The 473,866-nt window shown below is 42.2% G+C and overlaps 4 protein-coding genes across 5 annotated transcripts; 2 read left to right on the top strand and 2 right to left on the bottom strand.

Annotated features, from left to right (window-relative positions):
- Positions 1-8,024: 8,024 nt before the first annotated feature.
- On the bottom strand, positions 8,025-32,041 carry LOC139695231 (outer dense fiber protein 2-like). Its single transcript, XM_071593916.1, has 15 exons — positions 32,036-32,041; positions 28,468-28,524; positions 27,148-27,394; positions 25,275-25,564; positions 24,018-24,530; positions 23,145-23,236; positions 18,858-19,017; positions 18,647-18,679; positions 18,428-18,562; positions 18,240-18,347; positions 17,484-17,594; positions 15,412-15,564; positions 15,183-15,355; positions 10,027-10,276; positions 8,025-8,207 (listed from the first exon to the last, which is right to left on the bottom strand). Exons 1-15 carry the CDS (start codon positions 32,039-32,041, stop codon positions 8,025-8,027), a joined length of 2,511 nt encoding a protein of 836 aa, XP_071450017.1.
- Positions 32,042-32,213: 172 nt separating this feature from the next.
- On the top strand, positions 32,214-63,862 carry LOC139695230 (outer dense fiber protein 2-like). Its single transcript, XM_071593915.1, has 16 exons — positions 32,214-32,219; positions 32,605-32,851; positions 34,435-34,724; positions 35,469-35,981; positions 36,763-36,854; positions 40,982-41,141; positions 41,320-41,352; positions 41,437-41,571; positions 41,652-41,759; positions 42,405-42,515; positions 44,435-44,587; positions 44,644-44,816; positions 48,910-49,159; positions 61,939-62,039; positions 62,904-63,086; positions 63,775-63,862. The coding sequence occupies exons 1-16, from the start codon at positions 32,214-32,216 to the stop codon at positions 63,860-63,862; spliced, it is 2,643 nt and encodes an 880-aa protein (XP_071450016.1).
- Positions 63,863-80,025: 16,163 nt separating this feature from the next.
- On the top strand, positions 80,026-131,748 carry LOC139695319 (FAM172 family protein homolog CG10038). Of its 2 annotated transcripts, none has more exons than XM_071594025.1 (9): positions 80,026-80,257; positions 84,461-84,532; positions 86,821-86,936; positions 93,299-93,486; positions 97,607-97,745; positions 97,855-97,974; positions 101,445-101,561; positions 112,033-112,117; positions 129,533-131,748. In XM_071594025.1, exons 1-9 carry the CDS (start codon positions 80,146-80,148, stop codon positions 129,634-129,636), a joined length of 1,053 nt encoding a protein of 350 aa, XP_071450126.1. In that variant the 5' UTR covers positions 80,026-80,145; the 3' UTR covers positions 129,637-131,748. The 2 variants fall into 2 exon arrangements, with proteins under 2 accessions (XP_071450126.1, XP_071450127.1); XM_071594026.1 differs by lacking the exon at positions 80,026-80,257 and adding an exon at positions 84,291-84,359.
- A 992-nt stretch (positions 131,749-132,740) lies between these two features.
- svp (COUP transcription factor 2) lies at positions 132,741-456,091 on the bottom strand. The gene is made up of 5 exons (XM_071593592.1): positions 454,445-456,091; positions 385,260-385,409; positions 287,590-287,936; positions 282,808-283,066; positions 132,741-135,560 (listed from the first exon to the last, which is right to left on the bottom strand). The coding sequence occupies exons 1-5, from the start codon at positions 454,824-454,826 to the stop codon at positions 135,286-135,288; spliced, it is 1,413 nt and encodes a 470-aa protein (XP_071449693.1). The 5' UTR covers positions 454,827-456,091; the 3' UTR covers positions 132,741-135,285.
- Positions 456,092-473,866: the final 17,775 nt, after the last annotated feature.

The raw sequence follows: 473,866 nt of genomic DNA, 5'->3' as shown, positions 1-473,866 counted from the left end.
TTTTCACCAGGATTCGAACCCGAGTGGCAAGCCAGTGTGTTATCCACCGCACCATCCCTATCCCCGAATTCATCATATGAATGAATAATGAGTGATGAATACATTTCAGCTATATTAATTGCATAATATATTAGAGCACCATAATTTTCAACTTTGCAGTCGCAAGAATATTTTCTGCGATGGAAAAGTGTTTTTAGGTTTCTCTATGCTCGGTCGGTTATTTATATGCAGCGTGAAGAGAAACCGGGAGTTTTATTTTGAAAGATGAAGCTAAATAAACTATTTACGACCAATGGTTGGTCTGTTACCAAGCGTATAACCAAGTAGGAATTTTCTCGCAGTCTGCACCTTACTTACGACCTACTCATCCCTTGTGGTTGACTGAGGCACTGAAATAGTCTACCATGTTTTTCAAAACCGCCCTTGGAGCAGAAAAAGATGAGAACATTGGGAGACTGAAACAGCTTTGCCCAAGGTCTTTGGATATATAAAAAAACCATAAACACAGTAATCAACCCGAAGGTCGGTTTGGTAGGCGATGGAGTTCACCCAGTACTAAGCCCAACGGTGTGCGAAATTCACACATCAGGGTAGGGGGGCCAGTTCCTTTCCCTGTGCCGGTTATGGTTTCCCAGGAAGATCTAGTACCCGAAAAATCACATAGCTTGGGTGGAGCTGCAGGTGCCCAAAGAGGCTTACCTGGGAATTCAACCCGTGCCCTACAGTCAGTAGTCCAACGCTCTACCCTCAGGACTACCACGACCCACCCTTTGGATATATAAGGGGGTACATTAACATAAATGAATTAAAATTGTTTTTCACTAGTCAATAATTTTACACTATACCCTAAGTTACAAAGAAAACAGCAGACGTTTTTTCGTTTCTTACTTGCTAATTAAAGCTTTACTGCGGAAAACTTCTTAAAAATAAAAAAGTGGTTTCTCTTATTCAATCAGGAAAAAAATTTTTTCCTTCTGTAGGTTTCTAGAAGGCATGTAATGGGGTAGGTTGGGCAGAACTAATGAATGTATTACACAATAAAGGAGTAGATTCAATGGACAGGCAATTCATCCACAATCTATGCATGTATCAGACTGCACTGGATGGACAGTGTTGGGAAGAGGTGTAAGGTAGGAGTGCCTATCATCAGTCATGCTTTTCAATGTTTGCAAGAAGGAAATTTTCGAAGTGGTATGAGAGGGATTAGAAATAGGAATGAAATTCGGTGGAGAATCCATAAAATCATTTCAGTCCATGTCCAACCAAAACCTATCTAAAAAGGCAGACTACCAAGTAATAATACTGCTACTAACAGATAAAGATTGACTGGTCATCTTCCTTCCTTTATCAGTATTCAATCATATTGATACTTCAGCTGATAAATCACATTACGGGTTTTCTCTTTGTGTAATTCATTGTGTAAGTCATTTGTGCTTTGTTTAACAAGCTATTAAAAAAATCATTGCAATTGATGAATAAAATGATACCGTGATGAAAATTAGAATATTTAACAGCATATTCAGAATGATGGATATAATATGCCACACTATGGCAGTAGCAGCAGTAGTAATATGAATGTTTTATAAGTAGACTATGACTGAGATTGGAATAACATGTAAATACCCCATAATGAAAAATAGCAGCACAATAAAGAAGGATTTATATAAGAGTAAAAATACAAGCCCATGACCTTCATGTGAGTAAATGACGACCTCACTCACCAGATTGTCGAGCATAGTCACCATATTGTCATAACACTCTTTCAGCCCAACCTTTTATGACTAAAAATGATAGAAATTCTAATTTGAATGTATTCTATACAATGCTAAGTTACAAAGCTTTTTGTTCTATTATCCGCACCTCACACATTCTTATATGTCACAAGTTCTTCTTTGTCTTAACTGTATTTGTATTTCTGTTTAAGAATTATGTGATCTAGAGCCAATTGACATGTCCTATACATGTGTCTTCAGCACACTATGCCTGCTGGAAAAATAAATGTATTATTATAATGCACAGCTAAAGTTGTTCTCAGGATCATCAACAGAGGATAGAGAGTAGGTAAAATGATTACTTACGGGATGATCAGTTTGGTTTTAAGAAGGGGAAAGGCACACCTGATGCCATTGCAGTCATGAAATCACTAAGGGAGATGAATATAGAATACAATCAGGACGTACATGCCTGTTTCGTACATTTTGAAAAAGCATTTAACATAGTGCATTGGGAAAAACTAATGAGTATATTGCACAAAATAGGAATAGATTGGAGGGACAGGAGGCTAATCCGCAACCTGCCTCAGACTTCTCAGGTGTGAGTGGGGAACGGGGAGTCCGGATGGGCAGTGTTAGGAAGATATGTAGGGTAGGGTTGTCCATTATCACCAGTGCTGCTCAATGTAAATGTGGAGGAAATGATTCAAGAGGTTGGAAGAACTAGAGATAGGTATAAATCAGCAGGAAATTTGTAAAATCAGTTACGTTTGCTGATGACCAAACTAGTTTGTCCATCAGCCAAGGGGTTGCAAGCATTGCTGAATGAATTGGAAATTCAATGTGATAGATATGGGATGAGAATCAATATTAATGAAACAAAGGTTATGCAATTTTCCAGAAAGACAAAGGCTAAGCTAAGCATTAAAATGAGGGCAAAAAACTAGAGCAGGTACAACAGTTTACATATCTCGAAAGTGTTTTGGACCAATATAGTATAAGTAGTTGGGATGTAAGGAGAAGAATTGCACTAAGTAAAGAGGTTTTCACATGGTGGAGGGAGTTGATGACAGGGACTTTGAGTAAGGATGTTAAGAAAAGACTGATAAAAACTTTGATATGGAGTGAGGTTATGTATGGTGCGGAAGCGTGGTCACTGAAGCAGGATGATAGAAGCAGATTGGAGGCTTTTGAAATGTAAGCATGGAGAAGAAAAGAGAAGGTGAAATGGATAGAGAAGAAAACAAATGAGGAAGTGCTTGGTGTGGTGGGCGAGGAGAGGGGTTTGTTGGGAGAAATCCTATGGAGGCAGGAAAAATGGATGAAGGGCATATTGATCGACAGTGGGATATTGAGAACTGTAATAGAAGAAGGGAGAATGTTAAGCAAACGAGGAAAGGGCAGGAATAGGATAGGGATGTTGGACGGGATGAAGGAAAGAATGAAGTACACAGAGATGAAGAAGGACTTGTTGTAGAATAGGATGCTGGATTGTGTTTTGTTAGGAGTTTATTAGGTATTTGTGCCCATCCAAAACCTACTATAACCAGTAGATTACCTAATATATATGTTATGCACAATCAGAATGAAATTTCTGAGATCCATTATTTCAATATTCACCTTTTCAAATATAAAGCTGGGTACAGATTTGAGTGCTCCTTCCCTCTCTCAACATGAGAGCAGAAAATAAATTTCATGAACATGTATCGAAAGGGAAATATTTTCTTTTGTAATTAATGAAAGCAAAATATTTGTGTATACTATTATTTATTTTTCAATTTACAAATTTTGGATCACTTTTAGAATTAGAATTTAGTTTCACCTCCAGTTAAAAAGAGTCAACGCATTTCTTATGTGCCATGATTTTGTCCTATTTATTTTCCTATTAGAACAAAAACATTGCATGCCAGTGGGAGACAAAGTTTTCTCATAATTATTCAATATTTGTAATGTATGCAGTTAACCTGAGAGAACGCTAGCTAATTGGTGGGATAGTACTCTTCAGCATTTATTCCTTCTGCATTGCGAGAACATTCCTCAAATGTTTGATGTGAGTATTCTGAATATGTTAAATGAATTTTTTATGGCAGGAACTTCCAACACATACCTAGCCATTCATCTCACTGAATGTTCAGGTGAGGTTTCTACCATGGCTTATAGTTGTTACCAAATAGATTATCTATTCATGGCATTTATGTGCAGTATGGAGTCCGTGAACTAATCAGGTGGTTGAAATATGTATAGTTTCCATGAATAATTGCTGTTCAGCCTACTAGATGAACAACTCAATAGATTTATCAAAATTGATGCTGAAATTGAGCCAAAATACATTAGTGCATAGTGGGGTGATTTGGTCAACAGCAGAGGTTGGTCAACCAATGGTCAAAAAAATTGAGTAAAATACACATCAATATTGCTTCAGAGAGTTACCCTTAAAGTTGTACCCTTTGCTCTGACTCATTATTTATATCAATGGATGGATTGAGGTGTGCTCACTGGGTTTTCTAACATTGAGGATTGTGAATTTTGAGCTGTTGAAAATACATAATTTTAATTACTAAAAGTGACTTCTTAAGATTCAATGATTTCACTGAGACACTTAATTGAAAATTCATAGAGACTTTGCTTAAATGAAATGCCTCATCATTTCCAGTTTCAATTATACACATGAGAACCATATTTATTATGTATTCTACGTTATCTGTATTATTCTCAGTAATGCCCTATCACATTCACTTCCTGCTCAATTGTGTTAGTAAAACTTGGCATTGATGACATCATAAAATCAAAATAACTAGATTTAGACAGTCATTCCTCAATTTCCTAAGTATGTAACCAGTGAAAGACTTACTTACATCTTACTACTTACTTGTAAATTACTCAACTAATGTAGTAAATGACATTTTCTCCCTAGGCCACCACAAAAATAAAGAAGATATCCTGATAAGTGTTCATTGAGATGAGATGTTTGCATTTTCTTCCAAATGGATTGGAAGCTCTGATAAGAGGGAATTCAAAACCTGCCAGGACCACTTCATGCTTATGTGGAACAATCTTGGATGACAGTGTGAGCAGTGGAGTGTTGATAATGCATTATATTGTGAAAGTTGCAATGACTATGTATGATCTATCATCATAACTATGGATGCTTTTTCTTTCCATATGGCCTTCAAAGTAATTACATATGGGTCTCTATAAAACCCCACATTCAATAATACCATTCCATTTCTCTATATGGTATTGTAAAATGCAAATGAACCGGGTATTTAGTGCAATGGTCCAATAATATTTTTTTACTTTCCCAGAGCAATAGGACAATTCCCAGGTTCTTGGTAAAGGACCCTGCCTTTTTACCTTAGGATATTTGCAGTCCCTAATTTAACTGTGTACCCTGCATAATTTTATCCTTAAAACCAGGATGTAATCAATTTTGCACAACAAAGGTGAATTGCGGAGTTGGCTTGCCTTTTTCTAAAAATGTCCCACTAATAAACAAATGCATTACATTATCATTTGTATTTTTTTGCCCTCCTTCAACTCATTTATTTTAACCCTCTATCACAAATGACTGACAAATTTGCATTAGAAATTGTTGTTTTCTAATTGCATTAGAAATTTTCCTCATGTAATTTGAAATCATCATTTCCAAAAATAATTACAATTTTTTCTATGATAAATAGAAGAGCACCAAGAAATATTGTATTTCTGACCCACCAAACCACCACTCCTCCATCAGTCACAAATTGTGGCAGCTTTGAAACTAATCTCATCAATGGCAGAATGATTTTTATTTTCCACAGTTTAAGTCCCTATTTTTGCTAATTAATAGTACATTTAGTTTCAATTTAATGATTCCTAGCATTGGTTAAAATACTTTTTGGCTGATATCATTTTGAATTTTTGTTAGCAAGTCGCTATGGCTATGAGAGTGTCTTCACGGCAATTGCTTCCAGTATGATTGGCTTTCCTAAAGAAAGGAAACTTGTCACCTCTCCGTCAGCCAAGGAGACCTTAGATTTTGAGTTTTCCATCAACACGTTGGACCAATGGTCATTTTAAAAAACACAGATTGCTATAGGTATGGGAGCAGTGAGAATTCCTCCAGAGAATTGAATTTCTTGAAAAAATATTGAACATATTGTTTAGAATTTAGGGTTGATCATACAAAAATATGAAAGAAATGTCAATAATTGAGACTATAATGAAGCTTAATGTTAGTACATGCTCATAAAACTATATCGTAGGAGCAAATGTATAATTGTTTTTTTTAGTTACTTCAGCTTCGTTATTTGAAATGAAAGTAACTTAGAAAAGTTGAAAAATGGAAGCTGTTAATTTTTGTTTTTAAAAATTTTCAACCTCTAATATTCATATTGCACAGAAACTTTCAAGTAAAGGCCTTAAGGGGGGGTATTATGGTATTTTGCAAAATGACAGGGATACATTTTTATACTCCTGAAGTCTTCTCTCCTTGGTCAAATATGTTTCTAAATGATATTTTTAAATTTTATACCTTCAAAAAAATTTCCTTCCAATTAGTATAGGCATTTTAATGTGTTCGTATTGATGAGACTGTTTTTAAGAAAGTTTCACGTTAGCCTTTGGTCATTCATTCATGAAGACAAAATTTAAATACATCATTTTTTTGCACGGGGAAATGAAATAACTGCCTGAATTCCTTTGAAGCATTAGCCATCATAATATTTAAACAGAGTTGCATTTTTGTTTTCAACTATCATAATTGAATATAAATTATTTCACACTCATCAGCATAACTACACAGCAATGACATTAACATATTCATTTATTTAACCAACACAAAACTTGAAAGTTCCTTATACTGGTTTTACAAAATCCCAGTTTTCAAGGAAAAATTGAAAATAATTCTTTTTCTCAAAGAATGATTTCCTTTGGTGAGCTACTTTTTATTCTGCTTTATTTGAATAAAACAAGTCTGTTCATACCTAGTTAAAAACTAAACTAATTTGAAACTTTTTATGATTCATCTAAATCATTTAATTTCATTTTCGGTTTATTTGCCAAATTGCATGTTAAATAGAAACATTCAATTTGAGCTATTTTTATGATCAACCAATAACCTTGGAAAGTCGAGTTTATCAGTGTCAACAACATATCAACCATAAAACAAACTGAAGTTTACATCAACTCTAACAAACATTTTTACCAAATAATGTTCAGAAATGGCCACATTGCCCATTTGAAGTTATTATCGATTGTAATACATTCTTATAGAACAGATGAAGTTGATTAAAAATCAGTTAGGTATGAATTTCCTACTTTGGAATTCAAGACTAATTTTAAAAAGTATACAGGAACCATTGCGGTCAATCTTTGCTATTAAACAATTTATTACACTATAAGGTAATGTTGAGTGCATATTGGAGCATTTTTTCTTGGGTCCTAACTGGAGGTACATTTAAAGGACACTAGCTTTAACACAAATAACAATCATCACAGTAATTCCCCTGCTTATTGAGCAACTGAACTTCTTACAGGCACATATGTAATGAAAAATAGATATTCAATAATAACTAACGTAATTGCCAAAGATTTTTCTTTAAATACTTATCATGGTGACCAAAACTTGTATGTTCAATAGCCAATGCTCACCATTGAAAAAGGTCAGGCATCTTAACATTTAAATGTGTGACTATATTCAGTCACCCACTGGTCAGGGCAAAGGTTGTCTGGCTCAGCCTCCTCCTGCCCATCCCCCAACTGTGTTTGCTATCGATCAAACCTTGAGCTTAACTTTCTCATCAAGATAAAATTCGTTTTTAAATTTATGAAATATCAACGGGGAAAGCATTTCTTTTTTCCACTTATTAGGCTCATAATTCCACAGATTATAAGCAACTACATTTGCAACACAGTCTGAATTCATTGCTTCAGGTAGTTTCTATACATTCACGTTGCATAACCACCTATCGTGATACATTTAATAACCATTGAGTTATACTGAACTCCCTGTATAACATTGGTTAATCATGTAGTAATCACATTGTTCAATCCCTGAGATTGGGGTCATCCAGCCAGTTACCCTTCAGTCATTTCTACTGTCTTTAAAAGATAAAAAATATTAAGATTTCATGCAAGTTAAAAGTGGCATGTGTGAATTTTTTTGTATAAATGTATATTCTGACATTTGATAGCAAAATTATTTAAAATCTATCTGATCGTTAGAGTAATCAGAATCAAGACATTCAAGAAGCCTGAATTATTAGTCTTTAGATGTGATTAATTCCAAATAAGAAAATCTTAGTTAATTAATACTCTAGTTTCATTGATTTCTCAGTCGCAGCTACAAACGTCTCCTGAATCAGTTAGGGGCATATTATCTGGAGACTGATCTAGCATGTTAGAAAAAGATTTCTTTAGATAGTTCACATGAGATTGAAGATAGCGGATCCTTGATTGAGCTTGCTCAAAATTTTCTGACAAGTTTCCAATTTCACACTGCATTCTCTTCCTTGTCTGCAAAATAACCAACATTTATTTTCAAAATTGTCCAGTAAAATACATTTTTCATATCATATTTGGCATTAATTATAGTAATAATAATTGTATAGTGCTGCAGTAAAAGAAAATAAGTCTAAAAAATGTATGACTGCTCCTATCAGGAGAAATAAAACAGATCTGGAATCTGAGACATGTTAAAATTATACCTATACAAATAACATGCGTAGGAGCTAATCTGAAGTCACTGCATAAATGCAGAGAAAACCCTATATATTAATACAGTTATCTAAGTCACTGATCATTAATAAATGTTATCTATCTATGTAAAGTCTAAGATCCCAATAAAAATCAATTGACTAATGCATAATTTATTATTAAGACAGTCCAGAATTCAGTTTTATTTCATTCTATGAACATGTCACTTAGTGGTCCACCAAAGGTATAAGGTGTGCTGTTTCAACTGAGTTAACTTTGTTTGCTCCAAATTCTCACTAGATTTTTTCTCAGTGGCAAGTTCCTCTATCAATGCTAGAAATAGACACACTCATAGCTAGTCTTTTAGAGTACATTGTACCATTCCTTTTCTTCTAATTTCTCTCATCTCTAGGATAATAATGGCATGACTCAGAGGTGATCCAACCTATGAGATTGTCTTGAACAATGGCATTCAACAATTTTAGCATTATTTCAATGGGTAATTCTTGAATCTATTTATCCTGGCATTAAAGTCTTTCTTTATGATGCACCACGCCCATGTATTTTGGTAAATTCGCCTTTTAAAACTTCTGAAGGGCCTAATAATTAAAAAATTAATTTGTACTATTTATACTTATAACCCCTGGTTTTAATAAATAGGACTGTAATTCTCTAAGGGCCCACGATTGCTTAAAATCCTCAATGCCTTTTTCTGCAGTATAAGAATTTCCAGTTTCGTGAGCATGCCCCCATAGAGTCTAATAACCCATGACATCAAACTCCAGTAGATATTCACTGCAGAGAGCATGTTGTTGCATTAGTCCAAACTGTAACAATGGTTGATGGGCAAATATTTCGTGGGACTATTCAGATTTGAAGGGGATAAACCTTGAAACTAATATGTCACTGTGGAAGGTGAAACACTTGTGATAAAATGCTCTAATAGGATTTGAAGAGCGATGGTTTTAGATATACTCAATGACGTCTGCGTTTAAATAGTTTTCTTTTTATTTAAATCATCAAAATGTTAATGCAATAGCTTGTGGCACATAAAATCATACTATTTTAACAATTTTGAGATGAATTTATCAAGCAAGTCTAGCAGGTAAGGCATTCAAAACTGATTTAATCTAATGGATAAGTGTATCAATATCTCAATATTAATTTGTTTTCTATAAGACATATTGATTCCTAGCGATCAAAAATAGAAATACTTATTTTGATGAAAAATACAAATGGGTCCAATTTATTATTTGTGTTAACTGCATAATTTCATCAGGGTTCAAACAAACACTCAACTTGAAATAATATAGTAAAAGATAATGATGCGATTTTTCTGCTTTTGAGATTTCAGAATCTAGTTCTCAATTCAAACGTGCATTTGAAGGTTTTTCATTGTGCAGATTTCACATGAATGTACTTTTCAAAGGAAAAAACATTGTGAATGACCTACTCCAGTCTTCAATACTGGACTCCATTTGTAACTTTTGAAATGCCTGTCCTGATATTTTTATTTTGGTTCAAAGCATAGATAGCAGTGTTTTAGAACACCCTGTCTAAGGTCCACCCTTATTCCATTGGGACATGGATGTTGTTCCCAGAAGGGAGACTGGAATGAGCCGTAAATGGAATTGCTTACCTCATCTCTTTCTGCTTGCGCAGCGCGAGCACTAGCTCTGGTTTGAACAAGTTGCCTCTCAAGGTCTTCAATCTGGCATTGATAGGACCTTCGAATTGTTTCACATCTCTCCTTTGCCCTGGCCACTTGCCTGGCAGAGTCTTCTCTTACGCACTCCAATTGATTACTTAGCTGGAGTATCTCCACGGACTTCTCTTCTGCACATCGCCTACACTGGGCTGCGCATTCTTCTAGTTTTTTCATTTCTCCTCTGGAAAGTCACAAGCAGTTACTCCCTACCATTTTTGTTTGATATATAATCAGTTCACTAACGGGTATATCTCTAATTTCCAATACATACACTTTCTGATTATAGTTTAAGTTACTCACCGGGAAATCATCAGGATATTCCCAAAAGTACCTGACCCAACAAAGAAAACACACACATATTGGAAAAAAATGTATTTATTATTCAACATAATCTCCTTTCAGCTCTATACACTTTTCTCAGCAATGTTCAATTATTTTGATAGCCTTTTTATAATAAGAACTGTCTTGTTCCTCAAAACAGGCGTCAACTGCCGACTTCACTTATTCACGGCTGGAAAATCTTTGACCACCGAGCCATTTTTTCAAGTTTGCGAACAGAAAATACTCCGAGGGGGCGAAATCTGGCAAATAGGGTGCATGAGGTAGCAACTGTCATTCATGAAATTTGGCCATTGCAATCGCAGATTTGTGAGCTGGTGCATGGTCTTGATGAAACAACACTTTCTTCTTAGCTAATGCGGCCGCTTTTGCTTGATTTCTTCCCTTAAACATTGCAATAAGTTCGCATAACTTTCGCCGTCGATAGTTTTTCCTTTTTCAAGATAGCCAATGAAAATTATCCCACATGCATCCCAAACAACCTATCCCACGATCTTGCCTGCAGATGAAACAATTCTTTGCTTATGTTCGTTCGAAGGTTTCCGCGGCGATGAGTAGGTGATTTCCACATTTTTCGGGCTGCGTCCGCGTATGTCGTTTAAATGTACAACAGTTTCGCCAGCTATCCTGCTGGCGTCCTCAGGTCAAGGATGAAAAGAAGCTTGTTGTCCCGTCTTATATAGGAAAAATCCGGCGCCAATACCGGGAAATTTCTTGGCCAATCAGGGAACGTCCTCATATTTTCGCGGAATAATTCTTTTCCACGCACTGTGGAGTGGATATCCATCCTCTCTGTTAAAATTTTCTGGCCTTTTAACGATTTCAATGGCCTCTCTGATTATTCTCTGGAAGTATTTTCCTTCTTTCGCTATTATTTTAGCGTCGTCGAACAGAATAGAGTGTCCAGGTTCACTCCAGGCGTGCTCAGCGATGGCCGATGCTCTAAACTGTTTGGCCTTGGTTGCCCTCTGGTGTTCACTCATGCGTGTTTTCAGCGCTCTGCATGTTTCACCGATGTACCATTTGCCACAGGTGCATGGCACTTGGTACACGCCTTCTGATATTAACGGTGAAATTCCATCCTTGGGTCCGGGTAGGGTGTCAGCTATCTTGGTGACGCAGTTGAATCTGGTCACCACATCATGTTTCCTTAAAGCCCTCGCGATTCTTTCCGAAGTCCCTGCGATGAAGGGGATGGCGACGTAAGCCTTCGGTCGTGGTCTGGAGTCTTCCTCCCTGTCAGGAACAGCGGTGGTTTGTCTCTTCTTTTCTTCCTTCTCGGTCCTTTTTTGGATCATATGAGCGCTGTATCCATTCCTTTGTAGGGCATTTGTCAAGTGTTTCTTCTCGTTGGCAATAGAATCGGAGTCACATATTTTATATGCTCGGTTGACAAGTGTGTCTACCAATGAGGTCTTCTGACTGGGATGGTGGTGCGATGCAGCATTAAGGTAGCGGTCGGTGTGACTAGGCTTCCTGTATACTCTGTGTCCAAGCCTCCCATTCCCTTTATTTCTCTTCACCATGACGTCCAAGAAGGGCAGTTGATGATCCTTTTCCACCTCCATAGTGAAGTGGATGGCTTGATGCTGTGAGTTCAGATGTTTCAGGAACTTTTTTAATTCTTCCTCTCCGTGTGACCAAATGACAAAAGTGTCGTCGACATATCTTAGCCACAGTGACGGCCGCTTGTCGCAGGATTCCAGTGCTTTCTTTTCGAAGCTCTCCATGTAGAGGTTGGCCACAACCGGGGAGAGGGGTGAGCCCATCGCAGCTCCTTCCGTCTGCTCGTAATGGTCACCATTCCATAGGAAGAAGGAATTGCGGAGGCAATGCTCCACCAATCCTGGAAAGTCCTTAGGGATTCCGCGGGAGGTGAGTTCCTTGACGCCAGCAGGATAGCTGGCGAAACTGTTGTACATTTAAACGACATACGCGGACGCAGCCCGAAAAATGTGGAAATCACCAATTCTTTGCTTACTTCGGAGCCAGTTCTCCCTTTTAAATCCATTGTTTTCCTTTGTCTCGGGTGTGAAGTAATGGACCCAATTTCATCCATGGTTATGAAACAGCACAAAAAGTCTGCTTTGTTGATGTGAAACTCTGTTAAACATTCGATTGAAATGTCTTCACGACACGGGCTTTGCTCGATTGAGAGCAAATGTTTTATTTCTTTCTTTAATGGTTTTATTCTTTTATTTAATGGTTTCTGCAACCATTTTATATTTTACTGTTGTAAACAAAGGAGCAGACTCACCCAGAGTAGATACCAGTTAAGGTTTTATATTGGTTGGGCTGAGACCTTTCAAATGAAAGTATTGTATCACATAACAATGACCAATTTTCTCCATTTTCACAAATTCAGTGAAAACGTTCACTATTGATGGCTGCCAAACAAATACTAAACAACTTAGCATCTTCAAACTTCAAACATAAGCTTTATGGTTTCCATACCTTCTAATACAGTGATATTTTTCAAACAACTACAACCTTCTCTAGGTTAAGCCGGGTACTTAAGGGGACACCCTCGTATAGTGTTTGGCTGTTGGCCTCAGGGTACTGGATTCGAAACCAGGTGAAACCTTCAGGCATATGTTCTCAAGTTGCTTGTTTTGATTCAACTAGAAGCCTGGAAAACTGCTGATGACGCAGGGAAAAAACTGGCCTCCTTACCTTGACTCTGTGAATTTCACATGCTAAAAGAGCAAGTGAGTTCTAGCCTAATCTGCTGAACCAACTTTCAGTTCACTAAATCTCGTGTGATTTTTCATTTGCAGCGCTTCCGCAACATGACAATGCTACAGAGTGAGGACTTCTTGGAAGCTGTAATGGCACAAGCAACAAAAGGAGATCCACCGAAGTTCTCGAAGCTGTGAAGTTGAAAATTAATTGTCTGTATATAACATCTGAAAAATGAGTAATGGGTATATTGATTGAAATGTCTTCACGACACGGGCTTTGCTCGATTGAGAGCAAATGTTTTATTTCTTTCTTTAATGGTTTTATTCTTTTATTTAATGGTTTCTGCAACCATTTTATATTTTACTGTTGTAAACAAAGGAGCAGACTCACCCAGAGTAGATACCAGTTAAGGTTTTATATTGGTTGGGCTGAGACCTTTCAAATGAAAGTATTGTATCACATAACAATGACCAATTTTCTCCATTTTCACAAATTCAGTGAAAACGTTCACTATTGATGGCTGCCAAACAAATACTAAACAACGTGCCGTCTGCAAACTTGAACATATGCTTTATAGATTGCATAATTTCAAATACAGTGATATTTTTCAAACAACTACCACCATCTCTAGGTCAGGCCGGGTACTTCTGGGCCTTCCCATGTACATGAGGTAATTACATCCCTACCGCCTATTGTTATGCCAGAATTTAATATTATTTGGCATCCTTTTTTCTTAAAAATAATTTTCCCCCATACATCTTAAAGTACGCTAATTTTATTTTTGGCAAAAATGAGGTCGATAGAAATTTAATCCTGCTGCAAAAATTCCCCCAAGAAAACTTGCAATACATGATAATGAAGGAAAGAGTACACATAAACGGAATGTAATTATCATAATTGGATTCAGTGACCATGTCCTATTTCAACCTGAAGCTAGTGGAAGGCTGCTTCATCAAGTATTTCATTTATTACTAATTTTATAGGGAAGCCTATTAATCCATGTGATAAAGTGGCTTGAGATTCTGGATCTAAGTTGAACCTATTTTCTACTGCTTTCATTGATGTATGGAATTCTTTTGGATTCTATGATCAAAAAAGTTGTCGGTTCATTGTGATTGTTCAACTATGTGCTTAATTTAAGCTTTACACGCACTAATAATAATTTTGCGACAATTACTATTTTTATACTGTTTACATCTATAAAATGCTAACATAATATGGCATTTGTCTGTGCCATATTAATTTCACTCAGATTTACATCTGTTCAGAAGGGATACTCTTCAAGTGATGCATTTATCCCCTGCAGTTTCAGTTGTGAATGGAAGACAACACACTCATATCTGTACATGAAATACTCACTATAGTCAGCATAGTAACTAACCACTATTGCTGACAGGATGGTGATCCTTTTAACCAAAATGTTTGCATTTCCTATCTTCCTATGTCTTGATTCTAGTACCAGATTTCTTTTGGCACTGGTATTATATATATATATTCATTATCAATTAATATTTCGTGGAATAGGAATTCTAAAAATATGAAGAAGGTAATTTCCCAGCAACATCTACTTGGAAATGGGATTTACAGCATTATTTTTCCATTATCACCATTGGAAATTCTCCCATTATCATAAAAAGAGTACAGAAAAACAAACCTTTTAGAGGATGTATGCAAGACAATTCAATATACCAATGTTTGATGCATTTAAAAAGTCTTGTTTACCTATTACTCAAAATAGACACTTCAAACTTATGCTTCAGTATTTTACTAATAATTACAATGGATCCCTCCCTGGAACTAAGTAATAAATTAGAATGATACATGCCAGTTGGGGCTCATAGACTCATGGAGTATAGGAATAAGGTTAATCTTTGATGCCATTGCCAATTCAAAGTATAGAAATTGAGCAAAAAAATTGAATGTGCTTAATTTAAGCTTTACACGCACTAATAATAATTTTGCGACAATTACTATTTTTATACTGTTTACATCTATAAAATGCTAACATGATCTGCCAATGAAATGGCTTTTAATTAAGTAGAGTAGATTTAAGAGCTGAATATTACTTAAGTTTGCAGTTGCAGTCAGTAAGTTCTTTGCATTTTTTCTCCCATGCCTCTGCCTTTGCCGTGAGAGAATCCTGCTGATTGATTGAGTCTTGCTGTTGGTTCCAGAACTGGTCCAATTTTTGAGTAGCTTCCATCATCTGTGCAATGAAATATACCCCACTGTGATTTTTCTGATGAATGAAATGATGCAATTTCACAATAAAAGATAATGAAATAAACGCCTTACTTTTGCTCTGGCATCTTCAGCCTCCAACTTAAACTCATAACATTTCTCCTCTGCAGCTTTCTGTCTCTGAATGGCTTCCTGCAGTCTGCACTGAGTAGTCCTAAGAACATCTGGTAATGATTTGAGTTCTTCTAATTTCTCTTGAAATTGGCACTGTTAAAATTGATTCATTCAAGGCATGCAGATAACATTATACTAAAAGATTCAGGATAATTCATATACTAAATTGGTTTTCAATTTTAATTTATTTTGAAAGAGCCTATTTTTTGCCAATTCATCACTCCTTGGTGCACTTGGAAAAGTTTCTCTTGTGGTTTAAACTTATTATGGGACTGCCTTTATAGTAGAAAATATCATAAATTTTATGAAAATAATGAGACATGTAGTCATTGAGTTTACTGCTATGGCTGCAACCAACATGGCACAAAGCATGTTGAAGACATGAAATATCAAGAACTATTTTGCAAACCAAGGCAGACAGATAAATGCAATATCTGTAATCTGATAGTCCACATTTTTAGCACATTAATGCAGCTTAAGTTGCTACCAAGATCAGTTTAACCAAGTCATGATGCCCATAACCTCAGATTTAGACAAACCCTGGAATGTTTTATTCAACCAATGAGGTTACTGGCAAAGTGACATTTTTTTCTTTTATTGTTAAGAGAATTTATTTTGTAGCCCCTCAAGCTGAAGATCGCATCGCAATTGCTTCAGTTTCTGGAGCTTGCCACAAGAGGCGCACTTTCCCATTGAAAACATTGCATCTCACTTACTAATCAAGTGATCTTCAAAACCTTGTATAGCTAGACCAATGAGAATATTAGGAATTATGGGAGAATATGGGCCTTCAAAATATCTTAAAAAATCTTTTTAAATTTTGCACTATTCCCTTAGATTTATGGATTCAATGCCTTTGGATTAATGTTATTTGTTGATCCATATCTCTCTCAGAGGTTAAAAATGAACTAACACCAGCTGTAAAAGTTGATAATTTTTACCTACCCACCCCTCTTCTCTTATGGAATACAATCAAAACAATTTCAGGAATTCACATATACCTTCTTAAATATTTTAAATTTGCTTTCATGTACATTTTATGAGATTTATAATTACTATTTTGTCATATAGTATATGGCCTCAATTATCTCAAGGCTCATTTATGCAAGGCATGATAGGGTGATTGCTCCCCCAGGGCTCAAGATATTTGGATTAAAAATTGTCCCAGAAGTAAAAATTAAGCATAAATTCAAACAGTTAATGTATGGAAAATAGTTCATGGATTACTTTCAGAAGAATATGTTTGAGTGAGCATGCCACGGAATATATCCAGAACGATTTCCCTAAGATTCTTCTGGCCCCACCCCCAAAGACAAAAATGAAATGATCGCCTAAGTGTTCATTATCTAACTAAAAAATTACTAGCATGTTTGTCTTGCATTCCTAATTTCTGACATCATTAATGGCTATAGTAGCCTAATTGTCACTTTTTCAAAACAGCAGAAAAATTTTAATTAAAATTAATGGATTGAAACATCTACAATTTTATGCATATTTTTAATATAGACTTTTCCTGGCTCTCTGAATTCAAATACAGACAAGGCATTCCATTGTAGGAATTGGACAGATATTTAAAATCTTAAGTAAAAATTAATGCAATAAATTAAAAATATCAATCGACTGAATGTCATTAAAATATTTTAATTTTAATTATTTATTTTTTAAATTATAGATCAATTAATAAATAAGGATATATAAATTTTTGTTTTTTTAAACTTTTACTTGTCCAATGATTGGTCAAATTGAAAGCTATATAAATGCCCCTGACAAGAACTGCCACACAAATGTGACTTTTGAAAATGAATGTTTAAAGAATTATTTGGCTCTAGAAATTAAATGTGGGGACTAGAGGTTTCAAGGATGTTCTAAATGCAAAGAATGTTCTCCTTGCTATTTTGATAACAGACGTAAATATTTAGCTTCTTCAATCCAGGCGTCTACGTGTAAAAATTCTTTCCTGAGTTTTTAAAGACAAATTTTGCATGTTATGCATTGGGTTATATTTAATTTACCTTGACTCTTTGAATTTCTTCTTCTACTTGTTTTGTTATTCGTCTATTGTCTGCCTCCATCAGCTCTATTTGGCGGCGTTGTTCTTCAACTTGTTGCTGAGCTAGCAAATACTAAAAGAAAAGACAATGAATAGCACTACTTTCATTTGTGAACCAAAGGCCACAAAATTCCACTGGAATATTGAAATGATACCAATTTGTTAAATACTATTGAATGCTGCATTACAGTTATCATAAGTTAGAGTCAATGCAGTCCCAAAAAACAAACCAACTCTACTACTACTGCTTCAACCTTCTTTACTACTTTGCGCCCACAGAGAGGATCTTTGGGTTATTTCTCTTTGTAATAATTGTAAATATCCATTAGTTAGTACACACCTTTTCTCTATAATATTCTTCTTGGTAAGCGCATTCCGATTGTTTCATGTGCAGCTCTTCGAGTTCATCTTTTGCATCACGCAGTTGTTGTTCAAGAACCATCACTTGGCTAGTTTGTCCTTTCGATCCCTGCTAAGTTGAAAAACTCGATTGTAATTCTCCAAACAACAATTTTAACCGAGCCTAAAATGTGCCATCTCCGTAGATTATATCATTACTGTAAATCATACTAGTATTTTGTACCCTGTCTTGATCTGAGTCCTTATTCATTAATTTGTCTTGAAGCTCTTTAATAGTGGTTTCAGCTTCCTTCAAGCACCTTTTTTTTTCTTCCAGTTCAATGATCAAATTTTCATTTTCGACATGCATCGCTGCTACTTCCGTCACTTTGGACTTGTAGTCTTCTGTAACTCTAGCATACTTCTCTTTCAGTTGCTGAATTTTCTCGCAGTTTTTGTCTTGGCTCACTTGAGGAGATGTTGTGGGCTGAAATGGAGGATGTCTTTGTTTAAACATAGCAAGTATTATGTTAAAATAATGACACCTCAAAGAAGCAGAGGGATTACCCTATTTCTCATTGAGGAAGCAGCTTCCTGGAGTCTGCACCGCTCTAATTCAGCTTGTTTTCGAGCCAGCTGCACACATTGCAATTCTTTCTGCATATTTTTCATTTGCATTTCTAAGCGGTTGATTATGTTCTCCTAGAGGATTAAATGCTTCATGAACAAACTCTCCCAATATATGACACGATTTTTAAATTCCTGTAAACTATCTTTATAATTTACCTCCATTTTTTTTGTCTGTTTTTTCTTGCAGGCCTGGAAAAAATGGAATATAATTATTATTAACATTTTGGACAATTTTGTTTTATTTCAAAGTAAATATTTTTAGGGGCACAAAAATTTTCCATCCAGTCTATTTTTTCCTCAATTCAAATCCTCATTATTTGTATACATGTAGTGGGTAAAATAAAAAACTCTCTGCTTAGTTTACTACCTCTTTTGAAGGTTGCTGTTTTGTTTGGTCACAAAGCTTATCTTGAAGTTGCTTATTTTCCCAAACCAACAATTTCATTTCATTTTGAATTTGGCTGTTTTTACGCTTTAAGTCTTCAAGAGCCTGCTCTTTGGCCAAAATCTCTTCTTGTAGTTGATATCTGGAGTGTGCAATCAAACATATAATTCATTTTATATGGGGGGAAGATTAGAATTCTTAAATTTTCCACCACCTAAATATCTGATGATAAATGATAGTTTGGGTCATTTGCACCCAAACTGAACCGATTTCAAACATTTCAACACATTAGAGAGTTTAGGCATATTTGTACAGATATAATGGCAGAGAGAAAGGTTTGGAGCTCAACGTACACAAACAAAATGCAAGTAATCGCTAAGAGTACCTTAAAAAATTCACACTTCTATATTTCAAACACTTGTCTAGTTGTGTAAAAATTATACCTATTTTCCTGTGATTGGCTTAAGAAGTTTCAAAGACTAGTATGAAGGTATCAAATAATGTACAATTGATTCAGGTGCTACTAGATGAACTTGTGCTTGGTTGTGGGAGTATTTATTTTTCAGATGTAACTCAAAAATTAATTTGATAACACTTATACTCAATCAATACTTATTTTGTTTAATTTAATTGATATAATTAATTGAAACCCATGGTTCAATATGTAACCTCCAAAGAATAAACTTGCATTGTAGTTACATTTGATGCAGTACTTACTCACAGCAAGGATCGCATATATCTTCAGAATTCAATTTGACTTCCATTGTTAACATAAATAGCTACTGAAATTTGTTTATAGTGACAATAGACCAATAGTTGGAAGCCATCCTTAGCAACCATTCTCTAAACAGCACTTACTGATACAAAACAATTGATGCAAGGCTGAAATTATTCTATTTCCTTTGAAATAATGGTGTTCGATGTCTTGATTTTCATATTACATTAAACTTATAATGTTACCCCTCAACTTTGCATTTAATGGTCCCCCTAAGCATAAAAGTTGGAATGAGATACAAGTAGCATTCAAAGGTTAATCCAAAATATTGAAATTAAAAGACACCAGTTGGGATTTGATGAACTGTTAATCAGGAGGAATGTAAAAGTATAACTACCTATTTTGATTTCAACAATTTGACTATTCCATCCAAGATACTTTGGTTTCTTTTTTTTTAATTATTTTTTTAGGTATAAGAAACCAATAATTCCTTGCTCTGTCGCAATTTGAGGGGTTAAAAAATGTAACCTTTAAGATAAATTTTGAAAAAAATTAACATATTATTGCTATTTTTAACTATTCTGGCAATTTAACATCTTGCTAATGGTCGTTTGAGTACTCCTAACTAATAAGCAAACAATTATGGGATCTTAAGAGGAAATTAGCCAGAGACATTGAGAATTAACCACAAAGAAGGGAATGGGGACAAACCCAATGGTTTGCCTTCAACCCAGATGAATCCATTGTATGATATGGTGGAGATTTTGGTGTGAGTTGGATGGAGGAAGCTACCTGTTCAATCGTGAAAGAGTTGCTCCCGAAACATAGCGGAAGCGCATTGTGCAATTAACCTCATTGATAATTATGCCTGTCATCACTGCAACAGCCTTATTTAAGTGGAGTTATCATATGTTCCTCCAAGTATCCACCTATTTTTGGGAAGGAAATCAAAATTTCCTGAAAGAAACCTTCTAGTCAAAAATACTTCATCCATCACTGTGAAAATGTATGAAATGGGGTTCACCCTAACTTGGGACAATAATGAAATCAAAACATATGGGTAGAATAGCTTTGAACAGTTTTCAAATTTTTTTGTATTCCGGGTGAAGTTTCTACATAGTTTCCCATTTCTTTACAGAATGGAAAGTTTCCACAAAGTTAAGCCCCAAAATATACAGTTCAAGGTAAAGTATTAGCCTCTAAGGGTGTTTGTTAGTTTGCCATGCACAATATCATATTCTACCGGAGTGTGATGGAATGAAATTTTATGGAAATTCATTCTGTTTGGCATTCACTCGGTGGTGATACCTGGATTGAAGATTTTGAAGGTGATTGGAATGAAAATATGAAGAGGTGGGTGGCAGGAGATGTGACAAAATAGTTTAGGAGATATATAAGATGATATAAGTTTGACTACGGAGGAGTGAAGCTTAATTATTATCAATTTCAAAATGAACGTAAAAATGTTTGTGAATTGACTCATGTCCAAAAAGATTCATCACCTGAAAATAGAATCGCATACAAACTTTAGTGGAAGTTGAATTCCATTTCCAGAAAACATGAGTTTTTGCTGTCAATATAAAACATGGAACAGTGCCATGCATGGATAGGAACGCTTGCAAGAAGATGTAATATATATGTATCTAGTCTATGCATGTAGGATATATTCATATTTCAAACATCTAGACAATGGGCGAACTTCCTCCACGACGGATTACATCACTTTGTAGGTCATTTACCATTACATGCAATCAAAATATTTTGTACAATGAGGAAATAACTAGGTGGTTTCATCAGATTTCATACTGAAGCCACCTCATTTCAAATGCTTCTAGATGAGAAATTGGCTTTGCATTTCTGGAAAATTTGGGTGGTTATGTACCTAATTTGAATATTTATGAATAATACGATTGCACCACATATTTATTTACTCATACTGCATCCACAGAAGCTTGCAGATGGCTTGACAACTGATTCACTGAATTTTTCACCTGATTTAAAGAACTATTATAATTATGAAATACCGATGGGGTGCATTAAATTATACACTTTCACAGTTACAGTTAAACATTAGTAAGAGAGAGTTAATTGAGGCTTAAACGACTCATAAAAATAATGTTAATATATTCTTTAAATCTTAATTGCATTGCTATTTCGTCACATATTATGTGCATGGGTAAAAGACTTAATTGCTCTTGTGAATCAGTGTGTGATGGAATATTAGAGCATGTACTGCCATCCAACCTGAAATGGTTATAACAATGGAGCTGTGGTAATACATTAAAAAACAATGGGTAAAAGAATAAACAAATCCTCCAAAAAACCTTAAAATGCTTATCGATAGCCTTTGAAAATGTGTATGAAAACATCATTAAGGCTTTCATTAATGACAGTTATCAGATATTTAGATGTTTGCCTTCCCAGTTTGAGATCTCGGGAAAGACCACACGGACAACTTCTACACATCAGACTTTTGGATTTCTGAAAGTTTCTTGACTTAAGAGTTATTGTTGTTATTTTCTGTGTCCATGTCACCAAATGATTAACCTATGTTTCATAAAAAATCCAACATTCCATCGCCTTTCAAAATGCTCTGCATCCAATTATTCTTCCTCCTTTATATTTCTCCAATCAATCCTCTCTCCTACTCCACCTGGTCTGGTACCATTTTGTCTGTTTTCCTTCCCATCCATTTTGTTTTCCCATCCTAGTTCACACTCAATTTGTGGTATAAATGCCACTGACTCTATATTTGCTTATGTATACGTAAATTTTCAGAAAGATTTCTCCTCATTTCAGATAGCTCTTTCCGGAATCCCATTTTATCACACATACCATGAAAGAGCACATCAATAATGTGTCTTTGTGGAAAAAAATGCAGGTGGTTTGATTTCTTAATCAAAGAATCATTTAATATTCAATTGATTGGGAAAAAACCTCCTGCCTGGGGAACCCCAAGTCAGCATTAAAGAAAGGAGCGTCCTGTGGGTTGGAAAACAAAATTCTTAGCTAATGTGCAGCTCCAATTTATACCTTTCTAAATCACCAATTCATGTGAAATCAAGCTATTCTGAAGAAAAGAATGTTTCCACCCTGCAAAGAAACCTCTGATAACTCATACAGAGAAGCCCCGGATGGCTGAAGTGCCTGATTGTTCTTCTGGTTGACTATATGTCAAAATTCTTTAAACATAGCAAGACAACATACTTCAGCAGCAAAATAATATTTTCAAATATTTTACAGTGAGGCTAACAGCACATATCTTGCTCGGTGGAATATTTTGAACTTGGAAACTACACGTCTACATCTGCTTCATCTTATGGATTTTTCTCGCCTGATTTTCCACAGTTTTTCAATATTCAATAAAGCTTTCACAGTGAGAGTACATTTTTGATTTCAAAAGAATTTGAAATGGTTAATGGTGCTAACCTTAGGAGACAATTTTTCCGACAAGAGATATTGGGAAATTCGACAAACATTACAATAAACCCATCGCTGCCCATTTTTGAATGACCAGTAAAGATATCCCTGTCTCACAGTTGAATTGTACTCACTGAAAGTCCTCCAGATGAACATTTTCAGAAACTAGTTTATCTTGAATACTGTAGCTCTCTTTCAGGCGATCAGTTAAACATATCACCACCTCCTGAAATAAGATGTGTATGATTCACTTCTGATCATGCATTAACCATTTCCTTTGTTGATTTCTAGTTTCATGTTAGTATTTTAGATAATTAGCAGTCATATTTACATTTCTATATTCAAGGAAAGATCTACACCAAAAATTCTTCCTGAGAAATAATTAGTATTGAGAATAGGAAGATTTAGCAAAAAATGATAACTAAGTTCTGGAAAGAAATTAAAATATCAATAACGAAAGGATTCAATTGTCAAAATGTGATTTTAAAACAGGTTAGATCAAAATACCAAGATTAAATCAGAAAATTTGGTTAGCTACCATGGTGAGATAAGGAAGCATTCACTTTCAAAACTTGAAATAGGCTTATCAGAGTATCAGAGGTAAAATGATAATGGCTTGGGCCCTTGAAAAAATATCTAAGAGTTCTCTTGGATATTAACAACTCTCTTGTAGCCAGGATATTTAAAATTACTTATCCACCCAGTTTGAATGCTTTAGTGATTGATTTCATGCATTACTTTTCTTTTTGTGATACAATTTTTCAAAGTTTTTCTACTTTCTTCAGTGATAGTTAAAATAAAACTTGGTCCAAAGTATTTCTTAGTGTGCTGAATCAATCCTCACTCCACATGGTAAATGAATTTACTGAGTTGAGCGTGGGATACAATTATTCATTAAAAACCTTTGCGCATTATTTCAATGGATGATAAGCCTCATTCCATTTTTCTCACTATATACATAATTTATCTATACGCTATGTGATTTTATATTGTTGGCATGAATTTACATTTTTAGGGTCCATAGATGCATCAACGCTTGGAAATGGCCATTGGGGCTTCCCTTCTCCAATATTTAACTTCTTCTCAGGGTCACCCACAACTATCTTGGGCAAATTTTTGCCTGTCCGACACATGACAACTTTTGGAAGCGCAAAGGCCTTTGAGAGAAATGACGTAACTTGAGGAATATTTTGGGATAGCCTGATGTCCTTTGGAGAAAAAATCGATGTCTTCTTGTAAGCTTTATCTCCAAAGATTGAGCCAAACTTTGGTTTTTCAAACCCATGCGCCATATCTGCCCTCTCTGTGCACTTTTTAAAGTCATCTAAATACTTGTCACATGAAGTGAACTCATCAGTCGCCATATCTGGAGAAAAGAGGCTGAAATCACATTCCGGAGTTGGAAGTCCACCCAACTCCACCAATTTCTGTGTCACAGATTCTAGCTTTGATAGTTTTTCAAACAATTGTTTCTCTTTTTCCTTTAATTCTTTTGCATCGGCTTCCGTGTAAGAAACATCCTGAAAAATAATCACCAGATTGAATGTGTATACCAGATGCATGCATTTATGTAGACTATTTTGGAAAATCATAAAAAGTCATGGATACATGATCTAAACATGTTTTCAGTACCATTTTAGTTGAATGTTGGTTATGTGTGTCCCAATTTCATTAGTACTTGTATTAGCTAGCTACTCAGTCAACCCATCATTAGTTTTGGTTCAGATGTTCTAATGAAAGTGGTTGGCAGAAACCACTCTTCTCTAAAATCAGGCAAATTCAACTCTGTAGTGAGAGTTGAGATGAGAGAAGTGGCATTTTTGTGAAAATTTAGTCCTCTTATATGTTTAAACCCTTCCCAAATCCACTTCTCTCTCCAACAAATCCTTACGTCGATCCAAAGTACTACTCCCCTCCAAAATCTCCATCCATTATAGCAGTAATGAAACTATGTTTTCTGGAGACTTGGAGAGGAATGCCTAAAATATATTGGTCTTGCTGTTTTTAAATCATTAATGTATGGGAAAGAAGATTTGAGAAGCCCTATTGTTTTCCAGGTCTGATTTCTGTTGGTCATTCCTTTTCAAGATAGCCAGGTTTAAATTTGGAATTAAAAGATTTATTTGGAAACATTCCTCACAAGGAAATTAAGCCGGCATGTTAATTATTTTTATCGGTCAACGGACTCCAATGCATGATATCAGTATACGAATCACCATTCTTATGAAAATCACTTGATGTTGCAAAAATGAAACCTTTCTTACTTTAAACTTTTCAATCGACTTCTTCAGTTCATCAACCTGGGACTTGGTTTCATACAACTGCTGATAAGTTTCATTTAGTTTATTCATGACAGACGGCCGTGCAAAAATTACATCACTATAAGTGGACGGCGCTCTTCTTAAGGAAGACTTAGCCATAGCATCTTTCTCCAATATAGATCTGCATTCACTTGCGATACTTTTTCTTTCATCCTCAGAGTCTTTCCGTGTGCTCATTTTTCCATCTGTTTTTGATTCCCCGGCTTCAAGTTCAGTCAAAGTTTCTTTTTCATCTTAAAAAAGAATGAAAATCCATCAATCCAGGTCTGTTTGGATAAAGTTCATCTGAATGCAATAAACCATGGACAGATATTAATTCATCAATAGCAATACATGATCATTTAACTCGCTAAAAGAAACATGCAAAGAAATAATCATTGAAATACCTTGACATTTAACATTGCTCGGATTTGCATGACCGGATGTCTCATGGGAAGGGAAATAAGTTCCCGGGAGGGGTTAAGTTTGAGAGGAACATACCATTCTACCTATTGTAAAAGTAGGTTCTTGATGTTTCTTCATGCTTATTTATTTAAAATTATTTTTGGGACTGCATATTTATTTTTATTTTACCATTTATATTCTCAATTATTTCTTCTAATTGATGGAAAAGACCAACTGTTTCTTTCTCCCAGACTACATATTACATACATGTCAGCATAAGCAGCTGGAGTATCTCGACATGCCTTCAATCTGCTTTCATCTCCAGAATTCTATCACTCACCTGCTCTACATTCACTCAACTTCAGTACTTGTAATCTGGATATAATATACAGTGACTCATTTTGGCTTGGTTGAGTATAAAGTTATGATGCCGACCATTGACAATGGGTGTGCATTATGTGAGCACATGTATGCAGATACCTTCTTGATTGGGGGAAACTGGCCTCCTTCCCTTTAGTCTTTCCTGTTTGGGTTGAAGTTTACTCATGCCTCCTTTCTGTGTAAATATTCCCTTCTCTATTTTGCCAGATAGACTAGACCCACCTGCACAGTAGGCTACTGAACAATACCTACTGGCGTTGCAGAATCAGTGTGATAGGTATAGGATGAGAATTAACCTTGTGAAAGCAAAAAAATAAGATCATCAAGAAATAGGGAGGTTAAGATAATTGTTGAATTTTGGGCAAACAAACTAGAATAGGTGAAACAGTTCACTTATTGGGGAAGTGTTTTGGATGAGGGTCACCAGAGTGATGGGGAAATTAGAAGAAAAATTCCATTAGTTTCAGAAACATTTACAAAGTGACAGGAGTCGATGGCAGGTTCCATGCAAAATAATTTTGCACAGTTCAAAATCCTGGCCATCGAGATGGAAGTGTTGCCTGGTGGCCTTTGAGATGCCAATGTGAATAAGAATGGAATAAATAAAATGAAGAAGAAGAGATTTTGGGATACATTCAAAGATTCAAGGATAAATGGTTGCAGGAGATACCGAAAGAGAGAGAGGTAGGGGTAGGAATAGAATAGGAGTTTTGGGCTAGTATAAAGGAAGTAGAAGGCTGTAGGACTAAAGAAAAAGTTATTTCATTATCGGGTTTGAGGATATTTTGTATCATGTTGGTCAGGGCTTACAAGACTGGTAATGTGTAGTGCCATCTAAATCCTATTGTAAGCCATTTATTTGACTACTATTTATGATAATACATAACAATTTTTAATCATGATCACTGTAGCAGGGAGAATGGGGATGATTTGTAAAGAAAGAGCACCAGAAAAGACTTTGCAAAGCATACCTTTGCCAAGACACTGTTATTAATCTACTATAATATTCATTTCATAAAAAATAATCAGCCATATTGACATGCTTTGATACCTGTCATTTCTTTTTCTGCATCTTCTTTCACTATGCTAAGACTACTTTCATGAGGAGTAGTGTCGCTCTGCAATCCTTCTCTCTCAGTTGATCCCATTGGTGTAGTGCTTTCATCTGGAATTGCTTCAACATCTTCTGCTTCAGAAGTTAGCTCATTTGTAATCTCCTCTGCTTCAGAAGTCTCTTCATTTTCTGTTGCTTCTGTTTCTGAAACTGATTCACCGCCATTTTCCAACTCCTGTTCTTCCTGCATCAATGAATAGAAATGACAATAAATAAAATGGCTCTGAATTTACTAACTGAGAGAAGGCACAAGTGCCATTTCTATATGGTACCTTGCAATTAATTATGCTTTTTATTCATTTTATCATTAGTGTTTCTAAAAATATTCATTAGTTTTCCAAAGAATTTGATGTAGTCTGGATGTGAATAAAAAGTAAAATTTGAATTTTGCACATTAATAAAAAACAACAACATTGTTTCAAAATTTTCATGCTTGCAGTTTGATTTACTCAGCATGAAATAATAAATAAGAAAACGAGGTTAATGATTTGCATGTTCCAATTGTATTATTTTAGCATGATATAATGAAATGGAACTCATGTTCCTTTATTCTTTGTGCTCATCCATACCTCCATCCTCTTAACAAGTATGTCACTGTTGAGGTGAGCAGGCTTATGAATGAATCGCAGACAATTTATTCTCTGATACGATTTATAACCGAGGTAGTATTATCAAAATCTCTGTCTAACGGGCTGCGAACGTTCCGCACGTGACGTGATTGTTTGTTATCATGGTTGTTAAGGTTTACGGTGAGAAGTTGTTATAATGTGCAGGAGTCTTGTATCTTTGAGCGATTGTTATATTTCTGTATTTATGAAAGTTCTTCGCTATCAACTTTGAGCTTTTGGTACGCATGGGAAATAACGTTTATTCAGCACCAGAAAAAAACCGTTAATTAGTTCGTTAAAAATATTCGTCGTCTATACTTATTTTCTCTCTTTGTGGTTGGATGCTTATTTTAATGCGTATTTCTGTTTCTAGTAAAGGGAAGACGATAATTCAGCATCAGGGTATGAGTTAATGTAAATTTTGAAATCAGCTTCACTGTTGAAAACTCTTCTGTGTACCCCGAAGTCGTGGCATTACTTTGATTAGCCCTAGAGCAAGCGATCAAGTGACATGGATCGTGTAGGCGGTAGAAGAAGAAGTGTGGCCAATGTTTGCAGATATTTTTTCTGAAGATCTCTTCTTTTAATCCTCATTAATTGAATTAATATAGTAATACTAAATGAACATCATTATTCTTAACTTACTCACCAGCAAATAAAGCCTTTTCCTTGTGTTCCACTGAGACGACTGCTGCAAACCGAAAGCCTGCAAAACATTGGATCAGAAGAAAAGAGAATTGAAGGAAAAAAGGTGAAATCCTTAAGCGAAATATATGCACCGGTGATTGTCCCCAACATTCCTAGACCAAAGAACTATCGAAGCAGGAAAAGGGAAAATAACTCTAGCAGCAGGAAACATCAATCCCCTACTAGTGCATCAAAATGCTGGTTTAAGAAAACCGGCCCTCTGTGGAGGCATCGTAAGGTATTAAGTATTAGGCTAGGCTCTTCTGCTTTGCAGTTTATCTTCCATAAGACTGAGACCAACTAAGTGTAATTATTCTTTGTGGTAATATTTTCAACAGCCACAAACGGTGCATCTCATTACATAACGTGTAACTCATGTTTCCTTAATAACCACAGCAACAAATAACATTACAAATTTACAAGTTCTATTCAGAAATAGTTTTAAATTACTAAGATCCATTAAATTAATGAAAAACAAACATTCTCATTTCCCATTATTTGTCTTTGTCATACAGCGCATTTCAACACCAACACATGTTCACTTTTCGGGCAGTTAGTTCCTTCGCTATGGACATTGTATATGGTCGTGATGCTCAATCATGTGTCCAGAAGTCTCCAATGAATTGTTATGTATTAGTTTTTATGAAAGTTCTTCGCTATCAAATTTAAGCTGATGGTTTAAATGGGAAATAACTTGCACGAAGCCCCAGATCAGAGTCAATACATATCTCATTGCCCTCTGCCGTAGGGTTAACGTAGCTAACGTGTCAGTCGAGTGTCCCCAAGTTTCGAGACCGTAATAAATTTAGGAATGAAAGAATGTCTAGCAGCAAATTAAAGTCATGGGTTAAGATTTTTCTAAATAATATCATATGGATTTATGAGCATATTTCTCTCGAGCACTGTTGAAAGATATCGAACACGACGGAGGCACTAATCAAAACGAGTAGGTACCTAATAATAATTATGATCATTCACACATGTAATACCAAATAAAGATGCCTGATGATTTCGATTTAAAAATTACTATTTCAATAATTTTTAAATATCTAAAACTTTTCATTGACTCATTTTACAATAAACTCCATTACGGGAGATAATTCGTGTATGAAGTATGATAAAATACGATATCTACTGGCCTGCTCATGACCATTTGCATTGAAGCTCTTCGAGTGTATATTGAAATGGTTCTCTACCAGAGGTCATGTACGTGTGGGAGAATCGTACTAAAAACCAAAACAAAAATGCGAGGTAAAATTTGCCGGATTGCGTAATTTTAAATTTTCCGCTCACGCACACTGATTGTCGCTCCCGGGAAAGTTTACCGTATACGATTGTCACTAAAATGTGAAATAAATGCCATTTGTTATAAATTACTCTACATGTCGTCGGCAGCTTGCACAAAATCGCCGTCTTGACATGGTAAGGACTTTCAGTATCGGAACCGTAACCATATGGCTCCCATTACTCGAATACAATGATATTCGAAACCTGGTGCGATGCTAGTCCGTCACGGTTTCCATCATCAAGGATCGCCCAAGCGAAAAAAACTACCAAGGTAATAGATAGTTCGCTAAAAAATTGTTTTTGTATAGTTCCTGGTAAAGTAAATTCAGGTTTGCTGCCAGTTTTCATTTATCTTACTAATTGACCAAAAATAAAATAAGATTGTTGAAAAGGGGGTGTTAATATCTACGAATGAACGATTTAGTCGTCACCGGCTTCCAGTCTGCACAGGGAGAATAAATGAGTCAGTGTGAACCAAGTATCTGCTCCACAAGACGTCCGCAACGAAGCACATTGTTTTGGTTTGTCTGTTGCCTGCATAGTATGCGCATATCCTAAATGAGCTTACTTCAGCCCTGGAGTCTACGTGTCTTAGTGCCTAAACCCGAAAAGATTCAGAGGATTAATGATGCTTATTTTTGAAACCATGAATCACACAGATGTTTTCCACAAACATTAGCATACTTGTGAGAGTACTCTAGCTGGCGAATTCACCATTAGAATTAGGAGCACACTCCATTACATGTCCACTCTCTTTAAGAATGCCTGATTAGGTTTTTAATTGATAATAATGGAGTTGGATGAAACTGTGGTGAACTGTCAAGGATCACTGTTGAGGCTTAGGCGCAGCGCAAACAGGCGATCCACAGGACAAGAAATAAAGAGCCAATGCTCTCTTTAATGAGTTCAATTTCAATCTCAAACCCATCGATTTGACTAAGTCCTCAAATCATAGTTCTATTCCGGAAATGTTGGGAGGCATTGTAAAATGAAAACTTTCAGCTACAACCGAAAAATGGGATAGAGTGATTGTAGTTCTTAGGCAATACGCCAAATGGGAATGGAATTTGTGGCACTTGATATAGGAAATTGAATTTTCCTGGCAGACTCCCATCTACCTTTTAGGTTTCACTTTATTTTGCACTAACATTAGAATTATAGTTTAATGTTGCAATATAATTCTGATAAACAGCACCCCAACCAATTCCCTGCTAGAACAGAAAGTAAGCTCTTGTGATGCAACGTGAACTGATATGCTAACTCGATGATTAATGGAAACATGCTTTACGAATAGTGTTTTGAAACATAACTGCACTTTTGTATAGCAGGCCTTTATGCCACACTCAAAATAAATTCTATCTAGGTCTTCCCAAACCAAATTGATTCAATTACAGATTTTATAAGTGCCATCAACACCTGTCAAGGCATCTTTTTACGGTCCAAAAGTTATTCACATTTTTCCATCAATTAAGGCCTCCACAGTAAGCCAGGTAGCAATGACCACTCTAGAGCCTGTCAATTATCATATAACCACAACAAAAGCTTGAGCTCCAAAATGAAATGCAAAAATTAAGTCCAAATTCTTCTATAATATATTTCAATATGTGAATAATTCCTCTTTTCCTAGTGCAAATACTCACAGACAGCATTAAATAAATACTTCATGCAGAGAACTCCCTTGGTAATCCAAAGGTTCTAATTTGAGATGTAGAGCTATTGAGGTCAACGGATGAAAAGTTTGGCTGCTTCTGTCAAACTCAGGGTCAGGATGACACTTTAACAAACAAAAATTGTAGTGCCTATTTGAGGTAATACAGACTAAATATAAGAGTTGCAAACAGCAATATTCTACTTCTGCATTTTCCTAATGATTTTCTGTTTATTGTAAAATCTTCCCTGTCCAGTTAAATTAGACTCATGGGTTATATGATGAGTACTGCCATAGTAGGCTATCACAAGAAAATGACAATGTTTGTTAAAAGTAAAAAATGTGTTAAATGGTGCAGAGAATACAAACCCATTATCCCTGTCTCCCTCACTACGATGCATGTGTCTTAACACTAACCTTAGTAGATAGATATCTTCTCCCTGATTATGTTACATTTGTACATGCCACTGAACAATTGACCCACTACCATTGAGTTACCTATACATATTATCACATATATTTACGTTGAGTGCATTCAATATAAATATGACATTTAATGCATGGTGTTTCAGGTTATATTGAGAAATATATTTACCTCCATACTTGCCCCTCAAAGGTTACAGCCCTAATAAAATAATGATTACTGTTTTGTTTCTTTGCACTAGGGATCTGGGGATTGCCTTGAAGAAAATGAAAATGCTCCTCAAGGAATAAATTGTCTGCGATTCATTCATAAGCCTGCTCACCTCAACAGTGACATACTTGTTAAGAGGATGGAGGTATGGATGAGCACAAAGAATAAAGGAACATGAGTTCCATTTCATTATATCATGCTAAAATAATACAATTGGAACATGCAAATCATTAACCTCGTTTTCTTATTTATTATTTCATGCTGAGTAAATCAAACTGCAAGCATGAAAATTTTGAAACAATGTTGTTGTTTTTTATTAATGTGCAAAATTCAAATTTTACTTTTTATTCACATCCAGACTACATCAAATTCTTTGGAAAACTAATGAATATTTTTAGAAACACTAATGATAAAATGAATAAAAAGCATAATTAATTGCAAGGTACCATATAGAAATGGCACTTGTGCCTTCTCTCAGTTAGTAAATTCAGAGCCATTTTATTTATTGTCATTTCTATTCATTGATGCAGGAAGAACAGGAGTTGGAAAATGGCGGTGAATCAGTTTCAGAAACAGAAGCAACAGAAAATGAAGAGACTTCTGAAGCAGAGGAGATTACAAATGAGCTAACTTCTGAAGCAGAAGATGTTGAAGCAATTCCAGATGAAAGCACTACACCAATGGGATCAACTGAGAGAGAAGGATTGCAGAGCGACACTACTCCTCATGAAAGTAGTCTTAGCATAGTGAAAGAAGATGCAGAAAAAGAAATGACAGGTATCAAAGCATGTCAATATGGCTGATTATTTTTTATGAAATGAATATTATAGTAGATTAATAACAGTGTCTTGGCAAAGGTATGCTTTGCAAAGTCTTTTCTGGTGCTCTTTCTTTACAAATCATCCCCATTCTCCCTGCTACAGTGATCATGATTAAAAATTGTTATGTATTATCATAAATAGTAGTCAAATAAATGGCTTACAATAGGATTTAGATGGCACTACACATTACCAGTCTTGTAAGCCCTGACCAACATGATACAAAATATCCTCAAACCCGATAATGAAATAACTTTTTCTTTAGTCCTACAGCCTTCTACTTCCTTTATACTAGCCCAAAACTCCTATTCTATTCCTACCCCTACCTCTCTCTCTTTCGGTATCTCCTGCAACCATTTATCCTTGAATCTTTGAATGTATCCCAAAATCTCTTCTTCTTCATTTTATTTATTCCATTCTTATTCACATTGGCATCTCAAAGGCCACCAGGCAACACTTCCATCTCGATGGCCAGGATTTTGAACTGTGCAAAATTATTTTGCATGGAACCTGCCATCGACTCCTGTCACTTTGTAAATGTTTCTGAAACTAATGGAATTTTTCTTCTAATTTCCCCATCACTCTGGTGACCCTCATCCAAAACACTTCCCCAATAAGTGAACTGTTTCACCTATTCTAGTTTGTTTGCCCAAAATTCAACAATTATCTTAACCTCCCTATTTCTTGATGATCTTATTTTTTTGCTTTCACAAGGTTAATTCTCATCCTATACCTATCACACTGATTCTGCAACGCCAGTAGGTATTGTTCAGTAGCCTACTGTGCAGGTGGGTCTAGTCTATCTGGCAAAATAGAGAAGGGAATATTTACACAGAAAGGAGGCATGAGTAAACTTCAACCCAAACAGGAAAGACTAAAGGGAAGGAGGCCAGTTTCCCCCAATCAAGAAGGTATCTGCATACATGTGCTCACATAATGCACACCCATTGTCAATGGTCGGCATCATAACTTTATACTCAACCAAGCCAAAATGAGTCACTGTATATTATATCCAGATTACAAGTACTGAAGTTGAGTGAATGTAGAGCAGGTGAGTGATAGAATTCTGGAGATGAAAGCAGATTGAAGGCATGTCGAGATACTCCAGCTGCTTATGCTGACATGTATGTAATATGTAGTCTGGGAGAAAGAAACAGTTGGTCTTTTCCATCAATTAGAAGAAATAATTGAGAATATAAATGGTAAAATAAAAATAAATATGCAGTCCCAAAAATAATTTTAAATAAATAAGCATGAAGAAACATCAAGAACCTACTTTTACAATAGGTAGAATGGTATGTTCCTCTCAAACTTAACCCCTCCCGGGAACTTATTTCCCTTCCCATGAGACATCCGGTCATGCAAATCCGAGCAATGTTAAATGTCAAGGTATTTCAATGATTATTTCTTTGCATGTTTCTTTTAGCGAGTTAAATGATCATGTATTGCTATTGATGAATTAATATCTGTCCATGGTTTATTGCATTCAGATGAACTTTATCCAAACAGACCTGGATTGATGGATTTTCATTCTTTTTTAAGATGAAAAAGAAACTTTGACTGAACTTGAAGCCGGGGAATCAAAAACAGATGGAAAAATGAGCACACGGAAAGACTCTGAGGATGAAAGAAAAAGTATCGCAAGTGAATGCAGATCTATATTGGAGAAAGATGCTATGGCTAAGTCTTCCTTAAGAAGAGCGCCGTCCACTTATAGTGATGTAATTTTTGCACGGCCGTCTGTCATGAATAAACTAAATGAAACTTATCAGCAGTTGTATGAAACCAAGTCCCAGGTTGATGAACTGAAGAAGTCGATTGAAAAGTTTAAAGTAAGAAAGGTTTCATTTTTGCAACATCAAGTGATTTTCATAAGAATGGTGATTCGTATACTGATATCATGCATTGGAGTCCGTTGACCGATAAAAATAATTAACATGCCGGCTTAATTTCCTTGTGAGGAATGTTTCCAAATAAATCTTTTAATTCCAAATTTAAACCTGGCTATCTTGAAAAGGAATGACCAACAGAAATCAGACCTGGAAAACAATAGGGCTTCTCAAATCTTCTTTCCCATACATTAATGATTTAAAAACAGCAAGACCAATATATTTTAGGCATTCCTCTCCAAGTCTCCAGAAAACATAGTTTCATTACTGCTATAATGGATGGAGATTTTGGAGGGGAGTAGTACTTTGGATCGACGTAAGGATTTGTTGGAGAGAGAAGTGGATTTGGGAAGGGTTTAAACATATAAGAGGACTAAATTTTCACAAAAATGCCACTTCTCTCATCTCAACTCTCACTACAGAGTTGAATTTGCCTGATTTTAGAGAAGAGTGGTTTCTGCCAACCACTTTCATTAGAACATCTGAACCAAAACTAATGATGGGTTGACTGAGTAGCTAGCTAATACAAGTACTAATGAAATTGGGACACACATAACCAACATTCAACTAAAATGGTACTGAAAACATGTTTAGATCATGTATCCATGACTTTTTATGATTTTCCAAAATAGTCTACATAAATGCATGCATCTGGTATACACATTCAATCTGGTGATTATTTTTCAGGATGTTTCTTACACGGAAGCCGATGCAAAAGAATTAAAGGAAAAAGAGAAACAATTGTTTGAAAAACTATCAAAGCTAGAATCTGTGACACAGAAATTGGTGGAGTTGGGTGGACTTCCAACTCCGGAATGTGATTTCAGCCTCTTTTCTCCAGATATGGCGACTGATGAGTTCACTTCATGTGACAAGTATTTAGATGACTTTAAAAAGTGCACAGAGAGGGCAGATATGGCGCATGGGTTTGAAAAACCAAAGTTTGGCTCAATCTTTGGAGATAAAGCTTACAAGAAGACATCGATTTTTTCTCCAAAGGACATCAGGCTATCCCAAAATATTCCTCAAGTTACGTCATTTCTCTCAAAGGCCTTTGCGCTTCCAAAAGTTGTCATGTGTCGGACAGGCAAAAATTTGCCCAAGATAGTTGTGGGTGACCCTGAGAAGAAGTTAAATATTGGAGAAGGGAAGCCCCAATGGCCATTTCCAAGCGTTGATGCATCTATGGACCCTAAAAATGTAAATTCATGCCAACAATATAAAATCACATAGCGTATAGATAAATTATGTATATAGTGAGAAAAATGGAATGAGGCTTATCATCCATTGAAATAATGCGCAAAGGTTTTTAATGAATAATTGTATCCCACGCTCAACTCAGTAAATTCATTTACCATGTGGAGTGAGGATTGATTCAGCACACTAAGAAATACTTTGGACCAAGTTTTATTTTAACTATCACTGAAGAAAGTAGAAAAACTTTGAAAAATTGTATCACAAAAAGAAAAGTAATGCATGAAATCAATCACTAAAGCATTCAAACTGGGTGGATAAGTAATTTTAAATATCCTGGCTACAAGAGAGTTGTTAATATCCAAGAGAACTCTTAGATATTTTTTCAAGGGCCCAAGCCATTATCATTTTACCTCTGATACTCTGATAAGCCTATTTCAAGTTTTGAAAGTGAATGCTTCCTTATCTCACCATGGTAGCTAACCAAATTTTCTGATTTAATCTTGGTATTTTGATCTAACCTGTTTTAAAATCACATTTTGACAATTGAATCCTTTCGTTATTGATATTTTAATTTCTTTCCAGAACTTAGTTATCATTTTTTGCTAAATCTTCCTATTCTCAATACTAATTATTTCTCAGGAAGAATTTTTGGTGTAGATCTTTCCTTGAATATAGAAATGTAAATATGACTGCTAATTATCTAAAATACTAACATGAAACTAGAAATCAACAAAGGAAATGGTTAATGCATGATCAGAAGTGAATCATACACATCTTATTTCAGGAGGTGGTGATATGTTTAACTGATCGCCTGAAAGAGAGCTACAGTATTCAAGATAAACTAGTTTCTGAAAATGTTCATCTGGAGGACTTTCAGTGAGTACAATTCAACTGTGAGACAGGGATATCTTTACTGGTCATTCAAAAATGGGCAGCGATGGGTTTATTGTAATGTTTGTCGAATTTCCCAATATCTCTTGTCGGAAAAATTGTCTCCTAAGGTTAGCACCATTAACCATTTCAAATTCTTTTGAAATCAAAAATGTACTCTCACTGTGAAAGCTTTATTGAATATTGAAAAACTGTGGAAAATCAGGCGAGAAAAATCCATAAGATGAAGCAGATGTAGACGTGTAGTTTCCAAGTTCAAAATATTCCACCGAGCAAGATATGTGCTGTTAGCCTCACTGTAAAATATTTGAAAATATTATTTTGCTGCTGAAGTATGTTGTCTTGCTATGTTTAAAGAATTTTGACATATAGTCAACCAGAAGAACAATCAGGCACTTCAGCCATCCGGGGCTTCTCTGTATGAGTTATCAGAGGTTTCTTTGCAGGGTGGAAACATTCTTTTCTTCAGAATAGCTTGATTTCACATGAATTGGTGATTTAGAAAGGTATAAATTGGAGCTGCACATTAGCTAAGAATTTTGTTTTCCAACCCACAGGACGCTCCTTTCTTTAATGCTGACTTGGGGTTCCCCAGGCAGGAGGTTTTTTCCCAATCAATTGAATATTAAATGATTCTTTGATTAAGAAATCAAACCACCTGGATTTTTTTCCACAAAGACACATTATTGATGTGCTCTTTCATGGTATGTGTGATAAAATGGGATTCCGGAAAGAGCTATCTGAAATGAGGAGAAATCTTTCTGAAAATTTACGTATACATAAGCAAATATAGAGTCAGTGGCATTTATACCACAAATTGAGTGTGAACTAGGATGGGAAAACAAAATGGATGGGAAGGAAAACAGACAAAATGGTACCAGACCAGGTGGAGTAGGAGAGAGGATTGATTGGAGAAATATAAAGGAGGAAGAATAATTGGATGCAGAGCATTTTGAAAGGCGATGGAATGTTGGATTTTTTATGAAACATAGGTTAATCATTTGGTGACATGGACACAGAAAATAACAACAATAACTCTTAAGTCAAGAAACTTTCAGAAATCCAAAAGTCTGATGTGTAGAAGTTGTCCGTGTGGTCTTTCCCGAGATCTCAAACTGGGAAGGCAAACATCTAAATATCTGATAACTGTCATTAATGAAAGCCTTAATGATGTTTTCATACACATTTTCAAAGGCTATCGATAAGCATTTTAAGGTTTTTTGGAGGATTTGTTTATTCTTTTACCCATTGTTTTTTAATGTATTACCACAGCTCCATTGTTATAACCATTTCAGGTTGGATGGCAGTACATGCTCTAATATTCCATCACACACTGATTCACAAGAGCAATTAAGTCTTTTACCCATGCACATAATATGTGACGAAATAGCAATGCAATTAAGATTTAAAGAATATATTAACATTATTTTTATGAGTCGTTTAAGCCTCAATTAACTCTCTCTTACTAATGTTTAACTGTAACTGTGAAAGTGTATAATTTAATGCACCCCATCGGTATTTCATAATTATAATAGTTCTTTAAATCAGGTGAAAAATTCAGTGAATCAGTTGTCAAGCCATCTGCAAGCTTCTGTGGATGCAGTATGAGTAAATAAATATGTGGTGCAATCGTATTATTCATAAATATTCAAATTAGGTACATAACCACCCAAATTTTCCAGAAATGCAAAGCCAATTTCTCATCTAGAAGCATTTGAAATGAGGTGGCTTCAGTATGAAATCTGATGAAACCACCTAGTTATTTCCTCATTGTACAAAATATTTTGATTGCATGTAATGGTAAATGACCTACAAAGTGATGTAATCCGTCGTGGAGGAAGTTCGCCCATTGTCTAGATGTTTGAAATATGAATATATCCTACATGCATAGACTAGATACATATATATTACATCTTCTTGCAAGCGTTCCTATCCATGCATGGCACTGTTCCATGTTTTATATTGACAGCAAAAACTCATGTTTTCTGGAAATGGAATTCAACTTCCACTAAAGTTTGTATGCGATTCTATTTTCAGGTGATGAATCTTTTTGGACATGAGTCAATTCACAAACATTTTTACGTTCATTTTGAAATTGATAATAATTAAGCTTCACTCCTCCGTAGTCAAACTTATATCATCTTATATATCTCCTAAACTATTTTGTCACATCTCCTGCCACCCACCTCTTCATATTTTCATTCCAATCACCTTCAAAATCTTCAATCCAGGTATCACCACCGAGTGAATGCCAAACAGAATGAATTTCCATAAAATTTCATTCCATCACACTCCGGTAGAATATGATATTGTGCATGGCAAACTAACAAACACCCTTAGAGGCTAATACTTTACCTTGAACTGTATATTTTGGGGCTTAACTTTGTGGAAACTTTCCATTCTGTAAAGAAATGGGAAACTATGTAGAAACTTCACCCGGAATACAAAAAAATTTGAAAACTGTTCAAAGCTATTCTACCCATATGTTTTGATTTCATTATTGTCCCAAGTTAGGGTGAACCCCATTTCATACATTTTCACAGTGATGGATGAAGTATTTTTGACTAGAAGGTTTCTTTCAGGAAATTTTGATTTCCTTCCCAAAAATAGGTGGATACTTGGAGGAACATATGATAACTCCACTTAAATAAGGCTGTTGCAGTGATGACAGGCATAATTATCAATGAGGTTAATTGCACAATGCGCTTCCGCTATGTTTCGGGAGCAACTCTTTCACGATTGAACAGGTAGCTTCCTCCATCCAACTCACACCAAAATCTCCACCATATCATACAATGGATTCATCTGGGTTGAAGGCAAACCATTGGGTTTGTCCCCATTCCCTTCTTTGTGGTTAATTCTCAATGTCTCTGGCTAATTTCCTCTTAAGATCCCATAATTGTTTGCTTATTAGTTAGGAGTACTCAAACGACCATTAGCAAGATGTTAAATTGCCAGAATAGTTAAAAATAGCAATAATATGTTAATTTTTTTCAAAATTTATCTTAAAGGTTACATTTTTTAACCCCTCAAATTGCGACAGAGCAAGGAATTATTGGTTTCTTATACCTAAAAAAATAATTAAAAAAAAAGAAACCAAAGTATCTTGGATGGAATAGTCAAATTGTTGAAATCAAAATAGGTAGTTATACTTTTACATTCCTCCTGATTAACAGTTCATCAAATCCCAACTGGTGTCTTTTAATTTCAATATTTTGGATTAACCTTTGAATGCTACTTGTATCTCATTCCAACTTTTATGCTTAGGGGGACCATTAAATGCAAAGTTGAGGGGTAACATTATAAGTTTAATGTAATATGAAAATCAAGACATCGAACACCATTATTTCAAAGGAAATAGAATAATTTCAGCCTTGCATCAATTGTTTTGTATCAGTAAGTGCTGTTTAGAGAATGGTTGCTAAGGATGGCTTCCAACTATTGGTCTATTGTCACTATAAACAAATTTCAGTAGCTATTTATGTTAACAATGGAAGTCAAATTGAATTCTGAAGATATATGCGATCCTTGCTGTGAGTAAGTACTGCATCAAATGTAACTACAATGCAAGTTTATTCTTTGGAGGTTACATATTGAACCATGGGTTTCAATTAATTATATCAATTAAATTAAACAAAATAAGTATTGATTGAGTATAAGTGTTATCAAATTAATTTTTGAGTTACATCTGAAAAATAAATACTCCCACAACCAAGCACAAGTTCATCTAGTAGCACCTGAATCAATTGTACATTATTTGATACCTTCATACTAGTCTTTGAAACTTCTTAAGCCAATCACAGGAAAATAGGTATAATTTTTACACAACTAGACAAGTGTTTGAAATATAGAAGTGTGAATTTTTTAAGGTACTCTTAGCGATTACTTGCATTTTGTTTGTGTACGTTGAGCTCCAAACCTTTCTCTCTGCCATTATATCTGTACAAATATGCCTAAACTCTCTAATGTGTTGAAATGTTTGAAATCGGTTCAGTTTGGGTGCAAATGACCCAAACTATCATTTATCATCAGATATTTAGGTGGTGGAAAATTTAAGAATTCTAATCTTCCCCCCATATAAAATGAATTATATGTTTGATTGCACACTCCAGATATCAACTACAAGAAGAGATTTTGGCCAAAGAGCAGGCTCTTGAAGACTTAAAGCGTAAAAACAGCCAAATTCAAAATGAAATGAAATTGTTGGTTTGGGAAAATAAGCAACTTCAAGATAAGCTTTGTGACCAAACAAAACAGCAACCTTCAAAAGAGGTAGTAAACTAAGCAGAGAGTTTTTTATTTTACCCACTACATGTATACAAATAATGAGGATTTGAATTGAGGAAAAAATAGACTGGATGGAAAATTTTTGTGCCCCTAAAAATATTTACTTTGAAATAAAACAAAATTGTCCAAAATGTTAATAATAATTATATTCCATTTTTTCCAGGCCTGCAAGAAAAAACAGACAAAAAAAATGGAGGTAAATTATAAAGATAGTTTACAGGAATTTAAAAATCGTGTCATATATTGGGAGAGTTTGTTCATGAAGCATTTAATCCTCTAGGAGAACATAATCAACCGCTTAGAAATGCAAATGAAAAATATGCAGAAAGAATTGCAATGTGTGCAGCTGGCTCGAAAACAAGCTGAATTAGAGCGGTGCAGACTCCAGGAAGCTGCTTCCTCAATGAGAAATAGGGTAATCCCTCTGCTTCTTTGAGGTGTCATTATTTTAACATAATACTTGCTATGTTTAAACAAAGACATCCTCCATTTCAGCCCACAACATCTCCTCAAGTGAGCCAAGACAAAAACTGCGAGAAAATTCAGCAACTGAAAGAGAAGTATGCTAGAGTTACAGAAGACTACAAGTCCAAAGTGACGGAAGTAGCAGCGATGCATGTCGAAAATGAAAATTTGATCATTGAACTGGAAGAAAAAAAAAGGTGCTTGAAGGAAGCTGAAACCACTATTAAAGAGCTTCAAGACAAATTAATGAATAAGGACTCAGATCAAGACAGGGTACAAAATACTAGTATGATTTACAGTAATGATATAATCTACGGAGATGGCACATTTTAGGCTCGGTTAAAATTGTTGTTTGGAGAATTACAATCGAGTTTTTCAACTTAGCAGGGATCGAAAGGACAAACTAGCCAAGTGATGGTTCTTGAACAACAACTGCGTGATGCAAAAGATGAACTCGAAGAGCTGCACATGAAACAATCGGAATGCGCTTACCAAGAAGAATATTATAGAGAAAAGGTGTGTACTAACTAATGGATATTTACAATTATTACAAAGAGAAATAACCCAAAGATCCTCTCTGTGGGCGCAAAGTAGTAAAGAAGGTTGAAGCAGTAGTAGTAGAGTTGGTTTGTTTTTTGGGACTGCATTGACTCTAACTTATGATAACTGTAATGCAGCATTCAATAGTATTTAACAAATTGGTATCATTTCAATATTCCAGTGGAATTTTGTGGCCTTTGGTTCACAAATGAAAGTAGTGCTATTCATTGTCTTTTCTTTTAGTATTTGCTAGCTCAGCAACAAGTTGAAGAACAACGCCGCCAAATAGAGCTGATGGAGGCAGACAATAGACGAATAACAAAACAAGTAGAAGAAGAAATTCAAAGAGTCAAGGTAAATTAAATATAACCCAATGCATAACATGCAAAATTTGTCTTTAAAAACTCAGGAAAGAATTTTTACACGTAGACGCCTGGATTGAAGAAGCTAAATATTTACGTCTGTTATCAAAATAGCAAGGAGAACATTCTTTGCATTTAGAACATCCTTGAAACCTCTAGTCCCCACATTTAATTTCTAGAGCCAAATAATTCTTTAAACATTCATTTTCAAAAGTCACATTTGTGTGGCAGTTCTTGTCAGGGGCATTTATATAGCTTTCAATTTGACCAATCATTGGACAAGTAAAAGTTTAAAAAAACAAAAATTTATATATCCTTATTTATTAATTGATCTATAATTTAAAAAATAAATAATTAAAATTAAAATATTTTAATGACATTCAGTCGATTGATATTTTTAATTTATTGCATTAATTTTTACTTAAGATTTTAAATATCTGTCCAATTCCTACAATGGAATGCCTTGTCTGTATTTGAATTCAGAGAGCCAGGAAAAGTCTATATTAAAAATATGCATAAAATTGTAGATGTTTCAATCCATTAATTTTAATTAAAATTTTTCTGCTGTTTTGAAAAAGTGACAATTAGGCTACTATAGCCATTAATGATGTCAGAAATTAGGAATGCAAGACAAACATGCTAGTAATTTTTTAGTTAGATAATGAACACTTAGGCGATCATTTCATTTTTGTCTTTGGGGGTGGGGCCAGAAGAATCTTAGGGAAATCGTTCTGGATATATTCCGTGGCATGCTCACTCAAACATATTCTTCTGAAAGTAATCCATGAACTATTTTCCATACATTAACTGTTTGAATTTATGCTTAATTTTTACTTCTGGGACAATTTTTAATCCAAATATCTTGAGCCCTGGGGGAGCAATCACCCTATCATGCCTTGCATAAATGAGCCTTGAGATAATTGAGGCCATATACTATATGACAAAATAGTAATTATAAATCTCATAAAATGTACATGAAAGCAAATTTAAAATATTTAAGAAGGTATATGTGAATTCCTGAAATTGTTTTGATTGTATTCCATAAGAGAAGAGGGGTGGGTAGGTAAAAATTATCAACTTTTACAGCTGGTGTTAGTTCATTTTTAACCTCTGAGAGAGATATGGATCAACAAATAACATTAATCCAAAGGCATTGAATCCATAAATCTAAGGGAATAGTGCAAAATTTAAAAAGATTTTTTAAGATATTTTGAAGGCCCATATTCTCCCATAATTCCTAATATTCTCATTGGTCTAGCTATACAAGGTTTTGAAGATCACTTGATTAGTAAGTGAGATGCAATGTTTTCAATGGGAAAGTGCGCCTCTTGTGGCAAGCTCCAGAAACTGAAGCAATTGCGATGCGATCTTCAGCTTGAGGGGCTACAAAATAAATTCTCTTAACAATAAAAGAAAAAAATGTCACTTTGCCAGTAACCTCATTGGTTGAATAAAACATTCCAGGGTTTGTCTAAATCTGAGGTTATGGGCATCATGACTTGGTTAAACTGATCTTGGTAGCAACTTAAGCTGCATTAATGTGCTAAAAATGTGGACTATCAGATTACAGATATTGCATTTATCTGTCTGCCTTGGTTTGCAAAATAGTTCTTGATATTTCATGTCTTCAACATGCTTTGTGCCATGTTGGTTGCAGCCATAGCAGTAAACTCAATGACTACATGTCTCATTATTTTCATAAAATTTATGATATTTTCTACTATAAAGGCAGTCCCATAATAAGTTTAAACCACAAGAGAAACTTTTCCAAGTGCACCAAGGAGTGATGAATTGGCAAAAAATAGGCTCTTTCAAAATAAATTAAAATTGAAAACCAATTTAGTATATGAATTATCCTGAATCTTTTAGTATAATGTTATCTGCATGCCTTGAATGAATCAATTTTAACAGTGCCAATTTCAAGAGAAATTAGAAGAACTCAAATCATTACCAGATGTTCTTAGGACTACTCAGTGCAGACTGCAGGAAGCCATTCAGAGACAGAAAGCTGCAGAGGAGAAATGTTATGAGTTTAAGTTGGAGGCTGAAGATGCCAGAGCAAAAGTAAGGCGTTTATTTCATTATCTTTTATTGTGAAATTGCATCATTTCATTCATCAGAAAAATCACAGTGGGGTATATTTCATTGCACAGATGATGGAAGCTACTCAAAAATTGGACCAGTTCTGGAACCAACAGCAAGACTCAATCAATCAGCAGGATTCTCTCACGGCAAAGGCAGAGGCATGGGAGAAAAAATGCAAAGAACTTACTGACTGCAACTGCAAACTTAAGTAATATTCAGCTCTTAAATCTACTCTACTTAATTAAAAGCCATTTCATTGGCAGATCATGTTAGCATTTTATAGATGTAAACAGTATAAAAATAGTAATTGTCGCAAAATTATTATTAGTGCGTGTAAAGCTTAAATTAAGCACATTCAATTTTTTTGCTCAATTTCTATACTTTGAATTGGCAATGGCATCAAAGATTAACCTTATTCCTATACTCCATGAGTCTATGAGCCCCAACTGGCATGTATCATTCTAATTTATTACTTAGTTCCAGGGAGGGATCCATTGTAATTATTAGTAAAATACTGAAGCATAAGTTTGAAGTGTCTATTTTGAGTAATAGGTAAACAAGACTTTTTAAATGCATCAAACATTGGTATATTGAATTGTCTTGCATACATCCTCTAAAAGGTTTGTTTTTCTGTACTCTTTTTATGATAATGGGAGAATTTCCAATGATGATAATGGAAAAATAATGCTGTAAATCCCATTTCCAAGTAGATGTTGCTGGGAAATTACCTTCTTCATATTTTTAGAATTCCTATTCCACGAAATATTAATTGATAATGAATATATATATATATAATACCAGTGCCAAAAGAAATCTGGTACTAGAATCAAGACATAGGAAGATAGGAAATGCAAACATTTTGGTTAAAAGGATCACCATCCTGTCAGCAATAGTGGTTAGTTACTATGCTGACTATAGTGAGTATTTCATGTACAGATATGAGTGTGTTGTCTTCCATTCACAACTGAAACTGCAGGGGATAAATGCATCACTTGAAGAGTATCCCTTCTGAACAGATGTAAATCTGAGTGAAATTAATATGGCACAGACAAATGCCATATTATGTTAGCATTTTATAGATGTAAACAGTATAAAAATAGTAATTGTCGCAAAATTATTATTAGTGCGTGTAAAGCTTAAATTAAGCACATAGTTGAACAATCACAATGAACCGACAACTTTTTTGATCATAGAATCCAAAAGAATTCCATACATCAATGAAAGCAGTAGAAAATAGGTTCAACTTAGATCCAGAATCTCAAGCCACTTTATCACATGGATTAATAGGCTTCCCTATAAAATTAGTAATAAATGAAATACTTGATGAAGCAGCCTTCCACTAGCTTCAGGTTGAAATAGGACATGGTCACTGAATCCAATTATGATAATTACATTCCGTTTATGTGTACTCTTTCCTTCATTATCATGTATTGCAAGTTTTCTTGGGGGAATTTTTGCAGCAGGATTAAATTTCTATCGACCTCATTTTTGCCAAAAATAAAATTAGCGTACTTTAAGATGTATGGGGGAAAATTATTTTTAAGAAAAAAGGATGCCAAATAATATTAAATTCTGGCATAACAATAGGCGGTAGGGATGTAATTACCTCATGTACATGGGAAGGCCCAGAAGTACCCGGCCTGACCTAGAGATGGTGGTAGTTGTTTGAAAAATATCACTGTATTTGAAATTATGCAATCTATAAAGCATATGTTCAAGTTTGCAGACGGCACGTTGTTTAGTATTTGTTTGGCAGCCATCAATAGTGAACGTTTTCACTGAATTTGTGAAAATGGAGAAAATTGGTCATTGTTATGTGATACAATACTTTCATTTGAAAGGTCTCAGCCCAACCAATATAAAACCTTAACTGGTATCTACTCTGGGTGAGTCTGCTCCTTTGTTTACAACAGTAAAATATAAAATGGTTGCAGAAACCATTAAATAAAAGAATAAAACCATTAAAGAAAGAAATAAAACATTTGCTCTCAATCGAGCAAAGCCCGTGTCGTGAAGACATTTCAATCGAATGTTTAACAGAGTTTCACATCAACAAAGCAGACTTTTTGTGCTGTTTCATAACCATGGATGAAATTGGGTCCATTACTTCACACCCGAGACAAAGGAAAACAATGGATTTAAAAGGGAGAACTGGCTCCGAAGTAAGCAAAGAATTGGTGATTTCCACATTTTTCGGGCTGCGTCCGCGTATGTCGTTTAAATGTACAACAGTTTCGCCAGCTATCCTGCTGGCGTCAAGGAACTCACCTCCCGCGGAATCCCTAAGGACTTTCCAGGATTGGTGGAGCATTGCCTCCGCAATTCCTTCTTCCTATGGAATGGTGACCATTACGAGCAGACGGAAGGAGCTGCGATGGGCTCACCCCTCTCCCCGGTTGTGGCCAACCTCTACATGGAGAGCTTCGAAAAGAAAGCACTGGAATCCTGCGACAAGCGGCCGTCACTGTGGCTAAGATATGTCGACGACACTTTTGTCATTTGGTCACACGGAGAGGAAGAATTAAAAAAGTTCCTGAAACATCTGAACTCACAGCATCAAGCCATCCACTTCACTATGGAGGTGGAAAAGGATCATCAACTGCCCTTCTTGGACGTCATGGTGAAGAGAAATAAAGGGAATGGGAGGCTTGGACACAGAGTATACAGGAAGCCTAGTCACACCGACCGCTACCTTAATGCTGCATCGCACCACCATCCCAGTCAGAAGACCTCATTGGTAGACACACTTGTCAACCGAGCATATAAAATATGTGACTCCGATTCTATTGCCAACGAGAAGAAACACTTGACAAATGCCCTACAAAGGAATGGATACAGCGCTCATATGATCCAAAAAAGGACCGAGAAGGAAGAAAAGAAGAGACAAACCACCGCTGTTCCTGACAGGGAGGAAGACTCCAGACCACGACCGAAGGCTTACGTCGCCATCCCCTTCATCGCAGGGACTTCGGAAAGAATCGCGAGGGCTTTAAGGAAACATGATGTGGTGACCAGATTCAACTGCGTCACCAAGATAGCTGACACCCTACCCGGACCCAAGGATGGAATTTCACCGTTAATATCAGAAGGCATGTACCAAGTGCCATGCACCTGTGGCAAATGGTACATCGGTGAAACATGCAGAGCGCTGAAAACACGCATGAGTGAACACCAGAGGGCAACCAAGGCCAAACAGTTTAGAGCATCGGCCATCGCTGAGCACGCCTGGAGTGAACCTGGACACTCTATTCTGTTCGACGACGCTAAAATAATAGCGAAAGAAGGAAAATACTTCCAGAGAATAATCAGAGAGGCCATTGAAATCGTTAAAAGGCCAGAAAATTTTAACAGAGAGGATGGATATCCACTCCACAGTGCGTGGAAAAGAATTATTCCGCGAAAATATGAGGACGTTCCCTGATTGGCCAAGAAATTTCCCGGTATTGGCGCCGGATTTTTCCTATATAAGACGGGACAACAAGCTTCTTTTCATCCTTGACCTGAGGACGCCAGCAGGATAGCTGGCGAAACTGTTGTACATTTAAACGACATACGCGGACGCAGCCCGAAAAATGTGGAAATCACCTACTCATCGCCGCGGAAACCTTCGAACGAACATAAGCAAAGAATTGTTTCATCTGCAGGCAAGATCGTGGGATAGGTTGTTTGGGATGCATGTGGGATAATTTTCATTGGCTATCTTGAAAAAGGAAAAACTATCGACGGCGAAAGTTATGCGAACTTATTGCAATGTTTAAGGGAAGAAATCAAGCAAAAGCGGCCGCATTAGCTAAGAAGAAAGTGTTGTTTCATCAAGACCATGCACCAGCTCACAAATCTGCGATTGCAATGGCCAAATTTCATGAATGACAGTTGCTACCTCATGCACCCTATTTGCCAGATTTCGCCCCCTCGGAGTATTTTCTGTTCGCAAACTTGAAAAAATGGCTCGGTGGTCAAAGATTTTCCAGCCGTGAATAAGTGAAGTCGGCAGTTGACGCCTGTTTTGAGGAACAAGACAGTTCTTATTATAAAAAGGCTATCAAAATAATTGAACATTGCTGAGAAAAGTGTATAGAGCTGAAAGGAGATTATGTTGAATAATAAATACATTTTTTTCCAATATGTGTGTGTTTTCTTTGTTGGGTCAGGTACTTTTGGGAATATCCTGATGATTTCCCGGTGAGTAACTTAAACTATAATCAGAAAGTGTATGTATTGGAAATTAGAGATATACCCGTTAGTGAACTGATTATATATCAAACAAAAATGGTAGGGAGTAACTGCTTGTGACTTTCCAGAGGAGAAATGAAAAAACTAGAAGAATGCGCAGCCCAGTGTAGGCGATGTGCAGAAGAGAAGTCCGTGGAGATACTCCAGCTAAGTAATCAATTGGAGTGCGTAAGAGAAGACTCTGCCAGGCAAGTGGCCAGGGCAAAGGAGAGATGTGAAACAATTCGAAGGTCCTATCAATGCCAGATTGAAGACCTTGAGAGGCAACTTGTTCAAACCAGAGCTAGTGCTCGCGCTGCGCAAGCAGAAAGAGATGAGGTAAGCAATTCCATTTACGGCTCATTCCAGTCTCCCTTCTGGGAACAACATCCATGTCCCAATGGAATAAGGGTGGACCTTAGACAGGGTGTTCTAAAACACTGCTATCTATGCTTTGAACCAAAATAAAAATATCAGGACAGGCATTTCAAAAGTTACAAATGGAGTCCAGTATTGAAGACTGGAGTAGGTCATTCACAATGTTTTTTCCTTTGAAAAGTACATTCATGTGAAATCTGCACAATGAAAAACCTTCAAATGCACGTTTGAATTGAGAACTAGATTCTGAAATCTCAAAAGCAGAAAAATCGCATCATTATCTTTTACTATATTATTTCAAGTTGAGTGTTTGTTTGAACCCTGATGAAATTATGCAGTTAACACAAATAATAAATTGGACCCATTTGTATTTTTCATCAAAATAAGTATTTCTATTTTTGATCGCTAGGAATCAATATGTCTTATAGAAAACAAATTAATATTGAGATATTGATACACTTATCCATTAGATTAAATCAGTTTTGAATGCCTTACCTGCTAGACTTGCTTGATAAATTCATCTCAAAATTGTTAAAATAGTATGATTTTATGTGCCACAAGCTATTGCATTAACATTTTGATGATTTAAATAAAAAGAAAACTATTTAAACGCAGACGTCATTGAGTATATCTAAAACCATCGCTCTTCAAATCCTATTAGAGCATTTTATCACAAGTGTTTCACCTTCCACAGTGACATATTAGTTTCAAGGTTTATCCCCTTCAAATCTGAATAGTCCCACGAAATATTTGCCCATCAACCATTGTTACAGTTTGGACTAATGCAACAACATGCTCTCTGCAGTGAATATCTACTGGAGTTTGATGTCATGGGTTATTAGACTCTATGGGGGCATGCTCACGAAACTGGAAATTCTTATACTGCAGAAAAAGGCATTGAGGATTTTAAGCAATCGTGGGCCCTTAGAGAATTACAGTCCTATTTATTAAAACCAGGGGTTATAAGTATAAATAGTACAAATTAATTTTTTAATTATTAGGCCCTTCAGAAGTTTTAAAAGGCGAATTTACCAAAATACATGGGCGTGGTGCATCATAAAGAAAGACTTTAATGCCAGGATAAATAGATTCAAGAATTACCCATTGAAATAATGCTAAAATTGTTGAATGCCATTGTTCAAGACAATCTCATAGGTTGGATCACCTCTGAGTCATGCCATTATTATCCTAGAGATGAGAGAAATTAGAAGAAAAGGAATGGTACAATGTACTCTAAAAGACTAGCTATGAGTGTGTCTATTTCTAGCATTGATAGAGGAACTTGCCACTGAGAAAAAATCTAGTGAGAATTTGGAGCAAACAAAGTTAACTCAGTTGAAACAGCACACCTTATACCTTTGGTGGACCACTAAGTGACATGTTCATAGAATGAAATAAAACTGAATTCTGGACTGTCTTAATAATAAATTATGCATTAGTCAATTGATTTTTATTGGGATCTTAGACTTTACATAGATAGATAACATTTATTAATGATCAGTGACTTAGATAACTGTATTAATATATAGGGTTTTCTCTGCATTTATGCAGTGACTTCAGATTAGCTCCTACGCATGTTATTTGTATAGGTATAATTTTAACATGTCTCAGATTCCAGATCTGTTTTATTTCTCCTGATAGGAGCAGTCATACATTTTTTAGACTTATTTTCTTTTACTGCAGCACTATACAATTATTATTACTATAATTAATGCCAAATATGATATGAAAAATGTATTTTACTGGACAATTTTGAAAATAAATGTTGGTTATTTTGCAGACAAGGAAGAGAATGCAGTGTGAAATTGGAAACTTGTCAGAAAATTTTGAGCAAGCTCAATCAAGGATCCGCTATCTTCAATCTCATGTGAACTATCTAAAGAAATCTTTTTCTAACATGCTAGATCAGTCTCCAGATAATATGCCCCTAACTGATTCAGGAGACGTTTGTAGCTGCGACTGAGAAATCAATGAAACTAGAGTATTAATTAACTAAGATTTTCTTATTTGGAATTAATCACATCTAAAGACTAATAATTCAGGCTTCTTGAATGTCTTGATTCTGATTACTCTAACGATCAGATAGATTTTAAATAATTTTGCTATCAAATGTCAGAATATACATTTATACAAAAAAATTCACACATGCCACTTTTAACTTGCATGAAATCTTAATATTTTTTATCTTTTAAAGACAGTAGAAATGACTGAAGGGTAACTGGCTGGATGACCCCAATCTCAGGGATTGAACAATGTGATTACTACATGATTAACCAATGTTATACAGGGAGTTCAGTATAACTCAATGGTTATTAAATGTATCACGATAGGTGGTTATGCAACGTGAATGTATAGAAACTACCTGAAGCAATGAATTCAGACTGTGTTGCAAATGTAGTTGCTTATAATCTGTGGAATTATGAGCCTAATAAGTGGAAAAAAGAAATGCTTTCCCCGTTGATATTTCATAAATTTAAAAACGAATTTTATCTTGATGAGAAAGTTAAGCTCAAGGTTTGATCGATAGCAAACACAGTTGGGGGATGGGCAGGAGGAGGCTGAGCCAGACAACCTTTGCCCTGACCAGTGGGTGACTGAATATAGTCACACATTTAAATGTTAAGATGCCTGACCTTTTTCAATGGTGAGCATTGGCTATTGAACATACAAGTTTTGGTCACCATGATAAGTATTTAAAGAAAAATCTTTGGCAATTACGTTAGTTATTATTGAATATCTATTTTTCATTACATATGTGCCTGTAAGAAGTTCAGTTGCTCAATAAGCAGGGGAATTACTGTGATGATTGTTATTTGTGTTAAAGCTAGTGTCCTTTAAATGTACCTCCAGTTAGGACCCAAGAAAAAATGCTCCAATATGCACTCAACATTACCTTATAGTGTAATAAATTGTTTAATAGCAAAGATTGACCGCAATGGTTCCTGTATACTTTTTAAAATTAGTCTTGAATTCCAAAGTAGGAAATTCATACCTAACTGATTTTTAATCAACTTCATCTGTTCTATAAGAATGTATTACAATCGATAATAACTTCAAATGGGCAATGTGGCCATTTCTGAACATTATTTGGTAAAAATGTTTGTTAGAGTTGATGTAAACTTCAGTTTGTTTTATGGTTGATATGTTGTTGACACTGATAAACTCGACTTTCCAAGGTTATTGGTTGATCATAAAAATAGCTCAAATTGAATGTTTCTATTTAACATGCAATTTGGCAAATAAACCGAAAATGAAATTAAATGATTTAGATGAATCATAAAAAGTTTCAAATTAGTTTAGTTTTTAACTAGGTATGAACAGACTTGTTTTATTCAAATAAAGCAGAATAAAAAGTAGCTCACCAAAGGAAATCATTCTTTGAGAAAAAGAATTATTTTCAATTTTTCCTTGAAAACTGGGATTTTGTAAAACCAGTATAAGGAACTTTCAAGTTTTGTGTTGGTTAAATAAATGAATATGTTAATGTCATTGCTGTGTAGTTATGCTGATGAGTGTGAAATAATTTATATTCAATTATGATAGTTGAAAACAAAAATGCAACTCTGTTTAAATATTATGATGGCTAATGCTTCAAAGGAATTCAGGCAGTTATTTCATTTCCCCGTGCAAAAAAATGATGTATTTAAATTTTGTCTTCATGAATGAATGACCAAAGGCTAACGTGAAACTTTCTTAAAAACAGTCTCATCAATACGAACACATTAAAATGCCTATACTAATTGGAAGGAAATTTTTTTGAAGGTATAAAATTTAAAAATATCATTTAGAAACATATTTGACCAAGGAGAGAAGACTTCAGGAGTATAAAAATGTATCCCTGTCATTTTGCAAAATACCATAATACCCCCCCTTAAGGCCTTTACTTGAAAGTTTCTGTGCAATATGAATATTAGAGGTTGAAAATTTTTAAAAACAAAAATTAACAGCTTCCATTTTTCAACTTTTCTAAGTTACTTTCATTTCAAATAACGAAGCTGAAGTAACTAAAAAAAACAATTATACATTTGCTCCTACGATATAGTTTTATGAGCATGTACTAACATTAAGCTTCATTATAGTCTCAATTATTGACATTTCTTTCATATTTTTGTATGATCAACCCTAAATTCTAAACAATATGTTCAATATTTTTTCAAGAAATTCAATTCTCTGGAGGAATTCTCACTGCTCCCATACCTATAGCAATCTGTGTTTTTTAAAATGACCATTCGTCCAATGTGTTGATGGAAAACTCAAAATCTAAGGTCTCCTTGGCTGACGGAGAGGTAACAAGTTTCCTTTCTTTAGGAAAGCCAATCATACTGGAAGCAATTGCCGTGAAGACACTCTTATAGCCATAGCAACTTGCTAACGAAAATTCAAAATGATCTCAGCCAACAAGTATTTCAACCAATGCTAGGAATCATTAAATTGAAACTACATCTACAGTCAATTAGCAAAAATATGATTTAACTGCCGAAAATGAAAATTATCCTGCCAAATTGATGAATGCTGGTTGGTGCACTTTACTATATTTTCATGTATCCTAGCCTCCAATCCATGAATTTCCAATCTTCTATAACTTCAAGGATATGCATACTAACAAGTAAAAAGGGGGGAAGTATTATTTATTTTCATTCCAGAAGGTTCTTCTATTTAAATTATCTTAGAGGTGAAGTCTATTATCAGTGGCCTTAAAGATGTGGATATGGCAAAGAATATAGAAAATAACTAAGAATTCAATAAATTTTTATTATGCACCGAGACTATATCCACAGAACAAGCAAAGAACAAGAATAAACCATGAGATCAAAAATGGAATTTTGAAACCAACAGTAAAACTTATGCATCCTTCAATTTGAAGGAAACTATTCCTTAACTAAAATATCATTTCATTTACATCTTAAAATTTCTTGAAGAGGATTTCGTAAAACGAGTTGGAATGGATGAGATTAGTTGTAAAGCTGCCACAATCAGTGACTTATGGAGGAGTGGTTTTTTGGTAGGTCAGAAATACAGTAATTCTTGGTTCTCTTCCAATTATCATAGAAAAACAATTATTTTTGGAAATGAGGGGAACTGCTAAAATGTTTAGGAATATGAGGGAGGAAGAGCTCTCACAGACTAATTCCTATCATATATTAGGAGGGAATCTAGCCGGAATACTTTGTGAGGTCAGTGTTAATTTCTGTTCAACAAAAGGTAAAAGCTACATCATGTAAGAGCTACGGAACAATAAGTTTGACTTCGCACACTGCAATGATGGTTTTCAGGATTATCAACTAAATGATGGAGAACAGGGCATATGATTTCAGTTTGGGGATGATCAGCTTGGATTCAGGAAGTGCAGAGGCTTGCATGATACCATTGTCATTGATTGTCATGGGAAGAGCTATAGATAAAAATGAAATTTGGTGGGGAATAAGTTTTGCTAGTAAGGACAGCTAGGTTTGCTGATGACCAAGCTCTAGTTTGTCAGTCTGGCAAGTCTAACACTACTGAGTGGAAATGCAGTTGTGGAAAAGGATGGAGGAGGTGAAATGGATCAAAAAGAAAACAAATGAGGAGTGAATGGTAGTTATGTGCTACATAGGCCAGACCAGAAGTTTCAAAACTAGAATAAAAGAACATGAAAGATGCTGGAGGACTTTTGATGAAACATCTCTCCTAGCTAAGCATCTACTACAATTATCCCACTCCTGTAGATTTAATCCATAAATTCTACACTACAAAAACAAGGTCAAAAGTCTTGATATTTTAGAGCAACATGATATTTTAAAATTAAATATGAATGTTCTTTTAAACAACAATATTTTTGTAAAACACTCTCTTCTCCTCAGAATCCCGTTCCCACAGCAAAAATTGAAACTCCCTGTCTCCTATTGACTCCACCCTTTGTGTATTTCCCATCTAACCACCACCCCATAACCTCCACTCTCAGTACGTGTCGACCAACCCTTCCCTCATAATGTCCCTCTTAGAGTCACTTGTGCCTCATCCCTCAACCTGCCTCTATCCCTTTGATGTTCCCTTCCCACTTAACCCTTATTTATTCTTCCTTCCTTCCTACCGCCAGGGCACCAGCTATCTGGCCACCATCCTCTCAAATAATGAGCCCTAGTGCTTATCTACCCCCCTCTTTTTACCTCTCCATTTCTTTAGTTTCTCTGTTTCTTAGGGTTTTCCATATTTCCCCTCTTTGTCCCCACCAACCCTACTCCTAACTCTTTTCTTCCCTCCCCCCTTTTCCTCAAATGGGTATAAATATGATGTATCGAAATTTGAATCTTGTCTTGTACCTGAAGATGGTTCGTTGAACTGAAATGCGGTGTACATAAAAGTAAATCTGTGAAAAGTGCTAATTTTGTTTTTCTCATAATGACAAACTTCCACTGCATTTTTCCTGAATCTGTTGAACACATACGAGGTCAATCCCAGAACTACCCAAACCAACAAAAAAAACACAAACATTTTGGAAAAAATGTATTTATTCTTCAACATAATCTCCTTTCAGCTCTATTCACTTTTCCCAGCAATGTTCAATTATTTTGATACCCTTTTTATAATAAGAACTGTCTTGTTCCTCAAAATAGCCATCAACTGCCGACTTCACTTATTCACGGCTGGAAAATCTTTGACCACCGAGCCATTAAATACTCCGAGGGGTTGAAATCTGGCAAATAGGGTGCATGAGGTAGCAATTCAAACTTTCATTCATAAAATTTGGCCATTGCAATCGCGGATTTGTTAGCTGGTGCATGGTCTTGATGAAACAACACTTTCTTCTTAGCTAATGTGCCACTTTTGCTTGATTTCTTCCCTTAAACATTGCAATAAGTTCGCATAATATTCGCCGTTGATAGTTTTTCCTTTTTCAAGATAGCCAATAAAAATTATCCCATATGCATCACAAAAAGCCGATCCCATGATCTTGCCTGCAGATCATGGGATCGGCTTCACTGAAAATGCTTCGCTGAAATTGCACAAATTCACTGAAAATGTTCATTATTGATGGCTGCCAAACAAATATTAAACAATGTGGCATCTTCAAACTTGAAGCATAGGCTTAATAGATTGCATACTTTCTAATACAGTGATATTTTTCAAACAACTGCGGCCATCCCTAGGTCAGGCCAGGTACTTATGGGCACCCCCATGTATCTCATCTTCTTACATGGAGAGTTAAGTGAACGGGTTGGGGTAATAATTGAGTGCAGTCAACTCCTCCTTCAAAGAAGCTCCATTCCATATTTGAGAGTTAAAAGACAATGACTTAACTTTTAATACAGCAAAAATAGCAATTAATTTCACCAACAAAAAGATTCAGAAATTTGATTGATTGTTGCAAATGACTATTTAGGCAATCATCAATTTGATTCCAGAAATGGGAGGGATATGAGTGACATCATTAATGAGTCACATCATTAATGAGGTCACACGGGTAGAGAAATATGGAATTCCAAAGGAAATATTTTTTTGCTCTGTGGAATTCCTTAACGGCATTTTTCAGAGTAAATTGGACGGAATTAATGAATGTATTGCAGAAGATAGGAGTATACTGAGTGCTTAGGCAATAAATCCAAAGTGTGCTGCAGACTGCATAGGTATGGATAGTGTTTGGAGAGTCGGATTGGGCAGGGGTTTAAGACGGATACACCATCACCCTTGACCACTTGACATTGTTGTCTCCAGCGTAACTTTATGGAATTTGCATAACATATTGAAATGAAATTATTAACTTTGTAATTCCACACACTTTATTTAAAAGCATGACCCAGGTTTCAACGTTGAACATCATCATCAGATGATGATGACGTTCAATGGCAAAACCTGGGTCATGTTTTTAAATCAAGCGTGTGGAATTACAAAGTTAATAATTTCATTACATACAGTATTTCAGAGTTATCACCAGTTTGGTAACTGATTACACTGATGGATCACTGTGACTGCATAAAAACATAAATATGGATTTCTGTTATTTTAATTTCAACTAGCAAACAGCTGACTTATCTTAAAAAAAAATGTTAATCATAATTTGAATGGAACAAGAGGGCACAAAATTGGTACAATACAGGTTATTAGACAATGGACACTGAAAAGGAATTTGTGGCAAATTTCAATTTTTTTTAATCAGAAGAGTATTATTTTCAATTTTTATTTATTATTCACACGATTGCGTTGCAATTAGGCGATTTTCCCGGTGGCAACGGTCAAGTTAGGTCAAAGATAACTCTTACAATGAAAATTACATACGAACACATATAAAAACAGAGAAGAGACAAAATATTTTTACATACAATGACACTTCCACATCACATACAAACAAACTTCCACCTCATATACAAAATGCCGTCCACATCACATAGAAATATTTTCATAACTTCGATGAAGTTTATTACCCACTGGCTGCTTTACATTTAAACTTAAAACTTCTAAAATTGGATGGAAAGGGCTCAAACAAACCTTCAGGCAGCTGGTTCCAATCAATTATGGTTCTATTGAAAAAAGAGTATTTTTTCTTATTTGTTTTTTGAGTTCTTATTTTTATTTTGAGGCAATGGTCGTTTTTTCCCTTCAAGTTAGGCTTTTCTATCCCTTGCCATAAATCTTCCCACACTTCGTCCTCTTTAACAATTCTATACATCGCGCCTAACCTACTCCTTTTTCTTCTATTTTTCAAACTCTCCCATTTCAGTATGTCTAACATTTCTGTGACACTATCCGTTCTTTTGTACCTTCCGAGTACATATCTTGCTGCCTTTCTTTGAACTTTTTCTATCTTCTTAATATGTCCAACCTCATATGGATCCCATACTATGGAGGAGTATTCTAGGATAGGGATAACCAGTACCTTATATGCTTTTTCTTTTGTGGCTACGCTAAATCCTTTTAAATTTCTCATCACCCAATGCAATACTTTAAATGCCTTCCGTGTCAAATTATCTACTTGGACTCCCCACCCAAGATCCCTAGTTAAATAAATGCCTAAATATTTGCATTGACTGGTACATGGGATTCTTTCTCCAAAGAGGGTGTAAATTTCCTTTTCTGAATTCTTTTTATTTGAAAAATTTATATGCTTACTTTTACTTATATTAATGCCCATATTATTATTTGTAACCCAGTCACCAAGGCGATCGATGTCATTTTGTAGTATTACGTGGTCATTTACATGCTCTATCCATCTGTATATAATGCAGTCATCAGCAAAGAGACTCATTTGAGAATGTAAATTGTATGGTAGATCGTTTACATAAATTAGGAAGAGTAATGGCCTAAGAACACTGCCTTGTGGAACTCCTGCTAAAACGCTCGCCTCATTTGAAAATGTGTCCCCTAATTTTACTTTTTGAGTTCTGCCCCTAAGAAAATTTTTTATCCATTTTTTTACCATCAAGTCCAAAGGTAACGAATCCAACTTTAACAATAATTTGTGGTAAGAATTAATGAATTTATTCATGAGCTGTACAATTATTTATAATAATCTGAAAATAGTCACCTCACCCTAGCTTAACGTTAGTGACCCAACCAGAGTAGGTTGCACAAACAAACTCCACGGAAGTTCAGATCCATAATTTAATGCTGCTGATATGAATTGTGCAGTGGGAATAATAAGGAATATTTCAAGTAATGCATTGGCAAAATTTCAATATTTTGCCAGGGATAAGATAGACATTTTGTTAAAATTAAGCCTTAAAAATGGCAATCTGACATGTAGAAATTTTTCTTCCACTCGTCATCCTTTCCTGCCCATTCCTTAAGGTGCAAATGACCTCCGCTGCCTTAAAAACTACTACTACTACCACATGTTGTGGATTGCATCATATTGCAAATGCAAAAGGATAAATGACAATTGAAAGATAAACCTTTTTATGGATATAGTGTGTTTACAAAATCAGCAGAAGCTGTTCTCATTTGTGGAAAAAATCTACAGAAATTACTATGGTAAACTTAAGTTTACTTTTGCAATTTTGAAGTAGAAAATAAAATAATTTATTTTTAGGGATGAGAAGCATTTAATAAATATATTTTTATTGATTTAAAAAAACTAGCTTTTCAACATAATTATTTAATGAATTTTGCAAATGTAATGACATGAAAACCAGACAATCATTACATACTTAATCTTCCCCATTTGATGATGAACAATAAAACTATTGGAGAAATTTTATTTAATGCTGCCTATGTATTTCAGTGAGAGTAATTGTTTAATATCCACTCAGTCATATGGTATTTATAATTCATATTTTGAAATGGATAAGAGTCACAAAATATCCTTCAATATTCCTTTTGAATTAGACTAACAAGAGGCAAGCATAAACTGAATGGTACTCAATTTATATGTTATCTTTATGTGAAAGTATCACACAAAAATTGTTTGTGGTCCTCCCAGGAAGGATTCAGAATGCCCAAAATTACATGGCTAAAGAGGGCAAAGGATTATGGATGGATTCATTGTTGGACAAACTTGGATGGGAACTCAATGCTATTGGATGTAGAAAAACAGCTGATCCAATGCTTCAACTACACATACACAGATAACAGTAGCAGTTCATAAGGTGCTCCAACATTTGAGGTCAAACCTTAATTCTAACAAACAAATAAGATGACATATTACCAAACTGATTGGAGAGATTAGAAGCAACAAGCTTTATAGTAGGAGGTCACTAGCTCAGACAGGTCATTCAGAAATAACTCTGCTCAGCAATTGAGACAAATTCAGGATCTTCTGTATATAAAGTTTGAGTCTTCCATAATGTTTGTATCGCAATTTCTCCTCAAGCAAATCATAATGAAGAAATAACACCCAATATATTGCAAGATGAGGGCATGCCTAAGTAGCTAGAGTGGATTTGTAAGTATTGTTTTTAATGTTACCGTAAATGTAAGGAAAAATGAAGAGAGGAAATATTTTAAGAGGGGGATGGCTATCTGGTTGGCATAGCAGTTGACCCAACTCCAGCTACTTTCACAAAGACTCAGGTAAACATCACAGACTTGACCTTTGGGCATGAAAAACTTTCGATTGGATACCCTCCAGTGAAGTGCTTCGTAGCAATATTTCGCGAAGTATTAACTTGAATATAGGCAAGCGTGATGACAGGAAATAGCACTTACTAGTATGTGGCTTATTTGAATTCATTGAATAGTTATTTAGCTTGCCTTGTATAAGGCTGTGTAAGTTTATGAAAAAAATTGGAAATATGTGGATCTATGCTGTAGAAATAAAAAGAAAACTAAAAGATGAGATAATAAGATGTTCAATTCTGGAGCAATATTTCATACAATCACTTTATTGCATCACTAGAGCAACTTTCTCCTTCCTTATCCCTGGGAGTAAATATCCCACGGCCAATTTTATGGATAATCCCTTTTTCCCCCCTCCACATATTTAAAATATACTGTGATTTCGTTAGGAAGGAGACTTAGGTGTTCGATGTTATCTATGAAGTTTTTGATGTCGTTTCTTTCCGTGGGTTTGGAGTCACTTGCCGAATTTGCCGGTGGGGAAGTTTGAAGCTACGATTACGGGTCCTATTGTGTTGCCTGGTTCTTGTATCTTCGGCAATGCGTACATTTGGGTTTCCGGTTTTCAAATAAAACGACATTTTTTCTCATAAATTGTGGAGCAGCGATCAAGTATGTTTTTAGTGTCAGTGATATTCGCACGTATTATGCGTATTCATGGATTGAATAAAAACTGATAAAATGAACGGGATCTACAGTTTGAATATGGATAGAGATATATGACGTAATTTCCTTCGTAGTTGAAATGAGGAAGAGAGGAAATTTTCGAATTCGATCCTCAAGGATCTGTGGGACACACATCGAAACTTTCAGGGTACAGTATATATCGCGTGCCGCCAGACCCCGACTCCCACCCCACACACATAGCCTGCTTACGGGTGCGGGCATCTCCTTACGGTCCCATTCGACGCGACTAATTAAAACGAACGAACTTGTGCGAAATACCGATCTCGTCATGGAGTCATATCTGCGAGGCGATCTTGTATGTGAAATGGAAAGTAGGCTGAGGTTATGATGGTCTTGTAATTGGGTGAGAAGAAGAGAGAGTTTAAGGAAGGATGACCGATTTGGACTGACGTGTCCGCATGTGCACATTCAGATGTGCATTTAAGATTGTTTGTTTCTGTTATGGCTGCAATATTTACTAATATCTGAAGATATTATTTGGTTTTGGGCCTTTTTTAAATAAAATCCTAACCCACGAGGCAATGTTAATGCGCCTGTTATTTCAGCTTGTTCCCCTTTTTTCCTGGTCTAGGTACAAGAACCCGAAGCCTATTCCAAAGATCCGTGTGACGAATAGCAACATATTTGGCATGGTCAAATACTGTCGCAAATTACTAACCTGAAGAGGCTGTACATACTGCTCTGGATGTATGATCACATTTAATCAAATTAAGGGAAGAGAATTAATTTAAATATCTCTACATCGTTCAGACAATTTGTAATGCAAAGTTAGACACAATTGTTGACTTGGCTGCACTCTTACCAATGGGTAAAAGCAAAGACTAAGACCATTGTGCAAACATTTTGAAATGGTTTATTTGACCACTTCGCTAGCATTTGTCTATCATGCTCATACATTTCATTGCCTTTTGTTCCTCATATGAGTCCTTCTCTGTTACCGCGTCTTGCGGTAATTTTTATTGTGTGGAGTATGAATTGGGAATCAAAATATACTCATTTGAACTGTCGCAATTTTTTCTTTTCAGGATGGAAGACAGAGCACTGAGACGGTAAAGGATAGGATCATGTCCAATAATAGAGACTTTATCCCGTATGAACCAGGGAAATGGAGGAGAATTATTAAGAGGTAATGCGAACGGCCCGAGAAAAAAGAGAAAAGAAATAAAGCAGTTTTTTGGAAAAAAATAAACGGGAAAAGTAAAATTGATCAATGGAGATTCAGGTGACAAACACAAGAAGTATATTTTGCACAATGTTTGAATTGTGGAAGATTTTTTCTTGTACAGTATTGAATGTGTTCCATTGCTTTCGTTTAATATGATGTGTATTTGAGGTATCATATTTCCATGCTCAATATAGGAGCATGGGAAAGGTCACATACGCAGTGGTGCAACGTTCTAAATTCATTTATTATTATTGCTGGTATTTATGCAAAATAATTGTCTGGCCAATGTGAGGGCTGGTCAAATGGTTGGACAGCTAAATTGCCCTGGCGTACCATCAATTGAGCTCAATTTGATAACACTTAACCAATGAGTTTGTTATCTACGGGCCCGTATGATTACTGGAAGTGATGCTGAAGAAAAAGGTATCATTGGTGCACCAAAAACAAGTGTAGCAAAGGCTGAAAATAACTCCCCCAAGACGTTCTCAAGCCAAATGGTAAAAAACTGAGAAAAATATCATACAAATGGATATTGAAAATATTATAAAAAAGTACTATATAACATATGGTAAAATGAGTGGATACATATGATAAAAAACGGTGACTGCTGAACATCAAGCCATCAATTGGTGGTTATTTATAGAGAGTAAGGCTGCTGAAAAATCATCCGGCATGACAATAGCCATTAAATGTAAGATTGGTGGAAAATAAAGTTTCTCCTGTATTTATTTGATTTTCTGGTAGCAAGATAGCACAAGTATTTGAGGGAATATTATGCAAATTGTGTATGCTATGTATGTTTGTATTAACCTGCTCTCTGCACAGGGGACACCTCATCATGAACAGCATTAAGGAGAAAGAATTAGCAAGAGGAAAAAAGAAAGACGGTGGAGGCACAGCCATCATTAGGTCGTCACCGCAACAGCGCTCAGATTTGGACCCTCAAGGTCATCTCTCCTCACTGCGACTAAGGCTGGGGTCGGCGTTTACCTGTGGTAATGATGTCGGGTGAATTCGCATGACATGCGGGTAACTTGGATCCTACGAGGAGTTAGTCCCTGTGGAGAGAAATTTCTCTTGTAGCTACTGACTTCCATCCCAAAGCATTGTAATAATAGGGATTGAGGAAAAACAAATATCATTCCAGTGAACCAATTTTTAGTGATTTCTATTTGTGCCTGGATTGTTCTTTACTCATTGCACACCATAAGAACGTCAAGACATCCGAACACAGAAAAACCAAAAGGACAATAAGAAAGGCGACGGAGTCAGAGCAATTAAATCAGGACGATGGGAAAACAAGGAAGGATAACAGATGAAAGAAGTGGTGTAGGAGGACATAGATGGCAGTAAAAAGTGAAAAGGAAGAGAAAAAACGGTTCATCTTTGTACAATAGGAAGTCACAATTACGATGCCTAATATCCATATCCATCGACCTTTACGTACATCTAACACATTTAGGTATGGTGAAATGAAATACCACACACTCTCTTTCCACTCACAAATCTTTCTACTCATTTTAATACTCGTATATTACGTACATTACATAAAGTTACACTGGATACAACGCATTTTACACGTCTGATGTTTAGATATTCCAAATGTAACAACCAATTTTTAACTTACTAATAATTTTAACATTTTTACAAGCTCTGCTTATGATGTCATGTATGAATTCTCTTTCCCTGATTGAAGGCGCCTTAATGAAGCCATAACATCAACGCCATTGGAAGAGGAAGACGTAAGAAAGAAAATGAGGAGGAAAGGAGAGATTGAGGATTGAAGAATGAAGAAATGGAGGAAATCAAGAAGAAGATATGAAAGGCAGTAGAAAGAAAAACCAATGCAAGGGAATCATGGTGGCGCCATGGAGACTGGGATGTCTGAAGCTAGATGCTTTGAAAACTAGATGCATCGGCCATTATGACCATCTCTCGTATCAACCTTACACAATCTAAGGCTAGAAGTTTGTACTGTAGTAATATGATATTTTCAGCAAATTCTTAAAACTGACCATTCTCCGTCTTCTCCTTCCTTACACTGACCATGGTCACCACTGAAAATTCTAATCAATCTCTGTTTCTTTTTTGTGTGCACATACTACATACAGGTATATAGTGTAAGAACATATAGAAGCAGAAACATGCTTGTACAAGTTGCATGTTTCTATGTAAGACTAAATCATGCATAACGTTAAACATATAATTACTATTGGAACTACATATGTGTATCGGACATATGAGGTGTGCTCCAAAGTAATGGGATACCTAATAATAGCGTATTCGAAGCAAGGCTTAATTAGGGGAAGATAAAATTGCTCTTTTACTTTGTATCCTCATTTTTCATCCACAATCCGCATCCATATAATTTTCTTTAAAATTTCCCGCATTATTTCCGTTTGTGAATCTTCTGAGAGAGAGGTCATAGTAGTGTTTAATTATCTGATAATATAAATAGCGTGTCCCATCCTCGTCTGCGTGCCTCGACCTTCCTCGGGACTTCCTTCCGTAGGACATCCTGTGGCCGACGTGTGGACAACCAAGCATCCGGGGAGGGCATTCACCGATGCAGCTGTGCGTCGGATAGCCGCACGGTGGCGCCGACCTCTTTCATCGGACGCAGTAGACGTACTGACTCTGGTGCAAGGTTTTCGACTACCACACTAAAGAGACGGCAACCATATGTTTGCCATTCTGACATTGCGAGGGAATGTAAGTCGAGGTGGCCTCACCCGATTCGTCGCCCTCTCGACGGCGTCCGTACTTAGATCGCTGCGTTTCCGGGGAACACCGATTCCTCAATCGACAACTTGAAGTCACCCCAACCACATCAACGCAATCCCTCGTGAGCCGCCGCAGGGGCGTATTGTATGGGGTGTTCGGACACAATTCATGAGTATATATTAAACGGAGAAGTTTGAAAAGGGGAGATTAGGATTCAAATATTCGCGTAACACTCTCGTTTTGATCGCGAATTGTGTCAAAGGGAAAGAAACGAATCCTCGACTCTTAATCGGCTCGGCGACGTATTTTTTTCGTGAGAGCTCGTCGTGAAGGGGTAAAAATCTTAGGTTTAAAAACTGTTATAATAATTATAATGTTGCACTGAGTTTTTGATCGTCCTGGGATACCTCCATCAGATTGATTATTTGACGTTCTGCGGCGAGGGTTGACCTTTTGTGTTGAGTGTGTTTCCCACGGATCGGGGAGGTTTTGCTGCTCCCTCCAATTGTGCGTGCGCGTTTCCTTCTTCCCACCTTCGGGGTCCACTCTGAAGAAACCATCTCCACTAAACCATTGCCGCGCCATGAGGAATGCCGAGTGCTTCGCGGCGGCTTTCCTTCTGACACTATCGGCGCAGGTCACAGCGGCGGCTCGCCCTACAGACGCAGGTCGCGTGGCCCTGCACCACTACATGGGAGATAAGACCGCCGTGTGGGAAGCCGGACCCTGTGACCGCGACCCGCTATGCACGTGCACCTCCAGCAGGGCGGGTCGCGCGCTTCACTGCGAGGGGAAATTCCACGCCGAAATAGACAGGGGCTCCATCGGCGTGTTCTGCAACGAGTCGACTTCCGGTGAGCAGCTGGAGGCGCACGACTTCTTCTTCCAGTTGAACCTGGATGAACTCCTGGTGGGCGATTTAATTTTATTCGAGTGTCCCGAGCCCGTTCACACATACCACTCACTCCTGTTCTCCTCTCGACCGACTGTGGCATCGGCGGCCTCCGCAGCCTGCGAACACTTGCCTTGCATTATTCCGAAACTACAAATCGACTGTGGAACTCGAGGAAACTTCTCCCTACACAGGAGATACCTCGTAGGATTGAATGAGACGAAGTATCTTCAGGTGAGATGCCTCAGTATCTCAGAATTACCCGAAGATCTCTTTCTGGGAACGACTCCGTCTCTTACAAGAGTCGACATTTCCAAAACCCAACTCCAACACGTGCCGACTAAATTATTCTCATCATTAAGTAAGTTGGAACGAATTTTTTTGAATGATAACCGTATAATAATACTTCAGAATGAAACCTTGTCTGGGGCTCACACCTTATTACAGCTGGAATTAAGCAATAATGAAATAATTCAGATAGAAGATGAAGTTTTTAATCCAACCCCAAACCTTCAGATAGTGAAATTAGATAACAATAGGCTGAGAACCCTACCAAGCAGTCTTGGAAACCTCACAAAGTTGAAAATACTTGACCTCAGTTTTAATAAACTTGAGGCTATCCATGAAAAAGACTTCATGAAACTTGTAGTCCTGGAGGAATTATATATTAAGAATAACCCTGTAGCGATCTTAAATGTCAAGGCGTTATCATTAGCCAGCATCTTTCTCGTTGAAATGTCAAACAACTATCTTAAACCTGTTGAAAATGAGCCAAAGTTCCTGAATTTTACTTGGTCCGACAGTTCTCTCACAAATATAGAAGTTCAATTGACAATTACGAGTGACACCCTGGAGGAGTTGAAAATATCTAATTCCTCAATATCAGAGTTACCTGCAAAAATATTCCATCGCTTACCTCGACTGAGCATTTTAAATTTGGCTTATAACATGATTAGCGAGTTGGACAAGGACACATTTGTCCATAATGGTAATCTGAAAAATTTATACATGGAAGGTAACAGGCTCTCCGAACTGCCATCTGAAATATTCCAGGGAAATGTTCAGTTGAGAATCATAAATTTATCATCAAATAAACTCATTTCGATTCCTGACAACATAGTTAGCACAAACCAGGAACTTATAGAGTTGGATCTATCCAGAAATTTTTTAACTTCTCTTCCGAATCATTTGCTGGTCAATAACAGGAATCTTCAAATTTTAAACTTGTCATACAACGAGATTTTATCTCTTGAGTCTGGATTTTTTGACGGGACTCCAAATCTTCAAATACTTTTCATGAGTGGTAACAACCTGACCCAGTTGCCCACGGACATATTTCTTCCATTCAACACAGATGTTAGTCAACTTCAAGGATTATTCCTTGATCGCAATTCCTTGACAGGTTTACCTCAGTTTCAACTTCCGCAACTGGAAGAACTCAATTTGAGTAATAATGAGCTGGCTAATATTTCTAGGGATACATTTCACGAAATGCCCAATATCGTCTCCATTAACCTGTCCGGCAATAAGTTGCATAGAATGATAAATTCGCCATTAGTAACCAGAAGCCAGGGATTGAAACAATTAGATCTCTCTCGGAACAGGTTAATAATGGTCCCTTTCGAGATGCTGAAGGATGCTCGCTTTCTGACTCATCTTAATTTAACAGGAAATTTGTTGGAAACGTTTTACATAAACTGCATAGTGAACTGTCGAAATCTCCGGAATTTGGATCTGTCCAACAATAAAATAGGATTTTTTGAGTACTTTGGCCATGTAGCAAGTACATATTTCCCTGGTAGGACCATCAGCTCAGTATTTCAAACATCTTTAAAAGTTTTAAATCTGACGAGTAATCAACTGGATTTCAACACGTCCTATGGAAGATATGATTGGCTCAGAAGAACCTGGGGAAAAATATCACCCCTGGTGTATTTTTTGAATCTTGAGGTTTGTATAATTATTATTTCTCTGATTTTCAGTTTGAATATATTTAGAATAAGTGGTAGGCAGTTGATTCCAGCATAAAAATTGGCATAAATAAAAAAATATTATTGTATATTTCTCTATATGATAGAATTAAATTAATTCAATTGTAAATGCACACATTTTTTAATGCGAATAAATCGCGATAATTTAAGAATTCCCTTTAATATTGCATAGCATCATTTATCATCAATTAATAATAATTGCATAACTCTAGTTTTCATTATTTGGTTTAATAATGTGAATTAAGGTTGTTTTTCAAAGTCATAGAGTGGGTGTCTATTGAATGTGAGACCCTTGCTCGATGCATTTTTCGATATTAAGCACTTCTTGCAAAGTGTCAAGTGTTACGCGGGCCATTCATGAAGCCCTTAGGGAAAAATAGAAAAAAAATTTGCGTCGATTTTTTTTATCTTTCAAGATCTTCTCTTAGCTCGATATACTTTTTCCAGCGTTAGTTTAACTTTTTTAAGCCACCTAAGAAGTAGGATTTCGGAAGGTCCTCAAAATAGACACCTGTGTTGGCAGTGAGCTCATTTGGCGTGAATCGTTTCCCGCCAAGCCATTTTTTTATAGTTTGGAAATTAACAGGTCATTTGGGCCTAATCCGGTGAATACGGTTGATGTGTCAATAATTCCAACTTTGATTTCATAGTTTTCGCCATCCAAACTGTACCTCTTCATTGTCTTGATAGAAGAGAACCTTTTTTTTGCCAATCGAGGATTTTTTCTTGATTTCTTTGCTCAACCGGTGCAATAAAGACGCATAATTTATTTTCCTTCCAACTCCATTTATCGCTGGTCCTTTTTGCAAGTAACAGATGTACATGAATTTGCGTGCATCCCAAACAACGTAGCCATCACCTTGCCAGTCGATATCACCATCTTCACCTTCTTAGGGGCCGGATCGCATTTAGAAATCCTTTGTATTGACTGTTCCTTGGTCTCTGGAGTACTTGTACCAGGTGTAATCGGAAAAAGACCGGACTGATTTTATTCTGCGCAACCGTTCAATCGGAACAAAACACAGTGCGCCATCTAGCGACACACCTGACGACTAAAACGAGAGGTGTTGCGTTTGTTTACGTCAAGTTGTTACGCAGCAGCGGCGGTACATGTCCTTACCTGTTCGTCGCCGCGTGCAGCGGCAGCAGTGATAGAGCTAGAGGGACAGCGTGTGTGCATGAAATTTTGTTTCAAACTTGGCGAAAGGGCTGTGGAGACATTTGGAATGATTCAGCAAGCCTTTGTTGATGAAGCTATGGGTCGAAGGCAGTGTTTGGAGTGGTACAGTCGTCTTAAATCGGGCAGAACCTCGACAGATGAAGATTCGCGAACGGGGCGGCATTCCACTGCGACAGACCCCAACCATACCCAATTGGTGAACGCAAGATAACGCGAAAACGGCGATTTGGTGCGAGCAAATCGCCGTTTAACTGTTAGGGAGATAGCCGAGGAAGTGAACATTAGTTTTGGATCCTGTCAGACAATTTTGACGGACATTTAGGGCATGACGCGCGTCACATCAAACATTCGTCCCACGGGTGCTCACTGATGAACAAAGACAAAAATGTGTGGACATTTGTCAGAAACTCCTGGATCGATCCAATGCCGACCCAGAGTTTCTTAAAACCACCGTAACCGGTGACAAAACCTGGGTGTACGGTTATGATGTTGAGACAAAGGCCTCATTCTCTGCGACCAAAGAAAGCTCGCATGTCCCGGTCTAATGTGAAGGTCATGCTGGTGTCATGCCTTCGATTGGCAAAGGCTGATTCATTACGAATACGTCCCTCAAACCGTCAACGAAGATTACTACTTGAAGGTTATGAAGAGGCTGGGGGTCGCAGTGAGCCGAAAGAGGCCGGACATGTGGAGAAACAATGCATGGCATTTCCACCACGATAACGCGCCAGGCTCACACGGCGCTGATCGTGACAGAGTTTTCACCAGAACCGGAACATCTGTGATCTCGCAGCTACCCTACTCCCCAGACGTGGCTCTATCTGACTTTGTTTTGTTTCCAAATTTAAAATCAACCTCGAAAGGGCGTCAATTCGACTCTATTGCGGAAATCAAAACTAACTGTACGGCGGACCTGAAGAGGATCCCTAAGGAGGCTTACCAGGCAGGGTTCGAGAGCTGGAAGAAACGTTGGTATAGGTCTGTTGTCAGCCAAGGCATGTACTTTGAGGGCAACAAGTTCAATTCAGCTCTATCCGTTGAAATAAACAGTTATAAAATCAGTCCGGCCCCTTTTTGATCACACCTTGAATAGTAGAGTAATCGAATTTCGTCCAACGTTTTGTGCGTATCGAAGCAGAAACTCGTCTGGATTAAGGTTTTGCGAACTACTGTATTTCGCGAGCTTTGATTTGTCGATCACTCAATACCGTATCGGGGATTATGTCAATCATATCGGATGAAATCACTTCCACTGGACGTCCCGAATAATGTCCATCAATAGTGGATGCACGGCCACATTTTAACTTATCTATCCAAATGTAAACAGTCACCAACACAGGAGCAGATGTGCCATGAACTTCATTCAATTCAGCTTTGATCTCTTTCCGTGTTGAGCCATTTAAATAGAAGTATATAATCAACACGCAAAACTCATGTTTCTATTTTTCAAAATAAATATAAGTTTGTTGCCTCAATCGACTACAAAAATGAAAACATGTATGGCTATAGCTGAAAATTTAACAGCAGTCTAGTGAGACATGAGTATTACTAATAATGACACTTTTTTGATAATATTTGCATCATCTCTTTGACTTTTGAAGGACCCACATACAGGGTTCGTCCGGAAAATAAGTGTACTGACTCCTGGGCTGGGCGCGATTGGAGGGGGGTATGTTGGCAAGCGACGCTGAAAAAGGCAGTCGGCTCTGAGCTGTGGTGTAGTGAGGAGCTCTGTTAACGCGAACCTCCACGCTCGACCCACGTCACGGAACGCGATGCCGAAGTTTTTGGAGCAGCGTTATTCCATCAAATTTGCGGTAAAGCTTGGGAAATCGTCTACCGAAACTGTCGGTATGATTAACCAGGCTTACGGGGAGTCAGCCATGTCCAGAAACATGATCTTTCGGTGGCACAAGATGTTCGTGGAGGGCAGAGAAGAGGTCGACGACGAGTCTTCGAGAGGTTCCCGATGATTTCACGTTCCCGATGGTACACTTATTTTCCGGACGAACCCTGTATTTTCCAGGGGGTGGTTTTTCTATTTGGGGCATAATTAGATAAGATATGACACTTTTATAACTTTGTATAACATCCTCCTACATTATTGAAATAAACTATGCTATTCTCCATGCCTGTGCACACAACATAAGTGCTTACCAATAAAATTTCATAGTTTTTTAATTCAGCGCACCCATCCCAACGCATCAAAACAACCATTCAGGTATGGGTAGAGGAGACACCAAAAATTCACCCCTGCAGCTTGATACTCAATATTATCGACATATGTCAACCTTTGTGCAGACAAAATGAAACACAGCCATGCAGAATTACTATTTATTATCAATGGCCACGGTTTCACTTCTGCCTGGCATCATCATGGTGTCCTGATGTCAACACCTGATGGTGCCACACAGCGGTGAAACTATGGTCATAGAGAATAAATATTAATTGTGACACTGCTGTTTTAATTTCTGTATGATGAAAAGATTCCACCAATTAATACCTAAAAAAGCTTTATGTATGAGTCTACCTGTTGATAAAGGAGTTTTTGATAGAACTTGATTCTAAGAACTGAAACACATTTAGGATGTATCTCACACAAAAGTAAATATCACAGCATAACAAATTAAACCAAAAACAAATCCAAATGTAAAGTATTGAATTTTCTGCCTTCATTCATCTCACCCAGCTTGTCTTATCTTTCTTGTCTATACCTCCCTAACCTAAGATTCCTCCCTTATATCACAGTGTTTGCTAACATTCGATTTCCACTGAATATACCCTGCATTTTTTTAATTTCTCCCAGCATCTTTTTCTCTTCTCTTCCCTTGACTATTACTTCTTTTATTCTAATTTCTGTCCATTTAATTTTCATCAGTCTCCCCATCCCCACAGTTGGAAATCTTCCATTCAGTGCTTTTCCTCTTGTAGTAATGACCAACATTCAAAGCCTTAGTAATCAACTTAATATAAATGTTTTCAAAAATCTTATCCCTACATCTTTATTTAAGGTCCGAGCATCAACTCTCTCTGCTTTGTAAAAGCTTGACCATACAAAATTCTTTTTTTTATTTATTTAAGAATCTATCGTTGCAATTAGGTAATTGTCCTGGTGGCAACGGTCAAATCTGATAAATGATCACTCTTACAGTGAACATACATGCAATAGAAAAACAGATAGGAGACAAAATATTCTTACATATAACGACACTTCCACATCACATGCAAACAAACTTCCATATCGTATACAAAATGCCATCCACATCACATGCAAACAATATTTTAATAAGTAAAATAGTATAATAATCACAGATCAAGGAAATTTTTTAACCAGTGGCTGTATTGCACTTATTCTTAAAACTCCTAAAATTGGTTGGAAAGGGTTCAAACAGACCTCCAGGCAGCTGATTCCAGTCAACAATAGTTCTGATTAAAAAATAACATTTTTTCTGATTTGTTTTTTGTGTTCTTATTTTTATTTTAAAACTGTGGTCGTTTTTTTCCCTTGAAGTTTGGTTTTTCTATCTCTTTCCATAAATCTTCTCATGCTTCATCATATTTAACAATCCTATACATTACGCCTAACCTACTCCTTTTTCTTCTATTTTTCAAACTCTCCCATTTCAGTATATCCAACATTTCTGTGACTCCTTTGATATCTAACTTCTTTGTCAATCTTCATCTAAAACATTTCCTTAATTGTTGAGCTGTTCCAATAACTCTAGTCTATGCACTCCAACTTCAATGATTATCTTAGCCTGCATATATCTTGAGAATCCCATTTGCTTCATTTCTTATGTATTATTATCATCATGACTCTGATACTTATGCATTTATTGTTATTCCTTGGCTGATTAGCTAACTAAAGCATGACACCCAGAAATCTGATTTGCTTGATCATTTACCAACATAATGCTTTTATTCCTATCTCCAACCTTTCCCATACTTCCATAACCATTTCCTCCTCACGCATGTTAAAAAGCACGGGAATTAAGTTACAACACTGCCTCCCCCCCCCCCTGCCTTTTGCTTCCCATCCCGAATCTTCATCTGACTTTTGGAACCTGACTCAATTACAGATTTCAGATGAGTCAGCCATCACTTCAATTTGATTCTATCTTGTGCAATGCAGTCATTAATTGGGCTCAGTTCACTTGGTCACATACCCTCTTAAAATCCAAAGAAACATTAAAAGACATCTTTTTTATATTATTTATTGCATTCTATCACTGTCTCTATTACAGATGTGGTACCAAATTTCTTCCTCTTAGTAATCATTTGCCTTCTTCTTCAGCCTTCTGTTGATGATTCTTATCGGGTATGAAATCAAATGCATTGCTTTTCATTTTGGTGGGAAGGGATGATGTTTATCAAACAAAGTATTCTTGGCAAATTCTACCCTCATAAATAACTACAAGTGAGCACATGCAAACTACTCCTCCCACATTTTTCTATACCATTAGTTACTTCTGCAGGGATTTTTTATATATCCCGAAAGCTTTGTTCAATTTTGAATCTCTATCAATGTCAAGTATTTTTATCAATCCCTTCTATGTGTTATTTTCAATTTCCCTCAATCTATTCAGCTTCAATTTTTATTTTTCCTGTTATACCTCTGATAATGGGTGCAGATTTTTCTTTCTGACTTCCAGGCACTACCATATCTCTCCTTTAGAGGGAATACATTTCTATTATTCTGAAAGTTCTCCATATTCTTTTGCTACCCTGTCCACCACTCCACTTACCCTGATACTTTCTTACCTATGTTTATTATTCCGCTCCTTTAAATCCATGTTTAAGTTTTCCATTTCCTATTCTTGTACATCTATCTCATATCTTTTGTAACCTGTGGCTTCTTTAATCTTTTCCTTTCTATTATTTACATTTCTTCATTTTCAGCACTGCTTATCTTTGATTTAAGAAATTCCTACGTTTTATCTGCTGTTTTCATCACCTGGTGCTCTTTGCCTCAGCTGAATAATATTTTGTAATCATCATTCCAACAATCCTCATTCCCCTATCTTTGCATCATACTCTGCATTACCCTAATATATCTGTATTAATCTCTTATATATCTTCTATCTCAATATAACTCTTTACAAGGATTTCATGTACTGATGACCTCATAATCCCCTGCTTACTCGGTACCTCATCAGCTCCTGTAGATTGAGCTTCGTAGTTTTCTGAATTCAGCACTGTTTGTGCTTAATACTTATGGGATGAATAATGGAAGTGGCTTCCTATTGCTCTCATAAGAAATGTTAATGTGACAGCATCACTTTAAATGACCATCCCATTAGGGTGGGTTGCCTTTGCAGCCATCAAGCTCAGAAACTGACTTTGTTTGAACTGCCACTTTTGTGTTTTATGGCTCCAAATCTTCTATCTATATGGCTTGGTTGTGTTTCCAGAAGCTATCATATCTGCCTGCTATGATCTTAGCTCTTTGAGTCATCCAAATAATCTATTGTATTCTCCATATTGAGACTGTTGTCCATGAAAAGGTACTTGGTATTTCTTGTAGAAGTGTTTAGTGGCAGACATGTGCTTCTCATTGATAAAATCATGTTATTTCCAATGCTAGAGAAGGAAAGGGTTTTTAGTCCATTAATAATACCTCATTCTTTCCTTAGGTAATCATCTTGGCCAACAACAATATTGATACAATATTCCTTGATTGGAGGCAAGAATTTCGCCACCTGAGGTATTTAGACCTGCGCAAAAATAAGCTCAAATATCTTACTTATGAAGACCAAATGTTCTCATCTATAATAATTGAAGAGAATCAGGAGCATCCATATCCTTGCGATCACCACTTAACTGTAGATCTACGAGAAAATTTAATACAGGGAGTTGAAATACCAGTTACCATGGTAGGAATGTTAATATACTGTAACTTGCACGAGTTCTAATATTTCCATCATTGGGTGATAATAGATTTTTTAATTTTCAGCAGAGAATTGTTTCACCAAAGAATGAACTGGATGGTCTTAACAGACATGTCAGCATTTTATTGGAAAACAATCCCTTTGTTTGCGGTTGTGAAATTATCGATTTCCTGAGACTTCTGAATAGGGAAATTGTTCTGACCAGTGAGAAGAGCAGAGTGGATGGACTCGATTGGATATTGCCTGCCAAGTTGATTGCCGGGGGCCTTAAATGCTGGTAAATTAGGATTTTATAAATGAATGATGTGGTTTCTCAAGTCATTGATCAGGTAGGTGCTGACAGCCTTCCCATAGAAATAATCTCAACAAATGATGAATGAAGACACTGCTTTTCCACGTATAATATTTTCAATGCGACCCAGGTTTCGTCACAGCTTAAAACCTGAAGAAGATGAAACCTAGGTTGTAATAAAAATTCTTTATTCAGAGAAGCAAAGAGTCTTCTTTTATTATGAAGGATTTCCATTATGTTATACCTGAAACTGTTTAATTCATTTAATCTCCATGAAATTGATAATCATTTATGGATTTTTCTGAGAATTTTTCTTCAAGGTACCATGTGCATTGCCATCTTTCAAATTTTTAAAATGATTGATTATATAAAGCATATATTCAATGAAGCCAACATTTTTAGGTAGCAAATATATCAATTGAACCAGAAAAGATTCAAGAGAGATGGAAAGAATACATAAAGGGCCCATATGGTAAAGATATTAATCCAGTAAGCTTAATCGTAAAAAATGTGTTGTAGATGGGGATAGCTTAGGACCAGGTATACTTCTTTATTAGGTATAATAGGTATTTAGGTTGTTGAAATCAAGTAAGGCCTTGGAGATAGATAACATCCCCATGGAACTTCTTCAGGGTTTAGGAAAATGTGGAAGAAACAGTTTTCATAGGCTTGTTTGTAGTACTTATGAGGGAGGAATTAGGTGGAAAGATCTTGTTAGATAAGTGCAGGTTCTGATCCAAAAAAGGGAAACACCACCATATGTGAGGAATGTGAAACAATAAGTTTGATTTGGAATGCAGCTAAAGTGGTTGTCAAGATTATCAATGAGAGGATGGAGAGCAGGGCAAATGATGACTTAGGCATGGATCAATTTGGGTACAGGAAGGGCAGAGGCACACATGATGCCATTGCAGTAATGAGTTAACTAATAGAGAGGAATATAGATTACAATCAGGATACTTTAGTCTATTTCATAGATTTTGAGAAGGGCTAATGACTGTATCATTGAAAATAGGAGTAGATGGGAGAGATAGGAGACTGATTTGTAATCTGTAAATTTCTGAGATTATACAGTTGTGAAAGGTGGAAAGAGGGTTGGACTGGGTAGTGTTAGGAGGAGAGGGGTTATGAAAGTGTGTTAGGAAAAGATTAGTGAATTATTTGATATGATCATGATTTTGTACAATGTTGGAACATAGTCATTGAAACAAGATGATAGGCATAGATTGAAGGGTTTTGAAATGTGTGTATGGAGAAGGATAGAAAATATGAACTGGATAGAAAAGAAAACCAATGAAGAAGTGCTAGTCAGGAGGCATGATTGTCAGGAGATGTCCAAAGGCCATAGGGAAAGTGGGTGTGGAGGATTTTGATTAGCAATGGAATGCTGAAGACTGTTTAAGGGGAGGACATCAAGCAAGCAAGGAAGAGGCAGGAATAGAATAGGCATTTTGGAGGGAATGAAATATGCAAAATCGAAGGATTTTTTGAAGTGTTGAGAATCAGGTTATTTTTCCTTAGGAGAGGCATAGACCTCCATTTAGCCTGTTTCCATTCAAAAGCTATCTATCAATTTGATTAATTGATAGTCTGCCAATAGGATCCTGATTTGCCACCTCATGGGTTGTTATTACATGTCCTAGGATAACCCCAAACCACCAATGTGAACATGAAAACCAATATCCCAGAACCTATGACCTTTAGGTTATCAGAAGTGCCAGTATATGTTTTTCAATAATTACTATTTAATCATTATTGCCATTAAACCATGTAATCCACCATCTCTTGATATTAATGCAGCATTTTTTTGCTTACAGGGAGCCTTTATCCATCAGAGGGAAATTAATAAATTCACCGGGCATGTGGTTGCACCATATTTTTCCAGTCATAGGTATTTGTTCGGGACACACAGTTTGAGGTAGCGCATCTAGCCTGAGGGTACCTGGAGCCCCATGGAGTGTAATGAAATATCAATCCCAACAAAATTTCAGCAGCCGTCAATGTTGAGCATATCACATACATAGTCTATGAAGTGCTTGTATGGGAAAAAATACATCTTCCTCAGCAGATTTATCTGTGACCATTGCTCTCTTCTGTGTTCATAGTGAGTTGGCGCCTAACACTTTAGTTGTCCTGTGCCTCGGAGACAGTGTATGTATATGTTATGGTGATGGAATTGTGAAGAATAAAAACAATTAAAAAAATTGTAATTGACTTGAAAGGAAAACAGAATTTGCATCTACTGCTCTGTGTTTGAGAAAATATTGTTGAGCATTCATTGAATCACCCACTGTAAACTATTAAGCCTATTTTGGGGCAAGAGCAAGTGTGGCATCCTAACAAAATTTGGAAGGACATTGAAAAAAAAGATTAAGCATTATTCCTGGCTATTAGGTGTAATTAATTTTTAAGATTCATCGGCAAAGGTAGTAAAATACCTGACTAAATTTGTAATTTTATCTAACCATAGAGTAACCTAAATGTTCCTATATATACCAGTATTGCCCCTGAGTGGCAATATCAGTGATGGCACCACATGCTTGTCATTATGCAACCCTTTACCTGTTAACTTCAGTCACTTATACCATATGACCATTCCTTAATCCTAAATTGAACTGGACTGTCATCCTCCCATTTATTGTTTCACCTAACTATGCATTCCAATCCCCATCATTATTTGGCGTTACTTATCCTACACATTCATATTTTTTTTTATCTAGTTGATCACTTAAACATTGTATTTTTTCCTCTGGCGATAACGTTTTGGTTTGTATTCCTGGATTTTCCCTAGATTGATTGTTTCTGCTTTAATTTCTACTAGCAGAGTTTTATTACTCATTGGCTATATGTTCAATACCCTCCTCTCCAATTTCATACTCAGTATTTTGGCTACCTAGTGTAGAATATACTCCCTCCCTTTCATAATTAATCTGAAGCTATTGTTTTTTAATTATTGCCACTCCCTCTCAATCTGATCTCACACAAACTTAATTCATCTATCCTTCCTTTCTCTATTTCCTTTTTTTTTGTTATCAAGTTTCCCTTTCTCAACATTGTCTTAACATTCCAAGTCGGTCATTATGAGGGTTTTGGCCCATTTTGTTTTCTCCTGAAAGTATTTACTTTCGCACTCACTTCTTCCATCTCAATACCTTTCCTGAAGCACTTGTTGTGCTACCATCACTGTTATTAATTAAAAATCAATATTTACTGCTTGAGTAATTTCATGTTGTACATGAAAATAATTCTGGGTATATATATTCAGTGGGTTAGCATTGATAATTGTGGTGTCTTACAAGAGGCAGAATATCATTCATAAAAAGTTTGTATAATTTTCTTTTATATCTATTTCAGGTTATTTTACTTTAAAATATGAGATATTTTTTTAACAATATTTGACATATTCTGAAATTGCAAGATTAAGATAGGTAGCTGACTTTTATCAAGACAGCACAAAATCGATTTATTAACAGACCAAGGTTTTGACTAATTACACATTTTATTTGTTTCCAGGAGTCCTAACCTCTCCCGCCCCAAATATATATTGGTCAATTTCTCTGCTGGTTCTCCCTTGCCTTTAACTTGCATCAGTATTGCTAGTGAAGAATTATTTCCTTGTCTTACAATTGGCTGTAATGAACCTAAACCTGGGTCGATCAATTAAAATATTTATGTGAATATTCTACCCAAGAGTTTCTTTCCTTTTATGAGATTAATGAAACTCCACAATCAATTGCTGAAAGTATCCAGTAGATATTCATATTAACATAGAGATTTCCATAAGAGGCTTATTAAGTCTTCTAAATTATTTTGAGGTTGCTTTTATATGTTGAATTAATTATTATTATTATGAATACATTGTGCACTTTTGTGAACTATATCAATTTGTGTAATATTTATTGTGGGACAAAATTATTTGCATTTCGATTTTAAATGGAATGCCGTTTGTTGATTGAAATAAATTTCATTTGATCACAAGATGTCAAAATTTTAGTAAAATATTAGTAATCACCAAAAAGTGATTACTGTAAAAATCAGTCAAAGATTAACTTTATATTCTAGTGCCTCATTCAATTACTTTTTTATTATAGTTAATGAAACAGAAGTTTAGTAATCATATACTTCATTACTACTAGAAAAGGAAGTTCAATTTCTCCCACACAAAAATTTCAAAATAATTTTTCAAACGAAAATTCTTTGTCATGTGAACATAACTCTTGCAACTCAATCAAATAGATTGAACAATGTGCAATTTTACTTTTATGTAGGTATTAATTAACATCATAGGATGGCATATTCTATATAAAAATAATACTTGTAACGATATAAGTTAAAATAAAACTGAGATTCAATTGCATGCTACATATTAGGAATAACCACAGTTGTCAAGCCAAGGTTAGCTTGTGAGAGGGGAGGTATTGAGAGAAGAGGGAGTGGTTGAGCCAATAATGAGGCCAACGGCATGCAGATTTCCCACATTAGGACCCAGTTCAATTCCCTATATCGTCTATAGTTTCCCAGGATGATCTGGTCCTTGAAAAATTACCAAACTTGGGTGAAACTTGAATTGAACCTTGGCCCCCTGGTCAGCAGACCAACTGGACTACTTGCTGAAACTTTTAAAAGCAAGTTCTTTCCGCGTGGGATTACCTAGGTGGGTGGCTGTATTTTATTTTTAAGTCAAATTTAAGTTAACAAAATAAACACGACAGTTCCATTTTTGTTCATGTAAGGATTTCACGTACATATATGGATCATAATTTTTATTAGATTAGAAAGAAAACATATAGTAATATCGAATAATATTGAAGTAGCATTTTTAAATAATTTGGATCATTTTTCCCCAATAATTAATTACACAGAACAATATTATGATTTAAATGACGCCATTATTCCCCAGTTTTAAATTGATGTGGATGGCAGCATTGTTCGCCTGTACTTAGGCAGCATTGTGTAATGGAATCGGGATAACGTCATATAGTCGTAAAGTAGGATTAAATTTTGAGTTAAGAATTTTACAATTTGTTATTATTTGGAATTAATAATGCCGCGGATTTTCGGCTAGTCGGAACGGAGTGACGAATTTGGCTTTGTATATCGATGGCTGTATTACAGAGAAGTTTATTGAGGTTTAGGTTTCACCTTCTAGAATTTCGCAACTTAAATTCCAGTTGTACTCCTCTTCTTTTCCAAGAATTTATTTCAGTCCGGCGTGAGTATAATTTATTTCAACGTACATTAATGTCCTTATTGATGCTTGTGATTGAAGATATCAATTTTTTAAAATAAAACTACTCTTTCTTGTGTCTTGCAAATCACACTTACTGCATATTTTTACGATCGAAATATTACACACAGTTAGTATAACTTCCCAAATTCCAGGGTAAAATAACATCTCGATTATTTGTTTGTTTCCTTCCAATTCTTTTTAATGATGGATGACTGTAACGAGGCCTTTCAAACTTTTTGTTGCATACTTGGAAGACCTCTGGGAGAAGGTTTTTAATTTTATAATAATTACCCCGATAAAACAAATGAGGAAGTACTAGAAATGTTGGGGGAGTATAGGCGATCGTTGGGAGAAATAATGAGGCAGAAAAATTTGATAAAAATCATATTGATCAGGAGTGGGATGTTTAAGACTGATATGATGGTCAATATATGATATGAGTCAGGAGTAAGAGACAGGAATAGGATAAGGATGTTGGACGGAATGAAAGGATGTAGGAAGTTTTCAGAGATGAAGAGGAGACTGATGTGGAGTAGAATGTTGGGTTTTGTTATTTAGGAAAATAAAATATTTATTTGGTAGTTTTGTCCATCCAAAACCTGCCTTAACCGGTAGATTAACTAATAATCACCGTTACATCTAAAATGAGCCAAAGCCAAGGCCATAGGTCTCTGGGTGTCTCTTTTACTACCGTTTCAACTGTGTCAGTCATAAATTTGAAAAGACCTTGTCGTGATATATAGGATATAGCTATACCGTAAAATCCAGAATATAGCTAATTTGTTGTTGAGTCATGAGGGAAACACTGATGTCTCACATTTCGGTCGTCAACTGATTTTCTTTCTGCGGGATATTCAGACTGAACGAAATTTGATAAGATATTTCACCGTAGCTCAAGGAACGTGTTCACTTTCCGGGCTTATTCTTCGTGTATTATCATCAAGGGGAGTCCCCTCGCTAATGAGACCTTCCCCGACGGAAGCTTGAAGTGACTTCCATTTTTATATATTTCCTGATTTTCTCGTGCAGAAAGATTTCGGTGCAGGTCGTCTTGGTCTCCACGGAAAGGATTTACTGTGTTACCTCGAGTATCGTCAGAACCTTCCTTGAGCGCCGAGCAGTAAGTTTCAACTTTGAGGAGCTAGTAGGTAACAAAACGCTAGCGGCGGAGATTAATATTTGGTTCAACCTGTCCGGACATGATCATGGATAATTATTCCTAAGAATAGACTCCAAGTCATCTCGTTCTCTGGCAATCCTTTTGTTCCTTCATGGTTCCTTGCGCCGATGTGTTCCATTACCCGCGACTCGTTGTTTATCCTTCCACCGCAATTCTTCCTCTTGATGATTCTCCCCTTCAGTTCTGATCGAACCTCTATGGACCCACTTTTGTCTTGCCCATCACAGGATCTCCCTTCATTCGATTGAAGTGAATGCCCACGCTTCGATGTAGGTACCAAGTTCTTCCTATCTATTAATAAATTCCGATTTTATAAGCGTCATTTTCCTCCACCTCCACTCATCCTTTGCTTCTAATCGATTATCTTCTCTACTGCCCCTTTATACACGTCTCACATCCTAGTATATTAGTAAACTCCTTGCACAGAGCAAGATGAAAGATTTTTGGCGCTAGGAATAAAGCAACATTGAATGGCCAGTTGAAGCTAATCACCTTCTTTCCTAAAAAGCTTTGTTCAAAACTGGCTCTAGCCAGATAAGAGTAATTCGTTCCTTCTGGTGACGTCGGCAAGTTCCGTCCTCTTGTCGGAGGAATATTTTACATGAGAAGAAACAGTAATTGGAAGTTACTAAGCAAAAGTTACTTCGGCGATCCTCTTCTCTGGCTAATGTGGTGCGGAGTTCCACGAAAATAATTTTACTATTGATATAAAAATGTCATTTTTCAATTTTAGTCGTCGATCAAATCGTGCTTTGCTCACTCGGTCAAGTCAAATAATCATTCAAAACATTGCTTTGGCGTACATTAGGCGAGCACTGTTCCGTCTCCTCTAAATCCGACGCTGCCTTACATGAGTATTTTATAAATCGCTTCCAGTGTAGATTATTTATACGAGAAGAGCAATTGGAGGGGTGGGCAGGGTCAAAGGCTCCCCGAACTTCAATGTCCGACTTCTCGAAGATCCGAGAGAACCGTTGATTTTCAACATTCAAGACCAAGTCAGAGTGACGAGGATGATTTCAGTGTCATCTCCAATGCCGTTTCACGCGAATACTCATGCCAATCCTCTCAAACTTCAAAAACATCAAACACGAATACGATTTTAGTTTGACAGAAAATGACGCTCCTTTGCCGAACGACTTACTTTGATGAGGGGTTAGGCGTGCACTTCAAAAATCGAATACAAATAATAATATCTGGTGAAATCTGGGTAAAATATAATACTTATACATACATATGAATACTGCATTTCACAGAAAATTATAATCCAATATATTTTCACCGGGGGATGAGCCTGCACAAACTGAAGTTCCCTGTTATTTGCGACTCCAGTTAATTGTAATTTTTATATAGAACTATTGAGAATGTTTAGCGTTTATCTGACTAAAAGGTTATGTAAACTTGTAGACTAAGATGACGCAGCAGATCGGGAAATGCACAAGTATAATTGACTCCTTAACTTTTTCTTATGTACATTCACTCTTTACCTTGTAGCTGCATCGAAAGAGCTACGCGAGGATATGATTTTTAATCATTAAGTTAAAATACACTGACTTTGATGCGATTTATCTATTATAATTAATTGAGTATTGTAGCCCTGTATTCCATATATTATTTTATTCTGATTATGTAATGGGAATAGGATTTTTAACGGATATTAAACTTATTTAAACTAAGATTACTGTAGCGACATACCCTACAATTACCTTCCTTTAACTATTTAAATTCAGTGCAGCTCTAACAGAAAAATTGTCTTCAGTCGAATGACGCTAAATTGTCGGTGAGGAATACTTAGCATTTTGATTGTCTCTTTTTTTCTAGTTATTTTATTTCTAGCTCACGACTGATGACAGGATTCACTTGTTCCACTGTTTGCATGACATTAGTTTAATTCTACCCTGCCCTAAAACCGCGACCCATTGGTTGTTTGCTGTAGTAAGTGCATTGATGGTATCTTTTATGGAGAGTTCTCTCCGCTATTCTGCTTACTATATCTATGGCTCCTTTTATGACACTGCGAAAATAGCAAAACCCTGTAACATTCTAGCGTCTTCCTCAAGCCTTACTAGAAATTTATCATCCACATTTTTTACTTCTGGCTGATACTTTTAATTGACGCTAAATTTGAACTTGTTCACCCCCTTCTTCATGCTGGCTAGTGCCAATGTTGGATCTTCTTTCTTCTCTACCTGATATAGCTACCTATATCTACCTGGATGTTGTCCATACATTGTGACAATCTCATTCTAACTCCGTGTAGTGCACTGCCTTTTATATTGGTCTTGAACTTAAATTTGACTCCCGATTTGCACATTAAAGTTCCTTGGTGATAACGACCATCCCCCTATCCTTATTCATTAAATTTAGTTAATCTTTATGTAGAGGGTGTATCATTTTTTTGTCATTATAGTTAGTTCCACTTACTTATTGAGTATTATTGTTTTCTTTGTCAAACGTTTTCTCCTATTATACCATTCGGTTGAGGTTTGTTAATTTTTTATATACTCTTGTCAACGATCATTCTTCGGCTAAGTATAGCGTCTCATAATCCACACTGATCTTCACTTCTCTTTACTCTTTCACTTTCCTCTACTTTCTTCGGTACATTAAATATGGCATACCTCTTTTAGATTCCATTCGTTTACACCAGCGGTAATGTCATGTGATTTCATGAATAATGTATTGATGAAAAATTATTTTTATTGCGCAGAAGTACCTCGCGCATTCGATTGATGAAAATTTGAAATGCGCGCATTTGCTTTTTTAGTTGGCGGAAAAATTTGAAATGAGTACGCTATGAGAATGTCAGTTGTTTCAACCTGATTGTTTTTTACTTTGAAAGAAGGCGAATTCTGATTTGCTTCAGTTATTGGTGGAAAGTGAATTTTTCTACCCCAAGCATTAGTAAATGGGAGACGTTATTAAAGCAACTGTGTTTCGTGCCAAAATTGTTAAATTTATTCAGGATATCTCCATTTATTATCTTTTTGCTTCACTTTGCACAGGAATGGCAACAGGTACACCCGGCAATAAATTTCCCCATGATTTGAAAGGGTTCGGCTACGGATTCAATGAAGGTATAATAACTGAGTCATTTTCTTTAATGCTAAGTGGACATGAGAGCATGAACTAATATTGTTTTGGTTGATTATATTACACTGGGAGAAGTATATAAGGTTTTCCAACTGGATAACCCTGCCATTACTTAATTTAAAAGTCTCCTGTCTTTTCCATGTGCGTTAATAATTCTCTTCGGGATATTTGGACAATTGAGTTCCAAGTTTGTCCCCGCAGTAAAAATGTGACCATTTAGAGCTCTTTTGTTCTATTTTTGTATTTATAATGTTTGATATTTATTTCTCACCTGCTGATTTGATCTTAAGTGTTTCCATAAGCTCCATGCTTTTATAATTTTATTGTACAAATTGATTTTTCATTGGTCTTTTCCTCTGTACCATAAATTGAATCCACATGAATATGTGACTTTCTCTTTCAACACCAACGCATGCATGTCCTTGTTATTAAACTCTCTGTTATATAGAATAGTAGGGGCCTCATTATTTTTTATTTCTACTTAGATCTTACTATTTTGTGATAAAACGATAAAACTTTTCCTATCCATTCCATCTTAGAAATGCTTAAAAGATTGGAAAACACGTTTAACTATTTGAGTTTTTGTTTTTTTTCATATACAGTATTATAATTTTTAACAGTTTAACATGTTAAACATTAAAAGAAAGTTAGAAAAATGCTGATTCGTAGGTAGGTGAAAGAATTGATTTCTATCTGTACTATCATCAGCGTATTGTCAGATGCAATGACAATGCATTTAGGTCTTAATAAACTCTCGGCACTATGTTTTAGCCCTTGGTTTTAATCTGTATTGTTTCCTTCCATCTGCTTGCTCTATCATTTCAAGCATGATATTTGCCGTTACATCCCTTCTGGCATAGAATTTCATATTTTAGTTTCTTAGCACCTATTCTCCATTTGTCTCCCAATCCGCACCCGTTTTGTTGATTTCTTTGAATTAGCTTATAATCCAAGCTTCCTCAGTCCTCATTGACTCTTTAATTACATGTTTTTGTTAATTCACATGGAGGAATATATCATCTTTGTTACTTGTGATCTTTGTTTTCATATTCTCTTTACAAGTGAACTAAACCGTGTTTTTTCATTAAGTTTTAAGCTTAATAATTACAAGTTTCCCTATGTCTCTACAATTTTAAAAATTTTAAAGAAACTGCAAGATAATCTCCATGAGTAGTTTTATTTGTGTAATATGCACACAAGGAAAAGGACTTCCCCAGAAGATGAATCCTCCTTGTCCAAATTCCCTCGTAGGCGAATGAATTTTTCATTGTAAAATTTCTTCCATTTTATAATTTTGTTTAAGAATCGCCAATGGCCTTTTATGAATCCACTAGTATCATTTCCTCATAAGTTTTCGTGTTCCGGCTTATTTCATATTGAATCCACTTTTTATTCTCTTTCTGGCCTCAATAGATTATGAACATAATTGTTATTAGTGCTGGGATCATACACTGGGTGCATTGCATGTTTCATTGTACATGTGTTTGACAAATTTCCATTGGATAATAAAACTCTCTCGCCCCCTGGCATCCACGTTGTATTATTGCTTTTGGTTGATTCGAAGAACCTCACTCCATCCCAGTCCAGTCTTTTGCTTGTGCCAATTGATATCAAATGAATGATCCTCTCCGGCATCATCAGTATCTTCTAGTCATATATTTTCCCATCAGTAGAGGTGCATTGTAGCTGGGTTTTAAGGATGCATTTTTCTTGTTTCCTTATCTGAGAAAATGGTATTGTTGAGTGCTAAACATTATTTTGGCATCATCAAAAATTGCACTTGGATGTGCTAGTTTTGTAATTGGACTTGCTGCCTTTGGTGAATTTCTTCCACTTGTTTTATGGAGGACATTTAAATTTCTGGGTGGTTGGTTGCATGCCCCATTGGTGTGCAAGGAGAGAGGGAAAAATAGGTACTCCTAACCTCGTCTTCCCATTCTGTAGTTTTTTTTTCCTGGCATTTGCGAAAAGTGCTGTGCTGATATGTATTGCACTGGTTTTCTTTTATTTATTCACAGTTGAAAGTTTTCATATTATTTCCACACATGTGTTTTCCAATCCATTTTCTTGTTAAACCTGGTTAAGCTTGTTTTATTTTCCACCATTTTTGTGTATCCTACTCTTTGGGAAGTAGTTACCATGAAATTAATCTTCGCTGACTATTTTTTATGTGTTTCAATAAAATTTGTTCTATAAAAATTATTTTAATGTGATTTGTGTGATGCTTGGATTTTTGCATATTGTAAGTGGTTGCCTCAATTCCATTTTGCAGACGGGCGACTACGAAAACTTGACAAAGTGACGGGGCAGCCCGGGGAGGAAGGATTTGAGTTTCAAGTTTCCAATGATGGTGATTACAATCAAAGGCACTATGAAGCTTTAGGCGATGTAAGTTGTTTGCTGCATGGTTAAAATTTTGATGCTTCAATATTTTCGCTGTACCTGTACTCAATTGTGCATTGAAGTGATTGGCACGCAATTGGCTTTAATGATGTGACATGCATAGCCTGCTAATTATCTAATTTTTCCAAACCTTTGCTCATTTTTGTAAAGAACTATGTTGAAGGAATCCATATTAAGTAAAACTCAACTGCTTCAGACTTCACTTCATATAAGCTTTTAATATTCACATTAAAACAAATAAAATTGTACTTTTCCCCAGATTTTTAGTGCCATGACGCATTTTGCCATTTTACGGCATTGTCAGGCATGGAGACACTTGGAGTTTGGGTGGTTATAATTGAAATTGGAGGTGGTGGTTTATCATGTAGTCTGAATGTGATCGTGGGATGCATGGGTGACCATTTAGGAGACCAGTCAGCAATGGCTGGGGGATGAATGTCGAGGCGGGTTGGATGATGCCACAAGGCGGTAGGGAGAGCAGAGTGGTTGGTAATCAGGGGGGGAGGGGAGGGGGAGTGTTGGGAGGGCAAAGTGTGGAAGGGGGGGTTGCTGTTTTCATAGCATTAATTTTGCTGAGAGTAGTGGGGAAGGGTTGAAAAAATATCTTGTTTGAGTTCAAACATTAATGCTAGGATTGATTCTCAAATGATCGACCCCCGAATTACACGTACCTCCCACTCCACTCCCTACTGCCTCCAGTACAACGTTGTTTTATCCTCCCGCCCACAATCATTCCTCATAATTCCACTCACCCACCCATCACTGGTCTCTTCACTTGTTACCCATGCATCCGCCAGTTATGTCTAAGCTACATTTGTTTTATAATTTGGCTTTCATCTGTGTGATTGGAAGATCACTGTCATAATAATAATAATAATAATCTTTATTTGCCCAGAAGACACTGACACAGTGTAATAGATACATCAGATAAGTGTATAGGACACGTCATATGTACATATAGATGTTAAACAATGATGAAATTCAGAAAAGCATGACACAATAATAATTTTTTGCATAAAATATATTCCATATTCAGTATGGTTATTTTTTCTCCATGAATTCCATTACAGAATAAAACTGTTCTTTCCTTAAAAATGATATTAATTTCTTTTTGAACAGGACTGGATCCTTTACGTACTTAAAATCGTAAGGGAGCCTGTTCAGTGCAAGGAGGCCCATTGATTTAGGCCCCAGGGATGTATTTAAAGTCCTGCAATAAGTTTGATGCAGGTCTCTGCAGGCTCTGGTTTGGTGGCAATGAACGTTGTCATTTGTCATATAATTGGATATATTACTTTTAGCGAAAATGCATACGACATAAATGTAAATACATGGAACAATCAGAATATTTAACCTTTTGAAGAAGGAAAGACAAGGTGCATTGTAGGGAGCATTGCATATTAATCGTATTAAACATTTTTGAGCTTTAAAAATTGAATCAGAATGAGGGGAAGAACCCCAGAACAGAATACTATAGATAATTAAAGAATAAAATTCTCCGTAATAAATTGAAAGTAAGATATCAAGGCTTACAGATTTCCTAATACTTCTAATAAGAAAGCAAATGGAATTTAACCTGCTACGAAGATTGCATATGTGTTCATCCCATGATACATTTTTATTTATAACAACTCCCAAAAACTTGGATCTAGAAATTTGGGGTACAAACGTTCCCCCTAGGTCAATGGCCAATGAAGCAAGGGCTTTATTTTTATTAGAGAAGTATATGAGTCCAGACTTGTCAGGGTTGAGTTTCAGAGAATTTTGTGAACACCATTCACAAAGAAGTTCGGAAACTCTAGCTGCTGTCAAGGTCAAGTTGTTTAACGATGGTGCTGATACAATTACGTTAGTGTCATCAGCATATAAAATTGGCTCGGCTCCTGGACCTGACTGCGGAACTTTTGGTAAGTCATTAATGTAAAGTAAAAATAGGATAGGGCCCAAGACTGAGCCTTGGGGTACACCTAATGTAACTTCTTTACTAGGAGAAGTAAAATTAGTACCGTTCTTTAACAAAATAACCTGTTGGTGCCTTGCGCTGAGGTAAGATTTGATCCAGTTATAAGGGATACCTCTGATGCCATAGTGTCCTAATTTGGACAAGAGTAACTGATGATTAACTAGGTCAAAAGCCTTGGAAAAATCGAAGAATAGTCCCAAGGTTTCAATTCTATTATCAAGATTTGAAAGTATTAGGTTTACGAGGTGATAGGTGGCTGTAGATGTAGATCTGCATTTCCTAAAACCATTCTGTGAGCCAGACAAGAGATTAAAAGATTCAAGAAATGATGTAAGTCGATTATGGAAGACCTTTTCAAATAGTTTCCCTATCTGGTTTAATAAAGATATTGGACGGTAAGAATTCATATCCTGCTCACTACCTTTCCCTTTATAAAGTGGTACAACTTTGGCAATTTTAATGGCATCAGGAAAAACACCAAGTTGTAGGGATTTATTAATTAGGAAGAGTATCTGTTCCTTGATAGAATTAATTGATTTTTTTATCACAATCCCTGGGATACCATCTGTACCAGGACTACTTTTGTTAGGGAATTTTTTAATGATGTTCATCAGTTCCAGTTCAGTACAAGGAAGCAGGTACAATGAATTAGACAGGCTTGGGATTAGAGGATAATTAACAGGAATTGGAGTATTTGTAGTAGTCTGGTGGGACAAGTAGAAGTCATTTAAGTTGGATGCCATTTGAGAGTAATCAGAAATAACATTACCGGTGGAGTCCTGTAATTTGAAATCATGATGATTATTGATAGAACACTTAGCTTCCTTTATAATCTTCGAAATTTCTTTAGATTTGTTATCGGCATTGAGAATTCTACAGTTGTTAAATGTTTTTTTAGCCAGTTGTAACTTTTGACGGTACGTTTTTTTCAGTGTTCTATACTCCAAGCAGTCTATCGAGTTACATTTATTTTTATAAGAGATAGCTAACTCCTTCATTTTTTTCGAGAGGCATCGTATTTCATCGGTGACCCAATGGTTTCTAGTATTTAAGGACAAGTTTCTAGTTTTGTGGGAGACCAATGGAAAACAAATGTCAAAGTAATATTGATATGAAGAATAAAAATACTCAAATGAGTCATTGTAGGATCTGAGTTGGTATAAATCAGACCAATCATGGGACTTCAACATATAATTGAAGATAATAAAGTTTTGCTTTGTAAACTGCCTTTTATATATTTTTTTACAGTGACTAGGAGAAGAAATTAAAATCTTGCATAGAAGAGGATAGTGATCTGATATGTGGGATTTGATTACTCCAGTATTTACTTTTCCCAAATCAATGTTTGTTAAGATATTATCTATAATAGTAGAGGAAAGGCCGTTTACCCTAGTGGGTTCGGTATTAGTAACAAAAATGTTGAAAGAGGTGAGGATATCTAAGAATTCGTGTTTGGCTTTGGAATTACTTGCGAAATCACAATTAAAGCCCCCAGTTATAATTAAATTAGGTTTTGGTATAGCATCATGAATTAGCTCTAATAGTTTAGCAAGTTTGTTAAGAAAAACACTAAAATCACTCGAGGGAGAACGATAGATAGATAATAAATGATATGCGACATTATTTACACTGAGACCCACGACACAGGACTCGAAGGACAACTCTTCATTGAGAAAATCCTGTGAGAAACAGGTCGGGAAAAGGCGCACACACTGTGAAACTAGAACCAATACACCTCCATTTCTATGCTTTGAACGGCAAAATACATCGGCGATGGAATATCCAGGTAGATTTAAAAATTTCAAATCACTTAATTTCAACCAGTGTTCATTAATACAAAGGACATGAGGTTTATATTCACTCATCAGGACCTCAAGATCCAGCAACTTGTTACTAAGACATTGAATGTTAATGTGCAGGACCTTGAGGTACTTCGCTACCCTGTCAATGTTGTCGGGCGTGTCTTCCAAAAAGAATAATTTCCGACGTGCACATATTTGGGCCAAAATGAAGGCTTTATGAGGGTTTCCCGAAGCTCACTATTCACTGAAATGCGGAAGGAGGCATGGTTGCCGCGGGTCACTTCGAGCTTGACAACTTCCATGACCGATGAAGTATCCAGATCAGGAATTTCCTCTCGAACATACTATATTCCTGAATAGCTTCCACAGTTGTGCTGGAGTTGAGATTCCATACATGAAGATGCGATCGTCGTGGAATACCTGCGAGGGAGCACATCTTCTCCGACGATCCTATCGCCAGAGGAGTACGGCGTCTTCGTTTATTGGTCGCAGGGATGAATCCATCATCAGATGCATTAAGGGGATGACGAGGTTTAAGAGTCATAACAGATTCAGGTTCAGGGGAGTCACACAATTCGACATTGCGGGCACTTTGGGCAGATTTGCTCAAAGTGGCAGCAGTGAATGTATCACATTTCTCGGAAACGGTACATATTTGCTCTGGGGCTCTTTCTTTAGAGATCGCAGTCTTAGATTGACGCGTGACTGGTTTCTCGTACTTGGGAGTAAGAATTTTTGGTTGAACTGGTTCCACAGCTGCTTTCACAACATTTGCGAACAAAGGGTTTTCCTTCTGTTTGTCCTGAGTCAATTCACGGACACTTTTAAGGTTGTTTACGTCGTGCTTGATAGCTTCTAGGTCGGCCGCCATCTTAGCGATCGAGAACTTGTTAGTACGGCATGAAAAACATCTCCAGAAAATATCCCGGCAGCTTGCTAGCGCTTTGCATGCTATCTCGTCTAAGCCGGAGCATTTATAATGAAAAAGAAGTGGACAGAGTTCACAAGTAATAAACTTTTCGCCTAGATTCAAGGAATTATTGCAGCCACTACAGGCTCGTACGATATTACTGGCCGCCATGATACATCCGGGTTTCAAGGAGGGATCCTTTCAAACCCTGGGTGTGAATGCGATTTAAGGGAGTGATGTTATTCCTGAACACACTCAAGTGATCAAGTGGTTGTAAGTTTGTTTTAATTTTTATTATTTATTTTGCCTTTTGGTGTGTGATTCAGGTATAGTGCGTGGGTCACCGTTTCTTAAACACACGCAAGTGACCTAGTGTGTGTTCCCTGTCCCACACCCCTTACTTGTAACTTTCCCCCACCCCCTTTTCAACCTTTTGCCAATCAAGTTTACGGTCTTGGCTATACCGTTTTCATGTCTGAGCTGTCTGAGAAAAGTACTCTTCTAGACCTTTTGATATTAATCATGATATTTTGAAAATGTTCAGCATTTGGAATTTATTTTTATGATCCATACTTGCATGGATGAAACATGAGTCCATGTATTTTTATGTTGCACAGCATTTTTTAGCATGTTTTTCTGTTTTGTACTCAAAAGAAAAGAGGAAACCTCCCCTATGTTGTTACCTTCCACAGTCTATCAGGAAATACGTTGTTGGACATGTGCCAAAAACTACTAATTGCGTGCAACTTGTTCCCAGCCCTTGAAATGCTCGATCAACATCTACGGATGGTGGCAGCTGAATATTGATACTTTTGGCTTGAAGTGAATGATAAATTTGCTGTCCTTGTGGTTAGATCCATGGCCGTGCTTATCAATGACATGTACCTTACATTTGTCATTTATATTGTTAAATAGTATTTGTCACAGTTATCACCAATTCAATATGTTATGGCAATCATTTGTGCCATCTTTAATGGAATTTGTTTTTACAAAATACTGAATTAATAACTTGAACTTTTAATAAGCTGTACTGTTCCCAATCCATATGGCTATTCAAATTTAATGTAAATAAACATGTTGAGATAGAGGGCATTTAGTTGTTGGCCGGTAGGCTCTGGGTTCACTACCCAGTGATGCCTTTGTGATTCCCTCTGTTAAACGTGTAATTTTCTGGGTACTGGAACCCTATGAAAACTGGAAGCAGTTCAAGAAGTGTCATATCCCCTTTCACCCCGTAATAAGGAACTATTTGGTGAATTTCAAAACATAGAATTTAGAATGATGTGTGATTTACCATGACATATTAAAACTGATCTGATGATACTCAGTTGACAAAGCTACGAGTCCTAGTCATTCCTAATAAAAAAATTGGTGGAAAGGTACATTGTTTTGTTTTTTTTTACTTCAGTTATAATGGATTTGGGCAAAGTTAAGTCTGAATGCATTGAATATAGGATCTCACTTGTTTATAACGCCCTTGTATAGTTTAAGGATTCTTTCTTATGTGTACAATGGATTGGATTGTGTTCCTGTGGTACTCTAGCCTGTTATCAACTAATTGAGGGTGAACTAGTGTCAGAAGTCTAATTTGGTTGGTTGCTGGCACTGAAATATGTTATTGTTGGTAGTTCTCCTGGAATGCTATTTCAAATTTTGCTTGAATCCTAAACAGGTCATCACAGAGCATGTTTATGATCTCCTGGAAACTGAGGTAGGGTTGGTACGGCTTCCTGTGCCAGTGGTCCCCGAACACCCTTCAACGTTCATCTTTGCTACACCAAATGCCTTGACCTCAGACTCTCCTCTCATGGTCCTCATCCATGGCAGTGGAGTGGTACGAGCGGGGCAGTGGGCAAGGAGGTTGGTTGGTCCAAGGACTCAATTATAGACTTGGTATTCGTGTTACTTTCTCCCTTTGTGTTTTTTATATCAAAGGAATAAAATGTATTCAATTGTTTCTGGCTCAACCTTGTGGAAATTCATTTTAATGAAATTAAGAATACAAAGTAACTTTCCACTGTCCTTTATTAGCGTACAACCGGTTTCAACACTCAAGCGTCATCATCAGGTACCTTGAAATCACTCCCATGGTTTTCTTCCCATAGATGTTTAGCAAAGTGTGATTGTTTGAGGTCACAAGTTCTAAAACAGCGTTTATGTTCCTCCGCCCGTGTCTTTAATGACCTCCCCGTTTGACCTATATATATGGCACCACAGTCCCCACAAGTTAACTTATACGCACCACTTTTATTTTGCGTACATATTTTGTCTTTAGTGTTATTCAAGAATGATTTTAAGTTATTATTATAATAAAAAGTACCTGATGATGACGCTTGAGCGTTGAAACCAGTTGTACGCTAATAAAGGACAGTGGAAAGTTACTTTGTATTCTTAATTTCATTAATAAAATGTATATTTACATTATCTACAAAAGGTACAAAGTGAGATGGGAAGATAGTTGGGAGATTACTAGATTAATGTTTATAGTGTATTATACAGCAGAGAGAGGAAGCCAGCGAGGAGGGGTAATAATATTAAACAAGAGGTAGAAGCGTAGCAAACATCAAGTAGGCCAGATAGAAATCATTGGAAGTAAAAACTGAAAAAACAAACTTAGTCATTTTTCAGGTCTAAATGCTGTGAAGTAATCATAGGGGGGAAGTTGACGGTATTTTATTATTAAGTAATGGTTAAGGTTGGTTTTGGTTTGATACAACTACCAAATAAATATTTTGTTCTCCTAACAAAACACAACCCAACATCCTACTCTACGACAAACCCATTTTCATCTCCACTTATTTCCTTCCTCCCTTCATTCCATCCAAGGCCACAAACCCATTCCTACCCGTTCTTTATTTGCCTAACATCGTCCCCCCTGTCACAGTCCTCAACATCCCACTGCCAATCAGTATGCTTTGCATCCATCTTTTCAGCCTCCTTATGATTTCTCCCAACACTCCCCACTCCTCTTCTACCCTACCCAGCACCACCTCATTTTGTTTTCCCTTCTGTCCACTTATCCTTTTCCAAATCTACATTTCAAAATTCAATCTATATCTATCTTATTCCTCAGTGACCATGTTTCCGCATTGTTCATCACTACCCTCCATATCGAAGTTTTGAATAGCCTTTTCTTATCTTCCTTACTTAACGTCTCTGTCATCAATTCCCCCCTCCATGTGAAAGCCTCTTTGCCTAATGTAATTTTTCTCCTTTCCCGTCCATGCTACTATGACCATTTTGGTCCAAAACATTTCCGAGATACATAAAATGTTTCCTTGTTGCTCTAGTTTTTGCCCTCCTATTTTAATGTTAAGCTTAGCCTTAGTGTTCCTGGAAAATCGTAAAACCTTTGTTTTATTATTATTGATTATCATCCAATATCTATCGCACTGAATTTCCGATTCACTATGCAAGCCTGCAATCCCTTGTCTGATTGACAAACTAGAACTTGGTCATCAGCGAACCTAACTGATTTTACAAATTCCCCACCGACTTTCATTCCTACCTCCAGTTCTTCCTATGCCTCTTTAATCATTTCCACATATATGTTGAACAGCAGCGGTGACAATGGGCAATCCTGCCTTACACTTCTTCCTAACACTGCCCATCCGGACTCCACGTTCCCTACTCGCACCTGAGTAGTCTGAGACATGTACAGGTTGCAGATTAGCCTCCTGTCTCTCCAATCTATTCCTATTTTCTGCAATACACTCATTAGTTTTTCCCAATTGACTCTATCAAATGCTTTTTCGAATCTATGAAACAGGCAAATACCTCCTGGTTGTATTCCATATTCCTCTCGATTAATAATCTCATTACTGCAATGGCATCACACGTACCTCTCCCCTTCCTAAACCCAAATTGGTCATCCCCTAAGTAATCGTTTGCCCTACTCTCTATCCTTTTATTGATGGTCCTGAGAACCACTTTAGCTGTGTGGGAAATCAAACTTATTGTTCTGTAATCCTCTCATGATGTAACTTTTACTTTTGTCTGAATAGGAAATAACACTGATCTAACAGTCTTCAGGCCAGATGCCCTCCACAAAGATGCTATGAATCCGTCCATATAGACTTTTCCTTCCACATTTTTCTAAACCTTTTAGCAGTTCCACAGGAATATTGTCTACCTTCATGACCTTATTTAGTTTTCATTTCATCATCAAATATACTTCGACCTAAGCTATCTTCATCTATGCCATATTCTTTTTTCTATGTATGAGATTGGTGGTTTTAAGTTCTTTACCAGACAGTTTCTATACCTGTTCCTTTTATGTCTCTTATATCTTACACTGGTCCAAGGATTGAAGGTAGATCTCTTGGAATAATGCAGAGAATACTAAAATGTAAAAGGAAACAGACGAATATAATGATATAAAGGCTGCAGTAAATAATGACAATTATAAATGAAGAGGAAATGGACTGAGGACAAATGTAGAGATATTGAGGAAATAATATCTAAGAGAAGCACTGGAAAAGCTCACTCCATAACCTGAAGGATATTCATAACCTCACATACCTTTGAGAGAGAAAATTGAAGGAGTAATAATTGGTGAAGAGGAATTTGCATTGAGATGGAAAGATTTGTATAAGGAAGAAGTATATAATGAACAATTGTGTTCAGGATTATAAATAGTATTTACTTTTATGAGATTATATATATATTTACAATAGTGATCAACAGAGTTTATCAAAATAATAGATTGAGAGATTTGGTAACTAATGATTGTGTACAAATGAAAAATTACCAAACAAATCATATACAGGAATACTATGTTTCACAAACTCATAATTACTTATTTCAAAGTGGTTCCTTACATCCTGCATTCATCAGTGTGTCCTTATGTGGGTTTATTCTAAACATGGACGTATTGTTTCATGCAATAGTTCTCTGATTTTTCTCAAACAACAAATGCGAATGAAGCCAAAGTATATACTATGAAGAGTTAAAGAGCTCAGTGTTGAACTAAACTAAATATATGCTGCGTATAACACAGGTATTGCTAAACAAAATCAATAATTACATTGCATTGATACAATAGATAAGTTCAGCATAGTTCTTATGAGATACTTTTTTGAAGAACCAATATTGCTAATTTCACCGCACCTAATTTTATTACACCCTATATTTTGCCGCCCTGGTTATTTTTATGCAAAATAATAGTGTTTAAAGCACTCCTAAGCCTGAATTGAATGATTTTAATATGACAGGTGAAGATCACTAATGTAAACAAACTGCTGCCATATTGAAAATATACTCAGGCGGAGTGACAGAGGCAGGGTACCTGGCCAAGGTGTCACTCCACCCCTTTAGCATGATCTCAGTCTGTCTGAAACTCATTTGTAATAGCTTTGGATGGAGAGACTCACTTTTGGCAGGTTAATACCGTCCGGCAGACTCGCCGTAATCGTTCCAGGTGGTGTGACCCTTAACGAATGGTATCATGCTACTGACTGGTGATCTTTGCGGCCGGTGTGTTCGTAATAGCTCCCCAATAGTCAGCAAATAAATCATTTTCTCCCGGTACATGTTCAGAAAATTGTACTAGTGAAAAGTACTAAATGGCACTAGTTTTAATCTCCACTTGCATTGAAAAAAACTCCCATTTCAGGAATATCCTCCAAGAAAATAGAAATAAATAAGTTAACTATATTTGAGCCGTTTGGGAACTTGTGAAATTTATAGTTAATAATTAAACAGATGCACGCTTCTAGGATACTTGAAAGATAACTAGTTGGAGTTTAATGGAATAAATATTGTACGAATTGATGTTAACAGTAATACCTAAAATTTGGCTTTGGATGAATCATTATTGTCTAATAGGACATCAAAATGTGTTCATCTCTTTGTAATTGGACTACTATCATTGCCACCCTTTTTCCTAGGCGGTCTGTAGTTCCTTTCCTTAGAATATATCATATTTCTGGTAATATTGTGCTCATGACTGAATGATTTAAATACATTTTTTCTCTTTTAGTTTAATAATAAATGACTGCCTCCAGTCAGGAACACAGATCCCTTACATAAAGAAGGCAAGGGAGAAAGGCTACGAGGTCATGGTTTTGAATTCTAATGAGAATGCAAAGGTCATTAAAGGCAAAAGGGTTCCTATAAAGGTAAGATGTAGTTGTGCTGTAAGCTGTGCAAATCGTTTTGAAGTCAGTATGTATTTCGCGGAAGAACCTATTTGTGCTTACCTGTGTGTTCCTTTGGACTGTTTTGCAGGGCAGTGGAAGTTCTCCTGCCCATGTGTCGTACGTGTGGAGGCACTACATCCAGGGGGCCAAGTCGGATCGTGTTCTCATTGTTGCGCATAGCTACGGAGGGCAATGCACTGTTGAACTGGTGAGAGGGGCAAATGAATTGTTGAGCATTTGCTGGAAGCTAAACTTATGATAATATTTGCAGTACATCAAAGTGGTGCCATTTCACAGCATTGTTTAATGAGTTGGTCTATTTGCCATGATGTTTTTCCTCATTACTTCATTCTTCTGTTGTAAGAAGACAACTGGATATGGAAAGAAATGAAATGGCTCCTTCAAATATTTTTCTAAAGCGGTAAATCACGATCACACATGATTCATCATGATAATCCAAGGATTGGTGTTATTCGGTTCTCTTCTCAATTGTCCAGTCCCTTAAATTTTTCTCTACGTACTACCTTCATATTCTCATTCATGCCTGTCATTATTTTATATGTCTCACGTAGAATCTTCCTCCTTAATTCTTCATGCTCAGTTATCCTTTCACAGTAGTCTCAGCAAATTTTTTTCATGTATGCATCACAAGATTTACGATAAGTAAATTGCTTCTTTACATGGGGATTGAGCATTATTACAAGACTTTCTTCTTAGCAGTCTTAATCAACCTTCTTCATTAGCTATTCCATCTATGCATATTGCATGTTTAATTTTCTAATGATTGTCAAATCCTGTAGTGTTGACGATTTGGTTTGTCAATTGCTGCCTTGATAATCTATTGGTATTTTTATCAATTATGGAAGGTTCTGGTATAGGAGCAGTTAAGAAAATAGTTCTGGCATGAAACCTACTGATAGTATATTTATTTGTCCAGAAGACACAGTGAACAGTATTGAGAATAGAAAGACGGGTGTAAAGCACACGTCCATGGGGAATATGAGAGATTGACGCTAATGGACTTTAACATCATAGGTTTTTGTGAAAAATAGTTGATAACTTTAATATTAGGATCCTCTCCCCGATTATCCTTTTCAATAATCTCTTTGATGACTTCATGCTCGCCCCCCAAATGTTGACAAACTGGTGGCATTGATGGTGGAGTGTAATGCTGCTTGATGTTTCCGCGAGCGAGAATTTAGAGAAAGTTATTTGAAAAGCCAACCTTCAAACTGTAAGTTAATTCCCACTGAATAGTGATTGGCTCCTACAAAATTAGAGCTAAAATGTAAATATGAATCAGTATCTAAGCCTCTCCGAGATATAAACCAGTCAAAGAGTGGCAGTAATGGCCTTTTGAAGTTGGATTAGTCATAAGTTGTAAATATTCAGCTCTTGTAGGTGAGCTTGAAAACAAACATAAACATACCTTCAAGCAATTGATTGAGTACACTCTTTTAATCACTGCCAAATTATGTTACTCTGGAAAAATGTAAACCTTCAATCATATAAGGTATTATAATTTCAAATACCCGGTCCTAAAATACGAAAAAATTATCAAGTGGAAAACTGCTTTGATCAGTTATTCACAGTGTAAAGAGTATTAATCGTCAGATTCCTCCCCTTGGTTCTGCTGAAGACCTTAAATTCAGCGCATGAAATGAATGTGGTGACAGGAAGCTAAAATGCTCTTTTAAGTGTTGACAATGATGAAAAATTTTCTTTAAGTGCAATTCTTGGAAAATTCTGATTTGCCTCTTAATTATTTGTCCTCAAAGTATTGCATTTCAGTGGGTTGTTCATTATTAAATCCCACAAATTTACTGATCTTATTGACTCTATTGGTCATTTAATTCATTTGTTAAATTGAATTAATCACTCTTGGGTGGAGAGCGAGGTGCATTTAGACATTGAATTATGATTTCCCTGCTCCCAGATGACTCCTGGGGTTTGCCTGGTTGCTTAAACATACACAACTTAACTTAACAAATGGTTGAGGAGTATAGTAAAACTAATATCTGAGGCATTATGGGATTTTATTATCTCTTTCCTTCACTTGCTAGCGTTACATGATGGTTAATATAATACTCTCATATGGCATTCCAGATTATTAAATTACCTTCTTTCAAAATGTTTTTTTCTGTTCTCTCTGAATGGATTAAATATGCTTCATTTATTTGAATGGTTGATATAGGTTTAAATAGCAGTGCCTCCACCTGCTTTATGGGAATTACTTCAAATGCCTTTCTTACTGTTATGAAAAGAAGTAACAGATATGATTATTTTCCACAGTTTGAATTTTGATGGATGTATGGGCTATGAGCAAATCTTAAAACTGCTAAGTTTGATTAACCATTGTAGAAGAATTAATTTAAGAATCAAAAAACTCAGTCTCATCTCAAAAGTCATCATGAAAGTGATAAACTGTGTTTGGCCATAAGTTCTAAAATAGAAGAGCAAGTCAACAGAAAAGTCACGGACATTGGCAAGACATTATACAGGAGCCGTCATGAACATTTCCTTGGGGAGGCTAAGGACATCCACCGTACAGTCTCTCCACTTAGAGCCTCCAGTGATTCTCATCTGTTCAGGGCCCCTAAAAAATCATTTGGGTGGCCGATGTTTCTAATTTATTTAAGAATTTATATCGTTGCAATCAGGCAATTGTCCTGGTGGCAACGGTCAAGTCAGGTCAACGGTCACCCTTACAATGTCCATACATACATACAAAAGAAGAACAGATATGAGACTCAATGCTTTTAAATACAATCACACTTTAAGATTACCATCAACCGCACCTTTACCAACGCACAAGGGCCAGGTTCACACTGTAACTACAACGCTCCCTCTGTCACCGCACTCCGTCCATAATCACGCACTCTTCAATTTTTATATACCGTTCAAAATCACGCAACGTCAACACATCGTTAACTTTTGCAATACAACTTCTCACGCCCTACATATCACGCGCAAACAATATTTTAATAAGTACAACAGTTTAATAATAACAACTGATTAATGAAGTTTATCTCCCGGGGGGATCGAGATGGTGCGGGGGCTAACGTACTGGCTTCCCACCCTGAGGGCGCGGGTTCAAATCCCGGCGGTGTTGAATATTTTTCAGAGGTATCTCGATCCCTACTTGAGGTGCTTTGTGGAGGGCACTTTGAGTGAGTACGCCGTCCGTCGGATGGGACGTTAAGCCGCGGACCCCTTGGCGCCTTTCGTAAAGAGTAGGCTAATGCCGACGCCGGGTTTCTCTCCACCCTTCATCCTTTCCTGTCCTTCCCCTATGGCGCAAATGACCTTAGCTGTCGGTCGCCTCCCCTCAAAACTACTACTACTTATCTCCCGGTGGCTGCTTTACACTTATTCTTAAAATATGATACTAACAAGTGAAGGAAAGAGATAATAATGATGTGATGATCTGATAACTGGTTATGAGGCATCAATCAAACATGTATTCTTATTTTCCTAAAATCTGATAACCCTGGTGAAACCATTTGTCTTGATATGGATGGAGTTGAATGCCATAAGAAGGATAATAATATTGTGATTTTTATGGAAATGAAAAATTTGAGGAAAATTAAATCAATTTTTATTGCCTTATTCTTGTGCTTTGAATGGTGAGTCACATTGTGTCACTCCGTGCTACATCTGATTTCTCATACTTTTCAGGCCAAGGAGATGTTCCCTAGCTTCAAGAGCAAAGTCGTAGCAGTGGCTATGACAGATTCAGTGCACAGACTGAGTACTAAGAATGCACAGGAAAAGTATGCCAAATTCTTGTCTCAGGTAAGGATTTTTACCGGTGCATTCACTGGTGTCTGCTAATTCTGTGGGGCCGTACAGTGATTTAGAGGAGGTAGTCAGTCTGAGGGGTTCTCATAAGCTGGATGTTATATGCGTTGAATGGTGGTTTGCTGGGGTGAGTCCCAAGTTTAGAATTTTGCCCAAAGAGGGAAGTTTTGCATTTGTAGGCATACTATAACCCGATGTAAATAAGCTTATTGATAGAAATGAGCTCTTACGGCTAGTGATATATAATAAATGTGAAACTCCAATAGCCGTAAACAGTTTACCTTTCTAAACAAGTAAAAATGAAATTAGTTGGCTAGTAAAAATGAAATTAGTTCTTCGGATTGCTCTTACCCTTTCTCACTTCGACTTGTGTTGTCGTGACGATTACCCTTCAGTATGCTGAAGAGGGCTACTTTGTGGCCGAAATACGCGTATTCGTATTCACCTTTCTTATCCTCTCCTTTTTTTTTTACCTTTTACCCCTTCTTGACTTGTGGCGCTAGCCAACTAATTTCATTTGTACTTTGTTTAGAAAGGTAAACTGTTTACGGCTATTGGAGTTTCACATTTATTATATGTAAATAAGCTTGCCTATTCTGGTGGAGTCGATGAAACTGGCCCTCCCTTCTCTCCTCTTCCCTTTATCTTTTCCCCTCTAGGTTGCCCTTCTCACATGCCTCTCAGGGTAACCGCACAATCTGGAAATTGTGAAAAAGGAGGGATGTAAATGATTCCTTTGGAATTTGGGAAAAAAATGGGATGAGCTGAATTGTTTTAAAACGTCTTAGAAGGTTTTAAATGAGGGATTTGTATTTGAATCAGGAATATGATATGGGAATTCTCATTCCTGATGAGAGCAATATTTCTCCTAATCCTGAGATAGTTCATGTTTGCTTGAGGCTGTTGTGCTTACTAGTGCAACTTCGTTAAAAGAGGTGCCAACTGTGAGACATGCTGTGATGAAAGATGATCCAAGTAAAAATGATGACTCAGCTCCCAAAAATTCAGTCCAAAGATATGTTTAAAAGATGACGTGATTGTTGGGAAATTATTAGGGAAGGGAGTGTAGAAAGTGAGTGGTCCCCTGGTCTCATCCTAGGGTAAGAATCCCCTTATTATGCCAAATGGATCAGGCCTACCTGCCCGCTACTGGGCTGCTGAGTGTCAGCCAGCTTATCCTGAACGGGTTTTTCACACCCCTTGGCATTATATAATGAGTATAAATTGTCCTGGATGCCCAGTGTGTGCGAATACAAAGGGGTATCAAGATAGCTGCTTGAAGAAATTCTATTATGTTTGCCTTGCACGGTATAATTCTTCAAAGTAAAGTTCATGATCCATTTGCTTTTTTGTGGTGGGGTGATTTTCAATGGTGGACTCCATCGAGGGCCCAGCATTTCTGGCAGTAGAGAGTTCAATGTTTAAGTGAATTTTCTTAACCTCTAGAATTGCTGCTTGTGTTTTCTAATACAAATTTTAAAAATCAGTGTGCATACCGCTGAATTGTCAGTTGTGTCAGCCTGTGGTAGCATGGGTTTTGGTTGGAGTGTCATGATGGCTGTAATAGGTAGGTGGTAAGACTATGTTGTCCATTATCACCTATTGTTTTTACCTTATACATGGAGGAAATGGTTCACAGGACATAGGAAGGGAAAAATATACCATTATAGGTGAATTAAGAAGTAATCAATCCAACCTAGAGATATTTAGGGAAGCTAGAGAGAATATGTAGAAAAGCTTTATGGTAAAGCTGCTATGACTGTACAAATATGTGTGTCAGGGTTGAGGTGAAATGCAGGAGTATATTTTTTGCCTTTCTATTACTTTATATTTGACCTTGTACAAGTCAAATTTTCATTCTGTTACTGCATAATCCCTTTTCATTGGAGAAATATGGAGTAGTAGTTGTTGATGTGCAAACATGAGTAATTTCTAAATGTTCTCCATTAATTGAGGATGGAATGGAATGTTGAAGACTAATAGAGGGGGAAATGGAGGGAGACAGGGATTATTTGGTGTTGAATGGTTTTGAATGTAATGTAGGATTGTTGAGTATTTATTTGGTGGTACGTTTGGTAGGCTCCAAACGTTTGGTCAGTATGGTAGATGCTGTCTGTTATAAAATTGCTATAATACTTTAACAAACATGAAATGTAGCAATCTTGTTGGGTGTTGAGTCCCAACTGCAGATGCAACAGTAGTGTCGATACAAACGCAACTACCCTTCATTCCAAAACAGTTGGGCCGAAAATATTTGCGATTTGTATAAAGTTGATAATCGCACCATTGTGCCTACATTCAGTGCTGGGAAATGGCAAATATGCTGTGTAACACCAGATTTTGTCAGGTGGTCACTCGGATTAATTCGCGCCGATTCATATTCATCGTGAAAAATGGCTTTTGAGAGTAGTCAGCATCCCATTTTTTTTACAATATATCCTGCATCCAGTCCCCGTTTCCAATGTCTTACATCAAACTCACCTCGGCCCTTTTGACGATGTTGATAACGTCAATCCGCCGCGGGTTCAGATGTGACTGACCCCCTTGAAGCCATATGTCTCTCCGAGCACCTAAGATGGCCCGTTCCCCCTCTACCCACGGAGCTTGATGAGCCAGTTCGGCATTAAAATGGAGGGGGGATGATAACTTCACCCGGCTAATCGGCACATACCCCCCCCCGGGGTACTCGGAGAGTCCACTGCGGGGCGGCGCGGCATTAGCTTCGCCCCCTAGCCCTCTCGAGGGCGGTATGGCGGTAGTTTCTTTGTTCGCGGTGTCGGTGGGGCGACATCTGTCGGACAGTTGCTCGCCCCTCCATGACTGCCCACGTCGATGGGATGCCCCATTCGAGGGGATGGCTGCCCCATTGCTCCCGCTTCAAGTGCCGGTAGGGGAAGAGGAGTGGATGGCGCTCGTAGGGGACTCAATTGCTTCTCCCGAGGTATATCGGAGCGGTTCATTCGCGCGAACATTAAACCTTAGTTCGAACTCGAATCACGATTTTAAAGTGCACATCTTGATTCTTCTCGTGTACTCGTTATTTTCCAGACAACCGAGTTACGTGGCTGGGCTTAAGTGAATCTTCACAACCACTATCTCTGTACTTCATGTGATTCTTGTCACTTTCAATATCTCTTTAAAGCACAGAAGTGATGTTAGGTGACCAGAAATAGGAGTTAAGAGGTTGGTTCTTGTCCGTGTATCAAAAGGAAATGATGGTGTTTCGGACATCTTCAAGATAACTCCCGTGATGTCATGACCTTTAACGTACGTACGTATGCGCAAAGAAGGGTCGTCGGGTTCGATCCTGAAGTCGGTTATGGCTGATGTTCGATTTTATCGGTATATTTTTTCTGTTACCAAATGTAATGTTTAATCCGTCATTGTAGGCTTTATGATAATGTTCAATATTTCCTTTAAATCATACTTTTATTCGTTTTTTGTCTTGATCTTTTATGCCCTGCATTGTGTGCGAAAAGGCACTAGCACCCAAAGTATCATTCCGAAAAACGAAGAGGAAGAAAAATGGTGGAACGACATAACACGCAATTGGGAGGCGTTTGGAGACAAAGATAGAAGACGTTAGCGTAAGAGGTAGGACGGATTGTATGCTGATGGGTGGATATCTAGGAGTTCTTTAAGACCTAGAAACTGAATTATCTCTATTGAAGGTGAGGGTAATTTGGACGAAGGCTGCCAGGAGCCAAGTGAATTGCAAATAGCTATGAAAGACTTGAGGGACAACTAGAAGATGAAAAATATAAAAAAATGAACGGAGTTATTTCTTATGAAGACGCCCAAAAAGTTTTTTAAAGGCTGTGACATTTGAGACTTGCTTCTAATAATCACTCGAATGAAAGGTCCGGTGACTGAAAACACTTAATTTAAAGTTGGAATGAATAATCACCCGAAGGATAGAAGGAATCATTGAATACAAATTGTCGGAAAATCAATTGCGATTCAGAGAAATACGTAGAGTAAGGAACAAGAGAAGCCATGTTCTTGCTCATGGAAATGTTGGGTATATGGAAAGATACGAGTGAAACAGCACTTGGAGAAGACCTTTGGCAATGCCTAGTCGACCTGATTGTTCGAGGCGGAAAAAACTCATAATGATTGAAACGCCAGAAAAATAAATAAATAGCTCTCAACAGCCGGCTTAGGCCTAATCTTGGAATAGGCCGTAACAAGTCTCAAGGAATTGCATAAATTAAATGAAGTTAAATGGGGAAGTAATCGGCATGTTGCATTGCGCAGTTGACTAGGTTATTGTAGCAGGTAAGACTTGAATTCAACCTTGAACGTAGTGTATAGGGTACTTAGAAATGTGAAATGAAGCTCCGTAAGTGATAGACTAAAACGCTGGCTTGCTGTAAAAATGTACGAAATGTCCATGTTTCACACTGACAAGAGACATTAATATGAGTGGAACCTTTCACGTAACTTGTTAGTTGTGTACCATGAGACGTTAGCAGTTTGGAACCATCAAGCACAGGTTTCCTCAATGAAAAGAGAAATTTATGATGATGACGCGGCTGCTGTGATGTGCAGCCAGACTGATGGAATTAAGGAAGTACATTCGTGTTGTGTGGCTCTAGTAGTGCCAGAGAAAGAATTGGACCGTCGTGAAAACATAAACTGGAAGAGCATTTGTCTTCGAAATGAGGTATTGCTGAAGATGTGTCGAATTCATCGACAATCCGAGAAACGAATGGCTATTCATGAAGAGGATATGACCGCCAAACGAAAGGGTTCTAATCGCATTCAAGAACTAGAGGTTTTCAAGGGACATCGTATGATGGAAAACTTTGCCGAGAGAGAAATACTAGCCAAATAAATAGGGAGCCAAGACGGTGGATCCTGTCAGGGTGTAGGAGAGTCAGCATTGAGCATTGGATATGGATTAATTGAGGGAAATAAAGAGTCAACCCGTCTATTGGATGAAATGCTTATGATTGAATCGAAGTATTGCAATATTAATGGATTATAAATTTTCGTTTTTATAAAGAATATACTTGCTTTCTTTGGTGTCTATATCCTCAGAAGTTCGTGAGCTCCGGCGTGGACTCTTTAACTTATTTCAATCGAATCGAATGTCTGAGTCGATTAAACTTAAGGGTCGGCTTGGGACCAACTGTTCAAATTTATCGTCACCATTAGTGCTGCGGTAGCTATTTACAAATTAGTTTAAACACTCCCGAAGAATAAATACATTGTTAACTGATGAACCAAGTGGATGATTTATTTAATGCTCGAAGCAAATAATAATAGCGTTCCGTTTACGTTACTTCCTGATTAAATCCGAACTATTGGTCGAAATAATGGCCTCACAGGGTCGAAATAATGGCCTCACATGCAGCAAATGCAGTAGCAAGGCCGTGGTGGATATTGGAGACCTCGTAAAGGAGTTCGCGAGTTGAATGCGCGTCAAATCCCACCATCCGAGTGCATTCACCCAGTGCATGCCTCCACGAGAGCCTGTAGCAGAGGGTGTTGTGCCACCGGCCATTAGCGTACCAACTCCCGAAATTCGGCCCTTCTCTGCAATTTCTTTGGGATCCTACAGGAATGCAGGATCCCAAATGCTCGCCTTCTTATTCGAGGTGAGGCCTACCCAATACTAAGAGTCCACTTCTGTATGTCATCTCGGCTAAAGCCAGTGCTACCGATGCATGATGCCAACAATATTGTATTGTCCTCTCCTCCCGATTTCTGATTTTCATCAGTGTCTTTCTGTGTATGGAGGCGATTGGACATCAGCCAGCCCAAGTTGAGTCAGCAGCATCTCACATACTGTACGTCGCATGGCGAGATGCTTCACCATGGGCGAATATCTCACCCGCTGACCGAGATCAATACGAAAGGCATCCTTGATGAGAAAGACCCGAATCATCGCTTCGGCAGTATTTAGCGGGCCTTCCGGATATATGTAATAAATTGATGGAAAAAAAGGAGAAATACAAGGACGAGCTTGCGAAAGCACTCGATTTCAGTTCAGCTGCCGCCCTCACTGCCTACATAATAGTACTCCCGGCCCTCGATGAATTCGTACGGAAGCAATAGTCTCAATCCCCTTGTGTCATGCGCCCTTCATGGCATGCGCAACCTTGCAAACTTTATGTCCTATAGGTTATCTGGTCTTCTGACCCAGTTATTTTGATGCCATAAATTGGATGGCTGGTTGAAAATTATTAAAAACTGAAAGAGGAAGTAATTTATGGTAGACGAGTTTATTTTGCTGGAAGTGATAATGTGATATTTGATAATTTTTTGAGAGCCGTCTAAAACCTAGCTTTAGTATCACCGCAAGTGTGGACTCTGTCCGAATGTTTAAAATTCTATAATTACTCGGAATGGCATTACGCGGAAAGTTTCTTACGTAAACTTTGGACGTATATTACGTTGATTTAGGGTTTATGCTGAGTATTTAGGATTTTATCAATATATATATATATATATATATATATATATATATATATATATATATATATATATCAGTGAGGAAATGTACAGTTTAATGAAAGGTCAAACTTTGTCATCCTTTGACTTTATCGAATCAGTGTTTTTGAAGAGTGCAATGAAAATTGATTCCTTATGATGTTATACTAATCGCTTGTACACCTTTGCGCTAGACACTTTGACAGGCAATTCATTATCTGTGTATATTTTTTCAATCCTTAAGTTTTTAATGGAAAGGACCCTAAATTTTGTCAATACGTCAACGTCCCTTCAATGTTCTCTTAAATGTTTTTCCATTGCTATAATTCTCGATTTAGGTGCAATTTTCACAATAATTGCTAAACAAATACTGCAATATTCTAAACATATACATATATAAATGACGGTCGTGCTGTTGAAGCGTCAAAACAACAATGTCACTTTCCTTTCTTTGGGATTCTATGTTTTAAAAATCGAAATCTGTGTTTTTTTATATATTAATGCGTCGCCGAAGAGCGTTCTATTTCGAAGATATATATATATATATATATATATATATTTATATATGCTCCGTCTTCATCTTCCGATGAAGACGGAGCAGAATTCCGTCGAAATTATCAAGAAATAACGTTGTGTTCTTTTTATGTGTTTCTATATTGTTTGTTGCTGTCCAATATATATATATATAATATATATATATATATATATATATATATATATATATGTGTGTGTGTGTGTGTGTGTATTTATTTATTTATTATCATTAAGTAATCTACAGGGGTTGCGGTAGGTTTTGCATGGGCACAACTATCAGATAAATATTTTGTGACGAAGAATTGCTCTAAAGAAAGAGGCTTTCACGTGGAGGAGGGAGTTGACGACAGGGGCATTGCGTAAGGGTGTTAAGAAAAGACTCTCAAACTTTGATATGGAGCATAGTTATGTATGGCGCGGAAACGTGGTCACTGAAGCTGGTGGATAGAGGTACGAGATTGGAGGCTTTTGGCTCGTAGATCGGAGGCTTTTGAAATGTGGGTGTGGAGAAGAATGGAGAAGGTGAAATGGACAGAGAAGAAAAAAAATGAGGAAGTATATGGTATGGTGGGCGAAGAGAGGGGTTTGTTGGGAGAAATCCTATGGAGGCAGGAAAAATGGATGAAGGCCGTATTGATCGGCAGTGGGATGTTGAAGACTGTAATAGAGGGGAGAATGTTAGGCAAAAGAGGAAAGGGTAGGAACAGGACAGAGATGTTAGACGAAATGTCGAGTAGGTTGTTGGATTGTGTTTTGTTAGGAGAAACAACGTACAGTATATGCTTGGTAGTCGTGTGAATCCAAACTAGACCTTAACCGGTGGATTACTTAATGAATAAAATATATACAACTATAGCAGCATCGACACCTTTTGCATAATACCAGGGCAGTTTGAAAAGTTCTCGGAATGGAATAGAAATAAACGACTTACCTCTTACCATGAATTTCTTTGTATATTTCAATGTAGTCTCCCTATACACTAATTCACTTGGTCCAGCGATGTTTCAATGTCATGATCCCACCTGGAAAATTAGATTCCTTCAGGCCTGAAAAAAACACGTTTACTTCGGATATTAATTCTTTAATACGAAGAGAATCTCCGTCCACCGAAAAATATTTTGAGCCGGGGGAAGATATGAAAATGCGATGGAGCCGAATAAGGCGGGTGTGGCTGCAATTCCTATCTTAGTTTGCGTATTTTTGCCATGGAAACGACCCGCATGTGGGCGTGAATTGTCGCGATAAAAGGTGACTATATTCCTTGCCAAACCTGGTATTTTTTCCACTATCTTTTGCTGTAGTTTTCCGGGAAGTTCCCGTAGTATTTTCCAGCAATTGTCTGATCAGTGGGAAGATAATCTATCCGAAAATGATATTCCCTACCCCTACCAGAGTTACATTATTTTGATCCTCGTTTGTCTCTAGGATGCACCTTTTCTGCCTCAGGATGATGTCCTCCATGTCGGGTCAACGCGTTTTATTTTTGTGTCATAGTTTCTTTTCATCTCCGTGCTCGATATTGTGGATGGGATATCGAATTGCCCCAGCCACCCAACTCTCTCAGAATCGAGCGGAAATGACGTCGAAGCACCACCCCTCGTGCAGAGTTCTATTTCCCTCCGATGAACCACTTGCATTTAGCGGTTCGTCGCCTCCCGCCACCCCATTCGCCCTCCCCCCCACTCATTCACTCTCCCCTTTCTTCCGCCCCTTCACTCCCATCTCCTTCGCAAGTGCCGCATCTCTCGTCCACCGCATTAATGGAATCCAACCCCCTCCTAGCACACCCCTCCATTGCTCTCCCCCACCCTCTGAGTCGTCGCCACCCCCCTTAGCCGCTCACGATGGCGTACTACGGAACGCCTGGCTGTGCGGAAGGACAATATATCGAGATTTTGTCTGTCTTCTCTTGTCGACCGGGCCGGGATAGTTTTTTAAGTCAGAATTTTTATTTCAAATGGTTAAGTCGTAGATAATTTCGAAGAATCGATGCATCTACTCTTAGGGCTAAAATTTATCTTCGAGATAGATGATGTGGATGTGTATTTACCGTATGGTCGTTGTTGGAAATTTGGTCGATATTCTCGACATTCCTACAGACGAGAACTATACGCGAAGATGGCCTGAATACTGTAGGAAATCTATCCCTATAATTGTAGTTTTGACTGTAGTTGGTCTTGTCAATTTTCTGTATGGATAACATATGATAATCGTATGAAATATGGTCGAGCCGTGGTGACTTCCTCTCAGCACGGATTTGAGGCGGGGAAAGAGAAAGAAGTCTGTTGGGGCATTGTCCAAAAACTTGCGATCCTCACTCACACGGTCGAGAAGCTCTTGGCAGATCTGCGAGCGAGTTTCCTTTTGAAGAATGATCTGAGGCTTTCCTGGCGAATACTGTGGATGAAGGCTTCTCGGGTTTCGCACCAGGTCAGGTTGGGTAGCACCAACGTTTCGACGGCTAACTCCGCCATCGTCTTCAGGATGAAGTGACATTGCCGGGATTGTGCCCAGTATTTATATGTTTGGCGTGGAGCCCGCTGTCTCGTGATTGGTCGAGACGCTTGTTCTCTCGATTACGTGATTCCGCGATATTTTTGAGTACGGGTTTCCATGCGTTACTAATCTGGAATCCGTTGTCTCGATTTACCAGGTTCTTGTTCAATCTTATGTGGACTCCTTCTTTGACAATCCGGTCCCAGTATCCATTGGCCTGACAAAGGACCTTTGTCTTGGAGAATTCTATTCTATGTTCCTTTTCGATGCAATGTGGTGGAGTTTCCTTTTGTTCGTCCGTCACCACTCGCGGCACCAACTTCGCACACACTTTCCTCATGCCCATGCTTTCTGTCTCAAGTCGATGCACATCACTGATAGGGATGCTGTGTTCACCAGAAACCATGCGAACACTTAGCCTGCGATTCCTGCCCAACAAAGCCGTGACTCGTGCAAGATTGCCCATAAATTTTGAGGTCGAAGGGCGTTCTGAACGTTCGGCGTCTTCAGCATCTTCTCTGCCCTTCAGAAACAACTTTTGTAACTCAAAAACACCCGATCTACCCATGGCGTTATCACCATAAGCTGCCTTGGTCATGTAATTGTCTCTTTCCCGGTTTTTCCCAGTTCCTCGCAAAATTTGATGGCATCACATCTGTTCTAACAACCAGTTCATGACGGAGCGTAACGACGTCACGTAATAGAGGTTTCGCAAACGAGCGGTTCGCGCTCCGCAAAAAGCTGGGAGCCTACGGCTGCCGTTCTCCTGCCTTTCCTTAGATTCCCCTCCCGGTAACTCAGCCAGAGAAACCGCCGCCCTCCCGCCCGTCCGGAAAAAATAGGTGATACTACTTTTGGGACAGACCTTGTATAAAACCCTGGTGTCCTAACATCCCCCGCCACACGTCTCTGCTGCGGCTTCCAGAGTAGATGTAATGCTTACGAATTAGCTCATGAACCATTTAATCCAATGTTTTTTCGGTCTTTGTCGCTTCAGGTGGGCCGGAACTGGGTATCGTCGGACAAGAAACTGGACGAACCGGAGTCGACGCGGGGAGGGGATATAGACTGGGTATCTGCGGGTAAGTGTGACTCAAACCATTGATACCTTCCCTTCTCTTTCAGTCCTCTCCTTAGCGAAGGCTTCTTCCGCTGTACTCACATAACTTGCACTATAATTCCTCCAGGACGCTTTGTTCCCGCTTCCCTAATGTAGGGTACAAAAATTACATTAATTTAAACGTTCGTTTCGGCTAAAGAGTTCAAATATAACTCGTATATTCTTCTCAGATGAGTAATAAGTAACTCTCCTTCTCACTTCAACCTTTCTCTTTATGCATTATCTATGCTTGAGAGTTTATTATTCTTCAAATTTGTAATTGCTCTAAAACGTCATTTTCTCATTACACATCAGGATATCTGATCACAAACTGTCAGATACCCTGAAATCATTTTCACCCCTATCTGTAGCAGAGAGAGCGATCTGAAAACAAATACTTGGACTGTGTGTGCAACAGCCAAGGGATGCGATAAGGAGTGAACTTAGTTGTTAACTACTCTTCGATTTCATCTTATCGAATCGAATTCCAGATCGACCCAGCTTCAATACGTGTCTACGTTTGGAATTACTGTCAACAGAGTAGCAACGATTAAACTAGTTCAAAAAGTATTCACGAATTTAGTGATTTAGTAGAAAGTGAATTTATAAGGTTTCTATTAAGAGTATCGAGAATAGTTTCGTGTGTGTGTGTGTATATATATTATGTGTGTATAAGTGTTATGTATATATATATATATATATATATATATATATATATATATACATAACACTTAGCACTAGTGGACACAGACAAAAACACACAGAAACACAAAAAAGAGACGCACTATTTTTCGAATTTTCGGTGGGTGGGAAAATAGTGTCTCTTTTTTGTGTTGTTAGTCTCTTGTTCTGTGTGTTTTTGTCTGTTTCCACAAGTGCTAAGTGAAAAACATTATTATTCACGTCCGTGAGACTTTCAAAAAGTGTTATATATATATACTACCTTGATCAAAAAGTTCCCGGAATAACCACCGTGTGGCGCTCCCATCGTTCCGATTTGAGTTCTGTTTTTTTTGTTAAATTGGTACATCTGTTGTTGATATTCCCTTTAAATCTTAGTGTCATAACTTGACATTTGCAAAAGTTACGTAGCCAAGAGTACATCTATCTCTGTGTGTGTTGGCGATTTTTTACAATTTCAGAAATGGATTTAAATTTGCAACAACGAACTTGTATTAAATTTTGCGTAAAAAACGGATTTAGTGGCGCACGGACGTTGGAAATGTTGGAAAAGTGTTTCGGCAACGATTCTCTAAAAAAAACGGTCGTTTACCAGTGGCACGAGCGGTTCAGAAGTGGTCGTGAGTCAATCGAAGATGATGAACGCAGTGGCAGACCATCGACATCGAAAGTCGGTGAAAAAATTGATAAAGTAAAAGAAATGTTGGTCAATAACCGCAAATTAACCATCAGAGAAATAGCGGAGGACTTGAACATTGCCTATGGATCCGCCCAAGACATTGTGGTTAATGATTTGGGTTTCCGTCGTGTAGCAGCAAAGTTGGTGCCAAGAGACCTCAATTTCATGCAAAAAAGAGACCGTGTTGACGTCGCAAAAGACATGATTTGCGAGGCTGAATCCGATCCCACATTCATCAAAAGGATCATTACTGGAGACGAGACGTGGGTTTATGAGTACGACACGCAATCCAGACATCAGGCAAGTGAATGGCGTTCACCAAATGAGCCGAGACCAAAAAAACCACGTCGTTTTCAGTCAAAAAAGAAGGCAATGCTGACGGTTTTCATGGATTACAACGGTGTAGTGCATCATGAATTTTTGCCAGAAGGCCAGACAGTAAACAAAGAGTATTATTTGGGCGTTATGAGACGTTTGCGTGAAGCAATTCGCCGAAAGAGACCAGAAATGTGGGCAGAAAACTCGTGGATTTTGCACCATGATAACGCACCGTCGCACAGTGCTATCATTATTCGTAATTTTTTGACGAAAAATGCAACAAATACCATCCAACAGCCACCGAATTCACCTGATTTGGCTCCCTGTGACTTCTTTCTGTTCAATCGAGTTAAAAAACCATTACGGGGAACGCGTTTTAGCAGCCGAGAGGAAGTAATGGAAAAATCGCAGGAAGCACTGATGGACATACCGAAAACCGACCGTAACTTTTGCAAATGTCAAGTTATGACACTAAGATTTAAAGGGAATATCAACAACAGATGTACCAATTTAACAAAAAAAAACAGAACTCAAATCGGAACGATGGGAGCGCCACACGGTGGTTATTCCGGGAACTTTTTGATCAAGGTAGTATATATATATATATATATATATATATATATAGTGAGTCTATATCTATATCTATATATATATATATATATATATATAAAAGATATTTCTTAATATATATGTATATACATATATATATATATTATATATATATATATATATATATATATATATATATAGTATATATATATATTTTATATATATATATATATATATATATATATATCCAGACTACAACCTTGACGTGGTGGAAGGGCTTGTGCGTTCCGATGACCCCTAGAGCTGTGCTGGCGGGAGTAATAATTATTGCTCCTGGTAGGGTCACCCATGCCAGATAGGTCGAAGGTTAGGAGCCAGACGAAAGGTAGTCCACGCAGCGTCTGTTCCTCAGTGAGGCGGCTGCAATGGCGTCTGACCCCAGTGGGGCGGCCAGTAAGTGATGGTGTCACGTTAAAAACACTATTGAGGAAGGCAACGGGAAACCACCTCAATTATCATTCCCTAGAAAAATATGATGGACAATAGAGATATTTTGAGTCCTGGCAACTACGGGGCTCGGCCCAATCGGCCGTGTGTCGTGCCCGGCAGCGGGGGAGGCAAGGCTTCCGCGGTCGTCATCCCACGAAACCCTTGCAAGGGAAAACCAGCAGCAGCAGGACAGAAGACGCAGGAGAAGAAGACCAAATTAGTTAGAATAGGAACGTGGAATGTTAGGACAATGATGAGGACGGGGAAATTGGAGAATGTTAAGCGAGAGATGGAAAGGGGAAATATAGATATTTTAGGTCTATGCGAGGTGAGATGGAAAGATAGCGGGGATTACTGGAGTGATAAGTATAGAATAATATACAGCGGTGGGGACGAGAGCCAACGAGGGGTTGCCATAGTATTAAATGAAGAGGTAGGAAGAAGCGTAGTCAACATAGAGCAGGTAACGGATAGAATACTACTAGTGGAGATAAAAGCAGAACCGACGAACTTAGTTATTATTCAGGTATATATGCCACCGAGCAACCATAAGGAAGAAGAGGTCGATAGGATATACGATCAGTTAGAGGACATGATCGCGTGTGTTCCTGCAGGGAAACATTTGATAGTGATGGGGGATTGGAATGCGACGGTAGGCGAAGGAAGAAATGGTGATGAGGTGGGGGACTACGGTTTAGGCACGAGGAATGACCGCGGGGAGAAAGCAGTTGAGTTCTGCAGGAGACAGGGGTTAGTCATCACCAACACTTGGTTTAGACACCACAAAAGACGCAGGTATACATGGAAAATGCCAGGTGACTCAGGAAGATATCAGCTAGATTATATCCTGGTTAGACACAGGTTTAGGAACAGTGTGATAAATTCCCACAGCTTCCCGGGGGCGGATGCGGACTCTGACCACAATTTAGTTGTTATGAAATGTAGCGTACGTTTCAAAAAGATAAGGCAGGGGCGGCGAGTTAGAAAATGGAATGTAGAAGCATTAAATGGGTTGAAAAGGAAGGAATACAAACAAGTGGTAGAGAAAATCATGGAGGATGGTAAAGGGCTTATAACTATCGAAGAAAAATGGGAAAGTTTCAAGAAAGGGTTGTCTAAAGCTGCAAAAGACACTATTGGAACCGTTAACGCTAAAAGGACTAGGAAACAATGGATCACGGATGAGATGATTACAAAGATGGATGAGCGGCGAAAATGGAAGAATATAAATACAGAATTAGGCAAAATGAAGTACAAAGAATTGAACAATAAATTGAGGCGGGCTACAAATAAGGCAAAAGACGCATGGTGGAAGACGCAGTGCGAGGATATGGAAAGTCTGCAGAGGAAGGGTGAAATCGGTGCGCTGTACAGCAAAGTTAAATCTTTATCGGGAAGTAAGAAAGGAAGAGCTATGCTAACAGTTAGAAATAAGGCGGGTAAGGTAATAGTTGACGCAGGAAAGATCCAAGAGAGATGGAAGGAGTATATAGAAGAACTGTATAGTAAAGAACTCAGACCAACAAAGTTAGACATTGAAAAAGAAAATGACGTAGAGGAAGACAGCTTAGGTCCAGGCATACTAGACAATGAGATAGAAAGGGCATTAAGGGAGATGAAACTAAATAAGGCCGTGGGGGTAGATAACATTCCCGTGGAACTTTTAAAATGCTTAGGAAAAAGCGGGAGGAAGAGGCTATATGGGCTGATCCGTAGCATTTATGAGGAGGGAATCTGGCCGGAAGACTTTGTGAGAGCAGTTTTAGTTCCGATTCCGAAAAAGGTAAAGGCCACGTCATGTGAGGACTATAGGACAATTAGTTTGATATCCCACGCAGCTAAAGTTGTTCTCAGGATCATAAACAAAAGGATAGAGAGTAGGGCAAATGATTACTTAGGTGATGATCAGTTTGGGTTTAGAAAGGGGAGAGGTACGCGTGATGCCATTGCAGTAATGAGATTATTAATCGAGAGGAATATAGAACACAACCAGGAGGTATTTGCCTGTTTCGTAGATTTCGAAAAAGCGTTTGATAGAGTGAATTGGGAAAAACTAATGAGTATATTGCAGAAAATAGGAATAGATTGGAGGGAAAGGAGGCTAATCCGCAACCTGTACATGTCTCAGACTGCTCAGGTGCGGGTGGGAAACGGGGAGTCAGGATGGGCAGTGTTAGGAAGGGGTGTAAGGCAGGGTTGCCCATTATCACCGTTGCTGTTCAACCTGTATGCAGAGGAAATGATCAAAGAGGCATGGGAAGAACTCGAGGTAGGAATGAAAGTGGGCGGGGGATTTGTAAAATCAGTTAGGTTTGCTGATGACCAAGCTTTAGTTTGTCAGTCAGCCAAGGGGCTGCAAGCATTGCTGAGTGAATTGGAAATTCAGTGCGACAGGTATGGGATGAGAATCAATATTAATAAAACAAAGGTTATGCGATTTTCTAGAAAGAAAAAGGCCAAGCTTAACATTAAAATAGGAGGGCAAAAACTAGAGCAGGTAGAACAGTTTACGTATCTCGGTAGTGTTTTGGACCAACACGGTCAACGTAGTAGGGACGTAAGGAGAAGAATTGCGCTAGGCAAAGAGGCTTTCACAAGGAGGAGGGAGTTGATGACGGGGACTTTGAGTAAGGATGTTAAGAAAAGACTCGTAAAAACTTTGATATGGAGCGTAGCTATGTACGGCGCGGAAACGTGGTCATTGAAGCAGGAGGATAGACGTAGACTGGAGGCTTTTGAAATGTGGGTGTGGAGAAGAATGGAGAAGGTGAAATGGACAGAGAAGAAAACAAATGAGGAAGTACTTGGTATGGTGGGCGAAGAGAGGGGTTTGTTGGGAGCAATCCTATGGAGGCAGGAAAAGTGGATGAAGGGGGTGTTGACCGGCAGTGGGATGTTGAAGACTGTGATAGAGGGTAGAATGTTGGGCAAAAGAGGAAAGGGAAGGAACAGGATAGGGATGTTGGACGGGATGAAGGGAGGAAGAAAGTACTCAGAGATGAAGAGGGACCTGATATAGAGTAGGATGATGGATTTTGTGTTTTGTTAGGAGTAATAAAATATTTGTTTGGTAGTTGTGTCCATCGAAAAACCTACCTTAACCGGTAGATTACCTTTAAAATATATATATATATATATATATATATATATATATATATATATATATATATATATATATATATATCAGATACTCCTACAATGCCTCAAAACTCTTCAAAGTGCATCCCTTGAGCGTCGACACACTTTTACCAGCAACTCTTCCGCGACTCTTAAGGGTTCCTGGTAGGCGGATTCCGGAAGATCCTTAAGGGTACGCGTGCAAGCTTCTTTAGCGGCACTTAGGGTCCCATGGTGGTGTCCTTTGAGGGAGGATTTCACTTTCGGAAATAGGAAATAGTCTGCTGGTGCCAAGTCGGGACTGTAAGGGGGTTGGGGAATCATCGTGATGCCATTGCTGAAGGTCTTCGCAAGCAGACACTCGACTCTGCTCTTGTGGTCATCCGTCAACACCTTCCGATGATGGGCACTGGTCTTATCAATGCCAATACGATCTACGATCATGCTCACACTTGACCGAAGGTCTAAATTCAGCATTTCACGCAGACGTTTGTACGTTGTCGTCTGTTACCTACGTCGACGGCCGTCCAGCGCGGGGCACGTCCTCCACACACTCCCGGCTATATTTGAAGAGCTCGTGCCACTTAAAAACTGCAGTTTGTGACATACTTCCATCCTTGAACACTTGGCGAATCATTCCTAATATCTCCGTACCCGATTTCTCTAGTCATCACAAAATTTGATGGCGTATCGCTGTTCAGTCGTCCGCTTCTTCTTGCGCTTGCATCTAGTCATTCGACAGGGGTCGACTAAATCCACGATCTAACCTGAAAGAACGCTCGCAGACGATTGGCGTTTGCGAGTGTTGAAGGTCAGACTCACCACCACCCATCCAGCGCGCTGCGACGTGCGGTCACGTCAGGAGAAAATTGTTACCGATACTTTATATCCATACCATTTATTAATGTTTTTAATGCCTGAAGTAAACTATGAGTACAGTCTTCTCTGTACGCTGTTTAGTATTCTGATACGATCGATTCGATCGGCATCGTTAAACCGCTCGAATGGTGGTATCTAGGACGGCGACTACTCCATCCAAGTGCTTAACCCGGCTTTGGCCGATGGTGAACTCTCAAAAGGAGAGTGTGGGTGTTTGGTGCACGAGTTCAAAGGTGACCTTCCCATTAGCATCCTGTACGAGTCAACTCGTGCGTGTAGTCATCGTTTAAGAGGGCGCTGTGGTGCGAACAATGTGGCCGTCGGTCGCTATGTCCTTTCCCATATGTGGCGAGGAGCTGGCAATTACTCGCGGTTGACGTGGGCACGTTGTTCAGGGCCATTGGGTCCCCACTGCAGTTGTTCGGTGCGAGAAAGTAATTTAGCTCGGCCTCGGCTTCGGAAAAAACACTTTGAAGGTGACGTGGGAATCCACGAAAAGAATCGATGCGTTTTGCTGTTGTTAAATGAACAACTCGGATTACAGCGCTGAGCAGCATTGCGAAAGTTGAAATGAGAATCAGTCTGAATATGAGAGTAGTTAACATTTTAAAATTATAGGGATAGAATCGCGAATTGTGCCAGAGGGAAGAAAGGGTATCTTAATCTGTTTGTGCTGTAGTATAATACTGGTACTTTATCCGTATGGTCTGATGTGGTGACATAATATGGGGTCCTAGTAATTCCCTTACTGGCGATACAAGTATATAATTGTATTTGCCGTGTCTAGAAATATATTTAGGAAGTCGCTAGTAGATCACAATCTTCCAAGAGGTCGGAAAACGGCTAACGTAACGCCAATATTTAAAAACGAAGACAAGGAGAATTGGAGACCTATTTCCTTCGCATTCATTTCGTCCAAGCTTGTAAACAATCATATAGTTGCTAGTTCGATTGTGAGACACCTCGATAGTCAAAAGTTATTAATGAAAAATCAGCACGATTTCCGAAAGGGTAAATCCAGCGAGACACAATTTGTGCTTTTTGTTCATGATATTCTTACTTCGGGATGAGAGTAATGTTTCACTGGACTCGATTTTTCTAGATTTTAAGAAAGCCTTCGACAAAGTAACTCACAGTAAACAACTCACAAAGCTATAAGCATTTGGTATACATAAAAATATCCGGGGTTGGATTTAATAATTTTTCAATGGTCGGGTACAAAGAGTAGTCGTAGATGAAGTGAGCTCAAATGCAGTAGAAGCCACTTCAGGTGTTCCCAGGGAAGTGTTATGGGACCTCTTTTTACGTTAACGATATTAACTCCGTAGTCACTAGTTAGATACGAATATTTTCCAATGATACAATGGTTTACAGCTTTATTTTTATATGTGTTAATTTATCAAAGAGCAATACCCTCCCGAGCGCCTACTGCATTAAAAATACCGAAATAGAAATTCTCGTAAGTGGAGAACTAAGGCGTCATCCTTACCCACGACCACATCTGGCGTTCTGCAGGGTAGAGTCATAGGACCGCTACTATTAATTAACTACGCTAGCTACGAGTAATTAATTATTTAATTGCTGTATATGTTACGCCCAACGCTTAAAGAGCTCCGCGGGCCGGTCAGAGGTAAAAAATATGAAGGATTGCTGAAGATCAGAGTACGTATTGCAAGTGTTACAATGAACTACGTTGATGCGGGGTGCTAATTTAAATTCATGTGAATTTAATTTGGACGTAAAATAGAATGTGTGTCCCAAACAGAAGTAGAATAAATCTGGGGACAAATTAATTGCAGATCAAAATACAAATTGCTGAAATTATTCATCAAGAGCATCCTTATATCGTATCGACACATCAATGCCAGTTGCTCCGCCAGTTGTGGTGTGCCTCATGTAAGGCGTCAACAGGACCCTCTTTCGGGCACCTCGCCATGGCTTCTCTGATATAATCCAGTGGTACAAAATGGCATTCAAAGGGGTTATACTTCGGTCGTACTCAAAGGCCCATGTCTCGTCACCAGTAACCACCTTTTCTACAAAATACGGGTCACTTTCACCGTCGTCCAAGAGGTCAAAGGCAAGATTGTCACACGAGCAGTCTTCCGATGACACCATGGTCATGGTCTTCGAACCCAATTCTCCAAGCTCAATGCCCAATTTTATCGCATATAATTGTTCCATGGAAAGTGGCATCGTGAATTCGTGACGCGACCGTCGAACAGGAGCCAGTCTAGTAGCAATCCGCACACTGTTAAGGCCAACAGTTAACAACTGACGTGGGTCGCGTTGCTTTCTCAAGATCTCCCTTTTCCACCTTTCCCACCACAAATCACCCCACTCCAGCCATCTGCATTGGTGGCAAACAAATCATTCTACTTATTTTTGGGACATACCCTATTTCTGCTGGAAAGAGTCTCATTTCCAAGAATCATTATTCCACGGGAACTTTTGCATTTAGTAAACTGGGCTGTTCCGCAAACTGCCTTACTAATAGTCATAAACGAAATCGGCGGCGGCGCCTTCATTTAAAAAGAATGCGATAACATACGTATGTGTAGAGGGTAGTGTTCCATGATCCCAAAAGGTGGTGGTTACAGTTGGGGAATAAGGGTGGGTTGGAGGCTTTCGAGATTTGGATGTGTAGGATTGACAAAATGAAATAGATTGAAGGAGGGAAGGCGGCGTAGAAGTGCTGGGCGTGGTCGGGGAAGAGGTAAGGTTCTTGTAGGAATTCGAAGGCATCGATTGGGTGGAGGAGAAGTGGAAATGAGGATATCGGATGCTGGTGGAAAGAATAATGTTGGGTAAGCAAAAGAGAGCGAGGAAAAGAGTTATTGTAATGTAAGCTGTTGCGTATTATTTGCTGGGGATCGAGATGGGACGGTGGCTATCGTACTGGCTTCCTACCCAGAGGGCCCGGGTTCAAATCCCGGCGGTGTTGAATAATTTTCAGTGGTATCTCGATCCCTAATTGAGGTGCTTTGTGGAGGGCACTTTGAGTGAGTACGCTGTCCGTCGTACGAGACGTTAAGCTGCGGACCCCATGGCGCCTTTCGTAAAGAGTAGGCTAATGCCGACGCCGGGTTTCTCTCCACCCTTCATCATTTCCTGTCCATCCCCTATGGCGCAAATGACCTCAGCTGTCGGTCGCCTCCCTTAAATAACACTACTATTATGTGCTCTCAACTACTAAGCAGAGCTGAGGCGTGTAGCAGTGCTGAGTTCCAAAGGGAACTGCAACGTTTTTAAAAATAATTTTATGCTCAGCTCGACAAAGACTCAAATCTTATCGTTAGACTACCAACATTAGTTGTGATAGTTGTAACAAATATTGCGGATAGAATTTGGTAATGCTACATACTCTAAACCTCTTAAACCAAAGTGAAAAAATACACATTAACTATGTTCAGTAATACGGCGGTGGCGTTTTTGATTATTTCCCATATGTCATACGAAAATAGTGAATTATATTAGCAGATTTTTGAGCCAAATATATAATATTCTATGTAGAAATTCAATGAATGGATTCTGATCCTGTTAGAGAGCGTACTTCTTCTTTCCCCCGGGGAAGCGTGACTAGTCCTCTTACATATCACATTAACATCGAGGACATTTATTTTGAAATAACCATCAGTGTGTGATTATTCGCCGATGAAACGGCCGCGTACCGAGCAACTAATAATAAAGCGAACACTTCGGCACTCTCTGTAGATTCAGAAAATGTAAATGCTTCTTGGCAGTAGAGTGGAGTCTTCAGTTGAATAAGGAAAAGTGATCAGTAATGCTTTTCTGGTAAAAGAAATCTATACGCCGTCGTGCCTTTAGACTCCGATGAATGGACGACGCACATTGGATCATTTAATTCCTCGCAATACCCACTTACTTCGGACTTCGCGCGGTGAAAAGACGTTAAGAACATCTGCCGCACCGCATGTATACGAGTACATGCACTCGTGCATTTCGGCTCGCGGTCACTAATGCACGACGCATATTCAAGGTGGGCTCTGACCTACGCGAAAGGACATCTCTCCTTCACTTTTTCAATCGAACTATTCCCCTTTATCCATTTTAATCACCATCAAGTTTCTTTAATGTTCGAGTACTTTCGAAATTGACTCGTACAGGGAAAAAACCGCTCATTTCGTGACAAATCATTCTGAATTAAAAGAGTGTCTTTATTATTTCACAGGGATCGAGATGGTGCGGGGGCTAACGTACTGGCTTCCCACCGTTAGGGCGCGGGTTCAAATCCCGGCGGTGTTGAATATTTTTCAGAGGTATCTCGATCCCTACTTGAGGTGCTTTGTGGAGGGCACTTTGAGTGAGTACGCCGTCCGTCGGATGGGACGTTAAGCTGCGGACCCCTTGGCGCTTTACGTAAAGAGTAGGCTAATGCCGACGCCGGGTTTCTCTCCACCCTTCATCCTTTCCTGTCCATCCCCTATGGCGCAAATGACCTTAGCTGTCGGTCGCCTCCCATCAAAACTACTACTACTTATTATTTCACGGGGATCGAGATGGTGCGGGGGCTAGCGTACTGGCTTCCCACCCAGAGGGCCCGGGTTCAAATCCCGGCGGTGTTGAATATTTTTCAGAGGTATCTCGATCCCTGCTTGAGGTGCTTTGTGGAGGGCACTTTGAGTGAGTACGCCGTCCGTCGGATGGGACGTTAAGCCGCGGACCCCTTGGCGCCTTTCGTAAAGAGTAGGCTAATGCCGACGCCGGGTTTCTCTCCACCCTTCATCCTTTCCTATCCATCCCCTATGGCGCAAATGACTTCAGCTGTCGGTCGCCTCCCCTCAAAACTACTACTATTATTATTTCACAGCGTGGATTGCGAGACACCGGAATGACGAATATTATTACGGGCGCGACTTCAATCGTCAAATAAATACAAATCGTTCTAGTTTTGAACGCTAATATGCAATAATAATTTCAGCTCGAATTGAGTGGACCAGACCGCGCGGGGGGAGAAGTTAAGTGAGATTGACTGCCCAATCGGCTGTTATAAGCAATTCTCCGCCCCCCCCAAATTTGCGATCGCGAGAGTTGATGTATTCGTCACGGAGGACGACATGAAATACCCGAAAGAAAATTATACCCCAATGTTATTAATCACACAGACAACCATGATGGTCAGCGGCACTTACCACCGTTCGAGCTCGTTACGGTTTGAAGGGTCAGATGTAAAGGATAATGAAAATGTCTCTTATTTTAGTTTATGGTTGGTCACACGAGTACTAATTTAGATTAATTTTATCGGTGGAACCACCCCCGAGTAATTTGAGATTGTAGTGGGACATACGCTGCAATTTGCCTCGATTCGTGAAAATTCTTGGAAAAATGCCGTTCGCACGGTGTCGCGGGAGACGTCTCATCGCGTCAAAAAAATGTTTTAAATATTCCGAGTCGCGTCTCCCCAGAGTTCGCTGAGAGGAAATGTGCCGAGGGTTAGAGTGGAGTCGCTCAGGTGAGCCTCGCGGGACGATCAAAAACCAATTTGGCGCGTCTTCCTGGAGGGATGGCGGGGGTGTGGACGGAGAAGACCAGGGGGGGGGATTGGTAAGAGGGGAGGAGGGAAAGATGTGCTCCCTCTTTGTCAATCCATATCGCTTGGCACTCCTTCCGCCCATTGTTCAGGGCCATTAGGATCGGGGGCTCCGAGGAGTCAAGGGGACGGCTGGAGAGGGATGCTGTGTGTGTGTGTCTCTCTCTCACTCGACTCCTCCCCCACACGCCCCGATTGTTGCCGCCCCTCCATCCCCCCCACCCTCCCTCCCTCTCCCGCCACCCAACCTCACGGGCGCGGCGAGGTGTGTGGAGTGGCTCCCAAGGGGGTGGGACTACAATGGGGGTCTTCTGCTGCCTGCTCTGCCCTCTCGAAGCGAGCGCCACTCCATCCGAGTCGCGGGATAATGGGGCAGAGCGCGCCTCCTCCCCCCTCCCCCGCTACCCCCCTCCCCTCCCCATTCACCCCCGCTCTCCCTTTTCCGCCCCGGACATCGCCCCCCCCCCTCTGCACACCCTCGCACATTTGCGGTGCCCGATCCCCCAGCTCCCCGATATTAACCCCCACGGGTCAGCGTCGCTTTTGTGTCACGTCTTGGCGAGGAGTCGCGCCAATGACCGCGCGTCGGGCCACGCCATTTCCAAGAGAGACCGGAAGACGGCTTTCTGACGCCTCGTTGAAATATTTTTTGAGAGATGGAATGTGTTCGCAATTTTATAACTCGAGAAAAATTGGTATTTTAATCCCAAGGTGGAGGCAAAAGTATTTGGCGTGGGTTTCTGCCAACCGGTAAAGGTTGGAAAACTCGGGGAATTTCGCTCTTATGTAAAACTCGATGGGATTTAGTCAATGCTCTGCAAACATCGCTATTCGACACATGTTACGAGGGAAAGTTCCCCGGCGACCACTCACGCGATGCATCCGAGAGTGTATTATGATTTGCGCCCGGACATCGATGCTCCTCCCGTCAACCCTTTGTGCCCTCCTTGACCCTCCATCGAGAGACACCACGTTGACATTACACAATTGGAAGCAGTGATGAATTCTTTGCATGAAAATAAGGGCCTCAACGGTGTTTCTCTCTCTTGTTTTGATCTTTATTAGTTCTATCAGTTTTCAAATGTGTTTATGTTTACCTTGGTACCTGTTGTATTTGTGATATAATTGCTTAAGAGGAAACGTATAATTTTTCACTCAATCATCCAGTTGTCAAGAAGTGTTTTTAAATTTTCCCCGTAGTTGATAAAAGTGAAACATTTCAATTTGACTGAAATGATACTGACCATACCACTGTTTGCATTCTTGTTGAGGTGTGCTATTTTTGAGAAAAGTAACTTTACAGTTTTCTTTCAAAGTTTTGGTTCAATTTGTAGGAAATCTGCAATCCTTTAATTGAGATTACCATGTCAATAGCTAGTATTTACTTCTGCCTTGCATTAAGATATTGTGATAAGCACCTGATATCACTATGAGATTATTTATCATGGCTTGTCATTTCTGACACCTGTAGTCAGTAATTATTACCAAACTGGCTTAAAAATCTATTGACATTCATTGGGGGCTATTGTGATGCACAGACTTAGTATTTTTTGGCGTATTGTAGAAATGATGAAAGGTCAAAGCGATAGACATACTATTGTTACATTTGGTTCCTTCTTGCCAGAGAATGCTTTATTAAGGTGAAATTGGTCGCATTTGTTTAAATAACTGGTGGGGAAAAGTACAGTGTTTGTCGCTTCTTTAATTATGCATACAACCAAAGCTCATTGTTAAAAATTTATGTGTTCACGCAACTACAATTCCTCATAGAGAAGAGATAATGCTTGTCTGTTAGTTAAAATTTTTATCATTTTGTCAAGTGATAAAAAGTACATGTATATATCCTTTATGTGTGTTCCTATCCCTTTTACTTATATCTGTTTCTATATAAATGAGTATTTGTTTGCCGTTTGGTGGGATTTCATGTTTGAATGTGTGTGTATGTGTGTGTGTATATATATATGTATGTGTATATATATATGTATGTGTATATATATATATATATATATATATATATATATATATATATATATGTATATATATATGTATATGTATATATATATATATATATATATATATATATATATATATATATATATATATATATATATATATATATATATATATATATATGTATATATATATATATATATATATACACATTCAAACACGAAATCCCGCCAAACGGCGAATAAATACTCATATATACAGAAACAGATATAAGGAAAAGGGATAGGAACACATATAAAGGACGAACACAATAGAGGTGGGGAAGGCGGAATCGAACGGATCACAAGAGTAAAAATATTTCCTCAACCGGGACTCGAACACCGGATCTTTCCACTTGCCGGGCGGATGCTCTTAACCACTTGAGCTATCGAGGATAGTCAATTTACCCTGAGATCCGTGGGTCTAATATGTCGCCAAGCGCCCCGATTCTTTCAGCCAAGAGATGGCGTCAGGGGGCTGTTTCACCACATATTAGACCCACGGATCTCAGGGTAAATTGACTATCCTCGATAGCTCAAGTGGTTAAGAGCATCCGCCCGGCAAGTGGAAAGATCCGGTGTTCGAGTCCCGGTTGAGGAAATATTTTTACTCTTGTGATCCGTTCGATTCCGCCTTCCCCACCTCTATTGTGTTCGTCCTTTATATGTGTTCCTATCCCTTTTCCTTATATCTGTTTCTGTATATATGAGTATATATATATATATATATATATATATGTATGTATGTATATATATGTATGTATATATTAAAATCAAATAAAGCAAAAGAAGTATGGTGGAAGTGTGAGGATATGGAAAGTCTGCAGAGGAAGGGTGAAATCGGTGCGCAGTACAGCAAAGTTAAATCATTATCGGGAAGTAAGAAAGGGAGATCTATGCTAACAGTTAGAGATAAGGCGGGTAAGGTAATAGTTGACGCAGGAAAGATCCAAGAGAGATGGAAGGAGTATATAGAAGAACTGTAAAGTAAAGAGCTTAGTTCAACAAAGTTGGACATAGAAAAGGAACATGACGTAAAGGAAGACAGCTTAGGTCCAGGCATACTAGACAATGAGATAGAAAGGCCATTAAGGGAGATGAAATTAAATAATGCCGTGGGGGTGGATAACATTCCCGCGGAACTATTGAAATGTTTAGGAATATGTGGGAGGAAGAGGCTTTATGGGCTGATTCGTAGTATCTATGAGGAAAGAATCTGGCCGGAAGACTTTGTGAGATCAGTTTTTAGTTCCTATTCCGAAAAAGGTAAAGGCTACATCATGTGAGGACTACAGGGCAATAAGTTTGATATCTCACACAGCTAAAGTTGTTCTCAGGACCATCAATAAAAGGATAGAGAGTAGGGCAAATGATTACTTAGGGGATGATCAGTTTGGATTTAGAAAGGGGAGAGGTACGCGTGATGCCATTGCAGTAATGAGATTATTAATCGAGAGGAATATGGAATACAACCATGAGGTATTTGCCTGTTTCGTAGATTTAGAAAAAGGATTTGATGGAGTGATTTGGGGAAAACTAATGAGTATATTGTAGAAAATAGGAATAGATAGGAGGGACAGGAGGTCAATCTGCAACCTGTACATGTCTCAGACCGCTCAGGTGCGGGTGGGGAATGGGGAGACCGGATGAGCAGTTTTAGGAAGAGGTGTAAGGCAGGGTTACCCATTATCACCATTGTACGGTGCAGAAACGTGGTCATTAAAGCAGGAGGATAGACGTAGATTGGAGGCTTTTGAAATGTGGGTTTGGAGAAGAATGGAGAAGGTGAAATGGGCCGAAACCAAAGGAAATGAGGACGTACTAGGTATGGTGGTTGAGGAGAGGGGTTTGTTGGGAGAAATCCTATGGAGGCAGGAAAAGTGGATGAAGGGAGTATTGGCCGGCAGTGGGATGTTGAAGACTGTAATAGAGGGGAGAATGTTGGGCAAAAGAGGAAAGGGAAGGAACCGGAGAGGGATGTTGGATGGGATGAAGGGAGGAAGAAAGTACTCAGAGATGAAGAGGGACCTGATATAGAGTAGGATGATGGATAAAAAATATTTTATTTAGTAGCTGTGTCCATCCAAAAACCGACCTTAACCGGTAGATTGCTTACTTAATAAAATAATGTGTGTGTGTATATATATATTAATAAATGTAGAATTCATCTCCCAAATGATGTATGCATGCATAGCGATATTGCCATATTGTTTTTCCTGCAGATTCTATTTTCCTTTTCAAATATTTCTCATTATTTACTCTTGTTTTACTCCTTACAGCTAGTTTAATTACTCCTTTGTCATACCTTCATGATATTCTTTCATTTAAAAAAAATAGGATGTTAATAATTTCCCATGCCTGAAATTTCTCCCTCCATGTACATTCTTCTTTCAATGTAATTTACAGTAATCAATTGCTTTGTTTTTATTGTGTTGCCTTCTCCTCGCTTCGGTTGCTGACTCAGTTGTTTTAGTATTCCTCACTCCTTGTTTGTTTTCATTTTCATAATCTTGAACAGCTCCTCTTTAAGCTTTGGCTTCGTTATCCATCTCTGTCATGTACCACTCTGTCCTATTTCCTCCTATGTTGTATCAATGACTTCACTTTGTTCAATGAGTTGCAATTTATTAATTTCAATAACCTCTACTGTTAGACCTCGACTCCTTGCCCCCAAAAACCTTACATTCTTTACAGTGAGCCATTCCTTTTGAAAATATTAGGTGTCATACCTCTGTTAAATGTTAAAATTTTTATTTCGTCTACACGTACATATTTTGTTTAAGGATTTACATACTGCATGCCTCAATTAGGTTACTATTAGAATGTCTAAGGTTCTGATTATGGAGTGAAGGGCAAGTTCCAACGTTATTGAAAATATCTTTTTAAAGTTCCATTTTATACACAGATTAACCTGTTTGGGGGGGACTAAAACTTGTTGGAATTGAAACCCAATTAGTTGCGCATATTGGTCTTTTATTTCTAAGTGTGCTTTTTTCTCTGAGCAACACTGGTTTTGTTTCAGAGAAAGATTACTGATGCACGATTGTGTTTTTATGAAAAGACCAATGTATTTCTTAATCATATGCATAGCGAATTCACGTTTCCCTTGCCTTCCACTTCCCCATTTGGTGTTCTCTTGATCTGCAGGTACAATGAAGCATGAGATGACCTCGTGGTCCTGCATTGAGTCAGTGTTTGCCTTCTTTGAGGAATCCTTGCAGAGGGGTAAGGTGGTCCACAGTGACCTCTGAGGCTCTCATCATTGCCCTCTGGGAGGCCATGCTGCGGCGGTGGATGGAGGACATGGTGCTCGACTGCAGAAGTGCAGGCAGCGCCACGAGCTCTGATGCTATTTCAATCTGAACACTCATTGGTTGCGAATGATGGTTGTTTTATGTGCGTTTCTCCCCACTGTGTTTAACTCCCTTTTGTCCTCAACCTTTTATGCAAATTCAAGTGATACAGTATCTAAAACAACTCAGGTGTATATTTTGGTAATTTTCATAATAATTTGTTAATGGGCAGTGAGGTTTTTCTCGATCCTAAATCCTAAATTATATTCCTGACCACTGGAAATGAGCTTCTTCCTTCACTTAACATTTTTCATGGGCTCATCAAGGCATTGTCAGGTCTTATGAGAAATATTTTTAGCCATTAGACATATATTGTGGGTGTTTTGTTTTTTCTGCACATGTGGGTTCCATTCAATAGTGTTTTATATTGGCTGTTCTTCTGATACTCAAAATGCATATAATCTTTCTCCACCTATGAAAAATAATGCATTTGTAAAAAATGAAAAATAATGAATTTTGCTAAAATTATAGCAATACTTAAGTACACTTTCTGGCAAACTCAATATGTGTGATTTTCTTGCTACCTGACCATCTGAGGAAACAATAAATCCTATAAAATGAAAGCTACAGGCTCCCCTTAGTGCCCTGTTAATGTGAGAATTTCAGGCTCATATTATAGCTGGGAATATTGTTATTCTGAAGATTTATTGCTGTGATCTCTAGATTCACTTGTCAAAACAACCATTAAAGGCTGCGTTTTGTTTAGCCAATTTATGCATATCAAATATGTCAGTTTCTTTTGATAATTAGATTTGATTTACAGCATCAATGTAATTCATGTTAGTAAATTTAACATCCAGAAGTGCAGTGCCGTGATGGTAATTTAGTGATGAATCTTTATTTCAATTTTAGTTATTTTTCTCAGCACAACGAATATAAGTTTCACAATATGATTGTGCATGTGGAATTATAGTTTCATGATCAACAAAATTCAAGTTTCCATTGCAAATGATGAGCTGTGCGTACTCGCTATTTATAAGGCAATTAAAGTGTTGGGATTGTCAAGATATGTTGCAGCTATTTTGAAAGATCTTGATATTATTTTGAAAAAACAATGTGGCTATGTTTAAATTTGTGATTTCCATTGAAATTGCATAACATTTATGCTTACATCAAAGATTTTCCCTCCCTTTCTCAAGGGCTCAAATCTTGGAGTGACTGTCGTCTATTCCATTAATGGTATTATGGAATGAGTGATTGGTTTGAGCGGGCTGTGTTCTTCTGGCTTGCTCTTTCAGGTTCTAATCTTGGGCTCACTTACCATTGATGAAAATGAGGGATTCTGGCCAGGAGTTGCTGCATTCCCTCTTCCTCTCCATTCATTATTGTTCTACTCAAGCGTGTCAATCAAATTAGCGAAGTATACTGCTTCCATATTTTTGTGTCTTTCTTGTACAATCAACTATCCTCAAATGTATGAGGAAATTGTTCAACTTAATATGCATGTGCTATTTATGACAGTGCATATATTTCAGGAACAGTTGGACATTTTTAAGTATTTCGACTTGAAAAACCTAAGTGAGAAAGTGCTACGTACTTCCAAAAGGTGTGTGTACAGAAGTTCTATCAATTGATTGACGTATAACTAATACAGCTTGAATTCATTAAATCTCTTAATAAGTGGTCAACATGACAGTTTACCTATGTTTACCAGCCATTAGATTCAGAAATGGTATGTAAATGTTTCCATAAGGAATACATAAATAGTTTTCTGTTAAAAAATTGAGAATGTTTAAAAAAAATGGTATGGGTGATTTTACTGTCGACTTTTCATTTGAGAAAAAATACAGAAGTTGGTATGTATAGGCTTTTTAAAGAAAATATTTGATCATTAATATGCATTTATTGTAATTTTGCATATTATTGACTGTAAATATAGTTAAGAAATTGGCCCAAGATTCTTCCTTCAAGCTTGGGATATGACTGGTATTTTTCTGCTATAGTTTAGGATGGAAAATTTGAATTTCACATTTGCCATTTAAACTGCTTGGTCAATTTTTAAATAAAGTAATATTTATTAATCATGATATCTCTGTTTTAATAATTACATTTTAGTTGCTCCTGGCAAACTAGTCAGCTGTAGTGTTAAATTTATTTGAGCCCTACAATATTCATTTTACTTAAATACGATACTTGTGTTTTCCAAGAATTTTTTAATACAATTTTATCACGGCTTTTCTTTAGAAAATATTCCCTTACCCTGATGACTTTTGCTGGAGGATTTTCTTTGAATTTGCTTTGCGAGTCTCGCTGGTAGACCTGCAAATTTTATCCTCCTTCCAACATGCAATCTGAAATATAGGATAACTGAATGAAATAGAGGCTTGTTGCTCACTCAAAAATTTGTGATCATGAACTGATCGTGGTTCAAATTAACTAACTATTTGTTATGATGCTCTTATTTGGTTCATTTATATGACTGCTTTCCTCATGAAAACCACCCCGTACAGATTCTGATATTTTTAAATTTACAGTTGCTTGTTAAAGGTTAGATAAGGTTATGTGCACAGTACATGCTTGTATGCTCTCCTTTCCATCACATGTCAATTTCTCTACCTCAACAATAACCTTGAATTTCTGACTGCTACAGGCGAGCAGTCGTTAATTTCATCAATGTAATAATTTCTATAAGCCACTATTTGTTCTGCCTGTCATCATAGCGAGTCGAGCATTTGAATACTGACTTTATACTCATTGTTCCAAACCGGAGATGCATCTAGACACTCCCATCTAAATGCAAGCTGTGTGATTTTCTGAATATGAGAACTCTTAAGGTGTAACAGGTGAGTGGCCCGGCATCTCTTACTGCCATTTAGTGTAAACTCAACTCGTCTAAGACTTACCTAGCCCATCACAACTATCCATATGTGTTCCATGACACCGTGTTGGTGTACACTTTGATCTCGTACCAGCAATATGATCTTGCTTGGGGATAAAATGGGGTGGAAATGATAAGACATGTTCATTTACAAAACATGTATATATATATTTATATATCACTATTGTTTATTATCATCTTTATACATGTCATCAGTCGTCTCCTTAGCAACCCCAGAAGTCATCTCAACTCTCTCACCCCCGTCTTTCGTCCCCCCTTATGCAGTGGTTTCTTGCCGCAAAATTGTGGGTCTCGGTAGGTCAGTCATGTGCCATTTATTGAGTGAGAACAGTGCCGTACTCACATCTTCGGCTCTTGTCATTGGATGGAAGGGTTGGCTCTGGCTTATTCACATGGCTGGTCAAGAGATAGGTTTAGCCCGCACGGGGGATAGGGATAGAGAGGGTGAGGGGAGACCCAAAGAATGCACTCCTCGTGATTCTTTTTTTATTCATATAATTATTTACAGGAGAAAAAGGAAAAAAAAGGCAACCAATCGCTTTGCTGCCCTTGTTTGTATTTTTTTTACGAGTGAGGATATTCCGATCCTCACATTACATATGATATTTTTTTTGTTCCTTTTTTTTTGCACTTTTCTGAAAAAATTGAAGACGAGTGCATGCACTTCACACACAGACACACACACACACACACACACATGCACATTTAAAAACGTGTCATCCACCTCTCCGTGGCGAATGATACATTCTCCTCTTCTCTCGTGAAATTTTCCTTTTTCTCTTCCTAATCTTTCGAAAACTAGCATTCTTTTTTGCATGCACATGCACACCACCATGACGTAGACTTAACGGGGGGGGGCCAACGTACGTGCTCGTGTGAACTTCTCTCGCACTCATTTCCTCTTGATGTAGGATTACAAAAAAACTTCCTTCTTCCGCGAAGAAATGAAACCCCCCCTGCCACCGGTAGCCTAGATATGATGACTGTCTCCTTCAGCGAGCACCCTGAGAGGTGAAGATAGAAGACTGTAGTGAGCCTATTGACATCATCATCACCAAATGACGTCTTCTGGAGCCTTTTGGGTGACCCCCAAGGAGAGTTTTCCTCAGCTAATAACTGGGAGATTCACCAAAACGGATGTTTTCCATGATCCCAAGAAAGTCCACGGTGGCAAGAGACTGCTTTATTGGCACCATTCCTCAAACACCTTAAACAACTGTGACCCAACAGACATTCATGTCTGCAGCCATTCACATATTTATGATGTCCCCCTAGTTTAATGATGGTTGTGAACATTAAATTGACTGGATATTGCCATAACTATTCACCAGACATTGGCATAACGACTTGTAGCAGTCACCCCTTTAGATGATCTTGACATTTCTGATACAAGATTGCGAAGTAACACTTGCTGAACAGCCAAATTTAGCTTCACAGCTAATGAGGTAGCCTGGTTGTTCAGCTATCCTGGGCAGTTGTTCTTGCTTTCATAGTTTTTACCAAGACTAAAATATTGAAGTTAAGGGGAAAGAGTTTAATGTAGAAATAATTTGAGGTCTCCTGCATATAACAGAGCCATTATGCCTGTTGGGACATTACTCCAACCTCCTTAAGGTTATGTGTACTTAATGAATGAGGCTCTTGCGCATTGGTTGAGATTTGTTGTAAAGAGTAAAAGACACCTGTGGCTGCACGTAGTGATTTTTCGTTGGCTCCAGTTGTTTGTTCAGATGGCTCAACTGCTGCTAGGCGATTATGACGTCACCCATCTAAATCATTATTACCAGATGTTAATGTCCCTCTCCTTTTCCTCTGAATGAGGCTCACAGAGGAGGTGACTGTGGACTTCAGGAGGAAGGAAAGCTACAGTGAGAAAAACCACATGTAATAGAATCGGTGTACGTGTTTGAAGAAGCTGAGGAACAAATGCAGAGGTGGTGCCACAGTCAACTCTGGAACATATGTTTCCAAGATCTGAAGTGATGTCATACTTGACCGTTTCTCCTGGCTGCCTCATCACGGAGGAATGTATATGTTGGCCTTAGTATTTGAGGAACAACTATCCAAATTATGCCGCGATGGTAGCCAGGATGGGGTTCTACTGTGGCATTTTCCTGAGGGGTCTGTTGTACTTCAGGTAGTCTTCCGACTACCTCGTCAATGAAGGAGCTCTCTTTCTTCGGCCTCGGGGACATCCGAGAGGAGGCAGGTGTCCCAGCTGGGTGTACGATGATGATGATGTGTGAACCATGGCACTACCGCCACGGTCCTTCTGCTACTGTGAGTGGACACCGACCTCAGTCCCATCTCGGTGGTCCCATCCTCGATTTCCCTGCATCCACCCCCAATGGCTGTGACGTGGGCTAGCTGCCGTGGTCGAAGGGGACCGCACCCTGGCCACCGCACCGCCTCCAGGGCGAGGATGACGGCGGGGAGGGGTGGTGGGAGAAGAGCGGCGTAGTGGTGGGCGTGGGGGTGGTGGCGGGCCCCACGACTCCGCTGTTGCTGTTGTTCCCCACGCCCCCCGTCCCCTCGCCGCCCCCGACCTCGCCCACCACCGAGGGCGGCGGCAGGATGGCCGGGTGCGGCCTCCGGAGGTGCAGGAAGGGAGCTCCGGGGGCGGCGGCGGCGGGGTGATGGTGGTGGTGATGGGCGGCGGGCGTGGGGGCCGTATCTCATGCGGACGCGAGCTGCCGCCACACCGTGTGTCACATGGACGACATGTACGGCCAGCTGAAGCTGCTCCCGCTCAGTAGCATGTCGCGGATGAGGGTCTCGATGGGCGTCTTGCCCACCAGCCGCACGAAGAAGAGCTGCTCGATGACCTGCGACGAGACGGTCCGCAGCGAGGGCAGCCGGAGCAGGAGTTTGCCGAAGCGAGTGGGCTGGTTGGGGTACTGCGTGCGACAGTACTCTTCCAGGGCACACTGTGACTTCTCCTGCAGGCTCTCGATGTGGGCTACGTCCGAAAGGCCGCAGGCGTCTGTCGAGGAGAGGGAGGAATGGAGGATCAGTGCCGAATGTACATTACTACATACATATACTCTAAACACACATGCATATATATATATATATATATATATATATATATATATATATATGTACATATATGTGTATATATACATATATATATATGTGTATATATATATATATATATATATAGAACTGCAGTTCTGTCCCTCTCTTCCTTGATAAAGGTGGCAACGACCACCGAAAATTCGAAAAATAGTGAGTCTCTTTTTTTTGTGTGTTTCTGTGTTTTTGTCTGTGTCCACTAGTGCTAAGTGTTATACATTATTATTCACGTCCGTGAGACTTTCAAAAAGTGTTATATATATATATATATGTATATTATATATACATATATATATATATATATATACATATATATATATATATATATATATATATATATATATACATATATATATATATATATATATATATATATATATATATATATATATATATATATATATATATGTGTGTGTGTGTGTATGTGTATATATATATATATATGTATATGATAAATAATTTACAGAAAGCTATAAAGAACGCCTAGGACCTGCCAGAAGGCAGGGTATTTCACGACGACGGTGAATTACGTACAGACAATCTTAACATAGGGATTGATGGATAGTTCTTTTAGTGGATTGCTGAATTTTGGGATTTCTCCGCCTTGGCATCTTCTGATGACGATGCTTCACCTGCTCTGCTGCGTGAGCGACCTAGGGCCAGGCTGAAGTGAATTAGCATTTCGAGTCGATGACGCTCGCAGATTAGTATCGAAACCGGAGAGATGCCCAGGTCGCAAGGCCGCAAAAACCTCTCACTCGCTCAATATAAAGGAGATTTATTGTTTTTATTATTATAACACCCGCGAAAGATAAAAAATATTAGCATTGTTAATGCTTACTTGGAGCCATTTTATTTTGAAATCCAATCGAAAATGGATATCAGGAAGTGTAAAATCGAGTCAATTTCATTATTTTATGTCCCATCGCGCGACAACCTGTCATCATAAAGAAATTGTTGCTGATCGACCATCACCCTGGTTGTACTCCTTATACATATTACCCTAAATCATGCGGTCTCGGTCCCATGGTTATCGAAATGTTTGTAAAATAGTTACGCTTAAAACTTTTTCAACATCTGAACACAGCAAATGGGAATTATGTCCTCTTGCATGCCGCAGCGCGCAAATATTTTGAGCGATGAATTCTTCTTTTAATGGAAGCCTGAAAACTTTGCGAATAGTGATCCTTTTGATGAATCCTTTGAGCACCTTTTATCAATTTATTCGTGGCGGGGATGGGAGAAGGGTCACGGGGGCGGTGGGGGAGGGAAGAAGGGCAAAGGGAGAGGGGGGGGGGGTCGTCCCTCCACCCGACCCACCCCGTCTCAGCCGGATTTCGCTCGATTTTCCGCCCCTCGGTGACCCCCCCCCCCCTTTCCCACTCCCCCCAGTCACAAAACCCTGGGAAGGGAACCCTTGACGACCTCCGTGGCCGAGCTGACAACACACTCTCGCCACTTTCCTCGCAATCAGGGCCGGCCGAAATATTTCTCGCGCTCTCTGCGAAAGGGGCGGAGGTCGGCGTCGACCGACTCGGGACTCCCCCGCGCCCCCACTGGTCATGCATATTCAATTGACCGTGGCGCTCTTCGTGTGGCTGGGGGAGGGAAGGGGGTGCGAGAGCAGGGTGTGGAGGGGAGGTGGCGAGAGAGAGAGAGAGGAGAGAAAGTTCTTTCAGTCGTCGCCATGGTGACAGCCCCTGTCATCATCATCCGCTTAATCAATCACTCAGGAGGGAGGGTGGGACAGCCACGGGGTTTAGAAGGGGTGGGTGGAGACTGACTCGTGGCTGCTGCTCTCTTGTTGTTGGTCCAAAGGGCGGGGTGAAAAGGGGGGAGGGATACACACTACGCGCGCATCACAGGGTGACCGGGGGCAAGGAGACGACACCCTCCTCCCCACACCCACATGTATGTGTAAAAAAAAAATATATATATATATATAACACTTCCCTTCTCTACTCTTATGCTACCGGAGATTCGTATACCAGTACGTATATAATATTTCATCTAAAGTACTCAAGTGCATGTGTTTATATATATATATATATATATATATATATATATATATATATATATATATACACATACACACACCCTGTCTATAGTACTATCGTTTCTTCTGAGGAAGATGGAGCTAACTTCCATCGAAATGAATAAGAAATAACGTGCGAGTGTTCTTTTCATGTGTAGTTATATTTTTTGTTGCTTTCCAAGTTTTATAAATATACACACACACACACATATATATATATATATATATATATATATATATATATATATATATATATATATATATATATAATGCATGTGTGTATATATATTTTTACACACACACATATATATATATATATATATATATGTGTGTGTGTGTGTGTGTATTTATACATGCATATATGTGTGTGTGTATATATATATATATATATATATATATATATATATGTGTGTGTGTATATTTATATATGTATATGTGTATATATATATACATATATATAAAGAGAGAGAGAGACTCAGTTAGGGGAAAGCATTTTTTGGCTTTCAAAGTCCTGCCCGCCAGTCAAGAGTATCCGTTATTATAGAGCTACCACGCTATGACAGGTATATTGTATTAAGAGAAATCTTCGTCTTAAGTTCAGGGTACGGGAAGCCGCTGGTTATATTTACTTTTGCAGTTTCGCTGTGCTCACCATGACGTCATTTATGGACGTCTCCTCCTCGTGCCTGTTATTTTTGCGGGTGTGATCTGGGAATTCAGGGGGTTGACTCCCATCTCAGGGTGGTGAGTGGCCAGAACGGCCTCTGGACGGGAGGGGGGCGAGAATAAAATGATCCTCCCTCCCCGATACATAAAATAATGTCCCTCCAGCGCGGATGGGAATGCCGGATATCCTTGCCTTGCCAAATGGAAGGGGTAGACGGCTCATTCGCATCCCGAGAGCGGAAGGAAGATGGCGACATTCATAATTTAAACGCCCAACTGTCCACCGCGATAAACGACGATAGGCGGTCGCATTGGCGTCAAAAACTCAGGAGTGGGCGCCCATTTGACCGGGGCCTCGTCCTCGGATGACCGAGGCGAGTTCCTCTTAAAAATTCATCTTCCCAATGGGAGCCATTCATTCCGCGGGAAAGGATCCCTTTTTAACGGGCCAACCATCTCCTCGCCGTGCGTACGTTTCGACTTCACTTTCCGGCGATCTTTCGACGTACTAAGCGGCGTCCTTCCTTATGCCGAAAAAATGCATCCACAGCCTTCGAGCCGCATGGGGCAATCTCAATTTATATCAAAGAATAATTGTTCCATTCTCTGTGGTTTTCAAAAAATTCCACATTTTTAGTTTCCATTAACATTTTCCCGCCGCAGCATCGTGGGATCGTCATGCCATCCAGCGAAATGATTCTCTACAGCCGTTACGAGCACATGATGTGATGCTGGGGGTGACTTGGTCTGAAAAATAACGCTGTTGTTTTGGTCATTTACTTCATTCCTTCTTGTTATTTACTCGGGCCTTTTAAATGTACCGTAATTTGTCGGTAATAATCAGATTTTGCCGTCTATGGGTCACAAAAAAAGAGCTTTTTCTTACCATGCCAACATATCCCACTATCGACATGTTTCTTGCATACCTTATTAAAGACGCTTTTTATTTATTCGAGTTATATTCTGATTGATGAGGAAAAGTATAACCTACAAAAATACTAAACCTGGCTCTAATTACGATTGAAATTATTAATGTCGTACGTAAACTTACCGATGATTCGACCGAAATGAACGTTACGGGAAGTGTTAGCTAGAGGAAGAATATTGAATATTATGGTTTACCTTAGCTCATTTTTCTGTGTAGATTGCAAAGTACTCGGGTAGAAGTGAAAATCAATGATAAGTTGCAATAATTTTATTATAATATGTGATACCTAAGCTTACTTCTGGGGGGACGCGGTATAACAGTGGGTAGAGCGCTGGGATACTGACCATTGGGCCCAGGTTCGACTCTAGATGACGCTCCTGGGAACCCTCAGCTTCACCCAAGCTATGTGATTTTTCGGGGACCAGATCTTCCTGGGAAACCATAACCGAAACCGGGAAAGGAACAGCCCCCCCTACCTGATACGTAAACTCCACACGCCGTATAGGGCTTAGTACTGGGTGAACTCTACAATCACCTACCAAGTCAACGTCTGGGTTGATAGCTATGGTATAGTAAGCTCACCCTTAGTACTGCATTTGTCATTTGTAGTCTCACAATTGCCTAGGTCTTGATTCGTAAGAAAAGTTCATATTATGATGAAAAAGAGGAATTGGGTTATGCTGTCAGATCTTTTATTAATCACAAATTAAAAAAGATTTTAAAGGCCTTCTACAGCACCCGGACAAGTTTAAAGTTTGATATTTATTTTCTGACACCAACGGATTTCGTATTCACGCCCTCCTCACGGTTAAAATATTTGCTGGAATATTTCGGTAAATTGCGAAAATGACTAATTTATCCCGGCGTTTTTAAGTCGAAATGACATAGCGCCAGTTCAGCCATCTCCTAGCGATATAAAAGTCCCATGCCCATTTCTTAACGTGAACTTGATACTTCATAGTCTGTGTTGATGCATCGATGCCGATCGATTACGATCGCTGACGGCTAATAGACTGCTTTGATTTATGCGAAAATTAATACACTGACGTCATCCGGCAGAAAATTGAAATATTTTTCGGGGATTAATTTATTTCATCACACTGTCTAAATGAACATGGTCTAGGGCGAATTGCTAGAAAGTTACTCAGCCATGGTAGTTGTCGAAAGGATGGCTATAAACACTGTCGGCGATTTTCTAATATGAGGATTCGAAGAGGCGACACGCGTCACATCCTCACGTTTTCCATCGTTATTCTTTTATTCAGCCGATATTTTTCAGACAAAATGGCCGAGGTGTTCCAGATACTAAACTCTTTGAAATAGATTTATTATAATTTCGATCAATAAAATATTTTGACAGATTGATGTCACACTAAGTGAAATTATAACATCAGGGAGAAACAGTTGCATAGAACGCAAAGGATAAAAGTGATACCCACTGAGCAAGTATATACAATGATTGTATAAAAAGAATCGGCAACAAGTTTTTCCTGGCGTGTACTTGAAGTGCTTGCTGAATTCAAAAGACCGTCGGTTTAAGTGTGTGTATGATTGCAGATCGTATTGGCATTGGCATAAGATGACACTACACACCATTATCACTGAAAATTTGGCGAAACGAAATATCTGCGCAGAACCCGTCCCGAAGGTCTTGACGGACGACCAAGAGAGAGAGAGAGAGTAGAGTCGAGTGTCTACTTGGGAAGACCTTCTGCAACGACATCGCCACGATTCCCCAACCCCCTTACAATCCCGAGTTGGCACCAGCAGACTATTTTTCAATTTCCAAAAGTGAAATCTTCCCTCAAAGGACGCCACGCGTATCTTTAAACAACCTACCGGAATCCGCCTACCAGGGAGCCTTCGAGTCTTGGAACAGCCGCGAGGTCAAGAGTGCGTCGACGCGCTCAAGGGATGATGTACTTTGAAGTATTTCGGGGTATTGTAGCTATATCTGAAGTAAATCCAAGTTTCCGAACTTTTCCCGATACTTTTTATACAAACCGTTTATAGGGGTCATACTTTCGACTCTCAAGTTCAATGTTCAACCACTCGACCCTTTAAGAAATTAATCCACGGGCGTGGAATTTGAGTGGCTGACTGTCGGACATTTCGGCATACGACCCCACCCCCAACCGATCATGTACTGCGGCATGGAGTCGAAGCCAAGGCCCAAAGGTTACAGGATTTGGCGGATTCTGGTCGGAGTGTTGGCCTGGATTGGTTCAGGGGAGAGCGTCACGATCTCGGCGAGGGGTGACCGCTATTCACGGTTTGCAGCGTTATTGCACGCGCGCACACGAACACTACCCAGGGCCGGCGCCTGCGCGTATTCGGGAAGGAGGGGGAAAGGAGGGAAGGTGGGGCAGGGGTGGCGCAATGTTGCCAACTCCAGTTTGTCAATGGCGATGCGTAGAGACGGGCACTGCTGGAAGCGGGCGATGCCCAGCGAATGCAAATTTACGGACATGGGGAAGGGAGACTCTTGAACAAATGAACTCGATTAATTTACCAATATAACTATGGCATACCTAGCTTTCGAGAAGGCAATCACTATTACAGTAAAAATAATATCTGATATTTTTCACGCGAAGATTTATCTAGCCGGATGCGGTTTCAATAATAATGAAAAGATTAAAGATAGTTGAGAATTGCGCGATATTGTCGAAATCATGTCGGCGGTGTCCTTACGTCGAACATGCCAATTATACATTCAATTATAATTTCAGTTGATTTACAATAACCTCAACCTTCGGCAGAGTTAAGTCAAAAACCCCAGAAAACTACTCGTGAAACCATCTAAAACCAACTGAATTAGGTTAGATTTAACAAATATAACTTGGAAGTTAGCTTTTGCTGAGCTTCGACACTATTTTTTTGAATCTCTACCCTATTACCACCAAAAATTACTATTAGTGTACATGAAAGTGGAAAAATAGTCATCAAGTTGCACATATTTTATACCAATGTATCAGGAGGCTAACGCAGGTTTGACACAACATCGCTGGAGAAAGTCTGGATGCATCATTTATAAAAGTTAAAATTTTGGATAAAACAATTCGATTCTGACTTTTTTAAACAAAGTGCTCTTTTATCGTAATTTCGAGTATACATAGTATACCTGTATATGTATATATATATGTATAAATATCAAGTAAAAGAACAGTCACATTGTAGACAGTTTGAGATTTCGGCCCTCTTCAGGTCGTCTTCCTTCCTCTCTCTCTCTCTCTCTCTCTCTCTCTCTCTCTCTCTCTCTCTCTCTCTCTCTATATATATATATATATATATATATATATATATATATATATATATATATATATATATATATACCTATATATAGAGACTGAATAGATATAGGATACAGAGACTGAATCTGAAGACAACAGCCGTGCTGTCGAAACGTCAAATAACAAATTGAGTGTCCTTTCTTTGTGTGTCTATATTCTAAAAATCTACATCTGTGTTTGTATATATTTGTGCGTCGCCGAAGAGCGTTCCATTTCGAAGAGATTTTATATATATATATATATATATATATATATATATATATATATATATATATATATATATATATACATACATATGCGCTGCTTCCACAATAATTGCACCGGGTGAGTGTAAAAGGAGCTTAAAAGATAAATTAAATTAAGACGTTAAGTTTTAGCGTTTTGCGAAAGCGTTATTTCAACTCATTAACGCGTAACTCTCAAAACCTATAAATGAAGGCTCTTCGTGCGAAAGCTGTCCTCTTGGCTTGGGATCAACAAACTGAAACACTTAATAGTCTGTCCGCGTATGGGACTTGCATAAAAACCTTTCGGAGAACTAAATTAGGGGAGTTTAAAGCTCGGTGAAATAAATCCTTTTTGCGTGCGAACTTGATTTGGATTAAAGTCTTGATGTGAAAGCTGTCGCCGGTGTTAACCCATTGAATTATAGCGTCTGATCTCCAAACATTTTCCCGATTAGCACAGATGTATATGTTCCACCAATCGGTCAGGTAGCTTAGTGGGTAGACAATATTAGATTTCCGATCGGAAGGCCACGGTTTAAATCTGGGTTATGCCTCTAGAGAGATCCACTTTTAAAAACCCAAAACTTTGCGGTAGAACGAAAGGGGTGTCACAAGGAAATAAACTGGACCCGCTCAGATTTCCTGCTAAGTGGCTATTAATATCATTTCAGGCGAGCTTTCACTTGCCGAACTAGATTTAAAAGATCTAAATTATTTTACTTAACCACCATTTGAAGTTGAAGAGGAGAGAAATCCGCAATGCAATATTTTGACTAGTCAGTAAGACTAAGGCTGAATCTGCTGTACATGGTGAAATACCTTGGGCAATAAATTTGATGAAAATTGCACTGTTACGTAATTTGAAGGATCTCTCGAGCACAGTGAAGTAATGATGTTCCAGATGGCAAAGAGCTAAATCTTATTTTGATTCATAACTTGTTTGAATTGAAGAAGGGACCATGAGGCCACAATTTCGCCCAAATAAAGACCTCTCATACATCTATCGAAATGAGACTGCGCATCCCTAACGCAGGCATTGGAAAATAATGTATTCAATAAACATCGAACGAGAACAATCGATCAATCTCTTTCGATCCTGTCATCGTGGGCCGACAATATTTCAGGAGCCACTGAGCCAAAAGATGTGGGACCAAATAAGCGTTAATATTTTTGACAAGGTTGTCCTTATGGGTGGACCGCGGACTATGTGGTTCACCGAGACCGATTCAGTGAATAGGCAGGCAGGCATGAGGCCGGCCGGCCGTCTCTTCCCTATGAGGCAGTTCTCCATCTACCCCAGGCCTCCGCAGCCGTGGCTTTTGTCGGCCTCTTGGAGTGGGAGGGGCGGGTCCGGGGGGCGACGGGGGTAGCCACGGGAAGCAACTCCCGCCGGAGGGGTTTAATTAGCGCCGGGAGTGGGAGGTGGAGGCATTACCATATCGCATCCCATCCAGCAGCGTCGGCCAAAGTGGGGTGGGGCTTCGCGACCCTGCTCACCCCCCTCTCCCACTCCCCCGCCCGTTTCACGACATCCCCTCCCGAGGCCCGGGAGGGGATGCAGTACGTGGTATGCGGGAGACGGGAAGGGACGTGGCGCTGAGATCGGCGTTGCCCTTAGAGACCCTCTATCGGGAGGGCGGGCCTCTATTACGACGAGGCTTTCCTTAATAGATGACCTCCTCGGGCCCCTCCCACCACTCCACACACGAGAATTCATAGTCTCAATCTCGACCCCACCAAATATAGACGACTATCTATTCAACCATATCTGTCCATCCTACTGGTCGGAAGGTTGGCGCTGAGCTCTCCGCACCTATGAAATGGTATTAGACACTACTTTGTGGAAATGTTTAACGCTCATTGAAGGTAAATTAAAATCACTTATTGATCTCCACACTAATATTCAACTCGGAAGTCGTACGCCAACATACACCTTGTAACGTCAGTGTGCGGCAGTATTCCTCCAGCTCACACAGCACCATCATGTACATATATATATATATATATATATATATTATATATATATATATATATATATATATATATATATATATATATATATATATATCAGTCATTACTTCTATATCTTCAGAGGAAGACGGATTGTTTCCGTCGAAATATCAAGAAAATACGTGTGAGTGTTCTCTTTTTTTGTTTCTATATTATGTGTTACTGTGTATTGTACTATTCGGCACTTCCGTGTTACGTCTATGAAAGCATATATATATATATATATATATATATATATATATATATATATATATATATATATATATATATATATATATATTTTTTTTTTTTTTTTTTTTTTTGACGCGATTGAAATAGCCAGTGACCATTGACCGTATTCACTCTATCATTCCTGTTTAGCATCGTGAAAACAGAGGAACTCCGTCTCCTGTTTCAAATTCAGATTCCAAGTCCTCTGAAAATAGTCTCGGACTTACAAGTGGGGAGATAAGCTGTAGAATGAGGGAGTGGTGAGAAGATTTGGTGAGTAAATGTAACTGCCCGGTGTAATGGAAGAATGATAAATGGGAGGAGGGGACCGCAGATTGTGATGGGCGCCAATAAGGCTGCTGGAAGGAACAAAACTCTGCCAGGAGACTGACGAAGAATCGGAGAGGTTGGAGGGCCGTAGTCTCCCCGAAGCCAAAACTGCAAATCACTGAATACTAATATTGTATAGCACATCTTAAACTAATCTTGTGAATTTTTGACAACGTGCATTTATTTCCATTAGGAAATGAATGCGTACTTGTCATGCGTAGACTGTGGTTTTCTGAATCTTGCACTCTTCTGTTATCACATCCTGACACTTGGGGGTCAATCTTAATTGAGCATTTGTCTCACTTTTGGCACAATTTCATCACACTGTGTTTCTGATGGATGCCCACGGGGCATTCCTCATCCTCAACCTCCTCTCTTACCCTCCTGTGCAGAAGCAGAAAACCATCACTTGGGACATTTCTCCATCTCCATAAGCATCCTTAACCATGGTCATGATCTCCGAACCCAATGCGCCAATTTAATCGCATAGCATTGCTCCACGGTAAGTGGCATCGTGAATTCGTGACGCGACCGTCGAACAGGGGTCCAGTCCAGCAGCAATCCGCACACTGCAAATGCCCACAGTTAGCAACGGTCCCTAGATCTCCCTTTCCCATCACAAATCACCCCAATCCAGCCATCTGCATTGGTGGCAAAAAAATCATTCTACTTATTTTTGGGACAGATTTGTTTTTGGTTACATTGTCAGATAATTATTAATTTGGATTCTGTTCTTCAATAGATAAGAAAGATTTCTTTTTGGAAATGGGCAAATTTAAATATAAAATCTGGGAAATCTAACTTCATAATGAAAAACTTTAGACTCGGTAAGTGAAACTGAGATATTTGGGCTGGGATACCTATAGTAAGGTTAACATACTTTTCCTTTGGCGTGTGATATCTCACGCGAAGATTATGTCTCAGTTCAACTAAAAACTAAGTTGCCACAAAATAATATAGCGTGGTATTCAGCTCAGATCAATATAACGCGAAAAAAACGTGAAAGAGTTCAGTTGGTGATGTTTCGCGACTCGTTTCCGTCTGTAGCTTGCTTGAGAGACGGTCGTATGTGTGTGTGTGGTGGTATGTGTGTGTGTGTGTGGTGGTGTGCGTTATTGGTAGTATGAGGTCGTGGCAAAGGACGAAAGGGAACTCCCGGACCCTTTACGCTTTGCGCTGGTCTTTAAAGCGTGTTTCACAATATTCACCGCGTCATTTGTACGAAGAACTCGCGTTGCATTATTCCACGCTTAATTTTATTTTGAGACCGACTGGTTCCGTGCTTATCGCGTCATTTTAAAGGCACGAAGGGATGCGAATAAAACATTGCTCTCGAATCAATTGCGTGTGTGTGTGTGTATGTGCGGGAATTTGGGCGTTGTTTTTTTTCGTTATTAAATGTGTCAACTCTCTGCAAAGCATCAACACCTACAATTAATTCGCCACTCATTTCTCGGCAAATGCCAAGCAGATTTGCGAATTAGTTGAGGTGCGAACTAAGAGGTGACGCTGATTCGCGCGAATTTTTTATCTTTGAACACCCTTCCCCTCCGCAGAAAAATGAAAACTCGGATTTCAAGTAAATCTTTTTTTTGCGTGAAAACCCGTCTTCCGTGTCGTCACACCGGAACGTAGGTGACGTCAGCCGTCGCGCCGGGCGACGCGTTGTATCGCAGTGCGGCCCAGGGGCGAGGGGGTGGGAGGAGAAAAGAGGAAATGGGGGGGGAGACAGAGAGGGGCACTTGTTGATTCCCCTTTTTCTTATTCTTCCGAGGCGAAGGGATTTAGGGTGGGGGGGGGGGTTAACCGGCAAGGGGGGGAGGGGAAGGGATGGCACGTATCCGTTTACTGGACACCCTAGAGGGTCTTCGAATAATGTGATGTACCCTGTCCCTTCCGGGCGGGCAATGGGGTCCGAACGAAAAGCCCCCGCGGGAGCGAGAGTTTTATTTCGGGAGCCAAATGCTCCAAATATCTTAAATGAGACACCCGATCCGAATTATTCGATCGCCGACAATTGCTGTACCACCTATGGAACATTGGAGTAGCTAACTTATTTATTGTGTAAAATTATTCATTATTTGTTCGTCTTGAATAATATTTGCGCGGTAAGATTTTGTTTACATGTTTACATAATTATTCCTTAAATACGCACGTATTTTTATTCGTTTTCATTACCGCCACGTCAACGTGCTTACGCAATGATTAGTAATATATTAATTTAGCAATTAATGCATCTCCACGCTTGTTGAGTCTGCTTTTTTATTTTAATCATCAATAGCATTCATGGAAAGGATAAATTCAAGCTTCTTCAACTTCTATTCAACCCTTTACGGCTTCAGGAGATATTATTTAATTTAGTCTAATTGCAATCAAGGGAATTTATTCATTAACGAAAACATTTCCGGCACAAAACGTACAATGCGAAATATCAATGGAATTAAAAAAATATTTGCCATATGGACCTTCTAATTATCAATTCCGGAGAAGTAATTAAGAGGTTAACAACATCTCCACATAAAACCTGAAGCAGACCAAGTAGAAGGGTAGATTCGCCAGGGTGAGGACGGCCGAAGGGTGGTTTGGGGGCGCTGCCTGGCGTGCTCTCGGGAAGCCCCCGACCCGTGGCCGGCATTCCAATGAGAAGGGGCAGCCATGGCAGATTAATAACCGCCAAAACCTCGCCTCCGCACAAACGACCAGATAAAAAACAGATCTGATGATCGATCCTTGGTTTCTGGGGCGACGGCCGCCAGCGGGACCGCGTCACTCAAATGCCTTCACAACGGACTTTTGTGACGCCGAGAACCAGTGGGCCCCTCCCGCGAAACCGGACAGCAGCGCTCTCTCCCATGGACTACTCATTACGGTATAGCGAGATAATAATGGATGTGCAAAGTGCCTCACATCAATTTCCCAAAGAATTTAGACTTCTCCTCGATTAGAACGAGCGATGAAAAATGTGGTATACAAGATTACGGTATCTTTCGTAACATCCATGCTACTAGCAACATTCCCAACTGATCATCACGACCAGGTCTAAACAAGCTAGTATTCCTTCCTGAAGAGACTTGTCCTCATGGCCAACATACCATTAAGGTATATGCAATGAACGTATACACCAAGATTTAATTTTAATTCTGAGAATTTACGATATATATAATTCTGCGAGGGGTGCGCGGTAATCCAGGGGTAGAGCGTTGGACTACTGACCGTAAGGCCCGGATTCGATTCCCAGGCAAGCCTCTCAGGGCACCTGCAGTTCCACCTAAGCTATAAGATTTTTCGGGTACCAGATCTCTCTGGGAAACCGTAACCGGCACAGGGAATGGCACTGGCCTCCCTACCCTGGTGTGTGAATTTCACAAGCCGTATAGGGTTTAGTACGGGGTGAATTCTATCATCTCCTATCAAACCGACCTTCGGGTTGATTACTGTGTTTATAATTCTAAGGAATTTTACGGAATTTTCAGGGAGCTTGAACATTTCTTTTCTGTTGCTCAATTTGTCTCACGGTCTAAGGGCCATAAGGTGTGAACAATGGAACCTCATTTACGCACTGAGAGAGTTCGAATAATTCTCTTGACCTTCGTGCAACGAATGCATAGATGGATATTTTAGTAGCCCGCAAGCCACGGCTAGGGTGTTTGGCAGGGGGTGAACACACACCAAAATAATTTTGACTTGAATATGACCCCTACCGCAGTTGGACACTGTAATTATGATCCCTTATCGTTCAAGGAAAAAATGGCATCTTAAATCTATCTTTTCTACACTTTAACTCTCTAATTTGATTGAAAAGTTCTCACCTACCGTAGTACGATGAGGGTAAAGATACATTTTCAACATCACTCTTAAAGAGACCTCCGTCCAATTTATGCCGGGGCTTCAATCTCTAATTTAACCTTTGCTCCATGAATCACTCCTAGCCTAGCTGCTCTAATATTTTGGATACGCTACTAAGTTTATCATAACAACGTTTTACAAATATAGCTCCTCTACGCTGCACGCGATCCAATTCGGCAATTAATCCAACTTCGCGAGGCTCCCAATATACTAGCAGCATATTCCCAATGGGAAAGATAACATATTTGCGTAAACATCGAACTAATAAATATACTACCGGGTGAAGCTTCGTGAGGACGCTCCTAGCTCGCAATATGTATATCAAAATGCATGGGCAGCAAATATGAATAATTAATACGCCAGGATGGATATTTTCATTCCTTGTTTAGCACATAATCTCAAACACAACACACCAAACGGTCCTCACTCCCGTTTTTAAGCTCAAATGGCACAGAGCTCAACTCGCTGAGGACACACACATGCAGAGACATATTCCAACGGGGATATATGGAACGTGGCGTTACGCGTTTTCGAAAGCTATTGCCCCCATATGCGAAGGGATACGATAGATAAGTCCTTTGGCACGTGAGCGTGTATTCGTAGAAGGAAAGAAAAATGGGAGGAAAAGGTACGTGTTCCTTCCACTTCTCGAGCATGGTGATTTACGGTTTCCTTGTTACGAATGAGAATGTTGAGAAGTCGTTTCGTTTTAAGTGCTGAGAACATCTTCAGGAGATAATGAAGATCTGAGTAAACTGCATTAGAAGTCGCATCTACTGGAATCTTGTAAGAATCGAAATGCCTGTATTTCTTGACTGTACAAATAAGCATTGTAACAATATAACGCTGAGTACCGCAGGACCCTTGAGATGGTTTTGAGGCAAAAGATTTGTCACACGAGAGAACAGAGAGAACTTAAAGTCAAATAAGGTATTCCGTTTTGCCTGCATTCAATGTCGGCTGTGTTGAAATGTCGTATTTTTTCTTTTATTTATTTATTTATTCAGTATTAGTCCGAAAACAGCACATTTTGGCCTTTACATCGGGCTATTAACAACGATAACAATGGTCACATTTACAAACACCCAAGCCCTAGATGGAGGGAAACTCACCCAGGCGGGAATCGAACCCGCGACCCTTGGAATGGCAGACGAGGACGTTACCCCGCATACGCAGATAGAACAGCAGTTCTCCTGTGCATCTAATTATTTTAAAAGACAATGGGCAATTAATTCATTGGACGACTTCGACATCCCCAAACTGGTTGACGCAATTGACAGGAAATCAAAGGGATCCGGGTTCGACACCAGGTCTGCTCGAATGACTGTTACCATTTTACCCTTTTCTTGGACTAGGTGCGTTCAATCATTTATTCCTTCACGCTTGTTCGCCTCATAATGATATCTCATGAAAGTGCGGAGAATAAAAATAAAAAAAAACCTCGCCATAGTTTGGTGGACTTGTGGAAGTGCTCACATCCCCACGGGGGCAGCGACGCGAACAATGGGAGGACTGGGGCGGAGAGGGTTTGAGATCCGGGAGTTTTTTCTCCCCCTACCGTTGGCCCCGAATTCTTTTCTTGCGTGGACTGGAGGGGCAGGGGGACTCTCTCGCATTAGCTCCGGAAGATTACTAGCGGGGGCGCGTGAAGGAGGCGCATTGCTCGAATGGAGAGAAAGGGAGCGAACGGTGGTCGACATGTCAGGCGGCCCGTGACCAGACCGCTCGCCCCGGGCAACTACAGTCGAAAACAACACGTCCAGTGACAGATTACACACAAGACTAGCCCCCCACACGAGATACGTAAAATCGAACGAGTTCAAATGCCCGACTAAAAGAATAATAACTATAGCGCAGTATTACATCAGTAGGCGAGATCATTATTATTATTATTATTATTATAAGGTGATCTACCGTTTAAGGTAGGTTTTTGGATGGACACAGCTAATAAATAAATATTTCCCAACAAAACACAAAATCCAGCAACCTACTCTACATCAAGTCCCTCTTCATCTCTGAGTACTTTCTTCCTCCCTTCATCCCGTCCAACATTCCTATCCTGTTCCTTCCCTTTCCTCTTTTGCCCAACATTCTCCCCTCTATTACAGTCTTCAGCATCCCACTACCGAACAATACGCCCCTCATCCATTCTTCATCTGCCTCCATAGGATTTCTCTCATCAAACCCCTGTCCTCGCCCACCATACCAAGTACTTCCTCATTTGTTTTCTTCTCTAGGTGAGATTATAGGCGAGAAATTACCACGGAAATAGACTGCAGAAAATGGCCAATATGAGGAATCCGCGGTTGCACAAAACAATGTGAGTTTATTGGGAATACCAGAGACGGTGAAAGGGGAAGAGTAGAGAGGAAGACGATAAGGAGAAGTATTCAGAAGGGCGTGGGTTGAGTCCCATTCAAATGGTTTTCTTTAAGAGCATAGAAGACTTCGCCGTTCGTTCTTAATGAGTGGAGACCCATTTACCATTCGGAAGTGTTGAATCAAGATTGGCAATTCCTTTGGGCCATAAGGATATTTCGATGTGTACCAAAAAAATGATTTGAAGACGAAATCTTCTAGTCTAATCTTCTAGAAAGTGTCCCAAGGTTTATTTTGTCTTCAAAGATCACCAAAGCTTCTTCATATTATTTAGATTAATTATAGTGCAAAGAATGATGGAGAATTTTAACAGGATCTCTTTATCTTTACAGATCCGTTTTTCGCGGCTACCCAAGTTTGTTTGTTCTTAAACAATCGTACGCGGTATTAAGACCTCCGGAAAACTCCGGTAATCCGTGTCGAACAAACATTCTCACTTAGAACACGTGCGTCAGATGTGCCGAGTACACGAATAAGAATTAATTTCGTCTCCTATTTCCCGTTACTCAAAGTGTCCGTTACACAGTCCGTTTGTCAAGGATCGCCTCCGAGTGGGCAAGGATATCCTCGCGCGCGTTATCGTCACGCCATGCCGAGAAACCTCAAAGAGTGCGTCCTCATACATAACGTTATCGCACGCGTCACATGGGCCACGTGATCAAATACACATGTATTCCACGTGACATATTAATCAACCAGAAGGTCAATGTCGACAGGTGATGATGGCCTGGCCCACGCGGGACAAACAGCAAGTCTAGTGAGTCGTGTGAAATTCACCCATTCGGTGAGGCCAATTCCATTCCCTTAGGCAGCGTTCAATATCTCACGAAGTAATATCGTCAGTCGAAGTAATATCCCTCTGCTTGAATTTCAGATGCGGTTGTCCAAACATCCGGCCGGCCGGGAGGGAGGGAGGCAGACACCCTACCAACTAGTCCCCTAGTAACACGTGTTAAGCAGAAGACGCTAATTTCCGAGACCCATTACTTTGCATGCCGTATCCTCGTGGCACCAAATGGAGACTGCGACGGCCGTGTCCGCCATCGAATCGTCGCAAGCGAACGACATTCAAGAGCCCTCGGAACAATACGCGACTGTTCTTCTCCCGAGTATTCCGTTCTTTTCGGCGGAGGGAAGCGTGCGGCTCCGTGCCGGGCAGCACGTGAAAGGGGGTAGGGGGGGGGACCAGCACCTCCCACCATCTCCAGGGTGCCCTCCCATTCCACGGAACCAGGTTCTCTACGATGAGGAGCGGGGGAGTGCGGAGTGAAATCAGACCAAGGCGAGGGAGGAGGTGGAGGCCTCTGGACGTGAAACATAACCGAACGCAAGCTTGCCTGTGATGAATTGCGAGGGTAGGACAGAGAGAGAGATTAAGTCCAGGGAATGCAGCAGTCCCCCCGTCAACTGTAAATTTGGCCCAGTCACTCATACTACCTCTAATAAACTATAAGTAAAAATGTATATATATATGTGTGTATATATATATATATATATATATATATATATATATGTATATTTACAGACCCCTGACGCCATCTCTTGGCTAAAGAATCGGGGCGCTTGGCGACATATTAGACCCACGGATCTCAGGGTTTTACTTTACTTTACTTTAACTACGTTTCCTCGATAGCTCAAGTGGTTAAGAGCATCCGCCCGGCAAGTGGAAAGATCCGGTGTTCGAGTCCCGGTCAAGGAAATATTTTTACTCTTGTGATCCGTTCGATTCCGCTTTCCCCACCTTTATTGTGTTCGTCCTTTATGTGTTCCTATCCCTTTTCCTTATATCTGTTTCTATATAAATGAGTATATAAACATATGTATATATATGTATGTATATATATAATATATATGTAAAAATATGTATATAGGTATATATATACATATATACACATATGTGTGTATATATATATATATATATATATATATATATATATATATGTATATCTGTTCAAAGAGTATCACGAATTTTGAATTTCCACGGGTTACGTATATTTGATTTTCGATTTTTTTGTGGCGTTAAGTTGGTACTTATGTCTCTCCCTTACGCCGAAAAGTTCGGCCATCAGAATGTTAAGTTAATTGTTGACAGCTGTTTTGCTGAGACATGTTTTGGCTAGTCTTCAATTTTTGCCCGTGCCAAAAATGGATCAAAGAATCTGTATCAAATTTTGTGTGAAAAACGAAATTGAGTGCGCGGACGCATTCCGAATGTTAACTGTGGCATATGGAGAAGCTACCTTGGACCGAAGCAACGTTTATCAGTGATACAAAATGTTCTCAGAGGGCCGAGAAGATGTGAAAGACGAAGAGCGTGCCGGACACCCGAGCACGTCAACGACAGACGAAAACATTGATGAAGTAAGAAAATGTCGTTGAATCACCATTGGAGAAATTGCTGAGGACCTACACATATCAATTAGCTCGTGACATTCGAATTTTACCAATGATGTGGGCATGACACGGGTCGCCGCGGAATTCGTACCAAAATTGCTCAATTTCGACCAAAAACAGCAATGCATTAACATTGCTAATGAGGTGTTGGACTCTGTCCGCGACGACCCATATCTGCTCCAGAGGGTCATAACTAGTGACGAATCATGGGTTTATTTATGGTTGACGTGGAAACTCCCAATCAACCCAATGGAAGCTGCAGCACGAGCCAAGTCGGAAAAAAGGGCGCCAAGTTCGGTCGAATGTGAAAGTTTTGCTTACAGTTTTCTTCGATTGGAGGGGAGTGGTGCATCACGAGTTCTTGTCACAGGTTAGAACGGTAAATAATGAATATTATCAGCAATTTCTGCGAAATTGGCGCGAAGCTAGGAGAGCGAGTGACGGATCGGTCGGAACGACGAAGCGCCGATCGGAGGTCGACCCCGCGGTCGCCGTTGGGTTGACGCCGGTGCTGCCCTCAGGTGAGCAGGGCGCGCACCTCGTCGGGGCTACTGACCCTCGGTGCACCCGCGCTGCCCTCACTCTCTCCCTCGGGGCCGCGTTCCGCTCCGGGGCCCCGTCCGGCCCGACCGGTTGCCGGGGCAACACCCCCTTCCCCCCCCCACACCCTCCTCTCCCCCCACTCGCTAACACACAGCGAGGTTGGATGGTGCTCTCTCGAGGGTCCCGTGCGGAAAAAGACGCCCTCGACTCTCTAAGGTCACTTCTAGATGACCCATCCCTTTTCCCTCGTCCGGCTATGTGTCCGATTTCGCAGACCCACACGGCCTCTCCCCCACTTCCCAATCAATCCGAAAACCGACGAATTCTCAGGCACCGCACAAAGTAAATCTCGCCGAGCTTGATTGAAAAGTTGTCAAAAGGAAAATTAACCGGACGTTCCCGCGTAATTCCAGCATAGAAAGTGGGAAAGCTAAGGTATTTATTTTCTTTTACGGGTGGTAACCTAACACCCCCCGCCACACGCCCTTGCGGCGGCTAGCAGGGTATAACGTGGATGAGAAAAGAATGAACAATTAAAAGGCAGAATGTCTTTATTTCAAGGATTTCAAGAAGGCATTCTGTAGAGAGATAACATAGTTCGAGAAATCATTTCAGAATGCAGGGGTGAACTAGAGGAAGATGTTAATCATTCGAAATAATTTCGATTCGCAAAAGTAATTAAGGATGTGGAGAGAGGCGGCGATAATAAATCAGGAGGAAAGCGGGAAATGGCAGTTATCGCCCGTGATTTTTAATTTAGACTTCGGAGGAAAGGTGAGGGAAAATGTTGGGGTAGGCACGGAAGTGGACGGGGAAAACTGATTCAGTAATTTAGAACCTATGTCGATAAATCTCCAGAATCACAATCAGAATATGGAATTCAGTCGTAGTTAAGTGATTTAACGAATTAGTTCGAGATGTGTGAGATAAGATCCATCAACGATACTAATGAGTAAGTTAGATTGTTGAACATTAAGGAAGTATTGCCTCATTGCAGACTGATGATGGCCACATAATTGGGTAGTACTGTGGAATAAAACTAGCGCAATAATGAGAATAATGTATTGGGCCAACTACTGTTCTTGCAGAGGAGGATTACACGAGGATGGTGCAAATTATATCAAGAGTTTGTGAAAAGGCGTAAACGGAAATATGCTAGAAACTACGCTATGAAAAAAATCGTTGTCCGGTGACTAGTTTTCGGTAAAAGAAGATATGAGTGGAGACTGGAGTGTTGAGGGGTGAATAGAAAGAAATTGCTGGTAGAGTTGAAGAAAATTGACTGCATTTTTTTAAAGGAAGGAGGAAGAAGGCCTGGCTAGAAGTCCATGGCGACAATTATTATCAGCGAAGCTCCCAAATCGGTCGACTGCCTTTGAAGATGTATCGCCATATGGGACTCGGGGCAGGCGGCACCGGGCGGAAGTCGAGGAATCCAGATCTCCCGCCACGGATCGAAGTGCTCGGGGATGCACCCGAGATCTCTCGGGCCTGCCCTGACCCCTGCGGGCACAGGGGTCGGCACCCTCCGCCCGTCCATACCCTCCCCCTACCCCCTCACCGCCTGCGCCGAGAGGAAGAGGCAGAATGGGGGGAGAGGAGCGGCGAGGAATTCCTCCCGCCGCGTGCGCCCCGCTGGGAGACGAGGCCCGGACGGGTTCCTCCTCCTCCTGGACCCGTGGGATATCACACTACATATCGAAGACACAAATAAAATCTTCGTATCGCCAGGCCGATACGGATACTTTTCAGGAATCGCTGTATCAAGGATCATGAACTATCGTCGATGTGGACGATATGGTCAACATCACGAAGTGCCCAATGTAGACATTTTGGGCCATAAACAGGGTTCGTCCGGAAAATAAGTGTACTGATTTGATTGTCTTTTTTGACAAAAGGGGAGTCGTCCACTACGAATTTGTACCTGAACGACAAACTGTAAATGCTGCATTTTACGTCCAAGTGCTCGACAGACTTCGAAAACGAGTCGCCCGCGTCCGGCCAGCGATCAAAAACATCTGGCGGCTGCATCACGACAATGCGCCGTCTCACACCGCGCTTGTCGTGTCGGACTTCTTGGCCAAGCACGGCGTGGCAACGCTGCCGCACCCGCCCTACAGCCCGGACTTGGCACCACCGGACTTCTTTCTGTTCCCGAAGATAAAGAGGAGTTTGAAAGGAACGCGATACGGGACTTTGGACGCCGTCAAAGAGGCCGTGACGACGTGTCTTCGAGAGGTTCCCGATGATGCCTTCGCGGGGGCGTTCCAGGAATGGGAACGCCGCTGGAACAAGTGTATCGACTCACAAGGGTCCTATTTTGAGGAATATTAGCTTAAGATATGTAAAAGTGTGATACATTTTTTTTCCCGAGCTCAGTACACTTATTTTCCGGACGAACCCTGTACTTCATGTACTGGGACGTGGTAGTCCAGGGGAAGAGTGTTGGACTACTAACCTGAGGGTCCGGGTTCAATAATGTCCACATAAAAATATCCCGATAGAAATTAAGAAATTTGGAGAATGTGCGCGCACCGGACGCCTGCTTCTGGCAAGCAAGCCCTAACATAAAACGCTCTACATCCGCACAGAACGTTCTTCGCGCGCATCTAAGTTCCACGCCTCTTCTCCAAATGGCGAACCTGTGTGTGTTCAGTGCTTTCCATAATGGGAACATTGCGCGTTACATTTTCACCGTGCTGCTATTTCCAACAAGTATGCGTGTTTGCCGTAATGAGGAAGCAGCGTGTGGGACGGGTGTGAGCATCAAATAAGCGGGGAGGATACGTACACCCTCACGGTTTCACCCTCATTTCGATTCCGGCTGATGAGAATCAACGTCCACGAGAGTAACTAGGGTAACACATCACATGCATTTCGTCAAGACGTCTGGGAAAGAGAGAGATACGAGTAGAAGGAGAGTTCGAGAGATACTATTGTTTTATTTTTTTTAAATTCTTCCGCGCACTTCTCTGGAGGATTTGAAAAGCCAGAAGGTTGCGAGTTGCGAGGGTAAGGAATGAATAAATAATTAAATTAACTTATATACGAAAATTTGATGAATTGGTCAAATGTGTTAATTTTCACATGATGTTTGTGGACATGCTTGGGCACGAGAAGTTTTGTTTGTTAGCTGACATGTACGTATTCGAGTGAATTTGTATACTAATAATTTGGCCTAAATGGCTAATGCCCAAACACCCTCCACCACAGGATTATTGTGTAGATGTAGAGGGTCCCGGGAATCGGACAGCGATAGTTGGGGAGGAATACTCCATTCTGACGTCACTCACTGAAACGCGCTCTAACTTCCGGATAGAGTTTCCCCTTCCGTTGTTCCTACGCCGGCTCAGCATCCTTCACGCATGCGCCGTACGTACGGCCCATCTGCCGTCGCTGGTGCCATTTAACTGGAGATGGGCCTTTATTTTATAACCATTGCGGTAATTTTCTTAATTTATGGACATCTGTAAATTACGTTAATTTTAAGTTTTCCTCAGAGCATACGATTTGCATAATGATTGATTGGGAAATATACAATGTACTTAGATAGCTATCCTAACGTAATGCTGACATTTATTAGAGAAGCAGGGGATAGAGAGACTCCTTCCTCCTTCAATAATGTTTCCCTTATTTGATAGTACTTCGATGCAATCATGAAAATATAAGAATGCGTATGGGAATTACATCCATTAAATACTAATGATGATCAATGCAACAATTTCAGAGTGTAAAAATCATTCGCCTTGACTGGGACTCGAACCCAGATCCCTCAATATCCGGTCGAGTGCTTTAGTCACTTAAGCTACCGAGGCGTCCTCTTAAACTCTGAAATTTTTGGGCTTTTAAAGGAACTAGATGTTATGACGAAATACCGTACATACAATGTCACATGCATTCGTAGTCGTGCGCGAGGCGCCACTGTCCACGAGGTTAAAGCCAACTTTAAACACTTATGGTGTTAATACTTTGACAAATTCCAAAGAAACTGCGGGAGATGCCGCAACAGTAACTTTTAACGGAGTCATCCGTGAGGGATCTGGGTTCGAGTCCCAGTCAAGGCGAATGATTTTTACACTCTGAAATTGTTGCATTGAAATGCACATTAGCGGATGACTCCGTTAAAATTTACTGTTGCGGCATCTCCCGCAGTTTCTTTGGAATTAATGATGATTAGTATAAATTCCAGGAGGCACAAAAGCTTACTACATGTCATTTATGCGCTAAGATAAGACCAGATCCACTTTTAAAACCGCTTGTATTGGAATATTAAGCGGTCAAAATATATATTGATTACGACAAAAACTGTGTCGGTTCTTTTTTTTAAAGCATTTTTATGGAGTCCTACAGAACTAGTGGAGGGTTATACATCGTGTTCAATTGTATATTATCATCGCCCTAAATATTTGTGAATTCTGGAAGACTTCGAAACTTTAAATCATTGCATAATTACTGAATTTGTTTTAACTTTTGCGTTAATAATTATCTGGACACTTAAACATCACTGGTGACGCAGGTCCTTCGACATTTCCGTTCGCGACTCCCTGCTCAAAATCAATCGCAAACAACATTACTTTTCTCAGTTTTTTATTATTTTATATTTTATTGTCTAGCCTTCTATGTTGTATAAAAATGAATTTTTGAACAAGCCAATTGGATCGAGAAGAAATGTACTTCGTTTGCGTCGCCTGCAGACCGGCAGGAGGTTTATGAGATACGGGCGGCCTGCTGTCACTTGTCCGATCGAGGTAATTTCATAGCCCACCTTTCAAGGGTCGCATCCTCGGCGAGTGGCCCTTCCGGGTGGCCCTCGAGGTCAAAAGAGGGGCGTGGTGGGTGGGTGGAAGTTGGATGGGAAAAATGCGGAGACGCGCTACTACGATGTTTATTTTCCATTTAGCCACCCACGGCCCACAATTAATATTCAACTCCACCAAGCACAAGTGCTAAAAACACTCGCGTACCTGGAGAGTGCCTAAATCTGACTTACTTAAGCTTAAGTTATTGAGAGGCAGAGGAAGAACCAGGAAATTTTTGCGTTTCCGTTCAAAAAGCTATTGGGACGTCCCGATTCCCGTTTTACAACAGATTCATTAAGCAAAGTGAAAAGATTACAGTTGCAAACATATATCTTATTTTTCCCACAAAACATTTCACAAATATCCCAAATTAAAATGGATTTCACGCACAATATTATTTTATTCAAATTTTGAGATTGAAGAGTTCGAGCATAATTGTTGCGTAAATTTCCCTCATATGTACACACTAGTGACTATCCATTTTAGCATTATTTTTCGTTAATATACACAGCATTAGCAGGGATTAAGGCGCTCCTTTGTGCAAGTTAACATTGAAGGAAAGCTGTGAAAAGAAAGACAACAAATAAGGAGGATTTGTTGGCCTAACAATAAGTGATTTAAGACAGAGGCGCTGCCAGTTTTCACAAGAAAATCAGAAATATGGAATAGAAACGAAAGCAGTTTATTTTCGGGAATGCCTTTCGAATTGGGTCATGCTTTACGTATATGCAATGAATACGAGGATATACTTATATATATATATATATATATATATATATATATATATATATATATATATATATATATATATATATATATATATGTGTGTGTGTGTGTGTGTGTGTGTGTGTGTGTGTGTGTGTGTGTGTGTGTGTGTGTATACACACGAACATATATATGCACCAAGATAGCGCTGGGCATCCAGTAACACGGAGGCCCAATTTACCCAGGTTTTTAGTTAATAATCATACGGGACCTCGCCCATTTTCCCCTCTCATTTTAACCAATATCGTTTCCAAAATTTCCTCAATCTAAATGACGCAAATTCTGCTGCCCCACGCGCAAAAAAGTCTGAAGCTTCTGTCGGACTGCAAAGGAATGTCTGAGGAATAAGTGAGCAACTTTATAACTCTAACTACTCGTAAGTATATTCTAGGACAGATAAACATAGATCGGGCGAGCGAAAGAGGGTGCTCGTATGTGCTCACCCAGAGACGTTCTATACATCGAGGAAACATTGTACAAAGTTTTGAGACATCCCCTGAATATTTCTGTGTTCATATACTTTAAAGGAGAGAGAAAATCAAATAATTGACTTTTGTAAATGTAGACATACTCGTAAAAATATTTTTAGATACGCCATCGACGTACAGTATACATAGGCAGTTGAATGCACAAAGTGAATATGGTGTGGTTTGCATGCGGTGATGATTCGCCCGCCCTCGTGTATTTTTTATCAATGTCTAAATGTCTCCAAGGGTTTGAGGTTACTCCCTTAAAGGCTGTCGTGTCTTAAGGTTAGGTTTATCATCGCATTATTTCATCCACTTCTCATGGAGAAATCGAAATGCCCACGACCGAGACACTGTCGCTTCTGAATTATTTACGAATTTTTCAGCCCGTTAAAAAAAGAGTTGCGAGATTTTATTTCACTTTTTAAACGACGAAACCGACTTAAAGTAATTGAAAAAACGGCCCCTGATTTCTCAAATATCTCATCAGAAAAACACAAGTTGCTATCAAACACACACACACGCACTTTTCTTCAGTTAAGTTCCGCTCCCGTTGTCGTGTTCGGGAACTTCGGTAAGAGCGCGCGCAATGTTGCTTCAGTCCTATGTCGCAGTTTGCAGAGTGTCCGTGGCGTGAAAGTGCTGCTGCCTTGATACGCGTCTCCTCTCCTCCCGTGCCATCCCTCCTCCTACGCCCTAATAATAAACCCCCACGGCGCGCATTGTGATTTACCGCCCCGTTCGCAGATGGCAGTCGGGGCGGGTTGAACGGTTGATGGCGGGGGGAGAGGTGAAAGGAAAGGAAGGGTGGGGTGGGGCCACTTTTGAGGGAGTATCCGAGGGGGCAGGGCCAAGAATGAAACTCACATTAATAACCATTACTTCCGCGAGACCACCACCTCCCTTACCTTACCCCCGGAGGACGTCCCACGCCTCCGGGGTCCCCCGACGCGGGGCGTGCTTCCTCGTATGTCGGTCGGGCACACGCTCTTACCTACTTCGTGTGTCTCCGAAGGCGAGAGGATGTGTCGGGAACACCCCCAGGGGGTGCAAGGGGGGAATATCGAGATGGGGGAGCAGAAGAACTCTCCATCCCCGGGAGCGGATCGAAATGCGTGCGAAATGTGAGTGGCGATCGAAACGGAGGCCATCGGCAGTTTCCATGTATCCCAATCTTTTAACCAGGCAGAAACAATTTTCTTTTTAATCTTTCTCCAATAATGTCTTCTTAATTATCTCTCCGATGAAATGTGTCGTAAGTAATTTTGGTCAAACATGTCGCCTTCGATTTCTCGAATGTTTCCATTTGAGGTGCAGAAATATGAAGATCGATTTGGGTGATCGCGATTTCCGCCAGCAGTACATAATAATATTATTATTATTATTATTAAAAATGACATGTGCAGATGGACAATGTCAAGAGGCACACTAGACGCAGTTACGATCGAGATCTCGATTAATTTCAATTTATTGATGCGTGTAGATTATGGTTCGACTCATAAAGAAGAAAAATCCGACGGTAAAACGGTCAAAGTTAAACGTAATGGATATAGAACCCGCCGAGAACAATTACTGAAAATCTATCGTGTGAAATCTATTTTACGAAAATTTCAGTCTTTAAAATCCCTTCGATTGAAACGTTGCTGGGCGACATATGTCGTCAACCGATATTCCGCTGTTGAGACAAGTGTCGCGAGAAATTCCTTGTCGACCTCTAGGCGGGGAAGCTCTTTTGCCACCCCCCCCCCCCTCACCACTTTTGTGCTCTCACTCTCAACGCTGATCCCCTTAAAAGCTCAACCTCCCCCCTTCCTCCTCGCGGCCTCCGTTTCCGCCGGGGCGGGAGTTGGTTGGGGGGGTCGGAAAATGAAGCAAAGCAGCCCCCCCCCAAACCACCAATCGCATCGCCGCGAACCGTTCCATTCTCCTGATTGATTTCCCGAGAAGTGGTGACGCGGAGGACACTACGCGAAAATTCGGAAAATGTCCGATACTGACCCAGCTCCAGTCACCAAATGCGAACTGAACGCACCCGGGGTTTTGGAGAGCACCGCGGCGTTAAACATGCGCACTGCACTTCGCGGTGTTCGGGCGGAGGCCTTCCCAAAGGAGTTCGCTAGGCGAAGTGAGACCAATGAAGGGATTGCGGAACAGTCGCATTTTGCTCCTAAGTCCGAGAGGATGATATCAGGTCCGCAGGGTATTGTCAGATGGACACAACATCGACAAATCTAAAGTACTTTGACCAAGTCACTGGAGAAACTAGTTAATGGAGTCCCTTCAGACAATAAGAAAACAAAGAGCAAGACATTCAACAAGGTGCAATGTCCAGGCAGGGCTTTGGCGTTCACTTCTGACATCAGGGAAGGAAATTACAACGCCTCCCATAACATTTTTTCCTGACAAGTGTTGAATTCAGACCGTCATTTAAGTATGCACATAATCGCAAATGGAATTGGTACTCGTGAGATGACAGTGCGTACACCATTATCATTGAACAATTGGTGATACAAAAGATTCGCGCTCAACTCGTCTCGAAGGTATTCACGGACGACCAGGAGCAGAGTCTCGAGTTTCTGCTTGTGAAGACATTCTGCAACGTCATCGTCACGATTCCCCAACCCCATTACAGTCCCGACTTGGCACCAGCCGACTATTTCTTATTCCCAGACGTGAAATCCTCCCCAAAAGGACACCTCCATGGGACCGTATAAGTACCGTCAAAGAAGGCTGCATGCGTACCCTTCCGGGATCCGCCTACCAGGGGGCTTTTAACATCGCCCTCCCAATATTCCCTCGACCCATTTCTTCTGCCTCCTTTAGATTCCATCCAACCACGCATTCTCTTCTCTCGACATGTTCACAAATTTTCTTTGGTATTCCTTCTCTGCCCGACTTATTTTATAATTTCCAATCCCTATTCACATCCCATTAGCTTCTGCAATCCATTGCTCATTCTCTTGACTCAAAGAACAGGTTTCGGATCACGCAGTGACGAAAAACCAAACGGAATGTAGTAACATTTGTTGTTCAAGGGGATGTTTATCGACCCATGCACAAGAGAGCAGAATGCTACAAGTTTCTGGCTGTTGTGGTCAAATGTATTATTAGCCCCATCGTACTACGGTAGGAGAGATCATGTCAATAAAATTAGAGATTTTAATTACAGGTAATATTTAAATTTCCATTTTTTCCAAGAGCAATAAGGGGTCAGAATAAGATACGTTACTCTGAACGCGGTAGGGGTAAAAATATTCGGGTCAAAATTAGTCTGGTGTGTATTCATGGTGAATTTTCAAAATAAATCTTGTCAGTCTAAGAAATTAAGAATATTGTTGTTCTCTGTTTTATCAGTTAATTGAGTTGAATTGAATCGAAAAGGCTATTAGAATTTTGAACATATTTTTCAAGTTTATATTTCTTAGTGTCAAAAATGGCAAAGATGTCGTCAAAGCGGCCTACGGAAACCGTTTACGACCTAAGGAAATACTATTTAATGCAGTAATTCGAAAAAAAACGTAACTTAAATTACGATTCCGATTACACGTGGACGCAGACGGGTGAGGGAGAAGGCAGGGCTGACTCGGTCTGGTCAAGGGGGTGTGGGGGGTGAAGGAGGGATGGGGTGGGGGTGGTAACCTTCCGTCTTCGAACACAATATCTTCCTCGAAGCGGCGGCGACTCCTCTCAATCGGATCCTCTCGGGCGGGTGAATCGGGGGCCAAGAGGGCTGGCTCGGAAAGGCGCAAGCGGTCGGGGTTGAAGGGGTGTTAAACAGTGAGAGAAAGGGAGAGTGGGGGAGGAGGCTGTCCGCGATTGATGGGGGCGTTTTCGGAGTGCGCTCAGAGGGAGGGGTCGCGTCATAAGGGGGGGGGCGGGGTCGGAGGCGATCCTGAGTGAGGAGATGTTTGAGGCGCTGGAGGGCAACCGTTGGTCGATACACAAGAACGTCGAACGAACAACTCACGTCCAAGCACGCACGCCATTAACGCCACGCCTACAACCGTTACGTAAAGCACAACGCGACATTAAACCCTATACGAAAAAAATTGTGCGAGGGTTATTCGAGAAAGTAAGGTCAAAATCGCCGTAAACAATCGAATTTCGAGCGAACATTGCGAATCGTACGCGAAACCGACTCCCGGCATGACAGCGGACATACTATTGACATTGATATTGTTGCAGTGTGCTATTAACAAGGTCACTTCAAAATATTTAAAATAATTAATCAGCCCGCCAACTTTGAAATATGTTCAGTGGTTCGTTTGTTGACAGTAAGGGATGATGTCTCATAAGCGGAAATCCATCGACAAATAAGTGAAGTGTTTATGGCATCCGATGCGATGAGTGATAGCAGAGGGCGGAAGTGAGTAAGAGCTTTCAAAGACGAACGGGAAACAGGATCATTTCTTCCTGCGACCAGCCTTCATCCATCCATCATGGTATCACGAATATTACGCGCCAATTTGTAGCAATCTGGGAATTTGAATTGAATTCTAATCCAGAAGGCACTTTGATTCACATTGGATATAAAAAGTCATAGATGCCTCCGGGAATAACATTCACGTCTTTTATGATCAATATACACTCATTCATTCAGCCTCGTCTGCCTCGAATTCCTTCGCAAAACCACGCCGAATCCTGTGAACGACGTTCCTGTCTTAGCACGATTTTGAAAGAGACGCAACATACTAAGTTGTCTAAGATTTAAGTTTTGCTCGTTCAGACACGACTGACCATCCTTGTCGAGTAGATCCCGAATTCGATTCGATAAATATCGATCGTTTACGGCTCAATAATTATCAGTCATTAAAAAAGATTCTCCAGTAATCGATAATTTCCGATTCACCCGCCACGTAATGCACAACAACGGGTCGTCCGAAGTTTCATCCCTTTTCCGTTTCGTCCCCTGAGCCCCGCTTCCACGCCCTCTCGAAAGGGCGCGTTGGAGGGATATTAAGTGGGGAGGGCAAGAGGGGGAGGGAGATCCCGACCGACCCCCCCCCTCCCGCCATTGTTGTCGCCTGAGCTCCTGCGAGAGAGAGAGATGAGAGGGGGGGAAGGGGGCTCGCCATCCAGGAATGAAAGAAGGGTGCGGAGGATTTGTAGTTCGAAAGGGTCTTTAAGGTCCCGAGGTCGATCCTCCTCCCTCTGCCTTGAGCGATGCTATGAGGACGCGGTCAAATGGCGCAGTGGTGGGGAGGTAAGCGAATGGAGGTGTTTCCAATGTGATCGAGGCGTCTTGTAAGAATATTAACGTTTGTCTTCTGTACATACTGCCTTCTATCTTAGAGGTTCAACAAATTATCAACAAACTGGACTCCGTATTATGGGAGGAAAAGTACCTGTCGTATAAGTTAACCCATGTCACATAAGGGATCATCATTCGAGGCCCGCATCACACAGATAGGCGAGACCACAATGACAAGTTAAACAGACATTGACTGGCGGGATGACGGATATGCATGTCTGAAACATGAACATGGAACATGGTGGTCTAAAATGTTTCCGACCTAACTAAGATACAAAACATTTTTCTGAAATTTTGAGGTCGATAACTTTCCAGACCCCCCTCGTACATGGAATCTTTGGAATTTGTTTAATTTAAAGATGTCTTCATTTACACGTTATTCAAAACGACGAACCCATAAATGTCTACAACAATGAATAAATTGTTCACATTATGCATTTAAAAATAAACTTTAACATTATAATATAATTATTTATAATGTACATTCTTTCTGGCTGAATATTTGGCAGCGGGGTCCAAAGACAGTCATTAACTGCGATGACTGTTTGTTTGCGGTGATTACAAGAATATCCGTCGAAATTTCAAATATCCGATATATATATCTACGCATTCAATCGAAATATTAAACACATTAAGTATGAACCGCGCATAAAATTTCGATGCCTCAGCTAAATATCTCACAGAGGAGTCATTTGAATTATGCCAACATACAGGTCTGTAGGCCGGCAGAGAAAAGTACGACTTGAATCGAAATGAAATATTCATTTTTAATAGCATACCATTGAGAAAGTAAACATTCTATGTACCAATGAGTTGAAACAAACATGAATAAATAAATATTCATGCAATTTATGTGTCCAGGATTTGCGCTAATCCTCCAGCAAAAAAAATGACCTTCAAATTAAAGTGACATTTATGATTCTCCTAAACTGGTACCGAACTTCTAGTAGGCATCAGTGCCCCTGGTAAACGAAAATATTTCGTAGCAATTGCAGACCATTATCATCGTAACCATCGGTTAGTTTGGTTTTGATGGGAGAGGGTACAGTTTAACCCCGGAAAAACCTAGGGGCAGCATGAAATATCAAAATAATTACAGGGTTGTAAGGAGAGAGGCAGTTTGGCTTTTCCCAGTTATCGCTGGTAGGGGCGTTCCGCCATATACCCGCCCACCAGTCTACCACGGCGCCAATCCCTAAATAGTCATTTGAATGTTCCGAATTTTCGAGAAAAGATTTTTTCACCGAGAAATCGAGTAATTTAAAAAATACTCGAAATCGACGTGCCTTTGATGCATGGTATTCCCTAGTGGAAGAGCAAATACTATATGCATACCGGTTCCATTAATCGTTCATTCGGGTGATGTGATTTCATTTCCTCCGGCAGTTTTTAAGCGAAAGGAGAGGTTCTGCCCAGAGCGGTCGATAAATATCAATTGGGGCGGCGGAGACTATATACGGAGTTCACGGCAGTTCCTCCGACGTCGTCCGCGCGCGAATCGCTCCCCCGCCCCGCTTCAACCCCCGCTACCAATCTTCATTCACCGGACTACTGACACGGCGGTAGTTTCGATAACCCCTCTAGGCTCACTTCTTGGCCATGCATCATCATGCACGCCCACACACGATTGAGGGAAAGGTTTAGGATCTTCCCTGAAACCTATTTCACATGGGCCCTGGACTCCATCGGCTATTCTACTCGACCCAACCATCCTTTTCCCTTAAAACCTCATCCTTCACCTTAGCTTTCAATAGTTTCTCAACCTTCCTTAGTGTCTCCTAAACTTCTTTTCTCTTACTTTCTCTTCCACGAATACAAGACACGTTCTCCTTTCTGGTAGAGCCTTACCATAGCCTCAGTTAACTTTCATGTTAACGACGAAAGGTTGGTTTTTACTGATATTTCATATTCCGAAGACTTTTCTGCCCAGTGATATTTTCTTCTTCGGTATGCTGCATCCCCTCTTAAATGCTGTACGTTCTCTTAAAAATTTCAAATCTCTTCTTTTCCAATTTCTTCACTGACCCAACCAACGAGCTCCCCTCTATCACGGCCTCGAAAATTCAGTTTGCTCCCGACTTCCATTCAATACAATTTCTCTAACTTCTTCAAACTTTCTTCATCGAATTCCTGTTTTCTCTTAATTTCATCCGGTTATGCATCATTAGTGCTCTTTATACAACTTTTTTTTTCGCCATTATTATTCCTTGAACATCATACAAATTGATATCTAATGGGTACAATTTCAAGGACATAATTTTCTTTCCGCAAATCCAAGGTTTGGAACATTGGGTCAATTCCTTTGTTCAAAACGTAATTTAATATATTCTTCCAATTTCAACCTGGAGTCTCTGTCGCAAAAGGTTTCCCCATTAGTAAATACTTCTTATACGGAAGTAGTACTTCTTTAAAATGTCCTTTTCACTCACTAATTCTTTTTAATGGCTTTTGCGCTTAAAGTTTATCAGAACGTTATTTTGCACGCCTCTCCATGTGACGTTAGAATAGTATTATTTATAATAAACATGAAGATGCCGTCACATCAAAACTTTGAACGTAAAACTATATAATTTTTATATCCACGGAAATATTATATATTTTGCCATCCATTCTCCGAGTCTTCCAGGGACGAAGTGAAGATAGTTTTTGTTCTTTGAAGAAGTCGCTCTCAATGACCCGTCCCACTCTTCGCCGCCGCTTTCCCGGCCGTTTCCATATCTTGCTTCGGTGCTGTCCCCTCCGCACACAATCCAAACCCCCGCGGGGCTCATTCGATGCGAGGTCCGATCAATGCGCAATAGCAGCACTGCTCCTTCACTTGTTCGCCGCCCACCCCCCTTCAATAAAAAACAACCCGCCTCGCTCCGCACCCTCCTCCTTCAAGGCTGCGCCGTTAAACAATGCACACACAAACACACACGAGCGTGCGCGGTTTACCCAACATGTGACGACGGCTCGAGTCGGGCGGGCAAACCACTCGGCGCGTCTACCAGGGGGAGAGAGGGAGGAGGAAAAGAAGCGAGGGTGCGGTAGTCAGGGGTGGCAAATCGGACAGGGGTGGCAAATCAGGCAGGGGTGGCACATGACGGGGACATTAGTGGCGTGCCTCGTGGTATGGTCGAGGGTGGTTGTGTGGTCATAAAACGCATCCTCCCTTCGCGACCCACCCCCATCTGCACACCTCGCCCTCGGAGAAAAACACAAAATGACACGGGGTCCCGGCGTGCCCGCGTATGTTCGCACTAGACGAGGACCCCAAGGGGGGGGGAGTAGAGGTCGAAGGAGAAGGGGGGGGGGGTGGGGTGCCGGCTTGGGATGCGTAGTGCGGTACTATAAAATATGCCTCATCCTTCCTACGCCACGAACAAACGACGCCAGAATTCGACTGGGGTTCTCATTTTCACTCGCGCGTGTAGTGTGGGCCCATGTAGCCTCGTGCAGGAAACGAAAGCAATGATGATCACAAGAATACGAAAGGCGAAGTTAAAACGTAAATATTGGGGAGGACCGGAGCCGTTGGAACAACTCACATTTCCGTGCAAGTGTTTACGACGAAGATGGGTCAAGTGATATGGGAAGTGAAAGAATAATAATTGCCTTAGGCAAAAGATGTTTTTTCAAAACGAGAGAGTTGATGGCAAAGCACTATGAGTGATGATGCATAGAAAAGATCAATATAAACAATAAAACGGAGCGTAGTTCTGCGTGACAGTGAATCTTAGTCGTTGAAGCGAGATGATGGGTGAAGATTGGAGGCTCTTGATATGTGGGTGTGGAAAAGAATAGTGACGGTGAAACGGACGGAAAAAACAACTCAAAGACAAGGTGAGGCAGAATTGACTCTCCAGTTTCAAAAAAATCATTGAAGAGCGCGCAGATGAATTAGCGAAATGGGTGTAGTGGCGTAAGCTTGGGAAAACAACGCCATTTTTAGTAGTTACCATGCAGTGGTGAACATCGAGGCTTTGTCTGGAGTCAGTGGTGTCCGAGCCCTTCTTCCAACCCCTCTTCCATCCCCCACGGGGACTGACTGCTTCATCTCTCCTGCATCCAAGGTGGTGGAGGACATTAACAGTCTTTCCTTCCTCGCTCCCCTCCTCTCCCCCGACCCCCCCCCCCCCGCAGGGCTAAGCGAATCCCAACCGCGAACTAACTTCCAAGAAGCGCGGTGCGGAGCATCTGCTAGTTCGTCGGGGAGACTTGTTCTCCGAGAGGAAGGGCCACCGGGGAGGAGGTTAGGCTAACTCACCCAGGGCCGCCCGTCTCTCGCCACCAACTAACACGCACGCCCCTTGCCCCGTAACCCACACGGAGCGGAGAGGACGATTGTAAGCGGTTTTTCTTCAAGAAAGGCAATACTTGGGCCGCTCTAATCGCCATTAGCAGTTCCAGGGGCGTGTGCGGTCGTCCGAAGTTAGCGTCCCTCCGGGCGGCCCCGGAACATCCGCAGCCGAAGGCACAGAGAGGGAGATAGAGAGAGCGCGCGTGACCCCTCCGTTAGGACAGGGGCGTGGGCCCACCACCCGTGTAGGCAGTTGGCTTCCGAGCAGTTTCTGAACTGCGGGCGGCCATTTCGCTGCCGAAATGTAATTTCGAGGATTAGTACATTACTTACTGCTCCTAGTAATTTCAATGAAGTACGAGGATATCCAGATTGTGGTAAGTACAGAGTAGAGTTTTGAGCAAATTTCAGTTAAGAGGGGGGCGTTACCGACATATCTCAGTTTAGCAATAACGTCGTCTCTCGCGAGAGAACCTTTATTTTCAATCGCAGAGCAGTCCAATTAGTTCATGCATATCTGGTAGCCGAATAATCACCACCCTGGTTGAAACTGAACGTACCCAAAGTCGCTTTAAATCGAACCTAGATCCTTAGGTGAATAGCGGAACGATCTGGACACTAGGCTACCAAGGTGCGTTGAAACAAAACCAACAATCAGTTGGACGCACGATCCAACGAATACTGCAGTTAAATATCTTTCACCGCGACCAACTTTACATAAGACAATTTGTTATCCACGACAATGTAAATTTGGATAAATAAGAAAGTGTTCTATTGTTTGTTTTAGTATGGAAAATAAGAAAGTGGTTTACTTTTCCATCACTGTGACGGTAATTCTCCACGGCCATCATTCCATCAAGGCAACTGCATTCAAAAAGATATTCTATGAGGAATCCAATGAATTGGACTTTCTTTATTCATTTCGAGAGTAACGTCTCGACGAACAGTTTCTCTCCACATCGTTCAGATTCCTTACATTTTTCAGTTATCTTAAAAATTCCACCGCGTTATCAATTAAAAAGGTGATAATAAAAATTAAAATATACAAGTTTCAACGTTATTTCTAACTCCCGTCGAACTGTATAGTGTTTTTTTCAAGGCCCACGCGAGAGCATTATGAAGTCCTCGTTCGATGTTTATCCACGTTCTACGAAGTGCTCGACTTCCGCGTTGAATGGCGACACGGAAAGCTGAAAGCACAGAATTTGGTGCCGCCATCTACAAATAAATACCAGGTACCTTTTCGGATGTCTTGTCAAACGGCGAGCCACGAATTATTTTTTATTATAATCGTCACCATTCCCTCTCTACATGCATTTACATTTCTGCATGATTGGAAGGACGTCACACTTGAACAATTCCACCCCCTTGACCCCATTCGCCGGCACGCGGGGGAGTGGGGAGAAATAGATGGGGGGGTTGCTGACCCGCCCCTCGGCCCGCGTGGACCGCTTCATAAGCCAACAGGTCAATATCGACCCGAGTCCCCGTCGCGACTATTCCGAATTTCGACTTTCCCGGATTCGCAGAAATTTTTCGCTTCTTTTATTTCCCGTTCTCGCATAACTCGAAAAAAGGATTTCTATTTTTTATGGGGTGGGAGGGAGAGGACAGCAAAATTCTCTCTCGTGGAAAAAAATCAAGGCATATATATATATATATATATATATATATATATATATATATATATATATATATATAGAGAGAGAGAGAGAGAGAGAGAGAGAGAGAGAGAGAGAGAGAAAGGTGGAGATCAAGTGTTTGTAGGAGATGGGACGGAATGGAGCTCGCATTTAATTGGGCAGAAAACGTCAATCCTTTTAACCTTTAATTCTCATTCCATTCCCTGCCTTCCGAATGTCCCCCCCCCGCTCCCTCGGGGGTGAGGGGCAATCACCAGCCGGTACGCAGCGCGCAGGAACCCCCCTCCCACGCAGCGTATATGTGCACACTGGGGGTGTGGGGGGAGGCCAAGAGTCAGACTCCGTTCCCGCTTCGAATGATAAAAAAAGAACAGATGAGAGAGGCTCGCGCGCGTCGGGCGGGGGTCCATCGGGGGGGGGGGGGATCTAATTGCGAAGCGACGTAGACACCTGGCCGGGCGAGATTTGAACTATTGTCACGGGTCCCCCTTGGCATAAGCCGAATTTTTTTAAGTGCTAAAAATTGTCGTTTTAAAAAGAAAATAATAGAAAAATACAAACAGAGCCGGCTTAACACACACACAAGGAGCACAAATAAAATAATTGATTTAAGTTGATTCCGCCTTCGAGGCCAGTATCCCAAAATATTTTGAAAACTTTGCCAATTGTATTTCCGAAATGGAATTTAATCAGATCATAATATGTGTTAATAAATGCGCTTCCTTCGCTATTTTCCTCTCGTAATTTGTCCTTTACATGGCTCAGCAAGGGCTTTAACGGGCGACGTTGACGCAAACACAAATATTTAAATGGGAGGAGGAATATTTGGAAATAACGAATTAATAACTTTCCTGGGCGATATATTCCGTACAGGGCGTTTCAATGCTCATGCTCCCACATCAGGTGCAAGTTCCCGAGTCCAGAGGTGCAGTACATGTACAGTACAATCGTACTTGGTAGGTACGGTTATGCAGTACATATATATAAACTACTCCGGACATTGAAATGAATTGTAATGCAGCTAATAAAGGTTTACAGGCTTCGGAACGCGCTGAACGGAATAAATCACTGTGGAAAGTTACAACTCAATCATTTTACAAAATGGCTAATCTCCACATATTAGAGCCTGCCACTCCAACTCACCCAAAGGCAAAAACATTTCCTAGAAAAAGTAATATTTAGTATATTTTTATAATTTTTTATTAATTTGAAAAAAATATACATGCTTTCCTTGCTTACTCAGGGACACGCAAGTGTTTAAGGTTCCAATATTTTCGAATGTATCGTCGTGAAGGGAAAAATGGCCTTCTTGCTGAGATATTACGGGAATTGTAAATGGGACGAAAAGGAAAGGTTATGAAAGAACGTTTTTTTCCGTCATTTCTCATCGTCACGCAGTTGGTGATTTACGCTTTACAATTCATATGCGGTAGTACCTAGCACGCTAATTACGGGGGGAGGGAAAAAAACAGGCAACGAACTAAATTAATTAATTATATATATATATATATATATATATATATATATATATATATATATATATATATATATATATATATAAAAGAAATTAGATGAAGGAACATGGGGAGAGAGTTGGGCGTATGGAGTAGATGCTGGGGCAACGGGGACTCGAAAGGAAGTTTTTCCGGCAGATGTGGCTGATGGCATGAAGAGCCGAGGAGGAAAGCAGTAGTTGACAAATTATACGTATTTCAGATTTGAGGAAAGAACATTCGTTATACACCACTCATAGCGAAATATTCAAAATCAACCTAAAAATAGTATTATTATTTACGACGATCATTAGCCATCGATGATGTCACGACAAGGTATAAAAAGCGGCAGCTGGGATTCAGTAAGCTTTCAATTTGACATGAGATGTAATAATGTATTTATCATTCCATATATACATACATAAGCCTAAGACCCTTGAGGACAACGGGTCCGGCTCGAAGACGAAGACGGCATTAGGTAGGAAGGAGTGGACGAGTGGACGTGGACGAGTGGACGTGGAGGAGGAGTGGAAAAAGAAGCGAGTGGACGGACGGACGTCCATACGAAGCGGTGCGTGTATTCTTAGAAGCCTTTGGGACTCTCTGCTCTCGTGGCACACGAGCGGGGGGAGAGGGGGGGATGCCTTCCCCTCCCAGAGGACGCCCCCACCCCTATCTCAGAATGCCAGCCACCTCGGAATTCCCTCCCCCTTTCCAAATGGGTAAACGTCTTCCTTCCTTCCTCCCTTGTCCTTTACGCGCATTCTCCCTCCCTCTCACCCTCCCCCCCACCGAAATAAAGAGGGGAAGGGGAGGGGGTGGTTGGTGCTCGCTTTGTGCTTACGCGACTGGGGTTTGTGTGAGCGCTCGCGACGATGTCGGTGGGAAGGTTTGTGTGGAGGGGACGGGTGGGGGTAGGGTAGGGTTAAATTGGAGACAATGGGGGGCGACGGATAGGGGATTGTAGGGAGGGGTATGGATCAGGGTTAAAAGGGCGGTTTGGGGGGGAAGGGGTTAATTCCATGGAACTAGGCCCTCCCAAGGAGGCGGCGGGAATTCCTTTTGTGTGTGCACGACGCATGGCTCCGAGTGGAAGAAGGGAGCATGGGCTTCCGCCACAGGGTCACGAGCGACCGCCCGCCCCTCGTGGCTCCACCACCACTCGGCTCTTCTCTCCTCCTTGGGGCGCCAGGGACACCGGAGGCGCCACTCTAATGTGGGAGGGCGATACCTAGTCATAAGATTTAGTGGTGCGATTTCGAAATACCAACACCGTCGAACTTGGATGTTTCGTTAGCGATGACACCATGGCAGCGAAGACGCTTAAATTTCTCGCGCAACAGAATCGAGTGCGTGGCGTGGAACTGATGGCTTTGCTAAAGTTTAATTTAAAAAATATAGACAAAAGAGGGAGATTGGGCGGCAAGAAAGTACGTACGAAGGAGTGAAGAATGAAGTGATCTTAATTGGTGGAAGTTTACGCAACACGTAATGTATATGTATAACGATGGTTAGGGACCGCCCGAAAACCTACCTTTAATAACCTGCCACGGATTATGGAATGCAGTTTCATAATTTGCCACGAGATAAGGAGGAAAGGACCGAGCAAGGGAATGCGCTTTTTGGACGGCAAGATGGCCGGTGGAAAGTTTGAAGAACGGAAGAAGAAATTAATGTCGGGAAGACAAGGGTGTACGTAGTTGGAAGAGAGTCCATTAATCTATAGATACAGGTGTAATGGCGGCCATGGATCGTACGAAACCTGCCTTTAATATTTGAGATCACTTATGATATTGCTAAAAATTAACAAATGGACAGAAAGAAAAACAAGCAAGGAAATCCGAAGAAGGCGGATAACATATCCAGTGGCAATGGTACGTTGATAACTGTTGCGTAGCGGGAGACCTTTGGGTGATGCAGAGACAGGTAACGGTAAGGCGTTTTGGCGGGAAAGAAATGCTCGATGAAGTGTGGTTTTTTGGGGTACATAATGTCCTGCTAGACGGGGTTTTTAGCTGTTGCTTAGGGTAATCAACAATGCATTTAGTCGTAGGTTTTCATTTATGACGATGCGAAATATCATAGAAATATATGTGTGCTGTTAATTTGCATGTTTATTTAGTCCAAACACAGAATCACGCCCATTAAATTGGAAAAATAACAAAAAAACAAATAGTATAACAATAAAAACTTAACGGATAACAAATAACAGCTCGACATAAAAAATGAACTTTAGTTGGCATAAATGAAGGGGAGGACACGAGTAGTAAGGAGGAGGAGAAGTTGGAAATGGAGCAGGCCCGATAAGGAAATTGGAGGAGGGGAAGAGGAGAGGGCGGGGGAAAGCATTGTAGGAGGAGTTTGATTAAAAAAAAACTTATTACGCTCTGTTTTGCTATGGATTAATTCATAAATTAAGGATAAACGACCGAAGCACGCTGCCTGCATCCATATTACGTTAACATCTGAATATGCACTCGTTCTGCAGTGATAATAATGATCGACTCCCGTTCAATACAATCGTGCCAATCAATCGACGTCCACAGCAGAGGGATCGGCGCCGAGGCAACGGGAAACGCGGACTCGGGAGGACGTATCTCTCTCCCCCACCCCCAGAGTGAGAGAGAGAGAGAGAAAGCCCCAGCCAAGCGACCGAATACTTTTGAGTAAGTGCGGACAAGATATACGCCCGCAGGGTCGGAAGAAAGCCCCCGTCCCTGAGGGGGGTGGGGGTGGAACGGGGGTGGGGTGGGGATGGCGCGCGAGAGGAATCCAGATGCACTTCCCCTCGGAAGATATTTCGTCCCTTTGATTTACGACACTGAGGAGGAGAGCGGAGATTCCAGTCCCTTAAGGGTAAAAAGGGTACGAGGGAAGGGGAGAGGGACGGTAGAAGGGGGGGGGGTGGCGAAAAGGGCGAACTGGAGAAGTTTCGGAGAGAAGGCGTGAAGAGAATCAGGGGGGGCGGGGGAAGGGTATACACGCGAGGTAGAGGGACTCCGTCCCCAACCCGCCCACCCCCACCTCATCTCTCTCGGGGGAAACTTTGGGCTGATTCTGTGCCGAAGAGAATCTTGTAGCAACACCGTACGTATGGGTGGGTGTTTCACGAAAAAAATCAAATGTGACAATGACAGCAGTTCGTATCCGCACCTTAGCGGGAAATCTCAATCTCTTAACCATCATAAATACGAAAAAGAGGAAAATATGACGCTTTATTTTTTGAAAATAAAAAAATACGTAGTACGAGGCATGTTAATTGTGAAGGCGGTTTGGTCACAGGGAAAAATATACTCATATGAAACAAATTTTATTGGCACTTTTAGTTAGCTACACACACCTACTTCACTTCTCTACATAACTGCTGTTCACTTTTAAGCATTTTTCGCACTGCTACACCAGCTTCTTTAACCCCTCTGCATAGAAGCTCGCCGCCTGAGAGTTGAACCAATTGACAATGCCGTTCTTGAGTTCCTCTTCGGTTTCGGAACGTTGTCGACCGAGCCACAGTTTCAAGTGCAGGAAGAGGAAGTAGTCGCTAGGTGCAAGGCCCAACGAAAATCTGGAATTTTCTTCTTGGTTTTGGTGGCAGTGTTTCGGTACCCACCTTGCACACAATTTGTGGTCTCCGAGGTTTTCCGTGACAATATTATAGACAGTAGTGGATCCAAGTCGAGGAAATTGTTCAGCCAGGCCATTAATCGTCAATCGACGATCACATCGCAGTTTTCGTTCCACTTGCGAAACAATTTCATCGGTTAGAATACTGGGCAAACTGCCACTTCGCTGTGGTTCGTCCATTTTTAAAATCACGGCACCATTGTGATAGTAAATGGCGCTGCAGGAGTAAAACTGTGTTCTGAAGCGCTAATATTTAAATATAAGCAAACGGCCCTTACTTTATGAATATACCTCATATTTGGATGAGGTCGACTCCCTCCCCACACCACGCACGCGTGCACCATTGCGAGGAATATGCCGCACCATTACCATTGGTCCATGGAGCCTGCAGCAGGGTTCGATTTGAGCACGTGATCTCCCCACACATCCCCCGATCTCCCCACACATCCCCCGAGAATGATGAGAGGGGCATAAGCAATCTCGACTGCAAACGCTCGGCTTTTACGACGACGAGAACATGAAGTTATTGAGAAAAATCACATTATTGGACCACGTCACGCATTCTTTAACAGTCAATCGCTAGAGAACGGTTTTCCTGCAAATTACACCCGGGTCACAAATCGCTAATTATGTAAATAAAGATTTCATCATATGAATCGTGGATTGGCGGGAGGATATTTTATTCGATTGTACTTACACATGTGTGTTGACAAAATACAACGGGCATGCTTTGGCTGAAGCAAATTAATTCGTTTCGATTCGATGCGTCGAAGACAATGCGAGGTGGAAAATCAAAGTAACGACTCAAAGAAACCCGTTCGCTGTTGGATGAATTGGATGATTTCCTAAATACTATTATGGCCAAGGAGGGCGTGCTCGTCCATTCCACAAAAAAACCTGACATTTTGCAAAAAGTGCTCACCGGTTTGAAATCCACCGCAGACCTCTGTAAACGGCCGCGCCCCGCGATATCTGAACTTTTATTGTTTCGCAAGCGTCCAACAGGTTAAGGGATGTGGCGGGAAGATGGTGGTTCCGAGGATGGGAGGGGGTTGCATGTATCGAAACCAAATTGAAAAGCGTCCGGAGGAGGATCAGGGCGTGATCCAGCCGAGACTCCATGCGCCGGAGGTTAGATTATGCCCTACAACAGTGAATGCCAAACCAGGGCGATCGAAGCGCCACTCGAGGCTGCGTCGAATCCCTGAACCACTGGGTCAGTGAACAAAACTCGCGATCTGTTGCCCCGGGGTGGGGTGGGGGAGGGTGGGTTATTCGAAGGGCCTTTAACTATGTTTCGGCACTATCTGTATAGAGTTTGGAAATATAGTAAAAAAAAGAATACTTCTATTCATTAGTATTTGTATTTTTAGCGCCCTGCAAGCCACCGCTATGGTGTGTGGCAGGGGGGGGGATTGATACACGCCAGACTAATTTTGACCCGAACATATGAACAACTACGGCGGTCGCGGACAAGAATATTCAGATGCCTCATCAAACGATTCAATTCTGCATGACCTATATTTTTATGGTTGAGACCTGTCGAATAAATAAACGGTTGTGGCTCATTTTTAATCCCTTTTTTCGCATAACGAATGACTAATTAATTAGGTGAATTAAACCTTGTTTCGAATTAAGTCTTTCTCCGGCATGTATACAAATTTGAACGCGATTTGATGGTTTTACTACCGAATATTTTTTTCCCTTCCCCTTCCATATCCTCCCACATCACTTCACCCTTCTCACCCGGTACTTGCACTCCCTGCCACGCACCAATTTGCTCGATCGCGGGGTATTTTTGTCTTCGTCGAAACATGAGCAACGAGAGCAACAGGAGGCCCGAAGGTTGAGACGGACCAAATTACCCCCATGCTGTCAGGGGCCTAAGTTATTCAAGACTGCTGTATCAGGGACTGAGCAATTTCCTCGAGCGGCCTCCCGACAGAGGTCTCTTCAGAGGTGTGAACCGCGGGGGGGGGGGGGGGGTGAGGGGGGCGCTTCCGGTGTCCATCCGGAACAAGGGGATGTTCTCGGCCCCCGACGTTTCGGGCGGCACGGTTGGTTGAGCCGTGTCTCCAGGCGTTAAAGCGCTGGTGGTCCCTCGGTCACACCCTCTCTCTCTCTCTCTCAACACCCTCCGCCGCCGTTGCCCAGGGCGGAGAGGCAACCGACCACCCACCCCCATCCCTCCCTCTCTTATCTCGGATTGATTTCATCTCATGTCTCGGGGGGGGGGGGCTTCTTGAGTGATGCTGAGAGAGGAGTGAGTTTGCTTCGCATCTGGTGGCCGTTCTGTCGTCAATGGCATCTCAACTCAAGGACGAATCCCATTGGTGACGTGATTAATTTACTGACATCCCCCTACAAAGGATCCCGGTTCAAATTGGGAGTCGGATGATCTTTAATAGCAATATACCTACACCTGTACTTTTATTTGCTTCCCCTGCAGAAACATACTTTTTAAGTTGGTTTTCTTTCAAACTACAGACTAGAGGCTTGCACTATTCCACCTTCCTAGCCATTAGGCGTAGATCTAGCCATTTTAACATCTAAACTTACCATGAACATTCATAAACCATCCATAGGCGAGCGATCAGGTTCAAATCTTTCCGGACAATGGAATGCTGGTACTGTTATGGAATCCCACTCGTTAAATTTCCTTCGTCGAGATGCCCAGAGATAAATCGAGTTATTGGTAATTACGAATTCGTAAAAATACCAACCTATTTTTCGCTATGGAATTTTTTATGGATATATATATATATATATATATATCCCTCATAAAAAATTCCATAGCGAAAATCTTTAGATTCATGTTTAACATTGAATACATTTCGATATTTCCGATGACAGTATATCATAACACGGCTTATCTTGAAGAGTTCGTTTTCATATGATTCATAGCCATGCACTTTGCCGTATCGCTGGATAAGTGTGAGAAGTACAAGTAAATGTACGCCATCGCTGGCTTATTTAATTACGACTTAAGAGGGTGATAACTGAAGCGCTGTATAATATTTGTTATGCCATTCGCTTAACCTCGGAGACGAAATTTCCCGCAAGTCTAGTCCTTAGCAAATTATGAGAGAAACAGTCTCCCCAAGGATTAACCCCTATTTACTAGAGGCGAATATGAATCGATAGGAAACAGAGTCCGCGGATAAGAGGGGAAAAGTATGAAACACACTTGCGAGCTTCGCAACCAGACAATGTTGCACTCTACGGGAATTTCCGCTCATGGCGAAGCGTAACAATAACGTATCGTAACAATAACGTATCGTAAAAATAACGCATCGTAGCAATCACATTGAATATCGAAAGTGCACGAAATGTTGACATCATACCATCCTTATTGTTACCCATGTATGAAAATGCATCCAAACTTGAGGAGCATGTTTAGTGTATGAATGTTAGATTAACGTGAATACTAACTTTAAAATCGCGATCGTTTCAACGCCATTCGCGCAAACACCTCCGCCGTAGATTCCCATTCAAATTCCGTGACGCTGATTTCGAACCAAATCTAGACCAATGAGATTCCATATCTGCCGGCGACGAATCTCTTACACTCGCACACGATTCTCACTAATCCAATGAATTTCGATTCAGGAATCGACGACAGGCAAATAGTGCGATGAAGCCCAATAAGAATGCGGGCCTGATTTTCCATAGTCTATCACCATCACCTATCGCCCAGAGGAAAAGGGTTAAGTCAATTCCCTGAAGGCTCCTCCCCCGCAATGATGGCGAGGTCACCCGCGAGAGACTACCACCGCGGAAGGCTTTTCTCATCGTTCATCGTTCTCTGCGTATGTACGCACACACACACGTGTGCGTGCATATATATATATATATATATATATATATATATATATATATATATATATATACACAATATATATATATATATATAATGTTTTTGCACTTGTGATCTGCTCGATTCAGTGTTCTCCACCCCTCTTGTGCTCGTCTTTTATAAGTGTTCGTATCCTTTTACTTATATCTATTTCCATGAGAATGAGTATATATATATATATATATAAATATGAAACACCCTCAGTTGGCGACCCTGGCGATGAATAACCCTAGGGATCTCTCAAAAGGGGAGGCGGAGGGTGGGGGGTTTCCTGGGCGACGAAATCTGCTGCCCTGGGGGGGTTGGGGGTATGATGAGGGGACGCGAAGGAGAAGGGTTAAAGCCAAAAGCCAGCCCTACCGCCTAACCACCACCCCCCCACCCGGACCCTCGCCCCAATTTGCATCCCCCATTCCCTTTTCACACGTATCTTTCCCTCACCCCCTCATATACATATATCTATATATATATCGTACATACATATGTGCGCATACATAGATAGATGTGTGTGAACGTATATACATGTACCATATATATATGTAGCGTATGCATGCATGTATTCACGGGGATTGGGGGAGCAAGGGACGCATCCTATCTCCATATCACAAATCCTGGTGGGGTGGTGTGGGTATTGGTGGGGGAGGGACTGCTCTTCCCAAGTGACCCACCCTTCCCTCCCTCCCTCCCTCCCACCCCCTTTCCCTCTCACCTCTCGTCCCTCCCGCCGGCTAATCCAAATTGCGCCGGGGCACGGGAGCGTGTGCGATGCGAGGGCGTTGGTGTGTGCGAGGGTGAGTGGAACAGGGAGGGGGTGGAGAGAAGGAGGGGGGAGGGGGTTGAGATGATGCGAAGGGGGGGGAGAGGGGAGGAGAGAACACACGCCGAGCGAATCCTGGACCGCCGAGTGAAAAAGTGTCCGTCAAACAGTTCCGATACCCGAGTGGGGCAGGCAGCCAGTCGAAAAGGCAGTGAGATATACCGCGGAATATTCACTCCAGGAAACCTGTACCGGTAGTCACATAGTAAACCATGGCTAGGATTATCAACCAAGACACAGGTACCGAGGATCAGTACAAAGATACCGGTTCATCCCAGGTCCCTCGGCCTCGACACAGTTTGAGAGATGTTAAGGGAGTGAACTCGGGGAGTGGATGGGGGAGGCGAGGCGTTGCGGCGGGTGGAGACGGGAATTGGATGCGAAAACACTGCCGCACAAAGAAAAACCTAGGACACACAAGGGGAAAAGTAATTGCGACAATAATGAGTACTGCTAAGCCGAAAAATACCATGCATTCTAGTTCAAGATACCTTAAAACCAAGACGCGAGGACCTAATTTCTTTCCCTGGGCACATTAAGCGTTGGTATTTCATGGAAATACTAGAGGAGTAGGGAAGCAACTCTTTTCAAGGTATCCTGCACTCGGCCCTTTCACACTGATGTGGTCCCCGAGAAGTCCCGGGGTAGATATGAGTAGGACTTGTCCTTAGGGGCGATCATCAATGCTCATAACGCGAGCGAGCTATCTTTAATTTCGCGGTAGATCACGAACGTTGTTCTGTCGCTCGTACACGGATTTCTTGCAACTGTGCTCAACACACCGCGATTCCCGGTGGCAACACAAAACTTTAATGTTCGGTGTCGCGAGATCAATGATTGACGACCGTGTCCTATGGAGAGCACTCGCGTTGTGGAGATCCGTATCGGCGCAGAAGCATTTCTTGATCGCCCTTCTGATTCCTTCGGGACGACAGTCAAAAGAGCTGACGGTCTGCACGCGTATTATCAACCAAGCACAAAGTCTTCGAACCAAATGTCAGTTTCATAATATCTCAATTAATATTCATACGAATTCCTAAGGGTCGTGAGATTCGCACACTGACAGATAAATCTGGGAGTTTATTGCCCTTCGTTTAAATGAACAACACACACACTCACAGACGAAACAAACACACAGCTTTAGCTGATAGGGCGATGTCGATGCGTCAACGGGACACTTTCTGGTCAGTGGCCGAACGATTTACCCGCTCGGTTACCATGCCACCCGTCATGCTATTCAATTGCTGGGGACAATTTAAATAACCGTACTGGACTCCTAAAAGAATAGAAGATAGCCACTGGAAAAATGTACGTCAAGCAAACATTTGAATTAATTGTACCCCTAGAAACAGCAGAGATTCGTTTGTAATACACAGATATTGTATAAAACCGTTCCAGCGTTAATAAAGAACGCAGGTAAACAGCGGAATTAAAAGTTCGCCTCAGAAATGAATAAGGGAATCAAATATCAGTGAATTTCTTGTTTCGCAAGGCCTATTAATTAGAGCACATGAGAGAGACCCAAATATGAATTGACGTCTGCGAGAAGAATTTGAACTTTTCGGTATTTATTTGTTGAATTTTAAAAATATAAAAACAGTCTGTGCTTAGTATTACACTTGCGGGTTCCGAATCGAAATGAAATAAAATTTGAATAAGTTGAATTTGAAAAATTAAATAGATAGTATAGACCCCGATTCGGAAAATATTCGGGCTCTACACGTACGTATATCTATTTACATTTCGGTCCGATGAAATGCAAATTTTTAAAAATCCTGGACGTATTCACGGTTACAAAGTTTCAATTATTTGTCACCGCCGTGCGAAGTACGAGATTTTACCGAGGCGAAAATCTTAAAATTGCAATTTACTCGCACAGTCTAAATACTTCATCTCTACCGCAGAAATTAATAAGTTATAATCCTTAACTCAGCTAAAACGCTAACGCACAAATCCAATTTCCCGAGTAAGAAATTAGAGCTTCAGGTAAATAACATAAGCTGAAATTATCTCAAAATCAGGACATCGAAGGAGAACGGAGCGTCGTTGAGTTTAGCGAATGAATAAATGCAGAGTTAACTGTGAATTCATACACCTGGTTTCGCTGTTTTAAGTATTCCCATTTAGTCTTACCATGCAACAACTAGACTAGATTTGAGACATTTGCGTTACAGAGTTTCGCAATACTCTTCACGATTTTGTTGACAACGTGCACATTATTACGGACAACAAATACTCAATTACCCTTTAAAAAATACCGATCAAATGGTCAATGTCAATTTTTTATTTGCGTTTGTTGGCGTATGTGCGTCTGCTTCGATGAACGGAAACTCACATTTTCGACATCTTTTTAATGACTAACGAGTACGCACCCGAAAACAAGGCACCACCTTAATTTGTGATGTTGATGGGCGAAATAGCTATTTATATGCAAAAATAAACAACCCATGACTTCTTTTTTGTTCTTTTTAACTTGGTTATAAGCGTGTTACTTAGAACGGCACATTTTTGCAAGTAGATATGGAAACTTTAAAATACACACGCGGTTAAAGGAGGCTAGATACACCAAACGTGAAGATCAAGCTGGAGAACCTTCATTTTTTGCATTTTTTTATGCAACAACTAAGATTTTGAATTTTAATGGTCGCTCTCGCTAGTTTATTTAAATAATACATCAAAAACCATATATAAACAATGATAACAAAGCTGTCTACCTTCAATTGGAGGAGGGGAATGTGCGGCGAATGAAAATACCTTCAGTTGAGGAAAACTTGATAATGAGATGGAAAAATGGAAATATGGGTAATGATGAAATAAGCGAGATTAGCAATATATAATATTATCGCAGCACCAAGAAAATCGTTTGAGAAGAAAAAGGAAATAAGAGATTTTGAACCTGCTCCTAAAAATTGATGTGGATGGATTTTTCACGGGAAAAAAAATATTGGGTCACTTTCAATCTTCGTGCCTAAGTAAAGAGTACTTAATAATATAATTAATTTCTTCATTTCAATTTCGGTAACTCTATTATATGTGTACTATGTGAAAATTGATTGTTACAATGTACATGTATCTTTCCTCTAATTAATAGGGTTTACGCAGGTTTTTCACACCCCCCTTCTCTTCGTGGGTGTTTTCCTGCGTGGGTTTTTACTGCGTGAGCAATGCCACGCTCTCCCTAGCTTTTCCCACCAACCACATTCTTTGCTTAGACTTTCCCTATTTTATTATTGTTCCCTTTATTCACTGCCATTTCCTTTGAGTAGGTGTATCCTTAATTTATGTATGTGGGTGTGTGTGTATGTATATATATATATATATATATATATATATATATATATATATATATATATATATATATATATATATATATACATACATACATACACATATTTATTTATTTATATGTTCCTTTTCTTTACGATGTGCTAATCTGTGCATAATGAATTTGTGTTTGTCTAAATGTATTTACGTGTATATATGCATGTAATAAGAACTTGTATGAATGCCTAATATGGAATGTATACGAAGATGGGTTAAATGGAAGAAGGAGCCATTTGGTCTCAATTCCGTCCAAATAAAGACCTCTATCTATCTAAAGAGAAATAAGTCAATTTAAGGAATACGTACGTGTAGGACCATTAGTGCAATTTAGCTGGCGGAAAAAATAGTAGTGAAGTCTATCAGCTGCTGACCAGTACCTAAGAATCATCAATCAAAAGACTGATAAAACTGCCGAGGGAAATCTCAGTTTAAGCACATGCGATGATAATTCATGTGTACCTAGTTAGTTGTATATATTTGCGCATATTTGCATTTTGTACGTTAATAGCCGGTGATGAAATGAAGCGAGGGATGGGTCAGAGATAAGAAACACTTTGTGTGAGGGGGAAGGGGGGTTGATCGGGGTTAGAATGGATAAGAAGAGCCTCCTGTTCCCCAGGGGGGAGCGCGGAGCACCGTGAGATAAAGGCGGTCCGTACCGTGGAGGGGGCGAGGGCTGGCCATGGCTCTAACCGGGGGGGGTTTGGGGCAGGAGAAAGAGCATCATTGAGGGTGCGTATCTGGTGCGGGGCTTAAAGGTGGGGGGAGGGCCGGAAGAGAGAGAAGGGGGGGTGGGATGGGGACGCGTGTTCGTTAGTGTGTGGGTGTTTGGAGAGATTAGCAGCGGGCGGGTGATAAGAGGGCCTAGGGCGAGCGGGCGGCGAGTGTTTTGTTTCGGCGACCCCTCTCCCGCCTTTGGTCACCTCATGAATCCCCCCCACCCTCCCCCCGCACGGCGAATTTTAATGCCGATATATCGATCCGCGTGACGTATCGAACTCGACACAGAACTTTCGATACACACGTATGGACCGACCATATGTATGAGGGTCGGCTGAAAACTAATGCCGACATGCTTGTAGACCACCAACAGAATGACCTACAGAAGCACTCCTGGTGGCATGTGGAAGTAACATTCCCCCCTCAACACGCATGCGCAGGATTGAGGACGTTACATTCATCCAGTGTATTTTGAGAAGTGGAAGTATGGAGACGTGTTCTAGTGCTATGTCAACGCGAGTTAAATAGCGTGCTGTTATCGAATCTTTTAACTGCTGAAAAAGTGACTCCTACTGAGATTCGTCGTCGTCTAAAGGCTCTTTATGGTGAAAATTCTCTTGATACTGTTAATCAATGGATAGTAAAATTTCGTGGTTGTGAGCCTGGAAAAGCCATAATTGTTTATGAAACACGCAGCGGACGTCCGATCACTGCCACAGACGATAAACATCTCTAAACTCGTCGAAGATTTGATCCAAAATGACCGGCGCATCACTCAAAAGCGTATCGCCAACCATATTGGAATATCCAGGGACCGTGTCGGCTTCATTATTGAGCAACTGGGATACCCTAAAATCTGTGTACAATGTGTACCACGCCGTCTGACTCAATACTTCGCGCGCGCAACTGGAGAGGCTTTGCGAAACCTGAAATTTGAACCGATTCCACACCCTCCTTATTCCCCCGATCTTGCACCTTGCGATTTGTATTTTTTCCCTCAACTCAAGAGACACCTCAAGGGTCCAATCATTACTCCTCGGACGATGAGGTGAAGGCAGCTGCCAAGTCCTGGATTCGAGAAGAGTTTTTCAGTGACGGAATGAAAAATACTTGTTACACGTCGGGAGGAATGTGTTAGCCTTAACGACGACTATCTTGAAAAATAAATGTCTATGATTTTGAAACTAGAGAATTGTACGTAAATGTTCTCTTCGCTCGATCTTGCTATTTATTTTGGTTCGTGGTCTACAAGCATGTGTGCATTACGTTTCAGCCTACCCTCGTAATTAGTATCGTCTATCTCTTCCGACGATAACTTTAATGCAATGGTGGTCAAGGGTGTTGGGTGGGGTATACCATAGCCTGCGCCGATCGCAGTAGTCGAGATGACGTGGAAAGAACGAGTTAATTAATATCCCTCGCTCGCCAACGAGGCCTTAGTTGGTCTATATCGAAAACTCTTCCCTAGCTATGAGGAGATACACTTTTCCTTCAAATTTGAGGTCTTCTCGGTAATCTGCTGTATATGTCACGATGCAATTTTAATGCGAAAAATCTCGTGTCATGGTCTGAAAGTCAATCCGCTTCACCAATCGCAAACCACCTGGGGGACATGGGTAATTTTAAGAAATCGATGATTACTGATGGCCGATGATTATATCTCTGTGACTTTACTATATGTTCTCAATTTCGCCAGAATAAAGACGTTTATCAATCTATAAGGACGATTTTTACATATTAAAAGGATGGTGAATTTAATACATCAATCCTTCAATAAATCGTCGGTTTTTACCAATATTTCCTATAAATGGTCGACATTACTCGATTTTAAATCTATAAAAATAAAATGGATTTTATCAGGTCTTTCGTGTTTTGAAATTTCGCTGACAACAAATATTTTTTTCCCTTCTCAAATCTCAATTAATCTACGAATTATTCCGTGGACTCTTAGTCACAAGTTAACTATTATTATTATTGGTATTCCACCTTTAAGGTGTAAGTTTTGGTTAGAGGCAAGACTACAAGCAACGAGTTTAAATTTCCCACGAAACAATGATGCAAGTTAACACATGTGAAGACAAGCATTTATTTATCTAATTACAGGTATTTACCTGTATTTAAAAGGTTAAAATAAGACTTATTTCAAATAGAATCGGACGAATTTTAACTTAAAGAGCTAAATAATTAACAATAAATTTATGATTGAGCGTGCAGTCGATCAATACATCTGGGGGTGTATTAAATCGAGTTTAAACAGCCAGGGTTATAGCAGTTGGGGAGTCAAGGTAACGCAAGCGAATGTCCAATGAACCGCCCATCGGTTTGAAACACGCGGGTCTCTGGTCTCTTCCCGGACGAGATTTCAAATCATAATCAGGTTCCGATTAATGTTATTCATTATTATATTAAGGCGAAGTTGATAAATTATAAGGTGTTCAAGAGATAACTTGACCTGCAGTTCCCACTGAACGGCTACGATTTTCATTAGATTTATTATATTTTGGCAACATATCGGTTTTTCCTGTCCCGATTAAGTTAATTGCAGGTATTATTTCACCATAATCAAATTTTTTGCTCTTTCCCCATTCGGTAGATTCCCAACATCTTCCCTTCGCCGTGTTCTCGCCTTCCAGAAACAGACAAATCATATTTCTTAAAACACCTGATAAAGGAAGTGATTTTGCCTCCCTATTACCATAATGGTGTCAAGTAACCAGTTAACAGCGGGCTAATCGGAAAGATATATGATAGCTAAGACAGATAGCTAAGACGTCAGTCAGCTTGAAGTGTTCAGCGGTTATACCGGTTAATCGGACCCAACGGTCGAATTTAGATTAATCAATTCGACCGAAATCCATCCCGGACACGGACGGACGAACAATTAACTATTTACGCCAAAGAACTTTTGTTTACAAAATGTTGCGCTTATGTTAAGAATTAACCAAATTGATAAATGGAAGTGTTTACGGCAATAACATGGCCACCGTCATCAGCGGTCCATGTATTCCACTCCAGTGCGAATATTTACTTCCGACAATGCACGTGAGTATTCAAACATCCGATGGCGACTTATTGCGAAACAACCGAATGCCGTGGTGCGCCCTCTGTAAATTTCACCCCAATTCTACTTTCAGTCTGCAAAGAGTTGGTACTACAACAGACGAAACCGATGACACGCCGCCGGTACAATCAACCTCCACGGCAAGTGTATCACACGCCAGTGCCTAGTGCCGGCCGTCCTATGAACGAGGCCATGAACGAGCGAGCACCAAGGCGGCGGGAGTTGCCGCGTTTGTTGGTGTCACCGTCGCGGGGGTGGAGGATGGTAGAAGGGTGGGTGTTCAAGGAGCAGGCGAGGGAGAGCGTTGCGCAGTGGGGGGTGGGTGCGAATCGGAAGAGAGGGGGGAGGAGGAGGGAGTGGAAGTCGCGAGACGGGAAGAGGCCTCGATGGTGGCGGAGGGAGGGAAGAGGGGAGAGTTGTCGTCGGCGCATGCGCCGTTCTTCCGATGACAATGGCTCACCGACCCTCCCCCGACCCAACAACTCCATCCCCCGTTACGTTCGCGCAGGAACCATGGTTCCCTCCCCCCCGGGGTGCGCGCGGTCGGTGCTCGACCCCCACCTAGCCCCGGTTTTCATTTTCGAATAAGCGTGTCGTCTCCGTCCGCTTTCCATCCATCAAGGATTTTCCCTGAGTTTTCCCACGATTTCCAGGTATTATTTTTCGTTTTCCAGGATGTTCCACAGCTCCTGACAAGTTCATGGACATTGGTCACACGTCAATATGATATACAATATATATATGTATATATATATATATATATATATATATATATATATATATATATATATGTGTCCGGACTACAACCTTGACGTGGTGGAAGGGCTTGTGCGTTCCGATGACCCCTAGAGCTGTGCTGGCGGGAGTAATAATTATTGCTCCTGGTAGGGTCACCCATGCCAGATAGGTCGAAGGTTAGGAGCCAGACGAAAGGTAGTCCACGCAGCGTCTGTTCCTCAGTGAGGCGGCTGTAATGGCGTCTGACCCCAGTGGGGCAGCCAGTAAGTGATGGTGTCACGTTAAAAACACTATCGAGGAAGGCAACGGGAAACCACCTCAATTATCGTTCCCTAGAAAAATATGATGGACAATAGAGATATTTTGAGTCCTGGCAACCACGGGGCTCGGCCCAATCGGCCGTGTGTCGTGCCCGGCAGCGGGGGAGGCAAGGCTTCCACGGTCGTCATCCCACGAAACCCTTGCAAGGGAAAACCAGCAGCAGCAGGACAGAAGACGCAGGAGAAGAAGACGAAATTAGTTAGAATAGGAACGTGGAATGTTAGGACAATGATGAGGACAGGAAAATTGGAGAATGTTAAGCGAGAGATGGAAAGGGGAAATATAGATATTTTAGGTCTATGCGAGGTGAGATGGAAAGATAGCGGGGATTACTGGAGTGATAAGTATAGAATAATATACAGCGGCGGGGACGAGAGCCAACGAGGGGTTGCCATTGTATTAAATGAAGAGGTAAGAAGAAGCGTAGTCAACATAGAGCAGGTAACGGATAGAATACTACTAGTGGAGATAAAAGCAGAACCGACGAACTTAGTTATTATTCAGGTATACATGCCACCGAGCAACCATAAGGAAGAAGAGGTCGATAGGATATACGATCAGTTAGAGGACATGATCGCGTGTGTTCCTGCAGGGAAACATTTGATAGTGATGGGGGATTGGAATGCGACGGTAGGCGAAGGAAGAGATGGTGATGAGGTGGGGGACTACGGTTTAGGCACGAGGAATGACCGCGGGGAGAAAGCAGTTGAGTTCTGCAGAAGACAGGGGTTAGTCATCACCAACACTTGGTTTAGACACCACAAAAGACGCAGGTATACATGGAAAATGCCAGGTGACTCAGGAAGATATCAGCTAGATTATATCCTGGTTAGACAGGTTTAGGAATAGTGTGATAAATTCCCACAGCTTCCCGGGAGCGGATGCGGACTCAGACCACAATTTAGTTGTTATGAAATGTAGCGTACGTTTCAAAAATATAAGGCAGGGGCGGCGAGTTAGAAAATGGAATGTAGAAGCGTTAAATGGGTTGAAAAGGAAGGAATACAAACAGGCGGTAGAGAAAATCATGGAGGATGGTAAAGGGCTTAGTACTATCGAAGAAAAATGGGAAATGATCAAGAAGGGGTTGTCTACAGCCGCAAAAGACATTATTGGAACCGTTAACGCTAAAAGGACTAGGAAACCATGGATCACGGATGAGATGATTACAAAGATGGATGAGCGGAGAAAATGGAATAATATAAATACAGAATTAGGCAAAATGAAGTACAAAGAATTGAACAATAAATTGAGGCGGGCAACGAATAAAGCAAAAGAAGCATGGTGGAAGACGCAGTGCGAGGATATGGAAAGTCTGCAGAGGAAGGGTGAAATCGGTGCGCTGTACAGCAAAGTTAAATCGTTATCGGGAAGTAAGAAAGGAAGAGCTATGCTAACAGTTAGAGATAAGGCGGGTAAGGTAATAGTTGACGCAGGAAAGATCCAAGAGAGATGGAAGGAGTATATAGAAGAACTGTATGGTAAAGAACTCAGACCAACAAAGTTAGACATTGAAAAAGAAAATGAAGTAGAGGAGGACAGCTTAGGTCCAGGCATACTAGACCATGAGATAGAAAGGACACTAAGGGAGATGAAACTAAATAAGGCCGTGGGGGTAGATAACATTCCCGTGGATCTTTTAAAATGCTTAGGAAAATGTGGGAGGAAGAGGCTATATGGGCTGATCCGTAGTATTTATGAGGAGGGAATCTGGCCGGAAGACTTTGTGAGATCAGTTTTAGTTCCTATTCCGAAAAAGGTAAAGGCCACGTCATGTGAGGACTATAGGACAATTAGTTTGATATCCCACGCAGCTAAAGTTGTTCTCAGGATCATAAACTAAAGGATAGAGAGTAGGGCAAATGATTACTTAGGGGATGATCAGTTTGGGTTTAGGAAGGGGAGAGGTACGCGTGATGCCATTGCAGTAATGAGATTATTAATCGAGAGGAAGATAGAACACAACCAGGAGGTATTTGCCTGTTTCGTAGATTTCGAAAAAGCGTTTGATAGGGTGAATTGGGAAAAACTAATGAGTATTCTGCAGAAAATAGGAATAGATTGGAGGGAAAGGAGGCTAATCCGCAACCTGTACATGTCTCAGACTGCTCAGGTGCGAGTGGGAAACGGGGAGTCAGGATGGGCAGTGTTAGGAAGAGGTGTAAGGCAGGGTTGCTCATTATCACCGTTGCTGTTCAACCTGTATGCAGAGGAAATGATTAAAGAGGCATGGGAAGAACTGGAGGTAGGAATGAAAGTGGGTGGGGAATTCGTAAAATCAGTTAGGTTTGCTGATGACCAAGCTTTAGTATGTCAGTCAGCCAAGGGGCTGCAAGCATTGCTGAGTGAATTGGAATTTCAGTGCGACAGGTATGGGATGAGAATCAATATTAAGAAAACAAAGGTTATGCGATTTTCTAGAAAGAAAAAGGCCAAGCTTAACATTAAAATAGGAGGGCAAAAACTAGAGCAGGTAGAGCAGTTTACGTATCTCGGTAGTGTTTTGGACCAACACGGTCAAAGTAGTAGGGACGTAAGGAGAAGAATTGCGCTAGGCAAAGAGGCTTTCACAAGGAGGAGGGAGTTGATGACGGGGACTTTGAGTAAGGATGTTAAGAAAAGACTCGTAAAAACTTTGATATGGAGCGTAGCTATGTACGGTGCGGAAACGTGGTCATTGAAGCAGGAGGATAGACGTAGACTGGAGGCTTTTGAAATGTGGGTGTGGAGAAGAATGGAGAAGGTGAAATGGACAGAGAAGAAAACAAATGAGGAAGTACTTGGTATGGTGGGAGAAGAGAGGGGTTTGTTGGGAGAAATCCTGTGGAGGCAGGAAAAGTGGATGAAGGGGGTATTGACCGGCAGTGGGATGTTGAAGACTGTGATAGAGGGTAGAATGTTGGGCAAAAGAGGAAAGGGAAGGAACAGGATAGGGATGTTGGACGGGATGAAGGGAGGAAGAAAGTACTCTAAGCACGAAAGCACTAAAGAGATGAAGAGGGACCTGATATAGAGTAGGATGATGGATTTTGTGTTTTGTTAGGAGTAATAAAATATTTGTTTGGTAGTTGTGTCCATCCAAAAACCTACCTTAACCGGTAGATTACCTTTAAAAAAAAAATATATATATATATATGGGTATTCTACCCCCTGGACTACCGCGACCCACACACACACATATATATATATATATAAAAATAAATAAATATATATATATATATATAATACATATATATAAATATATATATATATTATATATATATATATATATATATATATATATATATATATATATATATATATACATACATATATATATCTATATATGTGCCTGTGTGTGTATATAAATATATATAAACATAAAAACTATACATTGAAATTAAATAGCCGCAAAAATTAAAAATCGATTCGTAAAAGAATGAATAGAAGCAATTAATCCCGATGACTGGTAACTCGTCACAGATATCTTGGACATCGATCCTAAGCGTCGGTACCTTGGACGTAAACCCCCTTTTTCATTAGTGCTGTTAACATCGTCATCGTATTGAAAACCGATTCCCTCGGGTATTTTCCTCAAAGTAAACGCGTGCGGGTTTTAACTTTAATAGACACTGAATCAAACTTATCGTCCCGATCAGCCGTGTAACACGGTGTGGCAGGCTTCTAAAATCCCTCCGTATTCGGAGGTATCAACGTCAATCTACTCACCCATACCTCGGTAGCTACTAATTTGGATGGCATACGCCGCCACAGTATAGACTCCACTTACCTGGAAAGAGAATAAAGAGAAAAATTAACAATCAGTATCGAAAATATATCCTCTAATATTTACAGTAATCGCACAGAGTCGAAATGAGACAAAGCATTGAATTTGATCACATAAAAGAACACTATATAGGTAAAAAAAATTATCTTTGGTCTAAAGCCTTAGTAGGTATTTATATTAATTATTTCGATAACAGTTATTGACTGGATAATTCCGGAGCCCGGTTGTTAACCCTTAGGTAATTGTGTTCGGGTTCCACCGCGCAGAAAGTTGATATTTTGTAAAATTAAGACAGTTTTGAGAGAGAATATACTGCTAATTACAGCAGCTCATTACATAAATACCACATTGCCGCTTTTTAAAATTAGTCTCTTTCTTTTCTGCCTGAAAAAAAATTTCAAATACGGACTCTGTAATCCGATTCTTAGGAAAAGGCGAAAAAAACTTTTTTGATTCATATGGCTAGAATAGAGCAAAAGATGATGATGGTGATAGATAGTAAGTAGCCTTGAGTGTGCCAACTGGAGAACCAACCAAACAGCTTAAATCCTGGAGTGCTTAAAGATTTAAACAAACACACACAGCGAAAAAATAATAATAAAATATAAATTGGTATTTGCTTTTTAGAAGTATCCAATGAACATTGATATTTTAAATACACTTTCTCTCAAAAGCACCAAATATTTCCCAAGCAATCGTGGATTCAATTTCACAATACTCCATCAGTAAAAAAACTCATAAACACAGTATATATCAACCCGCAGGTAGGTTGATATATACGGCGTGTGGAATTCACACATCAAGGTATTAAGGGGGGCCAAAGCCTTTCCCTGTACCAACTATGGTTTTCCAGGAGGCTCTGGTAACCGCAAATTCACACAGCTAATCCTTCAATGTGATTGCATTTTATAAAATTAGAATACATGGTTAATCAGAAACTATACTAATATTACCTCATTATTTGGTAATCTACCGGTTAAGGTAGGTTTTTGGATGGACACAACTACCAAACAAATATTTTATTACTCCTAACAAAACACAAAATACATCATCCTACTCTACATCAGGTCCCTCTTCATCTCTAAGTACTTTCTTCCTCCCTTCATCCCGTCCAACATCCCTATCCTGTTCCTTCCCTTTCCTCTTTTGCCCAACATTCTACCCTCTATCACAGTCTTCAACATCCCACTGCCGGTCAACACCCCCTTCATCCACTTTTCCTGCCTCCATAAGATTGCTCCCAACAAACCCCTCTCTTCGCCCACCATACCAAGTACTTCCTCATTTGTTTTCTTCTCTGTCCATTTCACCTTCTCCATTCTTCTCCACACCCACCTCAAAAGCCTCCTGTCTAAGTCTATCCTCCTGCTTCAATGACCACGTTTCCGCGCCGCACATAACTAATATTACATTAACAGTAATTAAAAACTGAATTTCTACTTTTAGTATTTATTTTGCCCGTTCCAAAAACTATTAATATCCCTGGAATCTCGCGGGGTAAAGACAGAAACTCCATATTTATCGAGGTTAAATGATTCAATTGAATGGGCTAAGGGACTCCCAGAATAATAACGGTACCGCAAGTAAAAATTGAAAAGTCTTTTGTCTCTCCTAACTCCTTCCATTGCCCCGTTGTTCCTTCGATGAATACCCGGCGTTCGCCCTGAGAGGCCCCCGCCTCCCACCCTATTTAACACGTCTCCCTCCTGGTCTCCCCCATTCCACCTGCCCCAACTCCCAGAGCCGCCGGTCGCTCACGCGTCACGCCTCCCTCTCTCCCCCGCCCTTTTCACAGCTCACGCCGACGCATTTCATTCTTCATTTGTTTCCTTCCCGCCATCCATCCCCCTGCGGGCCAATCCTCTCCTCCCGCGCGCGGCGGCGAAATTCCGCATCTCATCGCCGCCGCGGCTTTCAATTAACGGTCCACTGGAAAATACCGCCGCTGCGAGCCTCGCAGCGAAAAAATAGCGTCTGTGTCGGATATCATCTTTCCGCGCAGAACACGATTTCGAGGCATTTCTGCCCTCGAGTCGAATTTCCTCCGCCAGATGTTCTCCAAATTCCACGACTGCATCTTAGAAGACATTTTCATCCATTGGAAGTTTCAATTACTGTGTGCTATAATTTTATCGTATGAACGTCGCTGATAAGTTCAGTAATAAACATGATCGATACTTTTGTTTACCGTCCTGGTAATATGCCATTTTTCTGTACGCGAAAGAAAATGCCGAATCTGCAGAGAAGGAATGTTTTAATTGTGCCAACGAGGATAGATTGTATGCATATCTCAACAGTAAAAAAATTAGGTCGTTTCGTATGTTGGAATACTATCATGACACTTCCCGCTATTATATTTTTTGTGCTGTGGTTTGGATTTACATCGTTTTTATTTTCATTTCGGGCTCCGTTTCATTAAATACTTTAATTATATCATATTGAATTTCTATTTTTTCGAGGGATAACCCAGTAACAAGTTAACTTAATCTCCGGAGAGACTATATGTATAATAATATTCACGGAAAAATTCTTAACATTATTTAAAACATTTGTAAAATAAATGTAAACGTGAACCTGAACTAAACGCCGCAGGCTGTTAATTATAAGGTAATCACTAATATTTTAAGATTAACTAAAAAACAATTTTTCTTCCAGAGAAAGGATATGAAATGCCTTCTTCCCAGGTTACGTTGTAGGCGCCATACATCTTCAGAGGAATAATTCAGAGGAAAAAAGACTCTCCGACAAGGGATTTTGACGAAAAGAGACGGTTTTTTGTAATTTGTTTCGCGGTAAACCGAGCGGTAAGAGGTTAGCACGTGTAACACACAGCGAGGGATAAATGAATTAAATGGGAACCCGGGGATCGTTGGAGTTGGAGCGCGTCACTTCTTTTGAGTGTCGCCCTCGCTTGGATAGGAGCGGGAATCGCGTCCGTGAGATCACCCACTCGCTTCAGGCGTCCATTCCACAGGTGCCCCCGGGGCAAGCCCTGTCCCCCTCACCCCCCCCCCCACGAGGTATCCCTCTCCCTCCCTCTGCCCCCCACGGGGCGGAGATACCACCACCTTGTCGCCACAAGTGGCGAATTGGCCACCATTGGCGCGGGGCGTGGCATTTTCGTTCGCCAGGATGCAGAAGTGAGGTTGGCCACAAGAATATGGTCACTTCACGCGAGCTTCTTAACTTCTATGCCGCTTCACATCGAGAGTACTAAGAAATTAATCGAAGAACTAAGCGTCCAAAGCTCAGAACGTGGAGAGAGACATGGGAGGAAGCAGGAGTCGGAGATAGGACGGGGGAGGGAGGGAAAGGGGTGGTCGCACAGGGATAGTGACAGGGGAGTAATAGGATCTTTGTCCTCGGTATGGTCATTCCACCCACCTCTGCCAGTCCCTGTTTAAATAGTAAGGAGTTGCTGTTCACTTGGCTCCATACGAGGCCACGTTTGGAATGTATTTGGGAAACAAAAATAATTACGTCATAGGGAAATACCACTCGGAGATACGAGAGCACGTCTCCATACTTCCGCTTCTCAAAATACACTGGATGAATGTAACGACCTCAAACCTGCGCATGCGCGTTGAGGGGGAATGTTACTTCCACATGCCACCAGGATTTCTTCTGTTGGTCATTTCGTTTGTGGTCTACAAGCATGTGTGCATTAGTTTTCAGTCTACCCTCGTATCTTTTTTCAAACACTTGCTGCGTTAGAAGAAGAGAGGAGCAAGAGGAATCAGGACGGGAGCCCTTGGAATCGATGAGAGGGCAAGCAAGAATAAAACAATGTCAGAGATGTACGTACAGAACAATTGAGTTTACCAGTGACGCCGAGGGTATTGTTGTGAATCTTAGGTAACGCTTGCAGATCGGGATACAATTAGAGAGGGAGGGACAAGATACTAATCACTGCCAGGAGTCACGTTTTCGTGCTGCTCTCGCACGATACGCAGTCGTAACAAAATCAAGCCCAAGGACCACGCGGCATATTTTGTTCAAAACTTGATCCCTACTTGAACACACCCATTGTCGCATAATGTAAAGAGGCGCACATATGTGTGTTATTGTAAGTGTGCTTGTGTGTGTGTACATATGTATGTATATACGAGGGTCATCCGGAAAGTAGTACCCGTTCGTGAAATAAAGACACAAAAGTAAATATTAACAAACATAAAAAATTTTATTTGAAAGAGGATACTTTAAACTACTTCTCAACATAATCTCCAAGCAAATTAAGGCATTTGTCATAACGTGTGACAAGTTTCTGTATTCCTGCTGCATAGTCCTTCGCCGCCAGCTCATTGAGATACGCGAGGGACCCATCTTGCACAAATTTTTGCATAATGCAGATGGTGTTTAACAATTTCATGAACAATTGTTCGAGAAACATTGGGAAAATGCTCACAGATGTCATCAATTGTGACGCGCCGATCGTTCCTCACGAATTCGTCAACTGAGCTCACCAGTTGGTCTGTAATGACAGACGGTCTCCCCGAACGCTCATCGTCGTGTGTGTTCCCCCTCCCCATGTTGAAGTTGCGACACCACCGCCGAACAGACGACTCGTCCATTACATTGTCTCCATACACCTCCTTTAATTGGCGATGAATATCACATGGGCGAACGTTTCTTGCATTGAGGAATTTAATCACTGCCCTCACTTCACAACTGGCGGCGTTCTCAATTTTTTTAAACATTGTAAACAATCACAGAAACAACACAGGCAATGCTAGCGTCACGCAACTTGGCTCAGAGAAGGCAGACAAGCCACTGAAGCTATCTGACCTCGTCCAGCGGCTACTCGCGTCGTCAGCACTTCATGCGGCACGAACGGGTACTACTTTCCGGATGACCCTCGTGTATATATATATATATATATATATATATATATATATATATATATATATATATATATATATATATATATATATATATATATATATATATATATATAATATCGTCAGAGTAACACGGAAGTGTTGAATAAGAAACTCGGACAGCAACAAACAATATAGGTACACTTAAGAAATGACTAGCGTTCTTTTTGTGTGTAACTATATTGTTTGTTGCTGTCTGAGTTTAAATAAATATAAATATATATTTATTTATATATATATATATATATATATAAATATATATTTATTTATATATATATATATATATATATTTATATTTAAGTACCTATTTATGGATAAATGGCTGGTGCCCTGACGCTCCCCGCCAGGTGTTCCAGCGGCGGCTGTGGGAACACTGTTGTAGATAATTAGATCTACAACAGTGATCTTTTAAACGTGATCTGTTGCTCATAAAATTTCAATATTTCCAACCCAACCTTCCTGTTTTCTCACAATGGCCGAAATCTCTTCATAAACAAAATTTGATACGTAAACATCCTTCCAGTTCCCAAAATCACCACCACAAATTATAGGTTATTTTGTTCCTGTCACTCGAAAGCAAGTGTTTATATTTGGCACGGGTCAAGCATTTGCAGAAGCATCAGTATTACCTAACAGATTTCCATTCATCAAGGATTGAGAATGATGACCAAAGAAGCAAGACACTTTGCTTCTCCACATAGAATATTTTTATTACAACCTAGTTTTCGGTACAGCCAAACATCTTCAGATCCTGAAGATGTTACGCTGTACCGAAACCTAGGTCTATTATAAAAATACTCTACGTGGAGAAGCAAAACGTCTTCTTTCATCATGAAGTATTTCCACCAAGTTGCGCCTGAAACTACGTATGTTATTTGTGGAGAATAATAGCAGAATTCCAACCGGATGTGACGAAATATTTTCTTGCAGAGGTCTTCAAAGGAGGATTTGCGCTGATGGGGGTCACCATCGGAACATATGCCATTCTCTTGACCAATCCCACCTTTCCACTACCCCCACCTACCCACTACGGTGTCGGCCGCTCCCACACGAGGAAGAAATTACTTCACTGAATGTGCATCTACCCCTGCAAGTAGGAATGCGTGGCTTTTGTTGGAGAGAAATCGGCGCAAATCTATGCTTCGAGAGAGTTTGCCACGTTTGGAACATCTATTGGAGCTGTGTATTGAAGCGACTCCGCTTCATAAGACGAATAGTTGGGATATGTGCGAATAAATAATTTTCGGGGAAGTTGCTTTCTCTTGTTTGGTTGAGTTAGACACCTCATGTTGGATGCGAGTCGAGAGTTTGTGACCCTGCGTTAATAATTTCCGAATGGATATAGGCCCACGGCTAACCGTGAAGAATCGTTGTGGCGGAACAAATAGCGTCGTCGCCTAGGGTGGCCTAGGCACGGAAGTACGAACGACCACTTATGAGCACGCACGCACGGCTTAATTACAGCGTTTCATTGCATACTGATGGCATCGGTTTAACGCTGACACTGAGGAAATAATCTTCGTCTTCATTACGCTTATACCATTGGAATGAATAAATTGAGCTTCTTAATGCGTCTTTTTAAAACTGACTTCATTTAATAATATTTCCTAAAGCCGTAAAGGGTTTTTACACCACTGTAGAGGGAAAAAAGGAGGAAATGTAGTGAGATTGGTGTGGTGATTTATGGGGAAAGTTAATCCCTCGCCAGATATCAGACACACTTTCAAAACAGTTCCACGGGGGGGGGGAGGCGCGCTTCCTGAATAGGTTTACAAGGAAATTAATCCTACTATCGGAAACTTACAAATACATACCCACTCAGTCACGCTGGTTAGCCCAAAGTGGTTCACGGGGAAGTTTTCGGCTCTGGGACCTTAACCGCTTACGTTACGCGTTAACTAAGAAGGCAATAGGATTAATTTTCTTGCAAACCTGTTCGGGAAACACTCCCCCCGACACTCCGTGTAAATGTGGTAGAGTATTTGGAATGTGTGTCCGATCACCGGCGAGGCGAGATCACCGAATTTCCCCGTAAATCACCGCACCACACTCAATACTTCCCTCCTCTTTTTCCTTTTACGGTGGGGTAAAAAAAACCCTTCACGGCTTAAGGAAATATTATTTAACACAGTCAGTCTACGCCTAAACTAGACGAGACTAAATGGAGGACTAAAAAGAACAATTGGCAGTCTGATTGAACGTTTTTAACGCACCATTTCTCTCCTGTTCATTCTTAGCCATAACAAAAGAAATTATTCCCATCCGACGATTCAAAATACGCGAAATCAAAATAATACGGAATGTTGACCACCACTGTGTATTCTAATGGTTAGTTATGTAAAACCCTAAGCCACACACGCCTCCGACGGCTTGCAGGGCCAGAGGTATGTAGATGGAGGTGAAATGGTACGTAGCCAACGCCAGCTATCCTTCGGGCAACCTAATTGGGATTTATGGTAAGAGTGATAGGGAAGAGTAGAAGATCAACGCCATCTCTCTCTCTCACCTGTTAGGCCTCGGTCCAGGATACATTTGCACAGAGGAACCCTCGCGAAGTATAGCTACGTGAAAACTCAAACATGCGCAAAGGCGGTAGTTTTGTATTTGGATGTTCTGACAAACTTACATTAGTGGAGTATGCAGTTCATTATAAGAACTTGGTTGGAATCATTCGAAGGCCCAAGGTTAGATTATCATTACATTTCTTAAATTTATTGGGAGGAGGTCTCTTTTGTGACCGACATAAAATTGTACATGTAATCCCATCTGGTAGGAATGTCTTCTTGAAGATAAGAGAAGAGAGAGATGAAATGTTGCGACGAGAGACATGCAATTCTATGCTTTCCATGAACCGATTCGGGATTAGAACGACTGACATCGACAGCGCTCAGGAAAGAGCATTTTCAAACAATCAGCAAATGGTTGGCAGGAAATAAGTGCCTTCGAACTTTTATTAATTTAACTGCGAAAGAGAGTAGCCAAGTGGGTCCACAGATTGAAGTGCTGAGAAGAAAGGTGTCGGTCGGAAAGCAGAACAAAAAGAAAAAATATATGACTGGGCACATATTATGAAGGGTCTTTTTAATAATAACGAAATATCATTGACAAAACGCACTTTAGTCAAAGCGGCTTTCCCACGACTCGTATGCTCCCTCGTTGGTGGATTCCGAAAGGTCCTTAAGGGAATGCAAGCAAGCTTCTTTGACGACGGCACTTAGGGCCCCATGGCGGATTCCTTTGAGGCAGGATTTCACATTTGGGAATAGGAAATAGCCTGCTGGTGCCAAAAGCAGGGGACTATAAGGGGGTTGGGGAATCGTTGCGATGCCGTAGCAGAAGGTCTTCGCAAGCAGACACTAGACTCCTCTCTTCTGGTCGTCCGTCCAAAGACCTTCGGGAGGACGAGTTTTGTGCAGATCTTTCTCATCGCCATATTTTCGGTGATAATTGTGTGTGCAATGCAATCTAATCAATGCCAATACGATCTGCGATCATGTGCACACCAAACCGACGGTCTGAATTCAGCACTGAACGCACACATCAGGAAAAATTATTCTCGATACTGTTAATACAAAGCTCATGCATCATTGGAAGAAGGCTGGATTAAATGGGGGAGTGCATATTGGGATCAGCATATTGTCAAATTAAATGGTGAGAAGGAGTTATGACACATGAAAATGGATGCCCAAGATGGGGAGTGGAGTCCGGTTAAAATTTCTCTTGGGAGAGTTTTGTATCCAATAGGAGAAGAAATACGTGTGCGTAGTGAGTACTTGTTTACTACGGAGGTGCTACCTGTGCATTCGGTGCGGTACTAGGTCAAAGTGTTAAGTCACTTCTTGAATGCCGTGCCCCTCCCCCCCCCCCCTGGGTTCCTTTCCTTCTCGCACAGCGTGTCTGGCGGAGGAGGGACCTCCTTTGGGCGATCACGCCTCCGCTGCCGAGGGAACGAACTGGTCCATTCGAAGCGGACAAATGAAGCCTCCGACGCGTACTCCGTCTGCCTCCGGCAGTATTCTGAGTTTTCTCCGCGAGGAATCCTTGAGCAGGGCCGCCGCGACTATGTACGTGTGCACCGGGGATGTAGAGAGAGAGAGAGAGAGGCGTACGAGAGGGGAGGGTGGACCGTTATTCAAAGATGTGCGAGCCGGTGCGCGCAGAGGGGTTGGTTGGGTGGGTGCACATCATCTCCACGGGAGGCTGCGGGGGGGGTGGGGAGGCGAGAGAGATAGAGAGAGAGAGGGAGGACCTTGGGAGGTGGCGCGCTCTTTCGAGACTTCCGCCTTTCACCGCGCGCCCACCGCCAGATACCTTGCTTCCCTCTGCCCCTCCCCCCCCCTTAACCAACCCCCCTTACTCCACCCCTCCCCACTATGCCACCACCCACACGGCGCGCCAAACACTCACTTCTGCATCCTCGCACATTCCTTCCTTCCTTCCTCCTCTCTGCTCTCTCTCTCTCTCTCATTCCCGGCAATTCTTCATCCCCCTTTTCACCCCGAGGTGCGAACCTACTTACAGGTTAAATCTACGCGTTCACCTTCCCCCGCAAGCCGCCCTGCGAGAGGCCATGTCATGGGGGGTGGTGTGAGACTAATATCCATTACAATAGAACTCGTTTAATTTATAGGAATTTCGCATTGTGTGAGTGCTAATTTTTGCTGTTGTGTTGAATGTATTTTCATGCTTGGGAAAGTCAAAATATAAAACTTGAAACTGATGTGTTTTTAACCTCGTAATTTCTTGAATACAAAATTACCATTTACAATGCAACAATTTATTTATTTATTGTGTTTATTAATGGTTTTTGCATTAGTCCAAACCACGTCTTTTCGGTGTTTTTAGCGAATGTTTTTTTTATTTCTTTTCTTAACCGTTTCTCAGAACCCCTCCCTTATTCTCTCACCCATCCCACCACCTATTTGAAGGCGCCCCCTGCCACACACCTTTTCGGAGGGTCGCTAGGTGTTTGCGCAGATGAAGATGGTCGCAGAGACTACTTGATCCACTCAAGTATTCTTTTCTGTGTAAGTGGCACTTAACAGTAACAGGGAAGAGGAGATGGGAAGCGATGGAGGTGTAATAGAGGAATGGCCGAGAGGTCCATCCAAATCACACGAGAGGAGATCTCGGGGGGGAGGGGGGGTGGAGAGAAAGAAGTCTGTTTAGAACGTGACGAGGCAGAAGGGACGACGACAATCTGATTGGAGTGGCCATTGTGTCAAGACACCCTCCTGAATGCAGTAATGCGGAGGGGGGAGGATCGATCTGGGGCACGGCGGGGGTAGGTGAAGAATAGAAAGCGTCAGGCAAACGGATAACGGGGGCACAAGCGGGGAATTACGAAGAATGCGTTGGAGGGCGAGAACTCAAAGAGACGAAGGGGGATTGGGGGGGGGGGGGTGGGATCGCTGCCGGAAACCTATCTTCGGACGACTGATAACTGCAGACGGGATGGACGACATTTTAAGAGCGGGCGAGGAGAGAGGGGCAAGTGGGTAGGAAGAAGAAGATGTCAAACGACAAACGACCTTCGCCACTGTGTCCATTCCAAAGAGACTCACAATCCATTACCCACCACCACCCGCTCCCCTTAAAGAGGCACCCTCCTCGAGTTTTTTAAATCTCGTCAGCGTTTCGGACCGCGCCGACCAATCAGGATACACAAACACATGCGAAACGCGATGCGGCGGTCGGGCCCCGAAAGAACATTGCTCTCTGTGGAATGACAAGGGACTAATAGCGGAGATGCAGATCACGTAATTCCGAATCAGCCTGCTCCTCGGCCGGCACGGATAGTTTCGAATTCGATTGTTTTTAAAGTATCTATATGAGAAGAGGCAACGACTATGCTCAAAGCACCTAAGTTTGCAAACAAGGAAGCAGTTCGTCAAAACGTTCTTGTGGAGCATGGCAGTCTACGGATCGGATACGTGGAATATTGGGAAAGTGGACCAACGAAGAATAGACGCATTTTAAACATACTTCATCGTTCCTCACTTTGTCTGTCCATTTAATCTTCAGCATTCTACTCCAGCACCAAGTGAGGAGCGATGAAGCAACGTACATAGAAGAGCATAAGAGCAGAAGGGACCATATGGAGAGCTAATCCTGATGATGATATATTTAATTTTCATCTTCATCCGCAGAAACATCGCGATCGGGAATCAACCATACGATCAATCGATTTGCCAAATTTCGACGCCTTTGTTATCGTCACGGATTTGAATCACCACGCTTTTAAACGTTCTACATTATTTTGCCATATTGCCGTCCGATCTAAACCAAGTTGTGGATTTAGTTGATGATAGGAAAATAATGTTCCTAAAAGTGCTGGATATGTGTAGCAGGGAATACGACATTACCAACATCGAGTGGCATCGAAAAGTTGAAGAAGACTCCGATAGAGGGGAGAAGGGTATGCGGGGGAGAATTAGATGGGGCATGCTGGACAGAATGAGTGGAGGGAGATAGGAAAAGAATGAATGGTCGATTGCGATGCACTGACGGGGTAGAGAATACATAAATACAATAGTACCTAGGCTCTGCGTCCACCAAAAACCTATCTGGACCGATAAACTGCCATTCATAGCATTAATCATCAGGTTATATATATATATATATATATATATATATATATATATATATATATATATATATATATATATATATATACAGGGTTCGTCCGGAAAATTAGTGTACTGACTCTTGGGCTGGGCGCGCCGCTCCAGGCGCGCCCAGCACCGCTCTGACGGGCTGCGATTGGAGGGGGGTATGTTGGCAAGCAAAAAGTTGGCGTCGAATGAGAAGCTAAACTAAGAGACTGCATCTCATTGTTGAAGATCCCGAAGATAACGGAAGGCAGTATGTTAATGGATGGAAGAAACTTAATTGTCCGCGTCGATCCGAGAGGATATTAAAGTTGATGATTCGCTCATTCCTTCCCCGTTGGTCCGTATGGGTTTCGCATCGCCGTCTTCAGCGTTTCTCGCCCTTATTCGAGGGTGAAAAGAAGATGGTATACGAATGTAAACGACCTTAATGGACGGATGAGGTGGTCACGACGTGCCTGGTCATCATCGGCTGTGCTCTTTCTTGCCGTCTTCCAGAGAACCCCCCTCTGGCCATTGCCCACTCCTACTTTAGCCGACCGCTTTATGTTTTGTGTATAACCGCTTTGCACCAATGCGTCGGAAGATGAGCCAAAGAAGTGTCGGGAGGCGAGAAAAATTTAAGCCTACACTCACTTTTAGGCTGATTTCGTAGGTGGTTTTGTTCCCTTTTACGGGTGGTGAACTAACACCCCCCGCCACACTCCACTGCGGAGGCTCGCGGGGTAATATGTAGATGTAGGCCTCGCAAGGGGAAGCAAAACACCCTGAGGGAGCAGTGAAGTTCCTGAAAGCCATAATTGAAGGAAACGGAGGGGAGGGGGGAAGAATTTCAAAGACTAAGGCCAAGGATGGCTTATGACAAGAAGTTGACGTAAGACGTCACCGCAAGGAAATAGTAAGAAGGAATGCAAAGATCGTAAGAGCAGGGAGGGTTGCTCGGATTGATAGCCTGTGATTATGACTACGACGGGAAGAATCTTGAGAGTTCTATCTCGGGATTGGCGATGAATAGGAAGATTACTTACGGGATATACATGTATGTATTTTCTTATTTTGATGCCGAAGGGACGTTTCATTCCTCTGTGCGAATGATTTTAATTTTGTAAGTAACCTTTTTTGATGTAGTCAGCATATAAAATTTTTTCGCAGGATTAATTCTGCAAATATAATTTTAAAACTCACGTATTTTATAGGAATTTTAGGAAAATGTATTTAGCGCTGTATCCGAAAGCTAGTCTTAGTGAACATAGGTTGGAGGTGGAGCCTTTTTAAGTTGTCTTTGAGGAAGAGATTGAGAAAATAAGATAGACAAAGAGGAAGACTAACGATAAAGTTAAAACATGGCCCGGAGGAGAGAGCAGCGGAATCTGGATAAGGCAGAACGAATGGGCGGAGGGAATACGAGGTGTGTTCAGAAATTAACGGGAATTTTTAAATTTCGCTGGTTTGGAGAGTCCGATTGTCAAAATGTTTTATTACTATATTGGTATACATGCCCCTAAAGTGTGTGTGCGTGTGCATATATATATATATATATATATATATATATATATATATATATATATATATATATATATATATATATGGGTCGCGGTAGTCCAGTGGGTAGAGCGTTGGACTGCTGACCGGAGGGTCCCGGGTTCGATTCCCGGACAAGGCACTCTGGGCACCTGCAGCTCCACCCAAGCTATGTGATTTTTCGGGTACCAGATCTTCCTGGGAAACCATAACCGGCACAGGGAAAGGAACTGGCCCCCCTACCCTGATGTGTGAATTTTCACAAGCCGTATAGGGCTTAGTACTGGGTGGTATCTGGTATATATAGATATATAATAAAACAAAGGTTAAGCGATTTTCTAGAAAGAAAAAGGCTAAGCTAAACATTAAAATAGTGGGGCAAAACCTAGAGCAGGTAGAACAGTTTACGTACCTCGGAAGTGTTTTGGACCAACACGGTCAACGTAGTAGGGACGTAAGGAGAAGAATTGCGCTAGGCAAAGAGGCTTACACAAGGAGGAGGGAGTTTATGACAAGGACGTTGAGTAAGGATACTAAGAAAAGACGCGTGAAAACTTTGATATGGAGCGTACCTATGAACGGCGCGGAAACGTGGTTATTGAAGCAGATGGATAGACGTAGACTGGAGGCTTTGGAAATGTAGGTGTGGAGAAGAATAGAGAAGGTGAAATGGACAGAGAAGAAAACAAATGAGGAAGTACTTGGTATGGTGGGCGAAGAGAGGGATTTGTTGGGGGAAATCCTATGGAGGCAGGAAAAGTGGCTGAAGGGGGTGTTGACCGGCAGTGGGATGTTGAAGACTGTAATTGAGGGGAGAATGTTAGGCAAACGAGGAAAGGGAAGGAACAGGATAGGGATGTTGGACGGGATGAAGGGAGGAAGAAAATACTCAGAGCTGAAGAGGGACCTGATGTAGAGTAGGATGTTGTGTTTTGCTACCGACCCCACGGAGTCCTTCCCCACTTAGCAGGTTAACAAGAGAGTGTGCACGGACGCGGTGGATGTGGCGGCGGCGGCCAAGACGCCGCTCCCCAGATGGAATACCGCTTGCCAGGGATTGCCCACGTGCCGCGGGCTTCTGCCCCTGATGTCGCCGAGACTCACGGAGGAGTCGGGAAAATAAGCATGCTCCCAAAAGCAGTTGACATGAACAAATGAGGGAAAATTGTGTGCTTCCCGGTTCATTTTATCATTAATTTTAGATTAAAAAAACCGATCCACGTAATGAGATGCTATTTCCCTGACATAATTCAGTTTGTCCACTTCGGCTAAACGGTGATTCTAAAATTTAGTGCGAATAAATTTATATTGCATTAAAAAAATCGTAATGAAGCAACGGAGTCCACACAACTTTCTGAGGAACTCGCTTAAGATATTTTTTAGGTATTTTAGTACCATCCAAGCCACCGCTTAGAGTGTGTGGCAGGGGGTGAGTGAATACACAACAGACTAGATTTCACCCGAATATTTTGACCCCTATTGCGGTCGGACTATGTTTTTCTGATCTTTTGTCGTTCACGGAAAAATAACACTTAAATCTATCTACAATAAATCTATCTCTCTGTTCTACACTTAATCTATCCAATTGTATTAATATGATCTCTTCTACCGTAGTTCGATGGGGGTAATAATAATGCATTTTCAACACCACTGCTAAATAGACATCCTTCCTATTTGTGCAAGAGCTTTAATTGTAATTTAACGTTCGTGCCATTGAGTGATCCCCAGCCTAGCTACTCTAATATTTTGGATACGCTACAAAGTTTGTCGTAACGTTACAAATCTAGCTCCTCTACTCTGCACGCGATCCAATTCGAAATCGTTGACATCCCATTCATTAAAATGGTAGTAGTAGTATTTAGGGGAGGCGACCGACAGCTGAGGTCATTTGCGCCATAGCGGATGGACGGGAAATGATGAAGGGTGGAGGAAAGAAACCCGCCTTCGGCATTAGCCTGCTCTCAATAAGGAAAGGCGCCAAGGGGCCCGCAGTTTAACGTCCCATGCGACGGACGTCGTTCTCACTCTAAGTGCTCTCCACAAAGCACCTCAAGTAAGGATCGGGATACCACTGAAAAATATCTGCCGTCTCCAGGATTCGAACCCTAGCCCTCTGGGTGGGAATCCAGACATGTGAATGGTGTTTACTCTCAAGTATTCGTAAGTGCTCGGGATCAAATGAGGTTCTCATCTCTTCCTATGTGCTGATGAAAAATCAACTCCGTTCAAAGCTTCGCAGTCGCCGTTTCGGTGACCCTTTTTAAAGTGATGCTGCTGGAGAGCCTTCACTGGACCGGAGCGGTGACGTGTGCGAGGCCTTCCACGCCGCGGGCGACACGCTGCGATAGCTGCTCGGGGGGAGGGCGGACATGTGTTCCTCTTACGGGGGAGAACTCACCGACGGCGCCGTCGTTGAAATTCCCGACCCCGCCATCGACGGTCGCGTGTGCCGACAAGAAGGGGAGAAGAAGGCTGCCTCCGCCGTGCGTCCGTATTTAAGCGGCGAAATCAACGGAAGGCATTGAATTTCAATCGCCGTCATCATCCTTCGTTCATAAATCATGGAAACGGGTTTGATATGCAACTCCAGCATTCTCTATATCCTCGTTACCTTCCGGATCGGAGTTTGGAGGGCGGGGGGGGGGGGGGGGGGAAGAAGCTCTTCGTCGTTTCAAAGGCGAAGGCCAAAGGCGGCCCGGCGACTGATTTCGAGGCGTCCAACGATTGCTTATTATCCATGGCAACGATCGAAGCGTAAATGATTAAACGAACAAAAAATAATGGTCGAAGACTTTGAACGCGAAGAAATGGATGTTTAAAACATATGGCGAACCTTTCATTTGTAATTAGGTAAACCCGTCCCTTTGAATTATTTCAGTATAATAGACGTTTGTGCAGACCCTCTGGGGTAATGATGAGGCACCGTTTGTCATCGGGTTTACCGAAGACCGTGCAGACCCGAACGGGACTTGAAACCTTTGTCCTTTTGGTTGCCAGTCAAGCGCGTTAGTCCAATCAGACAAAACCGACCGACTATATTTCTGTCGACAGATCTATATAAAAATATCAAAGCCTCAGGTAGCATTGGAGTTCAAGGCTAGTCGAATGAGACGGCGTGCGTGCCTGAGGTTTCTGCAGCGGCTAATACCTCCATTCTTAAGGGAATGCTTAAAAGCGGTAGTAGACCTGTGGCGACTGAAACTTCGGGTTTTTGTACTGCTATAGTTTAATCCTGAGTCATTGTTGACTTTAATTATTTTTCATTTCAACCGAGACAATGTGAATACCAAATTTTATCCTCTAACTTGACGAAAGCGAATGAATTGTACAAAGTAATTTTTAGCGCCGAGATATGATACTCTCAGTGCCATTGAATTTCGTCACTAATTTTACGTCCATTAAATTCGTTCATCATCAAAGATTGTTTGAAAATTAAGAAAAAAAATCGAGAGAAGTTTTGGAAGTATTTACGTAAAGTTAAGGTCGTCAAAGGAGCAATGATTTTCAATAAAATATGACGGCAGAGGGAAATTTCTTTCGGAAAATCTTACGGCGAAAATTTAGAAGATGCAAGGAGTTCACTTTTTTAAGTACAACACAGCCTTCTATTCAAATACGATTCTTAAGTCATTTGGCAGTTATTAATTAACAGTTAACGAGTGACTTCGGTAAAAATGATTTTGTGCCAATGCCATTTAATCTGCTGCAATTACTATGGAAGGCTTGGAGAAATACTTCCACAGTAATCACAACGTACGAGGGTGGTCCCACTTGTAGCCAACAAAGAAACACAAGTACTTCGGGAAAAAATGCATTTATTTTTCAACCGAATCTCCTTTTAGCTCTATACACTTTTCGGAGCGGCATTCAATAAGTTCGATACCCTTCTTATAATAAGAACTGTCTTGCTCCTCAAAATAGCCATTAACAGCTGACATCACTTCTTCACGGTTGGAAAATCTTTGACCACCGAGCCATTTTTTCAAGTTTGCGAACAGAAAATAATCAGAGGGGACTATATTCGAGGGGGCTAAATCGAAGACTGAGGCATGAGGTAGCCATTCAAACTTTTATTCATAGTCATAACTCGCAGTCAAAAGACGCGCAGAAATCGACTAAACCTGCCTTCGAAAGTGTAGAAGTCGGCCGAGGTAGGAGACGATTCCAACGGGCTAAATTAAAAAGAATTGATTGGCAAACGGGAGGTGAGCCATTCACGTGAGGTAGGTCTGAGATTGGGTCGGGAGGGGAGTGGGCGAGGGGTGGGGGGTTTGGAAGGAGGACCAGAGGAGCAGGTGGCTACTTCTTTGAGGACACAGGCCGCCTGGCAGAGTAACCCGCAACCGGTTGTGAAGGGTTATGCTTCCGATTTAATCTGTTCCGCATTTGCGCCCGGAATCCCTCCACGAGGGCAACTTATATTCCTTTCCGGGAACTGTCCCTCAGTTTATCACGAAGCACATCCCGACGGGCGGCTGTCAAACACGCTTTCGCTCCCCCGCCGACGAGACTTACTCCTCTTGGCTCTCTTCTTTCTTCTCTGGCCATTTGAGAGTATTCATTTTCCACGACAAGGGTCTCTCACCCGGGCATCACCTTGGTGATAAAGCCACTAGATGTCCTCCGCGTAACATGATATTTCCACGAAAATGCCCTTGTTCGAAAGGTCAAAATCCTCTACGGTTTTCTTATTCCTTTTATGATACGCTTTTTATTCGAATGATACCTGTACATATGCGGGGGATGACGATGTCCACAGTCGTCTGATTTAACCCTTATTATCTGATTGTATGGGTCGCGGTAGTCCAGGGGGTAGAGCGTTGGACTGCTGACCAGAGGGTCCCGGGTTCGATTCCCGGGCAAGGCCTCTGGGCACCTGCAGCTCCACCCAAGCTATGTGATTTTTCGGGTACCAGATCTTCTTGGGAAACCATAACCGGCACAGGGAAAGGAACTGGCCCCCCTATCCTGATGTGTGAATTTTCACACGCCGTATAGGGCTTAGTACTGGGTGAACTCGACCATCACCTACTAAACCGACCTTCGGGTTGATTACTGTGTTTATGGTTTTATCTGATTGTATACGACCACTTTGATTTCCTTTCGGTGCAGCATCGTCGGGAGACTAACCCGTTTGATATTGGATAAATACTTATCGGAAAACCCAGTAGTAGTCTCATTACGAAAGAATTGCCGCATTTCGAAGCTTATCGTCTATTCACTTGGATCAAAACACACCGTACATATTGCTTCTGTTTTGAGATCTACGACGGAGGCTAATGAATATGCTGTGCTTAGAGAGACCTGTTATTCCTTCGACCTGCCAACAATTCCGACAAACAGAAATAGTTTTCAAAATTAGCCATTTTGGTAAACAAGATTCTGCGAATAAGTATTGTTTAGCACACATTATTTTTGATGATTTTTTTAAGTCCTCGAAATTATGGTGCGTTGTAATCCACTGTGGTCATTATAAACCGCGAATGAAAATCGGTCCACATTTATTTCCAAAATGCCCACATGTAGGTATTCAAATGTCCAGTATGGGTGTTTCAATAGACTGACCTTTTCTTTAAAATACTCGTAAATCCGCAAACCAACGCGGGCATTAGACTACGTTATAATTGACATGAGCGACCAATATCTAGACACTATAACAACTACCGGTCTACATCGAGTTCGATTTTTAAAGATGAAATCCGCCAAGAGCAGTCAGTTTAAAATTCTAAGATGAAGATAAGTTAAGCGAGTGTTATCTTGGTATTGCGTCTCGTCGTCGTAGCAACGGCATCTGTCATGCTCCTTAGGGGTGTGCCCATGCGTCTCGCAAGCTGCTAAAAACGACGCGTCCCGAAGTCACGCCAGGGTGATCTCAACATGCTCCGACTACTCCCTCATTTCACGTCCATTAATTTCGCGCGTTAGGTCTGCGCAATTAATGCGCGAACAGGTGCTATCTGGCGGCCATAACGCGGACTGTAGCCCCGCCCATTAGCAGCGCTAGTTGCCTGAGACCCAATGAGCCGTCTGTGCTTGGCGGACCTTCGAGCTGTGCGCACGGTACCAGTTGTGTTAGTTTCAATCGCCCTTGTTTCTTTTTACTGTTTGTCAAAAATTGACGAAATCACGGAGCAACGAATCAACATCAAGTTTTTTGGTGAATTGCGGTAAAAGTTATCAAGAAATTACTGAAATGTTGACAGCTATTTACGGTGATAATGGTCTGAAGAAAAAACATCTGAATTCAAGTGGATTAAGCGTTTTGAAGATGGCCGACAAGGCGCCACGGATGATGCAAGGCCGGGATGACCTTCAACCACCTGTGCTGACGACAACATTGATCGTGTGCGGTCCCTTGTCCTTACCGATCGTCGAAAAACTGTCCGAATGATAGCTGATGAACTGAATTTGGGCAAAGCTACGGTGCGCACTATTTCAACCGAACATGATGGATGGATCCTTCGCACCATGACAATGCACCTGCACATTCAGCATTGATTGTTCGCCAGTTTCTGACAAAAAATTCAATCATCATCCCTGATCATCCTCCTTATTCGCCAGATCTCGCTCCCTGCGACTTTTTCCTATTCCCAAAATACAAAAATGTGATGAGGGGACATCACTGGGAAGATGTGGATACAATAAAGCCAGAAACCACGAGAAACTTAAAAAGCCTAACTGCCGAGGACTTCCAAGGGTACTTTAAACGGTGAAAAAGAAGATGGAATTAATGAATAGCAACGAAATCGTATTAATACCTGCTTCAGCAACTTATCTAGTTGGGATTGTTCGTCATACGCATTTATTTGCAGTTACCAGGAATTTAAAAGTTACTTTCATAATCTTGCTCGCAAATTCTTGGGTACAATTGTCTATTCATCCCATGGCTACCCAGGTGTCACTGCTACGTTTATGTTTGTACTTTTCTCTTCTTGGTTACAATCCCCCGGGTACTCAAGGCCTGTTTTTGTGACATTAAGCCCGTGCAAACATTGAATAACCTGACCACAATTTGCATGCTTGTTCCGGTACATCGCTGGAGCTTATTGTCCCATGTCTTCAAAGGGGGTTTTCCTTCCCCCACTGCGATACGCATGGTGGACGTGACCCCCTGATCCTTCTTTCCCTTTTTCCGAAGAGCCGGAGACCCTCTTGAAAGGACTCCCTTTCCCCCTTGGACCGAACGTAGGAGAGAGGTGGGGATGGAGACGGGGGCAGGGAAGGGAAGAGAAGCGAAGGGAGGCCTCCGTGAAGGCCAAAGGCCCCTTCCCGTACCCCTTCCCCTCCTTCGGCTTATCTCAAGAAATATCTGCGTGTGTGCTCTTTCTTGCCGTGGCAAGACTAGGCCAGCGATGCTCTGGGTGAGGGAATTGGAACAAGGGGTCCGTGGAGAGGCGTGAGGGGATCGCTCGGCGGGGTGAAGGAGATAAGAGGGGTGTGGACAGCGGCGCCTCGCGAACGGCACCTTAAGGGACAACGTGGCGCTTCCTCTATTCATAGTAGTATTTAGGGGAGGCGACCGACATCTGAGGTCATTTGCAACAACGTACTCAGGTAAAGTGCTCTCCACAAAGCACCTCAAGTAGGGAACGGGATTATTATTATCAATTAAACTACCGGTTAAGGAAGGTTTTTGGATGGATACAACTACCAAATAAATCAAATTGAGTAGCTTCAGGCGTTATGTGGTGGAGGTCACCTGATGATGATGTAATACATCGAAACCCGGTCGTAAAATAAAAACAATTTTTGTCAAGTGGAAAAGTGCTACGATCAGTTATTCATTACCAAATATGTATTTTACGACTCCTCGCATAACAAAATCCAGCATCATACTCTAAATCAAGTCCCTCTTCATCTATGAGTATTTCCATCCTCCCTTCATCCCGTCAACATCCCTATCCTGTTTCTGCCCTTTCCTCCTTAAAATTTTTTTTCTAAAATTCTCCCCTCTATTACAGTCTTCAACATCCCACCGCCGATCAATAAGCCCTTCATCCATTTTTCCTGCCTCCATAGGATTTCTCTCAACAAACCCCTCTCCTCGCCCATAATACCTACTTATACCTTCAGTGACCACGTTTCCGCGCCGTACATAACTACGCTCCATATCAAAGTTTTTAAGAGTCTTTTCTTAACATCCTTACTCAACGTCCCTGTCATCAACTCCCTCCTCCTTGTGTGAAAGCCTCTTTGCCTAGCGCAATTCTTCTCCTTACGTCCCTACTACTTTGGCCGCGTCGTTCCAAAGCACTTCCGAGTTACGTGAACTGTTCTACCTTCTCTAGTTTTTGCCCTCCTGTTTTAATGTTTAGCTTAGCCTTTTTCTTTCTGGTAAATCGTATATTCTTTGTTTTATCAATATTGATTTTTATCCCATATTTGTAGCCCTGAATTTCCAATTCACTCAACAATGCTTGCAACCCCTTGGCTGACTGACAAACTAAAGCTTGGTCATCAGCAACCGATTTTACGAATTCCCCGCCCACTTTCATACCTACCTCCAGTTCTTCCCATGCCTCTTTAATCATTTCCTCTGCATACAGGTTGAACAGCAACGGTGATAATGGGCAACCCTGCCTTACACCTCTTCCTAACACTGTCCAACCGGACCCCCCGTTCCCCACTCGCACTTGAGCAGTTTGAGACATGTACAGGTTGCGGATTAGCCTCTTGTCCCTCCAATCTATTCCTATTTTCTTCAATGTCATCATTAGTTTTTCCCAATTCACTCTATCAAACGCTTTTTCGAAATCTACGAAACAGGCAAATACGTCCTGGTTGTTTTCTATATTCCTCTCGATTAATAATCTCATTACTGCAATGGCATCACGCGTACCTCTCCCCTTCCTAAACCAAAACTGATCATCCCCTAAGTAATCGTTTACCCTACCCTCTATCCTTTTGTTGATGATCCTGAGAGCAACTTGAGCTGCGGGGAACGGGATACCACTCTAAAAATCTGCCGCCTCAAGGATTCGAACCCAGGTCCTCTCGGTGGGAAGTTAGAACTTTAGCCACTGCATCATCTCGATCCTTCCCTATTTTCATATGACATCATTTGTGCAACTCAGGATTTTTATGGTTCCATTTATTCATGCCACTTGATTGCCCTTTTTTGGCATTACCAAGCAGAATTGCATCTTAATCATGTGTTTGAAGGGCCTGTTTGAAGGACGGATTGCGGTGAATGCAGTATTTATTTCTATTTTGAAGAAGATTAAAATATATTAATATGAAGCAACTATGATAACGATTTAATTGATTCATATTGTCTAACGACTACGAAAAAAGAATGATACGCTCCATGTTACCTTTAATTCCAATGAGTATTGAGCTGAAAATCGATACCTCAGTCATCTATTTTTTGTGGTCCCGGGAATACCATAAGTGTGTTAATTCAACTCAAAATACCCCTGTTATAATATTCCCGAATATTCCTAGAGTTTTTTTAATGAAAATTCTGGTTTCTCCTCCTCATGCGCGAAATCGAAGAATTCAGGTATCGTCCGCTCTCGAGTTTCTTTTGTTATCGGATTGCGACATGCATTTGTTCGGTTCCAATATTGCTGTCGTTTAGTCCTTAAAACACGTGTCGATCAGTGTGGGTAGGGACATTTTTCATATTTTTTTCTATCAAGCTTAATCAAACGAGTTTCTATGAGATGGAAAAATACAGCTCGTTCTGCTGGAGAGAAATGATTTATTTTATAATGCATGCTCTATTTTAATCTCGGGCATCGACCGGGTACTACGTCCGCCGTCTAGGCGGATAGACGAATAACCTTATTTTCTGTCTCCAGAAAGAAATTTATATTCCCAATGTTTGGATATACATCTCGGTCAGTGTTTTATTTGTTCCCAAACAGGCGAAATATCAAATTAAAAAAAAATAATATATCACATTATGCTGAACATTCTTTGATATTAGGCACTTATAATATTTTTTTAAATGCATAACCATCTATTTTATGGTTTGCCTGATGCATTGGAATGTCTCACAAACAAAGGAACACGGCGATTTAGAGATTAGCCTCAAATCTGCCTATTGGTAACTGGAAACGGTTTTGAAATGTTTCCTCGGTGGAATATCGGAAAAGCATAAGCAGGGCGAATGTCAAATTTACAAGGATTATATGTCTTCGGTAAATCAGTTCATAAATTATAGAAAGAATTGTTCCATTACCGAAATGAGTGTACACTACAAGGACGTCCAAATTCCAAGAACGGTCGAATTAGGGTTCACTGGATATGGAGATTCCGTTTCTCTTCGATGTGTTTACCTACCGTGTTCTCCATTTGAATCTTCCTTCACTATCTCTTGCTTTATCGGGTGATTGGCAGAGGACCTCACTCCCGTCTCAATTACGTGCTCCTTCCCAAATCTCACTCCGATCCCTAGCTTTGTTTCGCCATCTCCCTCTCTCTCGACTTTCGATGGACCACGCTTCTTCACTCGCATCCATATCATGAAAATTCCACACAAGTATACTCCATGACGACGAGGGGATGTAGGGGTGGAACATAATGAGATAGTGGGGCATTTGAGGCTTTTTATACGGCAAGATGAGAGGTTATCGGGGAATACAATTGGGGGGAGGGAGGAGGGAAACGATATACGTACATATATTCCTTGTACATTCTTTACGGCAAGAAAAAAGGGTTGGTAATTATGAGACATTGAAAATGGTCCAGGCGTGGAAAACAAACTTGTTTCAGAGCGACGATTGCAAATAACCGCCCAAAATCCATCGCTTCACACAAATCCATATGTTGTAAGCCTGGAATAGTCGAGTGTTAGCATTATAATTGAAATAAGCACTGAGTTTTATCATGGATTTCAGTTTTGTCGAATGCAGATTTAGAAACTCGTCGTCGCTGTGACGACGGAGGAGTTCCCTCGGAGGCGAACTCATTTATTCGTTATTCTAACTATCCATTTCTTTCATCATTCTTCGGTAGCACCAGATTTCCATCGCCTCCATTCCTTTCCCTGCTGCTTTGAAAGCCACGTAGAACAGGAAACTCCGCATAGACGTTTCATGAATCGCTTTCCGGTCTGGGCGGTACTATTTTCCCTTATTAGTAGACCTTTTTTGTCAGTGAGAAACTTCTCTTTCCATCCCGATTTGTCATATTCCATTCTTATTCGTGTTTCTTCCGTCCCTGGTGTTTGAGGAAGAAACAGCCTTCTTTCTGGATTCCATGGACCAATTTTTCTTTGATCTTCAGCTCAACATTTAACTTCCCGTCCTTTTCCCTTCGTCCGCTCTTTTATCCGCCCACAATAGAGCGGATTACCACCGAGAGAGTAGAGTAGAGCGACCACCGCCACTGGTCTCAGATTGGAACCGCATCGCACCGCCCTGGTCGCTGCGCGTTCGCGACTCGCAAAGATGAATGCTCCATCCGTCCCCCCTTCCGTGCTCTTTTCTTTGGGACACGATCGATCCTTGCTCTCCCGGCAAACGCTGCGACGTCTCCAGACTTCTTTCCAGAAGATCAATTGGGAGCATCATCGAGTGTGTGTGTGCACCGGGATTATCAATGGCGCAGTTCGGATGAGTGGGTTATTGATTTGGGGATGGAGGAGGTGTTTGCTGTGGAACGGTGTCGGAGCACCATTGTGGTGCACGGTGGACACCACTAGAAAGGAGAGCCCAGCGGATGCCAATGGTGCCGCTGACCCCCGATGGCCACAAGTGGAGGAAGATCACCAATGAATGCAAAGCGGCCAGCATGAGAACGGCGGAAAGCTTTGATATTAGGGTGAAAACTTCATCATGAACGTGTTGTGGTTGGCTGTTAAAGAGCTTGAATGAAATTAATTATTTGATCGTTGCTCCGAGTTTTTTTTTTGGGTTTTTAAAACTGTCAGAACCAATGTTTTCAGAAATCTGGGCGTGGAGAGGGATGAAAAAAGGGTTAAAAATTGACTCAAAGTAAAACAAACGAAGTGTTAGGAAATGGGAGGAGAGAGGATTATGGGGAGACATTTTTAAGGACGTAAAAAAAAGTGGATGCAGAGCATTTTAGTGTTAGTGCCGGAATGGTTGAAGAGGAATACAAGAGGGGAGAAGGTTAGGCGGTGGGGGGGGGGAGGGGAGAGGAAAAGGATAGGCATGCATGGCGGACCGAGTGAAAGCAGGGAGAAAGAATATGGACATGAAGAACGATTTAATACGAGTGCGAAGTGTTAGGGTGTGCCCGGTTGGAAGAGTCGAGCATGTGAAGCAATGATCATTTGTGTCCATTCAAAGCCTGCGGTAAGACAATCAATCATAGTATTATTCCGTGTTCTTCAGGACCAGTTAATGTTCACACGTGGACTTTCGTAACTTTTTCCTCACGAGATAAGTCCGCGGAAAATGGTCGCGAAGTTCGTTTAGGCCGGATACTGAGCGACTCCGGTTGACACAACGGTATGGCCGCTGTGTGGTTGTACGTAATAATTGCCACTGGCATACCCTGTGAAAAGGGATGACCCACAAGAAGGATATGATTAGATTCCAAGCAAACGGGAGGAATATCGGGAAAAACCTATGAAAATGAGTGGTCGCCTCAACAATCATGTTAATTCGTCTCTTGGATTAATCGAACAAAATTTCACACTAAGGAGATAACCCAGCAGCACACGAAAAATAATTATAATGAGTTCATTGCACAAAAACATGTCGTAAATGTGAGTTTCGTTGGGAAAAACCGACAATTTTTATGAAAATGCTGAGCTTTGATCAATTTCCAGCTTGTGTAGTAATATTATTAATTAATGATGATAGTAAAACGTCCTGATTGGGACGAAATTGAGACTAGATAGTCCTTTCTTACACCTAACCCTATGGAGTTTTGAAATGGCAATAGAGCATTGACATAAAGCGAAAACTTTTACACAAGCCCTTCTGACATAAAGCGAAATAAGTATAATAATTATCCGTGGACCTTCCGTATTCATTAACATCCACTGTTTTTAGAACCCTCTAAACCTCAGGCTCGAAATAGATAGGTACGTAGACTCAAAAATGTTCAAATACATGCAACAAATCAGTAGTTTTCAGTATTTTAACGGCATTTTCATTTAACGGTCACCAACCAATTCGCCTCAAGTCGACTTTTGGCGATCGACCAACTGATGTCAAACTGTAGCGGCTGTGCTCATGGAAATCTCGCCGCCATCAAAGAGAAGCCATAAAAATACTTAAAAAGTCCTTCATTCATCAAACCCCCGCGTTGGTGGGGGCAGTGATATGAATTTTGTCCACGAAAGTATATAAGTTTCAAATAGTACTTGATGAATAAAACAGTTTCTGGTGTCACTTGGCGGAAAATCATCAAATTGAAATTGAAAATAAACAACTTGGCTTTTCCACATAGAAATTGGTTTAGATAGTTTCTATGTGGAAAAGCCAAGTGGTTTATTTTCAATTTCACAAGTACTTAATACAAAAATGGTGATCTTTTCCTCGTATATACTTCAGGGTATGCTTTTAAAGGGTTTCCATTTACTATTTTGTAATCCTTAAGTCCCATGTGATTCTTTTTCTTTGAAATTATTTCCTTCTTCAGTTCCTCATACTTTCTACCTGTCTCCAAAAGCATGTCATCTTCTTTTTTTCTTCCCGGATAACTATGCATTTTTTATTCTAACACGGCGTTTATAAGATATCTTATTGTCAAGAAATAGGCACCAATTTTTATTGACCCGGCTGATGACTGAATGATTCGCACGAGACTAAGTAAGGAGGGGAATATTGAGGGACGTAGTGAGTCACTGACGGCCGGGATAGAAGGGGGCAAAGGGGAAGAGGGAGACCAGAATCCTCAGGAGGCATGAAAGCCACAGAAGATAACTCAAGAAGGGAATAATAACAAAGGAAAAGAGGAGGAAGTTCACACGATACGCAACTATTGCTAGAAAACTGTCCATTTTAACAGAAAATTAATAAATTTGGTGTGGATTGAAGATGCGGTGCGGAGGATGATGGCGTTTCTAGCTCCGCAGGCTGCATTCGTCACTATAGTATACGTATCTTTCAAAGGTCCCTTTTAATTCATTCTCCGACACGCTTCCCCGGAAGATGGCACGCGTTCCTGCGAGGGCCGCCCGCACCCCTCCCCCGTCGCTTTAACGGGCACGCGGTGCACGGAACGCGCGGACGAGGATAAAAAGAGTATGGAGGTGAAAAAAAAACGAATACAGAGCGACGACCGAGGATGAGCAAATGAGAACACGGTGTCCTCGCCACGAATACTTATCGCCGTAATTCTCGTGCGCGGCTGTGTAAGGGGAGGGGGGAGCATAAATTGATTAAAAGGTCTTTGTTTTTTTTTTAAGAGCTGGAAAAATGAAAAAGAGAGGGAGGAAAATAATAATAATAAACGAGTTATTCGTTGGCGTGGACACGGAACTCGGGCGTGTGGTGGCTACGTGGTCAGTTGCGGGTTCGTCCGAGGGGGACCGCCACCCTCGACAATAATGCCCCCTCCTCCCACACTCTCCCCGACCAGCACAGGGGCGGCGAGTGGTGGGGACGGCGGTCAGGGCCGGCGATTAATGCACGGGAGAGTGGAGCAGGGCCGGCGGGGAGATAGCAAGGCGAGAGAGAGAGAGAGAGAAAGGGATTTTCGACCCCACCCTCCTTTTTGGCGCGAAGTGGTTTTGGAATGAGGGGGGAGGGGGAGAGATAGTGGGGGAAGGGGGGTTACGAATATGAGGGAGGGGCCTCTATCCCCCCCCTCCGCCCTTGGAAATAGGGTCGCGCTGCATTAAATTGCTCGATCCCAACTCCACGAGGGATAATAGCGATCGCTGGTGACACAAAGCGAAGACTTGACCGCGGGCGACTGGACTGGCGATTCGCCACGGAATACACCCCGACCACCTTTAATGCGGCTATTCACACCTATTTAAATTCGCTTTCTCATTTTCCTGCAACGACTCGAGCCGATGGCACTGGATAAATAGCACTGCCCTCGACTACAGCGCACGTTTAACAAAACCACTGCGTGCTCGAAGTTAACTGTGGACGTGGTAAGGCTTTTCCGTCCGCCATTCGACCTTTGACCCGCGGGCCCTGCCCCCACTGGCTTCACCCAAGCTCTGATATTTTCCCGGCCCCATTAGTTATTCCTGGGAAAAAGGGACCATGCCCCCCGGCCCGCCCGGGGTTCGTCGGCGGCCAGGTATCGTCCACGACTCCTTACCCTGAGGGTTCGATTGCAGCCTCCTTTCTCTTTCTGTGGCTTCCTTCCACGACGGTCACGGGTTCTTGCGATCGTCCCCGACGTTTTTAATTCAAATGAAAACGCGAATTTAGGCTGCTTCAGCATGGCTGACACATTAAAAGCACAGGTGATACACAGAGAATATAACCGGTCCTGTTATCCATACACACACCTACGCCATTACAAGTCAATATAATCATGGCTGTAAGCAAGAGATTCTCGATGCCTAGATACATGCATATTGTAAACTATATTGCAAATCAATTTAGCCTAAAACATTAATTTCCAATTAATAAATGTCTCTTTCAATCAAACGACATTTAGTAATTACTGCAGTTATATGTTTAGGCATAAACCTTTTTGTTGGATTAGCGAAATTTTATTATTCGACCTTTCGGTCTTCCTGGACACAGGGTGTAGTAAATATGAGATAAACATAATGAATACTATCAGCGAGCGGGCATCCATCAATCAATAGACTAAACTCATTTCTCTGTAGGAGGGAGAGAGCCGATTTTAAGACTGCTCGGATTCTCCAGACAACAGTTTGTAAATAGCAACAGCGATTCGTACCTTTACCCAATTGCTTTATTCACAAAGGTACACGGCATATGATGTGCTCCCCAAAAATATTACTTCCACCGACAGATACAAGAATTCAGCAGAATGAATGGAGAAGCGAGAGAGCGCTAGCGAGCAGAAACATACAGAGAAACACAAACCAAAGAAACTCCTTTCCCGACAGGAAGGTTGTTCGGCCACCGAAAATTTGGAATATGAATGAGTTTCATTTGTATCTCACACACACACACACACATATAATATATATATATATATATATATATATATATATATATATATATATGTATATAACGGCACAATAGAAGACAAAATAAAACAGATGGCACATAAAACATAACAGGAGACTCACATTATATATTGTTTGAGCTTGTCCGAGGTCTTCTTCAAGGAATCTATATATATATATATATATATATATATATATATATATATATATATATATATATATATATATATATACATATATCTCAAGAATATACATATATATATATATATATACATATATATCTCAAGAATATATATATATATATATATATATATATATATACATACATATATCTCAAGAATATACAAATATATATATATATATATATATATATATATATATATATAAATTCATTCCCTTGCTCAGTTTAAGAAATAAGGTGCCTTCGTTTGCTGATAAATATGCATAATTCCTCGTATTTAAATGAATTAGAACAAACTTACGCCTTCTTGTGAGTTGTAAAAAAAATCTCCTCAAAACTAAATTTCATCCTCCAATGGTCAATTCGTAAACCGTTGATCACCTTGGACCACTCCATTTCCTCGCGAGCGGCTTCAGAATTAAGAAACCTGGATGGTTGTTTATTGGTTCCAAGTGCTCAACCGTTAAAGGGTTGTCCGTGGTTCGATTGTCGGTCACGAAGACGTATTCCGTTCCCACTCCATCGCTGACCAAATGCGAACGAATCGATGGAGACATGTGGCGTGTTAACGAAGAGTACCCTGGGAGGCCAAAGCGGACATTAAAAAGGTCGACCAAAATCGATATTTGTTTTTTTAAATGGTGGGGTGTGGCACATCACTGGAATCGGAAGAGGACTCCTGAATATGTAATCTCTTCGTAATCACGTATTAATAACGCCTGAAAAACCAGGGAGTCTGCTCGGCTGATTCCGAGGCATTCCGAAATGTCAGACCCAAGTGCCCCGTGGTTGCTAGACTATCGCCCGCGACACGCGTGCATCACGCGCCACGCCTTCCGACAGTCCTCCCGGTGGACATCGGCTCCAATACACGCGGAGAGAACATTCATTTTGGAAGAATTCATTCAGTTTTACCTCGCCGCATACGGTTTCCCACTCAGCTCCGTGACCCGAAAAAAATCACCCAACTTGGGTCAAGTCAGCGACTTTTGATTTGATTTTTGGGATGGAATCGAACCCAGGTCCTCCGGCAAGTAGTCAAACGCTATTGGCCCGATGAATTACTACTTCCCCGTTATAAGTTATACGACTCCATCGAAACTCGAGCGTGAAATTTGAAAAGGTCGCCAACAGATTCAACCACAGCACTTGGATGACATATGTCGAACACGGAATGGTCTCTCAAATTCCGGAGTAACATCACACCATAAAAAATTGAAGCGCTAAAACAATACCGAAATAATACAAAATCGTAATGAAACATCCCGAAGAAATGTAAATGTATTGGTGTTGGGGAAGAAGATCAGGTGAAAATTCAAGTCCGTTTTTTTCTGCAACAAGAAAAATGGTAAATATTTTCTAGAAGGGAGTTCTCATGCCCTGAAATTAACAGCACCTTAAAATTCATTCATTTTTATTAGAAATTAGAAATACAATGATTAATATCAATATTTACTGTAGAAGTGCATCTATACACACGCTGTTGCGGTAAAATTTTTTAGGAGTGAAAGGGATATATATATATAACCATAAACACAGTAATCAACCCGAAGGTCGGTTTAGTAGGTGATGGTAGAGATCACCCAGTACTAAGCCCTATACGGCGTGTGAAATTCACACATCAGGGTAGGGGGGCCAGTTCCTTTCCCTGTGCCGGTTATGGTTTCCCAGGAAGACCTGGTACCCGAAAAATCACTTCAGCTTGGGTGGAGCTGCAGGTGCCCAGAGTGCTTTGCCGGGGAATCGAACCCGGGATCCTCCGGTCAGCAGTCCAACGCTCTACCCACTGGACTACCGCGACCCATATATATATTATATATATATATATAATATATATATTATATATATATATATATATATATATATACTTATGTATGTGTGTCTATTACATATTATTCGAGGAAACAGCTTCATTTACGGAGGGATATTGCGGTGAAGTCGCGAAGAAAAATGTCATGAATTAAAGAGACATTTTAAATGCAGCTTTAAACGTTCTGTTCCTCACATGTTGTAGCGATTCACAGTTCCACAACGGTTCTCAATGTGAATTACTCACATCACAGTAAGGATGTCTGTCGTATGAATGAATACTAATCACAGTTACCAATTGCAAGCACATATAATTGCTCTTATCGATAAGACCAGCACGACGGGCACATTTTGGTATTCCTTGACATTGCTTTCCTCCTTGAAGCCGCAAAAGATCATCGGATAAATTAATCACGACGAGGTATTAAATATTTTCGCAATTATTATATATCAGTAATTATGCAACTTCGTCTAATTTCGAATTTTTAATCATCCAGTCGGTCAAATTTGAGGAATTAAAAATATGAATAATATATTTTTGAGAACGATGGAATAAAATAATTTGCCCGGAGTGATAGTTATGATATTTGAAAAGAGGAAGAATCAATTAAATGTTAAATGTACTACATCGTCATATTCGAATAAAGTTCAAACGATCGAAGGAAGAGTTAATGTTAATGGCATATGAAATTAGAAAGCCTAAGGAAACTGTGACTGGATAGATTAATGTTAAAAAAACAGGTAGCACTAGAGGACATTACAGAAATAGACCATTTACACTCGGAAAAACATCTTTTTTGACATTAGTGAAATTACGTTCCATGCACCGTCCTCCATGCGGAATGGGGGAAATAGAAGAGGCGTGAGTTTAAAGGCGCATCCATCGTTCCCGCTATCTATTTCTTTCTCCCGAACACCGTTCGCGGTCAGCCGAGCCAATCATCCATCCGTTCGGGGGTCGGGAGGAACGCGGAGGGTTTGAAACACACCGGCCCACGACTACTACTTTTTGCAAGGGTAGCATCCCAGTCGCGTCGCTCCAGGGATGACAAGGGGGAGAGGGGGACTTTAAAACCGCTCTGCCTCCGCCACACATCCCCCCCACCTCCCCCACGCGGAAACACCCCAACCGCCCGCCCCTTTTATCTCCTTCCTCGCGAGAGACGAGGTGTTTCCAGCGGCCACAAGTCAAGCTCCTCCGCACCCCCACCCGCCAAACCCCTCTTCCCCCGCCCGCCACCACCCGCTTGAAATACATCGCCCGGGCCAACCGGCTGTTAGCACTCCGCAAATTGCACGCTGGGGGAGGGGAGGGACCCTCGCCTTTCCTCCCCCTTCCGCCCCCGGACGGTCCCCCCCCGTGGGCGGCGGAGGGGAGGTCAACACCCTCCCTCCCCCTCCGGCCCCGGAGAAACCCCAAAAGCGCCGTCACCTCGGAATATGCATGGCCAATGATTAGCAAACAAATAGAGGCGCTTCGGAACAAAACCCTTGCCCCACCCCCCCCTCCCCTTCGAACGCTATCTCCCTCTTCCCGGCGGGACCCTTCTTGCCATTCCGGGGGTCCGGGAGGGTTGGCGGCGGCGAGGGGACGCTACTCTGTGTGTGTGTGTGTCCTTGTTTGTGTGTGTGTGTGAAAGAGAGAGAGAGGGAGAGAGGCCACGGGCATAACCCAAAGGGTGGCGTGTGTGTGTGTGAGGTGTGGCCAGGATTTTCCAGCGGGGGGAGGAGGAGTAGGCTTCGAGTGGGGGTGTTGTAAAGGGCGCGCGCGAAGAGAGGAGCCGTGGGTGTGTGGGTGCAAGGGTGGTGTTTTCCGCACCCTTCCTTATCTCCGTCGGCCCTCCTCTCTTCCTTCGCCTTGCAAGGGGAACCCTCTCCCGGCGAATAATAGCCCAGTTAACATTTATGCCTTTGTACTTCATTTAGATTCTCAGGGGCGATAGGTCTCCCTGGATGGCGCGGCCCTGGCTGTGTTGTAGGGTGGGTGGGGGGCATGGGGGTGGGTGACTGCGGGGGCGGGGGCAGGTTAATCTCTTCGCCGCCGACGCCCGGAACAACACGAAACTTTGGTCATAAAACCTATTGGGGGAGAGGGAGGCGTTGGTCGCCCGCGTTCTCTCCCGATGCGACCCCCCCCCCCCCCGGTCCGCCCCCGGTACTACCCCCGGCCCCCCTCCGCCACGAATCTCTCCCTCCCTCTCTCTGCGATGGGGTTAAATTGAAACCTTATCTCCCCGCGGCCCGAGCGCGACGAATCCAGCGCCTCTCCGCGGACGTCGTGGTGAACTGTGGTGCGAATCCCCCGCCGCCCTCCCATTCCTCGCGTCTATCCGGCGTCCGGCGTCGTAATAATACCGACGATAGCATTCTCCCTCCACCTCACCACCCCCCCATCCCCCCCTGGTCGGTTCACTATCTCGAATACACTGGGTTGGGGGAACCAGGGCCGCATTCCCCTGGAGAGAGGGGCAACCAGCCACCCTGGCCGCTTTGGGGTTGGGGGGGGCGGGTTGAGGTGTGTGGGGAGGAGGTTGTTAGAATTTCGAGGGAGGGCGGGGGTGAGAAGGGGTGGGCGGGTGAGGGCAGGGGAGGGCAGGGGGGTGGGTAGTAGTAGCGATCTCCACACGAGGACCATCGCCACATCGGCCATCTCTCCCTGCGAGCGCATCTCTTCCAGTAACGAGTATCGCGCTCTGCGGTATTCGTTTCCCGAAATTCACCTTCGATATAAGAGAATTTCTGCCGTGACGATGGCCTCTCGAATGTATCGAGCAACATCGAAAACATCATTTCGTATCGTAATAAATACATGTCGCGTCGCATATTTTGCCCGCATAGGATAGCGTCCAAATCGAACATTACCCCAGATCACTATTGCACCGATAGTAATGTTTGTTGTACATGAATACGTTGATTACGTTTTACATGAATACATTGATGCCTAAAGAAGTCTATAATTCTGCCTCATATCTAGGATTTGCATTTCAATTTCCGACATGCACAAGGCGATACATGGCAAGTCTACTTGCCATGAAGGTGATGTTTCCGTTTAACTTGTGTCAAAATCAGACTCAAATTATACATTAACTTATTTAAAACGAAACAGTTTCTGGCGTCACTCTGCGGAAAATCTTCATATTGAAATAGAAGTTAAATTAAATTAACCTGCTGAGGTTATACAGGTACCATAACGAAAACTAGGTAGTAAATAAAGATTTTTCTACGCGGAAAAGCCGTTTTTCAGTTTCAATATCAATTATTGAAAACGGTAGAATTATCGAGAGTATTCGCGGGAGCCCGAGTAAATTGAATTTGATACATTATTTTACGTGTACCTTGCGTGTACGGTATATACCTCTGCGCTCCGGGTCTTCAACGTATCAGTTCGGAGTTAGATATTTGCTAGCTCATTCCAGTGACCTGATTGAATATGAGGTAAGTTACTTGGGCCGAAATAAACATGTTAACACGATTCTAATCCCCAAGGGTACCCCACAATCCATCTGAAAGGCGTGCAAATAATATTTCAAAGAAGGTTATTCATGTAAATATTTAAATTAAATCATTAATCGACAAACATTATCTCAGGAACATTTAATAAACCTATGTGATCATGCCGAAAAAATCCCCTTATCATTTTTTAATTTTCTTATACTCGTCCCGGAGGTTGAAATAAATTTATTTCAGGAAAACAATATCTAACAGTTGGTAAATACGAAAGCCATAGAAAATGTATCAGACTAGAGTGAACATCAGTATAATTTAAATAAACCTACATTTACTATCAAGATGATGACCTCACGACTTTGTATTAATTGAAATATAGATTCAATCTGCGCTATCCTTCGTAGAATTCGGTTCGTATGCGTTCGTGGGAAATATTAGAAACTAGCGGTGTGAGGTTAGCTTAAGCATGCCAGAGACTAAACAGATTTATATTTGAATAGTGATACGCAATGCTCTCCAATCGCCATTTAACTTATTATTTCAATTTGTATAGGCAAAGTTATTTCTATTAGCCAGTGATATCCGCACAGTGATTCATTCGTTCATTTCCCTCGAACTGATTTGAACCTTCGTCGTAAAATGCTAAGAGAGTAACTACCCGAGTGTGCATTCAGTTGATTCCTTTCATTTAGAAAACACTTCTCCTTCCTTTACAATCATTCAGTCACCACAATTATGGATACCGCCCAAGATAATTTGCAAGAATACCTTCGAAAAATCATTTGTGCCCGAATGAGATATTTCGAATGTATTAAATTTAGTTATTTAAAACAAAAACTTTCCACCGATCTTTTCCAATACGCTCTCATGTCGGACGAAACGAAGAGGCTTTCAAATATTCCTGCGGGAACTGTTCACTTTTTTTTGGCACACGGAACTGACTTGGTATCCGGTCAGGCGATAGAAGGGGGAGGGGGGGGGGAGGAGAGGGGGTAGTACCAGACCCGACTGCCGCTTTTAAAGAAAGAAGGGTGGCAAGCGCCTCCCTCCCTCCCTCTCGGCCGCTTTCATGGACCCACCCCCGGGTGGGTCGGCGGCGGAGGGATGCATGTTTCATATTAGCGTTCGGGGGCTCCCGTCCCTCCCTTATCTCTCTTGACACGGCGGCGTCCTTACAGTCTCTCCACCCCCCAACACCCTCCACCCCCCAACACCCTCCACCTACCCAACACCGCCCCCCCTCCACTATACTCGTGGCCGCAGTCTCTCTCCCACGGAGAGATGCTGGACCCACCGGGACGGAGGGGGGGAGGGAGGGGTTGGGTCGCGCGCATGGGGCCCTTATCTCCAGGGCCACATCTCGGGATGTGTACACTCACCCATGCCGGCACAAGGGGGACATGACCACATGCAGGCGGTTTAAGGGGACCGACCCCTACCCCTATTCCCCCACACCACTAATACCCTTTCCCATTGTTCCCGCGTGTATCTGGACCACATGCCAGGGTTCGCCCCCGGTCGGATATGGCGCAAGGGGGGGATTATCGGGGGGGGGGGTGAGGGTGGGGTTTTGGCGTTTCCGTGGTGAGTGCACGGGTCGAGCAGGGGGGGGGGGTGACACCCGTCCCCCTTTTGTCTTCCCGCCCCCGTCGCAGGTGACGACGTGCCTCTCCTCCCCCATCCCCACTGCTCCTCCTGTGTGTTGTGTTGTGTGTGGTTGGCGTGGGAGGGGACGGTTCTCTCGTCGTACGTGGGGTGCGGCGGTGGGTGCCGTGGGTGCGGCGGTGGGGGGGATCGCGATAGATAGCAGCGCGACGGGACACGTTAATAATAAACGCGAGGCTACGGAGGCGTCGCCTTTTTGGGTGCGGGAGATGCCGGCATTCATTATATAATTGGCAATCCTTTTTCGTCCTTCCGAAGTTACAAGGATGCCAAACCGAACCAGAATGTTCGACCACGTTGATTATTGTTTCGAAAGGCGAGGGTAGAGTAGCTCACTTTGTGCTAAGCCACCAATGTCCGCCAAATCGATGCATAAAGCAGATTTCTAAGGGTGGCTATTTCCTTCCGATGTTAAAGCACGCGTACTATTTTGATATTTTCAGTAATGCATTGCTCGGTGGATGTTCAAGGTTTATCACGACGCCCTGTCCCACTCCCTGAGTGGTTGCTCATTGCAACGCAAAATATTTTCCCTTGGAGAGTTTGGAAAATGGAAGAAAAAGGAGTAGGTTAGGCGCGATGTATGGAATTGTTAAAAAGGACGAAGCGTGGGAAGATTTACGGAAAGAGATAGAAAAGCCTAACTTTAAGGGAAAAAATGACCTTAGTTATAAAATAAAAATAAGACCGCAAAAAACAAATAAGAAAAAATACTCTTTTTTAAATAGAACTATTATTGATTGGAACCAGCTGCCTGGAGGTTTGTTTGAGCCCTTTCCATCCAATTTTAGAAGTTTTAAGTTGAAATGTGAAGCAGCCACTGGGTAATAAACTTCATTGTAGTTTTGAAAATATTGTTTGTTTGTGATGTGGATGGCATTTTGTAGGTGATGTGGAAGTGTCATTTTGAATAAGATAATTTGTCTCTTATCTTTTTTTATAGTGCGTGTATGTATGTATTTTTCGTTGTAAGAATTACCTTTGACCAAACTTGACCGTTTCCACCAGGACAATTGCCGAATTGCAATGTAATTCTTATAATAATATCAACTCACCAATCCTCGTGTGCTTTACCCGCAAATGTATACGGGTATGAATACACATATAAGCATTTTTAGTGGTTAAATAGGCACGTTTATCTTGTCTTGTACAAGTGTATTAACAACGGCGTATTTATACATAACATGAGATAAGGGGATAAGACGGGAAGAGACCGTTTTAGACTAAACATTGCACCGGAATATCAATATCAGAAAGAATAAAGGCCAGACGACCGAGAGGACAAGTGCTTGGATCACAAGTTGTGCTCGATGGCAATACGGCGCGAAGGAGGGTAGGATATGGCAAGGCCAAATGCAGTCAGGCGATCTGCAAATTTAAACAATGTGGACAAATTAATGAATTCGTATGCAATCAGCCATCGTGGTCTCGCGTCATTTCTGCCGCGGATCGCGATGCCAATGGGTTATCATTCAACGCAAATTGTGGTACATCTACAATTTTCTATTGATTTCGACCTGACATTTGTGATAATTATAGTTTGAAAAAAAAAGATATTCCCTTATTTCTGTAAATATATTTTTCACTTGATTTTCTGTTTATACACACATTTCTCTAGTATTTGTCAACGAAAGTGTAATATTTTTGAGAGAAAAATCTCCAAGATTCCGGTGAATTTTATCGTTTTCAAATGGGCTCCTACTTTGGGAGTCTTCGAAAAGAAAGAAGTTGCCCTCTCTTTGGGAGGGGGGGGGGTTTGCAGTAAAGAAGAGTCCTCTTGATTGCCCTAAATGCAATACTTCTTATCAAATTATATAAATGTCCGTTAAAAGGACTTCATCACGTTTTGTGGGTCTGAGGGAATTCTTGGAAGCAATTAAGGTAAGGACTGAGGTAAGTAAATATTGTTGAGCTTATGCTCTCATCTCGGTCTTCAGATGGCACTCGAAACCCTTTTCTATAATTCCATTCACATAAGACCTCTCTTGCCGTTGTCATCAGGAAGCATTCTGGAACGGCTGACTGGAGACAATTAGGTACGCGCCGGTAATTAGCATGCTATTGCAACGACACGCGGGACATATCGTGGGCATACTACTGTGAGTGTTTCACTCGTGTTTGTACTCTCTCCGCCTCTTTCTCTAGTGTCCTTAAAGGTCAGAGGGCATTTCAAAATATGAAGGGCGTTTTAACGAGCCATTGATACGTTCGAAGTTGCTGGGTGAAGCATTTGTACTGACTCTTGTGTTGTCGAGCTCGGTAGACGATCGTGTGAGATACGCAATTTCGGATTTATATGATTTCAACGGACTACGGTAAGCGCCCGCCCGCTCCCGGAGCCGCCTAAGCCGCATTCTCAGGTTAAACATTTCGGACGAACTTACATCGGTTCGGCACTCGACTGCAAGCGGTTTTTCACTCTCAAACGCACAATTCTACCGCAGGGGCGTGCGGCAGGGGGTGTTAAAGACACGCCACCGAGGAAAAGTAGATGGAGATGGTGAATATTAGAACATCATCAATTCGAAATCACAGCTCAAGAAATAGACACACCAATAGAACATCACATCGAAAAATAGTTTATAGGCTTAATATCTCTTTAGTAAATTTAAGAGACCAATTTTCTGACGACCTACATAGTATTTCGAAAACTTCATTTTATTTAAGAAGACGATATTATGCCTTCGAGTTAAAGAGATGTTACAAACGCTTGATTTAGCTGTCTTTTTTTTTCTTAAATAACATTTGGAGAAGGAAACTGCTGAGACCCACGGTAACAAAATAAATATTATTATAAGATGGCATAGAATTTTCCGTTTCCTTCCTTTATTTTCTGCAGCTGCGCAAGTTTCCTGTGTTAAAAATTATTAAACGTTTCCCGAGGTGTCGGTATCTCCTTTTCTTTATTTTCCTGCTTGATATGCTTTTTATTCTTCCTTGGTATCCTAGGGTTACCTTTTTACAGCAGCAAAATTTTTTCTTAGCTTTTTCCCTACCCTGGGTGATGTTCCCTTTTCCACGAATTTGACACCTATTTTTACAGCGCATATATGACATATTTTATACAATTTACAGCGCATATATGACATATTTTATACAATTTCCAGTCTTCTATGCACAATACGTGGCAGCATATATTCGTACTTTGCAGGCCAGATATGGATGCACTCCTTGCCACACACCCTGCGAAGTAGTACTTGCGGGGTATCATGTAGACATACCAAGAAAAGGAAATGTAAATAAGGGAAGACAAAAACCGTAACGTTGAAAACGCATGTCTTCACGTCAATGGGAGGAAAAATTCTAACACATTCGGACTTTATTAACTTGTTAAATTAACGGTGACCACTGTTTTTCACTAATTGTTTGGGGGAAAGCATTGGTCAATAATAAATGTTTGATTCATGGTTAGTGATCAGGCATCCCTGAAAAAGAGGCGTACCCTTAAACACCCTTTAATCGTCAGATGGTCGTCCGTGTGAATATCTCGGATGGCCACTGGCGGAAACGGTGAAAGGCTCGCGGACGATCACTTGAACGGAGTGCGGCCCTCACTGCGTCTACCGTAGATTGTGCCTGCGACGCCATTTGTGTTGCCAGCACGGCCCTCCCTTTCGCGTAGGGGGGGGGTGGGGTTGGCGAGGAAGGGAGGGGGAGAGAAGGGGGTCCAGCTCAGTCCAACCCCTCCTCTGCAAAAGTCCGAGAGAGAGAGAGAGAGAAAGAGTGGGGGCCGGCTCCTCTCTGCAATTAATGACATGCGTAAACTATTCCACCTTTCGCCGCCAACTCCCTCCCTCCCTCCCCCCCTTTCTCTCTCTCTCTACCACCCCCTCCGTCAGGGAATACTGGGTACCTGGGGTGTCGTGGAAGAACTTGCCCAAAAGCGCAGGAGGGTGCCATTTGCCGCTGTGAAAATCGGAAAACACAATCGACCATTGCCTTCACCATAATGCGCGCCTTAACGACAACGCAGCAACGGGAATTTAACACAAAACATTGAGTAGGGCCCGTGGTTGTCTCATTTAGCGCAAGCAATAGAGATAGATTCCAGGACAGATCGATACAAATACTCATTCTTTCCCCGAACAATCAGAAATCATAATAGTAAGAAACCGAAGTAGAAATATTGAAAACATTGAATTTAAAAGTCGGAGAGCAAAGTGAAACACTGCAAAGCTGTTAGGTATACTTTCAGGTGCATGTGTATGTAAGATGTAGTTTGAGTGTTTGCATGTGTGTGGGGTGTAAGTGTTCATGCATGAATGTATGCCATGTTTTTTTTGTGGACGTAAGATTTTGTGGTTATTGCATGCGTTTTTTTTTCCTTTTCTAAATTACGGGTGGTGTCCTAACACCCCCCGCCACACGCCCTTGCGGCGGCTTGCGGGGTATTAAGTAGATGTAGATGAAGCAAAAGTAATATTTCATATAAGTACTTCAGATATCGCTTAATTACCTTGTAGCGTCCCTCAAGGAAGAATGATTGGCTCCCTTATTTTTGTTGTTTACATCAAAGACTGAAATTATAAAATGACTAATAACATCAGAGAATTCGTCGTGATACGGATGGATATGCATGCATCGAGGATATAGGAAATGAAATGGGCAATGAGCCTAATTCTTGCGGTGACGAAACTATTAGTGCTAAATACATGGTACCCTGAAAACCATCGCTAGGGTGAGTGGCAGGGATTGCAAACCAGATTGACACAAAATACGTAATCACCGTGGAGCGATCGGAAAATGTTATTCTAATCCCATGGGAAACAGTTCTACACTTAATCTCCCTAATTTTATTTACACGATCCCTCCTACAGTAGGTCGATGGTCGATTTTCACCATCAAGCTAAATAGACATCCAATTTACGCAATAGATTTGATCTGTTCTACGGGCGAATGAAATCACTTGAAACAGAACACGCTTGTTCTATAGCCGGTTTTATTTCATCCAGTCTTTGAAAATTGGCTAACATTTTAAATATTTTATAGTGTGATGACCTATGGGCTATCTTGTTTGCCTGAGTTATGCCACTCGGCAAATAAATTATACATGCATTACATCTGACTGGACTTTTTAATTTTCTGCTTCTGGTCAGTTAAAACATCAATGGAATATTAGTATATGACTTGATAAAAAGATAAACAATCATGGGTTTTAACTGGCACGAATATACTCGTACATAATTTGAATAGCGATCTCCCCGAGTCGTACTTATGAAGTGTTATTCTTCATGAAACGGAGAGTATTTCACGGGTGTCGCATTGAAAAATCGATACGTGTCTTATTTTGTGTCACCCTCTGCGCGCGGGTGTTACCATGAACACGCTCCGGAACAGACCGTGCCAATACCACGGAGCTCCGAAGTCAAAAACCGACTTGAAAGAACATAGCCTTTCAAACTTTGCCCTTTTGGTCTCGGGGCGAATTACTACTGTCTGTTTTGTCGTGGTTTCCGTATAGATTACTTCGATCATTAAATTCAATTCGTAAATGCAGTGCGTATCCCTGTATTACCTCAACGTTCTCCGCCTCCATTGCATAACACCTTTCTCCTCCTTCAACGCGTCGTTGGGCACTAGTGCGGTTGTCAGGGTTGCGCTGAATATTTTTTTCGACTTTTGGCCGAATGATGCGTGGTCGACAAATGTAATAAAACTTCTATGAATAAAAAAAAGTTTAAGTGACCATTTCAAGTGGATTTTACCTAGCGGTATACTACCGATTACAAGATGGGGGAATTCTAGCAACGGAAATGGCAACAAGAAGCTTAATTGACTTCAAAGCGTACCGACAAGATGAATCCATTTCCTTTCGAACTATTCGCTAACAACACATTGGGGAATTAACTTACAATAAAATAACACACAATGCAAAGCGGCACCCCCTGCCATGCTCCCTCGTGGGGGCTTGCATGATTAATTTCATATGCAAGGTCACGACGAGAACAATTTTATTTACGCAGCATCCCACGATGGTCATTGGTTGAGAGTGAGTTCTACTAATCACCTTCTGGTCGACTATACTGACCTATTGTGATTGGAACGAAATGGATGGGTTTAAATTTAGTAATCTCTTTGGGTATTGCCACATATATGCAAGCAAATGTGGGTTTCACAAATCTAAGAGCAAAGATAAGAGAATGTAACGCTAAAACAAGACGCTGATACACTTTTTTGAACTCCTTAGTTCTTTGTCCTTGTTCTGTTCATCTTCTTTCGTATGGTCCACATTTTCAGTTAATTCCAAGTTCTCTTCCACTCGGGGTAATGTATTTTTACTATTTTTTGTTTTCGTTCATGGGTTTTTACAGCCCTATCGGTAAGTGGTTTTTCATTTTTATTTTGATGTATTTTACAAAAAACATTTTCCCGCTCAATGGGCCCAAAAGACTTTGTATTCAGGATACGGTGGAGAATTATGACTCTCACAAGTTGTATCTCTCTAATGTGGGAATAATATTTCCCGCGAAAACTATAATATACCATCAACATGATAATATTCGTGCGGATACACCAGTATTCTTTAAGGACAAAGGAATAATCCACAACATAGGCCATACTGGGACTGAGCAAGCAAACATGGAAAACGCAGTTATTAAAACTTCTGTGGTTACCTCTATTTAGAGATGCTTACTTCGGCGACGTTTTCTCTGGGCAACTGAGCTTGTTCCACTTCAAAGAAGCAGCATCTTTAAATTTTCATTCTAATATTACACCAATATTCATCCGAGGAATACGACATCCTTAAATGAACGTCTTCAGAATGCTTTCGAGATAGCAAATAGTGAATAGTCCACCGAGTGAACACCTGCGTTTCTACGGGAACAGAACAATCAATCCTGAGAGGAAGACATTCGAGGGAACCAGCACGCTTCCTTGAGGGACTCCGGTAATAAATACGTGGATGGGATTGAGCCGTTTAGATGGTTTTCCACGTAACGTGCAAATTGCTACGTGGAGAACTGAAAGCGCACTTGATTAAATCGACGGGTCGAGACAAAAGTAATGCTTCGCAGGAGAAATGTGAAATGTGGACAATCCCTGACGTATCGATCGAGGAGCGGAGGGGCGGGGAGGAGGGGGGAGGTGAGGGGGGGGAAGTGAAGTGGGAGAAGGAGGAGGGGGGAAGGGAAGCGAATGCGACAGTTTAACTCCACGCGGGTCAACTGGTCATAATTAACCACCTCGGAGTCGGATATTCGGTTCAACGAAGTTCACTTACGCCAAAATGTTTTACCCTTTTTCAACCTGAAATGGGAGGAATGGAGACGAAACAATAAAAAAAGAGGATCACTAATGGAATAGTATTAATTGCGTCGAGTAAATTAACGTTGAAAAAATGATTTAATCCTTCGAAGTTAGCTTATTGTTTCGGTAGCGGTTCGTGGATACGCAGTAACACAGTGTCAGAAAAAGCTATAATGTTGTGAAATACGTGTAAAAACATAATTACGTAGATGTAACCATTCAAGGTATAATACCCTTAGCACACGTTCAAGCCCATTGCCATGTGATTCGTACATTGATTTGGGAAAGGGAATGGATAAATTACTGTAGGGTGGGTTGGAGTAAAATTACAATGGGAATACGAACCACGAAAACAAGAACTGAGGCTGGCAACTTTAATTAAGTCTCGCATTGTGAACGGTATGTGCAAATGCAATTAAACGATACCCCGAGTGTCGCGGTGAAACAGCCTTACGTATGGAGTTTGTTTTTTTCTTCCTTAATTACGGGTGGTGTCCTAACACCCCCCGCCACACGCCCTCGCGGCGGCTTGCAGGGTATTAAGTGGAAGCAGATGTTGAGCACAGCGAGGAGATGGGCAACGAATTGGTTTGCCGTACGATGGGGCACTTTGTGAATCTTACAATAAACATGTAGGCAATACAAACGGTGGGATTTACGATTAAATACAGTACAAAAAGTGGATCGCGGTAGTCCAGTGGGTAGAGCGTTGGACTCTTGACCGGAGAGCCCGGGCTCGATTTCCTGGCAAATCACTCTGGACACCTGCACCTCCACCCAAGCTATGTGATTTTTCGGGTACCAGATCTCCTGGAAAACCATAACCGGTACAGGGAAAGGAACTGGCCCCCCTACCCTGATGTGTGAATTTCACACGCCGTCTAGGGCTTAGTACTGGGTGAACTCTATCGTCACCTACCAAACCGACCTTCGGGTTGATTAATGTGTTTATGGTTTTTTTACAGTACAAAAGCCGTTTGTTTTTCGAATTTTCACAATGTCAGAGTGACATTATTGTACTTGGAAGTATCATTCTTTCCGTCTGGCAAATAATCCGAAGTCGACGAAGATTCGCGATCATTGAAATACGAGTACACATACAAGGTTTGTATAAAAAGTAACGGTAACAAGTTTTTCATGGCGTGTGCGTGAAGCACTGAATTCAGACCGTCGGTTTAAGTGTGCGCATGATTGCAAGTAGTATTGGCATTGATGTAAGATGACAGTGGACCCACCATTATCACTGAAAATTTGGCGATACGAAAGATCTGCGCTAAACTCGTACCGAAAGGTCTTGACGGACGACCAAGAGAGAAGAGTCGAGTGTCTAATTGCGAAAAAGACCTTCTGCAACGTCATCGCGACGATTCCCCAACCCCCTTATAGTCCCGAATGGGCACAAGCAGACTATTTCCTATTCCCAAAAGTGAAATACTCCCGCAAAGGACACCACCGTGGGACAACCCTAAACGCCATCAAAGGTGCTTGTACGCGTACCCTTAAGGACCTTCCGGGATCGGCCCGCCAGGGAGTCTTCGAGTCGTGGAAAAGCCGCTGGCAAAAGTGCGTGTAGACGATCAATGGATATACTACCTTGATCAAAAATTTCCCGGAATTTATTCAGAAAATTAAAAATACAAGTTTATTCATCTAAATCTATATTGTCCCCTTCAAAGTAATCCCCATCGACTGCAACACACTTATGCCAGCGCTTGATCCAATCCTCGAAACATTTTTTATATTCGGTTTTCGGTATGTCCATCAGTGCTTCCTGCGATTTTTCCATTACTTCCTCTCGGCTGCTAAAACGCGTTCCCCGTAATGGTTTTTTAACTCGATTGAACAGAAAGAAGTCACAGGGAGCCAAATCAGGTGAATTCGGTGGCTGTTGGATGGTATTTGTTGCATTTTTCGTCAAAAAATTACGAATAATGATAGCACTGTGCGACGGTGCGTTATCATGGTGCAAAATCCACGAGTTTTCTGCCCACATTTCTGGTCTCTTTCGGCGAATTTCTTCACGCAAACGTCTCATAACGCCCAAATAATACTCTTTGTTTACTGTCTTGCCTTCTGGCAAAAATTCATGATGCACTACACCGTTGTAATCCATGAAAACCGTCAGCATTGCCTTCTTTTTTGACTGAAAACGACGTGGTTTTTTTGGTCTCGGCTCATTTGGTGAACGCCATTCACTTGCCTGATGTCTGGATTGCGTGTCGTACTCATAAACCCACGTCTCGTCTCCAGTAATGATCCTTTTGATGAATGTGGGATCGGATTCAGCCTCGCAAATCATGTCTTTTGCGACGTCAACACGGTCTCTTTTTTGCATGAAATTGAGGTCTTTTGGCATGCTACACGACGGAAACCCAAATCATTAACCACAATGTCTTGGGCGGATCCATAGGCAATGTTCAAGTCCTCCGCTATTTCTCTGATGGTTAATTTGCGGTTATTGACCAACATTTCTTTTACTTTATCAATTTTTTCACCGACTTTCGATGTCGATGGTCTGCCACTGCGTTCATCATCTTCGATTGACTCACGACCACTTCTGAACCGCTCGTGCCACTGGTAAACGACCGTTTTTTTTAGAGAATCGTTGCCGAAACACTTTTCCAACATTTCCAACGTCCGTGCGCCACTAAATCCGTTTTTTACGCAAAATTTAATACAAGTTCGTTGTTGCAAATTTAAATCCATTTCTGAAATTGTAAAAAATCGCCAACACACACAGAGATAGATGTACTCTTGGCTACGTAACTTTTGCAAATGTCAAGTTATGACACTAAGATTTAAAGGGAATATCAACAACAGATGTACCAATTTAACAAAAAAAACAGAACTCAAATCGGAACGATGGGAGCGCCACACGGTGGTTATTCCGGGAACTTTTTGATCAAGGTAGTACTTATAGAATTGTGAGACCTTGTAGCGATATGTGAAATAAATCTATTCTTCCGAAACTTTTCCCGATATTCTTTATACAAATCATGTATTCTTAGGAAGCGCACGTTGATCGTCACTTGAAGGCTTTGGTTCACCGGAGACAAGACGTTCACCACAACGGTACCCACTAATTAGAGCAATGGCTGTAGGTACGTGTTTATATATATCCATCTGGACGTGGTCTGGGCGTGTCGACTAGGGGTGGGGGCGGGGGGGAATGGGGGCGACAGAAGAGGAGGGGGCTACTTGAGGACACGTTTCATTCCAAAGGGGGTGAGCAGCGGGGGATGGGGAGGGGAGGGGTTGACGAGTCGCCAAAACAACCTCGCTGCCGCGCGAAACAAAACAAAGGGACCATCTATTATTGGCCGGTGTCGCAGCTTCGGGGGTGTGCTCCTGCCGAGGTGTTATCCCCTACGCTTCTCCACGCCCTCTCCTGACGGGGGTGGAGATGCAAGCGGGTGAGGGGGTCAGTTCCTTCTTTTCCCTGCAGAAGCTACCGTGCGTAGCATAACCAACCCGGGAGTCGGTGTGACACTTAGGGTTAGAGCTAATTTACCAACCGAACTCAGGTCTACTGCGCAGGGAATGAACACAAATTATCGATGAGTCAAAGAGGGCCTTTGCGTCGGCCAACGTGCCCTCAACAGATTCGTGGATTCGGTGATCCCGATGGTGCCCACAGGGGTCAACCGGTACAATTTAAACCAAGGGGAGAGCTGTAAATATACGATCATTTTGTATCAAATCTTCGCCGAGTTTGCGATGTTTATCGTTTGTGGTAGTTATCGGACATCCGCTACGTGTTTCATCAACAATTATGGCTTTCCCAGGTTCGCAACCACGAAATTTTACTACCCATCGATTTACAGGAGACCTATCAGCAGCATCGTCAACATAAACAGCCTCTAAATGACCATGAATCTCGGTAGGAGTCACTTTTTCAGCAGTTAAAAATTCGATAACAGAACGCTGTTTGACTCGCGTTGACATAGCACTAGAACACGTCTCCATACTTCTGCTTCTCAAAATGCACTGGATGAATGTAAAGACCTTAAACTTGCGCATGAGTGTTGAGGGGGAATGCTACTTCCACATGCCACCAGGAGTGCTCCTGAAGGTCATTTTGTTTGTGTTCTACAAGCATGTGTGCATTAGTTTTCAGCCTATCTTCGTAAATTCAGAGCGGAGTCCCAAGATGATGTGCAGACAGAATGAGGGGAAATATCGCTTGGACGAAATTTCGAATCCGAGGCGTGGATTTGCGGCCAGATGTGCTTCAGCCAGTCAAAAAACTATCGAGGCTGCCTTCGGTAGCTTAGTATGAAACTATCGGACGGAGATCAAAGAGATCCGAGTTCGATCCTAGAATATGCGAATGGTTTCTTAATGTTGAAGTTCTAGAATTTTCTGTCACCTGATTTGCACCCGGACACTTTGGTCAGCGGTCGAATTCAATCCTCACGACGTTACGCGCCTCCATAATCACTGCATGGAAAGTTAGAAGTGCCGCCCCCCCCAATTAGGCAATTAATTAATAAACGGAATTGATTATTGAATGGACATACATGGTACATATTTTCGAAAATTTCAAAAACAAATATTTTAAATGAAAACAGAATGAGGTGAACAGCTATGGGCGGCGTAGTTTTAACAGAAACATTTTCCGAAGATTTGGATTTTGATTCTAAAACCTTCGCAAAATTATGCTGCGTCAAAAATTTGGGAATTCGTTTTCAAGATGGCAAATTATAGCTATGGAAAAAATTGGAAACCGTTGGCGTCTTCATAGGGAGGGAAGGGTTTAAAAGACTGGAAATCGGTTCGCTTCATATCCGCGGCATCGTCCCGAAAAACAATTTCCTATGCTCCACCGACGTTAAACCCTCTCGCAAAATACCGACGGCCTTGATTATTTTGAAGACCTCGTTTAAAATAGAAGTGAACACATGCAGTATTTCAACTATTGTCAATGAAATCAACGAATTTAATTTTTCACCACGTGTATTGTTGAAGTTAAGTACTTCGGGAAAGGAGTAAAGTTTTGTACATTCCATGTATCTGAGAAAGGAAGATGAGTGCGAAAATATGTATTGCTTAAGCGTATACCGCTATTCTTTGCAATAATAACAATTCCTATAAGCGAAATATAAATCTACCAGCCACAGGCAAGCAAAACACGAGTAGTAAGAGCGGCACGTGGGTCAAATATGAGCAATCGTCGTCGAGGAAGCGAAACTTCCCTCTAGCACCAGATAATAGCTTTAAAATTGTGTTCATATTGTCCGCTCGGCCTACATTAGGACAAACGAGAGTATTGTGTGGAGCCAGACATTTATAATTGTTTCTTTCCTCCGTTTTGATCGAAATATTTCAATTTTGGCATTCACTCAGTCTTGTGGTGTAACGTGTAGTGATTCAAGTCTCCCCCTTCTTTGAACATACCAAAGGGGATGTGTGTAAAACGTACGTAGTCAAGCGTTCGGCAGGGATGCTGGAAAAAATTCTACAGGAATTTGTAAAGACGTTTGAAAAGTGTCAAGACTCCCCACTAAATATTGTAATTTCTCCTTTTAACCATCCTCGAATGATTCTCGAGCCAATATTAAAGAGCAGATGAACGCTAAACGACCGCCTTCTTCATCCGTTTCCATCCCCTTCCTGCGGTCCACATTCCTTCCCCTCTCTCCTTGCCCCTATGCCTCTTCAACACTCTCTCCCTTCCTCAATATCCCATTCCCTCATAGCAACAGTTTCCCTCCATCCGCTTCGAACGTCTTTTAGACAATGTTTTTCACGGCATGGTTCTCTCCTATTCCGGCGGATCATTGCTTATTTTTTCCCCTTCAATTCTGTTAGAATTGGTGCGCGGCTACGTTAAAGGACTATTGGATGCGGGAATAACCGCAGTATACTATGCTTCTCATTTCTGTCCAAATATAACGATTAAGCATATTCATTTGGGAGGGAGTGAATCCCTTATCAATGCTGGTCTTGGTAGCTGCGGCAGGGTTATGCCCTCACGTGCTAAGTCAATGGTCTTGAGTTCCTTTCGTTTTGAATTTCGACTTGAATGTTTGCCATTTGTGGATCGCGACAGTCCGGGGGTAGAGCGTTGGACTAATGACCGGAGGGCCCGTGTTCAATTCATGACTCTCTGGGATCAGGAAGGTCGTTTGGCCAACTAAAATTTGGAATACGTGCGAGCTACATTAGTATTTGCTTCTCTTTGTGGGCTAGCGCTATCTCGCGTCTCCACTTGAACCATTTTTCACGTCTGTGAGACTTTCCTTCAAGAATGGGGTAGCACAGAGGTGTTGGACGTCGCAGAAGAGCGTTGGAGTACTGACCGGGTTCGATTCCCGGGCAAATCCCTCTTGGCACCCTCAGCTCCAGCCAAGCTGTGTGATTTTTCGGGTACCAGATCTTCCTGGGAAACAATAACCGGCACAGGGAAAGGAACTTGCCCCCCCCCCTTATTACCCTGATGTGTGAATTTCACACGCCGTATAAAGTTTAGTACTGGGTGAACTGAATCATCACTTACGAAACCGACCTTCGGGTTGATTACTGTGTTTATGGCTCTTTTAATGGTTTGCCACTGTTCTTGTTACTATATATTTTTTAATAATCCGAGGTAACAGCCAACTTGACTGTTGATCTAGGATTGTCAAAAAAAATTGATCGTACTTGTATCAATGCAATCCGACCACTCATTCGTATGATAGAAAATATCAAGCAATGCGCGAATTAACCTCGCGATTTGAATGTCGCTCCGTTTTCTTCCGTTGTCATAGTGATGCACCTTCTGCCTGATGAGCGAAAACCAAGAGTATGCTGATATGCCAGAGGAAAGAGAGTCATAATCATAGCGGTGGGGATGGGGCCACACAATGCAGTGGGCTAAATAAGTTGAAGACATTTTGAAAGAACGCACGCGATTGAGAGGTTGGAATTGGACGGTTCCCAAAAGTCATCACGTCTCCAGGGGAACAAATGCGCACCATAATCACAGTTCCTCATAATAATATAAAAAGAATTACCACAATTGGACATTCTTCTTTGGTTCTCCACCCTTTCCATTCCGTCCTTCAATGAGCCCATTCTTTTGCTCCTCCCTCCCCAAACACTACGTCCTTCACCATAACTATCAAGATCTCCTCCTCCGTCCAAGTGAACATCCTCCTTTGGATTTCTCCCAGCAGCTCCCATCCAATCTACTCCATACACTTCCCTCCCTTGCACACCTCATTTGTCCGCCAAGGATGGGGATATGTGCACACGCTATGCAGCGTATGGTGAGAAAATATCGCATTTACCTTTTAAGCCTGAATAACGTTAATCTTTCACGTGGTTGTTCATGATCTTAATGGCACACGACAGCTTCTGATACATCATTCCAGGGAAACAAACAGTCATATTCCTTCACAAATCCTTGCCAGTTACGTCTGCCATAATCAACTTCATTTACGTCATCCTTGGCAGAGCGGTGTTTTTTTCTTTCAGAGGTTCCTTCCACGTATATGATCTTAAGCACTCCGGACGTCTAGCTCTTCCTCCTCTTGTACGACTTCAATGGAATTCTCCCTCCACCAACTCCTCAGAAGACTCATTCATTTGACACTAGGATTGACAATTATATTTCGGTATCTCTAATTTTCATAGAGTTCAATTTTCCTTTCCTTTGCTGAGCTGATTTTGTCATAAGTCTCTCAGTCATACCAGATCGGCGAAACTCATTAATGGTAGCTTTTTAATGAACAGTTTCTCGAGTACATATAAGCTAGTGTTGTTTTGGTGCGAGCGCTATTTTATTCTCGTCCCTCATCACCTGTGCCACACGGACATGGCAATAATCAGGGCACAGCAGTTTTATCGGTGACACATGACCCTTGATTTTGAGGGGCAATCAAAAGACGGTTGGGGCGGTGTGCGAGGCGTGCAACTCCGTCGAGGAGTTCGCAATCCGGAGGGTCTCCGTCCGCCTCCGTTATCGACTCTCGCCTCTCCTCCGGCGCCCTGGCAAGAAGACGGTGGGCCCCTCCTACGTGTGGAGGGAGATGGGGACGGGCCCCCAGGGGGAGGAGTGGCCGAAAGTGCCCTCCTGCGAAAGAGAGCCCTTCACTCGGGAGGAGCAGCAGTAAATCCAAGGGGCGCTGTAAATCTCGGGGCCTGCGGCGCGCGCGCGCCTTTGGTGGGGCGCACGGCCCTTGGCACGCACCGCTACGCCAGAAGGGGCAGGGGGGGGGTGTCCGTCCCCAGGACGTTGGCCGGCTGCCCTCTCGGCCCTGGACAGAGGGACCCCTGCCCTCGGGAGAAAAGGGGTGACGAACCCTCGTGGCCCTCCTCCCTCTCACCGCGCGCAGGGGTGCCACGCCTCACCTTTCATCACTCCCCTTTCCCTCCCCCATCCTCTCTTTAAAAGCCAACACAATCCCCTTTAACCCCTTCCCCCTCCGTGACCCCCCTCCCACACCATTTCTGCTCTCCGCACGGGCCATCATCCCCCGAAAATCACGTTCCCTTGCGCGCGCAAACGTGGCTACATTAAAACATGTATTATTGATCTGTAGGGCGGGCCCCGGGGGGGAGGGGCACGACGATGGGGGGAAGGGGGGTTGGGAGATGGGAGGGGGGTGTGTGTGGGTGGGTCAGGGGTGTCGGTCGGTCGGTCGCTCCGTGGTCGCCCCTGCGGTTGACCGTGATGGAGAGGGAGGGGGCGGGGGAGGACGGTCCGGTCCCCTCCCCCCTCTGCCACCCTCTGTTTGTCCGTGCCAGAGCGGTGTGGTGTGATTGCGAGAGTCAAAAGGGCGCAGGGGGGAGGGGACCGGGGGCGGGGGATATATATGGATGGCGGTGATGATACGCGGACCTACGGGGGGGGAGAGAGAGGGGAGGAGTTGTGAGTGTATGTGTTGGAGGGATGGAGTCGGGAGAGAGGGATTTCGCCGGGATTGAGAGGGAGTGGGGTGGGGGCCGGTCCCCAGGGGGAGTGGGGCGTGTGTGTGTGTGGACCGCCTCGCGTCGTCGGCGGATGCCTCTTTTGTGGGCCGTGGCAGCTATTCACGCGAGCAATATCAACTCCCGCCTCCCCGCCAACCTCCCTTCCTTCTCAAAACACACACACACAGACACGGGGGCCGCGTCCTTTTCACGGCAGGCAAACCAACCAACCCCCCCCACCTCTCCTGCCCCCTCGGGCTTCCGCCCCCCTTCCGCGCCACTCCTCCCACCATTCGGACTCTCCCACGTCAAATCTCAAAGCGGCAGCCGGGCGGAGGCGGCAGCACGTAAACAAATGCTCTCTTCACACACACAAGCACACACTACCGGGGGGGGGGGCAGGATGGTGCCTCCACAAGCCACCCCAGCCCCGCCCGCTGCCAAAGCACCCCTTACTCGCCCCCGCCACCACTCCCCCTGATAGCCCCTCCGACAGCCCCTCCGACAGCGCCCCCCTTGACACCCGCTCTCTCGCCCTGCAACCCCGCACACAAATGTCGCCCCCACCGCCGCAAATGCCGCGCCTGCTGGTCCCAATCCCTTCACCAACCCTCCACCCCCTTGCACCCCATTTGTATACCCCTGCCTTCCCCCCTCTCGCAACAAAACAGTCGTCCCGCGCCCACTGGAGGAAGGAGCGCTTCAGGATATGAGGGAAAAGGGGGTGTTGGAAGGAAGAAGAGGCGATCTCACCCCTGCGTACACTAGCCGTTACAACCCCCCCCCCCCAATTAATAAAAACATGGGATACCTCGAGGCCAACGAACTTCCGCGATTTCCTCAAAACGATCAGTCGCAATATAACAAATGAGGATTAATCCATGTCCGCGGTTGTCAGCAAATCTGCCGAAATCAAACAAACTCCAGTAATTATCATGCAATTGTACAAGGACAATTACTATTTCACATTAGCAAAATAAAACTGAAAATGTTGACCATTATTTTCATAGAAGTCTATACGTTCCTTTTTATTTTTTTACAAAAAACCGGTCACGTTGTTGGACCGAGACTTTCAAAAGTTTTTAAAAATTTTTCTGCGAGGTCTGAATAGTTAAAATAGGCCGCTGGTCTAGAGCATCGCCATTAAATTAATTGAGATAAATTCACGTGAACGATGGAAATTTCCTATTTATCCACGAATGGCCGAGCGATTGATTGTATCTGCAGTTGACACGCTTGGCTTGGAGATTCCATATTGGCTCCGACCTTATCAAAATTAGCGTGCCAGTAATAAGCGCGGTGAGCCATAACATTTTGAACTCATACAATCTACATTTTGAATTCGTTAATGGAGTTCCTTCGGATATCACGCCACCCTCTCCCTTCATCAGATACGCCTTCAAATTCGCCAGAGAGTGGATTCAGGGAATTCATGGCGGAATATATGAGTAATTCGCATTCTCAAACATTGACCATTTCGAATTTCTAAGTAAGCATCTTAATTTGCAATTAAGGTCTCAATAATATCAGCATGTTTGATATGAATAATGGAATTTGTAAAAAAATAGCCATATTTGTACATAATCAAGAGCTGATTGGTAATACCGTTTTTGCACCGAGTGTCGTACCCAAATGCAAATACCGAACTCGATACGGACAGCTCCAGAACTCGGGCTAATAGTTGTGCATCTTAATACATCGAGGACTGCAGAGACGAATAAGTTCCTATAAAAATAACGGCGTTCAATTTCACCACGGGCATAACAATTCTCTCGATCTATCAGTTCTAATCAAATGAGGGCGATGGAACGTAAAGGTCGGGGGGAGCTCTCTACCCCAATGGCGTGTGATACACGCACTCGAGGGTTGAAGGTGTGCCAGCCCATTCTCCACAACAGGCACTCCGGCTACGTGAATCACCTGCTAGTTCCCAAATTACAGGGTGCATTCCAAAAGTAATGCAATTATTTTTAAAAAGTAATTTATTGAACAGGTTTGCACAAACACTTAAAGTTCTTCAAAGTTTTGTCTTTTGGGCCTCTACACATTTTTTCCAGCGACTCTGCCATGACCGGTACGCGCCCTGGAAGGCGCCTTCGGGGATATCTCGCAAGGTCTTCATACCAACTGATTGGATCTCTTCTAAGGACGAGAAACGGGTTCCTTTCAGGGCTGCCTATATGCGAGGGAACAAAAAAGGTCGGCTGGGGCGACGTCAGCAATATAGGGGGGCTGGGGCAGCGTTGGCACCTGGTGTTTGGGCAGGGACCCGCGGACTCTTAGCGCGTTGTGGCAGACACCTTGGGCACGAGCTAGGCGCACACTTCCCTCATCGCTAAAGCTTCAATAAAAATGCGAAACACGACAGAAGACGACAAGTTCAGGTCATTGGCAACCATCTTGATACTCAGTCTACGGTCAGAGTCCAACAATTGTCGAACACAAGCCACATTGTTGTCGGTTTTGCTGGTTGACGGCCGCCCAGAGCGTTGTTCTTATTGAACCTCTTCCTGGCCCTTCTTGAAGACCTTTGACCACCTCGAAACTTGTGTGAGTAGCACAGAGCAAAGTCCCCGCAAGTCTCACGAATCATTTTGTTAGTCACCACATGAGATATTTCCAGTGTAGCACAATACTTAGTAATAGCGTAACGTTGCTCGATCGTCGATTCCATTTTTTTCGCGACACGATCGGCGCGCAGAGGTTTACAATGACTGACGTCCTGTCGCTTCCACAGCTTGGAGAGCACTGAGACCGGTTTCGCGGCAAAGATTAACTTGCCCCTCCCCCACCAAGTGATTTGATCCCACTCCGACCAATAGAAGCGGCGAGGGAAATTCAATTGCATTACTTTATAAACGCACACTGTAAGATCCGGTGACGAGAATGCGACACCGATGACGTTTCAAGTTATTGTAACAGGAATCCGCGCTTTATCTGGTTCTTTTTTCACAAACCATAATTCAAGATTTGTATGAAAAGCATCGCTAGCAATTTGTTCCCAACGTGTTCGTCAAGTGCTGACTTCAGACCGTCGGTTAAGTGCGCGCATGATTGCATATCGTATTGGCATTGATATAAGATAACAGTAGTGCACATACTATTATCACTGAAAATTTGGCGATGCGAAAGATCTGCGCCAAAATCGTCCCGAAAGTCTAGACGGACGATCAAATGAGCAGAGTCGAGTGTCTGCTTGCGAAGACCTGCAAAGACATCGCGATGATTCCCCAACCCCCTTACAGTCCCTACTCGGGACCAGTAGGCTATTTCCTGTTTCGAAATGTGAAATCTTCCCTCAAAAAACGCCACCATAGGACCCTAATTGCCGTCGTCAAAGAAGGACGTATTCCCTTAAAGACCTCCCGGAATCCACCAATGAGCGAGCCTTCGAGTCGTGGAAAAGCCACTCTGGCAAAATTGTTTCGAAGCTTAAGTAATTCACACTTTAAAGAATTTTGAGGTATTTTACCAACATGTTAAATAAATATTTTTTCCGCAAATTTTCCCGATACATTTTTTACTAACCATTAATTCCCGACTCGTGTTGCGGCACCATTGATTTGTGTCCGTCTCATCAAATACCTGCTTGAACCCCAATCGCAAGTTAGCGCATTGTTCTTTCACGGGGCCGGGTTTAAGAGAGCGGGTTTGAAGATGCGGTCTGGCCACGCACGACCTGTGACGGGTGGTCCAACCCCCCTCCCGAAAGGACACAAATCAATGGTGCAATTATACATGTGCATTCCGGTGCATTCGAACAACTGAGGTGGGTGCAGTGGTGTTGGAGTGGGACTCGGAGATGCACGCTTTGATATAATACGCGCCATTGCGTAGCATGAAATTCAATTGGAAGTAGTCGCACGGGAGAACGCTTCGGCAGACATTGAAACAAACATGGAAAGGTTAAATCGCTTTTAATTACTTTTCGTGTCGGGTTAATAAAATGACGAGGCCCTGCGTTAATTAACACGCCGGGTTCGGCCGTTGCCGTGACGCCGCTTTAGCGAGAGAGCCGAGAGCCAATTAGGCAGCGCCGTTAATTTACGAACGAACAGGCGACCGCGAGGGAAAGTGGGAAATGAGACGATTCGATTCCCTCGAACAACGAAGCTTCTAATGCGCTCTTTTCCTTTGGATCGATCAGCCGAATGAGATTCTAGCCAGCCCTAGTCAAATATATCCGTTGTCAGTGGGAACGCGAAAAAAATTTAGTCTTTACATGTCAGTAGTTTATACGGTAAGACATTTTGTCACGAATCCTATCTGGCATTATTATTATAAGGTAATCTACCGGTTAAGGTAGGTTTCGGATGGACACAGCTACTTAATAAATATTTTTTTACTCCTTACAAAACTCAATCCAGTATCCTACTCTACATCAGGTCCCTCTTCATTTCTGTGTACTTCCTTCCTCCCTTCAACCCATCCAACATCTCTATGCTGTTCCTTCCCTTTCCTCGTTTGCCTAACATTCTCTCCTCTATCACAGTCTTCAACATCCCACTGCCGACCAATACGCCCTTCATCCACTTTTCCTGCCTCCATAGGATTGCTCCCAACAAACCCCTCTCTTCGCCCACCATACCAAGTACTTCCTCATTTGTTTTCTTCTCTGTCCATTTCACCTTCTCCATTCTTCTCCACACCCACATTATTCTTTCGTCTCGGGTGTGAAGTAATGGACCCATGCTTCAGCCATGGTTGTGAAACGGCGCAAAAATTCTGCTTTGATGCTGTGAAACTTTGCTAAACACTCAATTGAAACATCTTTACGACACTGGTTTTGCTCGAGTGTGAGCAATCGTGGCACCCATCTTGCACAAAGATTTCTCATTTCCAAAATTTCATTTAATATGCGATGTACCGCACTTTTTGAAATGCCTGCTATATCTGCTGGCTCGTGCACTTTCAGTCGATGATCATCCAGTATCACTTTGTGGATTTTCTACAACGTTTCTGGAGTCGTAACCTCATTTGGTTGACCAATGCGATGCCCGTCTTGACAGCTCGTTCGGCCTCGTTTTAACTCTGCTACCCAATATTTTACTGTTGTAAACGAAGGAGCAGACTCACCCAGAGTAGAATCCAGTTCAGCTTTAATATTGGTTGGGCTAAGGCCTTTCAAATGAAAGTGTTGAATCACAAAGCGATGACCAATTTTCTCTTATTTCACGAATTCACTGAAAACGTTCACTATTGATGACTGCCTAACAAATACTGAACAAAGTGACGTCTTCAAACTTTAAACAAATGCTTTATAGATTGCGTAATTTCTAACGCAGTGACATTTTTCAAACAACAACCGCCATCTCTAGGTCAGGTCGGGTACTTATGGGACCGCCCTCATACCGGCCTTTCGCTTCCTCCTTTCTTGTGAGTCACGGTGATCCGAGAAATCAACCCGCCAATCCCTTAATCAACCACCCTTTTGAAAGATTGTGATGTCACGCTCTTGCAGGTCCGATTGGACAATGCAATCGTCATCTCTAGTCGCAAGTATAGCTGGGGAGACAATGAATCGATTCCAGGACGCGGAATGCTTCGAATCGATGCTTCCGTGTGAATCGAATCGCCCGCTCCAGTCGCAGGCGATGAGAGTGTCAAATGGAAACCACTCGTCCACTAATTGGCTATGGTGCTGTTCTCGTCTCAAGGGCACGCATCCGACGTCGCTTACGTCTACTAAGTGCGCCATTTTACCAGCACTTCCGGCGATCTCCCGTCGATGACGGCCATGTCTCCCTGCTCACCTTTTTCCAACCAACGAAGATGCCTTTCATTAATGGACAAAGCCAGAGATTACAAGGAAGAAAACATTTTTTGAGTCAAAAAACTCCGCGGGAGTGTTTCGATGAGGACCCAAGCGACGCAACCGATATTGTAAATATGTCGCATACTTAAAATAATAATGCCGCTACTTAGTGAAAGTCTGCTGCAACAGACGTTATTTCGTTCAAGTTTAAAATATCCATTAGAAAAAAACTAATGCACTATTACACAGAATAATATCTCTAAATTATTATGATTTTTCTTTTTCAGCGAATATCAGAGTATCAAATGAAAAGTCGAGTTTAATAAGATAATGGTAGTTTGCAAGTGCTCTTCAAAGTTGAATCCACACTTAGGGCATTTCGTTCCGCTACCTGTCGCGCAATTTCTGATTCTAACCCAGATGCGTATCCTACTGAAAGACTATCCATAATTAAGGAAAAAGGGATGTTTTCATGGCCGTAAAACACAGGATTTAATCCAGCAATTACTCAACAGTCATAGGATTCCTCGAATTTTCATGCATTCATTGAAATACGTATAATGGAGTCTTAAGAATACTGTGTGCCTTGTCAGTCAGGAGTAAGGAGGCACAATGCATGTGGTGCGCCAGGGTCTATCGAAACCATACCCTGACCCGGTTGCCTGGAAAGTGCTGAAAATAATGAACATTACCTTGAATTCTAATCCTGAATACAATCCACAAGCACATTGACATTTTCAATGATTTTTTCAATGATTACGTGTTATGGATATAATTCAAACAAAGGTATGCTTGTGAAGAACAAGTAATATGAAATTGCGTGGGACGTGTTTATAATAAAAAACATTGTCTTGTTCTTCCGGCGAAAAATGGGCGGCAAACTAACGACCTTCTCAGTATTTAAGGAAAACAGAACAAAATAACGAGCATTTCAGATAGAGGAGATTCCGATTTTGGATACTTCTTTGGGTACTTCCCGGAATCTTGAATTTAGCTTAAGCTCTAAGTGAGTTAGCGTGTTATGGAGACCACAATTAGCCCCGAAGCTCAATTGATAGGTTCCCTGTCAAAACCAAACTTCGGGTCGGCTACTACTGTGTCTACTATCAATTCCTGGTCCATTTATGCCGTTAAGAGAAGGGCTTAATTATCCTTACGTGGTGTTCACGTGAGATCGCGACGCTCTGGGATCGTGAATACAAGGCGCAGAATCAATCTACAAGTTCCTTAGTTTATTTCCACCTGCGACGAAATCACTGCGTTCGCCATTATGTTAGTTCAATGGTCTCCCCGACGAATGGCTCAATAAGTATGCATACTACTAAGTGAGGATGGTTGATGGAAAGGTATTCCGATTCCGTGACCAGGGTGAAATCACATTGACGGCCACTTTTACATTACCCGCTCGCTTGCCGCTGCACTCGCTACAACTTTGAGAGCGACCCCCTTAATGGACGACAATATGGGGGGCGACAATATGGGGATGTGGCGTCGCCGTGCGTAAACTGTATATGAGCGGAGGGAAAATAAGGCAGAGGAAAGGGAGGGGCGTATTGATTTCGAGTAATTGCAGAGCGGTGTGATTTTTGCGGATCCCAGAGGGGGGGGGAGGGGACCGCGCGTGCACCCCCACCCCTCCTTCTCCCAGCCGACCGGGTGGAGGGGAAGGGGTGTGTGGATATGAGGCGTTTTTCTCCGACGTTAATGCATTTGTGACCCACGCGTGCAAAGGATACATTTTTTTTTAAAAAAAAGAAAGATATTTTACGTAACACGATAGAAAATATTTTATACTGTTCATGATACGATAATTTCCACTAGAAATAAGAACACCAAAAAAACAAATAAGAAAAAATATTTATCTTTAAATAGACGTACTTTTTGAATGGAAACAGCTGCATGGAGGGATTTTTTTATCACATTTAAAGAGTTTTAAGAATAGGTGTAAAGCAACCTCCGGAAATAAGGCCCAGGTAATGAACTTCATTGGTCGATGAATATAATATTATTATATTTATCAAAAATATTGTTCTGCACGTGATGTGGACGGTGTGAGAAGTTGGATTATTGAAGTGCGTGGTGTTATAACGGTGCGTGATTTTGGAATGTCGGAGGGTGCATTGCTTTGTATGGTGTGAACCTGGGGCATGTGTGTTGGTTGTAGAGTTGGGAAATTCGAGAATCTCCAAGTTCCATCGTTTATAAATGAATTTTGTTTCATAAACTGTACATTATAAGGGTGCATCAATGGACCGTTGCCACCACTGGGCCATTGTCTAATTTTGACGATAAGTAAATAATAATAATAATTTCACGAAAAGTATAAAATGCATTCGAAACAATGCAATTTTTACCCTAAAAGGCCGTAATGTGTTTCATGAATGAGTTATTGAAAGCAATAAAAATAATATTTCACAAAAAAATCAATGAACGAATATTTTACGAAAATGTTATTGACAATAATTTGCTAAGAACGATAAAATATTTCTTACTGGAAGATAAAATTGAAGCAGCATCTTCCCATCAGAAATAAATAACCTTATTTTCAAGGCGCGGATGAGCGCGTCAAGTCAACGTCAAGTGCAATGCCCTGATTAAAGTGTACCCGATGATGGCCCGATGAACCGAAATCCATTCAATGAATTTTTTTTATCGAGTGAAATAGCATTGTTTTCCTGACACTATACATACTTCACAAGGGGCTTCCTTTTTCCCAAATACTGAATCAGTGGTCATTGATCTGATAACATACGAAGAAATGGAGAGGGTACACTCTCGGCAATAGTCGCGTTGCTCCCACACTCGTAAACTCTTCGGACCGTTCAGCACATAAAATATTGAGGCTTACAAAACACTCCTTACGACAGAATAACGATTTAAAGGCCATAGAATGCCTATATTGTCCATGGCGGAAAGCAGTCGCGGAGATCAATTAGTAATATGCGGGATTCGGTTGAGGAATGTTTTCATTTCCAACATCGAATAGACTCAACTCACTTAAGTCCGATTCATGAATATCTAGACCATAAACCATAGCAAAGCAATCAACCCGAAGGTCGGTTTGGTAGGTGATGGCCGGAGAGTTCACCCAGTACTAAGCCCTATACGGCGTGTGAAATTCGCACATCAGGGTGGTAGGGGGGCATTGCCTTTCTCCTGTGCCGGTTATGGTTTCCAAGGAAGATCTGGTACCCGAAAAATCATGCAGATTGGTTGGAGCTGTGGGAGTGCCTTGCCCGGGAATCGAACCCGGGGCCTCCGGTCAGTTGTCCAAAGCTCTACATATACGTGTATATATATATATATATATATATATATATATATATATATATATATATATATATATGTTACTGTGTATTGCACTATAAATATATATAGAAATATATATATATAAGTATAAGTACCATATATATATATATATATATATATATATATATATATATATATATACATATATATATACATATGGTACTTAGGAGGGCATTAGTGTTCGTTCCATCGAATGCTAGACCTAGAGTTAGAATGTAGTAGACTTAGAATGAAACCTAGAGAACGGTAGAGATGCCTCTCGACAGCAATTACCCGGACCTGTCGCCACGGTGCTATTATTAAGAGCGCGTGCAATTGAGCGGTATATTTTCAAATGCTCTCCCGGTGGGCGTCCACTCCCCCCCCCCCACTCTTCGGTCGACCACCGCCGACACACCTCGCTCCGCCTCGGCGCATCGCACGAGCCGCGGCGACCCACCCGCGGCTTGGCGTGGGTGTAGGGCGGCGGCGAAGGATTTCGAGTGAGGCGGTGAATGTATTGAGAGTAGCAGGAGGGTGGCGGGGGAGGGTGTTGGGTTGTTCTCTCGATGGCCTCCCCCTCCAGGTAGGCTATTTCAAGAGATCCCCTTTCGGGAGGAGGGAGGTTTGCGGAGGTACGCGTGCGACAAACAAAATACGATCGCTAAGGGACCGCCGAGGATACTGCGGGAAGCGATCCGAAGGGATGCGATTCGGTCGAAATCAAATGATTCAAGTCAAACGGAAGTGAAAAGAAGAACACTTTCAGATGATTCTTCACCCCAGATTCGGAAAACGGATCGACTCGCGACGGTGCGGATCTTGCACGTCCTCTGTTATAGAGCTCGTACCTCATAAAAATATAGGTTTCAGGCGTGATCTGTTGGAATATCATGATTAATTAAAAATTGGCAATTTTCCACAAATTAAATTTATTCATTTATGCGACCGGTTTCCATGTGACTCCATCATGTTTCCATCATTAGGTAATGGTCATCACTCCCGAGTCCGCTATATATGCTGAGAAGCAAGAAAGGGGGGAAGGTAGTGGAAAACTGATTTCATTTCGCGTGTATTGATGCGCTTTTCTATTTTTTTTTCGACACTTAAAAATGAAAACATCTGAATGAAAATTCCAAGAAACTGCGGGAGATGCCGCAACGGTAACTTTTAAACGGAGTCATCCGCACAACACAGAACCAGCACGCTGTTTAACTCGCGTTGACATAGCACTGGAACACGTCTCCATACCTCCGCTTCTCGAAATACACTGGATGAATGAAACGACCTCAAACCTACGCATGCAAGTTGAGGAGGGATGTTACTTCCACATGCCACCAGGAGTGCTTCTGAAGGTCATTTTGTTTGTGGTCTACAAGTATGTGTGCATTAGTTTTCAGCCTACCCACGTATTTCGGTCCGTTTTGATAAAAGTTTGTGTTCATACGTTCGGCGACGTTTGAGTGTGACATTGAATGCGTACGCTTTCGATTGAGAGATGGCGCGAGAATGCCGGAAGGGAGTTGGTGCAGTCATGAGACTCTGAGGAACGCTCTTTGGGGTGGTGAGGGAGGCGATGCTGCCGCTGTCGGTTGGTGTGGGAACTCGGGCAGAATTATCAGGGCATGGTATTTGGAGGGGTGGATTTCGGAGATGTTTATGATGATCCCTTTTCGAAAGGGGAAGGGAGAGTGTGTCCACGTGAGGAGGGATCTCCTTTTTTCCACTCCCCTTCATTTTGTTTTTATCCCTGCGGACACGTGCGAGAGAGGATGGCGTCCCCATTGACCCCCCCCCCGACCATCTGGCCCGTATCCGAAATCTGGAATATTCGGACACGCGACCGCCATCCCGCGCGCTGCCTTCGTCTTCAGACAGACCTCGACGAGATGCACTCCAGCGAGTGGACGTGCCACTCCCATTCGTACGGACGCAGCGCGTGCGAATTCTCTCAACTCGGCTTCCGTTTTTTTTATAAAGCGGCGATCTTATTCCGGTCGATCGAATTCTTATCCGCTTCCACCTTTCCATCCCATTCCCTCCCACACACGCACACCTCCATTCACTATCACCATCCCCCTCACCTCGAGGCCTGGGGAGTCTCAAATTATGACAACAATTGTAACTGTTATAGAATTCCAGATGAAGAAGACGTTGGCACGTTTCAGAAAAGGCATTTTGTACACGTACGTTTATGTGTGTGTGTATATATATATACATATACGAGGGTCATCCGGAAAGTAGTACCCGTTCGTGAAATAAAGACACAAAAGTAAATATTAACAAACATAAAAAATTTTATTTGAAAGAGGATACTTTAAACTACTTCTCAACATAATCTCCAAGCAAATTAAGGCATTTGTCATAACGTGTGACAAGTTTCTGTATTCCTGCTGCATAGTCCTTCGCCGCCAGCTCATTGAGATACGCGAGGGACCCATCTTGCACAAATTTTTGCATAATGCAGATGGTGTTTAACAATTTCATGAACAATTGTTCGAGAAACATTGGGAAAATGCTCACAGATGTCATCAATTGTGACGCGCCGATCGTTCCTCACGAATTCGTCAACTGAGCTCACCAGTTGGTCTGTAATGACAGACGGTCTCTCCGAACGCTCATCGTCGTGTGTGTTCCCCCTCCCCATGTTGAAGTTGCGACACCACCGCCGAACAGACGACTCGTCCATTACATTGTCTCCATACACCTCCTTTAATTGGCGATGAATATCACATGGGCGAACGTTTCTTGCATTGAGGAATTTAATCACTGCCCTCACTTCACAACTGGCGGCGTTCTCAATTTTTTTAAACATTGTAAACAATCACAGAAACAACACAGGCAATGCTAGCGTCACGCAACTTGGCTCAGAGAAGGCAGACAAGCCACTGAAGCTATCTGACCTCGTCCAGCGGCTACTCGCGTCGTCAGCACTTCATGCGGCACGAACGGGTACTACTTTCCGGATGACCCTCGTATATATGTATATGTATGTATATATATATATATGTATATATATATATATATATGTATATATATATATATGTGTATATATATATATATATATATATATATATATATATATATATATATATATATATATAGCGATTGTACGGAAAAACTCACACTAGCGGCACAATAATGGGACGGCACAATAGAACACAAATAGAATAGCAACATTTAAAAGGACACTCAAAGGGTAAATTGTTCGAGCTTTCGGCCTTCTTCAAATAAGACTCAGTCTTACTGAGAAACTTCGGAGTCTTACCGTGTGTGTCCTTTTAAATGTTGCTATTCCTTTTGTGTTCTACTGTTCCGTGCCGTCCCATTATATATATTATCGAGGCACCATGCCTCTTTAATCATGTAGAGGACATGATTAAAGGGGCTTGGGAAGAACTGGTGGTAGGAATGAAGGTGGGCGGGGAATTCGCAAAATCAAGAGTTTTGCTGATGACCAAGCTTTAGTTTGTCCGTCAGCCAAGGGATTGCAAGCATTGCTGAGTGAATTGGAAATTTAGTGCGACAGGTATGGGATGAGAATCAATATTAAGAAAACAAAGGTTATGAGATTTTCTAGAAAGAAAAAGGCCAAGCTTAACATTAAAATAAGAGGGCAAAAACTAGAGCAGGTAGAACAGTTTATTTACTTCGGAGGTGTTTTGGACCAACACGGTCAAAGTAGTAGGGACGTAAGGAGGAGAATTGCGCTAGGCGAAGAGGCTTTCACAAGGAGGAGGGAGTTGATGACAGGGACTTTGAGTAAGGAATTTAAGAAAAAACTCGTCAAAACTTTAATATGTACGGCGCGGAAACGTGGTCATTGAAGCAGGAGGATAGACGTAGACTGGAGGCTTTTGAAATGTGGGTTTGGAGAAGAATGGAGAAGGTGAAATGGACAGAGAAGAAAACAAATGAGGAAGTACTTGGTATGGTGGGCGAAGTGAGGGGTTTGTTGGGAGAAATTCTGTGGAGGCAGGAAAAGTGGATGAAGGGGGTATTGGTCGGCAGTGGGATGTTGAAGACTGTAATAGAGGGGAGTATGTCGGTCAAACGAGGTAAGGGAAGGAATAGGATAGGGATGTTGGACGGGATGAAGGGAGGAAGAAAGAACGCAGAGATGAAGTGGGACCTGATATAGAGTAGGATGCGCGATTTTATGTTTTGTTAGGAGCCACAAAATATTTATTAAGTAGCTGTGTCCATCCAAAGCCTACCTTAACCGGTAGATAACCTAATAATAATGTTATCGAGGGATATAATATTTTACTTATAAACACTTACCAAAAATTCTGCTTCTTTGTTTCATTTATGGAAATTAGAACATTTTATCCATCAATAAAACCCATCGTTTTTACTTGTTTGTTATTACTCCCAGTTATACCACGTCCATGACAACAGCGTCAACGAATATAATATCCCAAGTATGGCCTGTTTCAGGAACGGCATTTTCTATACACGGCCTAATGAAAGAATGAAAAAAATGTAATCACGGGCGAAGAGCAGGTGCGGAGAGGAAAATGAAAAACAAATGACGCCTTTGACTGTTCTATTTTTTTACGTCCCGCATCGATCCTCGGCGAGGCGGAACGGACGAAACAAGTGAGGAACAAAAGGCGCGCCGGGCGGAAGCATCGCCGACCAATAAGGAAGCGCCTCTTGAGGCACGTGGGTACCACCCCAGAGGATGGGAAAAAATAGAATGGCAGCATCAACAATAAAGCGGTTCCTTGCGGTTTATTTTCTTCGCATTCCGGAATCGGTTCACCGCGAACGTTGTCGAAAGCGCAACTTTTTCGGCCTCGCATTCTTGCTCCCCCCCCCCCTGACATCCCTCGTGAACTCTTCATCGACGACAGCGTTTAAACTCTCTCTTGACATACTTAAATGTCGCGCAGTAATGCATCCGATCTCCTTGATGGCTACCGCCGCCGTTTGAGGTGAGGCGGCCCTAGTGGTTGACACTTCAGGGGCGGAGGAAATTTACTCCACGATGGAGGGAGAGATCGAGTCGATCGGATTTCAATCCGTCTCGCGTTTGATCGAACTAACTGCGCCCAAAAAGTCCCGACTGTCCACAAAACGAAGTATTAGTTTAGGATTCCGATTCGCGGAGGAAATTTGCTCCTTCACGTTCCGTCGAAATTGCAATTACTGCTTCATTCGTGAGTGAACGGATCGAAATTATGACGAAAGCAATCTTACGGCTCCTTTTCAAAAGGTTAAATGGAACTCCGATGAAGACAAAAATGCCAAAATGCAAAAAATGCCTGCTTTGCTTATCTTCACGACATTTCTCAATTGAAAAACCAGTTGAATTGTTAATATATACGAAAATAACATCTAAATTTCAACGGAGGAAACTTCCTTGCAGTTCTCACACACTTCAAATTTGGTTTCGATGCATCACGAGAAATTGATTATAATGACACCCTGGCGATGATACACCAGGACGTTGTACGTATGTAAATAACCAGAACTGAATTCATAGCTCATTATACTATATTTCGAAAAAGTATACTTAAAGAAGCATGGTATACTATTTTCTCATTAGCGAGAATGCTTGTACGAACGAGGATATTTTAAAACTGTTTGAGGACATTAGGGTATTTAGGGAATCGTAGAACTTCGATATAATACGAAATAGGTATTTCATACAACGAGAGACAGAATTTGTCGTTTGCAACCAAAACATTTCGTGCTTAGGACAATTATATTCGAAATAATAGGAAAATTAATTTACTTCGAAGTAAATTCTGAATAATGCTTCCTCAGCATATTTCTTTAAGGGATACCTGTTTATCAGGGATGACGATTCACTAACTCTCAATAAAACCTATATTAAAGGGCATTTTCTTCACAACCGAATAATGAAAAAATGTACTTTCGGGTGATTGCATTTTAAGGAAGATATTCACGTGAAGTCTGAAAAATGCTGTCATTCGAGCGTACCGTGATTGCAAAAGAATGGCAGAGTAGCTTAGAAGTTTAATATAAGTAAAAATTAGGGAAATAATTACGCTTGTATCATAAACGGTTCTATTATAGCAACCTCAAAAATGTGTTTTTTTCAGGTCAGAATGTCTGACCTGAAGAAGGCCTCAGAGAAGGCCGAGAGCTCAAACAATCTACAATGTGAGTGTCTTTTCAAGTGTTATCTATTTTATTTTGTGCTCTATTGTGCCTTCCAAATGTTATATGAGAGTATATGTGTGTGTGTGTGTATATATATATATATATATATATATATATATATATATATATATATATATGTGGGTCGCGGTAGTCCAGGGGGTAGAGCGTACTGACCGGAGGGTCCCGATTTCGATTCCCGGGCAAGGCACTCTGGGCACCTGCAGCTCCACCCAAGCTATGTGATTTTTCGGGTACCAGATCTTCCTGGGAAACCATAACCAGCACAGGGAAAGGAACTGGCCCCCCAACCCTGATGTGTGAATTTCACACGCCGCTGGGCTTAGTACTGGGTGAACTCTACCATCACCTAACAAACCGACCTTCGGGTTGATTACTGTGTTTACGGTTTATATATATATATATATATATATATATATATATATATATATATATATACTATGGATATAGTATTTCGAAGGACACGTTTTCACTTGGGGAGAAGTTTACGTTTTAAGTTCAATTGGCCAGATGCATTGGGCTCGGACAAACTGTTTAGATCAGAGCACATTTACTATTTGGCTATTTTATAGCCAAAAATGGGATTTGGATTTTTTTTTAAGCTTAAAGATTTCATGATAGAACAGGTATGTGAGCCCTTTAACATGAACGACTTCTTTCAGCCTGGCCAAGGCAAGCGAGTGTTCACTGAGGGGTAGTATTAATCATGTCGGTTAACCTAAAATGGGCCGAATGAAAGAGAAGCCTGCTAATGATTCAATATTCCGATGTCCTAGGATCGATCAATCGAAGCAAAGGAGAAGCAAACCGTTGGATATCTGAATGCTCTCCGCGGAACAAGGAATTGTGGGATACGTTTAAATTTATGATGTCCGATCGTGAGCTCACACGGACGGATTCCATAGTGCTCGGAACATGTTCGCAGTTTTATCGACACGTGAAGAGTTCTACTATTGAACCATTTCACAAAGTCATAACGAACTCAATTTACATCCATCAGCCATCGATTAATTAATCCTTTCGATACAACGGCAGTTTATTGACAAGTTTCGATAGATACGTACTAGGGGGGCACTGACGATCGGAAAAATATTAAAGAATCGTTTTCCCCGCTCAATCTGCGACGAATGTAAACGCTGACACATCCTTATAGATTGGCATACGTTTAACCGACTCCATTTTCACGGATGTTGCTTGTTACATCATCATATTAAAAATACGAGTACATCAGTAGACACGAAACATCAATTGGAAACAAATTATAAATTAAATTTTAAACAAAGTTATTGAAAAGCACGACAATATAACTCATATTATGCTAAATTTTGAACATCGTTCAAGTTAAAGAAATTAATATTTATTCGGTCGCGCGCGTCACGATATAAATATCGTGCCGCGCGCAAAATAAAATCAGCGGTGGACCGAATGCGTCCCAGGGCCATCGACCGCTGTCGCTATTAAATACAATCGGGGACAATGAGACGAAGTTTTAAAATTCCAGTGAAGACACCACGTGGATATCTTTCCGGGATATCAATTTTATCATCATGGGATAAGGTAATGATTAAGATTGCTCGAAGAGGTATGTATGTATGGGTGCGACATATGAGTCCCGAGTTTGGTCGTTATTTTACAGTTTCATGTTATTCTGGGACAATTGGAACATAAAGATGTAATTAATTAGTTCTGCTAACTTGCATATCTTACCATTAACGAAATTAGTCATTCGAAAAGAGATATGATCATCAGCATTGCTAAGAAATACTTTTCAAAACAAGAAAATAAGAAAATTTCAAAATAAATGTATTGAACAAATTTGTAAAAACCAATCACTGGGAAATTATGGCATGCAGTAAAACGTGGACACATAAAGGGTACGAGAAGTGAATTAGAAATGGAAGCGGACAGTTGTGGGGTCTCATCGATAAAATTGAATTGAACCGAAAGGGAACGATCAGAGATGTATGATCAAAGAAATAAAACGAGCAACGAGTAAAAAACAAAGTCGAAACTTATTGTGCGATCAATTACACGCCAAAGTGTCATCAAAAGCACATGCGAAGTAAATGCTCTTGGGGAAAATGAAAGGGGACGACCTTGACTTTCGTTTACAATACGAAATGAAAATCATGATAAAGAACAGGGATGCATGGAGGCAGCGACAAGGCACGGCATTCAGAAGTTGATGATATTGATGATGTTATTACTGAATGTACAAGGGTATCCCGAAGGTAGAATGACTTATTTTTTCCCGGACAGACGGACCGACAGGAGGTGGTTTCTCTGCTTGGTTTCGAGGGAGGGGAGTCTCAGGAAAGGCAAGAGAACGGTGGCGATTGGCTCCCAGCCTTTGCGGAGTGCGGATCGTTCGTTTGCGAAACCTCTACAATGTTACCTCGTTACGCTCTGTCATGAACCAGTTGTTGGAACAGCGCTACGCCATCAAATTTTACGTGAAACTGAGCAAAACCGGGAATGAGACTGATGGCATGCTTGTGGTGATAGCGCCATGGATAAGATCGGGTGTTTTTGAGGGGCACAAGTTGTTTCGGGAGGGTAGAGAAGATTTGAAGACGCCAAACGTTCAGGATGCCCTTCGACCTCTAAAAGTGACGGCAATATTGAAAGAGAGAAGGTTTTGTTTGGACAGGGATCGCAGATTAAGTGTTCGCATGATTTCTGATGAACTTGACATCCCTAAGATTGATGTACATCAACTTGTAACTGAAAACATGGGCTTGAGAAAGGTGTGTGCGGAGTTGATGCCAAGAGTTTTCTCGGAAGAACAAAAGGAAACTCGCACGCGGATCTGATAAGGGCTTTTCGGCCATGCCTCAGCAGCGCCATAGCCCTGACGTTGCCCCACCAGACTTCTTCCTTCTTTCCCGCCTCAAATGAGTGCTGAAAGAACGTTACCTCGGCTCCGTGGAAGCGTTACAACAGGTCGTGACGGGGAAGCTTAGCAGCATTCCGGGCACCGCCTTCCAGGGGGCGTACGGGGCATAGAAAACACGCTGGGAGCGGTGGACGCACTAGGGCTCTACTTAAAAGAGTTTGGCGCGAACGTATCAATTCTGGCAATAGATATTTTTTATAGACTCAGTCCTACTACTTTTGCGACAGACCATGTATGTAGGTATGCTAAAAGAGAAAAGCTCTGGCAGAAAGCAAGCCCCCGTTTCCTAGTCCATCCGAATTATTTCGTTGATCGTGAGATCGTGATTCCTCGCGGTCTCGACTTGTGGCCTGCCTCGGTCAGCTTAAAAGAGCTGAGCTGCAGGTACTGGGGCAGGCGTAATGTTTCAGAAGGCTGCCGGCTATTCAACCGACGCGGATTCTTGTTGATGCGAGGGGGAGTTGGGGCGTTGGGTGATGGGGTTGGGGGGTCCACTGGACCCTTCGAAGGCGAAAGAGTAATGGCTTTCTCCCACTTGCCGACCCTCGGCGATCCCCTCTCACCCTCCCTCCCTCCCTCCCACTCTTCGGAGTAACGCACTGCGAGTCTGAGGATAAATTTAGTTCCGCGAGATGTCGGCAGGGGGTGGTGGTGGAGACGTCGGACCGCCCCGACCCAACAGATTAACGGCCTGCGAAACAACAATGGCGAGAGAGAGAGAAGGGGGCGGGAGATGGGGGTGTCGCGGGCCCCCGCGGCGGCTCCTCCTGGACTACAGGGGGGGGGAGGCGGGCCCTGGGGATGGAATACTTGGAAACTCAAGAGAAAGGAAGAGTTAGCGAGTGGGAAGGAACCAAGGGGGGGGGAAGGGTTCGCGAAGAGGGATGCTTAGAGCGGCAGGGTTGGGCATGATATATTTATAAGGGGTGGGCGATTGAACGGAGAGGATTCTATTCATTATGATGCTATATTCGGGTTGCATCCGATGAATTTTTTTTCATTTTCCAAACAATTATTACGTTAGTATCGTAATTGTACCAGAAACATATTGCTAGAGATTCGGATCGAATAGTGTCATTGCCTAAGAGTCGAATTAATCACAAATCGAAATCGATACGTATATTATTACTATTAGGCAATCTACCGGATAAGGTAGGTTTTTGGATGGACACACTACCAAATAAGTATTTTGCGACTCCTAATAAAACAAAACACAAAATCCAGCATCCTACTCTACTTCAGGTCCCTCTTCATCTCTGAGTACTTCCTTCCTCCCTTCATCCCGTCCAACATCCCTATCCTATTCCTTCCCTTTCCTCATTTGCCTAACATTCCCCCCTCTATTACAGTCTTCAACATTCCGCTGCCGGTCAATACACCCTTCAGCCACTTTTCCTGCCTCCATAGGATTTCTCCCAACAAACCCCTCTCTTCGCCCACCATACCAAGTACTTCCTCGTTTGTTTTCTTCTCGGTCCATTTCACCTTCTCCATTCTTCTCCACACCCACATTTCAAAAGCCTCCAGTCTACGTCTATCCTCCTGCTTCAATGACCACGTTTCCGCACCGTACATAGCTACGCTCCATATAAAAGTTCTTACGAGTTTTTTCTTAATATCCTTACTCAACGTCCCTGTCATCAACTCCATCCTCCTTGTGAAAGCCTCTTCGCCTAGCGCAATTCTTCTCCTTACGTCCCTATCACTTTGACCGTGTTGGTCCAAAACTCTTCCGAGATACGTTAACTGTTCTACCTGCTCTAGTTTTTTCCCTCCTATTTTAATGTTTAGCTTAGCCTTTTTCTTCCTTGAAAATCGCATAACCTTTGTTTTATTAATATTGATAAGGATATATCACCTTATAAATTGCATATACACCATACATATATTAGAAAATCAAAATTTGCACTTTTCCCCAGATTTATTTGTAACGTACAACGCGTTTCAGTTCATCGAACCATAATAAGGTACAAGACAATATGGTTCAATGAACTGAAACGCGTTTTACGTTACAATATATGTATGAAAAAGTGCAAATTTTCTTTTTCTCATAATGACAAACTTCCGCAACATCTCGCATGAATCTGTTGAAGATGTCATACATACTCGAAGCGTCGTCCCCTTACAGAGTAGGCCGAGGGAAAAAAGTTCAATTTGAAGTATTTGGCATCGAACTGTTAAATTAAAAACACACGCATGACATGGAATGGAACAAATACGGGATGGATGGGGCGCACACAAAGTTCAGGTTACGCAACTGCCAAACCGTGGTATGACATTATGCTCCGCTGGCAGAAGTACCTGATAATGACGCTAGATGGCGAAGCAGTACTCTTAAGAGTTTTTGGAGTACACACTTCCTGGTGCCGCCACCTATAATCTGTCCGGATGCACCTTTTGGGGCGCGTTTGAAAATATTATGCAATGGTTTCCGAATGCCGCCTTCGGCTTTTGGGAGCGGTGGGTGACGGTTGTTTGGGAGGGGGTGGAGGTGAACCCGGGAGAGGAGGTAAAAAGGAAAAAGAACAGCGAAAGACGAATCTCTCCATCTCTCTCTTCGCAGTTTTTGACTTTGATGTCTGCTCTTCCGCCCCCCCCCTCCTTTCCTCCCTTTGACCCCCACCCCCCCCTCGCTTCGGCAGGGGAAGGGCGGCCGTGTCGACGACCATTTCTGTCACTCTTTCCTCCCTCTCGTCTCCCTTCGCGCGCGCGGTGGCGACCGTCTTTTGTTCTGCCTCCCTTCCCTCCCCTTTAATATATCTCTCTCTCCTGACCCCTCCCCCCGCCCCCTTCCACTTCCCCCGCAGAGAAAACTCCCCGCTCCCCTTTCCTTCCCCGCACACGCAAAAAAAACACACCCGCCCTCCCAGACAGACAGTGAGACAGACGGGCGCACGAGAGAGATGCGACGGGGTGATTCATACCCCCGGTGTGTGTAACCCCCCCCCCCCGCCCTTCCAGCGTTTCATTTCCCCGCGGCCCCCCTCCCGGGACACCCGCTTCCTCCTCTTGACTCTCCCGCACATCCGCCCCGCAAAATATTAATCCGAATGGGGACACAGGGCATCAATGAGCAAAGAGGGGGGGGCACCGGCCCACGCTCACACTGCCACCACCCCGCGGTTGGGACCCCTTTGACCGCAAGGGGCGGCGTTGTCGTCCATTTTGCATTGTGGACGACGACCCTCAACGCCCAGGGCCGGCGGTGGCAACGGGGTTTCCTTGGGCCTCCGGTCCAGGCGCGACCCCCGCACGGAAATGGCACTTCCAACCGGAAACTGTGAGCTACACAGATAAGGGAGGGTGGTTTCGCGCACGAAAAAAATATTCAGGACCCGGGGTTTCAACGATTCATATTCGATTCACTGGAAAACCGGTTTCCATCTTCTGACGAATTCCAATTCATGCGAATCGTTCCGATGATGATGATTTTTGCCATAAAAAACATTCTCAGCATCGGTCTGGGTACGAATATGGTCCAGAAAGATTTCATTCTTGTCATACGTAAAATTGGGGGGACGGATTTCACTTGATCCTGGTTCTTCCAAGGATTGCAAACTACAGGCGAGACTGAACTAAATGTACCGAATCTAACTTCCGAGGGACTATAATTCCAACATAATTTAATTTCAGTCCGATTTATATGAACTTGAAAAGATTCACTTTCGATATGTTCTCTAGGATAGGGTGCCTTTCATCTCATACGAATCGACACCTAATCAGTGTTAAGCTTCCCTTGTGCATTGGAATAAGCCAGAGAAAGGTTTACATCTCGATCACCGTCTGTTACATCTTACTTATCTTAGACTTTTATACTCTGTATCAGCTTTAGATTGTTGTCATCGGGCTAAAAATCGATGCAAGCTTATAGACACATACGTCTTATGCCAGTGACACTATTATAATGAGTGTTTATGTCAAGTGTTTTAAGCAAACCTATGACTAAAAATGCGGTTGACTTTCAAACTCTGACAGACCTAGAAATAGTTACGAAATCCTCTTTATGAGTAAATTTCGCAAGGCATAATTTGTGACAGTGCATCATGGTTATTTAGCAGGTAATAAACATTTCGATCTTGACGTTGTCCAACTTCAGGCACAATATCTAGTAGTTACACGGTGAAATGCTGCGTAAGAATACAAATTTATCTCGACTAGTATTTCTATTCGTTGTGCGAAATAAGAAAATGGATGAAGAGTAATTATAAAATCGAAAAAAACTCGAAACAACTCAGAAATCGATTTCGTATTCGTGTTTTAATTCGAGCGAAATATGGCTCCCAACCGCTTGGAGGTGCATCTCGATGAGGAAGACGCCGTCTGGTCGCGGTTTAGTACCGTAAAATGCTCACGGCTGTTATTATTGACAGTCGTAACAACGACAGGTTTCACAGAACGCAAGAACCCCATATCCTGCTCTCGAACGTACTTGAAGGCACGTTTGTTTCATTCCTTAATTTCGTTGGATTTGGCGACGGTGCCGGCTTGAGCCGTTTAATTCAAGGAAGACGGAGCGTCCCGAGGAGTTAATTCGGAGGACGGAGGGGTGGTGGAAGTGCATCCAAATGGACACAAACCCCTTCGGTGAGCGCTTACGGTGGAGGGGATGGAATGGCGAGGGAAGGGGATGCTTAAAGGGGCGCGGGAGGGGGGGTAGAAGGAATTGAAGAGGGGGAGGGGGGGGGAGTGAGTTGACAGCGGTGCCACATCGGCGCCTACGGGCGCTATATTTGGCACCCCTATTGTCTCTTGGGTAGCGCATATTTCCGGCGTAAGTTTGTGCATTGCGGGGTTATTTATAGCGCTATTAGCGCTAGTGCGGCAGCTAACACTAAAACAGCCTCTATTTATCATACTAGTATTTGAGTAGGCCAACGGAAACTAAACCTCTACCTGTGTTATCCGACCACGGCCATTGGTTCTTAAAATGTTACCACATCCATTCCCTGAATTATTACAATTGGCTACATAAACATGCCTACATACCTGCATCTCAAACGCACGTGATGCAGAAAGTTTTACCCAGCGCAAAGGAATGCAAAAACAATGTTACCCGAAAAACATTTATCATTGCCGGTTTAAATCTGAATAAAATTTTATAAAAGAGCGGAACAATTGTCATTAATTTCAGAAAACAGCTTAAGAGGCACGGAATGTAAGAGAAATATACAAGTATTTGCATTTGGTTCGCGCTAAAGCCTCGCCTAGTGAGCGTAACATCTACTGAGTTTCAAAAAAACGACTTACTAATCAAAACTAGAAGACTATAAAATTTCAAAAACACAAGTACTGAACAAATTTCAGAAGACCAATTATTGGCAACTTATGGTGCTATGTAAGTGGGTCGCGGTAGTCCAGGGGTAGAGCGTTGGACCGGAGGGTCCCGGGTTCGATTCCCGGGTTCGATCCCCAGGCAAGGCACTCTGGGCACCTGCGGCTCCACCCAAGCTATGTGATTTTTCGGGTACCAGGTCTTCCTGGGAAACCATAACCAGCACGGGGAAAGGAACTGGCCCCCCTACCCTAATGTGTGAATTTCACACGTCGTCGGGCTTAGTACTGGGTGAACTCTACCATCACCTAGCAAACCGACCTTCGGGTTGATTACTGTGTTTATTTTATGGTGTGTAGTAGACTAGAAGGGTTCGATAAATTATAAAAGCTGGAAGAAGAGCAGACAGAATGTGGTTTTACCGAGTAAATTGAATTGAAAAGAAAGGGAATGATGTGAGATGCTTGTTCAACGCAATAAAACGAGCAACGAGTACAAAATTTATTTCTTTATTATTTATTCATTTATTTACACAATTACGTGACAATTAGCGGCGATTTTCCTGGTGGCAACGGTCAAGTTTGGTCGCAGTTATCTCTTACAACGAAAATTACATACGGACACATGTAAAAACAGATAAGAGACAAAATATTTTTACACAATGAAATCAAAAGTTATCGCGTGAATAATTAGACAGCTACATTTTAGCAAAAGAACATGCGAAGTGAATGTTTTCGGGAAAAGGAAAGAGGACGACCTTCAATGAAAAAAAAAATTTCACAGATGAAAGTCATTTATTTCTAATCCATTCCGAGAACTTCGCTCACGGGTATCAATTTCACCCACACACTCATTGACCATTTCATTCGTCAAATGCACTGATTTGGGCAATCGACTTGCTGCGGGAGTTATCCAATATCGTCGATGTCGCTTTATTTCCTAAATTATTAGGACTTCAAGCCAATTGGAAATCGAAAAGTTCATCGACTGGTTAAGTATACAATACCGCCTTACCTCTGCTAAGCCTACGATTAATAAAACGTTTCTCAATCTGTGGAATACGTGACCGCCGCGATAAGCGTTCAACAGTTCCGGAGAACTTATTTGAGGGCATTGCCTCGTTAAACGTTCGCAATATTAAGATGTCGAAATGAAATGCATAGAAAAGAACGCATTACCGCTTCACGATGCATGAAGTGCTCCCAAAGAGATTCGGTCCGTGGCTGCAGAAAGGCGAAAACACTTTGTTTTGTCTCGGGGTTGGAAATTCATTAAGAAACGGACCAAACACGAAATAAGGTGCCCCAATGGACGCTGGATTCCCTCTTCGTGAACACATAAAACGAAAACGCGTACGTATCCCCCCCCCCAAAGAAGCCACCTTTTAGGAACGTGTGTTTTGCTGGCGAAATTTGGAGTTTGTCTGGGGATCCTAAGAAGCAACATTTCAAACGACGCCATCTCGAATTTCCGTCGGCTTACTCATTTCCTTCCGTCACGAGCGCGCGGGTTTGGGTTCTCTGGAAACGGATGGAGTGAGTGCTCTCTGCCTTCTTCCGAGACATGAATAAAAAAATCCACCCGCCTTCGACCCAAATGTCGTTTTGATAGGCGGAGGGAGTGCTCGCGCGGTTGTCAGCCCTGTGGCGAGTGAAATTCAAACATCCAGGGCATTCGATGAGGTCAGTTCATTTTAAGTTCTTTTTTTTCTCTTTTGGAGCCCGTCGTGCCCTTTCCCAGTCGCGGCAGTGCGTGGTGGAAAGCGAACCGATTTGCCATTTACCAGCTGCAAAGGGGTGTGGAGGCAACGCGCGAGTTTTAAACCGTAAAACTCTGAAGTTGGATTGATTGCCGAATCGGATCGCGAGGAGCTAGGCTGGGAATAACTCACGGAGTGAAGGCTAAACTACAGATTAAATCTCTTGCATAAATTGGAGGTCCGTCTCTTTAGCAATGATGCTGAAAATGTATCATTAGCCCCATAGTACTACGGTAGGCAAGATCATGTCAACAAAATTAGAGACATTAAGAGTACAGATAGATTTAAGATGCCATTTTTTCCACGAACGATAAGGGATCAGGATAAAATAGTCCGACCGCGGTAGGGGTAAAAATATTCGGGTCAAAATTTCCCTGGTGTTTATTCACCCCCTGCCACACACCCTAGCGGTAGCTTATAGTGTACTAAAATGTCAAATATTAAACCACCTCCGTTCAGTAGACGAGATCCCTCGCCATCTTCCAATCAACGCTCCCCATCTCTCTCGTAAAAGATGTAATATATACACAAGGGGTCCAGCGTCAAGAATAAAGCCATTACCTTATCCTATCACATCACGTGTGGGTAATAAGTGGGTATTGCAAACTTTTTTCCGTCTTCGTGAAAGTGATTACCCGGAAAGAGCGATTGTTTCCACTGGTCATTCGGGAATGTTATTCAGGCCAAAGTCTATTCACGATCGCCAGAGAGAAAACCATGAACGTAAAACAAAGACGGTGATAGCACTGTTTTGTAGGGAAAGGAATACATCGAAGATTGGGAAAACGGAAGATGGTAAAAGGGTAAACATAGGAGTCGTGGCGTGGCAGGGAAAACATTACTCCCCATATCGACTGGTCCTACAGACAGTGTCCCTCGACTTCGCCCCGCGGTTCCGCCTACCAATGTAATACGGTATTGGGATTGCTCCATCTCTATCGGCGTTCTCGATTTGAATGATTCGGACGTCTCGTTTCTTAATTAGTTATCTGCCTACCTTCAGTTCCTCTCAATCCACTGCTCGACAGGTTGGTGCCCTAACACCCTCCGCCACACGCCCTTGAGCCAGCTTGCGGGGTATTGTGTACATGAAGATCAATCCAGGTTTCCCATAATCGCGCGACGCTATCTCTTCGTCAACTTAAAGATAATTCGAGAAACGGGAAGCCTTTCTTGCTCCCCTGTTTTATTCCAAAAGTAAACCCTTCAGCGAACGGTCCCGCGCACATTCGCGTGCACGACGTGAGGTCCCACCAACACGAAATAACCTCTCCATATGCTTATCATTCGAACATTTCTCCAATTCTTTTGATGGACCCTAATTTCCTTGATGAAAATAACCGCCAGCAACAAAGCTTTCGACTTTCCCCTCGATGGGTGCGATTGGAGTATCCCTCCCGGGTCTTTTCACTCGCTTCGCACCCAACTTCCCTCCCGAACCTGTAAGAATTAAGCAGGGAGCAAGGATTTTCCTTTCCTAGGAATTCATTACTGCGCATTTTTTTCGGATGCTTCGCTAGTGGGCCGCCGAGGATGGGGAGCCAATTACGAGCGTAATCTGGCAACGTCGGGGAGAGGGGAAGTGGGAGTCCGGAGCGGGGGGGGAGAGGGGGGTGGGTCGTGGGGGGGGGGAGGGGTCCAATATGAGAGATCGTGACTCTGCCTCACCCCTCGCTCCCATCGCCAGTCACGAACTGACCCAAAATCCCCCTCCCCGCCCCCACTCCATTCCCCCGCCCTGCCCCCACATCTCCGCCTTTCCCTCCTCCGCATAAGGCTCCGAGGACAGCATCCACTCTCCTCCTTCCCACCCAACCCCCCCCCACCCCCCGCTGAATACCTGCACGGCGCGCGTAAGGCGCCCTCGGGCGGCGGACATTGTCCATTGGAGGCGGCGAAGGGGGAGAGCGACGGCAAACACCAGCGCAAACGCGTACTGTCATCCTCCAGGGCCCCGGGGCAGGGCCGCCGACCTAAAACTGCGCTCGGGATGACTGACTATAACGCAAGACACTTCCGACCTGTAGCGACTATAAGAGACGGCGGCAAACGCGTAGACTAAGAGACTTATTCCATCTTCTTTTCCACTGTTAATTAAAGCACCCTTGGAAGTCCTCTTGGCATTTGGCTTTTCTAGTTGTCCCGTTGTTTCTTGCTTTATTGTGTCCACATCTTCCAAGTGATGTCCCCTCATCACATTTCTGCATTTCTAAAATAGGAAAAAGTCGCAGCAGGCAAGATCTGGCGAATAAGGAGGATGAATCATCAAGGATCAAGGTGATTGAATTTTTTGCCAGAAACTGGCGAATAATCAGTGCTGGATGGGCAGGTGCATTGTCATGGCGAAGGATCCATCCATCATGTTCGGTTGAAATAGTGTGCAATGTTGATTTTCCTAAATTCAGTTCATCAGCTATCACTCGGTCAGTTGTTCGGCGATCGGTAAGTACAAGGGACCGCACACGATCAATGTCGTCGTCAGCACAGGTGGTTGAAGGTCATCCCGGCCATGCATCATCCGTGGCGTCTTGTTGGCCATCTTTAAAACGTTTAACCCACTTGAAAACGGATGTTTTTCCAGAGCATTGTCATCGTAAGGAGATGTCAATATTTCAGTAATTTCTTGATAACCTTTACCGCACTTCACCAAAAACTTGATGTTGACTCGTTGCTCCGTTTTTTAGTCAATTTTCATTTTCGACAAACAGTAAAAAAACGAGGATAACAGAAATTAAAATAACTGGCACCATACGCACAGCTCGACGATCCGCCAAGCCCATTGGGTCTCAGGTAACTAGCGCCGCTAGTGGGCGGGGCTAATTTCAGCGGTATGGCCGCCAGATTGCACCAGTTCGCGCATTTAGTACACAGACTACGTATCGTATATCCGAGACAGGACATAAAGCAATTGAAAGGTGTTGGAGAGATGGAAAAGGCTTGGAGGATCCGACTATAGCAGATAAAAGAGTATTGCTCATGGCTTTTAGTTGTTCTGTCAGCCGAGACATTGAATGCGGGATCATTGATTTGAAAATATTGGCATAATTAAGAAGGGATTCCGCGTATTCCCGCCGCATTATTGGACTGAAGTTCTTTCGGATTCGTTTCGACTGCCGACATTTCCACCTCGTTAATCGAAACGTTGGCAAATGTAAAATCTGGAAGGGCGGAGTACCACAGGGAACTTGAATCACACCAATGCCGTGATTACGATATACAAGGAATCTGCCCACTTCAGTAATGAGATTTTCAGGAGGCCTTAATACTTCTTCTTTTAACTCAAAGAGAGGAATACATTTGAGGGAAGTCGGACGATTCACATTCGAAGAGAGGTTGAGGAGAATTGGGGCGTTACGATACTTGGGACGAGACCTTATCGGGCAAAGAATCATTTGTAAGGGCGAGGGAATTGATTGCTGGGGCTCATGACGACATTGAGATTGTGTCGGCGAAGATGATGTAGACAAAAGAATGGTCAAATTGAAACTGCGTATGTTTCCGAAACGCGAACTCAGCAGTGGGAAGTCGAACAGGGAGACCTTTTGTCTTAGTCTTTGAGATGTGGAGAGGAATTGAAAGAAATACTTCGATTGAATAAACTATAGACACCGAGACCCGACCATCGACCCGAGAGTCAGCTTGATAGGTGCTGGTAGATTTCACCCAGTAATAAGTCCAACAGTGTGTGAAATTCTCACATAACGGTGGATGACAAATCACACAGCTCGGGTGAAGCTGAGAGCGTCCAGGGAGGGAGAGCCCGGGAATCGAACCCGAGCCCTTCGATCAGTGGTCTAAAGCTCTTCTTCGGGACTACCAAGTCCGAATTTGTGATTGAATAGACAATTCAATTGGTGGTCGTTTTTTTGAGTAGACAGGAAAAGAGACACTGGATTGGTACGTTAAGAGGAGAGAGGAGAGTTTGCGTTGTCGGGTGAAATTCGAAGAACGAAAGGATAGCGAAAACCAAAATCTTTTCCCCGTTGTCTTCCCGAAATTTGAAGTTTACTCCCGTAATTACATTCCGAGACTCTATATTTATCACTTGTATATTTCACAATAATTAAAAATCATTAACTTTGGACTTTTACTTTGGATTATTAACAATGAAGAACATGAGCAACACAAAAAATCCTCCAAAGAAACTGCGGGAGATGCCGCAACAGTAACTTTTAACGGAGTCATCCGCTAATGTGCATTTCAATGCAACAATTTCAGAGTGTAAAAAATCATTCGCCTTGACTGGGATCCCGGTCAAGGCGAATGATTTTTACACTCTGAAATTATTGCATTAAAAAAACCCTCTTTGAAAAACGCCTCTCTGGGAAAGGATTGAAACTGTTACCTCCGGGTTAACAGGACTTGACACCCTCGCCTGAAGTTGAGAAAACTAGGAGCTAGTCGCATCCATTGGGTGGAACACCCGTGATTCGCGGATGAAATACGACCTTTGTCGATGAATTTCCGTCCCAAAGAAAATGATTTCCGGTGCATTAATTTGAAATACCAGAGATAAATATATTTTACGGCACGATCCCGTTGACCTGTTCAAGGGCAGGGCAGTGTTGTGAGGTCAATTGTAATAGGTGTGGGGGAGGAAAGAGGAGGGTGCGGCGTTAAAGCGAGGACTAATTAAATAATTACGTCCACTGCTTCCGAGTGACGGTAGCGAGGTCTTTTCGAAATTGAAAATTCTCCTTCTCTCATCTGAAGTGTTGATCGAATCACTGCATCCGCATCTGCTGTTAGTTGAAGAGTAAATTGATGGAAAATATTTGCTACTAGAGGCCATTGTTTACTTCATAATCCAATGCTGAAGAGGCAAGTTCCGAAGAGACATTTCGCCGCAGTCAAAATAAACTGATTGCTTCAACTCGACTTTTGAGAAACGCACCAACAATTCCAATGCACGACGAGAAATATGCGGTTCAGGCTTTGGATTATTTTGGCCAATGTCCCTCGCCCCGTCCCAACACCCTCCTTTGGTCTCAAAGCTGTCGACTTAAGAAAATCGGGGAAAAACATACAGGGTTCGTCCGGAAAATAAGTGTACTGAGCTCAGGAAAAAAAAATTATTACACTTTTACATATCTTAAGCTAATATTCCTCAAAATAGGACCCTTGTGAGTCGATACACTTGTTCCAGCGGCGTTCCCATTCCTAGAACGCTCCCGCGAAGGTATCATCGGGAACCTCTCGAAGACTCGTCGTCGACCTCTTCTCTGCCCTCCACGAACATCTTGTGCCACCGAGAGATCATGTTTCTGGACATGGCTGACTCCCCGTAAGCCTGGTTAATCATACCGACAGTTTCGGTAGACGATTTCCCAAGCTTTACCGCAAATTTGATGGAATAACGCTGCTCCAAAAACTTCGGCATCGCGTTCTGTGACGTGGGTCGAGCGTGGAGGTTCGCGTTAACAGAGCTCCTCACTACACCACAGCTCAGAGCCGACTGCCTTTTTCAGCGTCGCTTGCCAACATACCCCCCTCCAATCGCAGCCCGTCAGAGCGGTGCTGGGCGCGCCTGGTGCGGCGCGCCCAGCCCAGGAGTCAGTACACTTATTTTCCGGACGAACCCTGTACTGACTCTCTTCTGAACGTTCGGATTCCGTTATTTGACACATGGATATTTTATTTGATATTTTAGTACCCTGCAAGCCACCGCTAGGATGTGTGGCAGGGGGTGAATACACACCAGACTAATTTGGACCTGAATAGTATGACTCCTCAAAGAATTACAACGTTAGGAGTCAAAGTACCGATTGGTCAAAAATCGAACGCTCTGCGATCTTCTTCTTGAATTGAAGCATTTACAGATTTAAGATTAAAATAAAGCGAATCATTTGCGCTTCATTTCTTAGTTATATCAATTGTAGTCACTGTAGAAATTACGGAAAAACAACGAGTCGAAGTTGGATGCATATTATACGCAAAATAAGGAAAAGGGAGGATGTTGGAAACCGAAGAGCACACAGTCCCATTCATCAAATCCTTAATTCCAAATCTAGATTCAAAAGAAAAAAGAGATGCAATACTTTTAATTGCTTTCACATACTGCGTACTCGGGAAAGGTAATTTTTCAGTTGCCACCTTTTCGGTGACAAATGCTCTTCATGTTTCCAGAAAATCAATGGCGCAGAGAAGTACACCGCGGTATAAACCTGTGGGTGGAGGAATACACTTTGAACTACAAATCAAGCGGTATTTGCTCATGGTGGCGTGATACGTCGGCTTCGATTTGGAGTATAAGAGGTCGAGGTTGCTCGCCGCGTTTGTTGGAAAGTTATTTAAACATTTTTATCGACTCGGGAGTGTAATCTGCTGTTTATACTCGAAGGTCTAACTGCCCTATCTCGATCTTGAGACTGTAATGAGATTGGATCTGTATTATTTTCAGTGGCGTATCCGTCGGGGAGCACGACACAGAGCTCGCAATAACCAGGAGCCTAAATGGAGCTCTGGAACAATCTATATCCAGATCCGAGGACTTATAAGAAGACATGGGAAGGCGCCTACGCAACGACAAGAACTCGAGAGCACGATCGCCTTCTCGGGTAATCGAAAGGTCACGAGCCGCGTGTGCCCTCCCCTCCCTGCGTCGATGTCTTTTCCTTCCGCGGGCGGGCGTGTGGGACAGGGGGATGGGCATGGGAGCGGGGCGAGTCGTGCCTGCTTAACTCCGTCCAACTAGCATTACGTTTCGTCCCTCTGCGCCCTTTCGGCCGGTAGCCGAAGCTATCGATATACGAAGTGAAGTACATCGATAGTTAACGATAGTATTTGAACACATTCTGGATGCATGAATTTACGATATATTAGGAGGCACTCGGATGGAAATACAAATCACTCCAGTTCAACTCGAGCATGGAGGGGTAAGATCCCATAGTGACGTTGTATTATTAGTCGAGGGGCTACACCGACAAGTTAGATGGGAAATTGACCGCAGATTGATATTCATAGGAATAAATTTTTCCTTCATACGAGTCGAAACCACAACGAGTGGGAAACATGCTTTACGACACATAAGTCCACAATTACTACCATAGTAACTCGTGGCCTAACACCCCCCACCATAGACGCTCCTGGGAGCTTGCAGTGTAATATAGAGATGCAGGAACTAAGTTAGTTTTCTATTTCCCTCAACACAATTAAAAACTGGGGGGGGGGGAGTGTTAAAAACATGCCTACACGCTTCTTCCGGGTTAATTTCAGGATTCCGCAGTGCGTTTCAAAAATGGTTCGTGCCACAGGTATAAAAGTTAAAATTTGTACCCCTCCTCCTACTTACGAGTATGCTACCTTAACCATTTAATACGCGAACTGGTGCAATATGGCGGTGATGACGCGGACTACAGCCCCGCCCACTTGCGGCGATAGTTGGCTTAGACCCAATGAGCCGTCTATATTTGGCGGATCGTCGAGCTGTGCGTATGGTGCCATTTATGTTAATTTCTGTTATCCTTGTTTTTTTTATTGTTTGTCGCAAATGGGAATTGACAAAATCACGGAGCCACGATCAGCGTCAAGTTTTTTGGTGAAGTGCGGTAAAAGTTGTCAAGAAATTACTGAAATGTAGACAGCTGTTTACGGTGATAATGTTCGGAAGAAAACATCCGTATTCAAGTGGATTAAGCGTTTTAAAGATGGCCGACAAGACGCCAAGGATGACGTAAGGCCGAGACGACCTTCAACCACCTGTGTTGACGACAACATTGATCGTGTGCGGTCCCTTCTCCTCACCGATGGTCGAAATGATAGCTGTCCGAATCATAGCTGATGAACTGAATTTAGGAAAATCAACAGTGCACACTATTTTAACTGAGCATGATGGATGGATCCTTCACCATGACAATGCACCTGCACATTCAGTATTGATGTATCTGGCACATATTGATTGCGCCAACGATATTTCTCTGGCTGTATCCTATGGGGTTTCCTGCCGAGCAAATGCGAGCGCCCCTGTGGGTAGGGGGTGGGGGGGGGTTGAAAGGCAGTCTTGGTGTGTGCCCCTTCGTAGAGGCCACCGACTCTCCTGTCCCAGTCCACTACTGACTGCTCCTGCTTCAGATAGCGTCCTTAGGGCTAATTACGTAGCGAGTAATACCACGCGCGCCAGCACCTTATACCTCGCTCGCTACATTACCGTGGACTCGATTCGCAGGAATAACCGACGGGTGCCAGGGGTACAACAGCCATTTGCCGGGAGGTCGGGTGGTCGGAGGGTCCCGCGCAGGGCGAAGACGTTCGTGGATTTCGAATCCCGAGTTCATCCAGGGTTGCGTCCCATCCTACAGAACTCTAAAAGGGAGCGTGGCAGTTAGATAATCAGCCATTCGAGTAGTTTGTTTTGTCCACCTTTATTCTCGAGAAGACAGCATTGCCATTACATTACACGGTACCCTGCAAGCCACCGCTAGGGTATGTGGCAGGGGGTGAATACACACCCTAGACTAATTTGGATAATGGCTTTTACTGCACTTCAGGCACGCGAAAAGTGATGTGTACGAAATAGGCACACACTTGGGCGTAAGAAGAGAAATCACTTTGGAAAGGTTAAAATAATGGTCATTAAGAGGATATTACACCTAGTGAGAAATGATCAGTATGGTGGATGACCCCAGGCCCGCCCCTAACGCATCTTCCTGTTTCCGCTGAGTCCCGTCCCATCCGCAGCAATGTCGCCTCCCTGTTATATGTTCACTCGCCTTGCCATCGCAGTGACGTAAACCGCCGCAGTCATAGCTGCCTCCGGGGCGTTTACGTTGCCATGATCCGCTAAGAATGTGTGCGTGTGTGTGTGTGGCGAAGGAATGACACAGGAATGTTAATAATAATTCTCCATCTCGTCGCGTCGTCTCCCGGGATGAGGGAACAACGAAGACAAGTCGAATTCTTTTGATTTCCTGTGAGACGCCCTATTATCCCTCCCATACCTCCTCCGACATGTAATCTCAGGGGAACATTAGTCGAGTTTTCCCATTCATAAGCGCGCGCTTCGTGCATGACGTAATTATGAAAGGGTTAGAATCCAAATACTCCGAAAAAGAGACAAAGAGAGTGCCTACCCCTCATGGCCGCTCGGCGTTCACCCTTTCCCCTCCACCTCCTGCCAATCACGACAGACATTTCTCCAGCCTCGCAGTCGTAGCCATCCCTGGCGCTTTGCTGCTCTTTTTTTCACACACTGTGCACCCTGGCTTTCCGAACCCTGCCGAGGTGAAGCCGGTCAATTAAACTTGCAACTCTACTTGTTGCACAGTTAATGTATGTGAATTTTACAATCTTATAACAGCTGAGCTTTAACGCTTCCTAAGGAACCGATATTTTGATAACTTTCATAAGCGGACCCTTCTCAGGCTTTTAATAACCCTCAACTCTTTAATAACCGACCTTTTAATAACCCTCATAGGTGGAACTTCCTCAGGATCCCAGGAAGATCTGGTGACATAAAAATCACATAGCTTGGGTAGAGCTGAGAGTGCCCGAAGAGGCTTGCTCGGGAATCGAAACCGTGCCCTTCGCTGAGTAGTCCAACGCTCTACCCCTGGACTATCGCGACCCAGTATATATATATATATATATATATATATATATATATATATATATATATATATATATATATATATATATATACTTATGCGAAAGCATATATATATATATATATGCTTTCGTAGACGTAACACGGAAGTGCCGAATAGTACAATACACAGTAACACACAATATAGAAACACAAAAAAAGAAGAACACTCACACGTTATTTCTTGATATTTCGACGGAAACAATCCGTCTTCCTCTGAAGATATAGAAGTAAATGATTTAAAGAAATCTCTTTACTCTATAATCTCTAATCTATTTAAAGAAATTTAGAAGTAAATCATTTACTTCTATATCTTCAGAGGAAGACGGATTGTTTCCGTCGAAATATCAAGAAATAAAGTGTGAGTGTTCTTCTTTTTTTGTGTTTCTATATTGTGTGTTACTGTGTATTGTATATATATATATATATATATATATATATATATATATATATATATATATATATATATATATATATATATATATATATATATATATATATATATAAATTAGTGACTAAAGTTAAGAAAAACTTAACAATGCTCTGATTTGTGTATGTTCCGTAACGTAACGGAGAACGTTGAGTAAGGCGAATACAAGAAGTAAGATAAATGTTTAAGTTTTGTAAACACTCAGAAAGTTATTGTAAGTAACAGAGAAGATAATACATAATTCAAGGTAAAAAGAGGAATTTCTCGTGACGTGTACACTGTAATAATCAATAAGAACCGTTTAATACGTACCCTAACTCTTTGAAATGGGGTAATTGAAATGATTCTGCGTAATGTACGATACATGTACGGAATATTCCCCGCAGACAATAATGGTGCGAAAGCATGCGAAAGTATTTTCAACAGGCGTGCACTTTGCGATGTTCCCGGTTACTTGAGAGGTAACATCATCGCCCACCCTCCTCCATTCCCACTTACGTCTTCATCCAAATCGATCGATCGTAGGTGTTTGCGGTTGTATACATTGTAATTTCTGTTATTGTTGTTCAACAGTGCAATACACGTACAGGCCAATCCGGGCGTCCTTGGATTGGTAGCTCCATAGATAAATAGGGTTATTAGTCTAAAATAAAATTTTTATGACGTTTTAATGTAATTCAGTGCTTGAAATAAATTTCAGCATTCGATATCGTGTCTCGTTCGACCCGAGCGGTTTGGCCGGAACAATCGATCTCACTCGATATATGGCGATAAAGTCGGTTGCCACTCCGTCCATGAATCGAACCGCACGCAATGGCGAATGCTGTACGGGCATATAAGAGACGAAATAATAGATGCGCACGTCTACCTGCAGCGTGGATTGGCATTTACCGAGAGCGTGTGTAATGGCCGTGGTTTGACGACCGCTTCTTGTTTCGACGCGGCAGTCGCAGGTGGTCGGGGAGGCTCGCTCATTTCACCAAAGAGGACCCCTGACCCGTCCGGGCGGCAATCATTTCACCGATGTCACAGGGGCCGGCGAGGGCAAAATGGACAAGAGGCCTATGGGGAGAATGACACCTAAACCATGCATCGTTGCTCGTAAAAAAAAAGATGCACTCACAGCGCAATGAAAAGTTGTCACGCGGGTGACTTATACGATGTCACGCTTTCGACCTCACACCTTGACGACATATTCGCCCTCTCACGACCTCTTTGAAAATTCACACATTCTTAAATACGCGACCGCGAATATTACAATGCGCGCAGAACTCTGGATTACACCGTGATGATAATTTGCGCATGTCATATTCATGGCAATACAAATTTAATACGCTCGAGCTAATGGTTAACTTACAATACTGATACATAGAGTTAGTCTTGAAGATGGGAAGACCTCGAAGGTGAAAAGGGCAACGAAATCAACTCCCTCAGGCTTTTCTACTTTTTCAGGCTTTCTACTCTCGTACAGAATAATAAGATAAAGATAATACATACATATATATAATCATATTTTAATTATACATATATATGTGTATATACATGTATGTATATATATTTGTTGAAATAATCATATATATATATATATATATATATATATATATATATATATATTTAAAAAACAGCTTTAGATTTTTAGAATATAGAAACACAAAGAAAGGACACTCACAATTTGTTATTTGACGTTTCGACAGCACGGCTGTCGTCTTCAGGTTCTGAAGACGACAGCCGTGCTGTCGAAACGTCAAATAACAAATTGTGAGTGTCCTTTCTTTGTGTTTCTATATTCTAAAAATCTAAAGCTGTTTTTTAAATATTTGTGCGTCGCCGAAGAGCGTTCCATTTCGAAGATATGTTATATATATATATATATATATATATATATATATATATATATATATATATATATATATATATATATATATATATATCTTATAAAGAAAGGTATGGGCTCACCGGTGGTGAAGAGGACGATGGCCTTGAGGCAGCTGTACTCAGCCGAGTCGACGTGCAGCGCCTTGAGCTTCTCCACTTGCTCCTGGAAGATGCGGATGTGGTCCATGAAGGCGACCACGCGGTCGGCCGCCATCGGGGAAGCGTGGAGTCCCGCCGCCGCCAGGAGAGGCGCCACGTGCAGCGGCATCGAACACTGGGACGCGTTCAGGACGAACAGCTCGGACCAGACGAGGCGGAGGAGGGCCACTTGGTCCGTCACCTGCGGTCGGACAATAAAGCGCCATTTCAGGGAAGATAGGCACGCAGCCATGGGAACGCACCACGCGAGAGTGACCAGTGTGGTGCGCGTTACGCTGTCACGCGACCTACGTCGATTATGCGCACCGTGAGGCCGCGGAACCAATCAGAGCGCGTATCGGCTGCGTCTCCGACGAACAACTGCAACTATCTACTTTCAACCCAGTCATCGTCGCGCCAATCACTGCGGCGTACATTGTGTACGACGTTGATTACATCCACGGCTGGGCTAGTCTAACTCAGAAGGATGAGCACTTTATTTTAATTATATATACCCTGAAAACCACCGCCAGGGTGCGTGGCAGGGAGTGAATACACGCCAGAATAATTTTACCCGAACATGACCCTACCGCGGTCGAACAATGCTGTCCCCTATCGTTCGTGGATCTTAAATTTATCTGCTCTACACTTAATCTCTCTAATTTTATTCACATGATCTCACCTACCGTAGTACGATGGGGGTGAAATAATACATTTTCAACATCACTGCTAAAGAGACGCCCTTCCAATTCATGCAAGAGATTCAATCTGCAATTTAACCTTCTCTCCGTGGGTGATTCCAACCCTAGCTGCTCCAATATTTTGGATACGCTGCTGAGTTTATCATAATGACGCTTTACAAATCTAGCTTCTCTACGCCCCAATTCGGCACGCAATCCATATTTGCAGTATGTTCTAAATGAGACCTAACCAACGGCAGATAATATTTCTCTTTCACCTTTTCATCACATTTACGAAGTATACTTGTAATTTATCGAATTTTCGGTTCACTTTGAGGAAAGACGATTGACCCGCTAGCCGGGTGTTTTGGCGAGTGACGAACAAATCACGGACGGATTGCTCGCGACTGCAACTAACGCTGTCGGCACCGAAAGTGGGAAATGGGCACCTTCTAAGATTTCTGGATAAACAGAAAAAATAGCACAGCCGCATGTACTACTACCACGATTCAATACACTGAGAAATTAACGTTTTGAACCCAAATACGTTCACAAAAAATTGACTCAAATAGTTTCAAATACACGCATATTGCTTTTACCATACCAATGAAGGATATTCGTTCGCTCTCTATCCTCCCAAGCATATTTCGTATTTTACCAATTTATACCGAATTTATAATTCAAGTCACCTTTTCGTGCTACATAAAAATTGTTAATATATTTTTTCGATATTAGTGTTCCCATTCGGTACAGCTAATGAACTGATCTATTGAAGCAGCAATCTGGCCGCGTGCGGAGGGAATTCGGGTGGAAAACAATACTATTGTCAAACACAAAAAGATATTATTAAAGTCCTCTTCAACATCCCAGGGAACTGTAAATTGTATCAAATAACTTCAAAAAGTTATGCCATATCCCACTTCAGAATACATTTTACAGCGGGTTTCCCACATGGAAAATTGGCAGGCAAAGGCAACGTTTTTTAACGGAAATTAATGGAAGAATAAGTAAGATAAATCAAATTGGGATAACGTTGAAAGGATCCAATTCAATTCTAATTGCGGATAATGGAGAAAGGTGTGAATAACATTTTCTATAAATAATTACATCGGCTGTTTACAAAATTTAATATAAATTGCGTACCGGTAAATTTAATTCAGAATTGAATGTGAAATGCACAAGAGCCAGGACCAAGTTGGTGGTGATCGGGATTGGTGCGGTGGCTATTGTACTGGCTTCCCACCCTGAGGGCCCGGGTTCAAATCCCGGCGGTGTTGAATATTTTTCAGTTGGTATCACGATCCCTACTTGAGGTGCTTTGTGGAGGGCACTTTGAGTGAGTACGCCGTCCGTCGGATGGGACGTTAAGCTGCGGACACCTTGGCGCCTTTCGTAAAGAGTAGGCTAACGCCGACGCCGGGTTTCTCTCCACCCTTCATCCTTTCCCGTCCATCCCCTATGGCGCAAATGACCTCAGCTGTCGGTCGCCTCCCCTAAATACTACTACTACCAAGTAAGTGTTCCTTCTACTCACTTCTCCCTCGGAACAGGTTCCACTGGAGGCATGGAGTGCATTTAGAAGTGCTAATAGACGGGTTCGGTGATGTTGATTTTTAGGAAGTTACTTTAAATGGAGTTATTTTTTTACAATTTTATGTTTTTCATGAAGTATTATTCATAAAATTGTGAGTTTTTTCCTCAAAAGAAGTTAGGAAGGTGGTTGATGGACGGTGGGTGTGCTAGGGTTGATCACCTACGGCCTACACCTATGTATGGAGGTCACCTGCCCAACCTCCGCCCTCATCGCTCCCATCATTGCTTTAGGGACGAAAGCGGTTCGAGGGTACCGGTGTGCAATTGTTCTTGGGCCCTGAAGTTGGATTTAGAGGGGGAGGCAGATCGGAAGGGGCGATTATTCCCCGACCGTCAATGTTCAGACACATTGGGGAGGGCGAATGCGCAGGCGCGCTTGTTTGTCTATGTTGAGGAACATTTATCGCAAGCCCTCGGTCAGTCAGTCCGCTGGAGTCGACCGATGATGACCCCCCATTGCTTCGCTTAAGAAGGTCGTCGTCACGGTTGGGCGAGTGAACGCGGTGCCCGGAAGGAGGTCGGGAGATCTACTACACCCGAATTTTCACTCTGATCACGAATATGATCGTGATTTTCACTCAATAAATCTCTTTCGATACGACCTGAGAAAAGAAATAACACATTCACGATAAATAGAAATGGAACGCAGCAGTGATGACTCGACCGCAAACTTATTTAGCTCGAGCCAACTAGCGCATTTCTGTCTCCTTCCGAAATTTACTCGAGAAGCGGAAGTATGGAGACGTGTTCTCATACTATGTCAACGCGAGTAAAACGGCGTACTGTTATCGAATTTTTAACTGTTAAAAAAGTGACTCCCACTGAGATTCGTCGTCGTTTAAAGGCTGTTTATGGTGAGGATGCTGTTGATAGGTCTACCGTAAAACGTTGGGTCGTAAAATTTCGTGGTTGCGAGCCTGGAAAAGCCAAAATTGTTGATGAAACGCGCAGCGGACGTCCGATCACTGCCACACACGATAAACATCTCTAAACTCGTCAAAGATTTGATTCAAAATGACCGACGAATCACTCAAAAGGTTATCGCAAACCATATTGGAATATCCTAGGAAGAAGTTTGTCTTCTTGAGGGCAGCCTGGCGCCAATAATCTCGTAATAATTTGATTCTCGATTCGTCTTGGGCTTAAAAAAAGAATGCTTGTCCAGGGAAATGCCAGGGCCTTCACATTCACCACAAAGAGGCCTTTTTGGGACCCATATTGAAATGGTTCGAGCGATGCCACCTCAGCGTCGTAATGACCTTTCTCTGCGATGTAACGAAAGCTTCTGGACCGGTCAACGAGGAAGAAGGTCTTTCGGTGACAGGAGGGGGGCTCGAGAGTCGTCGCACCCCCCCCCCCCCCCAGTGGCGATCACCGGCGCCCCCTCACCCACCGGCAACGAACCATCACTCGTCTCCATGGAGAGGTGACGTCACCCTATCGCGGAGGATGTTCCTTGACAAGGTTATACGTGTGCATGACTGTTGCCTACGCTCCGAGAAGGGGGAGAGAAATTGGGGGGGGGAGACAAGAGTGGGTGTTACGTCCGGCGCCGGCGCCTTTCGCCCCTCTCCCCCCAGTGTGCACAGGTTTCGGCCACCGAAGTCCTATTAAAGCTTCCCGTGAATAAAAACCACAGGGGCAACAGGAATCTATGGGGCCAATTCCAGTACATTGCCACGTTTTCAAGGCCAGCAACATGAACAATTTTTCCTGGATATTTTTTCCGTTTTATAATATAAGGATGAACTCATGAGACTAAAACCTCTCGCCTTTTATAAAATATAATCTACCTTGCAACTAATAATTTAATTTTATAAGAAATACAACACTCCTTTTGAATTGAGAAAGGTTCATTATGTGTACCATGAAAACTATTAATAATTCGGTAAAAAACGCAAGGCGAGAGATTTTTGAACATTCTCGGTGAGCTATACGAACATAGAATGGGAGACCCGCCTAAGACACCGCAATCACTTGCGTGTTTGACGGGGGGGAAATTAACAGAAACACGTTGTCGCCGTAATCGTACAGAATATTTCTCGGCACATTGCAATTTTATAGGATTCCCACTCACACTTAATAATAATGTCTCTTATGATATCCACTTAACTTCTCCTGGGCCAGATTATACGCCTCGTCGGACTCTCACTTCCTGTTAATGCCAAACATAAATGTTTTATTACCTTTAATGTTGTCCAAAACCGAATGTTTAAAAAGTGTTCATTAGGATTAAAGCTGGAATTACGTAACGATATTCATGTTCACTTTCACCAAACGAGCAATTGGAAGTTATTTCTGATCGGTCAATAACCAACGCCTTAGGTTAAGGTTCCCGTAAATTAACAGTTGGGAGTCGACGGGGTATTATAAAGTCTAAACTTGATAAATCTAATGTAACGGCGCAGAACGCGAGTGTTTGTCGGTTGGTTGGTTGTGTGAGTGAGCCTACCTGGAGATCCGGGAAGAAGGGGATGTTTCGGGCCCACTCCACGGCGCTGAAGAGAAGCCGGGCGGCCAACTCGCAGATGTTGTCGATGCCCATGATGTTGGATGCGGCCGTGGCGGCCTGGTGGTGGTGCACGGGCCCGGCCCCGCACTGTCCGTACCGGGACGTGGGGTAGGGCTCGGCCCGCAGCAGGAGGGAGATGTACGAGGAGAGGTACGAGTGGTGTCCGTTGAGGGCGGCGCCGTCGGGGGCGGGGCCCGGGTGCACCACCCCGTTGGCCCCGGCGAGGGCGAATTGCCCCGGGAGACCCATGGGGGGCTGCGACGGTGGCACGCGGCCCCTCTGCACCGCTGCAACGACAAAAACAAAAGGGCAAAGGTCAAAAACACGCGGAAATAATCAACACAGCACGGGGCGACATCGAATAATTCACTGTTTTGCCGCACGGTGGTGAGCACACAACAATTGACATACTTCGTCCGCATCTTGCCCAGCGATCCAACCGCAAGGGCGTGTGGCAGGGGGTGGTAGGTCACCAGTCATTAAGCATAATTTTTAGTCAGTGTCTTATGGATTATGTTTACTCCTGCCGTCTTCCCGAATTGTGCGAGGGAAATATGTTTCCTTATATAGGATAGTTACCCAAGCTTAAGTGATTTTTCGGGTACCAGATCTTCCTGGGAAACCATAACCGGCACAGGAGAAAGGCAATGCCCCCCTACCACCCTGATGTGCGAATTTCACACGCCGTATAGGGCTTAGTACTGGGTGAACTCTCCGGCCATCACCTACCAAACCGACCTTCGGGTTGATTACTGTGTTTATGGTTTATGGTCTAGATATTCATGAATCGGACTTAAGTGAGTTGAGTCTATTCGATGTTGGAAATGAAAACATTCCTCAACCGAATCCCGCATATTACTAATTGATCTCCGCGACTGCTTTCCGCCATGGACAATATAGGCATTCTATGGCCTTTAAATCGTTATTCTGTCGTAAGGAGTGTTTTGTAAGTCTCAATATTTTATGTGCTGAACGGTCCGAAGAGTTTACGAGTGTGGGAGCAACGCGACTATTGCCGAGAGTGTACCCTCTCCATTTCATCGTATGTTATATAGGATAGCTATCGGATCTCCAGTCTATTTCCCCTCTCTCTCCTAAGGGTGTACTATCGCCTACCAATGCTATGCCCCGCAAATGGACCGAGTGGTTTTGCTTCGAAGGTTAGGTCAGGCGAAAGTCCAGTGTAATTGATTTTGATAAAAGATCAACTATTTCCCGAAAATTAAGCTTTTTTCGATGGACAATGTGAATCTGTTCCCGTAAATGAGAAAGCCTCTTCGGTACCAGTCCCAGGCGAACAAATATTCATTCACATGGAAATAGATATAAAGAAAAGGGAGAGGAACACATACAACGGACGAACACAGGCTAGGTGCGGAAGGGGGAATCGAGCAGATCACAAGCGCAAAAATATTTCCGTTTCCTGAGTACTGCTTCGCTAAGTTATGAACGTGTTTCACCCACGATAAGCCCGATGATGTCGTGATTCGTCGGTGTTTTCATAGGTCGGCCGACGTTACTCATGTCAAATTGCGCAGCAGATATTTATTTGGTTTGACCCTGGTTTCTCGACAAATAACATGGTGCGAATATGGATTTTGATGGTGGTCACGGATTGCATGGGCACTTGACCCCTTTGCAAGGAACCGCCGCGGCTCATCTCCATGCCTTCCCTAACGACCGATGCACCGAGGCCCCTTCCATCTCATAATACGCGAAGTGCATTCGCAACTCTTCTCTGTGCACCGGGGGGCACCTCTGACCTCTCCGTAGAAAACCGAAGACCTCTCTTTTCGGTCTTTAGTGGGGCATTCTCCATACGGTGTTGCCGTCGTGACCCTTTCTGTCCCAGATGTAGCGCTCACATTGGGACTCGCACTTTCCTATTGTCTTAAGGACGGCGTAATATTTACGCTTTTCACGACCCCAGGCGCCGATCTCGGTGACTTTCTACTCGTATCATTCTCGAGCACTTGAATGCAACTGTAGAATAAGGAGGTATTTTTTATTGATGAATCACTGATTACTTTTCATGAGTACCTTTTGACTTTGCCTTTTGATTTTCATCGATTTCCGATCATAAGAACACGATGTTATCGACTTTTTTCATTTGTATATAGTAAATATTATGTGATATAGTCCATTCTGTGAATCTTACTCTTCTAATACTAGGCGAAAAATATTTTCCAAAATCAATATAATTCCTTAAATTATTTACTGCATGGTCACGATGCAGAGATAAACCTCCGCACAAAAACAAGAGAGGGACCGAAAACAGGAGGAGAATTATGGGTAGGGTCGCAATCGGGAGACCGAAAAAAAATTGGTAAAAAACAACACCGGAGGACCAGCGGAAGAAACGAACATTGACCTTGTCGGCTCGTGGGGGTTTGTCGTAAAATTTGCGGTTCAAATACTTCTTGAAGACACTTTTTTAAAAAGTCTTATTTTCCAGAAACAGGTGACGACGTACACCCGTTCCAATCTCTCCGTGACTGTCGGAATCGTTCACGTCAGAGGAACAGTTCTGATCACCACACGGAGGGCAGAGTTTATGGACCATCGATATCCCGCCCTTCTCAGGATGTTGAGGAGGAAGAGGTGTGGGTAGGGGGGGGGAGGAGCAGCTCTAACCGCCCAAGGCGCGCCCCCCAGGGACGCTGCAGATGGGGGGGGGGGGCGGAGGGAGGGGAGGGGGGGGGGCGGAGGGAGGGGGGGGAGGGGAGGGAAGGCGGTTTTGGACCGGCTGACGCCACCGCCCTCCCTCGGACGCACCACCTAGCGGCCGGCGGGAAATACAACCCCCCCCTTTGGGGACTTAGGACGTACGTAAGACGCTAGCTAGCGCGTGCATATAAGCAGGGCTCCAAACTCCGGATAGCATGGAACTCGGTACATTTATCTTTTTAGATTCATCTGTGGGATCATGACTTGTTTCCATTCATTACATACAGTCCGAGATTGGTAAATCTTTAATTCGCGTCATTTCAGTAATGGAGGCCCTCGAAAAAGTCAGCAATTGTCACTGATGCTACCAATCCTGAACCAACATGCTAGCGCGTCTATGCGAGTGACATTATTGCAGGGGACATGATATTTAGGCAAGCAAAATCTTGGTAGGTGGTAGCAATTGTGGTTAACAATCGAATTGAAAAACTCGGAACTCAATCAAAAGAGTTTCCCAAGACAGCGCTGATAGATTGGTTGAAAGCTATGGAATTAAGTTTTGCTTAAAATTTTTTTAGAAAGAAATGCGTCTCTGGGACTAATTTTAATGTTTTTCTGAATCCTCAAACTTTTACAGCATTGAAACAATTTTTAAACGATTCGGCTATATTATTTTAAGTAAATGTATTGGAGTGAAATGATCTGATTACGAGTTTTATCACAAAGCTGTCATTGCATAAGAAACCAAAAGTTCACACAGAATTTGTGCCATGGATCGGAATCTACCGAAACATGGTAAGAAATGATGTTCGTCGATCTTTAGGGAATGCATTGAAAAATGAACAATTAGTTGCCATGATAAGGGGGACGTTATTTAGTCTAAAAATGGGCAAAGGTAGAGGCAAAGAGCGAAATTCTAAAATGCTAAGAAGTTAGCAACGTAAATAAGGCATTTGAGTCATTGTTACCGGTGAGTTCAAACGATTGTAGTATCAATTTATGAGAGAACTATTTCAAGGAAATTATAATTACATCATTAATGATATCTTAATAAATCATAACACCATCGCGGCTCGTTTATGGAGAATTTTGCTTTGCCTTTGAATTATTGTTCGAATGTACTATTCAGAATTTCGAAAATGATTTGTTATATATTTAAGAAATTAATGATTCTACAATTTATGGCGTGTCAAATGTGGTACCTGATTCTTCTGCATTGTAGCAGCACTTCGCCAATAACACTAGACTATTTTTCCACTTACTGCATTCCAAATTGAGGGTCAATATTCGTAAGAAAGAAATATCGAAGTAATGCGGATATTAGTAATTTGTGTCTACATGAATATCGATATAGAAGATGACGACTTAAAGTAACCTCTCAAGGGGATGTAGGGGGTCAGGTCGCAAATGCAAGTGGTGAAATATGTATATGTGTGTGTATGTATATATATATATATATATATATATATATATATATATATATATATATATATATATATGTATATATATATATATATATATATATATATATATATATATACATATATATATATATACATATATATTATAACTATATACACATATATATACACACACACACACACTCAACACGAAAACCTGCCATAAGGCGAATAAATATTCCTTCACATGGAAACATACAAGGAAAAGGGATAGGAACACATAATAGACGAACACAGGAGAGGTGGGGAAAGCGGAACCAAGCAGATCACAATTGCAAAAATATCTCGTCGTTGACTTGCACTTGAACCGCGCACGTATCTTTCGGTTCCTATCCCTTTTCTTTGAGTGCATATATATATATATATATATATATATATATATATATATATATATATATATATATATATATATATATATATAAATGAATGGTCATCATCAGTATTTCAATCCTACGATTAGATTACAGCAGCCCTCCATTCTACTCTTATTTAATATCAATTTCCTCAATCCCTGTTACCTTGTCTGTTTTACCTCCTTCTAATTTTGTTAATTTAAAAATTCAATAATTTTGAAGATAGTTTAGGAATTAAGAAGGATCGCGATGTAAACCCGCTAAGTGATATTTCAAAACGCGGAGTCGAAAGAAGGACACATTTTGCGACGCCCGCCGTATTTTGCAAAGCGATGCCATGCATGCCATCGAGAGTCGTCGAGCATCTCGAGTAAGGCATTCAGGGTCACACAGCACCCAATTTCCCGCGGTGGGCGCGCAGCTGAGCCCGACGCCGGGGCAGTTCACTTGTTGCTCCAACCGGTGGACGAGCCCTGGAAACACTAGCACACACGATGAGGACCCTCACGGACACCGGCCCACGGCCATTCCACGCCCCGCCCAACTGCTTCTATCCAACATATTGACAAATCATCTTCCGAAATGTTCGCAAAAGATTATCTTAATTAATTTTTCATTGTTACCAAAGTTAAGAAAATGGAATAGACTTCTCCAGCCTCGGGGTAGAGTTCGATTTCAATGCCTTGTCAATCCGAAGAGTTAAAATAGCAATGTAAAGCGAAAAGATCGCATTTTTATAATTTTTTGTCGACATACGGTTTAAGGCTGAAAGCTTTCGCAATTTTTTAAGTTATGGAACGAAAAAAGACAAAAATCAGAACATAACGTAACCCTATGGAAAATCATTTAGCTTGTGAGCGAGCGCCCCCTTCCATCACCCGAATTCTTCGACATATCCCGCCCTATCCTGCGGCCGTCTTTTCCGAGCGGCCCATAATGCACCGCTCTCCACCGGCGGTGCGGCCCGTGCTTGCCTCTCCCACAACCATCTCCCCCCTCCCCTCCCTCCGAGTGACGTCAGCACTGAGTGACGTCATCGTCCCCCCCTCCCTCCTATTCCAATCGCCGCCGGCTGCGTTCTCCGTCCCCTCCCTTCACCCGCCTCCTTCTCCTCTTCCCAGCATTCCAAGCGAGCGAAAAAGACACGCGCCGGACAGCGCAAAGGGCCCCCAGAAGGGAGGAAAGAGCTGGCTCAAACCGTCCCGGTCTCAGTTTTTTTGTGAGGTCACGAGTGAAGGGGTTTGGAGAGATGGGAAGGGTGGGGGGAGAATCGGAGGAAAAAATTGGGCCCACTTGTAGATGGCAGCACGAACAACACGCGTCTTTCTCCTCTAATGAAGTTTAATGAGGCCTCATGTGTCGCCGCGCCTTTGTTTCTTCCCCCCCCCCGTGTTTCGTTCGACGCGACCCGTCAGTTGCGCGGCCGCCCTCTCTCTTTCCCTCCTTCCGATGCGGGGAGACAGTCGCCGGCGAAAGGGAATCATCCTCCCCGTCCCAAGCGCTGATTCGCATTTCCCCCGTTCGATGCTCACCTCCTCTCGGACACCATCAGCAATACGGCCATGCGTCGAAACCGCGCACACGTAGTATCTTGTGTTATCTTTCGGGTCCATACTGGCATGGGTCGATAATGAATATTCTATCCCAGTGGAACATCATCTAATAACCATACTGATGGCATCGCCGGAATACGATATTGACGACTCGATAAGTACTCGACATGGGCAATGTAGCACATTTTAGCAAAACTGACATTATGAACGATATTGTCCATTTAACTCGATGGATCCGATTAATTGACGGCAAGTAGATGCATCTCAGCCAACTCGATTTACGAGGTCTGTGCAATAAATACGCGAACTGGTGTAATCTGGTGGCCGAGGCGCGGACTATAGCCCCGCCCACTCGCGGTGCTAGTTGTTTGATACCCAATGAGCCGACTGTGCTTGGCGGATCGTCGAGCTGTGCGTACGGTGCCAGTTATGTTAGTTTCAATTGCCCTTGTTTCTTTTTACTGTTTGTTGGAAATGGAAATTGACGAAATCACGGAGCCACGAATTAACATTAAGTTTTTGGTAAAGTGCGGTAAAATGTATCAAGAAATTACTGAAATGTTGACAGTTGTTTACGGTGATAATGCTCTGAAGAAAACATCCGTATTCAAGTGGATTAAGCGTTTTAAAGATGGCCGACAAGATGCCACGGATGACGCAAGGCCGGGACGACTTTCAACCACCTGTGTTGACGACAACATTGATCGTGTGTGGTCCCTTGTCATTACCGATCGTCGAAAAACGACGTAATCCTAGTATTATTGACAGCCGATATTGTATGATTAATATCCTCATCCCATCCGCGTGCATCGTCGTTTCGATGTGTAATCTTTTTCGACCTTATCGTAGTCGTGCGTGTCCTTCCCATTCCTCTAGTCCTCCCGGTTCCCTCGCCTCTTGTCGCATGTCGCCCGCTTCCTCGACTTCCGCCCCAGCGACGCTTCTGCATTCGTCCCCGGGGGACTTCTTGGCCTACAGCATCTCGCTTGAGTGTCATCACATTCGTCGTTTGGGGTAGAGGAGACCGATGCAGAAGGGCCATTCAGGGTACCCCCCTCCCTTGGCATATCATCACGTTTGGAATCCAGGGATAGGAAGCAGCTCGATTCATCGAACAATAGGGTTATTCCATTTGGCTTACCATATCTCGAAAGGTCATTGTCATTTTTAAGATCGATTAGAATAGAAAACGGGTCACTTCATCATGATCTGAGTTTATTATAATATTTAAAACGATTCTTCAGCATTCATACACCCATCTATGTCCACAAAACACACCGTAAGCCGCCACAAGGTCGGGTGAGGGAGGGTGTCGCATGGGCATTCATGTGCATAAATATGCATTCATAAATATGAATACCCATGGTATTGTAATGGAATGTGGAGCTCTAAAAAAGTCCTTTGAAGATTATTGCTCTTGGCTCTTGGTGTGGCGAAGCGGCGGAGTTGAACTGTCGAGTAAACTAAGAATTCTTATTCGCATTAGTTTTTTGCGTCTGGGCAAAATTGTTCTGGAGTCTAAACGAGAACTTAGACATCATTGAAATCGGAAGTCTTGCATTGCCCACAGCACTGTTGAATACTTCGCAAACTCGACCGAAAATAGCCTTTCTCATTTCCCTCGAGGTTACCAATAGGAATTATTTCACTACTTTTTCGCTCTTTTATATCCGGACACTGACAAACTTGGATTTTTATTCCTCGTCATTGAACAACTTAATGATTCAACAGAAAAAAGTTAAAAATTGATAACAATGCTACAATTGCTGAGGGTAATTGTACCATTCCCGGTCAAGGCGAATGATTGTTATACTCTGAAATTGTTGCATTCTAATGAACATTGAGCGGATGAATCCGTTTACAGTAACTGTCGCGGCATCTCACTCAGTTTCTTGGAAATTTGATTACGTTTTTCGTTATGCACTGCGGATTATTAAAACAACGATACGGGCGGCGACCGTTTAATTCGGACGCTCGGTTTGATTTTAATATCCAAAGATGCCAGTTAAGTTGTATTGCGAATACGGCATCACCCCTTTTTCCTCGTGGCCGCAGGCGAATAATTCGCGACTGGAAACCCTCCAGCGAGGTCGAAGGTGGCAGGGGTGGAGTCGCCCTCCGGCCTCCATGCCGGTGTTGACGTAGTAATCCCTCCGATGTGATGAGAGACACGCTCAAATGTGATTGTTCTCGTAAAACGAGTCCTGATTCGCGAATAATATTCATCTTTTTTTTCAAATCTCCCTCCCCTCCAGTCATACGTTTCATTTTATCACAAAAATTACGTTAATTGAATTTCAAAATGGATTAGGTCGGACGGTTAATGCGTAAGCTGCTCAAGATGAATCAATTTAATTAAACAAGCCGCGAGCACGTGCTGCCCCTAGCGGCGACCGTGGCCATTAGGTACTCTCGAAATTTGGATGTCAATTGGAGTGTGGTTGCTTTTGGGGGAGGGGAGACAAAGCAACAAATGAATGACGATAATAGAGGCGTCGAGCGAACGCGGCCCGCCCGCTTCATCGTAATAAATCCACACACCACTCCCACCGAGTTCATTACCGCTCGGAGGGAGGGAGGGCGCTTGGTCTTTTCGTCCGGGCGCGTTATTAAATAGAGCGAGCGCACGCTCGTTGCCCGCTCGCGGGTGAGTCCGTCCCGAACTATCCCTCGCCCCCTTTCAGTGACTCTAACCGTCTTCAAAGAGGCACTCAAGGCGAATATATATATATATATATATATATATATATATATATATATATATATATATATATATATATATATCAAATTCAGAGGAACTGTCTTTGTTAAACACACTGATGAATTGAGCCGAAGGCACAGTATATTGTGCAATCCACTCACTATGTTTATTTTTGGATAACATATTCAAATATACTTTCACTCGTGATCTTTGGTGTGAGGGCCAATGCGAAAGGAAGAATCTTCAATTAAGGTAAAGTAATACAGACATACCTAATTGTTAGCGCTGTCACTTACCAGAACATTTCCCTTAGATTAATGATGCTAAAATTATCATTCGCAAATTAACGGAAAAAATACCACAAAGCTTGAATCTTGAAAATATGCCGCCATTATTATTATGAGACATGTGTTTGCACACGTAAATGAACACTTTTCCGCCACATCGATTTTGCCTTCTTCCCATTCACATCTTAAAATCTAAACATGAATGGTACAATGTCTGCTAAATTATCTTTTCTTACATAAGCAAATTAATACTGACTCTGGTGGTTTGGCCCATGGGACACCTGATGCAAGCAAGTGTCTCTTGTAGGCAAGCCGCCACAAATGTATAGAGAGCAAACAAAATATGGCGAACACTATATTTCACAAAATAAAATCATGTCATTGGACAAAAAAAATGAAATCTCAAAAAATAAAAACCGGCGACATAGTAACTGTCCCTCGATTTGACATCGGGCAGATTCGCCTGAGTTGAACCAGGCCTTTCTTAGAAATTTCGGATAGAATTATTTACATCGAAAAGAACATTCACTAAATAATATACGAGGGAAAATTTCGACAAACAAATTATAGACCAAATCATAAGGACTGGCCAATAATTAGATAAGTCGGCGGTGATGAGATCCGTATGAATTAAATCATTATCTTTGTGGCAGCAATTAGTTTTCGCCTTGTGTGTCAGTCACATAGAAAAGGTGAGATGCGAATTATTTTCTTTCTTTACATATCCTCAAAGCATTCCAGGAAGAGTTTTGGCTTCCCAATAAGACTTTCCCCGAAACTTTTTCCAACCTCAGCGGAACACGACCCAATTCCACCATTATCGACAATCGCGACACTATCCAAGACCGGTCGTCGTTCCTGTGAGGGATTTTTGAAGGGAAATTTCTTTTGAATAAAAACAAAATAAATAGATAGATACACACATCTTTGCAACGGGAGTTGGACCAAGTCGCACCCTTTTCTTGAATTTTTCCGTATTCTAATCGCCCGTGGCAAATCTTTTAAGAGACCAAATGTAGGATGTATCTTGTCGAGTTATTTCATCGCCATATTTTTATCCTCTTGAAAAAAAGGTTTGCGCTGACCTTTTTTTAATCGTTGGGCCCTCTGGGGAATGTGTGATTTTTCACACACATCGTGAGGATCGATACGAGACAAGCGCTATCGTGCCGCATCGAAACTATCCTCCCGAGTCGAAGAGTGTGGTACGGATTGTCCAGGTGTCATATTCCACTTGTTTGGACCTTGCTTCGCGTGGTCGGATTCACTTTTTCATCATCATCATTCATTCTAATCATTATTTTCACTCCAACTTCCAGTACATCTGTTGCCTCTCACGCCAACCATCGTCAAAATGTCGAACCAGCACTCTTAAACATTGCGTTGTGAAGGGCCTACAAGAGATCGAAAACGACATGCAGACTTTTTTCACACATTAACGGAGGCTGACATGAATAATTTTAAGGAACAGTTACGTTAAAGCGTTGAAAATTATCGTAAATAAAAAAATGTAAACATTGTTGGTGTAAAGGAGTAGACTAAAATTTAAATATAACGATATGGACGGTTATAAAATATGAATTATGGACACGATTGGCGGGATATTCTGGACTTTTACGTATGATGACAGATATATGACAGTAATTTGTGAGATTACAACGAAGTCGCTAACCCCTGTTGTACTATATGTTTATATTATCGCTTCATCAGGCAAAACATATAAATGAAAAAAGTAACATGAAAATTCCACAAACACACACTTTATTTAAAATGCTACCTACATTTCGACGTTATCGAAGACTATAAATAGTTAGAAAGTTCGAAGTTATCATCAAGACTGATGACAACGTCCAACGTCGAAACCTAGGTGGTATTTTAAATAAATTGTGTGTGTGGAATTACTAATCCACTTCTTTCATTTCAATGTGCTCTTTAAATTCCATATATTTACTTCTTATATAACAAATTTCGAGAAAAAAAATCCATGCAAACGTTGCTTGATACGAAAACCCTCACTCATATGGATTATATGCAATGTTTAACCACTATTTCTGCGTATTGGAATCGCAAAAGGACTCACAATTTTCAAATAAATCGGAATAAAGACCAAATCTGCGGTTGTCGGGAATAATTGCTTGATATAACAGAAATGAATACATTATTTTTGGGTAACCTTTGTCGAGAGACATTGAACGCACGAAAATTGCATTCGCGAATAAAGCTTTTATCAAGTACAAATAATTTCATTTGTAGCATTAAAAACATACGGAATGATCTTCGCCGAATTAAATTGACAGAAGAGACAAAAATGATGATTTGAGAGGAAAATTGACTGTCGAACAGATCGCTATATACGAGAAGGAGTCAATTTTCCTTCGCACAATTCTGGATCACGAATTAGGAAGCATAACCGACGACTACTTTAGCCTCCCGAATGCCACCGATCACTAATAATCAACAATTTTACTTTGGGATGGTGACCTAAAGCCCCTTCACACACCTGCCTCCGTGGCGGCTTGGGGCAGAGATATAGATGCCCATATGGGAGCAAGACTCAGGGTCAAGGGCCACATCACTTAGTTTCCCTATTCTCGTGTTCTCATAGTTTTCCTATGATTAAGGATTCTATATTTCTGTGAGCAGAATAATTGTAACAGGGGGGAGAGGGAGGGTTTGATGTTACCACTTTGTATATCACGAAAGAAATCAAATTCCATATCAGAAAATTTCTTAGCTGGAAATCAGGTAGGTCACGAGGGCAAATCTAAACATAGCGTTAAAGTAATGGAGACGAGACGGTTGTAAAGTCTTGGCGGGATCAATCCTCGCCCACGGCTGGGCCTCGGGAGATGGTTGCGAGCGGGTCCCGACCGCGTGTGCCCACGCCCCTGAGCGCAAAGGGCCGGCAGCTTTCTCCCCGGCCAACCCCTAAGGCGGGGGGGAGCCTCACCCCGACCCCCTCGGGGAGAGGAGGTGAGGAGAGATTCAAATCCGGGGAGAGAGAGAGGTCGGCAGCGGTTGCTACAGCGACGGAGGGGCGGGAGGGGAGGCGGGTGGCGAAGAGGGTGGGGGTGGAGAGAGAGGAGATCCGAATGACCTCCATCCACACACACTTTACAGGGGGAGGGGCAGGGAGAGATGATACACCGCCCGCCTCCTCGACAGGGGTGCCACCTGATGTCTTATACCTGTACCCCTCAAAGTCTTCCCAGTTTATCCGTTGCTTTGATTGTTATTAAGACTTGTCTACCGGTCAAGGCAGGTTTTCGACGGGGCAGTAACTAAGCTGTGCAACAACCCCACCCGACACAATTCACGTCATACCATAGTTTATACCTCCCTCGATTCCATCCCCTAATGCCTATTCTCTTTTCCCCCTCTGACTCGCCAAAGCATTGCATTCTTTCCCTTCTTTCAAATTCCTCAAGAAAATCCTCCTCCGTCACTCAACATGCACAGCAACCATATACTCGTATATTGCCTTCTTTGACTTTCTCCCGATGAACTTCTTTCCTTTCACACGGCCCTAGAACATTTTACTCAGGTTGCTTTTCCTTTGGTCCAATCCATTTCGTGTTATTTTATATGAAATAGAATAAGAAAGAAATAATTTATCATAAAATCAAACTTCATAATTTTCCGGGTTTCCTTTTGATCAGGAATTAGAGTATCAGTGAGGACATTTTTTTGATATGCTCCTTAACTAGTATGAAGTAAATGGTGTGGTGGCTAACGTACTTGCTTCCCACCAGAGAGCCCGGGTTCGAATTCTGGTGGCGATAGATAATATTCGGTGGTATCCCGGTCCCTACTTGAGGTGCTTTGTGGAGGGCACTTTGAGTGAGTAGGACGTCCTTCGGATGGGACGTTAAGCTGCGGAGCCCTTGGCGCCTTCCGTTAAAAGTAGGCTAATGCCGACACCGAGTTTCCCTCCACCCTTCATCCCCTACTGTCCATCCCTAATGGCCCAAATGACCTCAGATGTCGGTCACCTCCCCTCAAAACTACGGCTAATATGATGTAAAATGGTGATTAAAGTCAGGTATAAATACGCCAGGGAAGAAAGATTGGACGAGAACGTTGTCCCCTATGCAAAAAAGTGAGATGAAATAAAATAATCGAGTACATAAAAGTCGGCGTTCTTCCCTTCTGTTATCCATGGCGAATTCCGGTAAATTCCAAAGACTTCTCGCCTCCCTTCCCCCTTCACCTCCTCGCCTGTGATCTCCTTCATCTACTTTAATTTCGTCTTTCGCTCTCCCCGCGATCTTCGTCCTATCGACTCCATAAATTATTCAAATCATCCCTCTCCAACTACTCCCCTAATTTCGTCCCTCCCGTCACACTTCCACATTTGCATCGTTAGTACGGAGGCATCCTCACTAAAGCGTCTTGCCCGTCTCAGGTGTTAGGTTTTTTTCTAGACCTTCCGTTTTGTTCTTTCTAGTCCATTTCTGTTTTCTTTTTTTTACGATTTCAATAAGTGCTTAGAAAATTCACGAGATTTGACGGTAGTCTTATCCGGAAAAGTTTTGCCTTTACTAAGCCTCATCTCTCACTAGGACTGCCGTCAAAGTTTCAGCTATGTCCATCTGAATGGTTTCCATAGTTGACTGAAGTAACAAACATTTGTTAATTTAGAAAAATTAACAAGGCAAGAGTTCCGTACGGTGATTAAACACTTCTATTTAAAACCGAAAGAGATCAAATCCGAGTTGGATGAATTTCATGGCACATCTGCAGAGTTTAAACGTGGCCGTACATCCACAAATGATGAAGATTGTTACAGACATATCCAGGAGGAGGTCATTGCCAAAACAGATGCCCATTTTGAGGACCTTCCGAAACCCTACTTTTTGGACGGCTTTAAAAGGTTGTGGAACCGAAGGAAAAATTTAATCGAGCTTAAAGGGGACGACGTTGAAAAATACACAAAAATCTACCTAAAATATTTGGCTTTTCATGTATTTTTTCCTAAGGACTTACTGGGCGACGCAATTAAAACTACTTCCTAGAAGATCCTCCAATTTAAAAAGCTATTTTTTCCAACACTTGAGAAACAGTGAATAAATAAATTATTATTGTGATAAACTCTCGACGGAAGCAACGATAGCGTTAAACTTGGAAAGAAAGTACGAAACGGTATTCGACAAGAAGAGGAGCCTACACACAGGACCTGGAGGTTAGGAAACAATTCATAAAAAACGAGCGGAGAACATTTATAAATGGCAGCTAGGGGAATGAGAAGATTGGCAGAAATGGACAGGAGTTGTTGCAGGAGGAAATATAGGAAGAAGGCCAAATGAACGCGTGACTTATCGAAGAGGTCCTGCGAAGGGTACGGGAAGCGAGACGTCCGTTGGTAATCCTCTCTCCAGAGGAGAAGAGAAACGCTTCGTCCCGAACAAAGCTCCCGGAGAAATGTAGTGAGAGATAGAATGGATGAATCACATGAAAAGGGATTACCAAGAAATAAGTAGGTACATGAACTGAATGAAGATAGACTTGGCAGTAGCTGGAACACACAAGTGAATATACTATCTCGTATAAGGATGTGACTGAGTGTAGGCCTGTTTGTTTTACATAAAATTGTCGTTTGAATTAATTAAAATTGATTTGTTGTTTTAAATAAAAAATTGTACCAACAAATACCATTGGTTTCAATTAATGCTAGGGGGACAATTTTCTTTTTTTCTTTGAGGCTGTCAAAATTTTCCGGTGATATTACCGCGAGTGCAAAACTGCCCGTCATTACGATGACGTCACTCCATTCCTGTCTTGTACAATCACTGAACACTCAACCATGTTAGATGGTATTTAGATGCGGCGATAGGCGTTTCCTTTTTCTTATGCGTCAACATCAACTTGCGTGTAGACAATGCCACTCGGCGAGATTTTTCCGCACCGTTTGCCTTGGTTCACGAGATGTTCTCTGCCCCACAGTGCCGCCGACTGTCAAACCAACCACCACGGCGATGCATGTGGATTTTTCTTAACACTAAGGCTCGGTTTTATCGATGGTTTGTACAGCTACAAACACCTGATCAAGAGCCATAAAATGTTCACTTATTATTATTTACAAAATGCCATAATATATACCAATATACCCTGGATTCTGGTTCGATGGATGCTTTTATAAATATTAACTCTAAAATTTCACAGCTGTATAATGTTTATTTTCGTGGTGTAATTCAAAACACCCAGTACAGCTTGAAGCTAAATGGAAATACGCGGTGGCCGCTCAATTCTCATTCCGAACAGACTCGCCATGTAAATCTTTTCGCCGCAAATTTTAATTTTTTTTCTGGACAATGAAGAACCAAACACTCATAAATCACCATGCGTATACACATATCTTGGTAGAATTCATCTCAATCCCGATTAAAAATTTAAAATACTGCCTCACTGATGAAACGATGGCCTATCAAATCGAAAATGGCTCAATTTCCTCCGGGGGCGGGGTTGGGTGAGGCCAAAACGAAGGCGGCGGCTGTTATATACTACGGGTGTGGAGATTTGAACGCCTGCATGATTCACCTGCTTGGACGCCTTGCCCAGCTGAGAGCACTGGCCACACGGATTCCCAAAATGGATATTTTCATACGTATTTAAGCGGAGTTATTGGGACTACTTCGGGGAACTTAAAGAGGTTTGTAGCCCAGTCCACATAACATTATACTACAAATACGGGGAGGACAACTAAATGATAACGAGTCAAACGTAACTGTATCGACAGCCGGACTAATGGGGAGGTTTATTATTTCTGAAATCGCATATTGTACCAGGTACCTCGAAATAAGAATGAATTGGACCACACCGATTTCTGTACATACTATACATATAAACTGGCATCCACGCCATCTCGGCAGGAATGCAATTGTTCGAGCGCTATTAGATATTCACCTTTACTTAACTCTCTATTGAATGATTTTTTAGTGAATTTCGGGTTGAGAATTTTATTTTTACACCTATATAATTTAACCTCAGCGGTAAATTAAATAATTTCAGTTCCGATGAATTCCTTCTTATTTTTAAACATTTTTTTCACATTTTATCATAGGAGTAGGACAGTCAGAAGTTCCTTATTCTTATTTTTCCTAGGACCATGTGGACCGGCTCTGTAATTTCGCTATGGTGACTGTATATTCTTCGTTGATCTGAGTCGGATCGATCTGAGTCGGAGTTGATCGTTCGGACTTCGTTGATCTGAGGCCCGTCCTCTCATCGTGTCGGGTACCCCTTAATCGCTCCGGGGTCCATTATACTGCCGAGGCATCGCAGTTGGTAGCGCGTAGGTTACACGAACACGTGTCGAGGGTTTAGCATAGCTGGTAGGCAAGAGCGTAGGTCATATATTGGGAAAAATAAAGTAGAATCCAGCGCTTTTTGTCAATTCAGTTCAGGTAATGCCTCTCAAATCCCCAAAAATATTGAACAAACAAGCACTTGCGTTAAAACAACATATAACCCACGTAAATTTAATAAAATTGGTGCCTCTACATACATAACAGATAGCAATGCAAGTGAATGTAATTCTTTTGTCTCTGTTCACCACGAATCGTCTCAAAACAGTTTTGTTAGCGTACATAAAACCGAAAAACAAGAAGTTATTAGCCATATTAAAATTATAACATTAAATTGCCGTAGCATTAGAAACAAAATATCGGATATTGAACATATTTTTGTCAGTACAAACGCAGACATAGTAGTTGGAACAGAAAGTTGGCTCACGGGAGATATAGCAAACAATGAGGTTTTTCCAAACAGCTTCACAATTTACAGAAGGGACAGACCAAATAGGTTGGGTGGGGGAGTATTCATTGCAGTAAAGTCACATCTTAGTAGCCAACGATATGAATGCGACGTAGATGACATAGAAAGCGTTTGGTGCAACATTAAGGACTACAACGGCAGAAGCCTATACGTGTGTTCATTTTATAGACCCCCAGATTCTAACACAGATGTCCTACACAAGCTCGACGAACAAATATCCACTATCAGCAGCAGACAAAGCAACAGTATTACTATAATCGCTGGTGACACAAATCTACCGTCAATTGACTGGGAAAACTACTGCGTGGGAAAATCTGCCAAAAACAGAGATTCATGCCAAGAACTCCTTCATATATTCACAAAACACTCCTTAGAACAAATAGTTAAATCACCAACACGGGGCCAAAGCATACTAGACATCTTTGCGACTTCTATGCCCGAAATCATTACTAACATTGAAATAATAGACGGAATCAGTGACCATAAGGCTATTCTTGTGGAGTTAAAAACTAAGTTCGTCAAAATAAACAAAGAAAAGCGTAAAATATACCTATACAACAAGGCAAATTTTAACGGACTAAGAGAATATTTAAAGATAAAATTACCGGAATACAAGACAAAAACACTGACAACAAATACAGAGAACACTTGGAATTATTTCTTAAATATTTTACGCGAAGGAATAAAGACGTACATCCCGTCCAAACTCAAATGCGACAGTAAGGAACCTAGATGGTACAACGGGGAAGTCAGATCGGCATTAAGAAGGCAAAGAAAGCTACAGTCAAATTTCAAAAAGAGTTTAAAAAGTGACGATATAAGTTTTGTGAATACAACCAAACAGCTACTAAAAGAATGTCGTAGTAAGACGAAAAGTATTATGCGCACAGCACTACACTCTTTTAAATCTAAAATGCTAAGCGAATATCTTGAGGAAAATCCAAAGTCATTCTGGTCCTATGTTAGGGAAATACAGGGTAAACGTCCCACTGTTCACTCTTTGAAGACGGAAAATGGAGAAATCATTACAGATAGCGTGAAAAAGGCAAATATTTTAAACCATTTTTTCCAGAGCGTCTACAACAAAAACACAAACGCACCAAACGATCCTCCACACCCACCCGGGGAACACATGAGCGATCTTACACTGACCAAGCAGGGAATAGTACATCTGCTCCGTAGTATCAAAGCACACAAGGCACCTGGTCCGGAAGAAATACCTGCTAGAATATTAAAGGAATTAGCTGACGACATTGCCCCATTTTTACATATTGTTTTTCTAAAATCGATAGAAGAAGGCTCAGTGCCTCGCGACTGGAAGCTAGCCCATATAACTCCCATCTATAAAGGCGGCGATAGGGATAAACCAACCAATTACCGACCCATTTCTTTAACATCGATCTCTTGTAAAATATTGGAACACGTTATTGTCACTAACATTATGAAATTTCTTGATAGTAGGAAAATACTAATCCACAACCAGCACGGATTTAGGAAAAGCAGATCTTGCGAAACACAACTTGGTCTCTTCATTCACGATATACTTAGATCGGGAGAAAACAACACCCAAGTCGATGCAGTATTCCTGGATTTCAAAAAAGCCTTCGACAAAGTCCCACACAATAAATTGTTACACAAACTTAAATACTATGGGATCAATGAGAAAATAATTAATTGGATTAGGGACTTCTTGTCAAACCGCAAACAAATAGTAGTCATAGATGGGTTGTGCTCAACGGAGAGAGATGTTACTTCGGGCGTCCCCCAGGGAAGTGTAATAGGGCCTCTTCTGTTCTTAATATACATAAATGACTTAAGCACACACGTTAGTAGCAATCTAAGGTTATTTGCTGACGACACGGTGATATACAGGGAAATAAGGAGCCAACTAGATCGCGAGCTACTCTCTAGAGACTTAGACAATATCTCGGGATGGTGCAATAAATGGGGATTAACACTTAATATAGATAAATGTGCAGTTTTGAAATTTTGGAATAAAGGAAGCGAGGAACAGGATATAAACTACAAAATAGAGGGTTCAGTATTGACTACGGCAAATCAAGTTAAATATTTGGGGGTTGTTCTAACACCACGCCTTTCATGGGGAGCACATATCAGGACAATATGCGGATCAGCTTTAAAGAAACTTGGCTTCATAAAACGGGTGGTGGGGAAATGTAATGAAAAAGTTAAAGAGAGGTGTTATTTTGCTCTAGTTAGACCTCATTTGGAATATGCCGCAAGTATTTGGGATCCGTGGGAGAAAATTTGGCAAAAAGAATTAGATAAAGTCCAGAGAAAATCCGCTAGATTTGTTAAAAATTGTTATGATAAAAACACAAGTGTGACAGGTCTCTTAGGGGATTTAGGCTGGGAACCACTTGAAGTGCGGAGAGAACAAGCGAGGCTTAGACTTTTAGAAAGGTTCAGAACAAACGAGTTTAAATATGACACTGAAGGAATTATAATGGCCCCACACTACTTAGGTAGATCAGACCACAAAGATAAACTAAGGGAGATAGATTCCAAGACAGATAGGTACAAATACTCATTCTTTCCCCGAACAATCAGTAATCATAATAGCAAGAAACCGAAGTCACTTTAGAAATATTAAAAACTTTGAATTTACAAGTCGGAACAAAATTAAACACTATAGAGATGTTAGGTATACTTTCAGGTGCATGTGTATGTTAGTTGGTAGTTTGAGTGTTTGCATGTGTGTGGGGTGTAAGTGTTCATGCATGAATGTATGCCATGTTTTTTTTTATATATGATTTTGTCGTTATTGCATGCGATTTTTTTTTTTTTTTATTATTTTTCTTTTCTAAATTATGGGTGGTGTCCTAGCACCCCCCGCCACACGCCCTTGCGGCGGCTTGCGGGGTATTGAGTAGATGTAGATGTAGATGTATATTGTATACTGTATGCTATATATTATATATGTACTGTATATTAACAGAGATGATAATGTAACAGTGGATATATATTTTCTTGATCTTGACAAAACCTCGTCCGTAGAGAATGATCATCACACACTCCGTCACAAAACGACGTTCATTTATTCGCGGTTCCATTTCTTCTCTCGTGTGAACACTTCTTATGAGGTATTAAGGTGAAAGAATTAGTATCATTTGACTTCATGATATGAGATTGTGTCAAGTTAGCTTTTGGAAAAACATTTCACTACGATTTTCAAGATAACGAAGGCAAATTTAGATATACTTCTGAAACTCCACGTCCGGCACTTATTTGACCGGCCGAAGACTAGTCGCCATTAAAGTAAACCCGCCCTATCTCTCTGCATTACTCGTCACTGTCACTTCAAACTAGACGTCTTCTGCGATGATATCTGAAGTTTTTAATGCAGCCGGGATTTATTCATGACCATTGTGCTTTTCGTGTAATCCCGCGAGATAGTCATCGCCTGGGTAACCTTTATTTCAGGCTTGACCGATTATTTACATAAACATTGCAGACCAAGATTTCCCCGACGATTAGTGAGAAAACATTGTTGGATTAATGTCCATTAAACAAAGATCTTCAAATTTGAAAACTTTGGAATATCATCTGTGATCGCATAACCCTAAGAGAATAAGGATGTCCTTCTCCTTCACCAACTATATTTTTTAACGAAACGCTTGACCCTATTGAAACATTTGGGAATAGAGATTTTGTATTTATTTTGTGTTTTTTTATTACCCTGCAAGCCACCTGCTAGGTGTGTGGCAGGAGGTGAATACATGCCAGACTTATTTTGACACGAATATTTTTACCCCTGCCGAGGACGAACAATTCTGATTCTGATCCCCTATCGTTCGTGGAATAAAATGACACCTTAAATCTATCGATTTTTATGGGGAGGCGAGGCAAACCCAGGACAGAATGAGCGGATAACATCCAAGAGAATGAATAGAAAGAAGTATGCTTGTATGTATACACAACATGTGACTAATATGCTATAAAGAATCTATTAGAGGACAGAATAGATCCAGATCCATTGGAATAAATCTCGGAGCGAAGCGGAGCTAACAATTTATGGTGATGATGCTATGTATTACGTTCGCAATTTTTATTAGAAGAACAGTAATTTCACTCAGAAACACATGTCGCTGAAAATACCAGGAGAAGAAAGATGGGAACCGTTGTTCTCATAAATTCCAAGAGGCTTTGGCTGGAAAACATAACAATAACATCGTGTTTTTAATAGTTGCCTCGACGTCTGTGGCAACTAACTTCCGCGAATGGAGAGGCGATAGCGAGAGGGAGGGGGAGAGCTCATCCGCGCTTGACCTCCTAGCCGCCGGCCACGGAGGCCCGCGGTGAGATTCCGCGGCGTTGGCCACCCTGTCGCCCCCGGAGGCAGGCACGCCACAAACATCCGCCTTGAGGCCGCCCGCGCTGGTTCACCCCGTGGCCGTGCGGATCGCTGGGGTCGCGGGGCAGGAGAACGCTTCCACCCGCGCCGCCGCCGGAGATATTGTCGAATGGGGGAGGAAAAGGAGAGAGGAGGGGGTTGGGTCACGTGACTCCCCGCGGGCACGCCCATAGGCCGGCGGCAACAATCCCGAGGGCGTACAACAATCGCAGAGGTAGGCGGAGGTTCGTTCGCGGATTTTCGCGATTCTGTGAGAGAGAGGGTTAGTGCTGCGTAGGCAGGAAGGTGTGCTTCGAATCGCGAGGCCAAATCCGCACGCCGGTGTGCGATCGGACTGCACACCTACGTGTCCATAAAAATCCCCGCCCTCCATTCCGGAGAGAAGGTTTGGGTGTGTTCCCCGCGGTGAAGATGTGATGGGGGTGGGGGCAGGAAAAAAACGAAGAGCGGAACGCGAAAGTAAAAGGCGGAAATGACGCCCTGAGAAAATTTACGCGCCTATTTTCCCAAGACCCGAAAGCTGCTCTCTCTCTGACGGTGGGCAGAGAGATTGATATACTGATGTTTTAACCCCGCGGAGGCTCTATCTAGTGTGTGCCCACGTCCCGGTCGAGTGCCCAGCTCAGCCACCCCTACGGTGTAACTGCAAGGTCGACGCGGCTCCCCCGGTGAGATCGTGTTCCAAGTCGATCGAAATTAGGCGGTCGAGGAGTCACGTGGCACAATTACGAACGGTTCGGCGATGTTCAACTGCTCGCAGTAATGCGCCATTTCAGCGCGTCGCGCGCCATCAACCCCTTACGTCACATAACGAGAATTAATTTCCACTGGTTTCCAAGACAAGGCCCCCTGTGGTCATCCATAAGTGCCATTCAGGACTTAAGAATACCCTGGTATTGTGGGCTTGTTAAGACACGAAGATCTCTCGAATATCATATTGGAACGGGTCCACGGGAGGCCGGAGACCTACCGCGGGGCTTATGCTAAGAAGCCTTTCAAGGTTTCCCTTGTACTTTACACGGGGTTTACATGTTCTTAACACAAGCGATACGGTTTGGGATTCAATCATTTATATTTAAGTAACTTCAGGAGGAATGCGAGACGCTGCCGTCACACACCTTCTTAAGGGAATATCCACATTTCAGGCAATTATTTGCTCAGAGGTAAAATAATATTAACAAAATCCATGTACTATAGAATTGTAAAAAACTATGGTTGGGTCACCGTCAACTTAACACTCATTTATGTTTGAGAATGTTGGAATTTCACCCTTAATCCAATATTGGAATGGAATAATGACGTTCATATGTTTTGAGTTCAAACACTTTTTCATTAATTTCCATTAACGATATTGTTTGAAAATTAATTTCAGATGTATTGTAAGCCAAGGCGCACGTAGGTGATTTCACATTCACATAGTGAGTCTCTCTCTTATCTCTCGCATGTGCGTATTCACCCCCTGCCACACACCTTAACGGTGGCTTGCAGGGTACTAAAATATCAATACCTAATATATCTATCTAATATCTACCTAATATCTATCCTTTTCTTCCGCAAAAATCTCACTCCCCATACCGTCAGATAGTACGACTGCGTGCTTAACATTTTTACATGGATTTATAAATTGCTCCCAACTTCCGGACTCGTGCTTACAACTGGTGATGGGTCACTCTCCCCAAGTGAGCTGTCATATTTCTCCGGTACTTGACAACTGCAGACCATCTCAACCTTCTTAGCTTCCTTGATCGTAGTTGATTCGGCACCCCATATAACAAAACTCTGTCAGTTCTTCTGGTTTTTGATTTCTCAGTCTGATATATTTATATTTCCCTTCATCCATCAACGATTATCTTTGTTTTGATTTTATTAACCTCCGGATTAATTGTGCCCTCGAAATATTAACATCCCTTTCCTCAAGATTCCGCCTTCCATCCATCCACACCGCCGTCTATCCCACCGTCTACAAAACGCAACATCTGACGCAAACATGACACCCACGTTTGAATACGACGCGAACTTTTTGATGGCGACAAACTAAACTCAGCACGCTCATCCGAACGGGGAGGAAATATTTTCGTCGGTTATTTATAACTTTGCACGCTCGAAACCATTTCCAATTGCGTCGGTGTGATGCTGGGAATTTGGGTGCGCGGAATACGAACATGTATTTCGTTCGCTTCGGATACTCCGTGATGATGCGTAGTAGCTTGCCCGAGTGCACCAGTGGCGCACGCACGGGTGACTGCTGCCCGGTGAAAGGCGCTCCAGAGGCACGCGGGCGATGGCGCGATAAAGGTCAGGGCGGATAGCGGCCGTCGTCAGGTGGCGGCGGCGGCGGCGGCCGGGATGAGGGCGAAGCGGCACAGCAAGCCCCACTCGCATCGCGCCGAAGAATTGGCGCACGAACTAAGGCCCGGGATTCATCTCTCTCTCTCTCTCTCTCTCTCTCTTCCACGAAGCCCTGGAGGACATCGCCAGGAACACCTTTGGCTCCGTGCGGTGAACAATTATACAATACATGGTGCGTTCCGAAAGTAATGCTATTGAATTTCCCGTGCCGCTCCTATTGGTCGGATTGGGATCGAACCACTTGGAGTAAGTGGGGGCGGGGGGGGGGGGAACGCTAAGCTTTGCCGCAAAACTGGTCTCAGTGCTCTTAAAGCTGTGGAAGCGGCAGGACGGCAGTTATTGTAAACCTTGGCTCACCGACCGTGTCACGAAAACAATTGAATCGACGATCGAGCAACGTTACGCGATTACTAAGTTTTGGACTTGACTGATAAAATCACTTGAGGAGACGGACAAAATGATTCGTGAGGCTTACGGGGGCTCTGCTATGTCCTACTCTCACAAGTCACAAGGCGGTGAAAGATCTTTAAGGAGGGCCGGGAAGAGGCTCACGACGAACAACGCTGTATTCCGCAAATCAAAGGCATTGTCTTTGAAGGAAACCCCACAACAGCAACGCGTTATCGTGTTCTCTCAAGATCTAAGTCCTGCTCTACTTCTAAAACCTTCTTCGCATTATTATTCTACTAGTAATAAATGAAATATTTGAACAGATTGCGTAGTTATAAATGATTTTTCAGATCCACGAACTTTATACGTCCGTTCGCGTCTTCTATAAATGCCTTCATTTTCCACCGTATAACTCGCCCGCCGAACATTCTCGATTCTATTTTAATCCTAAACAACGCCTTACCTCTCGATATCTCAAGATTTTATGAAGAAACCGTCTCTTACCTCATCGGGTATGGCGCTACTTCGTATTTGCCTTCCATACTTCTGTATTTGCCTTATACTTACTCCATATTCCCATCCCAAACACCTACAAGGTAAATACTTCGACTATTTATTAGTTCTCGCATAATATAAAACTAAGCAAAGGAAATAGAATAGAGGAGTGGCCAGGCGGAGGAAAACGAATCTACGTGCATTTCAAACCAGACGCGATCACGTTAAGTAACTCGAAGGATGTCAAATACTTGGGTGTCACTCTCACCTATCTTCCAACTTATAACGGAGTACCATCGTCAGAGAGATGCCCACCTAAATAGACGTAGATACTGGTTTCGGCAGTCGGTGATAGTGGGAAAATGCATTGACAAAATTTATGAAAGGATATGATATAATTTTCCATTGGTCAAGTAAATTTCGGAATGTACGGAATCCGCCGAAAAATTGTTATTCGACGGATTATTAAGTTCAGAGAAGACTAAAAAAATTCGGAAAAACTGAGACGAAAAGGATACAAATGTGAGGAAGGGGCTTACTTGGAAAACTAGGATGGAACTGTCTCCAGGAACAAAGACACGAAGCGAGACTTCAGTCTTTCACAAAGGTCGAGCAGGAGATTTTTTGAATTAGTTAGTGACACCGAAAATGAGTTATTATTTATGTTGTATCCAAAAATAAAACCCGCAGGTCAGATCACAAGGATAAAACAAGAGAGATGGACCCCACGACGGACGGATACTATTTCTTCCCAAGAATTTGCGTATCCACAACGAGAAGAAGTCTTAAAACTAAAAATAATTCAAGAAACCTTTGTTTTATCTGTTATCTTTATTACGAAGACATCTTGACGTGAACTTATGTAGTGTGAGATGTTATCACGAGAGCCCCCCTCCCTTTCCCTGCATACCCCAGAGGCATTGTGTAGAATACGTAGTCTGCCCCATAAATACGCGAACTGGTGCAATCTGACGGCCATAATGCGGACTACAGCCCCGTACACTGGTGGTGCTAGTTGTCTGAGCCCTCTGTGCTTGGCGGATCGTCGAGCTGTGCGTACGGTACCAGTTATGTCAGTTTCTGTTGCCCTTGTGTTTTACTGATGGAAATTGACGAAATCAAGCAGCAACGAATCGAAATCAAGTATTTTGGTTGAGGGCGGTCTCGTAGACGCCGATTGGTCCACAAGCCTAGAATTGATCGGGGAATCATGAAATCCAATGCGAATGTTACGCCCTGGAAAGCAGTGGATATTTTCAACTCGTCGAGTTTAAGGAGGAGTCAATGAGGAGGAACATTCGCAACATAGTTTTTTCTTTCAAATATTTAATGGAGTATAAAGAAACTCTCACGCCGTGATTGCCAGCTCGAGCGCGTCGTCGGGAGTGGAACGCCCGCCCGCCTTATCCGGGCGATACCCGAGATGCGCTCCGAAGCGGCAACGATGACTTACACCACCTCCCCCCCCCCCTCTCGTGTTGAGCCAGTCACCTCCGCCCCTCCCACGCATGACGAGGCGATCCAGTTTCCAGAGCCCATGCCCGGAAAAGAATCGCTATTGAATACTAGAAGACACAAAATATCACCCTGAGGAACTTATCAATCAGTTTGAAAAATAAAAACATATTTGTAGAGTGCATTCATATTTTTTTGTTTTTTTCTTAATTTTTCATTTATTCTTGTCGCTAAGGAGCAACCCGGGAAATATAAAGGTTCCTTCGACAAAGGCAGTACGTGTGGAAACTTACTAGGTTTCGATTTTCGGTGGTCCACGCCGCCTTTCTTAAGGAAGAAATGGACCGAACTTCATCAGAAGACGATTCTGATGACAACGACGTCATCCACTTGCCGGGTGGAGGCTCTTAACCACTTGACCTATCCAGGAAACGTAATTTACACTGAGATCTGCGATGCTTTATGCAACCAAGTGCCCCGATTCTTTGGCCAAGAGATGCGTTAGGGAGCTGTTTCACCCACCAAAGGAGAAATAGACAAGACGCACGTAAGAGGAAAGGATAGTAGTATAGCAATCGCACAACATCATAAAGGATAAGAACAGTTCGTTTCGTGGCACGCATAGCCAGAAGAAGAGACGAGCCACATTGGCCTAATACACATTCAAACACGAAATCCCGCCAAACGGCGAACAAATACTCATTTAATATAGGAACAGATGTAAGGAAAACGGATAGGAACACACATAAAGGACGAACACAGGAGAGGTGGGGAAGGCGGAATCCAGCAGATCACGAATGTAAAAATATTCTTATCCTTTATCCCCTCTCACAGTCCCGACTTGGCACCAGCTGCCTATTTTCTATTCCTTAATTGGAAATTCTTCCTAAAAGGACACCACCATGGGACCCTAAGTGTCGCTAAAGAAGATTGTGCACGTACCCTGAAGGACCTTCCGGAATCTGCCTACCAGGGAGCCTTCGAGTCGTGAAAAAGCCGCTGGCAAAAATGTGTCGACGCTCAAGGAATTAACTTGGAGGCATTTTAGTTTTTTCTAAAATAAATCTATTTGTCCGAAACACCTCTCGATACTTTGAATGCAAATCATGAACGTCGGCCGCTTTCGGCTATCAAGAGCGTCATTACAACTGGTCGGTCTTTTAACGATCCCGACGGCTTCTCTTAAAGAACTCGGTTTATTTCCCGAATCGAATGTTTTCCGAGGCGGTGCTCGCCAAGTGGGACGAGAGAAAGAGTCGGGGATGGGAGCGGAGGTGGCCGAGAGGGATTGGGTGGATTCCTGGCGAGTGGAGACCGGGGAGCCTCGACCTATCTGCAGAAGAGAGGGAGGGGATGTTTGGTCGAAGGATGGGGGCGAGGGTGGGGGATGAGGGAGGCCCGTTTGATTGATTGAAGTTTTCGTGTGATGGATGCGTGGACCATAGTTGGGGGGAGGGGGGTTCCTTCGCCGTCCAGCGAGGGGAAAGGGAGGGGGGAGTTCTGAGTGATGGATGCGACCAGAGTTGGAGGGAGGGGGCGGGTGTTTTGCGCCCCGGGTCTTGGACTTCTCGGGGGGAGGGTGAGGAAATACCCCCTCTATATTCCTCCTATTCTCAAGCCTGCACTCAGCCCCACGGGGGCCCTTTGGCGTGGGTGAAGGCCCTGTCGGTGTACTGCGGCTCGCAGTGGTAGGAGGATGAAGGCCCCTACCATCCGTCCATCCACAGGCGACGGGAGAGGACTCATCCGAAGACAACGGCACAGCTATGGTTTGGAGCTATCGAGGCCTTCAGAAATTACGTGCGACCTTTTCCAGGGGACCCCTCCATTACGATGCGAAGCCTCCCTATCCTCCTTACGTAATTATCTGCGCTATCATGAATATCAACCGGGACACATTTTTCTGCGAAAAGAAAATTTGCGCGTTTAAGCTTGGGGAATGCTTTTTCGCTAAGATCACCGATCAGTTCAACAAACTGTGACTGTACTGAAAGGTGCATTGACTTGAAATACTTGCTTTCTTCTTATTTATAAATTTTAGTTGCATTGGAAAACAAACAGCGAAATGAGGCTAACATTTCGAAACTCATTCAATTGGAACGATTGTCTTCTTTGGTGATAAAGGATAATTTAAAGTCTTCGTCCTTAAAAACAATGGCTGAAATAATTCGACAGTGCATCTGAAGAATGATATTCACCCTCAGTACGGCAGGAATCCTCATAAAATGGCAGTAATATACTTACTACCTTTCCCTGTCTCCCAGAAAACCCTTAAGTAATTAAAGTAAACCCAATTGCCGCAAATGCGTGTGTGAACGGGAAACACGAGCCAATTATTTCGTGAAAAAATTAGCTCAGTATGAAAGGAGATAGTACAAGATAAAAAAATAGAGATATCAAAAGATAAAGAGAGCTGGAAAAATTTGTGCGAAGTCGATTGAAGACAATCGATGTCTGCCCGCCCTGGTCTCTCTGACCCTGAGGATCGGAGATGTTTGGAAAATAATTCGATGGTGGAAATTAAGGTTAACGACCCCAGGGTGTGTGTGTGTGTTTTCCTGTTGGTTACCATGGATCTACTAAGTGTGAAATGAGAAAATGTTTTTTTCCAGGTCATTGCGTCGTTACATTTACCTCCACACCTACCTTTCACGCCGTTCCCGTTCGGAGTTGAAAAGGTTAAAAAAATATCATCACTTTACTCTTTGACATGAACCTCAATGCCTTCTATTAATTCACTCAATACTTCACTATTTTTTGCATACTTCTTTGGCCCTTGTTTTATCCACATATTAATAATAAATATGCTCCTTAGTTTTTCAGACTTCTAATATTCCCTGTTTTTTGTACCATCGGCAACATCCGCGCATTACTTCTCCTTCTATATCGAATTTCCCGACTCTTCCCTCTTGGTGGAAGGCTTATCAAGTGCAGATGGTCACAAGGAGGGACAGGATTATCCAGGGATGCAGTCAGTCAAGGGCCCAGCACTGCAATTGGGGCACGGTAAATACCGCCAGCATACTGTTAATGCCAACATCGCTTGTAATACACGTATTTGACCATTGTATTTACATGTATCTAATGCCTCCAGCACTTTTGTAATATTTACGTATCGATTATTTATTTAAGATTAACTCAAGTATCGCAGGCGGAGTAATTTTTTTCTCTTGACTTCCTTCACGGCGAGCGATGGGCGATGGTTTATTTTTCTTCGGCCATTTCCCGGCGACGAGGAGACATTTTGTATTGTCTCCGCCCTAGTGTGTTTCAGAATTTCCTGAATTTTTCTAGCAGACCAAGAATAATAAAATAATCCTCCAAAACCACCAGATACAGGATTGAGACCTGTTTCTTATAATACGCCACTATTTGCTAGCTATGCCATCTTATATACTATTCGCCAGAGCTCGCCCTCTGCGACTTTTTCTTATTCCCAAAATGCAAGAATGTGATGAGGTGACATCACTGGGAAAATGTGGATACAATAAAGCAAGAAGCGACGAGAAAACTGGAAAGTCTAACTACCGAGGATTTCCAAGGGTACTTTAAACAGTGGAATGGAATTAGTGCATTGCAACGAATGGAGAAGGGGTCAAACGTATTTCGAAGGGGTCAAAATCAATATAGTCTAAATTTTGCAAAATAAAGTTTGTATGGCTTCAGTTCGCGTATTTATTGGACAGATATCGTATTGTTCCTAGGTATAATAAACAAGAGGTTGTGTCGCTTATCTAGTGACATTTGGTTATCGATTATACCGGTAATTTTTAGCAATTAGAATCTAAATACTACTCAAAATTCTGAATATCAACTAAAGATTCATCTCAAGTTGCCTTGCCTTTTTCCAAGTTAACACAAGAGTTTTAACATGTTTACGTCAAACTACAAATTCAATTAGGAAAAGAAACAAAATTTCGGCGCACTATATTATATTGATATTTTCGATTTTTTTAAATGTGGAAACTGAAAGTTTGACCGCTGTACTGCGAGCGATAAAAATTATTTTAAATTAAAGCAAATTAAATTTCTTCTCGGTCGTAAAAATATTTCGATGTACATAAATAAAGTTCTAATGAACATTCTAAGAGCTGATTGGAAATGAAAAAATAGTAACTTTGTGTTTACACAGAAAATTTATTACGATACGACCCGAGTTTCCACGTTCAACGTCATCTTCAGGTGGTGATGTCGTTGAACGTCGAAATCCGGTTCGCATCGTAATGTATTTTGTTTGTTATCATAAAGTTATTATTTTTTCATTTCCAATAAGAATCGATTCCATGAAGTTAAGCCTAAAACCATCAGTTATTCTAAGAGCTGATTTTTAGAGAGCATTGAAAACGGTTTCCTCATTTTTGGCGTTATAGTACAGGGTCCGTAACTCGAGAGAGAGAGAGAGTTTTTAACTTTAATTTCCCGAAAGTTCTATGGCTAATGGAATACGAAAACACCACGGCTGCCCTTCCCACAGCCTTTCCGAATGTCATTTTGGGAGCTGAGGCCGCACTCGACGGGGGAGAGGGAGGGCGTATGGGTTACTCACGATGCAGCGCGGGCCGCAAACGTCGGAGAAAGCAACGAGGTCACGTCGGAACGCGAGGCCACCCGAAGAAAAAAGGATATAAAGAATGAATAAAAATGAAAAGGACACCGATTGGTGCTTTCCGTGCGTTGCATCGCTAATTGTTGAGCATTGGGGCAATGTCACGAAATGTTTTCATTCCGGTTTTTTTCAGTTCACTCGAGAATTAGATGCGTCGGAACTGCGGGCGAAATTGGTCGAATGGATTTTCCAAACTCCCAAGCCAAAATCACGTAGCACGATCGAGAAACGTACGAACACGATAAACATATCCATAATTCGCGAAATATTGCATTTTTCTTTTAAATTTTGCTGTTTTGTTGAAAAGAACATAATATCACGGTGACTTGGCATTGTTATGTTTCTGTCAGTAGACGCTTTTACGTGCAATGAAATATTTTGTTGCGGATTCTCTCAAATGTTTCATAATTCCGCAAACTGAAATTTACCAAGATATTATTTCATTTGGAATTCAACCAAACGTACCACGCCTTAATGTATTTCATGACAGCTGTTTGAAAAGATTGCCATGCTCTGAGAGTGAAACAATGAAATAGCTACTGCCAACTATGTTGAAGGAAGTAAAAAGTGTCCACTTGTTTAAAGAAAGTCTATAAATATAAATATATATATACATATATATATATATATATATATATATATATATATATATATATATATATATATATATATATATAAATGTGTGTGTGTGGCTGTGTACTTGTTCCATATTTGTTGAAATGATTTTAAGAAGTGTATAAGATATGATTATACTCTCTGAACAATTATGACAGCCACGATTTGCTGAATGTGATTATTGTTTGTGTGTCGTTTGGATACATTAAAAATTTTTATTATTCTAACAATATTTGGGCCAGACCTCAACCTTTTCTTTTTAACTCCATTTCACTGACGAAAAACGCAATCCTTCTCAAGGGGAAATGAGTTGAGGGTCATTGAAATCCTCCACTGGGGAAGGTGAACACAACACGGCGGGATAAGTGGCAACATTTACTACTTCCCCCACCCCTGAAGATGTACGTTGCAGCGCGAGAGAAACGTCTCGAGCCATAAAACGTTTCATACATGTCCCAATGTCGAGGGAGTCACCGAAGAAGCATTATCGAATCCGCGCGGAGGCCGAAAACCACAGCAGAAAACTCGGGGTTGGGGGGGGGGGTGCCCCCAGTGGCCCCCGGGGGCCGGCTGGAGTCCTATGGAGGTGCAACCGCCTCCTCCCCCCGGTGCGCTGCACTCCGCCGCCGCCTCCGAACTATCGCCGACTGGGTGTCACTCAGTCGCATAACGCAGGAGAGTGACCTTCGGGACGTGAAATGAGTGAAAGACGGGGGGGGGGAGGGAATTATCACCCCTTGGGTTGGAGAGGGGGATGCAGTCTTCCACGTTAAGTATGGGGGAGGGGTATCTGGGGAGGAGGCTGTAATCGCCAAGTGCGAGAAACGCAAATCCTTGGCTTCGCGTGATGGTGGGCAATTGTTTCGAGAGACGGGAGCGTGGGGGGGATTGATTGTCGGGTCCGTCCGTCATGGAGGGAGGGCGCCATTTCTTGCGGTCGGGAAGCGATGGTGCCTTCGGAGGGCAAATGGGATCTGCCTTGAGGGCAAAATTCGTATGCCTCCAGTAATGGGGGCGTAACATCGACTTCGGCATAAGATCGAAAGCAATGTATCGTGCCTTCTCCGACCATGCCTTTTTAACTTCGGTAAGATTTATCGTGGCCGCCTCCTGGCGGGGAAGGGAAATTTGGCAACGCTGTCCTAGTTATTTTGTGGTGGTGAATTCCCGGGGAGTCTTTAAGGGAGGATTTGTTTCTAGTGACGGGAAACTTTTTCTCTTCTTGGTGATGTCGACGTTAAGTCGCTTTTATCCTCAAAATGTTCGATCGTATGGCGTCGTCTGATTTTGTCGATTCTACGCATGTTACCCTAGATCAGGGTAACCACTGACCAGAAGTCTTATCTGAGTGAATGCCTGGGAGGATGAATGAATGCCTGAGGGCACTTCCCTTGAGGACGCAGATATTCGAAAGTACCCTGAAACCCTCAGTCGGACTCGAAATGATACACTTCTAATAGATACAAGCTCAAACAGTAACATTGCAAAGTCGTGGAGCACCGTTTTGCAAGTTTCCAGTAAGTTTCGGTCATAACAGGCATAAGTACCAGAATTGATATACCCGCAAGTAAATGTCGAGCCGATTTTTCTGCCTCCTCACCTCTCTCAGCGTTGCGTGGTCAGAAGCATTTCGTGAAAAAGTATTGGTCACATAGTACTCGTAGGGGTGGAAAACATGCATTCTTAAAAATCGCACATTTCAAACATATTCAGGGTATTAGTATCTTGACAAATCCATTCAAAGGGTGACTTAACATTTACTCCGTAAAGACCGTGTGAAAGGAGTCATATTCAAATAAGTCAAATAAATGACTTGCAAGTGGAGTTAATTTGAAATCGTACGAAAATGGAGCGCGAAGTGTTAGAAGAAAGAATTTACGGCCAGCTCTTATTTCCCTCCCCCGATTTTACGTAATCTTTAACCAATATTATTGGAAATGGCTCGTTAATTATCAGCCTTGAGAACGGTTACACTAACATTTAATGTAACAAGTTAACGTAGGAACCTAATTTAAGAATCGGAACTTACGTACTCGAGTAAAATGGAGCGGAGCACATAATAAAAGCATAAGTACGAGGGTCATCCGGAAAGTAGTACCCGTTCGTGCCGCGTGAAGTGCTGACGACGCGAGTAGCCGCTGGACGAGGTCAGATAGCTTCAGTGGCTTGTCTGCCTTCTCTGAGCCAAGTTGCGTGACGCTAGCATTGCCTGTGTTGTTTCTGTGATTGTTTACAATGTTTAAAAAAATTGAGAACGCCGCCAGTTGTGAAGTGAGGGCAGTGATTAAATTCCTCAATGCAAGAAACGTTCGCCCATGTGATATTCATCGCCAATTAAAGGAGGTGTATGGAGACAATGTAATGGACGAGTCGTCTGTTCGGCGGTGGTGTCGCAACTTCAACATGGGGAGGGGGAACACACACGACGATGAGCGTTCGGAGAGACCGTCTGTCATTACAGACCAACTGGTGAGCTCAGTTGACGAATTCGTGAGGAACGATCGGCGCGTCACAATTGATGACATCTGTGAGCATTTTCCCAATGTTTCTCGAACAATTGTTCATGAAATTGTTAAACACCATCTGCATTATGCAAAAATTTGTGCAAGATGGGTCCCTCGCGTATCTCAATGAGCTGGCGGCGAAGGACTATGCAGCAGGAATACAGAAACTTGTCACACGTTATGACAAATGCCTTAATTTGCTTGGAGATTATGTTGAGAAGTAGTTTAAAGTATCCTCTTTCAAATAAAATTTTTTATGTTTGTTAATATTTACTTTTGTCTTTTTATTTCACGAACGGGTACTACTTTCCGGATGACCCTCGTACATGGGAACAGGTAATTTCGCATTGCGCCCGAACACTTCCCGAAACGCGATTAATGATAATAATAATAGTCTTTACAAGAGGAAGTCGAAGAGTCGTCCAATCATGGGCGAGAACGTGTATTTATAAATTCTCCAATCAGGTGCGATCCCTCGGAAACAGTGTATAAACAATTTACGAAAAAAAACATCAAGAGCCTGGAGAAGGGTCCGATAAATCGAAATCGAATTAAAATCGAATCGAATTGAAATAATAAAATCGAAATCAATGTCGAGTATCATGAGTGACACACGATTTCACGTTTCCATAATTTTTCCGAAACAGAACATCAACGAATAGACTGCGTGTTCCCATTGGTCAACTTTGTACAAGAGAAACGCTTACTAAATCGCTCAACTCGAAAAGATAATAAAGGCACTTGTGAACGATGCGAGAATTTTCGACGATACGTCAATATCGTAAGTTGAGATCTTAGGTTACTGCATTCAATCTCGAACCGGAGAGCGGGCCCTCTTAATACACCTCCGAGTCACCTCGTGTGGAAGAAAGGACGCCACGGCGTTAGTCGCATTCGGGTCAGCCCCGTAAGTAATTCTAAAACGTAATTTTTGTACTCATAGTTGTCCCCTGTGGGAAACGACCTTGAGAGGGAACTTTTTTATTAGAACTCTGCTGCCATCTCGTCAAGTCAAATTTCGTGTGCGCGCCTATGGGCGGAAAGCAAGGGATGAAGGATGCAATGCAATGTACAATATGATGGACTGATTTTTTTTCTGTTTTTTTTTTTTTTGGAGTGAAAGAATACGATACCCGCGTATCGGGAAGAGGCGGCCAGGAGTTCGCCGGCCGCGCGGCCCGCGAAGGCACCTCGAGAGTTGCACGCCCCGCCTGACACGCAAAAGAGAACCAAGGTTGATTAAATATGATCCCGACCTCATTTACACACAGACATCATTATTACTTGCACAAACAACAAACATTAAGCTAAAGCGATATATCGAGCGAAGAAGAGAGAGAGAGAGTCAGCGCTTTCGTTCTCATCACCAACTTAGTTATTGCGTGATTTATTCAATGGATACTTGCAATTCGCATGAGAGGCGTTGAATTAAATGGAATTAAGATACGCGGGCGCTCTTTGCAATGGCGTAAGACGTTCCGAGATTGGGTTCTATGACGAAAGCAACCCGAACATATATTAGAACGGGGATTATGAGAATCTATTACCCAATAAAGTACGAACGACGAAAAAAAGGCGATCTTTTAGATAATATGACGTATGCATTCGCCGTGATAAAAAATAGGATCGAGGTGATCATAACTTTTTGCATTCACAGTTCCAATTAATTAATATGTCCATAGTTTAATAGTCATCTGACACAAGTTTGATGCTTATGGGACGGAATGAAGGGAAGAGGTGTGTGGAATTAGAGGAAGGGTTTGTTGTAGTGTCGATGGCAGGTTGCGTTTTGTCAGGAGAGACAAAGAAATTCACTCGTTTTCAGTCTGTGTCCACACACAACCTACCTGAAACGGTAGAATACCAACGATGATGACTATAATGATAGTATCCGTTAAAGAGAGAGAGAGAGAGAGAGTAGACACTGGAAACCACGAATGTAATATTTGAAATTGCATTTGGGAATTGAATATAGGTGAAAAAAAATAAAGTTAAAATACTCAACAATTTTTACAGTGCGATGACCAAAATCAACCAATGACGTGGCTGACAGACATTTAAAAAATTTCACGATGAGCAGTATTGCTAAATACGCCGTTAACTAATTATATGAAATAACGGAAACCTTTCTGTTCGCAAATGAACTCCATTCTCCTTTTTAGTCACCACGCAATTATCGTGCCGAAACAAATTTCCAGGCTCGAACGCAATTCACATCTCTGTCTGACCAATTAAAAAGATTGCTGGGGACTTCACTTTGCGGGTTTTGTGACTTGTTGAACAAATAACTCTTTGCCATATTTCACACTGTAAACTATAATACCTCGGGTGTAACATACTATGATCAAGATGTTTACAAGCTAAAGTGATTTTTCACACTATTTTATGCGATGAAAAATCGGTCGTAACATATTCAATTTTTGTTAAAATCAATAGAGATTTTTAATAAATCTTCAATTTCACAAAAATGGGCCGGCAAATGCCGATTAAATCGTAGCATGGATGTTAAACCATTCTGACTCCGAACATTCTTCTTTCTCATGATTTATTTTCTTTCCCCATGTCGAGTAAAACAATTAATAACAATAGATTATCCCGTTTTTATTCGATTGACGGACTGTCACGCTTTTTTATATCCTGCAGAGCACGTTTTGCGCACAAAACACGCGTTAGTCACCGCACACCGAAGGCGAGGCGTCGGCGGCTCCCCGCTATGCAGAGGAATACAATACCACTAACTGTGAGTAAGTGAATTGAGATGGCAATTAATGTTTGCAACGGCAAAAGAAAAGGATCGGCACAGTCCCTTTAATCTCGCATGATATATGTGGTACAAATACGCAACTGCGCGAGATGATTTATGAGTTGTTGATTTCTTTCGCTTCCCAATTCAAACGTCGGTCAAATTTCCACGCCAAGGAACTTGTTCAACTTAAAATGCCTCTCCTTTATACCCAAAGTTAGATTAGATTTTCAAAACGACAAATGCGATCGAAAGGCAGCAGTTCAACTCAGCGGCCATTGCTATAACAGGTAGAAGTGAGTACTTAGCATATCGATGTACCAACGAATTTCAGCCCGCTGCAATCTCAAAATATAACTTCTAAATAGACATTACAGGGTCGAAATATAACATAACGTGATCCTAAGTAATTATTCGCCGGGAAAATTTCGACAGTTTTTCGCTGATGTTTCGGTGGAAAATAATGAATAGGTTTCTCGTCACATACCACTAGAATGCTGTGATCTCCAATGATGAAACGGAAACGCCCAGAGAAACGATTTGCATTTTGCAGTTATATAGGGTTGAAAGTGCGTCAGGATATGGGTGGGCATGATTATTTATGCGCATTCTTTCGATTTGCGAAGTTCATCCCAAGCTGCCACCGAATACCAGATCCGGAAACCGATTCTCCGTCCCTCGGCGCGCTAGCACTCACTACTTTCAGCACCAAATGCACCTGATAAGTATGGGTTGCGATGAAAGAATATGCCTTCGTCGGAGGATTGCGAGTCGCATGACGAAGCCCTTCGTCGCGTCGAATCGACCATCGCCATGGTGCGTTCCAATAATTACGGTGCAGGACGAAATCCTTTCCCGACGCCGTCTTCCAGATGCGAAGGAGGCTACTGGAAAGACATTCAGCTCCGGTGATAGAGAGTCTCGGAACGTCCTTAAATTGCATACGACCACATTCGACTTATTTTAACTCTCTTACTCTTTTTGAGGATCAGGAAGATATTAACTTTGACCAAACGTTACGCCGTATACGTATCGTTAATATCAAACAAGGACTGTTTCCTACAAATAAAGAAAAAAGTGCATTAAAGTTTGCCGGAAGAGTTTTTAAACTCTAATTACTGATAAGTTCAATTTCGAGTTTGCACTGTAAAAGAGTAAACTACATTAAAATAAAATTTGTTTTCCCTTGGGTGGTATTTTAATATATTCAATGAAAGGACGCAATTTTTTAAAACCTATTGGCGTTTTAATAAATGAGTACGCGAATTGTGGAACGACATTTTCATTGGTACTTTCACAATTACTTTTTAGGTGATCAGGTATAAGTAATTGAAATTCAGTCTTCCATAACACATGGTGAAATTACGTACCTTACCTAATATTCCTTCTGAACCTATCAACCCAACGCACCCACCCCCCAGCCCACGTAATGATGAACATAATTGAGTGGCAGTCATTCGATGAGTACATCCAATACATAGAACATCGCCATTTTTAAATATTTTGAAACTCCGTTTCAAATTTCAATAAAAATAGCAAATTCGCCTCGGGGCACGGGACCTAATACCTCTTGCTAACACAGTTTGATATGATCACATATCGGCATGAATTCGATCTTTTTTCTCGTTTTGAACATTTCGCTGTGGATAATTTAAGTAATCAAGATATCCCACACGAACAATCATGGTCATTTGGTGAAATTTAAGTCGTCTATGCATCATTAGAAATAAATATAAGACGATATGGACGATTATGTCAATGGAGACTATATTGTGGATATAGATGATAGTTTCGGCGTGATTATATGGAAAATATTTCGACTTAGCATTATATGATGAAAGAGGATATTCGAATTGAGGGACGTGGTGTTCCAGTGTGCTGGGCTATCGACCAGAGGTCCCGGGTTCCATTCCGGGTGACGCTTCCGAGTGCTCTCAGCTTTACCCAAGTTGTGTGATTTTCCGGATACCAGAACTTCTTTTTAGACCTCAAACGGTGCAGAGGGGTTCCGCCCGACACCGAAAAAGTAGACTTCACCCACCGTCATTCTTGGTATTATTGAGTGAGCCATCACTTGACAAATCAACCTTCTGATTGGTTAATTCATTGGTGTTTTGGATCCGATATTACTCTATCCACACCATGTAGTGGAAAAACTCGATACACATGTACATTTTATTTGATCGATTTGAAATGATAAAATGACACGGTAGTCCACGGGTAGAGCGTTGGGTTACTGATTGGAGGGCCCGGGTTCTATTCCCGGGCATGCCTCTCTGGGCACACTTGGTCCAGCCCAATCTGTGCGGGTATCAGATCTTCCTGGGAAACCATAATCGGCACAGGGAAAGGAACTGGCCCCCCTGCCCTGATGTGTGAATTTCACACGCCGTCGGGCTTAGTACTGGGTGAACTCTGCCATCACCTACCGAACCGATCTTCGGGTTGATTACTGTGTTTATTGCTTTTTCATCAAATGATATAAACGATTACAACCTCATGCCGATGCACGTATCACCACCGTTTATTAATTTATTTATTTTACATCGGCGACCGTCGGGTGGAATATGATCTCGCACGGGCCAGTCCCGTAGCACAAGACCCCAGAGCCTTCAGGGTAATAAGCAGACGTGGACCCTGAAGTCGGAGTCACCCGTGGACTCAGGGGTTTCCCCTCCTCCCCATCAGCTTCGCGGTTGCATTCCATCGCGTTCGCTTCCCCTCGGGTGGGATGGGCGCGGGAAAGGGTTGGGTCGGCGGGGGCGGAGGGTCCCCCGCCTCCGGGTGCGCTGGTTGCCGTGGGAACGGGCACGCCCCCACCCCTCCGCCCCGTCGACGGCATCTCCAAGCGCGCTTGATCCTCAATGCGCTCCCTCTCCTCATTTGTTCTCCGGGAGAGTTGAAACAGGTGCCGCGCGGGAATCCTCGATCCCGTGGGAGAGGGAAAGGCAAGTTGGAGACCTCAACGCTAGTCGAGAGGACAATGTACTTTTTCAGATATTTAAAAAAATTAATTATGGGCCCCGACAACGGTTGTTAAAAAAATGTAGGTACCAAGGCCGTCTATAAAATTTAGCGGGGTAGGTCACAGGTAATACAATACGGGTATTACAGAGTTAAAATGCATCCCCTCGGTTTTACGACGGAGTCGCAGACAATGCAGATAGACAAAGTTACCACAATCCCAAATAAACACTTTCGCAATTTTAAACGTAACTTAAAATTAAAAAAAATTACTTTTCAGAGTTTTATACTTCATCATAATTGAATTCCCATGAACAATGCAAGTTCATTTTTTTTGCCGAGATAGCATTAAAAATTTAATGCGTTCAGAAAAAAACACCTGATGCAAATAGACACTGGATAAACATGATTAAAATGCGATTAGATCATGTCATTATTATTATGAACCTAACTAAGCTTAAATCCATTAATTGACACAATTATTGCGTCATTTTGTGAATATAGAAATTCGAAGCGCATGTGTTCCTTCAATGAAGAAGGTGGACTTATCGTTTGAGCTTAATAAGCGACAACACTTTGGAGAGCGATGCAAGAGTTGGGAGTTAAATTAAGTTCTTAAGTTACGTTCTCACGTACAGTGTGAGCAGATCTTCAAGGCGTTCGCCGAAAAGTTCAAATCGAGGACATCACATCAGTATAACACAATTAATTCCCCGATTTCAGTGGCCAAGCGGAAATAGGAACAAGGGATACATCCTTTCATTTGAACAACTGAGAATTAACACACAAATATTAATGCTAAAACAAATGCCAAGGAAAAATTCTAACGCCTCAATATTTTTTATTTTAGCACGCATCTCACACTTCATACTGTTCTCAAATAGGAAAGCATTATTATGCATCGAACTTAAGGTCTCCTAGGTAATAATATAAACTGCGTCCACTTAATCTTTCGATGTCTATATACTGTGATAATTTTGGGCAAAAAACATACCTATTAGATTCCAAAGTTTTGCTATAATTATGGTTATAACATTTCTGATACCAAAATACCCGCGTCATCTTGGAGATACTTATCGAGTGATCAGAGTGTTAAAGTTGTCCGAGTCTATCAAGGTCAGAGTATTTTTTTAAATGCTTTCTTGAAGTTAATTTGAACATTTTCAATATTCTCGCCGGTGAAGAAATGAGTTTTCATAACAACGATCGAGTTTCAGAAAGGCGATAAGGGCGCGGCAGGTTCGCCAGCCATCGCCCGTTCGAAAGCTATCAGTGGAAGTGTTGGTCGTGGCCCAGCGTCGCTCTCTCTAGGTGATGTGACATGGCGTGAACCTAAGCCCAAACTGAGGTACCGCGCACGCGGAGATTTAGACTTGTGCGTGAACTGATTCGGTCAAAGGGGATGAAAGAATCAACGCTTCGGGGAATCCGCGGACATGCACACTCTATCAGCACTCCATCCACTTCCTTTCTACTCATGAGCAAGTCATCGCCGGCCGAAATCGGAATGAAAACAGAAGTTAATTTAGCTCAGTTTATTTTTTAAATACTCCTTCATCGTATAAAAAAATGAGGGACTTAAAGAAATTGACGAACGATAACTCCGGTGAGGAAGAAATTCTTTTTATTTAGCGGAAAACCAGCTTAGTTCTCAGTAATCAGGCGAAGGTAATATTTGTATGCTATAATTTTCAGTAGGAGGTCGACACTGCAAATGGTAACTGAGAGACAGAATCGCATACTTTTGCGAAGTGATTGGCGACAGAAGAAAAATTTACCAGAGGGGCCAGGCCCGAAAAAATAGCACAATTTTTGCATTGTAACGAACTAACCGCGATAGGGACCTTACAACCAAAGGTGGACTTTAGGGGGAGGGCTAACAGCGTGTGTTAAATGAGCCCTCACAGGGGAGTTCCCTCATGTCCAGGGTAATATGGCCACAGTCCCTCTTTTCCTGTGCACCCGCGGTTTTCCAGAGAGATTTTCAACTATGGCGAACACTGCGCAACCTCAAAGGTGCGGTCAGTGTTTTCATTCGCACTTGAACCAGTTACTCTAAAGACGACAAGAGGTTTCCATGGATACGAGAGCAGCATCTCTGCTCACTCTCTATCCACTACGCCCCACCTCAATTTCACCTCAGTGCCAAGGTTGTGTTTCTGCGCATTCCTCGTCCATATTAGCTTCCTTGGGACTAAAATGCTGCGGTATCTTAGATGCGGCGAGGCACTAAGGAAAGTAATCTTACTGATTATTCTGTTATTCATTTTCGTGGTCCATGGTGATTATGTTTTTTGTTATGATGCTTCTATTCCAACATAGCTTTACTGTGCAGCTGAATAATTGGTCACAAAGTCGTAATTATACCATGATTTTGTCTTGAAGTAAGTGTTTTCTTGTTCAATTTGACGGATCTCTCGGAATGCCAGTTCGTACCTACCTTGCAAGCTATTCCGATGGTGCGAGGCAGTGGGTTTAACAGTCGTTTGAGTAATTAATCATTAATGGCATTCAGGAAGTTCAATATGTCCTACTTCAAACTTCCTACTGTCGGATCATCAAAGAAAAAACTTTCTGCGGTCTTCAAGTTCACTTCCTATCGATCAGTTGTTTCTACAGTGCACGCTTCCAACGCCAATCGTTCATGTTCCTTCATTACGGACTTGGCATCCTGTTTTCTTTTCATATTTGATCTTCGTCGGCTGTCATAAAACCCTCGATTCTCATGCGTAGCTGGTCGAGTGGTTATTGCCATGGTTATGGACCTTAGCCCTAGGATCTCAGAGCTCTCTCCTCCACACTGGCCTCACTCGGGTGCCCCCCCCCTTCCCCCGGAACCCTGTCCCGCCCCCGCGGGTCGCCGTCGGAAGATTTACTTTCGCCGCGGCGTGCAGTCGCGCCAAAAACGTTCCCAGGTGCATTGAGGGAAGTGTGAGAGTGGCGGGAGAATGCCAGGCATTTGGGCGGGCTCCCCCTTGGCCGCCCCTCCATCCCTCCTCTGCCCCCCTTGCCTCCTCGCGCCGGCCGGCCGGCCAGCCGAGAAGGGGCAAGACGCAGGAGATGAAGCGGGGGCGGAGGAGGGGAGAGAGGGCGAAGAGAGATGAAGGTCACGTCGTGGAAAGAGGTTTGCGGGGGCGGAGGAGAGAGAGGGGGGCGTGTGGGTTCCTTGGAGGTGGGGAGGCCGGGGGGAGGGGATGCAGCCTTTGGGGGGCAGAGGAGGCGGCGAGGAAGAGTCGTGTTCACGAGGAGAGGGAGAGAGAGAGAGATAGCTTAGGAGTGAGTGCCTTCTTCTTCCTCCTCAGGAAGGGAGATTCTGATTCATGTTCACCCTCCTGCTACGTATGTTTTGAGGTGGCGACTCAAGAGATCATTCCTGATTGGGAATGAATATTTGGCTCCAACATGATTTTACTTAGAACGTGATTTTTGGGAATTGTTAAAGTCGAACCCGGGACATCCAGGACCCATTTTTCAAGGTCTAAGGACAATTTCCAAGTCCTTAAAGTGTTTTCAACTGTTGGAAACTGTTAAATTCCTCTCAATTCGATCGGTAGCTCTACTGTACCCTGTAAACCAACGCGCACTTTTTCTGGGGGTTTCTTGTTACCATCAACGGACTACTTCGAGCCACACCTCTCCATCCTCAACCGAGTTTAATAAAGGTTAAATCGTCGTTCTATCATTAGAATCGATCTCACTATCCGGCTGGGTTTCTGATCGATCCCAAGTAGTACTAAGCCTTGCTTCACTTCCAAGTCACGCCTAACACGAATCACCATAACGACCTGCATGTCAGCAAACGAAACATTAAGGTGGATTCGAACGGCACCTTTCTTAGGAGGGGCGATTGAGTTTTCCTGTGGATGCGGGGCGCGGACGTAAAGCAGTCCGAAGAGATTTAATATACTACGAGGGTAGGCTGAAAACTAATGCACACATTCTCGTAGACCACAAACAAAATGACCTTCGAAAGCACTCCTGGTGGCATGTGAAAGTAACATTCACCCTGAACACGCATGCGCAGGTTTGAGGTCGTTGCATTCACCCGGTGTATTTTGAGAAGCAGAAGTATGGAGACTTGTTCTAGTGCTATGTCCACCCTCGTCTATTTACGTAAATGATTGGTAAGTCTCCACGTCGACCAATAAGTCTGACCGGTGTGTTCGGCGTCCCGTTTACTGTTCCTGCTCTGTCTTGCCGAGAGAGCGCTTTGTTTCCCTCCCCCCGGCGAATCTTAATTGGGCTGGTCCCGTGGTCGTGATGCGCCCACCAATTGAGGAATTTCTCGAATCCCACACAGAATCGTGGAAAAACCATTTCGCCAAACTTTTCCCAAATCTTCTCCCTCCCAGAGAATAACTTAATTGTAATCTCTTTGTCATATATGCTCACCAACAAAACTACCTACAGCAACACGGGGACATTTGTAGCCTCTCAATCTTCACCAATACAAGCCGCATTCTTTCCTGATAGCATTGGCAATCGTGGTGGCAAGGGAGTGCTAATTGCATCTCTCTCTCTCTCTCGGGCTCATTTAACGTATGGGGGCATTCACGTACTTATAAAAACAGTTTCCCGATGAAACCTTTGAGCAATATTTTACGTTGCCTTCAAAGCTGGCTAGTATCAGCGACAAAATTTTCCGAAGCAATGATTGTTTACCTTAATTTTGTGTTATTTACACTAATTACCGAGCCGAGCAACAATTTCAGAGTGTAAAAATCATTCGCCTTGACCGGGATTCGAATCCCGGTCAAGGCGAATGTTGCATTGAAATGCATATTAGCGGATGACTCCGTTAAAAGTTACCGTTGCGGCATCTCCTGCAGTTTCTTTGGAATTTACCATTGGCAGAGTATTATTTACGCCTTCTTGTCATTGTTATAAGATTCTTTTCGACATCATATGCTAGCCTGTGTTTTTTCTGTGATCTTATTGTAATAATGAGAGATGAAAAATCTTTATTGTCCGATAGATACTGATTTGATAATTGTTTTGATATGATTTGATAAAAAGGGATATTGTGACTCGGATACGTACGATGTCATATACAGGAACCTAAGCCATAATAAATTTTTCTGGCGTAAAATTCTTCACCTTTGGTAACTCGTGGTGAAGAGGCGCCCATATACCATAACTAATTATCGAGGGAAACGAAAATTAAGGATAACACCCTTGGTTTTTCATTGGTGCATGAGATATATCCCGTCGTTAAGCAAATCGGCAAGAGGGTTGTCAAGGGCGGATGCTATATTATTACACGTCTTGCACATCCTTCGGAGGATTCGTCGGTTGTTTCCTAGCAACCAGCCATCGCCACACCAACCATCCATCCCTGGACATCGCTCGCCCGAGGTCGAAGGGGATCGAGGCGCGCGTATTTTATCTTCGGCCTCCTCCGAAATGCACTTCATTCGTTGTAGACCAACGTTAGCCAAGGCCAGCAGCACTTGACCTTGGGTCAGCCTGCCGTGCGCTGACCCCACGGGATGAACGAGCGTCGTGAACCGGCCGAGCCCGTCGATTTTTGGACATTCGCGTGGAGAGGGGGATTAAGGGAGGGAGGGAGCATTGTGGGCTGGAGACGGTGGTTCGAATCCCGAGTCCGGATGATGGAGAGCCTCAGCATGACTGCGATGCCTCAGCAACCATTCCGTGCCAGTACTTGTCTCTTCCCTGGCCCTTAATAACGTCCCTTTCATAAGTTCTCACTATGAACAATCAATGCTGTCGCTATGACAATCATGATACGTTATGGAACAATCACCGGGATGCGATCAATATAATCAATACGTCAGTCGATAGTCTTCATTGCCACAATGTGGGTTCAAGGATTCTCAATTGCATATTAGGAACTATTTATACCGAGAAGCAAAAACTTCTGTTACTACGCAACAACATTATGTGGACCCAGTTTCACCAAATTCCAGCTTGACTGACGTCACTTTGCGGCGTTGCCTGAGATTTTGATGGCTTTCAGCATAAAAAATTGTTTCTCCAAAACGAGAGAATATTTAAAATAAAAAAAATTAAGCTTATTTTTAATTAAACAATTTGGATGATTGTTTTTACATTGAACCTGCCATCGATGAGTTTCATCAAACTATTGAGTAAAGCCGTTTTAATTTCAAATTGTGGATTATGAACACGTTTGTGTAAAATCCAAAACAAATTTTGAAAATCTGATAGAGCTCTTCCGAAAGATATGTTTCCCTACGGGGAAAATGAGTGTAATAGGAGAATACATTAAAAAAATTAAGTCTGACAGAAAAACGTAAGTTAATACAAGTATGAATATGTTATTTTTGAAAATAACTGGAAACATTTTTCTACTCGCCTCTCAAAGAGTAAATGAAAATCGCTCTTTATTTTTCCAAATAAGGTGCTTTTTATTCTTTTAACAGAGAATTACACGAACTCGACGACGGATGCGTACCTACCGTGAATTCACAATTTCACCGTTGACATTTAATTAAACAAAATGTATTTTACTGCCAGATAGCTGTTGAATTGGAAGATTGACTTCTGGTGGTTAAATTAAAATGTCTCCTCTGGTAATGAATTTTTAACTTCCACCATATTCAATGTAAAACTAAATATTTGAATGGAAATAACTTTTTGAAACCCCTCAGGATGTTTAGATCATTTTTGCCGTTGACCACCGTTCCGCGTGTGCTTTTAGTGTTTGTTCAGAGATGAGAGCGAGTGTGCATGTATTCCACAGGGTGCTTAGTTTAATTAATTTCGACAAAAATAAGTTTTAAAATATATTGACTTAATAAAGAGAGGAAGCGATCATATTTTACGCCAAAATCGAGGTAACTGAAGACTAATATTTTGGAATTACGGCTAGTTTGTCATTTTATGAATTTTTTCCCGAAGTTCAAAATAAAAAAAATTGGGTTTAAACATTGGTTTTGAAATATTACTCCATTATATTCGCGAGAAAAATTTTTCTTAATCGGTAGCTGATATCCATTAAACTAATTGAGACGACTGAGTAGGCTGAGAGGCTGTGACCGTGAATACGATGATATTTTAGTCCGTCTGTAACCAATTCATACAAAGCATTATCATCAAAATCATAATTAGTTTATATCTTAACGCGATTCAAGGCACAAGATTTGATTAAAACTAAATACGTGAATAATCGATTCTTTGCACGTAGCAAATGAATGTTTACGAAGCGGCCACTTTAGTCAGTAACCGTTATATCAACCAAAACACTTGGGAGAAAGGAGGGAATTCTGTTTTGTGTGAGGAAATGATAGCGTGCTCGTATCTCTAATTTCTTGGAATTTATTACGAAAAACTTCGCAATACTTGGAACTTCGCAATCGAATCGGTTAATTCGAAATCAATTAGTCCGAGGGAAAATGTTGTACTTGGTACTGAGTCTTCTTGGCATTATTACTATGGGCCCAAGAATCTTGGAGAAACGATGGTGATATATCAAGCATTCTTTCAATAACACAATATAATATATTCAAATTTAATGACGGTTAGTTATCGATTGTACGTTTATGTCAGTACTTAAAATAAAATACAAATGTGTTGCAATTAACCTGCTGACCACAGAACGAAACGGCATACATTAGCGACCAGGAAAAATTATGGCCTGTCATACGTCATCGATCTTTTGTCCTGGAAGATTTTTAAATCGGACGACCTGAAGGAGATGGCAATTTTGATTCGGCGTGAATCTTTTCTTTTCAATTTGGTAAAACCGAAAGAAAAAAATTAGCGCTCTAATTAAAAAATCGTTAGATCTACAAAGAAATTTATTTACTTGCCTGTGTTCCTATTATCTTAACCCTAAAACATGTTGCCGAGGAGTGTTCAAAACGTATTCATTGTTGCAGGATAGAGAAAGACGCAAGCTATTGCCTGTTAATCTCTTTGGAAGGCAGCACGATATCTTCGGAAATGCCATATGCTCTTTGTTTCCATCCGAAGAACATGGATTAAAACGAAGTGGCTCCAACGGCAGGGGGGGTGAGACAAGGGATAATTATAGGGCCAGGGAAATGTTCAAGAATCAGGACTATAGGACGTAACTTACAAGTTGTTTTTCAAGACCGCTCTCTCAAAAATCACAATTGTTACCATCTCAATGTGAGTGACTGAGACGTTGTTTTACGGATTAACACCTATTATTAATTGCAATATAATAAAAACCATGGCCTTCTGGGGGGTAACTGACATGCGTGGTCTTTCCATTACAATTATTTCTTTGATTAATAATTCGAAGAGCCTAAAAATAATAATAATTTCTGAGAGACTCCTGCCTCACTTGGTGAAAACGTCTCATACGCATTTTGAGAAAGTAAATAAAAGCCCTTTGATTGATTTATCCACTTGGTTTTGTGCCAAAACCGACCTGCAATATACTGCACTGGACTGGCGCGACCCTGAAATTGTTACTCATTATGGAAATCATAATAGGTTTTGAAATAGAAGTCAAACGAAGCGTTAAAAACCAACCGCTATTATCATCAATACAAATGACTTCAATGGATACGGCAATGAATTATAGCAAATTATTTTTCACTTACGGCGGACTTAAAAATCCCAAGATTCAAGCGGTCGAGAATCCCCCACAGAACTCGTAATATGCGCCCCAGAGGGGAGACTTGTTTCAGAGCGGGAACGCGGTTTCCCGCTCATCCGATCCATAAATTGTGGCCTAACGATGTAAGGGTGAGGAAACAGACGCATGCGCGTGAAATACATGCGAACGGGCATAAGCGAGGGCACTCAAGGGGGAGCGAAGGAGTCGCGGACGATCGACTGACCCAGATTATATTATAGGCCTCCCAATTCGAGGTCCCCAGTTCGAATACTGAGAGGTTGGTGTGAATTTGTGCAGGCGTTCAAATCACTGCGCGGATGACGTTAAGTGTTAGTTTTAAGCCTTAAGGGAACCTTATACATTTTGTCTTCTCAATCTGTTTGCACAGTAAAACCTCGGTTTATGTCGACATGCAATCGCTGAGACTCGTTGAAGCTATCTGTATCTGCGTGGGGCGATACGCTACGTACATATGCTCCCACATACAAACAAAGAGAAACTCACAAATGTAGTGCCGTCGAAACGTCAAAGCTACATACACATGCGAGTGTCCTTTCTTTGTTTCTATGCTTTAAAAATCTACAACTGTGTTTTTATATATTTGTGCGTCGCCGAAAAGCGTTCCATTTTTAAGGTATATAATATATATATATATATATATATATATATATATATATATATTTATTAATATATATATATATATATATATTTATATATATATATATTTTTATATATATATACAAAGAAAAATTGGACAGAGAAAGAAATACAGCAAAGAATGAATCCGCATTAAAATAATTGTTATAGAAATATTTAAAACGGTTGGTATTTCCTACCACAAGGAAATACCAACCACTGAAATGTGAAGAAATGAAGTGAAAAAATATCTGGAAGGGTTGAGGATCAAGGGAGAAGAAATGGTCATATAATGGGGGAATAGATTAAGAGATGTAAAATTAGCCCTTGGTATGAATGTTCAGCTTCTGGTCTCCCATTTGACACAAATATTTGCTCGTTATACTCTATACATGAGGCTCTCCCTTTTACAACAGTAATGATTTTAGCCTAAAATCGTCGAGGTCACGCTGATCAAATTTTCCCTTCTTAATTCTCAGGTGTAAGGGCATAGACCCTACCCGGTTGGAGTGTCATTAGCTGTCAGGTGGGAGAGGAAGGGGGCCTCCCGCTCCATTCATGCCCTCCCACGCCGCCACCTCGCTCCAGAGGCCATTCGGGCAGCAGCGGAAAAGAAGCGGGGACGGGGCCGCAACGGTGCGTGAAATCACGCCTGCGTACTGGGTATCACATGGGGAGGGGGGGGGGGTGTCGGCCCGAGGTGTAAAGGCGTGCGAGGGAGAATCACACATTCCAGACCCAAGCAGCGTTGGTCCCTCTCCCCATGCCGGCCGAACTGGAAGTGGATTTTGGCGAACCAGGTGATCCAGGGTCGACGCCTTGACTCGAGCCGGCGCCTCTTCCTCTAAAATCCGCCACAGGGACGTGCGGCAGGGGATGTCAGGATAATACCCCTTAGATTAATTTGTAGTTAATGTTATTCATGAAGGCGTAGATGAGAGTGGACAAACTTCGCAGATTCCGCTAGAATTTTTATTTTTCACAACCACGGTTTCGTTGCAAGGCAACATCGCCGAATCTGCAAATTTGGTCTTCCCTCATGTACGCCTAGTATAAAAGTCTTCCACCAAGTAACGTCGGAGACAGTGTTTGACATTTATTGTTCAAAGTCACTTTTATACAGCTGAGATCTCGAATTGTGCGAGGGAAGTCCTCATATCGATCGGTTATGCACTCCATTTCGAGCTTTGGGCTCGCCTATCGATGTAATGTGGTGCTTGGATTATTCCTTTCGTATCAGCGTTTAACTAGATTGATTAACACTTTTCTGAAAGAGTAAGTCGTACATGTCACCTTCCAGGTCCTCGTGTTCTATTCCCTGGACCTGTACTTCAGTATTAAATGATTCTTTCTGTTCCTCCCATACTGATTCTCACAGAAACGGGAAGTTGTTTTCTATACTCTGTGTAATTCCGAAATTTAGTCCCGTCAAGTCTTCCAATTTACTTGTGTTCCGTTCAAGGTTAGGTCTGACCAACCAGAAATGATTTACCTCCCTTCAACTTTTTCTTTCGAATATTTCCCCACTATTCGTTCGATGAAGTTTTAAATGATGGAATACGCCCAAACACATGCTTATGGGAATGCAATACACGTATAACGCCGAAGAAAACATCAAATTAAAAACATCGACCCGTACGTGCAATTGAGAACAATTGAGAGCGCAAGAGGCAAATTTTGAGGTTCTATTCGCGGTTTTTAGCTTGAGTGACAGAAAATACATTCGTTTTCCTTTGAAAAAGTATTAATTTACTGTATACGATGCTCCGTTTCCTGCAAAACGATCTGTCGGTTACCTGAAATTCCTTACGATCGACTTCCACTCAAATACTAACCATGAGAACCTGTTTCATGAAGAGACTGTCCCTGAACTTTTAAGTATCTCAGAAAATTATGGCTCGTAATAAAAGGTTTTATCTGATTCTTGAAAGCAATGAAAACAGTAGAACATAAATTATATGTTCGGCAAATAAACTTGCCCGTCAAATTCATTACAAGTAAAACTATTTAACCGAAAACTTAATGTAATCTTTGAGTCGACTAACCTCCGAGCGTCATCACTTATTTTGTCCTTAAAATAGAATTGGCCTGTAATATCTCAAACTTTCCTCTCAAAATACGGGAGTACAAAAATTCTCTAAACGATGCGCGCTGGCTTACTCGTAAACAAGACACCACACTACTCTAAATCTACGCATATGATTGAGAATATACGATATGTCTATTCTCAAGTGTACAGATTTAATAACAAAAAATAATTATTTTTTCCATTTTAACTCATATGTGTTAATTTTCCATCTTTACGTATGCAAACCACATTTACATCACCACACACACACACACACACACGAAAGCAAAAGGCTCATATGGTCCTTCGCCATAAATTTTCCTTTTCACAAGGGACTCACTTCTTCATAGTCCCTGCTCGCTAGGAGGGGAAAGCTGGCTTCGCTGAATGAGAACATAGCCATCAGAAATATCCCTATTTGTTCTTTTTTCGAAATAAATCGTAAGGTATTTCGCAGAATTTTTTTGGAGTTACAAATACCCTCTCTAAACCTTTGAAATTCACCTCAATATTAAAAAAAAAATTTAATAAAAAATAAAAATTGTGGAAAGAAAGAAAAGCGTTATTTGGAGACTGTAAAAGAGTAGTTGGTGTGGAGAAGGATGGAAAAAGTAAAATGGATGGAAAGGAAACCGAAATAAGAGAAGTTTAGGAATGGGAAGGGAGGAGAGTCATTGTACGAAGAAATTGGATGGAGGTAAGATGTGTGGTTGCAGAGCATTGGGTGAGGAAACGCTGAAGACGTTGATTAAAGGGGAGCACGTTATTTAGGCGAAGTAAAGAGAGAAAAAGGACAGGAATATCTTCCAAAACGGGCCAACTGCATCGGTGACAATAGCTCTTGTTTGCCATGTTGTACTAGTCTATCTATACGTACCATCAATATCGTTGCCCAAGGCTTCTAAATACGCCTTCATAGCACGAGCATGGCACGTTGATTTCCGTTCCATCCGGAGGTAATCAAACGGCGCATCACTCGGAGTCCGTATCATTGAGTCAGGCGGGGGCGGGAGGTGGTCGAAGGGGGGCGGCGGTGAAGAAGGGTTGAGGGATGATAGCGGCGCTCTCCCATCACCGTCATTATGCGCTCCTCCTCCGCCCTTCCCCCGCCCGCAGGAGGTTGGGATCGGACGGGGGGGAGAGGGACCATTACGCCCCCCGGGGGGAAATGCCTGCGGTCAGTCGGATCCCACGGGGGCGGCCGTTGGGGGCGGAGGGCCTCCCGCAGGGGGCTCTGCGGGATGGGAGGGAGGGCGGCGGGCGAGGAAACTGGTTTCCCATCCCTCGGGAGGAGGAGGAGGGCATCTCTTAACCGAGTGTTGCCGGGCCCGCTTCCCTGTTATAAATATCCGCCTCCACTGGTCCGCCTCTTGTGGCGCGCGGGCAATTAGGAACCTGTGCTTTTGTGTGTGTGTGTGCGTGGATGTGCTCGTATGGGCTCGCTCTCCTCCTCCCCGTGCCATTATCGGGCGTCCCATCTGCGTGGATGGATACATCCGCTCTCTGGATTTTTCCCACCAAGCGGCCGGGATGATGGTTGACGCGCCGGCGCTCTTAAAGCCCTCCTCGCTCCGATCCGCGACCGTGCGCCCGGTTGGGGTCGCGTTTGCGCCGGCGTTGAAATCTCCCACGCCGTTCAACACTGCTCTTTGCGGCCGGTTCAATCGCGATTGCAACTATTGCGCGTTACTAGTGCTGGGAGTAACTGTTTAAATTTGCTGTTTCCAATGCCCAAGATCAATCCTATACAAACCAGCTGGATCAGTCGATATAAGGAATCTGTAAAAACGTTACCGGAACTCACTGGTCTTTGTTATAAAGAAAAAATATTTGAAAACATCCACATTCGGTTATTATTATCCGCTAGTATCTACACGTACAGAAATACCAACATCGATCTCATACAAAACAAAGTGGGAGAAATTGGAAGAGGGTTTTTATAGGGAAGATAAAATTGGGCCCCTCCAAATAAATTCCCTCGGCATATACTATAAAGCGGGCGTTACTGTTGTTAAGTTTTTACCACTCATGGGCTCGATTTGCAATCAGTGGCTATGGTTGTAGGCGAAATGAAATTTCCTCGTCTCTGACATTAACTTTCTGGTCATATTTTCCATTTTAAACGTTTTAATAATACAATATTTGTGGTACATCAGGCTAAGGACTAGACGATTAACTGATACCATCTATGACGACACAGGAAATGGCTATGTACTCCCTACAGTAGTTAGTGGGAAGTGTTTTTCATGTTACACTACGTTTATGTAAGCGGGTTAACTCCCATTTCTATAACCATCCTATACAATTCTCGATTGAGAATTGCTATCGTGCAGGCGTTGAAGTCCCCGAGGTGGGTGAAGATCTTTCAATGCAGCAGCTCCAAAGAACCACAATGACTGGCGTGCCAAGGACAAACTCAACTTGATTGACTTATACCTGATCTTCAGTACAAGAAACAGCAGAAATAATATATGCGCAATAACCCGTTTAAAATGAAACGTCACGCTTTTTATCCATCACAGTTTTAAGCCTGAAGCATTAGAAGCCAATGCATCATACTCTTTCAACACATAATGACCTTCATTTACTCACAAAGTCATCGAATGTATCCTTTCTAATACGCACGTGGAGCGCAATTAACTCCGTAACGATTCCTATTGGTATTTATTTCTTGTTTGAAGTATTAAATTCGATTCCCGACAAAATAATGTCGACCCAGCCCCAACCTAAGAGGCACGCACTGTGGGCGACATTAACTTCCGTTTTGTTTGGTCATATATCTCTGAAGCGAAACCAGTCCATAGTTCCGCGAGAGGAGTCAATTTTTGAGCGGTCCGTCGGCAATGGTAACACACACACACACAAGCGCTTTCATCGCTTGGTCCGTTTGCATTTGGCCGTCTTCACTCGAGGCTGTTAACACTTCGGATATAAGACAAGACGGCGCTGGGCATTAACAAAATACAAAAAGTTGCTGCACGCGCCAGTCTGGTGTCGGGAGGGGAACGGGGAAGGAGGGGGAGCAAAAGGAAGGGAAGTGAGGGGGAGAGGTAGGGGAGCGGCAGCGAGTGTTGGGTGCGGCGAAGGCCATGTCACCATGCTCTCTCTCCCTCCGTGTTGGAAGGAAGGTGGGATGAGACAATGAGTGTGTCGGAATGGGAGCGAGGAAGAGAGCCGCGATTTTGCGGAGAAGGTAAAAAGACGTTTAGAAGGGCGGGGGGTGGGGGGGGTTGTAAAATCGAAGAGGACGAGGTTCTCAAAAGAGTGAACGAATTTTGGGAGGTCTTCAGTTTTTCATTCACGTCACAGTCGAGGTGTTCCTTAAAGGAGCTCCTTAAAAACTTAGCACCGTATCCAAACTGTTAGAGGAGCTAAGCTGTGAATTCCTAACGGAGTGAAGGTTAAATTACAGATTAAATCTCTTGCATAAATTGGAAGGATGTCTCTTCAGCAGGGAAGTTGAAAATGTATTATCACCCCCATCGTACTACGACACGGGAGATATAGTCAATAAAATTAGAAAGATTAAATGTAGAACAGATAGAGTTAAGATGTAATTTGTCCCACGAACGATAAGGAACCAGAATGATATTGTCCGACAGCTGTAGGGGTAAATATATTCGGGTCAAAATTAGCCTGGTGTGTTTTCACCCCCTTACACACACCCTAGCAGTGGTTTTCAGGGTACTTAAAAAATACAAACATTGTGACGCGAGTGCGGTTTTAGGCATAGGCCAGCGAATTCTGGTCGACCGAAAATCCGATTAACCGAATGTATCATGTATTGTTGAACGTATGGGAATAGGTTATCCGATTAAAGGGTTTTGCTTCCTAGATTAATCGAGTCTAAGGAAAAACAGTTAACTTTTCTCGGGTAAATCGTGCAACCGGTTTTAAAACCACGCGGCCGACACTACATACATCTCCCGTCATACATAAATCTCCATAGATGCGTCCTTCACAGAAATACTAATAGTGAGGCGACAAAGACAGTTCCAATTCTTCTCCTCGAAATAAACGTTTTTTTTCTCGTCACTAATATTATCTGCACAGCCATTTCATCTGATCAAACGAGCGTCACTGGTTGTCTTGCTGAAGAGACGTCAAATTTGCATGAAATTTGATGAATGCATATCGTCGTTTGCCATGTTTTTTTATCACAATCTTTTGCACATAAATTCAATTATTCCGCGAGGCCAAAGTAATAATAAACGCATATTACAGGTACCTGAGAATTAATGCTTCGAATTGTAGGCCGGTATTTTTCGCAGAAGGAAAATAATTGGACCGCTACATGAAAATAATTGTTTTTTTATTTTGGTACACTATTTTTTCTCTTTTTTCTCATGTGCCAAATGATGATGCTCACAAAATTCATGTAGACCATCATGGTTATCGATTCTGCCGCTGGTTCACTCGCTAGCTGATTAGATGGTTGCTTCACGACCAAATAGAAAGAGCTGATCCTTGAAAGTGACGCCGTTTTAACTTCATAGTCTCTCTAGGGAGAGTATCTTTCCATCACAACCCCCTTCTTTGTGGGTCTTTTCCTGCGTGGGTTTTTACAAGGGTCTTCAGGTCTGAATTTCCTAGTTTTTTCACACACACACAGATACATCTTTTGTTTATTTCATTATAGGCTTTTGAAATGTGGGTGTGGAGAAGAATGGAGAAGGTGAAATGGACAGAGAAGAAAACAAATGAGGAAGTACTTGGTATGGTGGGCGAAGAGAGGGGTTTGTTGGGAGCAATCCTATGGAGGCAGGAAAAGTGGATGAAGGGGATATTGACCGGCAGTGGGATGTTGAAGACTGTGATAGAGGGTAGAATGTTGGGCAAAAGAGGAAAGGGAAGGAACAGGATAGGGATGTTGGACGGGATGAAGGGAGGAAGAAAGTACTCAGAGATGAAGAGGGACCTGATATAGAGTAGGATGATGGATTTTGTGTTTTGTTAGGAGTTATAAAATATTTGTTTGGTAGTTGTGTCCATCCAAAAACCTACCTTAACCGGTAGATTACCTTAAAAAAAAATATATATATATACATATATATATATATATATATATATATATATATATATGTATGTATATATATATATATATATATATATATATATATATATATGACTGCATTCCTTTCTTCTTTTGATATCGCTTTATATTTCCTCTCATTATTATTGCCATGTACTTGAAGGAATAGAGTTTAATTGAAGAATAGACCGCATGGTCTCAATTTCGCCAGAACAAAGACATTTATCAATCTATCTACAGCCCCATCTATGCTCACTGAGGTCAGAATTTGTTGACTTCAAAACCTCGCTGTTTTCGCGGCTAGACAAATAAAAACAATAAGACAAGAACATTAAGTGGTCATTGTAAGGTTCGGTAAGACTCGAGTAAGTACTAGGCGTTTGTGGTAGGTGACGACACCAAAGTTTACTCATAAACAAAATTATCCCTGTCCCCACCTGACGACAATATAATGCAATTGGTAGAATAGCTATTTTGTAATCTTTTATTTAGAGAATATTCCAGCGATATCATTCTAGCGTTTTATTCCCGAACTTAATTGATTACAGCAAACGGCCCACCGCGATACACTACTACCTATACAAATTAATTCCAAGAAACTGCGGGAGATGCCGCGACAGTAACTTTTTAACGGAGCCATCCGCTAAATGTGCATTGCAATGCAAAATTTTCAGTCTAAAAAACTCATTTGAATAATTTTTACCTGGATCCGAACCCGGATACCTCGATGTCCAACCGAGTGCTTTAGCCAATTTCGTCGCCAACGAGGCGTCCTCTCACACTAGAAGGATCCGGGCTCGAATCCCGGTCAAAAGGCGAGTGATTTTTTCACACTCTGATACTATTGCACACATGTTCCGTATTGTTTGGTCTTGATCGGACAACACAGATGAGAAGCAGGCATCTCCGCTGCCGGCCCTGTTCCCCGTGCACCGTCCCCGGGAGACGTGAGCTGACCGAGCGTGGGAAAGGTCGACTGGGGAAATGCAGTGGTCCGGTATCTTTCGTGAAATCATTAATCTCGCCTTCCACCCTTGGTTGTGTGCGTACATGTGGGGGTGTGTTTGAGAGGGGGAGAGAAAGCGGGCTTTCCGAAGGCGATACGGGATCGGTTGCCCTGACGACCAGTCGTCGGGGTGATCTTTTAAGACTCCTTTATCGTTTGAAGGTATGACCGTGACGGACAGATTATGGGTGGAGATAGTGAGATATGCCGAAAGATGTGGAAGCCACCCGCCCCCTCCCCCCCCATTCCTCCCTCTTTAGCCCAGGAGAGCACTCGTTACCGCAGGAAGTGCGGGATGGTATGAATATCAGGGGGTAATCAAACCGGGGGGGGGGGGGTCATCCTTCAACCTCCGCCCCCCAACAGATACGGGCTGCTCATGGAGATTCAACAACGCCCATTCCTCTCGCCTCATTCCGCAGCGACCCCGTCCCACGCGATCTTCGACCTCCGACCATTGATTGACCGATTGACAGACTCGCGATCGCAAATCAAGTGATCCCGTTGCATCAATAACTTTGGTGGACTGCTGCTCGCACACTCATTTAATTCCAATCACGGTGTGCATACCCACATTACACGCACGATATCTATTCGATGCAAGGATTTCATGAAATGTGCACCCGTAAGTTTGCTGACAGCCAAATGTCCTCTAAATAACGAAGCGTGGGAACAGGTCTACTTATGGATAAATTGTGTTTCTGCATAGTTGCCTTCAATAACCATTTAATATGTATTATACATGCCGTACGTGCGCTGATGCATAATATCCAATTTTATTCAGCGGCATTATTAAAAAAAAGAAAAATGGTGCTATTACAAGTATTGTATTAATATTTTAATAGGACTTGTGTGTTATTTATATATATATATATATATATATATATATATATATATATATATATATATATATATATATATATATAACCATAAACACAGTAATCAACCCGAAGGTCGGTTTATTAGGTGATGGTAGAGTTCACCCAGTACTAAGCCCTATGCGGCGTGTGAAATTCACACATCAGGGTAGGGGGGCCAGTTCTTTTCCCTGTGTCGGTTATGGTTTCCCAGGATGATCTGGTACCCGAAAAATTACTTCAGCGAGGGTGGAGCTGTAGGTGCCCAGAGTACCTTGCCCGGGACTCGAACCCGGGACCCTCCGATTAGCAGTCCAACGCTCTACTCCCTGGACTACCGCGACCCACATATAAAAAATATATATGTATATATAAATATGAAAATATATATGTATGTATATACATGTGTATATACATCCTTCTTTCACCAAAGGTGGCTGGCCCCCGAAAATTTGGAATATCTTCGAGCTTCATTTGTTTGGGTTTCTCTGTCATTTTGTGGGCTAGAACTATCTCGCCCATCCATTTAAGTTATTCACGTCCGTAAGACTATCCTTCAAGATATATATATATATATATATATATATATATATATATATATATATATATATATATATATATATATATATATATATATATATATATATATATAGAGTATATCGCGGCAGTCCTGGGATAGAGCGTTGGACTACTGATCGGAGGGCTGACATAGCACTAGGACACCTCTCCTTACTTCTGCATCTCGAAATACACTCGATGAATGTAACGACCTCAAACCTGCGCACGCGTGTTGAGGGGGAATGCTACTTCCACATGCCACCGGGAGTACTTCTGAAGGTCATTTTGTTTGTGGTCAACAGACATGTGTGCATTGGTTTTCAGCCTAGCCTCGTATTTTATTTGACCCGGCAGTCTTACTTCACTCCCTTCGGCGCGTGGGTGTGGTAGCGTTAAGGTTTCTTTCCGCATAAATTCCTCGCTGGAATAGAAAGTCATCACTCTGTCTCACCCTGGGAGTATCCTCGTCGGCTTGGTGGGGGTCCAAAAGCGGTCTCATACTTTCAGCGGCGCGTGCAGTTTGTTTGTAAGGCGCCCATCAGCAAGGGGGTGGGCAACGATTAGGGGTGTGGGTGGGCGGTCATCGGTGGGGGATGGGTGAGGGTAGGTTCACCTGTTGCTGCTTCGCCGCGTCAATCCTTCCCGGGCGAGCGTGATCGGGGGTTGTCAAGGCGGGAGGGCAAGCGAGAGGGGTGGAGGAGGGTGGGCGGGGAGGGAACGGTCTCCACCATAACTCCTACTCCGCACGCAATATTCGGCCCTTTATTTTGGACGATTAAATTGTCTTCGCGGACGTGAGGGAAACGTGGAAACGGAATTATTGAAACATTTCTCCGATGAGACCTTAACTTCAGATTCGCGGCGTTTACCCAATATTCCCGCGAGAGGAAATCGACAGCGGAAGAATATTATTCGTCCGAACCAGAATACAAATGGTCTGTCCCAAAAGTAGTATGCTTTATTTTTTCCCGGATAGACGGAAGGACTGGCGACGGTTTCTCTGTCTGGGTTCGAGGGAGGGTAGTCTCAGGAAAGCTGGAGGCCAGTGGCGGCTAGCTGGCTTCCAGCATTTAGGGAGTGCGGATCATTCGTTTGCGAAACCGCGGTAAGGTGACCTCGTTACTCTCGTTTGTCATGAACCGGTTATTGGAACAGTGCTACGTCATCAAATTTTGCGTGAAACTGGGCAAAACCGGGAATGAGACTCGTGACATAATCAAAGCAACTCATGGTGATAACACATTAATATATCGGGCGATTTTGAGTGGTACAACTAATTTCGCGAGGGTAGAGAAGATGTTGAAGACACTGAATGTTTTGGATGCCCTTCAACCTCAAAAATTGAAGTAACTCTTGCAAGAGTGAAGGCTTTGTTGGACAGGGATCGCAGATTTAGTGTTCGCATGGTTTTTTATGAACTTAGTATCCCTAAAAGTGCTGTGCATCGACTTTCGACCGAAAACATGGGCATGAGAAAGGTGTGCGCGAAGTTGGTGGCGCGAATGGTGACGAACTAACAACAGGAAACTCGGAAACGCGGATCTGCCAGGAGCTTCTAGTCCATGCCTCAGCCAACCTACAGCCCTGAGGTTACCCCTCTTCCGCCGCCTAAAAATCCATGTTGACAGGACGTCACAATGGCTTGATGGAAGCGTTACAACAGGCCGTGACGAGAGGGCTTAGCATCATTCCGGGCGCCATCTTCCAGAAGGCGTACAAAGCATGGAAAACCCGCTGGCAGCGATATGTGGACGCACAAGGGCGGTACTTCGAAGAATTATGAGTTAAACTATTAATTGTGGCAATATATTTTTTTTAATCGACTCAGTCCCACTACTTTTGGGACAGACCTTGTAATCGAGAGCTGCTTGTCATACTCATGCTTCGTGCCTTTCTCTTTTAGGTAAACACTCTCAGGAAAACCTTTTGGATAAGGATACGAAGACAAGCTCTTCCTTAATGTCTCCACACTGCATTGCAGTTGCAACTTCCATACGTTTCAGCCATGCCTTTTTGTCACGCGTTGACGTCTCTTCCTGAGACCTGTGTTCCGCATTGCCCTCGACTGCAGCTCACCTGTATTTCAGGGTCTCCCCATTTCCTCTCTCTCTCTCCAACCACTTCCTCTTCTTCTCTCTTGCATCCGTTTGTGATTCGACTCGCATCCATTCCTTCTAGTCGTGAATAAACCGGCGCAGCACACTTCTTTCATACTTGCCCTTTACCGGTTCATCAATCCACATTCCTTCATGATCCCCTCCCTCTCGTCCCATCTGTTGTCACCGCTGGCACTCCTCAACTATCCCATGTCCACCACATTTAGCGGAAATATTACGCTCGTCCCGGCGTGCCCGCGTTTCGACTCAATGCAATGATGTGGGAAGGGGTTTACTAGTCGAGTGATCAAATATTCCTCTCCGGAGAGTTCCACGACTTACCAAACGAAATGATGCGAATGGTGTTCCATTCAACTCTTGTCAACTCCCGCGGATACCTCGCCGTCGTAACACGGTTCTCTTCCTCGCAATATCCTACTTAAGAAACTCCGTACAAACACAATTCTTATCCAAAGATAATTGTTCGCCAAGCACTGTTGAAAAGTTACAATGGATTCTAAAATGAGTCCCCAAGGCACGCTCCAATATTGAACTTGAAGATTTTCGCAACTTTTCGGCGATGCCATTCTTACTAACACGCATATTCTTATCCTTGGATATAGTTTGTCCTAAGGTTATGGGTATTCTTGAAATTGATTATTTTGGAACCGGTCCCGGAAGACTTAAGCTGTGAAAGGAGCTTCATACCGTGGATATTAAAACGGAAATAATATTGATGTCATAATGAAAAAAATTATGACACTTATGAAGATGTCCCGTTTTTATTCAGCATATTGTCAGGTATGTGGCAGAGGAATTCCGCTTCCTAATTGTCAAATTCTAGCTTGCACGTTATTGGATAAATTGTTACTACATCCTAAGGTGCGATTGTTTGTTAGTTAATGGTACATGTAGGTTATTTGCTTGCGTGTAAGTTGAAAGGGTTTTTGTGTGAATGCATACGCCACTGTGAGTATAGTTTTGCATGGATAAGTTGATTTTACACGTGGTTTTGTCCTCTATTGCGGGTGGTGACCTGACACCACCTGACAGCCACACACCCTTGCGGGGGCTTGGGAGGGATTATGTAGATGTAGATATTAATTTACATGAGATCTTAGAGCCATACAGACATTTACACTAACCATTACAACTGATCCAAAATCTCCTCCAATTGAATTTGCATTGTTCAAACTATAAACAAAAGCTAAAGAGGAAACTTGAATTTGCCCTAACTCTGTAATTGAATGATGCTGGGGGATCGAGATGGTCCGGGGGCTAACGTACTGGCTTCCCACCCTGAGGGCGCGGGTTCAAATCCCGGCGGTGTTGAATATTTTTCAGAGGTATCTCGATTCCTACTTGAGGTGCTTTGTGGAGGGCACTTTGAGTGAGTACGCCGTCCGTCGGATGGGACGTTAAACTGCGGACCCCTTGGCACCTTTCGTAAAGAGTAGGCTAATGCCGACGCCGGGTTTCTCTCCACCCTTCATCCTTTCCTGTCCATCCCCTATGGCGCAAATGACCTCAGCTGTCGGTCGCCTCCCCTCAAAACTACTACTACTTGAATGAGGCTATTATAATTTGTACATCCGGTTTCTTTGGCGAAGATCCACGTTTCGTTATCGTGGTCGTATTAAGGATTTTCTGCACGTGGGTTTGCCGTAGCTGAAGTTACCGCGGATGAGCATGATCAAAGGCACATTTAAAATTGGAAGGCACAATGAGGTAATTCGGAAAGAAAGCCCCCAATTCCCAGGGTTCATTCTATCATTTCAGCAAGGGCATACAGCTATTCTGACCTCTATTTTTCCCACCCACGAAATTTGAATTCACGTATGGAAATTAAAAAATAAATTAACAGCTTTTGAAATGGAGCAACAAAATAAATTCTCAAGCAAGAATGGAATTTGAAGATTCAGTCGAATGATGGAATTTGGCAGATTCAATCGCACTCACGTGGTCTTTTACAAATAAACTCTTTCAAACGAAAAATATTATATTTTTTTAAGAAGAAAAGAAAATGTGACTTAGATTTAAAAGTGAAGTGGGCAAGTGGAAGTTAATTTTTAGGCCTTGGCATCGACAAATGAAAAGCTTTCGTTTAAATATAAATAAAGAAACATTCGCCTAATATAAAAGAAACAAAACACTATCTAAGACCATCTCCGATATAAAGCATTAAGGAACGCGAAGATTTGTTTCCAATTCTAATTTGTTTCCAATTCTAAACTCAACTTGTGGGAACGTTTCTCTTTTGAAGAGACGAGCAAATAAACTCCATGAAATTCGACTTTTCGAACCACGAATGTGATCAAACGTGAGTCGTGACGAGCAGAATTCCCCGAGAGCGGAAATTTCGCATACAAGCGTCGGAAGCGCATTAGGGCGACGAGAAGACGGGGAACTACGAAGGGAGGCGCGAACAAAAGAAACGCCATTCCCGCTCGTTTACCCTTCAATGGACGAATCCCTCCCCCAGGAATATGTCCCAGTGTTCCTTTTACTTGGGCTATTGGAGCGAACAGGTCAGAAGAACGAACAGTTGCGCCGAAAGCAAAACAGTCAACACCATAAGACGATTTTGACAAAAGACAGGTTTGCAAAAAAGAGAAAACCTAAAAGAGAGGTGGTGTCATACAACTATTTTAGGATTAATATGCAGAAAAAAATTGAAAAAACCACTAATTAGGATATGGTACGAAGAAGATCCGCTAAATTTCTGAAAAAGTTGTACGAAAAAAAACGGCTGTGCCGTCATTGAAATGACAATTATGAGCCCCAAGAGATCAAGCGAGATTTGAGCATTTTAGAAATGTTCAAGAGCCATTGAGTTTACTTGAGACAATCGCAGGTAAATGAAATTTAAGTATCCCGACAGCTATCAAAGCAAGAAATGAAACAGAATCCTACGTTTCTAGTTTGAGGCTGTCACACCTAGCTGATATTATGTTAAAAAAGAGACTGATTATTCTAACACCACCTGCCACTCGCCTACTTGTCTTCGGCTGGGCATACGTATGTAATCTCTGACGAACATGGTTATAATTGTATTAAACTGCATTCCTTGCTATCCCCAAAAAACTATGCAACAACATAAAATTTAAATCGTCCTAATCACCTTATAGAGTACAATTACGGGGAAAATACTAATGAAACTTCGTTTGCAGAATTATTTTAGCATTAATCAGCCAATAGAAGAACGTCTTAATGTTTACTTCATTTCATTGTAGGTGTTCTGGCACCACGGCTACGAAATAGAATTCCCTTACAAGGCAATTCACTAAATGCAAATGTGCAATCGAACTGATTAGCAGTTGCAATGACAAAAAAGCGTTCGATCGAAACTAAATGCCTTTTTTTGTTGAGATAGGATGGCTTGCTACATGCGAAGATACCTGATACTAATGAAAGCGCTGTTAATTTCGCAAGGAGGGAAAGATATTCATATTTTAATGGATTCTTGCAATGGGGGTTAAAAAGGGTAGCTGAAGGGGCAAAAAAACATAATTTGCATTACGTAATTCATAGGACGCCCCCCCACCCCACCCCACTCCTCCCCCCATCCATTGCCGCAAAGAAGAGGCGTCATTCCTAAAGATTTACATCTACTCCCTCATTCCAATCACTTTTTCGCTGCGGTTAATTTTATTCCCCGCCCTCCCTCGAGAACACTCACTCAATAGTCTCCACCGCAGCGTGATCAAGCAAGCGTCGGTGTTGAATTATTTTTCCCCTCCCCCTCCGCGCACCCCGTGTCCAAACAACCCCCCGGCCCTGTCGGCAGCCCTTATATATGTAGACGCAGGGCCCACTTGGGTGCACATCCTGGCCAGGGTTTCCATTTATCCACGGCGGACGCCCTTAATGCTTCTCTCCGGTTTCCCTCTCTTTATTTTTTTTAAACTTATTTTTTTCAGGGAACCCGATTGCTCACGTTCGGCCAATTTTTTACGCCGTCCGGCGGCGAGTGTTCGAGACAACCCCGAGGAACTCCACGCCCCCTCCCCCCCCTCACTCCTTCGACGCGTCCCTTCCCTCGCCTGGATGGGGGTTGGAAAGTAGTTAGTTCGGGGGAGGCGAGAGGAAGGAATCTCCGAGTTGGTTGGTACGTATATTCTCCACTTCCCACGTCCGTCCGTTTGGGCCTTAAAAACGCTTCTTCGCCGTCGCATCAACTGGCGAAAGAAGCCTTGGGCGACAAACGATAGATTATCGCGTACCGAAGACACACTTATATACATAAATGATAAACATAGAGTTTAAAAAGTAACATTTACTAGATTTGCCACAACTATGACACATTTTACCCGCCTTATTCGCGAGTGTTTCGAATCTGATTGTCGCCGAGAAGTCGGTCCCACTACAGGATTTCTTCTTAAAATTAAGACATGGCCTGCTAGCGCAACAACCCTCGCGCCAATCACGATGTGATCTCTCACATCATAAAAGGAATTAATCGGGGATTTCCAATTAGCATAACATATCCCCGCGCATTTTTTTAAGATCAACATTTGCCTATTTCCCTTTTTTCGCGAATTCATTGAAAAAGAAATCGTCAATGCAATAGTTTTTCCCAGATTCATGGTTTTCCAGCGAACTGATTGCACCGAACGGGTGTGTTTGGGTGTAGACCACAACGGGACTTGCACATTAAGTAGTACGATGCGAGTCCGCCTTATAAAACCTTACCCTGGAGGTGCCTCTGGTGTTGAAGAAAAAAATAAAAATCGCAAGGCGCAAGATCGTGGGAATAAGGAATATTTTCTTTGTCCTCGTCCGTGAGACGTCGTGGTATGCACAGATTTCACGGTATTCCAATTGTTCAATAATGAAGCCGACACGTTCCTTTGGATATTCCAATACTGTTTGCTAAATAAACTCATGGGTTAAAAGCTCCAATAGCCGTAAACAGTTTACCTTTCAAAACAAAGTACAAATGAGATTAGTTGGCTAACGCCACAAGTCAAAAGGATGGGGTAAATGGTAAAAAAGGAAAGGGATGAGAAAGGTGAATACGAATACGCGTATTTCGGCCGCAAAGTAGCCCTCTTCAGGGTACTGAAGGTGAATGGTCACGACAACACAAGTTGAAGTGAGGACGAATAAGGGCATCCGAAGGATACATAGTGTGAAAAGATCTATCAATAAACCTCATGAGCTCTCTGCGGCGTCGTCGGGATGAACACCTTTGTGTATTCATTGTGGATCACCAAAGACATAACCGATAAAAATAATGCATTGACAGGTATGAATACAATACTGCATACGTGTGTATAGACAATGCCGTTCCTGAAACAAGCCATCTTGTTTATTTGAAATCCTATTATTGCTGGCATTGTTGCCGTGGATATAAAGTGGGGGCAATCATAATGAAGTATGAGAATAGGTTTTCTTAATTAAAAAACAGTTCCAATTCCGCAAATGAAACAAAGGAACCGATTGTTTGGTTAGTTTTTTTATAAGTTTAATTTCACATACCTCGATAATTTAAATATGTACGCGTACACGAAAGGCGTAAACCAAACCACCTCGTACATCGTATAGTAATAATAATCGATCTTACGTCGAGATACCTCTAGTATCCAGTCGGGTCAGCTTTTTAGGAGCCAATATGAGGGGGCGTTGTGGATGCATGTCTTGAATTCACTCACCGTTCCTTCCACCGAGATTCTCTCTTCTTTCCCGACTAGAGATCTAAATCACCTCAACTGGAATCACTCGTTATGTTTGTTACATGTGCGGTGGCTCATTTGAAAGGTCATCCGAGCTGCGCTTAGCTCGCGGAACAAAGGGAGGGAATGAATGATGAAGAGAGTTAATTCTCGCACTCTCTCGTATAACGGTCAACCTTGGGAATCGACGAGAAAATCCGCGTCTAACGATGTCTGTCGTCTTGCTCTTTGCCTTCATCGCATTAGTCTTCGACCCGTTTTACAATATTAAATATCACATACGAGTAAATTTCAATTCTCGCTAACCTAGATTATGAAAATATGCGGAACAGAAAACTTTATCGTACTATAAACAAAAGGCTTAGCGCAAATATGGACACTACACGACACTACTACTCTGATTACGATGAGGAAATCCCAGGATTATATAAATTCTATTTAGTGCAAGTGTTTAGGCTGAAGTAGAATAAGGAAATATAATTCACCCATCAAAATTGTATATATTCTTCTCTCTTGGATTCCGATTGCAAGCGCTTGGGAGACCATATCGTAGAAAACAAACCTCTGGGGCGATTACCACGAGTATATATCTCTGGTACTATTCGTCTATGGAACACATGCTTACGTATTGACTAAATAGCATTATGAATAGAGCCATCATACTCTACTCTATCATGGTAATTCAACATCCTCAGGGCAATACAAGGTTTGCATAAAAAGTATAGTCAACAGTTTTTTCCTAACGTATGCGTGGAATACTGAATTCAGACCTTCGATTGAGCGTGCGAATGGTTGAAGATCGTTTTTTTGGCATTGATAAGGTGATGTTGCAGTAACCATTACCACTAAAAATATGGCGATGCGAAAGATCTGCGCAAAACTCGTCCCGAAGTTGAATGGATGGACGGCCAAGAGCAGAGTGGAGTGTCTGCTTGCGAAGACCTTCTTGTAACGACATCACGACAATCCCCATTAGTCACCAGCAGACTATTTACTATTCCCAATAGTGAAATCCTACCTCCCTCAAAGGACATTACCATAGGACCCTATCAGAACAGTCAAAGAAGCTTGCACACGTACCCTTAAGGACATTCCGGGATCCGCCAACGAGGGAGCACACGAGTCGTGGAAAAGCCGCTCGGACAGCAGTGTGATGACGCCCAAGGGATGTACTTTGAAGACTTTTGAGGTAAAGCATCAATATCTAAAATGCATCTATTTTTCTGAAACTTTTCCCGATACTTTTCGTACATTCCATGCATAATCTTTTCCTTTGCAATCAGTGATCTTAAAGTGGATTATGTAAAGATTAATCTTACACATATTTAATTCCAGTTAATGTTTTTGAAGTGCCCGACTGAATAATAGACAAGCATAACGACAAATACGGAGCATATGGAAGTCGTAGTAGGTGATAGGTACATGTGGTCATTAACTCCATTAGGAACTGATGACTGATTCAGTGAAGGCAGGATTACGAGGGATTTGTAAACTCTGCGTCGGCACTGACGTACCTTCGACGAGAGCCACCGAATGGTCAAATAGTTGAGCGTTCAATCCAACGGACGGAATAATGCGCTTTAGTGCACTGTCATAAATCGATTGAGATATAACTGAAAAGTTGGCTCCCCAAGCCAATGGCTATTTCTCCTTTTTATACTAAGGCCTTGGTTAATTCGAAAACAGAGAGGGTGCGGTTTAGTTGGGAGGAGAATACTGAAAACAAAAACTATGGCAAAGGAAAAGTACGGGTTAACAAGGATGCACAAACTATGTGATAGCACAATGGTAATATTTTCACCCTTGAAAAACACGGAGAGTGATGGATTCGCATAATGTTGGCATAATTACCATTTATAAAACTGCGTAGCAAAAGCTCCTCACCCTTGGGGCGTCTTTGAATCGATGAGTCACACTGTTCCAACGACGCCTGTGCCACCATTGATAATCGCCAAGAGATCTCTTTCCTGGCGCCCCTAAATATCGCGGAGACTTCATAAGTGGGCGGGAGGGGAGGCTGGAGATTGTGGTCCATGCGGGGGGAAAGGGGGGATCCCTGGCCCCTGGTCAATGGATGGGTAGGGAGGAAGAGGAGGCGGAAAGGGAATAGGGATGCAGGGTGCGACCAGGAGGGGGAGGGTTTCTCCTTAGGCGTGCCACTGACGCCCCCTTCGTGCGGGCCGGCCCTCGGCATTAATCACCACGCCCCCTTCTCCACGGACAAAAGGCCTGCGAACAACCCCGCCCCCTTCCCCTCCCCCAACCCACCCGTGGTTTACGATCCTGAGCCATGAGGTTCACATATATTTTTATTCATTTCAAAAGGAAACCTCTCCGCGGGAAGAGGGAGGGCAATGCGGTAGTATTTCCACCGAACAGAGGGCGTCCGATGACGCCCGCTCTCGTCTCAGTGATGGATTCCTCGTCAGGGGGTGACCTCAAGTGAAATTCTAGGCGATGACCCGAATAAGGTGGAGTTCTTTTGAAAATTTTTGGGAAAAAGTGGAGCAGATAGACCTTATATATTTTGAATGTTTGTAAAAGTACGACATACAGGTATACTGTATACTTATATTTGAATGCATTTATTCACTACGCCGTTCACTTTCATTTCATTAATATTCATGTAACCTGAAATTGTGACTTTTGAATTTTTTCAGTGTTATTCATCATGTTACGTCGTCATGAACCTTTGTGATGTGATGTTTTCATGTTCCTGGATGTACCGGATGCAAGATAGATAAGATGTAAATGCAAGTAGTAATGCTGAATTGAATTACCCATTTCCACCGACCACACCTGCACTCAATTATCCGTCGCTTCGATAAAAGTGAACGCCTTTGTCGAAAGATAAACACCAAAAACGAGATCTTGGCAATGGACCTCGACCGCTTCGGCGGCGTATTCTGTGTCTCTGAAATTAGGGCAGAGAGTCGGAAGCACGTGAAAATCCACGTAGACACCGAATGAAGTACTTCTAAACAAGTGTAGATACAAAGAATATGGTATGTTAGGATACGCTGAGTAGCGTATCAAAGGCATTAGGGCAGCTAGGCTGGGAATCACTCACGGAGCAAAGGTTAAATCACAGATTAACCCTCATGTATTAATTGGATTTTGGAGGTCTCTTCAGCAGTGATGTTGAAAATGCATTATTACCCCCATCGAACTACGATAGGAGTGATCATGCTAATAAAATTAGAGAGATTGAGTGTGGAACGGATATATATATGCTTTCGTAGACGTAACACGGAAGTGCCGAATAGTACACTACACAGTAACAAACAATATAGAAACACAAAAAAAGGAACACTCACACGTTATTTCTCGATAATTTCGACGGATTCCGGATAATTCCGTCGAAATTATCAAGAAATAACGTGTGAGTGTTCCTTTTTTTGTGTTTCTATATTGTTTGTTACTGTGTAATGTACTATACATATATATATATATATATATATATATATATATATATATATATATATATATATATATATATATATTAGGATGTCATTTCTACACGAGCGATAAGGAATCAGAATAAAGTTGTCCGACCGCGGTAGGGTCATATTTGGATAAAATTAGTCTGGGGTGTACTCACCCTCTGCCACACACCATAGCAGTGGCTTGCAGGACACTCAAGCATCAAACCAAAATACGAAAAAGAGATTCAACAATAATATTCGCACTATACCTTTCGTCTTAACTAAAATTAGACAAAGCAAACATAAACTATTTCTAGTCCGTCTGATAATAGTACAACTGGAGTTTTTTTGCACCAAAACAAAAACTTGTTTTTCGCCAGTTCCAGGTGATGATCATTTATTAGAGTTCAACGCATGACGGCAACTGTCATTACGCGAAGATCGGTGAAACACATCGAAATTCATTGTAGAAGCAACTGTTTTGGTACGCAATTGTTTGCCTGCCAACTCCGGGATCACGTAGCCTTCTCGTATGGCCATCATCACCAACGACCATGCGATCCCTACTAATCGCTCCACGCCGCTCTACTCTCGCGCGAACAGTGTTTCTGAGATTTCATATTCCTTCGCTTTCGCCCTCCGTTACCTCTTTCGCCCATCGCATTTACGGTCTTCCGCTGTGACTCTACCCCACAGCAGCCCCTTCGATTTACTCTCGATTCTCGTATCTTCGTCGAGTGATTTCCCAAATTGTAATTTATCGCCTCTTCTTGCCAGTGTTTCCCGCGAGGAATCTTTTATCCTCTTCCTATTCGGAGAAATTCTTAGACAGTCACTGAATTCGTCTACTGGATCTATCTTCCTCTTCCGTGGCACCCATTTTAATTTCTTAAGAACTTCCCTCTCTAGCCTCCCAGCTGCCATCTATGCTTAACAATTGGTATTAAAGATAAAAGGAGGAAAGAAAAATAACCTTTCCTCTACTTTTTCTAATCAACAATTTTTTTTTAAATGACTGTATTTGGTCATAATACGTAAGTATTTGATACTCTTACAAAGTTTTTGAACAGGATACGAAGCGGTACACATATCTCTCTATGACGGTTTTCCATACTACAGAGATAATGATTTAAAATAGTTATTGCAAAAAGGCTTCCTGGTCGGAAGGGTGTCCTTTCCTGCCTAACAATGAGGAGGGCGACTGAAATCGACATCTCCTGGTGACTCTTCCGATCACTCGTCCAGGAGTGCAGGCTGAAAACTAATGCACACATGCTTGTAGACCACAAACAAAATGACCTTCAGAGGCACTCCTGGTGGCATGTGGAAGTAACATTCCCCCTCAACACTCATGCGCAGGTTTGAGGTCGATACATTCATCCAGTGTATTTTGAGAAGCGGAAGTATGGGGACGTGTTCTAGTGCTATGTCAACGCGAGTTAAACAGTGTGACTTAAAAAGTCACTCCTACTGAGATTCATCGTCGTTTAAAGGCTATTTATGGTGACTATGCTGTTTATAGATCCACTTAAAATCAATGGGTAGTAAAACTTCGTGGTTGCAAGCCTGGAAAAGCCATAACTGTTGATGAAACACGCAGCGATCTGATCCAATCACTGCTACAGACGATAAACATGGCGGAACAATGGGGAGGGAATGAGGGGACAGCCCCCCCCTCTTTCTTCTGCTCCTTGAGAACGTGTTTTGCCGCGTGCCGATGGACTTAATTTCATCGGATGAACTCTGACCCTCTTTAACCCTCCACAAACAAACCCAGGCTGACGACTTCGCCTCTTTGTGTCTTGGCGTGGAGTCCATCGCCATTCGCCCACGACAGAGGGGTGGCGATGAATTTTTTGTCGTCGTGGGAGTCCGGGGGCGGTGGGGCGAAGGGGTGGACGGAAGGGGGTGCGGTTTAACACAATGTTCATCTTCGGCGTAACGGCGTGGAGTCACGCCATGGCGGTTGAGCGGAGAGTGATTCCTCCGCCACTCCACAGCGAATGGCGATGGGTGTAATAAAGATCGAATTAAGAGCCGAGGACGTTGACGAGGAGGGCGATCCGGAGGGGGAGGGGCGTCGGATGCTGCGGGCGGGTCCTTCTTATTTCATCCGTCCGAAAGTGACGTCATGCAAGTCGCGAGGGAGAGGGGGAACATTCCAAATAGCGACTCTGCAAACGACCAGGAACACGGCAAGGTGCACCCGAACTCGATAGAGCACCGACGTTCGTCCGACCCCGAACCCTGGGATCACAGAACCCGCCCGTTCGTGCCTCGATCACGCATTGAACACGCGCCGAGCACTCGGGACTCACCTCAGAAGGATTGAATTTCTTCGCTGAACGACTCAGATGGGAAAAGGTTAGTTTCCTTTCAAAATCTATATGACCGGACGCAAAGCTTCCCGGATGGCATTTATCCTGTCGGGTTTACCTCTTTAAAAGTTGAGTTTAAGAACGCAGTGAAAGAACTAAAATTGGTCGTTTTAATGCATACGGTGGAGGCAAGAATGATTCGCTCAATAGTTCACCAACCGGATACGTGCAAATCGTGTAGGTTTACTAATCCAGGCACAAGAGAAAATAATAATTAAGTATCGAGCTCGCCGATATCAAAAATATCCTTTTTCCCTCGCTCAATATCCCCATTAGGAGAGGGAAGAGTGAGAGAGAGAGGGGTGGGTGGGGGTTTCCGCCCTCGCGATGGACTCAGTGGAATACAAGGTGTGTATAAAAAGTAACAATTCTTCCCTGACGTCTGCGTTAAGTGTTGAATTGAGACCCTAGGTTAAGTGTGCGCATGATCGCAGATGAGCGCATTGATAAGGAAATGGCAGTGAACACACCATTATCACTGAAAATTTGGCGATGCGAAATATCTGCAAAGGCCGCTGGCCAAAGTGTGCCGACGCCCAGGGGATGTGCTTTGAAGAATTTTGAGACATTGCAGCAATATATGAAATGAATCAATTTTTTCCGAAACTTTTCCCGATACTATTTATACAAACCATGTGCTTAGAATACATACACTGACCTGAGTGCTGATGACGATGTGACATTTTGGATTTGGGTGGTAACTCCTCGATAAACGATTGCACTCCCCCGTCACTACTATTCCCTTAACATATTCCTCAGCAATATTCAAGACGACCTGGATATTGTGGAGAGGATAAATTCACTTCCGGTCAGACTCTCTGAGGTTGACCAAATGGCATTTATTGAGATTACAAGATGATGGATGCGGGCGAATGAAAGGGGAGGATTTGGAAAACTGGAAAAATATTCGCCTCCAGCGATCAGCGTTCGTTGAGTCGAAATTGATGGAATACATTTGCGAAGGGCACATACATTTAGTTAGTGCGTGCTTCGAATGAATTCAGGTCAGATCAGAGAGATAGATTGAAAGTCAAATATGTTTTACGTACCTAAAACCCAATGGATGGAATCCACAAGGAAAAATATCCAAACCAACAGTATCAACATCAATTGAACATTATATGCAAAACAGTAAAAAGCTCTGTTAATATTTTCCAGAATAAAAAAATATATTTTTAAAATGTCCATTGTTCTGCCATTCGAACAAAATTAATAATTAATCAAACTTGTGAAGTTTTATAGTGTTAAGACGTGTGAGAATTTTTCGAATCTTAGATAAAACCCTTTATCGTCATTACTTAATCTTTAAAAAAAAACTAAAATTTAAACATTTATCTGATTATTTCTATTGCTTGATATGTTGCTAAAACAGTTTCATTCATGCCTGATTATGCCGTTTGTTCCTATTTTGAAAAATGGAACATTTTGGCATTTCTTACTTTGGTTTTGTTACTTTTGCTAATTTTACGTCATGGTGGGGCGATTTTTATTCGGAACTTTCCTTCACCACATTTTGAATCGTAACAGATATTATCTTGAAGACCCTTTTCCGCACCACCTCGAAATAATGACTACTATGTTGTCCTATATAATGAAATCTTTAGAATAATAATAATGTTTTCTTGCGTCCGTTTGAAGTCGTGGTTGTCAGCCGCGAGAAATATTTGAAAACTTCAGCGGTAAAACGGAAAGTAAGCATACGAAGGCTGTCCAGAAAGTGACCTCCGTTTGCGATTAGCGAACCAAGTAGTGGGGGGGGGGGGGAGCCGAGTGTTTGCTATATTGGCACACACACAATAGGGAGGCAGTACGCCTCGATCTGCAGTCTTTGGTGGAAATCCGCGCCACTTGTCGTTTGCTTGCAGTAGCGAGTCGAAATGAACAATACAATTCGAAATCCCACCAAGTGTGATATCTGTATAGTGATTAATTTTTCTCTGTAAATAAACTTCAAAGCTACAGACATTCATCGGAAAAATTTGTGCTGTGCATCGAATACGTGATGAGCGTAATTTTTGTACGTCAGTGATGTTGTTAGTTTAAAGAGTACACGAACAAATATCCATCATGTCCAAGAACTGACCATCCATCAGTCCATCTATTACAAGGCTAGTCCGACCACTGCGGTCCTCGCCGTGAACATTGGTATTTTGGCCATTTTTAAAACTGAGAATGCACCACTGCCTCACTCCGCCTTCAATAATTATTATTCCGTCTCCGTACACACTTCACAAAGTTTCCCACGTTCTTCAATTAGCTTGTGGCTTCTTGAAACCAAAAACCTAATCACAGATCGCACTTCAAAATTCGCGGGATTTTCTGATGCAGCCCACATTTCAACACTTCGCAATGTAAGCAAAGTAGAAGAACCACAATCTGTCTACACACACACTACCACCACGGCAGGATGCGTAGTACTGTGTGTGTGTAGGGAAACACACCAAGATGGGTGCCCTATGACCCACCACCACACCAGGCCGAAACGTCTAAGTATCTTTCTAGTCAGCCCTGTATTTCGAGATTTTAATTCAAATTTTCATTCAAAATGCGATGCGACATGGAATAGATATCCCAGTGATACTGCAATAGTCATTTGAATCTGTCCCTCGGGTTCGGGGAAACACCACGGTTTTCACGATCGATCGGCAGATCTCGGGTGAAAATATATTTCCGAACCGAGGGATTCGAGTACATGGGTGCTCCAAGGAACGTGGGCCTCCTTGCGGAGTGGCAACGTGGTGAGGGGTGGCGGGGTGGCAAGGAAGGGGTGGCGACGGAGGGGAATAGAACGGTTTCGCCAGGCGATCCCTTCAACTGTTCGCGACCTCGACGGCAGGTTTCGACCCGGTCGAGCGGTTGCGGCATTCACCGAAGTTGCCCCACCCAAGTTGCACACGCACTCAACCCCCCCCCCCCCGCCTCCCCCCCTGCGGTGCAACATAACTAATGGCCGGCGATGCACGCGTCAGATGATATCCGAGTCGTGCACCGCTATACTGCATTTATTATATATGCAGCGGGGCTCAAAAAAGTCTTAAGGCGGGAGAGAATGTGGGCCGAGGTCGCGGAGCGCGCTCTATGACTGCATCCGAAATCTTGACTCACACACGAACAGCAGGAGCGTTGGTTGGGAGGGAAGCTCGGCGGCGGATCGGACACTGCGTACCCCGACAAGATCCACAAGGATGTCCGTTCGTTTTATGTGGCGCAAAACTACCAACCATTCGGATCACGCGGACCGCTACGCTAGCTTAACTCACAATTTTGAATCCCGCTAAAATGAATTTTCAAAACAGGTACACGCAGGTATAAATAAGGTTCACAAAATTTACGTCTCATTAGTTAAACACCATCATCACCATTAGTATTTCAATCCTAAGATTGATTTACTACAGCCTTTTATTCTTCCATCCTTAGTGTTAATTCCCTCACCCTCTGATAGGTTTCCTGTTTAACATCCTTCTTAATTTGCCTTGTATACCCTGTCTCTTGGCCTACCTCGCGGAATCTCTCTTTCAATCATTCCTTCTATTGTATTCGTTGGTTGGTTTTTATGGGTGGCGACCGACAGCTGAGGTCATTTGCGCCGTAGGGGATGGACAGGAAAGGATGAAGGGTGGAGGGAAACCCGGCGTCGGCATTAGCCGACTCTTTACGAAGGGCGCCAAGGGGTCCGCAGTTTAACGTCCCATCCGACGGACGGCGTACTCACTCAAAGTGCCCTCCACAAGGCACCTCAAGTAGGGATCGAGATACCTCTGAAAAATATTCAACACCACCGGGATTTGAACCCGCGCCCTCAGGGTGGGAAGCCAGTACGTTAGCCCCCGCACCATCTCGATCCCCTATTGTATTAGTAAACAATCCATTGTGTCTCAAGGTATGTCCAATGACTCTATTTCTTCTTTGCCGTAGAGCTCTCTCTCTCCATGTGGTCATTCCCTCTTATGTTCTTCAATATACTTCATCGTTCCTCACTTTGTCTGTCCATTTAATCTTCAGCATTCCCCTCCAGCACTGGAACGTTTTACGCGCCAGAATCGTTTCACAGGTAAAACTCGCCCGTAAACTCGCACGTTCAGTTTCGGGGTTTGACGACTCAACGGATTAGAACCCGGGAGCCTCGCGTCCGTTACCAAACGGCCATCTACAAGGTTTCTACGAAAACAATCGTTAATATTGTTTTTCTGACGTGTGCGTGAAGTGCTGAATTCAGACCGTGAGTCAAGTGTTCGCATAATCACTGATCGTATTGGCATTGAAAAGATAGAATTGCAGTCATCATTTTCACTGAATATTTTGGCGATGCGAAGGATCTTCGGAATAAACACGTCCCCGAAGGCGTATGGACGGAAGACCAAGAGCAGAGCCGTTTGTCAGCTTGCGAAAACCTTCTGCGATGGAATCGCGACGATTCCCCAACCCCCTTACATGACCCCAGACTAGACGTCTTCCTTCCTCCAAACAAGGAGCCTTCGAGTCGTGGAAAAAGCCGCCAGGGCAAAAGTGTGTCGACGCTCACATGATGTACTTTGAAGATTTTTGAGACATTTTGGCGATATCTGAAATAAAATAATTTTCCCAAACTTTTTCCCGACACTTTTTATACATACCATGTATGCACCACGCTGAAAATAGTCTCACTGATTTGGAAATTAGTGTTGCTTCGCGATATCAAACGGTTGGCTTACTCGTTTGAGTTGTCACCAGAGATGATATTTGTCATCCCGTTCAGAAAATACATTAAAGGATTTCCCCGCTTACATGTAGAGCCGAAATCAAGGTGATTGCCGAATGCTCTGAAAGCTATAAATTAATTTTTAACCGAAAATAATACAATAGTCCATGGAAAAACAATGTTTCTCTCCAATGAAAAAAAAGGAAATGACGACGAGATTCAGTTATCAGGTCAAGTCGGAATCCATTTCGCGGCACCGTATTCATGGATTGCAAAACATACTTTGTCGAAATCCGTCGTTACTTCACCGATTAATTGTAGTTTACCCAGCTCGTGACACGACAGGCATGCACTTCCAATCCGCACCATCCATTTGCAACTATATATTCCTGTTTATTTATTTTTGTGCGCACAGAGGTTCGAACTAAGTTCCCCTGTGCCATAAAGCTCATAACTATGAGTTTTCAATGTGTTGTATACGTAAATTCAGCTAATAATTAATTAAATTATCCTCTTTATGCCATTGCACGCTAGCAGCAATTTTACCAATATTTGTTGAGCCTAAATGATATAGATAATTGGCCGATTTTATTTAAGAAGGCAAATAAATGTTTTGGTTGGAGTGGGAGCCGGCATTTCTGTGTGGAACTATCTTTTTATTAGTCTTGATTCTATAGAAGTTCCTTAAAAGTAAACTCTCGACTTAGCGTCTTTCGTAATAACCTAATTTCAAATTGGCACACTGCAAAATGTAAGAAGCATGTAGCAAGTGCTGTTCCATTAATTACCATCAGCTGTCTATGCGTGTACCGATTAGGGGGACTCGTAAACTGACTTGTAGCTACGTGAACCGGGTCCCTGGGAGCCCGTTGGCATGGCGTTACGACTCCGAAGAGAGGCAGCGAGAGAGGGCTCGCGGCGCACCCAGCAAACCTCCGTTCGGTTCACGCGCTCGGTCACCGACCGAGTGAGCGGACGCTCAAACTTCCGTTCGTTCGGATGGCTTAGGGGGTCCCGCCCGCCTTTGAGACCGGACTCAGCCCACACCCCCATCCCATCCACCCCCACCCCCCTCTTCCTCCCACACCCCACGAGAGACGATAAATTTCCCGCACATGTAATAACAGTGTGTTTGAGTCGAGTTTTTGGGAAGGGTGGCAGAGTGGGTGGGAGGCAGTGGAAGGGCACGACTAGTGGGGGAGGAAACGTGCTGGGGGATTCAGGGGGGAAAATAGGGGACCGAGGGGCGAAGAGGGATGTTCATCCCCACCCCTCGGGGAGTGCGGAGGAGGAGGAGGGGTGGGAAGGACGGCGAGGGTGGTCAAGGGGTGGGAGGGGAGATCAAGAGAGGAACCGCGGGACGAAGGCATTAGCCATGGGCCACAAAAAAACTTAACTATCAACATCTATGAAGGTTTCTTTCTTCCTCTCCCACTCCGGTAAAACGTTTGGAAACATGGGCTCGGTTGCAGAGTGACTAAAGCGTTCGACTATTGACCGGAGGTCCCGGGTTCGAATCTAATTATAGCTCCACCTTCATTCACCAAGAGCTGTCTTTTTCGGGCATGTTTCAGTGGCGATAAGATTCTGACAATTTTGGCGAAGAGGAGAAGGCTTTAAAAACGAAACAGGAAAATCATGCGTGTAAGTAGGTTGAACGAAATGAAGGGAGGGAAATAATTCATTGAAATATTCAGGTGTTGGGACACTTAGTACTGCGTTAGGCGGAGATGAAAGTACGGCAGTAATTAGTGACTGGGAGCATGAAAATACTACCCATTCCGTCAGACTTCTCTCATAATCAAATTCACGATAAAACTCGGGAGATTTGGGGGAAGGAGTTGGTTTCCGTGGATTCGTAAATTTCACTCGCCGTAGGATTCAGTATGAGCTACTCTCCACCCCATTGCTGTCGACCTCAGGTTTGATGTATTAATAAAATTTAAATCATATGAATAATTTATAAGACAAATAACATTTCAGCAAACACAATATAACAGGATTTTCGAAACTTAATACTTATGACCGGAAAGAAGGAATGCACTTCAAATTTATCGAACGGAAAAAATAAGAGAAATTGACCTGATTATTTGAGTTATTCATTTTTTAAAAAATGATTGATATTTAACGTTTCTTTGGTTACATCTTATCATAATATCACCTCCAACATTACTGGAGTATTTCCAGTAAAACATGCAGTTTAAAATGAACGACTTCGATGCCAACGGGGAAAAAACCCAATTGTATCGTTATATTTCCTGCAGTATTAACAGTTCAAGGGTTTTAACAAATTTAACAACACAAAACAAAGATACCGTCACGTCATCAACTCAGTAACTCATTCCCTATTTGAGAGGTTGTTCGTTGCTTCCTTCACTCGGAAATCGTTGGCGGTTCTTCACTGACCGCGCCATATACTTCTCACACAGCAACTGGCTATCTTAATTATCTCGCTGGACCTGTTTTCGTGAACAATCACGGAAATATTAGCTTTAAAATGAAATCCAACCTAAAACCTCAAAATGCTTCCTCGATGCAAATTAAGCGAGGATCCATTGGACTCTAGGGTCCAACGAAATCAATTTATCTTAAATGAGAGTCAAGACGCAACGCTGTTTGCTCGTCTACAATGGAGGTAGGTGTTTGACGTATCAACTACTTAAGAGTGCATCCACTTATCCCAACGAGTTTTTAAATGCAAGCCTTAAAATTATGCACGCCGAAACTCTTTTAACGCGAGAACAAGTGAATAACACGAAGCACTCGGCATCACCACAATGCCATGATACAGTAGTTTCACGTTAACCCAAATTCAGCATCACGCTAATTGCTCATTTAATCCGAATTTTTATTTAATCTTTAAGTTTTTAACAAATGCTTCCACTCGCTCAGTACATCCCCCATCCATTTATTACGGCAAAAAAGGCCTTGGGCATTTAAAATATCTATATTAATGTAATTTTTTGATCAAATACGTTGCTGGGATACTGATCTGAGAGCGACCATAAAAAAAAATTCCCCTCCGCCGCTACGCTTTCGTGGCACAGAACTCTTTCCCGTCAACCGTATACGAATACTTTGGTTGAAATGATATTAAAACCATACCGATTTTGTTCATGGGGAGCATTCGCAGTTGAAGCCAATCGTTTTCTTTGTGAAGCAACCTTCCATTTCTGCCACCTCATCGCTAGTTAGTTGGCTTTGAAGCAATATGCAGGTTAAACATGCACTGACTGCGCTCAATTCCATTCCTCAACGGGGAAAATGTTAATGGGATAAACAGAACGATTATTGTTTGCCAACTTGGCGTGTTAGTGGCGTTGGGAGGAGAGGTGAGTGATGAGGTGATAGCTGGGTGTGGGGAGGGTGGATAAGGGTGTCAGGGAAGGGGGGGAATATCGTGGGGAGGGGGGCTCTGTCCTCCAAATGCCGGCCATAATTTGACGCCGGCGATTCCGCGATGCATGTACATCTTCCCCCGCCCCCCTCCACCCGTGATATCGCCCTCATCCAAGGCATCGCCACGCAATCATTATTATCGCCGTATCGATCATCAAAATCTACATCGCTGTATATCCCGGCTACGCCACGCTTGACCCACTCCCATCGCTTGGCGATGCTGTCAGATTTCTCACTCGAGGAGACTTGAATGAAGTTTTCCCCGCCACCACCAATTCACACCTCCGAGTTAATTCCTTTTTTTAGGTGTTGTGGATAAAGAAAATAAGTTGGAAAGGGAGAAAGGCCGACGACGAAGCTTTAAAATTGTTGCGAGACGAGAGGAGGTTTGTCCGGGGAGAAATTCGACGAAGGAAGAAGAAGTGTGGATGGAAGGATATCCGTACAGGTGGGAACATGTAGCGGGATTTAAGAAATGTATCCGACGTCACGTAATGGAAATGCTCCTACTTCCTATTGTGACGACCTCTGACGGCGCCGAAAAGACAAAAGAGTAGCGACGTGTTCAATCGCAGAATGGCATAAAAAATGCTCGAAACGCGGTTTTTCACTCCATTTATCTATTATTCATTCTCACAAAAGGGCAAACTCTCCCGGTTCACCTAAATCTATTTCATACCACGCAGGCCACCGCAAGGGCGTGTGGCGGGGGGTGTTAGGGCACCATCCGTAATCAAGAAAAGAAATCGCATGCAAAATTCACCAATTTATACAATCAACAGACGAAATATGGTATGCATTAATGCAAAAACCCTTACACTCAAACTACCAACTAACATACACATGCACCTACATATATACCTGAGACTTTGCTACGTTTGATTTTGTTCAGACTTATAAATTAAATGTTTTTAATGTTTCTAAAGTTACTTCGGTTTCGGTAGAGCACCACTTTCAGTTGGGGAGGGTTGAGAGAACCCGGATTTGGCATTAGATTATTATAAATAACGAAATATGCCAGGAGGTCACTAACAATTTCACGGCTCAACCGAAGGACGGCGCTACGACATCACATTTTTGCTGTCAAAGTACATATACTGACTGAAGTCTTTAAGCAAGGTTCAGACCAACGACTTTCACCGCGACACCAAAGCAATTAATTATCCTGGCTCCTCACAATTTGGGTAGGTTGGACCACAAAAATAAGACAAGTGAGATAGATACAAATACTACTTCTTTCCCTGGAACAATCAGCAATCATAGAAGTAAAAAATCAAAGTCATAATAGAATTATTAAATACATTTAATTAACAAATCAGGATACGATTAAGCGTTGCATAGACATCTGGTAAATTCGTAGGTGCAAGTCTATTTCAGTTGATAGTGCATGTCCTTGCATTCGTGTAAGTAAAAAAGGTTTTTGCATGAATAAATCCGCCTCTGTGGGTGTATATTTGCATGTATTTGTTGGTTTTTGAGGTGGTTTTATTCTTTTTTACGGTTGGTGACCTCACACTCACCGCCACACGCCCTTGCGGCGGCTTGCAATATATTATATAGGTGTACATTCTAAAAGTAAGGATCTAGTGACAATTGAAAAGTCCTGTCACCGCCCGGATTCGAACCCGGGGTCTCGGTGTGGGTATCCAGGGCATAAAGCAACCACACCAACTCAATGCCCTAGCAACCAGTCTGGGGGGTGGGGGTCGAAAGAGAGAGAGAGGGGCGGAACTTGGTGTGGTTGGAGTCCCACTAACGACGATCACCTGCAGAGCATGACAATGCGTTTTCGAACCTCCAATCCCCATGGCCGCCTACTGGGCCAGTGACAAACTTAATTTCTTACATGTAAAGGTCGTCAATCATTTTTGAGGGGGGGTGGGTTTCAATACCCCTCGATTACTTTCAATTTTCACAATGAAAAATTCCTTGTTCTTCCGCAGTTGGGATGGTTAAATATTTTAGCCGTTTTCAGTCAAAATTTACGATTCAACTCTTTTGAATTCTCGACCGTTATAATGCCGAAATTAACATGGAGTGACAAATGGAAAATGAAAAAATAGTAACTTGGTGGTTCCACAGAAAATTTATTACGATAAGACCTTGGTTTCCACACTCAACGTAATCTTCAGGTCAGGGTTTCGACGTTCAACGTAATCTGAAGATGAAGTTGAACATCGAAACCCGGGTCGTATCTTAACAAATTTTCCGTGGAATCACTAAGTAACTATTTTTTCATTCTCAATGTGAATCGATTCCATTAAATTGCGCCGGAAATCATCCATTATGAAGTGACATTACAAGAGTAAAAGTATTGTCAATAGTTATATTTTACATTAAAACTGCCTTAATTAAAGCATATATTTATATATATATATAAATAAATATATGATTTATATATGTATATATATATATATATATATATATATATATATATATATATATATATATATATATATATATATATATATCCGTGAAGTTGCTGGATCCTGGATTTGGATAATCCATTCGCGGTCTGGGTAATCCATTCTGGTTCGCGGTGAGGACCAAACGTTTACTCGCGTGTTCTACGGTATTCTAGACTACAATATTTTCCTTGCTTCCCCTGTGATTTGAAGGGGCAGTCCCTCCTCCACTTGCCCCCTGCCTTGCCTCCTTCCACTTGCCAAATCGGGTACTTTTCCACCTTCGCATTGGACAGATGCGGCCGGCCCTTACTTCGCGTTGGCCGCCGCCACCCTTACACGAAATCCTGGCGAGTTAAGCCTCATGTGTATTATTTGGTGGTACACGCCGAAATTCTAGTTTTCTAGGAGTTCTACCTTCTTCCCTTGGCCACTTAGTTCTTTCACCATTTTGTTCCGAACGAGCTTGTCTTGGTGGGCCGTTTGCCAACTCGGGTAGCCCGCGTTCGCCCAGGGCGGGTGTTTTTTTTCTTCCTGTAGTCGGGAGTTTGCCGCAAGAGGACCCTGGCGTCGCAGCGAACGTTAATCTCGGAAGCAATTGGTGACGCCATCATTCACGCAGATCCCCTCCCCCCTCCCCCCCAGGCCATTCCGATGATTTGCGAACACGACACCGGGCCAGTTTTCCGTGGAGAATCCTACTTCCGGGGGAAGAAGGCAGTTCCGCTGTAGGAATTCCACGCTCAAGCCTCAAATACGTACGTGAGTGGAGGGTAATCAAGACAGCAACAGCAATAGTCGCAATTTCGCCCGAAACGGCGATGAGTGTTTGGGATTGAGAGGATCACTGATGCGAGGACATCCTGGCGACGACACCGTGTGTCGTATAACCAAAACGACGCGATTCCAATCACGGCAAGTCGAGTCACATGCTAACGTAGTGCAATCTTGGAAAACTTATAAGGGTTGATTTGGTAGCCTAAAGGCTTCGGCGTTCGACTATTGCAAAAATTCTAATTGCCACCCTCAGCGTCTAGGGAATAATTAGTTCTACTCAATTGCAGGCACTTTTACTAACTTCGTGTGTTTTGTTGTCAAAACCTATTCTTTCCAAATGACCTCATTAGTGTTCTGTCCATCCGTTTTTAAGTCTCCCCTTCAATCCCTGGTCCTTCTCCGCGGAGGAACCCGCCCGCTACCTGCAACGTTTGGTCGCATTCCCTGCCTTTCACAGTCTCCTTGGGGGGGGAGAGCGTTTTGTGTTGCATGTTCATGTGGTGGTGGAGTTTCGCATTCTTGCTTGTTGTGTCCTGGCTTGCGTGTTGTTGGATGGATTTCGTGTTGCATCCTTGGGGTGCAGTTTTCTGTTGGTTTATGGCAAATGTGTTTGCATGATTGTTGGATGATGGGAGTTTTGCATGAGTGCGTGCGCCGCTGTGGGTGTAGTTTCACATGCTGTTGATTTTACATGTGGTATTGTTCCTTTTTACGGGTGGTGACCTAACACCCCCCGCAACACGCCCTTGCGGCGACTTGCGGGGTATGATGTAGATGTATTGCACAGTAGGTTCGACTCCCGGAGACTTTAGGGTCTCTCTGCTCAACAAAACGATGTGATATTTCCGAATAACCGATCTTCACATAACACTGTAGTTAGTATGTGGGAATTTCTCATGCATCCGGGTCTTGGTGCGAGGCCAGGTCGACCCACATATGTTACACTAACCAACCTTTGGCTTGATTACTGTGCTTTGTTTCATTAAAATATATCAAAAGTGCATCAATATATATATATATATATATATATATATATATATATATATATATATATATACTACCTTGATCAAAAATTTCCCGGAATTTATTCAGAAAATTAAAAATACAAGTTTATTCATCTAAATCTATATTGTCCCCTTCAAAGTAATCCCCATCGACTGCAACACACTTATGCCAGCGCTTGATCCAATCCTCGAAACATTTTTTATATTCGGTTTTCGGTATGTCCATCAGTGCTTCCTGCGATTTTTCCATTACTTCCTCTCGGCTGCTAAAACGCGTTCCCCGTAATGGTTTTTTAACTCGATTGAACAGAAAGAAGTCACAGGGAGCCAAATCAGGTGAATTCGGTGGCTGTTGGATGGTATTTGTTGCATTTTTCGTCAAAAAATTACGAATAATGATAGCACTGTGCGACGGTGCGTTATCATGGTGCAAAATCCACGAGTTTTCTGCCCACATTTCTGGTCTCTTTCGGCGAATTGCTTCACGCAAACTTCTCATAACGCCCAAATAATACTCTTTGTTTACTGTCTGGCCTTCTGGCAAAAATTCATGATGCACTACACCGTTGTAATCCATGAAAACCGTCAGCATTGCCTTCTTTTTTGACTGAAAACGACGTGGTTTTTTTGGTCTCGGCTCATTTGGTGAACGCCATTCACTTGCCTGATGTCTGGATTGCGTGTCGTACTCATAAACCCACGTCTCGTCTCCAGTAATGATCCTTTTGATGAATGTGGGATCGGATTCAGCCTCGCAAATCATGTCTTTTGCGACGTCAACACGGTCTCTTTTTTGCATGAAATTGAGGTCTCTTGGCACCAACTTTACTGCTACACGACGGAAACCCAAAAAATTGACCACAATGTCTTGGGCGGATCCATAGGCAATGTTCAAGTCCTCCGCTATTTCTCTGATGGTTAATTTGCGGTTATTGACCAACATTTCTTTTACTTTATCAATTTTTTCACCGACTTTCGATGTCGATGGTCTGCCACTGCGTTCATCATCTTCGATTGACTCACGACCACTTCTGAACCGCTCGTGCCACTGGTAAACGACCGTTTTTTTTAGAGAATCGTTGCCGAAACACTTTTCCAACATTTCCAACGTCCGTGCGCCACTAAATCCGTTTTTTACGCAAAATTTAATACAAGTTCGTTGTTGCAAATTTAAATCCATTTCTGAAATTGTAAAAAATCGCCAACACACACAGAGATAGATGTACTCTTGGCTACGTAACTTTTGCAAATGTCAAGTTATGACACTAAGATTTAAAGGGAATATCAACAACAGATGTACCAATTTAACAAAAAAAACAGAACTCAAATCGGAACGATGGGAGCGCCACACGGTGGTTATTCCGGGAACTTTTTGATCAAGGTAGTATATATATATATATATATATATATATATATATATATATATATATATATATATATATCTATCTTCGAAATGGAACGCTCTTCGGCGACGCACAAATATATAAAAACACAGATGTAGATTTTTAGAATATAGAGACACAAAGAAAGGACACTCACAATTTGTTATTTGACGTTTCGACAGCTTGGCTGTCGTGAAATCACGAATTGTGAGTGTCCTTTCTTTGTGTCTCTATATTCTAAAAATCTACATCTGTGTTTATATATATATATATATATATATATATATATATATATATATATATATATATATATATATATTCAAACTGCGAATCTTGCCTCCCTCCTTTCAATCAATCCCACATCCTCCGGAACCATTCTTGATCTACGAGAATAACTTAATCGGCAATTCCTCGTAATTGATTGCCAATTGCCAATCAAACTCGCACACGTGTTAGTTAGGCTGTTTTGACGCACACATTTTCTGCAAAATAAATTTTATCATTTGACTGCGGATTTCTGTGGTTTTCACTCGTGGACGGCAAAGATCGGTCAAATCAAGGTAGAGATCCATGAGTAACTGGTACTGACACCGGACCTGGCGTTGCACGTGTCAATTAAGTGTCTCCTCCCCCGAAGAACACTGCTCGTGTTGCATGACCCCGCGAATTGTGGCTGTTCGTGCGAAATGACCTTCAGTCCAAGGGGAGGAGTGAAATCCGTCAAAACCTTGACCAGTGCCTTTCGCATGCATTCTTGTTGCTTCGCGATGCCGTGAGTTCGGCACGAAATGGCGCCATCCATCAAAATATCCCCGAAGTCATAGTCAAATCGTACGAAAGCTAAACCCAACCAGCCCCATTTTACGCGGGGTCGCCTTCTTCCCTCCTAATCTATCTCCGTCTTTCTCCACCTTGTGGTCCAGTCGTCCCGTATCTGGGGGGAGGTGCGGTTAAGGGAAGGAGGTGGGAGTGTGGTCCCTGGGCGCGGTAGGAATGAATAATGGTGGGCCCTGGCGGGGGAAGAATGCGGGGGTGTGTTGGTGAGTGGTGGCGGGAGATGGGAAGGGGAGGGAGGGGCGGCGTGGTGATTGGCCATGGGAAGGACTCGGGAGGGGGGGGAGAGATGGGTGGCCACGTGGGTGAGAGGGATCCGGTGCTCGCCAGTTTGTATACGAGAAGGAAGCGAGGCTCGCTCAAGAAGAAACCGGGAAAGTTCAAGAAATAGATGAAGTTCGGGAAACCGGGTAATTTCTGGAAATTGGAATTTCTGAAAATCAATTGAAGAGGTTACAGGAGGAGAGGTTAGGAAAATTGAAAAGGTAGAAAAAAACCAGAGGAAGGTTTGGGAAACCGTATATAAGAGTTCAAGAAACCAAAAAATTACGGCAAACCGGAATAGCTCGGGCAATGACTTCCGAGGCATTGGGAATTTCCGGGAGATGAAAGCGGGTTATGGCACAAGGAAAAGTTGCAAGAGAAACGGGAAAATTTTGAAAAACCGGCGAACCTCTAGAAATCGTGGATTTGGAGAAACCCTATTAATTATATAGGTGGTTTTAATTTTTCCTTCATGACTTGTGAAGGATTTGTAAATACTTGGTCATAAATTTATGACTGGACATTCCGAGTAAATATAAGAAGTCAGAAATATGTCTGCCATTTCCCACGAACGAAAATATTTAATTAGAATGATTCCATAAAGTTTTTTTGAATTGATTATTCCTTTGTAACGCACATGTTCTATTGGGAATGTCAACATTGCCTCTCTCAAAGCTCATATTGAACATAAGTAAGAAAGTAGCAATACAGGAAACGTGTCATGCGAAGTTGCTTAAGTCATTATAACCCCATCATGGAATACATTCTCTTTAGAGAATGGCCTATGGCGAAATTTATAGAATAGTTCTCTATACTTGACTTGAAGACTGAATCACTTTGATATCTAGAGCACATACCTGTATATCAAATGGCTGTAAACCTAGGACTATTCTCGATGTATTAGTGATTTTATCTTCAAATAGAAAAGTTTTGTACGGTAAATGATTGATGATCACTTCCAGGCGTAATTAGAAAAAAACATCAGAATGGCTGTCGCTTTGACAGTGTACCAGAATTGGAAGACGTGGTGAAAAGTGGAGTGCCGTAATGAGAATGCGTAGTTAGGGTATAATAGTGTTACATATGCTTCGAAAGATAACTGCAAAACACTAAGGCAAAGCTTTCTCAGGAAAGGAACTGAATGCACTGGACCAACCTTCGTTTAACGGGGTCGAAGGTGATATTAGAACCCCTTAACTCCCAACTTCAAGTTTATCAGTGATGTTGAAAATGTATTTTTACCCCATCGCGCTACGGTGGGAGAGATCATGCCAATAAAATTAGAGAGATTAAGTTTAGAACAAATAGATTTAAGACGTCATTTTTGTCACGAACGATAAGGGAAGAGAATAACAATGTCCGACCACTGCAGGGGGGGTCATGCTGGGGTCAAAATTAGTCTGGTGTGTATTCACCCCCTGCCAGACACCCTAGCGGTGGCTTGCAGGCTACTAAAAAAATCACTAGTCATCAAGGGGAGAATCGGTCCTGGTAAACTTAACTATTTTTTTAGAACAGCATAACTATGTAAGCAATGTAGGTCATAAAGATAATTTCAAGTAAGAAACTGCAGTTGCAATCGCAGAATCGTGAGTGCTTATTGAATGGGACGCGTGCGTGCGTGCGGGTGGAGGACTCGAAAGCTCATCTGAGTGTGATCTCACCCTTATTAACTTCAGGGCGTTAACCAACTTCAGGTATTTACTGATATAATCCTTTAATTACGAAAGAGAAATAATGAGCTTTAAATGTGGTACTGGCGTGCATTACCAGAGTAACCGTTGGTGTCACAATCACCCGTCAATCATTCTGTCGATCAAAGCGAGTACCATTTGAATAAGTTTACACACTATCACATGTCAAACCTGGATCTTTTGCCGTGGAGTGGATTTGTTAGCTTTGATGTACGTTGCCTTTTGACGTTAAAAGGAAAAACCATTTTTTTGGAATACGATAAAATTTTTTTTGAGCAAAAAGTATGTATTACTAAAATCAAAATGACTTCGTCCGAACTTTTTCTTGTCTGCCATAAAAAAATATCCCAAAGCCTGTAAAATGCTCTTTCGATTTTAAATTATTGATTGTAATAACGTGATATTACCATATTGTAAAATGCAATGTGAATAGGGTTCCCTTAAAGCCTGAAAAAGGGGTATTCAATTGATACTTTACTCAGGGTTGAGCTAAAGATTGAGCTGTTAAGATGTTATAGGGACAGATACAAAGATGGCTCTTTAAAAGGAATAATATGACTGCAAGATGGTTAAATGATTTCCTCTCCGGTGTCTCCTCCAGACGACGTGAAACAGCGAACGCCTTCACTTTCGTGGGCTTAAATTCTTCTCCCAGGCTTCTCTCTCCTTCTTTTATTTCTCTTCCTTCTGTGACAATGTCACGGTTTGCAAGACGCAGGCGGGGGAGACGGTGGGGTGAGGAGGGGAGTGTGATGAATGCGTGGAGGAGGGGGGGAGTGACTGAGGGGGAGAATGGATTAAGAGAGACAAGAGGTCCAATTGCCGTTGACGGGTGCGTATGGGGGGTTGAGGGAGGGTATAAGGGGGGGGGGGAGAGAGGAGACGCTTTTAAAAAAAGCGAAACGGAAAAATGAAAAGGAATGCCTCTGCTCGGGTGATGACGACGCCGCCGGCGGACGCACGGGCAACTTCACCTCCCGCTTCCTGGAAGATTAACTGTGTCCGGACTGAAGATGTCCCATTACTAAAGTGGGAACGGGGAGAGGCGACATTATCATTCTTTTCTCTCTTTCTCTTATGAATGTAGAGGATGGGCGAGTCCACAGCGGGCATGAATAGCGTCCCGCGCAAGCAACGGAGGTCCGATCGTGTTTTGTCCCCTCACCCCTCTTCAGCCGAGAGGACAACGAATTTCGTCTTCCAACTCCACAACCTCGCCCCGCGAAGCACGCTTCTCTCACCCCAAACTTACGTTTCTTTCGTCGCGCCGCGAGTCTTTGACGCACTGCGTCAGCGGTCTGGGCTCGATCCCTCGAAAATTTAGGGCGGTGAAAGAAAGAAAAGGAAAATTCAAGTCAATTCGTTTAAAGTGCTCGAGTCGGAAGACTGGCTGGCGCTTGCATCAGCGTCGGATGGCTCGGGACACTAGTCACAACGTGGAGGGTCCGACTAGACGAGCAGGGTAAATGAAATGATTTGTTTCGGGGGGGGGGGGGGGCAGGCAATTCGAAGGACGGATTGCTAATCCAAATTCTTATATTCATAAAAGTAGCCCCACAGGGCCTTCTTTCACCCACGTACAAACCATAAACTAAGACCCAGTTTCACAAACTACGATCAATCTTTGATCATCGATCGTTTACCGACCACCCCAATGTTTTGAACACCCACGAGCGAAAATTAACTGGAATCAGTCGTACAATTGTTAACAACAAAGAGAATACCAGAGTCAACAAACAACGAATATGGATGACTTAATGGAACAGCTACTTGTAACATTTTATTAATTTGAAGTTGTGCCTCAAAATCCCGTTACATACAATCTTCGAAATGTTGGTGTAACTGGGGCGAAGGGCGAAACTAACGAAGTCGAGACGAGTCCTGGGACGAAGTATTTATATATTTAAGATTAAGAGAATATGAAGTCAAATGAAGGGCTTATGTGGACTTAAAATAACCAATTCATTGATTACAATTTAATATCCATATGTTTCCGTCTGGAACGTAACGCTAAGGAAATAAAAATGCGTGCTATCTTAGAAAATCGTGACCAATATGAAAGCCGAATTAAGTAGGCTGAAATAATTATCCATCAAAATGTAATAGGGGAAGAGCATAGGCAAAACAAAGAATGCACGACCTCAGTCAAGCCATTTCCGGATTTAAGCACAGGTTACAATAAATTGACGCTATTTCAATATTGTACGGTGCATCTTGGGAATGAATGAAACGGACGTAACTCTTAAGATTACAACACTGCTCTTTACCTAAAGTGACCGAGGAACAAACTGTTCATTCTCTATCGGTCGTTGTAGGGCTTTGAGGTCCCAGTAGAGCCAAAGTTCTGAGGCTCATTTAACACTACACTAAATATCTTTAAACCCACACCAAACTGTTTGTTAACTCTGCTAACTTTCTGCGCGTCAATTTAAATTATTTCGTTGCTTGCAAAATCAACCAAAATAACGTAACTTAAAACTCCACTTACACAATTGAAATTTCCCATTACAATGTGAGTACGACCCAGATTTACTGGCATACTCAATTTTCCGTCGGGGGACTCGTTGAGAATCACACTCACTATCTCTAACAACGCTCCGACTCCCTGCAGAATCAATTGCGGCCTCTTAATCACAGACGTGTAAGTAGGGTCATCATTGGGCGCGACACCATTTTGGCTTAGACTTTGTTTGGTAAATTCAACCATTCAAATTAAAATGGAAAAACATATACACCGTTCCCTCTAGGACTAGAATATACAAGGACGACAAATTTTAATCCAAATCTGGACCCGTTCTGATATGTCGCTCAGAAAACTCGTAATAACGGGTATTCTTAAATGAATTCCCGAGTCCTGACATTTATGTTCTTCCTGGAATATTTTATATATATATATATATATATATATATATATATATATATATATATATATATATATATATACACGAGGGTCTTCCGGAAAGTAGTACCCGTTCGTGAAATAAAGACACAAAAGTAAATATTAACAAACATAAAAAATTTTATTTGAAAGAGGATACTTTAAACTACTTCTCAACATAATCTCCAAGCAAATTAAGGCATTTGTCATAACGTGTGACAAGTTTCTGTATTCCTGCTGCATAGTCCTTCGCCGCCAGCTCATTGAGATACGCGAGGGACCCATCTTGCACAAATTTTTGCATAATGCAGATGGTGTTTAACAATTTCATGAACAATTGTTCGAGAAACATTGGGAAAATGCTCACAGATGTCATCAATTGTGACGCGCCGATCGTTCCTCACGAATTCGTCAACTGAGCTCACCAGTTGGTCTGTAATGACAGACGGTCTCTCCGAACGCTCATCGTCGTGTGTGTTCCCCCTCCCCATGTTGAAGTTGCGACACCACCGCCGAACAGACGACTCGTCCATTACATTGTCTCCATACACCTCCTTTAATTGGCGATGAATATCACATGGGCGAACGTTTCTTGCATTGAGGAATTTAATCACTGCCCTCACTTCACAACTGGCGGCGTTCTCAATTTTTTTAAACATTGTAAACAATCACAGAAACAACACAGGCAATGCTAGCGTCACGCAACTTGGCTCAGAGAAGGCAGACAAGCCACTGAAGCTATCTGACCTCGTCCAGCGGCTACTCGCGTCGTCAGCACTTCATGCGGCACGAACGGGTACTACTTTCCGGATGACCCTCGTATATATATACTTTTGTGAAAGTCTCACGGAGGTAACTAATAATGCAAAAAAGTTAGCACTAGTGGAGAATGACAAAAATGGAAACACCCACTAGATTTCGAATTTTCGGTGGTCCAAGAAGGATATATATATATATATATATATATATATATATATATATATATATATATATATATATATACACACATATATATATAATTATATATATATATACTTTTGTGAAAGTCTCACGGAGGTGACTAATAATGCAAAAAGTTAGCACTAGTGGAAAATGACAAAAACACAGAAACACAAAAAATGGAAACACCCACTAGATTTCGAATTTTCGGTGGTCCAAGAAGGAGATATATATATATATATATATATATATATATATATATATATATATATATATATATATATATATATAATTTTATACATATATATATGTATATAAAATTTCTATCAGTAATCTTAAAAGACATATTATGAAGCATTCTCCATCACATGCTTGGCAAGTACTTCCGGCGCGAAGCATACTGGTAGGGACCCACATTAAGAAGCAGTCCATCGTTAGCTCGACAATGATAACACTTGGTTGGTTTGTCGTCACTTCGTAATTTCGACGTTTCGACCACCCGTCGTAATGGTCTCGCCTGCAGGCGCAGTAGACCGCCTCTGCACCGGCCGCGAATGCCCGTGGGCCGCACGCCGGCGCCATGGCTTCCACGCACGCATCCCGTCGCCGTGGGGAGTATATCCCCGGGCGATGCGCGCGTGCTACGTGCCCCGTTTGATTGGAGGAATGCGAGTGACGTTCACCGCATTCGAAAGGCCAATAGGTCAACTCCGGGATACGTGCGCCCGCGAGGTGCGGGGTAAGTCATGCGTGGGGGAGGGGGATGGGAAGGCGCGGTGGGGGGAGGGAGGGGAGGGTGTGGTGAAGGATTGCGGATCTGAGCATATGAGTGATCAAGATATTATCGTAACCAGGGGTAACCCAAAGCTGGTCCATGTGATTTATCTGGCGATCGGCAAGTTATTAGAACACGTAGAAGGGGTAATCCAGAGTATACATCTACATAATACCCGCGAGCCACCGCAGGGGTATACGGCAGGGGGTGCTATGTCACCACCCGTGAAAGAGATTATTAAAACCAGATGCAAAGCCAACATACTCATGCAAGCCAATAGCCACAGAGTCGTATATACAACAGGGAATGACGGAAACCCACGACCACGTTAGAAGACAGGATGAATGGCTTGGACGATGCGGCTCAACCGTGTAATTGCTATTAGAACTAGCTCGATGTATCCAGGTTGTACTGTTTACATTCTAGAGTATAGCATATAGCGTATGATTCGCAGTAATAAATACGTAGAGATAAATGTTGGGAACATATAATGGTGGGAATACTGACGAAGATAAGAAATAATATGGATGAAGGGGATATTGTCGGGCGACTGATATCGGTTGACGACAGGAAAAGTAAGTTAATTGGATACTGTGAGGCAGTGGGGTGCACTGGCCAGTGGCGACGTTAAAGGACAATGTCGGGAAAGTGGGCTGGAGGCCAGAAGACAGGATTTTGGAAGGCGGAAGATGGAGTTAGAAGCTCGGAATTGGGAATATCCATATGCTAACGGAACTGGAATAAAAGAATCGAACGTAATGCAGGAAGAAAATGGTGTCGGCTGCATTGAAACTGCCACAAAGGGAAACAGTTACTGCCGCCATGCAATGCGAATTGGATGGCATTAAATGTTCTTGGATTCCACGTCCACAATGGAGACTCTCGAAATGCAGTCGATTGTCGGTAATACCATTTTAACTGGTACACCTAGGGAATATGGGTCGTAGTAACCTATTCGGTGGAGGTTTTGACTACAGAAATGGGGGTCCCGATTTCGAATTCCGATTGATTCCTTTAGAGAACCTGATAAAAAATTCAAGCGGTGCGATTGTATGGTATATTAATTCCTTTTGAAGGCTTACGCGGTGAGTGGCTACTTAAGATCCCAAGTCTTCCGAGATTTCCTCCGCGTCGGTCCATGTTGCTGGGGCAAGAGTTTCGCCGGGGTAGCCGGACGGCGTCTCCAGGTCAGAAGTGATCCGACTTATGACCGGAAGACGCCGACCAAGTACAGCGGTTAAAATAATTTTCTGGTAGATTACAGCGGCGGCAGCATCGGAAGAAGAGTACAAGTCTCACGTCAGGTCGAGAGGTCAGGCGAGGGAATTATCTGAGAGTTAGAATGTCGCAGGTTAACGGAAACCGCACCGTCACCATAGCAACGCGACGACAACACGAACGGAGGGAACCACCGCATGTAATGCATATCCTCGTTTCGCACATACTTGATTCATCCTAAATGATTCACTTTGGTGCATTTTCTTACACTTTTATGTCTTCCCCATCCCTATGTATTCCCGTCGCCGCCTACCGAGTATCCTCCTGAACTACTAGAAAAGCACGTAGTGACCACACACGAGAGCATAATTTCAATCGAGCATTTACAGTGGTAGGCTTGGTAATGTCTTAGAAGTTAAGGAAACAAGACTATTTCACGGATCCACGTGAGGAATATCATCATTCACAAAATTCACGAACACAACTATATGATTCGAGAAAACTTAACTTTCCTGACCATAAAATAATACCGAATGCCAATGACTGCTACTATTATTAAGGGCAGTTAAACTAACACCCCCTGCCTCACGCCCTTTATGTGGATTACCGGGTGAAACGTAGATTTAACTGCCGCGCATCCCTTTTGTGTTTGTACGGTTTGCGGAAAACATCGCGTGGTTTGTAGACTCCTTAGAGAAAGGGACCGTGAAAAATGTGGGGCTTTGTTGTTGAATAATGGCGGACAGGAGCGGAGGGGTTTCCTGTCGGCGGCTCCTCCCCCTCTCGGTAGCGGGGGAGGGGCGTCCCTCGCGGCCCCCCACGCGCGCTGCCGGGCGGGCGGGGCGCATAGGGAGAGAGAGCCGATCGTAGGGCATTTTTACGGTCAGGTTGATGTCCGGAGAGGGATTAGCTCTCACGCCTCCCTCCTCCCCCCCCCCAGTGCGGTGGCCGGCGGGTGTATGAGCCGGCGGCGGAGAAAGAAAGAATGTCATATAGTACGTAAGAGTCGCCAACTTCGCCGATATGGAAATGAAGCGAAACCACGGGAACACGAAAATGTTCACCTACGACCGTCCGTTGAGATACGGATGATTTTTTTTCAAAACTGGCATCGATTAATACGACGGAAGTTGGGTCCAGTTTCATATTTTTGTTTCTTTTTTTCAATTTAATCGATAATCGAAAAAAACTAGAGCAAGTGGAATCCTTCATCTACGTTCTTGGGCAGCAGTGTAACTTGGGATGGAAGAAGCTCGACCGACATCAAGCGAAGAATAGCCCAAGCAAAGAAGGCGTTCATTTAGAAGAGGCAACTACTAGTATGTCCAAAGAACATAAGATAGCAAACAAGGAAACTGTTCGTCAAAACTTAGGTGAGGTGCATGGATGGCACTCTACGGATCGAAGACATGGAATATTGGACCAAGGAAGAATATGTGAAGCATTTGAAACATGGTGCTGGAGGAGAATGCTGAAGATTAAATGGACATACAAATTGAGGAACGATGAAGTATATAGAAGAGCAGAAGAGGAATGGAGGACCTTATGGATAGCTCTACAGCAAAGAAGAAATAGAGGAATTGGAGGCACAATGGATAAGTTAGAAATATAATAGAAGAAAATATTGAAGGAAAGATCCCGCGAGGAAGGCCAAGAGACCAGTATATAGGGCAAATTAAAAAGGACGTAAAACAGTGAACCTATCGGAGGGTGAAGGAATTGACATTAAATGGGGAAGAATGGAGGGCCGCAGTAAAACCAGTCTTAGGATTGAAATACTGATGATCAATCAAAGAAAAAGCAATTTTCGTATTACCACTGGAATTTAAAACAAGGTTTGACGATAGCAAGAATAATTAAAACTCTTAAGTGGAGAAAAACCCAACCGGGTGGGATTCGAACCCGCGACCAATGTTTGCAGGGGAGGACCGCAGTCACTGAGATCTGACGAAATTGGAATCGTTTTGAGGATAGCATGAAAAAATGAACTGAAGTTGCTGAATACAGGAACGGTTGCGATTTCGTCTTAAAATTGTACCAAGCACTCCAAATCAACTACAACAAGCGTTTATGGCACGAGGGCAATGTCGTTAGATAAAGATAAGGGTTGCAGAGCGTTTGGTTTGACCAGGAGAAGTATGGCACTCACTTCCAATAAACACTAGTTAATTACTAGGTACACCCTAATTTTACCAACCACAAAAGGGATTAATTAGAAGTGCAGAATACTGCCAAGTTTTTCTTATTCATAAAATTCGGAAAAACCTTGATTGAAGTTAGGACAGGCATTGCTCTTAATTTGTTCTCCACTGACGTAATTAAAAATATGCATGCATGTGAATATGAAATGGCATAAAAATTCCACGCGAGTTGTAACCCCCTAATTAAGGAGAAGAAAATTGCGTTTTCAAAATCCAAGATAAGACCTAATGCAATTAGCAATTCCAAATCGTACAAGCGATTTTCTTTTAGAGGCACCGACTGTTTTTTTTTACAAAAAACGAAGACATTATATTTTTAAATGCCGTAATTACAATACTTGCTAAACAATATAAGCTTATGCGGATAAAATGGATTGGACAATATTTACAAATATCGTACCAAGGTTTTAAGCGCAATTTTCAGTTTCATCACGTCTTCGACGGAAATTTTTTCCATGCACAGAAAAATTTCTATTTGGGACATGCATAATTATTACACTGTTAAAATGTCGCCGCGAACTCCCAGCGCCAATGAAAGAGTCTTTCTTCAACTTTGAGGCACTTGAAGGGTGATGAAAAACCTGACTTTATTCTGGCATCGTTGAAATTGTACGTAGGAAGTGAGATCTACACGATTACCTCACGTTGTAACAAACAATTCTGGTCCCTCCCTTTCAGAAGGTGCAGCTAAAATGACATTTTATCTTATCTCGTTTCCATAACTAGCTAGAGACGCTAGTTCGTGAAATGGAGCCGAGGAGATCGTCTTCCATTGTGGTGCTCGCGTGCAGGGGATGCGTGGATTTCACAGAAGCGCACACTTTTCGTGAATGCGCAGTCGAAAAAAGGCGGCGTGGGAGCCCAATGCGCGGCCATCACGGCGGGAAAAATAGAACCAACGATCAAACAAAAGAACGAGCATTAGCGCGCTCTTGTGGACATTAGCCTTTACAGTGTACCATTCATTTCTTTTTATTTACGTTTTTCTCCTCCTACTTCCATAAACACGCGCAAACATCACGTTTTCAAGCATTGGGTTTTCGTCGACTCGAAAACCTTATATTCAACGCAGAAGTGAATATTCCAGGAACGAATCACGAGCTACCGTACCCTAATTGTAATTTTTGTTTTTAATATACAGAATAGTAGATGTGCTTTGGTTGACTCGAGTCGTAATTAATTATAACCTCTGGACGCAGATTTTCAAGACATCCGATTGGCTGCTGCTTGTCGGGCCCTACGTCTGCAGCAGCAGGAGGGAAGGACGCAATCACAGCACGCTGTTTCGCGAGACTCGGATTAGCGACAGGTATGGAGCATTGGATATGGCGATAGTGATATCTGATACGTTCCACGTCCGTGCAATGAATGAGAGACCACCATTCCAATAACCGACACTTCTTCGAGTGCAGAGAGAAGGCATACTGCACACGCGATTGCACGCAGCCGTTGAGTGGACCTGGTCAGAGGAAGGATGGATGCCTTAGACGCACTCGTGCGTAGACATGCGTGATACGCCTTTAGCCCGCGTCGGTGTTGGGGAAAGGTCAGTGGTTTTTGAGGGCTCACCGTCTCTGCGCATGCCCATCTTGAGGCACTTCTTGAGGCGACAGTACTGGCACTGGTTGCGGTGGTGCTGGTCGATGGGGCAGCTACGATTCCCTCGACACGAGTACGTCAGGTTCCTCCGAACGCTCCTCTTGAAGAAACTCTTGCACCCTGAGAAGAAGAAAGAGGCCGAGGGGGTTGGTTAGTGCTTGCGATCAGGAATGACGAAACATACACTAAAGACATCATACCAAGATACCAAAATACTTAAGGATTCCATTTAATACTGCATGTAATGTATACCATATATAAATAGTAACATAATGTGTATTCTTTGACGCAGGGATGCATTTGCTTTTTGAGGATTGGTTTAATGCACAATATTTCTGATGGGATTCATCCAAAAAAGCACCAAGCCTGAAATAACAAAAAAGTATTGAATTCGACCATATTCATGGTGCTTTCTATAGACTGGCTTGCATGGTTCTATCTTTTACCATATCCTTTGCGGAGGTATCTCCATTATTTGTTTAATTGAAATAGAAAAAGTATACCAGTGACTTCATGACCATTCCTCATAAAACAGGATTTCGTTCGTTTTTGGAGCGAAGCATCAAATTTGGTTCCTTCAAATTCTGATTCCGATATCTGCATCCCTTTGATGACACCCCCATCTCACTGGTACTTCTAATTCGCAAGGCACCCTCTTGTCAGTGATTCCCAATAAGTTGAGTGACCCCGAGGGTGGCGTTGACGTTGCAGATGAGTAGAAGGAAGATGGAAAGGGGTAAGATCAAGATTTTCGATTGATCAAATTCACTCGTGGCCATTTCGATCTATTTACAGCGATGATGCAATCACTTAAAACCCTCAGTCACTCAATTATCATTCCACTACTCGACCGAACACGTTCTCAAGGCATACGGTCAGTCATTAACCAACTCCATTCCGAGATTCATAAAATTTGCATTTTTGGCTCGGTTGAGGGGTTGTCAACCAAAAAACCCAAACAAAGTGATTCCAACGCCTGTATCAAATTCTGTCAAATCTCTCTTTCTCTCTTTTTCTGCGCATGCGTGCGACTCTTTTACGGTACCAAGTTGCCGAAGAAAAGTTGCGCATAGCTGTGCGCACTTTGGTGTGTCGGCAGGTGAAAGAGTCGACCAATATCTCGAAGTATTTGGGTTGCCGGCAAGCTAGACGAGAGTTATCGAACTGAACTCTACAACACAAACTGCCTTACTCTAAAAATTTCTTCCTTTTTTTTCACAAATTATAAAGCATTGAAATCATTAAGTACTCGGCGACGGCAACAGATTTTACGGCGGATATCATAAATGCGTAAGTGGCAGTAAAAGCGGCATTTCACTGCACACATAATGCCATGTTTTCACATGCATATTATGCATAGCAATCAAGAGGGACCTAAGTTTGTTTTTAAGGTTTGGTCAACAAACGAGTATAAGTGAAACTGTTTTCAGATGAGGCTCGTAAAATTTTACGATAAGAACTCATATATATATATATATCCGTCTTCCTCTGAAGATATAGAAGTAATCACGACGGATTGTTTCCGTCGAAATATCAATACATATATATATACATATATATATATACATATACATATATATACATATATATATATACATATGTATATACATATATATACATATATATGTGTATATGTATATGTGTATATATATGTGTATATATATATATATAAATATATATATAATATAATATATATATACACATATATACACATATATATACACATATACATATACACATATATATGTATATACATATGTATATGTATATATATGTATATATAAATGTATATATATATATATGTATATATATGTATATGTATATATATGTATATGTATATATATATATATGTATATGTATATATATATATATATATATATATATATATATATATATATATATATATATATCAAGAGGGACCTAAGTTTGTTTTTAAGGTTTGGTCAACAAACGAGTACAAGTGAAACTGTTTTCAGATGAGGCTCGTAAAATTTTACGATAAGAACTCATATATATATATATATATCCGTCTTCCTCTGAAGATATAGAAGTAATCACGACGGATTGTTTCCGTCGAAATATCAAGAAAATACGTGTGATTGTTCTCTTTTTTTGTGTTTCTATATTGTGTGTTACTGTGCATTGTACTATTCGGCACTTCCGTGTTACGTCTACGAAAGCATATATATATATATATATATATATATATATATATATATATATGTATATGTATAAGTTACTCTGGATAACGTTTATCGTGAACAGCAAGAAAAAGAAGACGTGCATGACCGTTGATTTAAAAAAAATTAATTCTAATCAACAGTCATCGCACTAATCGTCGTTTCACCGTGTGCTGTTGGTCGGAGATGTTGAAAGCCACGCTTTTTCTCGTCGTCGAAACAATCACGTGACTCGTTCAGAGGACGGCTACGCCGGAGGTTCAAGCGTCAAGATCGCAGAGAGCATGGACGCGCAAGAGATCATTCCCCAATGAAGGTAATTCATCCTCTGAACCTCCTTCCTGATTCAATGCGTTCGTTCCTCGTGATTCAGCAACGATTACCGATGAACGAACTAATGCTAAGCACGAAAACCGCGTGGCACGGCCCACGGTGTCGGTCAGTCAAGACCACTGCCGTCTCCTCACGAATCGCTCACGGGGGAGAGAGAGATAGTCGGTGAGGAGAGGGTGGAGGTTACGGAGGGGGTGGGTGGGGGGGCGTCTGAGGAAAGGACCTTGGGGCCCCCCAAACGCCTTCGACCCTCACTCCATTCCCCTCAACGTATGTCTCCAGAGAACTGAAGGGACCATTTATGAAGAGGCTCGATTCCTGACCCCTTGACCCGAACGGCTCCGAGCGGTGCCCATCTTAAATGACGAACGGCAGTGATATCATGATGGGTGGGTGGGAGGAGGGATAGAGGGGATGGGGGGAGGGGGGCCGTCCGATATCTCAGCTCGATGGAGGGAGGGGACCCGCGGGCTTCCCTCCCTTGGGAGAAATATGACGGGCGATCCGATTCTTGGTCGAAGTTCGAAATGACGCCCTCGGAGGAAGCAATGCACCCACGGGCCAAAAACCCATTATTCATCGGACAAGTAATTACATATTGCGATGGGGTGGTGCCGAGAATTTAGTGTCGTCTCACTAGTAACACCGAGGCGTTACGTGACGCGAAATATGAAGAGAAAAGTTACTGACTGTCTCTGTATTAAATTAAGCATAATTAAATGAAATGATGTATTGGAATTATCTCTTCCTGACCCTAACATTACCTAGATATTACCTACCATGTACACAGCAAACATTTAAACATATAACAGGCGGCTGTTCTGACAACCCCCGCCACACACCTTTGCTGAGTATCGTGTAGATAGATGTACGACAGAAGCATAAAAATCAATCTGTAATTCTGCCATTAAGTTTTGTCAACGCTGCTACATTACCCTACTAGCTCGGAAAATTTTAATTGGTGGAATTTTTCGTCAAACTCACCCATACACGTCACTTAAAATCGCAGTAAAATAATTAGATTTTAATGTTTCTCATTGTAAAAAGTTTTCATTTCAAATCACTGTCTAGGTTTCACACACGTGATAAAGCAAAAAGTGTCACCGAAATGCTTATGAAGTTGGGGTGAGAATGATTGGAAGGAAGACGATTCAATGCCAGGTTAAACTTGCTAAATAAATACAGATCCGTATGTTTCAGAACCGAGGTCTCGCAAACTATTCGCACTCCTAAATGCATTGGCCGCTTGGATCATGTACATAAAATTCGGGGAATAGATACCAGAACCGGCAGACTCAAGGACTCCTTCTTCCCACGGACAATACTGGATAGAAAATGTAGGGTTATAGATAGCAAAAATTCCACTTGCCACCCTCAGCGTCTAGGGAATAATTAGTTCTCTTCAATTGCATTCACTCTCACTAACCTTGTGTGTTTTAATGCCATTAAATAATGTAGTGCTCTTAACAGTAATGCTTGCTTTGCATTCTTGGTTTTTAAGTTTCCCCTTCAATCCCCAGTCTCTCTCTCTGTGGGGGGCGGGACCCTCCCGCTACCTGCAACGTTGGACCACATTCAAGACCTGTGTCCTTGGGGGAGGAGATCATTGAATGTCGCATGTCCATGCAGTAGTGGAATTACACCTTTTTACTTTTCAATTCTAATTTTCAAGTCGTGGGATTAATTTTCACTACAATCTAAGATTCAGGTGTTGGTTAGTTGACAGTATATGTATTAACCTGCGTGTATGTTAATAAGGTTTTTACATGAATGTATACGCCACTATGGGTGTAGGTTAGAATAAATATGTTGATTTTGCATGAAGATGTATTCTCTCTTACGGGTGATGACCTAACAACCCCTGCCGCACGCCCTTGCGGTGGCTTGCGGAGTATTATGTAGATGTAGACATGTGTATTCATAAATGCACAAATCGATTGAGAGGCATGTTGAACAATTGATTAATTCTAATTTTAAACACGATGGACACGTTCAAACAGCTGGAAATATACGTAGAGCTGCTGTCTCTCTCCATTTGGTCTTCTCCAAGGCTTCACGGAAATACGTGACCCACGAGCAGTGCATCAATAATTTTCCACACGATTGTTCTTCCACTCCTAATTACGAGACCTTTCTAGAGAATGCAACTGAGAAGTTTCGGCCTAGCGCGGCGGTGGGTGGGGCTAGAGCCGCCATCTTGTTGTCTAAACGTCCCTACACTCAGTCCTTACGCATGCTGCCGTGTGAGTGAAAGCAGACCGTCGTCTCTTTACTTTGCTCACGGCGAACTTTTAAAATGTGCGCTGCAACAACTAAATCACGCGATATCTAATATTAGGGTTAAAAATGGCAAAAAAATCACAAGCCAATTGAAAGTCATCTGAAGTATATACGTTGATGCTCCACTGACTGATACATGTGTTTCTTCACGTCTTTGCTATTCTGAATCTTATGCGAAGAAATAATCATCTGTCGAATTAATTCCAAACCCCCCCGCCCCGGATCGAGGAATGGATTCAGGTGACGTGTTTTGTAAGAATATATCCTGAAAAATCTTCGTTCAAATTTTTCACGAAATTTAAAATTCGCGAATATCTCTCCATCATCCGAAGTGTATGCCACAGAGCAGGAGCGGAGCAACGGGGTTTGGTTTTTATATCCCCCGGAGTTCGCCTTCTTCCACCCCCTCCCCCCCAACCAACCCAACTTCGTCAAGGGGCGGTGATGGACATTTCCGCGCCTTAGGCAGGCATCCTCATTCGCCGTCTCCGTCCGAAGGTCAGTCCGCATTAACTTTTTGCTCGTCTCCATAATTTAGCGCCGCGAGCAGTCGCTTCTTCTTGTGTATATGGCGCCCCCTCGGAGGATGTCCACTCTGACCCTCTTAACGGAGACCGCGGCGGGAACGACCAAGTAAATGGCTTCTCAGGTGAGAGGAACCGGAATGCTTAGGATTCATTCACAAGCGCCCTCCCTCTTAAGGCCTTTCATTCGGTAATCTACCGCTTCCCTAATGCCCCTAAGAAATGCACACCCATTGCTGACGGGGAAAGTTACTACTAGACCACCTATCAACGGGAAATTATACACATTCCTCCACCAGCGAACGTAACCTGTGTCTTAGGTCAACTATTAACTTATGACTATCTTTCTTTTAAATGCTATCAGATCACAGTAGTTATTTTTCTTAGCCATTGAGCCCGTTCTAAAATAGATAATAAAAAACATCTCGCATCAATGTCAACGTAATATCTTATAAGTATTCGCTGAATAACTATCGTGACATCTTTATTAGTACCTATTAATTCCAATCAATGTAAATCTACATATATTAGTGTTAATCGAAATTAAATCACAGCGAATTTTGAAATACGCGATGAAAACAATACGATGCCATTTCATGGCCGTCCGATAAATAACATCTTCCACGGATATTTAGCCTAAATTTAGTTTAATTTTCCCATTTTTAAGAAAAAACCGCTACTGAATTGAAGTGACGCATGCTTTACTATCGAAGTTCTTGTGTATCCAAAATCGGACGAGTTTCATTACTTAACGACGGGGTCAGGCGTTGGCGGTATCATTTAAAATCGTTACGTGCTGTTTAGATACGCTTGAAGAAACATAGTATACAACTTGTAGAGTCTGAGAGCAAACCCAGAATACAATTTTATGCAATTTTCGCCTGCCCAATACCCAATATTTTTCGCATACCAACGAAATGGCGCTCTTTGATTTTACAATGATGTTGTTTCACCCCAAATTGATTCATTATTTACAAGTTAAGAGGTGATGCAAACCTTACCGATGGCATTTAATATTCAGATTACGTTTTAGTTGATTTATCTGGCTTTTTCTCATTTGAGACAGGTAAAACGGTGGAGGCAATGCGTGGAAATGGCTTAGTAAAGTGATTGCTCTGGGTGGGCGGAGAGGGGAAGTACGGGGGGAGAGGGAGGAGGGGAGGGTGTGGGCGTGTCCTCAGGAAATCCCCTTTCCCTCCTCCTTAATTGGTTTAGTGCAGTCTTGAGCCCGGGGAGGGGGGGGGAGGGAGAGCCGTTTGTTCTCCTCTTGGGTCGGGTTTTGCCGACCCTCCCCGGCAGTCACGGCTTCATTCGCCACGTAGGCGACAGGGGTCACGGCAGGGCGCCTCGTCCTTTGACCCCTGGCCCCCCCTTTCCCAATTGCCTTTCCCGCCCGGTTGGTGTGGGGGGGGGGGGGAAGAGGGGCATTCCCGGAGAATATCGCCCGGGAGAGAGCGGATCCATCGCCGGGACGACTGCGACGAAAAGATCGCGCTCACTCGTGAGGCGATCATGCCCATTCTCGGACGCCTGACTTCAGATGAATGCCGAGGTTTCCATGTGTTGACGCGGCAATGGGTTTCGGGCACCTCCGAGTAATTTCGACCATTAGGGGTGCAACGAGCAATATCGACCATAAGAGCCCATGGACATAAATACTATGACACCTGTAATATCATAATAAATATTGTTCGGTAAAATGTCCGCTCCCTGAATTTAATCTATTCTATCCAGATATCAAGAATATCCCGACGCGTTTTCGATGGCTTCTTACGGCATGGTCATAGAGTAGTTCCCAACATTGTTGCCAATACTAGTCGGTCCATACTACACAAAAGTTATAATTTATGCGTACGGCACAGTTGCAAGAAAATGTAGATATGCGTATCAGCTCACTCTAATGGTTCCCTGAATAATCAATGTTCGTAAGGAGGGTAACCCTAAGCGAAAAGGGTAGAGAAAAGTCTAATTTACCAGATTTTTTATTCATCTACTTCTATTTAATACCCCGCAAGCCGCCGCAAGGGCGTGTGGCGGGGGGAGACCACGTATTCAACGTAGACCAACACGCGAGACAAATATTATGCTTGCATTCAAAGACTGATTAACTACGATATATTTTCTCATTTCACCACGACTAGAAATTACTAATGGAGGCATTTGACTCAGATTTATTTGTTGATCAATCTGATTAGTTGTTTCTGTACATTTTCTGACATTGAGATTTAATCACCAAAGATTGTTACCAGATGACAGAAAACGTTTATTGTGAGCATTTTCTTTGAGTGCGTACTAAATTGTTATTTTTTCCATCCTTCCATTTTATTATATTATAAATATCAGACAAAAGATATCATATCACGTATGGTCTCGAAGTCGTCGCTCCTTTTTGCGACTGTAATTTGGCGACTTAGGAGAGACCACTTCATCGCAGATAACGAACAAAAGGGTATGTTTATCCCGTGGACGCTTTCTAGAATCCGAAATAGTATATCAAATGCGAGGGAGTAGAAAGGGTGAGGTCCAGGATTAGGATTTACGTAAGGGCAAAAGATTTCTCGGCATCGCGGAAATGCTCCATTAGCTCAGGGCGACGTTTAATTTTATGCAGGCCTCACTCGAAAACCTCCTATGACTATCTATGATAACAAGTAAAACTCGATCATTTTCTCCTTTCTCTCTTTCGGAGTAATCCTTTCACTCACCCCTTCCGTCCCTTGACCCTCGACCACCCCCACGACGCCCCCCCCTCGGAGGGGCGAAATCGCCAGCCATTTGCATTCCGGCGCCCCCAAACCCTTTTGAGGGGCTTCGGGGGATGTGCTCGGACCTCTTCCTCCTCCTGCCCCTCCCCTCGTGCACGAGAGCCCCTTTTCCTCGAATTAAGGGTGTTCGTCCCCTCCACCCCCCCTCCTGGGGATCTCCTCAAAAGTGTACACGTGTTAACGCGCGATGGCCCGAAGTTAAAAGCCCTCTCCCCCCCTCCATTCCACCCCTCGGGACATTCGTCGCTTCCTCAGTGTCGCGGCCAGCCTTCGCATGGAATTTAAACCCGTTGATTTGTGCAAATGTTTCTTCAAAATGTTCCATGAAAAATATTATCAGCTCAACCCGAAAAGGGTATCCGTTTAAATGTGTTCAATTACTCATGGTTCAAGTTTTCCGTGTTCCCAAAATTTCATTCAAATAACCATTTGTGACGTAAGTAAACGAAATAAATAACACTAGGCACTTTTTCAGTACTGTCGCTTTGGAATGTCATCCTCACGCCTTCAACACTTAATGTGGTCATAACTTCATCAATATCATCAACATTTCAGTTCAGAGAGACAGGTTGAAAGAGGTCCTCCACTTAACCTTTTTACTATACTAACTTCCACACATACCTCGTTAGGTCTTCCATTAGAAATCCTTCCTCACATCGCCTACTTACCTATTTGTCCCTACACCTTCCTTGTGAAACTTTCCCATCCATTTTCCTCCGTGTATTCTGTTATCAACTAATGCAATCCGTTTTAAGGTGTTTCCATTTCACCTAATTCTTTCTTTTAAAATCGTGTACCATATGGTCCTCTCATAATTACATGAAGGAGTTATAAAATTATGGCAATTCATTCCTCTGAATTTCTTCGTACAATAAAATATACGCCTCGGTATTTCATGGACTCCCCGCCGTCCACTTAAAATATTTTTTATTTAATTCACTGGATTGAAAAGGATTACACTTTGCTCGTTAAAATATTTTATGGAAATAGCACCGATCCACAAACACTTAAAATGCGCTCGCTTTCTCAAGAAGAGTCCTATCCGTGGATGGAAAGATTCGAAAAAAAAAACGATCGGCACTACAAGATTTTAACGAAACAGCGGCTGGGATATTTTACCGTGAGCAACAGGTATTAGGCTTAACGTGAGGATATGGGTAAGTGCAGGGGTGAGCATTCTATGGTAGGCAGGAAGCAAGCACCCACCCTGAATAAACGACGGTCAGTTTTGGGGAAGGGATGGGCGGTATGTTCATGTCACACACCCTTAGCGGGGCCGGGCAGAGGATGTCACGGGCCGTGCTGTGTCGTCGATGGAAGCGGGAGTGCGTCTTCACACGGAAGGAGCACGGAGGAGGAGGGTTTCTGCCAGGGACACCCTGCACACACACTTTATTTCGTCGGCAATGGACACCGATCGATTCCGCCTCCGTTCGCTGCCTTGAAACGATCGCTGAGAGAAGGGATTGAAATTGTTTACCAAGCCGACAATATTCATGCTTTTTGAAGTGGTCATTCATTTCGCTCGCCAGGGCACAGAAATGGCGATTGCCATATTATAGTCGAAATAACGTTCAAATTTCAGAAAGGTAATTGTATGAATTCCTTGGGGATCGAAGTGATTATCGTGCTGGTTTCCCACCGGGAGGGCCCGGCTTCGGATCCCGGCGGCGTCGAATATTTTTCAGTGGTATCTCGATCCCTACTTGAGGTGCTTTGTGCAGGGCACTTGGAGTGAGTACGCCGTCCGTCGGATGGGACGTTAAGCTGTTGACCCATTGGCGCCCTTCGTTAAGAGTAGGCTAATGCCGACGCCGGGTTTCTCTCCCACCTTTCATCCTCTCCCCTGCCCAACCCTAATGACCTTAGCTGTCGCTCGCCTCTCTTACATACTACCACTACGAATTTTTCTAACGCCGAATTCATCTTTCGAAAGGAGTTTGACAGCAAGGTACATAGTCGAGGGGTGACTTGGGGGTCCCGGGTTCATATCCTGGCAGTTCTCACCGGTGAGCCCATCTAAGAACAAATGGATTGCGATTCCCCGGTCACTAAAACTCCCAAGGGAAACCGAGTATTAGGACGGGGGAAATAAATAAGCCCCAATGTAAATTGATTTTTAATTGAATTAGCCTGTTAACGTGCGGATTTGTACGGGGTGATTTGGTCCCACGCGGTGAGCTCTACCCGCCGCTATTAAAGCCATCATTTTGGTTAATTACCACAAATGACCGAATATTTCGAAGGCCCGAAATCAGAATACATGACCTTAGCATGAGGATGACGTCGTAACAGCTACAATTTTGTGAATGTGCCCGCGTGTTTTCTGTAGAACTTGGTTCAGCATTGTTAGGAGCAAGGTATACATGTAATTATGTAACACATTGCCTGGCAAATGGACATAAGAGTAAGATACATAGATTCATTAAAATAATGAATATATGTATATATATATATACATATATACTATATATATTCATATGAGTGTATATATATGTGTATATATATATATATATGCATGTATATATATGTGTATATATATATATATATATATGCATGTATACATATATATATGCATGTATATATATATATATATGTATGTATATATATATATATATATATATATATATATATATATATACACAAACACACACACGTGGAAGCAACGGCCGAGTCATAGAAAAGAGAAAAAAGGAGGAGATGGAAATGCGGTGCGAGCGAAAAATAATGAAAATAAAATTGACAGACAAGATAACATATGAATTAGTACTTCGAAGAATGGGTGAAGAGAATGCGCATTAAAAATAATGGGAAATAGATTGGACACATTCTAAGACACTATAATTTTCTGAAGGTCAAATTGAAAGAAGCAGGCCGGGGAACATTTACTGAATAAGAAAACGGAGTAACTATTAGAAGGGAATGGCAAACGTCGGTGCGAGGAGCCATGAAGAACTGAAGAGATTGGCAGATTGAAAAAGGGTATTCAGGAGAGCGGCGGCAAACCAATCCTCGGATGATGATCACCAGGGCATGGCATGTTTTACTCGAGAAAACGTAAAAAAATGGGCTATCATTTTAATAGCGTGACTGCAACATTCTTTGTTACGTGTATGTTGGCAATACCCAACACACGCGTAACTAAGAAATGGAGCTAAGAAAAATGTAACTAACAAAAATGAGGGCTGAAGTTAATAAATATCAATGTTAAATGCAGGGTGGAAATTCCACATGGAAATCAATGAAATAGAACGAGAAATTTCCCCACAGTCATCAGTTTAACATGGGAATCGTTATGCTGCTCTTTTGTCATGTCGTTTTGGCTTTTTTAAATTGTTGTATCACTTTTTAAATCCTAGAACATCCCAAAATATTTTCATGGTACTTAAAACAATATTCTCCTAGATTCGGATGTTGTCGCGCAAGGCGAACTGCGAGTGAAAAGCGACAGAAAGCGACAAGACATATACTTTTAATATGTTATCCTTACGGTTCGATTTACGGCGGAAAGATAACGATAGTGCCCCCAGTACTTCTTGCATTGGTCTCAAAATTGCATCAACATTCTCGCGTGTATATTTAGATTTAAATGTGGCGAGGGATGTCGGCCACGATAAGCAGCCCCAGTAACAATACCAACCTTCCCCGCCTGCTTTCACTCCCTCCCCCTCCCCCATTTAACCCTTCTGGGGGCAGAAAGGGGGGGGTGTGAAGCCTTCCAAGGGACGAGGGCCGCGGGCGGGGGGAAGTAGGGGAGTGGGAGGTGGGTGGGTATCGCAGGCGTTCAGAGCCTCCTCCGGTGCGCCTTCTCGCTGGAGAAAGACACAAAAAATATGACTTTACGCCGTGTCACCAAGTTTCCAAAGGTGATATCTATAAACGACGTCGCCTAACATTATTTGATGAAGGAATTTCTTCCATCGTGATGACTAGTAAGTAAAAAAAAGGCGGCGAGATGGGCTTAACCGCCTCAAAACATCACGTCAGGTGCAAATTTTCTAAATATAAAACATCACAGAAAAACAAATTGAAATGAAAGAAGTAACTTTGTAATTCCACACACAAATTGGTCTATATTCGGGTCAAAATTAGTCTGGTGTGCATTCACCCCCTGCCACACACCCTATCAGTGGCATGCACGGAACCTTAGAAAAAGTTAATCTTGCATTTAAATATGTTGAGAAAATTCCATTAGGTTTCCGCCTGAGACCAAAAATATCATGGAAAAACATTCGATTACTAGAAGAAATATCCTCAACTACTCGCAAAGCTAGAAGAATATGGCATAGGTCAAAATATCCGGGGTTGGATTAGACATTTTGCATGGTCGGTTACAAAGAGTTGTCATAGATGGACTAAGCTAAGATGCAGTAGAAGTTACTTCAGGTGATCCCCAGGGAAGTGTCATCGGAACTCTTTTATTCCTACTTTCCGCTAACGACATTGACTCCGTATTCACCAAGATACGTTTCTTTGCCGGCGATGACAATGACGTGGTTTACCGTGATCCTGAGGCCACGGCAGCTTTGCCAGATGACCTTAATCCTATACAACGCTGGTGCGACACTTGGCAATTAGAATTAAACTTAAACAATGCCTAGACATACATTTTTTGAAAAAGACCCAATTCCCACCCGAATGCCTACGGCACTGGGAACACCGAAATGAAATGTGTAGACTGAATTAAACACGTAGGCGTTACCCTCACTCAAGATCTCTCCTGGGTGAAACACATACGGGGAATATGTGGCCAAACCAACGGGAAATTGGGATTTATCAGAAGAGTACTTGGTAAATGAGATGATAAGGTCAAAGAGAAATGTTATCTTGTCGTTGGTTAGGCCTCATTTAGAATATGATGCAGGTATATGGATTCCTCACGAAGTTCGATTGATTGTTGATATGGATTGCATGAAGAATAGAGGAGCTAGACTTGTATAAATTTTTTATGATAAACTTAGTATTTTATCCAAAATACTAGAGCAGCTAGGCTGTGATTCACTCACGGAGCAAAGGTTAAATTACAGATTGAATCTCTCGCATAAATTAGAAGGAGATCTCTTTTGCAATGATATTGAGAATTTATTATTTTACCCCCATCGTACTACGGTAGGAGAGATCATGTCAATAAATAAAACTAGAGAGATTAAGTGTAGAATAGAGAGATTTAAGATGTCATTTTTTCCCCAAACGATAGGGGATCGTAATAACATTGTTCGACCGCCGGAAGGTCATGTTCGGGTAAAATTATTCTGGCGTGTATTCACCCCCAGCCACACACCCTAGGGGGGGGTTGCAGGGTATTTATAAATAAAATGAAATAAAATAAGAAATGGGGTCGGACATCACCTCATGAAATTGGTAAGGTTCATTGGGATTGATGAGAAAATACTAATTGGAAAATCTGCACACGTCTTTTATTTAACCGACCATGGTTTCGGCATCGAATGCCCTTTTCAAAGATTTAATACCGTGGATTACGGTTTGCAAACTTGACAATGGCTATTAGAGCCGAAACTATGGTTGGATAAATAAAAGGCGGGTGCAAACTTATCAAGTGATTTCAATTTTATGCAATGAACCAGGAACTGTCGTTCAGGCGCAAGTAACATCACACCACGAGTCATACATCCATCTTGGTTCAAGACGCGTTCGTTTCACTTGCAAGTCATCTTTATTCAAGGTTAAATTTATGCGCTCCTAAGGTATTTGCCAAGTCGAGCATAATTACGACTAAAGGCGACGTGCAATGGACAGTCTGAGGTAAAAAGCAGATAAGCCAGTGAGGAATGAAAGGCTTCCAAAAGGATGTGGACCAGCAATGGAAAAGAAGGAAAGAAGTGTGATCTGCTGGGTTGGATCATTTTCGGAGAACGAATGGTAGTCAAATGACTAAGCATAATAAAGAGAAAGAGTAATTTGAGAGGGAGGAATGAGAGGGTCAGTGAAGTACAGGGTAAATATTATGTAGTTTTTCAACAAGTCGAGTCATGTTAAACGTTTTACGAACAGACGAGAATTTATGCAATGACTATTGTGGCAAGTTTGAAAGGAGTGTCTATACTAAGGACGGAGCATGAAAGACATTAGGGCGAAGGGGATATTTTCCTACTAAGTCAGACTTGTTTTCAATGCATAACCCTGTAGACAACATCGTGTATGTGGGCCTGTGCGTTTGCAGATATATCAATACACAGTCCACATTATAGCAAACTAATCAACCAGTGAACTAGGGTTACGAAGATTCACGAAAAGATCTGGATTACGGAGTCATTCAGGCAATGCACGTACTGTGAGTCCCCTGCCACACATCCTGGTGCGGGTTGGCAGGGTATCATATTATAGTTAAGATATGGCTCAAAAAATGGTTCGGTCAACTCGGTGCGGGAAACCTTTGAGAGCCAAACAATGCAATCCTGATTTTGCAATCGGCTTTGCTCGTTTAGATCTAAACATATTAGTTCCCTACCCTCGCGAAATTTTCAGAATACTTCCCCCAACACCATAATTAACATCAAATAATTAGTAGCATAGCATTAACAACGGACACCGTTAAGCACATTGTGGCAGGAAACATAAATCATACTCGAACCATGCATGGGAATATGTTATTTATATTAATATAAATCTCCCAATTGGACGCTCAACAGCGAGGAAATCGGCCTCGATTAATAGGGCTTCGCTGGTCTCGTTAGATTAGTCCACTAAATGATACCAGCTTACCAGCGAACCGATAAGTTAGCGGCGGGACGTTGATCCCGAGGCTACGTTGTTCAATGATAACCGAAGTAGTCCCCAGATTTAATCCTCTAATAATTTCCAATTAATCCGACCACGGTTTCTTCAACAATTCACGTTAGTGCCTCCATACGAATACATTGGAATAGAGATACTTGGCTTTGATGATTATGACGCAACATGTTGCGATGAACTCCTTATCTCATTGAAAATAAAAAAAAATCGATCACGTGTACAGAGGGGTTTGATTTCGCGTCGTAGCTCTTTCGAAGAAGTTCGTACGAACACACACGGGGCGGGTGGGAGGGACTAGAGAGGGTAGGGCGGAGGAGAAGGAGATGCGGAGGTGGGAGATGAGGGCGGGGAAGGGGAATTGCGGAAAAAGACGACGGAGGAATGTTTTTTCTTCCAGGGCGCATGCGTGCATTCCTCCTTTCTCAATAATGGCGACTGCATTATCGCCGGGTGGGGGAGGTCACGTGACGACCCCCCCTCTCTCTCTTGCCATTCCGCCCTCTCGAGAAAAAAGGGGAGAAATGAGATAACTGCTCTCCTGCGTGCGTGCATGCATGCATGGGTGGGTGTGTGTGTGCGTGCGTGGCGTACCGTCTCAGCCACGGTGCGACCTGCACCCATCCCCCCCCCTTCCGCACTCTCGTCTCCTCCCCTTCCAAACCATTTCGCGCCCTCGCGACCGAGGCGGCACCTAAAGAAGGATGATGCCGGGCCCCATTTTACTCGCACCCGGCCGCCCCATCTAACACATCACAACAATCCCCTCCTCTCTCTCCAAGTCTTTTTCCGGTATCCGCCAAGGGTAGGGGGTTCAGCTTTGGGATTATTGGCGCTCCCCCTCCAATTTCCCCCCTTCAGGAATGATCGCGGGAGGGGGTGGGGGTGAGGGGGCGGCGCCTTATCTCATACGCACGCACACACATGCGCGCCACTTGGGCGCCGCACAGGCCGACCCCTCCTCCTCCCCCGCAATCTCCTCGCGGCGAATCCGCTACTTTCGGAAGAGGAGGACGCACGCACACACGCTTAGCCGGACGCTCTTCGTGCGATGGGAATCACATGCATACCACATTCGCTCTCTCTCTCTCTCTCTCTGTGCCGCCCCATAATTCCACTCCTTAAAACTCACTTCCAATTGGTTTATTGTCGCAATTAGAGTTGGATCCTCCCGATCTGAGAGGACGGTTATCGCAGACTATCATGCATCGCACGAGCGCTTTCTACTACAACTTATAACTCTTCCCCACTTCATCATTGCCTTCTCGTTCTTATTTTCCACTTCCGCCATCCAATAGTACACGCCGATTCCCTTGCATCGTCCCCTTACACGCCGCATTCTCCCTTCTTCAGCCGCGGCGGCCTTCGAACATCCAAATGGACCTCGACATCTCTCCCTCATTCGCTTTTTCACTTCTCATCACCGACAAATAACTTTCCGCCCGTCACCCTCTTTGCTTTTTCTTCCCCGTCATTCCCACTCCAATTGCATTCTCCCGAGCACACCTCTCCTCAAAAGCCTCCGAATCGGCGTCCATCGCCTTTCTTCAAATGGGCGACGCTCGGAAACAACGCTACATTCCATTCCAAAGTCTTCAATAATACTCGCATATTCATGAAAATGTCCCTGGAATAATCAAATCAATCCCATTAGTACATTAATTTCACAGAATCAATTCCTCTCTCCTAAGGTGAGCTATCATTGCAATCCATACTAAAAAGATTTTATACTTTTCCACAGATTTTTATTACAAGGTACAACGCGTTTCACAGGCTTGCAACATTCATCAGGTACCGTACCTGATCGTACCTGATGATGCCGCAAGTCGGTGTAACGCATTACACCTTATAATAAAAATACGTGGAAAAGTACAAAGTCTCTTTGGTACGGATAATAAATATTTCCACGAAGTGAAGCATGAAACAATAGAATGCCATTGCAATATTACGCCCAATTTCGCCAGAAAATTGCCCAAGTACGTATTTAGGAGCACTTTTCACTTTCTACCAGAAGATTTCTTCCTCCGACTTAAAACTTTTCATATTGATGCGGTAAGTACGCACTCCAGACATTTCAGGGAGAAACGTTTAGCAGGAAATTGGGTTAAAAATATAAGGATATTCGTCCAATTGCACTAAATGGGCCTTTTTGGTTTCATTCGTCTTGTTTTTATCGGTTGTGCGGATTCAGGGAGGGAGGGAGGCCCTATTAATAATATAGGATCGACACGTAGTGGGCAACAGATCCCCGAGGAATGTCTTCCTTGCGAAAAACGCGAACGTGCAAGTGAAGGACGATGGGGGGTGACCTACCTCCCCCCCCTTACTTCTGAGCCGATTAAATGGCCATTCCCAATTACCATATTCGCCGATCGGCGCCGTCGCCTGACGAGATAACCGGATTAAAGGTGGGAGCGGAGGAGAGAAGAGAGGGAGATAGGAGGAGGGAATCGACTGCTTCTGTTTCGCTGGGTCAGTCTGGAGAGGCGTGGTGGGGTGGAGGCGGCGCTTGACAGGAAGAGAGGCGTCTTTTGTGTGTGCGTGCATGTGCGTGTGTGTGTGTACATTGACCGCCCGCAATGCCTATCTCATATCACGAACTTCTTGCCGATGAAACTGCAAAAAACGAAACGGTGACAAAATTGAACTCACTGTATCCCAGAGAGTATACATTTTCAGATTTCATTGTCCCCAAGGGGAAAAGATTCGGGATAAGTGTCTTGGGAAACACCACGACACAAAAATTACATAAGTGTAATAAAATAGGAAAAAAACACTCAAAAAATGACTCTTAAGGGAGCGCTCAACCGTACCAGTGATCTCGCCGATTTTGTGGGCGATCGAATGATGTCTTTGGCTGACGACGACGAATTTAGACATCAATATAAACAAGTCTTTAAGCACCTCCAGCTCCACCCGAGCTATGTGATTTCTCGGGTACCAGGTCTTCCTGGGAAACCATAACTGGCACAGGGAAACGAACTGGCCCCCCTACCCTGATGTGTGAATTTCACACGCCGCATAGGGCTTAGTACTGGGTGAACTCTACCATAACCCAATATATATATATATATATATATATATATATATATATATATATATATATATATATATATATATATATATATATGTGTGTGTGTGTATGTATGTATGTATATATATATATATTTATATATATATATTTATATATATATATTTATATATATATGTTTATATATATATATATATATATATATATATATATATATATATATATATACATATTAAAGTATCAATAAATATTTAGCGGAACCGTTTCATTATGACGTGAAACTGGGTTGTAGTTTTAATGTTAACGAATATTTCTTTTTTTAACAACTAAGTCACGAAGCCGTATTTTTTTATTTAAGCTTTGTCGAGCTTAAATATTATGTATTGCAACGTAAATAGTTCATATGCGATAAAGTATTCGTCGACATTATATCATTTATGAGATTGCCAGAGAGCGCTCACCAACCAACTCCCTCCTCATTCCTTAATACCTACCCATGTTTCCTTTCAACTTATTATTTGGCTTTCCTTTGACAACTCTCCCTCGCTCATACTACCATGCGAAACCTAATTCGTTCAATTCCTAGGTTTGCCCAATGCATCTAATTATTCTTTGCCTTACCATCATCGGTAATATATCCTTTCAAAGGGAGATCTTGCCCATCTTCTAACATTTATTACTTAAAACGTGGACTTACACAGGTTTCTCGTGATATTTCCTTCTCTCCTACTTACAACCCCCCTCTCTGTCATCGTGCCGTCCAAAAAGCCCATTCCCTCACAACCTCGTTCCCCACTTAAATCACATTTTGCTTTCCATCACGCCCTTCAACAAGCCACTCCTCCTCACTGTACGTAACCCCGAGCCATACACTTTTCTCCCGTCTTCTTCGGATTTCCACCGGCCTCTTCAACCCTTCGCCTGCCCTGTTTTAATACTTCGCTTTTAGCCTAACTCTCCGCATATCTTCTTTCCTCCGTTCTACTCCATAGTCGCATCTCAAATGCCTCCCAAATTTACGCTTATCCACTCGCTTCACATTGGCATTTCCTCGTTCTCCCCTCACTCTCTCTCTCGCTAACCATTTGGTCTTCAGCATTACGCTCACATAATTGTAGAACTTCCTCAGTGTCTTTAATGATTAAGGCCATGACTGCCGTGAGAATATTCGTTCAAAAAATCATCATATCACCAACATGATGTATTATTTCTGTAAGAACTCTATTTATATTTTCCAGTTTTGCACCGCATCAGGCCGGTACGGTACCATTCGAAAGCTCTTCTTCCTGGATTTGGGAAAAACTGATCTTCATTTTAATATACATCCCGTATTTATTTTATAATCAATAATTTAATATTTAAGATCGTATTCCACAAGCGTTGAAGCAACTGTCCAGTGGTAGGTTTTACGCAACAATTGCTCCAAAATCGTTAAGGGTATAGAAGTACGCATGAAATATTATAAACATGTCATCGATTTGAAGAATTTTCTTCAAAAAAATAAGGAATGAGAAAGGAGGGAAGAAAGTACGTGGCATTGAATTAGGGTTTATTGTAGTGTAGGCTGTCAGATTCTCACGTTAGTCGAGGCTAAAGACATTTGACGGTGTTCAGTCCGTGCCCACAGAAAACCTACATTAAAAGATACACCACGAAATAAAAAATTAAAACACTAAAACAACGTAATTCTTAGCTCACACTTTGACACGGAGATCTGTGCGGGAACCCCTTAATGATGGGCTATTGCGGTGGCTATTGACCCCTCAGAATATTTATAACTTCCCGGAGTTTCTTTGGCCAAGTTGTGAGACAGTGTAACATTAACAATAAAATTGATCAGATGATGTGGCAATACCTATGTAGAATATTGTTTGTATTCATTAAATAACGAATTAAATGAGTAACATTGGTCTTAAACGTGCATTTTATGTGCAGTGCACTTTATATACGTTGGATATACAGGCCAACTTCGGGAGATCAATCGGCTAATGCGGTAACACTCTCCTAACGACTGCACAGTCCTAACTACTAGGTCTTTCCCAAAACTAGGGAGACGTATTTCTTCCCGGATATACGGGTAGACTGGTGGCAGTTTCCCTGGCTGGGCTCGAGGGAGGGGAGTCTAAGGATAGGCTTGGAGGCCGGTGGCAGTTGGCTCCGAGCCTTTTCAGAGTGCGGATTGATCGTTTGCGAAACCTCTATAGCGTGATCTCGTAACGCTACGCCATGAACCGGTTTTTGGAACAGCGCTACGCCATCAAATTTGGTGAGAAACTGAGCACAATTGGGAGAGAAACTCATGACATGCTCAAAGCAGCTTACGGTGGTAACGCCAAGGGTAGATCGGGTGTCTTTGAGTGGCACTAGTCGTTTCGGGAGGGTAGAGAGGATGTTGAAGAGGCCGAACGTTCAGGACGCCCTTCGACCTCAATAAGTTACGACAATCTGGCAAGAGTGAAGGTTTTGTTGGTCAGGGATCGCAACTCGGCGATGAACTCGGCATCCCTTAAAAGTGATGTGCATCGACTTGCGACCGAAAGCATAGGCATGAGAAAGGTGTGTGCGAAGTTGGAGCCGCGAGTGCTCTCGGATGAAGAACAAAAGGAAACTCGCACGCGGATCTGCCAAGAGGTTCTCGATCATGTGGGGGAGGATTGACATTTTTTTAGACTCTGCCCCACCGGACAGACTTCTTCCTCTTCCCCCCACCTCAAATCCGTACTGAAAGGACGTCACCACGGCTTACTGAAAACGTTACAAAATTCCGTGACGAGGGAGCTTAGTAGCATTCCGGGTGCCGCCTTCAAGAAAGCGTGCGAGGCGCGGAAAACACCCCTGGCGGCGGGGTGTGGACGCACAAGGGAACCACTTTGAAGACTTTCGAGTTTAACTATCAACTGTGGCAATGCAGTTATTTTTAATCGCCTGAGTCCCACAACATTTGGAAAAGACCTTGATTATGTTGGATATAACAATCAATTCGCCAAATTCGGGAGCACAACGGGCAAAGGCGGGAACTTCCCAGGCCCAATTACTTTCTCCTTCCCCGCGGGATTTCGGCGCGCGCGGCCGTAAGTGACCCACGAAACATCACCGCATTTGCGGGACTTTTGAACAGGGGAGCGGCCCCTTGTCCGAAGGGGGAGAGGGGGGGCGAATTAAAGCCCTTGCGACGCCGCCATCCCCCTCCTCCAGCCACACTAAGGGCGGGGACGGCCGAAAAAAAGTACAGGACGGCGTCGTCGGGGGGATGAATCGGGAAAGTGGATTACTAGTCCTTTCGGGCCTTAACACGTGTTTAGTAACGCGATTATGGGGGCGAGGCAGGTTTATTCAATTATTGTTGCTAATAAGGGCGCTATTTGGGGAGAGGGGAGTCGGCGTGGGTGGTTGGTGGGGGGGGGGGGAGGATTTCTTCGCGTGGCCCAGTGTGACCATGTGTGTGTGTGTGTGTGGAGTTGGGAGTCGGCCGGGTGTAGGGGGGGTGGGGGGGGTGCGAATTTGGGCAATTTGCACCCCGCTGATTAATATTCGGGACGCGGCGCCAGCCTTCCCACACCCGTTAGTAGTAGTAGTAGTGGCAGCATTAATGCGGGGGGAGGGGTTCGAAGTCGGGGGTTGCGACCCCTCCTATCCCCCCACCCCATTTCCCCCTCTCCACCCCTTCGCACATCCTCATCGTCGGAGTATGGCGATAGACATACTGACCAAACAGGGCGATAGCAATCGTTGGAAAGATTTCCCAGGAAATATTCAGTATTTCACGAGTTCCAAGAATTTAATTTCCACAGATCTCGATTATAGGAATGGATTTAAAATTAATATTTACAATAAAATCCAATCATTATAAAAAATAGATATAATTGCGGTTAATGCTTGGACATCATATCTTATCTGATAAAATCTTTCAATTACTTCTATCTATTTTTTCTTATAACGATCTCAAAACCTTCTTGAATATCTTCAAGAGGTGTAGTCGATAATCATACCGGTCGATCGCTGACCTAAACAAATCCTAAATATAAAAACATACATGGATTATTATTAAGTAACACGAGCTATTTAAATTTCCTCTAAGATCGTGGACTGCAAATTTTAAAGATGCCTAACTCATGGGAAAGGGATGAAACTAATCTGGTCTTACAGAAATATAAAACAGTGAGTGCAATGGCGTAATCGCAGACCATAAGTAGCCATAAACACAGTAAGCAATCCAAAGGACACTTTGATTGGGGATGATAGAATTGACCCTACAGTAAGCCCGTTCTCCAGGCGCCCGTTATAGCTTCACAGGAAGATCAGACAGGCATTAGCATATTAATAATACAATTTTAATAATGAAACTCGATGTTGACCTAAATCAAGCAGAAAAAGCTTTAGTGCAGTAGCTACGTGCGCTAAGGTTGATGTCGCCTTCAATGATCAATTTGATTAAAAATTTTTATTATTACTATTAAAAGCAATAAAAATTATCGTGCAGTATGTTTGTATAAAGAAGAAATTGAGGATGTGAAATGTTTACGCGGAACAGTTAACCATGAAAGAGCTTCCTCAAATCCTGTGAAAGGCTTCATTAATTTTTAAGTCCCTGATAATTATGATAAGCATCGGTCAATGTGCAACGGAGGGTTAGGTTTCCCACAAGGCCTGCGAAAGACTCACTCAAAGGATATCTTACGTGGATTAAGTTGTTCTAGCGAGACATACAAAAAAAGGTGGCAGAGAACTATTGCACGCGAATACGAATGATTTATTATTATTACTCTTATCGACGTAGTGAAGGTGGGCCGGATATCGATAGTGAGGTCGATACATCGTGCTATCGAACAATTGGGGTGGCCCTTCCGACCCACGTCGCCCCCGTGACTGAGTAGTGTTGGGGTGGGGGAGGTGGAAGTACGACTATGGTATCTGGGGCGGGGGCAATCGGGAAAGGAGGAGGGGAGATTGCCATTAAATTCCGAGTTGGCCACCCTCCCCTCTGGCCTCTGACCTTTCGATTCGAGGAGAGTGGGTGCGTGGGTGGGTCGAAATAGGGTGGGGGGGAGGAGACGGGACATTTGACACACACACGCACACACACTACATGCAGTCGTTCGCAGTGGTTTCCGCTTCGGGAACAGAAAAAAATTCTTTCGAACGGCATTATAGACTACCCCAACTTTATGCATGTGCGTGCATATATATATATATATATATATACATACACACATATATATATACATACATATATATATATATATATATATATATATATATATATATATATATATATATATATATATATATATGCACGCACATGCATGAAGGTGGGGTAGTCTATAATGCCGTTATAAAGCATTTTTTTCTGTATATGTATATATATATATATATATATATATATATATATATATATATATATATATATATATATATATATATATATATATATATATATATATATACAGGAAACAACGTGTGAGTGTTCTTCTTTTTTTTGTGTTTCTATATTGTGTGTTACTGTGTATTGTACTATATATATATATATATATATATATATATATATATAATAAAACTTTTGTGAAAGTTTCACGGACATGAATAAAATATGAAGTTAGCACAAGTGGACAAAGAAACCCACAAAAAATAAAATAAACTCACAAGGTTTCGAATTTTCGGTGGTCCACTCCACCTTTCTCAAGGAAGAGGAGTATAGAACCCTGTCTAGAGTTCTGTCCGCCTCTTCCATTGCTATAACAATAAGCGAATGCCTCAAATGCAGAAATAGCATTTGCATCGCGTGGGCTCAAATCAGGATTTAGAAATAATCCTGGCAAAAAAGATACATTATTTCCGTTATAATCGGTTGAAAATTATCTATTTATGCTTTCATCAGTACATTGACAGCCAACGATAAGGGAACATGGATAAGATACCTGGGCGAGTGCAGTCTGTGTGAGGAGCAGTGATTATTGAAATCAGTGAAAAATAGCTCATTATTGTATTTTTACCCCATGTTATTCCGATATTATTCCACGTGCCCTTACTTCCCTCCTTGCCCCAGATTCCGTCACCTCAAAACCCAGCTGCTCTTCACGTGAAACACTGTTCAGGCAATACTTACTAAAATTTGCACGTTCGCTGTTTAATTATTCCCAATCATATTTTTAATGGACCTCGATAACATGTACACATAACAATAACCTCTTTCACCAGTTAGGCCTCATTTAGGATATGCTGCAAGTATATGGGTTCATCACGAAGTTGGATTCATTACTGATTTGAATCGCGAGCTGCGTTGTGGAGGTAGATTTGAAAATGCTTTTATTATAAACTTAAAAGCGTATCCAAAATATTAGAGCAGCTAGGCTGGGAAATCACTCACAGAGAGAAGGTTAAATTACGGATTAAATCTCTTGCGTATGAATTAGAAGGTGGTCTCTTTAGCAGCGATGCAGAAAATGCACTGTAATCCCCTTCGTACTACGGTAGGAGAGATCATGTCGATAAAATTAGAGGGATTAAGCGTAGAACCGTTAGATTTAAGATGTAATTTTTTCATCGAAAAATAGGGGATCACAATGACATTGTTTAACCACGGCAGGGGTAAAAATATTCGGGTCAAATTTATTCAAGTGTATATACACCCCCTGCCACACACCCTAGCGGTGGCTTGCAGGGTATTAGAAATACAAAAAGAATACGAATATGTTTAGGGCGTCCCTATCCCATTGGGACGACGGCCGGCCGTCTCGACGTCAAGGGGTTGCGATATCACAAGGGCGACGCGGGCATTGAGAGGGGGGATGGGGGGGTTGTTTGCGGAGGAATCCTTATGAGGTGGATGCCCTTATGCGTGCCTCCCGTCTCTATTTCCTGGAGAAGCCCCCCTTATCTCGCCCTCCCCCCTCCCAATTCCCTCGCACCTGATTACCGCGAATAGCCGTCAGTTGTCGATCCATTAATCTCTGCCCGAGGGCCGCGAACCTCTGGCCTTCGACACAGGCCGCGGTAAGAGCGGGCGAAAATCGAACGGGAGTCAAATAAATGGATTGGGACGGACCCCTTCTGACGCCGTATTTGCCATTTGAACGCAGTTTCCGAGGAAACGATCAACAATGATGCCATGCGAATTATGGGATGAAAATATTGAAAATTCTGTACCATGTGTGCGAACGAACACTCACGCGTTTATCATTTATCATATTAATTTTTACTGTTTAATATATCCAAGATTCATACCTTGACATAAATATTGCAAGACTTTTTCGAGTACTATAGGTAAACGCCGGACACATAGGAGCCATATCCGTTCATTGTGTTTGCATTCTTTTTCAGAGTAACGTAAAAATTAAATCATTTTTGCAATGCCTTGGTTCCTTAAATGCGTCTAAATGAAAATTATTAACAATGCAAACCAGGTGCCACAATCACGAGTCACCCGACTTGGGGGAAAACTCACTGAGCATTAAGTGGGTTGCCATCTTAAATAGACCAGTAGGTTTGAAACTGGTAATTAGTACAAAAGAACCATGGAAAAGTAATTGGGATGTCTTTTACAATTAGTTTGAGCCAACTTGCAAGACGCTGTGAGAATTTGTGATTTAAAAAAAATGAAAATTGGCATAAGAATCAAACAAAAAATAGAAGAAAGCAAATTCATTCACACTGGTATGAGATTGTAGTTGTTGGCCGCCGAATGATTGAGAATTACCACGTAGATGAAGGTCCCTAAAATATAAAACTCCACCGAACCGCTGCAGTCAAAATTGCAAACCTTCTGTTCGATATATTTGGAAGCGAACGCGACGAACAAGGGTTTCAATTGGGATACGGGTTGATATTAGATCTTGAGATTTGAATGCAGATATTGACAATCGACAGATTTAGCGAAACCGCGCAAGATTGACTTATAAAAACGCATGACAAAATTTCATTCCAGGAAAATGAGGTGCAGTTATATTGCAATAATTCGGTAACAGTTCGTAATTATAATAATTGCCTACCGGTTTAATACGCCGCGATTATATATTATGTAGTATTTATATTGGATGCGATTAAGCGATAAACTTTGATTTTATTTTGGACACCATTAAAAAAAAGAACAGTATTTAATTCCAAACTGCTTCTATGACGGACCGCGAAGTCAAAATGGAAGCTAAGCGCAGTATGTCGCAAATTGGAGTAATAAATACGTGGTGGTGCGGCGAAGACACCCGTGGGTGATTTCTTATGGAAATGAGGAGGGGTACTTGCTTAATAATTCCAAACTAGAGCATTGCTTCGAACACTCATGGATGCATGCTTCTGCTCTCGAATTCTCGTGAAGATTCATCAAAGAAGTTGTGACGGTCACGTGAGATCTCCGTAGTCAATACCCGCTTTCAGCTAGGCGTTAAAAAGTGCGGCATGCAACCCTATCGAAATCCGAGCGTTTGATTGCATTGCATTCTGCGGGCAATGGAACTAGGAAAGCGACAAATCAAAGGAAAACAGCATTTATATCCAATTTCCCGCATGCACACCCCTCACATGTAATTGGAGTTCCATTCACGATTTCCCGTCCACGAATTAACGCTCTAGAAACACGCCTGCATAGATGTGCATGAACAGCCCTTTGCTCTCAGTCCTACCGTTGGTCAAAGTGGGCGGGGGGGGGGAGAGAGAGAGAGAGAGAGAAGAAGCCGGCGGGGCAGGGGAGGAAGGATCCATTGCAATCGCCAAGGAAAATATTAGGATTCAATCACGTGAACATTTTGATCGGCGTCATTATCGAAGACCACCATAGGCTCTGTTCGAAGCAATCCTCCAGATGGCTCGCCCCTTGACTTTTTCTCCCAAGTACACCATCGCTTTTACGCCTCAAATCTATTCCAACGTTTAATCCTCTCACTCTTCACGCTCGCCATACCTATTCCCACAAACCTCATTCTTTGCTTAGACTTTCCTTATTTGATTGTTATCTTTCTTCACTGTCATTTACTTAGAGTGTGCATAGGTGTATCCTCAATTTTACATAAGTACACATAGATTTGTGTGTGTGCGTATATATATATATTATATATATATATATTATATATATATATATTATATATATATATTATATATATATATATACTCATATATACAGAAACATATATAAGGAAAAGGGATAGGAACACGTATAAAGGACGAACACAATAGAGGTGGGGAAGGCGGAATCGAACGGATCACAAGAGTAAAAATATCTCCTCAACCGGGACTCGAACACCGGATCTTTCCACTTGCCGGGCGGATGCTCTTAACCACTTGAGCTATCGAGGATATGTAATTTACCCTGAGATCCGTGGGTCTTATATGTCGCCAAGCGCCCCGATTCTTTAGCCAAGAGATGGCGTCAGGGGGCTGTTTCACCCACCAAAGGAGAAATAGACAATACACAAGAGGAAAGGACAGTGGTTAGAATTCATACAACATCATACAGGAAAAGAACAGTGCGTTTCGTGGCACGCATAGCCAGAAGAAAGAGATGAGCCACATTGGCCAAATACACATTCAAACACGAAATCCCGCCAAACGGCGAATAAATACTCATATATACAGAAACATATATAAGGAAAAGGGATAGGAACACGTATAAAGGACGAACACAATAGAGGTGGGGAAGGCGGAATCGAACGGATCACAAGAGTAAAAATAATATATATATATATATATATATATATATATATATATATATATATATATATAATATATAATAATGGGCTGACACAATATAACACAAATAGAATAGAATAGCAACATTTAAAAGGACACTCACACGGTAAATTGTTCGAGCTTTCGGCCCTCTCAGAGGCCTTCTTCAAGTGAGACTGAAAATATGCTGTTGCTTTGGAGAGGGGAAAGAGGTATGACGGGGAGGGGAGGTGTGGAGGGAATGCTGGGAGGGAAATTAAATATGGCGGTTAAGGGTGGGAATTTTGAAAGAACGGAAGGATAGTATGTAGGCGGATTCACGAGTTCTCACCTCTATATTGGTGGCTGAATCAGGTAGGGATTCTAGGATGCTGAGAGCGAAACACTGGTCGAATGAAAGGTTGTGGGAATTGGCGTGTGAAGGGATAGGAAGAGAAGAGTGTGAGGCAGAATTGCAGGAGTACCGGTGATTATTCATTCGGATGGATAAGGGGGTAATGCATTCGCCTACGTAAAAGGAAGTGCAATGTTTGCATGATAAAAGATAAATATTATTATTTATCTTTTTATTAATAATAATTAGTCCTAATAATTTATAATAATAATTAAATCCTCTATCCAATTGTCTGCCTTCGAAGAGACTGCAGCTAGCCGCTATTGCATCTCTTTAAATGTGCCCGATAAGGTCATCCCAAGTGGTGCGTGTTTGTGTGTGTTCCCTGTGCTCTTATTTTCTCTTCTACGTACAATTAATTCCTCCAAGAGACACTCGATCCGTTCGCTTCATCTCCGTCGTTCGCTTCATCTCCGCCGTTCACCGCTTCATCTCCGCCGTTCACAACTGCTCTCCCAAACATTCCATTCGCCTCCGAGAGAGAGTCAGCCTTTGCCCGTCTCTCAATAATGGAGGACAGAGGGGGGCGTTCCTCAATTCGTGGCTCATGTTGTTTTTACTCGGCCAGAATCTAAGCATTGGCCTTTTTTTAAAAAAAAAAAACAGAATCTGCAGCTCCAAGGGGTTAAAATTACCACTAATGCGGACATGATTCCATCACGCTCCACCATTAGTGAATCCCACGCCGCACCCCTTCTCTCTCTCTCTCAGGATTGTGTTCCTTCCGAAAGGGCCAAAAGGGAATGTGCGGTTGGTGACGAATCCCTACCGCCCTTCCCCGTGACCTCTCCACCCACCAACTCCCTGTCCCCCACTTCGCCCCTCCCCCCCCCGTTAGGGCCAACTCCAGGTCACAACCCGCCCTTATAAAGCCGCACCCGAGTGGAACGGGGTATGGAAGGGCAAAACCTTTTCCCCTCAAGGATCTCAAAGGGCAGGCGACCTTTGACCCCGGTTGACTGCCTTTTCCACACTGGCATTCAAGGAGGCGATATAAGGTGCCCCCGTCCCCCACGCCCTTCCCCAATCCAATTTCTCCCCCACGCCAGGAATTAAAACGGGGGTTGGGGGGGATTTGTTTGAAAGAGTTGCCGCACGGGGGAAGGTGACGTGCAGGGGGGGGGGCAGGAGGGGGGGGTGGAAGGGGGATGGACTTGTGCATAGCAATCACCCCCACTCGACGAGACATGCTACGGCGGAACTGCGCCTGCAATCGCCCGTCATCTCGACTGTTCAGCCGAGGAAACTAACCTCGCTGCGCCCCACGGGTAACCACCGGTAATTGTGCGACCGGAATTAGATACTAAAAATACCCGACAGCAGATAAAATCAATCATTGACGCACCAAAAATGCACATCACAAAAATGTTTCGCGTCTCAGTTTTTTTTTTAATTTCTCATTGTTCACAGTAAATTTTACAGCTTAAGTATCTAGAGTGTTTTTCCGTCGAGTTCTGGGAATTTTATGCAAAAAAGAATTCATTCGCTCACATTAGAATTCAAACTTATAATACGAGTTAAGCCCTGATTAATTACCATTTAGGTTAAATTAACATCATATGGCTTTGAATGTTTGTTAAAATACATTGGCTGCCACCTATATCTATGGTAAATACACACGTGCGTACAAAATCCATTTAAAAAAATTTTGGTGCTATGCTGTAGTTAAGTTTGAACCTATCTCGGCACTTTCAAAAATCATTAATATAGGATATAATAGTGGGCTGGTAGGTCGCAGTAGTCCAGCGGGTAGAGCGTTGGACTACTGAGCAGAGGGTCCAGGGTTGGATTCCCGGTGGAGTCTGGGCACGTGCAGCTCCACACAAGCTATGTGATTTTTAGGGTACCAGATCTTCTTGGGAAACCATAACCGGCACAAGGAAAGGGAAGCATAACCGGCATAAGGCCCCTCTACCCTGATGTGTGAATTTCACACGCCGTCGGGCTTAGTACTGGGTGAACTCTACCATCACCTACCAAACGGACCTTCGGGTTGATTACTGTGTTTATTGTTTTTTTTAATAGTGGGCTGGTTTAGAGAGGGCAGTTCAGAAACCCTACACCAAGTTTTATCAAAAAAGTATCGGTAGCAATTTTTTCTGACGTGTGCATGAGCTGAATTCCTACCGCCGGTTAACTTTGCGCATGACCGAAGGTCGTATTGGCATTGATAAGATGAAAGTGCACATCACTGAAAATTTGGCGGTGCGAAAGATCTGCACTAAACTCGTCCCGAAGGTCTTGACGGACGACCAAAAGCAGAGTCGAGTGTCCACTAATGAGGACCTCCATCGTCATCGCGATGATTCCCCAATCTCCTTTCAGTCCGGACTTGACACCAGCAGATTATTTCCTATTCCCAAGAGTTAAATCCTCCCTCAAAGGTGGTGTCCACCATTAGACCCTAGGTGCCGTCGAAGAAGCTTGCACGCGTACCCTCAAGGACCTTCGGGAATCCGCCGACCATGGAGCCTTCGAGTCGCGGAAAAGCCACCCAGGTAAAAGTGTGTCGATTCCCAAGAGATTTAGATTACTTTGGAAGAGTTCTAATGCATTGCTGCTGCATCCAAAATAAATCTCCTGCTCCGAAACTTTTTCCCGATACTTCTTATACAAACCATGTTCGGGTGTTTCCTCTTAGCCTAGCGTCTGCTAGAGACTCGACTGAATTAGAAAGGAACACAATGCCAAGTAAAGCGTAGTCGGCAACATAGTGTTTCTTTACATGCACCTAGGGGCACTTCCCTCGGGCGTTTCCGTGTTCTTTGTGATCACTTGAACGGTTCTCTTCGAATGTCATCGCCTTCTCATTCGTAATAATATCGCACGTTGGTCGGTTCGTGTCATGAGCATAGCAAACGACATTGACTGACGCTTTAGCTATTTTGCAACTCGGTTTGGTCCCACTGTTTTCATTTGTCTTTACGACCACTCTAATCCTCCCGCCTTTCCAATTCAACAACCCGCACTTCCTCGGTTGACTGCTACGCACCTCTGCGCCACGAACGTTACAATAAATCAATGGAAAAGTGCAAATTTTGTTTTCATCATTACGGTACTGGATTTTTTTTCCATCTAGCAGCGTGTTGATATGATGTGGCAAGTGAACAGGCTATCTCGTAGCGTGCGCTGTTTATTCGCCGTGTTTCACATAGAGGTGGGAACAATATTCACGCATTGATGAATATACATCGGGGAATCACACGCACACTCAACCGAAGGAACAATAAGACAGCCTCGCGCGCTGCTCTGCCCGTGACGTAGCAATATTGGCGGCGGAGAGAGTGAGAGAGATGATGTCGACATGCATGGAAAAAGCGATGAAGAAATACCAACTGGAGATTGACGTAAATAACCGCAAAATGATAATTCTTGGAAGAAGACAATGTTCACATAAGAAGAGGGTAGCAAAAAATGACGGGACGAAAGAACATTCGTTAGTTAAGCAGCATCATCGCCAGCCACGGGAAACTTGACGAAATTAAAATATTCCATCTCAACGGCAGGTGGCAGCAACACCCAGAAAAACCCCTTCGTCGTGACGTAAGAAATCTAGTGAGGGAAGCAGAATAATTCATCCAGGGAAGACGACTCGATTGGAAGAAGAGAAAGGGGATCGAGATGGTGCTGTAGCCAACGTGCTGGCTTCCCACCCAGGAGGGTCGGGTTCGAATTTCGGAGGCGGCAGATATTTTTAATTGGTATCCCGATCACTTATTGAGGTGGAGAGCACTTTGAGTGTGTACGCCGTCCGTCGCATGGGACGTTCAACTACGCACCCCTTGGCACCTTGCGTTGTTCAGAGTACGCTAACAACACGGACGAAGTAGTAGGGAGGTAAGGAGAAGAATTGCGCTAGGCAAAGAGGCTTTTACATGGAGGAGGGAGTAGATGAGAGGGACGTTGAGCAAGGATGTTAAGAAAAGACTCGTAAAAACTTTGATATGGAGCGTAGCTATGTACGGTGCGGAAACGTGGTCATTGAGCAGGAGGATAGACGTAGATTGGAGGCTTTTGAAATGTGGGTGTGGAGACGAATGGAGAAGGTGAAATGGGCAGAGAAGAAAACAAATGAGGAAGTACTTGGTATGGTGGGCGAAGAGAGGGGTTTGTTCGGAGAAATCCTATGGATAGGGACGTTGGACGGGATGAAGGGAGGAAGAAAGTACTCAGAGCTGAAGAGGGACCTGATGTAGTGTAGGATGCTGGATCTTGTTTTGCTATGAATCGCAAAACATTTATTTATTCGCTGTGTCCATCCAAAAACCTACCTTAACAGGTGGAGTACTTAATAATAATGCACACGCCGGGTTTCTCTCCACCCTTCATCCTTTCCTGTCCTTCCCTAATGGCGCAAACGACCTCAGCTGTCGGTCGTCTCCCTTAAAAAACTACTACGGGAAGAAGAAAATGCCAAGACAGCAAAGAAAACAGCAATGGCCAACAAACTTCATTTTGGAGGTGAGAAAAATGCCAGTGAAACGAACATCTACAGCGTACGTACGGCTTCACCGGACTTGAAAACAGGCCCATCCTCGATTCAAACTGAGCAGGGTGAATCGGGTTGTGGTGACAGCACCAGTCACCACAACAATTGAGGGTGCAAGGGACCGATAGAAGATTTAATGTAGTAATTATGCTATCTATTGTGTCTTTCTCGAAACATTAGTTTGATCGTTTTTCCCATCGCTATTGAATGAGGTCACCGTCGTTGGCGCCTGATAGATCTCCTTAACAGATCGAACGCTGAATTATTCCTTCTTAGGGAGAAAGTATGTATCCACAAAACGACACTTCCTCCATTATACTGTAAGCGGAATTGATTTTAAGACTTCAATTTTCCCTGCGGAGACCAAGAAAAAATTGAAGCAGGCCTGAGCATTGCGACAAGTTAATGTCAATTGTTAAACTTCGTAACTATCTTCGGCTATAAAAATGAAACAGCGTGGGGGAAAGTAATATGCTGTCCACATTTAGATTTTTCGGTAGGCGAGTGCAAATTTTAATTTGCACTCGCCAACGAATTATCTGCCGTGCCCGCGGGAAGAAGGGAAGTCGAAGAGCGAAATGAGCGGGCGCGGCGCGATGCTTTTGTTTGCCTGTTTGCTGCCCCGGCCGCCGGCGCTCCTCCCGCGTGTCCGCCGCATCTGCTGGCGGCGCGCGGGGGAGGGGTCCGCAAATATTTGCACGGGGGAAGGGAGGGAGGGAGGGGTGGTCCAGCCCCCGTCACCTGGCAACGCGAGTGGTCACGCCCTCTCTTCGGGGGTGAGGGGATTTCTCCCACCCTCCCCCTCTCCTCCCTCCAGGGCCGCCCCACACCCCCTCGGACGGGAGAGAATGGGTCAAAATGGGGACATCCACACATGGCGCCACCCTGCACAAACAGGCGCCACACGGGATTCGAGCGTGTTTTCAAGTTTTCGGAGTTATTTTTCGAACGCTTTCGGAAATTGTGCCAAGAGGCTTCTTTTTTTGGTGGGGGCAAATTATGGCTACACATATAAAGGTGGCTAAGAGACCAAGGAATGATTGTGTGGCCCCTGACAAGATAAGGAGGAGAAAATGATGGTGTGCGGGAACACTCTTTCGGCTCATCTTGGTCTGTGATTTATCTGAGGATCGATTTACGAATCGTAACCAATTACGTTTATCAGTCAATGGAAATTCGGAGAAGTTCTTAATGTTCGGAACCGATGAGTATGTACATCTATAAAAGTCAAAAATAAAATTTCCGAACATATTTAGAAAGTTTCGAAAACCAGATTGATTTGAATGATGCTCGTCCACTACTTCGACGGAATGCTTGGATCCCGTTTGGCGAATCTACTTACTCCCTGTCCCTCCGTTCTGCTCCTACGTTCCACAGAGCTAATTCCGCTTCGTTCCGTGCCATCAGTTTCATTTTAAAAGAGCGCGGAGGCGGCAATTCTGCGTTCTAAAATACGACATACTACACAAGCCCCTATCGCAAGGGTTAGGGTAAGGTGGATTGTTGCCAATTAGGGGCGATTCCGTTCCCTGAATGCTGGCAATCACGAGCGGGGGTTGGGAGGGGCCTTCGCACCCCTCTTCATTCATTCCCCGGAAAAGGAACAAATATACGAGGGTCATCCGGAAAGTAGTACCCGTTCGTGCCGCATGAAGTGCTGACGACGCGAGTAGCCGCTGGACGAGGTCAGATAGCTTCAGTGGCTTGTCTGCCTTCTCTGAGCCAAGTTGCGTGACGCTAGCATTGCCTGTGTTGTTTCTGTGATTGTTTACAATGTTTAAAAAAATTGAGAACGCCGCCAGTTGTGAAGTGAGGGCAATGATTAAATTCCTCAATGCAAGAAACGTTCGCCCATGTGATATTCATCGCCAATTAAAGGAGGTGTATGGAGACAATGTAATGGACGAGTCGTCTGTTCGGCGGTGGTGTCGCAACTTCAACATGGGGAGGGGGAACACACACGACGATGAGCGTTCGGAGAGACCGTCTGTCATTACAGACCAACTGGTGAGCTCAGTTGACGAATTCGTGAGGAACGATCGGCGCGTCACAATTGATGACATCTGTGAGCATTTTCCCAATGTTTCTCGAACAATTGTTCATGAAATTGTTAAACACCATCTGCATTATGCAAAAATTTGTGCAAGATGGGTCCCTCGCGTATCTCAATGAGCTGGCGGCGAAGGACTATGCAGCAGGAATACAGAAACTTGTCACACGTTATGACAAATGCCTTAATTTGCTTGGAGATTATGTTGAGAAGTAGTTTAAAGTATCCTCTTTCAAATAAAATTTTTTATGTTTGTTAATATTTACTTTTGTGTCTTTATTTCACGAACGGGTACTACTTTCCGGATGACCCTCGTATATCGCGGCATTACTGGCTATACACCCCAAATTGGAGGAATCTTAAATATCAAAGGTTGCGATTCAAACGCCCACCAATGGGCACATCGTCGTATTTTCCGCATCGTGATCGATTATTTTTTTGTTTCATCACCATTAAAAGTCCATCGCTCGTAGGTGGTACTTGAAAGCTTATGTACAACTATTAAAGTGCAGTCTTGGGGTAGTAGGAATTACGTAGGCTTGTATGAGGCACTTTTGAACACAGCTTAAATTAAGGACTGAAATGACTTCATTTCATTTGCGTCCCGTTTCGATAAAGAGTTATCAGAATTTAGTTTATATGATGCTCTCTGTAATGGAAACGGTTGCAAAAAAAATTATATTATGTGAAAAATTAAAGCGCACTATTATTCATGATTTCCGTCGCCATCGTTTCCGTTTTAACATCATCGTTGGCATTCGCTGCGTTCTCAATTGCCATTCCCGATTTTTCCCACGCTCTCCGAGATTTCAGCCGAAATTATGTGGCACCATTGCCCCATAATGCGTCTCTTCGCAGAGGACGCGTCCAAGGTGCACTGGACACCTGGAGGGATGATGATCTTTCGTTGACGACGGCAGTCTCTTTAAGGATATGAATACCTTATCTTTTGACGCCATTGCAATCTTCTCGCGGGTAGCCACAAGTAATTTGATGAACCAAAAACGAATTCAACCTTAAATTGCTTTGACGAGACGAGGGTGGAGAGGTCACCACGTGTCTCTAAGCCCTCAACGGCTTGTGAAATTCTTACAATAACGGAAGAATTAAAATGGGGAAATCCCGGGGTGATCTGGGGTTTCCCAGGAAAATTTAATTGCCGGAAACGAGGCACAGATTGGGTGAATCCGTTTGGGGTGCCAAGAAGTATAAACAGGATTTGAGGCAGGAAGAGCGATATTCATTCGAAAATGTTTCCTACAGGGACCCCTTCACATCGGCAAGTGTGTATACTATATATCGCTGCTTTTCGTATCTGTAGTCCTCGGTCACCACCGTTTCATCGTTATTAATGCCTAATCCACATGCACGCTATTATACAGTTCATAATTACAGCAAATAGGAATTCACTGAGAAGACGTGATTGCCGAGGGTGAGGCACGAAGTTTATTCAGGTGTTGTTGAACGTTGGGTGTTGAAGTGAAAACAGCGTGTTCCGTGCACATGGGATAAGTGGCGGTGAATAGGCACGGACGGCGTCGTATGCGCCCTCTCTCAACACTGTCCCGTGCTGCCCTCAGGCGGTGGCCGTCGAACTACTCCGCACGACCCCTCCCCAAACTCCTTCCCCTCCCCCCTTAACCCTCCCCTCCCTTCCGCCTCAAACCCCCACCCTCTCCCCCCCCATTCCACCAAAATGTCCCCTCAATCGCACGCCGTTCCATTGCGTGGGACAACACGCACGCACGCGGTTGACAGCCAGTCGGCACAGGCGGAATGAAATGGAAGAAACGGAGATCGCCGCCGAAATAGGATTGACGTCAGATTTTCAAGAACCTAATCAACATCACATCACGGTGGATGCGATTTTAATGCATTTATTTTCCCCTATGAATTTACATTTCCAGGAAAAAAATTGCAATACGATAATTCCGATCTTAAGGATCAAGTCCTTTTCAATTCCGGATTCCGGTATTGGATGAAATTTTCACATATAAGAATTAAAAAAAATGTTTACCCCACATGCGCACAATATATCTCTTCGAGATTTCACCCGCGTAGAATGTTTAAAAAAACGCTATATTTTTTCCAATTATACGAAAAACCCGAAATTTTTGTATTTACCTAAACGGCTGGAATGGCTGGAATTAGGGACGTAGAAAATATGCAGAACCAATGATAGTGATATTGTAATATGATATGTGGAGTTTACGGATATTTTATTGTCACGTTAATTAGGGTTTGGTGGTACGGTAGTCCCAGGGTCGATCATGAACCTGTCCTAAGGCAGGTAGTTTGCCACAAATAGTACTCGGATAAAATTCTAAAAACAAATACATTCATCAGCTTTATCCCGTGGAATTCCACGAAACAATTTAAATTATGACGCTATCATTACAATTCTATCAAATTCGACAAACATTTGATGGACGAAAGCGGCCGAAGTGTTGCCACATCCCATTCAACAGTTTAAGTTGCCATTGGAATCAACTCCCAATTTACGTATCTGTGCTAAGATAAAATGAACTCTCGCGTATCCTAGGTATTGTTGACATTTGAAAAAAACAAATACCAAAGCAGCCATTTAAAGGATTAATTTTCTCTTCGGCGTCCCATAAAACGCAATTTCGAGCGACGGTCGGTGAAGACCCGGGGGTGACCTGTCCGCAGCCATTCAGACACCGCGAACGGGTACGCTTTGGGTCAGCATGTTTATTTTTCTGAACTGACAAAGAACGTTCTAGCGTTGCGGAATTCCAACGAAAGGGCATTATCACATTAATGCTAGATGAAATGTCTGAAGATGAGATGCCGGCATTGATCTTGGAAGAAATCGATACTTGATCGTATACAATCAAATCATCATCATTATTATTATTATTATAAACGTTTTACTTAGGTGTAGTACCATAATAAAAGACTTAGTACTTTAGTATGGATATGAAATACTTCCACGAAGTGAAAGCTGAAACAGTAGAATATATTAGGCGTAGTAATATACTTTTTTAAATGTTGCGCTCCAGGCGGACTTCTTTTGATGTAATCATCTGGTCGACCTGTTTTGGCTGAAGAGCGGCGAGCGAGGTGCGAAGAGTATTGTCGTCCCATGTGATGCACTTAGTACCTAAAGTGCCCGAGGGGCGCGTCGCTGAGTGTCTAATGGGGCCGTCGCCGTTGTTTCCCCGTGGGCGTCATTCGATTCGGAAACCATGACTACTCCGAGGTGGACGTAGGCGGCGACTTCCGCTGAAACGGATGGATGGACCGTGGCACGTGTGGTGGATACCACCGGAGTGTAAGAAAAGACGAGAGGTCTAAAAAAAAGGCCAATTTTGGTCGTCACAACACGCCCGTCATTCTCACGGTATCACTAAATGCTATGTATTACTTCTTGAACCTCTAATTTTCGTAGTATTTCTTATTAAAAATCTCAGGATATTCATAGCAAATCTACTCTAGCAACTTGCGACAGGCGCAATAAATCTTCATTTTAAGTAATCGCCATATTAGAAGTAAATTGTTTCATAAGCGTATCAAATTCAAAATAAATATTTTAAAAATAATTTCAGTACATTATTTGACGTCCATATTAAATGAATTCGTAATCCTCCACCACAAAATTATTTTATATGGACTTCAAACAATACAACGAAATGAAGTCTGAAAGTGTAAATTATTTTACACATGCTTATCTATCCTTTCTGTCGTCCATTAGTTTTAGATGTGGCAAAGCAATGCTGGACGTTGGTTTAGAAATGTATTCCACAGAAGGAAATAAATGGTAACGGGAGTTTTTTTTTCAACCAGTTGAAAACACTACAGTATCTAACGAGTCTCATAATTGCGTATCCTTCCGACAACCTTGTTATCTGTCGGCTAGATCCTTTGGTTTTTGCAGCATTAATCCACCCCGGAAAGCATACTATTATTCTATACTATTCTTAAATCCTCCATCATTCTATACTTTAAATCAAATATTTAAGAAACTTTACAATAGAAATAATTCAGGTAAATGTAATTATTCCAAGAAACTACTACCGCAATAGTAACTATGAACGGAGTCATCCCCTAATATGCATTTCATAGCAACAAAATCAGAGTGTAAAAATCATTCGCATTCAATCAAATCGATCTAATTTTAAATTAATCATTTTCCAAAGTTTAAGGGGCGCCTTGATAGCTCAACTGGCTGAAGCACTCGGCCGGACATCGAGGGATCCGGGTTCGTATCCCGGTCAAGGCGAATGATTTTTACGCTCTGAAATTATTGCATTGAAATATTATTATATAACTGCCAACTGTTATTTTTTGTAATGTCGATATTTTATGATATTGATTAAGAGTATCGGGGACGTATCGGCTTGATGGAACACTGGACCGTATTCCCACGATGACACGCAGAGAAATATCCTATCTATCCCTGGTTAGGGTGCATGTCTTCCCTGGTGTTAACAATGCTTGCGTGCGTTCGTCCATCTGTGCCCTATCCTCGGGATTGTTGCTCCTCACGCACTTGGCGGGCAAGACAAGTTGGACAACAAGAAGGGAACGCTTAATTTTGGACGCCTCCGATGTTGTCTTTCGTCAAAGACGCGATTAAATTATCACAAGGAAATCGAATGCGCGGGATGTATGCGGGGTGGACAGGTGCTGCCACCGCATCCATTCACTGGCGTCATAGGTTTCGCATGTCCTGCCTGCTCTCTGAACTTCGAGCGGAGGGTGGGTGGGATCGCCGGTAATTATTCTTTTGGTCGCGTTTGCTTCCCCCGGGACTTGATTCCCCCCGAGTGAGCGAGTGCTGCTTCACTCGGTGGCCCTCGGGAGAAAAACTGGGGCAGTTTTAACGCTCGGGAGATTAACGACGCCGGAAACCAATCTCCACAGTAAAAAAACAAGGTGCTAAAGCAAGTGGGAGAGTAATAAAAAGCGAAATTAGCCGCCTTTCTTCCTTCCCCCACTCCCTCATCCCCCGCCTTACTCCAAGAGAAGAGGAATGATAATTAGAAGGCGCGATTATGACGCGTTCGAAACGAAGTGGACACGAACGCCACAATGTGGAAACGGACGGACTTCGAACTAACGCCCGGGGGAGGGGCTGTTAACAGTCGCCGCCGATTTCCGTGTGGACGCGGAAGGGAAAACATAGGAAGGGGCCCTCTCTCCCCCCCCCGCCCCCCCTGCCAATCCAGTAAGAGAATCAATCTGTCGCCCTCAAACGATCGGGCGCCCCGTCACCGAAGCACACGACGGTTCAAGGCGGACGGATGGGGAGGATGGGTCCTTAAAATCAAAGATGAAACAGTCCTAAACGCAAAATTACACTCGGAATTGCACTCTATACGATCGTACTTCTGGCGAACTATGCCCGAGAGGGGAAAAAGAACAGATCTTTAGTACACCCTCCTCCGGTTATTCCGTCAGTTAAACTTCTCTCGGCTCGCCGTCGCTGTGCGGTGGTGGTCCTGCCGCCGGAGGATGCCACTCGCGGAATGCGAAACGACGAATTTCATCGGCGTCGGCTTCCGCCAAATGACATCCAGCGTGCGGCGCTTTCGAAGCATTAACTCCCGAGTGAGTGGTGATTAAAAAAAAACAAAAGTAGCGACGCTCCCGTCAATGGGAGAGACAAAAAAAAATGAACTCCGCGTTTCGCACGTGTTGCCAGGGGGAGGAATGGCAGGGCCGACCCGAGGGAGGACCAAGGCGGCTGAAGGGAAACTATTGCGCCTTCTCGCCCCGCTCCCTCCCTCCCTCCCCCCCCTCTCTAGACCACCGAGGGAGCAACCGCGTCGTCCCTCTCATGAGAAGGAAATTTCACCACGGTCTATCGAGGGAAGGGAGGGGGTTGCCCTACGCTGGTGGAAAAATAAGAGGGGGCGGGGGAGGGAGGGAAGGATTGAAGTACGTAAAACTAAGGCGCCCGGATGGAAAGAACCCTCCCTCGCACCCACTTCTCATCGCGCGATCATTGGAACAATCCAATGGACGGGTACGTATCGATGGCGAAATATCATCCCAATCGTCGCACCCGAACGCCCTGGATGCTGTATACCGCCACGAATGGGTTCCAATCGGGGCACTTACAACACTGATTAATTTCCGCTTCGAATTGTCATTCCGCAAGGTTTCGTCTCTCTCTCCGAGAGGACTGACGATGGGTTCATGGACCACATCCACACACAGCACGGGCATAAACATGTCCCTTTGAGACTCCTCCCTTCAGCTTACCTTCTTCAGTTCTGTTAATAAACTTCCAATATTGAGGATTTACGTCTTTAAGTTTTCTCGGGATGGCATAGTATTTATTTCTTGGTTGGATCTTAAGACGAGAACAGAAACTATTTCAATAGAATATTAACAATACACCCAAACCTAGTCAAACGACCCTGGTAACATGAGCTTTCAACATGGACATCTTACTCCGGCTATCGCCTAAGAACATCCCGAGAAAAAAGCATTAATAGACTCTCTTAATCGATCGGAATAATTTACTCGAAGTAAACATTTATGAAACAAATAATATTTCACCCACTTTACCGCATAGGCACTCGGCCGGAAGTGACTCTTGTCTCGGGAACGTTAATTTTTTCGCGCTAAACTTTTTCAATACTATATAAATTACAAGATTCAGTTAAGATGCGGTGGACCTGTTCCACGATAACAGAGACGAATACTCTTGCAATTTTCCACTCAACAAATATTTATTTTCCACTAGTTTCGATGCACTTAATCATTTTCTAGCCATTTCAACTTGAAAATAATGTAGTACATAGAAACCAGTCGGAAATAAATCCTTATTAAGTGGAATATTGCAAGCGTTTTTGTCCCTGTTATTATTTAAATACTTTAAACAGAACTTAAAGTGTTCAGTAGTGGCAAATTAAAATTGCTCGCGATTGCAAAAAAATCAATGATAAACAGAAATATGGCCACGGAGAGATTGAAAAATAGTTCCAACGATTACATATAACTGAAAGTTGTGAAAATTAATACATTTCTTTAAGTTCAACCAGAAAGTTAACACGGGGTAATATAAACGAACGTTATGATTGCGTATAAAAATCGGAATAATAGTCATTATGATAATGGAAATGTATTCCAAGTATGTATTCTTCAACCCGGAAAAAACGGACTTTTCCGGAAATTAAAAAAAACTGACTATTTAACAAGAGTCTGTACGAAAATACCAAGAATCCAATCGCAAACTATCTGGCTAATGTAATTTATTCATAATCAACGTACTGATTGCTTGGGAAATAAAACCGAAAGATTCGACCTCAACTTTTTCACAAACAGAACTTATCGTTCCTCATCGTGCGAAAAAGGACAAGAGACATCTTCGGTGTTATCCTAATAAAACTATTAAATAAGGCTGTTGACATTCGTAAAATCTTTGCAAAACCTAAAAATACACAACATCGGGTATGAACTGAACTGCAGCTAGAAGCCAAAAGTTTACCACCGACGAGTCCATAGCACCACAGCGATTCTTCAGAGTGGGAGAGAAATTTAAATAAAAGGTTTTGCTCGGTTGCGTGGTCCGGCTGGATTGGTCATTTATCTTTGACCGCAATGACCCTATCTAGATATCTTGCTCATGACCTTTCACCCAGTCAAATGTAAAAGGTGACCCCCCCCAACCCATACCGCACAAGACCTTCGGGCCATCAGAGGTGGCCGAGGTGATGTTTCGCGCATCGTAATGTGAGCGGTAGCAACAGAACAATAAATAATAAGACTCGTTGCGACAGATTTCCCGACGGTTCCGATGCATTGAATCAGAATGTAAACAAGCAAATTGCGCACTTTTTTCAATTTTAAAATTGCTATAATATTATGTATATATATATAATATAAATATATATTTTATATATATAATATATATATATATATATGCTTGCTATATATATAGCGTTGCTATATATATAGCGTTGCCATATAAATATATATGGTCGCGGTAGTCCAGGGGGTAGAGTGTTGGACTACTGACCAGAGGGTCCCGGGTTCGTTTCCCGGGCAAGGCACTCTGGGCACCTGCAGCTCCACCCGAGCTATGTGATTTTTCGGGTACCATGTCTTCCTGGGAAACCATAACCGGCACAGGGATAGGAACTGGCCCCCTACCCTGATGTGTGAATTTCACACGCCGTATAGGGCTTAGTACTGGGTGAACTCTACCATCACCTACTAAACCGACCTTCGGGTTGATTACTGTGTTTATGGTTTTTTAATATATATATGTGTGTATATATATATATATATATATACATATATATACATATGTATATGTATATATATACATACATATGTATATGTATACATATACATATGTATATATATACATATGTATATATATACATATATATATATATATATATATATATATATATATATATATATATATATATAATAAGCTGTGTTAGAAACTCTACGTGGATACTTAATTATTATTATTCGAAGAAATTCTAAAGATTGAATAAAACAGCGCGGCTCAAATTTCTTAAAAGCTCAACTTTTTTCCGATTGGCAGATCCAAAAAAAGAAGATACCGGTCGCTAAGAGGAACAAAAAAAACACTTCCTTTTGTTCGCTGATATTATTTTTTCATCGAATCACAAGTGTGCATTTGAAGTGGCTTTGATATCCATTTGCAGATGCATATACTACACACCGAAACGAGAGGAGAGCTTATTGAGTCTCCCGCGCGTCCGAAGGTCGGTGAAAACGAAGCGTACATTCGTTCATACGGGTGGCTCGCGAAGTCGGCGCGTGGCTGAAATAAAAAAGTCATACTCTGGTGCACGTGAATACTGCACGCAGCCGGTTTTCGGATTTCACTTATCCTGTTGCATCAGGAAGGCGATGCACCTGCTGCCTCCCCCCCCCCACAAACGACTCCCCTCCAACGGCGGGCGTCAAACCGAAGGACCGGCTAAGCTTCGCCGCTCCCTTTCGCATAATATACACAACTACTTCACGGAATATTCAAGACTCGGTATGTGCAGTAATTGAGTGGAGCCATTCACGTGCGCACTTGAAAAAGCACCCTGCCCTGCGATTAAAATTGTTATTATTTATGAAGGGAACGTAAGGGAGTGTAAGAAAGGCACTGTCCCGAAAGTAGCACCATTTATTTTTTCCTGGATAGACGAACGGGTGGACGGGCGGCAGTTTCTCTGACTGGGTTCGAGAGAGGGGAGTCTGGAAGCCGGTGGCGGTTGGCTCCCAGCCTTTGCGGGGTTCGGGTTGTTCGTTTGCGAAACCTCTATAACGATACGACGTTACGCTCCGTCATGAACTGGTTATTGGAACAGCAACACGCCATCAAATGTTGCGTGAAACTGGGCAAAACAGTGAAAGAGACTCATGACATGTTCAACATAACTTATGGCCGTAACGCCATGGGTAGATCGGGTGTGTTTTGGAGTGACACAAGTTGTTTCGGGAGCGTAGAGAAGATTTTGAAGACGCCGAATGTTCAGGATGCCCTTCGACCTCAAAAAGTGCCTAAAATCTTCCAAGAGTGGAGGCTCTCTGGGACATATATCGCAGATCAAGTGTTGCATGATTTCTGATGAAGTTGGAAATCCCTAATAGTATTGTGCATTGCCTTGTGACCGAAAACATGGACATGAGAAAAGCGTGAGCGAATTGCTCTCGGACGAAAAAAAGGAAACACACACGCGGATCTGCCAAAAGCTTCTCGACCATGCCTCAGCCCCCCTAGAGCCCTGACGTTGCCCCATCTGACTTCTCTCTCTTCCCCCGCCGAAAATCGGTGCAGATAGGACGTCACCCCGGTTCGGTGGAAGCGTTACAACAACAGGCAGTGACGAGGGAGCTTAGGAGCATTCCGGGCGCCGCCTTCCAGAAGGAGTACGAGGCGTGGAAGACCCGCTGGCAGCGGTGTTTGGACACACAAGGGCGCTACTTCGAAGACTTTTGAGTGAATGTATCAATTCTGGCAATAAATGTTTTTTAATCCACTCAGTCCTACAACTTTTTGGGCAGGAATTGCATGCACGTCGGAAGCATTGGAAAACTCGTAGAAATGAGAGACTTTCGAGTTCACGGTATATACGAGGGTCATCCGGAAAGTAGTACCCGTTCGTGCCGCATGAAGTGCTGACGACGCGAGTAGCCGCTGGACGAGGTCAGATAGCTTCAGTGGCTTGTCTGCCTTCTCTGAGCCAAGTTGCGTGACGCTAGCATTGCCTGTGTTGTTTCTGTGATTGTTTACAATGTTTAAAAAAATTGAGAACGCCGCCAGTTGTGAAGTGAGGGCAGTGATTAAATTCCTCAATGCAAGAAACGTTCGCCCATGTGATATTCATCGCCAATTAAAGGAGGTGTATGGAGACAATGTAATGGACGAGTCGTCTGTTCGGCGGTGGTGTCGCAACTTCAACATGGGGAGGGGGAACACACACGACGATGAGCGTTCGGAGAGACCGTCTGTCATTACAGACCAACTGGTGAGCTCAGTTGACGAATTCGTGAGGAACGATCGTCGCGTCACAATTGATGACTTCTGTGAGCATTTTCCCAATGTTTCTCGAACAATTGTTCATGAAATTGTTAAACACCATCTGCATTATGCAAAAATTTGTGCAAGATGGGTCCCTCGCGTATCTCAATGAGCTGGCGGCGAAGGACTATGCAGCAGGAATACAGAAACTTGTCACACGTTATGACAAATGCCTTAATTTGCTTGGAGATTATGTTGAGAAGTAGTTTAAAGTATCCTCTTTCAAATAAAATTTTTTATGTTTGTTAATATTTACTTTTGTGTCTTTATTTCACGAACGGGTACTACTTTCCGGATGACCCTCGTAAGTCATTGGAATCCGATCCACGGGATCGGCGCTTACGTCTTCCGATTTTCAACTTTTATCTTTGATAATGCATCCCAACGCAGAGTTTCAGCCTCAAACTATCAACCACATTGATTCAAAGAGTTTGCCAGATACAGCAACAACTTTCCTCATGAATGTCTACTCTTACACGTTTTAACCACTGGTGGGGTCAGTTCGTTAATGGAGGTTCGATAATTTGAATCCAATGGGGTGAGGGTAATCATGGTGGTCTTATCAGTGTATTCATCCATGGACCTGTAGTTCAAGTAATTCCACCTCTCGGGTCACAAAGTCGCTTTTGAGAATGTTGTTATGGAGTTGTACGAGTCTACGTAGTCCTACTACATGAACGTAGTCTACCGGTTTAGAGTAAATTTTCAATGGACCAATGCACAAAGCTTCTCGCCGCAATTCTAAGCCATGCCTAACGCCACATTAGTTGCTCTTAAAACCTAACGTTGGATGTTGAAATAACTCATTTGCATTCCAATAAATATCCCAAAATCCAACAAAAAGGTGTGTGGCGGTGGGGGGGGGGGAGCATCAGGTGGGATAGTCGAGGGATAATGATGAGTAAGGGTGTCTTTCTTGCTTTTGAACACGGCATACTTTCTATCTTCCTTAATACCATCCAAAATGCGCATTCTTTTTTATGCATCCAAGAACCAATTTCATATTTACCCCCCCCCCCCCAAATTGAAGCTATCACCGAACACATTCCAACAAACCGCGGGAAGTAACCCGACAGTAACTTTTCACGGAGTCATCCGCAAAGTGTGCAATACAACGCAACTATTTTCAGAGTATAACAATAATTCCCCTTCACCGGGATTCGATCCCGGATCCCTCAAAGTCAGACTGGGTGCTTTGGCCAGTTTAGCTACCGGGTCGTCCTTTTACTAAAATCTTGGGACGTATTTTAAATGATTATTACACTTTGAAAACAATTTTCTTTTATCACTGAATAATCTATCCACTTCCCTCGAGAAAGAAGGCTCCCCCTCGGATTACTCGGCGAGACTTATTTTTCAATCAGCAATCGCAATGTAAAACTTAACGCAAAACATTAATCATAATCGATCAATGAATATTTGAACACTAGGCATACATATATTTCAAGATGTGCGTTGATTCACGCTGAACGTGAGGCCACGCCAATGTGGAATACATATTCCTTCGCAGTTAGGGTTTCCAAGCTCATTTCCTCAACCCAAAGGAATCCTCCACCGTTCCAACCCCCCGCCACATTCACAGCCAAATCAACGCGAAATCTTTTACCCCCGTCTTATCCCAAAACCACAACCCTGTGCATCGATCCCGAGAGAGTTTGTTTTGAATCTCGAGGTATGCGTACAAGAGCGCACCCCATCAAAGTGTTTATGCATTCCCACTCGTGTTGGGGGCCCCACGGGGGGAGGGGAGGGATTTGAAAGGAAATGTCGAACACCTTGGGCCCGCCTGCGGCCCCAAATCGAAGAGTGGGAAAAAGGTCGCGTCAGGGGGGGGGAGTGTCCCAAGGAGATGTGTTCCCACGGCCGGCTCGGCACAAGGGGCGGAGCCGTGAGTGGTCCACCGCCGGAGGAGGGCAAGGCGGTCGGTCACCCAGGGGTGAGGGGTGCCGGGGCGAGCGAGGGTGGAGAAGGGAGGAGGCCGGGCACCTGCGGTCAGGCCGTCTGGGGTCCGAGGTGGTGCGTGTTGGGTGTGACCCCATCCGTAAAAAGGGAGTCCTCCGGGTAATTCCCGACCCTCCTCCCGGAAGAAGGTCTCCGACACCAAGGGTGTTTCCCACGGAAGGCGCCCCCTCTATCGGTCACCCCCCCCCCCTCCGGTGGAGGTCCAAGGGTTCCTCCGGATGGAAATGTCGCAATTGTTCCGAAGTCGATGGCCGTGGTGGCAGTGTCATGCAGATTCACTCAAAGGAAGACCAGGGGCCATCTCTCAACAGAAGGGGGCCCTCATCCTGTATGCCTTCTGGACCCTCCCCAAACCCAGGTGGATATGGAAACGGGGATTTTTAGAAAACGGGGAGATTTGAATTCCTGCATTTTCACGCAAAATGTCCCAAATACTTAAATATACCAGGAAAGATTCCTCCATTCACTTCCCCTCCCTTACATTTTTCATTTACCGGCGAAGGGCAGCTGTGACACTCGGGGCGAGTGGGACATTCCTTTTCGAGGGTCATTGGTGCTCTTCTCTTACGCTCCGCAGGTTCGAACCTCCTTCGCTCTCTTATTCCCTTAACATGCACGCTGGGGTCCCGTGTCTGTTTCGTCGTCACGATTTGTTATCTGGACTTGGTTTCATGAAAGCCGCGGAATGGGACGGTGAAAGGCGGATTTGGCGCAGGCAATGGGATCGAACTGAGAGAGAGGCGACCGGCGAGGCGAGGGGATGTTGAGGTCACCACGCGAGAGAGTGATGTGGCTTCCGTCGCTTTTTGAGTGATTTTAATAGGGAGTCGAAACTAATCGATAAAAAAACAAAATAGAGAAGCGGGAAACAAAATAGAGAAGAGGGAAACAAAATAGAGGAGAGGGAAACAAAATAGAGAAGAGGGAAACAAAATAGAGAAGAGGGAAAAAAATAGAGAAGAGGGAAACAAAATAGAGAAAAGGGAAACAAAATAGAGAAGACGGAAACAAAATAGAGAAGAGGGAAACAAAATAGAGAAGAGGGAAACAAAATAGAGAAGAGGGAAACAAAATAGAGAAAAGGGAAACAAAAGAGAGAAGACGGAAACAAAATAGAGAAGAGGGAAACAAAATAGAGAAGAGGGAAATAAAAAATAGATAAGAGGGAAACAAAATAGAGAAGAGGGAAACAAAATAGAGAAGAGGGGGGGTGGGGGTTGTGTGTGCCTTCCGCTCGAATCCGAATTCAAGTGAGCCGAACTCAAAGCCTTCCTCATTTTTGCCGGAAGATTACAAGTTCTTCGGCTGACTGAGAAATCACACAAGCTGTGCTGTGTGGTGTGCTCATGAGCCTCACCCGGAATCGAACCTAGGCCCCTAAAATATGGGTTGTAACGCCCATGAAAAACGTGTTCGTGCGTCCGCAGTGTAAATTCACACGTACAATTACGAAATAAAATTCCGAAATTATCGCTGGCACAACCACTATATTCCGCGGACTAAAATAACTCCAGTTCCTTCAGTCTGCAGTTTTTGGCTGGCAGATCATGGGCTGACCTGAAGTTCGTCATCATAATCAGTATTTCAATGCTAACATTGGCTTACTGCAGCCCTCCATTCTTCCCTATTTAGTTTTTATTCCTTCACCCTCTGATAGGTTCCCTGTTTTACGTCCTTAATTTGCCCTATGTACATATCTTTTGGCCTTCCTCGCGGGATCTTCCCTTCAATTTTTCCTTCTTTTATGCTTCTAACTAATCCATTGCGTCTCAAGGTATGTCCGTTTGGCGGGCAAGAGAGCCGCCCTCGACCCCCCAGGGGGAGAGCGTAGCGGGGGGGGGGGGGGTGGACTCCGAGAAATGGTCAAAAAACCAAGAGTCTTCAAGAGACAAGGAGGCGGAACGCAATTTTGAGTCGAAGACGAGACAATAAAAGTTACCGCGGCGTGTATAACGGGTCACCCTCTATCGAGCAGTATGCCCCCGTTGCGAGTTCAATGAGCGCTTTTCGCGGCGGTGCACCCGGCGTTTAATACGGGGCGAGATGCAGGTGGCTGCTGGTGGCTGCGTCGCTCGACGAGAGTGTCCGCTGCATCGGAAAGAGAGATTTTAGAATCGGTGACTTTACCTATGAGGATTATTTTTGTCACTAATATCTCGGTCAAGAGGCGGGTTCAAACGCGGTCCTGGGACTGTGTTATATTACGCGATGCTTGTCTTAACACCCGAGGGTAGTCAAAGCTCAAAAAAATGACCTCGGTGAGTAAGCACCTAATCCATCATTAAATTGACGTAACTGCGAGGGTAGGCTGAAACGTCATGCAAACATGCTTGTAGACCACAAACAAAAACAAATATCAAGATCTGGCAGTGATTATATTAAAGTACAATTCTTAAATGTCAAAATCATATCTCTATTTTTTAACACACTAGTCACCGTTAAGGCTAACACATTTATTCCAACTTATAATAAGTTTTTTTCATTCCGTAACTGAAAAACTCTTCCGACCTTTCTCGAATCCAGGGATTGACAGCTGCCTTCACCTCATCGTTTGAGGTGTAATGATTACCTTTGAGGTGTCTCTTGAGTTGAGGAAAAATATGAAAATCGCAAGGCGCAAGATAGGGGGAATAGGAGGGTGTGGAATAGGTTCAAATTTCAGGTTTCGCAGCGGCTCTCCAGTTGTGCGCGAGGTGTGTGGACGAGCGTAGTCCATGTTGCAATATTAATGGCACCAGGCTGCCTTTAACACGACAAACTTGACCAATATGGTTTGCGATACGCTTTTGAGTTATTCGCCGCTCATTTTGAATTAAATCTCCAACGACTTTGCGATGTTTATAGCCTGTAGCAGTGATCGGAGGTCCGCTGCGTGTTTCATCAACAATTAATGACTTATCCAGGGTCGCAACCACGAAATTTGACTACCCATCGATTTACAGTAGACCTATCGACAGCATCGTCACCATAAACAGCCTCTAAATGACCATGAATCTCGGTAGGAGTCACTTTTTCAGCATTTAAAAATTCGATTACAGAACGCTGTTTGACTCGCGTTGACATAGCACTAGAACACGTCTCCATACTTCCGCTCGAAATAACCTGGACGAATGTAACGACGTCAAACCTGCGCATGCGTTTTAAGGAGGAATGTTACTTCCACATTCCACCAAAAGTGCTTCTGAAAGTTATTTTGTTTGTGGTTTACCAGCATGTGTGCATCATTTTTCAGCCTACCTTCGTATTTAAAAATTAGAAGGGAATGCCCTTAACAAAATATTCCGTAGGTCATGCTAAAGTTTCCTCTTCCACGTGGACAAATACGTACAGTACTCAATCGTCCCGGGTATTAGGACCCATCGCATATAAATCCTCTCCATTAACGTTACAAAGGGCAAAGGGCAGGGCATCTTTATCTTATTCATTTCAAAGAGCGTTCTTGTTTTTCCCCGGGAGGATATTCGTACTGGCATAGAGGAAATCGAGCCATCAGTTTTATCTCGAGTAATTGAGGGAGTGCAGAGTCCGACATCTTTCTCTTCTTCTACTCCGACAGTCAACGTGGCCATTGACACAATTGAGTGAGATGCCACGGTTGACAGAGCGAATGTATTTGGAACACTTTCCACCATGGCACAAGACCAGGCCAGTAATAATAAAATACGAGATTGATCACCTTTTTCAACTGATGGCATTCTTAAAACTTTAAATAGTTCTGTTTCTCAATGCTTTTATTGACATACGTGGATGCATTTTATGTTTACTTACATCGGGTAACATAAGGTGCAAATGCATTCCATCCAGAAAAACCTTTCCTTCGTGGAAATTGAAATGAAACGCCTAACTCACGCGTAAGTTGTCACGGTGAACTATTTTCTCTTACTTTTATTTCGGACCAAAACTTTCTTTCTAATAGGATTATTTTTCCAATCACATTTTATTCATCACCTGAAGAAGCTGACTCTAACCCTGACGAAACGGTTGCTTCGACATCATTACTCGTGGATGAAATGCCGATCAGAAATATATTCCGGAACACCAATCCGCGGAGGTCCATCACAAAAATGCTGCAATACCTTCCTTTTAATGAAATTATAGTCTGAAATTAGTGCTGTGATTAAAGAATCTGCAGAGATCTAACAAAAAAAATTGGGAAAGCCACGGTCGTCGAATGACGCCATCAAATTTCACTCTGGCGTGAAGACTTGCATGTATAAATATTCTATACTTACACATATATATATATATATATATATATATATATATATATATATATATATACTATATAAAATCATATATATATATATATATATATATATATATATATATATATATATATATATTTCTATATATAAACACACACACACACACGAAAACCCCGCCCACTTTCATTCCTACCTCCAGTTCTTCCCATGCCTCCTCAATCATTTCCACTACATAGCGGTTGAACAGCAACGGTGATAATGGGCAACCCTGCCTTACACCTCTTCCTAACACTACCCAACCGGACTCACCGTTCCCTACTCGCACCTGAGCAGTCTGAGACATATACATGTTGCGGATTAGCCTCCTTTCCCTCCAATCTATTCCTATTTTCTACAATATACTCATTAGTTTTTCCCAATTCACTCAATCAAACGCTTTTTCGAAATCTACGAAACAGGCAAATACCTCCTGGTTGTGTTCTATATTCCTCTCGATTAATAATCTCATTAATGCAATGGCATCACGCGTACCTCTCCCCTTCCTAAACCCAAACCCAAATTACGAGTAATTATGCACACACGAACTCTTCTGGTAAGATTAAGACCTTGCAGTATCCGTCACTTCTTGAACTACACAGAGCGCGAACGTGAAACTTTATTACATGCAACACTTAAATGCGGAAGACTCTGAAATCCACTCTTATATCATTTATTGAATAATTAACTAAGTACTTTTCACCCAAAAGACTAAATCACAATACTACCCGTTTCGACGAATATACGACTTCACCAGGGTAAAAAATATGCCGTATTTGCGTCGAAACTGGTAGAAAGATTATTAAATGCTGGCGTTAACAAACACCCAAGTTTGTTACTTATTCAGTGATCATTAATTTTCACAAACTTGAGCCTTAAAGCATCAACTTTGACTTTTATAATTTGGGTAACGGGCCCGGAGAAGGTAGTGCGAGGAACGACGGGTGTCAAGGCTCGGAGGTAAGTTTCTCCGAGCACCGGGGGGGGGGGGGCGGAGGAAGGAAGGAGCGCGGGCGATGGATGCCCCTTCCTCCGCCTCTGCTTCGCCGTGCGCCGCCGGCCCTGATGATGCCTGCACAAATCTCGCGTCTTTCGAACGACGCCGCCCCAGAGTGGGTGGGGCTTGGTTCCTAATGTTCGCGGGCGTCTGGGAGGCGCAGGGAGTTGAGAGCGAGGGTGGGGAGGGAAAGCCTCGGACGGCAGTTGCAGTGATATTAACCTCGCCGTGGCCACATCGCCTTTTTTGTGCGACGCTTGATATCATCGTCGTCGGGTCAATTGTATATGTGTGTGTGTGTGTGTGTGTGTGGGAATGGAGAGGGGAACGTCATAAGAAAACAATTACCGCAGCTTAACCGCCTTTGGCAATATTTCGGATAATTTGCGGAGGGGTAGGAACACATACGTATAAAAGACGAACAGAGGAATGGTGGGGAAGACGGAATTGAGAAGATCATCAGCTTAAAATAGTTTCTTTGGCCGGAACTCGAACTACGGGTCTTTCTACTTGCCGGGCCTAGGCTCTTAACCGCTTGAGCTATCGAAGAACCGTAAATTAACAAAGCGGCCGGAATCTTTGGCTAAGAGATGGCGTTAGGGAGCTGTTTCACCCATCACAGGGGAAATGGATGAGGAAACAACAGGAAGGCATACATACAACGTCATTAAATCCCCCGCTAAAACAGCTTAAAGCTGTTAAACACTTCGAAAGAAACACAATTCTTCACAATTTTGCCATGCGTTAGGGCATTTATCGACATGCTTGCCTTGGCAGCAGTCGCAGAGCTTACTTAAACCCAGTGTCCATCATAAACCTACCCTGAATGGTACACTGCTTGACAAAGCCACGCTCTGGTGGTACGCCAGTGCTTATCGCCAGCTATTTATTTTGAACACCCATTCAAAGATGACGCGGTGACTTCAATTCTGTTTCCGTTCACGGTTGACGGCATCTTAACGTCCGAAGCGGGATTCGATCCACGGTCTTCCAGGCGGGACTCCTGGGGTCGTGGGCGGGGACAGGCGAAACCGGTCCTTCCGCAGGTGGGGTGGGAGAGGTTGGCGGGTCGTGCTATGGGGGAGGCAAATATTGCTATTCCGCGTCTGTCGCGCGCGTCTATTTCTGTGCAGTGTGGGGAGGCGCTCGCGGGGCCCTGGAGGATCCAGGGGTCCCCCTCGAGATACGGGGGAGAGGGGTGCGCAACCGTCGGATCAAAGCTCACCTGTTATGGAGCACTCGATGAATGCGAGGAGCGAGCCATTGAAGATGACATTCCATAGCCAATCAAGGCCGCGAAGGAAATTGAAATCCATAGTTAGACGCTTGCCGACAGAATTTGCCATTTTTAAGAATTGACGAACTCTCAAATTAACATTTTAGATGGTAACTTTAAGTTTTTTATAACTAACAATTACGAAGGGTGCCGCACCGCCCATTACGTTAGGGGGCGCTTGTGAGTTCAGTTAACACAAATGTACTATATGTTTTTAATTAACTCCCTGCATTAATATTGGGATCATGAGGCAACTCTGACGACTTCCGCGAAGGCGGTGATACATATGGCCCCAAATGAAAGGGAAAGGACGATGATGAGGCCGAGGATGAAGGCAGGCAGTATCTCGTCGGCTTACCGACCGTATTCATCCTCTTGGAGGAGTCACGAAGAAGCGGCCCCCGAGGGGGACCTTTCACGGAGTCCATTGCACCGTTTCCGATATTTATCTGAAAAGGACCTTTAACACTTCAGAGTGTCCCCTTGTGTGTGTGTGCGTATATATATATATATATATATATATATATATATATATATATAACACTTTTTGAAAGTCTCACGGACGTGAATAATAATGTATAACACTTAGCACTAGTGGACATAGACAAAAACACAGAAACACACAAAAAAGAGACTCACAAACTTTCTGAAGTTTCTCACTCACTATACTGAAGTTTCAGTTCTATCCCTCCCTTCCTTGATGAAGGTGGCTGCGACCACCGAAAATTCGAAAGTTAGTGAGTCTCTTTTTTTAAGTTTCTGTGTTTTTGTCTGGGTCCACAAGTGCTATATATATATATACCCTGTATATATATATATATATATATATATATATATATATATATACATATATATATACAGGGTCGAGGTAGTCCAGGGGGTAGAGCGTTGGACTACTGACCGGAGGGTCCCGTGCCATCACATTAAACTGAAAGCGTTCCCATTTACCTAGAGATTATAGCTCGCATTTATTATTCTTCTTACAACAGCATAATTTGTTTCTCTTCGCTGTGCATCTGATCCTTGTGATTCGTGCACATTATTCAATCAACGGGAACCAGTTTTCCAATTTCCATGGGAACCTCCTGACTCGCATTTCCCCGCAATACGATATATCTCATCTTTCAAACGCGGGTAGTGCGGAAAGGGGAGGAATGGTATACCATCTCCATTTAGAGGTGATATCACTTGGATTCAAGTTCGCGCGTTCAGTCCGTTCCCGTTTCGTTCTCCCGCCCCCGCCCCCTGTACCTCAGTGATTCGAGCGAGTCCGCCCCCGTGTGGCTTTCACGCCTTCGCTGGGGGTCGTTCGCATTGCGATGAGATTGTAGCCCAAAGGGAGGGGCGGCAATAGTGGGGTTGAAGCACACTGTGGTACATGCCACAGTCTCCTAATATCGTATCGATAGAAATTATCTTACCTTAAAATCGTACCAGTACCCCGTACTTCTACAAAAACCTTCTAATATTATCTAAATGTTGATTCAAGGTATTTAGATGTACCGAGTAAAGCTTAATCTAAACCCCTCTGAATACCTGAGCTAATCGTAACTCCCAATTTCACATTATTATACAAGAGGGAGGTTCAAAATTGACGTGGAACAAAATTGTTTCTGGCGAGATAAGTAGGTATGCTGTAAAATCTCATCGGTGGCGCAGGGAGCTTTCCTCCATGGCCACGAGACTCTTAATCTGGGAAACTAATTATCCCATTGGGACGACCCGATTTAGTAGTCTTTTCCAGATTTCGAATTTCACGAAGAATCCCGCAAAGCAGCGCAAAATCAATTTCTATTTTATGATCTTAAATTTTTACTCAAAAGTTTGAAGGAGTGGAGAATAAGATTGATAGAGAATTAACAAGTAATAGATGAGAAAAACGATAAAATAAAGTCACGCTTACGCACCGCGACGAAGGAAATATTGCCCACCGAAACTTTGGTCCTCGCAGGTTCGCGCACGATCGTAACCCGTACCGTGCTTCCATCTCCAAGGGGAGCCCAAGGCTCAAGTAAGATCAAGGATTTCGTTTTAACGCGGATAGAAGTTTAACATTAACGTGCGCTCTTTAAACGACGACTCAGCATACGATTTGTCGATGCAACAGATTTTTTTAGGTTGTTTACTATTTAGGTGATTTCATATATTATTTTGTTTTTTTCATATCATTTTTGCGATACTTCTGAAGTATTAATATAAACTTTTCATTTTCTGGCTAGAGGCCATAAGCTAACGCTTAATGATTAAAAAATACACAGAAATATATTTTATTTTTTAGTGCGTACATTGGAAATGAAGAACCACACACTTATTTTCCGTCTGATAGAATTATTTATATGTAACCCCATAAAAAGCTCCTTTAAACTAAGTTTTGGTGAATGTGACAACGTGGGGTATCGTTTAAAATTGAGAAGGTGCATTTATGTATCAGGGGTGCTCCGCAAATCGCAGATCATGGAACGCAAAAGTGATGAATACGAAAGGGAAAGAGGATTGTTTTTCGTTTTTGGCAGGGGAGTGGGGTGGGCAGGCAGAGGTCAGGCATATGCGGGCGAAATGTGAGATCGTTGCAATTCGGCGGGGGAAAGATCGGCTCAATGGGAAATTTCATTAAGCGGCCGGGTCATGACTCAAAAAGACAAAACACGTCATTAACCTGGAAAATGGCTTATGTTTACCAAAATTATGCATTCACAAAGTTCCTCCCTTGTTCCATTTGAACCGATAGAATGTGAGCGTACTTTGTTTTATTGGTTTTATTAATTAATTTAAGTTATCGATTTAATTGGTCTAGCTCGTCAATGTGAATGGCAACTTGACGATATAATTTCAAAGGGTTAATAGCTCACCATGAATGCTGCAATTCAACTCAGAATCAGTTTCAACCATAACAATGGCGTAGGTTTACTCAGCTCAAACAATAAATGTTTTTGATTTCCTCATTGGCCAATGGGACGCCCCCAAACATTCGATCTTCGTCTTATCGCTCGGGCATCTTCAATTGAATAGATAACAGTGGAAAGAAGGAACAACATTCCCCGCAATGCATATGTTCCCACGTCGCGTTCTGACCGCCCCCGGTGGCGCGTGTATGGTCTCGGTTAGTTTTCAGGAAATGTTCTTTTAGTTGGGCCTTCCAACGATCGGTGTGCGCCGAGGGAAGATGGGGGGGCCAATGAGCGGTGGGTGGGAGCATCGGCGACCCTCGTGGTCCTTACCGCCAGAGCGCAGGCCGGGGAACGCTCTCCGCACCCGCCGCATCTCCGGCACCCGAAGTGCCAACGCCCGAGGGGTGTGGGCGAGCGGGACATCTCCCTCCGCGTGGACCATCGCGCTGCGGCATCCCAATCGGGAAGGCCAGGCGCCCTTCCCGGCGTATGACCGTTCCGTACGTTCGCGTTAACCAAGTCTCATAACCCACAGGTGAATTCAAGAAACGACCTCGCATTAAGGCGGACATTCCTCGATTAGGAACGGGGTTAACTGAGGTGCCGAAGGAAATGCAACAATTTCTAAGGGTAAAAATCATTCGCCTTGAACGGGATTCGAGGCCGGATCCCTTGATGTCCGGCCGAGTGATTTGACCAGTTGACCTATCGAAGTGTCCTCTTAAACTACGAATTTTCGGGGACTTTAAAGGAACAAGATATTTTGACAAAATACCGTACATAGAATGTCAGATGCATTGGTAGTCGTGCGGACACCCGAGGGATCCGGGTTCGGATCACACGGAATTTCGGTCAAGGCGGATGATTTGAACACTCTGAAAATGTTGCACTGAAATGCATATTAGCGAATAACTCCGTCGAAAGTTAATGCTGCAGCATCTCCCGCAGTTTCTTTGGTATTTGCCGAAAGAAACGTTACCTACTCGTCAAAACGTGACATATGTATGTATGCATTCGAAGAAACGGTACTGCTAGAAATCAGTGCACTATATCCTTAGTAGTGCGATGGCTTTGGTTGAAAGCGGGAGATGTCCCTCATGAAATACATTCCACCCGTAAGTCACGTCACAAAATTAGGATTCTGAATACAGGAATTTTGTATCACTGAAAATATTTGTGAGGAGAATTGGCGCGAGGAGAGAGTGCCCTAGCCTAAGGGATGATGCGACCCCTTTTCGTCAATTCTTCCGGTTTTGTCCCACGAAATTGAAATCTGACGACCCTGCTCCCAAATCACTCTTCTCCATATTTTCAATTCGTTCATCTTACAACTGCAGCCTTAAAACAAAATTATTTCGTCTAAATTCCCGAAAATTAAACGATGTTCGTCCGGAAGACCTTTTAGAGTTAGAATGTATACGTTTTTGTGAAAACAATTGAGACAGAAGATTCGTGATTTTTTGTGATGTTGATATAATGAAGAAAATTGGAGAATTAGAAGAGAGAGAGAAAACATGGGAATTAGTTTTTTCAAGTTTGGCAAAGGTAAAGAAAGTCTGAAGCGGGAAAAGAGGGAAGCCCTTGAGAGTCTGTGCGTGTGGGGATTCGAATAATAAGTGTCGACGGAGCAGATTCAGCGAGGTAGCGAGATACTTAGATGATAGAAGAGAGAATTTCGGATAATTAGGGGAGGACATTGAAATGCGGTGGACACGGAGAGGGGGAGTGCGGGGGGGGGGGGGGAGAGGGGGAGAAAGCAGACGCGCAATGACCGCGACAATGCATTGTCCACGACATCGCCAAATCATTTTGATGAACCGGCCGAAAACCTTCCACTAAATGCACTTATAAAAATGGAATTAACTGAAGAACTTGCGTAATTGGTAAACAGAACTTTTAGCACATTGAATGAGATATGCACATGCACTTTGACAGCCAAATACCGCTTATATCATCGCGACAATTTGGCAGCAATTCGATGATGCTAAGATGTCTATCGAGGGATGCTGCGTATGAGGCATCGTATGACTCTCTCTCTGCAGCAGACGCCTTCGGGAGATAGAAGTCATGACCTCGGCCCTCGTTGCACTTCAAAGCAACAATAGAAAGTCACACAGGCATCGGTTCAGGGTTTTGTCCATCGCCGATTTGTCCACAACATTTTTGTCGTCCTTAGCGTTTGCCTTGTCTCTTAAAGAAGACCTCGGTGTAATTGCCCGTGCTTGCTCGGAACGGGCAGGCGAGGACCTGCGCAGAGGTGAATGCGCTCCAGGTCAAGAGGAGAACGGGTTCGCGTTGTCCAGCGTCTGGTGTTGATGGTCAGGTGGGGTCAGCGAGGAGACGCCTTGGGAAATGATTGGTGACCTAACCCTCGCGGGAGACAGGTAGGAATCGGAGTCTACGGACGAATGGATTCCCAATCATTTGATGATCCCAACTCTCGAAAATTACTTCGAGACATCGCGACTTCAGAGTAAATGATGACGGCGTCTGAAGACTGCGTTGACCACGCGTAATTATGAACAATAAAATCATCAAGACGCCCAATCATATTCAGGAATATTAAAATCTAATCGGCAATTATGTTTGATAATTTTCCCGTGTCAATGAATAAGAAATATTCCTCTTCGTCCAAGGAGAAAAAGCTCCTGAGAGATTGGAATTAATTGCTCACCCCCGTTCGTCGTAGGAGTTCATCAATTTTAGAGACTCCCGTTTGAAAATGATTATCGCGGGCAGCGGCGGGGGGGGGGGTTCATTTATTTTGTCGTTAATGTTATTGCTATTGTAACACAGTTGAAAGCCTATTAACAAAAATGAACTCGTTGATTTGCTCCGGAATAAATTACGGCCCGTTGGATCCAGCTGCCTGCCCCACTAACGTTGATGAATACACACAGAGAACTTACGCCTCTACGACGGTCTGACAGGTCAATGATAACTAAAACATAATTTAAATTTGTACCAAGCTAATAATAACTGTGATCTTCTACTTATGCACTGAAATTCATCGCCTGCCAAGGATAGACCGCGTAAATTCGTACGCAGTTTTAAATGTTTCCCTAATTCGCTGCGCTGCACTACCTATGTTTAAGACACAAAACATTCGGTTCATTGACATGACGACAAATTCTAATTGCGTGTGTTGACCCAGATCTTCGATCGTATCGGAAAAGAAAGACTTTTGATTTGGGGAACCGCGGAAGAACGATATCGGGGACAGGGTCGCAGGTCCCCCTGGAATCAAGAGCACTCGTTAGGATGAGGCACTAGAGGGGGGACGAATGGAATTTTTTTCGAGCGACATCCAGGGAGATGGTTTGGTTGGGGGGGGTGTACACACGCCGGGACTTTTAAATAGGGGGGGATGGGATTAGGGTTCGCAGTACCCTCTTTCCTGCCCCCGGGAAGAGGGGTGATCCCTTACTGCGACGTCGTGAGTCGAGAGCCGGGGAAGCCGAGTGCTTCCACCCGCGGCGTCGCCATCGCCCGTCCGGGGCGCGGGCCGCTGGCGGGGTTCGAAGGCGGAGGGAGAGGTGGACAAGGAGCAATGGCTTTCGAGTCCTGGCATGAGGAGGAGGGTCATTAAAACCACAGGGACGACAGCAAGGAAACAAGATGAAGACAACGCACCACGAGAGAAGGATGAAAAGAAAAATGGAATAGAGAGTGTGACAATTGAAGAAGTTCATGCAAGAGAATGCGAAGACAGCAGTCATGTTGTAGGACACATGGAAGAAGAATCAGCGACTATTGCGCGAAACATCCTAAGGACAATTAAAACTACCGAAGGGTACGACGTACGGAAGCAGAGGTGAAAAATAAGACATGGAGGGAAGGGGTGAATTGCGAGAAGATGAAGACGGAGGACAAAGCTCTCTGCAAAGAACTATTAAGGAGTAAGGAGTTAGGCAGGTGACGACATAACTTCGAGAGTTTTAAAAAATTAGAAACTGAAAAATTTTAATCAATTTCCACATCAGTATGCGCTTATCAAAAACACAATTCGTCGCGTCACTCGGAAATCATCAGGAAATCATATAAAGATCAATTGCTGCGAAAAATGTTAGAGATAAAATAGAAACCTATGTTTTGGTCTACCGAAATATAGTCAAATTTTTGTGGGAAACTTCGATTTTGTTTAAGTTTTCATGGTCTAACGAAAAGTCTGCCTCCAATCGTTGGACTGCTTGTGGCACTGGTGTGATTGTGGCACTGTGGCAGGAACCATAATACTCTCTTCAACCCGAAGGTTGTTTGTCGGACATGTGAGGGTGAACCTCGCCGGGCTATTCTGAGGACTACTACTGAGGTTCAATTTATTTTCCCGCTCTGCAGTATGGTGTGCTGGGGCGAGATGTTCCCTTCTTTGTGGCACCTTGAGGTTTTCACGAAATTTCCGCTGACGAGAAAACCATTTCGCGCGTAATTTTGGGATTCCGTCGATTTTGGAGGCATCACCTGGACTAATACGGAGCCACTGCGTTGAAGTAGCCCAGCGATCTACCTGAAAACCCTACCACGCTACCAATTAATGACGTGCGATCGACCATCCTTCCCCCGGATGTCACGGCAGAGTGAAAATAGCTTCTTTTCGTAACAGGTTAATGTGGTTGTGCAATGGGACACTTTAAATAAATTTTAATTTGACAAAACTTCCGATCGGCAGCGAACTTGGAGCCGTGGGTTTCCGCTGAGCTGATTCCTGATTTGCCACCCTCGTGAAAGGGCTCGGAGTCGGTTAGGGAGGGACGGGAGGTGCGGAGGGAGGGAGGGAAGGCAAGGGTAAAACCATTAGGGTCTCGAAGTGTTTCGGAATGGATTTCGGAGGGATGCGAGTGCGTTGACCACTTCCCGGTGCAAGAAAGGAAAAAAAATAGAATACAAAAAGACTTCCATGCTTTGGGCATATGTGCTTGAGTCATTAAAATTGAAAGATAGAAATCAACTGCGACATAGTCAATTAAGCACTGAAATCTTTTAGTTAAACATTAAGCCAACAGCGTTGTTTCACTCATAGTATTCCACTAATATTCGATATATCCTGGTCTTGGTTGGGTCGCGATGCCATCTTCGGAGGCGAATGGGTGGCATCCTCGGTCTGTCAACCCGGAGATCGTGGATTTCGAGTCCTATTTATTTATTTATTTTTCATGCCCTGCTAGCAACCTCTACGTTGTGTGGCAGGGGGTGAATACACACCAGGCTAATTTTGACTCGAAAATTACCCTAACGCTAACGGGCAATGTAATTATATTCCCTTATCATTTGTTGAAAAAATGATATCTTAAATCTCTCTCTGTTCCGCATTTGATCTCTCTAATTTTATCGACATAATCTCTCCTACCGTGGTACGATGGAGGTATTACTAAGTTTCACACATCACTTCTAAAGAGACGCCCTTCCAATTCATGCGAGAGATTTAATCTGCGATTTAACCTTCGCTCCGTGAGTGATTCCCAGCCTAGCTGCTCTTATATTTTAGACATACTACTAAGTTTGTCTAAACAACGTTTTACAAATCTTGCTCCTCTACGCTGCATGCGATCCATGTCCTCTCATTCAGAGGAAGAGTATTTGAGATTATCTTCGCTTTTATTCCCTGCCGTTTGCAAAATATTAAAACTGACAGGACTTTTCTCCAAATGGTTCAACTAAACAAATTGTTCTATTGTTTCAGGCTTCACTTCGTGGAAGTATTTAATATCCATACTAAAAAGTACGAGTCTTTCTTTTTAGTATGGATAAACAAATTGTCACTAAATACTATGTTGGTCTATCATAGGGAACGTTTTAAGTGCAAATCATTATAAAATAATTTTCAATGAAGCAGTTACATTGAAATTTCAATTTTTCCGAGGGAAGATGCGAGAGTTAACTCGGAATGAATGCGTGGAATTATTTTTAAATTCTTTCGGCAATATTACGTCACTCACCAATGACGTGGAGCAATTAAGATCCCGTAAGTAATGGAAAAACAAATGGGACGGTGTGGGCACATTCTGGTTCAATCCGGATGGAGTCTACAATTTGTTTTAATTGCCGATATCCGACAAAACATTAAGCCAACATTATTAATTAACCAGAAGGTTGATTTGGATAATTGAGCTCGTCTGCAACTAAAACACACGCCACGCGACAGTCGCGTCTACTTTAAGGGCGATAAGTGGAGAAGGAGTTCAGGATCATCAAGTGTTGCCCGTGGATTTCCAAGAAGACAACTTTCATTCGACAAAATTCACAATTTCCTCGAATTTACAAACCGAATTTCATTTAAAACATTCCTAGTTCGAAATACTTGATAATGGATTTGATAGGTTGATTTTCCTCGTTAATCTCTTTATTTGGGAAGCGACGGAGACTTGGAACAATGAGTTTTCAGGAAAGACCGCACCACCGTGGAATTTTACCGAGTTGGAGCGTGAAATGTTTCTCGGATTATACATACATTCTTTCCGGTCCGAGCGACCAACCCCCCCACTCACTCCTCGCTCTCCACCTCTTCAAATTAGGGTGCGACTTTGCACGGAGTCGGGCTACATGGGAGAGCCTGACCCTCGCTTCCCCTTCCTTTGAACATTCACTCGGACAGCCATTCGCAGGTTTGTACGGCCGAGCGGGTTATACATAGATCATGAACGTCGCACGAAATGAATGGATGCAGAAAATATCTCGAATTGATGAAGGATAGTTTGTTTTAATGTGGTGTACTAGCGTCTCTTAGTATCGCAATGTTTTCTTCGAAGAGGTTTGGAAGGTTAGCAATGCATAATTTTTGAGAAAAGGCAATTTACTATTGTTGAAAAAAAGAAGAATTCCCTCCCAAACGACTACTGCATTGGGAACACCGAAATGGAATGTGCAGACTCGATTAAATATCTCAGCGCTATCCTCACTCACGACCTCTACTGGTTGAAATACATACGGGGAATAAGTGGACACACTAACAAAATATTAAGATTAATCAGAAGAATACTGGGTAAATGTGATGAAACGGTCAAAGTGAAATTTTAACTTTCTCTGAATAGGTCTCATTCATTTAGAATATGCTGCAAATACATGGGATCCTCACGAAGTTGGATTAATTGCCGAATTGGATGGCGTGCAACGTGGTGGAGCTAGGTTTGTAAAACGTAGTTAAGATACACTTAGTGGCGTATCTAAAATATTACAGCAGCTAAGCTAGGAATCACTCACGGAGCGAAGATCAAATTACGCATTAAATCTCTTGCATAAATTAGAAGGATATCTCTTTAGCAATAACGATGAAAATTTATTATTACCCCCATCGAAAAAAAGGGAGGAGAGATCATGTCAATTAAATTGAGAGTACAATAGCTAGATTTAAGATGTGAATTTTTTCCACGAACGATAAGTACCTTGTCCGACAGCGGAAGGGTAAATTTCGAGTCGAAATTAGTCTGGTGTGTATTCACTCCCTTGTCACGTACCCTATCGTTGGCTTCCAGGGTACTAACATATCTTAATTTTTACTTTCTTTGGATACTTTGGAAAGAAGTAATCATTGATACATCTGGTTAAAGCACGCTGCGTTTGCCATAAATCACTTTTGTTTATAATGTGTGCACTATGTGATGTTTCAACATTTGCCGCCGAATATCTATATCCCCTCTCTCTCTCTCTCTCTCTGGAATAAATCCGAATTGGAGAACGATGAATTAAAATCAATCACAAGGCGACTACCGCTGTTTAACGGGAAGGGGCGGTTGAACCGAATGGAGTTCGCATTTCGCCGCCCGTTCGATCCCTGCTCCCCTGGAATCCCCAAATATTAAGTGCCTTCCCAGCATGACTTACCCTGTCACACGATTCGGAAGCCAACGAAAAAAAAACCCGAATTGAAAGAACGGTCCCAAACACTTTTACCACCCAACACGCTCCCCGCGATCCCAAGTACTTTTAAACACTCAAAAGGAAAAGTTACAACACTTCAACTTTCATCATTGGACACAATTAACAGTCGTGCGGCTTAATTAAATATTAATTCCCTGTGGGTGCTTAAAAGGGGGTGTTTAGTTGTTACGGCAGGGGGTCCACTTTGTTCTCTCATGTTGAGGAGAGCGAACCATTCATGACACCGTTGCTCCGAGGCCAATCCCTGTGTCCTTTTTCGCAGTCGAATTTCCATTTTTTTTATCGTTAGATACAGAGGGATATTCGCAGCCGTTTCAAAGGGTAGATGATGAAGTGTGTCCGTTCCTAATTCCGTTTTCAAGTAGTTACCAAGTAGAACAAGTTATTAGGGTCCTTCGAGAAAAAGAGTCAATCAAGGAATTTGGTTGAGATGGAAGAAAATACATTTCAACACATCTAACGAATGGAAAAGAAGTGACAATTAGGCGAAATGAAGACTTTTAGAAGAAGCATACACGGGAGCACTTGAGTCGACTTGTGACACCAAATGGGGAATAATATTGGCGGAGGAGATCATCCGGATCGAAACATGAGAAATACATTACGGCACCGTCGGATTCCCAATACTCGTTTCTCACCCCGCAAAGATTATGATCACAGTGAAAGCAACAATGTGGAACACTCCATGCACAGTAATCGAAGGACCTGACGACAATCTTAAATCATTATCACGAATGCATTCCAATACATATACGTGCCATGAAGGATGGTGGTGGATTATTAAAACGCGTTGTCCACCCGCCACTGACGGCTCGGATGGTTTTGCGGGGATGCCGAAATGGCAATAACAAAAGAATGTCAACGCCGTGCTTCTCTGGAGCTTAAAAACAAAGTGAAGAATTCCTTCCTGATATTATCATCCATGGCGAGGTGTGCGCGTGGCCATTACAGACGGCTTCCGTCAACTTTCCGGTTCCGGGAGAAGACGGAGGACCGTGGGAGCGGAACCAGGGGCACCCCGAGACTTAACTAAGGGCAAGAACTATTCTAAACGCTACATTTATCTCACGTCCACCGCAACGCCTAACTTGGTAAATGGCTAAAATGTGTGCCTCGTGTCCCCTTGGATTCATTTCGACGAGATGAGAAATAAGGGACGTATGTTTTTGTGGGGTTCGCTGATAAGATGCCCCTTAAGACTAAGACTGAAACGTTATCACCAGAAATCTATTTATTTAATTTATTTTATGCATCCACACCCTGCAAGCTACCGATAGGGTGTGTGGCAGGGGGTGAATACACACCAGACTAATTTTGAATCGAAAATTACCTTACCCCTCTCGGACAATGTTATTATGAGTCCCAAACGTTCGTGGAAAAAATGACTTCTTAAATTTATCTGTTCTACACTTAAATCTCTATAATTTTACTAGCATGAACACCCCTACCGTAGTAAGATGGGGGTAATAATACATTTTAAATATCACTGTTGAAGAGACCTCCTTCCAATTTATGCAAGAGATTTAATCTCTAATTTAACCTTCGCTGTTTGGAAGGACTCTCTCCCTTGGGAGTTTAAATCCAAACCAATCCCTCCGAAGGATTCCGAAGGGCTCTTCGGGCGCCAGAGGACAATCTTTGGTAGTCGCTCTTCAAGGGTGACGGACAGGACGGATGAAACGCGTGAATTCCTATGCTTACCTCCGAATGCGAACACGACGGGTTTAATCGAACCACTTGACAACAAGAGATTGCTGCGCGCGAATAATTTACATTTATTTATTCTAGTACCCTGCAAGCTGCCCCTAGGGTGCGTGGCAGGGTACCCACCAGACTAATTTTGACCCGAATATTTTTCCCCTACCGCGGTCGGGCAATGTTATTGCGATCCCTTATCGTTTTTGGAAAAAATGACATCTTAAATGTGTTCTAACTTAATCTCTGCAATTTTATTTACATGGTCTCGCCTACCGTAGTACGATGGGGGTAATAATACATTTTCAGCATCACTGCTAACGAGACATCCTTCCAATTTATGCAAGAGATTTAATCTGTAATTTAACCTTCGCTCCGTGAGTGATTGCCAGAATAGCTCCTCTAATTATTTGAATACAGTAGTAAGTTTATCATTCCAACATTTTACAAATCTAGCTCCTCAACGCAAAAACGCGATCCAATTCGGAAATCAATCCAAATTCGTGACGATCCCATATACTTGCAGCATATTCTAAATGAGGCCTAACCAACGACAGGGGTAATATTTCTATATCAGGGCATTTCTATTTTACCTTTTCCTCACATTCGCCTAGTGTTCTTCTAATTGATCCTAATTTTTTGTTAGCTATGCCTCATATTCCCCGTATGTGTTTCACCCAGGAGATATCTTGAGATCGGGTGTGAGGGTAACGCTTAGGTATTTAATTGTGTAATTAGGCGCTTGGACACCGATATAATTAGCAGAATGGACCTAAGAGAGCAACATCGTCCTGCGTGGGGAGGGGGTGCAAAAAACAGTTGCGTGACGAGCTGACATCGGATACAAATGATCTTGGAGTAATTTAAGCATCATTAAATACGATCTCAAACCTCCGAGAAAGTTCCGGACACGCTCCGGGGCACAGTCACAATCGGCATAAATCAGTCGGGATGTGCGCAGTTTTTAAACGTTGCGTCGCTTTGTAATGCCGTTTTTTATCAACGACAGAGACAACGCGCCGTGCAATGTTGGGGAAGTTCTATTACCGTGCATATTTGAAGCGTCCGAGGAATCCGCACCAAATCAGGGGGGTTGATTACCGGTTGGTTTGGGCAGGAGACGGCCGCGTGGAATTTTCATGAACGCAAAGAATGGGCTTCGTCTGTAACACCATCTCCCCGACCGGAGAACTTTGCGGGAAAAAAATAATGGATTGGGGACTTCATTTATTAATACGCATATTTTTCCCTACGCAGTCGACCGACGCACGAAAACACAACTGCTTTACAATTATCGGGAAATTGCGTAAATATAGTAAATTTTTATTTTCGCAAGCGCGAAAACTGAATTACGATCTACAGGATAATGCGGAGACATTTGAGGGTCTTATCTTCAAATGGTACATTCCACAGAAACAAGGGCGAACATCAATGCATCCACCGGCGACTGCGGAGCGAATGGCCTCAAATTAACCGCGCCCGATTCCATTTTTCTCACTCAAAATAAGGATTACTGTTTACGCACACACACTGTTGATCATACAAACATTTAGTTCATGCTTTACTACTGTCCAAATTTATTTTAAACATGTTTGGGGAAAGTAAATACTTAACAGTATTATGCTGGGCTACTAATCCAGCACTAATGCCGCCGGGTTATGTGAAGCACGAAAACTGCACCTCCATCCAATTCGGCCCCCAAAAGAATTGATTGACACGTTCTTAACCAAAAGCAGATTATGTTCATATTTCGAAGAGATTGACGTGATCACACAATCTTTGGCCCCGTTGGGTGCTCCCAGTAATATCAACAAATAATTGCGCGGGAGGACCACTTGAAAGCGTGCAAATAATATCTCACACTCGCATTTCGAATTTTTCACCACTTAGGTTTTCTTTCACTATGATGAAAATGAGGCACCAGAGTGATATAATGTAGTGGAGATGTTTAAGAAAGCAATAGAGCAGGACATAACAGCCAGAGGCGTGCCTCTCACCCGGGCGCGCCAATGTTTTCAATTCAAAACGATATCGCTAGAAGAGGCCTTATACGAACTATTCAAATTAAAGTGGCAGTTAACTAATACCTGTAAAGTGTATGATAAGTGATAAAGAGTATGAGCCACAAAGGGAAGATTTTCATGAGAGGGTTGGAGGGAATGAATTGGACGTGAGGGAGGATACACGGGGATGTACGGCAGGAGAAGTACGTCGGGGGAGAAACAAAGGGATGATAATGATAGGGGGGGTAGAGAGGGATTTGAGGAGGCTGTGGCTAGGAAGAGCAAGCAGGGAAAGGGGAGAAGGGTGAGGAGGCCAAGGGGTAATTTGGATCATAGGAAACACAGTGGTCCGTCCACCAGCGGCACCGGGGTGGGTGCGGCGAAAGGTATATGCGTATTATTACTATAAAGATTAGGCGTAATAATTTTCAAGCACGCAAGTGTAACACTTATCTAAATTCAATGGATAATGAGTAAACTTATCGTGTTAGGTGAATTCACTCTGGTGGTGAAAAACAAACACATTTCCATGTAAGGCTGGGGAAATGTTTGCCGAAAGAAATACAATGGAGGAAGGAAAGCTGGATTCAGCACAAATAGCGTGGAATTGATACGATGAAGACGGCGACTTCGAAGTGTGGGGGAATGTTGGATGCTCGAGATGCAAAAAGGGAAGAGAAGAAGATTTAGGGGGAAGGTTGGACGGAATGAAGGGTGGCAGGGAGTGTGTGCATTTTACTGCAGTGAACGATGTTTAACGAGTTCTGGAATCAACGTCTCGTCAGGCTCGGAAGAGAGGCAGCACTTTGGTACAAGATCAATTTATAATGAGTATCTTATTGATACAAATATAAATAAATAAATAACACAGTTACATGCGTAACATTGTGGAATTCCTTCATGGTGATAGAAGACAGTAGAATATTTTTATTACGACCCAGGTTTCGTTGCATCGTAATATCTTTCCCTGAAGGTGTTAAGATGGTCGTAATAAAAATACTTCATGGGACAAAGTGTCTTCCTTCATCATGACACAAAATACTAAGTCTCGCTCGAATGCTCCTCTCGTGGTCACCAATACTCTTTCATTCACTTCGCACGGATGGTAATTGTCAGCGGGGTCGTGTATGCAGCCCCTCTGAAGAGAGTTGCGCCTCATCAGCTGTTTTATTGATTTGGGGGGACACGGATGTGGTGGCCCTCTGGTTGAGGGCACCGCGGGAGAGAGGAGACTCACCTTCGCACGTGAACTGTCCGTAGTGCTTTCCGCTTGACTTGTCCCCGCAGACGACGCACTCGATGTTCTGGTTTTTGTCGGCGGCGGCGGAGGAGGAGGACCCTCCACCGCCTCCACCGCCCCCGGCCGCCGAAGACGACACTCCGGCGGCCGATCCGGCGGACGAGGACGAGGAGGAGGAGGAGGAATGGTGGTGGTGGTGGTGCTGCGGGGTGCCTAGGGAGGAGACCACGGCGCCGAGCGGCCCCGGGCCCACCCCGCCGTGCCCCACGGGCGTCCCGCGCATCTCCCCCGAGATGTCCTCGGCCGTGGTGGGCGTGACTGGCGCGGCCGTGACGCCCGTCGGGTCCCGCCACGAGGGCGGGGGTGCGACGAGCGCCATGCTGCGGGGGAAGCCCAGCTCCAACGTGGTGACGGGTGCCGGGGGGCGATGCAGGGGGTGATGGTGCCGGTGATGGTGATCACCGGTGGGGCCCAGTGGGGGCGGCGGGGGCGCCCCGAGGGTCGGCAGGTCCTCCCTGGGGGGCGGGCCCACCACCACGGGCGGGGGCAGGAACCCCCAATGGTGCGCGCCGGGGTCGATGGTGCGGGGATGGTGCGGTTTGAAGAGGAGGGGTTGGTCACCAGGGACGGGACCCGTCGCCGCGGGGAAACGCCCGGGGGCGGAGGAACTGCGGGGGGTGGCCCCTTGGGGCGGCGATCATCCGAGCAACTGCGGTTTTTAGGGTGGTTTGAAAGCGGGACAACGAACGAACGGCACCAACTCCTGTGAGGGGTCAACGGGTTGAAGGGGGGTCAACCTTTACGTGGGGGGAGGGGAGCACCAAGCCTCACAATCACCGCGCTGCACCCGATTTTCCGCCGCTGGAAGAAGGTGTCGGATCCCCACCGGTGCGGGTGCAATCCCTCACAAAAAAAGTCGCACGCACGCACTCGTCCTGGAAAACAAATCCCGTGTGGGGAACAGTCGGTTTTATTTCCCCGCTGTGCTGCCCGAGGGCAGAAGAGCGCAAACAGCACGCTTCTACGGCGACCGTAAAGGAAAGGCGTGCACACAAAACTAGAAACTCAACACCTCCCACGAAACGTTTACGGGTGACACGGTGAGCTGCGCACCGAACGGAAAGATCCTCGGTGGCGAAACACCGGTTGCGGTACAAATCAGTGGAACATGCCACCGACCGAAAGCCACGAAAACTAACGTCAACTGCGTCGACGGAAACACTTGTTGGCTCCCCGCGGGTGTCGGTCCTCTTCTCCGCCCGGCGATCCCTCTCCTCTCGCCGGCCTCACCAGAAAGGTGTCGCCCGTCCGTCCCTCTCCGTGAGAGAGGGGAGAGCAGGGCTGTTCTTCCGCCGCGACCCCCTATCCTTGGTCGCCGCCGGGACGAAGTCGAGAGCGTGCCTTAAAGTCTTCCTCGGGTACCCTTCGATGCCGCCGCGGTTCCAGCACAGGAAGGCCTCCCCTTCCGGAGGCAGAGCGGAGGAGTCGTCCCCGGCAGGTGTCCTCTTAGTTCAAGGGGCGGCAAGCCGGCACAGGGGGGGGCGGAGGTCCGGACGAAGGAGTGATGAAGAGAGAGAGAGGGAGAGAGAGGGAGGGTGAGAGAGAGAGAGAGATAAAAAAGAGACCTGAACGGCGTCGGGAGCATGAACTCTGCTCCAAAGCGGAGATATAACGCGACTGACTTCTCTCGTCCGAAGGCCTGCCCCCGGTGCTCTCGCCCTCACCCCTCCACCCCCCCTTCCCGCCTCCGTCCCCCCTCCCGAACCTTTGACACCGACCGCCCCCTCCTCCCCCCGGCCCATCCGAATGTGTGAGAGGGGAGGTGAGAGGTTGGAGGGGTTGAGAGAGGGAGGGAGGGAGGTGCGACCCCGTTGCCATAGCATCGGCCGCCATATACGGCACACAAGAGGCCGCGGCCCCCAGAACACACACCGGAGTGCCCTCTCTCTCTCTCTCCCCTCCCCTCCTCCCTCTCCAACCGTCTCGCACTCCTTCAATTCCCCTCTCCCTCTCCAACCCCCTCCACCTTTCGTTCTTCTCACTCCCCGAAGGCGAAGGGATCACGTTCGGGTGCCCCCGCCGACCGAGACCCGAACCCGCACGATCCCACTCAAAGTAGGGGGCGAGAGAGGGGTCGTGCCTCACTCCCCTTCCACGGCATACATGTGTATATACCTCCAGACCAACCCTCCCCCTCCCGCCCTCTTCCCTCCTCTCGGACGCCCGCCCCCCTTCCATCTCTGAAGGCATCCGTTACGTGGCGAATCCCCCCCCCCTCACTCTCCCCCTTCCAGCCCCTCCGCCGCAACTTCCGCGCTAATTTCTCCCGGCAATCGGGCGCGCGCGATTTATAAATTCGGACTGGTGCACCATTGACGCGCGGCGATTTAAGTTGCGGAGTGTTTAAAATAAAAAAAATAACTGAAGGGCGCATTTCATACTCAAGTGATAACAATGCCGTAGAACTCTGAATATAACGTATGTTACGGACCCAGGGTGACTCTCTTCTCTCTTAACGAAAGTTGAAAAAATATTTTCATTGCCGAAAATTGAATAAATATATTTATAATTATAAATTTTCCGCCTCTACATTTACATCTACATATAATTATACTGGTGGGTAGAGCGTTGGACTGCTGACCGGAGGGTCCCGGGTTCGATTTCCGGGCAAGGCACTCTGGGCACCTGCAGCCCCACCCCAACTGTGATCTTCCTGGGAAACCATAACCGTCACAGGGAAAGGAACTGGCCCCCCTACCCTGATGTGTGAATTTCACACGCCGTCTAGGGCTTAGTACTGGGTGAACTCTACCATCACCTACTTAACCGACCTTCGGGTTGATTACTGTGGTTTTCTTATATATATCATGCAATCCACAGGGGAGATGTGTGGCAGGGGGTGCATCCACACCAGTGACACAAAGCAGACTAATAGACAAAGTCACGCATCGTTAATGGGTCTCAATAAAGAAAAAAAGTCATCTACATGCACAAAATATCCTGCAAGGCGCCGCAAGGGCGTGTGGCGGGGGTTGCTATGTCAGCAGTTACCCAATACGCAAATATTAATGCAATAATTTCAGGGTGTAAAAATCATTCGCCTTGCCCGGGATACGAACCCGGATCCCTCGAGGCCCGACCTAGTGCTTTAGCCAGTAAAGCTACCGAGGCGTCCTCTTAAACTCTGAACAACATCTTGTTCCTTTAAAGCCCCCAATTTTGTCCACCGTGCAGAAAATAAATCGTTTATACTTAGCGACGCATCGCTTATCGCGCCTATTACTCGTGCCATAAACCATTGCATATGACGTCGTACAAAATCAAACCACGCACTGGAATGGTTTTAATTACTTAATTTCTCCTCCTTTCTACCTGATAATTTTCATCCCGGAAAACATTTTTGCTAATCTAGCAAATACTAACCTGTCTTCTAACCGGAAAAGTTCGTAATTCATCATGAATAGTCCCGCCAATGGTTCAACATCGATATAAATGCCCCGCAATCCATCAAGAAGGTTTGTTGCAGGGGGTGCAAAAACCAAATTGGAAGGGTGAGCGATAAGGGAGGTTATGGGAGAGGAAGAGGAAAGGGGAAAGTGTTCAGTAAAAATCTCACAAAAAACGTGAAAACTTGTATATATGCTGGAGGAAGACTCAACTAAAAATAAACCCATGTTTTTAATCGAGTCTTTATTCACCCAATAAATTAGTCATTCGTTATACGAAAAAGGGAATAAAAATGAACCATTTATTTATACGACATACCTCCACTCTAATCAGACGGGTCATGCGGATTTGAAAAGTGAAGAGGTGGGAATTCCACTCTCACATGGATGTTCAACTCACAGTCTCCGCCCCCAAAGACACTGGCAGGGAGGGACACTGGCAGGGAGGCAGGGCACGTCATCATCTTAAGGAATCATAGTATTCCCAATGCGTATTTTATCTTTTGCTCTCATAAAAACAGTCGTCTTTTAACTTTGGATCCCTCATATAAAATTAAAAAAAGGTTTTTGCATGAGATAAAATACTTCTCGTACACCCGTAACCAATTTGGAGCAAACTTTTGGATAGTCATTAGAGTACTTAATGCGTTACATGCATTAGTTATATGATAATCGATATATTTATCGAATGTGTGACGTGATCATTAAATTCCAAATTTTATTTAATGATATACTTTATACACTTTCAGGCTTCACTTCTTGGAATTGTTTGATGTATTTTTTAATGAGTTTGTAAATATCCACAGAATTTAAAGTCTGTGGAAATTTACAAACTGAGGTTACATGGATCACGGCAATTTTAAGGTACAACTTACGGAAAACCTTGAATATACCAATGGATTACTCTGGTTAAGAGGATGAAATTACATTCAGGGAAGTAAATAAGTTGATCGAGTATGTGATTCCGGCGTCCAATTCGAGACAACCGGATCCCTTCTCGTGCCTGATGAGGACACAGGCGACGAGGGGCAGGAGATTGTGGTGCTTAGAAGGCTAAGCACCAAAGGGTAGAGACTGAAAGGGTGAAGTCCAGGGTATAATTTACTATCCGGATATCTGTTATCAAGATTATCACCCATCTAAATGAAATAATATTCGTCTCGCGAAAGCAAGGAAGGGAATCCTTTTGATGACTTCGCCTTCCGTCAGTTTCCACTTCAAGCTCAAGAATTCGTTCTGACATTTTTGCACTGAACCTTGCTGAAAGCCTGATCAGTTGAGAATGGAGTACTTACATATGAGGGGAAACATTTGGAAAAATAAATGAACAGGAATAATTTAAAATATTTAAATGTTTTTTTTATTACAGAAATGAATTCTTTACTTTTCATTCACTTTGGCATCTATGCAAAGGGAATGACCGAGGGTTGATTTTTTTTTAAATATTAAACATTTTATATCTTAGGCTTTGGTAATTTATTGCCGAAGGAAAATACATGAAACAGGGGAAAATAACATGCATGCAAGTTCTTTCCCAAAAGTAGCACGACTTTTTTTTCCTGAATAAACGGACGATGGTATCTCTATCTGGGTTCAAGAGAGGGGAGTCTCAGGAAGGACTTGAGGACAGTGTTAGGAGGCTACCAGGCTTTACGGAGTGCGGATCGTTCGTTTGCGAAACCTCTATAACGACACGTCGTTACGCTCCGTCATGAACCAGTTATTGGAACAGCGCTACGCCATCGATATTTGCGTGAAACTGGGAAAAACCATGAAAGGGGCTCATGACATGCTCAACATAGCTTATGGTGATACGCCATGGGTAGGTCGGGTGTTTTTGAGTGGCATAGGTTTTTTCGGGAGAGTAGAGAAGATGTCGAAGACGCCGCACATTCAGGATACCCTTCGACCTCATAAGGTGACGACATTCTTGCAAGAATGAAGGCTTTGTAGGACAGGGATCTCATACTAAGTGTTCGCATGGTGTATGATAAACTTGGCGTCCCTAGAAGTGATGTGCGTCGACTTGTGACCGAAAGCATTGGCATGAGAAAGGTGTGTCAAAAGGAAAATCGGTAATACGGATTTGCCAAGAGCTTCTCGACCATGCCTCAGCCACCCTACAGCCCTGACGTTGCCCCACCAGACTTATTCCTCTTCCCCCGCCTGAAGTTCGTGCTGATAAGACGACAACACGGTTCGGTGGAAGCGTTACAACAGGCCGTGACGAGGCAGCTTAGCAGCATTCTGAGCGCTGCCTTCCAGAAGGTATACAAGACATGGAAAACCCACTGGCAGCATTGTGTGGACGCCCCAGGGTGCTACTTCGAAGACTTTTGAGTTAAACTATCAAATGTGGCAATAAACTTTTTTTTGATCGACTCATTCCTACTACTTTTGGGATAGACCTTAAAAAGTACCGGGAAAATCTTTCGGAAACTAGATTCGTTTCAGATACGGCTTCAACGCCGCAAAATTCTTCAATGTAAATCTCTTTCCCGTCGACAATCTTTGCCAGCGGCCTTCCCACGACTCGTATGCTCCCTCGTTGGCGGATTCCGGAAGGTTCTTTAAGTTTACTCGTGCAAGCTTCTTTGACGGCACTTAGGGTCGTCCCATGGAGGTGTCCTTTGAAGGAGGATTTCACTTTTGGGAATAGGAAATAGCCTGCTGGTACCAAGACGAGGGGACGATAAGGAGGTTGGGGAATCGTCGCGATGTCGTTTGCAGTAGGCATTTTCGAAGCAGACACTCGACTTTGCTCTCTTGGTAGTCCGTCCAAAGACCTTCGGGACGAGTTCAGCGCATATCTTTATCATCGCCAAATTTTCAGTAATGATAATGGTGTGTGGACTGTCATCTTATCAACGCCAACATACGATCTACGGTCATGCGAACACTTGATTGACTGGCTGAATTCAGCACTTTACGTACACGTCAGGAAAAATTTTACTGATACTTTTCATTCGAACCTTTAATATTTGGGTAGAGTTTATATTATATTTTAAATATTTTATTTAGTCCAACATCATCATCACGGCAATCGTATTGGGAAAATATCAAAGAAAAACAAATGATGATAACAATATGAACTTAACGGATAACAAATAACAGCTCCACATAAAAAATGAAGTTTGACATGATTGCACATGAATGAGGGGGAGGACATGAGTAGTAAGAAGGGGTAGGTTTGCAGAAAATGAGGGGTGGGGGGAGATCACGGTTGGAATGATAGTTTCAATGAATTTCCCCTTCTTGTTTCCTTACAATCAACCAATTCTCCCCACCTCGGTAAACTCTTAATGTACTCGCTAATTTTGACTGCTTCTTCCACCACGCTTAATTCTTACCAATTTTCCCGCTTTTATTATTTATCTCTTTATATGTCCATCTTTCTAAATCTATGTTTAAATTCTCCCATTGATTTCTCTCGTCTTAACTTCATAATCATCTAATTCGTGATCAATGGTTACCTTGCCCTTTTTCTATATACTCTTCGAAGAGTGTCGCGTACAGTTCTCGATATCTCTTTTTCATATGTTTCCATTTTTCTTAAGTTTTATTCGTCTCCTTGTCCTAAATTATAAATACCCCTCCTGTTTCTCATTCTTCCGGACCAGGGTCCGCTTTTCCCTGATGACATTTCCATTCAGGGTCGATTGTTTTCTCGTTGGGACTGCGACAATTTTGAGTCACTGAGTGTTGTTGATTTTCTCATTATTTCATTACTAGACATCATAGAAGTAGTCTATTACCTTTAAGCACTTGTGAATAATGGAGAGGAAACGCCCGCACCCATCTCTACTCAGCTGAGGAATTTAGATATGATGCCTTGAATTTCTGCGTTCGTTAAAAGTTTTTTTCCGACTGCGTTGAATCCATGCAAATTTTGAAAATGCAGTGAATTTCCCGAGGCGAACTTCTATCAAAGCTACTGGTCGGAAATAGGGACAGATTTAAGTATGGTTCTTGTTCTGTAATGCATTATCGTGAGCATTCAGCGTTGCGACGATTCCTGCAACGGGTGAAGTTAACGAGTTAACTTCGCGTCCGTCTTGCCGTTACGTTGGTTTGGTTTTTTTTGAACAACCGGTTAATGACGGATGAAAACATCATTCAGCGAAACTGTGTGAATCTGTAGGAAACTTATCATAAAATGTACCTACTGTTCTGCACAGAAAAACTGCGAGAATTTTAGAACAGTGGAGAAATCATTCGCCTTAACCTAAATTCGTAAATTTAGATTAAATCTCTTCCGTAAATTGGAAGGATGTCTCTTTTGTAATGATGCTGATAATGCATTATTGTCCCCATCGTACTACGGTAGGAGAAATCAAATCAACAAAATTAGAGAGACTAAGAGTAGAAAAGAAAAATTAAGATGCCATTTCTTCCATGAACAATAGGGGATCAGATTATAATTGTCCGACTGCGGTAGGGTCATATTCGGGTCAAAACATTAGTCTCCTGTATACTCACCCACTGCCACACTCCATTTGGGTGGCTTGCAGGGTACTTAAAGAGCTAAATAAATCGAACCCTCGTTCTCCCGGTTATCAGACGAGAATATTACACTCAATAGATATGAAAGAAATTCGCTCCACCACTCCGGAGGAATTCGACGGATATAGGGTTCGAATCTTGCACTCGGAGAATGATTTAAACGTTGCAAAAATCTCGCGTTCGGCTTTAATGGAAATCGTCACAATTCAATCAAAAACACAGTTAAAAATCTATCGGGCTGCTTTATGGCACAAGAATAGGAATTGCAGGGAGTGAGGTCGTGTCTATCCTTTCGAATTTAAATGGCAAACTCTCCCATACGTAATATAACGATGGTCTTGGTGAAGCGATACCACACGCAGACGCCGAACAATCAACTCGCCGTTCCGTTTCCGATGGAGTGAGTGGGTTATGGGAGATAGAAATATATCCGTCTTTTTCTTGGACGGCCTAAATTCCCGGAAAGTGGTCTCGCGTTCCGAATAGCCCCGTGTTGTATTGGTCGTGCATCACTGCACAAGCCCAAAAGAAATGGATCGAAAGTTCCCCCAAATCCGAAGGCTGACCGCAGGTTCCAGCCTCGCAATCTTTTATAAAAAGGCAACTCCGCACAAGACCGGCAGGAAGTGTTGTCGTCCGTCCCGGAATCGAAATTATCCGTCGCACTTTCACGCTCAGGACGCTGGGCGCAGTCCGGGCTAACCATGCAACGTCCCCCCCCCCCCCCCCGGAATGTATAAATGCTCTTCCCATTGGCTTTGCATGTGTGCGTAATTGCAATTTAAAACTTAATTAAACAGCGCTATAGAACTAATGTAAGTAATACATTTAGGAATACCCTCAAAGGTGAAACTAGTTTGTTTAAGTTCGTTTCGTAGAATATACACCAATAATTCCCAGCTTCGTTTAGTTAGCTTTTTAATTTATTTTAGAACCCTATAAGGGCACCACTGAGGTGTGTGACAAAGGGTGAATATACACGAGACTAATTTCTAACCCGAATATTTTTACCGCGGTCGGACAATGTCATTCTGATCCCTTATCGTTCGTGGAAAAAATGACATCTTAAATCTATCAGCCTTACATTTAATCTCTCTAATTTTCTTGACATGATCTCTCCTACCGTAGTACGATGGGGCTAATGATACATTTTCAACATCACTGCCAGAGACATCCTTTCAATATACGCAAAAGGTTAAATCTGACTCTGAAACTCGCCGACCCCGGTGGCGGCGGGGTAACGTCCTCGTCTGCCATTCTAAGGGTCGCGGGTTCGGTTCCCGCCTGGGTGAGTTTTCCTCCACCTAGGGCTTGGGTGTTTGTAAATGTGACCATTGTTATCGTTGTTAATAGTTCGATGTCAAGGCCAAAATGTGCTGTTTTCGGAATAATACTGAATAAACAAATAAATTAAATCTGCGTTCCGTTCGTGATTCCCAGCATAGCTCCTCTAATATTTTGGATACGCTACAAAGTTTATCACAATAACGTTTCACTAATCCAGCTCCTCGTAACTGCTCGCAATCCAATGCGGCAAATCAACCCGACTTCGTGAGTATTCCATTTACACTGGCAGAATATGTACGTGTCCACGTGCCTCCCTCCTAATTCCACGAATTCTTCCTCTCCTGTTGATGGCGACGAGAAATAAATGCTTAATTTTTTCTCAAAATCAAAAGACATCTTTATTACGAATATAAACAGCCACAGATTCACTTTGACGCCATTGATTCTACGGACTGAATTATGTTGGTGTTTCAATGCGAGGACATCGGTTCTCTAAACCACGATCCGACTTGACAATCCTTTCAGTCAGCTTGAGAAGGATTCCGCGGAGGCTCATTCTTCCGCAAGCAATTTCACGCGCCTTCATTGCACTGCGCGTGATTGACACCTTTAATTGGCTGTCGTCTTCAGTGCGCCGCCTCGGACCTTCCGACCGCCCCGAAACAATTGAAGGCCCCCCGGCGCCGTCCTCCTGCTCGACCCCCGGAATAGTTTCGCGAGCACCCCGCGTCCTCGCCGCCCTTGCTCCCCCTTTCACGGGGGCGTGTGGAGGGATGCGGGGTCAGGGGTGGCGCCGAGGGCCGGCGGGGGAACTTCGGGGGTCGCTCGCCACGGGGCGCCATAGGGCGGCGCCCATGCATTAGTTCCGTCCGTCCCCGTCCAGGGGGAGGTCGGGGTGGCCGGACGCCCTCCCTCCCCCACCCGGCCTCAGCCAATGGGGCTGAGGGGGAGGGGAGCGGGGCCGAGGGATTTGTGGGCCGGGCGTCGCTGGGCGGGGGTGGCGTCGACGCAGCGCGCCCTGGGCGTCGGGGCAGAGGTTCAGGGGGCGACCGCTGGGAGGCGTGAGTGTCAACGTTTCCAAGGCGACGGGCCCTTGTGCTGGCGGGGAGGAAGGGGCGGGGGAGGAAGGGGGGAGTGAATTATGGAGAGCGCGACTGTGGGGACCGCAGTGCCTCCAATTACATTAATCGTCGTCGCCGGAGAGACTGAAAAAAGAAACTAAAAGGGATAATGGTGGTGTACCTCGTACTCCGTGGAATCCGTGCCGTGGAGGGAAATAAACGAAGCGTTCACTTCGACACCGCATTCGGAGTCGCTCTTTTAAACACGCGATTCTCCTCCTTATTTTTCGAGCGATTCGATTGGGTTGGTTCCATGAGCGGTTCTGGGCGAATCTCGCGCGAATGTTTATTTATGGAAAAGTTAATCTACTCTACGGATAGAGAGATAATGAAGGTGGGGGAGCTTAATTTGCCATCGCGATGGTATTTGGCGAAAACCGCCGCTGAATCCCTTCACTCTAGTATTTACAGTCAGTGAGTCCGCAGTGTGACATATGACTTATCCTCTTTCACTCTTATTGATTATTAATGTGCACATTCACATTTGAACTCTACTTGTATTCGTGGTGTCATTTATAAGGAAAATATGTAAGCATTATAAATCCCTTTTTTAACCAAATTATTGGGTTACTTTGGTAAATTACTCGACCCCACATATGCACGCCCAATGGACATTTTTGCTGATACCTATCAAGGCAATCAGGGAAATAATTGCGAATGCGAACAAAATTGCTACATAAGAGAATCGTTAAAAACATTACGCCTCAGTAATACATGTTCTCGAATCTGAATTCGGTGGGAAGAACGCCAATGCCATCTTGCCTATTTGAAAAACGTTTCACATGTCTCATCTAAACTTCATGATAGAAATTGTAAATTTTTTTAACGGTTGTTTTAATGGACCAAACACTCCTTTTCAACTCCGCTGTAGCGGCTTGCTGCGATCGTAGATCATTAACTCCGCTTAAGTCATGGTTTTTGCGCAAAAATGTTATCTGAACTCATCATCATTATCAGTATTTCAATCCAAAGATTGGTTGACTGCAAGCCCTCCATTCTTCCCTATTCAGTTTTAATTCCCTCACCCTCTGATAGGTTCCCTGTTTTACGTCCTTCTTAATTTGCCTTGTGTACCCTGTCTCTTGGTCTTCCTCGCGGAATCTTTCCTTCAATAATTCCCTCTAATATGTTTCTAACTAATCCATTGTGCCTCAAGGTATGACCTCCATCTATTTCTCCTTTGCCGTAGAGCTCTCTTTATGGTCCTCTCCTCTTCTGCTCTTCTGTATACGCACTTCATCTTTTCTCACTTTGTCCGTCCATTTAATCTTCAGCATTCTCCTCCTGCACCATGTTTCAAATGCTTCTATTCTTCGTTGGTCCACTTTTCCAATATTCCATGTTTCTCCGATCCGTAGAGTACCAAGCTCCACATGAACGTTTTGACGAACTGCTTCCTTGCTTGCAATCTTATGTTCTTCGAGAATAGTAGTTGCCTCTCCCCAATGTACGCCTTCTTTTGCTTGGGCTATTCTTCGCTTGATGTCGGTCGAACTTCTCCCATCCCATGTTGTACTGCTGCCCAAGTACGTAGATGAAGGATTCCACTTGCTCTAGTTTCACTCCTCAAATTGTGATATCTGTATTTAGCTTCTCTCTTCCACGCTCAAGGATTTTCCTTCTATTCCTGTTGATGCTCATATTATATTTCCTCAGTACTTGGTCCATTTGAATGCAATGAGAATATATTAATTGCTGTAGTCTAACCTGATTAGGATCGGTTTTCGATGCACGAAGGCTACTACATTACTGTAATTCAAAACCCCGACTTAAATCCCAGCCTACGAGTGCATATCATTAAAACACGTTCGTCATCTTTTCCACCTCCCATTGATGCCATCCAAATGACCCTTTCACCCTTTTCCCTGCCCTAGACCTTAAACCCTTCCCTTCTAAATATCGCACTCTTCTACTAAACAAGCCCTGCATCCATTTCTCCCTCCATCTTGGAATTTCTCCAAGTAGCGCCTTCTTCGCTCCTCACATTCGAAAACTTCTTCTTACGCTTCTTTCCTGTTAGTCCGTTCTACTTTCTTCCCATTCAATTCCACATCCACATAATCTTTAGATCCTACAATCTACAAATATCCTGTATATCTACATAAGATCAAGTTTCTGAGTCCGAAAATATCCTCAATCCACATAAAAGTTTGCGAATATATATTTAAATAAAACTTTATTTGATTATTTCAATCGTAAAAATTATCCATACAACAATAATTAGTCGGCTGGATGTTTAAGGGACACAGGCTTGCTGTAGCGACCCTTCCGTCAATGTTACACTCCACGTTGAAAGCAACCCTTTTAACCGTTATTGGTGAAATAAACACCTTTATTAACTACACACTGTCACACTTGGAAATTAATTTAGTGTTTTAGGTGGTTTATTGCCATTCAAAGGCTTTGTACGAACGAAATACGTGGATTTTGGAACTTTAATTGTAATTTCGAGAGACGTGCCAGGGCTTGTAGGCTGGAAGGGAGAATGTCAAGGCAGTGGGGAAGAGGATAAGCGTGATGGACTCTGTGAACACGGATTACGATGGAGAGCCGAAACGAGGTTAGGATGTCGGGGATAATGGCAGTGTACTGGAAGTAGATACGGATGAACTGTAATTATTTTCAAGAACCTCCCTGTGATATGCACACCGTTCATGAGAGGGAGAGACTGCAAGTAATAGCGGACCAATTGTTCTATTAGCGCATCATGACGGGTCGTGCTTAAGTCATCGCAATGCGAGTGCAGATCTTTTAAGAACCACACAAGATTATGCCGCGAAAAACAGCTGGAAGTAAAACATCGAAATAAATATGCCCAAATCACGTTTTTACTCGACTGATACCCAGGTACACCAGGTGGGTATTTAGGATTCGCAGTGGGCGTCGGAATCTTCGGGGGTTTGAGTGTGTTACCCAATACCCCCTGCTTGGAAAAGTTTCTCTCGAGTTCATCTTATGTACGTTTTTGAATTGCCATCTAAATTGGCAGCACTGTCGCCTGAAGTTGCCATCGAAACACCTTATGACTGTCACCGGACTCTCAATTTCTTCTCTTTCAAATAGGTGTGTGATCTTTCCAACATTATATCTTCCTTGTGCACTGAATGCGATACATATAAAATGGCGTCCTGTCTCTCCCCTTTGTGCGAATTTTATGTATTTAATTTATTTCTTTATTCACTATAAGCTGATTCAGCATGCTGTAGGTGCTACGGGGTCCTGTAATATGTCGTTAACACCCTCAGATAAGTAACCTGCCTCCAATTTACGCAGTCAATTTAACCTGTATTTAAGCCTACATCTAAATTTACATAATACGTACCTCGCAATCGCCGCGGGGGCGTGTGGCGGGGGTTGTTAGCTCACCACCCGTAAAAGACAATAAAACCACAGGCAAAACCAACAAACCTACACCCATAGAGAAGTATATTTTTTATAAGGTAATCTACCGGTTAAGGTAGGTATTTGGATGGACACAGACACTAAATAAAACATTTTGTGTCTCCTAACAAAACACAAAATCCAGCATCCTATTCTACATCAGATTCCTCTTCATCTCTGAGTACCTTCTTCCTCCCTTCATCCCGTCCAACAACCCTATCCTGTTCCTTACCTTTCCTCGTTTGCCTAACATTCTCCCCTCTATTACAGTCTTCAATATCCTTACTCAACGTCCCTCTCATCAACTCCCTCCTCCTTGTGAAAGCCTCTTTGCCTAGCGCAGTTCTTCTCCTTACGTCCCTACTACTTTGACCGTGTTGGTCCAAAACACTTCCGAGATACGTAAACTGTTCTACCCGCTCTAGTTTTTTCCCTCCTATTTTAATGTTAAGCTTGCCCTTTTTCTTTCTAGAAAATCGCATAACCTTTGTTTTATTAACATTGATTCTCATCCCATACCTGTCGCACTGAATTTCCAATTCACTCAGCAATGCTTGCAACCCCTTGGCTGACTGATGAACTAAAGCTTGGTCATCAGCAAACCTAACTGATTTTACGAATTCCACGCCCATTTTCATTCCTACCTCCAGTTCTTCCCATGCCTCTTTAATCATTTTCTCCACATACAGGTACTGTATATACGTTGAACAGCAACGGTGATAATGGGCAACCCTGCCTTACACCTCTTCCTAACACTGCCCATCCGGACTCCCCGTTTCCCACCCGCACCTTAGCAGTCTGAGACATGTACACGTATTTTCTGTTTCGTAGATTTTGAAAAAGCGTTTGACAGAGTGAATTGGGGAAAACTGAGTATATTGCAGAAAATAGGAATAGATTGGAGGTAGAGGCGTATATATTAATGCAAATACCTTTGTAACTTAAACTCGTGCAAATACATATACAATCATGGAGCATAAATATGCAAATGCGCCTATCAATTCTCTGAATGACGTGTCTTGTTATGGTGGAGACCTTTTCTATTTATTCGAGGTTGTGGCTCATTTTAAGTCCCTCTCTCCGTATAACAAATAACTAATTTATTAGGTGAGTTTACACTTGTTTTGAATTAAGTCTTGCGGAGGATTTTTGAAACCAACTGTGCGGCGCAAGTACTATGAGGGAATACTATTGGGATTGTTGGCAAAAATATTTCTCCCAGGGCTTTCCAAAACATGCCATTGGTAATTACGCACGGTATAGTTGGATGCAACCAGCTGCCTGGAGGTTTGTTGGAGCCCTTTCCATCCAATTTTAGGAGTTTTAAGAATAAGTGAATAAGCAGCCACTTGGTGATAAACTTCATTGATCAGTGATTATTATACTATTGTACTTATTAAAATATTGTTTTGCGCGTGATGTGGACGGCGTAAGAATTTGTATTACAAAAGTGAATTGTGTTAACGGTGCGTGATTTTGAACGGTATATGAGATTGAAGAGTGCGTGGGTATGGACGGAGTGCGGCGATGGACGGTGCGTTGTGGGTATGATGCGAACCTAACCCTTGTGTGATGGTTAAGGGTCGGTTGGTAATCTTAGTGTGATTGTATATTTGAGCATTTTGTCTCATATCTGCACTTCTTGTGTGTATATGTATGTATGTGCATTGTAAGAGTGACTGTTGGCCAGACTAGACCGTTGCCACCATGACAATAGCCTAATCGCAACGATATAAATTCTTAAATAAATAAATATCTTAAATAACGAGTCGATGGTAGGTGTCGTCCATTCCGTCGTCCACCCCTTCAGATAGATTAACCTATTACTAAAATAATGCCGGGACTTTAATGACGACTCCAGACGGTAAGCACTGCTCCACTTTGACATCGACGTATACGTACGACCAAATTTATTTAAACGAAAATAAATAAATGATGGCCAAAATCATCGCTCAGACTGCCAAAAATTAATTCTTAGCAGAGAAAACGTAGCAGCTATAAAAGAAATCTTTTTATCTTATGTTTATGATGACAGAAAGACATGAAAAAAGGCGAAGAAGTGAGCGTGTTGGGGAATTGGGTTCAGTATGGCGGTAGTGAAAGGTTCTGCCAATACCCCCTTTAAGTGTGATTGTATTTAAGAGCATTGAGTCTCACATCTGTTCTTCATGTGTGTATATGTATGTATGTGCATTGTGAGAGTGACTATTGGCCAGACTAGACCGTTGCCACCAGGACACTTATCTAATTGCAACGAGATTTATATAATAATAATGAATTAATTCTAATTACATTTTTGTAGCTGCAATCGACTTATGTCGACACTCCATTTTCCTTGAATGGGCAGCGGCGGCGCACTTCATTTTCACCACTTCACAGCAACGTAAACCCAAACCTCACTCTTTTGTATAAAATCATGTTTAAGTTTGGAGTCGAGTTTCCTCTTGTAAGTGCCTCAAATCGGAGGAAAGCCGCGATGGCGACGTAAAAATATATATATGGTGTATATATATATATTAGTGTATATATATATATATATACGAGGGTCATCCGGAAAGTAGTACCCGTTCGTGCCGCATGAAGTGCTGACGACGCGAGTAGCCGCTGGACGAGGTCAGATAGCTTCAGTGGCTTGTCTGCCTTCTCTGAGCCAAGTTGCGTGACGCTAGCATTGCCTGTGTTGTTTCTGTGATTGTTTACAATGTTTAAAAAAATTGAGAACGCCGCCAGTTGTGAAGTGAGGGCAGTGATTAAATTCCTCAATGCAAGAAACGTTCGCCCATGTGATATTCATCGCCAATTAAAGGAGGTGTATGGAGACAATGTAATGGACGAGTCGTCTGTTCGGCGGTGGTGTCGCAACTTCAACATGGGGAGGGGGAACACACACGACGATGAGCGTTCGGGGAGACCGTCTGTCATTACAGACCAACTGGTGAGCTCAGTTGACGAATTCGTGAGGAACGATCGGCGCGTCACAATTGATGACTTCTGTGAGCATTTTCCCAATGTTTCTCGAACAATTGTTCATGAAATTGTTAAACACCATCTGCATTATGCAAAAATTTGTGCAAGATGGGTCCCTCGCGTATCTCAATGAGCTGGCGGCGAAGGACTATGCAGCAGGAATACAGAAACTTGTCACACGTTATGACAAATGCCTTAATTTGCTTGGAGATTATGTTGAGAAGTAGTTTAAAGTATCCTCTTTCAAATAAAATTTTTTATGTTTGTTAATATTTACTTTTGTGTCTTTATTTCACGAACGGGTACTACTTTCCGGATGACCCTCGTATATATATTGGTGTATATCATATATATATACACCATATATATGGTGTATATATATATATATGGTGTATATATCATATATATATATATATATATATATATATATATATATATATATATATATATATATATATATATATATGGTAATATATAATATATATATCACTGCGAATGCATTAAATCCAAAACACCAAGATAATATTGATTGCTGCGGTTATTATGAGATGCCGTGCGAATCTGACTGCTAGAAGAACGTGTTCGAACTAAGTGCTCTAAGTACTGCGTCGCAATCGAACCTTGAATATACAGTATCGCACTGTACTGCAACGCATTTTCCCAATTTCTCATTTTCAAATTACGGTGATTCTGCTCCGAAATGTATTAATTCCAGATGCGCTAGAAATTCATCGATGCGTGCGTAAAAAGATATTTATCTGTTAAAGTTTTAATGAATGCATTTTTCGATCTTATTTCCTTGAAATTCTTCCTATAAAGAAATTTCTTTAGCATGGGAGACCTACGCCAATCTTCAGTTGAGGCATTACTCGAAATTGAATGTACGCCATAGTTTTTAAAAACTTTTTCATTGATTAATTTAATTTTTATTAATTTATCTATTTATCTAACAAAGCAGCCAAATACGGCACAAAGGCTTTTACGTTGGCTGACAGGCAACACATATATTATACATTAAGAAAGAGAAAGGGTAGAAGCAATAAACAATAATGAAAAATCAACAAAATAAATGTAAAGAACAGCTATAAGATCGCAGGGCAGCACATACGAGCAGAGCACCCATGCAAGCGGAGAGGGCTAATTGGCTTATCTAGCGTTTAATTGAGGAGGTGAAAGCGGTGAGTGAGGAAGAGAGGTCCAGGGAAGGATGCTCAATGGTTAGGGAATTGAATGTAGCGGCGGGGAGTCGATGGAATCGGGAACGTTGAGAGATCGAGGGACGGAGATTTGGGATCTGCATCAGACTCAAGCTACGTGTGTCGGTCGAAGGGGAACACGAATTGAGAAGAGAGGAGGAAGGTCGTTGGTACGGAGTGTTCCATTGAGGATGCTAGGTAAGACTTTCATATCAGACAGCACCGGCGGCGGTAGAGATGGGAAATACAGTTATTATTTTAAGTATGTTTGTACCATACTACGTTGGGAGATATGAGTGAGTGAAATTTCGGTTATTTTGGAATTTAACCCCGCGAGGGGAGTATTGTGACTTAATTTCAAATGCTTACTGCACGTCACCCGACGCGAATGCTAGATTTTGAATCCATCTTTTGAATATTTTAGTGCCCAGCAACGATTGTGTATTTTCATCATGAAATAAAAAAACAGTCACCTGTTTCACGTAGGACTCATACTCGACAAATATTTATGAATCAAAATTCTGCAATTGATTTTTACAATTAATAATTAACAGTGTTTTCTTTCTAAACACTTACTAAATGATGCGGGTTAAGTTTCACACTGGACCGACGTTATTATGGCATTGTGTTATTGATATCCCTCTAATTTGCATGTAGATTAGGTTATCAGGAGAAAATAATAATGTACAAACCGCTGATAATAAATGAATTTCATGTAAAGCCGTTGGAAAGAGTATTTATGTCACAGGAGCCTCGGATAGAGAAGACCGAATCGTTTTAATAAAATAGAAATTGAGGTTAATTAGAAGAAACACAGATCATTAATCTGCGAAGGTTGGCAGGGTGATCATTGAAGACAATAATGGTCACCCTTGGCGTATGAGCTTGCACGCACCATTCGAGGGGAAGGGAGGGGCAAGGTGCTATTGCCAAGTGACGGACGAAGGGATCGCCAGGAAATCCGCGTGCAGGGCCCGCGGAACCCGCGCGAATTTGGTTTTTGACCAAACACTCTTTTATTCCTATTATACGTAGCGGCATTGAATGCATAGTCGCTAGTAAGATACGTTTGTTTCCCGATTATGCAGTGATTTACCGTGATATCCGTGATCCTGAGGACTAATGAGGTCAGATGGCCTTAATGCTAAACAACGCTGGTGCGACACTTGTTAATAAGAATTAGGATTAAAAAAGGGAGTAGACATAATTTTCTGGGAAAAGAGAAATTCCCACCAGAATGCCTTTTGCATCGGGAATACCGGAATGGAATGTGTAGACTCGATTAAATACCTAGGCATTACCCTCACTCACGATCTCTCCTGGGTGAAACACATACGGGGAATTTGTTGACAAGCTAACAAAAAATTAGAATTTATTAGAAAGGCACTTGGTAAATTGGTGGTGAAAAGGAATAAGAGAAATGTTAACTTTCGCTGAATAGGCCTCATTCATTTAGAATATGCTGCAAATATATGGGATCCTCACGAAGTTGGATTAATTGCCGAATCGGATGGCGGG

Source organism: Hetaerina americana, unplaced genomic scaffold (assembly GCF_022747635.1).
Source record: "Hetaerina americana unplaced genomic scaffold, ioHetAmer1.1.p SCAF_6, whole genome shotgun sequence".
Lineage (NCBI taxonomy): Eukaryota > Metazoa > Arthropoda > Insecta > Odonata > Calopterygidae > Hetaerina > Hetaerina americana.
The sequence above is the reverse complement of the archived record's forward strand: the minus strand, read 5'-3'. Positions and strand labels throughout refer to the sequence as shown.

Bases quoted from the DNA above. Each gene is read 5' to 3' on its own strand.
- LOC139695231 (XM_071593916.1), bottom strand. The intron at 24,531-25,274 runs GTAAGAAAGGTT...ATTATTTTTCAG, and splicing joins AGTCGATTGAAAAGTTTAAA to GATGTTTCTTACACGGAAGC. The intron at 19,018-23,144 runs GTGAGTACAATT...TGCACACTCCAG, and splicing joins GTTCATCTGGAGGACTTTCA to ATATCAACTACAAGAAGAGA.
- LOC139695230 (XM_071593915.1), top strand. The intron at 49,160-61,938 runs GTAAGCAATTCC...TTTTCTTTTCAG, and splicing joins CGCAAGCAGAAAGAGATGAG to GATGGAAGACAGAGCACTGA. The intron at 62,040-62,903 runs GTAATGCGAACG...CTCTCTGCACAG, and splicing joins TGGAGGAGAATTATTAAGAG to GGGACACCTCATCATGAACA.
- LOC139695319 (XM_071594025.1), top strand. From the start codon at position 80,146: ATGGCTGTATTACAGAGAAGTTTATTGAGGTTTAGGTTTCACCTTCTA. The intron at 80,258-84,460 runs GTGAGTATAATT...CACTTTGCACAG, and splicing joins AGAATTTATTTCAGTCCGGC to GAATGGCAACAGGTACACCC. The intron at 84,533-86,820 runs GTATAATAACTG...TCCATTTTGCAG, and splicing joins CGGCTACGGATTCAATGAAG to ACGGGCGACTACGAAAACTT.
- svp (XM_071593592.1), bottom strand. From the start codon at position 454,826: ATGGCGCTCGTCGCACCCCCGCCCTCGTGGCGGGACCCGACGGGCGTC. The intron at 287,937-385,259 runs GTGAGCCCTCAA...TTGTCGTTGCAG, and splicing joins GATGGGCATGCGCAGAGACG to CGGTGCAGAGGGGCCGCGTG. The intron at 135,561-282,807 runs GTGAGCCCATAC...TCTCCTCGACAG, and splicing joins CATCGTCCTCTTCACCACCG to ACGCCTGCGGCCTTTCGGAC.